This window comes from Tyto alba, unplaced genomic scaffold, assembly GCF_018691265.1.
Source record: "Tyto alba isolate M040663 unplaced genomic scaffold, T.alba_DEE_v4.0 Super-Scaffold_33, whole genome shotgun sequence".
Lineage (NCBI taxonomy): Eukaryota > Metazoa > Chordata > Aves > Strigiformes > Tytonidae > Tyto > Tyto alba.
In genome coordinates, this window is record NW_024881308.1 from 8,794,406 (window position 1) to 9,371,121 (window position 576,716).

General features: G+C 40.0%; 10 protein-coding genes and 1 long non-coding RNA gene across 31 annotated transcripts; 5 read left to right on the forward strand and 6 right to left on the reverse strand.

Moving 5' to 3' along the window:
• Nucleotides 1-1,395: 1,395 nt before the first annotated feature.
• LOC104367064 (plasmanylethanolamine desaturase) lies at nt 1,396-21,854 on the reverse strand. The gene is made up of 6 exons (XM_042800798.1): nt 21,561-21,854; nt 18,173-18,292; nt 6,971-7,062; nt 5,287-5,431; nt 4,439-4,651; nt 1,396-2,180 (listed from the first exon to the last, which is right to left on the reverse strand). The coding sequence occupies exons 1-6, from the start codon at nt 21,823-21,825 to the stop codon at nt 2,059-2,061; spliced, it is 957 nt and encodes a 318-aa protein (XP_042656732.1). The 5' UTR covers nt 21,826-21,854; the 3' UTR covers nt 1,396-2,058.
• A 5,226-nt stretch (nt 21,855-27,080) lies between these two features.
• Nucleotides 27,081-50,236, reverse strand: LOC116961738. Of its 2 annotated transcripts, none has more exons than XR_006166099.1 (3): nt 50,009-50,236; nt 45,388-45,562; nt 27,081-27,410 (listed from the first exon to the last, which is right to left on the reverse strand). It is a non-coding gene; the product is annotated as an uncharacterized LOC116961738 (long non-coding RNA). The 2 variants fall into 2 exon arrangements; XR_004407120.2 differs by lacking the exon at nt 27,081-27,410 and adding an exon at nt 44,155-45,060.
• Nucleotides 30,064-35,472, forward strand: CEBPB (CCAAT enhancer binding protein beta). Its single transcript, XM_032993622.2, has one exon. It carries the CDS (start codon nt 30,384-30,386, stop codon nt 31,368-31,370), a length of 987 nt encoding a protein of 328 aa, XP_032849513.1. The 5' UTR covers nt 30,064-30,383; the 3' UTR covers nt 31,371-35,472.
• A 146,540-nt stretch (nt 50,237-196,776) lies between the features above and the next one.
• On the forward strand, nt 196,777-242,983 carry PTPN1 (protein tyrosine phosphatase non-receptor type 1). Of its 2 annotated transcripts, XM_042800731.1 has the most exons (9): nt 196,777-196,956; nt 226,104-226,194; nt 227,924-228,024; nt 230,001-230,099; nt 232,873-233,010; nt 234,718-234,927; nt 235,647-235,808; nt 236,453-236,688; nt 239,370-242,983. In XM_042800731.1, the coding sequence occupies exons 1-9, from the start codon at nt 196,789-196,791 to the stop codon at nt 239,575-239,577; spliced, it is 1,413 nt and encodes a 470-aa protein (XP_042656665.1). In that variant the 5' UTR covers nt 196,777-196,788; the 3' UTR covers nt 239,578-242,983. The 2 variants fall into 2 exon arrangements, with proteins under 2 accessions (XP_042656665.1, XP_042656666.1); XM_042800732.1 differs by lacking the exons at nt 226,104-226,194; nt 227,924-228,024.
• RIPOR3 (RIPOR family member 3) lies at nt 240,114-295,216 on the reverse strand. 9 transcript variants are annotated; one of them, XM_042800729.1, is made up of 24 exons: nt 295,022-295,216; nt 290,484-290,572; nt 289,679-289,742; nt 273,973-274,101; nt 270,068-270,214; nt 266,725-266,803; nt 266,012-266,035; nt 265,829-265,882; nt 264,958-265,107; nt 264,351-264,414; nt 263,911-263,954; nt 263,164-263,289; nt 260,867-261,012; nt 254,907-255,036; nt 253,632-254,216; nt 252,376-252,518; nt 251,404-251,536; nt 250,536-250,644; nt 249,165-249,326; nt 248,838-248,996; nt 247,538-247,740; nt 247,179-247,262; nt 246,216-246,306; nt 240,114-245,131 (listed from the first exon to the last, which is right to left on the reverse strand). In XM_042800729.1, exons 4-24 carry the CDS (start codon nt 274,071-274,073, stop codon nt 245,031-245,033), a joined length of 2,835 nt encoding a protein of 944 aa, XP_042656663.1. In that variant the 5' UTR covers nt 274,074-274,101; nt 289,679-289,742; nt 290,484-290,572; nt 295,022-295,216; the 3' UTR covers nt 240,114-245,030. The 9 variants fall into 9 exon arrangements, with proteins under 9 accessions (XP_042656663.1, XP_009966648.3, XP_032849522.2 ...); XM_009968346.3 differs by lacking the exon at nt 289,679-289,742 and having other exon boundaries at nt 252,376-252,515; XM_032993631.2 differs by lacking the exon at nt 289,679-289,742.
• A 10,305-nt stretch (nt 295,217-305,521) lies between these two features.
• PARD6B (par-6 family cell polarity regulator beta) lies at nt 305,522-324,243 on the forward strand. The gene is made up of 3 exons (XM_042801184.1): nt 305,522-305,807; nt 310,616-310,838; nt 319,539-324,243. Exons 1-3 carry the CDS (start codon nt 305,742-305,744, stop codon nt 320,366-320,368), a joined length of 1,119 nt encoding a protein of 372 aa, XP_042657118.1. The 5' UTR covers nt 305,522-305,741; the 3' UTR covers nt 320,369-324,243.
• Nucleotides 324,244-329,845: 5,602 nt separating this feature from the next.
• BCAS4 (breast carcinoma amplified sequence 4) lies at nt 329,846-373,337 on the forward strand. Its single transcript, XM_042800878.1, has 5 exons — nt 329,846-330,020; nt 337,403-337,474; nt 344,223-344,324; nt 346,717-346,851; nt 372,694-373,337. Exons 1-5 carry the CDS (start codon nt 329,931-329,933, stop codon nt 372,796-372,798), a joined length of 504 nt encoding a protein of 167 aa, XP_042656812.1. The 5' UTR covers nt 329,846-329,930; the 3' UTR covers nt 372,799-373,337.
• A 3,874-nt stretch (nt 373,338-377,211) lies between these two features.
• On the reverse strand, nt 377,212-410,365 carry LOC104357062 (activity dependent neuroprotector homeobox). 11 transcript variants are annotated; one of them, XM_042800869.1, is made up of 10 exons: nt 410,197-410,365; nt 407,246-407,295; nt 406,515-406,708; nt 405,401-405,491; nt 404,756-404,878; nt 399,578-399,736; nt 396,613-396,919; nt 385,001-385,113; nt 383,384-383,476; nt 377,212-381,425 (listed from the first exon to the last, which is right to left on the reverse strand). In XM_042800869.1, the coding sequence occupies exons 7-10, from the start codon at nt 396,902-396,904 to the stop codon at nt 378,288-378,290; spliced, it is 3,636 nt and encodes a 1,211-aa protein (XP_042656803.1). In that variant the 5' UTR covers nt 396,905-396,919; nt 399,578-399,736; nt 404,756-404,878; nt 405,401-405,491; nt 406,515-406,708; nt 407,246-407,295; nt 410,197-410,365; the 3' UTR covers nt 377,212-378,287. The 11 variants fall into 11 exon arrangements, with proteins under 11 accessions (XP_042656803.1, XP_042656797.1, XP_042656800.1 ...); XM_042800863.1 differs by having other exon boundaries at nt 406,475-406,708; XM_042800866.1 differs by lacking the exon at nt 410,197-410,365 and adding an exon at nt 408,258-408,449 and having other exon boundaries at nt 406,475-406,708.
• Nucleotides 410,366-421,850: 11,485 nt separating this feature from the next.
• DPM1 (dolichyl-phosphate mannosyltransferase subunit 1, catalytic) lies at nt 421,851-433,908 on the reverse strand. The gene is made up of 9 exons (XM_042800876.1): nt 433,750-433,908; nt 432,935-433,034; nt 430,867-430,900; nt 428,590-428,666; nt 428,433-428,458; nt 427,369-427,464; nt 425,828-425,896; nt 425,421-425,535; nt 421,851-422,313 (listed from the first exon to the last, which is right to left on the reverse strand). The coding sequence occupies exons 1-9, from the start codon at nt 433,854-433,856 to the stop codon at nt 422,209-422,211; spliced, it is 729 nt and encodes a 242-aa protein (XP_042656810.1). The 5' UTR covers nt 433,857-433,908; the 3' UTR covers nt 421,851-422,208.
• Nucleotides 433,909-433,917: 9 nt separating this feature from the next.
• Nucleotides 433,918-438,867, forward strand: MOCS3 (molybdenum cofactor synthesis 3). Its single transcript, XM_042800875.1, has one exon. It carries the CDS (start codon nt 433,974-433,976, stop codon nt 435,387-435,389), a length of 1,416 nt encoding a protein of 471 aa, XP_042656809.1. The 5' UTR covers nt 433,918-433,973; the 3' UTR covers nt 435,390-438,867.
• A 10,612-nt stretch (nt 438,868-449,479) lies between these two features.
• KCNG1 (potassium voltage-gated channel modifier subfamily G member 1) lies at nt 449,480-457,005 on the reverse strand. Its single transcript, XM_032993642.2, has 2 exons — nt 456,247-457,005; nt 449,480-455,738 (listed from the first exon to the last, which is right to left on the reverse strand). Exons 1-2 carry the CDS (start codon nt 457,003-457,005, stop codon nt 454,968-454,970), a joined length of 1,530 nt encoding a protein of 509 aa, XP_032849533.1. The 3' UTR covers nt 449,480-454,967.
• Between the last annotated feature and the right edge of the window lie 119,711 nt (nt 457,006-576,716).

Below are 576,716 nucleotides of genomic sequence, written 5' to 3' on the forward strand. Positions count from 1 at the left end.
AATTAATAAAGAACCTGCCAGCTTGCAGCGATCTTCCCTCACTAAACCAGCAACCTCTGGGCCGCTCCCCCCAGTGCTGTGTTCTCCTACACAGCCTTCTTTGACAAGGCTTTTGATGGAGTGGGTGGGAGAAAAAGGGGAAAACCTGCTCTTTTCACCAAAGACAGTATGAAATTACATACCCGTCTTCACAGTAACAACATTAAAGGAGTATTCCTTCTTCTTCCAATTTCAGCTAAATGCATTGAGACTCCTACTGAAGTGGAAGTATTCTTTACTGTCAAAGCTACAGAGACCTGATATTGATTGTGACAACTGAATAGACAACAGTTTCATGTAATGGTATAAAGTTCTCTAAAGGTCTGATTCATTTAAACATGTTAAACATTTTGTTCCAACTTCAATTTTAATCTGCAGAACCCAGCTCAGACACATCTGCATTCAGCATTTTCCACTGAAGAGCTGTCAAGTCCCAACCCTTTCAAAAGTCATGGCCCATCCTTTCTGAAGATAATGAGATCAAGGTCAGTCTAAACCTATGACTCAAACACCTTACCATGCTCTTCAGGAAAAGACAAGTTGAATTCAACACAATTTACAACTCACAAGGGAAAAACAGTCTTAGATTTACCAATCAGTAAGCTTTCATTCTGGAAAGATTTAAGCAAGACCCAAATCCCACTAACATGATAAAGTGCCTGTGGATGTTCTTTGGGGAACTTCTGCCCCCCCAATCCAACAGTTACTCCTTAGCATCCAAAGCAGAATTACATGCACTTCTTGAAAGGTGTTGAAGTCTGGCATAATATAGTGTCAAGCTCCTACACAGTGACAAACAACTGATCTCTTCAACCTAAACAAGACTTAACAGGCTGCAAAGTGTTTCAAGTGGCTGGAGTAGCATGAAGCATTTTGCAAACCAGTGATCAAGTTCTTGGACTGAGTGCTGACAATGCATGAATGAAGAACAGCAACAAGACTTAACAAACATGATTAGTATTATCCAACTGCTTTGTTATAAATACATTATATACATTCAAACATCACATTAAAATATTATTTCATTACACCAGAAGAGATTAAGGCTTTATATTATTTACAGAAACAAGCAAGCACCTTACAAAAAAAAACAAACAAAAAAACCCACCACCAGTCATTGACATTTCCCTTCTAACATTACAAGTTTGATACCTTGAGCTCTTGAATACAGCTATTTGCAATGTGCCCAACGCTAAAACTATTTTAAACATTTACTGTCAGGATAGGAAACACTTAATAGAAGACTCATCAGTGAGCACTCCACATGAACAAACACAAGCAGGTGTTGTACTGGGTTCCCTCCCTCTCCTCAGAGGTTTGTTAAATTGAAGGCTTATACAGAAACAGTTTGCTCAATTCCATGTAGAAAGTAGAACAGATTTATTTTAAGGGAAACTGAAGACACTTGAGGATTTGTGGCCCACAGGTGTAGTGGGATTCTCAAAGTCTGTTCCACATTACATCAATTATTTAACATGACACCAAAGACAGAGCTTTAAGTTTATCGATCACTAAGTGCATTGAACAGCGATGATTTTATAGGCTTCCATTACTCTGACACACTTTTCATACAGTGTATTTGTACTCAAACACCAAGTGACAAACTCTTGTCACCATTCCCCCTGTAGGTCTTAGGCAACAAGCTACTTTTTAAGTGTTCAATAATGTTGATACAACACATGTTTACTACGCCACCATGTACCAATGGAGTGACTGTCCTGCCTTCTGGCTTGCCTGATAGCTTTATGAGATACAGTGATGAAGTATTTTCTAAGATGTAAGCAGACATGGCTAAACAAAAAGGTGCTCAGTAAGAGTAATCATCTTCATTTCAAGTATTGTTTTAAGAATTAGTTCTTTTCATTATAGTCTGTGTTAGCACTTTTTAGTTTGTGCTTTAGAGTCTGTTATTTCTTTGCAGGTCTTGAATTTGGCTGATGGCTTTATTTAAAAAAAAAAAAAAAAAACAAACCCCAAAACATTGGCAACAAGTTAAGGATTGCAGAAGACTGGCAAAAGTTATTTGATTTTCTGAGCCCATTTCATGTCATCTGCTCTTGGCTTCTCCCCCGTAACTCCTTGGATAATGTTCTCCAAACACCTCCAGAATCCTATCTTCTCTAATGGATAGTTCAGCCAACCTAAGTGATTGCAAAGGAAAAAAAGGATTAGTTTGTCACAGCATCCAAAGTTCAATGTCTTGTAATGTTTATTTAATAACATTCTTTAAATTAATCACAATGTAAACGTAAGGGGTGTTCAGAAGTGGACTAGTCTCTCTGGACACTGCAAAGCTTTCAAAAAAGGAACCACCAAGTTGAATGATTTGTGTTAGAAGATAAACATTTGTATTAGTAGAACCTTAGATTTCATATTGAAATTTAAGCAACCAAACAAAAGCCCCAACCCAACAACTTCAGCTGTTTTCCCCATCAACAAAGCCACCCCAGCTTCTTCCCGCGTTTCTCATTAGGTGGTACAACAAGAAAGTATATACAACATGGCTCTGAAATCTCAATTACATTATCAATGCCACAGTTTCTAGAAAAAATAAATATTTTAAAAAATAAAAATCAAGATTTCTGTTTGGGACCTAAGCACCACTAACTAAGGCTCAGCAAACCGAACAAAGTTTTTTTCTTAAAGCCTCAAGTTTAGATAGTTCCAACATCAGTTTTCATTTTTAAGGTACTTAAATGAATTATGCTCTCACTGGGCAAAATTAAAGCTAACTGATTGCTAATGGAGCCTGTGATGGGGAAATCTTCGTGTAGTACCGTGCTGCATTTAACCGTAGCTGCTGTTAGACACGTCCTGGATTACGAGGGCAGCACCAATGGCAACAGTCCCGAAGCTGTGCAACCCAGCTAACAGGGCACTTCTGCTTCCAAGTGACCAGGAAGGCTGTAGCATGTTGACAGGGGACAGGCTTTTACCATTTTATGTAAAAATGGTGGTAAGCACCATCATGTTCTGCAGGCAACAAGAGTTCAGTGCATCTTTCCCAGCCTACAGATTCAGGGTATTCTGAATGCTTTGTTGAGATGTTGCACTGTACAAACTGTGAGGCTGGAACTCACACAGTCTTAATAGGCCTCACCCTGAATTCAGAAGGGCTTTATGTCTCACTTTTATGATATTAATTAGTACATTAACTTGATTTTCTAATACCGTATTTTGATGCTAGCCTAACTACATATAACTGACAGAAGAATGCATGAAGAGGCAACTTCACAGGGTTTTATTACAATGTATTATATAGTAACTTTAGGTCTCTGTTTTACCAAATATTGTAAAACTAGGAAAACCAAAAGAAATCAGCTCTGGGAAATGTTATTTCCCTGTAGAAGTTTTCCTACAACCAAGAAGAGATGGATGTACACAGGATTATATTAGTTATATTTCTGTCTGCCTCCTCACTTCTACCCTAGTAGAAGGAGAATTGGGGTTGCAGAAACACTTTGCTCCATTGGAAAATTCAAGAATACAATTTATCATGCTGTGTTATGCCAGACTAGTATGGTGTGAGCACTTACAGAAAGCATAGCATGAACAGAAGCACATGCTATTTGTTTTTTTTAAATGAGAAAAAAAGCAATTAGACCAAGACTGTTAATAACGGTCAGACAAACTTTCAGGACATAGTAGGAATGAAAAAAGTTCTTAGGGCAGCAAGGTTTTTGCCACTGTTTATCAAGTCAGGCTTCTTAATTGTACTGTGTTTTAACATGACATTCTGGTTATGAGAACTAGATTTGTTTCTTACCAGCGTTTTCAAAACAGACATAAACTGTTTGTCAAAGCCAATGACAGAAGGAAGAACCAGAGTGGTTTATTTCCAGCTGTTTGATTAATCTGATAACTTATTCAGGATTGTGCTACACTGGTGACTGAGTATACCCGCCTGTATGGCGGCCATAAAATTGAATATAGATATAAGAGGAACCTGAAGTCAGTTTTCTGCAAGTCTGTCCACTCCACTGCCCCATATCAGAATGCATGAATGCTAAAAATCCAGAAGCCTTGCTTTAGTAATGAGCATTCAAGGCAAGTTGCACTTGCAGATGATATGCTCTTTTGAAGCAGCAGCTTTAAGACTAATGAACAAAACACATTACTAGCATGAGATTACCAAAATATGCAATTGGATCTCAGTATCACTGACTATCCCATCAGGCTAGAAGTTACCTTTTAGCCAATCACAAATCTTCCCCCCACATTTTTTTTATGCAACGAAAACAACTATAGTTTTGCTAAGAGCTTGTGCAGCTAAGAGCACAATTAACTTCACCATGTTATTTTCCAGGTATTGAATAGGCTGTCACTAAATTACATCTTGCCAGGTGAATTGCACTAGTCTACCAAAGAGAACTTGCAGTATGAAACAGATTGGCAGTACCAGTTGTAATGCAGAAGTAGGTCTCATGTGGAGACACATGATGGATTCTGTGATGCTTCCGTGGCAGAATAACGTGCCAGTCCTGTAGAAATATGACCCAGCGTGGAAGACCAAAGTACGTGTGAGACCACTTGTGAATTTGGTTCGTCATGGTTATGAAGATGATAAGGGCAAAGACGTAACACTCCCAAGGACACGTTTCATATAATGCCTCTGCAAAACAAAATGTGTATCTTTAAATACCATTTATGAAAAGCTAAATTTCTACTAGGCAAATGATGCCTTGCTCAGAGCTGCCTGGCACTGCAGGAACTAACACAGGCCCCCACAAAGCTGCTTTGACAGAAGTGTCACAAGAGCCAGTGATCCATAAGCAATGCCAGAAAGTCACAAAACAGGCTGGTAAGTGCCAACATCTGTCAACTTGTCATAAACAGGAAGTTAAACTCTGAGTTTAGCATCTATAAAGTTAATTTAATCATTTAATTCTTTTAGTTTGCAAATAAAGTACTTCTGCACAGAGATGAAGCATTTTTATACACTTTAAAACAATTACTTTCCTTATTTACACACAGCGTGATCCCTCTTATAAAAAGAATATTTACTGTAACTTCTAATGCTTCATTGCAAGACTCTTCAGCCGCAGATTCTCTGTTGAGTTAGAGGATGTAGTGGTCCCACCTTCAAGTAAAAAAAGTTTCCCTCCCTCCTCCCAGGAGCATCATGCTTCCAACAGCTATGACTTGTCATCTTGCACTCCCTGATTTCTCCTATCTTCACACAGACAAACAGTCATTTAAATATCAACAAAAATGCTTAATTCACATAAGTCAGAAGTAACACCTTACCTGGGGAAAGAGAAACAAATTTGTATGCCATGTTTGCCAATGGGACTAGTGTCATAAAGCAGTTGTCTCCATTGGTCTCTATAAAATCATGTCTGGTAATTGCTGTGGGGTCAATATGATGTTCTCTAAAGGGCCTGATGAAAGCCTGAAAAAAAATAATTGATGAACATCACACTATGGCTCAATAATGATCTTGGATATAAAAATATAAAAAACCCCCAAAACCACATGCATTCAAATCTGATGACTGAGTTTAAGAGAGTTCCATAGTACAAAACATGTAAGTAAGATTTAAACTTTTGTGATGACAACACTTTAGATAATTTGATTTATATTTGCAAAGCAATTCAGTTCCCAAACTCAAATCCAGTTTTTCACTGCTTTTCAGTTTTATTCTCCTTAATTTTCACTTAGGACCTTCAGTCTCTAGATCTCAAAAAAAATCAGCATCCTAGTTTCACAGACAAATTAATCCTGTGAAATTCACAGATATAAGTCACTTGCTAGGGAGCATAAACCACGAAAACACTAAAAAAAAAGGAAATTCAGCCTAACATTTTGTATGGGCTACAGATGACAGCATTAACAGACTAGACACAAATTAAATGACTAGACAAACCAAATGTAAATCAAACAGATTATACAAAAGTCTCCTCTAGGAGTAGAAATCACATGTGAATAAACAATCCTAGAGGAGACAGAGCAAATGTGGTAAGTAGGACTGAGACAGTAAAACAAGTATACTTATTTGCCTTTAACACATACATCACATATGCAAAGGTGTCCTGATCAGCTGATCAGTCTGAACTCTTGTTTATTTAGTGCACAGTCTCTTGAAGTGCCTTTTTTTTTTTTTTTTTTTGGTCCAGCGATACAGGGATTCAAGGATTACTAAATCTATTGAAAGTGAACAAAACTAAGTCTAAAACCAACAGTCTTAATTCTGCTGTTCCAGTTCATGTATTTCTGGACAATTACAAGGAATATCCCAAATACTTTTTTTTTTTTTTTAATAGAGGTCCATCTAATATTGCATTGTGTGGAGTAACTAATGGTAGCTACAAATAATTTTATATTTAAAAACAGATTATTGCTTATTATAGAAGTCAATGCATCAACCACTAAGCATCTGTCATTTGTAGCTGCAGATGTATAATACATCTCAAAACTAAGTCTTCAGTCATCACCATTCTAATACTACTACATTTGCAAGAGGCCAGTAGTACAGGGAACTAGAAAGATTCCTTACTGGAGCATCTTCATGTTTTACAAAACAGCTTTTAGAAAGTTCATCTACAGGAACAATTCTCCACTTCTCTGTTTTTTGGCTCTTTGGAAGATCCACACTAGTCTGGGCCAGGTTTCTAAGCCTGTGGTGCCACAAGCCATTCCCACAGTGCCTCGGGAAGGTCTGCAAACACTGGTATTGCAAAACTGTGCAAACCTTAAACAAGGTGATAGAACAGAACAGTGTCACCTAGGCCAAGTGTAAACATGGCACTTCACCAGCAATACATCATGCCATTTAGTGGAGGAGGGCTCTGGGGGTGGGGAACAGGTTACATTGGCAAGACTGAAAGAAAGATACAGATTATATACACTCTCCAACACAGCTGGGAATACTGGAAGTGTTTCAGAAAAGTATTTCAAAACTTTTTCAAGCTTAAGGATAAGAATCTCAAACCTTTCCAACTATGGGTAGCTCCACAGATCCCCAGGTATCTGCTCCCCAGTGAAATAGTCCTGATAGGAAGTCAGCTGTAATAACTCCTGCAACTTGAATGAGGAGAGAGACAGTTAGATATACATGAGCATTTTACTGATGTATTCACAGCTTATACTTGTTTTACAAGTTTACTTCTTTATCTACTTCTAACAGATACTCACAACCACATGAGATCTACCCAATCTGAATAAACATAAGGTCAGGCAACTAAGAAAAAGAGGTAAACAAGACATCATTTGGATGATTACAATCATCCTTAAATCTACAGCAAGATTTTGTGTTTAACCCATCTTCTGTAGAGGAGCTTGACAAATCTTTGCAATTGCTGGTATGGAAAACACTAGCGAGTTAGAACTGAATCACTTAGATCTGCCCATCCTCTTCTTGAGTAGTGTTTAATGGATTACTTGGCTATAAAATAGCTGTTAAATCTATCCCAACAGATAATTCTATCTGCAGACTCTTCTCCCTTGGTCCTTTATGTCTGTAAACAAGAAGCACTGAACTCCAGTGGCTACAGATATGCACTAATTAAGAAGTCACCCCTGGCTACATCAATACTATTTACAAAATAAGACTGGAACATCAAACAACTTCAAGACTGTGACATCTGCGAAGCGATAGGCAAGGCCCCAGAAATCATGCTAATGATTGTCTGTAAGGGACATTGTACATTTGTGATATTTGCATACTAGGTTAGATACACCACTAAAGGTTGTTACAACAAGCATAAAGGTTTTTCTAGCTGCCAACCACAACAACTTTATAACTGTGGTCAAGTAAAGGTGATTTTCAGTTCTTACATGTAAAGCCCTATTTTTGCCTTCATGTTCTGGATAATCTATCTATCCAATTTTCTGGCTAATCCTGACATTTATGAGTAAGGACTTGAGAGATGTTATTTGACCAGAACAGCTGTATATTTTCCAGTTAGTCACAGATCTGTCAGACAGTGTTTTACAGACACCTATCACTCTTCACCTGCAGAAGTTGTAGGAGTCCCAGGTTCCCAATCCCTTTAGTAATGAAGTCTCCAACACAGTTTGAGATATCCTCCTGTCTGAGCTCTACTGCCAGGCTCTTTATGCTTTTGAGGAAGAAAATTCAGAAGAATGCTGAAGAAGTTTCCTTGTTTTGAAGATGGGCAAATGTGACACAGCACAGCAGTAATGCTATAGCAGCACAGCAAAGAGCAAGATATTGCCTTGGGACCTCTATGCTTGAGGGATTTAGGACTGACAGACCCTGCCCTTTAGAGAACAGATACACCAAGAGGTACCTGTTCAAGCCTGCACATCTTGTTCTAAGCAGGTTTCAAGAGAGATTAGCCAGGTCTGGATGCAGTCTAGATTTGCTGAAGAATGAACCAGACTAAAAATTTGGATTCTTTTTCACCTTAGTGTCATCCCTTCAGGTTAATAAAATAATCAGAAAAGATCTTTCTGTTCATTTTTTTCTGAGATCAACTACCTGGTGACTATGTATACAAGAATACTTGGTGACTGTAGAGCCAGCATTCAGGCTCTGAAGGGGGAGGGCAGCACACACCTGCTGGTCTGGTTAAAAGAATTCAGCAGAAGCACGACTCAGATATTAAAATAGCTACTGCGTACTGTGCAAATATGATATACCTGAGAACTGATAGTGTCTGATCTCCATGCAAATCCCTCAAAATCATACACAAAGTTCATGCCCATTAAAGCACTATATACTGTCCTTGCAGTGTATTGTTAAATGAGTCACAGCAACATAAAGATTGTGTGTTCAAAACACATGTTTCAGAGCAGCTCAGTTAGCAATTCCCTACTCTCATTTGGTGCTCAGAGCACAAGGCACAGTCACTTAATATTGGCATGTCTGGCAGTTCCCAGAGAAGCCTGAGAGTCCATGCAAACCACAGTGGTAATCACAGGGCCAGGTCAGAGTGGCTGGAACACAGTTCTTTAGTTTTCCCCGCTGATATTTACAAAAATTCAGTTGTTTACAGAAGTCACCCACTGTAACAGTCTTTGCACCAGAAACAGCATGGAGTTGCAAAACCAGAGGTGATACAGGAAATTTATTTTTTGCTCTGTCTGCCTCACCAACTCTTCTTCAGATGTCTGTGAAGCTAAAAATTCCTGGCTTTCTCCTCCACGAGCCCGTATTTGTTTCTCTGTGTGTCTGAATACTTTATTCAAGCACAGCTTCTCATTTATAGTATTGAATCTTTTTGTGATGAGCAGGTACCCCTCTGCCTGTTAAAATGTTAGGCAATACAATTCCAACTCACTTGTAAAAAAAAACAAAAGTTAAAACTGTTGGTATACTCATTCATCTTGCTTTGACTCCAAGGTATTTTGTTACTTCCCCCTCTCTCCCACAGAAACTTAAAAGCAATCTGAGATATGCCAGGGAGCAAAACAAATGTGCATCTTTCCCCAAAGATCACACAACTTTTATCTACCCTGGTCATGATCTGGACTTTGCCTGATTTCCCTACTCCAATCAGGATGCTTAGGTCAGCTGCCTTGAGAGTCCAGTTTAATTAAGTTCTTGTAACATCAGCAGGATTGCTAAAGAGCAGGTAATTTTTAGAACATGAAAGAGGATGAGATTGTTCTGTTACTATTGATCAAATGCTCTTTGTCTTCAGGGCACAGCAGTTACCTACAGTGCATGCAGCACAGCTTATTTCAGATATATCCCTTCTTGTGGTTACCTTTTGCTTAGCTGATCCCTCACCTCTGCAGTCCTTCCCCTTGCCTTCATTTTCAAAACAGAAGAAATAAAAATCAGGATTAGTATGGCCTCTACTACATCAAAAGTCTTTCTTTTTGTATTATTAATCAATTCTCACTGCTGCATCCATTATCTAGTTGGCCCAAACTCTTAAATACATCAGGAGACACTTCATCCTTTATGTAGCACTTTATTGTACTGAAGACATCTTATTTTTTATAAGCCACAAATTCTGTACACTTGTTTTTGTTTCAGACCATACATGTAAGCTACAGTGAGACAGGGTGGAGCACAACAGCTTTTAGATCTGCACCTAGCAGCTGAAAGAGCAAACAGCCTTGATTCAGGGGGAAGATATCCAAACAACGCTTCACTTTACAACAACTAAAATACCATTCTTGCTGCAGTAATCTCCCTATTAACCTGCACTGCCTCCAGCACACTGCATTATCAGAGCTTGAAATAAGAGCAGGAAGAACAACAGAAATAGAGGCAAAATACTGACGGTTCAGTAGATATTTCTCATGTTACTTTGATGTCAGCTGGTAGAAAGCTAAGAGGAAAGAATGAAGGGTGCCTGAAGCAGTGCATTATACTAAGGCAATCTGAAAAAAAACCCTCTAAATACCAGAAATTCTATTTCAGCTGTATTGTAGAAGGGCTTGCTCACTCCAGCAGTTGTGTATGATGACTCATTAAAAAAGAACAAAAACTGTAGCAGAGGTCATACATAACTAGCATCATAACACTTTGTTTGCATCCTGACTCAGAAGGCGCATCAGATGACAATGAACTGAACTCTACATTCTCACATAACTAGCAGTGTTTTTAGTTAAAGTGGGAAAATCAAGGCACAGGTGTTCAGCTACTTCACTACAGTGGTATAAGACCTTGAAGCTCTGTCATCAACATTGGGAGGGCAAGATAAGACTGACAGCCCTGAACATGAATTAAGAGTTAATCATAAAGTCAGAAAAAGCAGGATATCCACAGTATAGACATATATGAACTACAAACACTGGATTCACACACTTATTACAAGCAAGATCAGTAAAGCATTAGAGAAATACTGCTCTGTACACATTAGTTTTACTCCAGCCTGCTGAGCAGCGAGATGGGGGATCAGCTCATCTGTGGCTTATATCTGAAGAGGAGACAAGTACTCAGAAAACATGGAGGAGGGGAAGAAAACACTGCAGTTAAGCAAGCTGCGGAACTTGCTCAAAACACCAGGATTTCTTTGTTTTGGAAGTAGACTGCTGAATCAGGAGAAAAGAAAAAGGCCTGGCATACAGGGAGACCAAAGGTGTACAAATGAACTTCAACCAGTAGTAGATGTTTTAAAATAAGCGAACACAACTGACACACAGATTTGCTGGAATGGCACTCGGGATCCGCTGTGCAGGCATGCCCACAGGCACAGCAGCACCCTCGGCACACGGCTGAGACCTCCGGGTCGGGGACGTGCCTGAGCCTCACCGCCAGCACTCGGACACCAAAGTCACCTGCTGGGTGGTGGGTCGCAGGGCTGGAGGTGCAACTGGCCCTAATGTGTAATCGACACAAGACAGCTTTGATCCCGCTTGTGCTCTGTTCAGAAATCACATAAGAGGTAGCAGCTTGTGTCACAGAAAAACCCCCACTCCTCCTCTTCCTTGCTTAAGTACCAAACTGAGAGATTTTAACCTTAACAAAGGGCTTCTCTTGGGAGCAAGTCACATAATGCTTCCTGCAACCTGGCTGCTCCCAGGAACCATCAGAAAGAAGCCAAATGAGAGCGGGACATTTGCAGTACAGGGTGCTCAAGAGATAAAACTATTTTGCATGTTTGCAACAAAAAGTTATACTCCACTGAAATTTTACAAAGCCAAGTGTAAGCCTGGGTTTGCACAGATGTCATTCCCAAATTGCAATCCAGAAGCTGCACAGTAGAGTACATCAAGTTTCACATTTACTGTAAAAATTCAGTTAGAGCCTCAGGAGAAGAAAAAAAAACAGTGTAAGATGTTATTTAATAACTTGATGCTGTTGTATAACATCACTGAGAAGTAGCCACTTCTCATCAATGACTGCATGAACTAGTTGAATGTTATAGAACTAAAGAGTTGGGCAAGTGGCTAATTCCACAACAGGAAGAATTTTGTTTTCTCTGCTGAAGTAACAGTTGCTTGTTATTTATATGCTTATAAAAATGAAATGCGTTAGTCATCTGCATTCCACATTTAGTGGCTTTTAGTACAGAAAAGGCAGGGCTTTAATACTACAGCAAGTTATGAGGCTAAGAAAATAATCCCTGAACATTTCAATGAGTATAAAGTGTAGCAGCTTAAAAGCAAAAAAAGAAGAGTTAAGCATTTTGGCTATTTAAAGCTGAGAAACATTCAGTAAAACTGGACCTAACAGTGTAAGCAAGCAGAGAACACAGCTGAATTATGAAATAAAAGAAGAGCCTGGATATTATATGTTTTATTATATGTAGTAATTATATTACATCATAATTGGGTTTTCAAATAAGCCATGTCTATAACACATGCACTTCTGAGACAGGAAAAGTCTATCCTAACTCACACAAGCTTATTTTGCAAGATTGGCATGCTAGTCAGACATCTCTCTTCCTTCCCCCATAAGCTCCAATTACTCCCCGCTACGGGAAAGCCGCCTATCCCGCTGCCTCTCAGCACCACCACCCGAGAGGGGCACACCGCCCGCCTCCGCAGACCCCAATGCCAGCCTGCAGGCAGAAACCATGCTGCTCACCACACGGCCAGAAACTGCCAGCAAAGGGACATCCCCGAGGAATCAGGGTACCGTCTGCCCTGGAGCTGAGCAGCAGCAGATCCTACAGCAAACATTCATCTACCAAAAGCACGACTTAGCTAAGAATCCCTACCCGATAAACTTAATGATAAGAACTACCAAATTTTGTTTTCGAGTCTTTAATCTTAGTCTGTTAGCACAAAGCAAGCTATTGCTACTGTTTCTCCAGCTGATGGAGTGCTTGTGAAGCACCCATCACATTTAAATGACAAAATCCTGACTTTACCTAGGCCTCAGGTTCTTAAACAGAAAGTACCATTGGGTGTACTACTCTTCCCTGAAAATGCATTACGAGAAAAAGCAACTAAGCCATTCCAGAAGAAAGTGATTAAAAGAACAGAGAACTATGGATACTAAATGAAAACCAAGGGCAAATTTTCTCTCACTAAAAAAAACCCAATACTTTCATTAGTACAACTAATCAAACTAATCCTCTGGTTTCATCCATTTAAAACGCTCCAAGAAATGAAGCAGGGTGAGCTCAGCTCTCGGAGCACCCGGCGGTTTTGCACATGCAGGTTGGCACCCAGAGGAGACCCAATACCTGAACATTTGCCTGGCGCAGGACGTAAGCAGCCGTAACGCCGGTGTTGCTCAAGGCCTGCACTCTCTCACCGAAGCAGATCACTGTCACCACTCACTATAACCCACCCCATCAGGGCAACCCTCCGACACGTGTTTGTGTTTTGAAGTGCAAGAGGCACTGTTGTGAGTGAATCGGGGCCACAGAGGCCTATAGTTCTTAAATCCTCGGGCCAAAATCCCCTGCAACTTTAAGAGAGCCCTTGACAACTCAGCAAGCACACAGAGCTTTCTTTGTCCCAGTCCCCACTGCTGAGAAAGAGCAGTAGCACGTCCCCTGCGCACACCAGTGGGAAAGCACAGACGGGGCCGTGCCACCAGTTTCCCTCTACTACCCACGGGAGCAGCACCGGGCAGGGAAAAGGGCTCATCGCTCCCCTTTAGGGTACAGCCATCACCCACCCTGCCCAAAACCAGCTGCTCACACACTTTAGAAGTTCATCCACTAATCCAAGTGACATGAAGGACAGATCACTGGTGTCAACATCACCCGCCCGACAGCAAACCGGCAACTGTACTCCGTAATTCCGCTTTCAAGACCAACAGCCTCCAGGATCCTTTGGCACTGGAAAGGCCTAGAGCTCCCAGGTTGACACACACAATTACAAAGTGGATCAACAGAACACATAATATAATTGTGTTAGTGCAGTGCAATTTTATTTGGGCAATACAAAGTGCAACAAACAGGATTAAACAGGCAACACTGACTACAACTTGTGGAGTGTCCGTCTGTAAAAGAGGATACAGTTTAGGATGGAACACACAAAGTTACCTACGGCTCTGAAGTAACTGACAGTTACTTCGGGTGGGGTGAGACAGCAAGTGAGACAGCTTATTTGGACCAACGCTGAAGTAAAGGATAATTTTCCTTTGTTAACCAAGGTTTCCCTGGTATAATTTCAAGGACCTTTTAAATCAAAATTTCAAGTGGAAACTCATTTTAATGTACAAAGTAAATCCAAAGTGAAGTGACATTGTTACAGTTCTGTCTCTTGCTGTAAAGCAGCAGGACTTCCAAGAGGCTGACCCACATGCCCAGCAGTCCATTTCATTAAGCACTGATGGTCTCTCAAGTGCTTTTACTCCAGGTGTGCCAGAGCTTTCATATGTATTACACACTCATCATTTGGCTCTGCAATGCAGCTAACCAAGTGCAGCTCTGCAGAGCTACTCAAGCTTGAAATAAAAAGGGTTTGGGTCTTGATCAGAACAAGCTTCTATTTTGAAAGTGAACCAAGCAATTTCTTCCTTCACGTTCTCTCTGGCTAACCCACAACATCTGCACTAATGAAATGTGTACCTCAGCCGGGTTTAAAAGAATTAGTTCCCCATCTCTCAAGTCAGCAATGATTAACTATCTTGTAATGTGTCACAATATGTTTCTAAAGATATCTGACCTACATTGGGCAGTTCTCATTAATATAAACAGCTTACAACATGAACTTTTTTTCTTTTTTTTTAAGACTGCAATAAAGAGTATCTATTAAGAGCAAACATGGCTGCAGATACAAGTCAAATGTCAGAAACAAGTCAACCAATTTGGAAAAAAGGCTTTAAAAGCCTCTACAAAGACACAAGGAGGGAGGGGAAAATGAAAACCAGAATCAATGGTGTAATTTGCCAAACTTTTTATCTAGGTTCTATTAATATACCACCTATATATACAGCTCATGTGTACTGAATAATATGCTGGACACTGCAAACTCACCTGAAGGCGTAAGAGCTTTCAAGCCTAATCTTCCATGTTCTGGTGAGGCTTTTCTGCTTATCACACAAGTAATACCTATGCCAGCCTTGTCCCCGGCACTATCGAGCTTCTAATAGAGTGTCAGAGGCTGCTCTGGTTCTGCAGTACTGCTGAGATCGTGTCCCTGCAGTGGGACAGTTCAGCTGCAGCTATAAAAATGGGGGTAATTAAACCTCCACCATACCCAGCCTTCCTAACCAAGGCTGCCCTGGAGTTAACCACGTCCACGTGTGTGTGCAAATAAAGTACCAAATTCAAATCTATGCAGTTGTCAACTTGCATGAAGAGGAAAATACTCATAGCTCCTCAGCAGCTGAAAATATTCATAATAGCACATGACTGGTTTTAACACAGAAACGACAACAAAATAATGCCATCCTCTGCCCACTCTCTTCCCCCCCCCCCTTTTTTTTTTTTGGTCTCCTGACAGTGAGGAGGGAGGGGAACTGTCTCATCTCTGCTAAACCAGCCCGGAAGACAAGAGGCACATGCCTCTTCCTTTCCAGCAAGATTATCTTTAGTCACCAGAAAAAAACCCAGTTCAAAAGCTATTCTAAAATACGCCATAAAGTTCTCGCCTCACAGCTCTCCCCTCCCTCCCCAGCGCCAGTACCCACAGGTGATTCAGCACAGCAAATGACAGCATGCCACGTGAGTTCATTTCTTAGCAGACTGCCTGCTCACATCACACAAGGAAGTGCTTTCACTCTGCCAGTAAGAGGAGGATCAGATCTTTTTTGTCCCACCAATTTCTAGATTAAGGTATTTACAGTGCTATCCACGTTACAATTACGTGTGCCTTTAAAGGCATTAAAAATAAAGATGTAACACAGCCTTTAATTATAGATATAGGGTTTAGGCTAGGTGAAGTGATGCAGGCGGTTCAAACTACTCCCCATTTCTTAAAAGAAAAAATATATTTATGTAAAACTACACAGGGCATCCCAACAACGCATCTCAATGAACAGGTCTGTGCAGCACATCAGATCCAGTCCACGGGATCACTGATCACTTTTAGATTTCCAAAGACCTGATGTGAACTTGATCCAGAGCTACGTCTTTACTAGCAGAATATTTATTTTGTGATCTCAACTAAAAGGTCAATATTCCAATCTAAGCTTCAGGAAAGCTCTCAATGGGAATACATCTGACAGTGTCTGTGACTCAATATTCCCTACTTCACCCATTGTACTGCATGCGGCATTTAGGAATCAGAACGTTTATGGAGACGAGTTTCACAAAACTTAATAAAACCTAATCATCAGTGTGGATTACAGACATCATTCCCACTTTACCTGGAGAATCAATGTATTGAAGGAAGACAGCAAAACAAGATAGTGTGCAGCACATTATTTTATTGCACTCATTCTTGTATACACTATCAGTTATTTCCACACTACTTTATTTACACAGAATCCAGATTCAGCTACTTTAATCATTCACTACTACTTAAATATTATTATCAGTGAATTAGCTGCTTTATCAGTTAAACTGGTATCCAGGATATCAGAGAACTCAAGATTTATCAATATTAACTTTGAGATGAAAGCCAGTTGCAAGCAGATTGCACTACAGGTTAACCATCCTTACTGATTCTCTCATCTGCATCTGCCCTCATCATTACGGAGCAGCTCTCATGCCATGTGCTCCGTTCCTCCCAACACCTCCACCTCACCAGCTGAGAGTAGGCAAGACTGGATTAGGCCAAGTGATCTGGTATGATTCATAGTGGAAGGACACTGCTCCCTCTTAGCTCCAAAATAAGGCCAATAACCTTTCAACAGACATTAGGAATCACCACTTCTCAGCTCTGGAAAAAAATCATAGCATCAATCATATATCACTGTTTGAATCTGCTGTGGTGTTTTTTTTTGTTGGGTTGGTTGGTTTTGTTTGTTTGCTTGGGTTTTTTGCTTGTTTGTTTTTCTATATTTTGTTTGTTTTTAAATCATTAGCTATATACAACATCAATTAGGAACAAGTACCGTTCTCTCCTAAAACATACAAGACCTCACAGTTTATAGAAAAGTTACTTTTATTACAAAGCATGGAAGCTGAACACCTGTAGCTAGTTTATATGGTGTCCTAATGAATGACACCATTTGTTCTCCTTTCAGGCAACCAGGCAGTTCACATAAAAACACGTAAACATCTATGCACACCCAACATAAGAAATTAATATTGCATTCAATACGCATCTCAAGTACAATAGAAGACTGATGAAATGCTTAGTTACTATTCTTTTCCTTCCCTCATCCCATATTAGAAGTTTACCAGAAAGTTATGAAAGGTATGCATTGCAGAGCTGGCTCTTCCTATTTCTAAATTTAATCCTCTCCTTTTCCCATGTCCATACAGCTATCAGTAACACCTGCTGCCCAGATAATGCCAATGCACCAGCTCAGCCACAGCCACCCGCCTGCCCCACTGCCCTCAATTCCACCTGTTCAAGACAGTTTCTCTGAAGCAGCATTGCAGTACTATTCTAGTAACACAAAGCTCACGTAAGCACTGATACTTTTTCTTCTGAGTGTTAAGTAACATTCAAGTTGTACACAGGTTTAGGCTTTGAACGACGTAATGAATGTTGTGGAGTCCCTTTTCACAGCCATCTTATTCTAAGACCAGTTTCACCTTTAGCTAACTCCATGCAATTCCCGATTCCACCTGCAAAGCTGTACAGCAACAAACTAGAATCCTTTACTAGTTCTTCCTCTCCTTCACAGAAAAGGTGAAATCACCAACTCACATTGCACCTAGACCAGCCAGCTCTGTACTGGCAAGATCCAGCTAACTTAAACACCTCTACAAATCTAAGGCAAAGATACAAGACTGAGCTTGCTTGCCTACACTTGCAATCAAGCATTTAGTTATCAGTCCCCAGAAACCAAGCCAGGTTGATGCCTGAAACACCTTTGATCAGATTTCTCCCAGGGTTTTGCTTTCTGAAAAGTTCTTGCAAATATTTTTGTCAATCACTGTGTTTTGTTTCCAACTCTGACAGTCTTAACAGCTATTTTCCCCTCCTAGTAATCCTTCTACTTGCAGTGACTGTATAAGAACACCAAAGTTAAACAGCTACATTAAAAACTTCACTGAGAAGCTACTGAAATGAAAGACAAAATGCAGTAACAGTTTTTGCAGATGGTCTCAGTTTCAGAGGCACTACAATTGCACACACACAAACATCCCTCTCCCTTTCCAACAGTAAGTCAAGCTTAAAAGATCACACCCTTGTTTCCAGCATTACGACAGTCTTGCCTTGTTCACAGCAGTGAACAGTTCCTACTTACATATCCCAACAATAACAGAGGACGTGTGTTCCAGTCGCAAGTAGAAGAGAAGATTGTAAAAATTGAAACAGATCAGAGAGAAACATAAGATGACAGAGATCCATTCTTGTAGTCTCTTTCCTGTTGGAAAAAAAAAAAAAAAAAAGGAAAAAAGCATGTTTTACTTCTATCTAAGACGACATTTTGAAGTCTGAAATAATACAGACACACTATTCTGATGCCTGCATGACTCATTCTGTATGTCTGACAGGGAACTGAAACAGAAACTTATTTATCCATGGGAGGCATAACTATTTTGTTAAATGGCATTCCTCTTCCACTACTAACCCCTTCCCTCTGCCCTTGCTGAAATAACAGGGACAAATCAGACATTATCTCACACTGTCCCAGTTTCCCTTTCCCTGCAGGTGCTGCCATAAAGTTCCTCCACATCACATCTTTTTTCAAATTTGCATTTCATTTGATATTCAGTGTTGCTGGTATGGCTGAATCTGGGAACAAATTTCTGGCTTTATGACCTGTAATATTTAAAATCTCAGAGCTTGTAAATAAAGCTGTTGTACTAACAGGAAAAAGCACCACCCTGTATATCGGTGGCCCTAGAATCACTTTCCTAACACTGCAAGTATACCTCCTAAGCTTGCTTACTTAACTCCTGCAGGATTGTCTTTGCCTTCCTGCTCCCAGGCAGAAGGCTACAATCTCTCAGCCATTCTGAGACAAGAAGAGACAGAATAAGCCAAGAGAAAGAACTGGCACAAATTCTCTCTTGTATCTTGCTGTACTGCTTTGTACCTCTACAAAAACCTCATTTATTGCCTATAAAAAGAGAACACACACATCAGAGTATGGTAACACTTTGAATATTCAGATTAGCAGCAGGAAGCTTCTGCCTGTCAATCACTGCTAGATCCTCACAAGCCACTGATGCAGAGAGCCAGGGAACACTCAAGGCGAGACCCGTATGCATTAAGGCATCAGAAACAGACCTTTAGTGCCCGAGTCCAGGAAGGAGATCTGAGCTGCCACCCCAGCCCAGCGGGGCCCCGGCTGTAGTGAGCTCTTAACATGCTCAGGAGCAGACAGGTCAGTCTTCACCTATTTGAGTGGGCCAGCCAGCACAGCTGTGTCTTGCCCAGGGCCTCCCAGAGCAGTTAACACCCCAGTCCATTCCCTGCTCCCTCCTGCAGCCTTATACACTTTGCACCACTCGAGCCTGAGGCAAAGCAAAGTGGAGCAATCAGGAAGGACAACATGCGAGGCGCACATCCTCTCACAGGAGCAGAGGCACTCTCACCTGTCTGGCATGTGTTCAGGACAGGAGCTTCTTTCCTACTACTCCTCTGTTGACTTACAGCCTGATCAAATATCTCCTAAATGCTAAATCAAGTCCTTCTCAACTATACCATGCAATGTAAAGGAAACTAGGAACATCAAAGGAGGATCAGTATTATCTCCAACGTGCCTACAATGCAACATTTTAAAGAAGTGTGAACAAAGACCTTTACAGTTCAGACTTTTGTTCTAGAAAGGTCATGAGTATATGAATTAACATCCTCTGCAGTAGCAAAGATCAGAATCGTAAAATTAAATTAAGACACAAGAACAAGCATTCTTCAAGACTGCATCAAGTCACAATGTGGGAGATTCTATAAAGAGGTCCCTGGAGTAATGAAAGGAAGAGTTAATTAACACTCACTTCCTGCATAAGAAAACCACACCCTGATTAGAGGAGCTAAGTGGGTAGATCCTCATGGAACAATTAGCTGACTGAGAGGAAACCCTAGACTCCTTACTAGCAAGTCCCGTGAGTTCAGTCTATGCAAACACCACTGTAGTCTGAACACAGGGATCCCAAGGCAACTGTTTGGAGATATCGGAGCCCAGAAATGCAGCCCCAGCTCTGGGCAGACTGGGAAGCAAATCAGTCAAACGAGTGGAGTCAGCACCCGTAACTTGGGCTTAAAGAGCACTCAAATTTAAAAGTATGTCCTGCATGGGGGAATAAGGTGCCCAAGCCACAAAGTATACGCTTAAATAAATCATGGAAATCCTCCAGAGTCATATGCACTCTGCACAATTATATGTAATCCCTGTTCTTAAGAATTCAGTAGTTCAACATCACATGCTTCCACCGTAACACATATTCTGACGCTTATGCAGGTTATTCATAGAAGGCCAGAAAAAAACTGCATATCTAATATATTATCACAGCTCACTCCTGATAAATACCACTGTACAGCGACTACTTCCCAGGAAGTTCCATCTACAGCTAAAGAAAAAGGTAGCAAGTTGTTTGAGGAGAATCTTTTCCTTACAAGTAAGAGCACGGTGCAATAGTAAAGTTAGTGATTGCTTTTCTGTAAAGCACAGGAACCAGTCACTGCCTGGATCAGAACTGCATATCTAGAGCAGCTGAAAGACGTCACACACCACCTTATCTCAAGGCAAGAGGTGACTGATACACGCCGAAATGGGCAGACTTACCCTGAACAGTCTAGAAAACTGACAAATTAAAGAATTACTGTGTTTTCTTATCATTACTTGGCTGTGTGCAAGTATCATCTGCTTTTCCAGTAACTGCCTTCAATGGGCAAGCTAAGCTGTTCAGCTGACCTGCTGGGAAGAGCAAGATGCTAAAAACATGTCTTCCCTCTCCTAATCCTTCACCTGCAAACAAACTCACTGGGAAGAGCAAGAATACCCTTAGCATTGCGCACACTGCGAGCTGAAAAAAAACGGCATATTTTGATTATGCTATGGAAATAAACAGCAAATTCCTTATAATAAATAGCTGCCATCACTTTATTAAGCTCTGACAAATAAGCTTCAGGAAGACAAGACTAAAGCAAAAAGTCAACATCCCTCTCTCCCTTACTGAGGTGCCAGGGTGGGTATCTCTGAGTAGTTCACTGAATATTTAAAAAGCGAAAGCTTCAGCTGTTACCTTGCTTAGCAACCAAATTTGTACCTCGGCTTCTGAGTGGAAAAATTAACTTTTTGTTTGCTTTTAGAGGGAAGAGCAGCCCTTCGGGGCAGTTTCTAGCCTGCAGACCTGCACCCCGGCAGCACAGCCCGTTCCTCTGCCTGCTCTCAGCAGCCGCACTCGCCAGCTCTGCCCAGGCCGAGGCGAGGGGGCCGCGGGCATGCGGCGTCCCACCGCCGCCAGCCCCGGGCCCGGCCCGGCCCCCGCCGCTCCGCCGGGTCTCCCGGGGCCGCGCCGGGAGGGGCTGCACCGCCTCAGCGCGGCCGGGGGGCGGGGGGGAGGCGGGGGCCTGAGGGGAACCACCCCACCCCCCGCCCTCCCCGAGGTGCCCCCCCACACCCCCGAGGGGACCCCCCCGCCCCCCGCCCCGGCCCCCCGCGGGGCGCAGCCCGCCGCCCTCACCGGGGGAGTAGAGCTCGGCCAGCTCGCGGGCCCCGGCGTGCTGCGCGCCCCACCGCCGGCTGCCGCCCTCGGGCTCCTCCGCGGCCTCCGCCGCCGCCTCCGCCCGGCGCGGGACGCTCCCGGCGCCGCCGCTCGCCATGGCCCGGCCCCGCGGCGGCGGCTCCTGCTCCTCCTCCTCCTCCTCCAGGCCGGCGGGCGGCGGCGGCGAGCGGCGCCCAGGCCCCGTCCCGGCGCCCGGCGGCAACGCTGCGGCCCGCGGCAGCATCGCGAAATGGGGCCGCGGCGCGGCGCTGCGCTGCGGCGGGGCGGGGGAGGGCGGGGCTGGGGAGGGCGGGGCGGGGGAGGGCGGGGCTGGCCACGCCCCGGCACCGCCTCCCCGCCTATCGCCGGCGCCGCCGCGCTGCCGGCCGGGCCAATGGGACAGCGCCGCCCGGCGCGGAGGAGCCAATGGCGCGGCGGCAAGGGTCGGCGGCGCAGCTGGAGGAGCCCCCGCCCCGCGGAGCGCAGCTGGCGGCGGGAGCGGGCGGGGCCGGGGCTGGACCGGGGGGGCTGGGGGGGGCAGGTCGCGCCGGTGCCACCGCCCCGCGCTTCCCGCCAACCGCCCCCCTCCCCCCCCCCATCCCGGTGCCTCGTGCGCCCCCTGGCGGCGCTGCCGCCCCCCCCCCCCCCCCCCCCCCCCCCCCCCCCCAAGCGGCGCGCGCTGCCGGTAGACATTAGGCGCGCGGTGCTAATTAGGGCTGCCGGGGTTTGCTGTGACACGCCGAGACCGTAATCGTGCCAATAAAATATTTTTCGGTCCCTTTGCCGGGCAATCCCGGCCGTGCTCCCCCACAGACGCGGGTAAAGCCACCCGTGGACGCGCTCACGGGTCCCAAATAAATACACTCCGGCACGGAATGAAAATCAAAAAAAGCCCCTAGCAATATCTAAGTACTACGTTAGGGCTATAAAACAAAATGATTTCTGCAACAGATTTATTTGAATATCAAATAAAATAGCACTAAAATAATAAATATTTCAAACAACTGGATGGATTTCACCTAAACATTGCAAATCGATCCATTTACAGAGGGTGAAATACTAAACCAGATGTCTGTATCATCCAAAGGTTTGAAAACGATCCGCCACGGTGAATAACGCTTCTCTCTGCCTCGCCAGCAAGGCCAAAACGGCGGCAAAGCACAAACCCGCGGCCCAGCACATCGCACCTGCCCCGGGGGAAAGCGCTGGTCCTGCGCCTGCGGGATGCGGCCCGGGGGCCGCCCTGCCGGCTCCCCCTCCAGAGAGCTGGAAAAGAAACGTCAGTTGTCCCAAACCGCCCGGGAATTTCCCCAAACTTGCCCAAGCAGACAGCGCAGGGCTGCTCTGCGCTGCCACTTCATGGTGCTCTGGAATCACCGCGCCTCCGAAGCAGGCTAAAAGGCGTGTGCCTCCCAGAGCCTGCCCTGAGTTTGGGGGGTCACAAGTTAATTAATGTTTAGCTGGAATTACATGCTCAAATTAGAGGTTCTTAAGGGAAAAATGGCTCAGGAATTCAGTGAGTCCTGGACTCATGAAGAGTTCTGGAAACTATAAGTGATAACGATTTGCTGCTGACACAGAAGAAGGTATTTATCTGAGGGAGGGATTTTTCTGTTTTCTGTTAATAGGGTAATAAGCCAATTAAAAGGCATTAGCTTGGGGTGCCTCTATTTGTTGGACTGGGCTGTGTTTAGACTGAGGGATGGGAACATTCTGGCATTGGGGGATGCCAATGTTGTCATTAGACTTTTGTGAAGTTAGGCTGCTCTGAGGCTGAGGGTTTTGCTAAGATGCCTTTAGAGTCACAGTGGCCTCAATAACGTTAGTACGGGAGTGGTGTGAATGTAAATGAATTAGTGTCAGTTCAGCATATGGCACCTTTGAATGTGCTCTGAGATATGTGACCATACGTCCCCTTTATGAATGTGTAAGTTAGAGAAAAGATATTAGTGGTTTTAACTGAGGTACAGTTTTCAGGAGGGTTTCCCAAGACATCTTCAACATCTGTTAGTCATCTTGTGTGGTCGAGGCAAAAAGGGCTGTCAGTATAAAGAAAAACAGCATATTGCTAGCGAGGTTTGGCTTTGGGTGGGTTATCAAATTCTCTTGGAAAATGGTTATTAGTTTTGCTTTGGTATTGGCTGGAATGAAGCTGCATCTGTCTGCAATAATGTCAGTGCAGCTGCCTAAAGACAGTCTTTGCAAAAGGGAAAAGGTGCTTTGAAGCCCCTTCTAATCTCACCTCAGTGTGACAGGACAGACCGTTTAGGAGAGGGTTTGGTCCTTCCCTAGAGACGAAGGAGCATTTCCGACACATCTCAAGAACGTTCTTTTTTTTTTTTATCATTATCTGGGGGAGCAGGGAGAAACAGTAAGTTAGTTCACAGACGCTGGTGAAACCCCAGGAGCTGGTGCAGCCGTAGTACCGCCACATCCCACGAAAGGATGGAGCCACGGGAATGGAGCCCTGCGGGAGTGCGACGCCTTTTCGCAACACCCACTTCAGAGGGATGTATCAGGCAGCCTGCCGGCGACCGGGCACCGGCACGGCTCGGGCAGGGCCGCCGAGGCTCTGAGCAGCCGCCTGGGTTAGGGGAGCGAGTGATCCTGCAGGAAACTCCTGATGCTCTTTGGGGAAGAGAAGGACCAGATCGGGATGTGGTAGACAGGCCCTGGCCCCGCCCCCCGCCCCTGGCCCCGCCCCTGGCCCCACCCCTCGGCCCCGCCGCCGCCGCGCGCCGCTAGGTGGCGCTCCAGGCCCGCTGACGGCGCGCGGGCGGCGGGGCAGCGGCGCCCACGGGAGACCCTTCCACGCTGCGGGGCCCGTGTAGCCTGGGAGTTACCGCGCACATCGCCCCGGGGTTCCGTGGGTTCCTCGGGCAGGAGCCCACCCGCAGCAGCGGGGGCGCACGGCGGGGGGCCGCCCACACCCCCCACCCCCCCCCTCAAACGCTGACAAGGGTTTCAGCGGGCTCGGCCCCGGCCCCTGCTCCACCACGCGAGTCCACAGTTGTCACATCACCTCGAGTTTCCCACCCGCTGCCCCCTCACGCCTCCGTCCCCGACAGCAGCCCAGGGCTGCGCTCAGGCCCAGGCCTCTCGCCCACTCGGGGGCCACCGCGGCCTCTGCCCGGAGCCACGGGGGGAGCAGAACCCGCCCGCGGTTCCCTCGCCGGACTCTCTCCGGCATGGGAAAGTGTCAGTGGGTGGGAGAGCTGGAATAGCCACTCCTACGGCTCCCCGTCCACAGCCACAAACGCGAAGGCAGGGAGATGCCAGGGAGCGAGCAGCAGGGTGTGCGGAGGCCGGCGCGCTGCGGCTGCCCCCCACGCCCCGTCCCCCACGGCGGCTGCCACCGACCAGCCCACGGGCTCTTCTGGGATGCCGCTACTCACAGCCAACAAGTCCTAACGGATTCCCTGGCAGCCCCGCTTTCCCCGTAGGGCTCGACGCACGATGGGGGGGAAAAAAAAAAAAAAAAAAAAAAAAAAAAAAAAGAAAAGTATTTACATAGACCTTTAAAGGGCACAGACCTTTAATGCTTTTCTTGAAGAAAAATCTGTTAATTCTTCACTTAAGCCCACTCTCCTGTCACCCTCTCTCAGACTTCCCTTGTTTTATGTTGCCCCTGACAATACACACCATGAAGTTCCAGCCACCTGGCCCACAGCCTCAAGACCTCTGAACAGTTCTCCTCTTTTAGAAAATTCCGTTACTGGGAACTTCTGACACTTGGCAGGGTATCCTGGAAAGATAGGATTCCTGTTCCCTTGATGTACTTTTTGAAAGCTTGAATATGCTAGAAAAAAGCACTAATATGTGATTTGTACAAATTCATCAAAGTAGGAGGTTACGATTACCCAGGGAATGTCAGAGAACTATGGAGAACTTCTGGAAAGTCAGTGGACTGCAACTTTGCTGCTGGTTTTTGGGTTTTTTTGTTTTTGTTTTTTTTTTTTTTTAATACAAGGAAACAGGCTACTCATAAAACACAAAGTCACCTCTTACTGTCCCTGCTTGGAAAGACAGCCCATGTCTTGCCAGCCAAATGGCTTCAGCATGGACTTTCTCTGCAACATGGGACTGGAGACTGTAGCTTCTGCTTTGCCACTGTTCCCTTCCACGGGTGTCTGGGTGCTCTCTGCCTTTCCTTTCGCAGAGCTGCAGAGTGCTCTGACCTCCAATTTGCTCTGGAAAATTTTCAGTCTGGTAGGGGAAGGTATTTCACTCATGTTGTCCCACCGGCTGGAGGCAGTGGTGCCAATCTCCAGATGTCGTCTCTGTCGCACTCGGCAGGGCAAAGAGCAACATGTAGATAAAGCCGGGATTGAGCAACGCGACACTGGCAAAGGCCAAGCATGCTAGGTCAGAGGTGAGCAGAAAATCAGCAGAAGACCAACAAATACCCAAGCATCACCATGTCACAAGGGAATGAGGGGTGAGGGAGCACTTAGGCAGGGGGAGGACTCTGGTCTGGAACAAAAGAAGCGAAGGAGGCCAGGAGACATGGCCTGCAACTGCCTGGGGAGCTCCCTGCCACGGGGGACTGCAAGGCAGAGTATCACAGCTGCGGTTTCAGAAGGGAGGAAAGCATGTGGCAATCGTTTTTTATGTTAAAATGAGGCAAAGTCTTGAGCCTGGTCTAAAAGCTGGGGGAGACGGAAGGAGAGCCAACCTCTCTCCGAGTTGAGACATTGTCCCTGTCTTGAACATTTCATAAGTTCTGTTATTTCACAGTGGAGAACAGCAATTGGAAAGCAATGGATTGAAATCTGGCCTCTGCCAGGTACAGCTTATGAGTTGTTATTGGCATAAGGTGTGTGGCTGTATAAAGAGGGACCTGGGGCTAGGAAGAAGAAAAAACAGAGCGCACAACATGCTCAGAAATAAATTTCAATTTTACTTCTCTATTTTGCTGCCTTTATTGCAACATTGCTCCACTTAAGCCAGTCTTTCAGGCAAGGTCCCCTCGTATCCCCCAGAGCCTTTCTCACACCACCTCTGTGCTCTCTCCCAGCCTGCCTGCTCACATGGATACCACTCTGCTCTGGAACCCCTCACAGCCTCCTCTTTAGCTCACCTCCAACGTACCACCTACAGCATCTACTTCGCTGATGCAAGCTCCAGCATTAACTTCTTCCCTCTGCTCCTCTTGGGCCCCTCCATGTTGTTTCAGACCGCAGGTCTATGGGTCAGCAGCTGTGTTCACACAGGGTTTGGCGTGATGCAGCTCTGATCTTACTGATCTGCTAAGAGCTACTGCAAGGGAAATAACGCATGAGACAAGTCTGCAGCAAGAAGCATCAGAAATGACAGCCAGCCTTTTTCCTGAGCATGATCCTCAGCCCACAGACCTTCTTATAAACACTCCAGTATTTGAGCCGTCACCATTAAACTAATAGCATTTCCCCAAATCTGGTGTCCTTCCAGGGACAGCTGCTGTAGACCTGGAGCGCATGAACTGGAGAGCTTTGCAAGAAATCCTGGAAAAGAAGACAATTTCCAGGAAGAAAATGCCTCTGCAATGTTTTATTGTAGGTCTGAGCCTGGAGCTGGAAAGTTGTGGCTCCTACAGTACATAAGGGAAACTGGAGAGCAGAATTTAATTAATGACAGAAATGAACAGTGAGGATGAGATTCTTCTCTTCACCTTTTCACCATTCTGGTATCCTTCTGTCACCCTCCCAGTATCTGTAATGTTTCACACATGAATGTAGAGGAATCTGGATTCTACTGCATCAGATTTTTATTTTTTTCCTGCTCAGAAATGTTGATGTTCTTACTAAGTAATTCGTGAGTTATGCTGTCTCCTTCCTCAGCTGACTAGTTCTGAAAAAAAGAAAACATGAAATTACTAGAAAGAAGGTGATTTTCACAGAAGTGCTGCCTTTCTGCTGAAAATTGCTCTGTCGAGAGACGTGCTGCGGAAGGGCTGCTGCCCTTGGGCTTTTCACAGAGTGAGATCAGTGCCCAGCTCCCTTCACCAGGAATGTCTGCATCTCTTTTCCTATCTAAAGCATCTCTCTGAGGAGGTTTTCCAGGATGATTATTAGCAGCCTCTGCACATCTGGCCAGGCCAAGCCATGGCACTCGCAGGGCCAGAGCTCGGTGTGCCCAGACTTCCACCCAATCCTCTGTGGTGCGAGCCTCGCTCTGCACCTGTTCCCATTTCAAAAACCCCATTTCTGGCCATGCATTTGTTATGACAAGTGCAGAAACAATTTAAAAGAGACCAGAGTTAGCTCAAAACCTGCTCGCCGAATGCTGGGGGTTTGGGTAAGTGGTTAGTCCCGCCAACAAGGTTCCCATGAGAAGCTGAGAACGGACGTCGGCTCCATGAGAGAGGATGTTGGGATTTGAGGTGAGCTGGAGGAAGTTTAAAGAGATCCAGGTACAGCAGGGAGGTGAGGGGGGAGAAGGGAAGGAGGGGACAAGCTGGGCATCCAACCTCAATTACCACCCCGGCTGACGTGTGATCTTGGTGACTACGGGATTACTCAGCACCGGCCTGGAAAGGAGGTGTGGGCCACACCATCCCTGATATAATCTGTTTCACATGACAGTTGCACAGATGTTTTATTTTGTTTGGGAAGATCAGCCTGGGCAGGAGTACAACTTTCTGCTGCAGAGCAGCAGAGAATAGGGCAGAAATTTGAAGAGGGCAAATTTAGATCTCAAAAAATATCTTGAAAAACTGCCCAGGCAATTTACCAACCAGCTTTAGTGTTCAGTCTTAGCCAACGACCGTGGCAAGCTGGGGACCTGTCGAGGTAACGCCAAGAAAGACCAACCATGTATCTCACTCAGCAGGTCACCGCGGTAGGAGACCTTCGGCTTGTGGGTCCCTTAGATGTTTTGGAGGTAGGAAGCACATGAGACCGATTCAAAGAGTTCAGTTGCAAGGGCCAGTTGGGGCAGCCGCTGGATGTGACTGCCAGATCAGAATGCAGGATAAAGACGCAGAATGAGGGAGTGCACAGCCAGAAGAACAAGCCTCAGCTCACTGTAACTTGCCAGTATTTGCACCCCATACAGATGTTTGTATTTACAAAGGTACGGGCTCCAACTACAACCTCCAGACCCAGATCTCTGGCCAGACCCAGCTCCAATTTAATCTCTGGTGCATTCACCAAAGATTAACTTGGTAGATAAAGATGGAACTAGAAATATTTGAAGCCTGAAAACCTGTTAGGGTACTTTTGTTATGGAAAGAAAAAATCGTTTGAGAAGAAAAAGCAAATAAAAAAAAAATAAAAACCAGAAAAAGTCCGATGATCCACTGACCGATTCTTGAATTCTTCCTCTTTTCAAAGTTCTGGGGTTTGAACATTATGAACAGTTGACTGTTTGAATCGTATAATGCAATACCTGTTCCTCTGGCTTAACGTTACAATATTTCCCACACCGCAGGATTGCTTCACATTATTCTAAGAGGCAGTGTCATTTTCCCTGCAGTGCTAGGTCTTCTTTACTGAGGCGAAGGACACTCCTACTTCCTTTAATTATATGTTTTGTTTTAAATTAATGTCCTTTATTCTGGGGATGAATCACCAGCTTGTAGACAGGTAAATGTGGGAGTAAGAGAGTGAAAATGTAAGTTTGATTCCCAAGGTGGGTGTCTTTAATTAAAACGGACATCAAGACTCAGTTTTCCTTCCCAAACTTACCCCGCGATTCCAAAAACATTTGGATTCCATGTTTCTATGCACATATCTCACTTTCCTTCTAAATCATGTTGCATATGGTCCCCTTTGGTTTCAGTGCACAGATCTCCCATCGCTCGTGTACCCTGACAGTTGCACCATATCATGGAAAGTAAATACACCCAGACAAACTTTAAGGCCACCATCCCTGCGTGAGGAGATGAGGAGGGGAGCTCTGGGCTTGCTCGCAGCCAGGAGAAGGGAGCCCGGCGCCCGCCGTGCCCTGCTCCGAGGCCTCTTCTCTCGCTCGTTGTACCGCACAGGGGCAGTTCTGCCTGCCGGTGGGCTTCCCTCGAGCAGGCGCGGGACAGGGAATAACGGGATCCGTCTCCTGCCCGCAGCTTTCCCCCCCTTGGGAAAAAAAATCCCTCCTGCCTCGACTTCCCCAAGGGTAAAGCGGGGCCCGGGCGGGGGCTGCGCCCACCCCCGCGCAGCACCGGCAGCCCCGCGCACCGAGCCTCGCCCCCCGCCGCGGGTGCGACAGACGGAGCCCACGCCGCCGCGGCCCCGGCACACGCGTGTCCCCGCGGCCCCCCGGGGCCGAGCGGTGCCCGGGGGGGCACCTCTGCCCTCACCTGCGGGGCCCCTCAGCCCGCTCCCCTCCCTTCCCGGCACAGCCCCGCGTTGCTGCGGCCGGCTCGGCGGGGCACCGCACCGGCACACCCGCCCCGGGTGCCTCCTCCGGGGCCGGGGCCGGGGCCGGGGCCGGGGCCGGGGCCGGGGCCGGGGCCAGCAGTTACCGAGCGTGCAGCGTGGCAGGCGGCCAGGCGGTGACGCGCCTGTTGCTATGGGATCCACCGCCCCTATAAATAACTGAGGAAAGGAACTTTCCTAAGTCAGAGACTTGAGGACACGGGACCCAGAACCAGATGGTCCGGAGGAGACGCGCCAGCCCCCGCCGCAGCTCCCGGAGCGGTGAAGCCCCGCCGCGCCGCCGGCCCTGATCCAGCCCAGGTGGGCAGCGCCGCCGGGGGCCGAGCCCAGCGCCGGGGACTGAGCCAGGGTCTGGAGCCCCCCACCCCGACGGCGGCAGCTCGATCCTCTGCCGGGGGGGCCCCCCCTGCGTCGTTTTCTCCTCCCCGCATCCCCCTTTGCTTTCATGCAACGCCTGGTGGCCTGGGACGCAGCATGCCTCCCCATCCAGCCGCCCGCCTTTAAATCCATGGAAGTGGCTAATTTCTATTACGAGGCGGACTGTCTGGCTGCTCTCAACAAGCTGCACCCGCGGGCGGCCGGGGGCCGCTCCATGACCGAGCTCACCGTCGGGGACCACGAGAGAGCCATCGACTTCAGCCCCTACCTGGACCCCTTAGCATCCCAGCAGCCGGCGCAGCCGCCTCCTCCCGCAGCAGCAGCAGGGGGCAACTTTGAGCCTCCCTGCAGCAGCGGCGGCGGCCAAGATTTCCTTTCCGATCTCTTCGCCGAGGACTATAAAGGCAGCGGCGGGAGCAAGAAGCCCGACTACACCTACATCAGCCTCGCCCGGCACAGCCACCCCTGCGCCAGCCAGACCCACAAAGCGGGGGGGCTGCCGGGCTGCTTCCCGCCCCAGATCGTGGAAACCAAAGTGGAGCCGGTCTTCGAGACCCTGGACTCTTGCAAAGGGCCCCGTAAGGAAGAAGGGGGAGCCGGGCCGGGACCGGGGGGCATGTCCTCACCCTACGGCAGCACCGTGCGCTCCTACCTGGGTTACCAGTCGGTGCCGAGCGGCAGCAGCGGGAACCTGTCCACCTCGTCCTCCTCCAGCCCCCCCGGCACCCCCAACCCCTCCGAGTCCTCCAAGTCCGCCGCCGGCGGCGGGGGCTACTCCGCCCCCCCGGCGGGCAAGAACAAGCCCAAGAAGTGCGTGGACAAGCACAGCGACGAGTACAAGCTCCGCCGGGAGAGGAACAACATCGCGGTGCGCAAGAGCCGCGACAAAGCGAAAATGCGCAACCTGGAGACGCAGCACAAAGTCTTGGAACTGACGGCCGAGAACGAGCGGCTGCAGAAGAAGGTGGAGCAGCTCTCCCGGGAGCTGAGCACCCTCAGGAACTTGTTCAAACAGCTGCCCGAGCCCCTGCTCGCCTCCTCGCCTCGCTGCTGACCCCCGGCCGGGCCGCGGGGCGAGCGGAGCCGCCGGCTCCCAGCCCTGCTCAGCGCCGCTCCGCGCCGGGGCGCGGGGGGCCGGGGGGGGCTTGCTGGGTTGGTTTGAAATAGGGGTGGTTTTTTTTTTTTTGTTGTTGTTGTTGTGTTTTTTTTTTGTTGGGTTTTTTTTTTTTTTTTTTTTTTGCTCTTTATTTACATGTTGGCGGAAGGCCCCCGCCGCCGCGCGGGGACCGCACCGGGGGCCGTGGGCTGTCGGTGGGGGGGCGCGGAGGGGCGCGGAGCGGCGCGGAGGGGCCGGAGGCCCCGGCCCCGGGCGGGCTCTGCAGGCTGCTGGGCGCTGGGGTTATTTAAAAGAGCGAGAGGAGAGCAAGGGCAAAGTGATGCAATCCTTTAAGCATGGCTGGGAATGCTGTGTACATGATGCAATCTCGTGTAACTGTCAGTCATGAATTGAGTAATCTGTTAAAGATGTTCCTACAGTTTTTTTTATTATAAAGAATAATCTATTTCTATAAGAAAATACATATGTATATTTTGGGATCTATGCATTCTTGCTACATTTGAAGCATTAATGAACAATTTTAATAAACTTTATGACTAGGTTAAAAAAAGTAGCTTGTTTTATTTTGAAGGCACGTTCAAAGTTAGGTTAAATGCAGGGTTGAAATTCTAGCTGAATCTGGTTCAATGCTGTGATAGGGATCAGGATTTTTGTTGGTCTTTTGGCTTTCTCTGTGACTCAGAGAGAGGAAAAAGAAAACAAACAAAAACAAAAACCAAAAACCCCAAGAGAAACTCAGCACAGAGCTGGAAGCTTTAGCCACTTCTTGTTGCCTCATTTTTATTTCCTCTAATCACTTGCTTTAGCTGCCGCTTGGGTGTCGTTTGGGGAGGAGGTGTTTGTGTTGGGGCTTTTTTGCACTTCTTGCTGTTCTGAACGTGTAGAGCGAGATGTGCTATCCAAACCATGACCAATCTTTGGCAAAGTAACACCTAGTCTGAAGTGGGAGGGAGGAAGAAAAAGTGAAGGAGGAAGCTTGAAATGAGTTTTGGGGTTTGGTTTTTTTTTTTTTTTTTTTTTTCTTTACAGTTTCTATGCTTTAAGTTATGATTCAGCATTTCTTATGTTTGTAGTTTACAGGAATAAACATGAGAAAGTAGCATTTCTGTTGGATGTCGGTAATTTCGGTCGTTGCTCAGGAAGCTCTCATGAAACCCAACCAGGTGAGAGGCGTATGAACAACTCCCTTATCTGTTCTCTTAAGACTTTCTAAAAACTGCAGACAGAGTTTCTCTGATGAGAGGGGTTTGTTTCTGTGTGCATGCGTGTTTGCTGGGGGCAAGCAACAGATAAGGTGGGGGGGTGGAGAGGAGGAAGAAGTTTGTAGCAGGCCATAACTTTATTTCAAAGAGAATTTAGGCTCTGCTGGCAGATGGAACAAGCCAGCTTTGCCAGGGCTCCCAGGCTGGGTTATTTCCCCAGCTGCATGCAGCTGCCTCGAGGTCTGTAAGAAGTTAACAGTCTCAAGCTGGTTACGTGGAGGGAGTTGGGCAAATGATCGGGTCTTACTCAGCATTTTCCATTTTCCTGTTAGGCCAAATTTAAGCATTAAGTTTTTAGATCCAGATTCCCAGTGCCCCAGAAAAGAAACTCCTTAATCGTCTGTGCTCTTTTTGACAGCTGAACACAGAAGGGGTTTCAGTATAAAGACAGTGGACTTGAATGTGCTGCTACATATTCCGATACAAACAGATTGCAGGACAAATCTTCAATTTGTTGTTTGTTTCTAGTGTTTCTTTAAGCATGTTTTCTCCTGAAAGGACTGGTTTGCTTTTTTTGACCCTTAAGATCATAGCCTCTCGTGGCTGAATCTCCCACAGCTCTTACTGAAATTTGTTACACATTCCCTGCTCCTGGCAATGCTTCCATAGTTCCTGCTAGGAGCTGTGCAGTAGTAAGTAGTGGAGTGTTAGTCCTGATACAGATTGCACCCGCTTGCTTTTTAATTCCTACAGTGCAGTTAAGTTGTTTTTATGAGACCCTAAGAATAGATTTTCTTGGGTGAGCTAGCTCCTGCACCAGCATGACTCAAGTTCTTGCAGGCAAGATAGACGTTAGATCTTGTCTTGACTGTCCCTCGTGATGATGATTACTCCAGCCTCCTGTGGCTGTTTATTCTAGTATTCTTCTAGTTACGAAACTTATCCACATCGTTAGATCCTATTTTCTTGTTGTGCTGTAGGCCATGTAATGTTACCCAAACTTAGAAGTAGTGTTCCCAGTCAGAACCGACTGCTGCGGAGGGTGGAATTGCGGGAGGATTGAGGATGTCCTCAGATACATTTCTTTCTTTTTTCTTTATAAATGACAAAGCCTCTGACAAAAGTTCAGTTTGTGGGGGCTGGAAGGCAGGGTAGATTGAAAGATAAGATGTACTAAAGGTATTTATATTTGTTTAAATAATAGTCCAGTTTTGGAGATAGAGCTGTATCAGGCATGAGTGAGCTAATCCCCGTCCTTAAACTTTGCCTGCCACAGTTTGGGAGAGCCAGTGCAGTGTTGTTGCAATTTAAAGAATGATGTTTAGATTGCTGCTTTATTCCAGTGTATCTCTTAATTAGGATTAGAGATTTCTCATTCAGGAGGAAACTTGTGCGGCAATGGGTTTTTGTCAGAAAGATGCAATTACAGACAGGAAAATTGAGGACGTAAATGCACCAATTTTACAACAGTCTCAGAAGGAATCTGTGAAAGAGTTGGAAAGAGAATTCCTGAATCCTTCATTCTTAATCTTGTATTACCCACATAACTTACATTTTAGGAGCGTTGTAGTGCTATTAAATGCACAGAGGTGATGAAATACCCTGCTTTATAAACAAGCATATGAAAAAGTCCCTGTAATTAAAACATTCCTAGAAAAAAATAGTCTGGAAAATAATAGTTTGGAAGTGAATCTGAGAAAACCCCCAGCACTAAAGTAGACAAAAGATACCAAATACCTTTTCTAATCACAGTGGGGGAATTGGAAAATCCCTGTCCAAACAGTGGCTCAGCTCCAAATATTGATATAGTTTCCCATTACAAATAAGACTCTGTTGACGGAAAGCAGTACTTGGTACGTCTCGGTTGTCTTCTGACAGAGTCTCCTGAGTGTCTTTTCCTAAAGTGACTCAGAACAGCTTGTGGTAGGACTTTGCAGGCTCTATGCAGGCCAACCATGCAGAGAAGTTAAGGCACTTAGTCCAGTAGTTTGTTGTGATTTTTATGGAAGTTTATAAACAGCATTTTGTTTGGGCTTTTTTTTTTTTTTTTTTTTTTTGTTTTCCACTTCAAATTATTTATTACACTGACTGCTTCATACAGGTCTTTCTCATTACTACCAAAATAACCGAGTTTCTTCCCATGCAGAAATAAGTCTGTAAGATCAAATCCCTGGCACTGACATCCCCTTCCCAAAGCGTCTAGCACTGTTTTATCATTTGCTAGGTGTCTGAATTCAGTTGTGCTTAGTTCTGCAAAAGGAATCATATGTATCATTAAAAAAATTTTTTTAAAAATACAATTTAAATTTTGTTAGCAGTTCTTCTATTAATATAAATTATTACTCTCTGCTTATCTGCCCAAAGCATGTCTAGCCCCGTGCACTTCGGACACTGTGGTGCTGCTTTCACGCTTTTCCCACTGCCTTCCATTAGTGACTCTTGGAAGATGCAGGAAAATTTACTCTTGTTTCTATACTAATACTTGTCTCTCCTGTAGCAAATAAAATCACCCAAATTGCACACATGCACCGAAGGGTTATTGGGCAGGAGACCTGATCACATTTGATAACAGTACGTTTTTTTTCCTCACTGAAATTCTGCAATAGCCTTCAGATACCGAAATCACAACCTGAAAAAAGCTTTGTGCACAATGTTTACCTCTACAATTTCATTGCTAGAACAACTGTCATTGATGTGGATGTGTATAAAAATATGAAGTTACTCTCATACTAGCTAGTTTTCAAGCAATGTTTCATTAGCTGTGACCAGAATAAAAGTCAATGCAAATCAGTATCTGCTTTAATAAAGAGAAAAAATGTATATGAGGCCAAATTACACATCTTCTTTTGTTATTTATAGTGATATCGCTTACGATACAATAAGCATTGTCTTGCATTTTCCTGTCATTCATGTGCACCACCAAACTGGAACGGCAGGATTCTGCATTCATTTGTGCTGGATATAGATGATTACATGGTGGATGAGGGGCGGGTAATGACAAATTTGGTTCTAACTCCTTTTGCTACTGATTGCAAAAAAATTTTTATTACTACTCTTCTGAGTGTTAGCCTTTTTTATGTTTAAATCTACGCAAATGCTTAACAGTTGGAATTTTAGGGCAAACCTCATAGACTAATGTGAAGCGTAAAGAAAAATTTAAACCCGTTCATGCATGTTGAAAGGGTCCTAAATACATTAATCAGGAAATCCGAACAAAACTAGGAATATAGTTAGCTACTCCCGAGGAAACAGTTCTGTTCAAATTGTGAACACTGTTTTTAACCAATTAATAAAGTAAAATAAAACAATGTGGCCAAAATTGTACATTAAATATATGAGAGAATTAATTCTCTTTTGAGAGATACTTGCTGAGCAGACAAGTGAAATCATTAAAAGGATTAAGTTCTATTTAATTCTTTGCTGGGACCCAAGTCTGAGAGTTTAATTTTTGCAACATAAAGCTAAACTTTGGTAGAAACTCTACACTTTGACAATATTCTGAAGTTTCTGACTTTCCTGATTCTTTCACGTGAACCGAGGCTATTTTGCCCCAGCCTGGGCAGACGAGCAACACAATCTATGGTGAGTATGTAAACACCTAAAAAGATTAGATACAGCCTTAGATTGGCAGCAGAATCATGTGAAATTTATGGTGCAGTGTCAGCCTGATGCAAAACTACGCGGAACTCCGAGCGAGTTTCTCTGTGCGATGACCCTGGAAGCGGCAGCGGCCGCTGGGCACCCCCCGGCCCGGGGTCTGGTGCCAGCACACGGGGCCTCGGGAGCTGCGCTCGGGCACAGCTCTCAAGTTCGGCACGGCCGTCATTCCCACGTGCTGTTTGATCTATTGGAAACTCTATTGGAAACCAAAATGCCTTTCGTGATCATTTTCCCACCTGCTAAGTTGTTCAAATGTTTTGAGTCAGAGGCTTTCCTCCCCTCCTAGAAATGTTGGCGGTTAGATCTGCCTGGATGTGAGAAACAATAGGGCTGGAATTCAAAATGAGGATAAATGGGTTAATAGTTGCTGAAGCTAATTGATTTGCATTTACAACAGGGACACATTTAGTTCCAAACCTTCTGACTACTTTGCACAATTTCACAGAGCAGCACCACATTTAACCCTCATTTGTTTTAAAATTTTCACGAATTTATATATTTGCTATTAAAATGATTTGTACAATAAATAATAATATATTCCAATGATACTTTCAAGCTAATTAAAAGCTAAGAAAGACTTTGATCTACATCCAGTTTTCACCTTGCCCAGTCCTATCTGCTCTTGCCCCTGGGATTTCTGTATCACACATTACATAGCTGTCAAAGCACTTTCTCAGAGTTCAGGGTGTTTAAACCTAGGTCTTGCAATTTCATACAATTTGCGGAATAAATCCTCTAAGAACTCACTCATTCCCTCCATCAGGCGCACTGTAGAAGTGCTGGCTTGATCAGCAGACCTGGTTTTGATGAGCACAAATGGGACACCTCTGTACATCAGGCCATTCAGAGTGAAGAACTGAATTTTTGATAGAGGCTACAAGACACTATGGTCGCTATCCCCATCCAAACCAAGCGCAACGGCTTGTTTGTTTTCTATAAATACCTTGGGTTTGCTAGTACGTTGCAACAGCAGTTCATTAAGCCTGCGGTAAGCAGCTCATTGATGTTGCCTAGAAATTACAGTAATAGGAATCAGTCTTCTCAAACAATACAAAAATCCCTCTGCCTTCTCCTCCTCCGTTAGCTCAGCTGGGATCTGGGTCCACAAAAGCTTTGTGATATATTTTCTATAAGCAAGCGGAGGAGCTTCGGTTTTAGAAATGAATGTCATGGTGACACGATGGGAAAATATTTCTGTGCAACATGATGAAACAATTACTTGGCTGAAGTAATTCAGGAAGGGAATCACAAGAACAAGAGAAAGTGCCTGGAGCCGGTTTGAGAAGCAGAAGGAGAGCAGTGGCGGCTCCCTAGCAGAAACATTGTTTTGCTGATTTCCCCAGCCTGTGCCATCTAGACAATAACTCGGGGGTGGATGGTTCTGACAGTGATTTGCCACACTTCTCTGAGCCTAGGTGTCTTGTTTGAAATGGTAAAATACAGTTTCTGTCTCTATCTTTTTTTGAAATACAAAAGGCCAGAAAAGGAACCTAGAATGTAATTTATCAAGATACCTAAGTGTGTCTAACATTTAAACGTAGAAGGAGCAGAATAAAATCCGTGGGACAACTTGGCATAACGAGATGAGTAGAATTACAAAAAAAAAAAGAGTAATTATCAAGGAGTTTGGTAGCTTAAAGGAATGCAAGCTGGACCATAGCCACTTATGCTTAACTTCAGCACACAAGCCAGCTTTTGTGCCAGCTCTGTGAAGAAAGACAACTTCCAAGCAGCTCTGCTTTCTCGCTGCTGAGTTATTGATGACCACTCATGGTAGCAGAAAATATTTTTGTGCTTGAAGTTAAGAGTAATGCTGATTGTTGGGTTGAGTCCCCAGATCTGAAGGAGTAGAAGAGAAGGCAGAAGGCCTTTATGTATGACTTCAGCTATTGGGCGCACAGCATCCCTAACCACTTTCAAAGCAAATTACATAGCTGCAGAGTTAATGAGTGCAGAATGCTGACAGAAATTAAGATGCAAGGGATAAATACTGAGCTTTGAAACAAAAGAGACAATTTTTGGTCCTCGCTCTTTCACCAGTTTATCATATATCTTTATGTTATCAGTTAGCCCTTAAATGTAATAGAAGCTGTATGCACATATGTGCATCTCTGGTTATAAGTGCAGTTGCCATAGCTGCAGGCATATTTGCCTATTATATATTTAGATCCTGATCCTACATATGTGCTTCATTTTATACATGTAGCTGTAGTGATTTCAGTGGAACTACTATTACTTGCATGAGTAATGATAAATGCATAGATCTGTATTTACATGGATGTATTTACATGGATCTGTATATACATGGATCTGAGATCATAGTGTCTCTGGGAAAATTTTTGTGCCGTGCTCAGTTTTACAGCACATGCCCTAACAAATTTTGAGCACTTTCATTTCATGTGTTCAAATTCAAGAGAGCTACCCATGCACATGGGCTGACTTATCTGTCTCTTCCTGTACAGAAAGACATGACAGTGGCTTCAGCATTTTTGCATTTCCCAGAAAAAAAAAAACAACAAAACAACACAACAAAACATCTGACAAGTGGGATACCGCCTATGCTCTAACAGCTATCACTGGGTCCCAGTTCAACAAAGTACTTGAGTGTACATTCTGAGCAGAAGCAAAACAATGCTGAACACAAGCTTTAAAGTTATGGATGTGCCAAGTGCTCTGCTGAAACATCCTTCCAGAGTCTCAGCTGCAGCTGCCTGGCCTCTGGATTACTGCTGTGATGCAGCTGTGGCATGGGCATAAGTCCTGGGAAAGAAAACATGATAAAAAATCTGAATGTCCAGAAGGATGGTGAGTGAGATGCACTCAGACAGGCCAAAAGGAATCCTGGTTTCCTCCTGAAGGAGCCCATCCAGTTTGTATGCCGGCCAGGTCTGGCAAGCCGCTGTTGCAGAGCATGGTGTTAGTACCTGGCGGCAGATCAAAGGATTCTTAAGCAATAACCCACTACACATCAGCAAGAGCTGCTGCCAAGACCCATGGACTTCTATGGGCTGGAAGACAACTGATAAAGCAGATGCTGAGAAAAGCAATGATGACTGCATTGGGCAATCTGGGTGCTACTAATGGCTACTGGAAAATGTTATTTTTATTTTAGAGCTGCAGTTGCATAAGCCTGAGTCGCTAAAGGCTCCCAGTGACATGGTATTTGTACAGGGCTTGCTCTTTTTTTTTGTTTTGTTTTTGCAAAGCATTTTATTTAGATGAACAGATGCTCCCACTTTACAGGGGAAAACCACTACTCCTTGGTAGTTCTTTCTCTGTCAATAACAAATATGTGTTGACTGTGCTTTCTCCAGAATTAGCTCCAGTGGATTTGGCTTGTGAAGGATGGGACACTTAAAATAGGTAGGAATGATGCACTCAAACCTCTTGTAATACAGTGCTGTGCCTGGTTGTAGGGGATACAGTTCACGAGTGAGGCTGGCAGATGGGAAAGGGTTTGGCAAAAAGGACAAGAAGGCAGGTCTCCATGTGGTGAAGAGGCATGAAAAGAAGGAAGTGATACCAAACAGTACATGGTTCTGGGAAGGCTATTGCAAGCTGTGGCAGTGATGGGAACCGTTTCCAACAGATAGGCTAGGGGCAATGAACTATTTTCCCACTGACCCCATGGTAACATGAAGTGAAAATTCCACTCTAGTGTTTTCTGCCAAGTCCTTAAAGGCAAAACCTCAGCAAATGGCTCCTGCTTTTGCATTAACTCACTAGCAGGTGCTCTTCTGCACGAGCCCTGCAAGAGCTTTATTACCAGAGGTACACTAACTATTAAACAGCTATAAGCTTAACCTGGTATTTACTGTAGGACTGTGCCTTTTTATTGCGCAGAGGGAGGGAACTCCCTGCTCAGCCCTCCAGGTGGTCCCTTCAGGGCAGGGTTGAGGCACATTGGTGAGAAGGGGTGGGGTTGGGTGGGAGAGGCTTTCATTGCTGCCCTACCTGTTCTGGGCATAAATTGAAATGATCAGTCTCTAAATACTGCCAATTAGGCATGCTTTACTGGCATTAGAGCCAGTTTACTATGATAGGTAAAACTAAAATGTTTCTCTCTTTTTTTTTAAAAAGGAGGCAAAATCCTGCTGTAACACATGTAACTCCCAGAGCAGGGGGGGCGGGGGGCAGCCGTGCACTCTGTGGGTGCCTGACCCAGCCCAGCCAGGCAGGAGCAGAGCAGCACGCTGCAGCAGCGCCCGGCTCAGGCCCAAACCCCTCCTAATGCCGTCGGGTACCCCCTTCCCGCAGCGACTGTCTGTGAGGGAGCCCATGGAGTAGGGCTGGAGGATGCAGCCTGCAGCCCCCCGTAGCACCCTCTCCTCTGCAATAACTCCAATTTAGCATCCAAGGTAGCATCAGATGTGGAAAAAAAAATAGTGGTAACTCTTTCCTAGGCGCCACCTGCCAACAAAGCTCCACCTACTTGGGAGAGAAAATGAGATGCTTTTTACAAGACTATGAAACTGCTAATCAAGGTCATACCTGTGCTCTCAAGTCAGTACCTTCCTAATCTTCTGATCAACAGATTCCTATAATGAAGAGACAATATGGACCTCTCGGGTCTATTACTTCTTGGTTTCTGCAGTCTGAGGCAGACATTGTTGTGTTTTTCGCACACTGCTCCCACTCTGAGGGTTATCTTGGTTACTATAAAGGCCAGAAATTACGAGGTTGGTTTTCTTCCTCAAAGAAAAGTTACCTTTCCAGCATGTGTTTCTGCCTGAGAAAATATGGGTATGCTGTGCTGCCATGCAAAAGCACAAGCTGGCTTCATCCTCATCTGCATTCAAAGAAGAGGGTGAGAACCATCTCCCAACAGCCCTGTATTTTCTCCTCATGAACCATCCTCATCACTGAAACATTTAGTCTCTGCTGATCCAAAATAAGCATTTCTGATAGCAGCATTTCACACCTTTGTGACCCTCACTTGCTTCAAAACAGGCTTTTTTCTGAGAAGGGTTTGTCACTGGCACTTGGGTATGTGTAAGGGCTTTTTAGGAAGTGGACAAATGGAAAAATTAATTATCCAATGCAAAAAACATTTCATTTTGCATAAAACTCTCCTGTGCAGAGTGCTGCCTTTCACTCTCTTATGTCTGGGGAACTCTGGCCGAGTCAGCCCCCTGCATCCACAGCTTGTCAAGATCCACAGTTCTTTATAATCAAATCACTCTTGCGTACAAATCTAGGGCAGGATAGCCCACTTATTATAAGCTTCTTTACAAATGCAGTACTAGTTTCTTCCCTCCTCTACCTATCACCATGTCTTGAGGGGAGAAGGGAGGTGAGTGTGACCTCCAAATGAACACCTCTCTCAGCTAATTTGTGCTCTCCTCCAGCCTCCCCCCAAGGATTAAACATTAGCTAGGGAGCTCAGGAGGGCTTTGGCCACGCCACACAACCGAGCAAGCTGGTGGGGTGGGATCTGTCAGGGTGCAGGAGGGTGCAGCACTGGTTCTGTGCTAAATGTTAAGCCCAGATGGGCACTTTTCAGCCTCTGCCCCGCATTAATTAGGTAGGAGTGATGACCTAGTGATTCTGAAGAAAGGAAAGCAAAGTCCTGTATCTGGCATTGCTGCAAACTTGTTTCAGGATCTTGGGCAAGTTACTTTATCTTCCTTTGATTCAGTTCTTTTATCTGCAGACAGATATTTCCTGGATGTGTCTCAGGTATTATTTGTTTCAAGAACTGTGAAATATGAGATATGAGACCTTGACGATACCATATATTAATTATTTAAAGTTTACATTAAAAGCTAAAAATAAAATATGAATGAATTCAGAAGGGAAAGTCTTCTGGTGAAAATGACTGGAAGCACAACTGTCCCTCACTCTAAATACTTCCCAGGCAGTAACATGACCACACAGAGTTTGGCTCATTATATATGTAAAATAGGCAGATGCTATTAGAAAGTAATTTTTTTCACCCTGTGAGTAGAGAAGCCTATCCCTCATGATGAAATCCTCTGCAGGGGCCATATTTTTATCATGCCTCATACTTCTTAAGGTATTTGAAATCACCCTCAAAGTTGGGTACTGTCTTCCCTTTTCTCCCCTTGAATCTGAGCGCTGCCTTCACAGAATTTTCCTTTCAAATTCCCTTCCCTTTGACAGTACGTAATTCCTGATGTTGGTGGGTATTGTCGCAGTTTTATTAAGTATGCAACAGCACGCTGTTCAGGGACAACATGTCATGATAATAAACCATCCATGTAATTAGGCCTGACTCGTCAATCAACATGGTAAAGGACTGAATGGAGTTCATAAAAACACCTTTAAGAGGCTGATGGAAATGTTTAAAGAGAAAATAAATTAGCCGTGTTTTGTATTCTTAAGTATTTTGCAGAGCAGAAAATTAATTAGCACTGGAGAGAACACACTCTTCTGGAATGCCATGTGTGGCCCATTATATCCTGTTTTGCCCTCTGAGTCATCCCTTCGCAGCCACCGATTCCGTGCGAACGGGAGCAGTCACAGTGGGATCAAGTTTAGTAACTGACTGCTGTGAGTAAGCAGCCATAGAGGGAAGTTTCCCCTTGAGCAGGGGCCAGGGTACCATTGGCAAAAGCTGGTGAAATAACTTTTCTAGGAAAAAAAAAATAACATTTTTACATATTATTATTTTTAGTTTTCTACTTTACACTTTAGGAATTTTATTATTTTAGATGAAATGCTAAAAATGTGTCTCCAATAAGCTATATAAATCAGAAGTCTGTATGTATCCCAGACTGATGATTTGGGACATCTGGCAGTTAACTCTTGGGGCCTTCCTGCAAGGGAGAAATTGCCTCCGTGAAGAGAATGCACATTTCCAAGATCTAAGTGAAACAGAAATAACAAAATAGTTCCTGGTGTGCTTAAGCCCTGAAACTGCACAAGCAAGTTACCAAGGCCAAATTCAGCTCTCTCCAAGTCTAGGTGAAAGGTCATCCATGAATTAGGAGGCAAATTATTGAGTTACCAGCATTGCAGCAACAGAATAAACGAATAAACTCTCACCAACTGATTGACTAAGCCAGTGGGATATCACCCCTAGCTATTGGCAACTGCCCTCTCTTCATTAAGGTGGTCATCTCGAAACCAAACAAATGCACAGTTCAGTTACTAATAGCAAAGACATCAGTTAGTTTTATATAAGTGTATTGCTAAATATTAAATAATAAAAGCTGCTACCAAACAACAGCAGGAAGATTCATCGCCCTGCAACGTTTGCTTCTCACACAGACAAAGCCCGGCAGTTTTCAAGAAATTACCTTGACTGGTGACACTTGCTCTGTGCATTTGATGTGGGGGAGAGGGGGTACTGCTGGCATACTCTGTCTGTCTAAATCTGACAGCAAGGCTAAGGTTGGCACTTAACTGTATGAATCACCAACTACTTAAATTTAAATGCTTGCATATGCAAATCACTAATTAAACATATTAGCATAGTCAGTTACCCAAACTGTAATCTTAATCGTATCTCCAAGTTAGGCACGCAATCACACACCCATTTTGCAGATTTGCATTTGTGAACATGGTTTCCTGAGAGCTAGGTCCAGAAACTAGTCTAATAACCAATTTTTCCTCATGTAGTTCCAGGAAGGAAAAAGAAGAGTGAAAGTACACAGAGTGGCTTCCTCTCCTGGAAAGTAATGGGGAATTGTACAAAATCAGGAACTGATGTGGACAGCTGAATGACAACTGAGAGGACTAGATGGTGAGTTCCTTTAATCTAATGCCCATCTTTGTGACTCCTTCAACCCAAACAATGTGGATTTCCCTCTATTAGCAAATATTCAGACACAGGAAGACTATGTGCCAGATTTTTGCTTTATTTACATTGAATTACCTGAGATTAGAATCTGAAACTAGAAACTTTCTTTATACAGTTACAAATAGCTATATTATGCAGTTTTAAGGGGTTAAGAAAAGGAGGAAATCATAACCACAGAAGTCATAAAGGCAACTTATCCCAAGCCAAATAGTTTTGTTTCTAACGCAGGGCTTTAATTATAACATGTCATATAATGATGACATAGTGCTATAATAGGCAAATATAATGCATTAATCTGATATTATATTTTCGCTTTAACAATAGGTGCAGCGAACCAGCCTTAGTGGATAACTCATTCAGAACCTATCTGCACACTCCACCTAGATACTTATCTGCCTCTTTAATTAAGTGGAGGGAAACTTCTTGAGGCCATACCCATAAAGCCAGTCTCTGATGATAGCAGAGTTACTGGAAGCCTTTGGTAATCGTTTACACCCACGTACTGTGGTTAGCTTCCAACTTTGGCTCTTTCCTTCTCGCTTTGGAACCACCTATTTATCCCCTAGTGTAAATCCCCTAGTGTTTTTGTACCAAAAGGGGGGTTTGTACCTCTGGGGGTTTGTTTGAGCAACATGTCAGCATACTGTCATTGGCCTCCTCAGGCCTGAACCTGGCTTCCTAACCGCAGCAGTGAAAAAAAGAGCTTTGGCAAATTTTTCACTTACCAGTATACTCCTTGAAACAGTCACAACAGACTGCATCAGTGAACACAGTATGGCCAGTGCCATCTCTCCATAATGCAAGTTCCCCAGGTTGTCCTTGGCATGCACTCATGGCAATCAGAGATGCTACAGCAACGAACTTCAGTGGAAGCAGGATCGGGCCTCGTGAGATCAAATCATCTTTCATGATTCTGTGGGTCTTATGTAACTTTGTGTACATTGAAAACATCCTTTCTTGTTTCTTCAAACACAGAGTTTGTAGGATTTGCACACTTAAGCTAAAAATAAAAATTTAACTAATATATTAGTTTGGAGAGGGTGTTTTCCTGAGTTGCAGTGCTTGCTCTCTGCTGGGAATTTTTGAGAGAAATATCCTGCTCTGAGGCAGTAATGTACAGAAATCATAAAGACCAGCACCTGAAGAAAGCACAAGGACAGTAATCTCAAGGCCATGTGCGATAACTTTCTGAGGTGACAATAGCCTACAACGAGTACTATAGTCCCTGTAGCAGAATAAAAGCAGCTGACATGAGGTTCCTATACTTTAGTACTAGCTAAGCAAGCCACACAGGATGAGCACAACCAAAATGGCTCCAACAGCTTACCGTCTCCTTTTCCTTTTTCTCTCCTTCTGCGGCTCACTTCTGTACTCTCCTCCAATCTTTTCCAGTATGAAAGGCTCTGCTAATGACCTTTGAACAGATCATGTTGAGAATGTCACTGCAGAGGTTCTTAATCTCATGGTGGCGCCTAGATAATATGGTGATGGGTACTGAAATGCTGAAAAACAGACAGACAGATAGCTAGATAAGATTAGATATAAGTAATTTAGTCAGTCATCATACAGAGCAGCTGACATAAGTTCATTTGTAAAGCCAACTGCTAAAATTGCTTTAGAAGTCCTTACATTTTAATTCTGTTGAAAGACAGACCTTTGATCTGAATTGTTTTGGTGGCATGTACATTATTTGAATGGAACCTCACCTGACCAGGTAATACCAGACCGGTCATTCCTGGCATACTATTGTCATAGGAGAACAGTGTACATGCAAATCCATCCCTACCAATAGCTCAAGGGCAGACAGATAACTGAGCATCATGGAACAGATATAGACTGAAAGCATGAGCACCACTTTATGCTGATATGCAGAATGAATCATGGCTAATAAAAGGCTCAAACAACCATATATATGACTAAATGTAACCCCAAAACATTTTTAAATTAAGCATGATCAGAAAATAAAAGGAGAAAAATTAATAGATAAGTGTTACTACTTCTCTTTTTCATTAATATTTATTCATTTACACTGGGGGGAGATGGAGGAGGAAGAGAAATAAAACAGACCTGTCAGATTCGCTATTGTTTATAGACAGTTTTATATTTCAGCTCTCAGGTACTTGCAAAACACTGGGATGTTTGTACTGCATTCATTGCAGGGAAAATTATTTACATTCATATGTTATGTTTTTTTAATATGGCATTAAGAAAAATTTCAAAGACACTTCCTAGGGCAGTTTATTTTTGAAGTGGGTTATTAGTTTTCACTCTAAATCACGGTAGAGGCCACAGTAGTATTCCCAACTATGTAAGGGATAAGAGAGTTAATATAAAAGTGTAGAGTCTGTTAGTCCATGTGTTTCTCTGAGTGGCATTCACCCCAGCACAGACACTTTGCATCAGTGAGACTCACTAAAGCAAAAACTGCTAGGTGCATGGATGAACCACAGATAAATGGTTGCATGTTTTAATTAGCGATGGCTGAAGCTTTCAGAAGATTCTGTGGTTGAATTAGAATAAGCATTCCAAAAGTTCAAATGTTAATCCAAGCCTTGTTAGTTTATAATGATAGAAGTCACCCTCCAGAGCTGGCTTACTCATTCCTTTTTTAATATATCATGACTGAAACTGAGTTTGAACCGCTGCACAAACAGCAGCTGTCACAAAAAGTAGCTCCCTCCTTCATACCCACTCAAAATCAGTAATTGCAGGTGTGCAGAAAAATCAACCAACTGAACAGCAGCCTCCAGACAGTGCTTGCCACAGTCTTGTGTCCTTCTCTGACACTTCACTTTTGCATATATTCGGCTCTAAGGCTTGAAGGCTTGGATTAATTTTACTGAACTGTTAGAATGCCCGTTTCCTTAACATCTGGGAAGCTCAACCTCTTTTTGAAGGTACCTGCCTCTTGCCAGTGTCTATAGCGAAGGAGCTAGACACCTAATTGAGCATCCCATTTATTTGCCTGTACTTTGGAAGGATCAAGGTCCAGCTGTGTTGTGAAATGCCTGACGCTACGGTATCTCCCTGACCAGTAACCTGTCCCCCAGAGCTAGTCTGTTGTGGGATACTTCAAGTCAGCTTTCCTGCACATTGGTAATGGACTGTAACACAGGAGACTTGATTCTCTAAACAGAAATGTTCATATACAGTATACATAGAACCTGATTCCACTGTGCAGTCAAACCCATGGACTCATGACAAGTCCATAGGGTGTGTAAAATGCTGTCTAGCACATCTGGAAGTGCCAGGCTCTCAGTCTCCCAAACTTAAAAGCAATGGAAGATGAGGCCAGTAGTTTCAACAATTGTACTTATATGCCTAACGTCTGCATGAGCAAATATCTGGCTTGTTATGCATGTGTTTGACATCTGCAAAGAGTTGTCCAGCTTGGGCATAAATGGAGTAGGTGTGTATTTCCCTCATGCACCACATGCCAAATATGTGCAAATCAAACACAAAGGCATGCCATCAGCTGAGACAACCATTTAAAAATAGGTATCTAAAAGTATTACGTAGTAAAGTGCTAAATAACATAGTTTTAGTTTTTAAAATTACCAAGAAACAAGCAATTCCTGTTTTTTTTTTGAGAATCAGACCACTCACACATCTCCATTTAGGTTTTAGAACATTATTTTTTATATCAATTTTTTGAGGAACATTGGCCAAATTGCTAGCTGTTGGCTGGAGTCTTTATCAGGAAATATATAATTGAACATTCCAGGCCAAGACGCATAGAAACAAAACTGGGCAGAAACTTGTATAGTATGGTGGTAGTTACACTGGAAGCAGTGAAAAGGATGAAAAAACCTAGTTCCATTTAAAAGCCCAGTTCAGGAAAAGGGACAGAAATATAATTCTGTGAACTCGAAATGTGTACTTTTGTGTTTGCAGTGATAACAGCAGTCCTTACAGCATTGTGCACTTTCAAAGCTTTGAATGAATAATTGTAGCTAATGAATAATAGTACCTTTAAATAAAATCTTAATTACAAAACAAAGGAATAATAAAGAAAAATTTGTTTGCGTTTCTGTTTTTTTTTTATTCAAAGCTCAGAAAATTTTAGGTTGAAGTTTTTGAGTGAAGGTTTGGTTGCTGTTTTTTCCCTTTTTATCTGAACCAGCTCACTCAGACCTAATCTTCATCATCTAAACCACATGATTAACACACAAAATGACTTTGGAGCAAGCCAGGTCCAAGCAGGAAGCTGCAAGTACTATCATGTCTTCATGATATTAGCCAGCAAAATAACTGTGGTTTCTTCAGTTTTTTTGCCTTTTTTTTTTTTTTTTTTTTTTTTTAATTCTCTACATTTATGTTTTCCTTGAAGGGGGGCTTGCATTTTTGTTTCTTTTTTGTGTTGGAAACTTTCAGATTTATAAACTCACTCCAAGAGAGAATGCTTATTCTTCTACACAATCCCCACGTGACTGGGGCAGGCCTGGACCCTTATGCAAAATGGCTAAGGACGAGTCTCACTCTGCTCAGGTTTGTCAGTCAAAACCAAACCATCCAGGCAGATAGCATCTCTCCCACCTGGTCAAGTTTAAAAGAAAGTAGCTACAACTGTATCACGTGAGGGGACTGGTCCTGCTGATGTGTATTAGGCTTGTTCAGAATATTCCATCTGAATTGTTTGTCCTGAGAAAATAGACGCTCCTTTACTTCTTTCAGGATCCCAGTGGGTTTTAGGTGGGAACTCTGTATTAAGCTGCTCAGATCACAGCAGCTCTGGGCATGTCTAGACATAAAGCTGCTGGTACTGGAAGAAATGTTATCCTGAGCAGGGAGGAACCTACTCAGTTGTAGGTGCTTAAGTCCTCTTTTGCATCTGGCCCTAACTTGCAAGAGAGGAAGAGCCAAATGCTCAAAGGCTGCTTCCATTTTATGGCTCTAAATTATGCAGAAAAATTATGGACTCGATAATTTTGCACCTGCATTTGTTTTGGAGGTGAGGGAGAGCCTCAACCAGGCAGGGAGAGGCTCTGATTCTCTTCCCTTTCTCTGCTCTGTGAATTCAGAAGGGACGAGAGGCCTTGTGCCAGCAGAAATCACAGTCCCCATGTGTGTCATACCCTCCTATGCAAAGCTCCGCAGTTGGTACACTGGGTGCTTGTTGGGCAATGGCATGGAGAAGGCTGGTTTCCTTGGAACATTTTCTGTTCATTGTGCTGTCCCTTCCCGGCATTTCACAAACCACCACAAAGATGACAAAAAGGGGGAAAAAAACCTTCTTCAAATTAATTGTGTGTCTCTCCCTCACTATCCCAACAGCCTTGGCAAGCTCATAGGAGCCAGGCAGAGCTGGTCTCTGCTGGATGTTACTCTTTGCACAATTTTATGATAATTTGGGGGAGTTTGCATGATCGAATGGTGAAAGCACAATGAGGGAAGTCAGAACTCTTAGCCTTCATTCCTGGTTCTGCCACTAAGATCCTGTTTGTATTGGGATGACATACATAACTCCTTCGGTTGTTCCATCAGCATGAACCTTGCTTTAAGTATTTGCTACTGCTGTTATTTCTAGGTCTATCTGAGGCTCAAATCAAAACAATAGCAAAATGTCCCAATTCATCTGCAAAACAAATTATCAACCTAAGAACTATGACCTCTCTGCTCCGATTCAAAGCCTGTTAAAGACAATGCAAAGACATCTGTTGATTCCAGTATACTTTAGATTACAGTGCAGTCTCTTCATCAGATGGAAAAGAGAAGGAAGGCCACTAGAACTCAAGGAAGTGGTGGGAGAACTATGATATATAATAATGGGAAGTAAAAACACCCTCAAGGGATGCTGGAAGCAAGACCTCTGCCCAGTCTTGTCTAGAATACACAAATTTAGGGACCCAGCTTTTGCAGCTTCTTGGCTCATCCTAGGTAGCAAACAGCTTCCTCTCTTAACCTCTTAATGTGAGTTCTATATCTGTAATTTGCAATACTTTTCATACCTGAAAGAACAATTCAGTTCTGCTTTCATGGCAAAATGCCCAATGATTTCATTGCAAGCACAGCACAGCTCACATCCTCTTGCTCTCCTGTTGGGTCTTTTTCATGTCTTTCCACATTGTGAGGCTTGACTGTCCTCTCCCCAGTCATGCTTCTTCTTGATCTCCATTTCTTTGACACAGGTAACAGCTGTTAATTCCATCTAAATATCGGATTTGTTTCTGTAGCAACCAAAACAGAAAAAGAGGAAACTGAATCAAACACTGTCCTTTGCATCCATTCAAGACATCTCCTGATTATAGTGACAATGTGTTTTCTCCTTGATTTTCATCACAAGCGTTACAGTCAAGTTCAGCTGTTCTCAGATGGGGCTTATGGAGGAGAATGAGGCAACTGGACAGTCCTAGCTGCCATACTTGCAGAACTAGTCTGTAAATGTAGCACGTGATCATCCCAAAGCACACACAAAAAAAAAAAAAAAAAAAAAAAAAAAGGAAGAAAAGAGTGAATCAAAAAAGTATTACTGTTTTTGAAAATGAAATCTCATTATTTCACTGCGTAACACTGCTATTTCAGTATTGTGGTTTTCAAAACAGTACTAACTTTGTGGTCCTTCTTTAAGTACCAACTTCCCTGGGGTTGGTACCTACAACTGCCCTCTCTGCCTTTCAAAATCTTCTTTTATATTAAAACGTGGTTCCAAACAAGTGGTGAGGTACACATAAAACCTGGAAAGTTTATCTAAGAAGAGATTTTTCCAAAGTTATTTCAAAGTCTTTATCAAAATAAAACCTGCAAAGATATATAACCACTAATAATCATGCCACCTCTAGTCCATTTGGTATCATGGTGCAAGATGAAGGAGTTTGAAGAATATGAACACTGATTATATAAGGAGATGCTTTGGGTTGTGATCAGAGATGGCTCTTTCTTCTAAAAAGATACTAAATTTGATTCACTAGCAGCAGTGACAAAAACAATACTTTGGTTCATAAGGAAACACTTTGATTCAAATATTTAAATTTGCTTTAAGGGTTTCTAAAAATATAATTAAGCACTAAACTAAAATGGAAACTCTGAAGCCCAAAGATTAAATGTTCTACTTAGAAAATGCTAAAATGGTATAATTTTATTTGTTTGGAATTTCAGGATGATATAACTAAAACAGTCAGTTGAAACTGGTTCTAATTCACAGAGCATTTCAGTTTTCCTAGATTTGAACATTTTGTTTAAGATTATACAACGATAAATAATAGAAGGATTTAACTGTGAAGAAATAACATGCTATCAGAATCAGGATTTCAATATTACTGAATACAGGTCTATTACGGCAGTTTACTGCGCTATTTTACCAACAGTATTTGCAGACCTCTCAGCTGAAAGGCAGAGGGGGTACAGTAAGGAGTAAGTCATGGTTCAGTTTTAGTATATTATTATCTATGGAAAAGTTACATCTGAACAAATCCATAAACTCCACTTGACAGGGAAATACCATGCACATTTGTGATGCCACAGAAATAAAGTAATATAATTAAAAGAATGGTTCTTTTCCCTCAAGATGTTCTTTAGGCTTGTCCTGAAAATGAATCCTAGGCAAGTGATTTATTGTTTATCCACATGACATTTAAGCAGCATATTTAATACAGTTGCAGTTCATACTTTAAATTCAAGCATAACATCAATTCAACAATTTTTGGCAAATAGAAGGCAGCAATGGAGTGTCAAGAATTCAAGGAGACTCTGATCTAATTTAAATGGCGTTGCTCTCAAAAGCTGGCAGCAAGGAGTGCATCTCTTTAAAATGTTTCTATTAGAAGCTGATGTTTATGATCGCTCTCAGCTTGGCAAGAAAAACACTCTTCTAAACATTTACATTTCACATTCTTTAGGACAGTTGAAAAATGTTGGCTTGCAGTTCTCCACACTGCAGAGAGGTTGAGGAATGTTATAGTAGAATGTTAGCAGCCATGTACTTTTCTCGTTCTTTGATTTACTGTGTGGTAGGTTATACTAGTTATGTTCTTAATGTTGTCTGTCCTGATTTGAGTTTCACTCAAACAACATGAGCCTGGGTTTATTTTTCTAGCTAATAAAAATAAAGTCAATTGATTTATTAATAAAACTTTGTACTAACGTTATAGTCACCATTTGGAGACTTTCCCATTCGAATCTATTCACTATGCACTGTTGCAAAACTGCCCAGCAAACTCAGAAAATGAGCATTTTTCAAGAGATGCAGTCTATGAAGGAGGGACCGTCGCTGTTCCGTTTGTCCAAACAATGTGGCTGTGTTCTGGTTTGCCTATGTCTCTGATCGCAATGTACAGACATCAGCAACAAAAATAATAATATATGGTAAAACCCCTGGTCAGTCCCTTTGGCTCCAGTGTAACTACTTCCATGAGTAACTGCCATGCTTGAGTAAGACATTTGTGTTCCAGCTGCTCTGTGTCACACATCACGGCCCCCAGTGCACAGCTCTGGTGAGCTCTCACAAATAGTGCCATTAAAGCCAGCTGGACTGACTACTTGTACCTGCCTACTCACTCCCTTGCACACAGATTTCCCAATCTGAGCCAACCTAACAGCATCAGGAAAAAAAAAAAAAAGCATTGGCTTTGTTCTTGACTGTTCTCAAAGTAATGTTTTGAAAGTACAATTAAATTGTAGATTAGAGGTGCATAAATGTATTTAATGTGTTCCCCATTTCACAAATCACTTCAGGATATATATGAATCTTACTGCCATAGTTAAATGAATCACTGAATTGGGACTGATGCATGAGATACAATGAAGTCCTAACCACCGCCAACTCTCAGGAAGATCACTGAAAATTGATGGTACCCAGGGACTACAGGATTGAATACATACAAGAATGTATCCACAAGAATAATTTTCTGTATGCAAATCATCTCACTGCAGTGTTGCAATCAGTGGGAGTCCCCAGACTGGACTGCTCCTGTGGGTAAACTCACTCATGGTCTGAGGATCTGCAGAATCAGGCTTGGCGGTATGTGCTGGATGCCTGTGCACTATCATTTTAATTCAGTTTGCTAAGGTGTGTACAATCTCTGTTAAGGGACACGTAAGCCACAATCACAGTGGCATCAAGTCAGCTGCTTCAGATCTAGGCCATTTTGCTGTCAGTTGAAGATGTGAGGCTGATGGAAATGGCGTGTTCTATGGAACTTGGATAAATAATAAAATTTGCTGCATGCCTTGCTGGTAGTAGTAGTAGAGAACTCAAGGCAAGGGAATTTTACAAATTGTGAGTACAAATTGTAGGTGTGAAGTCTTAATAGCTGTTCATAATTGGACAACAATACAAGCAATCTGTACACGTATAATGCCCTTCGGAAGAATTCAGGTAACTTAGAAAGTTTATTGAAGTTTCATCAAAACATAATGTTGTGACAGTACTACGTAGAGACCCCCTGAAACAGCTGTAAACTACCTTGTCTGGGCCATGGCAAAAAGTCTGGGCCTTATGGCTTCTGGCACTGTGAGGTCAGGAGTGTACTGTGTTCTGGCAGCTCCTGAGTTAGCTGAGGGTTTATGTTGTTCAGGGAGGTGCTTTTATTTGGTAGGATAAAAGCTGGGTCTTGCTGGCTTATATCAATCTTGTTTGGGAATATTTGCAAACTCATGGCAACAAAAGACAATGTCTCTTGACAAAACTTTTTGGTGCAATTCTGTGCAGGAACACTCTAATTCCAGAATAAAAATGACCACACAAAAACTGACTCAAAACTAACTCCCTGCCAGCCTTTAGAAACTGAAAGTCCCATTTTAAAGTTGAAAGCACTTACAAAACCCCCGTGCTTTTATTTAGCTTCTTGTTTCCAGTGTGCACATCCCCCAGAGCAAGCACCCAAAACCCAAATAGAGTCAGGAGAATCTTGAGGTTCCCAGTGATGGTTGCCTCACTTCAAGACAAGCACCCAAAATCAAATAAGGTCAATTGAACCTCAAGGTGCTCAATGACTCATTTAAAGGCAGACATTAAAAACTAAGTATCTTTGAAGGGCTTTGAAAATTTTAGCCTAAGTGACTGGGACAGAGCATGAAGCTGAGACATTCCTGTTCTCACAGAGAAGTCCTCTCAGAGCAACTTGTTATCAATCAATAATCTATATTCATGTAGATCAGCATATACAGGTCTTTATAGGAAATCAGTAACACATCACAAATCATAATATAATCTGTGTATAACCAGTGTCTTGAATAACACTAATAACTCTATATAAAGAAATAAAGGGAGCATCTCAGAGTGGGTGGGAAGCAGTAGCCAGCAGGCTGGTTAGAAGGAAGGGAGAAATAATAAAGCACCTAGTTCCCAGGAAGGGCGAGCAGGTGTATTTATAGAGGTCACACACCTTCTGGTCAATTAGGTCTAAACCCAGAGGAACCACTGGTAAAATATCCATTGCTGCTGGCTTTGGTAAAAGCCAATTAGAGCCACATTTATATTAAAAAACCTAATTTCTAAGTAATAAAAGTGTGGAGAACTTCTAAGAGTTGCCCAGAGGAAGATGGAGCATGGTGTATGTTCAGGACTGGGACTAGTGGATGCCAGTGCCTAAGTGTGTGGACATTCTTTCAGATTCCATGGAAGATATCTTAAAACACTGGCCTCTGGCTGTAAAATTTAAGCCAGAGTTGAAATAACTTTGACTTGTTTACTTTACATTTCACTTGTTTACCTCCTCCCAGCCTAGTATCTAAATGTTCAATTTTAATTGTTTCTAAGTAAATACTTGCTTTACTATAAGGCTTGTCCGACACTGGGGTAAGGTAAATGAAAACAAAGATATAGTGTTACAATTCCATGGAAATCAAAGATTGAGTCAAAGAAGTGTGAGTAACCCTGAGAACCTGTATCTCCACACAGCTTCATGAGGTTCTGCAAGTGGGAGTATTTTTTGCCAGTGCAGGAGCTAGGAATACCAAGTGCCAAGTTTGCAAAGGCGGTCCCTTTGGTAGGCACAAACAGAACCCTTTCTGAGCCACAGAGAGACTCCCCATAGCTTCTCTAAGCCATGGTGCCGTACAATGAGTAGAAGTCATACCACGGGTTAGTGACAAAGCTGAAAAGAATCCAGATTGCCAGCTCCCTGTCCTAAATACCAAATGTAGTCCTGCCTTCTCCTCTAGGATAAAAGCATAAGGAAAAATATTCTAAAAGCTTTCAAGAAGCAGTGTGGATTTTGCTGCTAAAAGGAGGAAACATTATCAAAGGATCCGAAAATTCCACAAAGTAATGCAACAGTTACTATTGCAAAACTCTGGGGGATCTCTTTTGTAGTATAGAGTTATTCAGCAGCTCAGATTCATAGCAGTGTTTCTTCGTCCTCCACAGTCATAAATTCTTTCCTGTTTTGGATAAGTTCAGTAAGCTCAACTCTCTTGGCTTCAGTGAGAGCCAGACCTAGCCTAAAATTTAACATTTTTATTGTCGTTTCCATAGAATATTTATGCTGTGTTTGTCAGGTTCATTTCTTTTTTCATTAGAAGTTAATGGCACTGCCATTAGCACTGCTTTAATGTCATGAGAATCACACTCTGTAGGGCGCATCCTATGACTGCCTCAGAAATCTCTCCCCGTGGATATTTTGTCTCTGTGAAATAGTCTGGTTCCAACTATTTATCTTTGCCAAGAAGAACAATGTTACCAATTATTCCTACAGTGGAAAATAAATCAGGACAATAATTTGTTTTCTTGCAGTTGGTTGTACATATCCTTCATCAGTAGAAATTTAGCTGTGAATTATAAAAAATTCCTTTCACCTTCCCAGCCTCTTCAGTTTGTGCAGGACTCATAGTATGCCTATGCATCAGATGAGTTATTTTACCTGGGAGGTAGGAACTATTCCAAGTTCATATCTGCTCAAGATGTAATTCAGTTTTATGAAGAAGACTGGCATAATGCCTATCTACAGCATTATTATGTAGAGCATAGAAGAGCTAACAGTGACCCAGTAAACGAAATCAAGAATTTAAAGGTGGTTTTGCAGAGAGAAAAGATCTGTCATTAGTGTAAAGAAATTAGGTGAAATTATTGAAAGAGCATTTCCGATCATGCAAACAAGGAAACGTAGAACAAAACTCCAGGGCACAGAGGGATCTGTGAGTACTACCTTGGGGAGAAGGTACTACAGATACTTCTTCAGATAAGGGCATATCAAAATTCAGTGCTTGAGCTCAGAAACCCAAACATTCATATTAAAAATACAATCAGTCCATGTTAATGTATTGGGACATGAGTAGCTTTAGGACTTGGCTCTCACATTCTGCTTAAACATGCAATTCATAAGAATAATTCAGATGTGCCATTACCTTGAAGGTATCAGAAATCAGAGCAGATGCACGCTCAGGCTATACAATCAGGTACCCTTCTGTGCAAGCAGTTGTGAAAATCTGCTCCTGAAGATTTTCTGCGTTTGTTTGCGCTTTGCACAGGAATTGCAGAGGTGTTGTCCGAGGTGCTGAGTCCTCCTCAGGTCATGGCGAAGCTGAAGGAAGCTGCAGGTGCTCCATGCCACTGAAAATCACGTCATTGGCTTAATCATCAACAAAGTCTTATTACCAAGATTTGCAGCTGGTATCCAATGAAATCTGAGATAGCAGTAGAGTCCTAAGCAACGAGTAATACCAGTTTTTCTAGAAAATTAATAAATGCAAATGTTAACTGTTCTAAATTCACTTAATAAACAAGTCACCTGTGGTTTTCATTAGAACAGAGAATATAAATAGAAAAGGAAATGGCAGGCCTGATACTTGGTGTCCAATAAACCCCACAATGTGGCCAAGATTTTGCAGGGCTCTCTGGGTATGCAATGAGATAATTAGCAAAATATCACTGCAGTCTTTCAATCACTATAAAATACATTTAAATGCTTTCTAAGTGTGCAGCCCATTAGTGACTAATGAAGCACCTGCAGCCGATAGGCTGGATCCTGTGCTGAACAAGGCAGAGCAAAGACGATAAACAGTGCTAAACTGTGTGGCAGGGGTAAGAGGCTGAGAAGCTCCAAGGAAGTGTTCCTGTTCTCAGCTGGTGAAAAAGACTGGCAAGGGATGAACATTGCCAAGTGCCTCATTAACAGAGGCAGTGAGTCTCGATACATGTCTGGTGTCCACTCACACCCAGTGATTTTGAGGCTGAGCAGAGGAACTTGAGATTAATCCCCATTCAGTGTAAGAAACTGCGTGTTGCACTGAGTCTTGGTATTGTTTTCATTCTTGCCTTACCCCCAGTACAAGAGCTTGCTGTCCTTTAATAGGCAGACCAAACTCCAAGGAAAAGTTTTGTCGTGATTGCTCAGTGCTGAAAAAACTATGCTTCTCCTGAAGTTCTGGCTCTAGGAGACAAATATGTATTCCCCTGGAAATCTGCCCAGATCTAAATATGAGTATGGAAATGGGTGTTATTACCTGCACTCTGTGTTTGTGTTCAAACTCTCCCTTGCCTGCGGTTTCCAGATTTTTCCTATTGAAACTAGGGTGAAATTATAAATTTAAAGAACCTATCAAATAATTAGGTGTCATCTTGATAATGAATTATGGATTGAAAACAAGTCTTATAGGGTGAGAAATTTTGAAAAAATTATGCACTTGCTTCCAAAAGAAAAAGGACATAAAAGGAGAATAAAACTACTGTGTCACAGGTATAATGTCTTAACAAAACTAACTCAAAGGGTAGATTGCATTCTGAATCTGGACCATGAATAAGATCTCCCCAGATTCTGCAGTGGCCTAAACATGTGTCACCTTTTACATTCCTCACCAGTCTCTCAGGAAGCAGCTGTAATGTGCAACCACAGTTCCCAGCTGTGAAGCCAACACGTGCTACCTGCCAAGTCTGGCAGAGTCCAAGCGATGACACTGTTTTCACACTACTGTGTGGACTGCAGTAAAAATTACCCAGCTGACCTCCATAAAAATTAATCGAGTGGCCCTGCTTGAAGCACCATGCGTCTTCCTGGAGTTATGCATTGGAAAGGACTCTCTGAGTCATCCTCCTAATTTGCATATCCCTTTGCATCTTGGTATTAGCAGTCAAGAGCCATTGGAGCCAGCTAGAAAAGCCTCATGTTTGTGCTCTCCCATGCAAATACCTCTTCTCCCTATATATTAGTTACTGTGTGTGGGTTTTCTCTCTCACTCTCTCTTGCCATATGTGTGGGAGTTGATGGCATCAACTTTATGAAATCTCCACACATGCCAAGAACAGCTGGAGAAGTTGAAACAAGTTCTGGGTGAGGTGAGTTTCATGGGCAGGGACTGAAATTAGCCAAGGTACGGTGGCTGCTTGCCATCCCGGGAGCCTCACAGGGAGCGTGTGGGCTTTGCTTGCTCCAAAGCAGATTCCCCATGGAAAAAAGGATTTGATTTGATTTAGATAATTATGATGGCAGAGATAGCTGAATTAGAAGAATCTGTTCACCAGGACAGACCATCTCTGCACCTCTTCCGTGACTGCTGGTTCATTATGTAAATAAAAAAATTACATCATGACTCTGAGGTAATTAATAACTTTAGCCAGCATGTAGCACTCTTCATCTTCAAAATGCTTTACTAACATTAATAATTAATCACCACAACACTCTGGGAAGGTTATCTTAATCAATGGGTAAACTGAGGCACAAAGATTTAAAGTATCACAGACTATTAGTGGCAGTACTCTTGTGTCCCAGCCTGGTGCTCAGTGTGTTACGGTGCGTGGCCAAGCTACCTGATATCCTTTATGATAAGAAGGAACAAACCAAGAGGGCATTCCAGGATGAATAAAATAAAACTCCCTCCAGACTGCACATGGAGCAGAACCTGTTAATCACTGGCTGCTCCCTACACGTCTCTGTGTTCTCAAATCCAGGATGTCTGTCCTCCCCTTGTAAAGTCTACACATTTCTGTTGATCTTTCTGCATGTTCCCACCAGCAGTTCAACAGTATTCCTGATGTGATAGATACACTCTGGCCTCAGCCTTAGCTATGACTCAGGTATTTACATCTTTTCTGGATAATTTTAGAATATAAAGAACCAATGATATGTCTGATGAATTTTAGTGTTATAAACCATTTAATAACTGCCATTTGCTTTTGAAGCACTTCACATATCTATCTCAGAAGAATTTCTAGCTTTTGCCCCAATCTCTTATACAGGAACACTTGAGTCTGGTTCAGAGTTTGGTGTTGTTAATTTTCTATAATCAAGTCCTGTTTAGGCTAGTAAACACAGCTTTTACCTTATCAGTTTCTGCCATTAGTTTCGCTTGGACATCTCCACTAGGTCATACATTATTGCTGAGGTATGTCATTCCCAGACAAACCTGGGGAGAATTGTGAAAGAAGTGACCTCCCTGCTCAATTCAGAAAATGAAACTTCAACACAGCCTACTAAATACAGAAACATGCACAGTACATCTGAAAGAAAACTTTGCTTGTCTTGAGGCTTCACAAGAGGGATCTGTCAAATGTGGCAGGCTGTCATTAAAAACAATTAACCTAATCAAAAATCCCTTTTCTCTTATTTCTGCTTAGTCAGGTGAATATTAAATACTAGATTTTCCAGGGGCACAGAGAAGAGGAAATCAGCATCTATGTTTTCATTCAAACATGCGTATGAAGGAGCAAGTACAGATTCGCCTTCGTATACCTAAAGTATGCATGCAATTAGTATGACTGTGCAGGGAGTCATGAGACTTGTATTCATGACTGGCCACCTGCATGTCATTTGGGCAGTTGTCTTAATAGTGACAATGCTTGTGCATGAAACCCTAGCATTTAAACATATGGAAACACACATTTTTTTCTGACAAAGTGGACTTGTGAGAGCTACTGCTCGCCTAACCCCACACTCCCCAAGACCTCTGGTACCTGTTGGGACAGTACTTCTCATTGAACATGTAGGTTTTTGTACCTGTTTGGTTTAGAGTAAACTGGTTGCTTGTGATGTCTTAACTCCTAGCATCACCACCATGAGTACAAGTACAATTCTCGCCTTAGCACTCCCAAACCTCTTTTGTGTTTTCCAGAAGTGGAGGAGGCAAAGAAAAACCCTAGTTCCTTTGAGGTGGGAGCTCACCCCAAAGGGGAGGAGAGGGAAGCTGACCTCCAGTACATTTACTGATCATATTTATTTTTAAAGGCACTTAGCCATAAGTCTCAGCCTATGGCTCTGCTTCCTGCAGGCACACCCTGCTTGTGGCTGTGAAGGTACTCACTAAGCACTAGTAACACCCAGCATTTATATAGGGCTTTTCATCTTCAAAGCACTTCCCGAACATCGTTTAATTAATGAATCCTCACAGCCCTGTGAGGTATGCACAGTTATTACCCCCACATTTTACAAGTGAGGAAAACTGAGGCAGCGATTAGCTGAGGCAACACTGTGGGAATTGGGATTAGAGCTCAGGAGAACTCAGGAGTGCCTGGACCCCCATCCCACGCAATGATTGCCAGGCTGCCTCGCTGGGAAATGCACGTGGGGCCTCAGCCCAGCACAGTTTCTTGAACATGATCAGTGCTGACCCTGTGGTGCAGCAGCAACATCTTTTCCTTCCAGGTCCACCTAGGTTTTCTGTGTGGAAATCTGGAAAAATTTTCTGTTTTATCCTTCAGTATCAGTTCCAGATCCTGCTGTCACCCAGACAGAAGATCCGAAGAAAGACACTGGGACTGAGGTTCCAGAAGAGGGTGGCTTCTATTACCTATAGCACCACCTAACACATTCAGTTTTAGTGCCTTCACAGTGTTTTTAAAATTACATAGAAGGGGGACTTTCACCCAGAGATTTCAGAGAGCTCTGTGGACAAAGGACAGTGTTGCAATCCCAAATCACAGTATGGCTCTGTGCAGACTGTCAGACCCACTCAGGCTTGGCCTTGGCTGAAGATGTGATGATTCACGACCCTCAGCCCACATTCACGAAAGTTCAGTGAGTTTCACTCACATCCTCCTCAGTAACTGCGGGTTCCTCCCTCGAGAAGCCCCAGGGTATCCCAGTTGCCAGCTGACATGTGGAGGACAGGAGCAGACTTCCTGGTCATAATGGTAGCCGGTAGGGTGAGAGAGGGCACCAATGATGGGGGTTAAACCTGGATGGTTCAACCTCGTCAAACTTGAACATCCGAGAGAACCTGCAGGGCTTGGTTCCTTTCCAGCCCTCCAGGGCTCTCACAGACCTAATTATTATTGTTGTTGTTGTTATTATAACAAAACATTCATATACTGCCATAAAATACAAACTAGATAATACACGTTCCTTGCCTGAAGAGCTCAGGCTTTAAACTGGCTGGACATTCTGAACTGGATCCCTCAGGAGAGACAGGGAAGGCACAGCCCTTTTACAGCAATTTCCCCTCTCAATTCCTTTCAAGTGCAGCTGGACACTGGGAAGGGCTATGGGACGCGGCAATAAGCAGCTGACCAGGCACCACCAGAGATACAGCACGCTCCTCCAGCTGTGTCTCAGCTCATGTTCTGCTATGCACAAGCAGTATGGGAGAAAGATTTGTGGCTGGCGGTCACACCCGTAAGGCAGGAGACTGGGAGGGACTGGGATTTCTTTGAGGACATCCTTCTCAAATCAGCTGCAGCTCGAACCTGGCACCTACCACTCAGAAAGCAATGTCCAACCTGCAGTTCCTGGCGGGGGAGCAGCTCCCAGCTTCTGCTGAGTTCTCAGAGGTGTTATCAGGGAAATGCTGTCAATCAGCTGTCTCTGTCTGAGCCAGACGGTGCCGTACCACCTGCAGAAATGCAGCAGGAGCTGCTCCATCCTGCTCCTGTACAAGACAACCATCCCACAGCAATTGTTTCAAATACACCGTTCTGATAAACTGAGGAATTGTAATGCTCAAAACAGGAGCACAGTCATGCACAGTGTGCTGATGTCTTTGCACAGCTGGCTGCTGGGAAGCACTGGGGAATCTGTGGCTCATAAATGCTCTTCTGAGATGGATGCCTTCTCTCACCTGTGAGGTCTCTTCTGTCCCCTCCTGACAGTGTTTCCCAGTCTAATCTGAAATGCCGTGAGATACCAAACTGAGGGAGAAGTGGAAAATGTTGCAATTTCTAAGCTGCACTTTGAAATGAAATAGTAATACTTGTAATTAATAATAATCTCTAAAAAAAAAAAAAATGCTGCTTATTCCAATATAGACACTTTAGGTAGTTCTAGGGCGTCAGGCAGACTTATTCAGCCTCTGGACAGACTCACCCCCAAGGCCTAGCATCAACATACCCTAGCATCAACTACCTAGCATCATTTTGAACAACGGCACCAAAACAAAACAAAGACAAGGAGCACTTTAGGTCCTTTGTGTGTTGAAGCACAAGAGAGGGATCCCTGGCCAGTTTTTACCAGCTGAAGGCTGTGAGCCAGAAACTGTCCCTGCATCTATATTCATAACTCATAAAACAAACCAAAACAAAGACCCAACAAAATACTTTTACAATGAAGGAAACATTTCTCAGAAGTGCTGCTGTTTTCATTCCCTCTAGTGCTGTATGTTCCAATGTTCTAATGTTCTCTGACCATTTTGTCACAAAGACACTGAGCAGACACTGCTAAAGTTTTTGAATGCTTAATCTGACCTATCTTAGACCTGTCACAAACTCAAGAAAATACTAAGAATGGGCGCACACCTAATATATTATTAAGGGATATAATGTTAACGCTCTGATTATTATTGAACTCCAAAGCAATTCTCATCACAGAACCTACAAGGCAGTGAGGAAACCTCACAGGACACCCAGTGTAAAGGTTCATATCACCCCCTGCCCACTCCTAAACCACTGCTGCTACGTTTTCCCTTTCCTTCCCTCCAGGCTCCTAGTCTAGCCCCCAGCCAGGCTCTACTCTACCCCTTGGGGATTTGTTCATACACACAGATATGTTGATGACTCAAGTCTTAATTCTTTCCCAATTGATCTGCCTCTTTCTTGACAGCCAGTCACTCCCAGCCTGCCACATTCCCCCACACAATTTACTGGCTACACCAGCTAAACTCCCTGCCTTTTTCCCCATGCCCTCCTTTCTCTACCCCTGCCAACATGCTCTCCCCATTTCTTGGTTGTCACCAAAGAAGCCCTTTTTATTAACTGCCTCTTTGCAGCAGAGCCCCAACAGCTACTTACTGTTGATCATGACAACACTTTCTGTGGACATCTGTTTACAGCCCTGACGCACACTGTGTTGCATTTCAACGGAACAGCAAAGCGGTTTTTTCCCATCTGCAGAAGGTGATCCAGACAAAATGGCTAATTTCTAAGTTATCTCCTCATGGTTTATGCTTCCTGACATAGCAATAGTTGTCAATCAAGCAGAGCTTAATCTTAACTCAGGCATTAACTTGAACACAATTAATTCTTGGCAGCAGACATAAAATGCTGTGAGCCCCATCTCTCCTGATGGTGATAAGGTTGACTGTCAGGACAGGCTCTGCATTCACTCCTTGACGTTAGCAAGAGTTAGATCAAGCCCATACAGACTAATAAAACAAATTACATTGTTGGCATTAGCAAGTGCAACTTTTAAAAAGTCAATTGATTTCTGTCTCACTATGCCAACCAAGACCTTGCCTCAACTTACAGAGCTGGCTGGCCTATTAGTTTTCAGGATAATAATTCAAATTACAACTGGGTGAGAATAAAAAGCACAAATTTGAGGCATATGGGCTAACCTGAAGGGAAGGTGTTTGATAGGCTGCAGTGTTAACAACGCCCCCATGGCCAGACACATGCCAGACGGTCACAGATGTGACCTGCTGCCATCTAGGTCAGCATGATCTCGCCCTGCCTTCCTCTGCCTTGTTTCTGTTGCCTCACTGCACTTTCCACATGGCATTTTCAGTCTTGTTTTATCTCATTCCACTTATGGAGCTAACTTCTGTGGCTCCGATGAAACCTTGTTAACTTTGCTGGAGTTCATAGTGATTCAGGTTGAGATGAGATGGTCTGGGACAGACTGTCACCAGGTCAAGTCCAATCCAGGTTATCTTCATCTTGAGGTTGAGGAGCCAGCTGGGCCCTCTGTCTCGAACTACTTGCAAGCCCGACACTTGCTGCCCCACTTGCTGTCCCTCATTTTTTTTGCTCTTTATTTTTCTGTTATTACCCTTATCAAGAGAAGAACTTAACCAAGCTGGCATACCAGCCTGATGCGGTGTGACTCAGTACAGAACTCTTCCTATGTCTTCACATATAAACACAGTCAGTAGACAAGAAAACAGTGAAAAGAGTACACGGTGCATCACAGAAACTGTAAAACCTTGAGAAGTCAACAGATTGGAAGGTCCTTTGCAAAACAGGTCCCCATTCCCCACCGAAATGCCCTTTCCCTTTTTTGATACGAACAGACTTAAGTTTATAAAACATCTGAGATTCATTAGGTTATGCACAGAATAGCCATACTATTAAAACTCTGACAAAGGCATATTCTATTAGAAATATTCTGGCAGCCATCCTGGAGGGTCTTTAGGAGTTATCCATTCACAAAGCCATGCATCTGTGTAAACTACACCACTAATTAAGCTGGGGCAAATGTTCTGAAAGTGATCCACAGGCAGAAACATGTTCATGTTAACCACGCAATGAAGGGTATTATACACAGATATATCTGATTCAGGATGAAATGGCAAAAACTACCCAGGAGCTAAAACTATGATATTTAAGACCGATTGTTCCTGAATTATAACTTTTCATAGAATGCTTGGGCAAAAGGCCATCTCTTCCTGTGGAAAACCAGGAAGAATTTTGCTCTGTCCTATGTTGAAGAGAATCTTTACTGAAAATTTAATTTGATTTGTCCTGCAAACATGCCTCAAGTTTGCATTCTTTTACAGAACCTTTTTGGATATCCTGGGAGCTAAGGTGATTGGTGCATTGTATACTGCATTGCGTAAGGTGTTGACTACTTATAGTTTGCATATTATTAGAAATATGTTTTTCAACTGACTGAAAAAAAAAAAACATTGATAGAATCTTAATGATAAAAAAGCTTTAGAATGTACCTGGAGAAAAATGGCTTGTTATGATTTTACTGCAAATAGTCTTGATGACATTTATTTTAAAAAGCTCTGCCTTGCCGCAATTTGTATGTATAAAAAACTCACATTCAAGTTCTGAATTAATTTTGACAATGTCCAAATGCAGTTTATGGTTGCAATGAAACGACTGACAAGTGCTTGGCTCATAGTAAGTAAAATTCCGCAAGTGGCAGTATGGCTATTTCAGCTAGTTACTTCACTTCTGCTGATATAATTGATGTAAAAATTAACTTTCGAAAAAGCTGTTAGGGTTAGTCAAAAGGCAAAACTATGCAGCACTGGCCTCAAATATTAACTTGTTTATAAAATTCCAAATTATCTAAATAAGTAATTTATCTTATTAAAGAAAATAATTCAGTTATGAACACTTAGATGATCTTAAAGATGTTTGGGAGACAGCTAATCATCAAAAGCAATCTTTATATCTAACACACCATATAATATTTAAATGTATGATCCAGATGTATGCCATACATCATATTAAATATCTCCTCTGAATAAAGAAGCACCAAAGGAAATCCTATACTCATTTCATTTAAAAAATATCCTTCATGTCTCTCGTAAAAATCAGTCTGTAAGAGTTACTTCCATAGTTCCTCCATGCTGAAGTAGTATCACAAAAAACCTCTGTATTCAAACATGGGTTAACGCTTGCTTGATTTAACATGTTGAACCTGTCCTTCTTTGTCTGCAACGCTTCTCAAGGGAAAGTAGCTCTGTTCCCTCTTCTGTGTGAGCCTGTGACCCGAGGTCAGGCACGCAAAGGGCTGCCCAGAGTTTAAAGATGAAGAATTTAGTTAGGGGTGTTTGCATCCCAGGTCTCAGTGGAGTGGGTTGAGTCCTATCCCATACCACAAGCTGACGGGGGCAAGCTCCACATTGTACTGTGTGACAGGCAGTGGCCCCAGGCACAGGGCTGCAGACAGGGAGAATCACGCGCTTCTTGCCCTGCACAGTGCCACAGGCTTGCTCCAGCTCCCCGTATCTGGTATGTGGGACCACAGAATTGGAGAGACCCTGAAGTGCTGGGTTTTGTGGTCCAGTCGAAGAGTGTGGAAAAAACTCCCCGGGAACTAAGAATCCTCACAATTCTCACTATGTTCCATTCTCTTCCACTTTGATGTTGCTGTCTCTTACATGAATGTTGTTCTGTATTGCATGTACATTAGAAACAAATAACCATGAACCAGGACACTGCTGCACACAGTTTTCCGTGTTAGAAGGGAATAAGAACAAAACCCTACAACACATTACTTATGCAATTAACTCTCCACTGTCTAGGGTACATCCATTAGTCCAGCTAGTAACTAGGAGAAATAAGCATGGTGTATTTTCTGTTTTGCAAGCTTTATCTCCAGCAAAACAACATTCAGGAACACAAATACAGTCTAACAGACTAAAGTCTTCATAGGTCTACTACCCTTCCACAGATAAGAGTAATGTTTAAATGCAATATTCCAATATTATAGGATACATGCCCAAGGATGTATTCTAAATTAGCATCTCTAATGGGTTCTGTCAAGACTTGATATGGCCAGTGGTAACTGTCCTCCTGAACTGAACTGAAGATGGAAGTGCTGGGACAACTGTACTTGAGCTTCCATCTGTTGAGGAATAAGCCCCACTGTATTAAGTATCACAGATCTTTCACTGCCTCCTTAGGAATTGAACTGTGGAGTAGCACAAGGAATTAGAGTTTTGAGATCTCATGTACTGTATTTGCACCTGAGAATTACTAGATGTATGTTCATCAATAGCTAATGCGGCAGAGCAGCCCAATGTGGTCTTACTTTTACTACTGAGTTGCTCTGAGATCTTGTTCATCTTTCAGTATCTCATCTGGTCCTTCTGTAGCTTGGGGAATAACACTTATCTGCTCCACTGAGGCACTGAGATCTGTAACAATAACTATGAACTGTTTGATAAGAGATGCTACTGAAAGACAAAGGTGTATTATTGCAAAATTTTGTGGGCTGGCAACTTAGCCAGTGGCACTGTATTGCATCCAGAGCCCATTTGGCTCCTCACAATTAAATGAGAGTGAGGGGAGAGGAAATCAGGTCAGAGTTTTTGGCAGATCTATTCAAGGTAAGCATAATCCAGCTGATTCATTATGTGCTGCAATCCTTGCTGGCAAAAGCTCTGAAGTAAAGTAGCCTCCAGCCCTATTGCAACTCAACTTCTGTGTGTGGGTGTTGATGCTGCACATTAGGGAAGGGTGTCACTGGTGGATAAACTTAAGGGGGTGAGGGCTGGATAAAGGACTCAAAGGACTTCACACAAGTGTGCAATATCAGCCTAGTGTTCCCTGCTGAGCAGCCCACTCAAAATGTTGTCCCTGCCTCCTACAAGACATGGAGGAAACCTTTGAGAAGACCCTTCTGATGACTAACATAATCTCTGTTTCATGAATCATTGGCATTGGGATGTCCTTGTGGCATAATCAGAGCTCTGATTATTATACTCATTGATGATAAAACAAGTAAATCTTAATGAGTTGTGGGAAAGGAGACAATAGGGCACTCTGCCAGGTCTCATTTACCTTGACAACACGCCTACAGCCCAAGTACAAAGATTGCTATTGTTTATCCTCAGTATTTGTGAAGGGGCCAGACAGTTGTTCTCATTTCACTCAATCTGATGGTACTCTCTTTATCTCTGCCTTAGCATTTCTAAGGTACCTATCACTGTGGTATCTAAGCATTTCAGCTTTAGTCCAAGGTTAAATTTATGGTAAATAAGCCACTTGGACAGCCTTTGAAGGTGAAAAACTGATATATAGTTAAATAGTGGTAAATTATTCAATTTACATAGTGCCTCTTCTTTGACTAAAAGAACAAGCAAAGACTTTGTTGTTCATATTGTAAACAAATCCTCTGTGTATGATTCAGACACTAAGTAACTGGGTCTGTTACCTCACTAATACAGCTAAACCAATCTACCATGCCAGTAACACATGCCCAGCATGAACTCAGCTTCTGTCCCAGCTGGACTGTATTTACACAAGGGACTCTTGTCAGACTAGCTGTCTTGGTCAGGGTTACAACTCATCACACGCCTGACCAGAAGAGCTACAGCAGAAGGATTATATAGAAAAGAAAACAGATATGAGAAAAATGGACCTATTCCACCCAGAAATCTTTACCCCATGGGTACTCACAGTCAGAGCTGCTGACCTCACTTAGCTCCTGCCCTTCTGCTTCTGGCTGTTCTTGCAAAGCAGTTGTGAATGGGCCAGGAAAGCTTTGACCTGGTGCATGCTTTGTCTACAGCTTTGTCATCTACAGCTGCTCAGGAATCTTCAATGAAAAGGACTTCTGAACAGAAGAAAGAGATCTCTATCAAGCTACATTTTTATATGTACTTTTTAAAGAAGTATTTAAGAAAAGCTTCCCAGATCCCAGCTGGATCAGGAAGAGCGGTCCCTGAATATTCAGCATTACAGCAGCCAGGCACTTGCTAGGGGTAGGGGAGAAACGAAATCAGCACCTAGCAGTTCTTTATCCCAAATGGCTCCCAGAATCACCAGGCTACTACTTATTCTGGCATGGGTGTCTTCTATGGGTTTTGTGCAGAGGGCATGAAAATATGTGAGTGTCAACTCAGTGTGAATACAGGAACATTCTTGAATTTCTGAGAAGTTTGTCAGGATGGCAAAACACTTCCCATTCAGATCTGGAGATAAGTGCAGATTTCAAGCAAGAAACAAAAGACAGACCATGACATTTAGATCTCAGACTGAATTCCTTGGGACAGCAACAAGAGAAAAACATCTTTCTACTTGTGCTATAACTGAATCAGATCAGCTGCTGATTTATAATGCTGAGTTGGAAGAACATTAAAAATAGTGTCTTTTTTTCCCCTCCATACTGCCAGCCACAGGGAATTGCAGCTAAGTTAGGGACTGTCTACTATTTGCCTCTTTTAAACAATATTTTCTGTCCTCTCATCTTCTTGCCCTGTTGGTTTGTTTTGCTACTGTCAGCTGGAGAGCTGCTCCGTGACTCACATTGCAAAAAGACAAATGACAACCCTTTCCCTTAGGACAGACACCATCACCTCCACAACACACCTGTGTCTGCTGGATTCACACCCTGAGTCTGCAGTTCATATTGCCTCCCTACAGTGACTTGATGCAAGTTTTTAACTTGATGTTTCTGCTTTTCTGATGTATAGAGGCAATTGACAAGCAGGGAAGAATGACAAAGTAAGGCATATACAGTAAGACCGCGGCAAAAATCATACAGCAAAGGTCTCAGAAGGGCACACAGAATTGTGCTTTAGTAGGGAAAGTTGCATAATCAACCAGTTGCTCTTCCATCACATGGGAACTGAACGGTCTAACATGGGAGGGGGGCTACAGCCCTGCAATTTCCTTCCTCTTTCCCTTAACAAGTCCATTGCTAGGCCAGACTGCTTAAGGTCATCTCACAAATGGGAGAACTTTCTTCCCACTGTATCCTTGTGCAAAGAATCATCTCAATCACATTCTTTTCACATTTTGAAAACAATTATTTATTGATAGAAAATGCTCAAGAAGTAAGAGCTTAACAAAAGCTCTGAGTAAAAAGAACAAGGCTAACATGGAGATAAATACACATTGCCCCTGCTTGCTCACTTCTCATAGAAGCAATACCCTGAATTCTCTTTTTACTTGCATTGAAGTAAATTAAGCAGCTCAGATAAGATTACATAGCTACAAAGCGTTCATAAGTGACAGGAGAATCAGATCCATTGTGTAAGCCAGAAGAATAATTTTAGTGCTCTCCCCCATGGAGCAAAATGACTTTCTGGCTCCCGTCTAGCCCCTTTCAGCCACAGGCAGCAAATGAACACACACAGTTTAACCCAAAGCAAGCTTTCAACTCTCTAAAAGCTTCCTTACTCACTTGTTACTTACATAGGATTCCCTTTGAAATCAGTCACCAAAACTCAGTGAGTTCTACCTTAGCAACAGATGAGTAATTAATAATAATAATAATGCTTCCCCACCTCATCTCCTTCAATATGATGAAGGGATAGAAGCAATTTCTACAGGAACTACCCCCCAGGTAACTGATTTGACACAGATCTTCAGTTTGACCTGTAGGGTAAAGAAATTCTCCAGCTTCATCCATAATCCAGTCTGCTTTCTGGCAGTTTGTGCCAGATAGACTTTAATAAATAGTTTCATGGACACTCATGCTGTCACACAGTGTTTTTACCTTCTGGAAGAAAAGTAACATGAATGTAAATATTTTGAGGACCTCGCTCAGCTTTCCAAGAAGCTGCCAAGCCTTTGGAAAAATCCAGCCATCAGCATCACAGAAATTGCTGCAAGTCATTAGCCATTTTAACACCCAGTTACAAAAGACTCAGAATGAGAGGGGGGCTGCTTTGAAAATATGGCCTCTAATTGCAAGTGTTGAACACTGGAAATTTGGATCTGGCCTGTTTTGAAATTTGGACTATCAGTACTTAACTACACCTGTCACCTGGGAAGAGCCACAGAGCATTAGCAACAATAAGGCTTTTCTGGTCAACATAAAAAAATGTCCTGACGAAGCCAGAGTAAAAGACCAGCAGAGAAGAGGAAGACCCTGAAAAACACCACGAGCTAGTGAAACCATGTGAACAGCTTAAGTAACACCCCCAGAACATATAGCAAAGATCAGAACTGATCTAGGTCATTTCTGCTAATGGAGAACAGAGTCTTTGTCAGGATCAAATCATATCAGAGGTAATCAGATCATTTTGAGTGCAATGCTGTTTGCTCCATAGGGACAGATAAGCATATCATTAAGTTCAAAATTCATCACTACTTTCCAGGGAAAAGGTAAATGTCTGAAAGGGGATGGAATTAAATTCTGACTTCCGAAGGAAGATACAGGCATATCGTATAGAAAGGTTAGCTTGTTGTCTCCACAGATCAAGACTTCATTCCTGAAGTCTCTTCATGCCAAATAAATTCACCAGACTACATACAAATCCTGAGTTGAGCACTTGCCAATTTGTGCATGCAGCTGTAGATACATAGTGTGTAATTGAATTTGCCATCAGGGTAATTGTGCATGCAAAATTGTGCAACAAGTGTTTTGTACACACGGTCATGCTTTTAACTTTCTTTTTATTTTCAAGAATCAGGCACTGTTTGAACAAATACTCAGGTAAAATAGTTGAAATTATTAAACATTATTTTTACTTCCTTTAATTATAAACTCACAAGTAAACCACAATACTGTGCATTTAAATGACACAAAAGAGAGTCACACAATATCACTGCTATGTCATCAGGATCTGTACAGTTTTTCAATTTACCTGCAGAAAGATGGATTTCTCAGACAGAAGCTAATTTGTTACATGTTGTCTGGAATCTAAAGGCAATTAAAGACTGATCATAGTTACTGTGCAGTCCTCGGCAATTAACTTGCTATTTTTGAGGGCTTACTTAATTTTATAGTTGGGGAAACCAAGGAAGAAACCCTTCTGACAGAGAAATCACAGCTATTTCACACAAAGTCCAAAACACTATAGATCTACAGTTAGATACAAAGTGGCACTGTGTACTTAAAGAGAATGTAGCATGGTACAGACAGATTCAGCAGATCAAATGAAGTTCAGTGATTATTTCCTCAAATAGAAGAATTCCCAGGTCCAGTAAGAAATTACAAGACTGGACAGGGATATCACTGCATAGCAAACCTGGGCTCTCAACATATGTTCCATAATCCGATGCAACGAGCATAACTACAAAGCAGGCCAGGCTATACAGGACAAATTGTGTAAACTGCTACCTGCACTGGCCCTAGGTCATACCACTGTTAAAAGCAAACATCATGAGGAAACAATATACCATGGCACTGCATCTGTGAACAGAAGGTACCACTGAGTACCCACAACAAGGCAGCATCATCATACAAGAACAACCAACACCATGAAATACAACACTGCTGAGCACAGCACCTATTAGATGTGGCCAGGACGTAATAACTGGATACTGTAGTACACAGCATAGTGCAGATAACAATCCATGTATTATTTCCTAAATACACATATATCTATATACACATATATCTATATACATACACAGAGTTATTGTCTGAAGGGAAGAACAGTTTTGCTAGGCACAGAAGAGTGTTTTTCTTTGAAAATGAGATGTTGTAATACGATTCTTAGAGATGTTAAAACAACCAGATACCTAAAAGGGGAAATGTCAACAACAGCAAGAGGGGGAAACAAATTTAAGCATTCCAGTTAGGCAATCAGTTCTATCACTAAAATGGGCTAGGTGAATTGCAGGCCTGTTTAAATCATAACTTCAAATATCTCTATCAACCCCATTCAGAGCTCAATCACTGTAACTGCTATGCCCAAAGAGTCTGAGATCTTTCCATGTACACATCCTATTTGTCACAGAGGAGATTAAGAGGTACTCTGGGCAAATGTCTGCTTGTCCAATGCTAGGGAGCTCCCAGTTGCTTTCCGCTATTGGATTGATACTGGACCTCTGTGTTTAAGACAATATAATTTAATAACCTGATCATAAATGATGCAGAAATGACACAGCCTTAACTTAACATCTGAGGTATAACTGTATCCAAAGGACATGTTGCAATTAGAGCAGATTAAAGAATCCCAGTGCGGGTAGGATCAAAACTGACACCTTCCACTTCTTTTGCAAAGAGTTTGGTGTAAATGCAAGTAAGGTTTCAACAAAGCAAGTGAGGCAAAAACTCACTGTTGCATTAGAGAACTGTAGTTATCCTGCTCCAACCAGTAGCTCAGATTTGCATAAGCTTTTCACTTGAATTTATTATTTTGCCACTGGCCCGTAGAAAATGAAACAGCATTCCCAGTTGTGGAAAAGCCCCATCCACAGATGGACAAGTACCTATATACATGCAGGAAGCACATATACACAAAACCAGCTTCCTGACTACTCACACGTGTAATATACAACTTCCACCAAACACTGACTTACAAAGTCATACATAAATGTACAGATACACTCAGATTTATTCAGTGTGTATGCACACAAACATACGCACCACACATGTTTATGCACGCACCTGTATAAACACACTTGCACGCAAGCTTAGACAAGCAGAGCTCTCAGAAATGCACATGGGTACTCACATGTATGTGCTTACATGGATACAAGTACACACCCATGACTTGCTCCAGGCAGCACCATCAGTCTATGGCAGAGCCAAAAAAAAAAACAAAACAAAACAACAAGATTACAAGCCCAGAAGTTGTCCCCACAGCTGAAATGACAAGGTCTGTCCTGCGGTCCTCCCCTTCAGAGAGGGTGGATATCTGTGTGTAGGCAGTCACGCTCAGTTAGACACATGTATGAGCCCAGACAAACACGCAGTCTCACTTGTCCCATTATGCACTATTCAGTGGTAACGTGCACATGCTCTGCCGCCACTCCTCTCTTCTCCTAATCCTTTATTTGCACACAGCTCTTTGTATCAATCTGCTTCATTTTCCAAATAATGCATATTCACTTTTGTTTACAGCCAGGACACTGGACTTCTTTGAGTCACTCTCTATAACCATCTTGGCAAAGCCAGCCCTGTCTTGTTTGTTTGTTTTTGCAGTGACTGAGTGTGTAAGGAATATGGAGGGTGTAGGCGGCTCTACATGTCCCTTCACCTCTTGTGGGTTTTGATGCATTCCTTTCATAAATACTCTCTTTCAAATGCAGGGGACAGGGTGCTTTGTTTATATAACCACTGCTTTTTGCTGAGGCTCAAACCATCCCAACACATCTCTCTCCAGGAGGCTCTTTTGGGGAGGTCCATGTTTCTAAGTTACCTGTGACATGGACTCTAGGTGACAGCACAGCTTGGGAGAGTTTCTGGAAAAGGACCTAACCTCAGTCAGAGCTAACTTCAGAAAGACCTACTTTAAGCTGGAATGTGACAGTTTAGCACCCGATTTTCTCTAACTTTCTCTTCACCTCAGCTGGCCCTGAGTCTCTGTGAATGCTTTAGCAAATGGAAGTTTCCTAGAACTAGCTCTAACTGTGCTGATTCTCATGATCAGCAGTTTCTGTGAAACCAAGCTGCTCTGACTGGTGTGAGTCTATCCAAGATGTAAGGAGCAAGAAGAATAAGGAAAGATATGTTACACACAGAATACTGCACTAGTTAAAAAGATTTATCTAGACAAAGAGGTTGAAATGCTTCAGCTAACCCCTGTAACAATACTGCTTTTCCTTTTCTTTTCCTCCTCCAACACATAGATATAATCCTACCCCTAACTGAGAAAGAGCTGTTTCCAATACCATTAGCTGTATGGGCTATTTTAGTATAACCATTTCACTTTGCATTTTTACACCCAGACAACTTATCTTTACATAAAGACTCATATACAAACCCTTAAACATCACTGAATTAGAGCAGGTGCTCTGCAAAGACCAGGCCTAAATTAACTTGGCATGGTACATTACCCTGATACAGGCATCTTTACATGACTGTAATGAGTGTATCCTTGCTTTAGCTGTAGAACTTCTAAGTTAAAGTGACACAAACAATCCCTTTTTAAATTCCTTTCCTCCCTCTTCATGTCCTCACGGTGTTCCTTTAGCTAAAGTAGTGGGGTGAAGGAGCAGAAACAGCAGCAGCAAATGGGAAGAGCAAGGTGCCAGAGTAAGGTGCCACCCTGCTGTGTCACCCACAGCAGATGCTTCTCTTACACGCTCTTGTTACAGACCTGTATGCTATAAAAAGCATATATTGGTATTGTTATAAGCTCATGATCATAACACAGCATTTGCTAGCATTCAATAATTTATCATTAATTTTTCATAATATTGAGTGGGAAGAAAACATATTAAATAGTTCTAGGGATTTTTCTAGTACCACAATGCTAGGAAGATCTGTTTCCCATAGCTAAATTATAGACACAAAACAACCACTAACTTAACCACTTGAAGGGAAGTGAGTACACAGCCAGGCGGGCCAAGGAGATGACACCAGTAACACAGGTTAAACATTGCCTGTCAAACACAGCAATAGACAACAAGACAATTTTCATAGGTTTCAGTGATTGCAAACCCTAAGTCTATCCAGCATAGACTCAGGGCATTTCTGCAAACAGCCCGTGGAGTTTTTGATTAAAAATAGAGAAATAGGAAAACAATTATGCAATTAAAGAAACAGTAAGACAAAACAAAAGGCCAAAAATCTAGAAAGACACATATATTTAAAGCTACAAGTTAGCCTTCTTAGTCAATAAACTGCTCCAACATGCGTTCTGGAATTATATACATCACACACCCCTAGGATGCCTATACTGTTGCTCCTGCAGAGTACAGAACTTCTCAAAGGTACAATCACTTGCATTCAGAAACAAGGAGGCTAAAAAAAGTCAGCACAATTTGTTCAAGCTCATTCAGACACCAGTGATCAAGGAGGCAGGAATACCTAAATCCCCTGTGTCAGCTCCATTCACTACATATGGAGCACCAGTGCATTTGCAGGCTAAATTGTCTTTATTTATTTGCTGCACCTGCTAAGATATACACATTTAATTTTTAATCCCCAACTCAGCAACAAGTTGGAATTCCGTTCATGATCTAATACAGCCTGCTTAAAGTCCATCACCAGATGAGTTCAGCTCACAGACTTAATTTAAAAATAAAAAGCACCAATTCTCTGTGTACACAATTCTTCACTGAGGAACAGCAGACAAACAATAAGAATTGATTTCCAATGTGTATTCATACTGAACTGTGACACTGGCAGACTTGAAAGCAGCAGCACCACAATGATGTGGGGTGCAGCATCTTCTAATCTCTGCACCAGACCAATCTTTAATGTTTAAGATCTCTCCTTCTAAAGCAGATATCAACGGCATATTTTACTGAAATAACTACTTACTTACAAATAGCATACTAAGAAGTGCCTTAGTCAGAAAAAAAAAAAAAAAAAAAAAAATCAGTCTTTCCAGGTAGAGGAGAAACAGGTGGGTTAAAGTCCTTCAGAGTGTGTGATTCCTGCATTCGCAATAACAGATTTTCCTAGCAAAGTCTGCTAAACTCCTAGACCAGTTAAGGGAATTTTTCCAATTATTACTTCTTCTGAATAAAAACTTTCCACGTCTTTGCACACTTAAGATCTATTCCCACTTCCTTTATTCACCTCTTAAATGCAGCAGGATTGTGTACATGACCTAGCTGAGTCCCATTTGGCTTTAGCCTCTTTTGTTATCATGATGTCCCCTACCAATTCCAAGAAAAGGGTTCCAGAACCAGGAATAAGTTAATTCCATAATCTATGAACGGTAGTGCTAGGCAACTGTTTGACTCTAAATTCTCATTTTCAATCATTCCACTTTGATTACTCCTCATTGTCCTCATAAATGGACTGTTGACATGCATCCATGTCCACTTTCCTTAACGCACTTAATTTGCAAGCCTCACACCTATTCCAGCTAACCATACCTGTGTAGTCTTTAAATAATATGCCTAGTGCAATAACACCATCAGATTAAAACCAGTAATTGGATTGCAGAGGTTTAGGCAACCCTGGGGTCAGTGGGAAGGGATGACAAGATTGTTGTGCCATCTGTTTCAGCTGGTCAGAGTTGCCTTGGCATGTATTCTGTTATTCTTACTGCACCTCTTTCTGGAGGGCAGGAGAGGGAGGTGATCTGCTGTTTGAGTTTTCCTTTCTGCCAGGGCTGCGTCTGACATAAGGACCTTGTTTCAACTATTCTAGCTGGCCTTCAGTCTCTGATGAGCACAACCTCAACTGAAAAGAAGCACCAGAGGTAGTCTGAATCTCTTCTAAACAAAGTAGTTCTATAGCATCTTCCAGGTGCCAAGAGCAATCTACTGTAATCACAAACGTTAACAATTACCAATTTGTTGCAACTGTAAACCTATATATAATTTTATCTCTTTTTTTTTTCTTTCATATGAGCTTTTAGCTAAGTCATATCCCCCCACAACTGTACTAGCTGAACACTTTAGGAACCTACTTTTGCATTTCAGAAAAGTCTCTTTTACAGTAAGTGAAACCACTTTCTTACATATCGGCAAAGTACAGGTACATGGTTTAAAGCAAAACCCTATTTCCATCTTACTTTCTGTGTTCATAATACTCTTGTCACATCTCTGATACAGTGACAAACATTCCAATGAGTACAGGACAGAAGAGCTATGACTACAAGAAAAAGGCTGATTTGCACACTGAGATATTTTGATTACTGAGCAGCTTTAAAAATCCGTTTCAACTTTGGATTCTTTGAGTCCAAGCTGGTTATTTGTACTGTTGTCCCCTGCCTGTATTCTTTGACCTTCTGACATACAGTTACTGCAGTCTGTTGCATGTGTCCCCAAGCAGAAAGCAGATTGGATAGAGATTAGATAACATCGTGGTGTATGGGTTGGGTACTTCTTTTTTTCTTACCAGTTTCCTGTTGATAGAATCACCCTGATAAGGAGTTTAGTTGGTAGTTGAAGTATAAAACTGCAAAAGGCTGCCTTTTAAAAGACGTGTTCCAACTGGGATGTAGATGTGGCCAAAAGATAGTCTGGTGCATAGCTGTGCTCTGGTGCTTAGGCCCATCAATCTGAGTATTGCACAGGAGCAATGAGGAGCTAAGGGGGATCAGTGTGGGTGCACAGCACAAGGTTAAGCATTTTCAAACCTGTTTATGAACATGGTTAGAGAAACACTGTAGAAACAGAGGAAGCTATTTGAGATATTACTTCACTCTGGCTACATCTTACCACTTTGTTTCTGAAAGTTATTGCTCCACAGTGCTTTAAGGGAAGATGAGTTAGCAGTGTGCGTTTGTCTCATCTGCTTCAGCACAGTCATCCAGGTTGCCTCCAACTATCACAAACAGCTTAAAGTAAGGCAGCTGACTTTGCCCAAAGTGGGTGTGCAGCAATGCCACAAAGTCTTGCCAGCTGAGTTCCAGATGCATGAGCTTTGGCAGCTATGTGGGAACAAACAGCTTGTGGGCAGTGATGTTTCGCATTTCCACAGTTCTATCTGCTATGATCACGCACAGATCCAAGGCCTCCAAGACCCATAACACTAACATGAGACCCTAGTGAGAGCTGGGTTGGAATAAACCTTGGAACAAACACAGTGATCACCTACACTTCAGTTTGGAGGCTTTTTATATCTGGACCTACTAGGTTGAAGAGCTACTGGCTCTACAGAATCTGAATGCCCATCTTTATCTTCCACTAGCTGCAAGAAAAATGAAGAACTAGCCAATGCCTTTGCCGTTAGTGGTTTGTTGCCATCACAGCATTTTTCAGTTGTAACGATGGAAGCTGTGGTTTCACATTCAGTGGCACTGGCAACCCCCACCCTCCACACTCACCATGCTGCTGGCACAGCTGTTTGTGCAGCTGCGCAGTGGACCAGAACAGCTGAAAAATTCCTTTCAGCTGACAGTTCAGTTTACCCCAAAACCATGGAAAAAGGTGTGCTGATTCAAAACAGGGGCAGTGCAAAAACTGGGACAACTAGCTGGTCACTGAAAAAACTGATGTGAATTCACAGCCTGAGAAACAGTGGTTGTCCTGGAAGATCCTGATAGGAAAACTCAGCAAAGAAAGGGTCAGTCTACACATGCAGCTCCCTCCAAGGCAGAAGGGAGTCGCAGATATAAACTGGGGGCTGTGCAAGCAGCAGTACAATGTAAAGCAGATTTTCTTTGATTAGCCATGGCCTCTAATCTCTCCTGTGCCCCCCTGCAGCGAATTCCAGAGTTCAATAGCCCCCACTGGACTTTCCTGTTAAGGCTCAAATCATTAAAAGTATTTGTTTAGCAAAGGCTAAAGCACTCAGGTCCCACTGCCTGAGAGCTCTGTGAGGTTAAATGTTGTCAACCTTTTGAATGCAAGCCATATTCCACAGGGTCTCAGTGATCCACTGGTAGAGCTACATGGACATTTTATCCCTAGGTTTCACCCTTCACCCCAGCTCGTTTCAGTAGCTAATGAAACTGCTTGGACAAAATGAGCTAGCGTGGTCCCAAACACAATTCTGAGCACGTGGCAAAGCCTCTGCCAGAGCTTGTACACTCAGCAGAAATGCCACAAGCTGGCCTCCTCTGACACCCAAAAAGGGATCTTCAGCTGGCTGAAAGCTGATGAACTTCATGGCAATGTAGTGTGTGATTCTGTTGAACAAAACACGTATAACAAAGACAAAGAGTCTGACCTACCAGGCTCTCCATCAGATAACTTCCTTAAATCTAAAATTTCACGTCTGAAATCAAGGGTTTACACTGCCCTAGGACTAGTTTTCTTTATCCTAACATGTTTTACTGATGATGATGTATTCCACATGACCCAGCAAACATAGTTCGAATATTGCGAGTCTGACCCACATCAGCTTTGACTCAACACTGTTGCTTAGGGAAGCAGGTGTTCAGAGATGGGAAGCATCAGTTCTCAGCGCGATCCAGGATTCAATTAAGCTATACCTTCCAAAAGGATTAATATTTCACCCAGAACACTCCTAGTTATACCCTAAAGAACATTCCTCAACGGGCCTCATTTCAATTTCAAAAGCTACTTCAGTGAAGTCACCATGAATTAGTGGACAAATTCACATTCCTGAAAAAAGTTGGTACTTGGAATTGAAGCTGAACATGCTATGGGGCAGCTGGAGAGTCTGCATACCTGCCCTTCAAGGGAAATGGCTGCCTGACCCTCAGGGAACCAGCAAGCAAGCCTCCAGAGCTCGGAGCCCTTGGGCAGTGCTGGTCCCACACAGCCTGACTGAAGAGCTGCAGAGGGGTCAGCCTTAAAGACTCTAAAGAGCCCAAGCCTGGCAGGCTGCCCAGGAGCCAGAGATCCTGAAGATCCCAGCAGGTCAGATCTCTCCTAGTGGGAGATCCATTAGTCTGGAAGACCCATCTTGAAATAGTCCAGTGACGGGCTGCATAGAGCCACAGCAGTCACCACTATTAGACCTCCAGAAGAGGACAGGTGACAGTCCTGAGATTTGAAGAACTACAGAGATGGGCTTCTGCTCTCTGTCCGTCTGTCAGCAGGCTTCCTAGGAGCTGGGCGGGTGAGCTGGAAGGAACTCAAGCAGGTTTCCAAACCTGCCTGGCAGGCAGTGAAAATCTTACCTGGTTTCTGTCAATTTTACAGAAAACGTCATACTCTCCCAAGCATCCAAGCTGAGATCAGTAGGAAATGCTTTTACTTTCCTGTGAATATTTTTGAGATTTCAAAAACTTTTCTGGTACCTACTTGGAAAAAATGTTGATGGTTTTCACAAACTGAAAATTGAAGGAAAAAAAAAGGGATGGGTCAATTGAAAATTTTGTTTCAAAACCATTTTCTTAATCCTCTCCAGCTCAGCCCTGTGCGAGACCCGAGTACAAGTTAACTTTTACCTCTAAAAAATATTATGTCTTTGACCTTTATAAACAAAACAAGAAAACAAACCACAGAGTCACAGGCCACTCTTAAACAATGCTTGGGCTTGATCCAGTCATTGCTTTCTGTTTGAAAAGGGAGAATAATCTTTGCAAATGCACAAACTAGTCATGTGTGAAAACGGAGGAGCAGGCAGAGCACTGCCATCAAAACCACCACCTAGCCCAGGTATCGAAGAACAGCTTGTGTCTATTTTTGTGATGGTCACCTGCACAAAACAATTAAGCAGTTAATTGTTTTTTTAAAGGACAAAAATGAGGGTGATGATGTGGTACCCAAGAGGTGCTATTTGTTCTTCCTGATCTCATAATTCTTCTATCTGGTAACAATTTGGTATGAGAACCATCCAAGAAAGACAGCACCACAGAGCTAGCTGTTTCATTTGAGAGCTGAAAAAGAATGACTTTGTTGATGTGTGGACTGAACTGGACTCTTCTATTGTATACTTTAGGGTGGGTTATTTTGCTTTAAACACTTAGGGAACCAGAGGAGGAATTATCTTCCAGAGGGCAATTCAAAAGAAATTTATTTGTCTCCATATGGGGAAGCTAACCTTTAGTTCCCAAACTGGGCACATAAATTTGGGCAGTTTCACATGACCAACTCTCCTCTAGTCATGCTCTGGTGATTTTTGTACAGTTTCTATTTATAGTTTCCTGGATGCGATGGACATCTTGTTTGACCTTCTGCATAACACAAGGCCATGGAATTTCACCCAGTTTTCACTGTAATAATCTCATCTTGACAACAACATGGTGGCTGCTGCATAACATTAAACAGAAACATGTTTAGAAATGCACAGCTGAAGTCCCACGTGCCTGAGAAGGAATGGGCTGTACAGAAGCAAGAAATGCCCACAGGTAGTATTTAAGATGATCAAGGCAGACACAGCTTAAAGAGCCATTATGCAGTCCTGTCCAACACCCACTGCAGTCCTTGGAAGTGGACACTGAGATGTGCTCATAGTAATCACATAATGGGTCGTCACAGGGAAGCGTGTAAAGATTCTCTCAATCAACAGGAATATGCATATAGCACTGGGAGAGGCACACTGAACCCACTATCCAGACCAGGATAACTGTCTGTACAAACAAAAACCAAGGAAGCCTTCCAGAACAAGTGGGGCCCCAGGCATACAGAACACCTGGCGGTTTGGCATGCCATGAGAGAGCTTAGATAAACAGTTTTATAAGTATTCTGGGACCAAGGAGAGTATTCCCAGAATCTCATGTGGCATTTAAAATGGGATCTTGTGCCATGTGTTTGTGTCTAGGGAGATAAAAGTCCCACTTTCAGAGGGGTAGATGGGCTCACTCTTCATAGTGAGTACAGCAGGCTGTCAACCCAACGGCTGGTCTGGTTTACCAACAGTGAAAAGAGGTCTTGGCTGGAAGCCAGCTAAATAGGAGAGATGTTAAATATCAGAAGATAACTATTTCAAGTCAAAAAACCCCAAAACATCCAAACCCCAAAGTGAATCTGACCAAGCCAAAGTAATTTGTAGCCTATTTTATGGTGCTTTTGAGACTACCATTACAGTTTAACATTTACAGTGTAGCAGTGGTGACAAACAGATCTGAAAATTCACTGTGCAAACTGGTTACCCTGAAAATATGGATACAGTCAGCATATCTTTGGAGTCATATTCACTGGTACATACATGAATTGCACAGAAAACCAGCTCAAAATTACCTCCCGAAACTTTCAAGATGCGTATCAACGTCTGTGGACTTTCCAGGACTTGTGGTGCAATCAGGTATTGGAGAGTGGTTGGATTTTGAAGTGGTCAGCTTTTCAAAGGGGACAAAGTGCTCATCCATCAGCAAACAAAATAAATAAGGCAAAAGCTAAGGCCAGCCTTATACCATCCATGCCATCTGCCAGCTCACGGGGCTGAGCTGATTTCACCGCAGTGGAACTTTGCCAGGCTAAAACAAAGAAACCACAGAACTTATGGGCAGCCGCTGCAAGGAGGCGGGGGCGGTTCAAGAGGTGTTGAACCCCCCTCCCTGGATCGCAGGCTACGTGCTCCCAGAATGCCCGTGTGTTTGAACTGCATCATGCAAATGAAAGTACAGGGAAATGAGTTGCAAGAAATCAGCATGCCGTGAATAAAACTAACAAGAAACAAAAAGGCAGCTGATAAATGCCTCAAATGCAAGGGATTGATTCATACAAACAAGACCAAATCTAAGGATTTTAAGAGAGAACGAAAAAGGAGGAAAAGGAGGACAGAGTTAAGTTCCAGTTAATATTCTTATTGTAATTAAACTAGACATTACATACTGCAGAGGGCTGATGGAAGAGCTAAGAAGAACTTCTTCACCCAACTTAAAAAATGTTTATCTCTTCTTAAGATCTCAAAATTCAGTAATATTCCAGACAGGAATGTATTTCCTTTATAATAAGTATTATCTAATGATTCTCGTGTGAGACTGAACTCTTTTCTATTCCCAGCAGCAAGTGATACTGGAGAAATAACTGAGCTGAACTGTGCCTCAGTATCTCTTTCCACAAAATGAGGGAATATCATCTTTTATAAAGCACTTACAGCTGTTTGGATTAAGTGCAAGTTAAGTGTGTAAGTTTAAAACACAGTTACTTATATTAAATCATTCATTAAGCTGGCCTGTATGTTTCTATTTTCTCCCCACCCTGACCTCATAGAGGAACATTCTGAAAACACATCATCTTGAACAATCAATAACCATACTACCCGTAAAGTCTGTATTTTATAAAAGATCATTCAGCTTACTGCTTGTGGAGGATGGAAAGCAGAGCTTGTCAGGAAAGAACATGTTGGGGAATAAATTTCCCCTCCCCTGAACAAAGTTCAGGTGTCCCTGAATTTTGGAGCCGAGGAGGCCTGTCATGAACCACATCCTTTTGGAGCTGCATAGAAGATACCCATCCAAACTTAGAAGGTGAGCACAGATGAACAAAACCTCTTTATACGTGTTTTACTAACAGAGGGACCTGTCCACTGTCTTAGCACATGGAAGGAATTTAGAAACCACAGAACATACTCATCAAAAAGAAGGTCAGTAGCAAAGCCACTGGTTTTTGCATTGTCCCTTCTCCTCCCTGCAGGTACATGGACAGATGCATGTTTTATACAGCTGATCAGCACTGGTAAAACTCTGGAGAAAATGTTGACCCAAGCCTATTCTGAAGGTCAACATATTGAGATCACAATGTAGCCAAGGATAAAAAATAGGTAGGGTTTTCTTACACTTGTTGGTATCTGACCTCTTATTTTTACATCAGAGAAAAATCTGGACTCAAAGGGAAAGCAGAGTCGTTTACTCAGAGCGCCTCACAAATATGGATTCTCACAGCAATAGCAAAAGTGAAATAGCCCCACCCCCCCACCCCCCCACCCCGGCCCGGAGGTGGCATTGTCTTTACTGAACATAAAGCTTCTCCTAATGGGAGCATGTCACACTTCAGTGGGACATAGTCACACTTCAATATCATGACAATGGGAGGATACATCACCTTCACACCCCCTATTTTGCTGAATGTAGCTAGCAAGGCCTGCTGCCCACTTCTGTGTGCAGACCTGATTTGGAATAGGATGCAACTGATGCTGTTGCCTTCTCATTCTGATCCCGTGCACTTGCAATAGCCAGCCCTGCACATGGGGACAGACACCAAACCTTCACCAGTGCTGTTCAGAATATATCAAAATGCTCATCTCTGAGCAGTATTAATTTCTGGTCTAACGCTCCTGACTTCTTTACATTCTAAAAAATTTATACTGAAACAGTGGGTTGGGAGTTTTGTTCCCTCTGTGTTGCAGGTTAACCAGCAGTGCCCACAGCTGTATGCCCAAGATATATTGTCATCAATGACATAACCTTGTGACAAGGATTTGGTGGTCTACTTTACTGAGGAGAACTGAACTGTAATTCTTCTATTGTAGTCTGCCCCCCCGGTCTACTGGATCTGAACCAGAAAACACTTTCACCAAAAATGACCCTGGAAAAAACATTCTTCCTTTATCCGGTCAAAAGAAAAGCTAGAAAACCAATAAAATTTTTGGAATGAACCATCACTAGGACACTTTCCAGAGGCCAAATGTGCACAGATGTTACACATCTGCACAACCCAGTCAGCCAGCCCTTCCAGCAACATCTACTTGTTGATAAAATACTACAATTACAAAACCAGCTTAAATTATGGGATTTGTTCTCTTTGATCAGGTTTCACTGCTTTGTTCTAGCTGGTTGTTCAGAAGTCTTCCACATATGTGGACATTTCTGTGGGATTATCTTCTACTTCACTGAAAGACCCAATTTTCTAACTGACAGGACACCGTCTTTTCTTTCTACTGTGCGTTATTCCCAAAGCAGACAGTGATCTGAGTGAACAAACAAGCACTATAATTTTTTTCTGGGGGAGACCAAAGAACTAGTGGCTAGACACTTAAATGTTTCTACAGGAACTGAAACTAGCATTATCACTGGACATCAGATCAGAACGGCAGTGATTCACGCCTTCCTGCTCTAACCTAGGCCCGCCTATCCAAGATGAACACAGTAATCGCCATTCTGCAACAGAATTCCATTACGGGATGTGCTCCACCACCTCAGCACCTAGTGAGCGTTCAGACAGTGCCACCAAACTGCACCCTGCGGGATATGAGGCTGAAGATGGAGGATGGCAAGGCCAAGGCTGGAAATTTGCTAGATTGGGACTTCATTCTTTCAGAAAGGCACATGCTAATCACAGAGCATAGTATGGTACTTCAAAGGTACTATGATTCTCATCACGGGCAAACATGATCTTCCACATGAGGGACATTTCCTACTTCCTACAGATTGATTCAAATTGGAAAATGTAAGATTTTATATCCTTTGCAAAATCCATCTGTTACCACAAACTCTGATAACCCAGGCCCACCTTAGGACACGCAGCCCTGTCAGTGTGCTTTTGGAACTCACAGAGGTCCTGTCACATGGAGTTCCAAGCTTAATTGCTCACAGAGGAAGTATAAAATTTTTGTGCCCCAACTTTGGAAGCAAAGTTTTGTACAGGTGTAGGAGTTCCTAGAGGAATTCACTGGGATAAAATACCCTAGGCACTTTGGAAAGTTCTGTTCTGTTTTACTCTACTGCACAAAAATTAGGCACATAAATTTGTTAAGTTCAGAAGCTGGGGTTGAGACCTGATGAACTGTTTGAATGACAGTCTGAAAAATGTCAGTGTTCAAAGGGTAGGAACTACCTGAAAAACAAGTTAAAAAAGGCATTATCAAGAGTTTCATCCCATGTTAGAGCAGAGTTATGTGTGGGCAAGTGGCCCATATGGGTCTTACGCTGCATTTCCAATAAGGCAGTGGGGATGACAATGGGGGAGACTCGTACTGGTGTACAACTTGTACTGGTGAACAACTGGTTGAAAAGAAGCTGTACAGATAAATTGGACCAGCAACCCCTCACTCTGCTAAGATGCCTGAAGCCAAGGCTGCCTGAAAGAAGGAAACTACGGCCCCACTTCAGAACAAAGAAAGAACTGAAAAGGCCTCAGGCTGGGTCATGCCTCGTGAAAATGACAATGTATTTTTAAGCTAAACAAACAAAAAAAATAAAAAGGAACAAGGAAAAGTCAGTCCACCCACTCAGCCATCCTCTCACACAAAACACTAACAGCATGGAGACGGGGGCAAAACTTATTTTAGTGCTGCTGTTTGCTTACAAACTGCAGTTCCCCAAAACATGGAGTCACCGAGGTAAGAGACAGGTTACATTCTTTCAGAAAAGTCCCCCTCTATGTGAAACTTGCTTCACTTCTGGGTCCTGACATGAACACATGTATCAGAGTTTTGGAAAGACTGACTGAAATTCTCTCCTTTCTCCAAAGGATCCAACCTCACAGTCCAGAAGACCTCGTAGAAATTCCCATCTAAACAGAAGTGAGCAGAACTGCAGTTCAGGATTTCCTGGGACCTTCAACACAAAATGGATGGTGGAGAGCTAAGGGAAGGATGGAGGGATTTAATCCAGATGGACAATGAAAGCCTACTGACACTTAGAGATGCAGAATGAAAAATCTCCCCTAAAGTATCTTTTACTGTTCAGGTTAGACAGTCTGGAGAGGGACTCATTGCAGAACTCAGATGAGATGGTCTTCCGTTCCAAGAGCATCAGGCATCCTTGGAGAGAAGAGGAGGTTGCTCAGACAGGTGTCACAGAGAAGGTTTTGCCTGAATTCCAGAATGATGACAATGCCATGGAGGCTCCTGAAAGAAACAAGCTGAACTGTAACAGGTCCTAGACCTGAGTATTAGGAGCAGATTACACCCAAACCAGTGCTGACACATTTAGATGCATGAATGAATGGGAAGGAAATGAAAGGAGGCCATACCTGTCCTAACAATCAGTGCTGTGCCCAAAGGAGCGGATGTGAGCATGAGGAAAAGGTTATTTGAAGGACCCTTACCAACACGAGAGTGTGAACAAACAACAGGGTGCCCTCCTCACTCTGAACTTTCCCCACCCACTGTATTGCACAGTTTCAGCCAAGAAACTCAGATGCGTGTCTAGCAGCATTCACCAAGTCACAGGCTCTGTTCAGTTGCTTTTCCTTCTCCTTTTCATTTGCTGGAGGCCCTGGCCTTTGCTGAGAAGCCTTTTCCTTCCCTGATTTTTTGAGTTGCTGACATAATGGCTTCCTTTTATTTCTTTTTCCCCAGTGAAAACAGCGCAAAGTGGAGTAGCTCAACCCTGACCATGGGGAAGAGGAGTGGGTATAATTACCAGAACCCTCTGTGAGACTCAGACAGTTCCCTCATGACCACGATTCTCCTGGTTTCCAGAGGAATACAGAGAAGGCAGTCGGGCATTAAAGAGGTGGGATTAATGATGAAATTGGGTTATCAGGGTCAGTGTGACTTCAGTGTCTGGTTTTGTTTGACTCTCAAACCAAAGGGAAGGCATAGAGAAGGACAGGTAAGACATACCGCAGCCTGCTACCATCTGGCAAGGAAAAAGGTTCTGCCTGGAGCAGGAGCAGGAAGAATTCCCCTAAGGATGAAGAAAACAGCTTACCTGTAGAAGATCCTAAACCCAATTAATATGTGCACACTTAAGTGCTCCTACCTCTTTATGCTTCAGATATATGAAAGAGAGGGGGGGAAAGGCAAGGCGTGTCTGTCAAAACTGCTAGTGCTACACCCAGCAGAATAGGATTGAGCACTGAGGATGCAGGACTGCAGAGTATGCCCATGTCACCGAGTCAGGCTCCTGCTATTACTGGTAGGCACAACATGAGCTAGCTAGGTGAAGACCAGTCCTGTATGTCCAAGTCCTATATATATATGTTCCTCCTATATACTCAGAGGAGGTCAATTAGTGGTCAGGTACAACAACACCACTGCCTTTCCTTTGAGCCCCCAACATGAGTATGAAGTAGTTAACTTGCAGGACAAGGAAGAAGGATACGGGGGAAATGCCAGCCATGAGAGTTGGTCCAGAAGAGCTGGAAATCGCATCCAGCTCAGTTTCTAATTTTAGTCACTTTCTGAGGCCATTAAACACAACATACTATTCTGCTCAGCCAACCACAAATTTAGGAAGTGGCTAAATCCTGAGGAGAATACGATACTGCTCTCATCTGTGCATACAGCAATCACATGTACACCAGGGACATCAGCTGAGCCGTGGGTTCTGTGAAGGAACAGCATTAGCCTATGGTACTTACCATGGTCTCATCCCTTCCCCACCCTACTGCTGAAGCTTCAGAATAGGACACGTGTAGCAGCTAACTCCTCTTGTTTACCTTTCCTTTTGTCATCCTTTAGAACGGTGGGAGGGAGGCCACAAACTCTGTCACCCTTGCCAATAAAGGGCTCGAGACTGCTAATGACCTTGGGGCCCAGATGATCTGGATCAGACTGGAATGAGCCAACTGGAGCAACTGGGAAAGCTTATATGGCATCATCTGTCATCTTCAGCTTGGGTTTGTCCTTAGCCAAAGTTATGCAAACAGCTCATGATCTGAGGCCAGTGATAGACCATTACTCACAGGCTGGCCTCTCTCAGCCCTGAAGTCTGAACTCGTCATTCATCACCTGCTTTGACAGTTCTTTTTGGTCAAATGGAGGAACATGTTGCCATAGGATACTACTGTAGTCAGAATTTGACAGCACTCATGTATTAGATGTGAGTATTAGAACCATCCTCAAGTCACTGAGGAGAAATAAAAATATTACAGTTTTGCTATGGTGCTTACCAAGATGTCTCAAGTTAGAGAGGTACTTCCTCTTTCGTACTGGGGTAGCTATATGTTTACCACAGCGTAAAAGTAAGCATGCAAGGCAAACCACAGCATAGATGATACGCAGCAAGTTCACACCTTACTTTACCTTACCCCACAGTAATATATTTGCATCTCCATACCCTTAGAAATAATTATTTTTAATACCCCTTTAGGAATTTTTAATAATACATTATGGTGTCTAGAAGAAGATTAAAATAGGGTGATCTATCTCTCTGGTTTAATATGAAGAAAGCCTTTATGCTCCATGTGTTCTGACTTTTTGAAAGCAATGACTACAAGGTAAGTGGTGCATTTCAAGTATCTTAATCCCACCTTGCAGCAGTATTTTGTGACCCCCACAGAACTGTGGGATTCAAGACTTTTTTTTTTTTTTTTTTTTTTTTTTTTAGTAGAGGCAAAAGCTACTCCTAATTAATTCCTTGTGTGGATGTTAAATTGGAATCCACTTTGGAAGTAAGTAAAATTAATTTGCATTACAACACTTACATCCTGGAAGAGTATCCATGTCACTGAGGAATAGCAATCCATTTAAAATTCATATATAGACTTAATTCACATTAATGACTCTGTATAAACAAATTATTTTTACTCAGCCACAGGGAGAAGAAAAAAAAAAAAACAAAACATAACATGTTTCCCAGATAATTTTCATACGTAACTTTAAACCTCTCGGACCAGTGAGGCCGGCCACGTCTGCGTGGGGCATGCGAGCGCGGTGTGGTCAGTGCAAACTTGTTGACAACTGTTCGGGCACTTCGATCGCGCCCTGGAGCAGCTTCTGCTGCTCCGGTCCCGGGCCGCTCCCGCCCTGCCCGGCGGGGCTCGGCACGACCCTGCTCCCCCCCCCGCCCTGTCGCGACACCGGCCGTTCCCACCGCCCCCTCTCGCTGTATCTCGCCACCGCAAGCCCCGGCCCCGCGCCTGCCCGTTTGGGTTTGCCCCGCAGCCCTCCCTCCCTTCCCCGCCCCGCGGAGCCGCCAGCCCGGCGCGGCAGCTCCCTCTCCCGGGCCGGCAGGGCCCGGGCCAGCAGGCGCCCACCCGCCCGCTGCCGCTCGCCCCCCCGGGCTGGCTGTGCCGCGGCTCCACCCGCAGCGGCCGGCGCTGCCCGGCCCGGCGGCCGCGGGAGGGGATTTCCCCCGGCCCGGCTCCACTCAGCTTCTTGTAAGCAGGAACACATGACTGTGAGTGGTGGGGCTGCTTACTGTTACTGCAATTAAGTCGGTTGGTAACTGAAACTGCATCACCTCATTAGAGCAGCACGAAAAGCAACTCCCTGCAACGCGACGCCCAGGGCTCGGGGGCGAGCGGCAGCCGGGACCGCACCGCCGGCCCGGGGGCGACCAGGGGCCCGCGGGCGACCAGGGGCCCGGAGAGCGGGCCGGGCTCCCCCGCCGCTCCTGGGCACGGAACTGCGCGGAGGAGCCGGAGCAGAGCGACCCACCCGCCCGCGGGGACCCCCTGCCGCGGGGGGGCCCGGGCTCCGGTGCTCCTCTCCACAGCCAGTGGGCTTTACCGGCGATCCCAGCCTTGCTGGCGCAGAGATTTAGCGTGGGGGTGCTAGCCCCAGACCTCAACGTGGCAAAACCTGTGGAATTGAAGAGTACGTAGATACACACACATGCAATTCCTCTCGCCCAGACGGGCACCCAGCCCCTCCAGCTCCACTCTCACACCTACACCCACCTTGCACGCTGCCACTTCCCATCCACGCAGGATGGCAGCGTTTGTTACTCACCGGAAAACACGAGTCACGCATGACTTCTGGGGCTTTTTGCCCTTGCAGGCTGACATCCCTCCCCCTCCAGACGTGGGAATCTGATGGTACATGTGCTTTCACTTTTGCATTCGACTGACCTACATTGTAAGCCGTCACTTGGAATCACATTGCTTTTCCAGCTGATTTTGAGTTCAGACTTTCAAAAACAAAACAGTGTCTCAATACTTCTGATGTCCCTGCTGATGCTGCATGCATGCCATCATTCAGGCAATCCCTTTCCCAGAAACCTGCTGTTCTTGTTACACTGATCCTTGACATCAGTTCTGGCTTGGAGCCTGTTCATGATGAAAAAAATATTGAGTGTACTTGCAAGCATTCGCATTATCACAAGGGAAGTAGGATGAGGAACAGTTAAATCCAAATATGCTCAAAGGCAAAATGAATGGATTAAGGCACCTTCCAATACTGCACACTCTATATCTACTGGATCGCCAGTCTCAGATGGTCGCCGAAGGATGTGGAACGAACTGTTCATATAATCAGCTCACCTTGAGTCTGCACAGTGGTTAAGTTATAATGAATAGTAAGTGAGTTTATAATACATTGAACAAGTAGCTTGTTTGGTGACAGTCTGTAACTGGCATAGCTTGGAGCGCTGCAGCATTCCAGTGAAACTCCAGCACAATCTGGGAAGAAGAAAAAGGAAATGCATCTATTCAGCTGTGTATTGTGTATTGTTCAGGTCTGGCAATGCTTAACAGGAAGTGGGGAGAAGAGTCTTAATTTTCAAGTAGTGTTTCCCAAACCATTTGAAAATCTACTGAGTCTTGGAGTGCAGGCAAATTTGCATAGCAATTCTGCAGCGGTAGAGCTTCAAAGGCAGCCTCTCTCTGTGAGTAAGCCTCATATTTGCATGTGCCAACAGCACTCACACATACAAAACACAGGCCCAAGTTTTCAAAACTGCATGAGTGCTTTTATGCAGCCAGTATGCACATAAAATTACTGTAATTGTACTTCCATATTAAAGGTGTGTACCAACCCTTTTAATTTGTATAGAGATCACTGTTTAATTACCTGCACGATGCTATAATCTAACTTCAAGGAAAATTGTGCTATAACAGTATATACAGCCATCTAAAGACTTAGGTATATGCTCCTTGTAAATATGAGTATTAGCTGATGTATTCAGTGTATCCAAAGAAAGTGAAGAAGTCTAGGGTGTGCATAGTACCACATACAAAAAATAAATTAGTACCCAAATGGAGCCTGCCTTTGTGAAATATTTATTGTAGGGAGAGTTATGTGCACTGCACCACTCAACATCCCTACCTTTTTAAATTTTTGATGGTGAAATTAGAGCTGAAGTAGAGGACGCCATTTTTCTTGGCTGGGAAAACATCTCTAGAGTTCTGCATGATAATTCTTACCTGCAATCACACACACATACATTAAGAAGAGAATTACTGAGGTTTGTATGGAAAACAAGGGACATTTCTGTACTTTCCTGTGAGTCCGTAACAGCTCCACAATCATAGAGAAACCCCGGTAACTATTGAGGTTATGCTTGGTAAGGCTGAAATTAGAAGATCACTTGTTTCAAGAGATGACACTGATCCACCCAAACCACACTATGGAAAGAATCCCTTATTTTAAGCTCTGCAGTTGATACTTGTACATCCAAATACTAAACAATCACTTTCTTTATAATCTTTTGTCCTCCTCATCTGAAGTGCTCACAAACATTAAAGGTGTATCATACCACCTCGGCAAAGTCATCATGGACAATAGTCTTAGCCCGTTCTCAGCACAGAGAGACGGGAATAGACTCCTGCTCTTGCAATACAGTCCCCAGGCTGCAGCTCCTCCCTGAATGCTCTTTGTTGGCTATTTAGGAATTGGAGGGCAAGGCTGCCTTTTCAGAACTAGTTATACAGTTCCTGCTTCTGAAACATAAGAAAAAATGTATTTTCTGTACTGGTTGGCAATAATCCACAGCATGTCTGATACCCTGCCCCTGCTGTAACCCCACACCCGGCAGTTCAGACATCCCCTCGCTCAAGCACCTCTACTATTGTGCAATGGCATAGACGGGGAAAATAATTCTTTCTTAACTCTAGCAGCTGAACTCTTTGCACTCTGCAGCGTGAGACGGGATCATACTGTTCATTATCTTATCTTCCTCAACTACACGTTACTAATGGTCTAAAAATTAGCCAGGCCTTCTGTAAAAATCCACCCACTCAGCTGGTACCTTTGACTCAGTTGAATGGCAGTGTTGGGGTTGACACATTAAAAAACCCCCATACATCTCCCTAGTACAAAAACAAAGCACATGCTTACAGAACCAGTTGGTCAGGGACCAACTTTTGCACTCTGCTTGTACGACACCCAGCACAACTGAGTTCTGTTGAACAGCTGGGACACTTAAATACCATTATAAGACATACAAATAATTTAAATGCATGCTTAGGTGCATTGGAGGGTATTCTCCAGTGTCAGCATACAATCATATATGACAATTTAACTTGGCAAGTTAACCACTCCCAATATGAAGCTCAGCCCTACAGACTTTACTGGGAGATAAAGATGGCTTGTGTTCTAGCAGCATGCAAAACTAATCTCCTTTTTTCAAAACTCTAAGCTGCAAACAAGTTCATTACAAACCACAGCCCTTCAACTTCAGCAGATTCCCTCGCACTGAGCAGGGAGCTCAAGCATAACATAACACGCCATACTTTGTGAAAACAAGGTTGTTCTTCAGGCCCAGAAACTAAAACATCAGCTCTGTCACTGGCAATTAAATACAGCAAGAATTTCAAATAATTACTATATTCAACACAATAAAATAAAGAAAACATCTAAGAAGCCAATAAGAATACAAGGTTTGACATCTTTTGTCTTGACAGTGGTTCTCCAGGCATGTTCCCAGGTCCATTTAAACTTTGTGGTGACATATACAACATGAAAAAAAAAAGATTGTTTACTTCAGACCTGATATTCATGGCATTGGGAAGCTCAAACACTTGGGCAAAAATACAACAGTGCATAGAAATAATGTGATTTCAGGAAAAAAATGCAACACTTGAGCAGCCATTCAAAACTGTGGTTGCAGCAGTTACCAGTAAATGCAGCTAGATCCTCCAGAGGAGGAAAGGCTTTTCATTTTGCTCAGAGATCCACACAAATAAGTGATTAATATGCTAGAAAATCATCGGGGTCCAGATACAATGTGAAAAGAAATCAGCCAAAGTGTTTTCTCATGCATAGGAGAGATTCCTCCTGCTCAGGGAGAAGGGGCTCACTGAGTGGGCAGCCAGACATCAGACTTGCTCTGTAGCCTTCAGCCTCCCTGGCTAAGCAGCACCTCTGTCTTTCACTAAACTTGGCTAAAGTCTGTGTGTAGAAGGGAGTCTGCCCCTTTCTATCTTTTTGTTTGAAGTGAAGTTACTACTTTATTAGACTCTCATTTAGCAAAAATAACAGTCTGAATAGGCTGAAAAACTGGTCTCTGGAATTGCCCCCAGGGCCTCTGGGTAAGTCACACAAAAGGAATGGGTCTTCAGATTGCTTCACTTGGGACAAAGATACCCGTCATTAGTTGATGCTGAACAACACCCAGAACTGCTCTATGACTGATAAAGACGTACAATATGGTAGGTGAGGGGAAAGGGCAGGGCCTGTTCTGTCTGGACAGGGTGTTGGTCAGTCCATACTGATTTCCTGTAACCCAAAGGGCTCCACTTCTCCTTTCCTTCTCATGGCTTTTGTTTAACAGGAAAGCTGCTTCTGTGCCTTGTTTGGACACTGTGGCTGCTGAGCACAGGCCAGTTGCATAAGCTTTAAGAGTACCTCTGGTACCTTAATCGGCCCCCTTCCTCATTAGATGCATGCTCATTGCCTCTTTTCCTTCCTCTTCTTCATTTCCTTGCTGTTGCAGAAGAGCAAACACTGAGTGAGTGGGGAAAGAGTCCAGAAAGGAACTTCAGACAGGGAAGCATCCAGTGGTCCCTCTGCTCTGGGTAACATTTACGGAACCTGCTGTTAATCAGAGATGAAGTTTCTCAGTGCAGCGTCATACATCCCCTGTTGCTGCCTATTACTTAATCTTTGCTTCCTCAAATGGCACCCAGAATTGGGTAACAGCTTTCATGAAGGTGACAGAAGCAAGGAAAAGATAGAACATCAATGATAAAAATGAAAAGTGCATCAACAGGGACTTTGACCCACGTCCACTAATGAAAGAAGAGGTTGAGTAGGTTCTAGTGAATGTGAACTGGATTCAGCAGAGCTAGCTTGAGTTTTGCATAAACTCAACCCTTTCACAAGGTTGATCCTCCTCTTATTTGCCTGCCTTCCTGTGCTCACTAGACACAAACAAGCAAACTTCACAATTAAACGATGACATTTTTTTCCATCAGTGACTAGCCATTTTTGGTCAGTTTTGGACAGTTGGGACAGTTAGCTCAAGACTGAGAGTCTCAGCCAGCCATGAGATAGGTAATTTTATCTTGAAAAAACTCCTTATCACTGATGATAGCATTATGTTATTAAGGACTGGTAAACAGCTGACATTCTTTGTGCTCTTGAATGGAGATTCAAAATTTCCAAAAGCGCTTTGACTTGCAGTATGTTATTAATCCATAAAAGTGCTATGTGCAGGTACAAATCTTCCTGATCCTGTGGTTGTAAACTAGAAAGCTTCAGTACTTTCTTAGGTGAGAAGGACATTCAAGGCAGAAGTGGATGTTGCTGTTGGTCTATTTGACATTCAAAATGCTGAACATATTTTCCAAATGAAGCATTAATTTGTGGACCTATATTTCAAATACCAATCTTAATTCCACCAGTCATACTTCTGATTTGTCAAATGAATTTCATCAAAAGAGTGAGGAAGTATGAAAACAAACATTTAAACATCTAGAAGGCAGTAACATGCAGTTTCCTGCGTAGGTTTGGAAGAACAAAAAAAAAAATCAATTAAATCCTAACTGGAATCTCTTGGGACTCTCTGCTGCTGCCTGCTCTTTTTAGATTTTCTGTTTACCATCTGACCCTTTTTTTACTTCCTTAGCTTTTTTTAATATCAAGAAACTGAGCCCTCGGAAATAGCATTGAGAAGCTAGAGAGTAGTATGTTACAGAAAAGGATGGAAGGAGATACGCTCCACGCACTTCTATTGTAGCTTTGTGTGCCATTTACTGCACTTCTCCAGCTTTAACGGCTCAGCTGTCCTCACATAAGGAATGCCACGTTTTGCTTAGTGCAACTGATTCCCACAGAGAAGGTGCATAGTATGCTCTCTCATGGTGACTTTACTGTTAATTTTGTGTCCTTTTGTAAAAGAAGAAAAGCCTATTCTGACAACATGAGTTTCCACTTTACATTTAGAAGAAAAACTGTATTTCACAAGGTTTTCCAGTGCAACACTTCACAGAAATGCACTGGGATGCTTAGGAAGATTAAGTGCATAGAGTGCACACCCACGAAGAGCACAAGCGAAATTTAATTCTCAATCTGGAAACATATGAAGAAAGTGCCACACTAACTAGTATAATGGTTTGAAGGACAAGTTAGCTCCTCTGTGACAGCAACGGTAAATGAGAAATTGAATGGCACATTTCCATATGTACACACACAAAGGAAAGTGACTGCCAGCAGGTCCAGCATCAAACCGCTAATCCTCTCCTGCAAAGCCCTGGACAACAGATAATCTGTGCCAATTTATATGCACCCAGTATATGAACTCTTCTCTATTTTAAATTATTTTTTCTACAGCAGCTAGGTCTGGCAAGAAAACAGCACATTTAAGATAAAAAAGAAGGGGTGAATTTTGAACAGATGTGACAGAAAACATTGGAACGGGGTTCTTTCTTCAGGCCAATATCCTCAGTGGGCTTTGTGGAAGTGGGGAAAGTAGATCTTTATTCTTAGGAGGACTATAAAAAGGGAAACATTGAAGACATCTCTTCTCAAGAATGAATAGTAAACTCTGCTAATGCAGAATAGCCCCTTGGTTGCCAGCAGCTCTAAGCAGAAGAAGGGAGCATTTAAAAGCACATAGCTTTTGGTTCCTTGCACTTATTCATCACGAATGTCTTTGCAAGCTTTAGAACTTAGAGCCTTATAATAATTTTTAATAGCAAACTTGGGAATAGTGCATTGTAAATATGTAAGTATATGTAAGTCTGTGAAGTACCCCTACAAGCCAGACACATCTCAGAGCAGCTGCTTGTTATTTTTCTTTGGCATATATATTTTTGGATATGAGGCACCTTCATCTTCCTAACCCCAAACAGACAGAAGAACAGAACACACTGTGCCTATTGTAGGCCAAATCCTCTGCTGATATAAATCAGATTCTCTCCATTGAAACCAACAGAGCTGTGGTAGTTGATCCAGATTTGGATGATTTGAAGTCTGACCTCTTACACCAGTCTCTCACACAGCTAAGATATGGCTCCCCTTAACAGGTTTCACTGTGCTTCACAAAATAACACAAGTCTAAGCAGAAAGAGTTTACAGTCTACAAGGAGGCAGGATCAGTTGTTAATTGAGGATACTACACAAGGGCTTGTGGGTTTTTAAATTAATTTTTAGATTTAGAACAGATTTTCCCGATATTCAAGACTCTAGGGAGACAGGAGTTGGCAATGTAACTTGGAATCCAATAAAACTAATCCTTCAAGTTTGTATGTCTCACTGACAGATTCAATATTGCCTTTACTTTACAATAAGAGAACAACAAAATAAGAGACCATAATGTGTACACTTGTTATTTCCTATATAAACAGGCAGCTTTTTAACCTCAGTTTCAGTAGACTTTCTAGGTTTAAAGATCCAGCACGTACAGTGCGCAGATACATTTGTTAAATTACTGTTGGTCAAAGAGGGAGCTGTCAGATTATTTGCATTTTTATTATTGCTTTTGAAAACACTGAGATCTTGCTTAAACAGAAGTTGAGTCTTTCAGCTCCTGAGACTCATGCTGCCAAGAATATGAAAGAAAACCCCAACTATTTGTGGACAGATACAAGATCTAACATCTTTTGGCCTAGAAAACAGTAAGAGGTTGTCTTGCTCATCCCAACAGCTATGGTTGCTTATGTGAATGTCTGTTCAGGAGTCGAGCGAGGTTTGTTGGTGTGCTGCAGTCATTCTGGCAGGATCTTGGCAGCATTTCCAAAGCTATTAATTAGCAGATTACTCATCAGTGGAGCTAGGGCATCCTGTAAACTGATGCCCCATTGACCCTGCTGAATTAATTTTCCATAAATAAAATGCAAACCTCACAGATTTTATTGGTCTCCACAGGACAGATTTTTTTTTCCTTATTTTCACAGTTAAAGCAACTAATCAAAATGGTATAAAAACACCTGCTCAGCACTTAGCAGGCAAAATAGCCTGAAAGTGAGTCTTACATACCACAGGTATGGCACTGAAACAAAGTATATTAAAGACTCGGGTAAACATATCAATGCATTTGGAGGCTTCTGTAGTTTGCTTGCAGCCTTGAACATTAATAATCTAGTTTGTTTAGAGGGGAAATGTTGACAAGGACACTGGGATTTACTCCCTCTTTATTTAAAAAGTAAAAGAGGACTTTTAACGTCTACCTGATGGGCAGATGGATTGATCTTGCATTAGCAGAGCATCTGCTGAATAGCACACACAGCTGGGCAACACATTCTTTTTACCATACTGTGAATGCAACACAGGATACAAAGCTGAGCAAAATTTCACTTATACAACTGGTGGTTAATTCTGTGCCAACAGTAATTAGCTTCTGTAAAGAGTTTATAACAAGAAACCACAAAACAGTTTTATTCTGATGAAACTGATGGGAAAAACCCATGTGCGTCTGTCCATGGGGTGTGAGCTCCAAGGCTTGGCAGGAGAATTGAGACGTAGGCTTTCAGGCCAAAGGCAAAAGAATGCTTCACTGAGCTACAGAGCTGCTTCCTTTTTAAAACTTGTATTACAGCAGCATCACTAGTCCTAGTCAAGGATGTGGGCTGCTGGTGTTATGAATAAAACAGCTAAATAGGGGCAGGACCTTGCTCCCATGCATGCACAGTCTAGGGCCCTGATTTGACCAACACTGACACTTAAGTTAAATCTTTAGTATATTTATGCCAAGGAGTTGCTGTCAAAATTAGGTGAGATTGTACAGGATTGGAGTTTTAGCCAATTATTAGTAAAAACAAGGTACTAATTAATAGTACCGATCATAAAAGAGCAGAGAGTGCATGCTTAAATCTGCAGTTCAGATTAGTATTAATTTCAGTGGGATTACATCCATTTAGAAAACTAGAGAAAATTCCTAGTTTGTAGCATAAAGGCTTGGATTAACATCTGCATTTATATCAAAAGTATGATGAAATAGGGATTCTGTTCCATTCTCTTTCTGGTAGCATATAGAAGCCCCTGTCAAAGGGGCTCACCGCACTAACCACTGGGCAAATACTGAGCTCTTTATCTTATAGTGGAAACAGATAAAGGGAAAGAATGGAAAGGAGTCATGCAGTTAACTCTTGCTAGCTGCCTGTGGCCACACACCAGATAGATGCTGGCAAGAGAGACCATGTCACCTATATCATGGTTGTCATTAAAGCACTTCAATAGCTAATTTAAAAAAAAAAAAATAGAGGGCATAAAAATACTTCATATAATACAGGTTTCTTGAAGAAGGCCTACTGAAAAACAGGTCCTTGCCAGACTTAGAGAGGAGAGCTCAAAAGCACATTGGATAAGGGAGAGTCAACGTTAAGAAGGCTGAAGTTCCTGGTAGAGGAAGCCACTTCAGGAAGCGAGTATGACTGAGCTGAAGTGGGGAAGAAACTCTCTACTCTTACGGCTGCACTAAGGGGGCATTGCAAAAGCAGCATGCTCCTGTTGTGACCATGGCAGGGTGCTGCCTCAGTACTTGTTACAGGACCTAACAGTGGAGTTTTATTGCCACTGCCTTTAAGAAACCACGTTGTTAGAATTTGTTCCCTCTCAGCCTCACATTTTGGCAATCTGCGCTGTCTTTTGTATAAAACACTATGTTACCCAATCTATCGCTTACTGGGTAAAGCAGCAGCCCTCCCTTCTGCTCCCTCAACTCACATCTCTTCAAGGATATCAGGTATATATGAGCACTGAAAAGGCCAAAACCCAAGTGCCAGGCTGGTCGGTAGGAAGGCACTGAAGAACACATGAATAACATCAAAGTTCATTATTTTCAGTTCTATCACATAGAGTAACAGTCTGCCATACTAAACAAAAGCATGGAGGAGATCATCCTGTAAGGATGAAAGTGCAAGAGTAGCTGGTTTCTTTGAAGTATTGTGCCTTTGAATGTATCTACGCATCAAAAATGGGGTAAGGAGTAATGGCAGCATGTGCTGATTTACCTGTGCTAGGCTGATACCGCTTGGTAAGAATAGCATCAAAAATTTGGCCATGTGTGTTTAACAGCCAGAGTATGCACGCAGTCTTTCTAGAGTTTGTAATCTGGTTACTAGCATGTTAAAGACCTCTCAGCTGCATCTCTGTTGCTGTTATTATTCATGCTAATTAGATTAAGCTAGCAGAGGTATTTTTGAACATGCTACGACTGTACCTTCATTTTCCTGGGTGGAGTATATGTATGCAGAGGAAGGTGTGAATAGATATCCCAAGTTTCTCCCAAAGTGCACATGAGACAGTAAGGAGTTTAGCAGTTCCATGATGGAGCAGCATACAGCAGCTCATCTTGTAATTTCATGGAACGAGCCCCTGAATTATACAAAAGAAAAATCTTAACTGAAACTTGTAATAATTTTGCCATAACTGCTGGATACATACATCTTTCTTAATACAGAAAGGAAGTGGGCAGTGTGGTAAAGTAAATGTATAATTAACAACTTAAGAGATGCGGGTTCGGTACTCAGTTTTTCCTGACCAAGCTCTATCACCAGCTCTGTCATTCTATTTAAATTTATTTCTACTCCTTCTGCTTTTGTTTCTTTTCTCACTGTTTCTGTTTCATTCATTCATGCTATAGTTTCTCTTGACATGTTTTGAATGGTACATAGCAACAGGGTCCCAGACTCAGTCTGAGATTTTGGGCACAACTGTAATAGAAATAAACAGTAATTCAAATTTGATGTTGTTGTTCTTTGGAGTACGTGTACTCCCTGCCAATTTAAAACAGCGAGGAAAAAGAGCTTTTGTTTTTCTACAGTCTTGTGTGTCTCAGGAGAGGAGCAGGTGATTAGATCCTTAGGTTCTGTACTAGTGCTCAATGCAGAAAGTTTGGAATTCAGGTCTCCTACTGATAACTTGTACCATTGTTCATGGGAAAGCGAGCTCACCATTGTGCTTCTATATGCCATCATAAGCAGCATTGCACAATCTTTCAAAATTTGTGAGTGTTTCAAACATACTCCAGGTGTAAACATTTTCTGTCCAACATCCACAATGGCCCTATAAGCTAAGTGTGGAAGTGACTTTATGTGACAGCAGTGGAACAGAGAAAAGCTAGTCCTGGACTATTAGTCATTGGCTTGTTGCTATCAGATTTTACTAACAAGAGGTGGCACTGGTACCTTGTTGTTCTGAATCTACTGGAAAGTCATTAGCTGTGATTCCAAAGCCAAAACCTACTGCATGCCCTTTTAACATCAGCCAAGAGATCACTGATTAAAAAAGATGTATAATTAAAAAGATTTAACAGGAAACTGAAAAGAACCTCTAATCAGTGTAACACTGGGCTTTATTCCACAGAGAAAATAAAACAGAAAGGCTTTACCCTTGGTATGCTCTAAACAGTGTGCCATTAAATCTGGTCCCAGTAAGTGTCACAAGTAAGCAGGTGCGGAAAAGAGGGTAAGAACAGCAAATGGCTGAGACCCTGAAGGTATGGAACAGGCTTCTCTCGTATCTTCAGCTTCCAGGAGAGAGTGAGGGCCCTGTGTTTTTATCCTGCTGGAGGCATTCTGCCTCTGGGGAGGGAGCATCTTCAGTGCTATCCCAGGGAAGGCACTATGCTTAGCTCCTGGGAGGGATCATTTTGCCTGTCAGGGAAACATCAGGGTTAGTTCTAGGGAACGAGATCATCCTGCGTCATTTAAGGGAGGCTCCTCGTTCAGCCCTCAGAGAGAGGGAGGGATCAGCCCTCTGCCCTCCAGTAACCTCCTCCAGCCCAGTGAGGCTGCTCTCTGTACAGCCACGTCCCAGTCCTTGAGATTGAAGAATGTGCCAGCCTTCAAGGAGAAAGGAGCAGAACAGGCAGACAGGGTAAACCTAAGGACAGATTTTAGTTACAAAATTAAATACTCCACTGACTTAAGAGCTTGAAATAAACTATGTGGAGCCACTCAGTTGAGATCCTGCAAGATAAGGGGCCATGGACTGTGTATGGGCCTGTCTCATGACATTAGTCCAGAATTTAAGGCATATTCCCTGCTTCTTGTTGCAGTTACTTGCTATAAAACAAAAACAACCAGCCCAGATTCCTCAAAAGAATTTTGGAAGAGGTGAGGAAGAGACTGATGCTAAGCAGTCCAGTGCCAGATCAACCCTTGCTGTGACCTCCCAAGTTCAGTAAGCTGTGCAGCTCCCCATGAAAGGCAGCCGTCGTCACTGCGGCTCAGGGCTGACGTGGACAATCCACACTGGTTCAAGCAGAGTGGGTTCCTCACTGGAGTAGACATTATGTGGCAGGTTGCAGGGCATCTACACACTTCTGTGCTGCTTTGTCGTGTTGGTGGCATTCCAACCTGCTGACTGACAGAACTTCAGAAACTGGGTTAGGGTTACCAGCTAGACAGTCCTCTCTTCATTGTGCAACATGCATCAAAGACGTTACTGCTCGATTTTCATTATTCTCTTGCTAAGATGAATCACTGTGCAGGAAGCAGCTTTTGGGATAGATGGGGAATGATGCTGAAAATAATTTGAAAGGAAAAGAGAGATAAAATATGCTGTCGCGATGTTTCTGAGTAAATAAAGATTAGAGCGATGGAAGCTCCTCTGGCAGGGACATTAGCAGAGCCTCAGAAAATTAGTTTAGCACTAGAAAATTGACATGGAACGGAAACAAGGCATTCAAAGCAAGGATGTTCTTTAACTAGGCACAAAGCCGAAGTTATTTAAGAAAAAAGAGTGGTGTTGGTTCCAGAGTAGCTAATTCATTTCTCCTTATCTTCCCTTGGCAGAGGCTAGCTGCTTAAAGACCACTTGATGTATGCCTGCTGCTTCCTCCCCTCTCCCCTCACTTGTTTGCCTTGCAGAAAACAAAAATTAGTTCTGTATCAAATGACTCCAGTTCCCCATGGGCTGCAGAGAAACAAATCACAGCTTATTGGGCATCTGTGCGACATCCCATCACTCTGAAGCACATGGCAGTATTTGCACTTGCTCTAAGTTCAGCTCTGTGCTGAAATATTTGTTGGAATACAAATGCCCGCTATATTTTTTTTTTTCCATTACATTTGTGTGTTGGTAAAGGCCTAGTAAACACAGATACACTGTCATAAAAACACTTTTCAAGTATAACTTAATTTGCTTAGCGAAACTCAACTGACTACAGATTTTACTGCCTGAATAATTTTTTTGTGGTGTAAGCCCATTACAAATTTCACAGAGATGCTGAAAACAAAAGGTTTGATACTTGCAAAGTATAACATATCTTCTTACTCTCTTGTAGTTAAACTAATTTTCTCAGCAGTTAATTTAGCAGAGTTAGTATTATATGGACAGAGATACTAGAACATCCTGCTGGACTATTTTGTCATAAAAATAGTCTTAGTCTGTACTGATATTTTAAACAAAGTGGCCCCCTGACTATTATACCTTGTAGCTTAAGTTTCAAAACATGTTAGGGTTAAGGATAGGCTTAGGCCAGCTGGGAATCAAGCTAGGTTAACCTTACAACTAGACTCTCAGCAGCTATTCCAGGTCTGAGCTGTGCAGACATCAAAAAGCTGACCTCTGAGCTTTGCAGTGTGTAGGGCTGGTGACTATAAATATTCTGTGATAACTTTAAGCTCAGTCCTAATTGTTGGTATAGACCAAAGATGCTACTGTTATCCTCTTCCTTTAGTTGACCTGTCTGAGGAGATCCTCTGCCAATTCACCAAGGCTACAGTCCTCTTCTGCCTTCCTAAATCTAAAAATTGAGGCACTCCTTTATGCCTCTTTCTTCAGCCATTCTGTCACGTCACATTCAACCTTTGCATATTTCTTGATGCAGCTCTTGTCCAAGTGTGGGAGCATATACTGCTTGAAGTTGTATAGCTTGGCTTTCCCAGAGTCACAGAAAATAGAGGTGAAGATTCTTGCCAGAACAGCGCCTCTTTGCTTCCTAGCTATTCAGCCTGGCAATATGCCAATTCGGCATGATATGTTTTCTGGATGTTTCGCTAGGTATTTGGAAGAGTTGGAAAAAAGGCTGTCAGTCTATCCCTCCTAGTTTATGCTGAACTGTCTACATGTCAGTGGAGATGATGTGAACTCAGCCTCTAGTTTTATAGTTTGGTGATTTCCGGTGAATTTCCAATAACCTCTCAGAAAACTTGTATGCATTATTCATAGCTCTAAGCTCCTCACTTTTTTTTCTATATCATCACCTTTTATTTTGTAGTCTCTTCAAAGAGGGGACTGATTCTGCTACATTTGTCTAGTAACAGATTACATTTCCAGGATTAAATAAAACTAAGTATTTGTAATCACCTAGGACACAATCTTCAGCATTTTAAGAAAAGCAAAGTGGCAGTTACCTTTGAGTTATGAGTTAGAGAGCTGATGGACTCTGTTATAAAAGCAGCATCTATGAATGACTCCTCAGTGGAAAATCTGGGTTGTCAGCTTATTGCTAGCATGTGTTACAGCAATGACATTGACATTTTAAAATACTAAATCAAGTTGGTAAGTTACTATTTTAGAGCATATGTATAAATTCAGCACACTTTCATCAAAACCAGAGCATGCATCTAGCAAATTGGAACTTGGTGTCAGCAGTAAACATTTGTACAGTGAATACAAACACGCAACATGAGAGAGTTCTGTGTCATTCTTTTGGTAACCCAGAACTGGAGAGGCTAAGGGCAAGAAAATGTTTCATACCAGCTTTCTTGACTGAAGAGACAACTTCTTCCCTAGGAAAAGGCCCATGTGTGCAAACCAGAAACTGATAGTGACCTTGCATATGTGGTCTCGGTTAGGCAGCATTTTTCATGGTGGTGAAAGAGCTGAACTGCTCATGAGGCATGTGTTTGTTCAGCCCTGCAAGCTTTGAAATGTATAGACTGGTAAATGTGAGCATGAAATCTGTTCATCTCTACATTAACCTCATGGCTGCAGCTTCTAGTGCCAGGAACACTCAAGAAGAACATTCCTGCTCAGTTACAGCACACCAAAGGACAGAAGTAACTCAAGCACAGAACAGCAGCAAACAGTACAGTCATAGAAGCCTTGGTGTGAAACAGTTAAAAATAGTTGAGTCATGTCTTTTCAAGAATTGAAGGACTAGCTGTGAAAAGCTCTATTGACTTCCAGGGAACCAGGCTGTAAACAACACAGCACAACTGAAGATGAGGACAGTATAATATATCTGACGGGTACAAATCTTCCACATGGCCAGCATCAGGCGAGGTGCTTGTCAAAAAGGCATCTGCAGCTGTTCCCTTTTCAGGCTGTTTACTCTACAGGAGGATTTACCATCTGTGCAGAAAAACAATGCACACACCAGAAATCAGTGTCTGTCAGATGAAGCCTAGTCTCGTGGCTGAAGCACAGGACAAGCAGTCAGGAGATTTAGATTCTATTTATTGCTCTCCTAGTGGCTCCCAGAGCAAACAAGGGGAAATCACTTCACTGCTTTGTGTCTTCTTTTCTTCCAAGTTACTACTTTACCTTATTAGTGGTATGAACACCCACTGTTTGTGTTTATAAAGTGCTTTTTGTTCTTTGGATGCAATGCTAAAGCAGCACTAAGTGAGATGCATTTCCACAGAATTTCTAAAGCTTCAGGAATAGCAGGTCAACATTTCTACTGCAGCAAAATTAAAGGTCCATACACTAGATCAAAAACAACTCAAAAGCAGTCCAAGAGTCACAGTGCTCATCTCTCTATCACACTTAGTACACTGAAGAAGTGATTTTTTAGAGATTATGTCAATGAGAACACTAGAAATATGTGACAAAAGAGACAGCTCAAATTTGTTCAGAGGTGAGCCACTACAAATGACCACGAACTTGGGATTTTGATATTCTACCCTGAATTTTTCAGCTTCTTATTGGAATTGGCAATTGAATGGCATTGAAATATTAAGGTATCCCTTTATATAATACATTTTCTTCCTCAGAATAAAACTTTTAGAGTTTTTTCTAAATCAAAGCTGTGCAGGGCTCAGCATTTCATGACAAATTTCTATGAAAAGCACTGAGTTCAGAATGTACAGTTCCTAGCTCTACTCTGCTTTGGAATCACAATAGCTTTACAAATTGTCCCAGCAGAGTCATATGAAATTCAGCTCTAGTTTGCTCAAATATTTCAAGAGTTTCCTGATTGCCCTTACTCTGGGATTAGCCCTGAGTCTATAACAAAATTATGAAGGAGATCACAAGTGGGTCTTCACTGATAACATTTTTCTAAAGCCTAACAATATTGCTTAATAAAACACATTTATGGAGCAAGACTGACTATGTAGGATAAATACTGTTGTCAGTTCCAGTAGTATACCTTGGTAGGATGTATATTGAGTTATGTTCCTTTATGACACTTAAGAAAAAAGCTTTGTCCCACTAAAATTAACATGGTTGCCAAAGTACTGTAGTATTATAATCCGTATTTTCTGAATTTTCTGGTTTCCCCTGAAGAATTTTGTGATCAGTTCTACTCCTTTCCTATCTCAATGTGGTTGGTTGTATATATAAGGAAATCAATCTAGCCATTTTTGTGTTTCCTTTTAATTCTTCTGTTGTTATTGAGTCCCAAATGATCTTGTTTTTGTTTTTACTGCTCTGTAATGAGTCACTGGCTTATTTAATTTAATTTTATTGTAATTGTTATCTTTTTTCATTCTTGTTTTTTTCCAGTCAGTTACTCATAAGACCACAAGATATAAACAGGACACTGTTGCTTGGACAACTTCGAGGGTAATTTTTTTTCACTGTTGCCCAAATCCAAAGCAAGTTACTGAATGGTCCTCACTTCCTAAGAACTTTCACCTCAGTCTATGTATGTATATTTTCCCATGTCATGTTTCTGTCATTTTCCAACTAAAAGATATCTGCTTGTCTGGTTTGGTGGTTGTTTGGAAGCTTTCTTGGGCTTTCTAATCATGCCTGATCTAAAACTCTCCATGGAAATGTTAGTTATAGAAAATCAAGTTTAATTTTATGTAATTTCTTTGGCAGCAAATAAATTTTGCCAAAAACTGGGTTTCAGTTGAATATTTGGGAGAAACAGTTATCCATTGAAATGTTAAATTTTCCTTTGCCATCTCCCCCATTTTCATGCTAACTTCATCTTTGGTGAAGTTTTCTGCAATGGCTCTTTCTTGCTAGACTTTGTATGTTTAACCTGATTTCCTAACAAAATGGGATTTATGTGGTTGTGCAATGTTTGCATATGTTACATAAATGTGACTCTTTATCCATCAATTCTTTATAACTTCAAAGCAACAGGCATCTTTCCACTAAATCTGATATAAAGACAGAGGTCTAAATTATGTTAAGATTTTATGTTTCACTGTAGTAGTCAGATAGAGAAGAGATTTCATTAATGCATCTATGAAGAGAAAAGCTTCAGAAGAAATGACCTTGTATTCAATACCACAGAAAGTAGATGAGAGATGAGAGAGTAAATGCCCAGCTAGAGGAAGATCTCCCAATGGAGTTCCCACCCATCAGCGCACACACCACAAGGACACAAAGGCACTGAAAACCAAGATTCATTAGTTCCACTACTTTTTGTACTTTGCTACCTATGAGGTTAGAAATCCTATGAAACTATGAGACTGTTTGTAAATGTGCAACGTTTGATTAGAATTGGTTCACATTTTGGGGCAAAGAAATTATTTAGTGCTTTTAAGATGATCTGCAGCTCTTAAGCTGCACCCCCCTTATTGGTACTCAGACAATTAGCAGACTTACAAAGACTTAGGAAGCTTAAATCTGTGTCAGTGTGCCTTCATTTCTCCTGTTACCTGTGCCACCCATGATAAATGAAGTTCAGAGGTCCCTGTATATGACATATTTACACCTTCCAGTCAGAGCTTTAGACATACCCTAAGATCTAAATTGTCTGGCATGAACAAATATCTTTTCCGTGTCTATTTGCAGTTTTTACATGAAGTAAAGTTTATGGAGTATTCTGTAGTAATACAGAACTTCAACAGCCTCTGTGAATAATCTGCATTAGCTGAGAAATTATTGATATAGATGTCACAGAACTGCTACAAATATTAGCCACTGTCCTGCAGCATTCAACAGATTCGACATGCCATGCTTCAAAAAGCTTTTCTAATGAGGAACCTTGGAATAGCCATGACAAGTGGTAGCGAATTTTAGGCAAAAGCTTTGATGAACTCCTCCAACCAGTGTGGAAGCAGCCTTAGAGATTAATAACATAGTGATTTTCTCTGAGTCAGCAATGAGCCAGCCCACCTCCTCACAACAGGAGGTACCAGGATGTTTGGAATGCCACGCACAGGACACAAGGTCAAACTGATCTTCTGACCAGTGTGATCACTGAAAAATTTGTGGCTGCTTTTGCAAGAGTTAACACCAGTTAATTTAAGTCAGATTCCAGTTTGGGTAATTCCATTCTGCCTCTCTAAAATTCCCCGTTTATTTCAAACAGATGCAATTTTTTTTCACTTCCTCCATTAAAGATTGCCAAGCAGTTTTTTATGTTTTGTTGACTACTTGCTGTGTTTTACCTCAAAGGTAGATACAATACCCAGTGAATGAGACAGTGCAGGGCTTTGATACATTCAGTACTAGTTGTGGGGAAAACTCTGTTCTGTCTGTTCAGAACTGCTAAACATTATCATACAGAGCTATGGTTTGTAGTAAACAGCTAGCAAAATCTAGCACTAAGAAGATTTTGTCCCATGGACAGATCAGTAGAGTGTGAGGCAGACCTGAACTCTAGTTTTAGCTCTTCTATTTATCTCAAGTAGCAACTTGGTCATATTCCTTCACCTTCTAGTAAAGCCAAAAAGCACTTTAATTTTACTTCAGAATAAGTTGGCTTGGACCCTTAATTTCTGTGCTTCAGTACTCATTAGTAACAGTAGAATAGCAATGCTCATTAATGTATCATTAATATTTACTATAATGGATGCTTTATGGTCACTTTCAAAGGGAGATGTATTCCTATTTCCCATTTCTTCTGACAGATATGAATTGATGAATGAACAAATTGATCAATTTATACCATACACAGTGCTAGACAACTCATAGTGCTTGATGGCAGTAAAAGGAAAGACAGAAGTAAAGCCAGAAACACTAATTAAAAGCACGTTCAGTGAGACAGAACTGTAGCTTGGTCTTAACAAGTGTGCAGCAGAGATAATGTAAAAGCAATTACTTTAGCAAAAGCAATTTACGAAAAATTGTTTTTTACTGAGCACCAACTTATTCAGTTCACAGGCTTGCTGCCAGGAAACAGAGCCAATTAGTGCCACTTACTATGGAGACACTGAGATGTGGCCATCTGCCTGCTGAGACTCACCCCTTATCTTTTCACGATGCCACATGATTCCTCTGTGTCAATATGCACGCCCTTTCCAACCTATCCTCAGCAATATGCATTGATACGGCATCTGTCATCCTGAATGATAACCCTGCATATTGCCAATCCAGAATTTGTATCTGTATTTTTAACCGTGATGTGTGACGTGCCTACACTAGGCTTTACAGTAGTGTGAGACATTGGTGTAAATCTAGGATTTCTCCACTAATTTATGAATCTCCACCAGCATAACTGAGGCAAGAATCTGACCCTTCAGTCACGATGAACTTCTAGGACTGAAGTTCAGATAACCCTGCAGTTTACCAACAAACTGGAAAGGTAACTGAAAAATGTAAATGAAGGGTGTATTCAGGTTTCCTTATCCAAGACAACTTTGAATTAGCAGTGACAAAAAAATCTACTGGAAGAAAAGATAGCCCTCTGTGCTTTTTCTGCCATTCATAGGATTTCTAAATTCAAGTAACACTCACAAAGTTTTTATAAAAAAAAGTAAATGTGTAGCCTTTTGGTTGCAATTCAAGTTCTAATAAAACTGTTTATTGAACTCCTTGACCCCTTCCTGGAATCTGCTTGAGCTTCCCAGAACTTTGTGTCATGTGGTTCTCGGTCATTAATAACTAAGTATGACACAGCAGTTTAGACGCACAGCAGCCTTTTCTCCGTTCAAGCAGGCGCCAGGACAGAGCACAGAGAAGACAAACAGCTCAGCCCAGGCTTCAGGATCCAGTCCCAGAGCTGTGCTGCTGTGATGCAGCAGCAAGCAAAAAGGGCAAAGGCAGGAAGTGATTCATCTGAGTACAGTACAACGTGCGGGACATGATCAAAAAGATCCCAACCTTCAGTCAGGACAAGTACTGTACTGGGCAAACGGCTCTAGGCTCCATCCTGGATATTAGATCTATCTCCCACTCTGTTTACACTGAAATACTCCTCCACCAGGCAGCTGTGCATTAAAAGCAGCAGCTGGTGCTAAAGAGGGTCAGTGAATCGAAAGACCTCTGAATACATGGCTGATCTATTCTGTCCGCCCACTCATTTACGTTTATATAGCCCTTCTGGCTTTTGCCTGGAAATCTTTGGCTTTCAAACTAAAGCTCTCTCCAGCAGTTCTCCTCCAGCTTTTGGACTGCTTTACTGTTCCTTGAATCTATGTAGCCATTTCTCTGCCAGTTCCCAACCCCTCAGCCCCCCTGTCCCGCCCCAGTCCCATGGCTAATTAATCATCTCTTCTTATGACAACTGGACTGTAGCTAAGAAATTCTGAGTGTCGGTTTCCAAAGGGCAGAGCTGTTGTGTCTGCTGCAGCAAGATACATTCCAGGTACATTCTGCCTCACCAATTATATGCTTAAAAGAAAAAAAAAGGGCAGGGATGTTGCAGTATGGAGAAGCTAATCACATTTTAGTGTGAGATGCTGCACTTCAGTTACAGTGGAATGAATGAGACTCATTGTGAATTGATCCAAAAGTCTTATCTTTGCCAAATTTGGCTTTAGTTACACATATGAATTTCCTATAAACCAAAGAAAAAACCTGTATGGACCTATGGGGAAAATTAGTTGAATTTTGATCGAGTTCCTTGCACTGTCAATCACTGTAATTTCACGGGAGTGGCTCAAAACTTGCTGTAGGAACTTGGGTAGTGAGGGAGAGGGAGGAGAGAAAATTGAAATCTCAAGTTAGATGGGAAGTAATACATTCAATCAAATTATGATTGTTTTTCCCTTCCAATTTGTGTCCTAAGATGCTTCTGCTTACTTCTCCCTGTCTCTCTCCATTGTATTTACAATGCATATTTGCAAACACCACAGCTCTGCATGCTCAGTTCAGTTAAAGTTCATTTGTTAAGGAAACAGAGATGACCCTGAGTCCCTGGAATAAACTCTCCAGCACCTGAGGTCTGTTATTACCTTCTACTCCAGGCATCAGGCATGCTTTGACCCACCTTCTCAAGCACAAACATGGTGCAGGCATGTCATTTTCAACAAAAATGAGTCTAGAGAGAATGAACTGCGTATGGCAGGTCTGATTTGTGTTGCTTTATGCAAGGCTGGAAGGTGCTCAGAAAGTATGGTGGTGGGACTGGTATCGACGCTACTCTAGAAGGGACCCAGCATTCATTTCAGAGAAATAAAGGGCTCATCTAGACAATGAGATATTTAGTATTTTAGCATATCTACCTAAGTCAATTTAAAACAAGTCAAAGTCTTATCTGTTCTACGTTAACTGGTGTTAACTAAACACATTCCACATCCTCGTCTAAACAAAGCCTAGAAGCAAGGAAAGTAAATGAATGACATATGGACCGAGGACTATACCAGAGAGAAAAAATGAAGGGAGACACTGTGAGAAAAGAAGCACAAAAAGGAAGACAATGAAGTGGAAAAAAATAACACTATCTTTGTAATGAACAGGACCAGCTGAGCTTTCGAGGGGTGCTCTTTTTCCTAATCCATAACACATGCTTCTTCTTAACTCCAGTTATGTGTTTGTTTATTTGTTGTGTGTTTTTGTAAAATGAATCACCCTTAGAAAAAAACCATGGATTTAAATTACAGAGGGTAAAAATCTCATTGTACGTCAACTACTTTGGCAAACCCCATAGGTAGTTTAAGAGGAAAAGCTACTTGGGAATTTTCCGATGAAGAGTTTCGTTGTTTTTTTAAAGGAAAATTACACTATGTTGAACCTGAAATTTTTCATGGGAACATGGCATTGGAACTGTCCTGTTTTGTATAAATATTAAATATGCATTGAACTTGGTCTCCCACATCCCACGGAAGTACTCTGACCATTGTGGCTCAAAATGATCTCTTTATTTAGGTCTAGTGATCTGCTGAATTTTTAATCAAAATATAATAGCACACCAGGAGAGCCCTAAAGCAACCACTGGTCTGGTGATTAATACCCTCATGTTAGACTTGGGGCATAAGTTCTACTTCTGGGCTTGACTTATGAAATCTTCCACATCCCAACTAATTGTCCTACCTACTGGGCTATTAATTATTTTGGGGTAATGCTTGCATGTTTTTGAAGGACAATTTGGGAAAGTGAACATTTTAACACAGTGTAGAGAAGAAAATGTTTTGAGAGCTTGAAAATTTTAAATAGACTGACTTGATGTGCAGAGGTTCAAACTCCATGTGAGGTACTCATCCTTCATAGGCAGTAACTTGTTTTGTGGGGGTTTGTGTTTTCCAGGTTTGATGTGTACATGCTGCATGCATGTGTTTGTCTGTGGATCCAGTATGTGGTATATGTGGCCAGGTATTTGGGGATTGTATTGTATGTAATGCCTATTTCTTGCAGTGTGGGTTATATGTGTCATGTTCCTGAGTACATAGATGGTTTTAGTGGATATATCTCACTTATGATAGCACCTTCACATAAACTAACGTCATATATAGCTAATCATGCTAATCATGCTGATTGAATAGCTGCACTAGGCTTCTTCCATTGGCCCCTTATTTTTTCTGGACTCATGACTTTGGCACACAGAACTTGGAAATAAGAATAAAAAACATACAGCCAATTGGCATGAATTTAAGTGGTGAGCAGTGACAACTTATTAGATAAAAACTCACTTTTGGCACTTCCTAATGAATGGAAATTAGTAAATATTAAGTACATGTACATAAGGGCATCAAAACATCCCTCATATTTCTAGACATCTATCATAAACACATTCACATCTGGAGAAAATCTTCACATTTTGTTTTGCCTCTTAAATGTCACATGTAAATAAGTACAAACCCATCCTTCTGTCCAGTGTCCTTTGTGATGGTGGTTCCTACTGAAAGCTTTTGAGGACAGTAAGCTTTCGTCCTTCATGACCAAGTGGCCAGACATGTTTTCAAATGACTGAAATGGAACCACTTCCTTGTTACATTAGCGTGTGGATGTTCTGTCACAATATTGGACATATTCTGGTCACACAACCTAACCAAAGCATCACTGTTACATTATCAGATATGAGAGACATCTGCATTTTGGGCATATGGCAGAGACATCTCCCGCCTGTTAGAGGAAAGGTAGAAGAGAACAGGCTGAAGACCACTTGAATTAGGCACTGGGCTCATGGTCTTCTCCCCGACCACGTGTGTCCTCAGGACAAGTGGCAGCAGGAAGTAGGCAGCAGGGCACAGGAAGTGCTCAGGAGATTTCACTTAACAGTTAAAACCTCTACATGAATGAAGCCTTGAGCCTGTTTTGCTTCAAACAATGTTCCATTCAAAGTATGACTCAAATTTTGGGGCCTGATCCAAAGCCCACTAAAGACAATGAGAGTTTTTCCACTGACTCGAGTAGACTTTGGATGAGGGCCTTGTTCCTGATCCTGAAAGCCTGATTCACATGAGAAAGGCTACACAAAAAAGATCAAATCCAGAAATCTTTGTTGAGGTTGTACCTAATCCTTTCCTAGGTAAGTATTCCAAACGAAACCAATTAAGCTAATTTAGTCTGATGGTCTGCTCACTATCCTGAACTTCACATAACGTTTGATGATCACAGGGATTTATAAGGATAAATCCTTGGTCCTACACTTCCACAGAAGTGTTCATGTTTGCAGAGCTAATAAACTTTTTTTTTTTTCCCTCTTGATTTTATTTTGTCCAGGAGTGTTATCAGAATCTAATTCATGAGCCATTTAGTATAGACTTCAGTATATGCTGCACAGTTCATGTTAAAGCCCAAGGTCCAGTTCTACTTAGAAGTGTTGGTTTCATTACAGAAAGCTAAGCTGTTCCAACTGTAAAGCAGGTAAAATAAGTAGGACTTACTTTTAGTAGCTAATGCTTTCACATGCTGTTTTTTGGGGGCAGGGATTTTTTTTAGTAGAAAAGGTATAACCTTTTGCAGCCAGTTTGGAAGATACACCTTATTATGTCTGAATAAGATGTCTTTAAACCCCAGTATTCAACCATGAAAGAAGAGAAAGACCAAAGAATGCAACATTTGTGCTTTGCAACTCCTCTCCATAGGCTGTATTTTCAAAGGAAATACCATCTGAAATTATTTTATGAGTTTCTATACATTACTCTGTATACAAACATACAGTCCAACTATAACTCTTTGACTGGGCAGTTACCCCTTGTGACACCTTGCTTACAAACATACAGCTGGTGAGCACAGTGTGTATCAAAATCTCTTGGATGCTACTAATCATAGACTCAATTCAGCATGTTTGTTTTGTGCCTGACAAAGCTTTTCATACACATACTGTTAGCCCTTTCCTTCAGTGCATGCTATATGGTATATAAATACTATTTGATTGTCAGCATGGAATTACAACACAAAAAATGCTTTTACTCATGTGGCTTATGTTAACTTTACAAGGGAAATACATTATATGGGGAAAAATAATTTTTTAAAAAATTACAGAAATCCCATATAAAATTTTTTTTTTTTTGCTTGTATAACCATGTCTACACCCCAGCTGCTGCCACGGGACTATTTTGGTTAACACAGAGAATGCTATGGCCTTTCTACGAATGGGGTCCAATGTGACAAAGAGCACAAGCAATATAGTAAGGAGTGCTAATGAGGTGAATGGAGATAAACCAACTCCTTTACTTCCACATTCAACCTTGCAGAAAATCTAATTTGGTGATTTCTGTCAAAGCTTTTCCTTCTAAAGCTATGCTGCCTCATTTTTAAGCACAGCCAAAACCTCAGATTGCCTCACAAAACTGAATGCTCCAGGATCCAAAAACGTCATTTCCCAGGATAATCCTTGACTTTTGTTTAAGTCTGTTATTTCCCACTTAATACCCACAGCTTTTTAATTGGTTATTATTATTTCTTATTATATTTGAAAATTTTAAGAGTCTCTTAAGAAGCAAAAAAAGGGACATAATTAAAGAAAAATGTAGAGAATAATCCAAATCCAGTGTTACTTTACAGATGCGACAGACATTGATTCTTGCCCTTGGGAAGGGAGACAGGAAGCTGTGGTGGGCCAGAGCCCTCAGCCATCATTTGACTGCAAAATATTCCCTTAGGACTAACTTTGTAAAATACAGTCACACAATAACCATCAGCAGCTCCTGCATGCAAACTCTGTGACGTAGACTGTACTGTTGCTGTGTTTAAGTTAGGATGATCTTTCACATTATTCTGATGCCAGTGTAATACAATGGACATTTATTTACTTGATTTGAAAACCACCATTGACCTGCCACATGACTTTAGGCAAGTTACTTCTGTGTTCTGTTTTTTATCTTCTGACTGCCTTTCAGACCTTTAGTTCCTCTTCTAATCATACATAAAAGTATAAATAGTGATTGATAAGAAAAAGATGCAATATGAGTACTGTACATGGACACTGAAGAAGGTAATACAGCACAACCAGTTTTCAAACAGTATGTGCACCCAGACTTGATAAAAAATCAGACTAATTTTATATCTGTTACTTTTGCACCCTGTTTTGACTGTTAAGCTCTTTTGATTGGGTTGCTCTGTCAGTTCATACATTGTCATTCCAAGTAGTAAGTACAAGACCAAACCTCAGCTTTAAATTGGATTATCATTAAAAATAAAGAGATTAACACAACATTCCTACCATTAACTTTGGTGGGTACCGAGTTCATATAAAGGTGGCATTACTACATTCTAATTGGTACAAAATTTCATATACAGTACTAAAGACTTAACTATAGCTTATCATCATTAGATGTAAGGACATGCACAGACCGTTCATTGAATGCTAGATCTCCTACTCAGTGGGCCATGCACAACAACAGCCAGCCACACTGTGTAGTATCTGTAAGATATCCTGATCATACTATTGATCAAAATTTAAGCTAGCTTTCAAAATACAGCACTGAGACTGAAATGTCACTTATGATGAAGAGAGGATCTGTAAAAACAGAAATGGGAAGATAAGGAGGGTGAGACTGGAAAGCATAAAGGGTCTCCCAGTGACTTTCAGTGCTGGAATGACTGTAGCCTGAACAATCCAAGATGGGTGACTTGGTTATAAAAAGGGTGGTAAACAGGAAAAGATTATGAAGGGGAAAAAATAAATATATAGAGTTCAAATAAGACTAATACAGAAATCCCATATACTAGTTGCTGTTAATAGTTAGTGTCTGTGTGACACATTCACACCATAGCAGGGTGGGTGGGGCTGCTTTTTGATCATTGCCTGATTGACGTTAATGACATTCTTCCAATGGCTGTGGCTTTCCTCATACCACACCCAGGAGGGGTCAGAGGCACATTCCTCCTGAGTATTAATGTGAAAAAACATATTTTTAGTCAAGTTGTTAAATGATGCCAGGTGTTTGCTGTGGTTGCCTTAACTAGCCTAGCATAGTCAAAGCTCAGCCTGCACTTCCCAGCAACGTGTAACTCAGCTCTTGAGATTGCACCAGCTATCTGTTTTTAATCCAAGTCCGCTACTAAATTGACTACACTCATCCCTGTGATAATGCCTCCTATGCAGTGGAAGACAGCAACATCTGTGAGTGTGGATACAAGCCCAGCATAGTGTTGTGAATTGTCGTGTTTATTTATGTTGCCTAGAAGCCCCCCTTACAGATCAGGAGTGTGTGTGACAGACATAAAACAAAAGTGTTGCACTTTCCATGGAAGGGTTATTTACTCCTGTTGCTTTTGTTCTGTCTGCCATGAAAAGCCTTACTTCTGCCAGTGAAAAAAGCACCAGAAATGGAAACAGGCATAGGTCCACTGCCTTAAATACAACAGGGTAAGATCTGAAGCAGTCACTCAGTCCAGATTATCAAAGTATTCTGTAAAGTCAAAACCTTGTAACAAGCTACAATCTGAGTTTCTGAGCCCAATTCCCAAGGCCACTGAAAACCTTCAAGTAACAGCAAAAAAAAGAACCATAGCCTCTTAGGAGAGATGTCCATACAAATGCATTGCTTGCTTTGAAGGTGAAAGTCGACATTTTCAGATGCTGTGTACCTAAATAAGAGGTCACACGGCCATGCTTGAACACTCAGCAGACCCCAGGAAATCTAATGGCAACAATTAAAGCTCAGAATTTCTGAAAATCAGAATCTTTCCATGTTAGGCCCTTAATTTTAGGAATTTCAGTTTATAAATAATTTATGCCACACCTAAATTTAAATATGCCAATGAATCTAGCAAAATCAATGTGCTGATGACTTCCTGAGACAGTTTCATAACAGCTCTGTAGGATGTCTGTGAAACCTGTACGCCACGGTATTCATGCTAGCTGTGTTACTGTAACTGTGGCAAGGCTGGTGTTTGCATGTTCCATCCTGTTCTCTTTTCCACCCTTACAATCTCTCATTAGGATCAGCAACAACCCTATGGAAGCAAAACCCAGACTAGGCTGGATTGTTCCAGTGTCTCCAAATGTGTGGCACCGCAGTGGGCTGCACGCATGGAGGAGGAGGGATGCCTTTCTCTTTTCTCCCTTGTGCACACAGAGGTGATGGCTTAGCCCACACCTGATCACGCCAGGACAGGCTGTCAGCTGATGAGGCACTGCACGTTGGCTGCGGCGATGTTCCTCACACCTAGCAAAGCAAAGGTATGGGCACTCTAATTAGAGACACAGGAAGTACCAAGTTCCATCCATACAGGCCCCTGCACAGACCACTGTCATGTAGACCTCGAGTTTGAACTCATTTCACACTGACAGGTACATCATTACTTATATACACAACTAGGAATCTTTCAGGTATAGAAATTCCTTCAGAGCCTGAAAACCTGGTTAAGGGTGTGAATGCAGATCTATTTATAGCAAGATAAATATTTTTGTAAACAGGTAGAGGAAAAGAAGGCAAACCTTTAAATTAACTAGAACATACTCTGAAAAAGCGAGATTGAATACTGAAAAACTTTCACATGGGTATTCTGGATTAATTTTCTAGATATTATATAGAGATCTAAATCAGTCTTTTAACAGTCTGTCTACTTCCAAATTTTGCAAGAACAGTGTTTTATTTTTTTCCATTTCCCTGGTGACCCAGTCACACATATGCATTTTCTCAGGATTACCACAGTGATTCCTTCACAATGATGGTTCTATTCTGCACTTTATATTAAGGCTGAACACTGAGGCTCAGAATGTTAATCATGAAAGGAAGAATAACAGAATAATCAGTGGTTGCTTACAGAGCAGTGAAGTTGCAGATCAGCCGCTGAGGACAAACGCCAGACACGAACAGGCTTCAGAACAGAGTCCTGAAATGCTTAAACACAGTACATTTCCCTTAACATAGCACTTTGAGGTCACAGTCTTTTCTAAAACAAAACATCTTCCATATAGAACACACTCGACATTTATGTCAGGCCTTTCCAGAGGAAAGTGGGGAAGGGGCACAGGCTCCCACTGGGCAGCGGGGCTCTCACTGTTAACCAGACAACTTCACCATGTGACTAAAAACACAATTTCTGTACAAATCAGTCCAATAAGCAGCCATATACATTTTCAGCTACATCATATTAATTGGTCATGTCCGATCTATTAAACTAAACCCAAAAAGTAACAGTGGAGTTTTGTGTTCATGCAGATATTAAAGAGGAAAAAACAGGCTTTATTATTATTTCTGTGTTAGCAGGATCTACAGACCAATGAAAGACTGGGGACCATAAAATGACATTTCTTGTACACAGACACTACTAAAGAATTTCAAGCAGTTTTGCTTAGGGTGTAAAAGGACATGTCAACAGAAAAGAAAAGCAGAATAGCTGAGAGATTATTATTCCCAGATTATAGCTATGCAAAATGAAACACAAAGAGTTAAGTATGTAGGAGCAGGATACTCTATCTTTAAATGACCTATGATTTCTTATTTGTGCTCAAAGTGATCTGGGTCTCAGAAGAACTTCTTACAGAGCAGAACCAGAATATGGACTCGTGTCTTCAAATAATTTTTGCTGTATGGGCAGGAAAGACACAGCGGACTGAATAGTTAGGTCAGGAAGCCTGTGACCAGAGTGGGTTTCCAACTCTTCTGACATACTCTAGAGTATTTGAACCACAAAAGTATTTTCTCTTTGGGGTCCAGTCGGACAGACCACCCTCTATTACTGGAAACAGAAATAATTCACATTGAATCTATACTTCCTGAGCATGGCTTCTGCACACCTAAAAGCTTACATCTAACATCTTTGGTGGAGTCACAAGCTACATTGATGAACTCCTCTTCTCATTGCTTTGCAAATCTGAGTCAGTCACAGAAATAAGAGAGAGACTGGGAAAAAATAGAAAGGGAGAAGTGGTTAAGGCATTCCTCTGTGACGCAAAAGGCAGTGATGTCAGAATTAGAGACCACAGACAACTCTGCCAAAATGAATGGGATTCCAGCAGGCTCCAGCTGGTCTCATGGTTTGTGCATTCTGCGTTGTTTCCTGGATACCAGCAATTCCCAGCTGTAAACTGAACAACCATTAACCCCTTCCCTGTTGTGTGTTTCCAGGCAGTCACTCACAGGGGGAAGTTTTTCCCTTGCTGGTGAAAGATTCCAATATTTCATAATCAGGCATCTTGTATGAATCAATGGCTAGTTTAAAAGTAACCCTTTGACCCTAACTGTCTGCGAGAGCCATCAGAACAATGAAAAAGAGATGCTTTTATACAAAGCAACATTTCTCATCTGATCGCTCAACTGCTTCCCTGCCCCCTTGAGTTTCATTCCCATTTACCCATGTGATCTTTTTCACAGGTTCTCGTTTTTCCTTTCCTACATTTTTTTTCTTTTTTTTTTGTTTATTTTTCCTCTCCCCCTTCAAACTCATTTTTTTTTTCCTTCCTATCTCTGGAATAAGAAGATGAGGCATAGCTTTAGTTCTGAGCTTACACTAGGAATAGATCTGAAATCCTGGACCTGACATACAACTCCCAGAAATTTTTGTGAGGGAAAGCATCCAAATTCTTAATCTAGTGGCTGATTCCCTCTTGGCACAAACCGAAAACCTAATTTTGGATCTCAAACCCCTGAACTTCCCGAAAGTAAAAATCTAGGCATGGATTTTTTTTGGCTGAACTAGCCCTCCCACTGCTGGGAGTGAACAAGGGTCTGAACTCAGCCCAGAGCAAAATAATAAAACATTTGATTTATTAATCACTATTCATCAAACTGAATTTAAGATGCACAGGCAGGTCCCACCACTCTTCTCTCTGGGTACTGACTGAGAGAATAGACAGCCACTGAAAAGCATAACATAGACTGAGACATCAGAACAAATCTCATTAACTGAGTACTAATCTTGAGAGCAGAAGTATGAGTTACTTTGAAAATTGCTATGCATTCAAGTAGTGAAAAGACAAATACATACAACATACAACATCAGGACAAATTAAAATGTAATGATTACATTTTTTAACAGGGAGAGTATATACTTGTCCAAAACCTAAAAATGTAAAGTAACTCCATTATGAGCTAAATTCCATTTCTAGCCTCATCAGCACAGACTGCTGCTGCAGTCACACCAAGCCCAGACACACTTTGATTAACTTATCTGACAAAAAATGTGGGTCAGTGATTCCCAATCAATAAGCACTATAGTCCTGCTCGAGACAGGCTCTTTGCACTACACCTCATGCTGATGCAACGAAGGACAGGCTCTCCCATCACCACTGCATGGCACTATCGGGATAGCCAGCCTCACCTGCATGTTTGAAATTGGCTTCACCAGCTGAGAGTTTAAACAGGGCAAAAGATGTGTTCTTTTTAAATCCTTTCTAAGTTTTGAACTTTTATGGTTCATACATTCAAATTTTTCTCTACTAACAAGAAAATTGATAATTCTCATGTGGCTGGAAGAGTTCAACTTTAAGAAAAATAATAAAGCATGAAATCTGGAAACGCTGATCCTGCAACCTCATCTTCCTTGGCATGTGGTTAGGCCATAGCACCAGTGGTCAGATCCCCATTCAGAAAATGGTCCTCAGCCCCCAGCAGTGTTTCACAGGACAACTTTTGTGGAAGCTGAGCACAAAGACAACCATTCTGGCAACGCTGGAGGGTGGTTCTGCCACTGCTCCTCATCTTTCATAAACCTACTGCAGTCCAGCTCACAGTAAGGCTGCAACATAGTTAGACAGACTCATGTTTTCCTGTTTCGGTTTGTAAAACAATATGCACTAGCCTATTTGATAAGAGTCAGAAGGCCTTATTCTGTAGAATATTTTATTTCTTCCTGCACTACTATACAGATGTATTATTTACCACAAACTCAAGTAGTGGGGAAGTGTAATTCCAGTACCTCAAGTCTTCTTTAGAAATAATAAAGGTGAATTGTCCTTCAGCAAGTGGGTGATACAAGAAAGAAGGTCAGCAAACTTAACAAAATGAAGAGTGAAAAAGAATATGTTTCTGGCTATAAATTCATCAAGAAGAAAATAGGAAAGGAAGGAAAAGGACAGATTAAGCTATATATTATTGCTGGTGTAAGAGCAATAGGCATGAACTGACTACTAATAAACTAAAGCTGAAAATGAGAACACTCCCAACTAATTCAACAATCTAATTCTAGGGCTGTCAAACATGGGAGCAGCAGAGATCAAAACCCTAGCTTACAAATAAAACTGTTAAGGCAATAAAAACAATTGTACAACATGATACTTCTGAGGAGGCACTTGAGTCAGCATCCGAAGCAGTCCTTCGGATGCCAGTATTTCTGAAAGTTTCCCTTTTCTTTTTAGCTGCTTTAGCATAGCAGACAAGCATTTCACTTTCATTTCACTTGCAGTAATGTTTTCATTTCTGAGACTGAAGAGGAAGAGGAGAGGTTGTGTTGCAGTCCAGGAGCTAAGACATGAAACACTCAGCTGGTTGGGCTTCTATTCCCACCTCCTCAGTCTCTCAGTCACTAACTTCTTGATGATTCTGCTTCCACCCATTTTGACTCTGTTTATACCAGGTCAGAGCTAAAGACAGATACATATCTTTATCATTTCTACTGTTGTGCTTCAGAGCCAAACATTACATTTCACATGGAATACAATGCCCATCCTCCAAAGTATTTTACAAGGTATATAATAAGCAAATATTGTGAGTAAGCATAAGCCAAAAGGAGTTGATCCTGATCAATCTGATGAAGCTGCCTTATTAGCTTTGAAAAGATCTTTGAATCCCAGAAAAGTGACACCACTGATACAGATTACAGTATCGCTACAGGGCCTAAAGGTGCACATATATGGCACTAATAGTAAACAACTAATATTAAATACAAAACTATAACAATGCAAACAGTATAAAAACCTGAATTGTAGAATTATAGAATAATTTAGGTTAGAAGAGACTTCAGGAGGTCATCTAGTCCAACTCCCTTGCTCGCAGCAGGCCAGCTCAAATCAAACTGTCTAGAAAAGATCTCTGACAAGTCAGTCAGGCCTTTTCGATTCTACCATTGCCAAAGAAAGTCCAGTCCTGCATAGCCTCAGCAGCTCCTGAGCCAAAGTTTCTGTGATGTTCACACAGATCTCTGGGTTTCCCAGCTTGGTAGAAATTAATTTCATTCAAGTCTTGCTCTTAAAATCATTGGTTGTTATGATAATTATCAACATGGAACCTCATAGGAAGATGCTGCAAAAGGCCAGTCAGATTAGTAGTATCAAGCTGCATTAAAGAGCAGTCAGCCCAGCACACCATTATTAGTCACAGCAGAGATTAAACAAACCTGCTTGGCCTCTTTCCCCTTTGCTTTGTACTGATGTTCACAGATAAACCTGTGCGGGAGAAGCTGGAAAGAACTGAATGTCCTGTGGGAGCTCTTATCAAGACCAGGGAGTGAACAGCGCATAACCACTCAGCAATTCACCTTCTAGGTTTAAGCAGAAGCCTGTTGTTTTAAAGTATGTTAGTCATCAACAGATTGACTGGAATGTTCTTCATTTCCTCAGTTCCCCCTCTTCACTCTCCCTCTGCTGGGATTAGCTGTTTTTCCTTATGCTCTTTTATAGACATGAACAGAAATCTTTTGCCTGTTTTTAGAATTTAACTTGTGTCATCTTGTTTGGAAGGCTAACATATGTTTGTTCTACCATATGTTTGTTCTTCCTCCTTTGAACTGCAAGCTCTTGGGACAGGAACTTCTCATTCAGTATGTGCCCAGCACCACTACGACCATCTTCATCACAGCCTCCCTCCGGTCCTGGCATGCAAACAGTAACTCCAAGCTACACAGTATTTGCATCTGTGATACTTCACCACTGGAAACAGACTCAACTCCTGTCAGCTAGAACCTCATCAGAAAAGACCACCAGCAAGGTCAGCCCAGGGTGTCTCAGGAGATGTCTGCCCAATACATGGGACAGAGTTCTCCTGACTGTGCCCTTCTCTCTACATTCTCACTTGTACACAAAGATGCAAAGATATATTTCCCAATGTAACACATATTCACTTTTTTTTTTCCACATTTCTGTTATTTGCAAACAATAGTTTGGATTGATTGATTGACTGAGTTTTCTCTTAAAATGTGGATTCAAAAATACAAACATCAAATTCTGGCATATAGCCAAGTTGACCACAAACAGCAAAACAGACCGTACCTCCCTGCACTGCCATTACTCCAGTAACAGTGATTCCAGTCTCAGCTTTGCTATTCCCAATTCATTCCAGCTTCAACGCCACAGCAGTAACACTTTCTAGCCTTCCTTCTTCTTTAAAATTCCCTTCCCTTCTGACCTTCTTCCAGTTCAAGGAAGAAGAAACTAAAGATTATTTTTTTCTGTGTATTATCAGGATGCCAGGATATTCTATAATATTAGCAATTACTATTATTAATTATTTGTAATTTTATAAGTACAGATGTTCTGTTTAGCAATTACAAAACACGGAATTGGTTGGGACAGTAGGAGGTAGATACATAGCAAACATCCCGACTCATAGTTCTTATCATGGCTAATTCTTCAGAGTAGGTACTTATCAACACTGCAATCACTGATTTATTTTTTTTTTTTTTTTAGTTTGCCAGTTTGGTTATAGCATTTGACTCTAACTTGATCTTAGGACCAAATCCTCTTAGGGAAAATGCCACCACTGCCCTCTCCTGTCCTTTCCTTGTCTTCTGTTTTCATTCCTTCTTTTCCCAATTTTTCAGTAACTCTGGACCTAAAATCTTCCTATAGATGTGACACAGAAGAATGGCTAGGTATTTTTTTGTGCCCTCTTCTCTGTCATATTTAGAAACCCTCAAGACACAAATTGTCTCTTTTCTGTATTTGCTTGTAGGATGCACAGCACAAGATGTCTTGCCAGAGGCACTGACTACCAGCGTAATGTAACATCCGCTCCCGTGGCTATAGCACAATCTGCATAGCTTTCCAGTTTTCACTTCTCACTACTGTTAAAATAAGTTCAATGATATAAAATTGGCAGCATTAGGTTGTTTTTCTGGCATTTCATACCAGTATCTTCTTCTGAAAACCTCTTTACTAGATTGTGGAAGAACTTTGGGCAAGCCTGTGTACTTTATGGAGCAAGAAGTGTATTCTAAGAGTAAAGACGAGTTTTGGGTAGCATTCCCTCTCAAACTAATCCTTGAAGATTTGTGTTTGTGCTGAATACGGAGTAGTTTTGCTGATAAATTTAACAAGTTATGAAATCTGCAATAGATACTGATAGCACAGAAATCTGAAAAATCACAGGCTAATTAGGTTATGAAATCACAGGTCAGTGAGCATGCAAGAGTATAGGCAGTGATTGTAAACACAACTAAGCACACAAACAACTAATTCTGATTCCTTGCATTGACAAAATGCATTAGCTATACAAAATCTGGGCATCACATATAAAACTAGACACACTGCTGTACACAAATACTACAGAGCATGTGCTATGCCTGCCCAGTGGCTGCTCTGGTGAAGGATAACCCTAAAAGCAGAGAAGTCTCAGACTAAAAACTTTGTTGAAGAGAGAAGTTGTTACACAGAGACAGACTATTTGGAATAATTAGGAAAATATTAATCAGATACAATATGATCAGAGTCTCATTTTGTCCTGCATAAAAAAGAGAAACTTAGCATTTTAGTCTAGCCTTCTCCAAAATAGTTGAGCAATAACAGATTCCACATTCCTCTACTATGACATTGACTGATAAAACAAAAGATATGGATGTGAAGAATGTATGTAAAGATACGTTTCTACTCCCTGTGAAAGGCTGGACAAAATCTGGTAGATGTTATTTCATGCTATGACAAACTGGATGTCAAGACATATTCTAAAGACCACACACTTGTCATTTAACCTGAAATGTACAAATTTAATTAAACAAGAAGCTATTTATGTTTATTCCCAATTTCATAAGCAGGGGTTACTAAAGAGGAAAAAATGTTGAGACACCACTTCTAACCACATTAACACCAAAGCATACAGGCAGACAGGAGAAGGTGGCTAAATTCCTAACTATGTTTCTGGGAATGGGAAGGATTCAGAGCACTACAGACAACAACTGGACATGAAGTCCATACATCTGGGCACAGTATTCATCACTACTGTACTGGCTCAGTTCCCATCAGTGTTACTTACTGGCTAGAAATAGCTGGGAGTAGCAGAGAAAAGGTCAGTCCAGTGCACTTGAAGGATACTACCTCTGCTTTGTCAGATACCTGGACCCCAAGTCTTTTCATCTGGAGCAGCAGGCACTGGTAATGTATTCAGTTCCTGGTATGAGGGGGGCCATGCATCACTTCTTAGTAGTTAATAATGACTCCGGGGGTAGCAGCAGTCAGGACAAGGACAAAAGCACAGGAAAATTAGAGATCTAAGTCCCTGAGGCTACAAAATATGTAAAAATACTTTCACATATATCAGTAAGAAGATGATACTACATGATGCAGCTGGACACCAACCTATCCTCTCTTTCATGGACTCAAGATAGGATTTTAAGTTAGAGAACAAGGAATGGATATTTTTCCTTTTTCCTTAGGGAAACATGGTTATATCATATCAACATGAAAGTCCATGTCAAAGGCAATGTAATATTTTGTGACATTTTAAAGAAAAAACATATTTTGAAATGGGGCCACTGTGTGAATAGGCTGACAAAGACAGACCCATATGATACAATCCTAAAAGTCACCTCCTCTTAGCACATTTTTTAACATCACTAAGTGATATATGCAAAATGAAGGGAACAAAACAGTGAATTTATAAATAAATCTTTGTGACTTGTCTCCTCTTATCTGACATCTGTATCTTGTAACATCTCTGTCACATCTCAGATCTTGCCCTCTGTGAATGCAATTTAGCTGTTTGAATAATGAGATAAAAAAACTATAGTTTTGGGGAAAACCAATATTTTAAATATGGAATCAGCCAATTTGATTCTCCCCCTGCTTAATTTTTGTAGTGAGACAGACAATGAAGTCACTAGCTCACCAATAACACCACTAAGACATCAGAAGGTAGACAAATTCCTGTCCCATCAAGGGCCCATGTGACAAAACCAAGTTGTCCTTCAGCTGCAGAAGGTGATCAGCTGCACAGGATACCCTGAAACTCCCAGCCATGCCAGCACATCAGCCTCCAGCCCAACAGAAGTTTCTCTGAAGTAGATTCATAGGTCTAAAGGCTGAAAGAGCCAGAAGGGAATATTATGGTCCTCTGATTTGACTTGAATACAGAGGCTGTAATTCTTCTTAAACCTAAACACGTGCATTCTTGAAAGATACCTAATCTCACCGTAGATGTTCAAAACCTGGTGAAGCCACTGCTATCCCTGATAAACAACTACAATGTTTAATTACCTTCACTGCTAGCAAGTTGTGTATTATTTGCTTTAAACATACTTTTTTTTTTTTTTTTTTTTTTTTACTTTTGCTTCTAGCATGAAATCTTGTGATGTCTTTGTTTGCACAACTGAAATATCCCAACTATTGCATGTCTTCCATTGCAAATATCTACCCAGGGTGGTCAAGTAATTTCTAAAATCCTTCCTTTGAAATGAATTTAGCTTCCAAAATTTGTTTACCAGCTACTGGATTGTTTTTGTCTTTTCAATCCCCCCTTTGGGATTTTTGCATCCTGCTTTGAGTAAGTGGACATCAGAACAAGACATTGTATTTAAATAACAGCATTATTAACATGGAATAATTTTCATTTTTCTGGAGGTCTAATGGCTTTGTAAGCCATGAACAACTGTGTAACCTAAGGTGACAGCCTGGCTTTTCAGCCAGTCCTGTTTCCTGATCCTGTGTGTTGAAATTATGTTGGTTTGGGGTGTTTCTTTTTTTTTTTTTTTTTTTTCCTTTTTTTCTTCTCAGGCTTTTTTTTTTTGTGTGTGCTATGAAAAGAAGCTCTTCATGAAAAGTTAGAGGAGAACAATCTCCCTTGGATTTTCTCCTGTTCCTGGAGGTAAAAGCATGACAAGCAGCGTTATTCCATAAAACTGACAAATAATCTTTGCCAGACTTTTTCCAATTAGAGCCTATCAGTCTTTACAATGAAGACCTTTATTAGTCCATAAACAAAGTACAGTTATACCTCACTAGGAAAAAGGAGGGGCAGGTGCTTCTACATTCATAATACGAGCACTAGTAAGACGGAAAGGCTTTGATTTTAAGTGTCTTAACTCTTTGTATGCCACAGCTGTGTTGCAATAATGGTAACTTAACTCTGGTTAACTGACCAGAGAGTCACTGGTGAATTTTGATGATACTCATCACCCAGAAGCACAGTATACGCAATCATTTCTTAGTGCAGAATTTTCCAAAAGAGTTTCTGGCATGATATACAGTCAATATTCATGCAAAGAACAATGGAAAACATCAATGGGGCAGTTAGAAAGTCCTGTTGCTACCAAGCTCTTCATCCCGTAGTTGACTCATCACTGCCTTCAGGGCCGATGTACTCTCAGAGATGTACTCTCTACCATCCCCAATATAACAGTCCTGGGTGCCATGGGAAAATCAGGGAAATGGGCTTCAGAAAGTGGCCAGGCTCATGGCTTCCCCGAAAAAGAATCTCCTTTTTCTATTATTAAAGACAGACCACTGGACTGGCCCAGGAGGTTATATCCTATGCTTGAACATTATTATTCTGAAGTTGTTTATTAAACACAATCTGTCCAGAGGGCTTTGTATCACAGTTGTCATATTTTATATGGAATATTTATTTCAGTGAAGATAGTTCCATTTTGAAATTATTTTGTTTGCTGGGGTTAAACCATGACATCTACATAGTTACAAAACTTTTTGTGACTATCTTCTTTTCTGTCACTGAACGTGATTCACCATTCTACTAGTACAGGCCATGATTCATTTGGTCTATGCTTTTTATTATGAGTCTTATTTTAGCAACTTGGCTGTCCTTAATCCATTGGGATTAGATTTGATTACAGAACTAACACACTGGATAACTATAACCTGTCACATAAAACAACCATTCACCCTCATATTGGTGGTAGTGTATTTTATTTCAGCTTATTGAAAAATTACAGTGAATTTTTTCTCACTTTGTATTTTCTATGCGTCACACTGTAAAAGGAAATATTACATTGCACATGCTATTAAAACAAAATTCTTACTTTTCTCCTTTGTATTCATAAAAAAAAGTTACTTCACTGCAAGTGGTAAATGTTCAATGTTTCTAAGGTGCAAGGCCACAGGTTGATATTACATACATCAAAACAAAAATTTCCTAAGTTACTATGGGACTACAGCAGATTTGCGTGCTAGCCCTCTACATCTGGAACCACACATCTGGGAGACAAAATTAAAACCAGAACTTAAGCAAGTTGTAGCTTCCCAACTATGTATCTGGAATTTCCAAAGTGACAGGATGTTGTGGTATCTCCCTGAAAGCTGTCCTCACCTTGCTGATGAATTACAGTTCCTGTAATTTTTGGCCAGATGGCATCATGTGATCCCATGATGTCCAATAGTTTCACCAAGAGAATCACAGTAGGATAACCCAACTTGGCTTCTGGTGACTACAAAAAAGCTTGCTAATCACTGGTTTAGAATGTGCATGTCAAAACATCTACGACATATGGCATTTGTGTGACTAGGTTTGTCCTTTTTACAAACTAAATATAGATTTCAGTGCACTGGGTGCTTTATTAATGCAAAGTAAAAGTGTCCTGAATGGCAATGGAATTGCAAACATATAGCTACTCTCACTGATATGGTTGGATTTCTGTTCCTCCTGGGCTAGTAAAAGGAATAGTAAAAAGGAAGCGGTGAGCAGGCAGCTCACAGACTCATGGCAAGAGTTTACACATTATCAGAAACTACAGGACTTGGCATTCTTCTTTTTTTTTTTTTTTTTTTTTAATGATAAAAACTATAAGAGGAAATTAAAGTGATAAATTGTGTATATAGTTATTTACTTATCTTAGCAAGGGTCTAATAGCCTGGCTTCCCCAGTACAGAATCTGACTGCTCAAGGCAGTTTGTTATAAAAAATTGAGTTACTTAAGAACCAACCAGTGTGTTACTCTAACCAACACACTGCTATAACTAAGAAAGGTGTTATGCTTCATTACACCTCATCAGGGATCTGGACTCTGTAAAAGAATTGAGGCAGTCTAGATTGCCTTTGTCCGGGAAGTTGCAGGAAGGGATGTCTGTACTGAGATGGGAATGGAACATCTCAATAGTTTCATAATTTTGACAGTCTACTTAGGAGCTTCATCACTTTTACAACAGGATTTTGAAATCCGGGCCACAGAGAGAGATACCAGGTTAGAATTAACTACAGCATCCCATCTTTTTCAAGCTTCTTAGATTTCATATTTTTGCTATAAACAATACTGGTTTAGGAAGAAGCAATGTAATCTAGCAGATCGCATACCAAGTGTGGAAGTTGGGAGAGATGTAGGTTTATGTCTGCTTCTACCACTAAGCACAACTGATTAAGTCTCTTGCCTCTTTAGCCCTGCTTCCTCTCCTAGTATTTTGGTAATAATAAAGCAGATGATTGTCTCTTACTCAGTTTTATACAATGATGAACTGCCTGAGGACAGGTCCTGCCTGAATCAGCTGGGGACCTACTGGCATCAGAGGACAAATTAGTAACTTTAATACTACAGAGGTTTTGCTTTTCTTTATTGCTGGTAGCCCAGCAGAAGCAGCTGCTCTCCTCACAGCAATAGGCAGTGTACAAGTTGAGTGAGTTTATCCAAAACAAACAACATTTTGTAATGCAACGTGCATAAGCTTCCCTTTCTCTTGCCTAATAAAACAAGCTCAGACTTCATGAGGTTTCCCACTCTTCACCAAAGCAAGGTGTTTATACTATGAATGTTTTAATTTTGTACAGAATAACGGCAACAGTTAGGAAAATATTGGACTGAAGTGTTGTATCCCCCTTCATGTCATGACGTGTACACTGCAGAGTGTCACAGAAGAGCCTGTGAATAATTCCTACAGACTTCCATACGAAAACAAAATCTACAAAGAATCTTCTCATCCCTCCAGCACTCCAGGCAAGAGTAAGCCATTATTCAGAGAGGAAGCATACCCATAAAACAGTCAAAGGATATTGGGTTTAATCCTGCTTATGCTATAAACGCTCAGTGTGGCTTCGGTTTGTTATGGACTTCTGTGACAGCCAGTATCTGTTTGATTTGTCCTTAGTTTGCGTGTTATTTTCCTTTAAAAAATAAGAGACTGGATCTGAAGAAATCCTGTGGAGGGAGTAAGAAATTGCTTCTTCCCTTGAGGAGCAATTGAGACTGGTCTGGGACATAAGCTTCCAGACTAGAAGAAAGAACATGACAGACAAATGGGAGCGAGACAGTCACAGCAAGGAGCTATGAGCCTGTGGCTCCAGTAGTGAGACTGCTGAGAGACGATTGAGCAAGCGCCCTGGGCTCAGGGGTGATGGGAAGAGACCAGAGGAGCCACTGCCCCACACAGTGGGCAGGGGAACTTGTTTATAAGTTCTTTTTATTTCTATTCTGTCTTAGCTAATTACTTGGCATTTTCTTCATTTAAAAGGTTAAGCATTTAATTTATATTCTAACACAACTTGGCTTTTTTGGATTTCTTTTGTTCTAGCTAGTCTGGGTCACTTGGTAGCAAGTTCAAAAAAGCTGCCGCAAGTTCCAGAGTAACTCTATAAAGATTTGTTAGCATTTCAGTGATGTTTGAGTTCTGAAGATGGGAGAGTCTGACTTCTCTGGCCTCTGACTCTTTCTGACAGAAGTACAAACTCTGAATCCTGTTCTTTATAAGAAGTATTAGTTTGTATAACGATCAGAGTCTTCAGTATTGATTTCTCTTCTCTGCAGCTGTTGATTATTGGTGCTGGTTTCAATTACTAAGATGACATGAAAAAGTTGCAACAAATTTCTGACAGAACTGAGTCGAAGCTAAGATGAGGGTCTGTGCAGGCTTTTAAAGCCTTCTGTCATTGCTCTTTTTTCCCTTGATCTTGAAGCTGACTGATAGACTTCCAATAAAATGACTTGGAGCATCCAGATACGGCTCTCTTTTTTTCCTTGGTGATAGAAAGCACTGTGTTGAAAGATGTACCATAATTTTGCACTCTAGCCACACACACACACAAAAAATTAAAGCATTTGAAGACCAGATCTCCAGCTGATGTTAGTAAGTATTTCTCCATGAATTTCAAGTAAATATGCATATTTAAGCAAGCTTTGATTCTACGAGTGGAATTCCAATTTAATTGCCTATAGGAAGTACAATCTAAACTTAGTAATTTTAGATGAAATAATATAGGCTAGAAGGAAAACTTTTCCAAATGCATAAAATCAGACATGCTCATTAATTTGCAGCATATAATGGTGAACTGCAAAACAGTCACACCAGTTTACATATGAACAAGTAACCCAAAACATAAGGTAGTTTGCAGTAATAGAGTTGATATCATGCCTGTGTCACTATTCCCAGTGGTTTTGGTCCAACAAAGAAGAGAAACAAGTTGAAAGGAGAAGATGACAGCAGAAAGCAGAAAGTAGAGTTATTCAGAGGAAAATGACAATTTGACAAGTTTTCATCACTGATGCCAATGCCAAAAGACTCAAACTATATGAAATATTCAAACCAAAGAAAGGCCATCTCTTTGCTATTCAAGGATAGTACATTATATGGAAAGAGCCTTGTTAGGACTAATGGTCGACCTCTATTATTAGATACTTCATTTCACTCAATTGCTTCTTTTTCTTTCCCAAGCTAGAATATCACTCTAGCTACTGAAAAACTTTCTTATCCCAAAACCCAAACCCAAACCAAACATTTCACTACAAAATAAAAATGACATTGTGATAAAAGAATTTTTTTTACATTCACTTGCTCTAAACAGTCAAAGAAACACATTTTGTCTTCCTAAGAGTTCATGAGAAGAAAAATTTCAACATAGACAAAGATAATTTCAAATTAGAAGTAACTCAAAGGTTTAGGATAGCATGTAAGTGTTTACCATGTGCTTAAATCTTGATGAAGTGAATTATATATAACTGCATTCTTAAAATTAGTCACATGATGTAGCAGCTAAGTACACAATTTGTACTTTCCTGAATCAGAGCCACAGCCTGTGGGATCTTCTCTTTCATTGACTGCTTCTTAAAAAGGCATGTACACATAACTGAACCTTCCCCGCTGACATATCTGTCAGCAGTTATGAAAACCAGTGTGTAACACTTTGGAACACCTGGACAAATAATCTTTCATAGTGAAACCTTTCAACTGTTTTCACTTTATACACCAGGTATTATTGTTTATTTTCTTTGGCACTGCCCTGATTAAAGTGGAATCTTGCTATAAACTAGGAGAAGCACACTTTACTAGGTTAATATTTTACTGAGAACTTTTGTTGGTCCAGAAGTGAACTAGCTTCATTGTTAAGTACTTTCAGAGCAGAGAACGTTTTGGTTTGTGTCCTTTTAAATCACCATGGGAAGCTATATACTGTCTTGGTTTTGGCCAGAATAGAGTTAGTTTTCTTCCTAGTAGCTGTTATAGTGTTGTGTTTTGGGTTTAGCATGAGACTAATGTTGATAACACACTGATGTTTTTAGTTGTTCGTAAGTAGTGTTTATACTAAGTCAAGGACTTTTCAGCTTCTCACGCCCTGCCAGCAAGAAGGCTGGAGGGGTGCAAGAAGTTGGGAGGGGACACAGCCAGGACAGCTGACCCCAACTGGCCAAAGGGATATTCCATACTACATGGTGTCATGTACAGTATATAAACGGGGGAAAGCTGGCCAAGGCTGCTGCTCGGGAACTGACTGGGCATCAGTCAGCAAGTGGTGAGTAATTGCATTGTATATCACTTGTTTTGTATATTCTAATTCTATTATTATTACTATTACCACCACCACTGTTATTATTTTCTTAATTTTCTGTCCTATTAAACTGTCTTTATCTCAACCCACGAGTTTTACTTTTTTTTTTTCCCCTATTCTCTCCCTCATCCTGCTGGGGAGGGAGGGAGGGAGTGAGCACCTGTGTGGTGCTTAGTTGCTGGCTGGGGTTAAACCATGACATATGCCATGGTTACTATATGTTGCAGGAATTAGCAAAGCCTAAACCTAAGGTACAAATCTGGACACATACAATACTACTCCCACTATTAGTCACTGCAGTGTTATTGCTTTGTCAAGATCCTGGTATAAATCAAGTGATGGATAGACATGAAGAATTTGGCTCCCTAGTATCATCTAATAAGACAGGAGTGAAGCTAGAAGCACAATGTGTCTCAGAAATTTCTCTGTGTGTGTGTGTGGTGTGTGTGTGTGGTGTGTGAGAGAGTGTGTTTGTGTGTATGGAGAACAATGGGGAGAAGGAAAGATGAGAGTAGCAGCATACCTCCAACAGCACTGAAGGAGACAGGATGAAAAAGTAACCACCCTTACACAAAGAACTGTCCTGTAAGAAAGACACCTGGAGTCTTTGGAACTGGTAAAGAGACAGACACTTTTCCTGTCGGGTAGGCAGGCGAGTTGTGCTGTGCTTCTATCATCTCTCTCCCACTTTCTCTCCTGCTTTCCCAACTATGGCCCAAGCATGGCAGACACAAGCATGCACACACAGCAGGGCGGGCTGCAGGCAAGCTCGAGGCACTGAGGAGAAGCAGTGTCTGTGCAGGGGAATGGAGCTAAATACTACGAGACAATTCAGCTCTCATTTGGCAACTGCTGTGTTAGATCACATGTTTAAGTTCCCTGATGTTTCTATGGGTTATTGCTTATATAATTTCTGGAACACTTTTCCTTAACTAGTTCTACATTATATATAGAGGTCTACCATAACTTTCTCACAGTAGTTGATCTTTAGTTTCCAGTCTGTCCTTATTAAGATCTTTATCTTTGCTCTAACTCATCTGATAGTAATTCCATGGTTAAGATATTTAACCTTATGTTAAGTATCATACAAAATTAAATTAGTATCTCCTCTCCACTCTTTTAACTTGTTTTGCTTTAATTATATTTAATTCAGTTTAAGAGAACTTAGTTTCATTACATGTATTGTCAGTGCCTGAATAGTTTATTTGCACGTCCCTCATCTGGAACTATCAAACTCTTAACTATCTCCACTTCCTCCTTCATGTTTAATCTATTCGTATGTGACTGCCTCCCACTTCTGAAGTTACTAGCCCAGTTTTAATGAGAGCAGGATCTGTATCTTAACTAACCACACAAGTTATCCTTTATGTAGTGCCAGAGACATCATACAGATCACATCAGGACTGTAATTTTTACTGTCATATTTTCCTTTAATATAGAAACATCTATATCTATTTCCTTTTCCATTTTAAATTCCACTATCTTGATTTGTCCTCACTGACTGAAGCTGATTGAGCCTTGTATCTCAATAATATTCTTGATATTGAGTCACTCCTTATTCAGCGCAGATTCTGAAGTTACTACACACTAGCCCGTGTTTGCTTTGGTGACTGGTATAGATTTTGTACTGTTATACATATGTACAGAATAGCTTCTTCCTGCTTGCCTGAGCAAGGATGTGAGGGATCTAAAGAGCTGAATGGAAATTACTACTACACTAGATGTTATGTATCCCTCAGAGAGTGTTAGCCAAAAAATCACAGTAGCTGAATAGAAACTGGACATCTCCCAATCTGGGCTATGTGCCATGTCAGTTATTAAATCATGTGTTGAACCATCATTCAGTTGTTTTCAGGAAAAATTATGTAAGGCACAAAAATGCCACATGGCAATAAGATTACATTAATCCCTTAGTTTGGTGGGGATGAGAGCAGCAAGTGACATATTAATATACTATGTTGGAAAATCCTGGTTTTCAGCAGGAAAAAAAGATTGCAAAATCCTAAATTTGGTACTGACTCAGATTCTGAGCCAACTATAGCAGGGAAGTCAGCATCTTTGAACAGATTAATGGATGCCGTGCTTTGTGGCAGACTGGATTGTTGTAGTTCCTGTTGGTGCTTAAACAGGAATTTAGGCTATCTTCTTCACACAGTTCTCAATGTTCCCTGAAGATGAACTGTTTACTACTGTCATTCTGTGTGCACGGTACAAACCCTAGAGAATATGGACTAAGCTAAAACCTAAATTTCTTCACTTTTACAAGGGAATTTTCTCACCAGGAGCTTGAGTGCTTGGTTTTCTGTTTCTACATTTGGTAATGATACACTGAAATAACAGTGAAATACATTCTTAACTGAGGCAGATGGACAGTTAAACTACTTAACATTTCTAAACAAATAAAACCATAGAAATTGTGAAGGACCTCTGGAGGTTACGTGCCCTGATCTCAAAGCAGGATTATCATCAGTGCCAGATCAGGTTGGTTGTGGGTTTGTTTGAGTCTTGAAAACCTCCAAGGATGGAGATACCACAATCTCTCTAGGTAATCTGTTCTTGAGTACCCCCTTGGTGAAAAAGTTTTTCCCATGTCCAGTTTGAACCTCCCAAGCTACAATTTGTGATAATTTCTCCTTCCTATATCATCTGCACTACAGAAGAGTTTGTCATCTTCACAATTCCCTTTCAAATAGTTTTAAGCAGCTGAGATTCCCCTCCCTACCCTCCTCTTTGTCAGGTGCAGGTTTAGATACAGTGAATTGCTTTAGGGATCCCATCTTAGTGTCTTTCGTGTCCCTTGTATAAACAATCAATATAATTCAAAATCTGAACACAATAATGAAATAAAACATGTGTTTTGTGGGATTAACATGTGAGCAGCATGACATATTGCCCCTAGGTACACATGTGATCTGAATTGTTAAGCATGATCAGCAGTTATATCTAATTGGGCATAACTTGGGTTTAGAGTAACAGAAGGACACTTTCATTTGTTAAAATTATCTGTGGGAAATTTCAGCTTTCATGACACAGCATTTTCCAATCATAGGTAGCGTCTGACCTCAGGAGACAGTGTACCCTTTTCACATTATACATTCAGCCCACAATCTTGGAGTCAAACACAGCCAAAACCAGCAGGTTGAGTCTGAGGTTATCAGGGGCTTATGTGATAGAGGCATCTCACTTTCAAGGTGTGCTGCCTTTAACAGCTTGAATACAATGTCCTGATCAAGCTGGGAAACCTTGAGCTGAATCTAGACCCACTGTGATTTCAAAGGCAAGCAAAAGTACTCCTCACCACACACAGAAGACCCCCAGTCAGATATAATGATCCTGTAAAAGTGGTGTGAATAAGGACCAGCTCTTATTGCTCAAATTAAAGTTAGTGAATGAAACCATAGAAGGGGCTGTTACTTCTTTCTGTCTGTCAAGCTGAAGTATTTGGTAAACTAGATAGAGCCTGAGAGATTAGGAAGGCCATGAAAGCATTTCTTTTTTATAGCTAAATTAACTGAAAAGCATTACTACATTCTTCATAAAAAGTGTATGTGAAGTTCTTACAGGTAGCTTACTAAAAATCCCCCAACACCACACTTGCTTGATTTCCTGCTCAGTGCTTTTATTCACCAAAGTTTCATACTGAATGCTGACAAAGAACCATCAAAGAGCACAGAAAAGATAAATCTTAACATCTGTAGCCCATTTACACACCATAGAAAGAAGATCCCTTTTAACTGCACAAGGGGACCATGTCAGAAGGTATCAGACACAGTAATTCTGCTTTATACACGCAGTTCAATAATGAAACTAACTCTAAGTTTTCATTATGCTTACAAGAAAAGGCTATTGTGTTATTAGCTCCCCTGATGTACTTAAGTCCTGTTACAATTTTTTCAGGTGCTTTTTTAAATACTGAACACTGTGAATACACTATGTAATCAGGCACTATAAAATACCAGCAGGTTAAAGATTGCATGGAGAACTTCTTCACCAGCTGCCACAGTTGCTTGAAAATGGTTCAGTTTTCAAAAAAAAAGTATCATTCTTCCTGAAGAACATAGTGCAGTAATCTCCTCCTCTAGCTTTCTGTGCAATCCATATACAACTTTTAGATTTATAAAGTTTTTTTTCTAATACAGAAAGCATTAGAGAGGGACTGCTAAAACATCCAGGGCTGGGTTCTGGCCAGAGATCCTACCTTTGCCTTGCATATCGGTATGAAGTTAGCATTAAAAATTCTAGCTCCTCAAGTCTGCAGATAATTTTGTAACGTAAGAAGCAAAATCAGAGTGGAACTTCCAATGAAATGACCTCAGGAGAATTCAGCTGCATCCTTCCATGTCTTCACAAGCATCCTATCATGCATTTCATTACATTCCAGGTTTTTACACCACAAGTGACCTGAGCTGATATTTAGAATATTTTAATCTTTATTCAGCAGCAGCACTATTAAATGTGGCAGCATCAAAAAAAATGCCAGCTGCATAGAAATAAGAAGTCTACTGTAATTTCAAATGCACAGAAAAAGTGGCTGCTAGTGGTATATATCAATTTCTCCACAGAAATGTACTTCATGGCTTGCTTTCTGATTAGAGACGTCTTGGAACCCTTATTCTTTTATTCAATATGGAAGCAAAAATCAAAACCTTCTTGATTAACTATAAAATGAGCATTGGATAAAATAAAACAAAATACTGTTTATTCTTTTTTCTGAAACATCTTTAAATGTGGGCTTGATCCCCTTGCACAAAAGGGAATGTTGAGACTGCCTGACAGGTGCTTAAACCTGTTACTCCTTACTGCCTGTCTACTTTGCCTGAGAGAGCCACCCACACACATCCTCCCTGCCAGCAGGTGTATTAAAAAGGTGTGTCTGTGAGTCCCAGCCATTGCTGTAATTCAGTCTGAGCTTTATAGATGAAAATACCATCAGAGCAATGAAACAGCCAGTGCTGTCAGCACAGCAATTAAGCTGTCAGGATTCTGATGTCCTGCTTTCTATATAACCATTAACTGTTTAGTTTCTTCCTTGCATAAAATCTAAATTTTACTGTGAACTGTAAAAACACTATAGGAAACTTTACTAGCCAAGATAAAAAAATTTTAATTTCAAGTGACATTGCTTTCCCGTGACTACAGTCTATTGTTACCTGGTTCACATTTCACTTCTAATATGGTATTCCATTCCCCCTGCAGTTTAACAGACAAGGATTCTTTAGGCTCCTCCATTCCAAACTTTTCAGTCAAACTGCTTTCTGGTTTAGAATAGGGGAATAACAAAACAGCAGAAAACAAACAGACCTATATAAGGGGAGAGCATAAATTTAATATACATTTAGCATGCTACCATCATAAATGAAGGTTAGAGGGAAGTCTTGGATCATGATCCAATTGTATGTATTGTATGGCCCAGACAGATAATTCATCTTTGGAAGAAGCTGTGGGTGGCAATTTCTCTGGCAGTGACAGCTTCTTCCTAGCCACAGAATTTTCCAGGTGCTTTCAGTCCTCAGCAGGAGATAGGTGCACTTACTAAAAGCACATGCATAGTGCAGTTGCCCTGTAAACACACAGTCAAGTTGGCACTTCAGACGTACCACCTACTTAGTAACTCTCCTGACCACAGGGAATGTCATATGATGGAAAAGCTGTGGGATAGAGCCTGGCAGATAAGTTCACAGATCCTGAACCAGAATTCCCTGAGTTCCCCAGTGAGATAAAGAGTATAGTGGCATAGAAGGGAACACGCTGATTACAGTGAGGACAATGAAAGCAAAGGTGTAACTATCTGTTCTACAGTTGCTAAGAATCCTGAAAAAGAAACATCCACTTTTGCTTTACAACAGAAAACATCTAAGTATCAGAGTTGTTGGTTTTTTTTTTCCCTGAATATTTGGACAAAAATGTCCTTTTAGAAATGAAATCTCAGTTCTGCAATTTTAGGTGATGCATACACATCCAAAATGTGGGAGAAGGAAAATGTGTAAGGGGAATACAAGAACAAGAAGAGTGAACAAGAGCATCATATGCAACTGCATAATTATCCTGACATCAGGAAATGGAAAGGACTAGCAGTTCAGTCTTCTTGGAGAAGGGACATGATGCAAGTTCCAGTCAAATTAAAAGTCAAACTCTGGTAAAACACTCTGCTTGGTATCAAATCATGTAGTAGGTACTTGCATTTGTATTTTATACATCCCAGCTGAGAAGTGGAATGAACTGATTGTACAGTACAGGGGAAGGTAAACACACAAAAGCAAACACTCCTCTCTTGAATCTCCCATTCTCTGTCTAGTAAAAGGTTCCATGAAATGCTTCAGTCAGCATGTCATAAAGATAAATACACATTTTAAGCTAGAGTCTGATCCAACAAGATTTATACTAGTAAGTATTCATTATTACACTTCTGTAACAGATCAGGAGAATGCCTTTCATTCTGGAAATATTTTACATCAAAAGGTGAAAGCACCAAAGTAGACCCTCAGCTAATGTAAGAAAACATTGCTTCAGTAAAGTTAATAGAGCTATACTGGTGGAAAACCTGGCCACAGAAACACTGCAATTGAATAAGAAGATTATTCTTTTTCTATATGAGCTATGAAAGGACTAAAAAAATAATCTTTTTCTAACAGATGTAAACAATATTTAAGGATTCATTTGCAAAATGAAACACAGAGGATGGTGAGCTGTTCTGTGGAGGTGGAACAGACTTTATGCCTATGATCTCTGACCTTCACTTTCACTGCCTTCACTTCATGAAGTGCTGCTGCTACCTTAAAATATATATATATTTCTGCATTTGAGGTTTAGCTGTAACTAATTGTAATCAGTTGAACAAGACAAAACTAGTATATAATGCAAAACAAAGCCTGGCAATGAGGTAACAGGCAATAAGGTCAAGCAAGTACAAAAATAGCATGAAACTAAAAACTTCCTGCCAGACAAAACGAGTTTAAAAAGGGTTAAACAGCAAAGGAAACGTTGACAAGACTCACACCAAACCTGGGGGTGGGGAAAAACTGCTCAGATTTTTGCTGCAGATTTTACTTCAGTGTGTTACTCACAAATCTCCTGTCAAGCTCTGTTAAAAGCATTCTTAGAAAGCACCAAATGCAACAGCTAAAAAGTAAAGGACTACCAGTATAATTGGGATCTGAGATTTGCTTTCACTTTAATTCCTTGACCTCAAGTGAAATTCTGAAGAAAGCTACTATTTTCTGTACCGTATGCTACATAAAACGTGATTCCCTGCTTGCAAACCTAGCTGGTTCTTTACATGGAAATATTTCCAGAGGATCTGTCACTGTCCTGTGCCAGTGCTCTCCATGTGCCAACAGGCTGAGTTCCTCGTGCCTCCTTCAAACTCTTCCCTACATGATGTGCTCTACCCCTCAAATTCATGTGAGTTGCTACATCTTTCCTTTTAAGAAATTACATTGTTCAGATTTTTGTTTAAGCACTAGCTTGTCAAAAAAGCACAGATTAGTAGTATGCAGTCTGTCATAAATTATTCCCATGGTAACGTGGGTTTGCACCTTACAAGTATGATGCTCTTCAAATCAGTCTCCTCTTCCCTGTTTCTGTTACCGGTGTGGATTCAGGATGTGTTTTTACTCTTATCACTTCCTCCATCCTGCTATATATGGTCCAACTGGTCCTCTCCTGCTGGTTGTTCCTATGATCTTTACAAAAAGGTTAAGGTTTGCTGATGGTAGAAGACTTTTCAGCATTGTCTCTGGTCATACCTGTGTGGACTTTCTGTCTGCAGCTATTTAACAGACCACCCCACATCAGAAACATGTGGGTTCTCTGACAATCAGCCTTTTTGTCTTGGTGCCTCCCGCCACTCCCTGTGCTCCTGTATTGTGAGAAAGGGATGCCTTCATGTCTACTCTCATCATTAATCTCTTGGCTGTTGACTCAGCCTTGTATTTATCTCATTGAACATGGAGATCTGTTTCTAAATTCAGAATTTCCCTCTAGTTGTTTTCCTGCCTTAAAAACTCCTTTCCTTTTCTCAAATGCTGGCAAGAACTCCCACTAACTATTCTCTCTGATTTCATGCTGAGAATTTTCCAATGTTGCATTGCAACCACACTTACTGTTTGCACAATCAAAGGCAGTAGGTGTGTATGTTAACAACCATAAACTTCAGGTGATAACATCTTTTTATTATCACAGGTTTCTTATCAACACACAGTATTTGTCTACTGACCTCAGAACTGCTTTATTGTAAACCCCAGCAGCCGGTCGCATTTCTTCACTCTGGTTTATGTTTATTGTGCTGCTGGGATTGCATTGCAGCTGGCTCTATAATTTAGCTCGACTCACTGGTTGTTGATTAAAGACCTTAGCTACAAACATAGGAATCATATCACTGGCACCTTCTTTTGTATTGTGTATTTACTGACAAGTCCTTGGATTTGGTAAAACTATTTTGCAGATAGCTGCTGCTTCATGGGAAATTCCTGGATTCTAGATCATTGTGCCTGATGCTGCTTTATTTCAGGTGAGGCTGCTGTGACACTGGGACATAATATGACATAATATCATGATTTTCCACACATTTTGCATTGCTGCTGATGAAACAGACATTAATATTTCCACCTTCTAGGCTATTTTCTATGGCACACATGCTAGACCACAATGAATGCTACAGGATGAAGCCTTTAAAAGGTCCTGTGCTTCAGAGGAGTGGAACATATAGGACACCAAAATATATTTACAGTAGGAGCCAAATCCTGACTGCAGTAAGATTCACTGAGACTAAATCTTACACATGAAGTTGAAATATCTGTATCTAATTCTCCAGAGATTTGGCTGCAATTATACATTAAGATAACAGGAGTCTGATGCTGAATATTTTCAACTTTGGGAGACAGAGAAGCTGAAATGTGGCTATATAACTAAATTGAGGGAACTATTGGGGAACAGCTGCAGAAGGCTAGAAACTGGCATGTGGCTGAAAACTCCGTAATTATAGCGTAAGCTACCTTTCATCAGCTGAATCACAGTAACGTAAGCATGAACATTCTTATTCTGCCCCAAGTAAAACACATTTGTTGAAGCCATCATGACAGCACTTGGGGACCAGTGATATTCTTTCTCTAGTTCAGTTAAGTATGGTTTACTCTTTTTCTTAGTAGAAGGTAACTTTTCACTTTCATACCAGTGCATTTAATCAGTCCATAATTGGTACCATGTCCTTTGCCTGGCATTAAGGAAGCTTCCATTATGGCTTTCTCCAATGAGAAAGGGATCATCCCTAATTATTAAAATTAAACAAAATATGATCACAATTAAATTTAAATAAGATGTCTTGTAGCACAATCACAAGCATCAGTTTATCCTTGTTTGAACCAATATTAGGTAAACAATTACAGCATTTGAAGGGGAGGTGTGAGGAGGAGGAAAAACAAAAAACAAAACTGAAAAGCTATAACTGAAGAGGCTTTTATGCAACAGCAATTTATAGGCACAAATTCTATTAATGAGAAAGCCTCAAGGAAAGGCTAAGGCAAATACAACAGGTCACAACAGAATGAGAAAAAATTCATAGAATGCAGTGCGTCTGGTCTGCCTTTTGATTACATTTGCTGTTCTTGTTGCATCAGCTTATTTTTAATTGCTGGTTGCTGTGTTACTGTGGCTTCAATGTTTTTTCCCACAAACCAGGATTTCACTTAAAAGGCTTTTTAGCCAGGTGAAGCAGAAGGTATTCTATTATAGAAGACAGGAAAGGAACTATACAATTTTAAGGAAACATTCTTTCAGTAATTAAAGACAAATTAAGTATAATTTGGATATATGTAAATAACATGTTACATTTTATAAGTCTAAATTGTATGAACCCATATGTATAGTAAGAAAGTCATAGCAGAGATCAGGGCTTTAGAGTGCTGGGAACTGTGTGTGTACAGATATTTGTAGATATGCATATATATATATAGATACGTATATATACATATATCCTATATATTTAAGCACATATCTGATGACACTTCAGAAACCTGTGCTACTTTTTGTCCTTCTATATTTACTTAAATGCTGCCTCATGTTATAACAGTGCAAAGAGTTGATCATATTGCAATATAGGTAATTGAGAACAGACTATTGCTCTGAATCTATGTTGCCTGTGATGGCTTTTAATACCATCCTAAAGACAGTAAAGCAAAAAAATACACATTGCATCAGCATGTCTACTTATTTTCTCTCCATTATTACAGTGACTTTTCAGGAGTGACAGGAATTATTGCAGCAATTGTCAAAAAGTTAAAAATTATACTCACATTGCAGGCAATTACAAGAATGATGCAAAATCAGGAAATCAGTTTTTGTTCAGCTTGCAGTTTTAATCTGTCTACCTTTTGATTTTTAAAATCCACGCCCTCACCATTCCAAGTTTTGCATCACATTTCATATTTTCAGCCCCAAAGGAAAGACAGAGGGAGACAGTGCAATTCTGCAAGTGCTTATTCACACTTCTGTCTACTTCTGAATCTCCAAATCAAACTTATATGCACGTTTTCCCAGCATATCAGTTCTGCTGTATCCCATCACATGCTTCTCTTTCCACAGCTCTTTGTCTTTGATTCCATTAGTCCCCTCCACAGCAAGTATTGCAGTAAGAATGAACATTAAAAAAGTGATCCCAGAAAATCTCAGAAGTAGGGAATGAGAGAAGTGAAATTGCCTAAGATTTTTTTTTCCCTTTCTCTTTTTGTAAGAAAGTTCTCTAATGGACGAAAAAGATCTCAGTCTGCCTGTCCTTCCCAATAAACTGAGAGTTTACCCCCAGGTAGGTCTGATATACTCCAGAGGGCACAAGCTTCTAACATGACAAGTTCTGACTAGGTCCAGCCAAATCCTGCCACTCTCAAAATGAGAAAGTAAATCATGAACATTTACAGCAGTGCTGTCATTCCCTGTATTAGAACTCTGTGGATCATAAACTGTACTGCTGGAATCTCAAAGTACCATTTATATTCCAGATATTGAACATACACAGCAACTTCAGAAATATCAGTAACACTGTTTCTATGAGCATCAATAAGAAATGTTTAAAAGAATAAAAATTAAATAAACAATGTTAAAAATAATTTGCAACACATTCTGTGCTGACTGACAAAACCCCATATTTAATTCACCAAGGAATGCAACCAGTGAAGAATGAAGACATAGTACACATATGACTCAAAACTGATGGAAACAAATTAGTCAAATGAATACTTGCCAGTAGTATTCACCCAGCTCTCAGCCAGATAACTCATGAGTTTGTCCTCAGTTTGGCAACATTTTAGTGTTTTTCTAAACACGATGCCCCAGAAAGGTCCAGCCAGTTGGACATAAGCTACTTTTACAATTCAGACTCAGACATGGAAGCAATCCTGCACAAGAGCTGTTCAATGTGTGATACACACAGCAGGCCCACATTTGCTTCTGCCAAGATGATACATATTTTTCCTATCTTCAGCCATTCTCACAAACCATATTAAACTCCTTTGTAAGCCATATGGCTAGTGAGCGACAGACTGGCCTCTTCTGTCATACAAACATACAAACTAACAGAAATCCCCATGTTTCCTTTGAAAATTCTAGTCTTCATGAATGAAGGGTAATACTTTAAGTCAATCTTAAAACTATTACAGAAGGCAAAGAAAAAAAATCCATTATTGCTATCATTAAAATATCTTAAGGTTTTGATTCCAATAAAAATATGATGAGCTGGGCCCTTCCAGTTGGAGAAGGACCTGGCTCACTATATTTAATCCCTAGACTTGGCTATACTGCACATGGTGCAAGAACAAGTCTTGACACACGTCTCTCAGCTCCCCCGGCTGTTTTGGTCTCTCTGCTACCAGCAGGTCCAGGCATGGGTTGTTTTTTTGTGTACAAAGGGTGGTATTGATGGAAACAAACAGTTGAGGCTTGTGGGACAAGTTCTTCAGGTGGCTTATGGGAAGGTGCTTGGGATTTTCCCTGTTCCTCTTCCTCCTCATTGTTAGAGTTGACACCCTCTATCCTCAGCAGAATTTACGTTAGATTCAATTCAGATCAGAAATGCTAATGCTATGCCTATGGGAATTCGGAGGTGGCTTGTGAGATTTACTATTAGATCTTTATCAAAACATGGCTGATTTAGCAATTTAAAGCCAGATGATCACTAAATAGGGTTTTCTCTTTCACCCTGTTAGGATTTCTCTCATTGCAATGCTTTTAGCTGTAATTTCCTCAGATATAAATCATCCTCTCCTTAATTAAACTTTTTGCATTATACGTTATTTGCACCTTTAAATTGTTTTGCTATAAATTTCAACCCAAAGTTTTATTAGTTTACATTCAGATCACTCAGAGAGAGAAAGGGCTATCCCTGTTCTAGTCTGACCCCTTATATCTCATGGCTCATTCAATATTACCCTAGTAACCATTTTAATGAGACCAGTAATGTTGTTTGGCTACAGCAAGTCTTTCAGAATGGTATTCAGTATTCATCAGAAGACAAGCCATGGAGAACCTTACCCCGTGTTTGACAGTTTGTTCCAATGACTTCAATAGCCACTGGTGAAAATATACGTCATTCTTATTCTGGACGTCTGATTTCATCTTTTACTCAGTTCTTGTTATGCTTTACTTTGCTTCTTAAATATTCCACTACTTCCTCTTTTTTCCCTCCAAATTATATATGGTAAAGCATTCACTGCTTAGTATTTTTTTTTTTTGATCCAAGAATAATTTCTGTAACAATTTTCTAAAACCTTCTTACAACATCAACAACTTTTCAAAATGTGGATACCAGAACTAATGGTATATTCCATTTGTAGAGACATTTCTTTTGTACTACATTTGGAATCTAGGGAATAATATACTACAAAGCAATAGAGGTAGGTGTATACCTGCCAGCCAGTTTTTGAATATCAGCCTTTGTGCTGAATATCACAAGTAGCATGGAGCAGTACAATAATTCACATGTCATCACATCTGTTCTGGTTGATTACACACTATATGCAGTTAGCCTGAATGCCCACGACTGTAGTTACAGGTCTTGTATAAAATGTTGCCTATATTTAAACACAGACAAGCTCAGAAAGCAGTGGGGTCATAAATTTTACTGGTATGACCAAGGAAAAATCTGTAACTGCTTAAGGTGTGTGGAGGAATATCTGAAGGACACACAGAGATCAGCTATTTGACCCCATAAATCAGATGACATCTGATATGCCATTGGAAGCATTTTTTAAAAAATATAGCCCTTAAAGAATACATAGAATTAAACATGTCAAACTTATTTTGTAACTGCTACATGATCCTATAAGGTCTTCCATATCACCTGAATTGCAATAATTTTCAGTTATGAAATGATTCTTAATCATACAGATTCAGTTCTTTGGTGATAACGTTTATGCACTGGGAGTAACTTTGCAGTTTTAGTATGACGTCATATATTCCAGTCCTAAGAGACAACAGACCATGCCTTTTTTCTTTCCTTTTTTTATTGTGGATAGGAGATGTCTAAGGTCAGGTCCTTTAAGGAGAGTTTGGCCTTTAATATTATTTGTTTCAGACTGTGATTCCAATTATAGTTGCAGTTCCACCCAACTCGAGTATTTCTTTGTAAAAAAAAAGTTATGGGCTAAATTAATTTCTGGTTTGAATCAGCAGATGTATTGGGATAAATCTGGCTCAGTGAAATAATGATGGAAAAGAAGCTGAGCTACATGATTTACTATGCTAACTACAAAGACTGGATCTTCTGTTTCTTTCAATCCCTTTTCTAGAAATGTGAAAGTAAGGAAACAAACAAGAAGACCTGCCTGGCAGAAGAAGTAAAGCTCTATCAGAGATGTCACATGCTGACCACTAGGTGATTTTTATATTCTTCATATCTGCCTTTTTCTCTTTGAAATACATGTACAGTATTGTTGCCTCAACCATGATCCACAGCAGATTATGTTAAATTAGCCATATTTCTAATTAGCAATATAAATAATTAAGCAACAGTACATGACAAGAAAATTACATTTTGAGCTACTGTTGCCATGCCTCTGGTAGTGCTGTCAGAAGCACATTATTGTGAAATGGAATTTAAAGTTGAAAAAACCCAGTGAGAAGAACAGGAGAGAGCACAGTATGTTCAACACCAGGTAATGCTGCTGCGAGTGTGAATTTCTTGACAGACAGTCACAAAGTCTGCTCACATCAAGCAGGTGCATGTTGCTGTGTAATACTGTAGAATCTGCTGAGCACACAACTGTACTGCATGCAAACTGTGCATATAATAGGAATAAGCAGTCAGGAGCAAATCCTGCACACATTCAGCCCCTTCTATAGGAAGCAAGACATGTTCATTTATGTGACTATCACATATCTACTGGAAGCAAGGTGGGTATTAAAGTGCTACAGGTGACAGGTAATGGAGAACAATCTGCGATGATTTTGTGGTTGTAAAGTCTGAGAGAAGGAAGGTGTCTGGAGAATTTAGGAATTATTCTAGCTCATTAGTAGTGAGTGTAGGCAGGTAAGAGACACAGAACACTACTAAAGCCTTAAGAAGGAAGCAATGTTTGCATGAAGATTGATGATCATTAGGACCAGAAGGGCTGTCCATGCCACTTAGTTCAATCCTCTGATGCTGGAGGCAACCATGCCATGTAACCCTGCTCATATATTTGCCAAACTCCATCTTAAAAGCACTGAAGCCCTCTGCTTTCCCTGTTTTTATTAGTAGTTTCTATTTTCATCTGGCCTTTCTTCAATTTCATGTCTAAATTTATTTCTATCCAAACTGTATTAATTGTTCTTAAGCCAATTTTTCTTCCTCCTTCCCTAGTGTTTGTTCCCTGAAGCATTTACAGAAAACAACAATCATCTGCCCCAACCTCAATTTTGCTAGATGAAAGTCCTTTTTTTAGATACTTTTTATAATTCAGGCGCTCCATTCCCCACCACCTTTCTTTGCACTTCATCATTCTCTATGCATGGGCAACCAGAAGCACAGAAGGAATTCAATATGTGGCTTTGTTAATCCACTTCACAATATTTTTAGTATGTCATTATATCCACCAAAAATACCCTTCCCAGCACATCACAGAACCATGTTTGCTGTTTTCATAGTCAGAAATTGTCAAATAGATGTATATCCCCCACCAAAAAACTGACATTTTGAACTGGGAAACTAGTTGTTGAGCTGTTTTTATCCTATAAATGTGAATCAATTCATTGACACTCAATACAAAATTAATTCTAAAATATAAACCCTGTTGATTCAACAATTACTTGTTGAATCTTTACTTGAAGTAAATTTGTTATGAATTCAAATAACAGCTGGGTTGTAATGCTGTTTGCAGCACTTCCTCTTCAGTCTACATCTGAGAAATTAATGTCTCCAATTACAATACAGTACAAAAATCCACAATGCAAAATTCACTTTCCCCACTATATTTATCTGATCCTTTTATTTGCATCCTCTGCATTACATCTGACTATACCAAATTGTGATTTGAATCTTTAGAGCCAAACCACATCTTCTCCACATTCCTCTCTTGCAGCTTTTGTGTAGTGTTACTTCATTTTAGATTGCATGCTATTTTGGGGTGATAAGTAAGGTGACACGAGAGAGGCTGTAAGCATTATATATACATAAATACTGCTCTTTTGTTGCCTGCTCAGAGACATACAATGAATTTGTGGTTAGAGTATGATCACAGACTAAGCTGAATGAAGACTAATGGATATTGGGCAGATGAGAGAGACGTTTTAAGTAAATACTGCATCAGTTTCTCATCATATCATTACAGTTGTATCCAAGGCTAACTGGATATGCTGGCTGCACTGGGGGTCACTATGAGGCCTGTAGTGGGCCATTACCACACAGACACAATGCCTGTCGCAGAGAGCTCAAAATCTAGAAGGGTACATGAAATCTGAGAGAGAGATGCAGAACAAGTGTTTGTTTCAGAAAGTTCTGTTCTGTTTTAAGCCACAAGGCCACATTGTAAATAAACAGTGAGGACAAGCCAAGGCCATCATTACATGAGTAAAAGTGTATAGAATTGGGTATTTCTACTCATGACCTTACATAACACCACTCCACCCCCCCTTCCCCCCCCAAAAAAAGAAAAATAAAAAGAAAAGCCTTTTAACAAACAAGAGGGCACTGCAGGGCAGTGGACAATTATCCACTGTATGGTAGTCCTGCTTTTAATCAACAGAAGTCTTATGAATGCTGGCTACAATGTTATTCCACTCCCAAAACTGTCACGTATGTTGATCCTCTAACTGTGGTCACCAAATGCTCCAACACTTTCCTGCCCCCTAGGACCATGAGGGATGATTCACCAAAGGAGGGGGTCTGCAAGATGCTACACTGCATTTTGTGCTTTCCTCTGCTATAAAAATGTCTCTCTCAGGCTTTCAAAAGAGCAGGAAAAGCTTAATTAATCTATTCTCTGCACTGGTCTGAAAAGCAGGCCAGAGAGATTATTCAAGGGCCTGCCACAGATCTGCAGAATGCTCTGTGTCAGGGTTCCCACTGAGGAAAAGCAGCCTTGTGGTGATCTGCATACCAGCTACACCCCAAAACAATGGTAAACAGCAGCAACATGACCATCCAAAGGTAGTGACATGATTTATGTCCTTCAGTATTGTCATATGGCACACTGACATGCCACATACAGTATCACATCATGCTATCGAACTGTTTTAGTAGTTTTTGGTGAAAAAGAAAAGGATATTATTTCCTTAAGTGAAAGAACAGCTCAGGAATTGCAGTCCTGCCTAAAGCTGAGTATTTCATAAACAAGCATCTCTGATACAAACACCTTCAGGTATCCAGTACTTCCAACTTTGTAGCTTAATCTGTTCCAAATAATCTCTTCTACTGAATGTGCAAAAATGTATTAATTGTCCCACAGGGATAAAAGTAAAGCAGCAAACACTCCAGGAGAACAGATTTGTTCCTTTCTCTTGATTATCATTTTCAAGGCAGAAAAAAAATGGACAACAAATACTTGAAGGAAATGAGTTCATACAACCCATTGTAAACCCCTGGTTGCACTGGAGAATTCTGGTTGCTCTCAGGTGAGGAGCGGCTCAGAAAATGTAGTGTTTGTTGTTTTGGAAAGGGAGAGCCAGTCACTACTGTCATGCAGACTACATGGATAACCTCAGCCATTCATGGCAAGTTCTAGTTCCAGAACCACCAGAAGCTAGGCTTAGAAGAAAGTGAAATATATCATCCAGAAGTATTAAAATGGGACTGCTTTCCCATTTACTATCATATTGAGAAAGGTTGCAGAGACAAGCTTATTCCAGCTGCTGAGGTGCTTGACATTGAGCCTGATTATTTACCATTACTAAAACCACAGTATTCTCTGGCAGATGTTTCTCTTTGCTTTGTCCCCCCCTCCCCTTTCTACCTCCAACAAATTTCTTTTTCACTGAGAACACAGTATCACAGGTTTCCAAGAGTTAATGATTTACATTAAATAAACAAGAGCATGTCACCGAAAACTTTATCTAGAGATCTAAAAAATGCCATGCACATGTCAGATTGTTGCATGATTTGGAGAATGAGAGATCTGCTTGAATGTTTTGGGCTTTTGGCATCAACTGTGACCTTAGATAGAAGTCACATCTAATTGTCAGATTACATCAATGTTCTATGATACACAGTCTTCTGGAACAAGCTACAGTCTTGACATTTGACATACTGCTAACCTTAGTAGCCCTTGCCCAGTTTAAGGAGTGACCTAGGGAGTGTACTTCATTTTATTACAGCCAACCAATTACTAAATCTCATTTCCCGAACCAAATAAAAATTAGTGTTTCATTTTCAAATCATTAACAAAAGTATCATGGTTTTAAAACAAATTTCTCTTAACTTTTACTCTGATCATCCTGATAAAACTCATGTTAAGGACCTGTGCAATTGGCCTGAAGCTAAGTATAAGGGGAATCTGAATCTAAGCCTCAGATCAAGATACTCACAAGCTTCAGTGATGTTTCAGCAGAACTCAGATATATGTGAGGTTTAAATCTTCTTTCTTCATTATTGCTCTTTATCAGAAACATGTAGATTGAAACTAATGTTAACAAAACTGATTCAGCTGTGATTCTGCATGTGTACAATCACTAGAAATTTTTTTCTCCATTTTATTTGGGGTTTCAGTGATATGATGATAATACAAATAATATGGAACAGATATATACAAAAGAAAATTGTAAATTTCCACAGTTTCTCCTTTCATTCCACTCTTGAAAGGTAAGACATTTGTCAAATAGCTTCATAAAGTTTACAGTCAATTTGAGTTGTTTTTTAATCTGAATTTGCTGTAAGGTTCAGGTAAAACAAGTATAATGAATCTGTGGCTTTCTTTGGTGCTGTTGACTGCTTGCCAGCACACAAACCTCACAAGCCAACAAATGTCACCTATTTACCTAAGAGATGGCCTCCAGAGGGTGACATCGACGCATGTTGTACACACGTAGCTAGATTATGGTGAAACTATGTCTTTGTTGTTACCTTTGGTGGAAGCTGACTCCTACTATCTCAAGCCTACCCTGCCCCTCTCTAGTACAAGGTTTCTGTGTTGATACTGATGATTTCAGGTTTTATCCCATGTAAACATTTGGCTTCTGAACAGATGCAGCCTCAAGATTTACAATTTTACATCAAAACAATGCAAATTTGGTTTTACATGGCTTCACCATTTTGTTTTATTCTCTTCAGGTTTTCATAATGAATCCTTAACCCCAGTATATGAAAACACAGCCAGATAAACAGCTGGAAGTCAGTATTAGCTGTCACAAATTAAGTAAACAGAAATATTTGTAAACACATGTAAGCAGTCTTGAAAAGCCAGCTCAGATCATCTGTATATCTCATATATCAGTCTATCTTGGATAATGAAATAAACACTTTACAAAAAGTCAGTTAGCCAATCTATCAACAAGAACAAACCAAACAAACAAAACCCCACACATAGAAGGCAAAAGGCAGCTAAAAGGTTTTAATTTGACAGGAATAGCAATCCATTTAAGTTGCTTGCCTCTCCATGTGGAGTCAGTTTTACCTTGTTTGACCTTCCTTTGACATTTTTATTCTATCCTGAGATTGTTTCTAGAATGTTTTCCTTGAAAGATTGCTTTATAAGTCAAATATGTTCATGTTAAATAACACTGTGAGCTTCTAGATGGTTGTGAAGTACTTGCAAATAAGCTTTTGCTATTGAGTCTCCAAAACCAAGAATACTTATCTCTGAACCTTATTGAATTCATTCATTTTTTATTCATTTAGAACATCTGAAGAATTTGTATTTTCCCAAGCCAGGTATCCTGGCTTGCTTTGCTAGCTTTGTGCATGTGCTGCCCTTTGATTACTGGGTGTAATACATACAGGCTTGCCTCTATCTGGTCCTTTTGTAAGAAGAGAAAGTCCACATTCACCAAGACATTTTTGATGGCTATCATTTTTATCAGTAATAGGATGAAGAGTAACCATGAAGACAGACTAATTATTGGGAAGACTCATTTCCTGCGATAACTTATCATAGAGCCTGTAAAGGTGGTATACTCTGTAGATACAATATTGCTGTTCTCTAAGACTGGAACAGCTGAGTATCACTCAAATGTGGAAGGTCATAGACTTTGCAGGATGAAAGGTTCCTTCTGGATGCAGAAATAAACCATCAATTTACTGTAGCTGCCAACTGAATCAGGTGACTCAAGCTTGATTCATTGTGCATTTGATATGGATTAATACACACAACCAGAAAACTAGAGTTTGACTTCCTTGTCAGCTGTAACTGCCTTTATTTTTCAATCTTGCTGTAGCACTTGAAAAAGGTGCCAGGCAGATCACAGCCTTCTACTTATTCCTGGCACAGGACAAGATGTAACACATTACATCAGTCTGCACAACCAGACTGCAGTTAGAGGAACCTCTTTTAGATGTTTCTAAGCATATTAGCAGGTCAAAAGGGCATACTGCAGTTACTTAACCTGATCTACTTCATAAAACAAGTTACTGGATTTCTATGAGTTAGTTCTTCCATCAGTAACTGCAACTGAGGTTCAATAAAAAAATATTTCTAGAACTGTGTAGGTAAAGAACCTAATAAAATGCTTGGTAATTTTTTTAACTGTTAAAAATGTTTCTTATTGCTCTTTGAATGTCTGACTTCAGATCCTGATACTGATTTATACTGTGTATCAGATCTTACAGAGAGAGGCCCTAAATCAGATCTGATCTGGGTTTGGATATGTGAAATAAATAAAGATCTTTGAATTTCTCCTTTAGGACACTTGAGTCCTTTTCTTAGCTCTTTCTGAATACTCTGATCATTTTCAATCTAGAGTTAGAATAAGAATGTTGATTTTACAATACGAACACCTTTAGCCTCTAGGAAGGGCAAGGAGACCAACTGTCTCATTCCCGTAGGCTACAAAATAGCTGTTCAATGAAGAATATAATTTAGGTAATAACTGCCATTTGGATTAGAATTGATAAACTACATACAGAAAAACTGTCTAGTCCATTACCAAGACGACTGAGCCAGTTGTTCTCCAGCAGACATTTTACATTTATTCTGTGAAAATCCTTCCTTCCTAAAACTCTCTTTGGAAAATTCTTATTTATGAACTGAAACAACTGAAACAGGTTTGCAAGCTGACCATAAAACTGCCTTTAACTAAGAAAATGGTTGAACTCCAAGTCCAAGGCGTACTCTTTGCATCTGAGACAGACAAGAGAGACAATTTTAAAGCCACATGCCTCTTATGACAGATAAGCATTTCAATAGAAAGAGCAATTTAGAGTTTCCTTCCTTTGTTCTAATTTCAAACCAGAGCGACACTAAAAAAACCCACCTGATATGTAGCTCCTCCACTGAGGTCATTATGAGAGCCTGTACCTAGTTTCTGGCTTGAAAGGATGTCACACATGTACTCCCTAGTGAACAGGAAACTGCGTGAATGCTTCTTGTGGTTTTGAGTTTCAGATCACACTATTGGCAATACAGCACAGATACGTTGCCTTTACATTATTTGCTTTTTTTCCAGTCAATGTCCTATTTTCTGTAACAGGGCAACTAAACAGCTTTATAGAATTTTTGCACTGCAGTCAGAGACACAATTACAACATGAATTAGCAATAGCAAAGAGAAAGGAGAGGCACAAAATTCAATACAATTCATCATTTGCATACATCCACCACGTTCCCAATGTGCTTAGACAATCTTTTGTAAACTTTATGCTCCCATTCCATCATTGTTATTGTTTAAAAGTAGCTTAGCCATGCCTGTACATGTTGCACTCATGCCTCTGATTTAGTGTAGACATACCCTCAGGGCTTGTTTGAATTAGGATCTCAGTCATGATTATAGCTGAGTAAAGTCCAAACACCTAGTGTAGATGTGACCTAAAATCATGCTGCGCTGGCTTGAATTGCTGCAGTTATCCTGATACAACTCTATTTGCTTGTAAAATCTCGATCCAGTAACAGAGCACATTGGACTTAGTGACTGCTAAAGCCAGTTGCAGTGTGGCCTGAGCAGAGACTAAGGTTAAGCCAGCTAAATATGAGTGGTTACAGAGGGAGTTTATTTTGAATAAGAACCACCATCTCAATGCTGACAAACTGACTGCTTGGATGTTTTTGCTAGAAGTAACTGCAAGCAATATATTTGGCACCAGATCACTACTCTGCATTTTCTCATTTTCAGTATAAAGTTTCAGAAGTACATCACCATCACATCCTTCCCTCTTTGCCCATAATTCAGTGAAAGAACACTCACTAGTCCTACCATGTACGGCTCATTAACTTTGTCATTTATGATGCCTTCACGAGCCATGGCACATGTTCAGATTTCCTGCAACACGTAAAGCAATTCTCTCTCTAGAGTGGCAGCCTCCAACAGAGAAGAAAATGCAGAGTATGAGGATTTGGCAATGCTCCACATGAAGACTGCACACAGATCAATGAAGAACGGACACTATTCAAAACTTGATCTGTAGACATCAAACTTAGAATACATACCCTGCTAGAATAGGGGTGGAAATTTTTGGCAAATAACTAAGAAAAAGACAAATCAGTTTAAAAGAAGACAGACAATACAAGAAGAAAACCACCAGTTAAGCACAGAGGTAATAACTTCCCAATTTTTTGAGTCACATTCTAGAATTTCAGTGGGGCTGAGAACTGCACCCTTCTCTATCCTCATAGTTCCTCATTTCTCTACACTAAGACCCCTCTCCTGTATTATCCTTTATTGCTACCTCACTAAATCCCATATTCATACCTCTCCAATTCCATACTCCCAATGTCTGAAGACAATTCCCTTCCTATAAAGAAAGCAGTTCTCAAGCTGTGAATCACATAGTGTATCTGAGAGCCACCACTTCCTTTAGGAGCTAGTTAATGCAACTCAGCTAACGTGCAGTTAAGCTTTTACCCATGTCCATAGATTTTATTTCACTACATATTGCTACTGTTAGTTTCTGAATTCTGGACCGGGCCTTTACATATAGAAGTTGAGCATATAAACTGAACCCACCTCTAGTATTCAAGTCCTCATAGTCATGGTCCCACAGTTGTCTGCACATTTAGGACAGTAAGTCTGTATCTACTCAGTGGGATATCCTGAATGTTCCTTCACAGTTATATTATCAAACGAAGCTCCTTTCTTCATCATATGAACTTATGTACCACCATCACCCTGAAATAATCAGGGATAGAACCCCTACAGAAATTCACTGAATGTGGTGTTTGGCCAAATCTAGGTACTAATAGCTCAGATAAAGGGAACGATCTTAGAGCTACCATGGTTTTGTCTTCCTTGGTTATTTTAGTTATTCCTATGTCATCTCTATGTCAGGATAAACCAGAGTCTAAATAAAAGACACTGATTCATCATGTCAACAAAAATGTAAATTGATCTGAGATATGAGTCTTCAGTAGAATATCACACATGTATAAATTTTAGACATATCATCATTTACTCTGTAATCCGGAGTACAGTAATTATGAGGCTGCAATTCTGTACACAAGCAGCCCTCATTTCTCTCCAGTCCTCAGCCAGTCATTCTCCCAAACACACTATATGTCTGAGAATGCAAGTGTCTTTTCGACTGTGCAGTGAACAGGAGTGGCAAACTGATCTAGATTTAAAACCTGTTTTTTTTGCAGTATTTTCTTTAAGCTGGGACACTTTCTCTGATCTAATTCAAAATTCAGCATCGCGTGCATCTGTGATGGCACGAGTGATAAAGTGATCTACACTGTGCAGGGTCAAGGGGAAGACTGGGGCTGAAGAGAAATATCCAAGACTGCTAGCAAAGACTCCGTCTCATGAAACCACATCCTTACTGTATTCACAGTCAGAAAATGTAGGATAAATCCATGTTTTGCACCAACTGTCCTAGCTCAGTCCATGGTTGGACCTTTGGCAGTAACACTCTGTAAGAATTCGCCACCCTTTCCTGTCTTGCTCCTAGCTGCTTATTTCTATCTTTGTGCTGCCCCATGACTTGTGCTGGCACAACTGCGTGTGCTCTGAATGGATCAGAGAAGGAACAAGCAATGAAGCCATTCCTGATCAGGGGCACCATTTCCTGAAGTGACTCTTGCAGTGGTTGGGGACATCAGAAGCATGGGAACAAGTGACCAGGGCAGGGAAAAGGAAAAGAAGACAGTGCTTTCTGATGCTAACAGCACTATCAAAATGTTGTTCATAATTACTGTATGTCCAGAGTAATGAGACAGCAAAAAGTAACTGGGGACAAGCTGAAGATCATAGTTATTACAGAAAGAACTCTAGACTACAGACAGTACAGTTGAGCTTCCATCACAGTCTTTTTGATCCTCCTTACAGGTGGCAGAGCAACAAAAGTACTGCTAGAGGTAGAATGAAGCATAAAACATCTTCTCAGAACAAAACACTGTTTAATACACAACCCTTGCGCAAAGGACTAGCTAACTACTCTGAGTTATATCCAGAACTGCTCTGGATTCTGAATTTCAGGGAACTGAAATGAAGGTTAATTCTCCCCTACCTGGCAATTGCAAACTCAGCATAACTGAGGATATAACCCCTTGACCTCTCTCTGATTTAGTCCCAGCACACTGCCATTGCCAGCCAATGACCCTGAGCTATGTATTTAGAAGAAGAGCTGGAGCTCTCTGCAGAACATTCCTATGAATCACATAACCCAAAAAGAATGCGGTTTTACAATCTTTTTTACCAGTGGGGGAAGAGTTTACTGGCACCAAAACTCGGATCCAGATGTTTTCATCAGGCATGATTTTATTTTTCTTTCCATTCAGTTATGACATCGAATACTGCCTACAGTTGCATTAAATTAATGCAGCTACAAACAGGCGACATTCCTTATACATTTTCATTTACTTTGCAATATGCATTTACTTAGTTCCAGCAACACAACAATTCACTCTGGCACCATTTCAGCTTAACAGTTTAAAAAGACTGAAATTTAGCTAATGGTGTATTTACAGCAAAGTAATTTTTCCTGCATTTTCCCTTTATGTAAGCTGCACTTGTCACCACACACAGAGGCATATAGATGTACCTACACATACAAAGATTTATAAACTGAATAGCCATTTAAAACTCAATAAAAAATGATTGTTACAAAATCCAGCAGCTGGCCAGACTTAAGCAGATCTGACATACCATAAAAAGTGACAGTTGGTGGGATTACCCCTACAAAGATAAACATATACACTGTGGCCTGCAAGTTCAGTGCCAACAGAATAAACTTCAAATTTAATTTCCAAATGGATCCGGACTAGTAACATTCTATAGAAAATATTCCCAGGAACCCTTACTGAATAGGCATAAAATGACCAACTGAAAGACATTTAATGACCAAACCAAAGGAATTTACAAGTGCTGGAAAAAATATATGTAAGTATTTCATAGTTTTTGTTCAGCTAGTGAAAAATCAGGAAAAAATACTTGGTATCTAAATAAGTTCTTTCATTTGTTTTTCTCACAGAACGGCAGAAAATCGTCCTTCATTTCATGTGCTTTTAAGAAACATAAACACCATAAAGACAGACAACTGCATAAAGCTGCCTAACCTCCCGGAGAAAGCAAAGTTTACTCTCTCAAAACTGTATCTTAACCACAAGGTCATATTATATGTTGACACTGCATTAAGACTTTATGTTGCAGCTTTCCTGTACTGTGTGAAACATTAAACAGGCACTCAGAGATAGATCAACTGAAAAATGATTTTTTATTGAAGAGCATAAAAATTAGTCCGAGTTGGATACGTCATTCATTTATCCATCTCTCGCTATGTCTATATTGACAAGTGATGGGGCGTTAACAGAAGCAAGTCAGTTGAGTGGGAGCACTTAACAGAAACGATTTGTATGGAGGACCCAGCAGTCACACTGTATGTGTGTAAGGAGTTGACCTGGGACTAACTCTAGTGTCTTCTCATGAACAGAATTCCCATTTACAGTTGGAGTTGCCCACTGCGCTCCTGAAGCACACCTTCAGTTCCATTTCACCTGAAAGAAACCCAGTATATGCAGTCTAAGATCACTCCATAACACCAGACAGACTGTAAGTGGCAACAGTTGGAAGATTCACTTCAAAAGCAGGCTCCTCACCTTGTCCACAATATCAGTGTACATACATCCTTTTAATTTTCCAGCGTAGAGAATAATTATACAAGATGAAGAACATAAGCTATCTAAGATCTGGAAGTAAGGCAACTGACCACATATTACATATGGGAATAAAGAAACTTTGGAAGGAAGTCACACACATCTGCACAACAGAATTAATTAAAATAAAAATTGGTATGAATTGTGGATGTTGTTTTTAATGTATTCTTGCCTATAGTTATTGTCTATGAAAAGGTGTTTTTTACCAGTGGGTACTTATCCACTGATTAACTGCACCTACTTGGACATTTTACATATCATGTCAGGCAGCAAGATAATTGTTGGAAGATAAGCAGCATAACTGGAACAGATGATAATGTGAGCCAATAAAGTGATGAAAGAGAGAATAAATTGAAAGCAACCTCCATTTTAGAAAGCTGAAAACTTGTCTAGGTTTCATTTGAAGTACTCAGCTGGACTTTGAATATGGCGTGATCCCAATTTTAGATAAATTCTGAAGAAAGAAGTTACAGAGCAGGTAACCGCTGCACCAATATTTTGTGGCATTCTGTAGAAGATGTAACAGGTATAAATGTAGCATTGTTTATACAGTGATGTCAATCTACCTTCTTTTCTCAAAAATCCTGAGAATGTATAAATTGTTCCGATGGCTTCCTCAAACAAGCTGCAACTAGTCTTTCATGAGACAGAAAAAATAGGCCTTAATAAATCTAGTGTTTATGCAGAAAATAACTTCCCTATTATTCAAGCTGTACTGTGGCTGATTTCAGAACTGGTCTGTGCTTGTGCTAAATGCACTGAGTGCTAATAAAAACCGTCTTGGATTAGAAATAGGACTCTTTATTCAGCATTCCAAATGGAAACATTCAGATGACTGAACAGTTCATTTAGCACTTTGATTTTATTCAGAAACATTGTTCCCATTTCATGCATTTATGAACTGGCAAAAAACTCCATCCCAAGGTTGTACAATAATGTTTTCATTGCTGTCTCATCCATGCCAGCAAAAATTATCTCATAAACGCAAATATCCACAATATATAGTACAAATCAAAGCTTCATCATTTGGTATGTGCTCAGTTGCATCATGGCCTACTTTCCACTGCATTAGGATGCCTAATATATTTTCTGTAGTGGGCAGGGAGAGCTAAGTCAATTTTCTTGAATTTAGTATAAAACTAAACTTGAATTTTGCGTAAATGCAATTTTCAGCACTATTTTTTTCTTTTTTTTTTACGTTTACTGTAGCATCATTTCTGCTTGCAGACATTGAACACCTCTGCAGACAATCTTAACATTTCATGGTAATTTTCCAAGCAATTGATGAGGCCCATTTCTCCTCTCATTTATATTGTAAAATAGGGTGGCTTCAAAGTAGCAACTGAAGCTATACATGTAGAAAACCAGTACAAGGGAATGGAAGATAGGTCCTCACATTTTTTAGCTGCCTGTAAATTAAGGAATTTTTCATATATATAGTTCAGAGCAGAAATCTTTGTCTCAAGTGACAGAAGCACTATATACTTCTTCCATTACAGAAAGCAATATAAAAATGGTGCTTTTTCCCCAAGGAATTTTATCAGTCAGAATGACTTTGCTATTCATGCAAACTAAAACTGTATGCTGATGAGTTTGGAATCCAAACCCATCCCAGTTCATGGCTTAATGTCACAGGGAAAGACAGCAAAGTGTACTCTAGGAGAGACACTGCTCTGTACACCAGGCATCCAACAGTCAGAAGTTAGTCTGCTTATATAGTGAAGTAAAAGATGTTTTGCAGAGGACAGTACAGGCCATCTTCTTTTCCAAATGACTCTAAAGTTGACTAGGCTTCTAATTGTGTGCCCAGGAAAGATACCGTCTATTGCATAGATTACGCATTCAGTAAGGATTTCAAATGTGAAGCAAAGTATGACTGAAGAAAATGGAGAAAGCAGTTACCTAAAGATCAGGTTTTGCTTCATCTTCAATTTAGATGATCAGTGCAGACAGGGCACAAATAGCCTGGGGGAATTCAGGACTAGCTGAGTTCATGCACATAAAGGAGCACAGGGGCAGTTCCCTCCACCATCTTTCCAGAGAAGACAGGGACAAGGGAAATCCACGGTTTGGCAATCCCTGCGTGCAGCCTACGGAACCAGCTGTACACATTGAGTCACATTATGAGGGCAGAAAACTGCATTCCCAGCAGGACGTGAGAAAAGGTGACAGAATTCTGCCTTTTTCCAAAAGGCATCTATCTCACTGCTTATCTCCCTTGTATAGCCAAACTTCCCCTCTTCTCTGAAAGATCTTGCTCTTAGTCTGGCAACAATCAGTAACACTGGAACTAATTCTCCTCAATCTGAATTACATTTTGCTAATAATTCCCGGTCTTCAGCTACATCACTTCCTAGATGCAACGATGCAATCACACAATGCAGATGCAATGCTATGGCCATGAATACAGGCCCAGAATAATAATTATGAATTTCACTGTGTTAATCTGAACTATTTTTAACTCTTCATTAGATTCCCTACACCAGTTTAGTACAGAATACAGCTACTAATGTCTCCCAGGTCACAACTGTAACAAATACCTCCATCAGTTCTATATTGTTAGGAAAATAACATATCTTTGGCCTGTAAAGATTTTTTCATAAGGTAATGCATCTCCATTTTCCTCTTCCAATTTTTCTGAAAAAACTTCCTCATTCCCTACTTTGGTGATTTTGGAGGAAAATATATGCTAAATCACAACAGATTAATGTTCTTAGCTAAGCATGTATCAAAGATTTTCTATGAGTTTCATGTAGGGGTGAAAGATCCAGCATCTTCATATATATATATATGTAAATTTAACCACAACTTTTCCACCATTATATGAACACTTTGAGTTCATACAGTTGTCCAATACAGTGAGGTAGAAAAGCCAGAGATGGCTTTCTGCTCCTCAGACTAGGGGGAGGTGGTAGCCATGCATACATGCCAAAGGGCCCTTGCAAAGTAAACATGTATTTTAGTGCCCTGAAATACCATTTCTGTTTATTGTTATTTGTGTATTTCAACATGCCACACAGCAAGCAGTCACAGCAAATTCAAGCACACAAAAACCTCCAAAGAAACATTACCATCAGAGACCAAACCTGAAAAGGAAGCATTGCTGAAAACTGCTCCAACAGCTCTTTAGCAGATGTGCTGTCAAGGCAGCAGTAACCTACATAGTGACTCAGTCCCTACGCTGCCACCAAAGCATATTACACTGCTTAGCAGGATGTTGTTTGCAACCTCAGAAATATCATGGACAGAAAGACTGGGAAATGGAGCCTCAGCCTCACAGCAAAATTAATGAGGAATACATGTCAGAGTTGGCTTCAGATTTTGTAAGCCACTAATCCTCAGCACTTCTTTCAAGCTCCAGTACAGGCCTGTGTGATTCATCAGTGCACACAAACTGTTATCAGATGAATCACATTGGCATATGCACTGGGAGCTAACTATCATGGGTATTCAGGCTGCGGAAGGACACTGTAACTGTATTTCTGACAAGTAAGGCTTTGAAGTTGGTATTCCTTTTAAAATAAATCTCAACTTAGTCCAAAATAAGAGATAATTTGGCTGACAGGAAAGAGATAATTTATTATCCCTGAGATATCTATAAAGAAAATTTGAGTGTCTAATCAAAAAAAGTGCAGGCCGGGTAAGACTTAGCCCTTCACGTGAAATCTGCTGAAGAAAATGGTAGGGGAAATCACAGTGAGAACTTTTGAACATGGTCAGTGAAATCCCCAAATGATAATAGGAAAATTAATAAACTCTCCTCACCTTCACTAGCTAGGTCACAGAAAGTGCAGCTGTCTCTGATACCTTGAAAATGAGCATACTAACTGGCACTGAGCACTTGGCATAGGCAACATTGAATGCAGGCCCAAGAAAACGTAACTTTTTTTCACCGAGTGACTAACAGGCACCACAAACTGAAATAAATAAACTTCTCACTTAACCTAAGTTATCTTATGTTCTGAGAGTGCAGCACATATAAATTGTTATTTATTACTTCTTCATGTAATTATTTTTAATTAAATATATACTGTATAGCAGTAACACAAACATCAGAAAATCTCTTCACTGCATTGAAAACCTCTACCATGCTTTTTAAAATCATCCTGTACTTGGGGCTCAGTTGAATCTTCCAGACATAGCACTATGCTCATTATCATTCTACTTCTTAAACATTCCCTCCCTCATACCCCCACCCTATTTTTATCTTCCTACAAGGTACACACCTATATAACTCTTAAGATAGAAAAGCAAAGTAAACAACCTCATAGCATCGTAACTGAACTCTCAGGGTACAGTATGTACAGCACTTGTCAGATCTGACAGTTGACTACTTACTTTGGACACATTTGCTGATAAGGACGAATGAGTTTGTACATTTCCTCAAAAACTCCATGTTCCATTAATAAGCACCTGAGAGGAATGACTGGTCTAGCAATAATCCTGACACCCCATTCCACTCCTCAGCTTCTTGAATTATATGTTCTAGAGAACCATCTAGTTATCCCATCAAGATCACATGAATGCTTTGCTTGGATATCTTTGGTGTATTTTCTGGCTCAACACAGAGTTAAGCTTTTCATCTTAAAGCAGCATCTGTCATCAGAAGGGGTTGAGAGATTGTAACACATTTCAGGTGTATAGTTTAAGCATTTAAATTCTCATGTATATATAAAATTATTTCACATTTTTAACTATTTCAGGGCAGATATTTTGTGTTTCCATTACATAATTGATAATAAAAGGTAGTAGTTTGAATTGCAATCCCTTCTTTTAAATCTTCTATTTCTCCTTAGGCCTTCACAGTGATACATCAAAGGAACTTTGATCTCGGAGGAATCAGAAACTTCCAAGAGTGAGATATAAGCAGAGTTTGAAAATGGCATTCAACAATACCAGTATCAAAAATCTACATGAAAAATACCCCTTTTTTTCCATGTGACAATTTTCCATTACAATTCCTATTTGTGGACAATGTTACTGCATTGGTGTGAAATTTGTATCACTGGAGATGAGTTTGTATTAAAACAAATAAAATAATAATAGAACAACTTCTAAGAAATGGAGAAGGTAGTGGGCAATAATAAAGTACACCATTGGGTGGCAGAGTCAAACAGACATGAGGTCTAGAAAATGCCATTTTTCTCTTTGATCTTTCAGTGTATCCAATACAGACTCTGTAGAAATAACTAGCATAAATGGTGAAAAGGTATGCCAAAGACTGTTGAGAGAAACATAAAGGAGAAATAGTTTATCCAAAATCACTCATGAGTTCAGTGGTAGTTAGAAGTAATCTTGACATTTTTCACATCACAAATTGGTGACACAAATACAACATCCACTCAAGATGAAAATCTAAATATTAATCTGAATACTGAAATTCCTGCATTTGGAGATTTTTAAATTCATGATGATGCTGATATTATTTGAATCCTTCTGTATGTAATAGCTAAGGAATGAATAGTATATAGCGATATAAGCCTAAACTCTCATCAAAGGGCCAGATTATCATGTAAATTTGTGTGTTCCATTTACATCATCTGTTACTCAAAGAATGATACTAAGATGGGAGGGATCTGCTGATAAAGACTTTAAGAATTTAAAGGACCTTTCTGCATCCAGGAGTTTGTAAATTTCTATCGTATTTTCTATTAAATGCAATGGAACAAATTCTGTTCCATTTTTGCAACAGGATTTTTATATGAGTAAGGACTCAATAATGACTGAACAAGAAAGCCACACTTTGATCCATTAAATGTACACTGTTACCCAAGCAACATTTCCACTGTAGGTACAACCTGCATGAGAACTGTGTAAAGTCCTCAAAATCTTGAGAAAAACTCTGTCATTAGAAGAGGTTGTTTCTTGTAGAAATGGACTGTGTAAGACTCAGGCTTTCTGCACACTCTGGCAACCAACTGGGCTCTTCAGAATATGCTTGGCATACCTTACTGCTGTCCTCAGAACTACACACTACATACCAATGACCATGCCTGGTTACTGGAGGTGGCAGACCTTCATCACACAGCTGACATGTAACTGAAAGATAGCAATGCCACCACGTATTCAAAGGGAAATGGTTTGCCTGAGCTTCCAAGTCTCATCCTTTTGCAGGTAATACCTATGCAAAACTTATTCAACAAGGTAAGCAAATCATCCACACTAAAGACTACTTTTGCTCCTTTATTAATAGATGGAAAAATATTACTACTGCCAATGCCTCTGCTTCTCAGGAGAGGGTAGCAAAAAAAAAATTTGTAATATATTGTTACACACCTTTTTCTGGGATCACTAATCAGACATTACACATACAGAGAGAAGGAGAAAAAACCTGGAAAGAATCCAAACAAAACACTATCATCCAAACTTTATTTTACACTACATGGAAAAGGGCAAACCCGAAAGGTCATTAACAGTGCTTTCAAAAAAAAAAAAGCATAATATACATCACCTTTTGCTCTGCTGATAAAAAGGTTAATTCCACAGTTAAAATATGACACAAAATAATACATCATCGGAGACAGCAGGGAAGGGAGAGAAAAAAATAATTTTCTCTGACTCTACAATGCACTTTCTTTCCTGGGGCCATGGGAAGTCTTGTGTGAGTTCCCTTAGCTGAAGCTCAGGGCTTCTTCCACTGGAGTCCTCAAAGTGTCTGCCTATTTATTGAAGTCACTTTTTAGCCAAGCACATCTACCACAAATGGCTCTACCCACAATACATATTCCTGGTACCAGGCACTTCGAGGCTTTTGCTAAACTAAAAATCATTATTAAAAGCAAGAGTATAACCCAGCATAATCTGAAATCTAATGCCTGCTCTGGTACAGAAGCATATGTTTCAATACTAGCAACAATCTCATATATCTGCCGATGTTATAAGGCTTATTACAATAGCGGCTTATTTTACAGATGAGAAAATTAAGGTAGAAGTCAAAAGTATGCCTAATTTGGGGTATGTTAATATTCTATTCAATATGGGCACATAATGAAACACAGGAAATTCAACTTAAATGTAAGAAAAAGCTTTTTTCACTGTGAGGGTGGTCTAGCATGGAAACAGCTTGCCCTATGAGGAGCTTGTGGAATCTCTACTGTATAGAAATATATGAACTGACACAATCCTGAGTAAAATGTTCTATCTTGGTCCTGCTTTGAGCTGTGGAGTTAGACTAGGTGACCTCCAGAGGTCCCTTCCAGCCACAAATATTCTATGATTCTGTGATTCCTTCACAAAAATTCCCAAACTCCTAAGCAAATTATGTCAATTTTACAGCAATTATTTTAAATAATGTTTATGAAAAATGCACAGAAGATTGGGAAAACATTAAACAAATACATACATTTCTTTACTATAAGTGTAAGCATGATGTCCTGAGAGTAAGGAATTTCTTTTTGTCTAGATTGTAGGCTTTCAGGTACCTATCCCTTCAACCAAATCTGGCTTTTCCAGAGATATATTTTTGTTTGGTGCACGTTTTTGTAATAAGGTAACTTTTTGCATTGTTCTTGTCCATTTAAGTCCTGTTGATCCTCAGGGTCCCTTCAAATGCACTCAATCTTTACCTAAGAGGGACATTTTTCTGACATAACTTTTTAAATGAATACATGTTTTATTACATCCAAAATGTTATATACAAACACGTACCTGTTTACAACAGAAAACTTATAGGGGCTAACCTGTGAACTGATCTGACTTTCTGAGTATTCCTTATAATTTGTCTATATACACAGCATTGCAGTCAGAAGAGTGTTTTTTCTACTCTTATTTAAAAGAATCAAAGAAGTCTTAGATGAAGCAAATTCATCTAATAAACAAGCATTTATTTTTCAGCGTTCTGTTTTCTCAGGACAAATCTCAATATGCAGAGTTTACCTTTGACTTCTGCAGCAGCAGGAGGAGGTACAAGACATACAGGCCTCAAATATAGGAACTGTTATCTCGATTATCATCTCATTCTCCATGAAATTTATATTTTTCAGTAGAGATTGTTAAAGCAGGACACATAAATACATGATTCAGCTTTTCATAGGACCTGCCCAGTTAATTTTTGTACAGTTTGTTTGAGTACATAAGTATGTCAGATTCATCTGGTGATAAGAAATGAATGTTACGCTGAATGATCAAGGAAGGAAAGAATTTTAATTTGGGCGAGAGAAGGTGAAACAAGGATGCAGTGACAGAATCCAGGGCAGACAATTCTTCTGATGTTGTGCTCCTTGGACTCTGGGTCTTTGCAGAACATGGAGCCACTGGGATCTAGTTCATTTGACAGCAATGTTGTAGAATTCCAGTGTTCAAGGGAGACTTTATGAAATGATATCTGATCCTGACATGAAGGTGTCTAAAGATAAGATTCTAACAAAAGGCACATATAGAATAATATATCAAACAGATCAAACCAAGAGTTCTGTCTCCTTTATGTTAAGGCCCTCTTACATAATTTAACTTCTGTAGAACCTTGCCTTGGAATAATATAAACAAATGGCTTCTCTTTATGATGCATTGACACATGAATGGAATCTTCCTGGATGATGCTGTTGTAGGTAATTCAGCCCTTTTTGAAGTTAGTGGTAAGTGAAGTTTTATGTCTCTCCCTCCAGGAGTTTTCTCTAATGCCAAGTAGCCTACCTATTGTTCTGCTTAAGATTCAGCTTGCTTATATGTTACAACACTGAATATTCACCAAGCAGTCAGTCATCAGTGAAGACTAACATAAGACACTCAATCTTTTGAAAATGCCAGCCTTAACCTCCATGGGGATTTTGATACTTTTCAAAGAGATACATTTGAAAACCAGAAATAATGATACATATTCACCCTTGTAAAGACTTTGGCAAAGTGAAAGTGAGCAGCACAAGGATAAATAATATCATTATTATCTTTTACAAATATAAAATATGAGACAATGTAGAATTAACAAAGAAATCTCAGTCAGCTATCTCTTAACACATTACAAACACTTGCATTTCTTCTTTTCTCAGCTCTGCATTCTCTGAAGGACAGTATAATTTATTGTCTCACACCAGATTTGGTATTTAGTGCCTGCAGAAGCTTGTGAAAAAAAAGATGTTTGTTACATGAAAATGAAAACATTGTGGTTTCACCTCAATTTCTTTCCTTCTCCCCCACTTCTAAAGCAAAGAGACAATTTTAAGAAGCAGGAAAAGTAAACAAGATATACAAAAATACACAAACACAAATATAAACAAAAACAAATCATAAGTTAGGAAAAAAATGGAACTTCTGCCTGGGGTAAAGTATGTAAAAAGTGGTGATTTGTTCAAGGGCAGAACTTTGGCATTTTTCTTTAGCTTCAAGTAAATAAGTAAGACAAAAGTCTTTTCATTTGATTGTTTTACAGTGCCTGGGGCTATGTACATTGGACACTGTTTGCAGCTGTTTTCATTTAGGGATGAGTGAAGTGGTTCAATTAAAACACGAGCAGTTCTGAACCTTTGCTGTGAATAAAACAGAATATTTCTGGGGAGGTTCAAGGAAGTCCAGTTAACTGTCGTTATTTACCTCTCTGTACTTCTGTGTTGTGACACTGTCTGGGTTCAAAAGTGCTACCATATAAGCCAATCCTATTATATTGTGCTTAATTCTGCTGATCAAAACAGTTTGAATTGGTTGGGCTAGCAGCATGCAAATTTTGGGGAACTAACCCAAATAAAATGTGAAGTTTTGAGGCCCACCCATTACAAAGTCCCCACACCCACTACTCTGCCTTTTACTTCTGTGGGAAAAAAAGGAGCTGCTGCAAATTCTAAAGAGAAGAGCACTGGATCATTAAAGCCTCAGGCTAGGACTACACTACAGACCTCTGGAGGCACATATCCTGCAGGTGAGAGGTGTGAAGAGGTGCATGAGATATGCTAGGAGAAGCCCATAATGTAGAAACAAATCAGTAAAACAGCACTTCACTGGTATGTGTTGTTTTTCTCTGGAAGAATAGTTACACTATATTATATTTCACTGCACTGCTTTAGTACAAAGTACCAGCACCGTCATAATTACACTAGAAGCACCTTTGGCTCTATGGCTGATTAGTATTTCATCCCCAGTAAAAGCCTCTTATTGGAGGCATAAGTAAGTGTCACCTTCCTGCTTTGAAGCCAGGTATCCCAGTGAACTACAATCAGTGGAACATTCTCTGTTCTGTGATAAATGTTTCCCACATCATGATACAAATTCATGGCATCCCTGTTCACTCACAGACAGGTGCAAAAAAAGCCTCAAAGCTACAATGTCAAAACTGTTAGAAAATTTTAGACATGCTAACAGACAGAACTGACTGCAAGCCCTCCTTTGGATCCCAACTTCAACAGCTCAACAAGTTCTTCTGGTTCCACTGAATTTGACCTGAGAGACTGGCTGCTGACTGGTTGACACCACAAGTGCTGTAAAGGGCATGATGTATCCACAGATATCCCAGCCAGATTTATCATAGAACATATAAACTGGCATTTTTTCACTGACAATATCCTCAGAGAGGATATACTGAGCAATTTTGCCTTGTTTGCTGCTGGTTTCTTCAGAAAAGGATGGAAGCCACTGCTACTGCTCATTTTAACACCTATTTCATATGCTGAGGCATGCATTGTCCTGGACTGTTTGTTACTCCAGTCTTTTCTCTGTATCAAATTCTGCACTAAATTTGCTTATTTGAAAGGTTAAAAGACTACTCTTCAAACCGTATTGATGAGAATTGTCTCAGAGATTGTATCATACTGCACATGAAGAGATCATTCACCTCTGGAAGAGCTCTCAGCCTCAGATCTTCATGGGACACTGTAGGACATACAATTATATCCAATAAAGCTGGAAGTTAATTGGTGATGACAAAGTTATATGCAAGACTCACTATCAAATAATCATGCTGAGTCAATAAAGATAAACAATTCATGCAAAGCCTACTTGATAATTTTCAAAACAAGATGCAGAAGAAAATGGTATCACCATCTGCTTGAGGGACTGGATGTCATTACTGTTCTCTTCATTATTATGTTTTTATTATCCAAATTAGAAAAAAAAGAGGATCATGAAATATCTTCTTCCTCCATTGTCCAAACGAGACTAATCAGATGGATACTGTAGGACATGACCCTGGTTTTTAGAGGCTTGTATTTAAACCCAGACTTTTTCAGTTCAATGCTGCAAATTCTTATGTACTTTAACATGAATAATCCCACTGATTTTCAAAATCACAGTCAAAGTAATAAAGATAAAAACATACATAAATACTTGCAGCATTAGGCCTAAATTAGTGAATTTAGTCACTTATGTGGAACAATGATTTTTATGTATCTTTGGATTCATCTGACATGAAAACCATATTTGTCATTTTACACAATACTCAGAAAGTCACTGTCACCAAGGTACACGAATACTTTCAAATAAACAACTTAATAAATCCAAGAATCCAGGTATTTTTCTCCAACAGGGTATTATGCATCTTTTGGATGCCAAAATAGTTATAACTGTTATAACTGTTTCCTACTAAGTGGAGTATTTTAAAAGCGTGCTGTTATATACATGCAAGAGCAGCAGCAATTAACAAAATTTATTCAAAATGTGAATTTTTAAAAATCTGGATTACAGTGTCTTTTAATTATGAAACAGTAAAACATTTATTATCATAATACTATATGAGTGAGATGATTTGTTAATTTAAAGATCTGGATGCTTAGTACTGTTCTTTACAGTGTCTTATAAAACAGCTCTGAGTACTATTAGACAGTCCTTAATTCAACAGTTACTGGCTTTATACAGCAGAAGGCCTGTTGTATACCGTGCCGCTGTTCCTTCTTTGGCAGCTCTTGGATCACTGATCCTTCTCATAATTCATCAGTGTATCTTCCATATGTGTATTGGTTTATTCCTTATAAATTCAAGAGTATGCACTGTTTTCCTGACAAATCTATGCATTAGCTAACTTTTGTGGATGCTCTAACCATTCAATTTACTCTATCCATACATCCAGCTGCTGAAGAACTTGTGTAATTAAACTGAAGGTAAGAATGTACAGTATTGTCATAGAAAGGTTATTCCTATTGTGTTAATTTGGCCATTGGAAAGGATGCAGAAAATGATTGCAGTAACTAAAACTTCATACACCAGATGCTAGGCCCTGCAAGAAGCTGGCTGGAACCACCATTTCAATATATGTCCGAGATGACCGAAAGCCTCTAAATAAAAACTGTTTCATGTATTCTAGGACTCCGATTGAGGAAGCCTTCCCTAACAAAGTTTCCATAGTGCAGCTGACCTTATAGACGTTTTCTTCATATCTGTTTCCATAACCTTATTATAAATTTCAAAATATTGTCTATTTTGTTGCTAGTTCTTTATCTTGGTATTCACCATAACAAATACACTACCCCACTTCATCAGCACTTCTTTATGCCATATGCAGAGTGGTTATAATATTTTTAAGTATCCGAATAGTTTGAAGCTAAATTAAGTTCTATTTCTCTTAGACAAGATTTTCTTTTTTCATAATCCTAACCATAATATTGGTTAGCTTCCCTTTTTCTGAACTAAGTGGAGGGAAAATTTTGTGTGTCTGTTTCTACAATGCTGCATAAACCCCCTTAAGTGGAGAACGCACTGTTAGTGCCGCCAACACAGCCAGAGGTCTGCAGCACCTATGGAGAGGGAACTGACCCCCGCTTAGCCTAGACAAGAGGCAGCTTGGGGGAACTTCCAATAGCTGAGAGGAGATAAGGGAGAAGCCAGACCAAAGCTCGTTCCTGAGGTGCACGGTGGGAGGAGACAAGGTCAAACTGCAATGGGAGCTTCTGAGTAGAAATACAGAAAACTTTTTCCACTGAGAGGGTAATGAAGCACTGGAACAGGCTGTTCAGAGAGGTTAGCAAACTGGTCTAAATACAGTGCCGATTCTGCTTTGAGCAGGAACTGAACCAGAGACTTCCCCAGGGTCCCTTCCAACCGGCATGATTCTGGTTGACTGAATGACTGTCTGCATGATAGAGGGTGAGGCTAAGACCTCAGAGACTAGGTAAAAATCCTTCAGCTGTCTCGCTATTGTAGCTCATACCGCTTAAGCACATTAAACCAGGATTTGCACATGCTGCCATCAAGAAGGGAACTACTGTGAAATGAGTTTAGCTACACTTCATCCTTTGGGGCTAACTGATACAATATAGATCATCTACCACTGAATAAATTATAAATGAGAAAAGAATTGCTTCAAAGTTACTTTATTCTTAGAATAGAATAATGGAATATATTAGGTTGAAAAAGACCTTTAAGATCATGCAATCCAACTGTTAACTTAGCACTGCCAAGCCCACCACTAAACCGTATCCCTAAGCACCACATCTACATGTCTTTTAAACACCTCCAGGGGTGGTGACTCAACTACTTCCTCCTCCTGGAGGGACTCAAACATCAGGGAATCATGAAAATGAACTGGCAGGAAATTGAACATTAGCTTTCATTTGAGAGAGACATTTTATGAGAGAATTGTCATAAAAAATGGGGCAAAAACTCATGGCCAAAATTTTATCAGCATTTTGGGATTACTGAATTTACAGTGGTGAATTCTGATTTAAATTGTAATTTTAATCCCTCTGTTTTGCAAATGTACAGATAAAAGTGTATTGTCATGCAGAGTTAAGGATATATTATTTCTGAAAGAAACGCATACTACATGAGCTCACAGAATATAATTTGGAATTTGTCTTCCCTTTCAGTTTCTGAACACTATATATTAACTACTCCAGGTACAGGGTTCTTTCTCCTACTATACTTAGAATTTAGCAGCACTATGCATCAAATCACATCTCTCTTCCTTTGTGGTTTCTTCCTTATAACTGGTTCTGAACTTGCAGTTTATCACAGTATTTTTCCTGAGTTGCTCTACATATTGTGAACCCTCTCTGAAGTTCCTTTTGGTTCTATTAAGAATCACTGATAAATTGACATTAGCCAGTTGACTGAATATTACATGAAGATTCCTGGCTCTGAAAGAGGCAACTACAATGTGGATTGAAAAATCCATTCATTCATTCACTCCTTCCCAGCAGCATTCCCTGGCCTGGAGCCAGACACCATTTGACGTCATGGCTCTAACCAGGAACATAATGTGCTGGCACTGGGACAAAAGTTTTACTATGGAAAAAAACAGAAACAAGTAGAAACTTATCACAGTAGCTGTGGAGATTGAGTTAAGAGAATGAGATTGAGGGCAAATCATCAGAAAATTAAATGAACTATAACAGGCCTAATATTTTGCTTTTTATTCTGCACAGCACCTTCTTAAATTAATACTCAAAAGTACTAATCTTACTAACACAAATAGCATACACAGTCAAAAGGTGTTCTTAAATACTTATTACTTCCCACTCTACTTCATGTAGAATACTTGCTGAAGTACAAAAGGTCCATTCTTTCATGTTTTTTACTTTAAATTATTTGAAAAAAATAATCCAAAGATTTTTTGGCCTGCATTAACTAGTTTTGTATAAAACATCTCAGTTCTGTTTCTGTGAGTTAAATATTAAACAGGTCTTTAAGTAGAGACTGAAAATGTTTGCAGTGTTAATACGCAAAATCCAGAAAGCAGTTTAAGGACAGAAAAAAAATCTTTCCAGTCTCTTCATAGTCACAATTAGGGTGCTGGGTAAAAAAAATGAAGGCTAACAAGTTTCCAAAATACTGCTAAACACAGAAAAAAAAAATATATATAGAAAAGACTAGAACAATCTGGATAGCAACAACCGAAATTGGTGTTGCTGATATGACTTTAGCACACCAGACTGACAACTGCCAAACCACACCTGGTGGCGAACAGCAAGGGTTTCCCAGTGCAGTGTGGCACTCCTGGATCTCGAGGGTCTGCTGGGAGAGTTCAGACCCAAGTTCATGCTGGAGACTGAAAGAAGGTGCTCCACAGTTCCTTTTTAAGAGTTGTGGACTCTGTGGGTGGTGCATCCACTGGAGTGAGATGCCTGTCACTTACACTACGTTTCTGAATTGTCACTGACAAGCAGCCTGATTTTTGGGAAGTACCTTTACCTCTGTATAATTCAGATTTTAACTAAAAATGGGATTAATGTTACTGGCTTCCCTTACAAATCACTTGAAAATTACTGCTAAAAATTCTATGCAAGAACTAAAATTATTGTTAGTGCTTGTTGTAGTGCTAGATTGCTTTCATAACACGAAGCTAAAGAGAAACTAAACTGGGGCTTAACAAGCCTCACACATCACACTGAGTAATGGTCACGTTAAAACTTCTGTCACTACTAGATTTAAACCTGTGACATACAGATAGACTCTGATTCAGATCTTCTCCTGTGACACTGTCTTTTCTGAAAAGTCCAACAAAGACATCAGCAGTCTGTGATAAAACTGAAGATCTGTACAGCTGAGGATGTCCCTCATGGAAAGTACCTCCCATCTGATTCTCCTTACTGATTCTAGGTAGAGAAATTTCAGGGGTAAGACTGGTTGAGCAGTAGGGGGCGCAATCAGAGATCTGATGCACTATAAAAATATTTAGTGGATATTAAACATTTGTGATTCCAAATTGTACCAATAATCAAACTGGCAAATGAAACCTAGCAGAATATTCTTTAGAAAGAATTATCAGAACCTATTCCCGAGAGCTGTATGTTTTACACTCATTGCTGACTATGGTTTGTTTCCCTCACAACATTTAATTCCACACAATTACAAGGACACTTTCCAATCACTCGACACCATTAATTTTACATTACAAAATTTAGTTTTGTTCATTTCTAACTGCATTGTTTATACATGCAGATCTACTTTATGTTTCTAAATTTATTGAGCAACTGATTGAAAATGTGTCTTCAGAGGTTTTTGTGTAGAGTATTTGTGCAGTTCAAAAGCAGGTATCTGATTCATTGAATTCACTGCTGTACAAGAGAACATTTAGAAATAGGGCCTAAATGTGTTAAATATGTTATTCATTTACAATTTATTTTAATAAATGTGCTCAGTGAATATTTTAAAAACCCACTGAAGTACTCTTATCAGCCCTACCATTCTTCAGAATACTGACATTTCAAATTGTATTGCTTTTGGTCCAGAACTTTGATACTCTGAATTTCTTGGACCCAGCATCCAAGCACTCATTTACTGTACATGGCAACCAGTGCCTAGTTTTTGGAATCCAAGCCTACAATTTATGTCCAGTGCACTAAATCAGATTTTGGTTCAACCCAGTGCCCTGTACCTGGAGAACTTTGAGGACATCAAGAATACAATGCAGGCTTGTACAATTTGTTAGAAACTTAAGTGCTGATTCTGAAAATTATTCCAAAATTCTAAAAAGCACCTTAGAAAAAAATCAGTGTTGACTTTAAATAAGTGTTCCAGAATCTTCCACAGAATTACACAGGATGGAGGATTAGCTGAGCAGTCCCAGTGACTGCTGAGCTAATAATGTGGAACTAGGGCCTTCATGAAAAATTCAATAGCACTGAATTTTAACTCCTTAATTCTTTTGAGGGTTCTAGTCATTGATACCCAAAGTTGTATCATTCCAGCCACTGATTTCTAGAAGTTTATAGGAGAAATTTCCTGAACTATATGTAAATCTTACGGTAGTCTAACATGGAATCAATTTTGGAAAACAGAATTTTTATTCGGCAGTTATTTAAAATTTAATCCTCAAGGAAATCTTCTTCACAGGAAATGCTGAATTTCAATTACACTGGAATTTGAGGCTGCTCAAGAAACACCACCAGACAGCTCTCTACATTTCAGTGCCTCTTCAATACCTTACCTTTCTGTTCAATTCAAAACAGGCAGGACATCTCGGGAAATGAGCTATGTACCTCCTTCAGCGGTCTGAAGCTAAACTAGAGTCATGTACAGTACATTGCACATACATTCCAGAAGCCAATTTCACCATTTCTTTTGGCCTAGGTCATGACCATCAGACTCACAGCATCAGTAAGTGGAGTGTTCAAATTCCTGTTCAGCTGAATATACCCAGTCACTAGAGACATATGAAGTGGAAAAAGTTCACAAACATTGTGTTTTGTTGAAATCTGGAACTACTTAGGCTGAAATTAGACAAATATGGACAATAGCATACCCACTCTGCATGGAAAATACACCCTGCCCAAAGTACAGATATCTGTTCCATGGAGAGTTTCAACTGGGGTGCCAGTGTCTAATAAATCTGTCATATATCATAGTTTTCTCATTATCTCTGTAACCTGCTAATTAGCAGTAGCAATACAGGCATACTTAACTAGGCCAACTGATAAAATAGAGTACTGCTAACATACTGTTCTGTTTGGTCATGGGACAGTCCCTATGATGTGAACTATAAGCTACACCTAGCCACATCTATAAATGTATTAATTGAAGTGAATTTTTGTCAAGTCATATTATCACTGAGAAATTTATTCTGGCTTCAGAAATGTTAGTCTGAGTTTAAAACCCCCCAAACCACCTGGGCACTCTTTGTGTACTTAAGTTTCAGTATGTGTTAGACTACCCTAGAGGCACTCTGGTTTTCTAGATTTGCACCTTCTCTGACTGTAGGCAAACAGATATCCACATGGGATCAGGCGGCAGGCTAACTCTTCCAGTTGCTCAACTGTTAAGCATCACAGTGCTTAGCACCTTTGGTGTTCTCCCCTTGTTACCAGAGAGCTGATCACATTGCCTGATGTGAAGAAAAATATTTCCTATCAATTGTACATTATTTCATAAAGACAAAATTAAAGGTAGTTGTGAACCACAAGTTTCCTAATGTCATACCATTTAAACCATAATCACAAATTATTTTCCATCTCCTTTGTCTTATTGACTGCTCTGAGTTTGAGCAGTAAGGACTGTATTTTCAAAGTAGCCACAAATTTATCTCTTAATTTTTAGTACATATTCCACTAGTTTCACATCTCATTAAGCCACTTCTATTTGACCAGAGTTTAATTACTGAGCATTTACCATTGTTTGGGCAAGAATAACTGTCTTCAGTCTTAAATATATGTACTGCTCTCATGCCTGGCTTTACATTGATATAAACTGTTTCACAGGAGTAAAAAAATAAAATTAATAATTCACAAAAATGATTCAATTCAACATTTTCCACAATCCCCTGGACTTCTAAGCTCTAATGAAAAATTCTGACCTCACCTCAGCTGGACTTTGTCTAAGAACAGTCTGGATTTTTTCTCATCACTAAAAAAATTGCTCTACTGCAAAAACAACTGGTTGGGTGTCACTTGTGAAATCATTAATTTGACAAGTTCTATGATATTTTGAATAACTTATTTAATAGATTTTCTCTTCTTCATTATTTACTTGGGATCAATGGTTTATGTGCGGAATGTGCAAACCTAAACACAAACAAGCCCAAATCATCTTATTGTCCAAACACACATTTTTTGGTTTTGGGTGTACACAGCCCCACCTATTGTAACCAATGATATAGTGCCAGAATTTCAAGCCATTAGGTGGGTCACACATCCCATGGCATTGTTCATCTGGGTAACACATGTAAGACAAACATGATATGTACATATCCCAAAGAAGGAAGAGTGAAACCAAGATACATGGTAAGGTTATACAAAGACTTAAAGCCATTGCATTTAAACTATTATTTAAACTAGTTATGGCTGGGCAGGAAAAAATATCTGAGAAAAATCCCTAAGTATCAAGATTTAGCTGCATTCTGGACTGGAACAAACTGAAGACCTTCCACATTTTTTTCCAAGAGGAGAACATGAGCACATAACCCATGTACAGGCAGCCAAATTTCAAGCAGCCATTTCTTTATGGGACTTCTCTGAGACATAGGAGACAAACGTTAAAGTGCCTGTTGTGAGTGACAGTGCTAACCACTGGACTTCTTGATTTTCCAAAATGGGAGAGTCTCTCACATTCTCTTATTTTGACCAGATATTCCGTTCTGAATCTCAGAATTTTTTTGTAAAAAGTTCAACATGTCCACAAATGTTTTCTCTTCTAGCAAAACAACATTTATAGACAAAGAATGTTTTGATAAAAAATTCTCAACCAATACTCAATCATTCCTCTTACAAGCATAGCTATACATTTCTATTTCGGATAAGGAAAGTAAAACCTTGAACCACAGATTTTTGTGATTCATTGAAATAGCGCATGGTGGAATGTATTTCATAGATCTGCATGCTTCTTCACTCAAAAATTTTATGTGAAGACAGTGCTTTTTCCAGCACTTAAAGCTATGCTCTGGCAGCAGAGATTTTTCACCTCATAAAACATGATGTTCTAGTACTTGAAAATGCTTTACTGTAGCAAAAATTAAGTCCCTTGTTCCATCTTAAAGTTTCATGTAAAAAAAAAAAAAAAAAAAAAAAAGCTAAAATGACCCTGAAACAAACTGTAAAACAGTTACCCTAAAATTTTATTTTTAAAATGAGTATTTGATCTGTTTTGATTTTGCTGACTCTGAAAGCCATGTACAGTCATAAAAAGACAATTCAAAAGGAATTTTGTTTGTTTGCTTCCCTTCTGGAGTTCTTGGCAGTTTTATTAGAAAAAATGAATTACTGCTGTGAGGAAATAATTGTTAAAGTCTCCTAACCTGTAATAAGAGCTTTCATTTTCATCAAAATCAGCAGCAAACTGCCACAAATTGGAGTACATTATGGGGGCAAAAAATCAGTAATTTTTAATTTATTATCAAGAAGAAAGGTGGAAATTCATACAACTGACTTGTGCACAATCAGTTAGATAGCTAAATGGGAAGTTAGCTGTTGTTACTTAATCCACTATCAACACAAAGTGGCAATATCCTTGGAACACAATTCAATGCAGCTAGCTCTAAATTGCTATCTTTTTCTATTTACTGTCCAGGTAGTTAAAAGCTGAGTATGTATTTGAAAGGTAAGATGTGCCTACAATTAGGGAATATGAATGCTATTCAATTCCATCACATAAAAGCACAGACTGATTAAAAAAGAAAAAAAAAAAAAGTGAACTACTCGCCTTTATTAGTTAACTAAGTACTAAAGAATCTCTGTAATTAAAAGAGCAAGAATATTTATAAACAAACAGCTATGTGAACAAAGGCCTTCATAGAGTTTATACTGAATACTAGTATCTTAGAAACAATTTCTCATTGTATTGAGAAATTATCACAGCTATTTCATGAGTTGTTCTTGATATCAACTTTCTTTTGTGCTTCAATAAATAAATGTATTTGCAAGATTTTATACACACAGAGACATATATAGCTGAACTGACAACCAAATCCTCACCAAAACTACACCTGTATCAATGAAGTTCTATAAATTGACCAAAACACAGTTTATAGATAATAAAATTTCTACACTATATCATCTGATTTTCAACTTGTCAGTGAACTAATTCTTTGCACAACAACTGGACATAGGTGCTAGGTCAATCAAATGATAATGATCTATAGGTGACAAAGGACATGTTCATTTTCTATTTTGGTCAACAAATGGACAGCTAATATCCAGCAGTGTCATTCGGTTCTTCCTGTGGGCAGCTTGTTTGCTTAATGCAATCCACGAGTGCAAATTTCTGTAGCAAAGTACATATTCAGTGGACCTACTTAAGTATTGTTTCCTTCTTCACCCTTTCATTCTCCTCCTTCGGGAAAATACAATTTTTCTTTTCTTGCTGTTATTCTTTAATAGCCCAATTCTTATTACGTACTTAAATCAGGAGTAACACTACTGGAGTTGATTCAGTTACATGCATATAAAAACCCAGTGAGAAAAAGGCACAATGAACCCCTTTTTTCTATCTTGTCAGATGTGAAGCAATATTCTTGTAAATCACAACATTACAGCTGTTAGTATGGAATATGCAACAAGAAAAAACAGCAGCATAGCATCTTAAGACATTGAAGTCTTTCAATAAGATCTAACATGAACAACCACCACCAAGATACAATGTACTGATTGTAACTCAGCACAGGACAGGCCTCAGTGGCAACTGCGTTCTATATCAAGCATCAGAAGGCAGCCCATGAAATAGGTACTACAGAAGTGAGAGTTTGCATCTCTGTCCACATTACCAAGAGGATCAGCATCAGTTTTCCCAGTAATCTCCCTATGTGTAAAGCTTTGGAGAAAGAATTGGAACTGATCCAGCAAACATCTTGCAAAACTTACTATACTGTATACAAACCCCACAAAATGTAAACCAGATACTCGTAGCTCTGCAACAATACCAGAGATTTCCAGATGGCAGGTAGCAAAAATGATGTCTGTATACACATACCAGAAAATTTAAGACCTTAAAACTATCGTAGTTTTGGTTAATCCTAATTGCCTAACGTGCGTTTCAAATTTCAAAGGGATAAGAACCCATGCTCCTGTGGAGTTCCTGTCCCAGTTGTTAGAGTCCTGCAAATAATGCAACTAAAATAAACCTTGTAGTCGCATGCAAATGACGACTCACTGCCTTCATTTGAGTAACCATCAGTAGTTCAGAAGTGCACATGGACTGCCACTATGCATTGTCTTTTATAAGCTCCTTAAAGGGTCTTTTAATTTAATTTCCTATTAAAGGTCTACTCTAATCTACAAGAATACAAAAAGGACTAGACCCTAGACCTCAAAAAATGTAATACTAGGCCCTACCTTTAACCTTCACAGTGATTTAATCTAATACATTTTACTACAGAATTGGCACAGGCTAAAAACTACTTCATGGTCAGTGACTACAGCTCAGCACACAGACAACAATTTATGAGACATGGTGATTCTTGACTGCTCTGGGTGATCTGGCTACACCTTAACTGTAGCATATTTTGTGCCTTTACAGCACCTGAACTAAAAAGATGCTACAGAGAGCTATGAGAAATACTCATTATCAAATGCTTCGGAATTTGAGGTTTGTTGGATAAAAAATACTTACAAGAACTGTTTACAACTATTCAGATTTTCATTTGTGTCAGATTTTTGTCATGTGTACTCCTGGGTTTTACTGAGCTAGTGTTCATCATCAGTAAAAGATCAGACACAGAGGAATCTGATTATAATTTTAACTGCTTCATCCTTTGGGTGTAGGAGAATAGATAAATCTTTCCATCTCATTTCTTATCTATTGAATACTATATTATCTGTGATGTTTAACAGTACTGTACAGTATCTTAGTATGTAATAGAAGAACATGGCATATGAGAAAAAAATTAGGGCATGTATTCCATATTACATTTTAAATAGACAAAGTAATTTTCAGAATTTTGACTAATTTTGCAAACCTGCTAGGCACATAATTATTAAGTCTGAGTATATATCATACAGTCAAATATTTTGCGGAAACTGTCTTGCATATGAAATTGAAATTGGTAGCAAACAAAAAGCTTTCAGATGGAGACAAAATCAGAAAACCTAAGTCTTTGCAATGTACTTTATATTTGACTTCTTCATATTTAAGTTTTCAATTAACATGCCAAAGAGTAGGAGCTAAATTTAAATCTTAAATGTTTATATTTAACTTAAATTTAAATTTAAGTATTCGTATTTCTTCTGATTTTACTATTTAATATCAGACTTTAAAACTGAAGCTATCTTGAGTATATCAACATTTTCCTGGCTCCTGGTTAAACTACATGGGTGCTAAACACAAACCACAGGGCACATGGAATCTGATCAGTATTACTGGACTATGCATCTAGATAACAAGAATTCTTTCCAAGACATCAAGACTGGACAATATTTTAAGGTATGTTTACTTGTTTTACCATTTAGTTCCCAGCTGAATTCAGACTTTCAGTACACCACAGAAGATCTGCAGAGACATTCTACATAATTATCATGTGATTTTTCAAAAGCATTAATGCTTAGGATCCTGAATCTTTAATTTCCAAACAGATTTCTGGTATGCTCATGTCACACACATGGTACATACACTTCTAAGACTATGCACTTGTGACAGAGCACTAGCACCCCGACCAGAAATGGTATTGCTGAATCATGGCAGACGTGATACAATCAGAAATGGGGCAGGAAAGCAGGGATCATTGGAGTTTTGCTACACCCAAGTTATATTATTTAGAGCTGCCAAGTAACAGATCTGCAGAAGTGTGCTGCACCATGTTCCTGTCAGTCTGGCATCTCTACCACTCATATCAGCACCTGGTACTGACATGTCTTTTAAACCTCTTAGTTAATATCTTTTGAACATGTTACCCCAAGCTAGAGATGTGCACAAATTACTGCATACAGTGGTGATAATTACACATGCAATCTGAGAACTCTCCCTACATTTATGCCTGCTAAAAATGTCCAAAAGTATCATAGTAAGATAGTCATCTGACAAAGAAGGAAAATGAAACAAGTAATGCAGAATATGTATTTCTAGATTAAATATGCCTGTCTTTTTATTTCTGCTACAATGAAAAGTTAAAAGAAGCCATCTTACTACAAGATCATTGAGACCTGTCTGATATAAATTATCAGTTGGGAGCAGATACTCCATGGATAAAGGCGGTTTGTGGGTTTTTTAAGAACCTTAGATACATATTAGTTTTGGTTGTCATGCGGACCTGCTCTGTAAGAGGTTGCTGTGACCCATTCATATTGATCTACATGCAGATAGAAGTGAAATGTTGACATTTTGTAAGTGCTTTTATGTTTTCACAGACAATATTTTTCGTAGGAACCAGAATAAATTGGTTTGCTTAAATTTACTCCTATTTGATCAGTTAAAAAAGAGAGATTCAACAATGCTGGAAGGGCTTTCTTTATAAATAAGGAGAGCTTGTGATTTAATCTTCAGCAGCAGCACTCAAAAATGATTCGTATGTGGTATGCTTGCTGCCTGATGCCACAGACAGAGAAAACAACTGATTTTTAAAGAAGCCAAACACACAAATGTAAGCTCAAAATGCATATAAAACTGTTCCTTCATTATATTGACTACACATGCAGCTGGCACAACTGTGCTTACATTCTATATCTACCACGGGTACTTACTAATGTCCATATGTGCACATGGCAGACAATACAGTAACATTCAGCTTCCTAACATGTTTGCAAACCAGTCTCATGGACATTTTACATATGCATTTGGATGCCTGAAGTATCTGCTCCAAAAGGTTTAAAATGTAAAAACAGCATATGAAAATAATTTTGGAATATCACTTAGCATTACTGGTATATAAAAATACATAATCCTTCAAGATATACAGGCTAATCCTTCCAAACATTTTAGCACTGGAAAAGTCCTAATTTGGAGATATCTTCTGCAAGAATAGAGCTACAAGCAGAACTAAAAATAAAGATGTAGGTTTGTCACTAGGAGGAAATAATAACGAAGCTACTGAAGAACTGGAATAGGACGTCTGAGAATATTAGAAAAACCTTCACCCATTTAGGTTCATCTGAATGCTTTCACTTCTGGCTCCAACACATTTTGTGTCCTTAATATTCTTCTCCCCAGCTGATTTCTCAGTGGTGCTCACATTAACAGGGAGAAAGAAATATTATAATACAAGATCAATGCAGCCTTTGGTGAGACGGCAGGGCCATCCCCCTCTGCCACCCATGGAGGTCCATGGTGGAGCAGAGGCCGACCTGCAGCCTGTGGAGGAGCCCACGCAGGACTCTGAGGGGAGAAGCAGCCCCTGCTGTTGTTGTTCAGCGCTGGGAGGCCTGCAACATGTGGGGGTGACCCATGTCAGACAGCCAGGAAAATGCTGCAACCCGTGGGAGGGACTCATGTCAGAGAAAGTTTGTGGAGGACTGTCACCTGTGAGAGGGGAACCACAAGGGAGCAGGGGAAGAATGCGAGGAGTTCCCCTGACCCTGAGGAGGAAGAAGTGGCAGGACTGACAGCACCCCCCGTTCCCTGCCCCCTGTACCACTGGTGGGAGGAGACAGATATATGAGAAGCAAAGCTGAGCCTGGGAAGAAGGGAGGGGTGCAGGAAGGTGTTTTCAAGATGTGGCAATTCTTCTCACTGTCCCATTCTGTCTGTTAAGTGTTGTTGTTAGTATCTGAATTAAATTTATGTCCATTTTTCTTCCCCTAAGGAGTCTCTTTTGCCTGTGACTGTAATGGGTGAGTCATGCCTCCCTGCCCTTATCTCAATTCCTGAGCCTTTTGCTTTATTTTCTCCTTCCCAGCACTGGGGGGAAATGGGGGAGTGAGCAGCTGTGTGGTGCCCAGTTGCCCTCTGAGCTCAAAGCAGAACACACTCACAGGTCCTTTTCCTCTGGTCAGCTTTCCAGCCACTCTTCCCCAAGCCTGTAGCACTGTATGGGGTTGTTGTGGCCCACATGCAGGACTGGACACTCAGCCTTGTTGAACCTCATACAGTTGGCTTCAGCCCACTCACCCAGCCTGTCCAGATCCCTCTGTAGAGCCTTCAAGCAGATCAACGCTCCCACTCAACTTGGTATTCTCTGCAAACATACTGAGGGTGCACTCAATCCCCTTGTCCAAATCACTGATAAAGATGCTAAACAGAACTGGCCCCAGTACTGAGCCCTGGGAAACACCACTTGAGACTTGCCACCAACTGGATTTAACTCCATTCACCACAACTCTTTGGGCCTGACCATCCATCCAGTTTTATACCCAGTGAAGAATACGTCGGTCCAAGCCATGAGCAGCCAGTTCCTCCACATAAATGCTGCAGGAAACAGTGTCAAAGGCTTTACTGAAGTCTAGGTAGACAACATCCACAGTCTTTCCCTCATCCACTAAGCGGGTCATTTCTCGTCATTGAAATGTCATAGACTTGAAATAAATTCAAATACCAGATTAAAATTCCTTCTTGCATCCCTGCTCAATGCATTGAAAACTTGTTCAAGAAAATGCATTTCTGCAGGCTATCCTATATAATTCACACAACAGGGGAGAAGTAGTAAAGTATGTACTTGCACCTTGCCCTTTTTTCTTAATTACAGAGGAGATTTAAATTATATTTAAATACAGGGTTAACTTAGCTTGTTGATTGGGCTGAGAATACCCGATTCAGGTGGGGGAGCGTGGAGGCACAGAGTGGATAACATCTCTCAATCATCAGACAGATCTGGATGAAAACAGCATCAAGGTACCTCTTCTGAGACAGCAAGTCAAGGGGAAGTTCACAAAAAGTTCCTGAAATACTAAGGATTTGTTGTGTCTGGACTAGCATAACAGTGCACACTGTGAGGGGTTCACAGTATTTCAGGCATTTTGGAGTACTGCACAGTCAGCAGAGCTTCTTTTTTTTTTTTTTTTTTTTGTATTTTAAAATATTAACAAAGACCTGAAAATTCAGTTTCTGTTTTATATATTTCAGAAGGAATTTTCAGGCTTTATAGAATTAGATAACTAGCACACAGTAATGACAAAGCTGTTCTCTAATTTATACTAACTATTGTTTCATCTACCTGTTGAGGTCAGATAGAATACTGGCCCCTGGATACATGCCAGCAGCTCTCCACCACCACAATTATGTACTGTGAAATTTCATTGTCATTGAGAAAACAGAGTCTACTTCCAAGAGGATTTCAGAAGAGTCAATGTAGGTTAAAGCATTCCCTCCCCAATCCCACCACCCTGTCCATTCTCCACCCCAATACCTCCTCCTGCACACGCACAACTTCTCCCTTCTGTTTATTTTTGGTTTTAAACACTCTAAGCAAAAATTGACTTTGGCTGGTCTTCCTGAACTATGAAGTGTTTGAGCAGATAAGATTCAGATAATACGTTAGAAGAAAGTTTCATAGGTCCCTTTTCTCCTGGCAGGTAGTCACCAAGGCCAACCATGCACTGAGGTTTCTTTCCCCTGCAGCAGTATTTTTCTGGCTTGTCTGCTTATCACACTAGGCCAGATTTTAAATTTTTACTATATCTGACTTGGAAAAAATGTTTCAGCTGAAAATACTTGTTTATATACACTGCTGGGGAAATACAATGTGTAAATCTACCTACTGTCATCCCAAATGTGGTGTTAAGTTTCTCAAGCAGTTTTATTGAGCCCTTCTTGGACTAAGCAAAAAGGAGTTGATCTGAGCTCCTCTTCCTTTATGGGAAATAAATTAAGAGCAATAAAACTCACGCACTACAAAAGAAATAAGATATGCCTCCAGAAATAACTGGTCTTTAGAGGACAGTATGAAAATAGTCATACTTGTTTCAATGAAATACTGGTTAAAATGGATGCACTCTTATTTTCCTATTATTATTTTTTCAACTTAGAGGCTTGTCTGAAACTAGAAGGCTCTCATTGTACTCCTAAGTAAAAAGAATTTCAGGGTACTACTTCCACATAAGGCATTTTCCATCACTACAGTGATCTTACTTATGAGTTGGGTTTTTTGTCATAAATATTAAGCTCAACACTGAGCTGTGCTCTGAACTCTTTATCTGTGCTTGTCAGGGCCCATACTAAGTCTGTGTGCCACCAGGAGATGGTATATGGAAGTAACTCCAAAGAAAATCACTTAAAGTATGACCTTATCTTAATTTAAAACACAGTTTACTGTGAATCACTGAAATCGCAGATTTAGTTTTGGTGTCTCAACATGGAGTCTTCAGTGACAATACTGGCTTTATGATACTGCTATTTCTCTTCTGTAATCTTCCTGCCCCAGCAGTAATGTATTCTGTTGTTTTAGAAGAATTGTTTATGTAGCCACGTGGTTCACTATACTGAAGACCTGGTCTTGCTTAAAACTAACACAGAAAAACCCCTAGGTTTGTTTTTTTTAAGTAGATATGTTCCCAGCTCCATTTCCATGTGCAGCTGCATAAATAGTTGGGCTGGCACAATTGAAGGGGTGGTATACCACAGAAACCAGCAGCAGGTGGCAAAGGAGGTGAGGCTAGGTCAATATTGCTGCCAAACACTTTGCCTTTGGATACACAGCCTCAAGTCTAGTCAGCAGTTCATGTATATAATTTGCTTAGCTTCAAACTAAGCATACTACCAGCAAGGAACACAGAACAGAGTGCAAAACCTTACAGGAAACTCAGGTAAATTAGCAATGTCTTGCTTGAACTGAATGCCATGCTATGGTCAGAATGATACTGATGACATAACTGTCTCAATATTAAATTAACAGTGTATCAATAACACAAATTCAAGGTAATGCTTCCTTGCATATGTAAGAACATCAGCCACAACTCTGAATGAACTGCAGACATTCCCTTGAACGCTTGTGTCTTCAACTTGAAGTGAAAAATATTTATGCTTGCAAGACTGTAAGTCTTCAGACTTAAACACTCACCCATTCTGTAGCCCTAGGATACACAGGTGAAGGTGATTCCAAACTCAGATATGTCATACCTGCTGTAAGGAAAAAGGATTATTTAAAGAAAGGGTTGCTGAAAACATTCTCTCATTAATGTAAAACACTGCACAAAACATAAAACATACCCATAACATCTTATGACAGGAGAGAACACACAGTACCTGAGTCCCATATGGCAGAATCAACTGCATTTTGAGATCTTTATTTAGAAAACAAAGTAACCTGGCAAGATTTCAACACAGACTTCCTAAAATCTAATGCTGCAAAACTAAAGCCAGCTCTGCAAGTGTAATTTTATTTTATTAACATCACGTTAGCCAGAAAAAAAGTCTTTCCAGTAACTATTTCCCTAATAGTTGCTGCTTGACCTAAAATTCGTATGAGGAATAGTAAAATTATTCAGGACTGTGATTACTATGAGCAGTACGGACTACAGTGCCATCCAATGGTAAGATGGTCTGTAGCAGCTATGACTTCCTTACAAATTTCTACTTCTATCTGCTTCTGCCACAGCATGACATTAACCTTACATACATTCTGCAAAACTCACGAAGGCTGAAAAATATCAGAAGCAGCAAAAGGTGCACGTGCACAGACATATGTTGTACACTTCGCCCACTAACACATTTTGTCACACCATCACTAATAGCTGAAACTTCAATGTACAGATAATAGGTAGATATTCCTTCTTTCCTTTTCACACAAAATTCCAACAGCTTATTTCTTAAGGCTAGGTTAGTGTAAACTGATGTACTTTGCAAAAAAAAAAAAAAAAAAAAAAAAAAAAAATTATTCTCTTTTAACAGAGGCAGTAATCAGAGTTTTTGGTATCCCAAATGCTAACAGCATTCTGGTCATCCAGTCCCAGAGGAGGACTTCTGTTTCCTAACAGCTAAAGAATAAGCCTGACAGCTAACACAGCATGTCATGAAGAGTCACACATCTTGCCACTCCATATAATAGATTTTGTATATTTGCAACATTCTTCATCAAGTTGCTTTGAACTATGAAGAATGAAGAAAGGAAATGTATGTTTGAGTTTGGAAAAGCACCCTCCTTTCTGATGAAGTGGAATAAGTAACAAGATCCAACCCTTTCTTTTGGATTCTCTTTTTTTTTTTTTTCAGGTGCCAGGTTCTAATGGACAATTTACCAATTAAAAACTCTGAATCAGAGTATATTGGGATGAAAAAGGAATGAGCCTCAAGTTACACAGGTTAGAATTATTTTGGAGAGGGACTGCCTTCCTCTTTAAAGTGCAAGAAGGGTTGTGTCCTGAGATCACAGAACATTTTCAGTTACCTAATACTCCATTATTATAAGGATCTAAGTCACTAGTAATGCTTTTAATCTCTTCTGGTTTTTCCCTGCAATGCTTTGCAGATTTTGCAACTTTTAGTATTTTGTAAGGTAGATCATAAATTTCGTATAGGCTGTTAGGAAATGTTTTGCTGCTCTGGATCTGTGTGGAGAGTGCAATGTGAGGACTAAATATCTATTAAATGGTTGCACACATTTGTAGGACACAGGTCTCTATGATCCAAGTGGTCCTTTCCAGCTCATACTCTTGACTGGAATATATTTAAGACCTTTGATTCTACTAGGACAGGCATTCAGAAGAGTGGAGCCTGTTGAGTCCAATGCAGCATTAGGGTAATCAGGTATTGTCCCCTTTGGCTTCAACTGAAATTATAAATCCAGAGATTAATTTACCCTCTTTACATTGCAAGCCAGGACAGGAAATGTCATGAAAACAGACCTTCTCATAAAAATTCCAACCTAGACACTCCTATTACCTATTCTATTCCATCCCAATCATCGAGGGTCAATTTTACCTGCAGAAGCATTTTAGGCTGAAATATTTTGCCAGTGGAAAGTATATCTTCACAATGAGGAATGGAATGGAAGAGTGTGAAAAGTTAAATGACCCAACTCTTAATAACCCTCCATCAACACTTACAGCAAAGTTTTCAAAAATACACTAACAGTTTTAAGACCCTATACTGAAGAAAAATAAATCAGAACTTTAATTATTACTTGATTAAATGGGTCAAGAATGGTGTTTTGATCCTGCTTTTATGCAGAGCCTAATTTATAAAGGGAGAGTCTGTGCATGAGACCATCTATGCATGAGACCCTATAGCATTGCTGAAACAATAATTTTGTGCTAATTGTTACATTTTTAATAAAATGAAAAATGATGGTCATAGTTTGCATACAGAAGACAGCAATTGTTCTAATACGTGTTTTGGAGCAGAGAAAGAAGTAATTATGACACGCAGCAGTGCTGCAGCCCTCTACATCTGCCCACAGTTTAGATGCCACAACTACTGAGATTCTGAATTTCAGCCTCATCCTTGGAGAATCAGAGGCACTGCAATGAGTAATACAGGATATTGATATAATTATCATAAGAGAAAACAGTTCATTTCAAAGAAGAAGACATTTGTTTCATTACATGAGCAGCTCTGCTCCTACCCAATTGTCTACAGTAACGCTTCCCAGAAGGAGACTCTGATGGAGTAAACTATTGAACTATTTCCCTAACTTCATGCAGTATTAACTATGGAGAAGAGTGACACCAAGCGGTTATTTTTAGTGGCGCACACGTTTCTTGCTCCTATAGGTAATTTTCTCTCACAACAGCCTCCTTATTGGAGATCATTTTTGGGCCCAGTTACATTACTATGGATTGAGAAGATGTCAGCGTTATGCAATGAGTTAGGTTGAGGAAAGCGTCTACTGAGCTCCATGCCAAGGTGTGAATCATGATATGACATGTTGAAGTTATCCCTCTGAAACTCAAGATAAGACTGACCCATGGTTGCAATGTGCAGACACCCCGATGACAAATTTAGCACAAACATGTGGCATACGAAGTACAACGACTGAGACTCCCTCAGCGCTAAAAACACAGGCCTCAAAGCGGCAGGTGAAGGCCTTCCGCCGGTAGATGGCGCCATCCAAAACGTTCCCACAGGCGTGACGTCACTTCCCTCACCCGCACAGGGCCAGCAGGACCCTCGCTCCTCAGACAGTCGACGTTGTTTTTAAATCCAGTTTTGAGCTTTAATGTGCCATAAGAAATATATTTTTTTTTCTAACTGCATTTCCTTTTCACCACCAGTATCCGTCCTCATCTTCCACTCTGCAGCTTCCTTTGCTCCTGGTCCCACTGCATTCCTACGTCAGGTTGGTCACAGCCATCCTGTAAAACCATCCAGTCCCTGTACAGCTCCCCAGGGGGCAATTTCCACACACCAACCCAAGGGAAACCAACCCCTGACAGCTGCTGCTGCTCTCGAGCAGATTAAGCAACGCAGAGTGTAGCAAACCAGGCCACTTCCATGTTGCCCCCCTTTCCAGGCACCCGTGAAGGTGCCCGTGCTCTCTGTAGGATTGGGTACCTGAAGCATGTGAACCCATGCACCATTCTTCTCCAGAGCTGTGCTCTTCTCCTCTCCACCGAGGACTTTGTTTTGCATTGCACTGCATCCGTCACCTAAAATGCTTCAGTGATTCTGTAGCATTTACGGTTCAAGGCCATCTCTCAATCTCAATCCTGAAGCGCTTTGGAGCAAGGATTTTTGATATCTCTGTATCAGATGAAATCTTCTGTTGCACACTTACAAACTGGTGTTTGGTTTCTCACACTATCCTCAGTTTATCTCCTCTTTAGGAGGTAAACTCCTCATTAGGAGACAAGGCCAAATGGACCACTTTACACAGATTAGAACTCATAGGAGGGGTTACTCTGCAGTGAAGTGATGCCACCTCTAACATGTTTCAGAAAGAAGCTGTCCTCATTAAAAAGATGTCAAGCATTCTCCCCAACAGATTCAATACTGAGCCATAATAAAGAAGTCTTTCCTCCCTGTAGTTTAACACACTTGTGTGTGAATATTTTAATGTCTCTCTCTCTAACTATAAACAAACACAGAAAGAACAAGCCAAAATCAGGAATAATTTTTCTGGAGTACTGCAGATCCAAGGTGGCTACATACTAGATCTCTCGCTAGACATACAGACATATATCCACTAAAACCTTTTATACTCACATTCTCATCCTTTGATCTGAAGGACCTGTTAGTAAATAACTTGAAACATCTTTGCTTCTAAATGCTAATTAGTCTAATTATTTCTAAATTAGCCACTGCAGAAACAGATACTCATCCTGATTCCTGGCCTTTCAGAAGGAGCAACATTCTAATTAGTTCCTATATGACTTCCACATCATGGAGAGCTTCACTGTCCATTGAGCCAGATAATTTTAGGATCCTCCATCCTTTTCTTGTTGGGGACTTAGTACTGCAGGAGAAGGACACCAGCAGGAATTCCAGAACTACCCCTCTACCTCTCATCCTACCCCATATAGTTTTCTAGGAATTTAGCACCAACCAATTATGAAAACACTTCTGAACTTTTTTTCTTCTTTAAAAAAAAAAAAAAAAAAAAAAAAAAAAAAAAAATCAACCCTGAGATTCACTGATTAATTCAACTTTTCTATTGGCCCCCTCTGGTGACATTTTTTGTAAGGGTTTATTTCAGCATCTTTTCCCAGCAAATGCTTGGTTTTCTATCCTGGCATAAAGTGGCATCGAGAAAGCCAGATATAGGAAAATTATTCCTTTGATTTGAGAAGGATGGAGAGGATACAGGGTTACAAGTCTGACTGAAGCTCAACACTGATTCTACCACTGTTCAAGTCACAATATCCAAGTCATTTCATTGCATCTTCTCTGGTAAATAGGACGCTCATTTCTGACACCAGCATCCTATTACAGTCTCCCTGTGCAGTGCCTAGTACAATATGAATCCTTTGCTAGATTACAAGGTCTCTTAGGTCACCAGCCTAAAACTTTGAGTCTAAAATTCTCTACCTGAACTCTTAGCATGCACAAAATTCCCCCAGTTCTGATACAATTGCCTAAATCATCTTTTCTCTTTAGTATAAGCCCCCAGCTCACAAATAGGTTCTCCACACTTAACATTCCTTGAGAAACCTCATCCTGAAGACAGACTAAAGCACCAGCAGACCACATTCTGAAAAAAAAAGAAAGGAGCTGTGGATGGGAATCTCCTTTCAGCTAATACCTCAGTGGTTAGATCTCTTATTACACTGGCATGTGGCAGACCTGCATTCAATTCTTGCCTCTGCCTGAGAGGACTATGTCTTTCACATCTCATCAGTTCCCTAACCATGAGGTCATGGAGATCTTTTAACCTCCCCTGCATATGTGAAACTGTTTTGCACAGACATTCACCACCAGTAGGACTAGAATCTGACTGTCCTTTCTGACAAGTTGACTAAGACTTGGGCTATAGTAGTTTTGTCCTTAACCCATGTTCATTACAACATTTTCTCTCTATTAAAAAAGTCATCTGGCTTGTGCATCTCACTCCTGAAGGTGGCTCAGATCTGCGAATTTGGAGACCCATACTTCCCTGAACCCTTGACTTAGATGCCTAAGTCTTTCAGAAGTATGTGAACTAAAATATTTAAATTTACTATTTCTGCTACTTCCTATTGTAGCCTCTCAGTCTCCATTAAGCATGCTATCATTTGTAAGTTCCACTCTTAACCGCTTACCTCTTTGGGAAGCTTTAAAGTTAGGTAAGTCTGAGTATTAATTTGTGTAGGTAACCTTAGTATTAAAAAATTACAAGCTATTGTACAATTTTACCCCAGAAATCATACCAAGTTAGACTATACCAGGCTTGATTCTGACTTTGCATACAGTCATATAAATCAAGAATAATTTTATCACATTAAAACTGAACAAATATCAGAACAAAATCAGAAGCAAACCAGTCTATTTACACCATATGACAATGTTCAATTGCACTGGATTTTGCTCATGAAATTACAGGTACTTCAAAGTAACCAAGGTATAACACGTGAATCATTAGAGCCTTGTGTGATGTTATAGTATTAGTGAGAGGAAAATCAAGACAGAACCGAACTTTCCACAGTAACAATCCTGAATGCTTAACTACAGCAAAAGAGAAAATCATAACAAGGAATGGCTACGATGTAACACCAAAAGGACATACTGGACCATCCAAGTCTGAGCTCTGTTTCACACAAGGTTGTATTTCTACTAGAGATACAAATACGTACAGTGCAATAGCATTGTGTGTTGAATGTGAATGACAAGCTTTCCAGTTGTATGTGGAGATGCAGCCTGCTAGAACTGGCTTAATTCAACTATAAAGTTGCATTTGAAAATCACACAGTGAAGGAACAACACATATCATATTTGCAAACAATTTAATGAAGGTTTATGACATTGGCTGTTTTAAACTAGGTCATCTCAAAATGCTGAATACCATTAGCAGAAAGGCAAATTAAAGACTTTAACATGATTAGACTGAATAAGTCCCTTTGAGGGTTTCAAATGAATTAAAAAGAATAAGTTGGTTTCATTGTTCTGCTAATCTTCATTTTTAAACTCAAGGCCAGGCTGTTTCACATTGTTTTATGGGTAGCTAGAGCCTACTGTATATTAGAGGACAAACAAAAATTACTACAAGCCCCTACAACTGTTGCAAAGAAAAAGGTCGCATGCTCTTCCCTGCTCAGCAGGGGGAATTCCAGAATTCTCACCTTCAGAATTCACTTGTTGGTTCCATAAAGTGGCTTGTGTGTCCTTTACATTGCTGTAGCACCACAAGGGTCCAAAGAGATGAAGTTTGACATAAACTGGTATCTAACTGCATGCTTTAAAGATCTCAGTTTTTTAGCTATGGATGTCATTGCATGTACTACTGCTGAAATTGTACATAAAAATAAAGCCAAAAGAATTCAATAGCATATGCACCAATTTGCTGTGCTTTTCTGAAACAGAAGTCACAATGTGTATCACTGCTGCAAATTGTTTCTCACTTCTTTTATATAGGCATATATAGGTAAAAACAAATATTTATAATGTTGTCTATCACCTCCAAAATTTTCAGTTATTTAATAAAATCATTCATTGAACCAGACTGACACATTTTAAAATGCTACTGGTCACACATATTGCAACTGTGATAGATTTATGAAGAAAGGTAAGATACACAGGAAATTTTTATAATCCCTTATTTTCTGGGTTACTCTGTGAAATTTTCAGCTGAATATCAATTTGTTCAGGACAATATATGAGTTTTTGTTATTCAAGGCAATTATTTCTGTGACAATACACACTTAGCAGAATATATTGCTGATGAATCATTGAAGAACTACTGATTTGATTCATTGCATCCATTCAGGTGACATAAGCATAAAAGACTGTATGCTATATTCCTTTATAAAATGCTTATGCATCACAGCAATTCTGTTGCATTTAGTTGTAGCATCACAAATTTTGACCTCTTCTAGGTAGGATCAGGTTTATGCCTGCATGAAAAATTGCTATCCACAGGAACTGCTCTTTGGTGACATTATAAAGACTCATCTATCAGTGTGGAATCACTGAAACACAGCAATACTCTCCGTATATGTTCCTAATTTGTGACCCTGAAATCACAGGGAAGGGGGAAAGCAGCAAAATTGTTAAATTTTTTGTTGTGTTCCCAGATCCGGTAGGTTAAAAATTAACTCAAGATAAGGATACCACCTCAGAGCAGCCAGATTGGGAGATAAGATGGAGTCCCCCAACTGCTGCTTTTATGAATATGGAAGCGAGTCTCAGGAGGTAGAAACTGTTTCATTCGTGGGACTAATACTGCATCTGCCTAGTTCAAAGAATCAGGTCAAGAGAAAGCCCATGCAGTAAGAAAGGCAAAAAATCTTTTTAATACCATCTGCTAATGCCTCTATGCTACATGCAGCAGCTGACTAGAGAATAACACTTCATCATTTATCACATTAAGACTTTCCACAGCTTGCTTTTATTGTGGGCATTACTATTAACCCTCCCTCCAAATTCTGGGCCCCTCAGCTCACATCTCTGACTAGTCCTCTCTTCTCGGAGACATCCAGTTGCACTTAAGTAGCCTAATAAGCGAGTCTCAAACAGGGTCACATTCTGCGACTGAACTCTGGAAGGGAGCCTCTTCTAAAGACTGTACAGTAGAATGATTAGGAAAAGCAATGGAAAAGCTTCCTCTGGCAGGAACAGCTAAGTGGTACAAGGGCTGCAGCTAAGCTATGACATATTTCTGTCTTCAGCAACACTGATGCATCTTGCCTGTTGAGAACTCTACTGCTCTCAGCCTTCAAACCATGCTGTACTGAGGGTATTTATAATCAAATTCACTCATGAAAAATGTTGATCCTACATATCCACTCTCACAACCTGATTTTGGGTCAGAGTTCATGCTGCAGAGATACCAGGTATGCCAAGTCTGCACCAGCCCTCTCTAACAGTAGGCTCTAAAAGCCTGAGAAATAGTAATCTAACAAACAGAAGCTGGCTGACTTGGGGAGTAAAATTCCTCGCTTTGGAAACAAAGTATGGTCTAGCATTATACATGGGATAACTATGTCCATATGTCTGGAACATCTGGTCTTGAAACTCAGGAAGAAAGACGTTGGCTCTCTAATGAGATTTGTAGGCTACAACTTCATTTGGAAATGACTGGCCTTACGAAATGGGTGGGATAAAACAAATGTTTACCTCTTAGGATAGGACTATAGGACCTTGACAGTAACGGTCATTTCAGAGTAGGAATCCAGCAGCCAAGGACAGATGATCAAGTTCTGTTTGGAGTTTGTCACATCTTGCATTCTTTTAAATCAAAGGGTATGGAACAACTAACAGAAATACATTTCATTCTGCAAACTCTGTAAGAGCAAAAGATAAACTCTCCATCTTCTGACCACAACGAGAAAGAATGTCTTCCCCATCTCTGAGGCGAGCGCATGCACATACATCCAAGTACTCCACACTGCCAGATCAGGCACCTGCTGCCAGACCGCCGTTTTCCTTACAGCCCTTCCTCAGCAATCAAATGGCCGCATGAGAATTTTTATACGTTTCTGACTCTGTTGCCGCAGACGAAGAGCTTGAAAACGTGATTCAAGCCCTTCCTCACGGCTCAGAAACCAGAAGACGCCAGCCTGGGGCCCGGAGAGCTACAACCAACGGCTCCGTCTGCTGCTTCCCCAGCCTGGGGCTCCCCGCTGCCTCCTCCGACCTGCGGCCCCTCAGCCCCGCCGGGGCCGCCCTACCTGTCCGTGCGGCCCCGGGCGGGGGTCGCGGCGCGGGCGCTGAGGGGGAGGAGGCACCCCAGCGCGCCCCGCTTGCCGCCGATGGCAGCTCTCAGCCGGACTATCGCCTCAGGGAGCCGAGGGGGCAGCGGCACCCCGCGGCCCCGGGGAGGGGAAGGGAAGGGAAGGGAGGGCGCTGCCGCCCCACACGGCGTTCGCGCCCCCCCCGAGACCGTTGCGGAGCGCGGGCGCCCCCGCTCCCGCCGCTGCGGGCCGCCCCGGACGTCGCGTCGCCGGGGCCGGGCTGCGTAGTTCCGGCGGGGAGAAGGGAGGGGTGACATGCAGAGCGGGCAGCCGCGGCCTCGGGAGCAGCGGGAGCCGGAGCTGCCGGAGCGGCGGGCGGGAGCGGCGCTGGGGGGCCAGGCCCGGCGCGGCGCCCCCACCATGGAGATCGAGAAGGAGTTCCACCGGCTCGACCAGGCCGCCAGCTGGGCCGCCATCTACCAGGTGAGGGGCGGCCGCCCGGCCCGGCTCTGCCCCCCAGCCCAGGGGCTGAGCGCTCCTTCCCTCACCCTCGCTCCGCGGCCCCGCGGCGTGCGCGTGCCCCAGCTGCCCAGGGCCCTGCGTGGGGAGCGCTGCCCTCCGCCTCCCCTCTCCCTGGGTCGCAGCTTTCCCTTCCTCGCTCCACTCCCGCGACAAGCTGCGGGCCGGCCGGCCGCTCCGCGCTGCCCTCCTTCCCCTCTGGCCCGGCGCTGAGGGGGACGGAGGGAGGCCCCTCTCTCGCGCACCAAAACGCCTCTCACCTCTTTCTCCCCACGGCTCGCATGGGCGGGGAGCGCCGGGCGCCGCCGCGGCTGTGCCACGGGGACCCGGCGGGGCGGGGGCCGCGGGCCGCCCTCCCGCGGGGCTGCCCGGGGCGGCAGCGGGGCGAGCCTGGAAGGAGCTTCCTCTGCGAGAGCCCTCGGCCCCGCTCCTGCCCGCGCTCCGGGTTCCGCTTGCAGCTGAGCGTGGACATAAATTCTCAGTAACCTTTTCAAACTGCCCCCTTCCTAACCTCGAGGGAGTAAATCTTGGTATCGTGTTTGGGTTTTTTTACAGAAAAGCAGCGGTGGGCAGCATTGCATGGACCTAGCTTTTCAGTCACTTTAATAATAGAACAGAGCCTGAACACAGCTTGTTAGTAATACTTGTGTAATGATGTGGTACTATTTTTTTAATTATTTCTTTTACTGCATTTAATTTTTTTGTGACATTTTAAAAAACCGGTGTGGCAAACAGGAGTGCATGTAAGAATATTTGCTGACTGGATCCAGCTTCACACATGCAAGCAACAGAAATTAGGGCTTTTCTCCTGAAAAAGTTCTTTACGCATTTATCCAAAATGAAGCTTAAGAGAAGATAAAGTATATGAATGGTTGGGCAGATGTGTTTGGTCAGATCAGGCAGCATTGTTGTAAAATCGATTTGAATGTTTAAGCTGGTATATTGCATAAACTAATGAGTTCATATTTGCAACATAGAAGTTGGGCTTTGCTTCCCTTTCACTATGAATTTCTCTGGCAGTAGACATTTAAAAGAAGGAGTGGAGTTTTATAAAAGTGCAATAAATGAACTCCAGTTTCAGAATCACAGCAGACAAGTTTAAAAGTAGTAGCTTGCAGGATGAACATCTCCAGTTGTTTGGCAATTAGAGAATAAGTGTGATATTTTGAGTGTGCTTTTCAGAAGGTCCATTTTTTTGTTAGAGTATTTAATTTCCTGCAGAGTTTCAGTGCTTTCTGACTGTATCAGTTGAAAGTCATGTGCGTATATGACGTTATGTTTTTGCTGAACTGTTCGTGAGGATTTGGTATGTCGCAGGCTTAGTGCTCAGGAAATGATTTTGAGTAATACAGCTCTGTAATGGAGGTGGTATATTTCTGTGCGTACAATACAGAATTGAAATGTATAAGGTGAATGAGGGACTGTGGCATATTTTCAATGGGGAATCAGCATTCAGTGATATTTTTGTCCTACTTTCTTTGAATTATGTGACTCAGTAGCCTACTCAGAATGTGGCACAGCACAAGGTTTGATTGAGGACTAAAATTCAATTTAAAAAAAAAAAAAAAACCAACCCCAAACCAAAACCCTAAAGTGGTTCTTTGATTTGCATCCAACTATTGACAGTCATGAGATGTGGGGGGGGTTGCCTTTTTTTTTTTTTTTCTCCTTAAGATTGATTTGTAAGTATGTGCATTTATGTCATGTAACTCAGTTTCTCAACTACATCCTGCTTTTAAATATCAGCTGTTGAAAATGACATCTTGGCAGATCATGTACATCTGGAAGAACAATGTACTTGACTGTATTCTGTGCTTTTGGTGTCTGGGCTGTGACATTAACAATGCAGTTTTCCTACAAATACCAATCTTTGCCTGAAGAATGGAGTAAGTAGAATAATGTAAGTTATTGGTGCAGAAAAAAGTCTTCTCCCAAGTTAATTGTACCAGAGGCTTCTAGTATCTGGGTTGTTACAATTGTAACTGCTAAAATTCAAAAATATTCACCAGTATTCCAAGTGAAGCATAATGCAATTTACTAGCAATCACTTCCTCTTGTTTCTTGGCTAAATCTATTATCTAGAGATACAGAACATGGCATCTAGGGGAGGAATTATGACTACTACAGGGCGGTGAAGCTAATTGGAAGGATGGCTACAAGGAGACTTGTCTGGGTGCCACATGACTTTGAAGGGTTAAAATCGTCCAAGCTTCTTTTTTTTTTTGGGACAAGGGGAAGCTATGTTCAGCTATGATAATAGTAGAGTTGTGAAAGAATAAAATTTAGTTTGTTTTTCTTTTTTTTTTTAAGTGTAAATAATCACAGGATGGAGGCAAAACCACTTCCATATGAGGATGTTATGTAGGTGATTTTGTGACAATCATGTCCCAGGCACTGCATGTGTAGTGGAACTATTCTCTGCTACAGCTGATCAAAACAGGGTGAACACTGATGAAGTCCTCTGTATATTGTTTTTTGTTGGTTTGTGTTTTTTTTTTATTTTTATTTTTTTGGGGGTTCTGTTTTGTTTTGTTTTTTTTTTTTTTAATACCCAGTAGTGTCTCTTACTTTCATCTAGATTTACTTGCTGCAGGAACTACGAGCCGTGAGATCTTGTAAAGGTTGTTTAGAGACCCAATAGATAGATCTGGTTCTGACTGTTGCTGGTGTTGTAGAGAAACTTACTTAGAACTAGTACTAAGAAAATGAGACCTGATCTAAGCATAAGAAATACCCATTCAAATTAACGTACTCTGCCGTAAAACAGTGAGTTAAAGGAAAATGAGCAGCAGATTAAATGTGAGCTTTGCAATGCGATAATTGTGGTAAAGGTATGCAACAGAAAACAAATGCTTAAGGGTAAGTTAATGATATGTATCCTGCATAAATATAATTTGAAGTATCAATAGGAATGAAAAACCTTCACTGTGGAGATGTCACAACAAACAAGCAACAGCCCAAAGCTAAGAAAAACACAGTTTAGGCCTGCTGTTAGAGCAGGAGAGAAAAAGATACAGATATTTGTCCGGAATATCAAAGGAATGTTGAATTTGCATTTGCTCACAGTGAGTACAATATCAATTTTCATAGTCATATTATATGCAGAAGTCTTTCAGAATTTTAGGAGCTATTTTCATTTCTAACTTCTTACACATGGTGATAAAATGAGATATTATCTTAAAAACACAACCCTCAAATACAGGTAGAGTTGCTTCTTATGTTTATATAAACTAGGTATGTTGACTTTAGTATGTTGACTAATGATATTAACTTTGATGTGCTTATCAGTTACAGTAAAGATACCTCTGAATTATTTACTGATTTACCATTCAACTAGGGATCCCATACAACATGGGTGGAGGCAGAGCTGACACTTGGTTTTACAGAAACATACATGGAAACAGCTTATACAGAGTTTACCATGGGAAGGTAGCAAAATTAAACTAAAATGTGTACTCTTCTAATTTTTATAGTCAGTAGAGTATAAAATAAGAAAGAACTGGGCATAGTCTAGATTTTCAAGCAGGTTTGGAAGTGGGTATACTGAAAACAAAACTAACTATGGTGCTGTGTGTGCTCTGGAAAGCTGAAGTGTAGTTACAGTGTGATTTGAGGCCTGTAAGAGACATGTAACTGTTCTCAGTATCTTTATTTTTGAGGGTATTTTAAACTAATAGTAACGTGAATGTTAGGGTTTTTTCCAAACCTCTCTAAGCTAAACTAAAATACGACAAATTATGAAAGTTAATAAGCTTTACCCAGATTTTGGGAGAAAGATAGAAATCTATTGTGGACATTTTGGATATCTGTCAAGAGAAAAGACATGAGAAGTTTTTTATGTATTGACTGTCTCTGGAAGAATATTTGTAGAATAGGTCAATAGATTTTAATGTTGAAAGTAAACTGTGAAATGGTTGACCCTTTAGACTTACAATAGTGTGGTTGTGTTGTATATTTAAAGTAAATGAACAGGAAGTTCTACTAGTGTTTTTGGTTTATAAACTGCAGTGTGAGTTCAGACTTTGTGCTGCTGCAGTCTATAAGCTTTTGGGTTACTTTTTTGCTTTGGTGCTAAAAAACTTTAAGCTTCTTTGCAGCAGATAAATTGTGGCATGAGCATGACTTAGGATAAATGCATCTTTGAGCTTTATTCTGCCAGTTCTTGCTACTTGAAAATGCAGGTCTCTGCATGCATGCCTTGCCACTTCTTAATTCATGTTATGTTGATTCATTCAAGGCTTAGCTTAATTGGCTCTGGTTATGGAAAGCTAGTTTAGAACTGATAGTGGTAGGGAGTCTCTTTTTTCTTTCAGTACAGCTAAAGATACTCCATGATTTCCAGTGCTGTACAGCCACTGAATCTTGATACAAGTGTGGGAGAGGCTAACAACGATGAAGTAGCTCAGTCTCTGTGCCTTGCAAAGTCAGTATCCTCTCCATGAAAAAAAGAGTTTACTTTCAATTGCAAGTGATAGTATGTTTTATGATACTGAGAATGTTTCAGGGTACTCTGCTGCATTGGTTAGTTATACTACTAACTTTTTTGGATCGAGACCAATTGTGTCTACTGATGGCAAATGTGAGTTTATGCAAGTTTCATTATATGGAGCTGCTGAGCTGCTTAGTTTTGCTTGTTTTTCAGACTCCAGAGTTTAAAATCGAAGTACTTGAATCCAAATCTTCTGTGATAGTGTTGATGTAAGTAGAACATTGAAAAATGGAGCCTGTTATGGCTTACTCTTAATGGGATATAATTTGCTAAAAATCTAGAAGTCATACAACGTGCAGACAGTACTACACCTGCCTCTGAGTATGCTCTTAAGGTTTTTATGGTTTTAGCGTGTTCTTCCACAGGTTATTTATTTCTCTTTCTTTCTCTGTCTGCTGTAAGGGTACATATATAGAAGGAAGCTGACAGTTAAGGAGAATGCAGTGTTGGCCACATACCAAGTGATGTTAAATTCAAATAGAAATAGCCCTTGTAAGTAGAGAATAAAATGTGGTAGTGGTAGACCAAGTATTTCTGAAACTAAAATAACTTTCTAAATATTCTGAGTACATTTGAATTAACAGTTCACCCTACAGTTAACTAACTTTTAAATGAAATCTTTTCTTGTAATACTTGCTTTGCAAATGGACCTTCTCCAAAGGTTCTTTTTAGTTGAGACTTTCTAAGCTGTGGTTTACACTGAAATACCACTGCTACTTTCTTGTAAAAATATGAGTTCTCAGGTTTTAGATCAGTGTCATCACCATGACGTAATAATCTATTTGGATAGTGAATTCAGCCTCATTAAATGTCTGAGGATATTAACTGATTCCTTAAAATTCAGAATTCATGTATGATTTAAAGTGTACATTATTTAATTGAAAGAAAATGGAGGAGGAAAGTGATTTTATGAACAAAAGAAAAAAAAATCTATAAAATGGGCTAAAAGCTTAAAGTCATGTTATTGCAGTGAATGTGAGAATTGGGTGGGTCATTTCAGTCACCAGATATGCCACTGAATTTGTTTTCCTGTAGTCAAATAAACTATTTTTTTCTTTAGTCTCACCATATGTAAAATAAGATTTATATTCAGTAAAATGTTAGAGACCCTTTTTTTTAAAAACACAAAATTACTTTTTTACCTTTTGTAAGAAGAGAAGGAACCAAAAATATCCGTACAGTGTCAGTATTCTGTTACTGATAATATATTAAGTAGTTTTCTAGTAGGGTTTTGGGTGTTTGGGTTTTTTAAGTGCCTGCAAATTAGGTTAGCACGGTGTGACAATAAGCTCATATCCTGTAATGCTTTAAGCAATTCAACATCATAGGAGGATTTTCTCCTGTGACCATAGTCTTTCTTGCAGTTTTGTTCTTCTCTTAAAACAGAGGCCTGTTGTCCAGCAGTGGAAGAGAGAAGTTCTCTGCATAGAGTGAAGGTTTTTCAAAATGTGTAGTAGGAGGCTTATTAACAAGAAATCGATAAAAACTTGAAAATTGACTATTGTGTCATAAGCCTAACAAATTAACAAAAAAACTCCCACACACAACAAAGCAAACAAACAAACAACAACAAAAAACCCCACAAAACCAACAAACAACAAAACAAAAACAAACAAATAAAAACCCCTTAGCTGGAGTGATTAGTTAGAACGTTCCTAAGTGTAGGATTTCATATTAAAGTTTACTTAATTCTGCTTATTTCTGAAATACTGATTTAGGAAAGGGTTAGTATAAACTGATATACAAGACCAACATTAGGGGATTGCTGAAGTGCTGTTAGTGTTCAGACATTTTACAGAATTACATACATTTAAAACTTTGTTATTTTTAAAATATTAGACTAGACTAGAACTCTTAGACTAGAATGTTTGTATCTGCATCTCTGTAGAAGTGTGCACAGCATCAGTGTCAGAGGAAAGGAGCACTGGTGAACAATGTATGCATTTTTTCCCAAAAGAAGCAAGTTTATGAAAATGTAGAAATAGATTATCTGCAATGTTCATAATTAATAACATAAACTTGGTCAGATCTGTAAGCTTTGATGTTTACAGCACTTACCATTGAGATATTTATTTTTTTAGTCATTGGTCAACTTGTTTCATGTTGATTTGCACAAGAAACATTTTTTTGTTTATCTTTCTGGTGCCAGTAGACATGCCCTTGCTGGTTTGGCTGGGAGAGGCACTATGATACAGCATCAAAATGCCTTTGTGTGTTCACTTTGTAGATCATGTAGTACAAATGCCAATTCATTTACTACCCAGCCCTGTGAATTTAGATGTGCTTTTTCTCTCACCCACGCAAAACACAGCTAAGATTCAACAGCTTGCCTGTCATTATACTAAGAAAAAGCGATAAAAGTGATTCTTGGAAATTCATGTGATTCTGCTAATAGTGATAGCTGATCTACTTTCAAATTGGGTTTGTGCATTTTACATTTAAGAAAAAAGTTTTGTAGAATAGAAGTGAAAAATCTGGTGTCCTTGTTGGGAAGAAAAATGAGCTAGCATAATTTGAAACTTTTGGAAAGGTTTTTAATTCATTTTTTCTTATTTCTAATTCTGTAGGTTCCGTTTCTGTACACTTTCACCTTGCACAATACTTTATCCTAGAATACGGACTGATAAACAAGTTATTTCCATAAGTTATTGTTTTTGCATTCATAAGCAGTAGAGTAATGAGTTGGTAAAGGGCAGCTACTCATGCAAGCAACATAAGTACAGCCAGCTTACTTGAGTGATCTCTGGTTTTAACAGTTGTAGCTAGAGTTTCTGTATTTTTCAACTACAAATATTTATCAACAGGAAGTCAGATGTGATTATTCCCAAACTGTGTGTGTGTGTTACTTTTTTTCCTGGTGGCTTTTGTTTTCATTGTATACTCTCTTGATGTCTCCTACCTGTCCTTGTTGACATGATAAATTATACTATACTTTTAAGCAGGATTTTTTTAGTGTCACCGATACTGAGCATGTACCTTATTTAGTTGCTGGTTTGTTAACCTCTGGAATTAAATAATATTTGGATAGTCCTGCTTCTTAGTTGGGCATATCTTTCGTGAAAGAAAGTAGAAAAAGAAAAAAACCTTTCCACTGAATCTACCATTAATCTCATACTGGATTTACTTAAGTAGCATACTGATACATTAAAGGCCTGTTTCAGAGACTTGTTTCAATTGTTAGGGACTGAAACTGGATTTCTACTTTGTATGTAGGACGTCTTGTTTTCTTCTGTGTTAGAATCCAGGCCTTTAGATAGTTCCATAGTTGTCTCAGCTCTTGGTTGTTGTGGATGCTTTGGGAACATGTGGTTCAAGGAGTAAAAAGTCACTTTCAGCACTGAAGGTGAAGAGATCGATAGTGAGAAGGATTTACTTGTCTCACCAACTGTTAAGAGATTGTTGAAGCAGATTTGAACCATGTGGTGCGGTCTTTTTTCCTGTACTTAAAAGGTTAAAACAGTTTCTACATTGGTAGAAATAGGAAATAAAGCAACAACAAAGCAAGTTTTGCCTTCTGCCAATATTGGCAATTATAGAAAAACTTCCATGATGTACCAGTGGCGAGTGTGGAGTTACACAGATCTTGCTGAAGGCAGAGAGGTAACTGTCCCCTCTAGGAAGAAAGCTTGCTATGCTTTTTGGACTAAAATAGTTGCTTGTTAAAAATGCTACTAAACAGCAGTATTTTGAACTTAAAGTAGCCATTCTATTTCTGATATTTCAGGTGCTTTTTCTTGTATCTCAAGTTCCCAGAATTTTATGCTTCTGTGAAGTGCTTGATTCATCAAGTACTTGATGCTGTGAGCCGTTCTACAAAAGACACTCTGTTTCTCAGATTCTTTATATTTATTTGGAACAAGTAGTCTACACATAAAGAGGAATGTTCTCATAACCTTCTTCCCTTGTGCGCATTTGAATGAGAATTGCTTGTTTATATCATTTCTAATCCCACAGTAACAGGTTACAGTAGCATAAACAGTGTGACCTTTTAATGTGATCACAGGAAGTAAAATGTGAAATCTATTTTAAAAATGCATTTTCAACTAAGGAAGAGTATACTTCCTTTTTCTGACAGGAAAAATAACCCATACTAGTTCAGAAGATCTTGGTTCCATTATACTGTGTAGGGCCTATTTTTTCCACTGTCTTCTGTACAGTCATTGCTGCTGCTTGAAGTAGGACTAAAACTCCACCATCCTTGTGTGGAATTGTACATCCTTGCTCTGTGTTGCGCAGGTGTAAATGACCAAAGATGGGGGCTACTGGAAAAACAGAACTCTGACAGAATTTTAGTAAGGTTTTAGTAAGAGGAACTTCTTTCAGAAAGGAGAGAGTGGGTCATTGAAGCAAGGACTTGAAAAATACTACATAGCTTATTAAACAGCCAAAGTATATATACACGTTTTAGAAATTTTCTGAATATTTCCAGAAATTGAAGAAAAACGGGGAGAGTTTTAACTAGCAAAGGATGGGGGAGTGGACAACTACCCAACTCTTGAAAATGTTTTTGTTTATTCCCTTTACAGTTTAATTAAATTGGAAAGCAACATTGTCATTTCTTTCTTAAACCTGACAATGGAGAATTTTCACATTAAATAGTTTCTACCTAGAACTGTGCAGTGTCCAACAGTGTCTGTAGGGTAACATTAACAAGAATCTTGTTTCAGCTTGTACAAAGTTTTCATTCCCAGTATTGATACCTTCTCAGAATTGGCCTGAAATGTTTCATGACCAGAGCAGATCTGTCCTTGTACTGTTTCAAAACTAGCGTAGTAAATATGTGAAGGACAACATGTTGGATTCTTTTTATCCTCGCATATTACAACATTAGCCGTGGTTGAATTCGTAGTGTACTGAAAAATACCGTATTGGATTGGGGGGGTTGGTTGTTTGACTTGCCAGTGAGCAATATTACATAGGTGGTACATTAATAATGTTCCTTTAGATAGCAATTGCTTTCAGTTCTTCTACAATAATCACTCTGATAACTGATACTTATTAACAGCCAACTAAACTGTGAAGAGCATCTGGCAGTCTAGCTCTGGTTGGTAGAGGTGAGCAGAGGCAGAGGTGGGTGGTGAGCAGGGGTGGTTTCAGCTTGGGGAAAGGCAGGGTCTAAGCAGCCTAAGGTTCAAAACCCCGAGGCGGTCAGCTGTCCTCTCTGGAGGCAAGCTCAGAAATAGGGCTGGTGTTGGGTGGTACCCTGCCCCCAGGTTCTGGAGCTTGCTTGTTCTGTGTCCATCAGACTTGTCTACTTTTCAGTAGAGGTGAAAGACTGGAACAGGAGGTTGAAAATACGTAAAATCTTTACAGCTGCTAAGTTACTGGATTTATTAGCCAACATGAGAGCATTAGTGGAGAGGTCTAGTCTTACAAGTCTTTTTAAAGCTTGTCAAGAAGCAGGCACAGCAGAAGGACTTAATGGAAACTACTGACTTATGCCTTATTTGTCATTGATTTCTTTTTTGTAATTTGTGTAAAGCTTACCATTCAGAACCTCTGTTAAGAAACAAGTCGGTTATGCTAGACTTTATTTGATTGCTTTATACAGTCCAGTGTACAGGCTACTTTTCCGTGACTGACTGACAGCAGGAAATTCCTTATTTGCTGTTGTGTCTGTTAAGTTCTCTACCACATGAAGTGGGAGTTTTGGGTGATAAAACTTATGTGCTTACTATCTTTTTAAGAGTAACTAAATAAGTTAATACTGCTACCTATTTAGGAGCAAGACCTCAAACATCTATTGTTTTTATGTAATATCTACATCCTCAGGGTTTTCTTGCACTAAAGTCTTTGTTAACAATGTGTTCTCTATCTAAAACTACCTCTCTACATGCAAAATTCTGTCTTGGAATACTCAGAGAAAAATAATTCAGTCTTCTAGTAAAAATGTTTTACCCTCAGCACTATTTATGTAAGAGGAGGCACTTGTGTGTGATTCTAATAGTCAATAACCTTTATTTGTGGATCAGTGCTCAGAAGCCTTCAGTAACGGTCTTTTGGGGAGCAGGGGAATGGAAAAGGATGTGATAGGGCTGAAGAGTTTTTTAAAGATGTTTGAAAGTTACAGCATTGCACTTCTTATTTTGTTTTTTTCTTCCCTCTCGTAACTGTTTCAGATACGTGCTAAGACTGCTAATGAGGGTTTGAGATAGCCACCAAATTATAAAGCATGTTTAGTCAAGACTGATAACTGGCTCTGGCTGACGGGAAGTGGAACATGATGAGCAAGAGTCTAGCGGCACTGTGGGTGTGGTGCGTGAGGTACAGCTCTGTGTCTGGGCTGTAAAAGGGGACTATAGGAAGCAATAGTTGTGCATTTTCAGAGAGGATGCTGTCACTGTAGAGGTGGACATTATGCTATTTGCTTGGCTTTGCTAAGTCAATTGGTATCCTCAGAGTGAATTATTTTAAACTAGCAGTAATTGAAGATGCATGAAATGGCAAAACTGCTTATCTCATCCGGTCCACTCAATTTACCTTCACTCAAATCTGTTTCATTAGCATGGGGAGGATTAAATCCTTTGAAGGTCTACCTTGTCAAGTTTTGCAGTCTTTTTCATGTACTGGAGTACAGAGTGCTAATCTGTCCTGTGTTAGGATGTCTGTGAAAGCTTATCTTGGTTATGTGATGTGCTTGTTTAACACTGACATTTGTTTTTTAAACTCTCAGTTGCTTTCAGATGGGGATAAGGTGACCGACACAGCTGGAGATGAAAGCTCTCTCGCGCTGCAATGACAGTTAAAACAATATCTAGTAACACAGGATTGATTCTGTCAACGTCTTAAAGTATTGCTTTGCAACTTGGAGAAATAATAAAATATAGAATAAATCTTAGCATTTAAGATATGGCTGCTTTTGTGTTAAGGGAGGGGTTTTCTCTTTCCACAGGAAGTTCTCAAGCTTGTTGGTCATAGGTAGATTTTCTTACGCATTGTCTTTTCCGAAGATGTACTCTTATTCACCTTTGCTTCATGAGAACTAAATGCTAATGCACACTGGTAACTGTGCTTATGATAAGTAAAATGCAGTATCAGTATTTACTGTGACTAAAGACTTAATGTGCGTTGTTATTATTATTTGTGTGTGAAGATCAGCTAGTAAAGCAAAGTACTCAGAAACCTACCTCAGATCTATGTAGCTGAACTTCTCAGCATGTCAGTTCAGTAAATGTTACATCTCTTCTGTCAGCATTTAAGGGTTAAGTTTCTCTTCCCCAGAAAAGTATTTATTTTGCTCTCCCCCCCTCTTTGGTTTTTTTTTGTTCTTAGAACAGTTTACTACTTTGGAAGGAGTTGCGTAAACAGTCAGCTTTAAGTGCAACTTCTTCTGTTAAACCTTGGTGTAGAACAGAGGTGCCCAGCCATTCTGACCTGGAGCCATGTGGAGGCTGAACAGTCTGTTCTGTCCCTGTCATCAGCCAACATGCTTGTGCATTTGTCATGTGGCCTGTTCAGCCCTTACGTGACCTGACAGTCACATAGTCAGGTAAACAAATATGTAGGCTTGTGTTTGTGGGGACAAGGAAAATGGCATCAGTGTTTGACTTATCCCCCAAACTGTATTTGGTCCATAGATTGTGAGCTGAGGTTTAGAAAGCTAGTTTAGCTCAGGTTGGTTTCCTAAACACATATTAGACACTCATGAGAGAAAACAGTAGTATCCTAATTCTGCTTTATCTAACATCTGTTTTCAGCAGTACTGTTTGTTCTCGGCAGGTTTTTGTGTGCATTGCAGTAGCTTGGCAACCTGTAGATTGCACCATTCAATGAAGTCAATATGCTTTTAATCATCTCTAAAATTTTCCTTTCCAAATTTGAATATTATAAGTACAGTGAAGTGGGAATCTGTGATTATAACAGCAACAGTCATGTTAAACAGATCCCAACTGAAACAAGCTGTTCATGCGAATTTGTAACCTAGTGTTTTTCTTCACATTTCATCCTGAAAGTCTTCCTTAAATTAGTTTAAGAAAGGATACTTGTAACTTCTTTCTGGGAATGGTAGTTAAGCAGTTACAGCTATTTAAAGGTCCCAAAGACAGATTTGGATAGTATGCTGAAAAACATAACCCCTGAAAGCATGACTATTTGCTGGTGGTGTTGTAGGAGCAAAGCTCGAGTTTGGCCTTTCTCTGCATGTAGAGGCATGAACATGGTTTGTGCAAGCCTGTTAATTGTACACTCTCTTTGAAGTTCTTTGTGTTAGAAATGGTAAGAAGTTTTTGGTAGCAGTGTAATGAGTATGCTTTGGCAGAATTAATCTTTAGTTCCACTGCCTGTGTTCTTACTAGTGGTCAGCAGAGTGAAACATTCTTATGCCATAGATTGGAACTGGATGGGATTTTGCATTATACCCTAATTTGTAGGGAAGAAACAATGCAGCAGGGAAACCCACTTACATTATGGAGTTGGTACCTATTGCAACATATGGTTCATAATTTTGAATGAACAGGGTTTCTTGATAGAAATATATCTACTAATCCCCTTCACGCTTTTAACTTAAAAATTGCATCTCAAGAAAGCCAGTAAAACAATGTATGGTACAAACATCTTCAAGGAAATTAAGTTTACCACTAAATAAGGCGTAGATATCTGTTTTTCTTTTTTTCTTTTTTTTTTTTTTTTTTTTAATAGGTAATGCAGAGTTCACAACTTCCTATTTAACAATTCCTGCCACTTCCTTTCTTGTGTGTTTTAGAATTTCCTCCACATACAAGCTCATAACTTTGAGAATTTTGATGGAATCAGTAGAAAGTTGGAAATATGGCTGTTGCCTGTCCCATAATATTCTAAGTACAAAAAAAATACTAACATGGTCTGAATATCTGTCACATCATAGTCATGATGTGACTTTATTCCCTTAGCATTCGCAAATATATTGGAACGTTTTATTTAGCTTTTAGATTATTGGAGTACCCAACATGAATGAAATAATTTATGCAGAGTGACAGCCCTTAGCCATGAGAGGGGAAAAAAAATGCTGCTTTAAACTGACTGCAGTTGCTCAGTGTTTCAAAGTAATGAACAGAGTTTACTTGTGTTAGAACTGAGTCCTTTATTTTTCATATTAAGTATTTACAGGTATTGCTTTGCTTGTTTTTTTTAAAGTTTTAAGGTAGTTTTTCATAGTTGTCTCTGGAAAAAGTAGATTTTAAAATCTGCTTTCAGGAATAGAAATATATTTCAAGAAATTATTCTCTTACCTTTCCTGTTTATAAGAATACTAATAAAGTAATTTAAATAATACATATAAACCAAAAACATGATGGCTTAAATATGACTTATTTTGTGAATGCCAATTTTAAATGCACTGTGATAATGCATGTTGCTCCACCTCTTCTTTCATTTTTCATCACTGATATACCTGTTTCTGCAGAGTAAGAATCTGATACATGTAGAGCCACCTATGTTTTAGTTACAAAATCTGACCATTAAGTCATATTCAAGCATGTTTGACATTGGCTTGCCACTACTTCTGCCATGTCAATTCAATGATCTTTGGCTGTTGGTGGGACAGTCATCGTTTTGAAAGTCTCACCAATGTAACGTATTCAGAAGATTATGTAGCAGAAACTTGGGCTGTGTGGCCAAGATACAGTATTAAATGCACAATTTGGCTAACCCCCCCCCCTTTGATTTCTAATGCATTTCTTCCATCATCTGAACAAAAAATGGCTCCAAAATAGCAACCTCCAGGTCACTATTTCTAAAACAAAGAGGGCTCAAAAAACCTTCATGGCAGTTCTGGTGTGTTGTGTTTGAGAAATGTGTTCAAGTCTGCTTCATGCTTTTGCTGCTGAATGGATATAGGAGCTACCTGAACAGTTGTGTGCATTGATTGCTGAAGCTAGAGTTCAGAGCTCTTTAAACAAGGAGCACATGTTCATAAGCAAGCAGCTATGAACTGGACCTTTTCTTTTCCTTTCAAGACAGGCTCTTCTGAATGCTGCAGATAGAGAGGAGATTGCCTTTACCTTATCAAATAAGAATATATGCCTTTATAAATGAAACATTACAGAAAAAATAGTGGTAAGTCTCTAAAGTCTGAATAAATCTGTTGCATTTGATATGGTAACAGTGTTGTGCTGTGAAGGCTAATTTAGTAGGTTTCTGTGAGGGAAATAACCTTTGGAACTCTTACAATACTCAAACTAATTAGAGATTACAGTGAACACAGCTGTTTCTGCCAAGCTGACTAAGCTAGGAATTCAAATTACTATTTTTAGCCAGTTTATAATGTCTCTAGTTGTCAATGGAACCCATGTTATTACTTTTTAAAATTATATTAATATATATTTATCACACTGACAAACTAGGTATAATAAACAGTTTTAACGCAACCAGTCAGTTACTTTTTAAATCGAACAGACAATGTGAATATACAGACACAATGGAACACCTCAGGTGGCTTGTGTGCTGTGTTACATTAAAATAATGTCTATGACTTGTATGAATTCAAACTAAAAGCTTCCTCGGAGGAAGAGGCATGAGCCCTGGAATGAAATAATTGTTATTTTCTGTAAGTTGTTTACATATAGTCTGTGTAGCATCCATATTCTCCCTTTTCTTGCCCTCCAAGAAAGTTGCCTTTCTCCACTATACAAGCGTTTCTTGCATGCTGTTGTTCGCATTCAAAACGCTTTTCTGTTGAGAATATCCTTGAGATATGACCATTGTACGGATCCTGTAAAAATTACTAAAAATTCTATCCTGAACTCTCAAAGTCATTGCAGTGAACTGTACTTCTGCAGACTGAAATAGCTGCACTAATAAAAATTTGGAAAAAAATGCTGGTGGAGCTTTCTTTGTCTAAAGTGTTTACAGTTCTATGAGATACGGTCAAGATTAACTTCAAAATTACATTCTGAACTGATTCATTTTTTTCTAATAAGCTTTATTTGGTACTTTCTGCAAAGATTACTGGGTGAGCAAAAACATTCTTCAAAATCTGTGTGTACTGAATAGACATACTTCATGCATAAATTTGCTTTTAAAAAAAAATCAGTCTAATTTTAACATAACATATGGCAAGCTGGTGTCTAAAACTGCTTTAACTGACTGTACTTTCTAAAGGCATATATAACTAGTTTAACTTGAGAGAAGAACTAAGTCTTAGAAAAACTATTTTAATTCCTATTTGCTTCTGCTAACACCATTAGCTTGCTTACTCTATCCTCTACATTACAGTAGGTAAGATCTGAGTTTAGTTTTAGTCAGTGTTGAGTGTAGAAAATAATGCTTGCAAGTTAATCCTGTTTTCACTTCTGTTTTTCATGATGGTAAGAGACTTTCAGACCAGCTCAAATCAAGAAAGTAAAAACTAGGCAAATTCCAGAAGTTCTGATTCCTAAGTAATAATCCTTTTGTTTCTAGTTTTGTGTCATCATGGAAGACAGGCCATTGACAATTAATCTAGAAGTGTTTCTGTGTTTAGAAAGGCTTTCCCACCAAAAATGTAAAGGAAATGCATGATTTCCAGGGCTGGCTCCCATGGCTCTGATGTCCACTTCCAATGACAATTCTTTTCTATAGAGCTAATGATGGGGTAGGGGAGCTAATCTAAAACTTTCTTCCCTTTCCTCTGGGGACCAGGGAAGACAAAAGCATTCCTACAAGAGCCTAAAAAAATTGCTCAGAGAAATAGCCTGCCTTCTGAAAGGAGAAATATATAGTTGTTCCAACACAGCTGTCAACCCAAGAGCATTACAGCGAAGTGGCTGGATTCCTAAAATGGTAGTGAGAAACATTGACTCCTAAGTTAGAAACCTAATGAGTTTGAGCATTGCAGATGAAAACTAATCTGCTTGGAGAACACAAGTAGCATCCATAATAGCAACCAAGAGGTGTCTTCTGACTGTCTTCAGTGGGTGACTTCCTTAACTGGTGCATTTGCACTGTTGAGAGAGGACACAACTGGCTATTTGGAAGAGATGTATATCAAAATCACTAGTCTAGCATAAAGGCCTTTGTCTTTCTCATTGAAACCCTTCAGTGTTTTAGCAGTCCAAGTTGCCATAAATGTTTAATTTGGAATATAATGCCAGCAACAACAACAAATTTGACATTAGGACATGTCAAAGGACAATAGCAGTGATATGAAAAAATGTACGATACTTTGCTAATCCTAGAAGGATATTTTTGTATCTTTACGTTTCTAATGAACTTGCAAAGGATTACATGTGTGCATATTCTTATGTACAGCCTATATTTTCCCTTTGCATGCAAATTCTAATGTGTTAACAGCATAACAAAGGCAAATTGATGATTAATCTCAGAGTATACAAAGTCTCCTGCTTTCCCTATTACTTATTGCATTGACTGTGGTATTGTAAGGTGTCAAGTCAAGTTGCTGAAGAGCTTGATAAGTAAATACAAGAACCCTGGAGCTCTTTAAAAACTCGGGTTTTCTGTTTTCAGGCACATCTAGTGCTGAAAGACCCCTCTGACATTGGTGGATTTTTTGCTTTTGATAAAATTGTCTCTGTGTAGCCATTTCTCATTCCACCTAGTTTTTAATATTCATTTTGAGCACCCACCAAAATTTCTGAGGTCATCTTATTTCCTGTTTTCAAGTAATATTTGTAAACTCTCTTTGGTATTCATTACTAGTAGCTGGATGACCACCACTTGAATATAGGTATGTCACAATTCAAGAGAGATGTATGTTTTTTTCTATTTGAACCTCATCATCCATCTGCAACAGAAAGTAGTGCTGTAGAAGCTGAAAAATGTAAAAACCACGTTCCTATATGCCAGATCCAGGGTTAAAAATCCTTGTGATTTTATTCTAGGAATCAGATGTCTTCCAGGGAATTGACCTGGTGCTAAACGTATGGGTATAAAATCAAGCTCTCTGAAACGTACGGGTGTAAAATCAAACTTTTTGGGGAAAAAAACAAAAACAAAACCAAAACCCAACAAACAAAAGAAAACCAAACCAAAACACAACTTTACCAGTAGAGACTGCTTACGAAAGTAATTTTTCTTTCTCTGACTTGTTAGGATTGTGTTGAGGATTAGAACTGTAAACTATCCCAAAGCTTGGCAAATAATTTTTTAATCTCTACTGGAGAGGCAAAATTATGGATTTAGGAGAGATGATGACTTTGTAGTAGATGGCAGTTTTTACCCACAAGTGTTGCTAAGGTCTTGTGTATTTTGTATATACTTTCCCTGTCCCTTAGGGCCACTTCATAGCCTTACTCCTAACTAAAATCCCTGATGCTTAGTGGATGCTACCTAATTAGTTTCAATTAGGGAGAAAAGGGAAGGCTAATTGGTTGGTGAGGTGGTGTTCCCAGCTTATTTGTGGTTGGTGTTTTGGGACTGCTGTATAAACACCTTGTCACTTGCCTTAAGCTCCTTTCCCAGGACAGGCCTCCAGTTTAGTACTGGGCTCATAATCTGTGCTGTTGACTTCTGTGCTCTGGCTTCACAGCAAAATTGCCTTTCCCTCGGGGAGGGAACATGATACATGTAACACACCGATTGGAATGTCTGGGGAATCACAGTTTGTTTGGAAGGTCTGATCTGTGTTAGGCTTTTGTGGATAATTTCATAAACAGATCAGGAAAGTGACTGTGAGCTTCTTGTATGGGCTGTGTTGTGGAAATGTACATGTGATGGAACTGCATCTTTTAAAGTTAGAGCAGTGGCTAGCTAAAAATGATCTTGACTAAATTAAGATCACTTGGGAATTGTAGCCTGCCCTTTTCTCTTGGATAGTTCTGTTATTAAGATGTTCTGCATTTTATTGATGATCATATATCACTGCAGATAGGGAATACTGGACTGGACTAGTCTTCTGTTAATGTGACCAGTATTCTTAAAATACCAGTTAGTAATCTATATGTGTTTAACTCATGTCATCTACAGAATTAAAAATAATGCTATGATAGTTCTGCAATGGCGTGTGTTTAAACTGCTGATAATGCCAACATTTGTGCATTTGTCTGTCTTTAAAATATTTGTCCTGAGCAAAATGACTGTGGTGTTTGTCTGTTAAGCAGCTAAAGTGCTGTGCTGTTTGTTTGGCTTTTAGTCAACATACTTTCCAGGAAAAGGTGAAAGGACACAAATACCACAGGCAAGTTTCGTTTGTAGTTCAGTGAATGTGAAATGTATGTTTTAATCTAAAATGAAGTCTCTCTTTAAAAAAACTTAATTGACGCTTAGTAGAAAGGCTCAAACTTCATCTTCTCAAATATGCAGGGCTGCTTGTTTTGAGACTTGTGGAAAGTGTAATATTACTCATCAAGACCACAGAACTTGTTCTGTGTTTGGGTGCTCTGGGTCCTTTGGTAATTCTGTTGTAGTGCATTAGATGAGCATGGTAATAGTCTCCCCAACTGATTGAGGGCCTGAAACAGTGAGGGTAGATCCAATACTAAACAACTGCCTGGAGTCTCTCTTTGAGCAGAAGATTATATTGTCCTTCTATTTTGGTACAATACCTAGTACCCTAGAAGCCTCTCAAATTCATTGTTAACAGTAGTAATAAAAATGCCAGGTATTCTGAAAATTTACATGCTTTTTAGTGGGCAGCATGCCCATGGGGTCAAAAATGGGAGATAAGGAAAAAAAAAAATCAGTAAGGATCTGTTCAGCTCTTAACTGATAAGACCTTGAATCTATTGCCTGATGAGGGCATTCAGGTGGTGGTAGTGATGGACGTGGGTCTGGTTGCAGGATGTCGGTTGGTTCCAGAATATTTCATTGTTGTCATTCAGGTGCCAGGCCAAGTTTAAATTCTGAAACAATAATTCAGTTAAAGGATCTCATATATATACTTTTTTAAAAAACATGTAAAAAGTCTTAAAATGCATGCCAGGAATCTAGCAACTGTAGTTCTATTAGTAAAGACGTGATTTAAAAACACTCAGCCCACCCCAACAAACCAACCAACCTACAACCCATAAACCCACAAGTGAGTTTTTATTGTATTTGTCAAAGTTAAGGAGACAGTTTGTCAGAGTGGACACCTGGAGGAGGGGAGAAAGGACAACTTCAGACAGATCTGATAATGATTTTCATTGCTTACTAATGGTGTATACAGCTGACAGGAATTAGGAGTATGATTATTAGCAAGCTTTTGTCTCTGCAAATGCTCTGATGCCCTGTACCTGTATAGATCAAATTACACATGCCTTCTGTGTGAAGGGAAAGGATGGTAACTTATGAAATGGAACTGTGTGCCTGTGTCCGTTTACAGGAACACTCTTCTGCTTCAAGATTTTAAATGTGCTTGTTTCAGTGTACTGAAATCAATTTACAGGAAGTTGGTCTCCACTGATTCACTTTCTGCATATTGATTTCTGCCCGAAGTGAAACTCCTGATATTAACAAAGCATGAGTGATTTTTTTTTTTTTTTTTTTTTTTTTTTTAGACATCACTTGAAATGACAGAAAATAATAAAGCCTTTTTTCTTATTCTTGAAGGTTGTGGTTTTTTAAAGGTGAGATTTAAATCAGAATAAGAATGGTTCTGGGTAATTCCTGTAATGGCGATGAAGTTTACAACTGGTTTGTGCTTATATAGAACAAGATTTCTCACTGTTTTCCTACCTTTATTTCAGTACCTTTTCTTGATCTTCTGAAAATGAATTAGCTGATGCCTGGTAGAATAATCTGTTTTCAAGGCTCCAAGAACAGGCTATCCATATGTCAATCATGACAGGTAAAGAACCACCACCTGATGATAGGTCCTAAAACAGAGTGAAAAACTTAAAGGGTAATACTTCAGTTTATTCCCTCTGTCTCTTTGATTATCTTCTGTTAAAATTTAGGGTTGAACAAGACTTTTACATTTTTTTTTACTCCTGTCTCTGCTTCTTCTGTTTTTATGGGAAATTAATTTTCAGATTTTTTTTCCTTATTTTTAATTCTGCAACATTTAAAACTTTATGAAATTTAGGAATTAGATGCAAATTGTTGTTTTACAATGGCAAGGGGTAATGATAATTTGCATATGTTGGTAGTGCCTGTAGATTACTTCAAAATTTTGTTTTAAAGAACATCTACTCAGACATTACATAGATTAATGATGCAGAGACATTAGAGCTCTGTTGTATTGGAGTACAAAAACTTTATATGGAGAATTAAATATTCCTTCACTTGATTACTGTAAAACTTGTATTCACTGACAAAATACTAAGACAATCAGAATTGCTTGACTTGTCCAGATTTAACCAAACCAAAGCATTTTCTGAGTGTGTTTATTAGTGGACAGATTTAGCTCAACTGGTGGTGTTCTTCATACACCAATTACGATACTTACTGTGATCTGTATAAAGCTCTCCTTAAATCCTTTTTGTCACCATTCTTCTGTAACTACTTTCAAGCTACTTTTATCACTCCTCCAAACAGTGTAGCCCAGGTTCTAAATAAAAGATCATGGATTGATGATCACTTTGTAGGTACTTGTAGTTGCCCAGCCATCTTAAACCTACTTCTGCTTAAGCTTTTATCCTTTTCATGCATAGAGTATGTCTGTGATCTGTAAGGATTTTCATCCATCAAATTACCTGGTTAAATTCAAAGCAAAATCTAAATTTTATTTTGCTGATTGTAACTAAAGATGAAATGCGTTTTCATAGCTTCATCAAATGCCTGTTATATAAAGAATACTTTATCTTTTTCCCAAAGGATTTTTGGATAAAACTGTTACAGATTAAACCATGTCAACATGGCATTGCCTCTACTATCTTTTAGTAAATAGGACTCTGGTTACTGAGAGGTATAGTGTCAATTGGTTGCTGTTAGACAGCTATTAGGAAGGTTTTAATCTCAGTTTTATTGTGTATTTTTATAAAAGAAATTACAAGACAGATACTAAATTTTTTAAAAAGTTGGAAATTCATACATGTCAGCTGTTACTAGTGTAATAACTGTGCAAACCAGGCTGATTAGCTTTCATCTGAAGTCTTCTGCCCTTGTTCTAGCACAATCCTTGAAATTGTTTAAACAAGAGATTATCTCAAACCTTTTAAAAAGACTGCATTTTTTTTTTTCTGTGCAAAACAACTTTATAAATCAGTCAGGCTTACATAGAACTTCTAATACTGAACTTCAGTGTTCAATGAACATTAATTGATGTTAATACACCAATGTTCAAATCGGTATATTAACCTCAGCTGCTTTCTGGGACCCATGTAAATTAATTTGAATACTTTAAAGTCTAGCAAGTGTTTGAAAATATTTGCATAAAAAAAAAAAAAAGTACGACCACCAAAACCTCAATCCCAGAACAAAACCAGCTTCTTAAAAAAGCAGTAAAACTTTAAAATATTAGTGATTAATGACAATTAAAGCAAACAGGATACCTATACAAATGATGAAACAGTGAGAAAGGAGTGATGTTGATGCAGATAGCTTGGAACTCACCGTATCACATTGTAAACTTTGCTGAAAAAGGGGCACTCAAAAGCAGGAGTCTTACTTTTTATTATTTATTAATCAGATAAACATCTATTTTAAGGTTAAATGGTGATAATGCAGGAATTTGGGGCAATAGTACAGTCTTGCTTTCTTAACATTAACTGAGGTTATTAACACTGTACGTAGTATCTCTGAGAGATGGTAGAGGATTCTGAGTAAGCATAAATAAAAAGTCATTCCATGATTCCTATTTTGTGAAGTCAGAGATCCCCTTGAGAAACTGTAAACTCTCAGCAGCAATTCCAAGGGCATCTCTTGTCTTTTTGTTTCCAATTTGCAACTTGTCATTTACAGCTTGCCTGAACTCTAGAAAATATCTTGGCTATGCAGCACAGTGACTTGGTTTTGCTGTGAAAAGGTGTGAAAAGAATCTTTTCTTATCCATCCATCACCTTCTAGTACTTACAGTTTTTATGTCTTTTTTTTCCTCCCCTCCCTGAAGCCTGCAAAGTCTACACACACGGTCTTTACCTTGTTGTTGTGTTGGGGTTTTTTTTGTGTGGTGGTAGTTCTGTAAAAGCTATAATGCTGTTAGGTGGCTTGTGAGATATAAGAATGAAAATACTAGGTAACTGGGAAAGGAGGACTCTATAACCACAGTTGTCAGTTTATGAAGCCTGGAATACCCTACAGGCCGAGAATTACACATTTTTAAACTCATACAAAACCCATACTGCAAACAAATTAAGGTCTGGATTTGCTACACAGACTGAATTCCTGTAGGAGTTATGTAGATATCTGAGCTGTCAGATGCACCAGTCTGTTTGAGATGAAGTTAAACCAAAACTCTCTATCTGTAGACCTCTGATGTTTGGCAAATCAAGATCCAGATCTCATCTCCATGATTATTTTTCTTACAGAAGAAGGGTAACTAACTGAGTTTAAAACTTCTTGACACTTTAATGAGACTGTGGTTTATTTCCTGGCACTAACTTTGTTTGATGATACAGATAGCAAAGCTGTTCTTTTGCACAGCAGCTGTCAAGAAAAAGCCATTTCATCTTCTCAAAAGTTTCTATCCTTCCAGTAATGTCTAAGATGCACTTCTGGAGCAAACTGAGTATCTGGAAGGAAAACTAGAGATGGGCATAAAGAAGGGAACTTCAGTTGTTTTCTTATCCTGACCCTTCATTCAGTTGTTTCCTGTTTTGGCAGTGAGTACATGGCTACAAAACAGCAGAAGTAGAGTGTTCCTGCCAGCTACTCTGAACTTCTTCTGTTATGGGTCATAAATTTCAAGGACAAACTGTATTTTGAACGTACTGAAATTTGAGAAGTCTCATGTAACTTTTTAACCTAATATTAGAGTTCAGATCTTTGATTGCCCTGCCTCTTCTGCAACCCTCAAAAAAAAATCAGAATTGAAAAATCAGTTTTTACTCATTGCATATAATGATGTTGAAGCATTACAAGAACCTGAACAGCTGAGTTCTGCAGAATTGCAGTGATTTATTCTACAGCAATGTCTTCCTTTTGACAACATGCGAAATAAATATACTGTTAAAATTTGGAAATTACACAATTCTATGGCTTTCTCCCTTGTGGAAGTGTATACCCAAGTTGTAAGGACCATTCAAGTGCAAGTGTTTAATTGAGCATTTACTGTGTTCAGCTGCCTACCACAATGAAGTGGGTACAGTTAAGTACTGCAGGATTTACTTTCATAATTCTTAAATTTCTACAGTTAGGCACGATGAAACTAGTCAGTGGTGAGAAACAATCTATAATACTTGCTAACTGCAATAGATGTAGGCCCAGAAAAAATTAATGCACTTTACCACGTGCTGATATGATTTAATAACACAATCATGCCCAGTTTACATTCTCGTGGGGGGTTATTTCCGTGCCTACAACCAGCTGAGTAGTGTCAGAAGCACTGCTTACTCTGCGTTGCTACAACCTGTTCCAAATTGCCCATGTAGTGCTGAATTAGCAAGGGGCTTTCTAGGAAAACCATGTTGCAGGTGTGTGATTTGTGTTTTTATTTTCTTTAAACTCAGGTAATAGTGTTGAACTGTAAACAAGCCTGTCCCTTTCTCTCTCTCTGTGCTACTTGACCTCAGGAAGAAGTTCGACATACTAGCCAACTGTCTTTTTTTGAGGGAGACTAATAAGCAGATCAATACTGCCATATTTTACTTGAAAGCAAAACTGATATTAGATAAACGTAGATTTTAATACTCTTTTAAAACATTTTATTTAATTTACCTGGGTAAAATTCTGCAGCATGTTCTTAATGTTATGTGCTGCAATTATGTGTTCATTTGTCTGATCTTTAGATGACCGTCTTGTTACCTAAAAATTACATCCTTGTTTATGTCCCTGTCCAAATATCCTGATGTAAAGTTTAACATAGGGTAAGAAATCCAATCTTCCGTGTGAAGTGGGTTAAATGAACAGTTGATCTATGTATGCTTTATATTTTAGCAAGGCTCTTCTGTTGAGGTGTCAGTTCACTGTTTCTCAATGACTCAGTTTGCTCCCTTACACACCGAATCTGAAGACCTTTTCCCATTTGTGTAAAGTAGTGCTTTATTGTGGATCCCTTAGTACAACCTGTTTTTCTTGTGGTCTTCTGTACAGGTCTTTGCCACCTCGTGTAATTGTAGGGGTATTTCCATTCTGAAATCAGCCTGTAGTGATATCTCAGAGAACAGCAGCTTTCACTTGACTTTATGGTAACTTTTTTTTTTTTTTAACTCTTCCACCTTTTACAGCAGTGTCATTATTTTTTCAGTGCTAGCTTTAAGAGGGAACATTCTCTTTTTTTTAAGCTCTTAAACTGAAATTACTTTTTTATTTAAGTCTTTATATACTTGTTGTGAATTGCTTTCCTAGTGTGACTGCCTCAGTGGATAGATTACTGTGCACTTCTGTAGCCCATGATAAGATCTTGGCAATTGCTGCTTCCTGTAGGACCAGAACTGTTAAAATGACAGTATATCGTTATCTCTTAGTCTGAGCTACTCCAGAGTTTATGGTGTAATAAAACAGTGTGATCAAATTGAGGCCTGCTGCAAAGTTCCCTGGGAGCCTTTCCGTTGAATCTGAAGGCCTTTAGACTGGGCATTTAGTTTCTCTTCTGGAAATGTTGACATGCAAATCTACGCAACATTGCGGTGTGCTTGAATGACTGATGTCATGAACACCTCTTCATGTGATTTTTACCTAATACTTGAAGATTTTGGAGGTGTATCTTCTCCTCATCTCCTGTCGGTGTCTGAACAAGACGGAGGAACTATAGTCAAATGTGCTGTTGTGCTACGAGTTTACATATGGCAACTATAGTGTAGTGCAGAGTACCAGTGGCAAGTAGGTGACAAGTAAAGGAGTTTGCAGAAAATACTTATTGAGAAAAGGTGGTACTGACAGACCTATGACTCCAGAGTAGTTACAGGTTAGGAGGCTGAATCGAGGACAATTTTTTGAAGGCTGGAAGGGACGGAAAGAAAGGGCTGCGGGCTATGAAACGGATCACTTACGTTAGGTTTCTGGAAAGGGGAAGGGAGGAAGGGTCAGGCGTTCTGGTGCAGAAGTCTTTGGAAAAAGGGGCTGAGAGCCACCATGAGCACTTCTTCCTGATGAACATTTGTAGGACTCTAGAAAATAAGGCTGTGTCCATGGGACAGACTGCTTTTGTCTGAACAGCATAGCCATCTCCTGTTGCATTTTGTGTCCTTTCTTTGTGGCAGGAGACCTAATGCTGGGGCCAAGTGGAACACATTCATGTAACTGAGAGCAACCTTCTCCTTTAAAGCACAAATGAACTTCTTATTCCAGTCACTACTGCAAATTAACAGCTACGAGAACTTTCCATTTGAAGAACAGTGCTTTGGCAGACTTCCTCTTTCCACCCCTAAAGATTTTGGGGGTATTTGCACAGGGTACAGGACTTAAAACCGGGAGATGAGTGGCATGGAATGACTCATGCTCAAAACCAGAAGCATTTCTCTTGGGAAAACTGACTTCAATTCTAGCCCTTCCTCTTTAAAGTTTTATATTGCATGACCTTTCAAATGAAATGTCGAGCTTCCTTTTTAAATGACAGGATCTCTGCAGTGTGACTGAGTGTGATTCAAGAAGGTATTTCGTAACTATCAATCCCTGTGTTTATCCGCTGACTTCAGTTCTCATGACATCACTGGCTTCAGGTTCCTCCTACTGTATTAATGCCATGCATTGAATGAGTCTGCTTTCTCCAACATGGAGATCCTGTAGTACTATTATTGACATGTTCTGAAACCACCCTAACAGCAATGAGCATCAGTAGTTACGTGACTCCTGCAGTAACCAATAACAGAAGTTTCTGAGGAATGTACAAGCAAGCCTATAACATGGCCATCTTATGTAACTTGTAACTAGATAGTTTCTCTCCAATAGTTTTATCTGTTGAAGACCATCTGATTTTGGCTAAACTCAGCTTCGTATCCTGGAAGTGATCTTAGATTTTTGTGTCACTTCAGATGTTCTAGCAACTGCTGTTGCCAAAAAAAACAAACAAAAACACCAACAAAACAAAAACCCGGCCAAAACCCCAAACCACTTTTATCCCATATTGCTCAGAAGAGTATGCCCCATCTTTTCAGGCATGGATTTGACCACTGAGGTCCAGGCATGCACGCCCTCCGGGGTTTTCTATTTTATTGGTGTTCATTGCATTCAGAAATGAAGTGCTATATGCTGATTGTTGGATTTTCATACAAGACAGCAGCTTGTCTGTTGCCAAATCTAGGTCCCTCATTTTATTACCACCCCACTCCATTTGTTTTCCATTTGATGAAACATGATTCAGAAATATATTACACTTTTTAAATTGTCTGTGTTTCTGAAAGGTACATGGGTAACTTCTTTTTTTTTCCATTTTCTCTGTGTCTATGGGAGTTACACATCTCCTAGAACTCCCTCGTTCTTTCAGTACCTTTAGGCATTGTAGCATTTTTAAAAAGAGCTAATATTTGGTAACAAGGCAGTAGCCAGTTCTCTATTCCCTGAACAATAAATTACCAGTTTCAGATCCTTAAATACATGATGTTGGTATTGGAATCTGTGAAACTCTTCAAGGCTGGGAGTAGTGTATATGTTCATGTACACTTGTATGCTGAAGTATAATTCTTTTATATTAGAATGCCTTTGTATCATTCCATTTCTGTAATGAAGCATTTATTCTGTTTCCTTTTTTAAAAGAGGGGACAGTTATTTTCAGATTTGTTAATGCCATGAGAGGAAGCAGTGTAGATCAGTGCTGCTGCTAATTTAACCCAATATTTACAGCAAAAATGTCTTTTGGTTTGGTTTGCGTTTTGCTGTTTTTATAATATGAATAATGAGTGGTGAGGTGGTTGTGTTTGGGTTTTTTTGTTTGTTTTTCAACACACACAAAAACATATGTAGGCTCTGTGGGAAATGTGGTTAGAGATCTAGAAAACCATTTTCATAGTTCCCTGTTTTTTTCTTGTTAATCCTATACAGTCAGTACAAAAGAAAAATAAATCCCTGCAAAATACAAAGTCACCGACCTAGTGTCAGAGACAACTTTATGAAAACACCCATTTTAGCTGCCTCATGCTTGAGGTATTAGGCTGTGGCAGTCAAGATCATGTTCTCCAGACTGCATTCTTCATCAGCAGAAATACTGGCAGCCATGTGTTAAGTTATAAAAAGATAGCAGCTGATGTCAGGGCTTATTTCAGTGAGGAGCCATTTCAGAATACTGTACTAATTTTGAGCAGGTATACGTAAACTAGAAATCTTCCCGTGACATGTAGCGTTCAGTGTAAATTGCTATGTATCTGAATAATGGGGTAGAAAAAGATGAACAAGTAATAAGCTGCAGTAGATAGCCAACTTAAAAAATAATCATCTTCAGCATGGTACACGATTCTTTATGCTAAACAGATAGGAACCAAGTAACAGTTGCACTTGGCCTGCATTTTAGGGATTAGATTTGCTGGTATAAAATCCTCCTGTTCTGATGTTGGAAGGCTCCTACATTTTGAACCAGAGCTTGAGCTAATTTGAAACTATTAATAGAGGAGTGCCCAGCCTTTCTGTGCAAGTGATCTATGTATCTCAAGTCCCTCTCCAAATGCATTAACTTTATGTGCACAGAAACCTATTCTCTGGTCACACTGAGTGTGAATCAACGCCACGCTCAAATATAATCTGTATCTGCACAGATAATTAATATTAAACTCTGCTTCATTTGGTTGACTATATTTAACAAAATTAATTTCATCCAATGAAAGGGGTTAAATTTAGCTCAATAATTTGTTGTTAATGATGATTTTAGTGGCCTCTGGGCTAGGTTCATTTGTTCATTTCACATATGTGCACAATGTCTGTTTTAGGATTTCTTAAATTTATTATGCTGTTGAAATATCAGCTCTATAGTAAAGCCATTCCTTCAGTTTTCATTAATTTCAGTTAAATCTAACAGCTTTGGCCTGAAGTTCATAGTACCATCTTTTTTAAGAATTGCATATTTGCCCAGTATTTACTTACAATGTGAAGTTCTGTTTCCACTAATGTCCAAGGACAGAATTATTACAATTTTTGAAATTATCTCAGATAGCTGAGTTGTTATATGCATCTGAAAAAAAAAACTTAAAGAAACCCTAATTGTATCCTTGAGATGATATGTATGTTTTAGTTGAGCATGTGAATTGGATACAGATAACTTCTGCCATTTCTATCTTTGTGACATCTTGCTGATCACTCAAGATAAAGATGTAAGTGATCTTAGACAAGTCACCACTCCATGTGTGTGTTTGATGCTAAGGGAGGTAGACAAGTTGGGGTTTTTTTCTGTCACAGTAAACATTTTCTAATCGCTGCTGAGTCAGAAGTACAATTGATAATTTCACTGATAGTGAAAACAATTGCTTAAAGCAGTTTATATGAAAGTGCTTTGGGGCAGAGACCCTGCTCCATCAGGAGCTTGAGGGCATAATGTCTGGTAAATGTTCTGCTACTTTATTATACAAGCTAATAATATTTTAACACACAAATAATGTTAGTGTTGTATTCTAATAAATCAAACTCAGTTCTTAATTTGAACTCCAAAGTGCTTTCTGTCCAGAACTCTCACAGGTGAAGTCAAATGGGTATTTGTTTCAAAATAGCTAATGGTATGATGATATTAGATGGATTCATAGCTAAGACTTTATTTTTTTTTTTGTTTCAGGACATCAGGCACGAAGCCAGTGATTTTCCATGTAAAGTGGCCAAACATCCCAGAAACAAAAATAGAAATAGGTACAGAGATGTCAGCCCCTGTAAGTACACTTTCTTTTCCATCCATTGTTTGTAACACTGTTGACCTCTAATGACTTCTTCTAACAGCTAAATGTTCTTTATAAGAGCAGGGTTTCTGTTAGATGGATATGCATCCAAGACAATTCTTTTTGTTAATATATTTATTTATCAGTAGATGTCACAGGATGCCACTATATCCATAGGATTATAGTAGAGCAGCATACAGTAAGTTCAGTATTTGTAGGCAGAAATCTGAAGGAACTTGCTTTACCTTTGAATTCTTATGCTAGAGAAGACTGGTGGCTGAAATAGGAAGTTGCAAATATCCTTTCTATTGCAGTATACTTACTAGAGCCTCCTCTAGTCAATATAGCATAACTGCCCCTATTGAGAGATGGGAAAGAGTCTTGCATAAAACATATGACTACTAGAAATTAATCTAATTAGAACAGAGTAGGGGGGGCTTTGCAAAGGTGGTGCTACTAGTGTGAGACCCGCGTTTCTGAAATGATTATCATTACATATTTTGGTGAATTCTGGCAGGAAGTGCATCTCTGATCAAGTGTCCTCTACAAGGCACAGCCCAGTTTGGTGTTGCAGCCAATCTTTCCTTCCATTTTCCCATGTACAAAGCCAGTAACATTCAGACTTGTCTATGCCTGGCCTGCTGTACTTTTGGGTTGCAAGAGAGACTGCAACGATGAAAGCACAGAGTGCAGAGAAGTACAGGTCTGTAGTTAAATGGTCAGCAAATAATACTTTGGGTATCATATGGTAAAGGAAGTTGACAGCTGGTTTGCTAAACTCCCTCCTCCACACTAAATGACAATGCCTGTTCTGGGACTTCTTTCCCTCTTCAAGGGTGCAGCACTGGTGCCTGTTTTAAATGCAGAGATTCTATAGGCTCTGTCACTGGGCAAATGTCTGTATTCTGAAAACTTGTATACTTAGTGGTTAAAAGTTACTGAAGTCTTTGAGGCAATCAACTAGGAACAATAATGTTGCACATAGTTTGCTTTACTAAGCGGTTCTCATATTTGGGGTTGTGAGTAACAAATGGTTCCTTTTTGCTTTTAGATAGTACTGCTTCCAATCTGTTTGACTTTCTTGCAAAATGTGGGAATTCTTGTGTGTGGTTTTTTGTGGTGGTGGTGGTTTGTTTTTTTATTCCTAAGTGGAGCAAGCTGAGACTAACAAAAGAGCAGTGAAATTACATTTTCTGTAATTCTTGAGTTTTGATCATTCTTTCTGTACATTAAGGTGTGGTTGGGTTGGGAACAGTAGCTAAATGTCTGTAAGAAGTCTGTTCTGTTTGTCCAACACGTTTAGGCAAACTTTTAGCAACCTTGAACAAGCTGGGTTTGAATGTCGAAGCTGCAAAAGATAAGCAGTTGTGTAATTAGATTTATTTTAAAACAGTAACTCGATAACTGTACAAATAGGTCAGTGTGATCTGGTTTGTAAATTACTGTCGTGATTACTTCAGATGCAAATACTTCCATTCTTGCAATGTATTCTTAGAAGGCAGAGTCCGACTTATGTTCACCGCTCTACTGTAATGCCATTTTTGTAGCACCTGTATTTATTTCCAGAGTTACAAGCATCAGTGAACACTTCTGTGCTACCCGTGATTAAGCTATTTTAATTCTTCAGAACGACTCAGCTTTTTTGATCCTAACATCTGATGAGGTTGTGCATGGATTGTGCTGTGTTGCATACATTAACTGATATTTTCTAATTATGCTGCAGTTGATCACAGTCGAATTAAGCTAAACCAAGGTGACAATGACTATATCAATGCTAGTTTGATAAAAATGGAAGAGGCCCAAAGGAGCTACATCCTTACCCAGGTAATTGCTGGCAGTGGATAATAAAAATCATGTGGTGATTGGAGTTGTTTTTCATGGGGTTTCTTTAGCCTTGTTATGTTTGTTTTCTTTATTATAAAGCTAGTTAAGTGTATATAAACATCTCTGTGCACGTATGAACACACACATAGAACAGTTTTACAGAAACGCTACATATTTCCTCCTGCTTCCTGTCAGGACTGACTTACTTTTTGCAGAGTATTTTGGCCACTTTGTATCTTGGACTTTAGACCCATCTAGGCTAGAAGCTAACACACTTCTAGAAGTCCTCTTAAGGCAAGCAACATTTAGACGTGGTTGTAATGAATCACACCTCTGCATGGAAGGTCAGCACAAAGCATTCAGACCGTTAGTCTTAAGTTGCCTGATATATTCTCTGAACAGAGGTGAGCCTTGCTTCGTGGGAGGGCTTCACATTTACAGAACTACATGTATGAACTTCAGGATGTTCAAAACTTACTTGAAATAACATACTTTAAATTTAATGGGCATTTATGTGTTGAGTGGGGCAGAAGTTAACTAAAATATATTAGGGAACTTCTTGCACCTGATCTTCTGTTTCAGATAAACAGTATGCTCCACCAAATATTTAATGTTAAACATCCTTCTGAAAGTGATCTTACTGTAGTATTTACAAATAATATACTCCTAATAACATGACTTCCAAAAGGTCTAAGTTGGGCAATGCTGGTGCTTCTACTGTTAATGTGAGAGAGGAAAGCTATGACTACAGACTTGGTGATGGGAATTTGTGGGGCAGGAGGGAAGTGGCTGTTTTTCACTGAATCTGTGAATTCTACACCTATATATATAACAAACTTAAAAATACCCGGACTCCCTGTTGTCTTATTCTGAGAGCTAGCAACTGTGCCAGAATTCTTGTTTGTCCTAAATGTTTGGTTCCCTGGAGATTGTTCCGGTCTCTAATCGTGACTTTTTTTTTTTTACCTCTTTCTCCCACACTTTAGATAAAGGTAGACTGGGATTAATATTTTCAAGCAGCAGCTCTTCCTTCCTGTTTCTAGAGAATAAAGATAAATCTTCTAAGGAGGAAGAAGTGTACAGTATCAGTGTTCAATATGAAAATGATTCTGTGCACACAGCTCTTACTCTGCTTATTCAGGACAGGGGAGGTTGATCGTGGGGTTGAACTGGTATGTGGAATAGTCAAATGTGCAGCTAACTGGTAGTAGTTATCTGTTCTGATCCAGAATTTGATGGGTTTGAATGGCTTTATTTCAATCCAGTTGTTCTTTCTGAGGACCCTGGCTTGCTGTCATGTTTGAGCAAAGTGATGAATAGCAAATATGAGAGGCACAATGATGCTGGATTTTGTTGCCCAAAATTCAGAGCAATGGTTTTGGAGTAGAAAGTAGCAAAGGAACACAGCACAAAGTTATAAGAAAATCTGCTTTGTGAATAGATAGTAGTCTTTAAAAGTAGTTCTCGCTTTGTTCAGTCCCAAAGCAGATCCATGAAGATTCTGGAAAACCATATGATTTGTTACTGATCTGGCATTGTTTCAGTCCTTTGAATGTTTGTCCATTCAGTGTAGTGATTTTCAAGTGTTATGAATAATGATGTATTGCAGAATAGCTTAACATAGACATTAATTCTGCTTTTAGTCTGTGAGGTTTTATTTCCTCATTGCTTTTTTGTATACCTTTCCTAAGAAAATTCTCTCAGTATTTTTCACTCCCAGTTCTCTTCTTGCAAATGAGACCAATTCTCTCTTCCTGTTATGTATGCAGAGAAAAGATTAACCATGCTTTTATGGGTAAATTTGTGGTGGGAAAATAGAACTTAAAGCTGTATCACTGCAGTTTTTTACAGTTTGAAATGAGAAGTTGCTTGTTACTTACCTAAATTTATTGCCTAGTGCAGTAACTTTTACTGGGGAACATTGCACTGACATTAACAGAAAATAATGCTTATTTCTGGGGATTCTGTCTCTGCAGGGACCTTTGCCAAATACTTGTGGTCACTTTTGGGAGATGGTTTGGGAACAGAAAAGCCGTGGTGTTGTCATGTTGAACAGAGTGATGGAAAAGGGATCCGTAAGTACTTACCCAGTTCTAGCTATGTATTCATTGCATGATTATGGTTTTTCTTTTTTAAAAAACCAACAACAACAAAAACCAACCCAAAGAATGGGGGGAAGGGTAGAAATGACCATAAGTAATTTTATCTGCAAAATTATGCCTAGAATTGAATACCCAGTGAACTGATCTTAGTGCAGTCAGAAAATTATTCAGTTTGTAATTGTAGGTCCCAATTTCTTCCAAATTTGGCTGAAATAAGGCATGAACACAATATGACTCTCCACACAAATGAATATTTGGTCTCTACTTCTAACCGAGGTATCTGAATATTGTTCTTTTCAGTGTGCACAGCTTGCACCTCTCACAGGTCATTTACACCAAGTGTTCATTCACAAGCATTATGAAACGGTTTTGAAGTAGTTAGAGAGGCACTTTGACTCCAGGTTTCCTTCATGTGGTAAGAGCTCTGATTATTAAATGTACCACCAAGGCACACTGTTTCTCAGCCAGTGTCACTGTTCTGCAAAATTCTGTAGAGGTCTGAGGAGAATGGAGGTATGGTGGAAAGTACTTCACTTGGTGTCTGCCGTAAGCAGTGATGTTCTGGGTGATGGGGAACCAGCTGTTAAACCAGTGTTTTACTGGCTAGGACAGGTGCTGTGGGCTAAGTTCTGTCCAGACCTTTTAGGAAGTTTACATTAGACAAGACAGGCAGAAGATGAAGGGAAACAATAGATGAACAAACAATTGGGGTGATTCTAAGTAATTTACCTTCAGATAAATAAAAAATGTTGGTTCCTCTGACACATGGAATAGCTGCTGTCTTGAGAGGAAATCCCTCATGCTTTCTGTTGGTGGAGAAGATGGGAACCATCAGGTATGGTTTTCATCCATGGGTTAGAGTTCTGCCTCTATGCTAATTCTACAGCTGCCATCCCTAAAGTGGACTTGGCAGCTGTGCAAATTTGAGACAAAAGTGATTTTAAAGACTGGTAGAAATACACGGTTTGACGTTGAATGTTACAGTGCCGTCAGTGTAAAGACACTTTGGAGGAGGGCTAGCAGGTATCTTGGGTGTCCACCAGTGATAACTGGGAGGTACGTGCTTTTGTGTAATCAGGAAAGAATTACCAATAATCAAGAAAATTTTTGTGCAATGAGTTGTGTTTTAATAAACTGCAGTCTTGATTCTTGAGTGTTTTGTTTTTTTTTTTTTTTTTGTAGTGCAAGTGAAATTTAATCTTTAAAAGAGATGCAGTAACCGTATTTTTCAATAGTTACTTCCTTGCCAACCATTCCCACTCATTGTCTGCACTGCCAATAGTTTTGAACAAAATGAATTACTGTGATCCCTTAGGGCAGGCTGCTTGCACTTCTCAGCAAGCAGCAGTGGGGCACCTACAGTGGAGCACAACAAAGTATTGTTTTCAGACAAATTTGGTGGAGAAAGTAGACACAGAGCCAGTTGCCGTTCCTTTAACATTCATTAGGAAAAAAACAAACATTCAGAGAGTTACAACTGCATTCTACACCCTGTATTTTGAATAAAACTAGAATTAGTCTGAGCAAAACTAGTGTTAGTCTACCTATGACTAAAATACTGAAGGGTTTTCTTACTTATTAAAATGCAGTCAGAAATTCTTAGTCTTGAGATTGCTGTTCTTTTTTCATTGTTCTTCCACTTCAATTTTAAAGCTATATAATTTTCCCTGTAATAAAAGAAGCATTAGCCATGTCCAACAATCCATTCCTATTGCATGTTTAGGTATGGGCAAATGGTGGTCGTAATTCCATTTCAGAGCAGCAGTGCTTAGTGGCAGAAGTAGCAGGCCAGTTCTCCCTGTTACTTAGATTTAACACTCAGAAACGCTGCTGCAGACTTTTCTATTTGTGTTGCTGACGAGGTTCTCTAGTTTCAGTCTTTTCCTGCACACTGCAAAATGTGCTATATTTCTATTTGGTTGACTTATTTAAGGTCCTACCATGTAGCAGTCTTTGCAAAACTAAACTCTCTGGGCAGCTTTACTGAGAAAATTGAAATTCAGTCAGAAGTAGGTAATGGGAATGTTTGCTGAATGCAGTTGGTTGGGGTTTATTTTGGCACTTTACTTTTAAACTGTGCCATGTAAAATCAAAATGATCTCACTGCTATTTTTATTTTTGTGGTGAGTGAATGGAGTAACCAAAATCTCATCTGATGTTACACTTGCAAACTAGCAATGTTGTAATTCTCTATATGTAGCTTATTCATGGAATTCATAATACTTTTTCACAGTATGTTCTGCACTTGTTAACATCTATCTTCTCTTTTGAAATTCAAATATTTGACATAAGGGTAATAAATAAAATGCAGAGTAGACTAAAATCCAGATTTTTGGCAGAGTGTTCTGAGGGTTTTTATACTTAAACAGTTATTAGATGTTTTTGTTTGTTTGTTCTGACACAAGCTAAAATAAATAATGGCTTTAGAGATTTTGATCAGATTCCATTCCATAGCTTCACACTCTTTCAGCTTTTATGTAGAAGAGAGCTCTACCTAAACAAAGCTATCCTCAATTCTTAGGTTTTTTCACAAGTTCACTTAGAGTCAAAATAATTTGACTCATACAAAAAATTCACTGAAGATGTGGTTTTGCAACATAAAGACTGATATCTTTCACTCTAGAGTTGGTCCTCCTTATTATAAAAGCAGGTGAGGAAATTGTCTCATAAGAAAACGTTGTATTTAAGGATGTTTATTCCTTGCCTTTCACACAAACATAAATGACTTAAATTTATCCTATTTTAGATAAAGTGTGCACAGTACTGGCCACGGAAGGAGGAGAAAGAAATGTTTTTTGAAGATACAAACTTGAAACTAACATTGATATCTGAAGATATAAAATCATATTACACAGTACGACAGCTGGAATTGGAAAACCTTGCAGTAAGTACAGAAACTAGTACCAGTCAGATTCTTGTCTCTGAGGTGAGATTTGCCTCATCGTCAACAAGGTCTTGAAAAAGATGGTCACAAATTAGCAGATTTTGTTCTGAAATTGGTGATTCTGCATGATACTGTTCTTCAGCCTGTAGTTTATTGTGAAAATGAAACTCTTAAGTACTTACGAATCATATCTGGGGGAAACTACAGTCATTCTCATGTCTCAGCCATACACTGAATGAGAAGGCTGGTTTGTCTCTACCTTTCAGAGAACCTTTTATAAAATCACTCTGCAGATGTCCTAGTGCTTTTGTGTTACAACTGCAATAATTGCTTTTCCTGTCACTTAACCTGTTTGGCTGTGTCTTGTTGTAAGGTTTATTTTTAGGTTTTGGCTTAAATCTTTGGGTTTTGCATTGATGAATTTCATCAGAAAGCCAGAACTGTTTTAGCGCTGGTCCTGCAGTGAGCTGTACGGAGCTCAGCACAAGGATCAGACCACTAGCTTTAAGAAAAATAACAACTTTTACTATTTATTTTTTTTTCCCTTTTGCACAATACAAAAAAAAAGTATACATGCTGTTTCCCACCCTCCCTCTCCTCTTCAACATTGCCCTGTATTAGAGCAGTGAGAGCTAATCTAAGGCTCCTTGGGGAGACTGGCTAAGGAAGAACACCAGTGACTTTCACTGAATGCAGGTCACTGAAGATGATGTCTGAGGTCCTCGATGGTGCTGAGCTAGGTGTGTATGTCATGACATGCTAGCCTGAGTTCTGTTCTGTCCTGGTACTGCTCGCTACTGGAAGACACGGTTAATCCTTTGCTCATCTGTTAGCATCTTGCATGCTTCATCCTTCTAGGAAATGTGAGGCAGCAGATATGAATTTGACTAAATTATGCCTGAATACTAATTTAGAAGATGTAGTTTGTGGTCTGTATTAACTATGATGTCTGCCATAGACATTGGATGGTTGTAGCTCCATTTTCTAGGAGGATGTGAGCACCAGTGGTTTAGTAGTCTTAGAAGAAAGTTTTAAGGTTGGGAAGAAGCCTGTAAAGGAGCAGCTGTGGTAGTGTAAGGGCTTTGTCTGCAGAAAGTGTAAAGGGCTTCTGTAACTTCAGGTACTTTGTTTTGAGAAATCATCAAATGATACTCTCTCAATAGAAGTTGGAAGGCAGGACTGCCAGCTGTCATGTGGTGATACAAGGATTTGAACTGTACTGAAAAACTAAACCATGTTATAAATCAGTAAATTTACTTGTCCAGGTTCCTTAGCTCAAAATGGAGAACTTCACAACAAGAGATAATTATTTGTAATCAGTTTCCTACCTGTGCAGCTATAGAAGTTCCCTCAGACTGGTGGAACTTTGTCATTTGAATTTAGTCAGCTGTTACAAAGATGTAGTGGAAGCAGTAGTCTGAGGAACATACAAAGCTGAGCAGGCATGTGCCTCCATTCCACGTAAGTCAGAGTTATTTTCAAAGGAAGCAGCTGAAATTTTTCCAAACGTGCAAATTTGAAATTGGCCTAAAGGTAAAAAGTTCTAACGTCTCAAGCTGTATGTCTAAATATATAAGTGACTACTGGCTAGGAAAATGAATGAGGAATTGTATTTGCTGATGAGAACATTGTTGTAGGCAACTGTGCTGTGAATACTTCCGACCCGTGTATCCAAGCTGAAAGGCTTCCTCAACACTGTTTTTACAGACACAAGAAACAAGAGAGATTCTGCACTTCCATTATACTACGTGGCCTGACTTTGGCGTCCCAGAGTCACCTGCTTCATTCCTCAATTTCCTGTTCAAAGTGAGAGAGTCTGGCTCACTCAACCCCGAGCATGGACCCGTCGTGGTGCACTGCAGTGCAGGAATTGGGAGATCGGGAACTTTTTGTTTGGTTGATACATGTCTTCTACTGGTAAGAACTGCTTATTCCAGATGATGTGCTATTGCTGTAGAGTTATTTTGAGGAATGGCTTGTTGTCGGCTTACAAAGAGCTGTGGAATGTTCTGTGAAGTATTTTTGCAAGCTATTTCCCATTATCTTACTCATGTTCTGGTTTGGGAATGTATTCTAAGGCAGATCTCATTCTTAACTGACCATTTTCAGTGTGGGGAAGAAGAGTCTCTAGTTTTTAGAGTGATTTGCAAGGATGAACTTTTTCCCTCATGGTTAACACTAGATGGCTGCTAAGTAATATTGTGAACTACCCTGAAACAATGCAAAATAAATCTAATGTGTTTTCTTTTACAGAGTCAGCTTCGCCTGTAGGTAGGGAGAAATTGTCCTGACTTTAAGATAAAACTGGAGTTCCCTGGGTTTATCCTATCGCTAGTGAGAGCAACTAACACGCAGAAGTCGGGCCTAGATTAAAATGTCCTTTTTTTTTTTTTTTTTTCTAATTATATTTTGAAAACAAGAAAGGCAAAAAAGGGAAAAACATAAAACATGTTAGAGGCCCAATGTGTTTTCCCCTCTCTGTCTTTATAGACACCCAATAATTAGCTGCTGATACCAGTTTTTTACTACTTATCAGTTCTGTAGTGTGGAGGGTAGGCTGAAGGTCCTACTACAAAATGAGTCATTGTAGTGAATCTTACCAGACTGTAAATCTTGTTTCAAATTTTTATCTTCAGATGGACAAGCGGAAAGATCCTTCTTCTGTGGATGTTACACAGGTTCTCCTAGAAATGAGGAAGTACAGGATGGGCCTCATACAGACGGCTGATCAGCTCCGTTTCTCCTACCTGGCTGTTATTGAAGGGGCAAAATTCATTATGGGCGATGCTTCAGTGCAAGTGAGTACCACTGACCACACAGCCTAGTGTAGTGAGCTGCAGCTCTGGTTTAGCTGTAGCAAATATGCGGGATGAACAGAACAGAAACAAACTTCATATTTCATACTTGCTTTGGCTTCAATAAATTTTGATATTAGGGAGTTCCGAAATACAGCTCTTTACAGTTTGTCACAGCCTAAGGTGTTGTATATAAAAACCTCCAAAAAAGTACCTGTAGGTTAACAGATGGCCTTAACACTGTAATTGGGGTGTAGACTGGCTGCATTGGACTTGTCTTTCATGTCAGATAATAAAAATTTTCTAATATGCCAGAAGTTTAAGTATTGTGATTAAATCCTGTAAGTCTGGTTTATGGTAAGCAGAACTCTAGCAACACGGATTGTATTTTGTGCTATTTAAATTTGCCAGAAGTAGATTAAAATTTCATGTGCTTGTAGCAGATGTCTTCTGTGGACTGGATGTAGCTTAGGTTTGGAGTTCTTGTGTCTTTTTTGTTTGGTTGGTTGGTTTTTTTGTTTTTCCCAATGCAAATGAACAGCCACTCTAAGAATGAACGAAAAGGTAGACAATAAAGACCCAGCCATGCTAAAGGTTATAGTAGCTTACGTAGAGGAGAGCTTAATAGGGCTTTTCCTTCCCTGAAGGAGCAGTGGAAAGAGCTCTCCAATGAAGACCTGGACCCACCACCCGAGCACACCCCACCACCTCCCAGACCACCAAAGCGAACCTCAGAAATGCACAACGGCAGGATGCATGAACAGACAGAATTCTTTCCTAAACATCACGTAGTAGAGGAGGAGATTAGATGTTCGGTCAGCACTGTGGAAGAGATGGTTCCGGATGGCAGAGCTTGTTCATCTGTGCCACTGATCACAGACAGGTAATTAATTTAGTTTCCCACTTTTAACTGTCCCAGGAAGGCTGTCCCCTTGGCTTATGGCATTGAGGGGTTGCAGGACGTTTGCTCATAAATGGCATTTCATACCGAAGGGCCTGAACGGGCCTTGATCGAGTCAGTGTCGTAGTAGTTCTGACCCAAAACCTTTTCAGTAAAGCTCTTAATGCTTATGTTTTTAACTTCACGCATAACTAGGGCCTCTTATGAGATCCTGCTAGAGTAAAAGAAAAAGTGACAGCATAACGAGGTGGTTTAGTCTTGATTTACATGCAGAGTATGTTAAGTTACAGAGGAGCTCTGTCACTACTTAGAGGTGGTATTAGTCATGCAGCTGACAACTAGGCTGACTAGCTTTAGCCGCACTTAGAAATGTGAAATTAGTTGCAAGCTAAGCTACTTTTGATGAAAGGAATAGAAGGGGGCTCATGATCAGATAACTCTTTAGCTGTCATTGTAGCCTAAACTGTAAAGACTAATAAACGTGCAGAAATGCTGCATATGGAGAAGCTGAGGTTCCTGCCTGCCTAACCACTAGATGTCACTCCTGATTTATCGGAGTGGCGTGGAGCTAGTTGAAACCCACATGCCATGGTGTTGCTGGCATCCTGCATGTTAACTAGTTCTATTCGGAATAACCAAATGAATGCCACACAGAACCAAAAAAAATCGAAATTTTAAAAATAGAAATAAAAATCCCTACACCCACCAGGGATAATCAAGGGAAGGTTTAATGTTCCCCTGCTAGATGGTCTCCTAACAAGACATTTTCAGCTTCCCATAGGAATACTGGAATAAAATATCAAATTTTAGTATTTTCCACAGAACTCTAGAGCTTTTTCAACAGATGCAGCTGGCAGCCTTAATATATTTAATTTAGCTGAACCAGTGTGGTGGGGTGTGGCTCTGGGAACTGGAGATTAGTAAAATGTGTTTCTAGTAGTCTGTATTCAAACTAAACCTCCTCTTAATCTCACACAGTAGCGAGGCCGAGGCTGAGACCGTGAGCTGAACCTGTTGTTTCCCTCCAAATTCTGCTGGAGGCAAGGAAATAAAACAGAAATGTTTCAGAACTTTTCTTAATTCTTCGGGGAGGTTGTAGAAGTGAGATACTGAAATTCCAAACATCTTTACTCAAAAGAAAGGAAATCTTGGAAATAGGAATGAATACAAATGGAGGTTTAGCTACAAAAGAAGGAAGTGTTGCAGTGGTAGCATCTCCCTCTTTCTTCCCTCCATGACAATATAATTCTATTACCAGAATATTTGCCTGGAATGTTGCCAGCTAATGCTTTCCATGCCTGATGAAGAGTGTGGATTTAAAGCTGGTGTCTTGTGTCTTAGTAGCTATATAAATCTGAATTTCTCAGTGAATAAATGATTTCCTGGAAATACTTTACAGAGTGTAGTTCAAATGAACGTAAGATGTGTCCAGCTCTAAAGAATTCAGACACTCAATTAAATTCATTTATTATAGTCCTTTGTGTGAGGTTGGACTTGCACTCTCTGGAACTGTCTGTCTTCATTGATGGTAGAGGCTGACTAGACATCTACCTTTTACTTTGCTGAAGTTAAATCCTGCCTTATATGATGTTTTGGGCATACTAGGGAAGTCCAGGATTCGAATCTTGAGCTCCCTCATTCCATACCAGTACTGTTGCTGCAGGATCAGGCCTCCTTTGTGGTCATCGCTCTTGTCCTCGTGTCTGGGACAGTGAGTCTAGAAGGGGGGAAAGTGGAACTTGCTCGGCAGGAGGGGAAGGAGTGGAGAAGTAGCCTGGTGTGAAACGGGGTGGGACAGTTGAGGCTGGAGGAGAGGGAAGGGTAGGAAATGGACACTGTGCTGTTAGAGGTAAGGGAAGAAGTCTTAAGCACATTTGTTTTCCTGCCCGGATGTTCTGGTGTCTGGGATGGGAGGTTCCTGAGTTGTTCTACAGTTAAGCTGTCAGCAGATGTGTAGGAAGTCCCCCTGCAAATCATCTCCCTGCTGGTTACCACCCTTCTGGTTCTCACGGCATGGTGATGCTCTGCTTGCTAAATTCAGCTGGAAGAAATTGTACAGTAGATATAAAAGTTCCTGCTCACTTAAGAGGCCTCTTTGGGTGTCAGGATACTGCCACCAGGATGGAGGTCTAGTATCTACAAAGCAAGCCATGTTTAGAGAGTACTGAAGGAGAGGAGGTCTTCAGTTCCACCACTAAAAGCTCTTGCCGTGCGTTTAGCCACTCTCTTAAGTTCGGGCTGCACGAGCAACCACAGTTCCACAGTTTTCTGGCTTTGGGGGCAGGTGCTTGATTTTAGAACCTTGATTTTCTCCTGGCCTGGATGTAGGTTTAACTTGTGCTGGTTCACTGCTTGTCTCGGTGCAAGTAGCAGATCTGTGATATGCAGCAGGAGTAGGTGGTGTTTAAAACTAAGTCAGCTTATTCTTTGAAGGCCACAAGATACTCCCAGGCGTGGCTTTTGATGACAGGCCCTGTTCTAAACCTGTAATAGCCAGAACAGTAGTAATGGGTGATGGGCTTTGGTTTGTTGTCTGCAGCTCCCAGTGGCAAGAGCTTTCCAGCCTTGTGTTCAGTGGATGAGGCCATGCTTTTGGAGAGTCTGCGTGGCTTCTCTCCTACGTGGTGAACCCAGTACTGAATAGTTATTTCTTTGTCTTTAAGCACTAGTCAAGACACTGAAATTCGGAGGAGAACTGTTGGTGAAAATCTGCGTGTCTCGCCCCACAAAGAAGAGTCGGTGAAGCCAGAAAACTCCGAGGAGGATGATGAGAACATGATGACAACTTGGAAGCCATTTCTAGTGAATATATGCATGTTCACTTTCCTCACGGCAGGAGCTTATCTCTTTTACAGGGTGTGTTTTCATTGATGGACGTGCCAGCAAGATCGACTCTGCAAAAAACACCAACGATTTGATCGGTTTGTAATAAGCTTCTCTGAAAGCAAGCTAATGGAGGCGTGGGAGCCTTGTCTCAGTGGAGGTAGATCTTAGGTTGAAAGGCCAGAACTTTGGTTAGGGCTTAAAGAGAGAATTGATGCACTAGGGTTTTATCTAGCCCTGTGGTCCCAAGAACATAATATTCTAATCTCAGGGCCTTAAAATATTCAGGAGTAAGCAGAGAAAATGCCAAATAGTCTGTTTTCCTTTTTCTTTTATTTTTTTTTAAAAACTAAATAATAGAATTACAACACATTGTTGTTTTTAGCCTTTTCTAAAAAGCCAGTTCTTTTTCTTTTGTGTTTCAGAAAAGCTAGGCACAAGTGAAACTTGCTTGTACTCTCCAAGTGTTGTAACCAAATACATGACTTACATTGACAATTTCCCAAAAACAGAGAAAGAAACCCACATACCTGAAGAATGTAAACTTTTTGGAAGGGGAGGGTGTTGGGGGAGAGGTGTTTGTGGTTGGTTGTTTGGTTTGGTTTGTTTTTGTTTTTTTTTTTTAACTTGCTTCATCGTTAAAGACTGAGTTGTGGGCAGTGCCTGTGGTATTGATATATTTAATCTTGGCATAACTGTTCTTAAAGAGCTTATTGTTTTACATGTGTTTATAGAAACAGGCTTCTGCATTTGCTCAGGGTATCCCAACATGTCAAGCTCTTTGTTTTTTCTATTTTTTTTTTCTTTTTTTTTAATAAGTGTATCTCCTCATTGACTTTTGTTGCACTCTACTTGCACATATGCCTTTTTACATTGCACCATCCTTTGTAAAGCTGTTTTTACTTTCCTATTCTGGGTTAGGAGAGATTGAGGGAAGGGAGAGAAACAGGAAGGGGAGATTCAACCAAAACATGTCCACCAGCATTTTTCAGCTGTGCAGTTGGCATTCAGAAGGACCAGTTCTGAAACCTCATCATTTGGAATGTAAAATGCAGTTTCACTCTACACCTGCTCCAGAAGGAATAGCATGCTTCCTGCAAGGGCCGGAGAGCTAACACGCTTGGAGGCATTGCAGGCAATGAACGGGAAAGCATTTCAATAAATCCAGAGTAATTGATGCCGTGGCAGCTTCCTTAAGACATAAAAAGTTCAACAGAAGACGTGTTGGTCGGTGAACGTATCGGTTGGCTTATGATGCAAGCGTTTGTCTGTTCTGCTTTTTTTAAAGCAACGATTTAAAATACTGGCTTTAGTTCGGCTTGAAGATACGCTCTTCGGCAGTTACCCGACGTGGTGGTGCGAGAGGGGGAGGCTTGCCCCTCTGCAGCCGGGTTGTCGCTGTCCTGAGGCAAGCCAAGCGAGATGGGTGGGTTTGTCCTGTGCCACGCTGTGTCTACGTTGTTTTGCTCAGCCTGGTCCTGTTCTGCAGGCCCGGGACTTGAATAATGTAAAGTGCTTGTAAATAAGGATTTGGGTGCATTGGTGGAACTGTGACTGGAAGTCGGCATTGCGCTCGTCATCTTAGTCAATGCTGTTCCTCTTGTTAGTACCAAATTATTAATAGTTTAAACAGTAATAGCAAAGATTTCTTGGCTTGTGTCATGGCGCAGAGGGTGGGAGTAAACTCACTACTGAAAGTTGTAGTGATTGAAAGGAAGCCATGACAGCTGACTTGCAACAGTGTTACTAATCAGTTCTTTTTATTTTTAAAGTCTTTCTAGATTTATAGCACTTAACCACCATCGCTATGGAGTATCTGATGTAAGTCTCTCTCCACTCCGTATTTATTTTTGCAAAGCTGTCTGTAGGTGTAGCTCTTCTTCAGTGAATAAGTTGGTGAACTGGGTGGGGGGTGGGGGTGGGAGTTATTTCTATTTTGTGTTTTGTTAAGCTTGCATCAAGGGCTTTTCAAAAGTACAATAATAAATCCTCAGGTAGTACTGGGAATCCATACTTTACCTGTGAGACTGTTGGTCAGACCAGTACTTGAAAGGAGGAATGTTGTAATCAGTCAATATTTAGTTATAATATTGGAAACAAGAAAAATGAGTATAGAAAAATGGTAATATATAATGGCTCATCTGTGTATTTAAGATACAGTATGTGATTGCTTTGTCCCCACTATCCTCTCCATCATCTGGTAGAATACTGTTCTAAGGCAACGTTTGTACCCCGTTTGTATTACAATGCATGTAAAGTCCTCTAGTGTCCTGATTAAATACCATGTGCTTGAAAGGTGAAAGAACTTATATTTCTGCTTCCTGATGTGCCCAAATTATATTTGCATGAACTGATCATTAAGTGGCTGTGGTTCAAAGGGTGTTGCTGAAAGTATCTCCGTTCAGCGATAGACTGATTTGGTGTTTATCAGATACCATGTACTCGCCTAAGACTTGGCATGACTTCCTATTGAATTTCTGCGTACTCAGTGTAACCCGGTTGTTGAGCATGGTTCATTTCAGCTGAGTAAGTGTAGTACAGACATTCCAGAGAGTTTAGTAAGCCCTATTCACACCTCACCCCCGGTCACTTCAGGCGAGCACTAGCGCAGTGGCTCCGGGGTCTGACTGGCTGTGCTGCCTTCAGAGCCGCGCGGCGGGAGGGAGAGGAAAGCCTCCTGTGCGAGATCTGCTCATGCTCTGATCTGCAGAAATCCAGGCTGCTGCTGTGGTGGCCCGTTTAAAAACAAAGAAACGAAACCCACTTCCATAGTGTTCCCAAGATGGAATGTTTTAGATTTTAGGCTTGACAGGAAAGCATCCTTCCTTTGAATCCAGAGAAACTCACTTGCAAATTATTCTAGCAAGAAAAAGTTTCTGCAGATGATCGAGTTTTGAACATCCCCCTTCCTACCCATTTCTTTCATCTGTTCCAAATCCAGAACTTACTTACACTGTCCTGGAATAGACAGTGGAATATCCCACAAGCCCAGTGAGGTGTGTATAAGGTTTAGGATACTGAACTGTAAACATTTTTGTTTCGATGTCCTGTATATGTATGTAGTAGTTCGGGTGTGTATATACAGTAGCGTTTCAAAGTGGGTGTATTGGTTAACCTGTTCTTGGAAAATGGACAAACATCCATGTTAAACTTGTTAGAAAGTTAGTGAGCTGCTCTGCTATATGCCTTAAGCAAATATTTACTCATCAGGTCTTTCTTTTTTACAGATTGCCATAGACTAAACTTTTTAAAAAAATAATAAAAAAAAAAACAAAAAAACAAAAAAAAAGCGAAATGTTTTGGTATAATACATTTTCAGGTATCTTGTCTTTTGTGTAAGCCGCTGCAAAGACCTCCCAGGTTATAGTAAAATTGTACAGTTTTTCAATTTCCCATACAAGTTTTCAGTTCTCATTTTAGTTGTAACAATAAAATTCTTTTTTTAAAGAATGTACATGTGAGTCTTACTGCTTCCTGTCTTCCTAGGGCAGAGCTACTGGCTCCTGTTTTGAACCATTTGCAAATGGGGGCTAGCCTGATCTCTGGGGGTTGTGTTGTAAAGTGGTTTAAATGCTGCTGGAGGTGGTGTAGGTCAGAGCTGCACTAGAACAGAACAAGTGAAACAAGTAGCCCGTGTCTCTCCCCGAGCGCACATCTCTCTCCTCTAGTCTTTCACGCTAGAATTTAACTGTCTGAGTATCTTGGCTCAGGAATTGATGTAGTACAGGAAACTGTAGTAACTCTCCAGCACGGCTGTTTTTCTGCAGGAGTTTCAGTTGTGCTGAAGATGAAGCTGGGATTGGGAGGGAGGGGGTAGCGTTACCCCTTGGTGTTGGATGGCTGCAGCCATCTGAGGCCCCGGGGTGTTTGGATTGATTTACCTTTTTGTTCATATTTTCAAGGAAAGGTACACCTGGAAGAAAGGCACTTGAAAGAGAATTTTCAGTAGTTTTGTAAAGTGGTCTTAGCACAGGTGGGGTGAGTTTTTAGGCACTGCCAGCACCATGCCCCTGGCTCCAGCACAGGCACAAAGTTGACTGGGCTCCCCCCTCTCTTTTCCCTTTCCCCCTTGTGCTGAAGAGGAGGAGTAGGGGAGAGGCACCTGGGGGAGGTAGAGAATTTACCAAGGAACTTCTTTCCCCTGCTTTTAAATAAATCTGTAAATTAAAAGCAGAGTCACAGCACAGAGAAGCAGCCCATTAAGTTTTACTTTGCTATAGAACAGCATGACTGAAACAGAGTGGCCCTGCTACTCAGAGCTCATTAGTAGAGACTTCAACTGTGTAAACAAGCTGCCTGTTTGTTTCCAAACTAAATGCCAGCAGCAGAGCAGGAGCTCAGCCTGTTTGCATGGCACAAGCCTGAACCCTCATAGACAGCACAGAGCCGCAGATCAGCTAGGAGGGGTGCAGTTAAATATCGTAATTCCCTCAGGGGGTTTTAGTGCCTTATACCTGCCCACAGTGCTACAAGCACATCAGCATGAAGCACTTGCAGGAACTTGTCTCAAATGTTTTATTAAAATTTTAAAAAACAGTATGAAATCCAACAAATAAATACCAAACAGAAAAGTTTTATATATATATATATATATATATATATGTATAAAAATATATACACACAAAGCCAAACCCTTTCAAGTATTTTACCCAAAACCAGGCTTCTCTTTATGGCTACGCTCACTGAGTTACCCAAGTGTTGAGTAAGGAGCCTGACAAGGGGTGTATGATTATGAGAAGTCCTGATCTATGACTAAATGAATAAATTTTTTAAAAATACAAAAAAATACCCCAACTTACAGACAGCTCTGTATATGTCTGTCAGACCTGCAGATGGCAAATCCAAGACATCCCTTTCTGTTGTAAACTGCTGAGTATAGGCACTCAGTACACATCCTTGTCAGTCCTTGCTTGAACCTGTCTTAAGTTGCAACGATTATGAAGAAATTGGCTTTTGAAGTAGCAAGCTGTCCTTCTGCAACTAAACTGTACAAGGATAGAAAAGCACTAAGCAATGCTGCTAGGTTTTTTTCTAATGTACACGGCAGTTGTAAATGATCTGTTACCTGCCAGTTTCTAGATGGACTGTTGGAGAGGGATCATTCCTGTCCTCTTCGAGAAAGGCCAAATTAATCAAAAACTTTATGGGAAAGTAGATCCTATTTGCCTTACAGTTTGAGCAGGGACAGCTAATTCCAGTGAGATGGGGATTATAACTCAAGTGACAGCCTGGTCACATGTTCTAAGAGATCCTAGTTTTCATTCACCCAGCACTTGGTGTTTCATCATGTGTGGAGAGACAGGGAGGAGACATATTCCAGTCTACTTGATGTAGGCTGCAAACTCTCCCCGCTTTGGAAACAAACTTGTTCTCTGTCAGTATGCAGCATTTACAGAGCAGGGCGTAAGTAAACCAGACACTGATCAACAAAACAAAATCCTCAGGTAGGTACCCAGTTGTGGCTGCGAGGACAATATGATACAGCTCCTCCTATTCTACCACTAAAATACTGTGATTTCTATTTCAGCCTCTTGTTGTACAGCTTCTCTTAATTCACAGCAAATCCTGTCCATTCTCTCAAAGGCTTGCCGTCCCTTTTCACCTATGGAGAAAGAGAAAACACATCCCATGCTGAGGAAGAGAAAGCGGTTAGAAACCCTGCAAAATGTGATACTCTAGAAATACTGCTGTTCTGACCTTGTGGGGAACTAACGAGACCTCTCAATACTGACAAACACATCTCTAAGGGAATAGTTTTCCAAAAACTGCTAGAAGTCACCAGGGAAAGTCAGGCCTTCTGTAAACATTTCCACATGAGTAACCATTTGGAGCATCACAGTTGGAAAACTTGTTTTGCAATACATGTGAATCTGAGTGTTTCTGTGAAGCAAGTCTGGAGATCCCCAGGACTAAGCAGGAATGAATTAAAAGTGTTTTTAGGAAGAACAGAACAGGGAAATGACTGTCTCCTAAGCTGGACATCCTCTCCAGCAGCTGTGCAGCTGAGGAACTGAGCCTGGGCGCTCCTGTGCCCTCACAAATTCTGGACAGGAGCAAAGCGGCACCACTGACATTGCAGCAGCAGCTCAACTCCACTGTAGATCTGTCAAATTCAGGTGAAATAACAGGTAATGAGCCAGTGTAAAACCATTCTGTTTGTACTCTTTACCCCCCCAGCATTCAGAGCAGAGCCGTCTGAAGAATAGGAACATCAAAATGAGAAGTAACCAGTCGGTCTATGGGTGGCTAGAAGAGATTACTGGTCCAAAGAGGCCACTGTTGTCCCGACATATAAAAGTCAGTGAGCTAATCTCAGAGCTAGAAGCAGCTGTACTGTGATCTGCCAGGTTCAAATGTCCTTTTTACAAAATCTAGGAGAAAACTGCTGATGCCAGTACTACTGTTAAGAAGTACTCTGGCAGCACTTTCCGTACTTATCTGCCACCTTTTGAAGAAGTTTCGTGGTTCTTAAAGCACTTTCTCCTACAGAAATCCCTTTGGTCTGGTTCTACAAACTAACTGGGGGGCCTTGGGTTATTATACGTGATACAAAGTTTATCTCAACTGTATGAAACATTTCCATCATCCTAGATGTGTTCAGGCTGAACTTCAGGCCTGTTACGGTTCTGCACTATTTCACATTATTTTTTCAGAATCTGTATTTTGAGGTTGTGTGAAAGACTTACCAAAGGACAGCATTGTTTCCCTGGCTGCATTCCTAACCTCCTCTGTTTCAGACTGGCACAGGTGGGCAACCTGCTCAATACTCTCAACACCCTGTTTGAGAAAAGAAAAATTTGTAATGGTAGCTTTTCAACAAGCATTTTGATGAACATTCTTTGCAATGTATCAGCTTGCAGTTGATTTTTCTGAACGTGATCTCACCTCTGCTCCTTTCTCTCTTGTTTTAGGGCATGAAAAAGGACAAGAGTTCTAGGGCAGGGGTCAGAGCTGCAGGGCCATTAAGCTAGCATAAACCAGTGAGGACCTTCGCTCAAAGAGTTAATGCAGGTTGTGCAAGGACAACAGTTGCTTTGCAGATCTGACTGAGAATAAGACTCATTTGTTGGGCCTATCTTGTGCCTACATGTTTGTAGAAACTGTGCTCACAATAATCCCTTGTGTGCAAACTTATTACAGACTTGTGGCTGTTGGAAAGCTTTGCATCTGTTCTGACAGTTTCTTATAATAGCAGTGCAAATAATACTTTTATTTTCTGACTATAATCAGCTATTGTTAAACAAAAATGAACTGACTTAACTTTAAATTTCTCCAGTTAAAGCTGACTCCATATATAGCTGACTGTTGCTCATTTTCCTCCATGCTAGATGCCCCCCAGTCAGACAGTGTCTGTTGTCCTTCATCACTGACAATATTGCAGGAGTTAGAAAACATCCTTCCTGCCATTGTACGGTGCCTGTCAGATCAAACTGAGACACTGCAAGATGCCTGCAGCTCCCTCTGCCTGCTGCCTTTTGAATAATAGCATTAATAGTTTGGCAGCCAAAGAATTCATTAATTCCAACTAGAAGGAAGCCGGAAAAGCAACCCTACCAGCTTAAAAAAAAAAAAAAAAAAGTTAAATAAATGTTTACATCTACCAATTTTGGCCAGACACACACAGCAAAAGTAGAGCTGTAGATACTTACTCTGAGGTTTTTAAGAGCCAAACATGCACCTTGCTGAAGTTTTGTGTCACAGTCAGATAAAACATCAGTGTAAAAAATGAGAGCCTAAAGGAAAAAAAGAGAAGAAAGAAAAAAATAGCAGAAAGGGTTTGTAAGCTTAAGCATAACCGAGCACTAGAATTCAGAGTGCCATCAGCACTGTTTTACCCATCTTAACTTGAACAAAGGATGAAGACAAATCACTTGAGCACTGATGTAGTTTAGGTTCTAGCGAACAGATTAATGGGTGTGGAGAGGACAATAGTGCTACTCGGGGATAAACCAAATTCCATGTCTTCCAGCATCTATCTAGAAACCCCGGTAAGAACTGTGGTCTTCACCTTTTCCCTAAAGTTCTTGTTTGCAGCTGCACGGCAGAGGCAGGATGTGGCTGCTTTGCTGACGCGGTGGTTGTCGTCCAGCTGCAAAATCCCAAGTAGCCGTAAAGTCTGTGGTAGAGGTTGGAGTTTGTTCAGTCGCTTTCCTTTCAATTTTTTAAGAGTCTTCAGCCGCCCAGGGCACTGGAGCTCCTCGATGAGCATTACTGCAAGCAAAAGGACTCGGCCTCACTAGCTGACAAAAGATGACGTTACCAAGAGAAGACAAACTCCCCCCTACTCAGTCTCCTTTAGCCACGGGTGGTTACTCGCGTGGCCAGTGAGCAAGGCGAGCCTGGCAGGAGGCAAATCGGGCCGCCGGCCCCTCTGGCCAGCCTGGTGTCAGTCCCTCCCCATCTGTTTCACCCCCCCGCGGGGCGGGGCCGGCCCTGGCTCTCCCAGGATCAGTTCCCCGGGCGCAGAGATGCCCTGGGCCTCGTAGGACCCGGGCGCCCCGAGGAGAACGTGGAGTGCAAAGCAACCCCTGCACCTTCGGAGGTGAGGACGAGCGGTCTAGTCCTACTGTAAGGAAAACACAATCAAGCACAATACTTTTAAACATCCCAGAAAGATCTGGCTGTACTGGTCAAAGAGAAAACTCTCTTTAAAAAAATACAAAAGCGGGCACTGGATTTACAGTGCCAAGTTGAAGAATATTCCAGGTCTTTGCACGGACTAGCGAGGCACAAGTTCTTCGTCCCCCACCAGATGAGTCATTTGCATCAGACTAAAGATGCAGCCAATATCAGGACTATTTTTAAAATAATTATTTTCTGATACAAACTAAGTACTTTCACATGTTGGGCTAGGCTTCAGCAAGACACTGGCTACCTCGTGCTAGAAAACGCACATTAGTAACCTCTGAAATTTTATTGCCATTATCTGTGTCTGATTACAGCTGCGAGTCACACAAAGCTACAGACAGTTTCTCAGCCCTTGAATCCAGCTGCAGGTTGCTGCCAACTTTGTTTCTGCCTTATCTTCAGAATATCACAGAACTCACTTTTTAGGGCACTTAAGATAAGCCCATCCTTCACACCTCTGTTTTATTTCTACCCAGTTAGATATGGGAGTCAAGCGTGTCTTTCCTGTTCTAATCAAAATTACATGGGCATAAGGGGAATTAAAATGGCAACAAATTGTCAATGCAATGGTTGGGCTCTTTTCTGTTCTGAAAGCATATCTTGCTCTCCAGGTTACTACTCAGCAGCCAGCTGCTGGGCTCCTCAGTTCAAGAGAACTCCAGTTCAAGTACTGCCATCACCTTCTTTAGCAAGTTTTCCCAAGTGTTTCTCCAGGCTGGTGATGTGGTGTTCCTCCAGGTAGTGACAAAATTGGAATAAAGTAACCAGTTCTGTTTGGAGGTACAGAGAGGGGAGCAACCCATCACAGGTGATGATCTGCTCTAGCAACCTCTGCAACACTGGAAGTAACATGGAAAAGAACAAAGGAGAAAATAAAAGGTTTGTTAGATGTAAGCTGCTTAAAACAAGTAATTAAGAGTTTTATTTTTTAAATGCACAAGGACAATTTTTAGCTATGCAATAAAATGAAACCAGAGTGGTCTTGTGCTCAAGGGACAGACTGGTACCTGCTTCTAATTGACCAGGGTATTTTTCCTTCACTTTGAGCATCATTATGTATTTGAGTGCATGACGGAATCTTTCTGCTGAAGCAAACAAGATGCTGCCAGGCTCTGCAAGATCACTCCAGATTTTCAGATAGTGTTTCTTCTTTTTAGTCTTCTGAATAACTGAAAAAAAAAAATATTAAAAAATCACATTTTAAAAAGCCAGTGAGCTCTCACAGATTTTGGATTTTACATGAGAAATTAGGCACCAGATGGCACATCTAGAGATGTGTCAGCATTAACTTGTATTTGCATTATATAGATGGTTTTGTTCAAAGCTGGAGATTTGCTGCCAGTATTTTAACATCTGCAAGCATTGATTTCACCAAGCTTGGGTTGAGCTCCTAAACTGTCATTACAAGACCCGAAGGAAATGCCTAGCAGCTCTTCTGCCTCTTGTTATTCATTTTATCCCAGAATCTGAGTCAAGTTTCAGAAGAACTTTCTGTGAGTTTAACTGCTTCCACTTCTGCAGCAAGAGATGTGCCATTTCCAAGCATTTTAGATCCTGTTGTACGTATCTGCACAAGTGGAGCACCCTGAACCTCAGTGCACAGGCTGAGGCAGGCTTTCTTTTCATCAAACACTTCAGAAGAGCACTTGAAGCAATACCCCACGGTTTCTTGCTATCATTTAAACCCTATCAACCCTCTTACCTACAGAGCTGTGGACCTTGTGTTCTGCATTTAAGACTCCTACACTTTCCTCATCACGTTGTACCGAAGGCCCTTTGGAGCTCCACTCCAGGGAACAGTTTATTCTCACATCCTTCAGGATAAAATCTGCCAGCAAATGCTTCCAACTAAAATTTGCATTCTTGCCACCATATTTACTGAGATGAGAACCAAAGCCTTCAAAGTCTCCCATTGTGCCTTTATCATTTTGTCATATTCAACAGTCAATGGAAGAATTTAGTAGTGGGAAGGCCTGAGAGGGGAAAAATTGCACACCAAACTTTTCTTGCAAATACGTACAGAATTTGGGCTGTTTGCTTACTAAGTAAAAGCACAGATATAAAAGAGGATTTTATTAAGGCTATTCTGCTGTTCTTTGACTACAATCTCCATCATAACATCCCTGTTTCTAATATATACCAGTTCAGCTACTATTTCTTCAAGACAAACTTCTTCAAATCTTTTCCTTCCTTGCAGGGGAAAAAAACAAGCAAATGATGAGCCCCTGTTTTTTCTAAGAATCTAGATATAAGAGCTGTTTTAATTATGTGAACGTTTGTAAGGAATTTAGAATGAAACCTTGACGTGTCTGGGGAAGCTCAGAGTTACCTGTACCTCTCACATCTCTGGCATGCCTTGGAATAATGCAGTTACTCACTTTCTTCAACAGACATATCCAAGACATCCCCCAGGACTCGTGTCTGCTCTGATACTTCTTCCAGAATGTTCTCCTGGACAACCTGGGCTACATTTGGTGACCTCAGTTTCTGAAATGCAACATACTTATCTCAGTAGCTGAAACAAACGCAGTATCAAACTCAAGATGAATGAGGATTTGTTTCTTAGAATCAAACTGCTAAAATCTGTGAGAAAGCACACCAGCTGCTCTCAGGCCTCTTTTCCCCTCACAGCACAGACAGGTCACTTCTGCGTGCAAAGCTGCTCAGCAGAACAGGATAAGTCACATTCTGCAGGGACAGGCTGTCCAGCATTTGACATTCTTCCCTGCCCCTGTCCCTTGACAACTGTGTGGCAGACCACTGCTAAGAGTTACACTGTCCTCTGCTGCCCATCCTCAGCAGAGCTAATACTCTGAGGACAATAATGGGCTGGAACACTATAACTAAAATTAATTGAGGAATGAGGTCTCAAAGGGAGATAAGAGTTCTTTTTTGCCCTACTGCTACCAGTTTCTTTCTAGTAGTAGCAGTCTGTCTTTCATTAAAAAATGATCAGCTGTTGTCGATACACAATTCAACCCAGATCTGTCCCTCTGCATTAGCAGCCTGCTTTGAGCACAAAGGTAGTTCTTAGAGCTTCAGCAAAATCCAGAGGCTGAAAAGAAGCAGCAGAGTTTCATATGACATGCTCTGTGCATACACATGTATACAGAGCATTTTTTGGACTCCATTTCTATTCTGAGTCTTTCTGATTTTATAAAAGAACCAGCTACATATTCACTTTTGTCTGTAATCAGAAACAACAATTGTAACCAATGCCCAGGAAGCCCACAGGCTATTCCTCACCTGTAAAAGACCTTTGCACAGCTTCAGGTGAGTGATCAAAAGTGTGTCCAAGTTGTCATCACCAGTAGTTACATCTCTTGTTTCTGTTCTCATGTCACAGCTCACGGACTGAAGCGTGTTGTCATTGTATGTGCTGTTGAGATGAGGGGAAAAAAAAAAAGTTAAAACTCTCATCACTAAATAAATATGGAGATGTGCAGTCTCAATAGTAGCCTTCAAGCAAGTTTCAAAAGTACAAACCAGGTGGCATTTAACAGATAAAACAATATTTTATTGCATTTATAACACTTTTTAAAACCTTAAGAACTTTATTTCTATAACTCATTCTAGGACAGTAATACCAGATCAGCTGATCCCACAAAATCACATTTTGGAGAATCAATACTAGCAAAAGATAATGTGAATTGAGTTGCTGGCTCATTTGCAGCAGCTGACCTGCAAAAGCAGCACATCTAACAGACCCATCTCTTGGTGTTCTCCCAACTCAATGATACTGGGAGTGTAACAAGTCCCCCAGGATCAGGTTTGTAACTCTGGAACACAAGTTTCAATGCTACGCAACTTGCAAAACTGAATTCAAAAGAAAGAACAGGTAGAAGAGGTGTGTAAGTTACTCATAGCTCTCTCCCCAGCTAGTGCAGGACTGTTCAGCATCACCCAGACAAGCCTGTTTCCTGCAGCCTGCTGCTAGCAGCCCTACATGTTAAGACTTCCATCGTATCCTGCGGGTGTCCTTCTGCAATATTTTCTGTAAGTTCAGTTTAAGTTTTCTGCCATTTCAATTCAGTAAGTATTCTGAATTATAAATCTCAGAGTATTCAAAAAAATGGGTTTCTATCCTGGATCTTCATCCCAAGAGCAGCTCTGCACAACTGTTATGTAGCCAAGTATAGCAAATCGGTATGAGTTCCTGGGAGGAGCCTCCTTAGCCCTTTCCCTTGTCCCCTGTAACTAAGCGCTGCAGATACATACCTGATACTGGCTGTTCTTATGCTTCCAAATAACGAAAGCTCATCAGCACTACAGTCAGCATTTAAAAAGTCAAAACTTTCCAGTACTGTCTCCACCATTAAGCTTTCCATGGATGAATGTTTGTAATGAAGCATCTTTAGCTGCTGATGGAATGGAAAGAAAAATGTTATTTGCAGTTATCAAGCCATTTTGCATGAGTTTGTTGCTGTCTTTCAAATCACTCTTAATAACAAATCAGTTTGCTGTTAATCAGTTTGAAAGTTAACCCTTGGTACAGCATTTTGATCTCAAAATAACATTGTTAATTAAAATAAAAATATGCTTCGATATTTTAATCTGTCTGTATTCCTCTTTGGATTTCCATGCCTGTTAAAGCAGATATGCGAGCTGATTATCTCTGCACCTTCTGCCATTAGTGCAATTTCACTTACTCCCTGTTTCAGATCTAGAAGTAGCAATCTTAGGGGTCTGTTGCATTCCACTGTAGTACCCAAGAACTTCAACAGCAGTAGTAGAATTTCATGGGGCCAGTAGCTTTCTCTCCCTTGGAAAGGCTGCTTTGAGAGCACCTGGTTCATTTTTTAAATTTCTATTATTAAGGTGGTTGCACTGGAATATGAAGTCAGTGCAGTTTTGCTAATGTTATTTATAATTCCAGACCTTAGATGAAGTCTTACAGTGTCGTATCTCCCAAGTCTGCACACTGACCCCATGTACTACCAACACTACCAAATTTGAAATTTAACCCACTGCTTGCAGAAAGCTCCAGGACCTTTCCTCTAAAGAAAGAAATGTTTTCAGCATCATATGTCTTGTCAGGCAGACTGAACTGCCTGCAAAAGCTAGGTGATCCTGGAGAAACATCAGGTTTGATGAACCAATGCAGTCATCTCAAGCTATACTAAATCCGAAGAAGATAAAAAAAAATGAGAAGGAAACCAAAATGCAGAGGCTCTCACATATAGTTCAGATTCTGCCAAATCCACACTGGTTTCCACCTGGACTGCATGCAGTTTCTTACTTTCTTTTTCCGGATTACTGATCTGCACACAGCGTTTGAAGGCTCTCCTCTGGAGCTGCCGCTCAAAGCTGCCTTTTCTGGGTAGGGCCTGACCTCTGGTGGCCAAACTTACTTTCTGGGAACATGCCACCGATACATCCCTAAATCAAATTCACCACAGGGTCACGGAACTTCTACACTTTTAGGAGGAACAGTGGGAGCTACGCTATCTGCCAAGAGTGAAACACTACCATACCTTTAATTTATCCCTCAGAGATGAAACCTGGTATTCCAATTTCCCCAGCTGGGCTTGCCCCACATCATGTAATTTCAGCAAATTTAGCACTTCTTGAAGAGTCTTATCAACCGACTTTGTACATCCATCTAGTTTTAGGTCGTTTGCAGCATTCAGGCTTCTCTGGCTAATATCTTCCTGCTCTGTCAGATGGCAATTTCTGGTCTGGTTGAAAGAATCTCTACTACCTTTGTGACAATGCAGAAGACTAGGTGGGTTATTTGGAAATCCATCCACACACGGAGTCTTCTTCAGGATATCTAGAGTTGTGTGATTTGGAAGAGGACGCTGTCGCTCTTCTGCACAAGTCTCTTGAATAATCACCAATGGCAACGTCCTATGGTCTAGAGCTGGAGTTGTATTTCTGGATTCTGTCCCTTTCTGGTCCTCAGAGCTGAACGAGTCTGCCTCACTTGTCTCTGCAGGATTGTGAGGCTTGCTCCTCCCGCGTACATCAAAATCACAGGCAGCCAAGTAGCTCAATATGCTGGGAGGCTGAGCTTCATCACTCACATCCCCTTGGTTCTGCCTTTGTTGCAAAACAGACTGCAGCAAATAGATTCATAGGTGAGCACATAAACAATTGAAAAGCATGAGATAGCACCTAAGACAAAGAACTACAGTTTCCTGTTCTTGGAAACACATGCACCTGAACTGGTCAAGACCACAGGGCTCTAGACTTGATGTTAGGGGAACATACATATGCTGTGATTAGTATTTGAGATGTATGGCAGAATTAACAGGATCATATAAAACAACCATTAAAACAAAACCCTCTCGAATGAGTGCAAGAGGACAGGGTTTTCTATTCCCCTGGGCTACGCTTGGCAAAAAGTGGGGTTGAGGAAGAGGAAGGCTTCCTTCACATAGCACCTCTAAGATGCCATTCTGCTTCATGGCTACTGAGACAGACTGGTTCGTAGTTTGATTCCCACCATAGACTATTAGAGCAGATGCCCACACCCCTACCATTCTGGAGGCCCAGAGGAATACTTGGAAGGTTTTTTTTTTTTTTTTCCTTTTACAAAATTTAAAATGGAACTCAAAAGAATAGGGGTTAATATATATTATATATATATATATATATATATAAAAAATAAAGCCCCAAAATAAACTGCAAAGGCCCTGAAGTGCTACGTTTTCACATTTCTGAGTGTGTTCTTCAATAGCCTCATCTAATCCAAAAATCAGGTCCTAGGCCTGTGCTTTTCATTTTGCTTTCCTCAGCATACTCACCAAGTAGTATTTCTCTCTGAAGCTGGGAGTATTTGGTGGGGTCCAGTTGTATAACGAGCTCTTCCTGCTACCCACAGAAAACTTGGCAGTGGTTCCAGGTGACAAAAACAGGTTCTCTGTGTCAAAGGGGCTGTAGCAGAAGACAAAGGCCTAAGCGTCAGTAAGACCAGAAAGCACAGAAATGCTTAGCAGCAGGAACAGCTGTTCGGATTTGAACTGTGACAGTTGGGAAACAACACGGGGAACAAAAAAGGAAACTGCCTCCCTGACCAATATCGTTGATTGCACCAGCAGAGAAAGATATAGGCAAAAAGGTTGCGTATTTTACACAGAATTCTCGACACCCTTCAGACAGAGACCTGTGCCACAGTCTTTGGAAGAAGAGTCCAATGGGCCAAAAGTCTGAAGTGCTCTCCATCCTTCTGCAGTGCCCTCCACGGGCACCGGTGCTGGCAAGTACAGCACAGGCTGCCAGCCACTAGCCAGACAGTGAGACACCCACCATACCAGATACAAAGGAAACATAACACATGTAATAAAGAAAATCAGTCATTAATTTCCCTCCTGCAGAGCACAGATTACCTGAAAAAGCCACTAAAAAACTTTGTTATCCTTCAAATATTAATAAACAACTCCTTTGGCTGGCAGAGGAAGCTTGTACAGCAGTATATGGTGAGTTACATGGTTCATACACTCATGGATGAGTCCAGTGACAGCCCCAGAGAATACTGGCTATGGTCTACAAGAGTTTGGCAAGTCCTGCTCTAAAGACTTCCCAATTACCTACTAAATTAGAGCCGTTAATTTCCCAACTCCTTTGCAAAGCAGTCTAAGGAGTCTCGGACGAACTGTCTCCCAAAATGCAAGTCAGATAACCAGGAGAGGGAACAGATATTTAAAGTAAATCAAGTTTGGTTTTTCTACATGTTACTTTTGTTCCCTACTGATATGCCTTGTGGTACCAAAAGAAAGTTTGTTTTTCCACTAAGAACTAGCATTTTGAAAGAAAGTTAGCTGTCTATAACAAATCTGTTATCTCATAAATATGAACATAATGACCAAAAAGTCAGATAAAGTCAGCTGCATTTAGCTGTACAATCTAGAACAACTAGAAGTCTGAAAAGGGAAATTAACTTCTCTCTAGCAAAAGTTGAAAAGCAGAGCTCAAATTCTCTCTAGCTTCTCATATTGCACAGGGACAATTCTCAACAGCATCCTGCAGTGCAACACATCACTGTCTTCCTCAGCATGGAGGTAAAGCTCTGTGAGCTTGCCTAATACAGGTTAATTGGCTAAATTAACTGGTGTCACCCAGCTGGGGTTCATCAAACAGGACAGTTCCATGGAGTCACATTAACAACCATCTGCATTGCCTCACTATGCAGAAAATAAATCAGGTTTCTGACAGCATGAGCCTTTTAGCCAAAGCCTGCTATATTTACTGAAGGAAGCAAATTACTCTCATCCATAGTAATCCTTAGGAGGAGTCACAGGGATCCATTCCTCAGATTTTTCATTTTTAGCTTTTAATATAGCGATGCATTAATGCAAAATGACACTTTGGAGGAAAGGGGCAGGAATAACACACTAAATCTGTTTTGCCCCTTTGACAATTACTGAAACCCTCTAGCAAAATACAGCTATAGAGCTGCCCTCCAAGCAAGCACATGCTCCCTGTTACTGCAAGATAACAAGTTGAGAGAGCAAAGCAAAGAGTGAAAGAAAGCATGAAGTCTGCTCTAAAGCATGTATTTTCTCTCGGTTGTGAGCTCTTTGGACATGATCCATCACCTTGCTCCACATTTGTACAACAAACAAAACATCATACTGGGACAGATCTATGAATCCATCTCTCTCAACAGCTTGACATTGACAGAAGCCAGTAGAGGACATTCAGGGGAAAAGCACATGAAATAAGTCAACTATAGCAGGCTTTCCCAAGAGACATCCTCAAATTTGGGGCAATCTATGGCTTGGATCTGTCAGGCACCAGACTTTGCAAGCAGACTATTGCCTTTAAGTGTCACATGCTTTTCTTTAGTTTATCTACTCACTTCCTGAAACCACTGACACAAAATTTCTCTGAGTACCTGCATGAGTAACTACCTATTCACATAAGTTTTCATCTATAAGAGCAAGACAGTCAGTAGGTATATATCAAAAAAAAAAAAAAAAAAAAAACAAAAACAAACCCAAAACACAACACACAGACTTTCCTTTTTCATTCTCCCTTAAGGTTTTTGGTTTTTTTTTTCCCCTCTTACTTCACGAAACCTTGTGAGCCAGGCCAGCACACATTCAAAGCTGGCAGAAATCACAAGAGAGGTTCTGGCTGGATGGTACCCTTAGATCCCAGTACGGGCTGCTAACTGAAGTTCTGAAAAGAGAATACAGGCTTTCTCTTTGTCCTTCATGTGAGAGACATAATTCAGACTGCTGTTTAGGTTGGCAAAAAAATCAAAGTCTTCTGCCAAACTGGCCAACAAAGCTGTTCTGCAACAGGCTCAAGCTCATTCACACTCATCGTGGCATAATCTATAAAGGAGTCGAGGGAACTTTTGTTAGAGCCCAGAAGACTAGTGGCTTATTTAAAGAAAATATACATTTAGAAGTGGAATGGTGATCTACATTTGGATTTATCACAAAGCAGGTCTAGATTGGAAGCTTGCCTCTCAGGGAAGTTTGGGCAAATCAGCTGGATTTGTTTACTTATTCTTAAATCAAAGAAAAAAGCAGCTGTTATTTTGAGTGCTTTATCTTTGAAAATAGAAACACCCTGAGTTATCACCACACAACTTCTCTTTTCTGTAAACAACTTCAGCAGACAGGCTCTCAAAGAGGAGGAGCCTTCCAGTGCTGAGCAGAAGTGTTCTGGAGAATCCACTTGGTAGGGTACCAAGGCATTGCACAAAACTTAAACACAGCAGAGACACACAGCCAGAGTTTTCTCCTACACTGAAAAATTCCAAGTGGGGATTAACTCCCAAAGAAAACGTGTCACCACTAACCCTGCTCCCAGCTCAGCTGTCGCCAACTCTGAAAGCTGGGTGATGGCTGTCCCAGATGCCACAGAAGTGCTCATCTTGCAAGCCAAAAGCTGCCCTCTGAGTTGCAAGCTACTGTAACAATCAAGCGTCAACGTAATTTAAACTGTATTTTTTCTAGAAAATTTAGTCACAAATACCATTTGCTTTCGAGATGTAGGCTATTATTGGAGAAACTGCAATATCCCAGAATAGTAAGGGGTTTTCTTTGTACAGTCCTTTTGTAAAAATATTTTATATGCGTAATTATTTATGCAAGTTATTGACAGCGAGCAAAGGCAAGCAAGTAGATCCAGCAAAAGTATATTAAGTCAATCTATCTGTTAGATGCCATTTGTAGTGGCTAACGAGAAGAAGTGATTTATTTGAGACTCCACTATGAACGTGCCATCTCTGGGTACAGCACTTCCCCTATTAGGGCAAGAACAGATTTTATACCCAGTTCAATAAAGAAAGTACGTCTCCTTCACTGTGCAGGTGAAGCTTCTTAAGATGTCAGGCTTGAAGTCAGGGAAAAAGAGACTTCCCTTACAAGAAAAGCATCTCTGTAAGCAGAGGGCTCTTTCCGCGCTGAAACTGCGTATAGAGCTTTTGAGCATTTTACACCCCGATTAAATCCAATGCAAGTTTTGGTGGTATGTGTTTGTTACAGGGCAAGAGATGACAAATTAAGGCATCCGACTTTGCTGGGGATGTATGAGAACCCATATATCCTCCCATGCCCCTCTTCTCCTTCCATCCCCAATATCAAGGCGTGCAAACATCAAAACAACAGAATATTTTAATTGGCCTTCATTTAAAAGGGCTGTCATTTTAAGAGCTTCTTTTACTTAAGAAAAAATAGTTATATAATGCAACTTGTCCCATCCCCACTCCACACGGTTTTCAGTAACTCTACCACGAATGACTCTGCTTTCATATTCAAAGGGGAATATACACATCACTTGGCATGAGTAAGAAGAAGTTTCCTATGGCATATAATGCAAGATCACAGCAAGCGTCTGGAATGAGGGTTTATTACTCAACTAATTAGCGGCTCAGCTTCTCAAATAAGAAAGAGAGGCCTCAAAAGTCTCAAAGCAGCTGCAACACCTCACCAAAACAAAACATATACTGATGGCCATTGTTAGACCTCAGGAAGAAAAAGTGTCCTAAACAAGAGGTGCAGGAAAAAACAAAACAAAACAAACAACCTCTGCTGTGTGAATTTATTTCTCATTGACTTGAAGCAATGTGTGCATTTGAAAAAAATTTCAGATGCTGTTGCCAAGACTCATTTTTCAGCCCAATTGCACATATAAGACAACAATAAATTTCAAGAATGATAGCATACACAAAAGACATTCAGAAAATAGTATGTTGATCAATAAAGCTTTTCTTTCCCCAACCCCAGAAATGCAGCCTGAAAACTTTTTATCAACACTTGAACAGGAGTTGCAACAGAAAACCTTTGTGGCATTTCTCCTGTTGGTGGCTTAAAAGACAGTGATAAGGTTTAAGTCAAATGATGCTTCCAAGGTGATTAAGAGTAGAAACAGGGTGTTAAGACCTGAAAAATGAGGTCTGATTGTAAAATACATTTGGTTACTTTACCCTAAGGGCAGGAAAACTTTTCTCTTACTGAAAGATTTGTTTGGCTTTTGGGCATATTTGGCAGACCACACATTCAACACATACAAGTGGGGTTTTTTTATTTTTGGTTAATTTTTAAGAAAACAGGAAACCAGCATGGCCAGAGAAGAAGAGTTGTATGAGGCTGAGCCATAGGTGAGTCTAGCCTGCAAGGCATAGCTCCCTGCCCTTCCTAATCTAAACATTGTTCAGCTTCTGCTTTTCTGGGAAAGAGCCTAAATCCACAAGTCATCACAATGTGGCCTTTCAAGAAGGTTCTCATCATGGAGGTGTGTTCAAATGCCTCTGCCATGTTGGGTTGGGAAGAACTGAGCACTGCAGTAAGGCATATACTGAAGCACATGTGAAGAGTGCCTGTTTTTTAATTGGACACTTCACTAAAATGGCTAGATTTAACCCCTGGACAATAGTAAATGGAAACAGGTTAAAAAGTTTTGATTTGTTGCAGACAAGACTCTCAGTATGGACCAACAGTCCCATAAAGCAGAAATAACAGTACTACCTCAAAAATCTATGGTGGTATGTCTAGGGTGAGGAAGAAGTTCCAGTGCAGCATCCACAAAAGTGAGAATTTGCTTTTAATAACATCAGTAATCCACTAAAAAAAAAAAATCAATTTACAGATTTAAATTATTTTATAATTTAACAAATCACAGACAACATGAAAATCCTTGGCTATTTTAAAAGTGCATCTGTAACCAAGCTTCCCTGTAGTGCACAAAACAGGCCTATTGATAACTGTAATCACATTGCAAATATGAAGGCACTAAGGCTTTGGGAAAGCATTGTTTTTCACAAATTGTGGCCTGATAATAGTGATCATCCTAGAATTTCAACTATGTATTTTTTCCATTGCATCTAGAAGCTGCTATTTTCAGTTTCATTTCAACACATTTAAGATTATGTACATCTATAAAACATCAAAAATACATTGCTTGGAGCTAGACTTGAATGCTCAATTCTGAAAAGCAGTAAGCTAACTAAAAGCCTGCAAGTGAGTTCATGTGGCCAGCCACGGCTCTGGTAATATCAAAGAACTGAAGGGTCATAGAAACAGCTTCTGTCCCTTCCCCCTCCTGTCCCTGAGGACTGGTCCCACAGTCAGAGGTCAGGCACAGTAGCTGGGGTTGCTGTGAGGACGTGTGTGGCTGCTAGCTATCCTGCACCTGCTCTGCAAATAGAAAGAGGACTGTGATTTTGAATGCTACTAAGCGACATACTTAAGAGCCTTTAATATATTTCAAATGTTTAGCTCCAGCTTTTTTCATTTGAAGCTGTACTTACTTCCAGAGGACCTCCAGCTGTAGCTTGATGGTGCCCAGTTCAGTTATATCCACAATGATTGCCTGAGGCTTGGTTGTAAAGAAGTTTACGCTGTCACATGTCACGACACCAACTAGAATAGTGGCCAGTCCTCGCAGCTCTGTCACCTGCAGGGACAAACATATCCATTTTCATCTTACCAGACAATCTGAAGTCATGTGCATGGAAAGGAGAACACCCAGGCTCAGATCTGCTCTGAGGCCCACAACAAACTTAAAACCTTGATACTCAGTTCTGGGCTCCTAAACTGTCGAGAACCAGTATCCCCACAAGGAATATGGCATAGGTGGCTAGCAAAGTAGAGAGGAGTTTTATGAGTGGAGGAGACACAGGGCTGTACAGCACTTCTGACAACAGAATCTGGTAGACTATGATTTTAAGAAAAAGTTAGTCTGAAATTTGGAAATTCTAGCTCTAGCATATGTACAAGTAGTTGTCATTTATAACACAGTCCAGCGTCTACCTGTTAGAACAACACTCAAAAATATATATTACAGGGAAGCGTATTAGCCTGCCTACACTAGATTATTTCAGCTCTCAATTGCCTAAAGGATCTGAAAGCACAACTCTCTGCATCCACCGTGACCTTCCTAACTGTCCTGAGCTCAGCTGCGGACCAAAATCGGAACTTGTAGGTGTTAGTCCTTTCCTCTAGCTCTGCAGGTAGCTGTGAGTTTGTTATCAATGCAGTTACAGGCCCACATTTTTTTCCAGCCTGGCATTTTGCTTCTTCAGCTACACACAAAAAAAAAAAAAAAAATCTAATGAAACATTTGCTATAAAATCATACGTCCAATTGAAGTTCAAATTATTCTAGAAGCACATAAAGCATCAGTCACAGCACAGAATTTTACCACAAGTGCCTGAAGTCCACTTTGGGATTTAGTTACATACCTCCTTTAACAGCTAGGAAAAGTTTTGTTGCTAGGCTCCTCTTGGAACACTCTTTGGCACTTCTCAATTTTTATTTTTTTTTTTTTTTAAACCTGCTATGTATTTGTACTGGTTGAAGATTATTAAGTACAAAGTGGAAAGAACGGGAGGGTGTGGAGAACATTAGTCAGTAGACTTTCATAAGCTGACAAAGAGTAAAACTATAATTGTCATACAAAGTAATACAACTTTTTAAAACTGTTATGGGAAAACAGGGGTCTGAATTAGCCTCTCACCTGATCTTCATTGTGCAGTGGCAGCAAAAAAACACATTAGAAGCACATTTCCAAAGGCTGTACTGGCAAGATGCCAAAGAGTCTCTCCTATGTAACCCTGTTCTTACTGCCAGATAGGAGGGAACATTGCAATAGCTGCTTTAACACAGCTGCCAGAACTCAAAACCCTGCACTGGCACGGTTTCCTAGTAGAATAGGATCCAGCAGAGCCTTCCATCTCAGCTCTGTTCAGGCTGACAGGAGTCATGCTGCAGAGCCCAGCCCACGAAAGATGCCAGACTACACCAGAACCTGTGCCAGTGGCAGCTGCACGAGGGTCTATGAGAACTACACGCTTCCCCCAAGGAGTGCCCAGTGTCACCCACGTATCACAGGCCAGTAGCACTGGTCCCTTACTGTTAAAGATATGCCTGCTACTGAGGCACTTTTTTAAAAAAAAAAAAAAAAAAGTCAGAACTCTAAATAAAGATATAAAGTACAGACAGTTTGTAGCATATAAATATCAATGGTTCTTCACAGATAATGGAGCATCTCTGGAGTAAAATATGACAAAAGAATCTGCAGTGCAACCAGATAAAGGGCCATTTGAACTACACCTTTAGAACATATATGTACAATGATAAGTTTTCCATACACATATTTCTCTTTTTCAATAGAAAACAGAACTCCAGGTACTTAATATTCTACATGGGTAAATTAAATAACATATACATACACATCTTTTTGTCTCCACATTTAGATTTCACCCTAGAAAATCTCAGATATTGATCTAGGACTTTTCTAAAAACAAACAAAAAACAAAAAAAAAAAAAAAAAAAGACAACCAACCAACAAAACAACCACATATACCAGACTTCAAGAATATGGGAAAGCAGATGCACCAATTCAGTTACGAGTGCCGGGAGTAAAATTAAAACAGAAGTGGATGTCTGTTCAGTAAGCAGAACATTGATTAACTGCCATGTTTACATGGCTAGGAAAAGAAAACTACCTCAGAATTTTGACAAACGCTTGGTAGCCTAACAGGTAAGTAGTATGGCAGAAGACCTGTTAACCCACTGATTCCAATCCAACCATTATACACCACACCTTGATTTCAAACTTCTCATGGAGATTGGGTATAAAAATCTTTTCTTCCTCATCCCATGTTTGGCTGTCATCGGTCTCAATCTTGCCTTTCAACCTCCATTTTTGGCGCCCCAGTCGCACAAAGACCTAGAAACCACAAAGGAAAAAGGATGTTGGGTCAACATATCCCAGAACATTCCCTTCAGCCCATAGGCCTCACACTGTTCCAGTACTGCAGAAGCAAAGCCATTCCTTTGATCACTATACATTTAGGAACTTGGATAAAGCTAGGAGATTGGAGTCATGAATTCAGGTTGCAGGTTTTAACACCTCAATTCAGTGCCAAATGACACGTCCCACCCTTTCTAGAAGAACTGCAGAACTACATTGCATAGCAAGTGTAGTGGTACTGAAATACAAGGCACACTGGAATTCATTTGGAACTGTTAGAAGTAGGAGAGTAACTCAGTAAGATACTAAGATGCATTCAAATCATGCCAAGGGCAACCTTCCAAGAAACAGGCAGAAAACTGTTACTTGATTCCAGAGCAACTTTGAAGACAAAGGTTGGTTTTGATAGACAGTCACTGCCGTCTTTTAAACCCTCCCGTAACACTTGAGTCACATCTTTCCCTCTTCAGTCTCAGAAGGCAGAGTAACTACTGAAGTCTGGTTTTCTGCTCCCCTTCTACATGTTGCTCTCCTGTTCCTCTACTCTAAACTCACAGCAGTAAAATAAAGGACAAAATGAATTGGTGTATACTGCACCTCATACTGGTCCCCCGGGCAGAGACGTGCAAAGCCCACCAACCCTGAAAAGAGAAGGAAAACTCCTAATACTTGTAGAGTTTTACAATGTCCCCCCAAAGCCTCAGCTTGCAATGAAGTGACTATCTGGCTAACATTCCCTTGTGCTCAGCTCTGTGCAGAAGCTATGCCGCTAGTCCAAAACACTCTTAGGACAAACATTCATTATGCTGAGGAAAAAAAGCTTGTCAGCTTTTGTACTCAAATACAAAAACCCATGGCAGATCTGTTTTACAATGCTGAAGCAAACAGAAGTTTGCCAAACTTCTGTTCAGGGTCTGATCCAGAAAGCCAGTGGAAGCAACTGACCTTAAATAAACGGACTCTCAAAGGATCAGATTGCTGCATAGAGACCCCCAAATCAATTGATGAATCTTGAATGAAACAATAAAGGAACATACCTTTCATCTTCAAGTGAAACTCTCCCAAATGGACCTCCAATGCCCCTTCTATAAAGCACATATCCTAGAAGAAAGACCAAAAAGTCACTATGACTGAAAAGCAATGCAGAATAGCTACCTTCCCATACATGCCACTTTCTTAACTCATCTTTAACAGACTTTGGCTTTTTTTTTTTTTTTTTTTTTCACTGCTCCACAGAAGAGTAGAACTGCTTGAGCGGTTCACTGTCAGTTACCTTCCACTGCTTGTTTTGTAAAAATAGCATAGCTTATTCATCATTCAATTCTCATCCCATTACTTCTGGTGAAAGTCATAATGGACCCCAGTATTAAAGCAGAAATTCAAAGGAATTTTCATTTGTCTTCTTGAATGCATGAAGCCAAGCTGACTAGGGGCAAAAAAGAAAAAACAAACCAACACATAGAATTCAAGAGCTTTGCCTGTAAGGTATTTATCTCAAGCTTCAGGTCACATTATGTACCTGTATTTCATTCACATCTTAAGTTTTTAACCCACACCATTAAAAAAAGAGCCAGCAGCAAGTCCTGGTACATTTTTTGCTAAGGAACAGTCAGGTCTTCACTATCCCTGTGTAGTATTTCCTACCTCTGTGCACTCTTGGAAGTTCTTGTAAAGCTCCACAAGGCTCTCTCTGGAGGCTTTGGTGGAAGGAGACAAGGAAAAGGCATGTTTCATATTAGTGGCCCCATCTCGTAGTCTGCACTGGATACAGTAAGCTTCATAGAGTTCTTCTACCTTTAGGATTTGGGGGATGGAGGAAAGAACGAACAAGAATTACCCCCAGCACAGTTTTAATAAGTTTTGAGAAGGAACATCAGCAGTTTTTCCTGGCAAAAAAACCCAACCAAATCCCATCATCATAGTATTGCAGAATGCTACAACTCCTGCATTTTACAGGCTGATTAGAGTGCAATGGCTTGCAGACATTCCTGCAAAAAAGCATAGGATATTGAGAAACAGTTTGCTCTGCTATTATCAGACTAGAAGACAAGGAGTAGAGTAACACTTTGTTCAGGGAAGTTACTTGGGGAGCAGGAAATCAATTCCCTCAATACGCCTTTAGCTATGTCAGAGGAGAGGTTTGATTCTTTGGAAGCAGAGGGCAGAAAACAGACATGGACTCTACAGAATTGCCCTTTTGACCCCTTGTGGGAAGGGGGAGAGAACACGTAAGTCTTCGTACAGCAGCATATTCTGAATAAACTGGCAGAGTATGCAAACTAGTTTCACAGGCAAACTCAGGTTGGGTTGCACCCAACATTCAGCCTGAATAGAACCATTCAAGAAAATAAATAAATAAAAATCACCTCCTTCTGTAAAAAGAGTGGTCACAGCTTTCAGAAAGTACCCAGCATTATTCCCCTTCAGATGAATTATAAGAAAAATATTTTTTATTTAGATGGTTTGCTTATACAGTAGTGTAAGCCTTACATGTACAAGATAGAAAACCCCTTACCTTGCTTATGTGAAACTCCAGTTTTCTGATGTATCTCTCCACAGAGCGGATTTGCTTTTGAAGAGGGGAAGAGAGAAGGAAACCTGAGAAGTTATTTCCTAAACATACCTTTAAGTAACACAGTAGACACATCATCAGTTTTTCTGCGTTTGCAACATTTCACCTCATCCTCAATAGTCTTACCTTATCCAGGTCATAGTAGAAAGCCTGAAAGAGAAATAGCACAGGCTGAACAGGAGAGCATGGTACATTTGTGTATATTAGTGACACTTTCATATTTACTGCAAGACTCACTACGCATATCTTAAGTTACACTAAATTAAGACACAGTGTTTACTACAAAAAAAGACAGTTCAACATCTTTAGAAGTAGTTTCATTTTCTGTTCATTGTTGGCTGTTTTTCACAGATGCTTGAAACGAGATAGTAAGAGTCTCATTGGTCATGGTACCTGGGAGTTTCTGATTTTTTTTTTTTTAATCTAGATATTATTTCCCAAATGAAAGGCAAAGTTAGATCTGCAAGTTGTCTTTTCATTAGCACTGTTGCTGAAGGTACTTCTAGGGAGCTGTGAACACAACAGAATCCAAGTTGCTAAGACACATTCACCAACAAAGCTCTATCTTTATTGCCATTTCTGTCCATACAGAAACAAACACTGATGACTAAATAGACATGAGACACCAGTAATAAAAGAACCACAATCTGAAGAACACTGCTGGATGCTGAAAGTGTGAAATTCCAAGTTAACTTGCTTGGTAAATTTCTGATTGGGATGGCTTGCTGGATCTTACCTCAGTGTTTTAACTGGAAAACCCCTGGAAGCCCCAGATGTGAGACAGCATCTATTTTTGTGACTTAGAGTCATGTAAGTATTTAATATTAAAAGCCTCTTACCAATCTGGAGTTCCTTTTTGTATCTTTGTGTCGACCAGAAAGATAATCCAATTCAGCCTGATGTGCTTCCAAGTATTCACTGGAGAGGAGGAAAACCCAGTGTTACATTCTTCTGGTACATTCATTATAACACCTTCCCAAAGAATTTTTCAGCAGAATGTTACAAAGCAACTTCCTTCTCTAGAAGACTTCCCTTGTTTTACTCTCTGGCGATGCGAATTGCTATACAGGGGTCAACAGATGAGAAAGGGTAGTTTCCATAGACAAATATTTGCCCTAAATTCAAGAGTCACTCCTAGAGGAGCATCTGTACAGAATGAGTGCCAGCAGATACTGAATACTGTTACCTAACATTTAAAGATGCTGTACATTAGGAATCCTCCTGAATCCTTTTTACTCCTCCAAGATGTGGAATACTACAATGCAATTCAAGGAGGCCACCACACCTGCATAACACATACACATTCACACACTGCATTCAGACATTCACTATTTCTTATTTCCCTTCATCTAAAATAGATCGTTCAAGTGCAAGATAGGCTTTATTCTGGGAATGCAAATCAAAACAAAACAAGACAGTAGAGCTGGAAGTACTACTAGAGGCAACAGAAAAGCAGGTATGTAGGAGGAGAACAGTAAGTTCTAATACACACATAACCCAGCTCACAGATCTCCTTTTCAGATTTCTCTAACTATTCCTCTTTGGCTTTCTGGAACCTTTTCTGCAAGGTAGAAGATCAGTTCATTTGTTGAGCAAGTCTTTTCTTACAGTTACTGAGGAGTAAGAATTCATCAACCAGCTCCATCTTACAAAGTCAAAGAATTGCAACATGAAACAGACACACTACAAAACAGAGTTCATAGAAGTACTCCACATGTAAGGCAAGGCATACGTCCTTCAGTGTTTTAGTGAACAGAGCTAAATACCACCTTTTAGTACACTAGATAATTTCTTAAATTAACTATTACTTTTTCTGGAATGGGAACTATTTTGCAAGGTGTGAAACACTTAGTGCCGGTTGGCTTCTACAGAGTTGCCTGCATGCAAGGGCTGTCCCTTAGGAGTTCCCACAGGGCCTTAAACTATTTCTGCTGAAACCATCTTCTTCCAACTTTGCTTTTAACATGAAGCAGACTTCAGTAACATTTTCCTCTTATGCTTAAAAGGGAACAAGAATCACCTGGTAAATACTACATAATAAGACACAGACTCTGAGCAGTCAAAATAACTTCATTTTAGACAGCTACACTTCTTCACATTTGCTTTGATGCATTTAATTTTCTTACTTTCACAGAACCAGTTCCCCTAAGACACCCAGTGGCTCCAGCATTCAGCTGTCTGCTCTCTACACCTGCCTATTAACAGCTTAGTACAGAAGTAGCCGAGGCTGGTGACAGAAGAGAGTTCCCTTTCCTTTTAGAAGAGCTTCATCATTTAGATTTAAGAATGTTAGAATTGCCAGCTTGATGGAATGGTACCCAGATGGTTAACAGAATAGTTATTGGAATGATACCCAGATGGTTACAAAATAAAGTTATTTGCTATAGCTATAAAGAAACAGGCACGTAAAACATGTTCTGTACTAAAAATTCAAGTCACTCCAGCACCAAGTGGACGTAGTCTGCATCTACTTAAAATTTGGACTTTGTATTGCTATTTGATACAGTTGTTTTCTGTAGGTTACTTTAGTCAATTAGTTAGCTACTCAGTTTTGGCAGGAGTCTGATCATATGGCATTCCCTTCAGAACTGGAAAAAATTCTGATCCACTTTATGGTTTTTCCTCCTTAAGTTCTGATAAGTTCTAAACTCTACAAAAACATTTGGTTTCATTATTTGTTTTAAATTTAAATCCACTAATAAGACATTGATTGATATTTTTAGGGCTCAGACTCTATAGTCTTTTATTGGAATAAAAATGTGACACATCTGAGTTTACAATGCATTATTACAATGCATTTTATATTTTTTGCTTAAGACAGCAAATTATGATCAGAATTAATACAGTAGCAAAATTCTGAGGACAACAGCAACATACATGAAAGAACAGCTAGTAAGATGCCAGCAGAAAGAGCTACGGGGTTTACAAATCCAAGGAAATGTATTTTATCTTCTGATAGTAGCTGCAGGGTGTAAATGAAGTTCCTATGACATTAGACTAGACCCACCAACATCAACTGTAAGATTTAAGATGTGTATTTTTATATAATAAGATTTGAGGACTCAGTTAAAGGTTGATCAGTTTTAATCACTGATGGAGGCAAACAGCACTTACCACCACTTCCCTTTTGGTCTGTTATACCACAAGAGCAAGCTCATCCAGGTTTTATTTGTCATTTCAGCATCGAATATTATCAGCATTTCTATGAGGCAACTGACAGCTTCCTCAAAGACCGAATACCCTAAATTCAGATTGCCAGCCCATCATTTGATCTCTTATGTCTGCTGCATACACCCCACACTTGCCAGATGGAGACAATGGACAAAATTGGTCTTTAGCCTTTTCACTCAATTCTGTACTGATGCAACATTGACTGTGCAGTCAACAATAATAAAGACTCTGAAATAGTGCTACATTTAAAGCAATATAATGTTATTTACATTGCCATAAGAAGATGGAGTTATACTACAGCTCCATTTCATCACCTCAAGTCAGCTGGAGTTTTCAGGTGGATCTGCTTAGACCTTACCCTTACCACAAGCACCCAGAGATAAAAGAGTATCTGTAAACTCAAGAGTTTAATTCCATTAAAAGAAAGAAAGAAAAAAAAAAAAAACAAACAAATCACAACCCACCTCCCAAATATCTAACTCCTAAGTGTTCTCTAATTAGCATAGGGAGAATAGAAATGGTTTACCAACAGCCTCCCCACTGTGTCCTTGCAGGACACACCCTCGCTTCCAGACTTGGTTCTAAGTCAGCTTTTTGAGTCAAACTCCACACATCAACCTCTCCAGAAACTTTCTGCCAATTGCCCCCCGGCCCCGATCTGGCTGGGCCATCCCTATCCAAGTCTCTCCTTGATCTGCAGACCTCCTGCCTGCCACCCTCTATGCTCTGAAAGCCTCCCTTTCTCAAGGGATGGAGAATTGCCCCACAGAATTCTACCTGTCACCGACTTTTTAGAGAAGTGTAACAAACTAGGAACAAACAAAAACATCAGAGCACTTTGTTTACAAGCAGACTGCCTGAGAGTGAATGAAACCTGTTTTACAAGGTCCCAGTGTCTGGGAAAGTCACAACATAGGTTTAGAGATGCCAGAAGGAGATAGCAAACAGTGATATACAGACTTAAGCAGCATAACTAGGTAAGGCAAATTACAATATTTAAATTGTCCTTACTTAAGTCCTTTCTTCAAAGCTTCAAAAATTTTCTTCACCTGCAGTGGCTTTGGATCCCAGATGACTGCCCCCTTCTGCAGGGAATTATAAGCCTTCGGGGGTTTCAGTGACATTCTTGATCTCACTGAACTTCTGCTGAGAGATTTTCTGTAAAAAAAGAAAAAAAAAAAAAAAAAACAAAAACCATGGGAAAGATGCAAAACCCATTCACCTGGGAGAACAGAGATGCCTAACCCACAAAGCTTCTGGGCCACAAGTCATATGTCCAATCCCATATATCTTTACTCAAAAAACCAAAGTTCTTGGGACACACTGAGAATACTTTCAAGGATAACATCAGAAAGTTGAGGCACAGTCCTAAATACCTAGTGCAGAAAGGCTTCAAGTTCTTTGACTTCAACAATAATAATTTCAACAAGAAACACCTCCTTCTCCAAACCTGACACAGACTCTGAGAAGCCTTTCTAAATAAAGAAAAATTGTGCAGGTCCCCATTTCTTTGGGAAGGTGGGGGGAGAACTGAGCAAGAAAAATAAAAGCTCATTTTTATAACAGGTTAATAACAAGTTAATGTTCATACTGCTAGCAATTGTCTTAACAGACACACATGGCAGCTAGCTAAAGTTTCTGTGTGCACATTCACACTGGTTGTTGGGTCAAAGAACTAGTCAACTAAGCCACACTGCAGGACAAGGACATTCCCATTCTAACTCTCACCTGCAATACAGGAAAACGAAACAACAAACTTTTGATCTGCTCAAGGTTTAACTGATAAAGCTAACATAAAAAGCCTTCAAAATAGCTATTTCTTTGCCTGCACTCACCATCCATTTAAATGGTGGCTTAAAGCCCTACCATGTTTTAAAAAGGCAAGCACCTAAGCCCAGGCTGCATACAAGATATAATTATCAAGGTGTTTTTTCGGTGTGTAACACCTCGCTTACTTTTAAAAGCAACTGAAAAACCAAAATTAAATATTGTTTCACACAGAAGTCCCCCACAGAGCCTTTTTTGTGCTAACCTAAAGAGTTAGAACACCCCAAGCCATTAGTTACCACTATCTACAACATTTAAACCAGAAAATGAACTCCCTGCAAATGGTTCTTCGCATTGTGAGATTCCTACCTAGCTTATCTTTATCTATATACTGCTGTAGATCTTAGGTTTTTTTATAAAGTTTTGTTATTATTCCCAGTAAGTCAAGCCTCTAAAATAACATTACTTAAAGAAGTTTCCCATTCAACCAAACCAAGCCAAGCCAAGCCAACTGGTTACTCTCAGAGAAATTTTCCACCTTGTCTACAATCTCTATCCTAAATTCAGCTCACCTAGAAGAATGATGAGCTTCAACAGGCTTAATAGCTAGCCACTGGCTGTTTTAAGTTCTAAGCATGTGACTGAAGGCCTAAAGAGATTACTGAGCTTGGTGATTAAATCCTAGGCCCAGCACACCTGAGAGCTGTCCCCAGACCTATCACAGAATCCTTTGAGTAACTACTTTAATTACCCTGGTGCTAAATTTCCACCTAACTCAATTTTTTAACATATAGTCTGCAAAAAATCTGATAAAACTAGGTGTTGCCAAACATTACTGGATATTTAATTTCTTCACCCCAGTGACTATCTTAGTTTTTTATGGTGGCATAATGTAAAGTATTAATTAACCAAGCCATTTGGAGATCTGTTTATCTATAACGAGGAACATACCTGTTAAATTAGAAAATTATATTAATATTGTTTTCTTTCTAAGATTATGAGTCTTTGAGTATTCCATGCAAAGTGAGAGGGTTTGAACAGGAATAACACTGGAAGGGACAGTCTAGCCAATAACAGCAGTTGAAAGAGTCTCCTAGCAGGATCATCACTTAAAATTTTTTCATGCAAAGAAGGTAATAGCATCCAGTTCCATGCTTTAGATGAGTACTCTAATTAGCAAGATACCATAAGGAAGATATAAGATAATTCTATCTTTTGAAATTAAAAAGCCCAAATTACTCCTGAGTTTTGTTTATTTTTCGAAAGAAAAGGACTTTGATATTTACCTTCAGGGTTTTGGACTGCAGATCCTAAATTCAGGAAATCACTTTCCTTCGGTTGAAAGTATAGCATCTAAGCACTGCATATGGATAGGTTGAGATTTAAAACTCACCATTTCCCTCAGTATCTCCTACTGACTGATGTAGCCCATATGTACTCAGTGCACTGATGTTAAGAATCCCATTTTCATACATTTCATAGAAAAGTTAAGTGGCTGACATGGGCCTTTAGGGATAGTAGCTAAAAGCTAGATGCTATGTTGCTGCTATTCCTTGTGAACTTGATAATTTTAGTATCAAATTTCCCACTTTTTAGATAACAGTAATAATATTTACTTCCTGTAGAGACCATTGTAATGAAAAATGAAATACTGTGTCTGACTGAAAGCCTCAAAAGGAAGTTGCTAAAGAAATGCAAAAGTATATTTAGCATCTGCTTAAGAATCTCCATGTGGACCTGATTTGTGTGTCATCCTTTGGATAGACCTTGCACAGGGCCCCTGCAATCTCTGGCTGTGTTTTGCAACAGTGCCTGAGGGAGAGATAAGTTAGGAAAGGATGATTAAAAAATTTCTTCACTATGCTGGGGAAGACTCGTGGGTGTTCACTGGGCTGTGACTATCTAGTACACAAATTTTCCTTATTTCAGTGATTCCTGAACAAAACTGTCTGTCTAAACACTTAAATAATGAAAAGCAACATCATAAAGAATGCACAGATGCATTTGCTTAGAAAACCTTTGCAGTTAAAAGTAACAGATTAATCTTAATGGACTCTTCTGTTTGGAGCATTCTTACCCTGCTGGACTGTGCCTTTGTTGGAGAAACAGCTGTTCAATGATTTTCCTGGTAGATCCTTTCCCTGCTAGAACTCCCACTATGTACTTGAGCTCAAGTCTGTTTATATAATTTGACAGTGTTTTTCTCAAGATCTTAGAGACTGGTGTGATTTTAGACATTCAATCTTTGCTAGGTGTAATACTGTTTTTCAGCTTTCACAAAAAATTAATTTATTCAAATGTGAAGACTTCTTGATTACATTACAATCATGCTGGAATTTCATTTTTGCTCACGCCGTGTTCAACTAAAAGGTGAATTCAGTCATTTGGTTCTTTGAAAAGATATTTCATGACATAAGTCAAGTATTTTACTGATACACAATAGGATACTTTCCAATACTTCTATGTGATACTGCTAAATGATTCACTTTGTTATTATTCTAGCATGCATTGGCAGTCAGAGATTATATTAATTTTCCATTTATAGATCATATCTTCTAAAAGTACTCGACAGGCTATACAGGGATCACTCAGTTCGGAAAAAGAACGAGCACTTCTAGTGGAAAAGCTGCAGATATTTACATAGAGCAATGCTACACAACTTGTGATAAGCATAAAGGGAAAAACAGTGCAGGATGGATTAACAATTACGGAGCTCGACTGGAGCCTGGCCTGCAACCTCGGCTATACTATAGAGCTGTTACAGATAGCAGCGACTTTGCAGTGGCCTTCTTGGCCTGTTTGTGATCCTCCCTTCCTCGCATTTGTGGCATTGCCAGAAAGCAGCCCTTATAATGCTGCTCTGCTTAAATAACCCCAGGAGAACTTGATTTGGGTTCAGTTACATGTTTTGTCAGGATTCACTACTAACATCCCACCTTTTCAAAGGCCTATGAGATTTTTAATTACCACAACTATTCAGAAGGATTTAGTCAGAAAACATGAGTTACTAGTAGGCTGCTAGCAGGAAGGGCTGCATCCCTTTTAAGGAACAATTTCTACACGTAGATGCCTTAGGTTAAAAAATACATTCACAGTGCCTAATGTCCGTTGCCCAAACAATCAAGTGCTTTACTTTTTGTAGTACTTACGCTAATTTTCTGCTTTGCACAGTGCTGAATCCAGTGAAGGAACAACTCCTGCTGATACCACCCCCATCAGCAGGAGAGACAAATGTGAGTTTGACCGACATGGTTGCCAGTCAGTAAGTCTACTGGCTTCTGAAATAAACAGAAAAACAGATGAGTTAAAATCTTCATGGTAGTTTATGCTTGTGCTGCTGCAAGTGCTGAGCTGCTTGGAAGTAGAAAGTCAGAACAACAGACAGTAGATTAAACAGAAAAGGAAGACTTGTCTGTTATACACGTTTCCTCTGTTGCCATCCACAATTCACTTAATAAGGGACTGAATAGTCTAAAATTAAATCTCTCATGCCCTCTTCAATTTCTGATTGATTTTACAAACTCACTATGAAAAACCCAGAATAGCCTCAATTCACAGGCTTTCTATATTTCTGATTTTTAAAAAAACCCTGTAATTGTCCCACTGCTTAATGAGTTCAGGCCAACCAGTGTATTTGCGAATCAGTACGGATGCCAGAACAATACTTAAGCTCCAGACTTAGTCGGGTCCAAAAAGCAGTTCCTTGCATCTGTGCAGAGCCACACTGAAGTCAATGGTAGAATTGGCTGAGTGTGGTACTTAAGCCCAAGGCAGAAGTCTGGTTTCAACAGTAAATTTCAGGTTCATGCTCCTCCTCTGGCAGAATTTCTCTTGGATTGCTCTCTTCTGTTTTCCATCAGTCAAACTCTTTTGCTTTCTGGAGAATTGTGTTCTCTGCCATATGTCTACAGAATCCAAGTTACAATATAAGTAACAGACATATCCTTCAAAGCAGCTGTAGAAAATCACCCAGACAGTTAATGTACAGAAAAATTCCCTTCCTTCCCCCCTCAAGCTGGTGTAATGTAAACACCACAACTGAGTAAAATGGAGTAAAACAAAGCTGGAGTGTCTATTTGTAGAGAGAAGTACAAACTCCAGGAAAGAGCTCTACATGCTCCATGCAAAAGTTTGTCCTGTATTACAGAATGTGCTCTGAAGAACAGTGAGCTCAATCTATCAGAGTAGATACTGGAAACAAACATCCGCACTCAAGCCCTTTGCCTGACCCTATCCCACCAGCATGGCTACAATTAGACTAGAAACCCAGAAATGTCAAGATAAGACTTTTCCTGGCTCTGCCACTATCCCGGAGAGCAACCTAACTCAGTGCTCTTCCAGACTGCATATAAAGAACTGAATGGTTAAGTATACTTCCCGGGAGGAGATTTGAAAGTGTTTTGCTAATTCTGGGCTAGGCTACAAGTACAGGGAATTACTGTGAGTGACTATGCTTTAGGTATCATTATCTACCAATGCAGTAACAAAAACTGTCATGAATTTCCACAGGCAGAGATCCTGCAGTGAGACCTGACTATTTCATTAGAAGCCACTCAGTCCATTCCCTGGGCTGAGGTCTGACTCCCCATTTCTTTGCCTGTTCTACAGGCTGTGCCAAGCTCATGAATACATCTGTGAAAACCAGGCAAAAGACTTTAGAACAAGATGCGAAAATTATAAATTTGAGCCAAACAGCTACCTGATTTACAAGCTAACTAGTTTGTCAAAAGAAGTGTTGGGCATGGCTTGGTATTTTGCATCTCAGTTCATCGAAGTCCACATGACTCCATAGCTTCAGAAGTATCAATAGAAATCTGTCACATGGAAAAATGTAGGTATATCTAATCACCTTTTAATCAAACTGTATAGCTTTAATCAACTGTACATTCTCTTGTCTTGAAAGGATGCCTCCTTAACACCCTTAATCAGAGATTGTACTTGCATCATATCATAGCTGAAGTTTCAAAATATTTTCCATTCTTTCTTCTATTTTTCAGATGCTTACAAGTCTGTGAACAGTCACCCCATCAAAAGGATCATTAGGCTGAAAAAAACATGCAACTTACTGAAAAATGTAATTGCATAACAAGCTGTTAAAGGAAGAAATAAAAGGAATAGCCTCATGGTTATTGACCACATCCCTCATCAAGTCTAAGCCAGATTCCCAGGATCTATTCTTCAGCTCTCTAACCTCGGAAAAATGGTTCATGAGTAAAAGGGAGGAAGAAAGTACAGGAAAAGCTTGTCTAATTTTATAGGACTACTAAAACCTGCATAGCATGCGACTGAAAGCCTTTGAAGCATATAGATATGACACAAACAAAACCAGGCAGACCCTTGGCAGGGAACAAAAAATTGAAAATAATGAGAGGACCCCAAAGTAAAAATCTGTGGTACTAAACTCTGGATGCGAGGAATTAAGTTGGAAATTTAGAGACCCCCAAAACTCAGTTGGTAAAAGAAATAAATTGCTTAAATTGCCTAGACTTGATTCTGTTGCCACATGTGTTTTTATAAATGAAATATAATTCTGGACTTCAAGAAGATACACTGTTGCAAATTAGTAGAAATGAGAGATGAATCGGACCTCACTTGCACATAGCCATCAGCATTTAAAAATTCCCATGCATTGTTTGTTTTTTTTTAACTGCGCAAAGCTCAGTCTTCAAGGACACTGACTGTGTCATGTTCTGTTGTAATGCATAGCTACATTCAAAAGCAATTCACAAGCACATTTCCACAGTTCCCTCTCATAAGAATGAGGAGAATTTAAATAATGTTAGGAAAGCACCATTAAAGGGCTTATCTTTTACTTTGAAATAATGTTGACAAAGTACACACCAGCACATATATTTTTTGTAGCAACCCAGAAATCTTACAGCTCATTTCACACTTCTGAGTAGAAGACCATAAGTCGGATGTCAAGACAACATTTTGTTTATAAGAAAGATTTATAAATGGAGTTGTTTAAACAGAGGGTTTTGCTAGCCACAGTGTCTGTATAAAAGTGCTGAGCTACGTTACAACTGCCCCTGAGAAAAAGCATCTGGACACATATCAAATTCAACTCTCCCTCTAGGCTAGAAATAAATCAGATAAGGACCCCCGACAAAGCTGAGTTCAAATCTGTCTTCAAACCTGTAACCTCTGCTGTGTAGGCCAATGAGTCCAAATCTCATAAATACAGGGATTATACCCTGGGGAGCAGAGGAACTTCCTCTCTTTTAATCTTCCCAAAAAGCACAGAATGTGAATACGGTAGCTAGCTAGGGGCTGGCATATGTAGAGCACAAAAACATCAGGCCAAGCTGAAGGAGTCTATTGCCAGGGGCAATAGAAACACCAAACTACTGGAAAAAACAACGAGTCCTGAAAAAGCCTTATAAAGCTTGTCAGTCTTAAAAAGACCTCCAAACTGCAAGGTACTAGTTGACTCAAACATTTAATATGTGCAATTTTGTAAGGTTAAGACTTCAGGTCTCAGAAATGTATTTTTAACATAAATCAAAAGAGTAGTTTTTTCAAATTAAAGTAGTATGTTTGTTTGTCCCTGTTTCAATGATTTGCCATAATAGATCATTAGCATTTAACTGTCAGTGTTACCAGCTATTGAGGCATGTAGGGCGGAACATTTGAGCTTCTACTGAGCACTGAGTACGCTCAAACTGCATGTTCTGCTTCATCTCTGTTAGTATTAGGATATTCCTCAAGCCAAATGACCTTCATCCTCTACAAACAAAAAACTGGTGCCTGTTTGTGTTTATGGCTAAACTTTTCCAGTCCTAGTCACATATTTAATTGTTTCTGGGCACAATGGTTTCAACAATTTTATGAGGGAAATATGACTCACTGACTTGCAAAATATTTCTGCTTGTGTTTTGTACTTTAAATTAGTAGCCATGTTTTTCTTTTAGTATCTCAAAGAGGTTCACTTGAACTTGGTGAACTCTTGCTAGAGTATGGTATTCATGTTTACTTAAAATTCGTAATGTTCCAATTGTGAATGACCAGTTGGTTGAGACACACACTTGCTCCTAGTTGTGTGTCTGCAAAAACTGTACCAGACTCTTCCCTTCAGCTGATTGTGGACACGCAGATCGAGTTGATAGCCTAACAAGTGGCTCCATACCTCACTAGGACGGCAGCACCCGCTGCTCACTGGCTTCGGCCAGCGGCAGCTGCCTATTAAAATGAAAGCCAGTTTGAAATCAAGTAAATTATTAGTCACTACAGAAAATAAACACAATGACTGAACCCAAACTATCAAATGTCAATCACTTCAATGTCTTTGGATCGTGTTTGTGATTCTGGATACATTATGTGATCATAACAATTTGTCTTACACTGCCGGATGCCAACTTTCTCCTTACATTTTTGTTATTATTGTTGTTATTTTTATACATAATTTTATTTGTAAATATTACATTAGCTTTACTTGGAAGGACAATAGAGTCATTTTATCTTCTAATTGTGGAAACCAAACACAGTTGATTTAATTTTGTATTATCACAATATAATCCTTTTCTCAGTATCAGATGTGCTTAACATTTTATCGGAGGGACTGCAGCCTTGATCCTAAATTATGTGGCTTACATTTGTGCCTATATGGAGAATCCTCTTAGTAAGTGGATTTCTGCTTAGCATAGTACATAGATTTTATTGTAGGTTTGCCACCTAGAATCTATGTCTTTTTAAAGCATGGTTTTATAAAATTCACTTAAGTTCCATGACAGCCAAACAAATTTGCCATTGTGTATCAGTTCTATACCATTTCTACTGAAACTCATTTTTCGCTGTACGTAATCAAAATCAGTAGTGATTAAGTAGATGAACATTTAGGGACTTTAGACACATTCTCTGGACTTACTCTACAAATTATCTGCAATTCCAACTAATCATCTGCTGGTTCAAAAAAACCTTCAAAGGTGCTAAATTATTCATTCCACTTCCCTGAATTTATTATAAATTCCACCACAATAACTGTTTTGCTGCTACAATTGCATCCTTATTAGGGTTTTAGCTGATAGAAATATATATTGCAGAGACCTAATAGGTGAAAAGACAACCCTACCATATTCACACCAGAAAATTTCTAGCACAACTAAAAGTTAAGACTGATTTTGCAAACTGGGCTACATTCGTCTACCATCACATTGATGTAATCACAATTATTTTTCTTCCTCTCATTTCTTTCAAAACTCAGGAACAATGGAATTAACTAACACTTCTGAATGCTTATGATGGGTGGTATTCATTTCAAAACACTTGTGGCAGACAGTGGCATTTGAGTCTTTCATGACACTGATAAAGAAAAAATAAAAAACAAACAAAAAAAACCCACCCAGATTGCCACAATGTATTACAATACTGCCAGACATTTTGAACAAAGTCTTAGGGCTGATCTGGGCCTGAACAACTGAGGCTTTTTGTGATTTCAGTGTAGTGTGGAACAGGCTGGAAATTTCTAGACCTTGGCGCTTACTTTGCAGTGCTGGACTTCTAAACAATCCAGACCATTAAAATTAATGAAACTCCTGAGATGTGATAACATCATGACTCAGCCCTAATTACTCTAAAGGTAGATGTAATGAAGGCTGACTGAACAATGAATGAAGTGACCATCTTGTGTACAGCATAGTGTTGAATCCACTGGAAAAATGCACACTATATTTAATCTTTGCTCTTGAGCATTCTTTGGAAAAACCATTGACCTCAGTAGCAATGTCTACTTTGCTAGATAAACATTCCAAATTTATGATTAAAACCCCTTAAATTTTAAGCATTTTTGTACAATTGTTAGACAAACATTCTATTTATACAGTTATTGGCAGAACTAAGAAAAATTTCTCTGGTTATTTTTCTAGGGATGAAAAGTCATTTAAGTTAGGGAGACAGAAAGTGCCCTTGATGCTACATCTCACTATAACTATTTTAACACTGCATTACACTCAAATAGTGATCCTTTCGTCAGATCAATTCTTTCTGTGGAAAGGATTCACATCAGAATCTGAAAAGGCTATGTGTAATTCACTTTGACATACGAATTCTGACTTGTGGATATGATTTATCTAGAACTGGTGTTTCACACCAACACATATAACCTGTAACTAGTTCACCACACAGACAGGGGAAGAGCCACTGCAGTTACAGATATGGAAAATGTATGTTTGATGTTTTGTTTTTATATGGTAAAACAGATTTATGAAAATGGGGGTATGGAGACAAACAGTTGCCTGCGATGAGCTTTTGAAAATTTTCCCCTTCGTGCTTTTATCATCCATTTCTGAAGCACTAAGAGGTAAATTTTGATTCTCCCTTACACTTTTCCTTCTCTCCCATCTCACCTCTACTCATCTCTTTCTCCCTCCTCATTCCTATAAATGGAATAAAACAATGTAGACAGATGAAGATGTTCAGCATTCTCTGCAGAAAAATAAAATCCATGCAGGAAACAATCTTCTACCAAAGAGCTATGTTTAGCTACAGTGCTGTAAAGTCCACTGGATATAGCTGTACAGAGCCATGAACAATCACTTTTCTACTCATACTGACCAGACAGATCTGCTGGTTTGAGACTGAGCAATATGAGCGATTACATAGCAATTTTGCTGCAAGGGGAAGATTCTGCTTCTCTACATATCTGCACATGTGTTCCACAGAACTTTTTGGCCTAAACCTGTTTAATTCAGACTATTAGACGGGCCCTTTACTTTGCACCAAACTTACATCTGACAGGATTTATTTCAAAAATCTCAAATGATTCAGGAATAAAATCCCATTCTCAAAAGTAATTTAGGCTCTTAGGAGCCAGTTCAATTGATTTTTAATAAGAATTACATTCATAGCTTATATTATTTAGAAAGATGGGGCTTCAGTGTGTAACCCATTTTGGTACTTTTGCAAATTTTATCTAGGCAGACTCAGCTCTTAAATATATATTTAAATACTGCGTATCTGACATACTTTCCTCCTAGCCATATTCAAGCAATAAAAAGAAAATCAGATAAACGGCTTTGATCCAAGTTATTGCTTTAGTCATTAGGCCCTTCTATAGCTTTATGCCAGCTTCTGAAAATGAAATTCTGGAGTCCAGGTTTCCTATGCAGCAATAAATTTAAATATCATAAACAGTCCCCTCAGAGAGCTTCTCCTGTGCTGGAGGTAGTGTCTCTGATGTAACCATTTCTAGTGTAGTTCTTTGAACACAGAACTCAACTTTCAAGTCCAAGATGACCTGTTTTTCAAGCCTGCAATTCAAAATGTTACTGTATTTCTAATTAGTTTTCATCTAAGCATACAGTTCCAAATTCTATTCTCAGTGACACTGGTGTACATCCAGAGGAAATTAATCAGTCATTTATTCCAGATTTCCAGTAGAATTGCAGCAGCAAATGTTGGCCTGCACTTAGTTAATGACCTGGAAACTATTTTTCAAGACATAATTTCGTGGTCAATTTTGTACCTCCCTCTAGTGGCAGCAGATATCAAACAGATGAAGCACAAAGGAGACCTTGTCACGGATCATACACTGATGTATTGTGCCTATTTCTTTCATGGAAATTTGTTACTCAGAATCAAGGTTGGCTGTAAATCCCACTGTAACTTTTTGGTAATGTTGTAATAAGAAAAGAATCAGTGATTGCATATAACTAAAGTCCTTGTTTACTTCCTTTGCATATTCATAGAGCCATTCTCCATGCTTGCCTACATCATAGCCCTTCTAGTTGCTGTGAGTACTTTTGCATTGGGTTTTGCTTTCCTCCTCAGGGGAAGGCACTGAACAATTCACCCATTATCAGCTGATTTATGAGCACAGGGCTTGCTGCTCACTCCTCTGGTTTCAATTTCAAACTTGATGACAAACTTGCAAGCCTGAATCAGAGATTCAGGAATGTGGCAGGCTCCACACGCTAGCCTGACTTGCAGCTTTTTCAGCTTTGGCAGATTTTGAGTCTGCAGTTAGCTACACTATAATGAATACTTAAAAACAAATTCCTAACAAGAGAAGAAGCAGATGGCGCTGAGGGAGAGCAATTTACAAGTGATGAACAGGCTCTTCCATTTCTGACAAAGGAAAATTTGCCTAGCAGCAAGGCACTGAATCCTGCCAATTCTGTCCTTGAGAGTTTCCGCCTTCTTCATTAGGAACCCCAAGAAACATTCTTCTGTAATACATACCTAATTCTCCTTGTTTTCCCCAATCTATGCCTGAATGTATGTTACAGATAGATTTATCAGGTGTGATCATGTCTCCATCCATCAGCTAATGCAGGAGCCTCCTAAAAGCCCATTTGCAGGTCAATTATGAAATAAGGAAGGTCCTTTATCTCAGCCTTAGGGTTGTGGAAAGTCCCAAGTCTAAGCTTCAATAGAAAACACTATGATGGATAGATATATGTTTTGATAATTACACTGAGAAGAATATATTAACCAAAAGAGACGACAAACATCCAGTCATAGTGAAATTTTATGTTCAACAGTATGTGGGATGTATTTTGATATCTTCAAAAACTGAAGCCTGTGAATCACAATATACCAGTATGTGTCCTGAAGTGGAAGACACTATCATTGAGCTGTCTGATCAAGAAAATTGTGTCTTTATTAAGTATTAAACCATTAATTCAACTTCATATGGCAACCATGTTTTATCCCCATAAATGTTACCATGACAATCTTGTGCCACAGGAATAATGAAGTTGCTAAGTTAGGATCAGAATCCCAAAGAACACTGGACAAAGAAGAAAAGTATACAAAATGTCATAAAAGAGGAAAATAGGAGATAGAAAAGTTTTATGCTTTAAAGCAAAGTATTTTCTTCAGTACTGAGTAGACATAGACTTAATTTCTTCAAAGTCAGTATTTCCACTACTGATCAGTAAATCTTGGTAGCTATTTAAGATAATGAAAAAGGTGTTAGTTTTTAGAAAGAGATTTCAAAATAAAGACAATTGAGAATCTCTCACTGATCAGCTAACAGCCTAAGTGTCAAAAAATTGTTTGAACTTTTTATCTAGGCTGAATTTACTCAGTATCATCTAACACAGTCTTGAACTTGTATTTTCTAACAAATTACGGTAGCTGTCATAGCAATCCTAACACTCTGTTCTGTACTAATGTTCTCTTTCTCTAGACACTCCACAAGCAGCATGTAAACTCTACTTGTGGAAAAAAACAACCTTTGAATATATGTGGATATATCTGTAGTTTCCCCTTAATTTCTTACCAATTCCTAATGCATATGCTCTGACATTCACGGCCCACATTTTTATGCTGTTATTCTCTGCTTTTATTTGGTTTGGGTTTGTTTTTAATGAGGTGAACTTTGCACAGCCCAACTCTAGCTCCTATAAAATCTGTGTCTTAAATGGCCAGATTTAGTGATTTTTGTATGGAAAAAAAAAGGCCTACATGCTAACCACACAGCTGTACTTGGAAACAGATGTTTTACCCCCTTTAAACTGAACTAATGAGGACAGGAATATGGAACAGATAGGTCAGGAAAACTTCTGTCTCGATTTTGCATTTGAAATTATGGAAAGATTACAGAAAAGACTGGTGCTTCCACATACGGGGAGAGGAGAAGGATGGTTATTCCACTGATGATGAAAATTTGCACTACTACACTAGCTTCAAGGCACTTCTACTTCACAGCCCTGATCATCCCAATGTCAGTTCTATTCACTTAACTCACACAAGTATCCCATGGAGAGCAGGCCAGATCCTCAGTTTATGCAACCTGCCATATCTCTATTCAAATCAATCTATTTACAGAAATCCAGGATTTGGCTCTGTATCTCCTTTACATTTAGTAGGTGTGAAAGGACTCTAAATCACTTCTTTCAAGGGTTCTGTAAAACATAAAGTAGACCAATTATTTAGGACCACATGCTGTGAAAACTGTAACTTCTGATAGAAATCTCACTAAACATGAAAATTTTTAAAATTAACTTCTCCCATCAGTGTGTTCTTAAAATATAAAGTGTCTTCTGATAGTTCAGAAATAGATAAGGTTTTTAGGACCATCTCTTCTCTGCCCAATCTTGCTCCCATCAAAGTCACTGGGAGCATTGCCATAACTTCAGAGAGAGGATGAACAAGACCTTTATAGTCATGATTTAGCACTCACACTGGAAAAATGCATTAGTGATGGCTTATTATAGAAAAGATGCATCAGGTTTTCCCTCTGGTTCCTAGCTTAAGGTTCTTTAAAAAATTATTCCTGATTTGTCTTTACATGCTCCTCATTAGTACACTCCCTTGCAGTACAGAGCGGGTCCCTTGCGCTAAGCCATAGCAGCAAAAAAGAATTGTCTGCTGTATAAGGCTTTGTGAGACACAGTCATTACATGCAGAGGAAACTGGGTTTAGTGGGGCCCTAGTTCCCCTGGGAACTACTATAATATAAATTATTAATAATAAAAATAAACATTGGCTAGCTTGAACTTCTCATCATTCCCTTATAGCTTATTTTTGTGACGGAATTAGCTAAATAAAGCCCACTTGAAAGAATGCTTAATTGCAAACTATCCAAACAAAACAAAACGGAGCTAATTGGTTGTTAAATATTAAACATTCAAATGGAGATGGCTTTGGAAACAGCTGAAGAACTAATGTATATCAAGATACATATGGTGAAGTGAGCAGTTAAGCAAAATGCAGTCTAAACTGGACTACATTTACTTTTAAATCAGACATTCAAGTTTTGTCAGTCTGGTTCTGCCTAGAAGACAGCTTTGGATTATTTCAAGCCTAAGTAGACTCACAGAAATAATCTTTTGAAAATTATAAAATCAGAAGAGTTAAATTTGGGTACTGACCTCTGGATATAGTTTGCCCAGGAAAGACTACGAAATCTATAATGATCATGACCCCATGGAGTGCCCCTTAAGCCTATGTCAGCCTAAAAAAAAGATAGCTTAGCAAAGACTACTATTTGAAGTGTTTTTTCTAAACCAGTTATTCTCCTGGAAGTCAGGTAGGGAGACCTCACATAAACAGTCCTGACAACACATCTCTATAGGAGAGTGGTGATGCCTTCCATCAGAATAACTGATTGCAGATCTGCCTTGGCCTTTATAAACTTCCTTTCTTCAGCCGTCTGTTTTTGTTACTGCTATTTAATTCAAATATTTCAGAGTCAGCAAATAGAAAGAATCTGTTTGGGCATGTGAAAACTCCCTTTTCATATTCATTAAAGGGCAATGCAGTTGCCATACTTATTTCTTAAATCAGAAGTATTTCTAGCAAGACTAGAAAATTATATCTCTAATGTGGTTGAAATTTGTAAACAAGAAAAAATATTTTCTGCATTAGAAAGTAGCATGAAGTAGATAAGTTATAACCAAAAATAATACAGTTAAAATAATTTTTAAAATTCATTAGTGGTAAAAGAATTTTTCTTTGGAGGACCCTGTGTGCTGTGACATGAAATCAGACTAGTGGTAAACCATTGAAAGTGCACTGCCTAATCTGACACATGTTTACTTTCCCGCTTATCAATAACTGACATTAACAAGACTTCTGCCAGAGATAATAAGTTCCTGGAAATGTCAGGCTCTTCTACATCACCCAGCCCAAGCACAAGAGAGCTACTCACTGGAAAAAAAAAAAGGCAGACATAACTGGAAGTGCTAAGCATAAGTTGCTAAGCAGGATCAGTTGAGATCAAACCACTTCAACATTTAGGCCAAAAGCTAATCTAATTTTAAGGTCCCTTGAAATGTTATGAATATCATCAACAAACATGGCAAGAGTCACTCATGAAAATGCGTTTCAGTTTTGTGCACAAAAAAAAAAAAAAATCAATCAGCTCTCTGTCTCAAACCTCTTCAAAGACTTGAACCCAATTGTTTGTTCCCTGAGGACTCAAAGCTTTTACTGCAACTAGCAGTCACATCTGCTTAGTATTTCATATTTTTCAGCATCACAATGAGTTTTTCTTAGACCTTGGACTGGTTTACTCAGCATCTATGTGTAAGTACAACAACAAAATTCCAACAGAATAGATAACTGAGGCCTTCTGCCAGTTTGTTTCTACCTCTCTTCCCAAAAGACGCAGGCAATCCTGGCAAAAGGAGTATTCTTATATGAGTATTTTGCCAGCATAGCTAAATCTTTATGGGCTTCATTTTTTAACATTCCTCTTAGCGCTCACAGTTATGCCAGGAACTTTGCAATATAGATCTATACAGCTACACAAGAAAGCTTTGTTATTTTAAAGGCATTAGTAGTCAGCAGGTAATGTAAAAATATCCTTCACTGAGAACACTGTCTGTGTATCTATACTACCAGCACCACACTGCTGTCAGAATATTGGTATTACTTATACAAAAGTTCTCCTAAAATTAATGGAGCAACTTGGCAAGCCTGTGCTTTCTATCAGCATAGTTAAAACTATCCCTCAGACCTAAACCAACTAGTACTAACACATGCACAAGTTTACTGTGCACTATAACTGCTTCTATACTTGCACCTTTTGCTAATTCTGTCATGTTGATAAAATAAACCATTTTTCACAGTCCTTATCCAATTTAGCTGAGGGCATGAGTCTGTAATATAGACAAGGGCTTAATAGCTGGAGAGAGGGGCTTTTTACCTGTGTCTCTAGGTACTGCAAAGGCTTTAGCTAGCACAGATGTACTGCATCAGGGAAAAGAATAAATTGTATTTGCATACAACACTGCCATATCAATATAGCTGCAGAAGCTTTTAATGTCATATGTCTACATCATTATAAAAAACCCTAAACTGAGACAAAATTATCGCAATACTACATTTAAGTGCAGAACAACCGTTAGTATGGCTACATGGCAAATGTAGAACAACTGCAATTCTTGGTTTATAAAAAAACCTGTGGGCAAGTCCTTCATGCCTCATAAAACAAGACTTATTTTTGTGATGTAAATTGACTTAGTCTATGTTACCCAGACTCTATTACATACCTATGAGCCAATTATAGTCGAGACCACTCTTACCACTGGACAAAACCAGGCCCCCTGTAAGAAAGCTCTTTTAGTTCCCTTTCAACATGGAAGGAGAGAATTGCAATGCTAACATGCACACTGATTCAAGAGTGCAACGAGCTCTTACCCAAGGCCAGTGAGCAAAGGACTTACGGTACCAATCAATTCACTGTACATACTGATCCTCAGTTCATTAGCTCCTACCATCCTAACAGAACAAAGGCAAACAACAGTCACCTTCAGAATATGGTATGTAGGGAAATGACAGTCAGGTTTGCATTAAGTTATAGTTATGAGAGCTGCAGAGAGACCTGACACAAAAATGGATGGCCAAATGCATAGTCTATATTCCTGTAACTGTTGTTTGATTGATAATTTAAGGAGTCCTGGTAATGGATGAGATCACCAGCAAAGAACTTTAAATTTCAGGACAACACATAGGCCAAACAGTTCAGTATCACAGTATTGTGATGATTCCAGTGATATCAAGGGCACCATGTGTGTACTGATCTGCTTTATTCGCATCAGACAGGCACGATTTATGAAAGACATAATCTTCACGCATCTTGGCAGATGAGCCTGAGATGATGGCAGCAGCATCCAGAATGCTGAAAGGTGCTATAAGCACAACAGTGATAAGCCTTTCTGTTAATGAGGAACCATGCCTGGCTGGAGAGGCAGTAGATAGAACAGAATGTCCCGGTGACGTTCTGTGTCCCCTGGCAGTTTTCCCACACTTGCAATATGATCCTCCAAACATCAGTGCATGGATCATTGATCTTATGAACTCACATTTGTGATCCTCTGCAGAATTGTCATTGAGAATGTACAGCCCAGAGAACTTACTGGCAGAAAATCACTCTTGGGTGATCTTCAAAATTCAGAAATGGCCATTCAGATACAAAATATACATGTTGACAAGTGATTCCAACAATATACTAATTCAGATCCAGAATTAAATCCAGATCCTGACACAGTTACAGCAGCAATGGCAGACAGTGCGTTTAATGATATAATAGAAAAATGGTGGTTTGCTCCACGTGACTTGGCTTACTCAAGAGAGATATTTTACAATAAGCTACAGTTTTACTGTATTGTAAAGATAATCTGACAATTACAGGCCAAAGTATACTCGCTTATTGCTTTAAATGAAACTAAAAGCAGTAAAATTCATACAGATATGGAGGAAAGATTCATCAAGTATTACTACAGCTGTGGAGAAAACAAGCTATGCTGGGCAGATGCAGAAATTATGTCTGGACTGGAGATCTTACCAGAAAATGCAGTATATGTTCTCATCCAAAGCCTTCTCCTGCAGAGCACATACTCCTTAGACTTGTGTTTTTGTTCTCGAAGAACCCAAGCTAAAGCAATTTTGAGATACTTTGCACTGCTACTTACTTGTTTTGCACTTCAGATGTTTGTTTGCAGGCAGCTAGGAGGCCTGCACTGATTTTCTAAGGTTATTTAAATTCTTCTTTATTTGTTAACAAATTATGTTGGTTGCACAACACATTGGCATGTGAACACTTCAGAAAAAGGGAGGGGCACTACTCAGCCTCAGTGGAATTAGGAACAAGATCCAATGACTTCAGCAGAGTTACACAAAGGATAGCTCTATTGTTTCAGTGGGAGTTGTGGTTAATTAAAGTAGTATTTCCCATCAGCATTCTACATGCAGGACTCTCTTCAAAGGTGACATTACCTTCAAGATCTCTGTGTGGGCTTCCATTTCAGACAACGAATAACAAAACTTAGTGACAGATTTTCATAAAGTCTGGGCATATACTATTGTACTAAAAGCATGAAGAAAGGCACACAGTTCAGTGTGCTGAATCTGTGATGTTACAGTTGGAATTAAACCAATGCATTTTTAGATTCCATCCATTTTAACTGCTCTTTTGTTTTGTCTTTCATTGTAAAAAACATGCAACTAACTTGCTACAAATCAGTTATCTTTAAAACTTTAGAAAAGCCTGTGAAGTTTCTGTACAGATCAAGTATTAGCCATATTTTCCACACACAGTTACTCAATATGTACACTCTATTGTAATAATTGCTCAAACAGCTGCATATGCATTTGGAATATCTCTGTGTGTCAAATCTTTTTGAAAACCCTGGCCTACTCTTTTAACTTTATGGATCTCATCAAACAAAATCCTTCCTTATAATCTGAAGAAACCTTCTAAACTCTTTTTGTAAAATTTCAATTACATAATGCGAAACTGCAGAAATTCAGCGCATAGGTGAACGGAAGGTTATTTACATTGTATTCTGTCTGCACTAGTAGAAATATAAACCTATTAATGCTAACAGTAAAGCAGTAAACATTAAGATTTTGAAGCATACTGAAGTCTTTGAATTGTCTCCCTGTTTATCTGTTGAGTCCCAGTATTGGAGAATGATTTTTCCCTCTTCGAGTCTGTGGCAATTTAAATAATAAAACAGAGGTTATTTAAGTGCAGAGAATTATGGAAAAAATGTAAGTGGAAAGTATGTATTTCTAAAATGCACATGAATAACTCCAATGCATCTGAACTGACATTATTCAGAGTTTCCAGTCTTATTCAATACTGGATTGAAACCAAGCACAAGAAATTTCAGGCCCAAAGGACATTTTTAAGAAAATTATTAGTACCTATATTTCTAATTTAAAATGTCTGTCTGGGAAAGCTCTACAGCCTAAAGAAAGACTAACCTATCTTCTCATGGGATCAAACAAAAGGGATGTGAACTAATTAAGGGGACATTTGGATCAGCTTGCAAACATAGGGACTGATTCAGCCCCAAAGAGCACCCAAACCAGAAACCTGGATTCAAATATCTGTGGTCTTCTAGAGAAATATGGATGCAGATTCAGATCCAAATTTTACACTGAAAGTTCATTTCTAACCTGTGCAGACACAAGCTCTAGGCCCAGCTCTGCATTCCTTCCACACCCAGAATTGGAGTTCTGCCTGAATAAGGAATGCAAGAAAGAAATTAATTTCTTATCTTTATGGCAGATCTTGTTTGGTGATGTACATGCCCATGAACCTGCCAAAACTCAAATGTGTGACGTGGCATACAGTCTAGTCCCCAAACTGATATATTTCAAAAGATTACTCCTGTAGGACACTTAAAATAAGGTAAAACTATTTTCAGAAGCTTAAGTAGCTGCTCTTAACTCTAGTATATAAAGCTTCTCGGCATAACATTGCATGTCCATTATCTTCCAAAATCACAGGGTAGCATTATACATACAGATGCATATGGTAAAATCTTTCTATCACTCCAAAGAGACATGAACTTCACCCTGGCTTTTGGTAAGCTAAATGCAATTATGTTTCCTTCAGCTACCCATCCAAAAGTATTTCAAAATTTGCAGGGAGAAAGACCTTCCAAATGCATGAATGACAAAGAACTGTGGAAACAAGTCTCTTCACGTGTGGATCTCGGACTTTTTAAAACTTTCCCAGATTTTGCAATCAAACTTACACATGAAATGCCCACCAATGTTAGTTACAGGTGCTGCATTTTATGGTATGTCTATGAGAAAGTTGAAATCCTAGTGCAGACACAATTCCATCAGCATTTTTGTTAGTTTAAATTAATTTGGTCAAAAATGAGCAGAAATTGTACAAGAAAAATCTCTTTTTGCAAATACTAGATGTATCCACAACTGGTGAGTTTCTGACATAATTATTACATGCACCAACCTGTTGTGCTGTAGCTGTGGCCTTCCTGGATGTTTTTCTCGTTATTCTACCCCGAATAGTATGCAAAACTGTAGGATAAAGATGCCCTTCTGTGGTCAAAAAAGTGAAAAGGGGATATATTAAGGCAATTCATGTTGCATTTTGTTCAGACAAATATTTTCATAATAGCTGAGAAAATGATATGTTGAATAGAGTATCCTCTGGCAACTATTCTGTGAAAAATAAATGCTAGCTAAAATCAAGGGCTTTGGCTGCTTTAAGGCTTCCTAGACAAGATTAAATCAAAATATTTCCTATACACATTCCCTCTTTTCATCAGCATGTCAATTGTAGTAAGTAAGAATGTGCTACTAATTCTCAGCATCAAAATCTGGGATAATTTTATATAGTCAAATGTTTCCTTACTTTCACAGAAACAACTATTACCGGAAATATTTTCCAAAGCATGTTGCAAGTGGAGCTAAGTAAATCAGCTAGCACACCGCACACTTTTCAAGGAAAGAGTTTCTAAAAAAGAGTCAGGATTTAATAAAAAATGTCTCTGAGGCACGTAATTCATGCCCATAATAGAATATTTTTCAATTTTCAACCCTGTATAGAGAATTTTAAAATGCTAACAGATGTATGAAACAAAAAAGCAAAATTGTCCCTTATTCTTTGCTGTGCACACATATAGCACACATAGAAGCCAATGAGAGGCTCTAAAACATTTTCCACTAGAAAGACAATTTGCTCTCAAGTTCTTCTCCCTTTAAATTGTTTCTGTGGCAACACATCTGGTGCTATAATTCTGGGCCAGAACATTAACTATCCTGAAAGAAGAAAGTTATGTTGTTGTTCTGGTCTGCAAGAATGTGAAGCAGAGAGAGATCTGCAAATACATGCGATCAGGTAACCCTTTTTGCCTTCATAGGCGCATAGAACATTAGCTACCAGTATTTATGTATAGCTTAAAATTACAAGCTTAAAAATGTTTCTACAATGGCTAGAGAAAACTCTTGTGGTGAGTGCACGTCCTGTGAGCCAGCCTTTTTTAAACAAAATGACAAATGTTTTGTTACTACTGTTCCTACCATATGAAATAAGTGAGGAAAGTATTCAGGTAAGAGGAATAAAGTTAATTCCCTAATCACAGTTGTAACTCTTCCTACATAATGGAGAAAGATTTATATTGGTTTCTTATCGTCTCCCCAGTACTATGTAAACATTACTGTATTATCACCATTTTGTAGACGAGATATGTCAGGAGTGCATGCAGCCAAAATGTCTAAGTGTCTGTTAAATTCAGATGCCCCTATTATTCGTTACCCATTCTGAAACATGCAGCCCTTGGCTCTCTGAGCTCTTGAGGACCAATAGATTTCACTGGCCTTACCTGAAATTATAGGAACCTACTGATGTTTAATGTAAATCTTGAACATCCCAGCTTGAGCATGCCAGCATTCTCAGAATTTGTAGTCTGAACAGTTCAGTTGTAGAGAAAGGAAAGGAAAACAAGAATAAAAGCTTACTGCCCCAATTCAGTTTGCTAAGCCAATAAGTGAACGGGTTTTGATCACTAATAATCCTGACAAGTCAGTCTGAAATCTTAAAGTCATACTACATGACCATAATCCAACGAAAGTTATTATGGGTATTTTACTGTGCAACTGAGATTGATACCTCAAGATACAAACTCTACCATGGATCTTAATTCATGATACAAGGGCCAGGGCAATTTACAAGGGCTACTGCATTCACGTAACACAGCCTGGAGTAACAAGAGTTAAGAAAATAATGAAAGTGGATTTTTGCTACTCCATCAAGCAGATCAGCGATGAATTCATGGAAAGAACATATCTGACGAATAACAAAATATCCCTGAAACAGCTACTTTTCCAATAATAATTGCATTTTAAGTTCCCCACGAAACAAATTTTATTATTTAATTTGAAACAGCTACATTCAAATCTAGATCAGTTACATATACATTGGTTTGCTAACTACACCTGCAATACTTTCTGTATTAGTGACAAAGAAGACAAGATCGGTGTTCTGATCCTCTAAATTATTAACGATTGGCTGAAAACCAATTTTCTTCCCTAAAAAGTTGAATTCAATAAAAATTATGTTTTTCAGGCATTCTGTCTTTGAAGACATACTGGTTTAAAGCAATTTGTGCTCAGGGAGAATAAACTGGCAACAGAAATGGAAAAGTTGAAAAAAAGTGGATAAAAACTGGTATTTCATAAATATGTATGTCCCCTTTGTACTTCCGGAGGCACCATCTTACAGTCAGAATCAAACCCAGGACCCTGAGCACCTGTAGACATTAAAGGCCGGGTGATGTCCTTTGCAAGACTTGCTGTCTGTATAATTTTGGACTGTCACCAGCCAATCCCCTTTCAAAATCCACTGTTTTTTTGGCCATTAACAGGGGGTAATTCAACTCCGTCTGTTCCTTTTTTCTCAACCTTTTGGCTAAGATCGAGTGTGTATATTTAACTAACATTAAACCTACCATTTTACATAAAATATCTCCTTCACTTCCAATCCAGCCTTTCTATTTATTCCATCCAAATGGCATAGTTAACAAACCTTCTGAGACAGTTCTCACTCCCTTACTTTATCCTGTCTAACTTTCTATACAGAGAACCCATTTTGTCCTGATGCACTGTAACTCCACATTATCACTCCTCAAACCCCTGAGAAAGAGACACATTAAAATCGTAAATTTCCCCTCCCTGTAGAATGAGTCTTGTTTCCCTTTCTAGCCATAATGGCTCTTTTCCACTTCTTGTGTTCTTTATGAGGATATTGCAAAGGAATATTGGTGAAGGAATTATCTGTGGAAGGGAATAAAGTGATGTCGGAGGATCTGATACTGTAGGGTCCCAACTCCCTGCCTGGATCCCTCTTAAGAACCCAGGGCTAGAGTGAACATCGTAAAGCAACCGTCGGGCTGCTCTTTGTCTTGACAGAAGGAAATCATCTCATCTTTATAGCACCCCTTAGGGAATACCATTACATAACTCACTGTTTGGCCTATATTTCCCCATTCTTGGCTCCATGGTGTTAACAGAAACACCACTGCTTCACCGCACTTACTGACTGATTCAAGAACTGAGCACTACATAGGGATGCAGGACTTGTCATCTCAGTGAAGCTCTTTAATTCTTCTAAACAGTATCCAGACTCTAATCAGAGAAAAATTTTACCAACCTAGTCGTTCACTACCGTATCTCATGTGTTGTATCTCATACAAGTTTCTCTCTAGACCTGGGGCATAAAGGACACGGCCTGCTGTTCAGTAACAGCTCTGTCCCATTTTGGCCAGTTTCATGCAGGTTTTTCTGCACTACTACATGTGGTGCTTATGTCATTCACTCTGCAGAATTCAGAGTAGCAGCATGTAAGTGATCAACTGCATGAGAAATAAATACAACAGAGAAGTTTCTAATGCGCATGCTCCCATAGACACCACATCTTTCCCAGATGTATCTCTCCATTCAACATGAAATGTTCTCTCAGATACATTTTGCATTGTTTACTACCTTTACAAATTATCTTCCTCTGATTTTTTTTAATTAAGGTCTTTCCAAAAAGAATATGTAATGCCCCTTATTAATAGGTGTAGCTCCCATTTTACAGCTGTGAAAACACAGGTAGAGACGGATTAAGTCTTGATCCCAACAAAGGAAATGACTGAATCAGGAGTTTTGAGTACTGGTGCTGTACTCTGACTCTGGTTCAATACTCAAGAAATGGCTCAAGCAATATATAACTTTATTTTGCAAATTCCTTCAAGTTTCTCTGGTTGATGAAGAACTCAATCTCCATATGGCCCAACTTATTTAAAACACTTTTTAAAAGGGGAAATTAAACTCTGTCTGAAGCAAAATGTAACTGGGCTGTGACCCAAAACCTCAATTCGTATTTATGAGCAAATAAAATGTAATCTCTGCACAGACTAAAAGAGTTAAGTAAAGTATAACCAGCCTCTACAGTGACACCTCCAAAACGCAAATCCTGCAGGATGGCATAAACGTTGTCCTGCTCCTCTCACTTTTCCACCTGCTCCAGCCAGGCATTCACCTCCCAGGGGCTTCCTGCGTGTTGCCTGGTGTGAATGTGTTTAACTCTGGATAACAAACGACCGCACCTCTTTGCGCCGGTGCAGTCTCCGTGGGACTATCAGCATCCTTCGAAGCTTGCCTACTTACAGACGCCCGCAGATTCCTAAGGAGCCTGCCCCCCCATAGGTGACATGCCCGCCCTCTCGGTGCCCCGCAGCTCTCACCTACCGATGCGGTGCCGGTGCCTCCCCGTTGCCCCTCGCGTCTCGGACACCCGTCTCTCCGCCGGGTGCCCGAAGCGCCCCTGCCCCGTACCTCCCGCCGCCGGGCAGGCCGGGGGTCGCGGCCCGCGTTCCGCAGGCGCGCAGCGGGGCGGAACACCGCCGCTCCCCGCCCGGAGCCGGAGCCGGCAGCCCGCGCTCCCACGCCGGGACTCCCCGGTGGGATCCGCTCCGCGGTCCTCCGCGGCCAGGTGTTTCCTACCTGCCCTCTCGGCGGCGGGGCTCAGAGAGCGGCTCCGCACCGCTCCCGCGGCAGCGCGGAGAGGCCGAACCCGCCGGGAGGGCCCCGATAGCCGCCGCTTATCGCCGCTGCCCGTCACCCAGCTGGGCTCCGTTTCCAGGAAGCCGCGGCTCCGGAGCGCTTGTTGGCTGCTGGATGCCGCTCGCCCCGTCCCGCTCGCTGCCTCCCTCCCTCCCTCCCTCCTTCTCTCCTTTCCCTCCCTCCCTCCCTCCCTCCCTCCCTCCCTCCCTCCCTCCCTCCCTCCCTCCCTCCCTCCCTCCCTCCCTCCCTCCCTCCCTCCGACCCCCCTCATCCTGGCAGGGGGGCTGGGAAAGTGCAGCGCGGCCCCAGCACATGCCGAGCCTGCGGTCACGGCCCGGACCCGCTGCAGCTCGGCAGGGAGCGTCCCAGGCGCCCCCTTGCTTGTTCCAGCCGCTCTGCTCCGCGTCGCGGGGCAGTGACAAACCGGCTACCCACGCGGGGACACCCGCCCCTGCCCCCCCCCCACTCACCCCTTCACTTTTTCTCAGGCATTTTCTCCCGTGCCCAGGTTCTCTCCTTTCCCATCTTCCCCGTCCATTGCTCACTCCTCCTCTGCCCCTACCCCACGCTCCCTCTTCCCTATCCCTTTTAAGCCTCCCTTCTCTTACAACCCTCAGCCTTTCCCTAATGATCATCTTTCTCTTATTGCCTCCTCCCTCTTTCCATCCTACCCTCCCGTAGGTTTTATGTAATTTGTTGTGTCTTTCATCCTTGGTTAACCAAAGCCCGCTCCAAGCCCTTTCTGCTGCACCCACAACTGACCTCCTTGTTGCTTCTTCAGCCAGGTACTGTTCCTCGAGAATGAGCTCCCTCTTGCTAGCTTTTTAGACACCTTCCAGACAATCCTGGCAAAAAGATGTGAAATTGTGATGTAGAAAGCAGGCTGAAATTTTCCTCAGTTCCTTGCCTCGTCATACGAACCCACACAATCACACCTCTTGGCTTTTGAACAATGCCTTGCCAGGCCTTTTGTAAACACCAACACACAAACATGTTCCTGCCTTGGGCAGAGCACCTTGGGTTACGATATGTCTCATACCTCTTCCATTTTCCCCTATGTTTTTTAGCACCATTTCCCCATGAGGTTAGCATGCTGATTGACTGACAGCACAAGAAGCTAGACACTCCCCATGAGGAAAATGAGCTGACTGTATGGAATTTGGACATGCTCTTATGATAACCTTATTACTAATAGTGTTTTTTCCCCTTTTGACCATAATCAGTAACATCTAGGACACATACCAGACTCTTCCATCCTGTTTCAGGATGGAAAAACACAAACTAAAGTTCTCAAAGCACCAGATAACCAGAGATCTCATACAAGAACCTCTTAGGGCAGAGCTACGTTTTTCTTTTGCAATACTGTATGAAATTGATTGGGATTTGTCTTTTTCTGTGTGCATGCTTAAAGGAAAGTCTTGAAAGAGGCAAGGGAAGCTCTCTTGCACAGCTGAATATGTTTTTAAGAAGATGCATGAGGGAATTGACACACATCAAAGTGAAAGCAATAAGAGACAAAAACAGATGGGCGGGTGGAGTTGGCTGAGCAAACAACTCAAGCACTTTGGGGTTTATATATACTAGAAAGAACAGTGCTGAGATGCAAGTTGAAGTGGGTTTTATACCAGATCTTGAAACCGATTGGGGCTTGGAGTGCTGAAAAAGGCAGCGGTGATACACCATGGCAAAGCCTAGTGTTGGAGCTGGTGTACCTGGCAAGACAAAGCAAGGACACACAAGTAGATGGGTTTGTACAGGTAAGTACGTGACAGAATCTAACTGTAACGCTACTTACTATTCTCTTGATTTTCCTAGTATTTGGGGGTTTTATGATCAATCACACTGACTGCTTGAAGAATCCCCCCCTGGCAAGTATAACTGCAGCGGCTGAAGATGCAGCCAGCTACATGTCCTGCCTCTCTGCTCAGGTTTTCCAACCTCAGGGGACAGTCAGCAAAGCTGGACGTGTGCTCCAGCCCCAGGCCCAGCAGTGCCAGCGGGACCAGACCAGCTCACGCAGCACAGGACTACACACTACAACAGGGACTGGGAACAGCAGCAGCTGAACCACGGACACGTCTTCGCGTGCCAGCCCCGCAGCAGGGTGGAGCACAGAGGGGCTATTTTAAATCAACTTAACTGGATTTGCAGGAAGACATTTGTCAGAACACCAAATCTCTGCAAGAGCCCTATACAACCAGTTGACCAAGAAACCTTTACTGTTACTGTCATTTCCTCCTAAACATGAGACTTGTAATAAATTTCACAGACCAGACCCTCTGCTAATGCCAATGACCAAGGTTCCATCACTCCTGGTGCAGATGTCCCTGTTTACTTCAGCTGAGGACTGGCCTTACATGTTTTTATTCCAGTTTATTTTTTATGATCTTCATTTGCTGTGTCTTCATCTGGTGTGTTTATGTGGCTGGTGCTTGGTTTTCATTATTTTTAACTGCATTTCAGATTATTTGCTCTATGGTTTTGTTCACATTCTCCTTTTCCATGAAATTCTAATAAAACACTTGGCTACAGATTTTCCAAATTGAATACTGATGTTTAGTGCAGCTAATTATGTAGCAGGGTTCAAAGCAAGTTCTATAATGTAACAATTTACATATTCTTGAAAACAATGGACACAAACTTACAAATTACTGTTACAAGTTAGTTTCATATTCTTCTGGAATTTCCTTTAAAAATACATGTGTTTAGTATTCTTGCACATATGAAAAGCAGTAAATACTCCAATGCTGGCACCATTGTAATATTTACAGTGAAAAAATAAAATGCACTCTGATGTCTCTCAGACCTAAAGGACAATAAAAAAATGCTAGTACATTTCTTCCAAGGAACTCAAAGCACTTGACAAAAGCACTTCACAAATTCAGCCACTCAACATCTATCAAGTAGTATGCCAATGATATACAAAGATCATTTTACAACAAAATATTCAGGATGGTTGCAACAACATTATACATTTAGAGTTTCAGCCTCACCAGTATTCTGGCATAATCAGATTAACTATAATTTTACTGTTTAAGTACCAAATTAAGTAATTTTTATTTGTATTCTTAATCAACTGAACTACAGACAGCAAACTCTGTGAGCAGACCAGGTTTCTCAGGAAGATCCAGACTAAGCTGACTTTTAGAAAGGGTGCTATAAACCATAACTCTGTTTATGCGATAGCTAATAACTCAGTAGTTCGGCCTATTAAGATAATCCTTTACACCAGGCTGACTTGGAGAAAACAATCATTTTTCTTGCTGCTCTTAATGCAAGCAATATATATGCAAACATTTGCTTGTGTCTCCACCCCACCCTTTTTTATTTTGTATTCTTTTAATTTCATAATACTACTTAAATGTTAATAAATATAAAGTAATCTGCATAGAAGCGAATTATCTATCAATATATTGACTAAGCACTTTCATTACTATAACACAACAAACTTCAGATCATGTTGTAAAAAAACATCCCTCCATAAGGAACATTTTCTCCATTTCTGAGCATGTGTTACAATAAGATTAAACCGTAGTTCCACACATCCAGAATTCTAAGCATGTGATTAGTTTTGCTTCTTTGTGCATCAATCTGCATTGGAGTTTATAGTTCATGGTATTATAACTCAGAAGGGAAACTATGAGATGAGCCAACAGAAGCAAAGAATATCTTCTAAAAGCTGAATGCAACTGGGACAGTGGCTGAACTTGCATGGATTCAGTACTTCCAAGTGTGACATAGATGGAAAAACTGAATTGCTTTTCTACTCCTTGGCTTGTACTTTCCTATTTTTAGTTATTACCACAGCATCAGTACTATTTGGTTAATAAACAATGACAGTTCTATTATGTTAGTGTATAAACGTCTGCCTGTTTAAATTCTAATTTCACAGTGGGTTTGACTTGTTCACGTATACATGCATAAAAAAACTGAGGAGAAAAAGCCTAAATTAATTTGAATTGTCTAAATATGATAATCGCTTTATCTTTTCCTAAAAAATGTTCCTAATGACTGTTTTACGTTCTCCTACAATGTTGCTAACCTCATCTTACGACTTCAACAATCAGTGAAACAGTAAACCGTTACAAGATTAGTTCCATATACAGATTACAAACAGACGTCAGGTTACAAGAGCAGCTACTGTGCAGGCACCGTCCGGCACAGCCCCGGCCGGCGGTACAAGTAGTGGCGGGAAGCGCCCCCCCAAACCCGCAGCCGCCCCCCAAACCCGCGGTTACCAGCGGCACAGCGCCCCCTGCCGGCCACGCCGGCCTCCCACGCGTGACGGGAACGGACAGCCCCCCACGGAGTTCCGTTCCCCGGCGGCTAACCCACCGTCTGCAGATCTGTAATGCGGTCCGACCTGCAGTACATCCTAGGCGTCGCAGGCGCTTCCAGTGCTTGTTTTTGAGCATGTGTGAGAAATCTTGGACAACTTAACGTATTACCCAGTAACAATTCAATCACAATAAGTGATAATGAATTATTTTATAAAGATCTACCATTATTTTCGCAAATGGATGCAGGTATCCTTTGCAGAATTAATTAATTTTCTCACAGTCAGATAAGTAACAGAACCACAGCAGGACATGTGATCACCTCCCTGTCTTCCAACGTTTCTGTCAAAGCAGTCTGACCCGGCAGCGGGGCCAACCCGGAGGGCACAAACTTGTTTCTGGCAGTCCTGAAAGAGGGCAGATACAGAAAAGCATGCGAGCTCAAAAAAAGGAGGTTAAATGCAAGATTTCTGAAACAGTACCTGCGAAAGTATGGGGCAGGAGGGACTTGCTTACAAGAGCAATATAGAAACTCACTCCTAAACGATGACAAAATAGCACACTGAAAAATGGTGCAGAGTATTTAAACATCACGGCCTGGAGGACAAGAGGAATAAAGACAACACAGTCCAATCTAGCTGTGAAGCAAGGTACTGTGTAACAGGAGCTGGATGTTTATAAAAGATTAAACTGTTAGAATCCATAGTACCTTGTTCACTTTAAAGCTCAAATGTTATACTTGTTTGATAGGAAATTACCTTTAACAACTAACAAAGCCTAATAATTTGCTTTATAAGAACAATGTGAGTAGTCACAAATAATTTTAAGACCTATCAACCACCATTCTGTATAAAAACGTTCCTTTGTAGTAAAAGGCACAAGTGCTCATTATTCAGCAGATGGCACTTAAAGTATTACTCATTCTAGGTTATGGCTGCTAGCAGAGGGCATGGTTTTATTCACAAATAGCGGTGACAAGCTTTCCAGACAAGCTTAAAAGCAAAGTCTTTATTCCAAAAGGTTTATTAGGTGCAGCTTTTTATCTAATTCTCTAAGAATAAGACAGAATTAAAATTCTAATCCGTATCAAGAGAAGCTTAAAAGAAATCCTGGAGCAATTATTCCTTTGATCTGTCATAATTTTCCCAAATTTTAGATCAGGAATACTCAGTGAGCACTGGAAAGAAAAATAAATAATGTTCATAAATTACTTCGAGGAAAGAAACACTGAAGTGTTATCTATTGACCTATACAGCCCAAGCACCATCATGGTTTCTTTAGAACACTCTAGCCAGAAGAGGAGTTAAATCATTAAACTCTACACTGTTGTGCAAGTGTGAGATGTCAGCTGTGATTAGTACTACCATGTTTAAATAAGGAAAAATTTCAAAGTAATCCAGAGTCATTGAACAGAACTGGATTACTAGATGAATGGGAAGAATAAGCCTCCAATTATTTTAGTTAGAGTCCTCAAAGAATACAAATTATCAGTATTAGCTTTTGACTTGTTAGGAAAGTATTTCCATAAGACTTCAGAAGTTTATCACAACTAAAGCCCCCAAGCAAGAAAAATCACAGAAATATTTTACAGACCATCCACTGCTGGGATAAATGGCATACTTTCTGAACAGTACTTACAACACATCCTACATTAAGAGTCTGATGTTAGAGCTAGCTGAAAGTCAGAATTCCCATTCAGAATGAAAAGCAAAACTTTCTGCAGAGGTAAGAAAAGCTGAAATAATTCACTGTTTTCTCTTGCCTAAGAAACAGATCATTCCATAACAGTATATTCTGAGGATTTCCTCAACAGTGGATTCTGGAGCCTACCAAGCACACCTATCTAAGGAGTCCTGACCAGAACTGGCGTGAAGTGCTCCTGTGTTTGTTACCGTCCAATCCTGCTGCAGGAAGTGTGACAGCTTTGCTGTCCCTGATTACTGGGGTTTATTGCTCCTAGTCACTCCTGTCCACACAACTCTTCCAGATTTGGCACCTATGTTTAAATAATCGGAATAGTTTGTGTGAATAAGTTTAAATATGTTTCCAAAACTGGATCTAGTTTATAGCACACCAGAAATAAATGGTTATTTGACAGGCAGCATAATACAAAGACAACTTTTCCCATAAAGCTAGACAAAATTAAAAAAAAGTACAAATTGAAAGAAAAACTCACAACCCTAGGGAACCAGAAATACTTTATTGGAAAAGATCTCATATATGGACTTCAAAAATAATCAATTCATTTTGTCACCAACAGGTAAATATTGCATCAAAGTAACACGAAAAGGTGCATGGAAGAGGATTGAGGGGGGAAAAAAAAAAGACTAATTTTTGCTGATAGCCAAAGAAGAAAGCAGAGGCAGAATCTGAACACATAATTTCTTCCATCTTAACTGTCTGTTTGGTTCTCTGATCCATCCTATCTTTAACAGGTGAAGTAGCATTAGCTCTTCAGTTAACAATGTAAGTATTTTGTAATATCCAGTTACTGAGCAAAAATAGGACTTGAAGTGTACATTACTTTGGATTTATATGCTCCTAGCTTCTTTGCAGTAGATATTTAAAACAAGTATGTTGCAGTTCTTTAGTATTCTTTTGTTTGTTTGTTTGTTTTTAAATACAGAAATATTAAATATTTCTCAAGCCTTCCCTGGTACCTGTACAAAAAAGTCATTGATAAAGTCTGGCCAGAAAAGGAGAAGCAGTTCCTACCTGTAGAGCACTTTTGAACTACACTCATACACTGGTAAATGCACAGCCACTATTCTACTGGTAGGATTATATTGTATTGCTGATTTCTGCACAAGAAAAACAACAACCTTTTATATCACTACTTAGACACTAAAAGTAATTTTATAGCTGTACAGTTAAAACCAAAATACATTTATTACTAAACCAACTAGTGGGTGTGTCTCCCCCCACCACATACACACACAAAAAAACCCCCCAAAAAACAGGAGAACCCCAAAACTAAAACTAAAATCCACAAAATTCCACAACTGTGACAATTTCAGGATAAGAAATTAAGTTTCTATAATACTGGTGCTATTTAAAAGTTGCTACTAATAAATTAGCTAAATTGCCATTCATGCCATTGACTTGATAAGCTTTGTTCTTGTGTTTGTATAGTGCTGTCAGTACGGATTGTATTTCATAGAGGTAAAATATAACAAGCTACCCTTCTCAAATTCTTTCTATCTAATGCAACATTTGTAAATTCACATATCCTGCTCCAGAATCAGGATTATTAACAGAATGTTATGAAACGTATTTCCATGGCTTCATGGGCATCTATAAATGGTGCTGTACAATATTATTTGTCTTTACGAACATCAGATGTGTTTACAACACAAATGGTTTGTCTGTAGCACTCACTTATTAAGGGGAAGGTAAAAACAATTTGAGGTCACATGTGTCCCTAATGCCAAAAATGCAGTTATCCAAGCATATACACTGTTCTTGAATACTCTCCTCTGTGTAGGGAAATATAACTGGTATGCAAGACTAATGTATCAAAATTGCAGAAGGTATCAAAATGAAAGTCTGTAAATACAGATTTTTTTTTTTTTAAGAAAGCAAGAGAATCTGTGGTATGACATTCTTATTATCAGTTTTTTAAATAAAGCCTCTCTTTCGCCCTTTATTTTTCTCTTCCCATCAAAAAACCCTAACCTCTCATCAACTCCTATACAAGATCAAATTACAATCTACTGAACCTAACAATCACTCTTCTGAGCTAGAACTGACAGTGTAAATAAATAATAGGAGTTTAGGATAAATATAAAAACAGTGTAAGCCCTGAACTATGCAATAAAACTTTAGGTGAGTCATCAGTAACAGTCAACATACACTGGCAGACATCTTCTGTGCTTTATTCTTGGAAGTATTCTTTCAACTCCCAGGAGGGCTGTATGGAATACCATTCCACTTAAAAAGTGGGAAGTCTCAAGATGCGAAAGAAACATTATTGTAAAATCTCACTATACTCCATGGTAGACTTACTGATCGAATTTCTACGCCAAAACAAACAAAGAAAAAAAAAAAGGCCTGCCAGAAAACTTCCCCAACTGTCCAGAGATTAGGAAACCCAACCTGTCTTTCAACTTCACAGAAGTTGAAACTGAACGTGCCATGAATAGCTTGATCAAGTCTGAATCACAGGTTTTATAGAACTTGTGACTAAAATAGCTCTATAAACTTGTGTTACAACTGGCACAAAAAGCCTGTCTATCTCCCTACCTTTATCTGAAATCAAATTGTTTATCACATTCCTTCCTCATACATCAGCTCCTTGTGATGAAAGCAAGCCAGTGATTAATACTCTTTATTAGGTTGGTTCCAGTGACTTGGAATGAATTTGCCCTGACTCCTTAAGTATGCTACCACACCCACTGCATGGCACTCCAACCATGTTAGGAATGCACAATAGAAAAAAAATTATCTTAGACGATACTTCATAAATCTATAGCAATAAAATTAGCTTCGTGACAGCTTCAAGCACAAATCTTCAGGAGTTCTTCCTCCCTCTCTCCAAGAGGCAACCCAATAGCTTTGAAAACCTGAAGAAGGCACTGTTCTGTCACTGGCACTCTGTGCTTTCCTATAGCGCATTAAGCAAAGCATGCTGTAGAAGACATAAATGGAAAGCAGTCCAAACTCTTCAATTTTGTAATTACAAGGTGATAAAATATGAGGTTTTATCCAAGTCTTGCTTACATGGCTGTAATCTATCTTCTATTACACCAGGATCACAGATTTTATCTAAATTTACAGACTGATTTTTCTATGCATCCTTTTGCAAAACATACTAGACAAAGGATGGGAAGACTTGAATTAGCCTAGACACTGCCTGACAGCAAACTATACTTAGCAATTAACTATATCCTCTGTACTAATTACAACTTGTGTTGGCTTGAGTGATAACTGCAATGTTTTTGCCTTTGGCATGATGGGAGTAAGATCAACTGTACAAAAAGTGTTCAGCACTGGATGGTTTTAATTACTGATTACCAACTGAGACTTGAGAACTGACCAGACACTCATACCTTGCCTCCACTGCAAAGACTTGTTTGAACTCCCTTCACAGCCATCTACATAACATTTACACAAGGATACTTCACACTGAGTTCTTTTCTATCGGTTTATAGATTAGGGAGAGACCTGTATTTCAAAGGTCTGTTGACACAACTAGATTAATCTACATGCTTTCTTCCTGCCCATACACATAAAACTATGCAAGTGAAAAGAAATTTTTCTTCCGATTTTAAGGTGTTTATGGTCTCTTCACCAAGGAGTTTTGTCAGTACCTCTCTCAGGGTAGCTAAGCAGACCTTTGTATGAAAGTAATTGATCTCAGAATTAAACCCATAAACAAGGTTATCCAAGACAACCACTGTGACACGTTACCAGATCCTGCAATATTATCCGTGGTTAGAATGAAAACAAACTCCACGAACATCTTTACCCCCAGGATGGGCATACAGGTGCAACCCGAGCAAGACTTCAACCTTTCAACCCAATCTAGACTTTCTTTGTATAATCTGCCAATACAGAAACTAGCGCCGGCGCACTTTCCGTGTTAAATTCGCAGGGACCCGAGATGCCCGCGGTGCGCTGGTGCCAGCCGCCCTCCGGGCAGCCGGGCCCTCGGGGCTCCTAGCACGGAAGCTGCCGGGCCCGCCTCCCCGGCGCTCTGGGATGGCGCGGAGGTGCGGGCCTGGGCCTCCCCGCGGCGCAGCCCGAGGCCGGGCCGACCCCAGCGCAGGGAGCAACGCACTGAGGCACCTGAGGAGAAAGGCGGGAAACCGCGCTTCAGCCACCGCTGGCCTGGGTGTACAGAGCAGACCCGGCTTCTCCAGGGCAAAGGTGGCTGAGGCACATTCCACACCAGCATCCCGAGGAGAGAGGAAGGGGAGGGAAAGAAAAAAAAAAAAAAAAATAAAAAAAGACTTCCTTATCACACAGCAGCCCCTCCTCCTCACCCGCGCCCGCCTCCATCTCGGAACCCTGCCGAGCCCGACGCAGGTGCGCGCCCGCCTCCCGCCAGCCGGCGACTGCGCATGCTCGCCCGCGGCAGGTGCGCGCCCCCGCCCTCCGCCCCTCCCGGCAGCGCAGGCGCAGTGGCGCCGTCGCCCCGCCCCGCCCCCGCGGCTGCCGCTGGCTCGGCAGGTGCCAGGGGCCGTCGTGGCCCCGCCCCCTCGCCCCGGTCTGAGGGCGGCGGCAGCAGCCGGCGGAGCGGCCGCGGTGCCGGGGGCAGTTGGGCTTTGGGCTGCGCTGCTCGCCGCCTCTCACCTCCCTTCCTGCAGCGCGCTCGGGGGCACCCGGCGGAGAGGGAGAGAGAGATAAAGAGAGAGAAGACGAGACACCGACCCTCCGGCGGCATGAACCGGCCTCATCGCGGGGCTGCGGGCAGCCGGGGCCTGGGCACCATGGAGGTGAAGAGTAAGGTGGGTGCTGGCCGCCGCGCCGGAGGGCCGCGAAGGAGCTGGCCTGGCCCGGCCCTGCCCTGCCCTGCGGGGGCGTCCGGTCGTGGTGTCGCCGTGGCGAAGGGCGGTGAGGGGACAGGGAGAGCTGCTGACTCACCTGCCGGAGGTGGCGGCGGGGGCAGGGGAGCGGCGGCCCCGGGGTCGCCTCAGGCCGCCGGGCTGCGGGAAGCGGTGGTCCCCGCGCTGCCCCGCCTGCCCCAGCCGGCTCCCCGGGCTCCACTCGGGCGGCTCGGCCGCTACAAGGCGAAGGTGGCGGGAGGCGGGTGGGGGTGTCTCTTACTGGGTGCGCTGTCTGCAGGGCGGGAAAAAAAAAAAAGTGTTTTTGAAGTGTTTTACGAAAATAGGTTAGTGGTGTTGGCCCCTTGGCTTCTTCATAAACTAAAAAACATACAGAGAAGTAGATGTTTGGGGAAAGTTTGGGATATCTGGGCCAAAAGAGTTACTTGGAGTTACAGTTCAGGCTCTGAAACCTGTGCTTTGTCTGAGCTAGAAAAAGAGTGTATTTGTTTAGCTTAGGGTCTGTTTCTGTACTCTGTTTAACTTCATGACTATATGTTTCTGTACTTTTTTTTTTGTGAGGTAGAGCATAGCTTGCATTATTTGGTAGAGGTAAACCCTGACTAACTGATCTTAAAGCAGAGCTGGCTATCTTTTAGAGACTGTTGGAGGATTTTACACGGCTAATTGTTTTATAAGTGTGTATCTGTATGCTATGGCTTATACCAATGGTTTATTGTTGTCAAAGCTTTTCACAATTCTGTAAATTCTCCTAAGGATGTGTCTGGATCTATTCTTCCTATTAGTTTTTCACAAGCTGGTTAGACAAAGTCTTGCTGACAAAACTTTGATGTTCTGAAAGAAATTACTTTTGTTCTGATGTATACTTGTAATATTTTGTCGACATGCCATTTTGCAGCTAACACTTGTAAAAGTGTTGGATTTACAGTGTCAACCTACTAGCTAAACAAGTGTGTGTAACTTGAGTTAACCCCCCCTTTTCACTGATTAAGCAAATTGCAAGTGCACCTATGTGTTTTCTTCCATTGGAAGAGAAAAGCCTCTTGTGGGCTTCTTTAACTGGTCTACAGTCTGTATTCTGTACCTTCCTTTTCTGCTAATCAAGTGTTAGAGCAGGAGTATAGCTGAAGCAGTTGGGAATTGTGGCATTGTGTGTTTTTTTTAATGATAACATAGTGCTGAAACTTCTAGAAAATGTATGGTTGGTCTCTATAGCTTGAATGGTGATGATTTTTTTGTAGTGTTAAATTAACTTTCATGTGGACAAAACCAGAAAGTACAGGAATAGCTGGTAGCTATGATTTCAAATACTAGTTAAGCATGGCTGTTACTGTGGTTGGTGAAGTCTTTTTTCATCTATGCTCTTGTAAGATTGAAAATAATCAGTACAGTGTGCTTATAAGCAAATACTTGTTGCCTCAGCCCAAAAATCTAGTCTTACTGTTACCATATGGTGTGTGTTTCCTTGGTTTAAAATATATCTAGGGATCACCTGTGTGATGTGTTTGTTGGTGTTTGTAGAGAGAAGTGTAGAAGCTATAATGAATAGGGACTGTCTTTTAAGTGCATATTAGGAAGCAGGTTTCAAGGCATTCCTAGAACTACTTGTCGCTAATGCATTATTTATGTGCACCTTGATTTAATATAGCATAGGAGTCATCATCCTTTTATGAAAATAATGAATTCTAAAGAGAAAGGCTTCTGTGAGAGGTGGAGGGGACCATTACTGTGGAGTGGGCTAGGCTTTGAAGGCTTATCAGCAATGTACAGCTCTTTATTTAGATATTACAAATCAATAATTGTGCCCCAACTGACAAAGCTGTGCCAGCACAACCGAGATGTAGTTGCAGTTATACGAGCAAAATCCTTTTCTTAATCTAGTTTATTCAGTTTGGGTAACTGGGCAGACCTTGATCTGGGGAGTCCAGGTTAATTCCAGCTAGCCTTTTCTCTCACCATAAAAAAAAAAAAAAAAGTTTATACCCCAAAGTAGAGATCCTGGTGATGGTATGAAAGTTGCAAAATAAACTTCTAGTTCACTAGATATAAAATTCAGGTTCCCCGCCCCCTCCCCCCCCCCCCTTTTATGACTTGGAATAATATTTTTTTTCATAATGAAACCTAATATACTGATAAGACAGATCTGATTACTGTAGTTCATGTTCTATTGTTGCTGGAGATTTATAGTATGACAGCAGTGTGATGTGTTACAGAGGACTTAAAGTTGTCTCATAAATAAGTCTTAACTGAGTATCTACTGTAACTTCCTAGTATGCTTGTACTGTTTTCCCAGATGAGGTACCAGTGTAACAGCATGCGTTTGTAAAGAGCTCAGGTGGCAAGAAGCCTTCTCAAGTTAGTATTTTCCAATCTTTCATCTCCTCTAAACTTACAAGTTGTAAGTGCAGCCCACTTAATGGAATGGAGTGCAACATTTGACATAAAATGAAAACCTTTCAGGGGATTAAAATAAACGATGAAATTGCATGGCTTTACTTTTATCTTTATCTGCTTTATAATAGTATTGAGCATATGGCAAACCATGTTAGGAAGTAATAGCCAGATTATTTGTCTCCTGGTGTTTGCACCAACTATGTATAAAAAAAGCCATGTGGAAAAATAAAAATTACACGTTTGAATGCTTGCTTTCAAGTCAGCATTTCTATGCTTACTGCAATAGGATTTAACATTTACTTCAAATTGACAGTGAGGTTGTTGGCTTTTTACACTTTTATTACTGAATTTGTTTAAACTACGTAGTCTTTTGAAGCCAAACAATTGAAATGGTTGCAAAGCATGGACAATTCCTCTGGCATTCACACTTCACATAGCTGAAGAAATACTTGGGAGGCACGGGATGAAGTCTTTCACTGTCGTCATGATTAAGAATGCTGCTTCTGACGTGATGGGAGTTCCTCCTGCAGGCTTTTCTTTGCTTTTCGTGTGAGCAGCTATGAATCATCCCTTCTACCTTATTGTTAGTTAATGTTACCGTAAGTGGAGTGTTTCTAGAAGAGGAATGTTCCCAGATAATTTTTTTTTTTGTTTGAAACCTTCGGAGTAAGGTGGGGTGTTGGAAGGTGTAGCTTGTTTTGCTGTACTGTGCTTGAGTTAGGGTGGTGTTAATGTGCTAACAACGGTGTCCTTGTCTCCTTATTTTCGTTCTTTTGTTTGTATGTGAGAACTCTAAAGCTTTTATTCTCCAAAAAGTTGTAATGAAATGTGAGGTAAAGGTTGGTCTGGAGGCTTAGTAATGTGCACCTTCACAGCTACTGGGTGTAACATATACCCAAGTATGTGATACTGAGGCTCAGACTTTCAGTCAGTATTTTGTTCCATGTGCCCTTCTGTTCTGCTTAAAACGAAACCTGATAAAGAAATTATTTAAAGTCTTTATATTCACTGTGGATCAGCAAGAGAAATCACAAAAAATGCCACCAACTGACTCTTTTGTTTGTTTTATATTTTTTAATGATTAGTTTGTTACCCTTTTAATTCGTATGCAAGCTGGTCTGCTTTTAGTAACCTGGCTGCTGCAGTCTCTTAATTGCTTTTAGCATCTTTCATATGTTGTGTGTGCCTGATATAGAGGGTTTGGAGTAACATTTATCCAGTATTCTGTTTGACTTGAGTCCTGCCTGTGTTGGGCAGAACGCTTTTAATTCTACCAGTCAGTCATGCTAAAATTACAATTTGTCTAAATCTACATCAAATGCTTACTCTTTTATTTGCACGCAGTTTAGTCTTATGCCAACCACCACTGAATCGTTGTTAGCATTGTTTTCAATAACTGTTTGTTATATAGGTGATTTAGGAGACTTAAGCTTGTGTGGACTAGGGAGCTGGGGTTTTTTGTTGAATGATCATACTGACTAAATGCAAATCCTACACCTGAAAGTACAGTGCCAGTGATTAAATGCTTTGTTTTGGGAATTTTGTGCATATTTTCTGAATGTTGTCTGTTTTGTACCCTGAATACAACTGCATTTTAAAGGACAATGCAATCAAAATTTGAGTCTTGATCATGTGGGAAAATCTTATGAATGCTTTTAAGGAGTAGTGGCTGGCTGGCTGCTTCTGTTATATCTCTCTTTAGGCAAGAATAGAATTGACTCACTAACACTTTACTGTGCATAATTTGTACTGAAAAGCAGCAGCCATTCTTTGCAGTCGTCAGGTTAAAGTGGCTTTTTCATTCCTTGTCCAAACAACTGGGAATCTGACAACTACTCAGTCCTGCATAGGTTAACCACAGCTGTATAACAATCTATACATACCATTCTAAAGTGCACTGGAATTTCTTTGAAAGTTCCAGGCAGTCACATACCACAGAAGGTTAATCACAATCTTGTTTTTGAGCTGCTAACATCAGTGCTAGGTATGAATTCTGTCCCTTACAGATAACATGGCTGTTTCATAAGCATGTAAGAATCTGCAATTATTCTTAAACTAGTTTGTCACCTTAATGCTAAGCTCCCATATTAGTGAATGCTTTGACATAAATGGAACAATGAAAACAACTTTTGCATATTCAAAAGTACATGCTTATTAAGACCAAAAATAGTTATAGCTTCGGGGAAAAAAAAAATAAACCAGTCTAAACTGACCTTTCTATGCCACTTCAAAATTATTTGTTGTAGTTTTTAGTGCACTTTTGATTCCATAACATTTCTGGTTTAACGTTCAAGTCATTCTATTGCTTGAGGATGTAAGATTTCCATATTAATGATGTAAGATATATTTTGTTGTAGTTTGGAGCAGAATTTCGACGATTTTCTCTGGAGAGGTCCAAACCTGGAAAGTTTGAGGAGTTCTATGGATTATTGCAGCATGTACACAAGATACCAAATGTTGATGTTCTAGTGGGATATACGGACATTCATGGAGACCTGCTGCCTATCAATAATGATGACAATTATCATAAAGCAGTTTCCACAGCCAATCCTCTACTCAGGATTTTCATTCAGAGGAAAGGTACGTGCACTTGAAGTCTATGAATCATCTGTTTATCCAGTTATACTGTGTTGCAGTAAACAGTGTGACATATGGAGGAAAAAACTCTTCAGTCCTATTTCATCATGTTGAATTCTGTAATAATTGTGGGTCGTGAAAGGTATTCACAACTCATCTCTCTTGCAAGAGCTTCCTCAGGCAACCTATTTATACTTTGTGGTTTTTTTTGCTTGTATTTAGTTCAGTTAAAGTCAAGTTAAATCTCTAGCAAATGCTCCTTTCTGCTTTTGTGTAAGCAAATGAAAATAAACTTTAAACCGCTAGGGTTTGCTGCTCTATATAGTGGATGCCTTTCACTTAAAATTCCGATCTTGATCAGACGAGAGGCCATTACAGAATGGAAAGGAATCTTGAAAGTCCTTATTACATGAAGTATTAAATGTCAGTATAAATTAAAGACTACCTTTGTAATATGCTACTCTTATGACACTTTCCTAATAAAACGTTCTGAAGCTTTCAAGATGACAAGCTTATTTCAGTTAGCAAACCTCAAATGTGAGTGCAGCTCAGTTTGTTGGTTTGCCTTTAAAAATATCATGTCTTCTAGGCACCAAGTTCCGATTGTCTTTTTCTAGTGTCTACTTTTGTTCATGGGGGAGGAGGGGGAAATCAGATTTGAAGTTGTATTTGTTCCTGTCCAGGACAGCAAACATATCAGTATATGGAACTGAAGAGGAGGGGATGAATCTAGTGATGTGATTTGAAATTGTTTTAGTCCAGAGAAGTAGAGAAAACCTGATTTCTGCACTTGGTTTTCTGCTTACTTGTATACAGGTGTAAATGTGCATGCATTGCGTGTACACGTATATATATGTATGAACACACGCACGTGCAATTCCTCTATCATAAAGCAGTCAACTGATCTTTGAATAGCAGACTGCTTCTTGCTTAGCTACTTTACAAAGATATGCACTGTTTCTGGTTGTTGCTAAGACAGGCTTATTTTCCTTAGAAAATACTTGGGCATTGGAAGCTTTTAATTTTTTTGGGGAGTGGCTAAAACTAATAAACTCCACAACAGCCTGACACAAAAACAGTATTAAACATCATGGCTGCTTGCCAGCTGCTTTGTTGCTGGCAAAATGTGGTTTGTATTGAGAAAAGTATAGTCTAGTAAAGCCTATATTTTCAGTCCTGAATTGTCAAATAAATGAACTATTTGCTTTAATAAAACCTAGATGTAGAAAAGGTCTATGATTCCATTTAATCTCCTACAGTAGCCACATGATGAGAACAGATAAGCCACTTTGTCAGACTGGGATTATTGTGTTTATATTTTAACACCATATGTTTTTAGATTGTTATTAGTGTTACATGTTTAGTGCTGATTGTTACTAGTGTTACATTTGTAGCACCTATACCTTTAAATAAAAGCATGATGGATTATTTCTTATTACTCTGGTGTGGGGAAGTGATAAAAGAATTTATATAATCACAGAACTAGAAATAAGATTACCCCACTTAAATTTATCATGCCAGGAATTGATTAGCTCTGTAGAAAGTGTCAGTTGTCATCACCTTAGCTTTGAGACTAGAGTCTTCTGGCTATAAAGTTTTAGGGAATAAAGAACCCAGGCTGGGATCTGAGTCCAGCACTTCCAGCACTGTACTTAGTTCTGAATTAGTTGTGACCACTTTGATCACTTCTGTTGATTAATTTGAGGCTTTGATTCCACTGGCATCTTTGCCTTATAGAACAGAGGTTTGTTTGGAAAATAAGGAAATAACCTGATTCTGAATTTTGTGATAATTTGCAGGTAACTAAAGCTAAATTGCAGGAGTTAGATGTGACAATATTTCTGTTTCCAGCAATAGTGGCTGGGAACTTAAAATCATTTGCAAAAAAACACTGTGGGGAAGAGAAAGTTTTTGCTGTCTTAAAATACAGGAAATTTTATACTATCTTACCTATTTAGAAGCTTCATGCAATTTGTGGAAAGCTGACATAAGGTATGAGCAGACTACAATCAAATCTAGGGTAAATAATATTAACTTTTTAATATATTGCATCTAAGGAACACCTTAAAGGGTTGAAACGGGAGCAACAAGATGCTTTTGAAGTGGTATTAATTACAATTGGGATAACATGACTCCAAAGTTTCAGAAATTTTGTTATGCCAGAATAAGCACTCTTCTGTTCAATTTTGGCTGCTAATTTAGGAAAGTTAGAAAGCTCTATGTCCTTAGTGTTTATGTGTACTGGTTAATATGGTAAGAAACCTAGAAATCCTGTAATGAAATGAAATCAAATCACATTATTCCCCTTAGACTCTTCTAATTGTATTTAACTAAATTACTTCAAAATATTTTAAAGTGCTCCTGTGCTAAATCTAAACTGTGTTTTGATATTTCACAAGTCAAGAATGTCTATTGGTTTGTGGAAAACAGTTGATTCTTGGAATTTCATTCTGCAGTCTAACAGATTAACGGGTACTGTTGACACCTGGAATTTAAAGGTTAAGCTGATATATCATGATTAAATCCAGATGTATGGGAGTCACTCTGTGAGAAAAATCTTACTGAAGATATAATGGGGGGGAGAAACAGAGCATGGTCTTCACAGACCCCGAAGGGCAGTTCAATATGGGAGACTTTGCATTGTAAATACAAGAGTAAGAGAGATGATAACAGAAGATATATTTCATTGTAATGTCCTTAAAACTCACTTGTAGGATATTAATTTACAATATACAACTCTTGCAAGTTCTTCGTGTACATGGCTGTACATATCGAGAAGTGGATTCTTTAGTTAATTCATTTGTGCCTGTTGAGGCATATGCTTTTTGTCTGAGAAGCTTTATTTTAGTGGAAAGAAAGGAGTTGGCTTTTTAAACAGCGCTCTTTGGAATATCTGAGCTAGTCTGAGTCCTATTCCTAAAAACATAAGTTAGTTTCATAAACTCATGTTTTGTTATAACTTGTGACTAAATAGATAAGATTTGGGTTTAATTTAAAAAATGCTAAATTGCATCTGTATTCAAATATACTAATTATAGGGTAACTCTACATTGCTTTGCAAAAAGATCAGGAAAACATTTTACATACCTGTCTTGAGCAGTGTTAAACTGAAACCAGTTTTAGCATTTGTGGGCTTTTGTTTTAAATGTATATACAGATTGGTGCCACCTTGAGCTTGAAACTGCTGAGGTGGTGCAGGGCAAGGGGGGAAATCATTCTTGCACTATGTGGACGTTCTCCTTAACACACTATCTGTAGTTAACACCTTGTCTTTTGGCTTTATGCCAAAATATTTTCTGCTGCAGCTTTAAACTGATTAGTTAGGTGCCAGAACAAAGATGCCTTTGTACTTGAGAATATTGCTTTAGAAAATTTGTTTAGCAGTGGAAGAGAGGTTAAACAGAGTCATGCTGTTTGGCTGAGATTTGGGGAGATGAGTTTTCATCAACTTTCACTATTTCTTTTTCCCACAAATTATGTAACTTTAACTGTATATCTTAAGCTTTGTGCTAGCTTTGCATTATTAGACTACTAAAACTAGTTGCAATGCAAAAAAAAAACCCCTACCCTCTGGTGCTTTATAGTTTCCTAAATGTTTTGACATATGGCTTGTAGTTTTGGGATGCTTTTATTTCAACAATGTGTCATGTAACTTGAGTAAGTTTCTAAAAGCAAAAGCACCAGCTCAGTGCTAAGGTTTCCAATTGTGTATTTGTCTTATGCAAGAGACTGTTAAAGTTCGTATTTCTTCCAATAAATACTTCTGTGATCTTAGTTTTTGTTTAAAAAGCACTTTTGAATCTGTTATTTCTCATACAGATATATTTACATAATATTTTTTTCAAAGCCAGTCCTTTTGCAACTGATCTTCATGTTTCTCTACTAACTGTGGAAAAATTTGAGTTTTAAACCTTATTAGCTGATAGTTGTGAGAAGGCAGGCTGGGTGATGATTTTCATGAACTCTCATTTCTTGTTGGGTGATGATTTTTGTGAACTCTCATTTCTTGTTGGGGAACAAAGTTGAGAATAGTTCTAGATCTAATTGTTGGGTAAGGAGCACAAACTTACTATGATCATTTTCAGAACACAATAAACCTTCCTGGATGTAATAGATGTGTATATGTTTGTATATCTAGTGCATGCCAGACTTACCATGTAGGCACAGCAGGCCTGAGTGGCAGGAGAGGGATCCTGGTACGTGACCAGCTTTGAGGGTGAAGAAGCTTTTCAGCCCACTGTGGCAAGCTGGGAGGGTCAAATATGATTATTTGATATGACAGAATGTGTAAAACACCAGATTCTCTGATTCTTTGCCAAGAATCTGAATTTGTGCACTTTGAATTTAAGGTGGAAAACTCCCAAACTGAATACCTTTCAATGTTGCAATGCGTGTGGAACTTGTAAGAAAATCAATACTGACAATGCTTTGATACACTGTTTTCCTGTGTGCTGTTTCAGAACCAACTCTTGTAGTAAAAGCAGTAGAAACCTAGTGCTTCACTGGTATCAGTGTTAGCATCTATATCCTAGAATTTTTATCAGCAACTTCCACTGTAGCACAAATAAATTGTGCATGTGTGATTTTAATTTTTTCTTTAGATGAGATTACTCTAAAAAAAAATAAAAAGGCATAATACGGCTTAAATTCTGAACAATATGGAAATAATCAGTTAAAAAGCTTCCAACTTACTCTCTGGCTCTCTGGAAAACTTCCCAAAGAACAGAGATCTTCTGGAGCAGTGTGGTGTTAAGTGTCTAGAAATATGTCACCACTACAAAAAAGTGAAGCTTTTGAAATGAGGCAAAATTGCACTTCTTGGCCATGCAGTGTCTCTCTGGTCCTTGGAATACTTTAGTGTTTTTGAATTTACCGTTCATTGTGCAGCTGTAAAAACAGGGTTCTAAATATCAGAGGTCTATACTACTTAGACATGCATTGCACAAAAAAGTTTTTGCATGGTTTTTGAGATCACCAAGATTCATACGAGCTGCTGGTGGGAGAGAAGGAAATCCATAACCTAAAAAAACCCCTTTGCACTCATTAACATTCTTAATTCTAATATTCAAGTCACCGTTGTCTACTGTTTGTCTAAAATCTTTGCTTATACTATCACTTTCTTGCTGTCATTATGTTACTTTGAGTATCTTCTGCAGTTGAATACAAAGCAAGGCCCTTCTGTCTAGTATCCTGTTTCACAATTGCCCTTTCTGAGTTGTTTTGTATGCAATTATAGTTCCAAATAAAAAAGAGAAGCTATTGTAACTCACTGAATTGCAGAAAATCCTCCCAATGTAATGACCAGATGTCTACCTTAGAACTGGTTAGATGCGTTGTCAGTAGAGATGAGGGCAAAACTTCTCACACTTTTTTCTTTGATCATAAATTTTAAGCAAACATTAAAAGAATTGCTCCATGTTGTCTGAAAAATCAGCATGTTAGTTTTCAGCAATGGAGTACCGGATCTTTAATGGCTGATCTTCAGTTAGTTAGATATCCCAAAATGCTTTTTACAGAGAAAATTTTAAGTTTGCATTTTTGGAGGAGTTACACTTAGACATAGTCCACCTGTTACATGCTTTGGTTTGGGAGGTTGCATCGTTTTTTAATCAACCCACTCTTCAATACAACTGACTTAACACTCTTAGGTATCTGAAAAACAGATTTTAGCCTATTTCAAAAGATTTCTTGCTTGACATTTATATCTAATGTTATTTTAGTCTAACCTTAAATCACAATTTTTTTTCTTCTTAACCTCTTTTGCTGAAGAGCAATAGTAATTTGCTTTTCTGAGAGAACCTTTCAGACTCCTATATAAACTAAAAATTATTTACTGTATTCACAATTATCCAATGTTCTGAAGCATAGCTAGTGTTCTATTTGCTTCTACCTTCCTACTCTTTCTTGTACAATTCATAGAATCATAGAACAGCACAGGTTGGAAGAGACCTTGAAAGACCATCTGGTCCAACTTCTTATGGGAAAGGGAGCCTAGATGAGATTAGCACCCTGTCCCATGGCATCTTGAAAACCTCTAGTGATGGGAACTCCACCGCATCCCTGTGAAGGTTGTTGTAGTGATTGATTGTTCTTACTATAGAAGAAAAGCAAAACAAAACCCAAAAGCTTTCTTCAAAACACTTTCTTATACTGAGATTAAACCTCTCCCATTGCCCCGCCTTCTCCATGTGTCTTCATCCTCTTGGCAGCCACCCTTTAAGTACTGAAATACTGTGGTGGGGTTTTCCCCGAGCCTTTTCTTCTCTAGAGACAGGTCTCCTGCAGTCTCTCTTCATAGGGCAGGTTCTCCAGCCTTTTGATCGTCTTCATGGCCTTACTTTAGACCCTCCCCCATCTGTCTACATCTTTCTTGAATTTTGAGGACCAGAACTGGACACAGTACTCCAGGTGCAGCCTGACAAGGTCTAAGGAGTGGGTTGATCACATCTTAGAGATCTCTGCTAGTAATGCCCCCACAGATGCAGCCCAAGGATCCACTTCACCTTTGTTCCAGCAGTGCCCTGCTGAATCACATTCAGCTTTTCCACCAGGATCCCCAAGTCCCTTTCAGCAGGCTGCTCCCCAGCCACACAGATCTCAGCCTGTACTGGGATATTTGGTTATCTCATCCCAGGTGCTGGACTTTGAGCTTGTCTTTGTTAAACTTCATCCTGTTCTTGCTGGCCCAGTCCTTGATTTAGCTTCATTTTTACCTGCTGATCCTAGGAAGGCAGGGAAGCAGATTTTGCAGAGGCTGTTCCAGTGGATGAAGCAGGAGAGAAAAGTCCCCAGGGTGCTGTCAATATGCACTTTCACACATGAACTGAGTACTGTGGGCTGTCTGCTAAAGGAACACATGTGGAACAATTTGTATTAGCGCTGCCTTTGTTCATTTAGTAACTCTTGCAGGAACACCAGTCTGGATGGGAGGATGGCCAAATCTTCGAAACAGCGGAAGTAAAAATTAACTATGCAAGGTGGATATGATATTCTAGAGAGGCATCCATGTCCTCCCAAAGTAACTGAGATTGCCAGAGTATAGAATGGCCACGTAGACTTAGCTGTCTTCAGAAAATAACTCCTGTTTGTGTCAAATTATTGAACTTTATCTGTAAACTTTAATGCAAAAGATGTTCTGTCTTCAGCAGATTTGCCTCCCTTACTGTGTGATTTATTTTTTTAAACAAACAAACAAAAATGTAAATGAGGCCATCATCAGGACATGTATTATTTTAAACCAAGTTGATGAACTCTTTTATTGCTATTGTGTACACACAAGTTATGAGTTTGTGATAAATCCCTTTGGGTTTTTTTTGCGGGCTAATTTAAATTTGTTTCTTTTCCTGTTGGCCTTTACGTTTTAGAATAATAAGGTCAAGGCTGCCTTATTAAACTAATAACTTTATTCTTAACAAACTCTTCTTGTTTTCGGCAGCCCTAATGTCTGGGGAAGGGAGAAGTTAGTATTACATGCTGGAATAGTGTTAGGCTATTGCTTCAGAACTACATTCTCTCTTCTGTTTTGCTTAAAGCATCTGAAGAGCCCAAATATAACTATATGTCTGTATATCTTCATCTTGGCCTAGATCTTCTGATTTACTAACTCTCACTGTGTACATTTTTCATCAGCAATTGACAGCTCTCCTGAAATTTCACACTAGGATAGCATTTCCATAGTTATTTCAATTCACAGACTGAAATGTATAGCAATTCTTTTGCTTTCTTGGCTGTACCAATGGCATCTTAGTGTGATAATACAAAGAAATCCCAACTTCTTTGAGTCCTGGGGTTAGTGCAAACCAGTTCTGCTTAATTATTTTTTGATTCACTGCAAAAAAAAAAAAATCTATGCAACGTTGCAAATATACAAGTGTAATCTGAATGTGTTTTGCTTCATTGTTTTTAGAGAGTTATAGCATATTAAAAAGAAAAATGGAAGCTTCCTTTGCTAAATAGGCATTTCAGACATCAGAATTGCTTACGCAGAACATGTTTTCTCTTCCATGAGTAGTATTTGTACGACTTGCATATGTTTTCTTTTTCTAAAATTCTAATCAATTTGCATACTTCTGTATCAAACTGTGGCAGTTAAAACATTGCTTGTATGAACAGTTTTGCTTGAAGTATTTGTGTACAAGATCTCTTTGTTTCTGCTCCACAGCCATTTTACCTACATTGCATGGGGGCAGGGAAGAGATTGCAGAATGGAATAAGCTTTCTGGAGTTTGAATCCAGGTCACTTGGCTAGCTTCCACGAGCTAGGCAATAATAGGCACACTGGCTGCTTTCCCTTTTTCATTCTTTCTTTTCCAATGATCTGAAACCTAAGGAGAGAAAACTAGCAAGTGGAATTACTCTGAATAAAATGAAAATGTTTCTAGGAATGTACTCATTCTTTCCATTCTAAACTTTCTCTCAAGAAGCTAGAATATAGTTCTTTGTGTCTCTACTACTGCTAACTTGCTTTAATATTTTTTTGTGTACTTTCTTTTCTTTGGTAGAAGGAAACCAAAAGTATTACAAACTTTGATGAATCTCATAACATTAAAGCTCTTGTTTCATGTGTGGAGATAAATGTTTCTATTATAGCAAGCCAGAAACCATATAGATTAGATATTTCATTCTGCTAACCCAAAACATGATAGCAATGTGATATGGACTGCATATAGTGTGATCTAATCATCAATGTGCTATGTCTTACAGAAGATGCAGACTACAGTGCCTTTGGTACAGATACTATGACAAGGAAGAAAAATGTCTTATCAAATGTGTTACGTCCGGATAATCACAAGAAGAAACCACACATCGTCATTAGCATGCCACAAGACTTCAGACCAGTGTCTTCTATTATAGATGTAGATATTCTTCCAGAAACCCATCGTAGGGTACGACTTTACAAATACGGAACTGACAAACCCCTTGGATTCTATATACGAGATGGCTCTAGTGTCAGAGTAACACCACATGGATTAGAGAAAGTTCCGGGGATTTTCATATCTAGGCTTGTCCCTGGAGGTCTGGCTCAAAGCACAGGCTTGCTGGCTGTCAATGATGAAGTACTAGAGGTGAATGGAATAGAGGTTTCAGGAAAAAGCCTTGATCAGGTTACAGACATGATGATTGCAAACAGCCGTAACCTGATCATTACAGTAAGACCAGCAAACCAGAGAAATAATGTTGTGAGGAACAGTCGGACTTCTGGCAGCTCCGGTCAGTCTACTGAATCTAGCCTTCCAAGTAGCACGCCGAATATTTTAGCAAATTTATTGCCAGGAGACGAGGAGAGCGATGAAGAGGACATTATTATTGAAGATAGTGGTGATCCACAGCAGATTCCGAAAGCCGTGCCTCCCAGCGAAAGCCTAGAATCGTTGACACAAATTGAACTCCTTCATGAGTCAACTCAAAATGGATTCCTACTTTCCAGCGAGATGAACTTGAATCATTCAGCAGGCAGCATGAGCATGGAATATGAAGTACAAGGTCCAGATCATAAATCATTAGAAGAAGATGGAACTATAATAACACTATGAAATTACATTGGTGTACGTTGTATGAAGGATGCCATACATGTTTTAATTTGGCTTAATATGTAATACATTTTATACCTCTCATCTACCGAGCACTGCAGTTAGATTAAAAGGAGGGAAAAAAGTAAACACAAGAAGTTCAAAATTATGTAAGTTGACTAACTTTAGTTAATTCTGCACTTCAGTGTAAATACTTCACAAAGATGGAACATAATTGATGAATGACCGAAATTGGATGAGGAAAATTTAAATAGAAAATGAAGGATAGCTGAGATGGCTGTGAGCTTTCTTTTAAAGGTACTTGATTTTTATATATTTTTAATGCAGAGTACTACTGGTTCTATAGAAGTAAACTTCCATTATTGTGTCGGGTTGACTGTCTAATGTACTGTGGTTTCATGTTCATCTGAAATGCTGTTTATGTGTGATGGAGCTGCTGTAGCCACTTCATTCCTGTTCAGGACTGTTGTTTAGCTGGTAGAGCTGTTTGTGTGGCTCTGTGTATGAGGAAACTGAAAAATAAGCAGGAGGTGGTGTGGGAAGAGATATTTGTGGTTGGTCTAGTTCCCTGACTGACACCTTGAGCAATAGGGATATGTGATAGTGGTCAGCAATTCGACAACAGTCAGGGTTTGAAGGTGGGGGCTTCTGAAGTTGACTGTTCCTTTGTAAGTGAACGTGCAACCACAGGCTCATTAGTCATGCACCTTTACTGGCTTTAGTGGCAAGGTAAGCTTATTTTTAATGACTGATTTTTAAATTCAAATGTGAAAGGTCTTAACACTTATACATCAAAGACCTGTTCTCATTTTAGTCTGTAATATTTAAGGATATCATCTGATTTAGTTGCTAATCCCAGTAAATTTCAAAGAAATCAAATGTAAACTTAATGGAAATAATATAATCTATGTTAAAATCGCAGTCCTAGTAGAAGCTGTAAAGGTTTCTACTAGCAAAGGTTTGTTGTAGTGAGTCTGAATTATGTAAAAAGTGACTTTCTTCAAACCTGAACAAGTTAGAACATCTTAAATTAATAGCAATCCCTGGATTAAAAAGAAAAAGAGTTTTAAATCAGAATGAGGCTTTAATAGAACTTGCTTGGGCCATGTGATATTAAATTATTTGTTATAAAGAACTAAACTGTAAATGCTGATCTTTCTGTGTACCACTGGCTGGGTATTTTGAATATTACAAAGTTGCTATATGTAAAACAAAATACTGATGACAAGTCCTGATACTGCAAGTGCATAAGTATGCATGTAATCAGCTGCAAACTTACTAGGAGAATTGCGGGGAGAGGTTTGTAGCATTATTTTTACCCTTTCCCTTTTTAGTATCTCCTGCTTTACCACTTTGGCACTCAGTTCCCAACCTGATCCTTCTCTGGGAACAGAAGGTGTTGCAGGAAAATGAGATGGGGACTAACAGGATCGTGGAGAAGGATGGATGGATCTTCTCACTGGGGGATCCAGTAGTCTATGTCAACCTCTAGGAAGGAAGTAGGATGCTACCTGTTCTGTACTGGGGTACTGTGCTTAGTCTGGGTTCTTAGAAGCATGTTCTACACTGTAGGGAGATATGATGAGCAGGAAAGGAGACTAACCCCTTTCTCTTTCCTTCATTCTATCTTGAGGAAACATCTACCTCTGGTAACTTTACTAATAAGAGACTAACCATAAGTTTAGTGTTAAGGCAACTGTAAAAGTCTGTATAGGATATCAGAGGCTAAAACTTCTGTAATGATGTAAGCAAAATTGCTTCAGAAATTACTGCTGTTTAATTTTACTAAATGCAAGTCTTAAATTCATATCATGAACAGTGCTATTTTCAAGCCTCCAATCCCTTGGAGTTCAAATCTCATAGATGTCAGGAAAGGTATCCATGACCATTTTGATTTATGGAGAGTTAGGATAACAGACAATGGTACTCTGCAAATACAGGTTAGAGTTCTGCTGCGTCAGATTTATTTATGGTTTCTTCAGCGTACATATGGAGACACCCTGGAATGTTTTCCAACATGAGCAAGAATTTTGAAGTGTGTTACTTATTTCGTTAGTAATTATTAAAAAATGAAGTAACTACATCCACTTAGTGTGAAATGAGGAAAACAAGTGCTTGTTCTGCAACATGTAGACTTTAAATATACATGTTTTCTGTCAGTGCTGCTCTACACTTCCTTTATTTAAGGACAATTGTTTACTTTTAAATGTCTTTTTTTTTTTTCCTTTATCAAAGACTTTCCTTCCTGTATGAAATCATCAGTGGAGGGTGACTTTCACTTATTATGCTAGTTTGCACTTATGTGCCTTTTGTTTACTTGAATGTATTGTGAATAATCAAAGGAATAAAGGCACTTGGATGAGAAGAGAAATGAAGTCCACAGATACAGAAAATGAACTGGTAGTGCACTTAATACAGGTGTAGTGTTTCCATTCAGTGGAAATACATAATGGGTCTAATGTGGTATGTTAGTATTTTGCAGCTTGGATAATAGCTTTGAGCTATTAACTGACACAGGAGGGCTGAGTCTGAGAAAGCCAGTGTTGCAAGGGAGCTTATTGCTTAGGTGGAAACACCCAAGGTTAGCGTGCTGCCAAATTCTGTGTTACCTAATCTGTACTTGTAACAGATGCATGAATATTTTGACTGTATATGCCAGTATTATGGACTTGTAGGAATTTAACTAGAGTCCTACTCTAAATTGCATGAGAATTCATCTCTTGGGACCTTTCCTGCAAACTGATTAATCTAAACGGGAGATAATACTATTTGACAAACATCACGTTATTTTACAGAGATCTGGTAACATATATTAAAACTAAGCATTTAGGACTTGATAAAAATATTAAAGAATAAACCTAAAAATGAGTTTTTAAAAGTGTATATTTAGAGTTACTATGACAGACTGCACAGCATGTAATTGCTTAATGCTGCAGTTACCATAAAGTTTCTAAAGTTCTTCCATATCTTACTAATGCATACAATGTTAATTACAAAATATTTTAAAATTGTTACTTCAGGATGATCAACGGTTGATTATGAGTGGCTAAACTTAATTTTATATATAAATGATACTGGTGTTCAGTATAAGTTTTTTTAAAATATGCTGATATTGTTAGCCTTTCATTCACTACCTCCTAAATTTTTAACATCTTTATAATTTCCTCCCTGGAAGAAAATACTTAAAGGCTTGACTGTTTTATATAGATTTTATCTTTAGCTAAAAAGAAAAAATCCAAAAGTCATAGTGAGGATGCTACGCATGATTGACAATATTATGCTGCTATTAATGTAATCTTTGTGTATTAAGTATCCTGTATATGTAAATTGTATTTTCAATCCAGATTTTATAAATTAATTTATAATTATCCAAATTATTTCGGAATGGAAAACTAAAATTCCTTTGACTTGTGTTATATGTTGTGTACATGCACAGTGGGGGGACAATTCATTCTTTACTTGTGACTGGGAGATTTAAGTGCACCTTAATAGAAAAAAAAATTCTTAATAGAATTAAGATGCATTTACTTTAAAGTTCTGCTATGGTACTGGATAAGTCAAGCCTAACTGTGAATCATTTTTTTTTTATTTCCACAGCTGGATTAAATTTAGGACAATGTTCTCACAAGCTGTCTTTAACATGTGTATTTTTGTGAATACTATGTATTTTCTAATTAAATTTTACTTGCAATGTGATTTTTACATGAATGAACTTGTTTAAAATGTCAAATATCAGTATTTTTCTTACAACTTTAATGTATAATGTACATTGGTATCTCACTGAATGAAGATTGATTTTACAAAATCAAGCTAGATGTAGTTGTATATTAGTCTTATATTTTTACAGACTGGAATAATAAATGGACACAGAAATAAAATGGTTTTTTTCTCAATTACTTTGTCAAATAAGTGAAAATGAGGAAGAATGTATCCTCTACTTTCACGCTTGAGAGTAAGATGGGCTTCATTTTTAATTTTTTTCTCTTGGGCAGGTAAGTGGATTCTATTTTCATAGCAGTCTTAAACGTTTGCTGCTTCTGCTGCCTTCTCTGGAGCAAACCTCTGAACATGGAAAGCATGCAAAGGTTCAGAATGTTTGTCCTTTGGTCCTGCTGACTAACTTGTGATGTGCTTGTTACCATAGTAGCTGCAAATAAAGACTCTTACATTGTATCGCTTGCTTGAGGAGTACTCATAGTAAAGTTCAGGTCATGAGGCCTGGGAGATGGTTCCTCATCCTCCGTCACCGTTGTCAAGTGCTGCTGGTGCTGTGGTTTTCACTGTTACTGTAAGTATTTGGTATAACCATCTGTATTAAAGTTTTAACTTAAACCCATTCCACTTGCAAGTGTTTTCTCCCATATCTAATGCCTTGGCAGCCCTTGTAAACATTTACCTAGTGACAAAAGACTTGAGTTTTGTTTAGCGCTTTTGTGACTGCCGGTCTTGGGGTCAATCATATGACTTCTATTCTGTGCCTTCCTTCATGTATGCGTGACTAGTTTCATTTGTATGCTTCAGTACTCTTCATACTTGCCTATGTAGCTATGGGAAGGTGACAGAAAGACTGAGAACAGCATTACAGTATCTTAATATCGGTATTCAACTGAAAGAGCCCAGTCTGCTTCATCTTTGTACTCTAGTCTGTATGTCTGGTAGCTGGAAGCAATTTCTTTGCTTTGCACAGAACCTGATGGCTCACTCCTTTCCTAAGGGAATGCTGAAATTGGTATGGTATTCTTGGAATGGTGTGAGCTTTAAAAATTCATCCTGTCTGTATTAAAATTTAGATGTAGTATTTTTTCCAACTTCAAAACTTCTATCTGAATGCATATAGCTCTGAAACTGGGAGAGATTTCCAAGTTATTGACTCTTCTTTAACACGTGAATTGTGGGAGCAAGTAACTTTCTAGTATTGTAGTGAAATTTTTCAAGTGTTGAAAATTTTGAATAAACAGATATGAAAAAATGAGAGGATCAAAATCTGAAGGATTGCAGACATATTGCAAAATTAAACCATAAAATGGCAAACAATTCAGTGTAGGTTAAATGTGCACATGTTGGGAAACAATTTGTCTTCTGCATATGCAATGGTGAATGCTGAGCAGACTTGCTTCTCATCCTGACCTATGTCATCTGCATTATAGCATATTTTTAGTATAACAAAACTGAGTAGTAGAGGACTGATCAGCCTGAGAAAGATGGTAAAAAGCAATGAAGCTATGTGCAAACAGTTTTGTATGAGGAAATTAAATATCATCAGATAGATTGAAAAGGTAAAATTGACTATAATTTCCACTTATCAGCTCTGAGTTATTTGATTCGTAGTAAATTTTATCTCCCTAATTAGTAACTTTTAAGGAGGCCAAAAACATACTGAATCTGGAGGACACCGTTTCATGTGAGGTATGCTTCCACAGCATTAGTCAGGTGTTGACCCGAACTCTCTGTAAATGCATCTGCTCGAGTGTTCCCTGGCCAGGGACTGACCCTGAGCGTGGCGGGTACTTTCACTGAGGCAGGACCTGCTCTTTGCAGCAAGAACACAGACTGCTTAGCTAGACCATTAGTATCCATTAATGTTTCTGTGCCTTCCAGCAAGCTTCCACATATGAGAGCATTTGTCCTAAGTAAAATGCCCTAAGAATCAAGGGGGTGGGTTATTGCAGGAGCAAAGACTAAGGAACATGTCCTCAGGAATGCATGTATCTATGAGGATAACAAGCTTTAGGTTGGACAAGAACTGAGAGAGTAGACTAATGCTAATATTGACCTGGACTGAATCTGTAGTACTGAGGCATGGTACAGAAGCTAATCTGGGACACTTTAAAGGAGTAAAACTAAAATGTATACTCATGCAGGTCAGCAACGCTATTTCTACAAATCACTATAATCCCTGCTGGCAGTTTTACAATTAGTTATTTAGTTTAGGAAAGGATGATTGTAACTTTACTGCTGCCTCCTTGAGGAAGGAATGCAATTGTTAAATACCATACAATAACATCTGTCCTTTAACTGCCAGCAGTACTTCACTTTTACCAAGATGAGCTCTTAACAAGGTGTTAGGACTTCAGTTATTTTATGAAATTGAAAATTCATGTATGGATGCAGATACAAAAACTTTCCAGGATTTTCATAGGTAATCAGTTGAAAATCCTCTTCTTGGTATACCAACAGGATAAAGATTTAGACTAGTACTAAATACCTCTCTGAAATTTTCTTGTTATCTTAAAACTAGCTGTGACATTCTAGGTTTCAGACTTGCCTGAATTACTTCTGAACGTCTTCCTTGCAATACAAGTATCAATATTCAGATACTATTATGTAGTAGTTGCATAAGGTAATGCTAGAGAGGAACAATCAGCTTCAAGGTAGCTTCATAAATGGTTTCTAATACTAGCATAAGGAAAAAATGTGTTGGACAGTAACAATATTGTTCTTGGATGCTGTAGAAGTATGCAAGAAATGTTACAGCTGGTTCTTGGAGAGGCAAGATTGTAGCCAAGATTTGAGAATTCAAATTCCTTGTACAGCTATGATAGATCACTTGTGTACTTTCCCTCTCAAATAGGAGATAAATTTGTCTCTGTGGACTTAGTGTAGTATGCTTGATTTTAAAAGTGCTTTAGAAATATGAAGCATAAAGCGATTTGAAGAAGTGCTCTGCAATTTAACCAGCATTTCTTATTACAGCAATTCAGAAGTGTTGCTAATAAGATATCATTTCCTGTCCTTCCAATTAACATTCCTTCCTACTTGAACTACCATTTTATTACCTGAGTATAAGGAAATACCTTGCATTTCATCAGTGTGAAAGACTTCTATCAGGCCCTGTGATGTTTTGCTTAAGAAATTATATAAGAGCATACTTATTGTCCCCATGTTTGCTTTCCACAGGAGAACATGGTTCTTTGTAGTGCAGTGACTTCAGAATGCTTTCTTTTGAGCACCTGATAATACCTAGTTATTGATATGATACTGATTTTTTTTTTTTTGTAGTAATAGAAGTGATGGCAATACTCAGAAACAAGGAACAGAGTTTGAGGGACAGATGAGAACAGCAGATGATGTAAAAGGAGCTAGACAAGGTAGGGATATCATCCAGTACAGGGGTCCATGCTTGTATAAAAAACATTTGTGTGGTTACAGCAGACAAAGCTGATATGTATCATAAACTGGCATGTCTAGGTCAGTCTGAAAATAAGTGGCCTAGTTATTCACAGCTGCGAGACAAGACTAAAAACTAGGAAGCAAATAGGAGATATGCTAATGAAGGAGGTAAGAGTCCCAGCATATTGCAGAAAGGAATACTTAATTTTGCAATAGGCAAAATTTTGTCTATTAAGCTGTATAAGCTGGTCAAATAAAAGATACTATCTCTATCTGCAAGCCTGGCCTTTCTTCAGGCCCTCATAGCTGTAACAATAACCTCTAGGCACAGAAAGGGTATTCCTGCTGGGAGACACTGGAATTCCTACAAGGCCCTTACCTTTTTTTTCTTTTCCACTTTGCTATTGTTCTGGATATTGTGGACCCAGTAAGAAAAGTGAGATTCTCATCTTTCTGTTGGAGGATGCAAAGGATTTGGATTTTTTAAAACTCTGAGGAGAAAGTATTGAATACGTAAACAGATTTCTTTGACTTTCTGAATGCTACCTAAGGTTATGTAAAATGCTTGGACTTGTAATTCAGAAATTTTAAATCCTAATAGCTTAAATCTCCTAATAACCTTGTTAAGTCTGCCCTTCATACTCTTTCTATCCTGTACTGTAAAATGAGAAAAGTAGATATATTTTGCAAAATTATGAGTAAATGAGCTAAAACTTAAAACTGTGCAAGTAGGTTTTTTGCATTATCTGGTGCAACTTTCCCTGGTAGAAACACTTTTTTCAATGATATAGAATACAAACCCTTGGGGTCTACAGCATAAATAGTACCTGAGTGTTGTTAACTCTGCAACTACACTGCAAGGAAGGTGCCCAGACCTGGAGAGCTTCAATTGAAACGAGAAATAAAGTGCCCGGAGAGGCAATGTGTTTGTCTTCTGTGCAGTGCTGATCAGTGGAAGGACCAAGTTTTGCAAATACCTTACAGTTTTTCAGATAAGAGGTTTTTAGACACCACAAGTGTAGCATAAAGGGGTCGGTCTGGTGCTATTGTCAGGATGACATGGACTAAATTCAGCTCACTGTGTCTGTCCCTACTCTTGTGAAAAGATTTGAGGAAACCCTGCAACATATTAGTTCTGTCTTCTGTTGCTTCAAGTACCTTTTCAAGGCTGGCTGCTTTGATCTCTGCAAAACACAGACTATAGATTTGGCTTTTTCTTATGAATGCTAAACTGAATTTAAATTTCTGCCATTATTAAGCAATAATTTGGTCTTAACCAAAGCCAAGAAAAGCTTTGGATGACAGTACAGACCTGTTGTGGCCTTCTGTTCTGCAAGCACTCAAAGTAGTTTTATATAGTATAAAATGTTAAATTATCTAATGTCTCAAACTGATTAGTGACAAATACTGCATATTGCTTTATGTCCCTGCTACTATAGAGTCCACCTGACCTTAGTATGAGTCTTCATACTCATACATATATGGGCTATACTTCTTTTGAGGGCAGGCTGCTTCTGAGCTTTTCCAACTGAGAATATTGCTTGTTATTGAGAAGCAGAGTTACTGAGAAATCCTCCCCCTGTTCTATTTACAAATCCTTGACTCATCATTAGTTACCAAGTAGGTCCTGGTTCCTGCTTAGAGCAGGAAGAACAACTAACAAACTGAGAACAGACGGTTATTTTTGTCTCAAATCTAACTGTTGTCTTGATCATCTGGCCTTCTCTAAAATGTCGCTTTGGTTTAAGAGTGTGTTTTAAAGGAGCCTAATACAAGGAAGAGCATCTTCTGTAGTGACGAGGCATCCAAGAAGAGTCGCTAACCACAGTTTTCCTCAGGGAGTCAGTCTCTTGCAACTCCATCCTTGGGGAGAAGGCCAGGATGTTGTTGTGACTTGGGCACTGTGTCAGAAGTTCTTCTCTGCCTGATATAAAATTGACTATCTCTAAGGTCAAGTCATTTGAATATGTTGCAAACAGGGCAGAGAGAAATTCTGAGCACTGTAAAGTTGCGTTTTCAGCTGCATTTAATTTCCCAGTTATTAAAAAGCAGACATTGAGCCTAGCGCATCCGCTCAGCGAGTATCTGGGCCTCTGTCCTCTAGGCTGCAGTACAGGCTTGTTAAAGCGCAACGCTCTGAGGAAAGCTAAATGTCGCAGTGGCAAAGGAAAGTGTCGGGGAGGCGCCGTGGCTTTGCTGGGCGCCGCTTTTCTCCGCTCTCCGGCCGGCGGCGGGGCTGCCCCGGCGCTCCCCAGCCGCGCGGCCGCCGTGGAGCGGGGGCGGCGGCCTCAGCGCGGGGCTTCGCGGCGGCCTGGCGCCGCTAGGGGGAGCGCGCGGCCCGCGGCGGGCGGGAAGCGCTGAGGGCGGGGAGGAGCGGCGCGGAGCGGCCGCCGGGGGCGGAGCGGCGGCGGCCGGGAGCGCAGCCGGGGACCGGCGGCCAGCTGCCGCGGAGGTGATGCTGCGGCCGGAGGGACCGCGGGCGGGGGCTGAGGAGAGCGGGGCTCGGCGGCTCGCCCGCTGCCTGACCCCTCCGCCTGGGGAAGAGGTAGGTGGGGGGGGGTGCTGCCCCGGCCCGGGGGCGGTCCGTCAGCTGGGGAGCGAGGGGCGGGCTGGCGGTGCATCGGTAACGGCCGTGGGGGGCGGTTGAGGAGCGGGGGGGGGGGGGGGGGGGGGGGGAGTCCCTGAGGCAAAGGGCGGCGGGTGGGGGCGGATCAGCCCCCGGGCCCGGATCAGCCCCCGGGCCCGGGGAACACTCACCTCCGCTCGCTCGTCCCCGCCGCCCCGCGAGAGGCTGCCGGGGACCCGCTTCCCCCGGCCGGTGGGTGCACCGGCAGCATCCGGGGCCGTCCGGCCCCTCTTCCCTCAGCCCCGCTGGGCCGGGCGCCGGCCTGGGCAGGGACGTGCGAGGCGCTCCCCTCCTGCCCGGCCCCGGGCTCGCCCGCTGCTCGTGATGCTCGTCTTGGTTTTGGAGAGAGCGGGGTGTTTGCGTGGTTTGCGTTCCCTCTGGCAGGGGAGAGCCTAGTCTTCAGGTGTCCCCTGTTCGGGATGCAGTGCTGGATCAAGTTGAGCTACTGCCGAGTTCCTGAATAGCTGAATAACTGTTCCGTGACTGTGCCTGCGGCTGCTACTCTTATTTGTTTTTTGTGGAACCCAGGTCTGCTGGTGACTGTAAAGTCTGGCTCAGAGCGCTGATACGATTAAGTGGAATGATGCATGGTTTGAGGATCTTAGGTGCGGTTAGTTACCTGAGTCTGTTTAGCTCAATCAAGATGGTAACAGTGGTGATCTTGCATAGCACTGTCACCAACCTGGTAACAGATAGGGGACGCTTGAGACTCCTGAAGGCAAAGAAGGAGGGCCTCAAGCTGCACTTCCTCGGCTAGAACACTCCCCCACACACCCCCAAGAATGATCGGAAGGCTACAAAAGCTGAAGTAGAGACCACCTGGGAGTATCCTCCTTTCTGACCTGTAGGTAGTTTCTATCCCACTTGATCCTGCTGGTGATGTAAAGTGAATAACATTCTCCTTGGGCAGATGATTGAAAATTTTCTCTTGTTAAGATAAAAGAATTCCTAAACCAGTCTTTAAAACAGCTTTCCCTCACCCCCTTCCTTCATTCTGTCAATAAAATGTTGATGTTATTTTTGTCTCTCAGAAGAAAAAAACCAAAACAAAACAAAAAAAAAGAAACAAGAACACTCTGTTTAAGTTTCATTATTCAGAGAAATTTTTTCCTATGCCTTTCCTTTGACATCATCACTCCATCAATTTAATCTCTCCATATGTGGTTATCTATGATTTGCAGTAAATCAGACACACACATCCAAATCTTGGGATCTTTGTTTTGTTTTTCTGTTCACCATTTTCAAGGAGATGATATAATGCTTTGTTCATGATACCCACATAATTTACATGTGGTTAAACCACTGACAGCTTTTGTCTTACTTCTGGATTAAGAGCTACTTTATTAGTCATCTACACATCTATAGTGGGCCAGAAACAAGTATTGTTAATGTTATTAACAATTACAAAAATTAATTTTCATTCTTGATTAAGATGACATTGTAAAGTGAACTACTTAGTAGAGAATAAGTTTCATTAAAGTCTTAGTTCATGTCAGCTGGATCCTGTTGGTTTTATCAAGTGCCACTCATACTGGTGTTAAATAAGAAATGAAGATCTGCCAAATAATAAAACAAGTTTCCTGTATAGTGTTGTATGGCAGGCTATGTATTTTTGTAACTGAGTGCCAAGCCTGTTAGTTCTTAAAGGAATACAGAAACAACTTGTGTTCTTTGCTACTTGCAAGTCATTCTGTTCCCTTCAGGCATTTTCAGCTGAAATTAAACACTTGTTTTAATACTCATCTCTCTTGATTCTTGTACATATGGGTAGCTTGCTCAAAGTAGCAATATAATTTAACTATTTTTCTACTTGGGTATTTAATCACAGCTTTTGTGGAAGCATCTTAAGTGTTTCTTCCTGTGGGCCTTGCATTGCTAGCTCAGCTCTGTCACATATCACAGGGTTGTGAAAGTCAGAATGAGGGTTTTCAGTTCCTTTTCACAAAGAGTTGCCTTAGTTTTGCATTTTTAAAATTTTGTAATTAGCAATAACAATTTCATGTAGCATATAACTCCTAATTTTCATTGCAATTTTTAATTTTTTGTAGTAGTTGTAGCAAATGAGACTATAATGATGAATGCAAAATAAGATATTTGTATAGTCCAGTAGAAGATTTTGCTAGGTGAACGCTTTCAAATGTATGCTGCATGACATAATATTATTCTGCCTGATTTGAATGTATCCTGTAAATAGCTGTGAAATACTTCAGTTTTACTATTTAAGTACACTTGCCATTCTACTCTTTCTGTTTCCCTATATACACTGACTGTTTTCCCTTTGTAGTTTTTTTTTTTCAGTATTGTGAAGCTGGCATAGGAGGATATCATACTGAAGAACCTCTTAATTTTCAGCAATATTGAAATGTTTCTGCTGGAGTCCCTAATGTTATAAAGAGCTGTGTGGTTTTCTGGTTTGGCTATTTTTAAAGTTTTCTGTGCCTACCTTTTCATCTTAATGACATGCTAGGAGAGCACTTCAACAAAGGCAGCCCAACTTTTTGAGTGAAAGTGGAAGGCTTTTTGGAAAACTTTGTAGAAGAGATTCAGTGCTGAATTTTATTTTTTCACGTTCCTTGATGAAGTGTGATAAGTTAGAATACTATATTCATGGTTTCTGGGCCTGAACAGTTGATGATATAAAATACATGACCCAAATCTTTTTATCAAGGTGGAAGCTTGGTATTAAAAAAAAAAAAAAAAAAAAAAGAATCCTTGGGAAAAGCAGATGAATTGTTATAAGGTTGAATGGGAGCATAATGCTGAGGCAAAATGAAAGAAGGAGTGGTGGTAGGAGTTACAAAAGCTTACCTTATCCTGGGCTTGGAGTAAAGAGGGAGGAGAAGGATGTTGAGAAACAAAGACCTTTAAAGGGAAGTGGTGAAAAAGGGATATTACTGTGGGTACAGTATATACTGCATAAAAGAAAGTCTGAAAGGAAAGCTAACCTCAACACTAGTCTGCGTTTTTTCCCTCCAAATTACAAAATGAAGTAATGGTTTTAATTTTGTTCTGTTTTAGTTTCTTTCCATAAATAAGCAGGAGAAACAATAGTGGATATTATGGGAACATTAAAATGCCATCTGGAAGTGGTGCTGTTGTGCCTTTGGCTAAAGTTTCATGATAAGTTAACACTGCTATTGAAAGATTCAATGTGTCTCTTCCTCTCATTACCTGATTTCTTTGTCAGTGCTAGCCTTTACATGGCTGTGTAATAAATTGAGTCAAAGAGCTGATCTGAGCTAAAATAATATGGCAAGGAAATTAACTATTAGTTTTCAATCCAGAACAATTCCACTGTGAATATCTATCCTCTCATGTGCAAAGGTGGTTAGCTTTAGGGGCGTGAGTGGTAGAAAAGGGTAGACTACTTTTATTGCCAATGCCAGCTTATATAATTTTAAAGTGATGGTGAAATTAGTCTTAACTAAGAAACACTTGTCACCCCATATTTTCATCATAGTTTTGAAATGTGTGCAATGGGTTTGAGTTCAGATCTTAATGATAAATATACAGTGAGTTCTATAATCACCTGGAAGGAGCTTGTATGGTCTGTTTAGTAAGTACCTAATTACAGATGATGGTAAATATATTGTTGGTACTGCAATTTGCAACAGGCGCCTCTTAACCATTTTGGAAGGTGTCTTAAGTACTTTGAGCCCTCAGAATGTTGTTTTTCTCTTTTGCAATTCATATTGAACTGCTAAGTATTTGCAGTTGAGTCCTCTTTAAACGTAGTATTTTGGCTTTTTTTATGTCTAGTGTGCTTTATAGTAGAATGCCTTGAAGAAATAGTTAAGTGGTTGTTTGCATATATTTTCTGTTGTTTCTTACTATTGTTGTCTTCTGTTATGTTTCAGGCTATGTAACACTCATTAGAGAAAAGATTAAGGACTGTGAATCTGATTTGAATTAACCTATTCTCTGTCGTGTCAATAAACTTTGTTTCTGGCTTCTAACACATGCTACTTCAATGTTTGAATCTCTGGGAATATTATGAATGCAAGATGTTCATGGTAGATACTAGAAGGGTTAATAATGTCACCACGCTACCTGCCTGAAGCATGTCTGCAAGTTTAGTCAGAGCAGGATGATAACTTGTACACCTAATGCAACTTCTTTAGATGGATGTTTCTTTAATGCATTATCTGTCAAATTAGTGGAATTTACACCTGCTTTACAGTCATGCATTAAATGATTGCTACCATTAAGCAGCCTTTTCAAAGCTGTAAGTTTGATAGCAGTTTTGGACTATCTCGTTAAGCCAATTGTGCTTGTCCAGAACATGTGGCTACGTTAGTGGCTTTGGGCCTGTGAAGCTGCCTCTGCACAGATTTGCCAAGAAATGTTGGGAGTTTGATAGAATTGTTCTGTAGGCCATCTGATGCTTGAACCACCTACTGAGATAGCTCTGCTATAAAACACTTTGAAAAGCCAGCAATTATGTTTCTCTGCCGTATGAAGGCTTCAAGAAATCAGACTCAGATTCGATGCTTAAAAGTTTTTCACTAATTAAATGTATTATAGTAGCATGAAATCACTGAGATCTTTCTTTTTTGAAAAGAGTATATTTTTCTGTTGTTTAGCAGTGATCTTTCCAGAGTTAGCCTATGTGCAGTGGGGGAGGTGAAATTAGATGGGGAAATTCTGATCCTTTATTTAAGCATGCAAAGGAGCAGCAGAAGGAAAACAGCTTTTCCACACAGAAATCTTTACCTCATATAGACATGGAACAGATTGTTAGGGGATGTAAACTCATGTTAGCACCACTGAAATCCATGCATTGATTTACAGCATTTATGCATCCCTCCTGATAAACCTGTGGAGTATAATGTGTCTTGATGTTTCTTCTGTCTAGATATGTACACAAAGAAGAGGGTAGGTTTTAAATCTTGTATAGGTGAAATTACCATGTGAATATATGATAGTTTATGCCACCACGGAGACTTCACACAGGGTTTGTGAGACACAAGCATCTTAAGAAAAAACCTTAGTAGGCTGACAGGTGTGGTCACTAAGCTGATGAAGATGCCAGCTGCTAACAGTTTCTTGGAGACAATACATACCAGTCTTAGCTCAGTACTGCTCTAGCATAGTTGCAGAGCTTTTGGGCCAAGCTGGGTCACATTCCTGCTACTCAGAGCATGGCCTGAGTTCATATCTGCATTCTACTGAATAGGTATTCATCCTCAGCCCGCATTATGTCCTACATACATACACGTTTGCCCTTGTGAGAACAGCCACTATTTCTTCCGTGTGCTTAAGGCTTTTTTTGGTTGTTCTATTCTCTTTGTGATAGCATAATTTGTTCCTTCTAGTTTTTGCATCATTGTCTTGGAAGTGATTAGGAGTTGAGTCTTCCCCAGCTTGTATGATTACAGTCCTGGAATAGTACACACTTTACATGGTGGATTTAGTCTCCTGGGTTCATGTGATTGCTCCCTGGATGACTTCTGGCAGCCTTTTCACAACACCCTTCTATAGTTACGCGTGTACTTTGTTGCCCCACTACTAACTTCTGTTTCTCTTTTGATCCTCTTCTTTGGTTATTTGGTAAAAGCCTTTTGCCTTCCCTATTGCCATCTTGGTGTTGGTGCAGAAGCTATACCCAGAAGTACCTCCATACCTGAAATAGTTCCCTGGTTTTGTTGCAGAACATCATTCTGTTGCAGAAGTTGACTGCAAATAGGTCTGCAGAGGCATAACAACACCTCCTTTGATCTGGGAAGGTGACTCAGGCTCTGTAGAGAACAATGTTTGCTCCATTTATGTGTAATAGGTCTTATAAAGTGAAAGAGGAGTTGCATGCCAGTGACCATCTTCAGTCCATGCAAAGTACAACCTTTGGCATAAACTTATATGTATGCTGCTCTTAACATTTGCTTCAGTCTAAATCAAGAGTGTAGTATTTTCCATTTTACCCCTTGCTGACAAAGTGCATTTGTCTTCTTACCTATTCTTTATCTTCTAGCATCCTTTCTTCTATCTAATGCTTTTACATGATAGCAAGTCCCTTTGCCATATTGTTCCAGACAAGAGTGATTGTACCTGTTTTGGGAGGTCCTTGGGCACTTAAAAATGGCAAAAAAAAATGCTGGAGTTAGCCCAACTGTTGGATTGATAACTACAGTTTGAATTTCAGAGACAACTCAGGTTTCCTTGGTTTTATTACCAGGTAAAAGGATAATAAACTTTATTTAGGAATGAGATCATTCATTACAGCCCAGATGAAAAATGATAAAGAGGTCTGCTAAGGCAACTCATGCTCTTGTTCTGATTTTACAATGACCGTTTAAGCAAAGTAGCCCCAACAAATGGGACAACTGCCTTTTTTTTTTTTTTTTAATCCATCAGTTTAATTTAATTTTGGAAAAAAATGAGATGTGATTACAATTGGAGAATAGATTCTGGATTTTAAAAATAATTTAAATTACAGTGCAAATGGAGGATTTGGGGTGACCTTTTAATTTTACTGATTTCCTTTTCCTGTATTTGAACTCTGATTAATCCATTTGTTTTTAAAAATATGTTAAGAATAGAAGGGGTTTTTCTTGTAGTTGCAATTCTTTACTGGGATTTTGTGAACATCAGTCTAACTCTAAACTTCAGTTAAGAGTGAGAGTCTATCAGCTTTTGTCCTCTGCAGATGCGGGAATGCCTGGGCTCTTGGCTTTAGCTGTTGAGGATTTTTCTGGGGTTCTGAAGATGGGCTCCTTTTCTGATATGGGAGAAGCCTTTATTTTCTTGTAGGTATTTGCTAATGGGTTGGGTTTTCTGGAAGTTTAACAATTTCAGTGAATAATGTGGGCTGTAACTTCAAATTGACTTATAAATCCCACTTTGCTGTTACATCCAAGTGCAAGTGTTAGAATAAACTTTTCTGCTTCAAAACTTGAGTGAAATGCTTGGCAAGGAACTTCTGCTGAAATACATGTTGACATTACAAGTTTAGAAGCCTGCTGGCAGACGACTCGTTGCAAAATCTAGAACTTGAAATCCGTGTGGATATAGATGCTGGGGTCATCCTTCATTGCCGTATGGGTCATCTCCGGGTGCAGGAGTAAAAAGTGCTTCCCAGAGCCTCCTGAAATTTTGCATTTCTCAATACAATGAATTCTGTGCGTCTGTGTTTTAAACTTTTGGGGCTGTTGACTGGGTGGTTACCTAAAAATTCCCCGGCCCGGCTTGGGTTCCCCAGCGGGACGGCAGAGACGAGGCGGGGGGGTGGCGCGGTGCCCGGCCGTTGGCCGGCTGACCCGCCGCGGCCCCCGCCTGGGCTCCGTGACCGTTTTTCTCCCCCTCAGGTGAAAGAAATGGAGGAGACGATTGAAGAACTGTTGCGAAGGCTGGACGAGTTCTGCGGGATAACGGACGCGGTACGTTCCCCGGAGCCATGTCGCCTCCGGCCCTGAGGGCGGGAAGGCAGGCGGCGCGCGCGCGCGGGGCGGCCATCTTGATAGCGCGGCCGCCGCGGGAAGGGCTGCGGCGCTGCGGGGCGTCGCGCCCACCAGGTGGCGCTAGAGCGCGCGCGGCCGTGGGGCTGGGGCGGGTGGGAGAGTCCCGCGGGGTCTGCTCGGCTGCCGCCCTGCCCCTGCCCCCCTGCCCCTGCCCCCCTTCCCCTGCCCCCCTTCCCCTGCCCCCCTTCCCCTGCCCCCCTTCCCCTGCCCGCCTGCCCCTGCCCCCCTTCCCCTGCCCCCCTGCCCGCCTTCCCCTGCCCCCCTGCCCGCCTTCCCCTGCCCCTGCCCGCCTTCCCTTTCCCTTCCCTTCCCCTGCCCGCCTTCCCTTTCCCTTCCCTTCCCCTGCCCCAGCTCTCCCCTCCCTGTTCCGAGTGCGGTGGGGGCACTCTGCCCTGCCAGCGCGCTAATCGGCGAAATACCGGAGGAACATCTCAGCAGTAAATTCTAGAATAACTAAATAATCCGTGTTCTCCATGGTCCTGTCCGTTACCCTTGGTGTGTTGCGAAGCCTTCCGAGAAGACTGCTCTGGTGCTAGAGCAGCTGGGCTGGCTTGATGCAGGCAGGGTTCCACGCGTTACAGTAACACCCACAGCCCCCAGCTATGCATTAAGGCCGCCTGTGCTAGATGCTGCACAAGTGCAACAAGCTAGTTCGGTCTTCTAAGAGCCTGTAATCAGAATGCAGGAGAGTTGTTGATACCAGCCGAATAACTGAGTGGGGAGTAGTAATTAATGATGGTTTTGAGACTGATTGGCAATGCAACATTTGTAGCACACCAGTTTGCCATTGTCACTAATTGTTTGGGATGAACCATTTAGAGCAAGAGGTTATGTGTTACTATTTAGCTTACCCAAGGCTTTCTGCATAACGTAGTGCTGTCTGAACAGTATGTGGATTATGGTGTTCATGTAAAAATAATGAATGTGATTTTTGCAGTCAACTTTTCTTTCCTTCCTTAGGCTAGAAAATACAAAATTAGGTAGAGGAACTGGTACTTAATTTTAACCCTGGGTATTTCATAGAGTGCTAGTTCAGGTAACATGGACCAAGTTTATGTATAGGGACTTCCTCTTATAACCACTGATGCACAGACCATCCCACCTTCTGTTAGCACTTACCACAACATTTTTCTTTCATCTTCAAGCATCTTGTATAACACATGTGCCATTGGCAACTACAGTGGTTTCTAAGTGTGTCGAATGCACTTCTACTGGCAAGAAGTGACTGGTCAACATCTCACTAGGGACTTGTTGCCTATGAGCTATTTTGTTTGGTGATTCCTAGGAACTGCATCCACTTTTCTGTTCAGGTATCACAGTGCTGTTTGGAGAAATGTTGTGCTTATTCTCAAGGACAGAACTCATAAGCCAGAGGTGGCACCGAAGCAGTCTGGTGTGGGCTACAAGAACACACTGAATACTCAAATCAAGATGTTTGACACAGTTAATGCAAAATATCATTAGCTAACTAATGATTATTATGTGGTTGTGAGACAGATCTTTCTTGCACCTTGGATGTGAATTCTGCTCAAGAAAAGTGAACATCATCCTTGTTCTAGGCAAATCAGTCACCAATATATCTAGTTATTAATTCTTTTTAGACTTCTGTGAGAGGTTTCTGGTTTTGTCATTGGCATGTCTTGCTTATGGAAAGGGGGCATCGTTGCTTCCAGAAGGAAGTGAGATAGAGTGGAAAGAAACAAAAGCTTGGCTCATCAGTCTCACATAGTTAGCAGGGGACTTAAAAGGAGAAATAGCTGCCTGGTAAGACTGGTTCAGTATTAGTGGTTGTTTAAGCAGTTCTTTTTCCATTCAGCTTTTGACAAAAATAGCTGTAAAGGAGCATGTGAACCTCAGAGCACACAGTCTATTTTTTGATACATCCTGGCTTACATTTGTCATCTTTAGATTCTCTAGTAAGCACATTGAGTCTGTGCAAAATGTAGAGTACAAGAGGTCGGTTTCTTGAGCCAAAAAATCCTTTGAGTTCATTCCTGAAAGGTGGTGATTGCTTCAGTGATACGACATCACCTGCTCAAAGCAAGTAGTTTGAATCAATAGCTCTTCACTGCTGATTGTATTCTGTCTGATTTACTATTAAGTTCATTCACTCAATTCTTCTGTTTGGGAGCTTACGCTAAGATTTTGTAGGTACCTTATGCTTTTTCCCATCAATCAGGCATGCACCTTACATTTTTGGCTCCAACAGAGGGAAGATCGTTAGCTTGTTCAGATGGATCCAGTGAGCTTTTAAACCTCCTGTGAGACAACTTCTCTTGCCAACCTTTTCTACAAAAACCACTAGTCTAGTTTCAATACACTATCTTTGCATTGCCCCTGAAAACATTTTTCCACAACCTGCAGGCTGTGAATAATTCCCTGGTATGCAGATTATTGACCTTATCTGGGAACATCAAAGCACTGCAGTCAGTGTGCTGATTCTGTGGCTTTCTATCCAGCACCTACAATGTAAGGTTCCTTTCAGCAGCACATCAAGTCATCAAGTGGTATCTGGGAATCTGATAAATATAATGTAGTACTTGAACTGATTCCAGCTTCTGTGCCTAGCAATAATTTGGTCTTTTGTCTATGCCAACAAAAGGCAAGGGGAATCTTGCTTTTTTCATTTGGGCATTCAGTAAAGTATTCACATAGAGGGATTTGGCTTTTCTCCTTTGAGTGTGCTGCTGCTTTTCACTTAGAAGTACTCTTGATGCATACATTTGAATAATGCAATGAGGAAAAATCTGGATCCTCATTGCTAGGAAGACAAAATGCTATTTCCAGTGTCATACTGTTGTACCTGGCTAGGCAGAGCACTTAAAATGGACGCTTGTACAGTAGGTAAGTTACAGTGACAACGTACATACAGTTCAGCATGCCTCACGCTTGACATGGAAAGAGCATCTTGCAATGAAAAGATTGTGCTAGAAGAATTTTAGTGCCAGTTATTTAACTTCTTGTGATCTCTTCATTAGGGCACTGACTTCAACAAAGTAAATTAATGTCTTTTAAGTGGCTTCAGAGCCTCTCAAGTATAATTATCAAATTGTGATTTTTAACTGAGCTATGATTTGAACCAGTGACACAAAAGCAAGAAACTGTAATAACCAGACTCTTCTGTTTTCATATTCTTCCCACGAGTCATTGTTGGTTACCTTTTCAGATATGATTTTTTGTGCTGCTTGTGTATCTTAAAGCATGATTGAAAATTGTATTTATTCAGACATGCACAGCTGGTTTAGTTACATGTGGAAGTTCACTACTTCCATTTCTTTGGCTCCTAATCCTGGAGGAGGATGTATGGATAGATACAGAATCTCTGATACTCTTACACATGTTGATCCTCCAGCATGCACACTAGTTTATAAATCAGCAGGTTAGTGGTTCTCAAGCCATTGAACCTTCTTGCAGAACTTGCCCCAGGGAAATGACATGTTGTAAATCTTGCTTTATTAGGGCTCCACAGTCCAGCTGCTAACTGCTGATCTTTGTCTCATGGACTTACAGTTTGGGAACCTCCTCCCTGAGGCCCTAGGTGTGAAACCTGGTTTCATCACTGGGGAAAAAGAGAGAAACAGATTGTTTTGTTTGGTTTGCTGTGGCTAGGGTTTGCTAACTTCACAGGAATCAACCTCAGTTTTCTCTTTTCTCACCACCAAGCTATTTAGTTTACAGTGCAGTTACTTGTGGTCCTTTTATGCTGCTCTGTTAACACATGGGATCAAAGATGGAAAAAGAATATAGAGAGATCCTTTCAAAAAAGTCCCTGTGACAACTAGAATTTCCACAGTATCTTTGACTTGTGGCTCCAGCTACTTTAATTTATTTTCCTGAAAAAATAACAGTTTTTATAAAATACAAAATAACAATAATCTGTGCTTGTTTAACTGGTACAGGTTGAACTGCAGTGTATGCAAGGATTGAGTCTAACTGCCCTACATGCAATGTGCTGTTCCTGCTTTGTGTTCTAATTCATCAGTCCTACTCTGGTTGTGCAGTCTCCTAACTGACTTTGGTCCTGTTGGTTTGCTTCCTCCTTGAGCTTAGTCTCACGGACTTGAATTAGAAGACAAAGCTCAATCAACATTCTCTCCTCACTTCCTCCTCCAATTAGCATAGTAAAATCTAGTAAGAATCCTTTTTTTTTTTCCCATGGACTGCTGTGCTCTGGTGCTTGTGCTGAGCACTCTGCTAAATCTTCAGTAAGATAAAGGAAAATACATTGCGCAGGGGGAAATAAATATTGTTTCATAATGTGGGGTTTCAGACCAGTCCTCCTTTCTCTGGCTCATGAGAGGTTGCTGTACCAAGAGAATCATTTCCCTTTGTCATGTGCTGACTCCTCTTGAACTCCTCTGTCGCTGTGGTTCTGCAGACTGCTGCAGAATGACTCTTCTTGAATCATATTTGCATATCATTTCCTTTCATCACAGGCTGCTTGCTGGAAGATCAGCTCTCCTGTGCCTTGTATTGGTCATTTGCTTTTACTGTCAAAGAAAGATGGTTTAGATTTGTTCCATGACTGCTCTGACCTTGTGTTGATAGTTTTTATACTGGGTCTGTACAACATCTCCCTCTTTCTGGCTATGTCCCAAACTGTGTTTTTATTTACAGCAGTTATCTAGCATCTAGCTGTAAGAGCGGCTTTCCCCTAGTCCTTTCTGAGACCAACATTAGCAAACAAGTTTGTTACCTTATCTTTGGAAGTATCAGCCTCAAATTTTAATCTTATATAGTTCACCTGAGTATGAACCTCATCTCAGACAGACCACCAACCTGTTTTTCACATGTGCTTTATGATAGAGGAGGGTTTTTTGCCTACTAGTGACCCGAAAGAATTAAATAGAACAAATCTGGAATTCATCTGCTTTGGCTCCTTCATTACGTATTCTGTATTTTTGTTTAACTCTAGGAAATATAAGTACAACTCCATTCACAGGGATCCTGCCTGAGTGTCTGTGCTCACTTTCTGTTGGATATAAAGTACATACTGTAAAGATAACAGTGTGTCCGTGTAGACAGTTATGTCACTGCTGGGGCAGGTGTCTGTGTATATATATATATATATATATATATATATATATACACACACACACACTGGATGTAGTGCTGAGACCAGTAATACAGGAGATACTGTTGCTTTGTTTACAATAGAAGGTTACTACTATTTTGATATGTCTGTTTGATCTCCTATTACAGAACACTTATAGCACTATAAAAGCACTTGATTTGCATGTACTTATTCTGGTAATAAAAATACCATAAAATCTTACTATGAGTCATTTTATATGTATATAGCTTGTTTATATTCATCTTTTAAAAACACAACTTCTTAAAAAAACCCCAAACACACAAATGAGTCATATGATCATCAGTAAAATATCTAAGTACCATGGTCCATAGACTAAATGATTTCTAGCAGGCATTTATGCTTTATTTGAGGTTCTGGATTAAATCTCAAAATGCCCAGAAAATTCCCTGCGGTATTAGCTCAACTCCAGATTCTTACCATTCTAGCCAAAAGATCCTTATTCTTTCCTAGGACGCTGAAGGAAGAATATCTTTGGGACAAAAATCTCTTTTGAAGACATCCTTGTTCTTCTATATTCTTTAAGTCTATTAAATTGTAGGCAGGTCAGCTTTAATCCAGAAATAAACCAAGATCTCCTATAGTCCATTGTAGTTGAAAAAGAAAACTTGTGCAAAAGTGGGCTCAACTGCTTCTCATTTTTCCTGTCAATGTGTTGCTGCTCTGTTTTCCAAATTAGAATGCTTATTTGGGTGTTTCAGTGGAGGTTTTCTTGGTTTTGCTTTTCTCTCTTCTTTCAGAGAGCTCTTCCCAGTTCTCATTCATCATTTTTGGCTCATATATTTCATTAGCTATAGTGCTCTGTTTGGGGTTGTATTTTACTGCCACCTAACAAAGCATTGGCAGTGGTTTATATAGGAAATTGGGTAATTCTTGCTAACACAAAACCCAGCAGCATTTTGCATAAGATTTAGGCTCTCATATGGATATCAGAAACCAGCTTGGTTGTAGTAGGTAACAAAAACAAACAAACAAACAAAAAAGTATCTTTCTTGTATTAGGGCACTTAGCTATTGTGGAGACTGACAGGGACTAGGGAGCAGAAGCTTTCTCTGAGGTGCCTACACTGTAATGTTGCATGAAGATTCTTGCTCTCCTGAGAACTCTGGTCCCGAGCCCCTGCTGAAGGCAAGATACTAGAAGCGCTGCACTCAGAGATCTGACTCTTTCCAAAAACTGGTAAGTAGTACGAGTTAGATCTTCTCCAATAAAATCAAAGCATGACGGATGGTATAGAGGCAGTTTTCATTTTAAATCCATCATTGCCCATCATGTCTGCAGTATTTCATACTAGAAAGTAGATGATCTCTTCGGAGGATTAATGTGGGGAGACGAGGGAAGGATCTGGTTACAGTTTTGGTGTGGGAGTCCTGTCATCTACTATTGGGGTTTTTTGGTTGTCTCATGGATTACTTGAGAAAGTTATTTTCCCAACCTATACTTTATAATGTACTGCAAAAGGGCCCTTGTGATGTCTTTCCTGAACAGGTGTTTTTTGAAATATTCACATGAAAAAAACAGTGTAGTGTTTATCTTCAAGATTCATCCTCATGTGAGATACGTTTTTTCATGCAGATTAGAAGTGATACATCAGAGATCCTGGATGAGACCATTCCACTCATTAAAGACAAGGTGATGGAAATGAACCACATCTATGCCAAAGTTGATAAATTAGAGGTTTGTTCATTGCATTAGAAAATTTACATCCTTCTTTTTATGTGTTTTATAGGTTATCTGTCCAGGTATTTATATAGAGCACTCAGATGTTTATGGCTCTCTATTGTCTTATGTTTGTTTTTAAATCAGTATATTTACCCACTGTTCAGCACATATAAGTGTTTATGGTATGGAACATCACTGAGTAATTTATTGCTGTGGATTCTACAATTCCTAATGGTAGATTAAAAGCATTAGTTGTGGTTTTGATGTTAATAATAATGCTAATAACATTAATTTGTTTTGTGACTTGAAGGAGTATCTATGAAACCGTTTGTAACTTCAAAAATTCAAGTTTTGCATCCAGTGCTGGTCATATCCATTTTAAGTTGTTGGTGATTGTCTTAGGTAGTAGTGGAGAGATCTCTCAGCTCCCATCTTCTGTTGTGTCTGGTTTGGTGTTTATTGTGTCCTCAATGAGAGAAGCCAGTATGACTCACTAAGATGATGCCCTCACCATATTTAGCAAGCAGTACCTTAAGATTTATGTCAACTGAGGGCAAGTTTGCCTCTGGGAGGAATGTAGTGAATACATGATGAGATAAATTGTGTGATATTTAAAATCAGTTTTAACTGACTCAAAGTGAAAGAAACCAAGTGTTTGTGGTATTAAATCCAGATAGGCAGTGCTTAAGCTTCAGGCTATGCCTCTGTACAAAGTAATATCCTCTCATAAGGTTTATTATGCTGGGAGGGACAGGGCAATTGACTTAGCTGTCAGCAAGTTTTCTTTAAATGCAATTCATTTTTTGTAGTTTGCATTTTTACACCTACATTTGATAACAGACTTATCAAGCCACTTCTTGTTTTATGGCCTTATACAGCACCAGGAGAAAGGTTCAGACAGGAAATTGAGGCAAGGCATTTTAGAACAAAAATGGGAATCAACTGTTAACCTGTTTAGAAATATGTCTAGTTTTCAGAACTGAATACTCTAGTCCAAGAAATAGCTAGCGGGTTCTCAGCATACTTGACAATTTGGCCATACTTGAATGTATATTTAAGACAGGACTGTGAAAAATGGCTGAATCAGGTTCCAAACTGTTTGTGGAAGTGTCTCACCCATTTAGGTCTTTTTGCAAATTCCATGCTTATAGGTGGTTGGAATTTTGGGGGGGATTGTGTGAGTGTGTTTTTGTCTTTGAACAGGAAAAGAAAATGAAAACTCTGAGCAATTACTTGTGCCAAAAGTATGGTAAACAACAGGGCTCCTTATTGCCTTTTTCCCCTCTAATACAGGGGGAAAAAACCCCAAGTCTTGCTGACCCCATTCCCTTAGTACAGCTGTAGGGATGTAGTAATTTGGAATATGAAGAAAACATCAGTCTTTGCTAGCCTACAGGTTGTCCTTGAATAATGCATCAGAATTTTGTTGAGAAGCTTTTTTTGTTTATCAAGGGAGGCTAATACCTTGATTGGCTAGGAATCAGTTTTCCTCCCTAACATGACCAGCTGTAATGGCAGTAATCTGAGAGCACAAGATTAAATTGGCAATTTGAGCAGTAGTTAATGTTTTAATTAGAATTTTTAAATTTAAAGCTTAGCATCCATGGGGATTTTCAAGGGAGAAATTAACTTGTACTCCTGAGAGTAGAAAGGGAAAGGATTGTTGTATAATGGTTATATAGGATGAGAAACTGCTGGATTTTAATTTTGATGTTGCCACTGATACATTTTGGATAATCAATTTACCTGTTCAGCCTCACCTTCCCCATCCATAAAATGGGCAAAGATCAACTTATCAAAAAAAAAAAAAAGTAAAGCTTAATCATTAATAGAGAGTATCAAAACTATTTGCAAACTGTTCTGTATTTTAAGAAGTAAATACAGTGTTCTTTCTAGTTGGCTTTCCCTTATGGCTCAAATTTCAACTGAAACTAAGCACACATATGTTTTAGGTCAATAATTCCTGACCTTTTTTAGCTAAAATCACTTGTCATTATCTTTTTCTCTGCTGTCTACTCCCTTTACTTTGGCTACTTCCTCACTCCTACCAGTAGTAGCAGTCACTTTGTGGATTCTGAAGAGCTTTTCACCTCAGTGCTGAAATGTTGCCAGAACTGTAGAAACTAGGCGAGTGCTTACATACTCCGTGTGCTGAAAAGGGAGCAAAAGTCTGCCCTTAGGTAAGGAGAAGAATTAGCCATAGTTCATGTCCAGTGGTTCTTCTCATGGCTATAAACATCTGTAGTCTACTTCTGAGTATGTGCCCCTTGCATGTTTATATTAGCAATAGTGCACTCTGAAATCTTGTTAAAGCTTCTTCTTTGACTTCTGATCTCTAGCTAGGATAATGTTGAAACTCAGCACTGGTGCTTTCAATTTTCACTAGGTGTTTTTCCTCTCTCCATAGGCATTTGTCAAAATGGTTGCACACCATGTTTCCTTCCTAGAAGAGCAAGTGCTTGAAGCAGAGAAGAGCCATGGCACCTTTCTTAATACAGTTTGCAAATTATTTCAGTGTGCAACTATCTCGTCATTTAAAAACGTGAGTATTTTTAAAGTTGCTTCCAGCAGATGGGAAAGTGATGTTAAATAACTTTTCTGTATCGAATGTGGCCTTACATCAGGTTTAATTATTAATTTTAAGTGGTGTAAAAGAACTAGCTACAGTTTGCTTCTGGAAAGGGAATTTTTTTACATTTTAAAAAATTCTTAATATTTTTTTTAAGAGATGTTGCTTAGGCTTTGAATAATTTCAGCAGTAATTTTTTAAGATACTGACACTTTGATCCTGATTTAAAGGATTTTCTCTGTATACGTATATGCAGATAGGAAGCTTGTTACACATCATCTTGCAGTTAGAGACCTAAGCATAGATTATTCTTTTATTTAGTCTTATGTCAGTTACGTTGAAATTACTTCATAGGGTTGTCTGTGGATGAGCACTAGAGGGACGTGAAAACTCAGTGAGTTTTAGCAACATTTGCTGATAGAAGAATGTTGAGAGTCAGGTTAAATGAGATCTGATGTGGACTCAAGGAAACTTTTTGTACTTTTCATTCTTTTTGTAGCTATTCTTTTCCAAGAATGTCTTCATACCACTTACCTTTACACTCTGTTTTCCTTCTCTAAGCTCCCAGGTCATTCTCTAAATCTGTTGTTTCCCCAGGGATTTATCTCAATCTCTAGTAGCCTTTTCTGAACTCATTCCTTCCATTCCTCCCTGTCTATCTTGATGTGATATCTACCAAGTTTTCAGTCTTAGCAGATCTCTCTTAGGATCCTTGTTCTAGTCTCAACTACTTCTCTACTTTTTTTTTTGTCCCTTCTATATTTTTGCCATTATGTTTCCCTCCTCATTTTCTTCCAAGGGGCTTTAGTACCAGTATGCATAATACTGGGTAGGCAATAATACACAGTATCGATGATCATGTAGCTACAGCTGAATTACTTCAAGTTTTTGTCTGGTATCATAGCAAGCTTTGAAAGCTTCAGTTGCAGGAAAAGTCCAGTTCAGTTTCTGTAGATCCAGGACAAACCTTAAATGCTTAAAGAGAATAATGAATATTCAGTCTGGTTAACAAAGGCGTGGACTGGAGACAGTAGATACTGATTTCATCTTCAGTTGTCAAACTCTAGTGAATCTTTCGAAAACCACAGTTTCTATAGGCTCAGTAAAGAGTTGTAACTTGGTCAAATATGGTAAATTTTCATAGGAATGAGAAAATATGTCCCTGATATGAGGGTAGTTTATTGCCGATTTAAAATCTCTGCTGTAGTTTATGAAGATATTGGAGCTTTTCAAAAGAGCTAAACAACACATACTTTTCCTTAATTTCATTTTCTGAATTGGCTTGATTTTGTTCTCTAAAACTTTCCGAACATGTTAAATCTGCAGCAGATACCCAGTCTGGAATATATATCAAAGCTGGAAGTTCTGCAAGGTTAGTCTTCCTTTGCAAATAATGTTGTATAACTAGGACATCAATAAGAATGTGAAGAAGCCCAGACTATTTACTCAAAGGTGGCATGAGTTGGGCTTGAAGACAGTATAGTGTTTTCAATATTTTTTTCCTTATAATTACAAAGAAAAATTTTGAAATACTGTGTATTTGTGTATTCGTGCTTGTAGGCATCTTGGAATTATAATATTAGTGAACAAAAGAGAAAAATAAATAGGGAAAGGTGTAGCTTCCACTGTACTGGTCTGATCCCTCCCTCTCATCCTTTTTCCCGAAAATAGTACAACTAGAAAGCACGGTGGGAGAGGTAGCAAGGATGAGCATAGATAAGGAAGAGTTCTCTCACAGACATTTCTAAACAGATGAGACTCAGCCTGAAGGAGGACAGGATAGAAATTTGTGAAATCATTCTGTATGTGGAGCAGCTGAATAGAGAATGATTATTCACCCCGTCCCATAATTCAAGAACTAGGGTCACCCGATGAAATTATCAGCAGGCAGGTTGACAATACAAAAAGGAAGGTACGTACTTTACATGATGTATTAATGTGCCATAGAACTTGTGTCCACAGAATGTTGTCCCTCCCCAAGCAATTAGACAAATTCGGGGGGGGAAATCCAGCAATGGATATTAAACAAAATATCTGTTCTTCAGTCATGAATTCTTGAAGACTGGGAAATAAGTTTGTATATTTACCCTGTAAACCTTTCCTTAGGCAATCCATTCAATGGGTCACCAGTTAAGAGGGATTATTTGCCTGCATGGACCTTTGAGTGATGCAGTACAGCTGCTTATTAATAACTTTTACGTTGTGGTTTTCACTGTAAATTCTGGCTCTGAATGACAATTCTCTGTGGTAATGAATTACTCACTTCTAGTAAAAGTGTACAGGAAAGGACTGAATTGTTTAAGGACATCAATGGAGTTTGAATTTCCACAGCAACTTTCCTTTTGGTTTGATTGTTGCCTGAAACCTAGTAAGATCCCTGCCAACTATCCAAGTTTCTGTACTGTCTCTAAATCTGTTTCTAGTTTTCCATCCCTTTTCTCTTGTTATGTAGGGTATCATTTCAGAGATGCCCCTTTGGCATCTTTTGCCATTTGAAAATGAGGACTTGCCTAACCATTTTTGTAGGTGAGTTTAACTTGTTCTGAAATGCCAGTATCCAACTTGTGTATCTTCCCTCCATAGCCTTGATCAGACTGGGTAAAAAAGTTTACGAGTGCCCCTCTTACTGAGTAGCATGTGTGCAATTATATGGATGTCAGCTAAGTTTTTTCCACTTCTGATTAGTCACGGGTGCCATTTTAAATGCAAGGGAAATCTCATTCTCAGTGTTTTGCAATTATATGTCAAGGTGCAGCAAAATCCTGTAACGTTTGTCTTTTTTATCTTTCACTGTGGTTTTTTGGTATTCAGAAATTTGTTCCTATGACTTCCAGTGCACAGTAACACTGGGAAAGGTGTCTACTCTGTGGGAGAAAAGTGAGTAATCAGAATTCACTCTTTGTGTTAGGAACATCCAGAGGTGGTCTGAAAAGAAACCACCATATGCTAAATATAAATTACAAATATGACTGGGTAGGTCTGACAGGTTATAAGAATATAACACCTCCTGAGGGAACACAACAGAGGAAATAACTTTCTCTTGTGAAGTTTGCAGCTCTGTGGAAGAAGAGCTTTTCTTCTGTAAAGCTTGAACTTTGTATGGGACAAACTGGGATTTCAAATCTCTTATTCAAAGATGTTACCTGTGCCCTGGCTGAATGGGGTTCAGCAGTCTTAGAGAAAGGACAGGAAATCTATTTTAGAAAACTCCAGTATGTGGAGTTAAAAAACCACTAGTATCTTTTCCAATGGAAGAAAACTGAATGTCAGCAAATCTTGCTGTTTTGTCATGCATCTTGTGATATCTGGCATTTTCTTAAAGCCAGAAATTTTCTTTGTGTCATTGGCTGAGAATTTTGTCAAATATTTATTTTTAGAGTAATTTTTAACCCTTCTATAGTTGCAGTGAAAGGCTTATAAAATCATAACCTCCAAAAAAATCTCATGCTGATGGTGTGAGGGAAAAATGCACATTTGTTACATTTTTTCAGAGGCTTTTTACTGTCTTTTTCTTTCTACTAATATTGTAATCTCTAGAATAGCGGCTGCTTATATGAGCTGGGCTTTGCTGTCTCATCTTCGCTAAGGTGCTGGCTAATTGTTTTTCCTGACACCTGGCGTAGATTCTGACAAATTGAACTAGGAAATTGATAACGGAATGTGAGGCATTCTGTGTATTACTTTATTAGTTCATCTGAGCTCAGTAATGAGCAAAAGTTAATTACTGAGTTATAGTGACTAAAGTATCTAGGAAAGAGACCTGTACTTAACAGTTCTTTTCAGTGGTTACCAGTGTGAAGTGTGGACTTTTGGCTTCAGTCTCAATAGATTGATAGTAGATTGATTCTCTGAGGGAAGAAAGCTCAGGAGGACTAAGGAGCCATGTAGAGTTAAGGTTTTGCTTAATGTAGAAGACAGCTAGCTGGGTTTGAACTTTCATAAATAACTCTTAACAAAAATAAATCGTTGGAATAAGAAATCTTTCCTATATTGAGACTTGCATTTATTTAACTTTTGTAGATCATCCTTCAAATGTAACCTGATGTAGATTTCAGCTTCACTATTTGCTACCAATTTATTTTCTTGAAGACTCCAGAGAAGCACATATTGGGATTTCTGTTACTGTCTTTGCCGCTGACAATGTGTGATCGCATATATGTCATGCTACTTCTTTGTGTCCTAATTTACCTCACAAGATAATGTTTAGTGTTTCCAAAATGCTATGAGATTTTTATGACAGCCTTGAAGAAAAATATTTGTTAAATTATTACTAAAACATACCAGATGGGAAAGATGAGAAGAGAGAAAATAGAGCAGAGTATTTCAAAACTGGGGGTGTACTATGTTCATATTTAAAACTCATTAATTTTCAAGTGCTGAATACTACCAGCCATACTTTTTAATATTGGGGAAAATAAAAAATCTGACAGGTACATAAATATTTAATGTTAAGAACTTCAAGGGGGTGTTCAGCTTATTTTACCTGCAGCTATCCAGTTCCATTCTGATTTGGACTGATTCATTAACTGTTTCGGGAGTCCCAGACAGGTCACAGTGGTTTGTGTTGAGAAAGATAACACTTAAAAATGGTAAGATTCAAGTGAGGGGATGCAATAGGCCCAGAAGTCTAGATTTCAGCTACCCATGGCTTTAGCCCTCATTTGCCTGCTTCTCTGAGGGAGCCCACACAATTCTCAAAGTGAAGCCAGAGTTTCTTGCCAGTTTGCTGAGCCTGGTTTATAGTGGAAGAGCTTCCGAGAGGCTGCAACACTGTGCTTGGACATCAAGCAGTGTGGCTGGTTTGGAGGAGCAGATGAGAGTCCTTGGGGCTTGAAAGCTGCGCACAGGTGTAGAAAATACACACATGCACACACCTGTGTATTGAGAACATTAGGAAGGCTGGGGGAGAAGGAGGAGTTTGGTCTTGCGGGATCCAGGAGGCAGGCATACAACACAGCTGACAGTAACAGTATGTGGTTTTCAAGTGTGCATGAACAGAAGTCAAAATACAAAATACTGCCTGTTCCCACTTGAACCAATCTTGTTTGAATGCACTTAGAGCAGGTGTAAAAAGTCTTTGCACTAGAAATGTCATTATTAGACTGTCCAAAGCAGGACAGCACAGTGGCACAGAAATAAGGATTGGTGCAGCACATGTTCTGAGTTATATACCTAGTGACAGGGAGAAACTGTAGTGTAATCGCTGTTCTGTAGAGAGCAGTTGATGCAAAGGCTCTTTTGTATTAAACAGGTGCCACTTAGGGGAGACATCAGTTTTTAATGGAGCCATCATGCTGAAATGGTAGCAGGAAAAAAAATTCTCTTGTTTATGTGCAACAAAGAAGTTAAAATAACAATCCAGACTCTTTTTTTTTTTTTTTTTTTTTTAATCAGTGCTAAGATTGGCTTCCGACTTCCTGTTCTCTACTGGAAAGGGATTAGGCCCTTTATGTTTTGAAAGAGACTGTGCCAATTGCTGTTGCAAAATTCCAGTACTGAGATCAAATGAATGAGTAAAAACAGTTAAGAAAAACTTGATTTGTCAGAAAGCCACCTTCGTTAGTGCTTTCATCTCTTTTCTATCATAGAAATTGTTTTAAAACTATAATTGCATCTCACTGACAAAAGCTTCTGGCTACATATGTAAAGATTTGTAAAATGCTGCTTTTTCCATCAGCTGGTATAATCTGTGCCAGAAAATAGAAACCCAGCCTCTGCATGTAAAGAGCTCCTCCTCCAGAGTTCAGTTTCAGTGACTCTATTGGTTAGTATTGTCGAGCTTTAAATATATTCTGCAGTACATGGTTTACTAGGCTTTGATGCTTGCTGTTGAAAGGCAGGAAAAAAATCTTCCTTCAGAAATGTTTTACATAACATTGCCCTGTGCAGAGTTAAAGTGAATTAGTTACAGAAAAGATACTAGCTGGCGCCAGTGAAATAAGCAGTAAATGTCTCTCCACCGTCCCCTTTTCTTATGTTCCTTTTGGCTGCTCCTGTAAGGAATGCAGCAAGCAGGGGCTACTGCTCAAGCTATTGATTTAAGCATCTGCATGTTCTACATTGCAGCTTTGCACTGGCCTGTCTTCTGGGGCAATATAGGATGTCTTCAGTTATATCAGATTTTCTGTTTGTACTTGTGTTTCTGTCTTCCATACAAGGCTCTGTGCCATTATATACATTGTTAAACAGGATTGTGTACACTTATTGTTACAAAACAATGCATGTAAGATATTTACGGTTTGCAATCCCAGTGGTTCAGGATTTATATTCATAAACCTGTGCTGTGCTCCTGTCGAGTCTTAAAAAACCCAAAAGCAATAAAATAATAAAAGCTAAAACTTGGCTGCTGTGTCTCTAGTATGAATGCCTTAGGGCCAGCAGAGCAGCATATTGTGAAAGGTGCTGTTGGGTCCCTTTCTTAGCACAATTACTTGTCTGGATTTTTCTGACAGCATCCCAGGGTTTTTGTTACAGGTGTGCCATTTATACATCTGGTGTTAAGAGAAATTAATCACATTTTCCATTAGAATTTTCTTACAACAAAGGGATGATTGTTTTCCATTTCAGGATTTCTCTGTTGTTACTATTTTTCTCAGTTTATGCTCTAGCAGCTACATTTTAAATTCTAGCTGAGATGAAGAAACATACTGCAGATTGCATGATGTTAGGGTTAAACATTTCAAATGGATCATAATATATTGAGAAATTATGTTCTTGCCAGCCATAGTTGTGGTGAGCTTGGTGGGAACTTTGTTTTACCATATTTCTGTGGATGATTGTCTCCGCAGCATGGTATGCTCCTCCACTTATTTCTGTAACCATGTAATATATACTTTTGTAATGGTGTCTCATCAGAGGAATGTCTGTAGACATTGTGGTCTCAGTGTGACAAAAGCAAAAATTTCTGTGTTTATTTTGTTCCTATTTTTAATTCTGCACAAAAAAAAAGAAGTCGAACCTTAAAATTATTTGCTGTTTACATTTTACTTAAAAAAAAAAGTTACACTGGAGGCTAGATGGCTTAACTGAAATCAGGGTGCTAAATCCTGAAGCACAATTGACAGTAGTTCCAGGTTCAAACTGCTTTCTGGATAAACACACCAGACAAATGGGCGAAAGGAAACACATGCACCATCTTGCTGATGGGAATGGGAGGCATGCAGAAATAAACTTACTTTATTATGATTCTACCATAAATCGACAGTATGGCATGGCATTGCACGGAAGTGTCCACAGAACCCTGAGTAGAAGACTCTATCTGCATGAAATTTGATTGCTGAACTATTGTAATGCTTCAGCTTTCCACTTAAAGTCCTTTCTTAAAGGATTAAAAAAGGATAGGTAAACAAATAATCAATTTTTTAACTCGATAAACTGGTACAAGACCCAAGAAGATAATATGAGCTAGTAAAAGGTTTAAATAGAAAAATTCTCACTCTGGATATTCCACACAGAGTAATTTCTGTGTTAAAATTTGGATGAAGTTGGCGTGAGGGAATTTTGGAAAGGAATTTTTATTCCGATTTGGCTTTTATAATATGGAACACGTCATAGCTTGTGGATTTTCACAGTATCCGAAAGTGATACTCAAACAGGAGCAACTCTCTTATAAATCACTTACTGTAAATCAGGTTGGCTTTTTCTGGAAGTACATTTATAGATGAAGATGAATGAAATAGGAAGGCTGGGAAATAAAGATCTTGATTCTGTATAAATGCTTTCAAATAAAGTTAACAATAAGTATGTATATAGCTATCAACTCATATGCAAAGTGATCAATGCAATAGTGTCTGTGGAATCAGTCTGAATCTTAGCTTTCACTAAAGTACTTGAGATTAGTTTGTGTATGAGGTGAGAGGTAAAGTGAAGCTTCAGACACTGGTGACATTTTTTCTTCTCTCCATTTTAACAAATGACCACTGTGCTGTTAAAAGCCACGTTGCTGTTACTAAATTGCCTGCTCTCCCCCAAAATGCCCTGTGTAAGCAGGCTCCATTAGAGAGTGTTAACATTTTTACGCAGGCATACTCTGACAAATGGGGGTCCTACTTCCTTGCTCTGTGTAAAGCCGGAGTCTTATTCTAGCCCTGTGGCACCGTCTGCTTATGGAGTTTATTACTGCCTTCCTGTCTGCCCTCCCCCAGCTTCACACAGATGTCCAATTAACTCCCCCCTTCTTCTACTCTTTCCTCTATTTCCTTGTGCTGTCACATAGATGATCCTACTTGGGACACCCACCACCTTTTAAAAATATTTTATCAACTAATTGTCAGTGCTTCTGCCTTTTCTGTGTGAGACTGATACTTAGGGAAGTCTCTGGGGGATTCTACTGGCCTTCTCTGAGCCTCATTTCCCTGAGGACTGCTCTTCTCTTGGTGGTTGTTCGTCCCTCCTCCACTTGGATTTTTTTTTTAGGACCTTTTTCTAAAGAGTTGTGTGTCATCTAGGAGAATGTGTAACTGCAAAATTCATTTAGAGTAAATACCTGTATTACAGGGCAATAATTAGAAACAGGAATAACTAGAAGTCAACTAGGTGAAGTGGGTGCCAAGCTCTTGTGATGAAGATAACAGTGGCTGGATCTGTTGGTGTGCTGAAGTAAAGGGAAACCAAAGTTTCATTTTCTTTCATGTGCTGGGCTACTAACTGGGGCAGTTTAGCAGTCATTTCTGTGGTATGGAGGGACACTGGAGAAGAGACAGAAAAGCCAACTGGGTTTGAAAATCACTGCAGCTGCCTTAATGCAAGCTGTTCTTTCTTTGAGCTTTCAGTGTAATGTATGCAGTCTGCCACATTAATTCTTGAAGTAGCTATTAAATGGGTAGCTGTAAAAGGGGTAATCTTGGTCCAATATACATTTGAAAATAGGAACTTGAGTGTTGTAACAGGAGAGACACGTTTTTGTTTCCTAGCATCAAAGCTGTCTCAAATAAATAAGCAATTTTACAGTAGTCTTCAAAATTATGAAAGATGTTAATAAAATGTGCAACTTATTTTAGTACAGGGAAAGCTACTCACAAAATGAATTAAAATCTCAGGAAAAAGGGCAGTAATGAAGGAACTGAGGACAGTAATACTTAAACATATGGGTTTCATTAATGTGAGAATGAGTGAAGTGTTGGAAATGCTAAGTGAATTCAAGAAACACCTGGGCTCTTTTGTGGAGAGGAAAGATCTGGCGAAAGATCTGGGGTGGAAGTAAAAAGGCATGAGTTTTAAGTATGAAGTATCTGGGACCAGATGAGTGTTTTTTCACTATAGAGAATGCCTTGTGCTCAAATATTTGTGGCGTTAATATATCCTGCTAGTGCCCTTTTTTTCAGTTGTGTACAACATAGGCTGACATTTGTTTACTTTGGTTATGACCACAGTTTTGTGGGTTATATTTTTGTGTTGTCGTCCCCCCCCCCCCCGCTCTTCTCCCCTATTTCCAAACATCGAGAATTGGACTCCAGCAGTTAATACAGTTTTACGAAAATCAAATCATGGCAGGTAATGTTGGGGATACTATGCTGTAGCTTTATGAAGGTAAAGTAGTTCTATGGACTAGTAATAAGAAATGGATGAGAGATATCTTTACCCAGAAGCCACAATTTCAAGTTTAATGCACGGACTTTATCATTATAACGGGGGCATACATTGGCACCAGTGTTTGTCACAGTTACTGTGCAGTGCCAGTGGATAGGTTTCCACCTCATGCACCATCACCACATGTCCTTCTCTCCCTGACAGCTGCTGTAAAGAAACTTGCTTTTCAATGTCCCCATCTAGATCAGGACCTGCTGCTCAGTGTATCTGGCATACTAATGGGAGATGTCACGCACCAAGGTAGTCCCTCGGATGCTTTCTTTATAAGCACCCATTGAAAACATGACAGTTGTTAAAAGGCACAAATGCAGATCTGGCAATTTTAAATTTTTTTTCCTTAGGAACAGCTAAGTAGAACTTCATGGCACATAACCTCAGAAATATTTATTCCTTGGTGACCTGGTGCCATAGCAAGTTCCTTTTCACTCACATTGCTGGAAAGCTTGCGTGCTCTTTAGGATTATTACTAGAAGCACACTGAATGTCAAATGAAACACCATTTTGGCCAAAACTAAAACAAAGCTTATACCATCATGTCTTGGCATCCTCTAAGTCATAGGCCTGACTTTTGGGGCAAAATATTAATCTAATTTAGTTTTCAAGGGGGCAAGAAGTTAGGACCATTTTTTTTTCAAGCTTATCTTTGAAAAGGATTCATTTAAAAATTGTGTGTTTCACGAAGTGGAGACGTTGCCTCTGCTCGTATCCATCCCTTCCTGGCTGGGCCATTTTCTGTGGCCGGCAGGCAGTTTTGTGGGTGATGTAATGGTTGTGTTGCCGGAAAGGTGCTTTGCAGTGCTGGTGCCTCTAGGAGCTGTAGCAACTAGCATTTTTTTTCCAGAGCCTCCAACAGAAACACGCACACGCAGGCACACGCGCACACGCTCCTGCGCTGGGTCCCTTATGCACTCTGTCTACCAGCATATTACCCTTCCCCCACCTCTTTTACAAAGTGTTTCTCCCCGAGGCAAATTTCTTGCTGTCTGGAGTACCAAACATGCACAGGCACTTTCTTTTTTTCTTTAAGATTTTCTAGTGTAGCTATTATAAGGCAGCAATAGCTAAAAAGACTATTTTACATAGGTTTGTCCTGTTTTAGTAGAGAGACAGAGAGTGTGTGTGTGTGCGTGTGTAAAAAAAATAAAAATAAACTTATAGTTTATGGTTAAGTGAGTCCAGGTTTCTCCTGTTTCTTTTTTTGAAGTGTCTTTACTCAGCAGTCACATTTTTTTCTTGTGGTAAAAAATGCAACATGAGCAGATGGCAAGTATTAACACATGAAATGCAGTGCCTGCCTGAAGTTGATTTAACAGTGCTCTAGGTTTCTGTCACTGGCTTTCAGTTAGTTAAGTAGTGTTTACAAGTTAATGAATTTGTTCCACTTGAAATATTTGATGGTATGTGCTGAGGTTCAGCGGTAAAGGGATCCTTTAGGAGTAATTGAGGAAAGCATGAGGTTTCTAGACACTGGGCTTGTGGGCTTTTTTTATATTTGACTGATTTTGGCATTTTTGCCATTAATATGAAATTGAAACAGGAAGGCAGAAGGAACAATAATAGATAGTAATACACAGCCTTTTCTCTTCTACTGTGATAGTGCTTTGAGCTCTGCAGTGATACCATACCTTATAGCAGCTCCATATTTGAACTGCATAGTTTGCAGTTTCATTTCATGTTCTTAAACCTTAAATAAGGATTTGAAAAACAAAGTTTTATGTAGCAAACCAGGCAACATTTTCATATTTTTGTGTGGTCTGCTTCTGTACTAGCTTTGGAAGTATGAGAGCAAACTATTAAATAGGCTGCTATATATATATTAGCCCACATTTGGTGACAAAACTGCCTAGAATAGGGTGATCAAATTCGCTATATTTTCAGTTCATGCGTAAGACTCCTTACTACAACACCACATGCTATCTACCTAATAACATTTGAAACTAAGCCAGCTCCAAGAATTGTATTCATAGTAAGAAACAAATATTGGTTACTGGTAATTGAGCATCATACAGACTTAGTATTTTACACAGCAAATTTCTCTCTGCATAAAACACTCCATTTCTTAAAACTACCTAAAAGCCCTAAACCTGCAAATCAGTATTCCTTGTCAGGCAACCTGTAAGCATGAGTGCACAGAAAGAGTTAACATATTTTACTATTTGAGCAATTGGTGCCAAAATAATATGTTTCAAAGGCTTAGTTGATATTTCTGGCATTAAAGTTTTGTAAAATAGTATTTTTTAGTTTCGTTAGGGTTTTTGTAAAATGCTACTCACTTTAATAACAGTTTATTCAAACATGACTGAAGGTCAAGTTCCTGTTTGGAAAGGGTACCATACTTAGTTCAGCTTTGACTTGAATGTAAGATCACAACTGCTAGATAAGACCAAACTAATTGCTCTGAATATGCATGAGTGTATCTTTAATACCTACAAACTGACAGTGATTTACCGTATCCTTCAGGAAGGCTCTCCCAGGTAAACAGTGCTTAGTTAAGTACTGTTAAGATCAGTCTGTGAGCACAGACAGCAGTGCAGTTTTCTTGACACGGAGGTCTGAGGTTGCAGGATTTTAACTACCTGAGAGATGGTATGGTTAACCCCCTGCCTGGTCTGTGCTCGGGCTGCATGGAGTTCACACTCAGAGAGGAGAGTTGTTAACCCATGCGTTTTATTGGGCTTTATGGATGTGTGACATCATTGGCAGCCAATCAGAAAGTGCTTTAGGGCAGAGTTTAAAAGCTATTTCATAATATATTTATATTCAGTGCAGATATTTTTGGGCTTCAGTAGCATTCATTTTGTCGCAGAGTCCATGTGTCAGTATGGCTTGGGAAAAAAAAAGGTATGAAAATAGCATGTTTGCCCTTGTTTTTTTGTAATTCATCTGGGTGGCGAAATGCTATAGAAAGCGTAGCTGGTATGCTGCAAAACAGTTATTATGGAAACAATTCTTTTCCTCCAGCAGCAGTTATGCTGCGAGCCAATCTTGGGCAATTGTTGCGTGCTCCCTGCTAGGCTGCTCCTGCTTAAATAGCCAAACCTGCAAATATTTCCCAAGCTGCTCTGGTTTGCCAAGAACAAAAATGCAAGACAGTCTGCAGAAAATGTGTGTGCATGCGTGCCAGCCCGAGTCACCCTGGCAGCTGGGCTCGGCTCTGCTTAACTGGACTCAGCCTGGCTGCTGGGCGGGTTTGGCTGGGCCGGGTTTTGCCAGGCTGGGTTTGGCTGGGCCAGGTTTTGCCAGGCTGGCTTTGGCCAGGCCAGGTTTTGCCAGGCTGGGTTCTCCAGCCTTTGCACAGCGCCCGTGCCCTGGTGTGCAAGGTACCTTGCCTGGCCTCTGCGTAGTCGCACACAGACTGTTTTATTCTCAGTTAGTTGGCACAACTTTACTCTATGGAAGGAGAACCATTCACTGATAGTGTCTCTTCCAGAAAAGTCCAGTTAATCCATGCAAAACCTCCACCATTCCTGCTTAACTCTTTCATTTCCAGAGTGCCCTCTATAGCAGGACCATATGGGATTGTAAAACTAAACTACTACAATAATTTCCAGATCATAACAGTTTTTGGTATTAGTTGTTACTAAGACAAAACTGTATTTCTTTTTATAGAAAAAAAGAAATGGAGGCTTGCATCAGTGGTGGGACTATTACTACTTTTATTTTGGGCTGTTTCTCCTCCCATTTAAGCACTGTGGCTATACTCGTGCCAGGTTGCTAGAAGTCTCCATTCATATATGTTCCATGACGGGCCTGCAAAGCATACAAGTGCAGTGCTGACTCCTTCATTCTGCTGGGATCCCAAAGATTTTATCTGCTCCAGAGCAAAAGATTTGGAAAGACGTATTCCAGATGCTAGCTATATCTCTAGCATGCTGTTCAATGTTCACAAATGATTTAGAAAATGAGGCATACAATGGGATGAGAGAGCTTGTTAACATAGTTATTTTGAGATCATAGTAGTGAATGCCAACGGCAGAGAGCTGTAGACAGACCTTGCAAGATTGAGAGACCAAGTAAAAAAACTTGTAGCCAAAACGAAATGTCAATAAATATAAGGTGATGCAAATGGGTGTGATGTGAGTGAGCCTTACATGTATGGTATTGGTCTCTGAACTAGCAAAGAGATCCTGAAGTAGTAAAGATGGCCTCATGAAAACCTTCAGCTCACAGGTCAGTAGCAGTCAAGAAAGAAAACTGAATGGTAGGAATTATTAGGAAAAATACAAAAAAAGAAAATAAAAACCTTCCTGTGCCACTCTAAATCTGTGGCTTCATCTTTAATACGGACTGAAGTTCTGGTCCTATTGCAGCAGAACTAGAAAAGGCATCTGGAACAGGAGTTTGGAACTGCATTCCCTTGGGAAACAGCTAAGCAGACTATGATTTTAGTCTTCCTTTTCCACAGTGGAGGACACACTAGAGGTCTTTGAAATCTAAAATTGCACGAGACAGTAAGTGGAAATTATTATCAAAAAATAGTCTCAAAATGAACTAAAGGAGGGATTTTTTCCATACAATATATCACTGAAGTTTGGAACCTACTGTTGCAGTTGTAAATGAAAGAAGATTTATGCATGTCAAATTCGATCAAAGTCATTTAGCAAAGTTACCTTTCTATTTTTAGGAACCTGTATGCTGAAAATTCCTATAGGTTAGGAGAGTATTCAAGGCAGGAATGCTGCATACTTGCCCTGGTTTTATACTCGAAGCATCAGCTGTTGGTCTCAGCTGGAAACAAGTTCCTAAGCTTTGATTTGACAGTGTGGACATGCTGGCTATTCTTGTGTTTGTGGACAGATTTCTTCTTGTACTACTGTAGAACAGCATCACAGCCACTGACTAGAGGTTGACATGCAAGTCAAACCTCATTGATCTTTGTTTCTTGCTGTATTACTCTTGGAAACTGAAGTTAATTTTCCATCTCCTATGACTTGTGGGTGGGATAGTCTCTCTGTCTGAACTCCTTCCCAATGAGCAACAGAATATTGTATATTTTGCCAGGCTAAATCTAACACTTCCAGTTTTGCCACATTTGTAGTATCTGCTGGGTTGTCCAGGGTGCTGTGTGCTTTCAATTCCCATTGCCTTACATGGAAATATAATAGGACTAGGATCTTTCTGGTTTAATACTTTTCTTTTAATAAATACTTTTTTCTAGCACTGTTTATTTATTAGGAACATTGAGTTTGTTCTAACTGTGAAGTTATCAGGAATGATATAACTGTGGATAGAGGGAGAGTAGTTGATATCCTGTACCTTGTCTTTAGGAAGTCTTTTGATACAGACACCCGTGGCTTCCTTGTATCCAAACTGGGATGCTATTATCTAGATGAGTGGCCTCCTAGATAAGTGAAAATACTGATTAGATTGTTAGACTCTAAGGGTAGTTGATGGTTTGTACTCCTCTACCTGGATGCTAGTTACCGATGTAGTTTGTCAGACATTTGCCCTTTATCAGTAACTTGAAAGAGGAGACAGAAGGCACCCTTTTCAAGTTTGTGGACTGCAGTGAACTAGGGACTGTGTTCCAGAACAGGTTTGCCTTTCTGAAGACATCAGCTGGCCAGAGGGATATGCTTATGTGAATCTTACTAAATTCAACAAGAATAAGCACTGTGTCCTGCACCTGGGATGGACTAGCACTGTGTTATGATGCAAGCTGGGGACTGACTGGGTGGAGAGCAGCTCTGCTAAAAAAGACCCAGGAATCTTTTCAGGAGATAGGCTAAGCATGAGTTAGCAGTGTGCCATCAATGCAGGCCAACAGATGACTAGGCAGTATCAACAAAAACATGACCAGTAGATTGAGGGAAGTGATTATTCTTTTTAACTGGTCATTTCTTAGACTTTACCTGGAATACCACATCTAGTTATGGGACCTGCTGTACAAGAAAGATGTTGATAAACTTGATTGAGCTTATGGGAGGGTTATCAAGATGCTTGGGCTGGACAACATCATCAGTTAAGAGAGGCTGAGACAGCTGAGTTTGTTCAGGCTGAAGAAGAGAATACTTACCAGGACATAATAGCAGCCTTCCAGTGTGCTTAAGAAGTTTCCAAGAAGCTGAAGCCAAGTTCTTTAGTGAGGTGCACAACAGGTGGAGACAGCAATCATAAACTGCAATGGGATGTTCTGTGACAGCCTCTTCTATTCCTTCAGTGCTGCTGGAGGACCTCATGTAATAAAATTGGTGAGTTCATGTATGAAGTTTCATCCTGCTTCATTGACCCCATTTTACACATAATAGAACCGAAGTATGGAAACTGTAAAGGCTCTTGTTTGGAGTCACTTAGACTACATCCAAACACCTTTCTAGTATGAGCTTGAGCTCAGTTTTGTCTCACATCCGTACTGACTGATTGCTTGTTCATAGTCACAGGCAAGGATCTGGAGAAGTTTTGTATTATGATAATATTGAAACAGCAAGCCAGCTTGGGAAGCAGGCTCTTTCCTTGACTTGGCTACTGCTATTGACTCATAATAGTGAATCATTTACCAAGTTAAGGAAAGGAGTGTGAACTCCTTGTGCTTTGTCGTGTCTATTTGGTCAATCTATATTTTTATTAGCCTTATCTGATTCCAATTATAATTAGAGACTCCTTCTGTGTATAGTGCTGCCTCATGCTTCAGATGGATGGTATTATTTTTGTTTACTTTTGTCTGTGGTATTATTCCAGAAAGTGAAAGCAGTTTGAGTTGTTCCTTGGGGACCTCAGCTGCTGTTCCATGTGCAAGAGACTCCAAATGTTTAAATGTCTTAGATGAGAAAATGTGTTGGTACGAATTGATTTGCAAAGGGACCTATAATTTGAGGCTATTACTATTCTGGTATTGTATGTGCTTGCCTCAAACACTGCATTAATAAAGAAAAAGAAAAAACTGCTCATAAAAGTCTAGGACCGACAGCCTTGGAGTCTGCTGTTTATGCCTTAACTAATTCCAGAAAGACTGAGAGCCAGGGTAGGATGCCTTCTTGAGACTCCCTAGCCATCCACCTTAGCACCTTTCTGAAAAAAGCTATGTAACATCTGCTTTGAAGATCTGTGGCTGTAACTCAGACCTCTAGGAACTGGACTGAGACTGTCAGCAAGTAAATCATTAGTGAGTAATGAATAAATTCATTTTGAGTATTAGACATGAATAACAGACAGAGCAGCAGACTTGGACTTTGCACATTTTGTTTGGAGTGCCACTGGATAATGTGAGTCCAGCATTGCGTTTTCTTAATTTATAGTTTAACTTGTGCGAGAAGGCAGAAAACCTGCTTAACCAAAACCTACCTAACCCTAATACCACATAGGGATTCCCCAGCAGTTAGGGAATGGAATAAATAGTCCAGAGATGCTGAGTTTAAAGCTTAGGTTTAACATGATTAAGACCACCGCAGGGTTCAAGTAATTTATTGCCTCTGTGCCTCAGTTACAATCACTGGATAATGTAAGTTAGAACTTTTGGAGGTCATCAGGTCCAACTCCCTACTGAAAGCAGGGCTAACTGAAGTTAGACTAGGCTGACCAGTCAAGTTTTGTCCAGTCAAGTTTTAAACATCTCCAAGAAGGGAGATTTTACAGCCTTTCTGGGCACCTGTTCCAGTCTTTGACCACGTTATCGTGTAGATTTTTTTTTCCTTATGTCTGATTGATATTCTTCTTCCTGCAACTGATGTCCACTGCCTGTAGGGTTGGTTTTTTTTTTTTTTTTTTTGCTGTGTAGTTCTGCGTTGAGTCCAGCTCTGTTTTCCCTGTAAGTAGCTCTGCCTTCACTTATTAGATAGGTGAAGACATCAACTAAATTGCACTTCTCCAGGCTGAAGAAACTGGCTGTCTCAACCTCTTCTCATGACATATGCGCTCTGGCCCTTGATCATCTTGACTGTCCTCTGCTGGACTTGATCCCAGTGTGTCAGTCCAGTAAACCAACCCTTCATGAACTGGGGAGCCCAAAACCAGATGCAATACTCCAGATTCAGTCTTGTGCCAAACTAGAGGGAAGTGATCACACCCCTTGGTCTGTTGGTTGTGCTCGTATGGATACCCGTATGCTGTCAGCTTTCACCGCTGCCAGAGCACTCTGCTGATTCAGATTCAGCTTCTTGTCTCTGAGGACCAAACCTGCTCTCTAGACAGCTGTTAATTAGGTTGGCTAACCATTGTTTGTCCTTATTAGACCTATGCTGACTCTTTTCAATCACCTTCTTTTTTTTTGAGGTGCTGGAAATGGATTCCAAAAGGATTTGCTCCATATTTTCTTTGGGACTGAGGTTAGGCTGAACATCCTATAGATCCCTATATCATCCTCCTTGGCCTTCTTGAAGATAAACATGATGTTTGGCTTTTTTGCAGTCATCAAGAACCTCCTCTGATTGCCCTGACCTTTAAAATAAGTGACAGCAGCCTCACAACGATGTGAACCAGCAACTTTATCATCCTTAAATGCATCCATCTAATCCCAAGGCTTTTGTGGGAATTTTTTTGTGTGTTTTTTTTTTTTGTTTGTTTGTTTGCTTGTGTTTTTGTTTTGGTTTGGTTTTGTGTGTGTGGTTTGTTGTTTTTTTTTTTTGTTTTGTTTTGTTATTCTACCAGTTCACTGTAATAGTCCCTGTTTGGATCTGCCCCTGTCTTATGCACTTCCTTAGATTGCGCCACTAGACAGGGATGAGGGAACTCTGGGAACAGACCCTACAGTAAACACCATGGCAAAGAATGCATAGAGTTATCTTGCTAGTAAAATGAGAATACTTGTGTTAGAAGGCTATTGTGAAGGTCAAATGGCCAATTTCTGCCCTGGTGCTCCTGAAGATAGAAATGCTAGGTATTATTGTTATTATTTATCTTAGTTTGTCTCATTCTTTCTTTCGCTCTTATTCCCTTTTGGATTCCCTGAAGGTTAACACATGAGGAGCAGCCCCAAATATATTACTGCTTCTTGTTCAGAAATAAATTGAGAGACTGAGAGTGCTGAAGCCAGGGCAGTCTGCCGTAGGAAGCCTCATAGACACAAGCTGTCAGACCAATCACAAATGACAACAACAATAAAACAAATCCAGACTTTCCTTTTTAGAGGACATGCTCCTTCTGGCAACAGTATATTGGGAAAATGATTATATTAGTGAGAAACTAGATCCATCACTGAAGAGAATAAAGCCTGGTGGATAACATGCCTAAACACAAAATCTTAGACTATACACTTAGAAAGAACACATTTTGCAGTGAGATTCTTCAAAGCTGTCACATCTCTTCTGCATCCCACACTCTTTTGGCAGGAGAAGAGCTGCTGCATCCTTGTGTTTCTGTCTCCTTACTGAACAGCTAATAAACTGTACTTTCCTATGGCTTCAGCAAGATTATTGATTTGTGCAGTGATCATTATTGCAGCTGTTGAATAGATCTCTGCTGAAGGGATTGAGGGGAAAAAAAGGGGGATGTTGTGGTGATTTTTTCTCCTGTACTTTTTTCAAATTCTGTTGACTTTATGTGTCTCATTACTATTTATGTAATAAAAATAGATATTTGACTGTTTTTACGTGTTTTCATGGTATGCACTTCACAAAGGGAAGCCTGATTTAACCTTCCCTTGAAGAGATGCTAGTCATAAGTCATAAGTGAAAGGTTGTCATTAGTAACTAATTTCAGCCAAAACAATATATATGATGCTTTCTGGAACATGCATGGAATAGGCTTTGCTCTGGAGTGCTTACACAGGATGTTTAGAACAACAGGAAGAAAAAGCTTATGATTTATGATGGAGAAGGTAAAATGATCATGCTAAGAAGGATGAGGCATGTGCCTTCTGAGTTACAAAGCAAAGAGGTGAGGGAATGAACTTCATTCTTATTGGTAAATTTCCTGTTTCTGTTGTATATTATTTACATCATAAGCTGTTTTAAGAATGAAACCTGCACAGTCAGTGTGTGAATTATTTACTGTGCTTTTGAGACCCATAAATAATAGTAGAAATTGATATGATTGCCTTATATTTGGAAACAGTGTGCCTCAAAGTTTATATTGTCTTCTAATTAGGAGACTAGTAACAGAAAACTATAGAAGAACTCTTTTTTCCCCCCTGTCTGTCAGTCAATCAGAGACAAGAAAATTGGTGCAAGAGATCATCTGGAAAGCTTTCACAGTAATCCCACAGATTTGAAGAAAAAGGGGAAGGTGAGATGGTCTTCAGGTAGAATTCTGTAAACAGGGAATTTACAGAGGTTGTTACTGGAAACTTTTGTTAGTGAGCTGGGTGATGTCACCTGTCCAGCTTGGCTGACTCCAGCTCATGATGGGCACAGGTACGAGTCAGAAAATACTTGTATTTTAGGAAGAAAAATTCTGCAGTTTGTGCTCCTCACCCAGTCACATTCTGGGTTTACAGAATTATAGATTTCTTTACCTTGCTGAGATAGCAAAGATACTGTGCATGTGAAGTTGAGAACGGAATCAAACTCTTGAAAGTTATACCATATAAAATTTATATATACTGTGTGAGATAAGCAAAAATTGGGCTCTGAAACTTGTGTTCTGAAAATTGGAGTGGTTTGACATTACTATGTTTGCCTTGGGACAAAAGTTACTACTGTCCTAAAGAGAATTTACACCCATGCTCTGGCTTTTGCAATTAATAGTGTGGGTACCTTAGTACAAACTTACCTGCATTGGTGATTTAAAGTAGTGTGCCAGACTAAACTAGGATGACACTGATGTGGTGACACACTTCCTTCTGCTGACTGAGAGAAAAAATAACCTCTGGGGGAGGAATGGGGAGGACAGCTGTAGGCAGTGAAGTTTTAAACCAGTGCTGCAGGCTCTGCTAGAATTCCCCTGTCAGTCCTGATTTAAATCTGGGCTCTGTCATAACTTGCTGTCTGTTGGGACATCTCATGCAACATTTCTGCCTTGATTTCCCAAGGTGCAGTAGTGTTTGACTAGTTTGTAAGGCTATCGTTAGGATTAATCTTCAGTCTATTTGAAGTTGCTAATTACAAGGTGATTCCTTGATGCTGGTTGAACACCACTGAGAAGCTGTAAGAATCTTATGAGGAGTTATGTTAGTTAGCTAAGAATAAGCCTTAACACTGGTCTTACACTAGTTGGTTGTTCCCATTTGTGTAGATGACGTGCTGTGTTACATCTTCAGCGTCATGTTTACTCAGCACATGCTTACAGAAGAGCTGAGTTTCGGTTGTCTTGGCACAGTGGGATTGGTAGCCCCACAAATGGGAGATAAGAATTAACGTGGAAGCCAGCCTAAGCAAAAGAAGTCTCACTGATGTGGCGGTATTGGACATCAGAACCCTTGTTCTCTTCTAAAAACATCCTTATTAAGTTCCTTTTTTTGTACATGGCAAGTGTTTAACAGAGAAGAACATAGGGGTGAGGATTTGTTGTGCTCAGCATCTGAGCTGATGTGTGAAGAACATTTTGGTTCTTTAGTTCATACTTTTCCCAAAAGCATCTCTCAAGTTCACAAGCACTGTGATGGATGGGCTGGCAGCAATCAAAAGAAGGCTGGCTGGAAAAGTCCAAGTTGATAGGTTTTTAAGATGTTTTTAATGTTGAACTTTAAATCTATTTTAGTAGAAATGAAAATTATTATACCATTGTTATATAAAATTATATTAAAAGCTAAGATTGAGAGGAATCCAAATTGTAGTTTTTGTAATTTTGCCGGAAAAAAGTGAGAATGTTTGCTTGATTTTGTAGCTCCCAAAGAAACAGGTTTCAGTTTTTTCTCTGCTTTGATTTCTACATTCTAGGTATTGATTTCAATATCTGTAAGAATGACCAAATCTAAAAAATAATTATTGCCAGATAGCCAAGAATCTCCTTTTATCTTTCATAAGTTTGAATGGAGTTCAAATTTCTGTTGCAGGTTTCTGTAGGAAAGTACTCCTTGAGCTGCTTCATTTCCTTTGGATATCTGCAGCAGTGCCGATACACTCCAGAAAGCTTGGCGGTCTTTCACTGTAAACTAACAGGAGCAAATACGTTTGTTGGTGTCAAGGGAAAGGTATATTAGTGCTGCTTCAGGTGGTAGACAGCAGATATAAGAAAAATGGATTCAGGAGCTCTGGAAACATGAATAGTACTTAAGGCAAAGTGGGCGAACTATTTTATTATTGCTCCTTTCTGCCTTGAAGCAGTGGAATTGATCAGGAGCTCAGTTCAGAGCGATAACTACCCCAGTACAGTTATTATAAATATATATGAGTTTAACTGCCAAGGCTTTAAATTCGGTAACCTTAAAGGAGACGTTTGTTGTGGATCTGGAATGATTGTTGTCAGAATAAGATTAGAGGTTCAAGTTGCCAGCTAAGTTTCCAGAGACGCAGCATGGTTAACTTCTTTTTTTTTCTATGTGAAATAATATTGCTTCTCCTATTCTAAAGTAATCTACTCTTTTCTCTGCCTGTGAAAATACCTCAGTGTTTTAGCTGTAATGGTCAGACTCACTGTGCAAATAGCCTAGATAAACATACTGTTTGGAATAGGGTCAGAAATCATTATAATGATGACAAACCTTTCTGCTGAGGCACTTGGTGCTGTAGCAGTGCTGTATCACAAAGAGACCATACCTGGTGCACTTGCCTGGCCGATTCTCTGGGTGTATTTATTATACATGTAAGCAAGTGAAGTGCTACCTGTTCCTGATCTGTTTGGGAGGCTGTTGGGAAATAGAATAGGCAGGAACAGGCAGATGAATTGTCTTGCTGGGCTGGGATTGTGGTCCCTGAGTAGATGCTCTATGTCTGCGTTATAAAAGCAGTACCAAAGTGCATTTCTGGAACATCTTGTAGATATTTGGATAAAAGGGAAACAATTTTCTGTGTCCAGATCAGCAATTCTTAGAGCACTTGCCTTAAATGTAAGGCTGCTGTGCATCCTGACTTAAGCCTGGGTATGAAAATGAAACCAAGCAAGTAAACACATTCAGCCCAGCTTTTTTTTTTTTTTTTTTTTTTTTTTTCTCAATAGAAGGTAGAATCTAACTGTCTGTGAATTAAGCTGTTTCCTGGATGTGATACGACCTGTAAGTGATCACCTTTTGACCCAGCTTTGCTGTTCTGATGCTGGATTGCAGTTGTCAGAGTAACTAGTATACTCTTAAATGGGTCATTTTCTTACTGCTCTTGTGTATTTAGCTTTACCAGCTGGAGGCCTGGCTTTTAGGGGCTTCAAACTGTATTTCTCAAGGGGTGCTTTTAGTGCCTCAGATACTATGTCACATAGCTTGTCTCCCTGGATAACTTGGCTGCCTGTTAAAATGCAACTGACTGAAGTCTCTGCCACCAGAAGTTTTAATCTTTCAGGCATGATTCTACATGCCATATCTTTTATTTGCCTGCAAGTGCAGAGTTGTTGTGCGTACTTTATTTTTGAAAAACTCTCGCAAATGTTTTAATCCTTTAATTTCTATTTGATCTAGCTTCATCTAAACATGTTATACTGCCTTCTAAATGCTAAATTCCTCTGTAATTCCTTTAATCTTTATTTCCTCAGTTTATTCACTCATTGTTGGATCTTAAAGTTAATGAATAATTTCCAGTTTTGTGACGAAGAATACAGGTGTATAGAGCATCTCAACAGAGATTTGTTTCCAGCTTGATTTTTTTCAAGTACAGTGCAAGCTTGCTTCACTGTGCTCCTGTTTCAAGCCTGACCTAAGAGACAGGTTAAGAGGAGAAATAAGGATTTGTGTATTTGCACTGAATAGGTGCTGTAGGTGTTTACAGACGCCAGTGAAATGGCAGAACCTTGCCCAAGGCCTTTATAGCCTGGATTAGATGTAAACACAGTTTAGTTTTATGGCACTTGGCCTTCAGCAAGCTACTGTTGTAGTCAGTGCTACCAGTGGTTGTGTGTTGTATGGATGCCATCCTAATGAGCACCTGCCTTCTAAGGGCCATAATCTGGTCTCTCTTAGATTGTCACACACATGAATCAAGGGAACTAGAGGTGAAAAGATATTTTCTACTACTTAAACCTTTCTCTTTTGATGACTTCAATAGGCTTTGGAATTTTAAGACATTTTCACCCTCTTCTTCCCCTGCCTCCCCCCCCACCACCCCCATCAGGCAACCCTATCACTTGTCCTTCAAGTTTCACAGCAGCCTGACCACAAAGGAGTTATTTCATCTTCGATCTGTGTGATGTGCACAGCACAGAGATTCCTCCTTCCCTTGTCTTTTAACCCTATGTGGCACTTGTACCGTTGTGAAAGAAAGCCTTTCTCAGACCCCTCCTCATAAAATACTGTCAAGTCATATGGATTGGTATCTTTGCCTCTCATTTACTATTGGTTCAGCAGCTATACTTCAAGATAATGAAGACTGAAGTAGTTTCTTTAATGTAAGATGGTAACAAGAGTGTTCCTTCATCAAAGTTTGGTGTGGGTAGATGTGAAACAGGAGGAGTGACTTTTGTATTTATGGTACAGTTACAGGAAGTCACCCAAAAGAATTACCTGTGTCAGGAGGATATATAGAAAGCATATAGTATCTGCATGTCAGAAGGGACCAAGTTTAACTATGAATCATAACATCTGTAGTACTCTATAAGTAATAAGGTATTATTCATCAAAGCGTGAGATTGCTATTGCAGGGATCTCAAAAAAAAAAAAAAAAAGGTGGATTCTCATTGCAATCATGGCATCATCTATTTGGAGGAATTCTGGATAGTAGGTGCTAAGAATAAGCAGTTCTAAAATAACTGGTTACAAATCAGAGTGGGATGGTGGTTTCATGAACTATGGGAAATCCTGAGTCTACTTGTAAACTTCGTCTGAGAGGCTCATGGCCTTAGTTAAATTTGATTGCTCTGATGAGGGCTTTCTGCAAACAAATTGTCACCCAGCTTGTTAAGTTTAATTACTGTAATTCATAACACTGTTCCGTCTTTGTTTTCTCCTGGTATGACCACTGGCAATATTACCCTAGAAATGAAGGACAGATTATTTCACTTTGAAAATACGAGTGACTTTTAACCTTTCTTTCTCTCTACTCTTATTTTAGGGGAAATACAGAAGATGTTAGTATTTCACTGTGAATTGTTACAGCTGGCTGTTTTTTCAGTTTCTTTGCTTAGGGTTTTTCCCTCTTTATATTTTACAGAGGTGAACCTCATCACCAGTGGTTTCTTACATGATCAATTCAGATTCTTCATCTTGTCAGTGGTTGTGACTGTTGATTTTCAATCTTAGATGAAAAAATGTAGTTACATTTTACATTAAAAATTCTAGTATTCTGCCCATTAAAAGGAACCTATCTCCTTTTGTCTAGGTCTGCACGTAAAAACTTCAAAACCACATGCATCTGTTGATGATAATCACTAGAAGGATGTTTCTTCCCCGTAGCAAAGTTTGTTTATCCTAATAGCTTGCAAGTGCCCTTCTTCAAGAACATGATGCTGATCCTCGAGATGTGCAAATCCAGAGTTTGTCAGCAGAACTCCCATTCATCCTGCCTGTTCTGACAGTGTCAGCACAGCAGTGCAGCTTCAGCAGCTGGTACTAGGTCATAGTATAAATGAATATTTACTTCTTAAGTTGTTCCTAGTTGTATATGGAGAGCCAGTATCTATACCACAGAATTAGCAGTGAATACTCTCAAGAAATGTTTGTAACCAGATGCACAGCTTGAAACACGTGAATGAGAATTAAATAAAAATAAATGTGAGGATTCCATCTAAATAGCAAGCTATTCTCTGGAAGTATGTTGAGTTTAAAGGATGAAGACCGTTAGCTTTATGGGAAAGAGAGGCTTTTTATTTTCCATTGAGACTGTGATTTTAGCTAGAGGTTTGAATTGTTGCGCTACAGAAAAATGATTTTATCTCCTCAGTTCAGGATTAATCAATTGTTTGAATTCTTAAAAACCCCAGAAGCAAAACCAAATCCCTTTCTGTATTTCTTCTGTAGTCAGTATTTTCCAGTGTTACCAATTCATTTGCATTTTTCTGTGCTTTAAAACTAATTTCCCCTGTGTTCTACTCTATTTTTATCTGCTCAGTATTAATCCAGCTAAGATGATTGCAAAGTCTCTAGAATCAGGTGTGAAAGTAAACAACTTCTCCCATTTTCAGCATTGTTTACAAAGCCAATTATCTTGTATTGGAAAGTAACTTCAGTTCCAGGATGCTGATTCCTCCCCACCCCATGTCTCTTCTACAAGGTCAACTCCTTAAAGTATTATTTACTGTTCTTTAACATTATTTTTTGTCCTGTTCTTGTTTCAGAAACAGCCTCCATCAGCAGCACGCCCCTATGACCTGCCAAAACTCTACCGAACTGAAGACTTTTTTCCTATGAACTATGTAGGTACTAAGTATCAAAGTAATTAATTTTTGACTACAAAAGGTTTTTAGGAAAGGCTGCCTGACTTTATTCTTACAGTTCATACTTTATGATATTAGGAAGAAGCAACTGTTATATTTCAGATCTTTGCTTAGCATCTCTAAGGGAAGCTAAAATTCTCTGATCATATTGTAGTGATATGGAGGCTGGAACATTTATTCTCATATCTGATCACAGTAGTTTGCACTTACTTGATAAGCTTCCTACATCAATGAAGAAAATGTACAAAACCTCACTTTGTTTACCTTCGCATTTTTATACTTAAAATGTTCAGAAGGTTGAAGAGTGCACTAGTACAGCATGTTAAAACTGTCAAGTAGTGTGCTAATATTGCCAGCTTCACAAATGCACAAATGTTCAGATTTTACAAGAGAATGTGAAGTCAATGTCAAAATTTTAAAATTCAATAAACTGCACATGTCTGAAGCTTCCAGCACTCTATTTCAAACTAGGAATAGGGGTTTACAAGCTGTTGTGTAATATAATTTGAATGGTATAAATAAACTTTCTGCAAAGCTGTTACGAACCTTTGGATGTGAAATTTTGTGATGCAGATGCCATGTAGCCAGGACCAGGAGTAGCATAGTTCATTTGTGCACCTGTAGCTTTTTTTTTTTTTTTTTAACTTCAAAATATGTCTAGGGAAACAAAACCCACTCAATTCTCTGAATAATGAACATTAGGAAGGGAACGTTATATACTTTTCAGATGATTGGCTTTGCATAAAGTACAATATGGAGAAATAGAAATAAGAACTCGTTTTAAAAATACCTGTGGAAAAACTCAAAATGGAGGACCCAATGCAGATTCTGTAAAGGGAAGAAAAAAAGCGTATGGTGAAAGTAAAGCTACATGGCTTTGAGTAACCATGGAGACCAATGCTTTTCTGATGCAGAAATAAATGAACTCAACCTTTTCATATTTATTAGTAGGACTGATGATGAAAGATAAAGTCAAATTAAAATATAAAGCAATAGACAGACATAGTCAGTGTCTCTGCCTCTGCAATGCAGGTTATTGTAACGGATTAATACAGATGAGCTGGTATTACAGAGGCAAATTAGTTATGAAAGGAACAAAATACTCTTAGTTATATCAACCTGTTTATCCAAATATCAGCTTCTTTATTAACAGAAATGAAGAGACAGTACACACAATATACTCCTGAAATCTTTTGGTTCTGTTAAAAAATGAAATAAACTTGTTTTAATGCCATAGCAGTGTATGAAATATATGTAGTACAAAATGGTAAACTGTTTCCTGTATTAGTGGACATTTGAAACCTACTAATTTCTTGGTGGTAAGAACGATACAATTTTCCTACAAAAATACTGGGTGAGTATTCAGGTTTCTGTCCTGAAATACATCAAAGGGTCAAGTATTAACTGGCAAGTTCTTGCTACAGCAATGTTACTGCTCAACAGAGGATGGCAGTGTTAAATGTCACTTGAACTTTCAGTAAGATTAAAAGCTTGTGAAATAAAACTCCAACGCAGATTATTTCTGCAACATCACGTTTTGAGTAGAAATCCCAGTGCAGATAAAGGGTTAAGTCACAGTACCCAGAGGAAAATGCTGAGAGCAAGTGTGACTTTAGTGTCTGATGCACCAGATAGAGAACTGGGAATTCAGCAGAAGCTGTGTGTCTGTCCCTGCTGGAAAATAGCTGTTTTGTTTGGGGGAAATCTTACTGGCTGTAGCTGCATGTCACAGAGTGAGGGGAGGGGACGGAGGGAGTGTATGGTAGGAACAAGTTGAAGTGTACTTATGGAAGCACTACATCTCAGCTGCAGGTCAGTGCCATGAACAATGCTTCAGAGTAACAGTTATTACAAGCCCCTATGAACTCCCCTAGAAACAAAGCATCATATAAAATGTAACTACCCGTAACAACCATCTCAAACTGTCCTTGCCCCTCTCAGGCATTCTAAGAAGTCAAATTACAGGTCGCACCACCTCCGAAAAGAGTTTTTGTTGTACAAAGCTGTTTTGTGTCTAGAAACAATGTCTGTGCTAGTAACCTGCTACAACCTTTAGATTTCAGGCAGAAAGCACACTTCAGTTCAGGTAAATGCGTTGAAACAAATCCGTTAGAGAAGTCTGATGTTAATGGTCTTCTGGTCTGTTGTGGTGGCCAAAGCCTGGCCAGACTTGTGTTTTCAAGGTCTCGCACTGAATACTGAAAAATTTAAATGCCAGTTTGAGCTGGCTACTCTGCAAGCACAGCTGGCATATTTCTAGACTTCTGCTATGAAACTTTAATAATGTATATAAAAATTGGGTAACTTCAATCTCATAAAATTATAATGGTGTGATATGCTAAGATTACACAAACTGGGTTTACGGTTCCTCCAGTTTTATTTGGGCCACTTACCTCTTCTGCTTTTTGACTTCCTCAAAAATGTGTGGTTAGCCTCAAATCTAGAAAGGAATTCTTGCTAGGCTAAAATCCAGATTTGAAGAGTAACTTGTTGGAAATGCTAGTTTATGCCACCTAAAACAACCACCCCAATCCTTCTTGATAGTCCTGGTAGGACAGACTATTTTTGTGCAAGACCTTTAATTTAATCTTTCTATAAAATGGTATTTCCTAGCAAATGAAGCACTTCTAAACACTTCATATTTTATAGTCTTACTATTCGCTGACTACAAACAGGAGCTCAGAATTTTTAAAGTAGACTTTAACTAATCTTAAATTAACATTGACAGAATTTGAGGCAGATGTGATGCAGACTCATGATACCCCATTTTTTATTTCATTGCTTAACAGAGATTGTACTACTATTGAACTACTGGGTTGTTTTTTTTTCAAGTTCTTAAAAGAATATATTTGTAAAATCCCTTGAAGTCTAGATGAAATGACACAAAACAAATTCTGAAATGTCTTAAGTTTTCAGACAGTAGCCTCCTGTGAAATAGAGCAACCGACAGAAGGAAGAGGGAACATCACCAAGTTTTCTTAGCAAGGCATAACCTTTTCTAGCCCTTTGTCTGATTTTGTTGGGAAAAAAATGACCAACCCATTGACATCTGTAAGTGGTAGCTGACAAACTCTCAGCTGATTTACTGAAAAGTTATTTTCAATGAGATAGTTTGGAAAGCGTGCTGAAAAAAAGGAGTCGAGGCTCAAGCTTTCTTTTAAGGCAGAGAGACACAAGGAGCTATTTTGCTGATATAAATGTCAAAAGTATTTTTCCTGTATTGTTCTTAAAATGTATCTTCTGCCACTTGAGCGCATAACTGGGAGCCAGTCCAACTTCCACTCTGCTGAGTTAAAAAAGCAGAACAGAAGTACGTATCCCTTCTGCGAAGGGGAAAAGAACAAAACAAATCTAAACCAACTTCACCTAAAGGTAACTGTTTTCAGTCCTCACTTCGCACACAGAATTGGTTCAACAAAACCCAGAAGTGCTCATTCCGAAGAGTGGCAGCAGCACAAGTTAGTAGCAGAACATGAGAGCATAGACGTGTTCTCAGCTTTGGCTGACACAGCAGCTTGTTTGTTACAGGAGTGGAAAGTACAGTTTATACCTACCCAAGACTGACAGAGATAGCTAAATGTTTTCTCAAGATCTCTGTGAAATGGCTTTGCTGTTTAAAATGCTGATGAACACAGAATTTTTTTTTCCCTTTACATTAATGAAAATTCCACAGGTCTTTTACAGGTCAATTTAGTTATTGTAAAGCATCAGAAAGTAGGTACTCTGATATATTAGACATAGGCTTAAATCAAACTTATTGCTCTAATTAAGAATAGTTTTGTTCTCACAACAATTAGATTCCCTTCAGTACATTATTATCTCAATGAGGATTGGGTCGTGTGTCTATCTGTTGTACTGCACACTTGCCAAAACACAGGACTGGCTTGACCAAACCAATCACAGTTTTTAAAAAACTTTTTTTTTTATATATTCAAATTATCTTTTCTTCAAAGCTGAAACAAGGCTGTAGCTTGCAAGACATGTTCCTTCATGTTTAGATGTTAAGTATTCAAATACCTTTGCTATCATTTACCCTCACCATGTAGTGCTTCAGAGAGGGATGTAGTTCTAGGTAACTTTTTAATATGTGAAAGTGATATCCATTCACATAAGTACAAAGGGAGGAAGAAAGCAGGTAATTCATAGACCTTGTTTCTCCAGGATGCAGAAGCAACAAAACACTACACTTCTATTTATGCATTAGTGTTCTAAAATGCTAAATAGTAAAGACAAATATTCAGCCAAAGTTAATTTTGTAGGATTTTCAATACCCTTGAAGAGATCAGTCTATTCAGTAAGAAAGTACTACACAGACATGCCCCAGCAGAGCTGTGGAGCATGGCCGGGGGCGGGGGAAGAATGTAGCAAGGTAGGATTTACCAAACAGGAATGTAGCACTTGCATGTAATAAAGCAAATATTTACATTAAGCACAATACAGCAATTTATTTAGATGCTTAAATGAAGAATACAAAGGGAAATAAAGATCACAAAATTATACATACTACAACAGTGTGTCATATATTAGATGGTATAAATGAATACAACACCTTGTTGGTGTTAACTAAAGATAAAACTAAATATCCAAAACACAGCACTTTTGTTTCAGTGTGCTGCTTCAACACAATACACTTTTATACAGATCTAAAAGGTGTCAAAATTAGTAGCTGCAAACTTGTTTCTTGCATGTGATTTTTCTTTTTTAGCTTAAAAGATTTCAGAAAATGGCTCTGAAATACGTTTGTCATCAGTTGTAATGTCAAGGATATTCAGAACAAGAAAATTCTATAATACAATAGAGTCCAGATATATTTTTTTATGTTGCTGGCCTCTGTTTTGAGATTGTACAAGGTTATGTGCAAAAACTAAGTTTGTCAAAATTCATACTATAGCAGTTTCAAGCTTTTGCTAGGTAAACTAGATACAGCATTTATTACACAGCAGGGCAACACTAAAAAAGAGAAACAAATCTATGATGAGTACACAAGAACAATTTCATAAGCTTCACTTGAATAGGTCTAAAAGACTGTACAAATATACATTTCAACTATTCAGAATGATACATGAAAAAATCAATTTCCCCATAGTCTACTATACACGTTGAACTGGTAGTTTGTATGGTTGGCCCTACACTACCACGTGAAAAAGGGTAATGTTTAAAAAGACATACAACTGAACATGTACAAGAGTGAAATAAATGTTGAGAATGCAGATAAAATAAACCTCTGCTTTTCTTTGTGTGCATTCTGGAGCCACCAGCTTCTCCGTTTTCACATTAAGTTACTGTGCTCATCCCAGCAGGTATCCTCAAGCAAGATTGGCCAACAGCATCCTTAAATAACCACTGAGTAACAGTGGCCACAGCCACCGCACGCCATGACCTAGCACTCGAAAGGCAGTACCAGTTAGAATTGAAGCTAAGCAGTCATACCGAAATGAAAGTGTTTAGACAGTTGTAGATTGGATCGTATTCCTGACACCTCTGAATCGGGCAGCTTACGCTTGCTGGCTGCTCAGCTCCACACCAGTTAAGCTGCTGTGCATTGGTTCTGCCACTCCGTCAGTCACACTGTCAAACTGATCTCCGTCCTCACTGTCAATTGTGCTATTCTGCCACTCCATCTGCTGATTTGACAAGCTCTCCTCAATCTCTGATGCGTTTTTCCATTGCGACTGGTCCTTAGACCAAAACTCTTCTACTTTTCCATAGGAACGATTCTTCCACTTTGACTGTTCTTCCTCACTTTCAGATCCGCCCCCTTTCGTCTCAACAGCTCGTTTACTGCTACCGGCATCTTCGCTTTGGGAGGATTCATCTGTCCACACTTCGGGTTTTACTTCTGATGTATTATCTTCAAAATCAGAAACTTGCTGAGAACCAGGCCCACTTTCAGACTGTGAGGCTCCATCTTTCCATTCAACAGCATCATCTTGATCATCCTGATCACCTTCGCTATCGGAAACATCACCTACCAGTTTTGCTGGTTCTTCAGCAGAAATAATCTCTTCGTATTTAGAGCTTCCCTCTTGTTTCTGATCAGACTTCTCTGGAGACTGTAATGTACTTTCTTCAATGATTTCCTTAGATATGCTGTTCTCTGGGTTCTCCACTATGGTGTCAGATGAGGTTTTCCCACCAATGTCAGAAATACGCTGCCCGAATGGACTACCGCTTTCATTGTATTCCTCTTCTATATTTTCATAGCTGTCCGAGGAGCTTTCATTGTCTTTTTCTAAGTTTATTTTTTTATCAACAGTCTTACTGACATTCACTCTGGAATTCTTTTCGTCGTGGTTTTCAAACAGCCATTCAGCATCAAAATCCATTTCATGTTTAACCTTGTTTAACTCTTTCATATTGAAACCAAGCAGCACACCAGGTTTGTATTTTTCACAATCTCTAACACATTTCTTCCTTTTGTTACTAAAATGAGACGCGATATCAGATTTCCACAGCCACAAGCTGGCAGCCAGCTTTTCAATCTCTCTCCTAGTGGGATATGGTTGCTTATTAAAATACTTTGTAAGAAACGTTTTCCTGGCTTCGTAGGAATCATCTTCATGACCCTTGGGGTCCAACGCTAGAACTACAGGTTCTTCAGGCTTCTCCTCGAAGGCAGAGGGGGAGTCATCGTCATCCATTTTCCTTTTCTTCATCAGCGAGAATTCCATGTGTTCGTAAGTACGTTTCACAGGCGCTACAGCTGGGGACTGGCTTAGCCGAGATGAGGAAGTACCTTTGTCCTGGCCGTTCTGAGTCTTCCCAACACCTCTGCAGTGAACAAGGTGCAGCGTTATAGTTGAGGCAGTCATGTTACTAGTATATACACCAAGGCAATGAATGCATTTGTAGGTTAGCTTTTTCTCAACCGGATGAACTGTCTGAATTACTTGATGCCTCTCCCGTAGATGATGTGCAAGTGCATCAGAGATGGGTCCTTTCAGGATTGAAAAGCACAGAGGACAGAGAGTTTTCCCCACATCTTTTTTGTAGGGAACTGCTGCTTGTGGAGAACTTTTTACAGGTACGTCAGACTTCTCCTGGACTTTCGGCTGTGGTTTTGGAGGAACGGGGGGAGTATTCTGAGCATGGTAAGCTACAGATTCAGCAGGAGCATCTCTCAGGTTGTAGGTGGTTACAAGAAGATGTATGTTTGTGTGACTACCCTGCTGCAATGTCAAATCAAAGGTTAGAGTGGAATCAGTTTTAGGTCCCATTTCTTCATCGACATGAACCATTCGCATATGAGCAGCCATCTTTTCAACATCATTGAAGGTTGAACGGCAGTACGGACAAGACAGACCATGTATTAACATATGATTAAGCAACGTATCAGTGGGTAAATAGCGATTACAGTATAGACATTTGCTAGTGAAATTGTGTATTTTCATTATATAGTTAGCTACTGCAGGCACCTTTTCAGCCTTGTGCTCCTTTTCAAAATGGACACTATACACATTTTCAGGAAACAGCTCGTTACAGATTGTACAGATTTTCCACTTCTGTGTGGATGATGTATTGACAGCAGAAGGACCTGTAGCAGCTACCGATTTCGAGCCAGACTGACCTAATACTCTCGAAGCTGCCTGTGACTGAGATAATGACGTCTGTTTCAGCTGAGCTGATGAAAGAGAAGATGAATTGGCAGACTGAAGAGAGTATCTTGCCGAGGCCTGTGATCTCTGCTCCCCTCCAAGAGTGTAAGGCCTTCCATTTCCACTTGCTGAAAACTGTTTCATTGTTTGTGATTGTTGTGGAATAGAAACTGGTGCGTTGCCACTTAAGTTTAGCCTTCCCCCAGGCTGACCAACGTAACTTGGCGGTACTGATTTGACTCCGTAATTGTTTTGCTGTATGTGAACATTTGACATCATATTCACTCCTGCGGAATTCAACGTAGGCTTTGGTATAGTGAGTCTGTTCATCATCTGTTGTGACGAAAGAGATCGAACACTTCCAGGGGAAAGGGGGCCCATCCTCTGAGGGAGTCCCATAGGCTTTTTATCCTGTGGTTTTGGAGCTATTAGCATCAAAGGTTTAGATCTTGGGACCACTACATTAGTGTGCCCTATCATTGCTGTTACCTGATATCCTATACGTTCGTGGTCTTCGATCACATGCTGTACTAAAGCTTCATACGATTTCGGCATAAAAAGGCATCGTTTGCAGTGAATACTACCCTCCTCCCGGGTACTGGAACTTAACGGAACTGCACCATTGAGTGACTTTTCACCTCCCTTCGCTACATAAGGAGCAGCAACATGCTGAAAATGTTCCCTGTAAATGTGCTTTCTAACTATTTCATACAGAGGATCTCGGTAAGTGCACTTCTTACAGTAATAAACAGCTTGTTCTACACTGTCAGCCTGCTTAGGTTTAAGGCTATCATGTTTGTTTTTATCTTTAAAAGTGCTGATGCCTCCACTTGGTGTATTGGCATTTGGAGCATGAAATATTTTAATGTGCGTTTCCAAAGTCTTTTTGTCCGCATTGAAAGTACAGTAAGGACAATTAAGGAGAATCCTATTTTCAAAGTCTTCACTATGAACATTCCGGAAGTGGCTTTTGTACGCTGAAAAGAACTTCGAGGAAAATGGACATGCACTGCAGCAAAAGGGCTTTGTCCGATAGTCCTTAAAACAAAGAACAAAGCAGAAACCAAATATTGAAAAGCAGTTTAGAGAAAAACATCATCCATTATTTTCTCTAAGCAATAAAGTTTCTTAATAATAGTCTCAAGACTCACTGCCAGTCTCAAACCTTTAGGTTCATTTATTTTCTCCAATTTTTGGCATGCAGATCAGGCCCTGAGTTTATCATCGCAACACACACTTGATGTGGCGAGTGCCAATTTAAAAGGTCCCTGAAGAATTTAACCATAAACTCAGCACTCAAGGCTAAATCCTAAGCGTCTTTCTCCACCAGTCAAAAAAACCCTCATTCCCTGCAGCTGAGCTGCCTGAGAGAGTTCACCATAAGCTCATTTCCAGGGGGAAAAGGCAAGCATGATTGTTTGAGTAAGAGGAGAGTGTATCCAGCACACAAGAGTTACTTCTAATCAACATCTGCCAACCACTTATATCTAAAGACGGATATGTAACTTTAGCTATTTCAGTGTCTTAATCCATTACAAACTTAATATAATAAAAGATGCTCTTCAAAACTTATTTTTGGTGAACAAATGGATTTAAGCTTACCAAGTCATATACTAAGGCCACACAAGCCCTTAAAGCCACCAAGCCTTTTCCTGATGATCAAAGCACAAACCTGATTTTAAAGCCAATCTTGAATTAGGGAGGAAAAAATGAAAAAGTATTTGAAAATTCCACACTTGCAGTTTCCTTACACCCTTTATCTGTGTTATATTTAACATGTTGCTGGTGCAGTTCTGGTCAACTGAAACTGAAGTTACACTGGCATTAGAGATAGCCACAAGCAGTCTGGCATTTCAGATGAGGTAAGACATGAAATTCAAATTGCTACAAACATTCATCACGAACATCAAAACAAGTCTTGTGCATCAAGATACACACAGATCATTTGAAATGGCTGAAGAGTTGTACTCTCCCTCAGCGTAAGTAAGTAGGAATATATGCTTCTGTTCACCTTCTGAAGCCTCAGACATCTGGCAGACTGGAGACGGTACAACAAAACAAATTGAAAGCTGTCTCCTTTTATATTACAATTTTTATTCTGGAAGTAACTAGAAAAGATGACAACATCACTATTTTACGGAACACAGTAATAAAGGGACATTTTTAGATTAACACTACACTAGGAAGCCACCATAATACAGGTTCCACTTTCCTATACGAGCAATACCTGATCTTTCAGATGCTAAGAGGACTTTTCACCTTCTCACTGTTCTGTCAGTGCTGGGATTACTCTATACTGTGCCATTGGTAGAGGCTACTGCAGAGCACGCAACTTGCCTTCAATGTGTTTAATCCAAATCAAGTATTATTTCCTCCCTCCACTTCTAGCTCAATTCAGATTTCCTTTATTACTGGCTCAGAAACATCTCAAAAGCAAGACTTCCAGTGTCACTTAATTCTGCTGTATGGAACTATATGTGCCTGACGCAAATCTTGGACATAGTCAGATTATGAGAATCTTACGATGTGGCAGACAGCTCACAGAGCTACAACAGTGGAGAGAACAGCACTCAGATGTGTTCATATAAACTTTTTCTGAAATGATGAAAACAGATACTGAAACGTTTAAGGAAAGATAAAAAAAAAAACCTTATCAAGAACTGTATGGAATTGTTGCTCTTTTGACCAGAAGGATGGTGAAATTGTGCTGAGCTTGAAAACAGATGGGCTCTTAATATATAGTTTTCAAAGAGTGAGTAAAATTTCTTGACCAAGCAGTACTCCAGTATTTGGCTATCCATGCTATTAAGATAAAGACCCAGATTATTACTTAAAAAGAAAAAAAGAAAAAGCACAGCTTTTTGCTGTCCCTTAAACTGCCGACAGATGAAGATCAATGGATAAAACCGCAGGAAAAGCTCTTGGCATATTTGTGAAACACCCTTTAGTATAAACCATCTTCACAATCAGATGTGTCAACAGAAACTATTACCAACCTGGTTTTTTGTAAGCGATGGGTCCCACAATCCTACATCTTCCCATGTAGTGTTTTTCAAATAAAAGTCATTCGGTTCAAACTGCTTAAAATCCTGGAGAAGGGGAAGATGGGAAGAGAGTACAGAGAATCAAAAGCAAAGACCAAATGCTCCCTTAAGCAACTCCTGTAAGCATCCAGGCAGTCCTCAAGTGGTGCTGGCAAATCACAGATATTAGTAACTCCAGGCAGTGTGGGTATTTATGAGGCACCTATTTGGAGCTGAACAGCTGTGAATAGTCTCAGTATCATAAAACACCTGAAGAACTATTTTAAATACTCATCCCTCCTAATTAACCCAAGACTATAATTACACACCTGCCCTATTTTCAAAACCAGTCATGGAGAAAAGTCTGCCCAGGTTCATGCTAAACATTTAAGATCATATAGGTGCTTTACCATAACTCTGATGTATGGGGGTTTTTTGGTTGGTTGTTTTTTTGGTGGCAGGGAGGTGAGAGGTGTATGTGATGTTGTTTGTTTGATTGGTTTTGGGGTTTTTTTATTACTTTAATTTCACACAGGAATTCAGATAAACGTTTTAGAAGTTTGACTACATATATGATGTCCAAGAAGCCCAATTCCTATTAAAAAATAATCTTACAAAGTACTTTGTAATTTCATCTTTGGCATATAAATCAGCAGCGCATAAGGACCCAAAACCAGTACTTCTACTGAAATAATTATGGAAAGTAACATTGTCCCACAGTCAGGATTTCTAACCTTAAAAGCTATACTTGCTCCACAAATTTTCCAAGCAGAAAGGACTGGCCTTTCTTACTTCTACACATCTCTTTTACATGCTCTTTAAAGAGACACCAGTAGGAAAGCCAAAGCAAACGGGTCGTAATTTGCCAAGTACTCTAAAGAGTTCCAAGTGTGTGAACTGACAGTGCAGAAGTTAGTCATTTAGGGGAGAAAGCTGCACTTCTGAGATGATAGTTATGAATTTGTCCGGAAGAGTAGCACAAATACCTTTCCTCCCCTTCTGTAGGAACTAACACAGGTACAGAAGCAATTCTTTAACTTGATGACCTACTGTTAGCACGGACAAACACTTCATGAAAACCTCAGAACCATCTTCTGTCCCTCAAGAACATCCTATACCACACCTAGTCCTTGCTTCATTCCTAAATGTTCAGTTGGCAAGTGCTATTTTTAAGAATCCAACATAAACAAGAGACAACCTACCTTCAATGATATAGCAAGTCAGTCATATGAAGTGTATCTTCTCTCCACTAAACTTTCTAAGAAGTGTTTACAGGTACATTTTATCTCAAGTTATTAATTAAATCCTACTTTGTGTAGAACTTAAAAGAGCAATACAGGGGTAGCAACACCTGAGCAACGAGGTTCAAACGGAATCACAGAATCATTCTCAGAAGCTGATGAGAACAGGAGTATGGCGTGGGAACAGGATACAGGGGATTCCTTCAAAATTCACAATGAAAATTTAACTCTTTTTTTTTTTTTTTTTTTAAAACCTGTTTCACAAAGTCATACATCAAAGACCTCACACTCACACTAACTTTGGAGCACTTTAACTCCAACTACAACACTTGGGAGGTATCATACTTACTTCTATATGTTCTTTACAGTATTCCAAACCAATGTCACTAAGTATTTTTTTCACAGTTTTCCGGGCCTTTCTTAAACTGCCAAGGTTGTTGACAGGAAGTTGGAACATAGTTTCTATTGAAAAAGAAAGTAAGAGAAAAGGTTTAAGTCAAATGTGTTTTGTCTGATAGAGTGTTGCACTTTTAATTATTAGTAATTTTCTGTCTCATTTTACCCATATAACCCCGTATCAGAGCTGTACCATTAACTAAGAAACTACCACATTTTCTGTCTGATTTGTTCTTAGATGAGGCTGGCTATAAAGCTGGATATTGACAAACTAGAGAGCACTTAAAAGAACAACAAACTGATGTAATGACTATTGCAGGAGTAATCAGCTGCATCTGAAAGTAATTTTTTTCTAAAAAAGTGTATTTACATTAAATTTATCCCCGACACTGAAGTACTTAAAAAACTCAATTTATCTTTTGTGCATGCATACGTATCCTAACATTTGAAAATTGGTAAGTTGAGCTTCCAGGTTTGTGTCAGTCTTGTAACAGATTCAATAGTATCCCTTCAGTGAGAAAGATGCTTGTTGCATTCAACTGTAGGTAGAGTAAGAAATGAATACTGTTTCCTCCATTTACTGAATTTATAGCTTTAAATGGCTGACAAGGTGCTTAGCATACCTTCTTCTTTTATTAAGATGGGACCTGAAGGCTTGGTTAGAGCCCTTTCAGAGATAGATATCACTGGAAAGAAGTACAGGAGATGGCTTAACACCTCTAAGTGTAGCTGGGGGTTTTCAGCTTACAAGATAACCCTCCCCTCCCTTTCAGTTGCCCCCACACACATAGCTCATTCCAGTTAAACTGTCTGTTAATGACTGGGGTTATCCAGATAAAAGAAAGCCCAAAATTTTAAGATATGTGGATTCCCAGATTCAACCATTACCACTAAGATTTCTTCCAAACGCTAATAACTAGTCTTATTTTGTGTACACAGGAGTTCTCTGTCTGCGTGCCGCTATCGGTACAGTAAGCGCTTGCTCAGCAACAGAACCATCATCAAGTCATCTGCACTTTCAGAAGGTGCAAAATGGCAGAAACATGAAAGTCGAAAGTCTCTGACAACGTGCAGTTATTTTGGAAGTGAAAGGGGGCAGAGCCAGCACTAAAAAGGTAGGCTTTTCTCAAAGAAAAGGGGAGGAACTTCTTAAATAGTAAGAAAGTGTCAGTTATCTTCTTCCCTAGGCTTTTAAGGGTCCGATGCCTGTTGCATAAAGAATATCACCCCAAAAGAAAAAAGCTGCATTTTTGATCATTAATATTTCCATAAGCCAATTGAGAAATGTTGTGGTTTGATTCATATCAACAAATAAATCCACTGTAAGGCCAAAGACTACCTACATCAACTAAAAGGGGGCTCTTTTTTTGTTAGAAGCTTTAAAGTGTTTTTTTAAAAAATTTCAAGCAGAAGCCTAGAATGCAGTTAACAGAAGTTTGCAGCCATTAAATATTTGAGTTAGACAAAAATTCTCCACTTTTATCATAAGATCAAGGGCAATTGCTAAGCTACAAAGAGCTTACTGAGAAGTTTTCTCAAAGTACAAAGGATATGGGCTGTGACTACAACAACTGAGTGTCTCTGATCAAAGCCAACCCTTCTATATGCACTATCATGCCTACTCCTTAAAGCATACTTTGTTTACACACTAGCCTTTTTATTTTCATAGTCCTATTAACTTTTACTAGGTAATGCCTTAAGACAGTCTCTAACAACTTACTATTCCACGATTCCCAACAACAACACTATTTAGTTTCAGAAAGACAAAACTGAAAAGTTCTGCGTGTAGCAGTGCTAATACAAACCACTTCAGTTTCTCAACCTACAAGCAACACTGCTGGACATGCTGCAGGACTCTGGTCTGGTCTGGTTCAAATTCAATGAATTCAGAAATAGCTCTTGGGTAAGAGCAGAAAGCTATCATGACATTTAGGATTCATATCACAATGATAAATTAGAAACTAAGGGGAAACAAGACTGAGTTTATAATGAAGATTTACAGGAAACTTTGCAGAAGTACCAAAGCAACTCTGATCATTAAGGATTTTGGTACTTGTATCAGGCTGGCCACTGTCACAGATGACCAGAAACAAATACAGTGTCATTTTAACACCCCTATATGAAAACTAAGAAACCAGAGGCGGGGTGGGGTGGGTGAAGTTTAGACCTTGTCTATAAATCTCAGGGATTCCAAATTACTCAGTATTTGCAATAATTAAGTTACTTAAGACACATCATGCAAAGTGATTAATGATAGTAATTTTCAAATGACATAGGCCAGAAAAAAAAAGTATTTCAATGTTCTGTATAACACTATATATGCTAAGAGAATTTAGTAGCATCAAAAATATCTTGATTTCTTCGCATACAAACCTCTAAATGCAAGTATATTAATTTATGTGACTGTAGAGGTGTTTCAGCCAACTTTAGTCTCAGTGAAAAGGATTAGAATTGGAAAAAAATTAGAATTAAGTTCATATTAAAAGTAGCTATGTTCTGTATCTTATCAGGCACCTTTCATTTTAGGGAAACTCAAACCCACTTTAGAAATACGAAGAAATAGCATGCTAGTGAAATACCTTGCAGGTAAATTCACTTACAAGTCTCATAATATGAACCCTAATCAAGCTACAGAGAGCACTTCTACTGGCATTCTTTGCCACCTCAGAGAAGGCAAGGATAAAATTCATCATGGCAGTAAACTACTCTCCAGTTATTCCCTCTAAAGCCTCGAATGACTTTGTATGGGAAATCAGGAACTGCTCTTTTTTCATGTTGTATTCATTCTTATCTGTACTCTTTTATAATCAAATATTTCATCTGCAATTATAAACAATATCCAGGCCTAAGACATTCTCTTTCTCCATGCAAGAGTGAACGCAGTTGTTCAAACAGCTGTAGTGATTCATGTCATCCTTTCAGAATGCTACTCACTCCTGCCCAGTCAATTATTTTTAATCCTCATAAAGGACTAGCAAATAAGGTTTGAATCTGAGTTTCTGACTTCTTGTTACTTTGAAAACTGACTCAGGCAAAGCCATTATTTTATCGAAACCTGCATTAAAGCTTATGGTTCCTTTATCAGACTTTCTGATCAAATTCTGAATTTACCACACGTCCCTTTCCTCTTTCTTATATGAAGAGCCATTTCTAAAGGCACACATTGAAGAGAAGTTTAAGAAAAACACTTTTAAGATTTTATAACTCTGTACTGTGTATTAGGCTTTGATTAAGTAACTACAGAATGTGCCAAGTTCTGCCCCATCCTTGCCCATACTGTGGTATCAGTTTTACTGTGTAAGCACCTCTGGGCAGAGGCTATATCCTGTTATTTGTACTATTACTTAACATGCTTTTGGATGAAGTAAAATAAAAATAATACCATTTATGACAAAGTGCAAACACATAAATGGTGGAAAAGCTTTTGAAAATACTAATGGATATTTACCTTGCAAACAGGAATTTGTATTGCGAAACTGTTGTATTAAAAAAATTAAGACCACAAAGAGTACATTTACATATTTCAGGGTGATAGTACAATTAGTTTAGTTACTTTAACAAATAGGACTAAAATCTCCTTGACTAAAAATATTATTTCAAGGTTACAGTTTGCTTCAATTGTAAAACTAACAAATGGACAGCCAGGTCCATTTTAAAGACATAAATAGTAATTGAAAATATTTAACAACAGGGCTGAGGATCAGCAATGCCAATTTGTGTATTAGTAACAAATTAATTTAAAAGATGGTAAAAAGACTAATGGGAAAAAAATGCTTTTGCTTAAGAACTTCAACTCTTAACTAGCACCTACTGATTAATGCAAATGGTTTTGTAAGTTTGTGTTCTATTTACAATTTCCAAGTAGTACCATTTTCTCTATTTTAGGTCTGTAGTCAAAATAGTGAAGCTTAACATTTCCAGATGGAAAAAGCAACCCCAACCTGCAGTTTCTTCTCCTAGGTCAGTCACCACAAACTAGCTTTTAATGCTGAGCCCACTGTCGCTTTTTTCATGACTTAAAACAGATCTGACTTGTGTGATACTACAACTGCATTAATGGGAAAACAAAAAAATACCACATAATGCAGAGCGGATTTATATCCTTAAACAAAGATCACAAATTGGAAAGAAAACAGGCTTCATTAACATTCTCTTCCCTCTCTTCCCTGAACAGAATTGGGAAGTATGGCTCTGAACACTAAGTTATAAAAAGTAACACAAGTTTGCTTTCAAAGCACAGCGTATTTTTTTTTTAACACTCAAGAATATCCATTTATTAAAAGTTCTTGCTGCTGCAGTTCATAGAGTCAGAGTGAAAAATATTAATGTAGCCAACAAATTAATCACGGCTCCACTAATTCCTTTTCTCTAAAGACAACTGAATAAGCATTGCTCTCACTGTATTGCATTGGTTCAGTAATGCTTTCAGTAGCTTCTTCATAGCTGCCTGTATGTTCAATTTTTTTCATCAAAAATTATGAAGCAGCATAGTCAAGTATGTTTAGGATTTGAATTAATATTTTCAAGTGAACTTCAAATCCAAGAAGATAATGTCCTAGTAATTTTATTCCAGAATAACCCAAGTTATTAGTATCAACTGTAGAAACATCAGTGCATGAAAACTACATTTTAAAGCTTCTAGCAAGCTGTGTTGTTTTCTTCAAAACGAAATAATATAGTCATTTTGCTTGTAAAGAAACCTTTTTTTCTCATGACAAAGCAAAAGTCAGTACAGAGTTTGTCTTTAGGCAATAATCACTTGCAAACATGAAAGCCAGCATAAGTCCCAAAATAATGCTTATTATCAAATAGTTTATTTTAGTCTAAAATGCCACTAAACTTCTTCACCAAAAGAATCAAATGTTTTAATTACTGTGTCTTATGAGACACGGGTATATTTACCTAGACATGCCAAATATACAATGATGTATATAAACTCAAGTGATAAAGAAAGCAAATTATTTGGGACTGCCTGAAAACAAGATCTCTATTTATTTGCACCATCTTCTTGCCTTTGCCCTTTTGCCTGCCTCACAGTCAAGCCTTAAAGACAAGAAATTATCAAGATCTTCCTATCTTAACACATCATAATAGAGGATATAATTAGATCTTCACATCTGAAAACCGAAGATCAACCTTACTTTGCAAATTTTGCTTGATAGCTGAATCCAACTCACCTAATCTTAACAAAAACCTCATCCTTAAGCAAATACAGTTAATTTTATTTAGGAAGTTTCTTGCGCATGCAGTCATAGTGGAGAGCCAAATACAGTCTGATATTATTATGGTTTGTGACCACAAAAAGAGCTGTTAGCATCTCCGTTCATTTTTATTTACAGCAGGTAACTCGAATTGTAATTGCAGTATACACAACACACTGCTGGCACATCCCTGAAAGCGGACACAAAAACAGTTGAGATTAAGCAGCATCTCAAATCATCATTTAGGCATTAATGCTATTCCTGAAATGGGGCACCCTTCATCTGACCAGAAGCTGATGTTTAAGGGAGGACATCTGGCACATCTCCACTGTCAGGGCTTCTTACTGCATTGAAGCTTAGATCCAAGTAATTATTTCAAGAGGACACAAAACTAAGGAATGCAGCACTGGACTAAGGAATCCAGTACTGACAAAACCCACCAGTGCTTTCATCTGGCACTGAAGCTACCGCTACCTGCAGCATCCCCCACAGCGCAGGATGCCCATGATAAAAGCATCAGAGATCAACTGATCCTTCTGTAAAATCGTCTACTTCAATGCCGTTTCTCCTGTTTTTCTACTGGAATGCCAACAGTGAACAGTCTTAAACACTGCACTTCAGTGAAGACAAATAAAAGGCACAAGCCTTTTTACCAGACACAAGCAGCTCAAGCTTCACACATCTATCAGTTACCAATTCCTGATCGTTAAAGAAATGCTACTTACCAAATATTATAGGCTCAGTTCAGAACTTCCTTCTGAGATCTCATAGTAGCTTTCAAAAGAAGCTCAGCAGCATTTTTTGTTTAATAAAGGAGGAATTAATTTATCCTGACATGACAGTTAATTGATGACAATTCCAGCCAAGGATTCTAGTTAGCAGGACATTCTGTATTTCCATGTATTCTGTTTTATAATATATCCAAGGCATAACTAATTTTTATTATTTTCCTGCATGGTTCTACTCTATCCTATTCATTCCTGCACAAGTCCTAGCTACATAATACATTATAGAACTTTTCTTTGTAAGGGAATGTGCATCTGTACACACATTCACAGAAAAATAAGTCAAGACAATCACATACATGTTCAGCAAAAATAATTCTACAGAGAGACCTGAGCATTTTTTATCCTCATTAAGCAACAGGAATAATGAGATCTGCCTTCAAGTCAACCAGTTATTTTCAAGTTCATGATTCAACAGTAAGAATTAAGTTTGTGTCTGCCCTTCTGTTTCCTACATCTAGACTTTGGTCCCACCTACAAATATACTGGGAAGCCCTTGTTTGTCAATTGAATTACACATCAATCTATACCAAAGTTCTGGGTGGAGAGAATAAATGATTACTTAAAAACAAGACCAACAATGGCCCTACTAGAAATACCCAGATAGTACCCTCAGGTGCCTAAGAAAATGGATTACTAACCTAGTTATAACTAAGTTCTGAAAAATGAGACTGATTTAATAAGGTCGCACTCATCTTTAGTGTGCTTATACAGCAAATGTCTGACTGTACTGGTCACAAAATAATGGTAAAGAAAGCAGACTAACTGTATAAGAAATATTTGGAACCTTCTTCTGCACTGTATTTATGCAGTACCTAGCATAAAGATCTAGTCTGCAGCCAGGTACTGATTCCTAGAATAATTCAGTAGCCAAATGTAAGCAGAAGAGGCAATCTATAAAAGAGCAAAATATCATTACTAAATTAGAAACACTGTGCTTCAGTTTTCATTTCATAATTACATTTTGGAGATGCAAAGACCTATTTTAGACAAACTTCATGCAGTACTATTTCACTGCTACAGGTAAGAGCCACTATACAAAACATGAACAAGAAGTGAAGACAAGTTTCTTGGCTAGTGCACACGTTAACAAAAAGGCCTAAATGAAGTACTCTCAGATCTTCATCCAAAAATATGAAGGGGGGCAGGAGGAAGGGTTTTGTGCAAGGTAAGCAGAGGAACAACAGTTAAGAAATGTCACAAAACTCAGTACCACGTTCGAAGTCTGTACATGGTATTGTGCTTGGAAGAACTGAAGCACTGTCTTCAGCTTTTAACAGGTTGTAAGAGTCCCCGGAAGGAAGAATTTAATCTCAAGTGCAGTTCTGCTATGTGTCTCTTATAACCTCAAAATTAGGACATAAATTACTACAAAGATTTCTGAAGTTTGAGGAGTCTATAGGAACCAGCAGTTCACTCAGTAGAATCGCATCCTGAAATGGGAATGGGCCAGGACGTAATACAGGCTGATTGATGTAAATTAGTAATTATGGTCAAGTTTTAGGAAGCAACTAAAACTGCAGGCCAAAAGAGGCAACAACATCGTCCCTCATTTATTTAGCTTCTTCAGTGTTTTCAAAGAACTTAGGTTCACTGCTGTAATATAAAAGGGACTTCAGTTCAAGGTTAGTATTGCTTCACAGCAAAAGGCTTTTTCTCTCCACTCAGTTTTCTAGTCTTGTTAACCATAGTTGGTAAAAGAAAATACTAGTAGGGGAAAACATTGTGTAACACCTTGAAATGCTCTCAGGAGCACCAGTGTGAACAATATTCAGGAAAAAATATAATTTCTGCTTAGTTTTAGGAACTTAACAGTGCAAATATCCTAAGACACAGGAAGTCAAGACTTCAATTTTTATGGCATGACAAAAAAGCAGAAACAAGGTCTAGCCCAAAAATTAACCACCACATAGTCACAGAGAAGTTTCAACAAACCCCAAATTCTTCAACATATCACCTTCTTCAAAAAACAGATTTTAGCATTTAGATAGACTTGCAGTGACTTTCAACTCCAAATTACCTCTTTGCCAACTTGCTACTCTTACTAGCACTTCAAATTCCAGATGGAAATAATTGCAGTCACTATTCTAAAAACATCCAGAATGTGAAGTCTGACACATCCTCCTGTTATGTTACTCTAAGTGATTTTTAAACCACTTTTAGCATTTAATAAAAATAAACTATCCTCACTGTACCAGCTTCAAGCACTTCTAGTTAACATGGCCATGCAGTTCAGCCCTTAACACATCAGTCACCAAGGGACTGGAACCATCTGGAAAACTGAGTCAAAAAGTGAGTCAAAGAAGAGATTACTAAGCAGTTATTTGGAAAATTAATTAATGTGAAATACAATACTGCATGTCTGGTTTAGAGTTCTATATTGCAACAGTTAACATTTTCTTATGCTACATATTTTTCTCAGTGCAAACAGTCCTCCCTTATGGGGGATGTACTGATCTCATTCACTGCATTCACAACTTGAAAACTATGACCTTACAGGAAGGTATGCACCCAGGAGAGAGGGGAAGGAACACAAAAGGGGAAAAAAACAGCAAAAACCCTCTATCAGTCAAATTATCGGAGGTGACAAAAAAGAGAAAGCTTCTATCTGTCTTTAGACCTCAAAAGCTGTTTCTATTTTAGTGTAACTAAAATCTTAATTCTCCAGTGGGTCTTTTGTATTTTGGACCTGATCAGAAGAGCTGCCTTGCAGCCTGCTGCCTTTGATACCATCAGGTAACAGATGTTAGACTATTTCAGCTCTGCCAACTTTATCTAGAACAATGAAACAGAGGATCTTCTAGCGTACAGCTTCAAAGCACCCACACGATCTCCATGCTATTCTGATTCTGGGAAAGATGCATCAGTTTCAGAACAAGACAGCCTTTTTCTCCAAATTAAAATCTTCAGCATATACTTCCAAATCTGTCTTATCACGTTATTTTCATTTTTGGACATTATCCAAAGTGCTTACTATGCTTGTTTCATGTCTGCACTTTGTTATAGTTCTAACAAGCAGCAAGTATAATGTACTTCTGCTGTCACAGTCTTGTTAGTAAAATGGTGGTTTTCATCCAGAAATAATTTAAAGATCCAAAGAAATAATCTGAAGGAAAATCTTGCTGTGTAAAGGAACCAAGACAGCACCAGTCCAGATTTTCTTCTCTTTATGCTTTAACTGAAAACTGTACCATTTCCTGACTACCACGCTGTCAGTCTGTACCATCAGGAAAGCCTTCCGTGACCAGCAAGCACAGAATTGTAGGCAACCCTGAACATTCCATTGAGGGAGATGTCTTCACTCAGTAAGGTTTGTGAAGAGCATCACTAAGAAATGGCAAGTAAAACACAGTTCTGGAATCCCCAAAAGCTAGAAACAAAAAACCCCCTAGTCCTTAGTGCATTTTATTCTTATTCAGGCATCTCAAACCTGTATGAGCAGGCTAAGTATAGTATCCTAATGCTCTTTCAGCGGCCACTGATTCTTCTGAAGTGCTGTCCACTGGTGGAAATAAGCCAGTGAAATACATGATTTTTTTAAATTTTACTTTTTTTTTTTTTTTCTTACATAAAAGAAAAGCATGTCAACATTGCTAACGATACTAAAGGAATAATTGGAAAGTTACTATCTAGCTATTCCACTTATTTCCTTTTGAAATTTTATGAACGTAGTTCTAAATTTATCTAAGTTCACAGAGCTGAGAACAGTTTGAAACAGCAGTCAATCAAGAAAAGGAAAACTACAAAATTAAACTTTCCTATTGAGTACTGAATGAAAATTAGGAATGAAGAAGAGAAAGTTACAGAAATACAAACGAGGCTCCTGGAAGCAATTTTTTTTTTTTTTTTTAAAAACATGCATTTATCTATTTCCTTGACATCCAATTTATTTTACCAGCTGATGATTCCCAGGCCTACAATGAAAACCTCACAGGAACATAGAGGTAGAAAGCTGGTAACTCATTCTGAGAGCATTTTCCCCTCACAATTAAATACATAAAGTTACTTGTAATAAGCAACATTTACTCCTCACACTACCCCTTAAACATTATTTTTTGGCTCAGATGAAAGGATCAGCACTAAAAAAGAGAAGCTTTATGCATATTTAGTATGTTGACCATTTTAATTTTGTTGAGTAATAAAATTATTCAGCCACATTCAGTACTCAGCCACATAGAAGTTAGTAGTCTTATTAATTACACAACTCTTCTTGTTACTGTTGTGGCTACGTCTTTCCAGGCTGCCTCATCATAACTAAACAGTCAAAACGGGGTGCCAAACCACTTTTACAGAGGAAAAAAAGTGTAGTTTTTAATCCTAAACCAAACATATGTTAAATACAGAAAATCCAAAAGATGCAGACAATTGAATCCATTTCTCATTTCCAGCTAGCTAGTTCTTTACTGCTGTTCAGAAGAGGCACTATTTCACCAAACATGAAGTGTGACAGACCCTTCCCCAAACCGTTTACTGTGAACAGCCTGCAGGCAAAGAAGCCCTGTCTTCCAAATCAGTGCTGTGCTGCAACATCCCCAGCTGTAAAGATGGAAACAAACTCCCATCATGTGTGCAAAGGCACCAACCCTTTTACTCTAAGGGCTTAAATTTCTAAATCGGACTAGAAGGATTTCCACAGAACTAGACTCTCATCCAGTATAAATCCATTGCCAGTTCATAAGCCTACAACTAATATTTAAGGGCTACTGCAAAAAAAAAAAAAAAAAACCAAACCACTTTATAACTTCAGATTAAAAAAGCCTATATAGAATTTAATAAAAACACAACTTTAGAAGGGGTCTTCCTACTGTATGTATCTATTGTTCATCAGTTTTTCAGATTTGATGCCAAGGTGTTGGCTGAATTTATCAAATCAAATGCGATGCCAACTGATTTGATGCCAACACCTTAGATCTAATGACACAGAAACATGCATCTTGAACTGACTGCTTCTTCAAAGCATTCAATTAGATTTACACTTCTATACAACTTTCGTTAAATAATTTACTTTGGAATAAAACTGGGGATGCAATTACAACTATCTCTTGGGCACACTGTTAAAAAGAAGAAAATAAAACATCAGTTTTACCTTCCCTTATAAGCACGTTCGGTTGACCCTTCCATTTCTAATGCTCTCATTTAGTCAATATTACGAAGACTGAGAAAACCTGAACTTTTTAGTGATGTGAAACACAGTATGATGAACTGTACTGTTGAAGAAATCATTAGGTGTGAGCATGCATGCAAACCAGACAATTTTATAAGCAATGTGTAAACCCAGCCTTTTCTATCCCATTGTGACTTTGACTTGTATGCATCTATGTTCAGATCAATCTTGTCTTATTAATTAGTTCTGTAACAACTGTAGTTCATTAAAGCAGACCTCCTATAAATTTGAAATTAAAAGATAATAACATTTTCTGTTATTTCTGCACATGCTTATAAAACTTAACTGTTTTTACTCTTTTCCCCTCTCCCCCTCATCATCCCTCTGCTGCTGCAAAAGGTCTGTCCTTTCGTCGCTCTTTCCCCCTCTCCTCCTCATACTTTCTTTGCTGGTTCTTGGCCTTCTTGGTCCTTACCTCGCTCATTTTCCCTCTTCTCATCTTCCCTGCGCCAATTCATAGCGTCCACATTCTTTCGTCGTTCTCTCTCATCCTGTCTCCACCGCTTCTTGATATCTTTGTCCTTAACTTGCTCATTTTCTCTCCTCTTCTCATCATCCCTGTGCCATTTTATTGTTTCTGCATTTTTCTGTGGCTCCACGCTTCTTTTGAGATAGTCTTGTCGCCTCCTCCTCTTTTTTAACATATCCCTTTCCCTGGCACGAGCCTGCTTTTCTTTCTGGGAAAGAAAAGCTTTACGGGGCATCATGAGCTGCTGCTGTACCTGTAATAATATCGTAGCCATGGAATAATGTACTATACATGCACTCAGTCAGGCACCAACAACTCTCATTTGGAGCTGAATACTTCAAATACCAAGCCAAGATAATTTACTGCTTCTTCTCTTTCCTTCATAACCCTCTGCTAGCTCCACATTAGATAATGCCAGGCAAGTTGCTATGTTCAGCTCCGGGCACACCACCTAACTGGCACCTCTGCAGTTGGTGCACACCCAGCATCGAAAAGCCAACCCCCTAAAACCCCGGGCCTAGGCAGTAAGATTTCTTTTCCCTCCCCCTTACAACTCCTCCCACAGAGTTTTTAGCAGCCACTTGGCATTGCTGCATCCAATGGAAAGAAGACGCTGATAGGAGAGTTGTGCAGGAAGCTTGTGAATATTCAAACCTTTGTTTCTTCTCTTACTAGAGAACTACGTTTAAGGAAACTTTAAAAGGTGCTTATTTATCCTTTCAGACCTCCATATCTACCAAATTTGGTTGAAAACGACCAACTTTTTTCTTGGCTTGGAGGAGGGAGAGATAAGGAGACAAGCCACAATGTGAACAACTGTATAGGCTTTGTTTCCACTGGAAACCTGGCCAAAACACTTAACTGCAGTTAACGAAATAAATCCTGACTCATCTACTCAAACTTCCTCCAAGTATGTTATGTCTTGCTATTCACAAGAACAAAGGAAAAAATAATGTGACTTTTACTTGGAGTTTCTGCTGACAGCATTGCTGATGAGTGGGGCTTTTTAGTTTTGTTGTTTTGGGGTTTGTTTTTAAAGAGGTGTCAATGAAGACTACCTGAATAACAAAATGTTTACTTTTGGTCATTTCTCTGTAGTCATCCAACACATTCGCATATTTAAATTTACTGGTGTTAACATCTGCATTTTTAAAATAATGGAAAACAAAACAGTCCACAGAAAGAATTTATACTATTATTGTTATCATTTGAATACTTTTCTGTACACATTAAGGAATGTTTTAGAAATGTCAAACTGCAGTTGTGGCCCAGGTTTGAGACTTTTGGTTTGGTTTTGAATTTTTGTTTAGAAGAGAGTTTTGCAGAGGTCTAATAAAAATGAAAACTGCAGAAATGACAAAATTACTAGATGAGAATACTTAAGCAAAACCTAAAACAAAATGAAACAAATGTACTTTTAAAATTTAGCTACCTTATGGAAAGCACTTGTTCCCAGCATGCAATACTCCATCTTTTTCCTACAGAAAAAGCAATGTTTCAAACCCTTATTCTAAAAGCTGTTCCTTTTCCCTACATAACATACTGCCCCACACACTTAAACCCACTGCTCTAGTCCATTGGCTTTGTTAGGTATGTATCATGATCCCAGGGTTTTCATTCAAATAATTCAACCCCAAATTTCTTAATAAGCATAATAATACTAAAAGGGAAGGGCTGCAGCAGAGTGAAACAGCATAATCAAAAAAATGCATGCAGTTTGGTAACAAGTTAGTGTGTAAAATTCAGATTACGCTAAAAATTACTTCACTAAAATGTGTAGGATAGGTCTCTACTAGACAGCCTGTTTTTAAGCATTAAATATTTCTCAATAGCAGTTATCATTAAAATCAGAAAGCAACGAGAATCCAGGATCAACATCATCAGTGCAACCGAGACACTGTAAATCTTTAAAAGTTTTAATTTCTCTATTGGCTGTGTGCCAGTACTACATTACTGTTGTTTACTAGAGCAAACTTAACTTCTTAACTTTTTAAATGGACATTATCTTTATAATTTTATCAGTAACCTAACTTTATTCCAATAACAACAGCATGAGTAAAATTTAAAGTAAATCATATTTCATGCAAATGACTCTTTCCCTCCACCCCCCACCCAAGATAAGTACCAACATTTAAAATCTGTTATTAAATAAAAACCTTTTTTGGGACTAATTGTTATATTTTCTTTCATTTGTTTTTTGTTTTTTTTTTTTTGTTGTTGTTTTGTTTTGTTTTGGGGTTGTTTTTTTTTTTGTTTTGTTTTGTTTTTGTTTTGTTTTGTTTTATTTTGTTTGATGTTGGGTAATTTTTCCCCTTTAGCTTTATCTTTTCATTGTTGTTAATGACAGTATTCCTCCCTCCATGCATATCCCTGCCCACTCTGACAGACCAATTTATAGACAAATGATAGAAAATATATTCAGAAAAAACATTTCATTTGAATTTCCAAAATCAAACATTTCAATTGAGATTCAAATAAGAAATGTCAGATTCTAAGGAACAGCTTAAAGGGACATCCAACTTAAATTATATATATCTTTGAACTTCCATATCACAAGTCACAGGTTTTTCCCCAGTTTGTTTCAGCATTAGAGAGTACCTCAGGCAGTCTGGTCATTTTTCTTGCAGTCAAAATCCCCTTTCACTTTTGCCTCTGTTGGTTTTAATAAACCAAAAGAGGGGGGAAATTTTAAACCAGGAAACTAACAAATATGCAGTGAAGACTGATTGAGTTCAAAGCTCCCCCCTCCCATTTTTCTAGAGTTCAAGTTGGTGTTCCTTTAAGTTCAAAATGTCCAAACATCAGAAGTAAATAGGCAGAACTATCATTTCAAATATTTTTTGCCCATACTTCATCAAATGAAAATCTTAACTCTTCCCAATCTATTCAGTACATATTATGAGGCATTTACCTCCAAAATTAATGGTGCTTGGGCGTCTCAGACTCATTGGACAAGTTTCATGCAAAAGCTTCCAAAAATAATTCTCCTTCCAGAACGCCCACCTCAGCGATTATATTACACCTACTGTGTGAGGCCAAAGCCCGGACATAGAAGAAGGATCATATCCTGCTGTACAAAACAAAGCGTTAAAGACAAGAGATAAGAAATGTAATAAGGGCAATCTTACATTTATAATGTACGTTTCATTGCAAAGGACTCCAAAGCTAATTATAAACCACATTTACGGTACCTTTACTGATAGGGAGCTACTGTAGAGTGCACTCCAGCAAGTTAACAGTGCTGCAGGAAGTTTTAGCAGGTTTGTGGCTTAAACGATAGATTCCGATGGGTGATACTACCTGAGGAATATTTTAGTGCTCAGATTTCAATTAAATTACCCAATTCAGAAATCCAGCAGGATACAGAGACGGATGCTCCTGTTCACACTTCATATAACCTTTTGACTGAAGTGTTTAGGACCTCAGTTTACATTTCATCTGAGCTATTAGTACCAGCATAGCTGCACCCTGTAGAGATGAGGGACGCTTAGTAAAATACCAACAACACTTCCTTGTACAGGCAATTTTTACTAGAAGGTTCCCATATAAACACATCCCCACCTTAAAGTACAAGACTATGGGAGATCAAACAGGTGACAGGGCTGTCAGCCACAACTCTAGGGACATTGGGAAGTATTCAGATTAAAACGTTCAGTTACAATGCTGCTAGTAGGAGGATGTGAAGTAAACCATTTTGGGTAATGGCATGTAAATGATTATGCTTCTGTAGGAAGACTGATACCTCTTCAACTCCTATCACCCATGGACAGAAATTCAGTCTTGAACAGACTGGAAACACAAGACGTAGCATTAGTATCAAGAAGTCTGGAACAACCAAATCTGAAGTTTATAAAAACAAAATTTGAGTCATTTATAATTACTTTTCCAAGTAATGAGGGCTTTTACTGTTGTTAGATTTTAATCTGTGTTGATTATTCAGACAGAACATCCACAGCTTAAAGTACAGATCATTTTTCTTCAGCAAGTATAGTTTCAACAGAAGATACTAAAATGTACTAAGAAATTTAAAAAGATAAAATTCTTAAAACACTTCACATTGAGGCAAAACTGATATTGCATATGCTTTAACAAGACCACTAGCCATATCTTCAAACAGTTAGGGATGATGGGTTATTTTGTTTCATACTGGATTATTTTCTAACTAGAAAGTAAAATTTGTGCCCCTGTATCTCTATCAAGTCCAAATTACCTCTCTCCCATTGATTCCTCACTGCAGAAAGCACACTTCTGGATGAGGACCGATCAGCCTTGAGAGCGGATCAGTGGCAATTAGTGTTATCAGTCTGAAGATATGAATACTGAGCACAGGGAAGCACTTCATACCATACTGGGCTTCCTGAAGACCGAGTATCATTGCCCTGCGTTACGCTGCTGATGAAAACCACCAAGCATCTGTCATTTTTGACTTTATGTACTCCAAAATTATTTTGGTTTAGCCCTTAGTTACGTTGAAGCAGTCCATGGTTTACATATAACAGCGGAACATAGTAGCCTATATCAGAGCTGACAACAGCTGTATGTTCCTGGACAAAATGAAATGAAGACTTAGTGCTTTTCATTTCCCTATTCCAACTGCATGTAAAATCAGGCCTGCTTTTAACAATTTGCCTAGCTAACTGCATTTAACAGCATGCTCTAAAAAGCCAGTCATGAAACAGATTTGCAAAGAAGGTTGTTAGTGCGACACTGAGTGAAATCTCTTAAAACAGAAGAAAAATATGCAAGAAAATTAACCTATGGTTCCCACAGCAATAGAAAAGCAGCCTCCTCACGTATGCAGGTTAAATGATGCTATAGAGTATGATGTTGTGTAACACTCTATATTCACATGAGGACAATATATGACCTGTCCCTGCAGCAATGCCAGGACTCTGGGACCTGACAATTCCAGGACAGCTGAGCAAGGAAAAGTGATAGGAAATGGAAAGGTATCTCAGGGAAGAGTGAGCAAATCAAAAATACCAGGAGCAGAAACATCAGGGAGAACAGAGAAGAGAAGTTGGTAGAACTGAAAACTACCGAAAACTTCCTTGAAAAAAGTAAGAATTGCAATTAAACATCTCCCCTCCCCACACCAAGTGAATAGAAAGTCCACTCCCAACACATCTATCACTGCCTTACATTAACCATTTTCACTTGCTTCTGTTGGACTCTTTCCTCCTTATTTAAGCATTTCTGGCCTAGTTTTCAGAGGGCTGTGCACCCACATCTCCCCTGAAGGTAATGAGATTTGCAGTTTAACAGCGCATCTGAAATGCCAGACTACAGGCTCATTTTTCAAGTCCGCTATAATCCTAGGATGGAGGCTGTTTTGTAACAGCATGCGCTCTATTCTCATGGCAACATTTTAAATAGACAGCACCTCCTCAGCCGAACCATCTGCAACACCCAGCTTCTGTCCCTGTAACATGATGGTCTTAAGCTAACTTCTGTCTAACAAACACCTCTCAATTCCAACCAGATAATTCTGTGTGCACAGCTGCCACATTAGACTCAACACTTACATTCAACCTCAAGCTGGCACATCAGCAAGCATGAGCCCCCAAGACCTTTAACTTATTTCTATAGCCAAGGTCCTTTAACTTGTGTCTATACCCAAAACAGGATTAGGCACATTAAAAAGATATAAAGTGAACAGAAAACCCAAACCAAATCCTCTGGAAAAACCTGATATTTTATTTTAAAACAGATTACTGGAACTGAAGAAAATCAACAAATGTGTTTTGCTATCTGGCCAAAGCATTGTAAAACTTTTGCAGCACTGTGTGCGTATAACCACTGCAACTGTCTCTCACAGTGAGTCACATAGTCTGTTTATTAAAGGTCCCTTTGTCAAAAAAAGGAATTTAAAAAAAAAATTAAAATCACTTCAGATATTAAATCAGCTACCTCCAAAAAGATTTCAAGTTGTGTATCAAACAAAAAGGACCCTTTCACACCACTTCTCTGGACATCATATGTAAATATTGCTTCAGGGGAGGAGATACATCCATCTAAAACGTGGAACTTAAAACAAACAAACAAACAAAAAAAACAAAACAAAAAAAAAACAACAAAAAAACCAAACACCCACATGAAATCCTTTGGAGGAAATTCTTAGGCTAAAAATCTTAACATGCTGTTTCAGTGGTTATATGCCGTTTTCAGCAAGGGTTTATGAAACTGTTTTATCTCTTTTGTTTTTTGGGGGGAGCTTACTTTCTAGATTCTGCTTGGTGACTCTTGTACTATGAACTCCAACCTCCCATCAGAGGAGAAACTTCTATGGAAGACAGTTCTAATGAAAGGAATCAGTAAGGCTGGTATGTTTTACTCTCAATTTTTTTTATTTAAAGGCTAAAAAATATCTTCTGAAATCCAGCAGACAGGAATCTTCTAAGTCATTCACACACTTCTTGCTGATTTCTGGAATTTTCCACTGGTGCCAGAAGCTCCATCTGGTGGGTGTGTACACTAACTGCAAAACTGAAAGGGAATTAACTATTTCCTTATCAACTTTTGTTTAGTAGTAAAAGTTCTGTACACTGTGTAATTTCTATGTCCTCGTATAAAGTACAAAACGGCCAAATTTTGATTGCTCTGGGAACCACAACGCCTTATTTCTACTCTCGATAAATGATCTGCTACCTTACACTCTGCTGGGAATTTCTGCTGAGTTTTCTTATTTTGATTTCATAGGCTGCAGTATGTTAAAGAATGCTGTTAACTAAATTTGAATGTTTTCTAAAGAAGGATCTTTTGAACACACATGATAAAAACCACATCAATTCTGGCAATCTCTACTGCATTCTGAAAAGCAGTTTTAAATTGCATCCATTCTCTAGGGCATGCTATACTTCAGTGCATAGAAAATTTTAAATTAGAGACACTAGCAGCTCAAGCAGTAGGCTTACACACCTACTGCCATCTTTAATAATACCTTTTGTGACTGTTCAAGATCTCCGAAGATAAATGTTTATATGCACCCGCATATGTGCAGTGAAATCAATATGTAATATACATACTCAATATGATAGCCTTGCTTGTTTAGGGCTATTTCTTAAAGGTTTCAGTTTGAAATGTAATAAAGCCAGCACACCTTGCTGAAATTTGAAATCGAGACTGGAGATCATTGAAGCACAGAGGATATTATTTGCTTACACCATGGTATCCACACTTCAGTGATCAGGAAAAAAGGCTGCATGAATATGCTCTACAATTCCAAAATAATCCTCATCTAGATTGCAGCTAAGCATGAAAAATCCCAAAATAAAAATTATTTTGGAAATAGAAGCACATTTCATGAATCAGCAGTTACCATGTAAATTAAATTGAGAATTGTCTTGAAATTTTCAATCCAAAACTCACAAAAATATTTGTATAATTAAACAAAGCAGCATAGAAGTCTCTAAAATGTGTGAGCATAAAGCATGTAACCAATATACACATAATTTATGATTGGATTACACTGATTGGGAAACTGCAATCAGATTAGACTGCAAGTGAAAATGGTAGTCCTGACTTCTCTGTGTCATGATTTCCTGACATCACCCTGTGTCAACAGCCAGAGCAGAGACCTGATCCAGATGAACGGGAGTGTTTTTCAGACTGAGCAGTTCCTCCACTCGCCCAAACAGAAGTGCTAGGACTTGCATGAGTAAGGTGGCAGGAAGCGTGGCTCATACCACCCCTTCCAGTGGCTGCACAGACAGATATATTTAAACCAATAGTGTAACTGCATCCCGCAGTGTGTCCTAACTAGTAAAATGCATTGTTTGCATGCTGGTATAAGTGGCAGAACAAATCAACGAACAAAAGAGAGCATACAAATACTTTTACAAGCTCATCCAAAACCCTGCCAATACATGCTTTCTCAGATAGTAGATATATTAGATATTGAAGGGATCTCGCCAACTGGCTAGCATCTGAGTATTTAAAGTGTAAAAATAGTCACTGAAGTAGTCTGATGTTAACTGTTTTTCCTTTGCCTTACCACTTCACATGCTATGCACAAATGCTGGCATTACACAATTGGGTAAAGTCTGTAAACAAGAGCTTAAAATCAGTCTTACCACTTCACATTTCTTACCTCTTTCCCTTTCTGTCTAAGCATAGCTCCCAAGTGTTCCAATCCCTGACTACATTCCAGCGTTAATCCACCTCAGCTACTGCTGTCTTCGGTCTGACTCAGGAACCTTCGATATTCAAAAGGCTTCATAGCAGCAGCAGCAGGAATGGGGAAACAAAACAAAAGAAAACAAGATCACAAACTAAAGTTTGACTTCTTAGGGGGAGAAAAGCATTTTAAGACAATTATTTTGCCCACTTAGATTTCAAGAAACATTTTACCCCCATACTGTTGCTGCTATGAATCTGTATCACTAACAACTTCTTTGGCCCAGCTGCAGCACAAGCTAAGAACTATCAGATCCAGAGTCACATCAGAAATCAATACACAGGAGAGGTAAAAAGGGGTGAAAGAAAGAATGTCTGAAGGCTGAGACCTCAAAGAGAGGAGCTGGGGGTAGGAAAGAAACATCCAACAGTGAAGCCAGGCTTGAGAGCATGCCTTTTTCCTACGTTTAAATGACTGGATGAGCTGAAGAGTATTACTTCAGTGGACAGGCTGTTTACAGAGTTACTTAGTTTCTATTTCTTGTAAATTGTTTTCGAGACTATTGAGAAGTAGACTTTAAATGAAACATTTTGCCACATGATCTGGATAGTCAAGAACCTTCATGTGTGATGTGTTCAGAGAGTCAACTACACAGGTTTAGGATCCAACAGCCAGTATCAGTTTTCATCCAAGTCATCTTTAATGCCACCTTAAAAAAAAAAAAGTAAGGATATAAATGGTGGTAACTGAAAGTGACTCACTGCAGAAAAAATGGTATTTACTCCATTCTTATTCAAAACCATCAACCCTCATACACATTCAAAAGCACTAATGTGAAATAAGAGTGAGACACTAAATTCAAGCCTCATGTTTGCCTTTCAACATCAGCTAGCTATAGTGAAGCTCTGAACAATGCAGTTTTTTCCTTGAGGCATATGGCCCTCAGGTAGCGAAATAAGAGTTACACCCTCTCTAAAAATGTCTTTATTCAAATCTAGAACATTTATTCAGTTCTTATACCAGATTTAAGTACTTCCTGAAAGCTCAAAATGAACAGGTCCATTTGGTCATCTTGATTAGCAAAGCAAGGGTATTCTTCCCAAAATGTGTCAGGTGAGTCAAAACAAACTTTCTGCATATACAGAAGGTATGGGGGGGAGGGGCGGGGTTGTTGGTTGGTTTTGTTGTTTTAGGGTTTTTTTTTTGTGTGTGTGCTGGTGGTTTTTTTTTTTGTTTGTTTTGGTGGTTTTTTTTGTTTTGTTTTGTTTTTTTTTTTTCACTTAACATAACCAGGAGTTCTTTTTCTCCCAATCCATATACAGGCATTTACATTACATTATCCTTAGACCAGCACTTTTTATTCTCATCTCCATTGCTTATACTACTATTAGGAAACACACACTTGTACCAATATATTTATTTATTTGATCAGGACTACCTCCATGTTAACAATTATACTGTTACAAATATGTTAATAAAAAAATACCTTATGTGTATATATATAAATAAGCATATAACAATGTTAATTTAATGTAATTAAAAATACTGTAATGCTTGTTTAGATTCAGGCCAACATAGTCAGCTGTTATATTTTTCAACAAGCATGTTACATTCATTTAAAAAAAAAAAATCCCAGCCAATATAGCATTATTAATATACAAACTCAGCTGAACCAATGATTTAAAAAAATACCCCATCTTTGCCCATGCAGATAAAGCAGATCAAATGACACCTGTGGACCACACTAATCAGCTGATCAATCGCAGCCTGATAGCTGTTCACTGCCTCTCTCCTGGCAGCCATGTCCTACAGAGTTTAGAGTACAATCCTCATCATATCTGATACTGGTTTGTTCATTCCCAGTCCATAATATTTTGTCTCTCTTAAACCAACTTCAAGTAGTGGAGCAAAGATAGCTTCCTCTTTCTGAAAAAAAACAAAACAACCCAAAACAATAAACCACACAAAAAATACCAATAAAATTTCCTATCGAGCTGCCCACCTCAAAATAAATACACAAACCCATGAGCACTATCTTTGTTCCCACAAAATAATTCATTCCAAATTGTTTCTTTACCTCAATGAAATCAACTGCCACCTTAAAAAAAGTTACAAAATACACATTTGGACTCTATGATTTTGACTACCAATAAGATTCTGATATGTTTGTGTATTCCAGGAATGCTACTTTAAATTTTAATATTTACTTCCTGTATTTAAAATTATTGTGGAGTGGAAAAGCTGGGTTGGGAATAATGATCTATTACCCACTCTGCAGTGTGTCAGAAGCACAACTTACCTTCCACAGAAAATTTGTACATGCATTCCTCTGGAATTTAATAGCGAATTCAGTAACTGCAGAATTCAGTTTGTTAAGTACCTAACAAATACCTAACAAATACTTTATACTACTAAAGCTTAATTAAAATGCTGTTGTAATATACCACTGTAAGTGACACATACCAATTTTGAAAATGCTAATAGGCATCTTCTGACAACTGGTAACTTCTATCCTACATATACAGAAAAAAAAATTAAGTTATTCATCTCATCCTCAAAAGCACATACAGTCTTCCTAGATGTTTTGTTTGTGCAGCTGATGCTTAACCTGTAGGGCACAAACTTTCTGAAACAGTCAAGAAGTTCCTCCCCTGTGAAGGTTCGTTATTCCTAAGCACTGGAGCAGCAGACACTGTTCACCACTTGTCTGTCTGCCTTACCTACAGGCAAATGCAGCCGCCTTTCACCTTCCCTATCCCTTGCATATCCAAATCTCCCCTCTAAAACTTAACACAAGTGCTCTACAAGCTCTTAGTGACTTTAAAGCTCTAGTGGTTCCACACAGTATACTTTCAAGTATAAATAGTAGTAACCTAAAGAGATGCTTTCTATAAACCTGTCTAGTGGACCATCACTTAAAAAATAAAAAAAAATCTGAATAACGGGGCACTAAAAATATACCAGTTTGCAGTGATCTTGGAGAGTTGTCCCCAAACACTGGAAGCATCCAATTTTTATTAGATACCAAAAAGTAATTTTCAGAATTCAATTAAGAAATACTATTATTTTTAATAAAAGGCAGCTTACTATTATAGTACAAAACCATTTAGCATGGTATTACTTTTGGAGGAAAACAAATTATTTGTTGTGTGTCAAAAAGGACACCTCTATTTTGATGGAAGTTTAAGCATTTGCTGTAATAATCATCAGGAAAGGTAACAATAATGTTTCAACCCATCAGCCTCAAGTGCAATTTTATTAACAATAGGATGTTTCTCTTCTGCTGTCTCTTTTTAATGTTTTAAGATTTCAACACATATCATGGTAGCTGTTGATCTGCTGATACCAAATTACTGCCCAACATCTGCAAATGCACACTTAGAAAGGAGCTAAGCTTTGGTTTCTTATTTAAAAAAAAAAAACACAAAACAACACTTTTTTCTGTTTTTTAAACAGGGAGATCCATCTTTCTCACCTAGAAGGATGGCAACTTGTAATTATTACAGTTACCAGAGTCCCCAGGTGAAAGTTTTTCCAAGTAGCTGAGACCCTGCAAGAGGAAACAACGCAGCACACACAGGCTGTGCTGCACAGGAGCCAGCTAAGGTTGGTCAGTGCTACCCTGACAGGTAGGAATTGTGTGTCTCCGTTATCTCACACCTTGCACCTCCAAATAGAAATAGAAAATAGTAGTAAAAATATAGAAACATAGCTAGTAAAAATAACCTTAACAAAAAAAAAGGGAATTTCTCTAAAAGGAATGAAAAGCTCTTTCATATCTATCAAGCGCCTTAAATACATCCAATAAACAAAGACTATCAAAACGTCCAAGTGCCCAGTTGCCCGGACTCTCGCCTGTGGCCCCAGACAAAGCGCTCGATGCTTCAGCAACGCCTCACGCTGTAAGTTCGCACCGCTGCAGCCATGCTCCCGCAATGTGTGAAGGAAAAAAAAAAAAAAAGAAAAAAAAAAAGAAAAAAAAGCCATGCAAGTTTATACAGCAAACGGCACCACAACCCACAACCAAGTTTTGATATCCTTGCTAACATCCTCCACAGAGCCTCGCAAAAACCGCCCGAAATCCTCCATGTGCTCTAGACACCCCCCACACACACACCCACACCCCCCACACCCCCCCCCCCCCCAGGGCACCGGCCCGAAGCCCCCAGCAGGCGGGCGAGGCCGGCTGCGGGGAGGGCGCCGGGAGCCCCGGAGGGGCCGGGGCCGTCCCGGGGCCGGGGCCGCTGGCGGCATTTTGCGGCCGCGCCGCCGGCCCCGGCCCCCCCCGCGGCCCTGCCCGGCGAGGGGAGGGCGCCCCCTGCTGCCTCCCTCCCGCACGCCGCCACCGGGCTGCGGTGCATTTTGGGTGGGGGCTGTTTTTTTTTTTTTTTTTTTTTTTTCTTCCACGGCCATAAACGGGGAGCAACAATACTGATTTCACTCGGGGGGGGGGGCACCGCTAACATCGCGTACGCTGTGGGATTGTTTTGGAAATCTTGTCTCGTCGTTTCCCCCCGCCCGCCTCCTCCGCCCCCGGGCTGCAGCCGCCGAGTGAAGGGGGTGCGTGACAAGGGGGGTGCAGCTCCCAGCTGCAGAGCGAGGCTTTAGGGTTTGATTTCCCCCGCCTTTGTCTGCGAAACGGGTGTCGGCAACTATAGCCCAGGGTAGGGAAAGGAGGGATGGGTGAGTCAACGTTGCTCCATCCTGCAGCTGGTGCTGGGCTCAGGATAGCGGCCGCGGATCGCGCCTCTTCCCGCAGGCGGGGGCAGCCCGGCTGCTCCCTCCCCAGCCACCGCACGGCAGCCAGCGCCGCTCCCCGACCTCGCTCCAGCGCCAACTCCGCCGGCGGGGACCCGCCGCCCACAGCGCCGGGATGCCGGAACCCCATTCACCGACTCCCTTCATCTCGTTCACTTCGCCTTACCGCCAACGCAGCAGCCCTCGCCATCGCAGCCGCTCTCGGGACACAGCCGTGTGTGGTCCCGTCCCCGTCCCCCCCCCCCCCCCCCGCCCCTTCCCAGGCGGGGGGGAAGGGAGGAGGCTGGGGCTGCATCTGCCGCGCGGGCCCCGGGCAGAAGGGAGGGAAGCCGGGCAAAGCGGAGCGGTCCCCGCAGCCGGCCGGAGCGGAACCGGCCTCGCCAAGGCGGCGAAGTCTCTTCAACATGTGTGCGGCCGGAGGGGGGGGGGGGGGGGGGGGGAACCCGCCTGCCAACTCCGCAGCCCCCCCCCCCACAACCCCGCGGCTGCAGCGGGCAGGGCGCGGGGCTCCTGCCCCTCGGGGTGGGGGGGAGGGGTTCCCGCCCCGGGGCTGCCGGGGGCCGCGGCACCGCCGGGCAGAGGGGAGGGAGGGAGGGAGGGGGCGGGCGGGGGCTGCCCCCGCCCGGGTCGGACCGCGGACTCACGCACACACCTACCTGACTGGGGCTCTCCTCAGCAGCGAGGGCGGGCGCTCCCCCGGCACCTCTGGCTGGGGAGGGGGGTGCGCGGAGCTGCCTCCCTGGCGCCGCCCGGGTCCCTGGGCGGGCGGGCGGAGCGGAGCCGGCGGCGGCGCGGGGGAGACAAAGGGGGCTGGATGGCGGGGGGGGGTGGGGTGGGGGGGGGCTGGGGGGGGGCGAGTGTGCGGGGGGGTGGCCTGTGGAGATCGGGTCCCGGGAAGGGGGGGGGGGGGGGGGGGCGCGGGGGGCGGGCGGCGGCGGCTTCACTGGGCTCGGTCCCCGGGGCGGGGGGTGTGGGGCTCCGGGGCGGGGGGGGCGGGGGGCTCCCTGGGCGCCCTGCAGACAATACAGCCGGGTCCCTCCTGCCCAGAACCTGCCCTGGCCAAGATGGCGGCCGAGAAAGAGCGGAAGTGACGCGAGACTCTCATTAGCATACGGGACTCATTGTCCAGCGGGAGGGGAGGGGGCCGCGCCCCGGGGGGGAGGGGGCCCGAGCCCCGGTGGCTTCCCGCCGGCCTGGCCCCCATCCCGCCCCGCGGACCGCGCCCCGGCAGCGGCGGGCGGGTTACATAACCCCGCCGAGATGGGGGGCGGCGAGGGGGGGCCGCTCTCGCGAGAGAGAGAAACGGAGGGAGCCGCGGCGGCCGCCGGCGGCGGGATCTACCCCGGCCCCGCTAGGAGGCGCCGCGCCCTGCGGCTGGGTCCGGTGTGGGAGCTGGCGCCGCCCGGTTATCCCTCCGCCGCCCCCAGCCGGGACTACATCCTGTCCTGAGGGGCCTCCGCCGCCGGGGCGGGGGGGGGGACGGGGACGGGACTGGGAGGGGGCACGCGCCTGGCGAGCGGCGCCCCCACGTGACCGCGGGGCGAGCACGTGACCGCGCGGCCGTGAAAGCGCAACGGTCTCCGTGCCGCCCCGGCGGGGCCGCGGAGGCGCCTCGGGGCGCGCCCGCCACGCCCCGCCCCGCCCCTCCCCGCGCGCCGCCGCGGCCGAGGGGCGGGGCCACCCCCGCTCCCCCCAAACCTGTCCCCCAGCCCCCTCCCCGGGGGCCGCGCCCCGTCCCACGCGCCCGCCGCGCGGCCCCCCGCGCGCCGCACACCATGGACAGCGGCCGCCGCCGTCCCCGCCGCCTCAGGCGTTTCCCGCCCCGGGCCCGCCGGGGCAGCGCTCGGCCCGGGCCGGTTGGTCCCGCGGGCCGGAGGCTTCGAGTTGGGCGAGGGCCGTTCCGAGCTACCTCGTCAGGGCCGGGCGCTGCGACAGCTCCCGCGAGCCGCCACCAGATCAGTCAGGAAGTTTGGTGAGGTGACAGGGGACGTGCCTGGCGCGCGCCCTGCCGCCCCCCGAGCTCTCAGTGTACCATGTTTTGGCTTCCCGATCGCCCACAGGTGGACGTGTGTCATGTTCCTGGTGAGCTTCGAGCGTGCGCGTTCACACATGTGTACGCAGCGGACTGACTTCACAAGTGTCATTTGAGAGCAGTAGCAGCTGGATTGTGACAGGACTCCACATGCGGCTCTTCCTTGTGGATCAAGACAAACATGGTCAAGATTTCTTCAACAAATGAGGCCCAATTCTATAGTACAGTGGAAAAAAAAAATCTACAAGTGAAAGGGAATGATGGCTTTTGTTATCTCAAAAATCCACAAACACTTGAAGGATGAAGTAAAGCGTAATTCTTTCCATCCTCAGCATTCAAAACCTTTCTTGTTCAGAGCCACACATATTACAGTTAAACCATACAATACTAGAAAGAAAAGTCCGTGTTTTCAAATAATTGCCTGAAGTATAAAAGCATAGAAAAGTTGTCATAAATTACTTAAGCTTCATAAAGCTCAAGGATCTCCTGTATTTCCAAGTGACTGATACTCTGAAAACATGTACACCGCTGTGTTTATCACAATTCACGTAAGTAGCTTTTATGAAGAATTTAGTGACATTTTATTTTATTTGTTAGCTTCCTTTAAGACTTTCTGTTTTGGCAGAATTTAGAAGTACACTATTTGTCACTGTCTGCAAATCACACCTTTATTTTACCAGGTACTTTCATGGTGTCTTCACATTAGTGGTCATAAGAATCGGTAAGTCACAGAAAGAATCTTTCTTTTACAACAGAATGGAAATACACAAAACTTACCTGCAAATACAAAGCTTGTGCTTTAGCATTAAAAGGGTTTCTAGAACTGAGGTACTCAAAAGTTCCTCTGTGATACGCATATGTGAAATACGTCTCAACTAAGGAAAGCAAAGAAGGCTGGTTTGTTTATTCTATAATAACTTCAGTTTGCCTTCCAAGAGTAGATGTTTTTTCTTTTATGGCGCAATTAAGAAAGTATGCTAGAAAACATTTCTGAAATGCTGTTAAGTCAGTACCATATTCAGAAGCTATCAACTAACTTCCCGGCTGCTCAAGCTGGTTCGATTGCTATCGAATGAAATACACAACCACAAACAAACTTTAGGACCTTCCTATTTCAAGATCTTTTTATTTATGCTTTACCACTGACCACTTTTTAGCAATCACTTATCAATGGTGCATTATAACAAACATTTACTTACCTAACTTGTCCCTTACTGGACAGACTTCTGCTTTCTTCTTAAAATTAATTTAATTTTTAGAAGAAAGAGAGAAATATTTGCAGCATATTTAATGCAGTGTTGTTACACACTTTCCTTCTCTCTGAAAGAAGAAAACAAACCATGATGATAAACAGTTCTAAAAGGTTTGGAGTGAAGATGATAACTATTACAGTTGCCTCAGCTGCTGGGAGCTGTACGTCCGCAGGATGCTTTTGGTTGTGCAGAAGAATGCTTAGCTGAGAAAATGAATGGTAGTAACAGAAAAGAGAAATTGAACTTAACAAACACTGATTTAGTTTTGAGGCTGCAAGACATTCTTGGGTCATTTGGTTATTACGGGCAAGATTGGAGAGGATTGTCCCATTTAACTCGCTGTATCTGTCACCACCATACTTTAGGGCTCTAGCATGGATTTATTACACATAGAAAATAAATTTCTAAGAAAACACAACGGCAACAGAAAAAAAAAAAAATGTGTAGAAATACAACAGCAACAGAAAAACAAACCCCTGGCCCGTAGACCTTCTAATTCAAGGGCTGAGTTTGAGACCACATAGTAAGAAGTGTCTAAAGGTTGGAAGAACTGAGTTTAATGGAACATGATAATACAACCAGAAATAGAAATTATATCTGATAGATGTTTAAGGGAATGAGCACAACATGAAGGTATGTGCAAAGGATGCAATGGCACAAGCAGAAATAGTTGGAATATAGGCAGGAGAACTGAATAGGTTTTCGGACATCTTTCCATGTCCTGAATTCTAGGTGCGAATGTAAGCATCAGAGTAATTTTGTATCCTGCTGCAGTTTCTTGATACTTATCAGAGAAAGTCTCCAGGCTAGGGTGGCAGCCAGAACAGCAGAAGATAGAGAGTACTCCAACCAATTCCTCATTATCAACAGTATCAAGGAATTTCCAACTGGAAACAGTATTTCCAGCCACGATGGTGGTACCCAGTCTGGAATTAGGGCCAAAAAGAGTATGGAAAACAATCTGTGAAGAGTTCAGAAACAGGAATTTGGGATGAGAGGGAATTAAATTAGACATGGACAGAAAGAAGTGCATCAGAAGGCAGAAACTTCCACTCAGCGCACAAGATGGGTGATGCAGGCAATGGTTTTTAAGGCAAGGGAGAGAAGAACGGGAGGGAAAGATAATGTAGCAGCAGTGGTTTGAGCAAATGTGATCCATTGCCTGCTTTGGGGTAAAGTCTGCAATGACAGAGCTGAAAAATTTGGAGGGAAGGATGAAATGGTGTATGTGGAAAACAGTCCTCAAATGATGGACAAGATCTTGATCACATTTAGTTCAGTGAGAGTTTTCAGGATGGTTTGCACACTATGACAGTCGTCAATCATTACTGAGTTAGAAAGATGACAATAATAGAAAGTTTGTGTGAAAAAATTGATTTTAAAGGTAAAATTCAAGCAGTGGGCAAGAAGGAGAAAAGGAGCCTTAAGCCTGTTTTGCTCCTGTGTGTACAGAGTGAGGTGAACAAAATGAAAAAGAAGTTGATGATAACAGTCTTAATATACTTTTTATACTACAGGCTTCGCTATTGTTTCTCACAATAGACTATGACCACTAGAAAAATCAGTAAAATCATAGCATTGTAAGAGACTAAACAACACCAGGGGGGAGACAATTAGCGTTCCCAAGTTGAATAGGTGTAATTGAACATGTGTTGTGCTGCTGATCCAGGGCAAAATTGTGCCCAGATTCATAATTGTACTAGTTTAGGAGCAGTACAATGGTGGGGTTTTTTTAAATTCAAATGCCAAATAATTAAGACAACTATCAATGGCTTTAAGCACCTAACATAATTAATAATATAATAAGTACAAGTAAGTTAATCCTCAGGAGCATTAAGATCACTGGTCTCACAATGATCTTTAAGACCCATTAAGCCATCTAGCTCCTATGCTGTTTAGACACTTCATCATCTGACAGCATTCTCTAACCTTCTTTCGTGAAGCTGACTTTGGGAAAAGTCTCCAGGAAGGAACCAAATTTGGTCTGTATCAAGGTGAAAGTAGGAAAGAACTATCCCTTGCCACAGAGTACTCCCCTCCTTTTCTCTTTGTTTTCTAAGAAGATAATCATATTGAGCAGGTCTGTGATTAAAGATGCTTAAGATAGGTTTGCTTAGTTGATTAGGATAACTTGAAAGGAAAGGTTGATCCCTTGGACCAATAAGAAATTCATCTATCATAAGCAACACTTAAATTTCACTTGAAAGATGGTCAGTCAGTTGTCATGTCCTTTGGAGAAGATGCTGCACTGCCATGACAAACTACATTCTTTCTGTGGATATGGGATTGACATCTTTCATGTCATCAGCACTTTCAGAAACACTGCATTCTGATCGGATTTACTTAATGAAAGATATTGATTCAAATTAAAAGATCACCTAACTTCAGTATTTCAATAATTTATCACTTTCAAGCAGCTTGTCTTTTTTACCTCCCCTGCATTGCACAATAAGTAATATAATTATTTTGACAGGATACACCCATCAAAAGCACTGCCATATGCCTTCTTTGCAAGAGCAAGCAGAATGGAAAACTGGAGGAGAAACAAGAGCTCTCCAAACACTTTGCAGTCAGGACATGAAACTCACCATGTAGTAAGTAAATCTGTTATTTTCTTCCCAGGTATCCCCCCCACAGTTGCACAGAAGTAGTGGGACAGAAGACCCCAAAGCATTCTCAAGCAGTGACTGTAGGAGCTCAGACAAGATCTTTCCTGTTCTGGAACAAAAGTATCATTTAGTGCTCAAATCTTCCCCTTCCAAAGAGTACAGCATTTTAGGAGCTAGATAACCATCCTTGGCTTCCCAGGAAACAGCAAGCTCTCAACTGTGGTTTTGTCTGGGTTCACCTCCTAGAGGTGGGATATGTTTGCAAAAAGTCAAAACAGGAAAGAAGTTTGTGAGCCAAACACAAGGTGGTTTTGGTTTTTGTTTTATTGTGATGCACCACTGATACCAATTTCTGTTGAACAGGCAGTGCAACTAACCTTGCAGGGATAACCTCCCATTTTATGATCTTTGCCCACTGCTGCTTTGTTGAAATCCCTCTCTATAAGGCTGTTTTCATGTCTAATTTTGGATTAAAAGTTGCAATTCGGTTTCCTTCTCTCCAGTCCCAATATATTTCCCTTTGAACAGTAATGATCAAAATCTATAAAAAGTTATAAAGGGCCACCATGCCTGAAGAAAGAAGGTAAAATGTGTCAGGAACAGAGGAGGAAATTACATTCAAAAAGCTTCTGTGCTTTACATAAGTTCTGTGATTACCTTCTTTATTCACGTCTTCTATATCATGGCACCTTGGAGGTAATGTATCATAAAAGAATGATAAAACTTGATAAGCAATTCTCTCACCTGTGTATACCCTGTTCATATTGATCCTAGTGTTAAAATTTGCCGTCAACTCTGGAGTGCTAACTGTTGAAAAGCTGTTGCTGAAGTCATCGATGTATTGAACTCAGTAGGCAATCTGTCATTTAATACATTTGTGCCAAGATTTCAATCCATGCTTATACTTGGAATCTTGACGGACCCTTAAATAAATATTATCGATTAATCATCATTAATTTTTACTGTTGATATGCAGAAAGTTGTGCAACCTTGCAGTTGGCTTTCTACACAGTCCACTGGAAAATATGTTTTATTGTAGCGCTTATATTGGCAACTAGGTACATCTTTATTACAGGCTCAGATTAAAGCCTCGGATTAAAAAAAAAACCAACCAAAAATAAGAACATCCAAACAGAAACTGAAGCCAGCTGCCTCCAACCTCAGATCAGACAAATCCTCACCCACAAAACAGATATGCTAGGGATCTCATTTTGATGCTGGTTTCACATTCAGTTAGATACATTAACCAGGCCCTGGCTGTTTGAAGTGCTTGTCCCAGCCTCAGAATCATAATGCTCTGGGTCAGAGGGATTAAACTGCTTGACCTTGTCAATTACATACCTAAATCTTCATATGACTAAGAGTGACAAAATCCATACCTCAGGGTATGAACCTGTATTGCATATCCCTGAGGCAGGGCTCTCGGGGGTGTCGGTGGCATGAGGTGACCACAGCTACTCACAGTCCACCTGCCATGTAGTATAGTTGATCAGGTGCTAAGTCCTTGGGCCAGAGGCGTGTTTCATCTCACAGCTGGGGCTTCAGATTGTCTGATAAAAAACTTCATGCCAATCCAGGGCTGCTTAAGTCACTCAGCAGAGCTCTGACTGATGATGTGCATTCAGAGTGCAAGCACCAAACTTAGGTCAAGGAGAATCTTAATGATATGCCACGTAAAACTCCACAATCCATTTAACTTCAAGTCTGTTGGGACAGCATGCTTGAAGTTTATTACATGCTTTGGCTGTTCTAATGGGTTTGAACAACGAGTCTGCTGTGTAAGTTTCTTCATACACCACACTGAGTCTCTGGTGCACTATAACAGAACAAGAGATCTTCCCAGAGCCTTGCCTGTCTGCCAAAGGAGGTAATCAGTTTGCTGTGCAGGGGAAAGTGAATATTACTGGTGCAAAATGTGAGTTACCTTCTTCCCCCTCTTCATTAAACATGCCCAACCAAACATATCCAGGATGGATACTGATTTAAAACAGGAAGGAATTAAACCTCCTGTTCTTGCCAAAGGATTGAGTGCTTGCAGACACAGATTCCTAGAGAAAATACATTAGCAGAGTATTTGTGCCTTCATAGGAAATGAATATGGATGTAATTAAGAAAAGCTGATTTATGTGGAACTGTAAAATCAGGGACATAAAATGAAAAATTCTCTGTAAATGTCAAGTCAGTGTTTTGTGGTGGGCAAAACAAGGCAAGGAGAGTATTGCAATGCTATTAAGAAAGGAACTGAAAACTAAAGTGCTATTATATAAATCCCTAGTACATGAGTATTTAAGACATTGTATGGAGTTCTAAGCACCTGATCTCTAAAGATTATAGTAGAGCCGTTGTTCTACTATAGTCTGCTACTAACATTTTGAGAATACCAAGGTGTGGGGCGGCTTCTCTCTGAGGAAATTAAAAAGACAAGACTTGAGTATGATAAGGGGATAACCAGGGTCTATAAAATAATAGGAAAAATAAAACGGGAAACAAGAAATATGGAACATAGAAGCCCAGAATGGTGTGGGTTGGAAGGGACCTTAAAGACCATCTAGTTTCAATCCCCCTGTCATGGGCAGGGACACCTTCCACCAGCCCAGGTTGCTCCAAGCCCCGTCCAACCTGGCCTTGAACCCTTCCAGGGAGGGGGCAGCCACAGCTTCTCTGGGCACCCTGTGCCAGTGCCTCACCACCCACACAGGAAAGAATTTATTCCCTATATCTGATCTAAATCTGCCCTCTTTTTTAAAACCATTACCCCTTGTCCTATCACCACACCCCCTGATCAAGAGTCCCTCCACACCTTTCTTTTCCCCCCTTTAAGCCCTGGGAAGCCGCTTGAAGGTCTCCCCGGAGCCTTCTCCTCTCCAGGCTGAACCCCCCCAACTCTCTCAGCCCGGCCTCCCAGGGGAGCTGCTCCAGCCACCCCCAGCATCTTTGTGGCCTCCTCTGGCCCCGCTCGAGCAGCTCCGGGTCCTTCTGCTGTTGGGGGCCCCGAGCTGGCCCCAGCACTGCAGGGGGGTCTCCCCAGAGCGGAGCAGAGGGGGAGAATCCCCTCCCTGGCCCTGCTGCCCACACTGCTCTGGCTGCAGCCCAGGGCACGGGTGGGTTCTGGGCTGCAAGCGCACGGTGCTGGCTCACAGGCAGTTTTTCATCCACCAACACCCCTAAGTCCTTCTCTGCAGGGCTGTTCTCAATCCACTGATAGAGAACATCTGATGAACTGATTATTCAGTAAGCTTAAAATAAAGAAAGTACTTCACAAAATGCATGTATTAAAATTGTTGAACTCATTGCCATAAGACGCTGTAGAAGCCAAAACTTCTAAAAGATTCAAAAAGCAATCAAATCCTTAGAAAACACAAGGAACCATTAAAAGATCCAGACCTTCTTGATCTCTGGCTTCAACAGAGCCTATATTATTGATGTAATTGGGCAAAGATCATGCTAGCCATGTTTTTTACTTGCTTTCATTCTGCATCCCTTGTTGAACGCTGTAAGAGAAAGTATGGTCACTCCTGCATAACTTCCTTCTTACATTATAAGCCATTCTTCCCTGACAATACATATTCTATTTTTTGTGTTTATGTTAAGAATCTACATAGGTGGTCTTCAGATACAAAGAGGCTTGATTAAAAGAAGCTGAAAACAAATTCAAGTAACTCAAAGAGTTTCTCTTAAAAAAAGTCAAAACCAGTTCAAGTAGCACTACGTGATGGCTATTTCATCGCATTATTTTCTAAAGAGATACTATCTTTAGTAAAGAAGGACCTCTATTAGAGCTCTGAACACTGGTTACAGTATTACAATATTCATTTTTCATGAACTCTCACAGCAGTGCATGCAAGAGAAAAGGTCAGCGACAGAATGCAGTCTTAGAGCTTGTTTTTGCAATGTTTTCCTATGTACAGAACCCTGTTTGGGTGCTGGTGAGGTTCTACAGTGCCAGATCTAAGTGCTCAAAGACAGGGAATACTTTAGAATCAAATGTTTTTAGTCACTTCAGTGGAAAAACTCACTGGAAGGAAAGTACTGCAGGCTGAGATGTGGGAAAGGATGAAGGGAGAGGTAATTTAGGCCAATTCCAGGCAAAGATTCTGCGTTTTTTATAACTTAACCTTAACAGCATACTATTTTATGATTCTCCCCTCTACAAGTACATGGAGGGTCAGATGCACAAACAACAGCTGCCTCTTTTGAAGTTCAGGCTTTTAAAACTCACCGTCAAACAACTTTTGAAAGTGCGTTCAACATTCACTGAGTTATCTGCAGTCCAATCCCGTTTTTTGAAGAAATATAGTCTTTTTGCTAGGAAAAAAAGCTTCAGATGGTTTTCATGATATATATTGTGAAAAATATACGTGTGTGTGTGTGTGTGTGTGTGTGTGTGTGTGTGTATTCCACTAACTCAAGGAAAGCCTGTTCTTAATTCTGCTTCCTTCCCCTGGATCCACATATTCGTTCTGTTCAGTAGTGCTTTCTACAAGTAGCTTGGTGCAGGCTATAGAAATCAGTTCCACTCTTGCGACCTTTTATTGTTTCAAGAAGGCTTGTGGTGTCTATTTGTGTCCTGAGGCCATGAAGCACTTATTTTGCCTTCTTTATAGCACTTCTTTCTTGATCACTTAAATACCACTACCTTTAAGTAAGGTAGTGATATGGTAATAGTGGTATAATAATTTCTTAATAGTAAGAAATATTACCTATTTATCTAAAAGCTGAATATAGCCCAGTCACATTTCAAACTTTCACATATTAGAGCACACAAAATATGCCATGTATTATGATCCTAATTTATATGTAAAAGCACCTGCTTCCAAACACAATCACATAAATGAAGGAAATTTACCAGGTAATTTTCATAACTAAAAAGTAGGCATGCAGATTCTAAAGGCTAAACCCTAATTCACAGCAATTAGATCACAAGTAACTAATATAATGGACTATAGTTATATATCATTACATAAAAGTCTGAGAAAAATATGATCTTGCTGAGGTTCAATGTATATTGTAGCAAATGGGGTTTAGTATTATGTACATTTGAATGAACATTTAAAAAACTCATAATTCGGTAATTAAAAAATTTGTACCTATTTTCAACTTAAAATGTTGATTTTAGCTATGAAACCTCCAAATGGAACATAAATAGATGAAACCTATGCACTGGACATTTCAGCAGCCCTTTAGTCCCAGAGATTTATTTCTGTATATATTATTAGATCTGATTAGCCTGCACCAAATGAAATTATATATAATTTGCTGGAAAAGTACAGGCAAATGTCACAAAATGTACAGTTAAGTCACTGTAATCCAGATACAAGTAGATTCAAAACCTACAGATGCATCTTTTTATTATTTTAAAGCAAATTAAATATGAAACATTTGCTCTGAATACTCAGAAAAAAACATCAGAATCTCTACAACTTCACTAAAAAAAAATATCAAAGGAATATTTCTAAAGCAGACCCCTAGAAAGCCTTTGTTTCAAAGTTCTATTTAATTAATTTCTGTCACCAAGTGACAACTACTTGAAATATGAATTTATCACTTATTTACAGACTTTCTAATTTTTTCTAACATTAACAACTGTAATTTCTAATATTAATAACGATTACAACTGTAACTTCAAATATTAATAACTAGTGTACTAAAGGACGCAGACAATCACAAGCCAAATAAGCATAATTTTGAAGACATTTGTTGCTTCTCCTCTCCTACCATCAGTTTTCTGATAGAGGTATCCAAAGAACTACCTCTTCCCCAAATGAGGATGTATTTTTCTTATATATAAAGCCATTATCAGAATTATTTCATCCTCCTGCTTATTTCTTCCATCCTTCCTCCCCTCCAAGTGCATATTTGATTGCAAGGGCTTCATAATTTCTGAATTCTGGTTATATCAAACGGTGAAACAAAAAATAGTATTACTCCATTTCATTCACTGGGGTCTGGAACAAATACAGTTTTTACATTGCAAACTGTTGTTTGACATAAGAAAACATTTTCAAGGGTCTTTAGTGAGGTGAATTGGGTCTTCTGCCACTCTAAATTTGGGTGAGATGTCATATTCCTGTTTTATTGATTCTAAAAATGTTTAGAAACTAAAGAAAATAGGAAAAGGGAATCATCTGCTTCTGGACAAACACAGAGAATACAAAATTATTCCACACATACAATTCTCTTTCTTATCCAAAGAATATTCCTTCTTTCCAGTGTAGGAACAATTTTACAGAGCACAAATCACTGTACTCATCTGTATTTCCTCTTAAACTACACAAGCTATTATCAGTTCTGTAGAAACTCTTCTATATACCTGCTTTAAGATATGTGTATATATGTGCAGAGGAAAGAAAGGGAACTAATTGGTATATATTTAAAATACTATCTGCAAACCACAGAACGAAGATAAATACTGTAACTTTTTTTTATGTTCTTGCTCATCTTTATTTCAAAACAATCTCTAGCTTCTGCTGATAATGATTCATTTCTAAATGCAAAAGATCATTTAGCTTTGTGTTCTTTATTAAGACTTCATTATTTTTACAAAAATATAGCATTAGTCTTTATTAGTTTTTAGTTTAACATACAGTTAATTTATTTTGAAGGAGCATTTTGGGATACAATATATTTAGTTTATTATTGGTGATTCATTTAATTGTTAATTTATAGCAGGTCTTCTGGTCACCACACAAATTATCAAGCTTCTGCTATTATATACTAAAAGCCACACAGATGTCAGAAAATGTTTTTCTAGAAAGGTTAACTTAGGATGAACTATCACGTTGTAGCAAACAAGGTCAAGAGTCCCTTTAAGAAGGAGACTATTTCATTGCCTCCCAGTTTAGATTCTCCATAGACACGGTCCACAAATGAAATAGGAACCTGTTGAAACAAGCAAAACTATTTTTAAGGTTCAAAACCCAAATAATCAGAAATTCTGTAAACAAAAGAATGGCCTTTGAACTACAGCATGTTTAGACACGGGAAGAAGGCAAGCACCAGATTGGCTTCCCTCATGCTTGGTGTTCTTACCAGTGGCTTTAATGATGCCCCATAGCTGGGGAGCATGAAATTATTTGGTTTATCACCTTTAAAGATGATCCAAAGACATTACTCAGTGGCTAGATCATACACCAGTCAGAACAAACTTAATAGCTTAAGTGTACTAAAAGCCTGGGGGCTTAAAATGAACCTTCACCACTTTCCTTGTTAGCTAAATTCAATACCTTTGAGTCAATGCCTCAGGAATGCAAAAATCTCCCACCACCATGAAACAGCGTTCTGCTCAACCTCACCACTGGCTAGAAGATGACATCTGAATATGGCAGTTAGTGCATATTTTACAAGCAATACCTGTCTTGATCAGTCTTTGACCATTTTATAGATTATTTACAGGATTAAAGGGCATTTAAAATACTGCTTTTGGTCTCCTTACTGAAGTGATCATAATGTCCAGATTAATTCACTACTCATGTTAGGAACATACTGCTTTTCAGTTACTTGACCACATACAAATGACATATAACAGGACATTCTGCCAACACCGGATTAGAATATTCAAGAACTTCCATATACATTTGTATGCAAATCTGACATACTCCAGGGGCTAAAATAAAGGATTGTATTTGCAAAGGTCATTAAAAAATTGGCTTAGTGTTCTGCAGTTTCAATCAGAAATCACCTGGCAAGTGAAACACAAAAATCACCACACCCTTGCATCTGTGCCAGAACTGAGGATTTCTCACAATTCTAGCAGATCAGTCCATGGTAGAAGAGAACCCAGGGCAAAAAGGTGGTAAGAAGATACCTAAAAAGGCATGCAGATAGACTCAACAGTGACTCTGGCTTTCTTAGTCCCTGTGACGATCCCGGCAAGTATCCAGGAAATTACAGACAGCTGATCTACGGGGCATGGATAGAAATCACCAAATATTCAGTCAGTGCGGGACATCAGAAGTGACATTTCCTGACCAGTGATGAAAGAATGGTTGATATCTCATCTAACAAGAGGTATCCAGTCTTTTCCTTCAGTATAGGAATTAACCACCTCGGTTGTTTCTGGATTTTGCCTTTCTTGCATAAGAAGCTCTATCATTAGTCTTGAAGCATTTTCAGATGGGTGTATTCCATGCACTGTGGTACATTTCACAATGAAACAAGTGCATACAAGACTATTTGGGTACAGCTTGTGTCAGTTCATCTCATCATCCATTTGTACCTTTTGGATTGGCAGGTCTCAATCTTCATTTTCAACTTTGCTTAAGAAATATTTTTTCCTCAATACGGTACCAACATTTTACAACTGCATAAAACTGCAAACCCCCCTATTCTGCCTGTAGAGTTGCAGAACTCGCAAACCAGGAAACAGATGTACAACTGTCACCTCTTCTGGAATTTCTGTATTACTATTTGGATAATTATAAAATACATAAGGATCCTAAATATTGATCGAGAAATACTGTATCAATGTACTTGGAAGCTTAATGGAAAATTGTCCTGCCCTAGGAAGTTACCATATAAAGATAAAACATGGAACAGTAAAAATGCAGTAGTCTTACTTATAGGCATGTGTCAACAATCTGGACACTGTCAAGTCTGTTATAGGTATCACAACGGAAATCTTAAAGACAAGGCCAAAGCAGAATAATGAAGCAACTTTTCAGATGTTAGAGAGAACTCTTCTCACACATGAGAAACCAAATGAGGAGGGAAGAAGATGCTTGCTTGAGAATGTAACAGATGAATTGTGGAGGACGGCCCCACTGACCCATCACAAAACAGAGCCCATGTCTCAACACTGACCGGGAGACCTGAGGCCTAGTAAAGACTGTCCATCAGGCTTTTAACTGGAAGACAAATATCTTATATTTGATGCTGTGCAACCAGTAGAGGCATGTCAATAAACGAGTAGCAGGATCAAATAATAAGCAGAGAAAAAGGTATTTGCAGCAGTGGCCTGAAGAGGTATAAGCAACCCAAGATTGCATTTTTTCAGTCAGACAAGTGTATTTTACTGTTTTAAAAATGTATATTAAATAAACCTCATCTCACTCTAGGCTTCTGTATCTGGATGTATAGACAGGTGAGGATTTAATTAAGTAATCTTAGAAAGCAATATGTGAATGTAATTGGATGTGAAGACCAAAGAAATTAGGGTCAAACCCCAGCTACAGACAGAACAGTGATGTTGCTCCATAAGCAAGAAAGGTGGAAGAGCTTGCTTTGCTGTGTAGAAATACTCTACCTGATGTTGATAGAGAAATGTAATACATAAGGTTTAGAGGGGGAAGTAGCAGCCACAGAATTCTCTGACAATTCAGAATCTTGAAAATGACAAAGAACTGGTTCTGAGATTTGGCTACAGAGAAAATTCCAGTGAATCATCTTTAAAGACACCAGCAAGAGCAATTCTATGAAATACAAAAGGCAGCAATCAGACTGCTGAAAATATAGGATCTAACAATTGTTTGGAGTTCTTTTTCAATGATTGTAGACAGCACATTCAAAGAGTTCAGAAATGGAAAGTTGTGATAGCTGGAAAGCTGGAAAATAACAAGGCAATAAATGAAAGAGAACAGAATACATCTGAAATAGAATCAGGTTGCTGGAGAAAAAATTATTTGGAAGGACATAACTAGAGATGCCTGTATATTATGGAGAAGGAAAAAAAGGCTCACAGCAGTTTCATGGTATATTTTGACTTCTTCCCCTCTTTTGAAAAACATTGTAAAATTGTATGCAGCTAAAGAAATGGCAACAAGAGCGAAGGATCTGAGAAGCGTATCAGCCAGGGGAGTAAGTAACTGGATTTTCAGGTCTGATATTCACCTGGAAAAGTTGGAAAAATAGAGTTCTACATATGTAATTTCTTTACATTGATTTAAAAATCCTGCTGCTTCTTGGAAGTGCACAAAATTTCCGATGCTTCCTGTAATCTGTATCTACATTTAAATGAAAGCACAATATACTTATCAAAACTTTTACTATACCTCTCCAATAGTATATCCTAACTGTCTAGCCCGAACAATCATCTCCATCTGGAAGACGTATCCTTTAGAAACACATTTTTCCATTAGTTTCTGTAAGACTTCTTTTCTGTATAACCTGTAAATGATTACAAAGAAAATGAAACGTGAAGCACAATTTCTGAACCTCAGAAATCAGGATAGTGTGTAGGAATCTTAACTGTAATCACTCCATTATACCATTACTATTTAAAAAAAATCTTTAACAAAGTCATAGGAGGAACTAGTTCTTGCAAACTAGTCTATTTCTTACACCCTTTCCAAACAGATTTCATAGTTCTCAGTAAGGAAGGTCTGTTCTTACTCCAGTTCTTCATTCAGCAGTTTCTTAATTTCAAATCAACTTTATGAATTGCAAACCAGACCCATACCTGAAACTCCCTGTTAAGTCTGATGCACCTGGTCTCAGCAAAACCTGAGTTATAAAATTGGCACCACGACTGTGAAAGAAAACATGAATGTCAAAATTGCTCAGTACACAATTCTGAAAGATCAAGCAGAATTTCTAGAAAATAAGGAAATACCAATAATAAGTAAATATCCTACTTGCAAAAAAAGAGAAACCTTTTATTGCTTAATACAAAACAATTATATTTCTAATAGGTTTTCATTCCTAAATTTGACTAATTAATCACAGAATCTTGAAATCAAAACCCAACATTTTGTTTTTCAAATGTAGATGATGAGTAGATTATTGAACTTCTCTATGAAGGAGAAAACTATAATTTTTAGAAATTAGGTTTACAATCTGGTTCTTTATGGTAGAACTGTTGTTACAACTACACACTAATACAATACAAAAGAAAGAAATTTTACAACAGTCAAAACATTGTTCTTCTGACTAGCATTCACTGTAAGCAGAGAATAAAAATGCTTCCTGGACAAATGTGAGATCTGGATTTAGAAAAATCAAGGTTCAGTTTTGGTTTACACTGCTTTCATAGTATGATAAGGATAAGGTCCACTGATGAAAAATAGTAAGACCGAAAAGCCAGTCATTACTATCTTGCTGAGGGCTATATTACTCACTGATAAGATGTGCAAGTCCTTCACTGTGTCCAGTATGATGTAAAAATGTAATGCCCATTTAGCTCTCTTCCTTGTTTTGGGTGTATATTTTATTAGATTCACAAAAAGATGAGCACTTATTCCGGCCATTAAAAAAGAGGAGAAATCCAAATACAGTCCCTGTGATACCATCTCCAGATCAGAGTGGTAACACAACTTCTACTCCTAATTCTTTACAGTAACATGTAAATCAGCATTAACTTAGGCCTATTAATTTAGGTGTCAGAAAGACTATGCAGAAACTTATCGATTACCTCCTCAAAAATATGTAAGGCCCTGTAAACATGATGCCAGCCTCCACATCATTCTACAACCTTGACAGAATTTTCCTCTTTTCTTTTGAGTGAAACCTCTCCTTAGTGTTCACTGTAACTGTTTTCTGGTAACGTCTAAGTAATGATTTACTGACATTGATCATGCCAGATAAGTTTTAACTTATGACAAATCAGAGTGTCAACAGAGGGGTTTAGCAAGTGATTTACTGTTTAGGGAAAGGACTGTTACAGCTATTAAAGTTAACTAAATGTGTCTTTTAAACTGGAGAGAAGTGTCATAGTCTCAGCTCATTCTTTGAATAATGAAGCTGACTGTCCCAACCTGATGCCATGCAGACTTGTCCATTGTTCCAACCCATTTCTCAAGCTCAGTCATATCCTTACATTCTTTCTTGGTAGGTTTTACCTAAAGAATTTGCAAATCATCCATACTTCTATTATTTAATAGAATTTTTCAGTACCTAGTACTATTGACTAAAGACTCAGTTTAGCTCACACAGATTAAAGTTGAGTACTTGGAATTATTCGAAATAATAAATTTATGTGTAAATAGCTAGAAAAATACTAACCTGATTAATTTTCTTTTCAAATCCCAGCCATATACTCCTCCATTTCCTTTATATCTTGTTCCAGATACAATATCAAAATTGCCTTCTTTCTGCTTTCTGTAAGCAATTTGGTTTATCAGAAAAAAAGGAGGAATATTTGTATGAAGGTAGTACAAACTTCAAAATAAGAACAATTACTCTTTTAGTATAAAATCTGTATTTTACAAACCCTTGAACAAATAAGCAGAGGAGAGGAAAGCAATAGTTATGGTGGTTATAAGCATTATGCATTTGAAAACCTGTTAATTGTTCCCTTATAAATAGCTATTTCAGGGAATCTTATCATTATCTTTTACCAACTATGTCACAGAATCTCATAGACTACTTAATAAATAATTTATAAAGACCCAACATGTATTTTTAAAGCCCCTCTAGTATAAAAGACAGAATTATTTTAAATACAGATTTAAATATTTAAATTACACAAGCCTATAGTAAGGGGAAAAAAAAAGTCTGGAACTAACCTTGGTCCATACCATGCCTGACTGCTGCAAAACATTTTCTAAAATTTTAGGCCTGCAGCACTACTAAGCAAGAAGATTGAGAATTACAGAGACTGCTGCCCTTAACCCCCAACATAATGCCTGTTGACCATTTCTTACAAATTGAAATGTTACGGGGAGGTGAGAGGTAGGCAAAAGGGAGAGAAGTATTTCACCAATAACTGAGGACATAGTCCTCTATGGAGTATCCCCACGTGCGCACATGCTGAAATGATTAGAACTGTAAGATGACATTTATATATATGCTCTGCAAAGCTGAACAACCATTACAAGGAAGGCAAGTACTTTGCCACACATGCTGTTACTTTAAACTTGGGAATTTTTGCTCCAGCTAGGAACTAATTATTTTTGTGGTTGATTTTGGGACAAATCTAATGAGGTCCAATCCATACATTCGAATTATTGCCTTGCCAATTTTCTTACTACAGCTGGATAGCTATACAAAAATATAAAGCTTTCAAATATTACCACACAACAATAAATGTTCAGAAGTTATTATCTCGTACTACAGTTGGCACTTACCTGATAAACTCTGGAATAAATTTTGGCTGAAATGGAAGGAAAACAGATCAGAAAAGAGAAAGGGGTGAGGGCAAAAAAAGGAATTAAAAAAAAAAAAAATCAATGAAAATTTAATTACAACAGATTAAAACCCACGGTATGTAACATACAGACTTACATGGTGAGAGAGGTCAGCATCCATAATAACAATAAAATTCCCAGTAGCATGCTTCATTCCATGAATATAAGCAGTGCCTGATGAAAACAGTACAGAAATAATTTCCCTCACTATTTTAATGTATGCAATCTTCTAGCCACTGTCTTCACTTATTTTCTAAAATCTTTACTAGAAAAGGATCCACTAAAAACTCCTTGGATTTGTTTTAAAGTGATGTATCACTGGTCAAACATTAAAATTATTTTTCCTTTTCCCTACAACTTCAGCACTAGATTTTATAAATATAAACCTTCGCAAACCCTACTGCACTAGAAATGCAGAGAAACATGACTTGATAAGTGGGTCACTATATGAAATACAATTTTCAGAAGCGCCATAGGTACTTATGAGCCACAGAAAACTAGAAATAGGACACAGAGAACAGAATTTACTATTAGTGGTATACAGATTTTGGTTTGTTCTCCTTGGCACCACAAATTATATTCTGATACTTAATCTGAAGACAGTCTTTTTTATCATACGTGAGATTTTGTTGCATTTTATTCATCCTGTATGAACTGGTGCAGCTATCTTGATAAGAGTGGGAACAAATTTCGCTATTACACTTTTCCTCAACAGTGCAAATTTCTGATCAGAGTCATATGGTTCAAAGACAGCACTGCTTCCAAGGGCAGTACAGCAGCACAAGAGATGAAAAACTGGCATATACTCTCCCCATTGACTCAAATTACTCTAGTCTTTCTGTTAACTTCTGATAAAACTGAAAACAAAGCACTCAACTAATGTCCTTAGCGGGCCCTCTCATAGGAAACTAAACTCCTGATTAATGAACAACCTGATTTTCTTTTCCATGTTGTTTGCAAAGTGACACAGTAGGAATGTCACAGATTTGTGTATTGTGCATGATTAGTAGATATGATACACTAAAAACTTAAATTCAGTCAGTTTTAATCCATAATACTGGTCAAATTAGGACAAAGGATGAAAAGGCAGAAACCAAAAATAAAGATATGTAAACTTTTTGGAGTTTCTTAGCTAAATAAGAGATATAGAAAAAAAGTATAGAAAGATGAATTTAAATAGACAATTAAATATCAAAATCAGAATTTTATTTTTGTTCAGTGGACTGGAGAAATTAGCTGCAGTACTCAGTACACAAGGCACCCCAAATGTTTTACCAGCACATGGAAGTGGACATTGAAAAGACATTTAGCAAGAAAGGTCGACACTCTAACGCTAAATCAAAGTATTGCATTTTATAATTTTCTCCATTCCTATTATAAGAGAGGAGAGATAAGGACACAACATGAATCTTAACACATGGAAATGTCTTCACTTTATTTTAGAATAGTTTCCATACTACAAGTTTTAATGTCATTTATTACTTCCTAGGACATCTACTTTTTTCTAAAGCAAATAATGACAAACTTGATTTACGTATTCTCTGAAATATGGCATCAGAGCTATAAAATTGCAGTCCTGCATCATTCCATGCAAATTTTAATGACTGCTCTCAGTGGTACAAGACTGGCTCCCAAATTAGTGAGATTTTTTGCAATGCTAGTAACTTTTGCAATGTACTTCAAAATCTTCAGTTCACATGTTAGTTAATAGATGAGACAATAGTAGTTTGGGTGCTGGACATCTGTCAGATACATGTTTTTAAATTTAATTACAGGCATAATTCACACTGAAACGAGTTAACTGTGAAGAGCTCTGTCCAAATACGTGTCAGAAAAACATCTCAGATTTCTCTGGAGATTGCATGAACTATGGTCCAATTTTTGAAGCATCCTGCACACGGGTAGATTACACAGAAACAACCACTGTTCTCTCTGGATCAGTGGGTTCCACACAAATATAGCAGCTACTCTTCTAAAAAATTACATTTTTTTCCCTCAATCTAAACCCCTCATTCTGTAATCAACGAATGCAGCATGTGAGGGAGAGAAGCAGCATGTTAGCAGGGAAACACAATTGTACAGAATTGCAGTGAACAGAGTTTTCAGATTTGAGTTTCTGGGAAACTTGTTACAAATACTCTGTCATTTTTACCAGCCACTATGAAGAAAATTAACTCTATCCCAGCCAAAACCAGCACAGGTTTTTAAGCTTGTCTGCTTACAAAAAAACTTGATGAAAACATGTATTTCTGCTTTTGGGCTTTACTGTGATTTTTTTCTGGAACTTTATGCACTAGAACCAATCAAAGAATAAAGCATATTTTTTAATTATTAGGTGTTTTTTTAGCACTAACCAGAGTTAATAAGGACTTACCAAGGCCCAACTTCCTTGCTCTGGGTCTTAGAAGCTGCAGAATATATTAAAATATACATATATTACTTGAAGTACAGTTTGTAATTAATTTTAGTGACACCTTAAAATTCAATATTCTCAAGGTATAAATATTTTTAAATGTACTTGTCAGTCTTAGAAATCTAGATAATATATGAAAATAAATTTATCTGTTATAATAGAGGAGAAACAAATCATTATATTAAACAGGTATTTGATCAGGTCACATTTCAAAACAAACCCTTTATAAGCTTTACTTAGTAGTTCTGCAGTAAAAAACAGAATTAAAAGAACCATCTTAGTAACTAAATTATGTCTTCAAGTTCCACTATCTGAAATACATTTATAAATCTGAACAACAGTCTCCCCAGCACCATTATTTTAAGGAATGACAAACACTAACAGCAAATATTTTAGCAAGTTTCACAATGTGATTTAGCATCCTTTTAGTACTGAATATAAATTTCAAGCTTTTCATTTGCATACAGATGTAACCCATGAATAATGACCATATAACAACATTATTAATCTTTTAGAACATGAGTGACCGAGATTTAAACCTGTGCCAAGTATCCTCAGCTTGGGCAGGGCCATATGAAGTGCAGGGGGAGAAGGGGGCACCACCACTAACAAAAGAGGAATCTAACTTCTAGATCATGATGACAGTAATTTAACTTTCAACTCTTCATAAAGTGCCTTTGATATAAGTCAGGATTTCGGGATGAGAGGGTAGATATTTAAGCAGTCATCTAAATATGCTTCAGAAACAAATTTAAAATCTTGCTTTTAAATCTTGTCTAATTTTGACACCTTATCTGTGAGGTCGTAAGTAATGTAATTCAGAGAAGGACATGGATATGAAAGAGTTAGTAATCATCTGTGCTTCTGATGATTTGTTATTCTGGTTTACACGTCTTTTTCCCATAGATTTTTTTTTTTTTCTTTTAATAAATATTAAATTTTGAACACTTGAGAAAAGATCACTGATTCCTCATCTATTTCCTTGAACATGTTGGCTTTTCATTAAGTCAACTACATACCATGTTCAATAAGTATAATGTGAGAAGGCCCATGGGGTTATTTGGATGACAGCTCCTGAACACAGATCAGAATAACGATTTTTGTTCAGGAAACAGAGAAAATAATTTCAGGTTAAAAAACCAAAACCAAACCAAAAAAACAGGAAACAGAGAAAATTGACCTAAAGAGAACTCACAGCTGACTTACACTTCTGTAGCAGTACCAGTGTGAGTTGATGGTGGTGCCTCCATGTAATTCCACCCAAATGCACTTGGCTCAACACTGCTGCAGGGGCTGGTCCACAAATTAAACTTCAAAATTAAACTCTTCAGCAGTGAGGAGATGTTGGCTAACTGTCTTAAACTTCTCTGTTACTAATTATGCAGTAACACATTAAGTGTCTGACACTGCTTACAGCACAAAACTCTTAACAAACTGAATGCTTAAGTTTTGTGACAAAGCTTTTAGTACCCCCCCAAAAGAAAGTGGCTTTAATGACTCATAAAGACTAAATAAATGACGATATCTTGTTGTATATAGTTAATGGCTATACAGTAATATAGTAAAAAAAAAAAAAAAAGTCCTGTTATTGAGGAATGCAACTAGACGCAATTAAAAGTAAAACACAAGACCAGACTAGCTTTCATCTCTCCAATTTCCCTATTACTGCAGTCACTTAAAATGAAATTAAAGTTTATCCAAACCTCATCTCTCCCTGAGGCAGGCACAAGGTACACTAACAACCGCTCTTCATTACTCAACAGCAAACAGCAATGCACAAAGTACTGAATACATTTTGCAAATATTAATTCATGATTCTGCATATTAGTTCATAATGCTGCTAAGCTACTGAATGACTATTGTAATTTCACATTTATCTAAAGTGGTGTGCAAAACTTAACTTGTTTAAGGATGTAAAGAAAGTGCAGAATCCAGGGACTCCATTCCAGTTTTCCAAGGACTTCAAGTACTTTCCAATACAATAACAATTAAACAAAACAAAACAAACAAACCAAAATATACAACTCACTATTTTATCTGATCCATATATCTTTTCCAACTGTTCAGCAATTTCCTGTGTCCCATCTGGGCTTCCATCATCTATGATGATAATTTCAAAACTGTTTCCACTGAAATTAAAAATATTTTTAAATGAACAAATGGAAAACCCAATTTCACTACCTATCTTATTTTCAAAGGCATCAACCCGAGGAACAGAATACGAAGTGATGTTCCGACCGTTAGAGACCCATGCTCTAGTTATAGCTGTAAGACTATGCTTGTAGCGATAAACCGTGACTCGGTGTCGCTGTTTCTCAGCACTTGGCAGCAATATAAACCATCATCCCAGCGTCACCGCAGCGTTCGGGTTTGGCCTCGTGATTGTGAAAGATGAAAAGCAAACCCGCCTCTGCGCTGCCGGCTGCGACGCTTCCCCGGGAGCCGGCGCCGAACGGACCCCAGAGCACGCGAGACCTCCGATTACCCTAATTTCCCTCCCCTAATTAACCTCGGGGAAGAGCAGCACTCTCCACTGGGGGCTAGGTGCCCTCCGTCACCGGGGCAGGCTGCTACCTGTTCCCGCGCATGGGTTGCGTCACTCCCTTCCCAAATCGTGACGCCGTTTTGTCGAACTCGCGGGCGGGTACGTCCCAGCTCTACGGGCGGCGGCCACCGGAGCCTCCCGCCGAGCCCGTTCCCGCCCCGAGCCCGCTCCGTACCCGCCGGGGCACTTTCGCCCGCCAGCCTGTCCCCGCAGCTCCGGCAGCCGCCTCCCCTCAGAGGGGCCGCCAGCCGCCCCCGTCCCGCGGAGGCACCCCGGGACCGTCCCCCCGCGGCCCGTACCTCTCCCGGAAGGTGCGCGCCAGGAGCCAGACGACAAGGGGCAAGTTCTCCCGCTCGTTGTAGGTGGGCAGCAGCACCGAGTACTTGTCGGCAGCGCCGGCCGCCATGTCGGTAGCGCTCACGCGCCGGGAACCGGCGGGATCGCGCCGTAGCCAATCAGCCGAGCGGCGGCGCAGGCGGAAGCGGAAGCGACGCGCGCTGCATCGCGCGCTCTCCCCTCAGCCATGGCGGGCAGCGCGGAGGCAGCGCGGCTGTGTGCGGAGATCAGCCAGCGGGAGCGGGAGCTGCGCGGCTTACGGCAGCGGCTGGCCGCCGTCCTGGCCGGAGATTCTGCGGGCGACGACGAGGCTGCTGCGGTGGCCGCCGAGGAGTGCGCCGCCGCCTTTCCCGGCGAGCTCCCCCCGCTGCCCGCTCAGGCCTCCCTGAGCACTGCCGACATCCTGCGGTACAGCCGGCAGCTGGTGCTGCCCGAGCTGGGAGTGCGGGGACAGCTGCTCCTGGCCCGTTCCTCCGTGCTCGTGGTGGGCTGCGGTGGCCTGGGCTGCCCTCTGGCCCAGTACCTGGCTGCTGCTGGGGTCGGCCGCCTGGGTCTGGTGGATCACGACGTGGTGGAGACGAGCAACCTGCACCGGCAGGTGCTGCACGGGGAGGCCCGCCGAGGGCTCCCCAAGGCCGCGTCTGCTGCGGCAGCCCTGCGGCTGCTGAACTCCACGGTGCAGTACGTGCCCTACTGCGGTGCCCTGAGCCCTCGCACTGCCCTGGGGCTGGTGCGGCAGTACGATGTCATCGCCGACTGCTCCGACAACGTCCCCACCAGGTACTTGGTGAATGACGCCTGTGTCCTAGCTGGGAAGCCCCTGGTATCTGCCAGTGCCCTCCGGCTGGAGGGACAGCTGGTTGTGTACAACTACCAGGGAGGGCCCTGCTACAGGTGCCTCTTCCCCAAGCCCCCTCCGCCTGAGACGGTGACTAACTGTGCGGATGGGGGAGTGCTGGGTGTCGTGCCAGGCATCATGGGGTGCATCCAGGCCTTGGAAGTGCTGAAGATTGCTTCGGGAATGGGTTCCTCTTTCAGTCAGTTCATGCTGATGTTTGATGCCCATGAAGGGAGGTTTCGCAACATCAAGTTAAGACCAAAGAAACCGGACTGTGCTGTTTGTGGTGACAATCCATCTGTTACCTGCCTTCAGGATTATGAGGCATTTTGTGGTTCTTCTGCAACAGACAAGTGTAGGACTTTACATCTGCTGTCCAGTAAAGACAGGATATCTGTAGAGGAATACAAAAAACTGTTGGATGAGCAAGTTCCTCATGTATTGTTAGATGTTCGTCCACAAGTAGAAGTGGATATCTGTCGTCTGGTACACGCTGTCCACATTCCTTTGAGTAAATTGGAAGAAAAAGATGAAGAATATCTGGAATATTTAGAAAAAATAATTCATGAAGAAAAGCAAAGAACTAATGGCCAGACATCTTTTCCTGTATATGTTGTTTGTAAATTAGGAAATGATTCCCAGAAGGCTGTAAGAATTCTGCAGGAGTTACCCACCAAAGAATTTGGTTCTCTGTTAGCTAAGGACATTAGAGGGGGGCTCATGGCTTGGGCCAGTAAAATTGACCCAACATTTCCTCAGTATTAGAAATTTAAATGGTGAAAAAAAGACAAATTTTCGTAGTAAATTCCACAGGGTTTCATCTTCTCTGTGTGATGACTATCATGGATAGAATAGGAGATAGAAATATGATGTTAATTTTTTTTTTATGGTAATTTAAAAAAAATGTGTATTTGTAGATGTCTGATTATTTTTATAAAAATGTGAAACTATCCATGGAAATGGAAAGAAATTTATTTCTTGGTTATTATTTAATAGTGAGTACTTGGAGTAACTACTTAATTGTGCATGTGATGGTTGCGAATGACTCCTAATTAGTAATTATAACCTGGAGAATGACCAAACACAGGAGTAAAGCGAAAGTTTTTACTCATTCTCCTAACTGCCTAACAATTTCAAACAGTGCCTACAGTGATTAAAAGAAAACAACTAACTGTTAATGGTCAGTAGCGCTATTAAGCCTATTGTAGGGAATTGCCAAGACAGTGCTGGCAAAACTGTTTTGGTCAACATCTTTTAGTTCTCAGTAGAAGCATTGTGTACTTATGAAAGGGAAGTGCTCAGTGCAAATAACAGCACCTGCAGCAAGGGTGTTGTGTTAAGAACTTCCAGAGCCATCCATCCTCATTTGTTGGCTGGCAAAAGAAATGTATTTTACAACTTGCATAGAGAAACTGAGTTTAAATCTTGATAAGACATAAGTTTGAGCCCAGGAAGTTTGTAAGACATGCAGAAAATGCTTTTGTGAGATCTTAGAAGATTTCAAAGATTGAGAGGTGAAGAGGAGGCGAGAGAGAAAAAAAACAGATGTGGCCTCCCTTCTGCAAACAAAGACATATTTCATAAGCTTTCTCCCTGTTTGTTGTGATAGTTGCATATATCCTCAGTTGTACTTCATGGTTTTGTTAACTGGCATGAAGAGCTACACATATCTAAAAAGTTCTTGTAGGTGAACTGAATGAAAAGAAAGAGAAATAAATAGCTTCTCAACAGAGAGCTGCCCGAGTCCTCATCACTTAAGCATAGTAATTATCTTCTTATTGTATTAATTAAGGTATGGATTTCCTTTACTTCCTGAGGAGAAAAAAAAACACCTGTCATGACTAATCTTCACATTATACAAGGGCAAAAAAAAAAGGATAGTACCATTATAATTAGTAGTCAAAAAGGCATATTTTAGTAAAATAAATTTGACAACATCCACACCGCCTACTTTATTATAACACGCCATGGGTTCTAGCAGTAATAATCTTAGTATCTTGTGAAGGAAACAGGTATGTGAATTTGTAAATAGAAAGTCTTATCTCTTGCAATTTAGAGATAATGAGAACATTGAAAGCCATGTCTTGAAGTAAGTGTTAGTGCTTTGTGGTGCGTACTGGGAGAGTCTTAAGTCACGACCTTTTAAGACTGGTTGTGGAGGCTTGGTTCAGTTGAACATCTGGATTCTGGTGGGTTTCAGCTTTTGGGAGTTAGAAACTAGGGGCACTTGTTTGAAATGCCGGACCTCTGTTTTGATTTTTTTTACTGTGATGTCAAGAAGTGACTGAAACATAAAAGGAAACAGTAACAATAGTTCTCTAATATCCAACCTTCCAATGCTAAGCAATGGATGGTATGTCACATATCCACTAGACCTGAAAAAGTCATTCCTTTTCAGCAATGTGAACCTATGGACTTTGGGAGAACAGAGAGACTTTTTGATTCTAAATCTGATTACTACTTCCAGCAGATAGAAATCATGCGTAAAGTCTTTTTCCTTGTTACAGTATTTTAGCAGCAGATGTACACAAATTCTGTGAAGGAAAAAGGAGGTGACATTAAAGCCTGGGGTGTTTGGTGGATGATTTTTTGTAGTGAATTTATAACTGTATTTCTGGTAGCACATTTTCAATCAGGAAGCCTGACTGTGAGTCTTTGTGCTATATAGAAAATAATGAACGCATCAAGGATCTGGAGAACTCTGTGGAAAAACAGTGATAAGGATGAATGAAAATGGACCAAAACCATAGAATAAAATCAGAACTGGCAGAATAAGTAAATGCATCAAGTCAGGCTGACAAGAGACTAACTTTCAAGGATCTGTTCTATTCAAATGGCTTTTTGGAAAGACCACTCTTGCCAATCAACAGGGTCTAAGGTCCAAAGTATCTTATAGGAGTGCAGCATCTGAGATGCATCTGTTATTTTTGCATGGAGTTCTATGCAAAACTAATTGGGCAATACAATATAGAGATAGTTATTGTGTAAAGAACTAGTGGCTGAGTTCTGATCTCAAGGGACCATGCAAAATGTAGGTTTCTTTGGGGAAAAAAGTGTTCTCTTCCTTGACTTAGGATAACAATTACATTCTCAGCAAATATGAAAACATCTGCCATGCATTTTAAATAAAGATGGGGTCCATAGGGCTTGTCAAAATTTCATTTTTTTTACATGCTGGGGGTTTTATTTTATTTTAAGTTCAATTTCTTTTTTACCCCCTTGGCTTGCTGAAGTGATACACAAATCTTCCTGTAAATACAGTCCCCACACAGTGCTGGTGTCTTTGGAGATAGGCTGAAAAATCAAGGGCTGTGGGATTATAACTAAGCCAAAACCATTCTCATTATAGGAAAGGTATCTTTTATTTTGACTTGCTTTATTTCTTGAACTCTATAAAACATGCATTGGTTTTTCTGTTCACCAGGAATTATAGTAGCAGAGCTCTACTTAGAAATTCTAAGAGAAGCAATAAAACTATTATTTTGTATTGCTGCCAAAGTACTGTCTAAATATTGGTACATGTTGACTTTGTGAATGTAGACAAGCTGTTTTATTCAAGGAGCTTATAGTGTAGTTGGTCTCAGATGTTTTGTTAGAAAGGATAAGGTCCATCAGCAGAGTGTGTTTTTCCTTTGTCCTTCACTCTTGATGTCATGAGGTTGCTTTTCCTTGTTTGGTTATATTCTCTTTTAAATGGCTTACTAGAATTTGGCACAGGAACTAAACAGGAAATAGCTTCCTGTTAGAGGTTTAGGATAATAGAAAGTGACTGTAGCATTTTTTCTGAATTGCTGCATTTTAACATCTCCCACATGTAGGTCTATGGGATGGCCTCCCAGTTCATGCACAGAGTTAAATATTGAAACTTGTTTTTTCCAGGGAGATGGTTATTATTTTAAGGCAAGGCAAATCAAGCTGGCCTAGCTTTCAGGCAAGTCTAAAAGGTGTCTACACACAAGGTACTAATGTGTCTTGATAAGCTAAAATAATCCTTATTTTAATGGCAGGAGTCTCTCATCTCAAAACCCCAATAAATTCAGCACTGACATACTACAAAACTGTATGATTTAAAAGAAATCCCCCAATAATAATTAATGGAACAAATGTGGACAAATGTATAAGGGATTTATCCAAAACTCATTCTCAAAGTTGGTGTACCAGAACTTTAGGTATGTGAGCACTTCTATTATTATCCTATTTGTAAGCATAATATCTAATAAAAATTTAACTGTTCAAAACAAAAGTATGCACTAGATGCTTGAAATACTGCAAGCACAGGTTTATCTCTTTTAAAAAATGGAAGTTCTAAGCTGCCCTTTGTAAAACTATATCAGGAGAAAAATTTTAAGGACGTTTGCTAGATGGCACTGCAAGTTAATAAACCAAATAATTCTCTAGGTTGTAAGATGCAATTCAACTTTAGCAAGAGCTGAGGTTCACTTTTAAAAATGCATTGTTGTACAGGTCTTTTGAAAAAAGACCAGGGAAATAGAATAAAATGGAGCTGGGCAATTGAATAAGTACAATAATCCAAGAAAAAAATTATAATGGAAATTAGGTTTTGAGGGTAAGTTTTCAAAGCATTGTTTGTTTCAGAGACTTAACCTGAGGGTTTTTTCATATGTTATTTCAAAATGCTTTTGCAGCCAAAGTGGATAATTGTACAGAAAAATGCTATTAGAAACACTAGCAAAAAATTAAACTTAGATCTTAAATCTATGAAGAGGCACTGCAGAGTCAATGCTAATACTACTGAAAAGCATTGCAGATTTTCTTACCTGGCTAGGGGCAGGGTTTTTTTTGAATACTCAAGGATTTTTTTTTCCTTTTTGCTTTGTAAAACAAAATTTATGGCACAAAATCTTAAAAAAAAAAAAAAAAGTCCTTTAAGTCAGAGAATCCCCACACAACAAGGTGGATTCCTTGGGAAAACAAGAACTGAACTTGCAGATCTGATGTATCGAAACAAGCTCATAGGAATATCTGTGCCCAGAGTCAGACGTTCCTGTGGTAATGAAACTAGGTTGTGAACCTTAGCATCCCACATCATACTGCAGAAACATTTGATGCCTATCTTCAGTATTTAAAAGATAAAAATTTAAAAAATCATGCAAGTCTGCTCAGTGCAAGTGTCATGAAATAACCTAACAACAAGCTGAAGTTTTGCAGAAACTTCAGATAACAAAAGCAGCAATGGGCTATCCTCTTCTAGCTCTAAAGAAAAGTGGATAAGAGGACTGATGAAATGAGATGAAGATAAGCATATTCCTTTGTTTAAAGCTTCTGTAATTATAAGCATCTTGTAACTCAGGATTTATTAAAATAGATTTGAAAGTTTTTCTCTTTAGAATCTTTAGCATCATGTGTGGGATTAAGCTTGTATTTGTTTAATGCTGCAATTAAACATCTGCATTATGCTAGCAGTGGAGAGTCTGGCAGACCTCTTGGTTCATGGATAGACATCAAAAGCAAAGGTCTTATGAAGTCATGGCACTTGCATCAGTTTGCATGCTTGTGATTTTCATTGAAATCAAGGTGCTGGTCAAAATACAGAAATTAAAAGATGGTGTATTTGTTATTTCCTGCAATAGACTATCGCAATATTACATATGAAATGGCTTAAATCAGGTCCTGGTTAATTAGGTGAGTTGTTCCTGAAACTGAGTCATTCTGTCACTGGAGATTAAAGCCTTGCTTATCACTGTATATTTTAGAAAAGGTCGAGTCATTACAGTGTTAGCATGAGCTTTATTAGTGTCACTTGATTTATGCATGTGTCTGACTTACTAGCTCAGTGTTCGGAGCAGAATTTAAAAACCCGAGAGAGAGGAGCAGTGTGTACTATAATGTTTAGACGAAATTGCCAGGTGGGTTCAGCCAGTGTGTGTGCAGGCCAGGGCAGTGTTTCTCCCTGGGTTGTGTATAAAACTGTAGTGGCCTCTAAAACATCAGAAGATCATCTTTATAGTGACTGGGAAAAAAAAAGTATGTGTTCTCTTGCATTTGAACAAAATGCAACAAGATAGTTTGACATTCTTGGGAAAAAAAAACACAATAAAAAACAACCCCTGCTGTTGAGATCCCCATCACCCCAGAAAAACTGATTCTCCAAAAGATACTGAGCTTTTCCTTTTGACTGTATATAATTGTTTCTGTGATTTGGTAGTAACACGAAGACAAACGTTGAACTCTTGAGGAGAAAAGATTTTTTGTTCATTCAGACAGAAGTTTATAAAGGGTTTTTTATTAATGCTTAGGAGCAAGATGTAAAAAAAAAAAAAAATTACTTGCAAATTAAAGATACTAATATTTTTGATGTCAGGTATTATTTTTAATAGAACTTTTAGAAGGGTCTTTTTAAATCTAGGAACATAACCAATAGCTGTCCATCATTTGCACCTTCATAATAGTTAATTTCTACTACATTTATTCTGATTCGCTGTTTGAATTCATGCTGACAACTTTAATTGTGCCAAAAGTTTAGTCCTAATACCATTCTTACAGAATCTGTGTTGTAAGACTGCTTAAGTCATTGGTTGCTCTTTTATTATTTTTACAAGATTTTAATCTGCACCTCCTCTGCTTGGGCCTGCTGAAGTCAGTGGGAAAGCTCTGATACATTTCAATCTATAGGTCTTCCAAGTGTAGCATGGATTTGCTTTTTCTTCTGGAGTAAGAGTATGTTCAGCCCCTGCATTCCTTCCTGTATGACACTGAAGCTTTTGTCTTTTATTCCCATGTAATCACCTAATACTAATGAAAGGTGGCAGCTGTTTCTTGCTGGAGAACTTAAATGTATTGACCTACAGCAGGTCATGTTTATCTGACACCATCTGAGAAGTACTCTTATCTGAGTGAGAGGAAAATAAAGAGGAATAATGTAATATCATTTCATTTACAAACCATTTTTGTGTATTTCAGAAAGAACAATTACCTCGTAAAATGTAATGCCTTACAGCTTATGGCTGCCTTGTAAATACAAAGATCTTAAATTGCATCGCTGGTTAGTAAAAAAAAATACACTAAAGCACAAAGCTTTAAAAGGAAACTGCTCAACTTGTTTATTTTTGCTGTAGGCAATTAATTGGTTTCTTCAAAGTGCTGATAATGAAAAGACACTTTGTATTACTGGTCCAATTTCAATTTGCTTGCAGTTCACTGAAATCTGGTGAAGAACAAAAGAGTAAACAGTAACAACATTATTCTGTGGTTAAGATGCATGTCTGCAAACAGGATAAGTTTTAGCAGATAGTTTGCTGTTTAGTAACGTGAAAGTTTGCTGCCTGTTGGCCAGTGATTTCTCAATGAATATGCTGAATGTTACCTGTTCTACAGTCATCAGAATCATGGATCCATTTTAGTGAATACAAAACCAAGTCCAGGTTGTGGTGAAAAGCCTTCACAGCCATGGAGCTGTGTAACTTTACTGCTGAGACCAAAGCATGTCAAACACATCTGGGTTTGCAGTAGTTACTCAGGTGAGTTGTTATGTGAGGGGAAGTCTCACCGGTGCAGTGGAGTGGTGCATCGAGATAAAGAGCAAGATCATTTTTGCTTATGCTCATCAGAGTTCTTCCCACACAGAAGCCCTCCCTGCTGGAAGGAAGGATCAGTCGCTATAGGCACCAAGCAGGTTACTTCCCAGCTTGGACCCAGGCTGAATGAGAGAGATGGAGCTGAGTCATCCTGTAATGGTACAAGGTGCTTGATAAACTGGGCTGCTTTGTTCGATTACAGGATGTCAGTCAGAAATAACTGAGTAGTTTTGAAATGGCAGAGTTGAATAAAAAGCAGTTACATCCCTGAAGAGGGTAACTGGGAGAAGAAGAAAAGGGCAATCAAAAGCAGCAATAACTATGACTGGAGGCTAACTAGAGTTCCTCAGAGGTAGTACCAGGCCTTTGGATTTCTGGTGGGCATGATGTGGTCATACTTTTCCTCCTACATTAAGACTAGAAGCATAAAATAGTAACATATATTAGGGTAGTGAAATTTGGAGCACACTAATGGAAGTTTGGAGCAAATACTAATGTAAACCACAGGAAAACACACACATGCACATTGGTTTGTGGTATTAACCTTCTGTGGTTAATGTTACCATTGGTTAAATATACTGGCCCCACTGCTTACCTTACACTGCAGCTTCAATATACTTGTGGGGAAAATAAATATGGCATAGGAAAAGCAGCAGTACATTACTACAGCCCATGGTTTGGAAGGAGAAAGATTTCCTGGAGCTTTCTCCTTGAATAACTCAGAATTGTCTGAAAGAGTAATGATTTAATGAATAAGGCAAAAGAATGAGAAGAAATCTAGAGTTTCTGCTAAGTTTCGGCTGTACTCCTCTTGGGCAAGTCACTTTTTCCCCAGCCTCTGCTGTGTGTGTGTTGTGTTTAATTCTTACTCTAGTGACCAGATCCCAAGGAAGCAATTTAATAAGTGTGTTGTTTTAGAACAGCTCTAAGAACTAAAATTCATGGATTATGTGACTTGGACAAATCAGTGGGTTATTGAATCTGCTTTTCTGGAAGCAATGAGAAATGCTTGGTCACTTAGCACAAATACACTATAATCTTTATTGTGCGGTCAGAAGCTTGAGCCTTGCAGGTGCGTGCTCTTCACCTTTTCCGTATGGCATCAGGAAAGCAACTGGTATGTTCTGGTCTTGACAGCAGGAAAGGAAACTGGTTTCTGTTTGCCTGTTCTCCACTCTCTTATCACAGAACGGGTTAATTTAATCTGTCTTCACAATAGGGTTCATATGATTAATTCAGCTGATTGTCAGAGCCAACTGAAATATATCTATGTGATGGTGCTGCTCTGACCTCTTGTTCTTTTTATTGTGAAGTACTTGCAATTCTAATACTATCTTATCAGAAAAGCAAATTGATATAAATTTAGTCTAGTCCTATTGTAGTGCAAGTTTTCCAGCCAGAAAGGAAGCTATTCCTATTCTGTATCAGTATTACTTAAAATTACACTATCTATTGAAAACTAGAATCAGGCTACAGCTGTAGCCAGAACCAAGATCTGGAAAGGACTGCTTCCATAGAAGAATCCAGGTAGAAGAATCCACACAATGTGTATGGATTCAGCTACAGTCCTTCCTTGGCTGGGGCTCTCGTTTGTGTCGGCTGTAGGCTTTGCTGATCTGACCCTTTACCATCAGTCACTGAAGGAAGAAACCGGCAGCTGGATGTTCTTGTGGCTTCTTCATGCCCATGGCACAAGTCCCTTCTGTGCAAATAAGCTGTAGTTTTGTTCACAAGGTGTTCATGCTGTTGCTAGGAGACTGAATCTCTGCTTGCAAAGAAAGGTTACTTCCAAATTTAAAATGGCTCCTTATATGTTTAACTGGGAAATGAAGTCTCTTATACAAATGGGCATTTACCTGCTCATGAATAGTGAAAGGAATTCTTATTTTGTGAAATAGATTCCTAACTTCACAATGTAAGGGTTTGAAGCTCTGAAAAAAAAAAATCAGTGTTTAAACTCATCTTAATATATATATATTTATATGTACACGTACGTATGTGCACATGCAGAGCATAGGCGTATTCCAGATGCTGTGTGATAGAACTGTAAGTGTTAGGTAAAATTTATAGAAATCATTTCCAGATTTCCGGGACATGTGTATTGTCCATTTCAAATACCTTTCTGAAACTCTGCTCTCAGTTTCTATTTTATTACAGTAGTAGTGGGAGGTAACAGGTGTAACAATGGTTGGAACTCATTAAAACACCCTATAGGTGCCTTTTTACCTTCAGTTTATTAAAACTGAATTTGTGGTGGTATGTATTTCTGTTTTTCCTGCCTTTCAGATGAAAGCACCAACATGTTCTTCAACATTCAGAACTCGTGCTCATCTTTCAATCACTCTTGCTTGCTCCACTGATCCAAGGAATACCTGAATATTGACACTTTTAAAACAATAATTTATTTCCTTGCCTGTGCTTTCTGCCCAAAGTCCTTCTGAGGCCTCCTCATCTGCCGCCCTGATTTGCGTTAACCTCCTCCTCAATTAAAGCATCTTTAGTACCGTATTACAGTCCACTCAAAGCACCATTTCTGAGATGAAGTTTCTTGCAATTTCTTGGATGCAGTTACCTCAATCACTTCTTCAGTTTTCATAGTGACAAGCTTAAACTTAATGTCCTCATCTTGTTAACCTTTTTCAACATCAATAATTTTGTAGGCTCTTACCATGTTTCCTTCTTTATTTCCTTTCCCTTTGTACTGTGATTAAAAGCAATGGTATCAATGATGTACAATTCTTCTAAGAAAAAAAAAATAGAGCCATTATTCTACTAGCATAATGTGACAATTGCTAAGAATAACAAAGGTTTTAAGATTTTACGCAGTACTCAAAATACAGACATTGGTGGAGACTGATTTATAACACCTGGGTGCTGTTGAATGTTCTATATTCCAGCAGTACCTAAACTTGAACAAAAGGGAGAAGTTTTGTGACTTGTCCTGGGGTGACAGAAGATTGGCAGGACTCAAAAACATCTTGCTTTTAGTCTTCACATTATTAATTTCATATAATACTAATAATCAGTTGTTCCAAGGAGCTGGAACTCAATGGAGTTCTGGGAAGAGATGAAGGTACAGATCCGTTCTTCCAACAGCCAACTGGATAACTTGCATTGATACTGGAGGAACTGGTGCTTTCTTCCTGGAGATAGTGCTCTAGAGACGACTGTTTGTATGACACTACTACAATTTTCAACTTTCTTTTGTCTACCACCAAGTCACTGACAGGAAGAGGCTGACAGCCGTTCTCCCACACCAGTGCTGACATCTCAGAGGCTCTTGTTCAGGCACGACTCACTACATCGACAGACATCCATTCTGCTGGGCACCTTATTCTCTCTTTCAGCTGTCCATATGATTCACCATTGCTGTAATGCCTGCAGAGGTCCAGCTGGGAAGATGAGATAGCTGTACTGCAAGTAGTTACAGTACAGGAAAATTGTTCTTACTTATCATGGTTGCACCCTACTCATTCTTCATGTCTACTTGTTTATATTCTTTACCTGTTTTTTCTCTCTCCAGTGAGCTCCAAGCATGCAGAAGTAGAAAGGGTGACAAAGCTACTTAAGTCTTAAGTAATTCTACTGATACAAGTTCAGAGTGAAAATCCCAGGAAGAAATTATATGCAGAAGAGGAGGTTGGTCTAATCCCAACTAATGGACAGTACGCTAAATGTTTGTGCATCCCTACTGCTAAATGAACTGTCACAGAAGTTTAATGTGGTAGTGTTTTGAAGTTACAGTACCGTCCCTTCCTTAAGACTTCCATTGCACTTTTGGAGATAGATACTTCTGAATTTATTTATTTATTTTTAACTAAACCTCAGACAACAGGGAAGCAAATATTCCCTGTTTGGATGTTGTTTAATTTAGAACCTGAACCTCACAAAGTCATTAGGCTTTGGGTGGCAAATTGGGGATTAGCGCCTTGGTGACATCTTGCTTATTTACAGGAATGAACATGAAAGTCCTCCTTTTCTCAAAGGCAAAGTTTGTTTTACATTAACTGCAGAATATCTCCTGCCGACTGCTCTCCCACCAGCAGCATTTCTCTCCTCCCAGGCTGAAGCTTACAGCTCCCCTGCTTTTGTCCTCTCCCTCATCCATGGGTCACTCTAAATTAGTGCTGCCACTGTCCCTCCTGTTGGAAACTGCTCATTTCTGTCCTGTCCTTCTGCAGATGTTGGTGTTCATTTATTCTCCTTGAAAAGGCTCCCTGAGGAAAAGTAACCCCAGCAAAGCAGTAGGTTGATTGCTCCCAAGGACTGTCAGTGCCTCTCTGAGGAACGCGTGGGCATGGGTTCATGGCTAGCTCTGGGAGAGCAGAACTCTGGAAGTTTGGGTTTAGATGACCCTGTTCTGTAATAGCACCTCGAGCTACAGATTTACACCCTAGTGTTGACATTTGGGATTCACAAGATTTAACTGTTACTTGCCATGCAGCCTATTGCTCCGAACAGTGCCTGCTGTTTACAGCTTCTTTACCAACACAGAAAGACTTGATTGCTCTTTCTATTGAGCTTGACCTATCCATTGTGTTAAATTCTCTGCCTGCCTTCAGATCAGTGCTTAATGACAGTTCTTTTCTCTTTTGAGCCTAACAGAGTGATAGCTTCACTTTTTTCATAGATGTGTTGTAAGTTTGAGAAATACAGATTGATCCTCCAACAATGAAAAAGCAGCAATTTCATAGTTTCTGTTAGAAAAGATGCTCTGTATGAGGTTACCTTCTGACTTGAAACATCTAAGGGGAAAGATTAGATTCAAGTTTTCTGTAGTTAGGGAGACAGATAGATCTCTCCTTTGCAGGGTGATTGATCCCAGCTTACTATTGGTGTCTGGGATGGCTGGGAAAACTGCTGATCCCTGCTGGAGCCCAGTCAGCTGGGTGATGGTAGATGCCTCACTGAGTGAAGTAACTTCTTAGCAGTGCTGACACAGGCTTTTCCTGGCACCTCTCTGCCCTTTGCCTTGGGCTACTACAGGTATTTGTGTGACTGCAGGGTGAACTGGATCAGGGAATCTTCTTACTTATTTGTAGGGAAGACAAATTTCCTGGTCCCACAGCAGCAGGAGTGCTTTTACTGGCGGAGTGGAAATGAGGGGTTTGGGTAAGGCACATCTAAGCTCTTTGAACATGGAGCAATCGCACAGGTACAGCTAACTGAATGATTCTTTTTTATTTATTTATTATTTTTTTTTTTATTTGAAGCAGGTCTTGTAATTTCTTTTATAAATAAAATTCTAACTCCTTGCTTACCAGAGTGCTCTTGTACAGGTGATGGAAGTGTTTACATTTTCCCCATGTGACCTTGATGCTTGTTAATTTTAGTCAGATAAAGTTACATTAGCCTTTTGAAAAATGTCACTTACCAATATTTCATCCAAATAAATGCTGCATAAATATTTTTATGGGTATTTATCTAGTGTCAATATGTACTTCACACTCCCCGAAGGTATGGTGACGATATCTTCATCCCAGTTTCCTTGCAGATCTAACAGGCTGCTCTAACATCCTGCTCTGGCAAATGAGAGGCCACGGATGCAGAAGCCAAGCAGTGCAATGGATTTAATGTTTTCCTCTATATTTTAAAAATAATTTATCAAAATATTTTATACATCCTTTTAAAGACGACTGGCGCGGATGGATGTTTTAGGGCCGGGACTCCAGCGGGAAGTGCCGGGAGTGGCCCGTAGATGGCAATCTAAGATCCGGGAATCGGGAGTCTCCTCTCTGCATCGATGAAAAACAGTTATCTTACCCAAACACTGACACACTGCTTGGATTTATAGTGTTTCTTAGCAACTCCTGACTCTTCTAACAGCGCTGACCAACTCATCCTCTGTGGCTAGTCATGCATTTTGAGCACTATAACTTTCATAATTAGAAATACAATCATACTCAGATACAGCAATAATAACAGATTTTGATTTACAGGGAAAACTTTCCCTTTGGTGTTGCATATCAGTAGTATGCAAAAGCTTAAATATGCATCATGGTCCTGTGCTTAAAGTACTTTATCTGTGAGCCAGAGTTCCTGGTGTCAGTGGAAGAACAAGGAGTCTGTAGGAAAAAATGCATGTGCAGGTTTACACAAGTCCCACCAAAAGGAATATTATATTAACACAATAACAGGGCTTATAAAAGCCTCTGTGGTGTGATGAGGATTCCAGCCTTACCTCGTGATATTGTTGCTGGTGCTTCTTTTCTGTTCCCATCAAATCATGTTTGTTTTCATCCTGTGATGCCCATGTTGCATTTGTGCTTTCTCACCACACTAAAAAGAAAACTTCACGCACTTACTGTGACGTGTGATGCTTTGCAGTCTTAACTTTCCCCATGAAAGTCCCCAGAAACATTCCTCTTCAAAATTAAAGACACCTTCAATTCCAGTGTCGGATCTGGTTTGCTTGAGGGTAGTATTTCTTGGTTTCCCAAAATGTGAAACAGTCATCTTTTCCTTGGTTGACCTGGGAACTACTACCACTGTAAAAGTTACAGATGATATCACTCAGCATCTTTGTGCATTGCTAATTAAAATGAAAGCATTGCTTCAATTACTTCAGCAATTCTGTGTCAGAACTCTGTTTCTATAGATAATTAATTATAGAAACTTATTCTAGTTCACTCAGTGTTGTTGCTGACCACTTTACTTGCATGCTTGAGAGCTGTAAAATTAGCTGTCTAGTTTTGGAAACAAATAGCCTTGTTTTTTAAAAAATTCTAATTCCAGATGATGTCTGAGAAGTACTTGCATTCCAGGTCGGTCATTTGAGCAGGCTAATTATTGTAGTTTATAGCCCTGTTTTTCTGGACCCACAATGAATGTAGGAATAGCATTATGACCATAATTAAGAATGGCTAGAATATTGCTGTCTTTAAAAAGGATATCTGATAAAGGAGAAATGGAAACCTTAGCTTGACAGCGTTACATGTATTTATCTACCCTAGCTGACTTCAGTGTTGCACAAGGCGGCTGTTGAATTCATGTCATGAGGGCTACAGGGATAACAAATTAATATTTATAAAGTGTAGCAATTATGCTCTAATTACCCTAATTGGCCTGCTGTGTTTCCAGTTATGGCAGAACTTTATTTCTGTTCAAGAGACGTGTGCTTCTGGATTAGTTCCCGCAGATAAAGAGAAAGTAAAAGCCCTGTTGGACAGGGCAGGAGCATCCCCTGATATTATGAACCTGCAGTTTCTTCACTGTGCTTTTGGCAGGGCTAATAGCATCCTTAATATCTTTAGTGATTTCTAGGGAGTGTTTCAGAGGATATGAGATGCTGGAAAATTACAAAGAAAAGCAATGAGCAGAAAGGGAGAGAGGTCTAGTTTTATTGTTAATCATTAGTAGGCCAAACTCTGACCATTTTCAGTTTGGCAGCACAGCTCCTTGACATTATTTGTGATGTAGAAATTTATCTTTATTTGTGGTGTATGATTTTACATAGTGATGGACAGCTACCAAACAAGGAATCCTGTCCTAAGGACTTACACTCTAATGTTACAAGACAAGACAGAACATGCACAAAGCTGAATTGATTCAGTGAATTACAAGTTTTGAATCTAAACTGATCTTCACTTTCCTGGTTTTTATATGATCATTGCTATGTTAGGAACACTGAGATCATTAGTAATGCTGAAATGGGATTGCTAAAATGCCACTGAGGAAGTGGTAAATGAGTGAGTGGGTAAATCATCTAGTGTTAAACATTTTCTGTGTTAGCAGTAGAACTTTTGAAGTGTATTTTTGTTGACATTCATCTGCTGTCATGAACTCTAGTTTCATGCCTTCAGTTCTGCCTGGTTTCTCTAGGCTGTACTCTTTGTGCCCATGGAATACCGCAGTTCCACCATCTCAGAAGGCAGTGTACTTGGACTTCTCCTCCCCCACTTGTATTTTTGGTACCCATGTCATCTTTTGGATAGATACTGAATTCACTGTCAAATCTTGAATAAGGAAGCCAATGGAACTATTTAACACAGAAAAAAGTAGGCCATATACTATTGTAGTAACTGCTGTTAGAGAAGAATATGGTGAGTAATGAATGTGAAAATGGTGAAACCCTGTGACAGCTGGCCCAGAGTCAACTGGTCAGGTTAGGGGTTAATGTCACTGACTGACACATGAGCACAGATTGATGTCACAGTATCCAAAGTCACATTTGTCACTTTGTTGTTTAATTTATGATTAAACACAGTCAATTAAATCCATGTAGTTTTAGGATAGCCAATCCAGTTTTCAGCCTGTTGCAAACCCAAGAGAAGGATATGAAATTCTGTAGCTTTGTTATGAGCAGTATCTCTTCCTTTCTTCTTGTTTTAACTGACTAGTCCTTTTTCTTATCTAAGCAAACAAAAAATCAGTAATTGTATGGAACAGAACTATTTTATAATCAGGCATGAGCTGCCAAGAATATTTGCCGCTTTCTTACTGTTCGAAACTGACCCTGACCAAGAACAAGCTGACCTCTCTGGATCTGGATTCTTTGTGCTGCTTCGTATTCCTTGGTCCCCATACACAGTGAACGAGATGTGGAAAGGACAAATAATGTAGAGTTAGTGCTGGTAGATATTGGTGGTTCTGTGCAGTTGAAGAATAAGACTCCAATTCATCTATTCTTGCATTAGCCTTTTAATGTGACACCTGAATTGGGGTTCTAGTTCATTCTAGGCTCCTTCTATTAAAAAAATAAAAAACAGAGGCACTTTGGTAAGTGCCTAAAATGAATTTTTACTCCGAACCATAGTCTGTAGCATAAAGGACTGTTTGAGTGGATAGCTTTTGTTCACAGAGATTCCTAAGAAACTTTGGGTTTGGTTACAGAGGAGAGCTATAGCAATAGGAATGAGATCCTTCTACAGCAAAAATTTTTGCTTTTGCATCAGCCTGAATACCCAGTTAAACTCTACCCACACAAGTCATGAATGTACAGAGCATGCCAGTTTTCCTTCCCAGACATGCATCTGATGATGTGTAAATCCATGATTCAGTTCTGCATGATTCTTTTTATTGTTTAATTGGACATTGCTGAAGTATCTGACTATTCAATTACACTACTAAAGCCTTTGACTATGGAAACCTGGAGTACTGAATTACAGTGGAAAAAATCTAAAGGGACAAATGCAGACAAGTTCTATATATTCCCTAAAGAGAAATTTCCCTAAGACCTTGACCTGTAATGAATGCTAGTGTAATACAAATTATTCCAACTCACCTTGCTAATTATGCTCTTTGATGTAATTAGAGAAGTCTTGTGGCTCTGTCTTCATTTATCAATGCTGTACTAAGTGATTTTTGTTGCTTTTGTTATTGTTTTTGAGGAAGGAGGATGGAAAGATTTTAGAGAAAGTAATTTAATATACCACCTTACCTGGAAATTCTGGTTTTATTGGGGATTTTTCTCTTTCTCAATCTCCACAGATCCTTCCTGTTCTTTTCTGAATCTGTTAGATTCTTTGGTTAAATGGTTAAAAAATTTTAAAGTTATGTCCCAAGTAACTGTGATTATGATTCTTGGGACAACATGGAGGAAAGAGGTTTCCTTATAGAAGCTGCTGAATTGGTACCTAGTTTTTTCTATACTGACATTCTTTCCTAGTAAATGCTTTCTGTCACAGGCAGCCTGCTTCAGCTAGCAATGCTCTTAGCCCAGACTCTCCCTTAGCTGCCACTTACTTCTCATATTGACCCCAGATTGTCAAGCATGCCTATAGCATGTGTGACAGTCTTTCTATGCCATAAGAAGCACATGAAAATGAAAAAAGAGGCTATCACTTTATTAATCAAAAGTAATACAGCTACTGCTGTTTGAGTGCATATGTACATATTACTGCAGTATACAGAGATAATATAAATAGCAATGCAAGCCTATCTCTACTGGAGCCATGCACCACTTTTTCAGTGGCAATTCAAACAATTCTTTTGACTTCATAAAAGCACAAAGTGTTTTTATTGGAACTTTCTTGTTGACTGTACATGCTGTTAAAATGCAAAAAAGAGTGACAGCTGACTTGGTAGCTATCATCAGCTGTGTCACTGGAAACAGTCAGCTTTTGACTCAATCCATAAATTTCGTGAATTTGAGTAAAAATTCAGATAATATACTGTAGAGGCATAATCATCTTAGACCCTCAGCCTTCACAGTGAAAGATGGAACACAGCATGTGGGTTTCATACTAACGTTGTGATCTTAAGACTTATAGCTGGATTTATTTAGCATAAGAACTACAGTATGTATTACCTCCTGTAAAGTATAAGCAAGTTTGTTACAGTGATTCATAATAAAACATGTTGATATGCTTACAAGTAATGTGTTGCCAAGCACAAAATTACATAGGGGTACATCCAGGATGGCTTATTTGTTCCTGGTTTAGGCAGAACTTTGAACAGGCAAGATGCTTTCACAGGTTTGCTCAATCAACACCCAACTTCAGGGTGATACTTTTTATTTTTTTTTTTTTGTGTTGGACAATAACTTTAGAATTAAGCTATAATTTGGGGATAAAAAAATCTTTATTTTTTATGATACATGAAATAAATGAGCATTAATTTAATGTTTAGACCTCGAGAAAATTGATGTACCTTCAGCATTTATTAGCTAGCATAACATGGAAATAAGCTTAGGTTTTATTTGGTAAGTCTTGATTTCTCCTTATATTCACTTACAGCCTGTCAAACGCATTCTCAGATGAGCAACTGTTGCTCACAGGACTAATCTAATTACCAGTTCTTTTTATAACAAATGCTGACACAAAGGTAGAAGGATGTATAGCACTTGTGCTGAAGCCAATGCTACGGATGATCAAACAGTTTTGAAATTAAGAGTATTTTGGATGGAAAGTATATCCCTTTTTTGTCCAACTCTAATTAAAGCTGAAGAACAAGAGTGTAAAGCTGGTTACATTCGTAGCTCTGGCACATAATTAATTGTCAAGAGTTAAGACTGGATATTTGAACACTCTGCAGTAATGCTCCATAGGCATATTTACCTACGACAGGCCGAAGAATGCTAGAGCCCTAATTATTTGTAAAGTAAATTTTGAAAAGTTTTAGAATTATTGTATAAGAATATCAGAACAATTTCAAATTGTATTTTAAAGACATTTGAAAGGAAAACCTTTGGGTTTGTGGGCTTGGCCAAATGGCATAGGAATTCTACCTTTTTTGAAAGGACAATGTTTGTGTCCTTGGCCTTAATTTAAATCACAAAACCATCATGCATTCTGGCATTTCTAGCAAGCTGCTTCAGAAGTGCCAATAAGCAATAGTAATTTTGAAAATTAGGATAGAGAAGCACTGGTGAGTGCAATGAAAACTTCTAAAATTCTCTAGCTCTTAACTGTTAATAAGGAAATTTAGTAAAAAAGAGGGGAAAAAAAGGTGAAACTCTTCAGATTAGCTTTTCTTTACATCTGAGCACACAAGAAATCAAACAAGTGGATTTAATTAATTTTTTAAAGTTTTGGAGTTTTTCTCCTAAGATGTTAGGCAAGCTAGTCTCACTCACTCTAAAATAAATGGGAAGTCTGTCACTAATTTTCATAGAAACCTGTGCCAAACCTGAGTGTCTCATTGACCCATGTACTCTCACTGACTTCAATAGGGGAACCTAGACCAAGACACACATGTAGATGAAGAATACACAGTTGTGTTTTGGAACCTTAATTGCTTTTTCATATCATATTTAAAAATTTCTCCATTACTATGATGTCTGTAATGATGGCAAAGGTAGAGTTAATCAAGTCTTAAGTCCCTCATGTTTGAGGACAGTAAAATATAAAGCTGTCAGTACCCCCCCACTCCATGACTCAAATGATATTTTCTTTTTTTCATCATTGGCAACTTCCCACGACCATATATTTTCTGCTCCTTTTAAAGAACCAAATGCTGAATGTGAATGGGTAGCCGCAGCATTGATTTGCCAAGTAATGGTAGGGTGTCCCCTGGAAACAGGCCTCTTTGAATTCTGTTTCATATCTGAGGTAAAGTAAAAATATGGAAACAGATGGTAGAGAACAACTGGCATCTCATCATGCATATTTCATTCGATTGCAGCTAGTAACCTCTTGATAATAATATTAAATGCTACAAAACTCAAAGGCTTTGTTCTTGGGAATACTGCATTCAATGACATAGGATCAGCACTGTAACTTCAATTAAATTTTGAAACTGGTGAGCTGTAAGTATTTACATCTTTAGCAAAGTTATAATACAAATGACTCGATTCTTCTTTTCTGGTACATTTAGGGCTGACTTACAAAGAAATATACAGTTGCTGTTGTGAATGACAAATCTTACTTAATGTTTTTTTAAGAGCACAATGGGACAAACATCTGTGGTTATTTCCATTACGCTCTAAGGCGTTTTACTGGGAGAGAATTTAGCCATTAACTTTGTTGTATTTACATTATTTATATACAAGAAGAACAAGAACAACAGCAGCCTGTTTAATGATTATATACATTGTGATTTGATTGGAAAAATGTGTATTACAAATGACAAAACAGCCTGTCAAGTACATAATTATATGTTGTTCTTTTTTTTTTTTTTGTCAGAGAACTTTTAATTCCTAAAATCCAACTGTATGATCTCAGTGAAAGATCTGTCCTATACATTATACTGGAGGGGAAAGAAACAGCATTAATAGACTTCTTAAACCACATCAGTTCTTGGTTAATAGCTTCTTTTCTTAATTTTAGTATGAGGGTTACTTTTGTAAAATGCTTCCAAAGCAAATTAAAAGATGGAATCTGATACAACAAAACATTACTTGACATCAGGAGAAATAGTAACTTAAATTTCATTTGTTGTCCCTTGTCTCAGAAGAGATACTGGGGAATAAAATATCACTCCCTTGTGATGCATTGCTTATCTGAGACTTTGTTTTTAATAAGAACTGTGCTCTCCTGTACATTATTCTTTCCTGTTCTTGCTTTAGCTCAATGTAGGAGCGTGAAAACGTGTGGAAGATGGAGGTGACTGGAAATGCCATGAGGAGGATGCCACTCAGTATGCTGCTTAGTGCCACCACTTGGCCGGGAATGCTCCTGGGAACCATATCTCCATAGCCTACCGTGGTCATGGTGATGACAGCCCACCAGTAGCACGCGGGGATGCTGGTAAACTCCTGCGAGTCCGCCATCTCGTTCTCAATGACATACAGGAGCGGTGCAAACAGTGCGATGGCCACGCAGAGGAAGAGCAGCAAGAGACCAAACTCCCGGGTGCACCTGCGAGCGGTCAGCCCCAGCGTCTGCAGCCCCAGGGAGTGCCTGGCCAGCCGCATGACGTACAGAATCCTCAAGGCACGGAGAATACGAAGGACCAGACCTACTTTGTCCAGGTAGATGCTCCCAGAGCTGGGCTTTTTATAGCCCACTGAAGTGGTGTCTACTAGCAAAGTGATGTAGTATGGCAGAATGGCTATTATGTCTATCAGGGTTAATGGTCTCCGCAAAAATGCAAACTTGCTCTTTGCCTGGATGAATCTTAGCAGGAACTCCAGGGAAAACCATGCCACACAGACAGACTCCACAATGAAAATATTGTAGCACATCTGGGAACACTCACCCTGTAGGAAAGAGGAGGAGTTTGTAATTGGCACTGGATAATAACTATTTTAGTTGGTACAGTGACAGGAAGAGAAGTTTTTGTGGGTTTTTGTTTTTTTTTTTTTCAACCCCAAAACATTAAAGAAATTGAAGCTGTTGCTGTGGGGAAACACACTGACAAATTGCAACAAGTTAAATGCAAAACTTAGAAAGGAACTACTTATTCCAAAGAAGATATTGCCTGGTAATTTCAGGCTTTCTAAATAGCAAACACAAAGCTTAACAAGGTAATATACAGTTGTATAGAAGAGTGCACACTAACATAATTTTCTTTGGACATAAAACTTGATACGATTAATTCTCTTACAAATAATTGAACACAGTAATGTAAGATTTCAAATACCCCGTGTTATTTTCCCCCCTCTAAAGACAGCTGCAAAATCCCCATGTAAATCAATACCATCAGACCTTGTACTTGTTCTGCTCTTCCCAGCACATACCATTTTCCATCCTGAAGAGCTAACTTACCTTTTCCTCCTCCTCCCTCAGGTCTGGCATGGTGCTGATGGATAAGTTCACTGCTGTAATAGTTACAAATAAAACAGACAAACAAGCAAACACCTTTCCAGGGAGGCCGGACTGGGGCCTTTCCACCATGTCTTGCAACTTTCTCATGCACAAGCCAATTTTTGTCTCCTCTACTGTTTCACCTGTTGTTTCATTTTCTACGAGGTCATCCTCCCGTTCATTTATTTCCGTAAACTCCTCCATTTTTTGCAGATATCTCCTTTTACAACACCAGTCCAAGTTGTCTTCCTCAATTCCCCAGTAAAGCAGCTCCTCTTGGAAAGACAGTGCACACATCTCACGCAAGAGCCGAAGTTTTCCAACCCGCAAAAAGGTCAGGATTGTCCTGAATGCCCCTGGGTTGCGGTCGAAAAAGAATTCATTACATGTCACATCATAATCATCACAGATGTTTAGAATGTCGTCAAAATTATTACAGAATTTTAGTTGTCCCAAACGTGTCAATGGGAATTCATCAAGCGTGGTCCATGGGAGCAAATACTTAATGCCCCCTACGTTTATAATAATATGATGCTTCCGATCATCAGGGTGAAAGCCTTTTAGGAGATCCTCTTGAGGGTGAATTACCTTGGCTCTTTGGTAAAAGACTCCCTTAAGGGTTTCTGTTTCTGGAAAGAATGTGTGGTTGAAGGAAGTATCTGAAGCACAGCTCAGGGCACTATAGTCATAGTCGGAATTTTCTCCAGGTAGAAGAGTCATCTTGGAAGATAACTTCACATCACTTCGCTACTTCTGCAAGTGTCTTCTGGAACAAAAAACAGATATATGGGGTGAGTGAATGAGAAGTTGTTTTCAAGTTTGGAACAAATGTAGTGACTGGAGCTCGAAAACATTTATGGCTGATAAAAACAATTGGAAAGAAAACAGCAGTGGCTGAGTATGGTTAGAAGACCTTTCTGGTGAGGCTGGGTTTATCCAGCTGGGTAGAACTGACTCTATAAAATGCTGCTCCCTTGTCTGGGAGCTCTACTTGGCATATTTGTCACACTGGGGCGCTCCTCCTGTCTCAGATACAGAGGTCTCAGTTGCCAGTGGATACAGAGGGAAACCAGGAATAATTCCAGCATGTGGCAGGATATTCCTGGTTCAGAATGGAAGTATAAAAATTATGACAGTATCACGTAAAAACACAGAATTTAAGTGTGTTTTGTAGAAAAGGAAATAGTATATTTTTGTTTAACTATTACACATAAAAATCATAATAATTTTAGTACCCATAAAGTATATAGAAAGAAACAGAAGTCAATTATGTTGTAATTCAGTAAATACACACTTCTGAAAAACACTTTGTACAAGACTAATTTCTAAAAGGCCATATGGAAACAATTCTGGGAAAACACACCCCACATACTGACGATCACATAAAATGTTTGTATAGCGTTTATATACATTTACTGACATGGCAATTCCCTTTTTATGGCCTCATTTACAAAAGATTGCAAAGAAATACATGATTTCTACACAAACTTTGGAATATTATTTCAGTTACAACTGCATCCCATATGTAGTAATAGGTCTTTACCCTTACAATGGATTGAACAGTAGCTGAGAGCCAAAGTGATGGCCTTCACCCTGATTATAGGAAACGAAAAAATTCTTATGATGACTTTGAAAATCATGTTCAAATTCTGCTCACACAACACTAGTGTAAAGTCTGTGGAATGAAGTAACCACAGAGTTCAAATAGGTACAAAAAGCAGGTACTGGAAATGTTGAACTTTTTGCCTTCCTAACTCACTGCATTTTAAAAGTCAGACTGAAAGTCTGCTCACACACTGGAGCATTGAACAGTACTGCTTCTAGATCTTCCATCAGTACAGTGTGGAATTGCTGAGTTTAATTTGATAAGAGTATTTATTTATTAAGTAGATTGTACAAGAAATAGATATTAATTATGCACAACTGTTCTAATTTTCTAGTCTCAAGTCCACAGGAAAGTAATAAATATTACACTTGATTGGCTTCAGTAGCAGTGCACAGTTTTGCTCCTTCCCTGGCTGTACTTACCTCCCCTTGGATATTCACCCTGAGGTTATACACCCTGCTAGGGTGACTTCCTTAAACACAGAACAGTAGTTTTCAGAAGCTGGGGTTTACAAACCACACCAATAGTGTTATGTATTTATCATAGAATAAAACCCCATGAATACACAACAGCAAAGTACTCAAAACACAGCTGCACTTCAGTTTCAGAGCAACAGGATTCCCTTGCTGCAAGGGGGACTTATAATGCTGTTTTCAAGAAAATACTATCTCAGTCCTGCTCCTACACTTCCCAGAGGGATAACTCTGAACAGAGCAGCTTCTTACATACTCTTACAAACAGGTGGCCCGAGGTGAGCTGTGGATGGAGTGGTATTTCCTGATTCCTCACCCGTAATCCTCTTTCGTACAAAAGGAAATTAGTAATTTACTTACCTTTAGGGCATGTGGATAAAGAAAGCCTATGGCAATATATGAGAATGGACGAGGCGTGATTCAGATCTTCCAAGAGCTGTGGTACTATTTTCTGGCCTGACGTAAGCAAAGAGGTAAGCTCTGTCATCTTGCTTCTATCACAAAGTGGGATCTCTATTACTATTAGTAGTGACTTGAGAACAGCTATTTGGCAAGTAACCTGTTCTCCATGCCAAAATCCTAACTGTGTTTAGCTTTCAGTGCCTCATCACTACATACTCGCTTGTATTGCTGAGTTGCTCTGTCTCTGCTCCAGTTATGACTCTGGAAATCCCCACAGCAGGGGATGGGCAATTGTGAAACTCCTCTGGAAGTAACAGTGGGTGCAAACAATGACAAAATCCCCCAGGCCTGCACTCAGATAAACTTCCAATCAATCTTGGTTTGTCTCTTGCCCCAAGAAAGACAAAGCGAAGGCCTGATGACCTGACAGTCTTCTTTTCAGAAAGTACATTAACATGAAACGTAATTGTATTAAAAAGTCACATTCTAGGAAATTCTAGCCAGTACTGGGTTTATCAGCAGAACTTCATGACAGATGATGGCACTCTGCCATTGCCCCCTGGAAGAGCTGCAGGACTGAAATAAATGAAAGGATCTGAGGAGAGTGATAGCTGGCACAGGTAGTGATAGCTACAGCATGGTGAACAGAGGAAGTACGGAACAGTTGAACTTCCACTTACCCTGACATACAGTCCCATCACACGAGGCACTCCTAACAACCTCAGAACTGATCTTCTGTTAAAGCATTCCCAAGGTACCCTCAGCAGAAGTAATGCCACTGAGAGTTCAAGCTATAGGTTTTATGTGGGAAAACAAGGCTACGTGATATATGTTTATGGCGGGCTCCCTTTCCCAGAGCAACTGTTGTTTTTAAAGCCTTTTCCCTTCTGTCTCAACTATTTCTAAGGCAGGGCTGGCCCAAAGAGAATAAAGATGATGACTGATGTAAGACTAGGGATAAATGGGAGCTGTTAACCGTTTTCCCTTCTGTAATACCAGATGATGTTGGTTAGCAACAACTTATCCTCTGAATCTCAGCCAGGAAAAATGAGGAGGCAGCTCATCTCTGTCACTGGTTTGATCTCCCACTGCATCCATTGTTGACACAATGGGAAGAAATGGGGAGAGGGAAATGTAAATGTTCTGCCTGTGTCAGACACACGCTGTAACCCTGAGGCATCAACTGTGAAACAACATGGCAAAGAAAAAAGAATTTCTTTCTTCGCTTCCAGCTTCTCAACCTGTGCAAGACAATAAATTGGACAAATTAATCCCACTGAATGACTGCAGTTATAAAAGGTGGCTCCATCTTTTTCCATAACCAGAACTGGCAAGCCCACAGATCCCACGTAGGCAGCTATAGTATCTGATGCCGTACATGTGCTATTTACATGTTCTCTGCCTCAGATACATACAGTAACCTATCTAAGGGAGAAGAACAGGTTGAAATAAAGGACAATAGAAAAGATGACCTGACTTAAAGGAATGGAGGAAGGAGAAGAATAAACCCATAGATTTCTCTGTATGTTTCTTGTTTTCCTTTGGAAGGTGCTTCTACAGAATGATGGTCGGTACTGCTTAAAGATGGGAGAGATCTAATTCATGGAAGGGTTTTTTTTGCTGTTGAGCTTAAAAAACAAGAAAACTTCTGTTCATACATTGCAGACTGATGACACTGGGGATGGCTGTAAGAAATGCGTTAAGGATTAAAGACAACACACTGGAATGTAAGGTCAGACGAACACAGCCTATAGAAATAATTTTCCCAACAATTAAACAAGATGAACTTTAAGGATATTCTGTAACAGTAAAATCCTCAAATAAAACTGCTCTGGTGAAGTAAGGCCCAATGGTAAAATCCCTCCTTGTCTGAGATTGTATTCTGCCCTTTGAATGCTAGGGAGTGAGTGAAGTCCAGTTCATCTTCCCAGCTCCCCTGCTGATAATGTGTTCTCATCCTGGGCAAATCACTTCTCTCTGAGCATCATTTCCTATTTTGTTTGTAAGCTTACTGGGGCAAGAACTGTCTCTTATAACATTATACAACCCCAATCATTGCTCTGACTTCTAGAAACTACAGTAATACAGAATAGCTGGCCCATAGCAAGGGCTCTTGTTGACTCTAAATGGTGTGGTGTGCATGTGAAGCAAGATAGAATATCTTTTCAAAAATCTGTCTTGCACAAGATGGTATTCTTATCCATTATGTCTGGTGAAGAAATTGAATTAGAAATCTGTACTAGCCTTACTTTCAGCCAAAATTCAGGAAGGGTGCCAGACTCCTAGGCAATGGGGAAAGAATTATTAAAGATGCCCTTCTGAGGGAAAGAAATAGAAATCATGAGTAACATGCTAAAATTCCACTGCAATTGTTGTTTCCCCCCTCAGTGTCCTCTGCAGTATTTTGAATTCTGCAGTGCATCTCTGATGTAATCAGAGCTCCTGCAAGGAGTCCTGATACTGCTCTGTGATGCAGACAATTCAAAGTTGTGCCTGGATGATAACAAGCATGCAAGGAAGATGCATAACTCCCCCCGAGACTCTTCTATCAATTCCAGTGCCTGGAGCTTGTCTCTGTTGCTTTCTACCATTTGTAAATTAAGTTAAAAAAAAAAAAGTTTCAGATTTCAGTGCAGGTTGAATATGAATATAGTGATTTTTTAGAAAGAATTTAATAAGAAACTGCTTTATAGTTTAGTGATGCTTCCTCCTTTTTTCTTTCCTTAGTTAAAATAAGCAGTATTTTCAAGCAGTGTTAAATTCAGCTATCTTCTGACACAAGATTTCTGTACTGTATCAACACTGTCAGGGTACCTTCCCGAAATACTTAAAGCTATACTCATGCAGCTCTTTACGTAGTAAGAACCAATCTCAAACTTCAGCTCTGCTTGAAAAGTGAGCTTCCAGCCAAATCAGAGTAAAACTTATAAAGGTCAATGTATATCATGAAATAAAACCATCCTGGAAAACATATAATCTGAAAAAATATGCTCATATCTGTATATTGCTCTCCTTGATCTGGACAGTGTTATGCTTTTTGGCATCTTATGACAACCTACAAACTGAATTATGACAAATATGTTACTCAGTGTTTGCTTTTATAAAGCTGAGCCTTATTCTGCTGATAGTAATCAGAAGTGAAATAACTTTGCTGATAATTTATATCCCTACGAGAATGTTCTGAAATACAGTAGAACTAACAACAATAGTTATTATCCTGCTGTGAAATATATTTATGTCAACAAATTTTACTAAGTCGCTTTCAAAACAATCTCTTAAATATATTTTTAAAAAGTAATGGATTTGTCATTTATGTATATAGATACATATTTTGCCACTGAAATGAAGATACGTAGTCATGGAAGAGTTATTTTACGCGTGTGTCCGTCCCCCCCAAGTCTTTTCCAATGAAAAAAAATCTGCCAGAAATACATTGCCTATCAAGAATAGTTAACTTGATGTGTTAGTTGCCAACGAACAGAAGTCAGTAAATAGATCAATCTAAAAGACATCTCTTAATTATTTTAAAATCAAAGCAGTAAAGCACCTTCAGATCAGGCAAAGACGAAGAAATCTGAAACAGAAGCCTCTGTGCAGACACAGGACGCGGGGAGAGGGAGAGCCGGGAAAGGGAAGACCGAGCATCACAAACCGAGCCCGATGGATCAGCCTCGACAGCCGTCAGCCACCTCCGCGACAGGACAGCAGAAAGCCGGGAATCAGCCGAGCGGTCGGTCCCCTCCACCAGCCGCCCGCCTCCCGCTGCCGGCAGCAGAGGCAGCGCGGCCCCGGGGGGGAATGACGGCGCGGGGGGACAGTCCCTCTCTTCCATCCCTGCTGCGGGAGAAAACCTGTTGCTGCAACCCGTAGACGGACTCGCACGACCCCCCCCGCCCCGCTCCCGCCCCCTCCCCGCCACGCACCCCCCTCTAGGAGGGTGTACGGCGGGATCCCGGGGGAACCCTCCTCCCGCCCCCCTCGCCGGGCTCAGCCTCCCGCGACGGGGCGATGCCCGCGGCCCCGCCGCTGCCGCCGGTTCCCCCGGGCACCCGCGGCCCCGCGCCGCTCCGGGAGGAAAAGTTCCCCGCAAACTTGCCTGCGAGTTGCCCGCGGCTCCGGGCAGCGGGCGGGGCCGCCGGGAGCCCCGCGCCGTGGGGGCGACGGCGGCGCCGGGCCCTGCGCGCTGCGCTGCGCTGCGCCGGCGCTGCGCGGGGCGGGGGCGGCCGCATGTGCGGGGCGGAGGGGATGGGGGGGGGGGGCGCGACCCTCCGCATGGGTGCGGCGGCGGGGGACGCTCCGCACCCCGCGGAAAGCCCGCGGCCCGCCCGGCGGCGGAGGTGGTGGTCACCGGCGGGGTTGCGCGGAGCGCTCCCTCGCGAAATCTCCGCGGGCGCGGGGCTGACCTGCCGGCGCGGCCGGGGGCGGGAGGAGCTCCCGGCGCTCCCCTCCGCGAAGCCGCTTCTCCCGAGGAGGAATAGCGGGCCAGTACCGGGAGGCCGGCGGGCCGGGGGGGGCCGCCCCCCGCCGCCCCCCAAGGCGGCTCAGCCCGAGCGGCTGGAAGGGGCGGGCTGCCCACAGGTGGCATCCCGGGCTGCTGCCACCGGCAATAAAACTCCTGCTGCTCTCCGCCTTCCATGGTAATTTTATTTATTTATTTTTGGGTTAGAGAAGTGGCATTGAAAGTGTCCATTAAAGCATAAATCATAACATATCTATCCCTCCTCAGCCCCTAGCAGTGGCTCCAGGAGAGCTAAATCTGTGCTTTATTCCTGTGGCAAAGGACAGTGACAATTAACACACTCACGTTATGGATTGGCAGAGATATGGAGATCATTATATCTCTACTTTTTAATGAAATTTGTTTGGCATCTGGGTGGAAGTTACTTTGTGCTTGGTGTGGATTTAATCTCCGTTTTAAAGCAGTGAATTAAATCTCGGTGCCAAGATTAAGGAGTCATCGCACCTTAAACTCCATCACAGATGCAAACCACTCCCGTCCTGTCCTGTGTGCTGTTGTCCCCCAGTGAGTACAGAGATGATGATACTTTTGGCCTCTGATTTTTCTTACCTGCTTAGGCACTGCTCTTGGAGGAATTTCCTGCAGATGAACTCCTGCACCTCGATGCAGGATGGGGTCAATCACCTCTAGGCTCAGTGGGACAGGGAGGGGATGTCTCTTATTATGAGCATTGTGCGCTTCACCCGGAGAAGTACAGGGTCTCATTTCAAGTAAGGTCCTTTGTTGCTATGGTAATACAAATGAAAAACCTATACTATGGTAATTTTAGCAAAATACCTCTTTTTTTTTTTTTTTTTTTTTTTTCTAAACTAAATTGGACTCTGGTTCAGAATTGTGTGGGCATACAGAAATAGTCATGCTGGTATTCTTCAGCCGTAGTTGTTAAACAGCAGTTGTGTAGAGGGCTGTCAGCGACTGTGGCTGTGGGCAACTTGTGTTTCTTTTTCTCTGATATTGCACATGATTTTTATTTGACTTTGTAAAGGTTTCTTAGCATAGCACTCAGCCTTTATCTGCGGAAGGGAGGTAACTGGTTTTACTGACTGCAGTGCCATGTGTAAAGAGTTTTGGCTTTTGTATAATAGTCTGTAATAATCTTGTTAATGAAAGCCTGTATTTTAAAAGCCTTTGTTGATAATTGCTGTCAAAGAGGAAAGACACATAAAGTAGGGTCTCCCAGGGAATTATCTGGGAACAGTTTTGGTCAGTGTTTTCTGTAATAACTTGAGTGATGGAATGGAAGGCACTTTTATAACATTTGCAGTGATTCCAACCACGGAGTGCAAGGCTGAGATTTAAAATGACCCTGATATACTGCAGACCCAGTCTGAACTCAACACAATAAAATTCTAGAAGAAAAATTATGTAGTAAGCCACATAGGAAGGAATATCACATGTCAAATGAGGACTATTAGTTAAGTAAAAATACTGCTGAAGAGAATCTTGGGACTGTAGTGGAACATAGACTGTGCAGGGCTGCAAAATAGTTATGTTGCTCTGAGCTCTAGTAACAGGAGGATCAGATGGAAGACATTGGAGGGTGTTATTTCTGTTCCATTTAGCTCTAGTCAGACTTGGCTGAAGCACTCTACCCAGTTTCAAGCATTACACTTACTCTTAAAGAAAGATATAGGCAAACAAGACAGGAGAATAGCAACCAAAACTGTAAGAGGCTTAGGAAATGTAAGCTACGAGAAAAGATGGAATTTAATTATTTGATCTGGAAAACAGAATGTAAGGACGTGGCAACTGTCTTCAAATGTATAAGTACATTTATAAAGTTGCCAGTAAACAGCTGTCCTGTGGCTACCAAGGGTAGGACAAAAATCAATTTAGTGAAGTGCAATTAGAGAGATTACTTTAGATATCAGGAAAAAAACCAGCCAAACCAGACAAAGCTATTACTGCATGAGTAGCTGGCATCTAAGAAGGCTGTAAAACTGTTCAGTGAGGATTTAAAGGAAAGATTAGATCAACAGCTATCAGGACTGGCTGTAGCATGCACGACCATGCTAAAGGGCAGGGGAGAGTTTCAGTGATTTTTTGAGACGTTTACTGGCTCATAATTCTATGATTTCTGGTTGTCCCACAAGCTACACCTATGCTTCCAGAAAAAGCCACAGCAGCATGGCACAAAAGGAGAACTCATTACCACCCCATATGATTAGTGCAGAGTTACATTATTTTACTATTTTAATAAATCACACCGGGCTATGTGATTTGGATCAGTATCTCGTTAACATCTGGAGACAAAGAGCAGCTCATGGAGACAGTGAGCAGAACTATGCATTGCAAGTAAGTAGTTTTCACATCCAGTTTTGAGCAATAATGACTGCAAATTCTTACTACTCATTGCCCAGCATAAATATAAATGTCCTGGAACAGTCTTGGTACTCACTGTAGAAATCACCACCTCATTTGAACTCTTGGTTGGCAGATTCAGGTGAGGTCAAGGACTTCATTGACACTGATATGAGAAATAAAAGTCCTGTGTTAGATCATCAGATGTGGCCAATATTAAATCTATTCTGGCAAATGGAAGTCTTTACTCTTCAGGCATGTCTTGCCTGCATCCTTCATGAGCACAGAATTAATGTGAAAAACAAAAGTGATACGTGCCCTTGAAGATAGCAAGTGGTGCACTCACAGTTTTTCTGTAGTGGTAAACTGACTGCACAGTGAACTGGTTGAGGATTCCCAGAGTACATCTACTACTTTGTGCTCCTTGAGGAATTAGTGTTGCAGCAGAGAAAAATTTTAATTCCACTTTCATTACTTTTGCAGCTTGTGGCTGCTTTTCCTTCTGTTCCTTTGATTGTTGACATTGAAATCCTGTTCTATCTCTGGCTTTTGCAGATAATTCCAGCATCATTCTGCAGTCAGGAGCAGTGCTGCCAGCAAAACAAGGTATTTCAACTTCACAGAACCTTTCACCTCTCTCTTTCCAAACAAAGCAAGAGGCTAAATTAATTTCTTATAAAAAAGGACTTAAATATCTACATGGTTGAAAGGTGAGAATTTTCAAAACCAAGCTACAGACCAAGGATTATTCATAGAACTTATTCGTCAGAAAATTTCAACTAATGAATACATTACAAAAATGCCATCTGTTTCAGAAAAACTCTGCAAACAGAGATAGAAGCAAAACTCTTTGAGTCAATTATGGATGGCAAATCCTTCACCTGGTCTTAGAAAACTTAATGCTTTTGTCTTTTGAGGTTGCTATGTAATATATAGGCAAAATGTTAGGCTGAAAGTGGATAGCAGAGACTACTGTTGCATAGAGGTTCAAAGAGTTTTCAAAAAAAGAACATGTCGAATCCTGTGATACCGTCTGCCCTGTGTCAGTGGTTTTCTCGCATTGAACAAGGGAATTCCTTTAAGAAGAATGAAATCTGTCCCTTTATTGCTGTTTATACTCAGACCCATTTGTACCTTGATATCTGCTATGATAGGAAGAAAATGGTACCTATACTTATGGTTTTGATATCAGGTACAGACTGTTAAGGGGAGTGAGAGTGCAACCACTCAGTCATTAGTACCATCCACAGGGAAGGAAGCAGCAAACATTTGTCAGTCTTCAGCTCTATCAGCCCTTTCAGCATGACAGTCCTACTGGGAAAGAAGGGTTTTAAGTGGCTAAAGATTGAGGAATGATCATGGCTTGCTCTGAAATTCTCAAGCTGTGGGCACTAGTGGTAACTTTTAGTTCACTCTATGCAACAGTTCATCTGGTTTCAGACAACAGACATTGGTTCGATGGGGTGCTGGGCACGGTAGTATTCAGCCACTGTCCTGAAAAGGACCTGGGGGTCTTGGTAGACCACAAGTGGAACATGAGCAGGCAATGTGCCTTGGCAGCAAAGAAGGCCAACAGCATCCTGGGCTGTAGCAACAGGAGCTTAGCCAGCAGTTCAAGAGATGTGATTACTTGCCTTTCCTTGGCACTCATTGGATGACTTTGAGAATACCACATCCAGTTTGCAGCACTCGGGACAGGAAAAACATCCATAAACTGTAGTGTGTTTAACAGAGGGCCATCAAGAAGGTCAGTGGATAGAGTACATGTTCTGCTGAGAGACTGAGCGAATTGGGCTTGTCCAGCTTGGAGAAGAGCAAGCTTTGGGGAGACCTAAGAAATTCCAATATCAGCAAGGAGGTCATCAGAAAGATAGAACCAGGCTCTTCATAGTGGTGCATGTCAGGAGGACAAGAGATAACAGACATAAATTGAAACAAGGGAAAACTTCTTTCCCATGAGGACAGTCAAGCAGCGGAGCAGCCCAGAGTGTTTGTGCTGTCTCCATCCATGGGGGTTTTCAAATGCCGATTGGATTAAGCCCTGAGCAACCAAGTCTGCTCTCATAGCTAACCCTGCCTTGCACAGGAGGCTGGAGCAGAGACCTCCTGAGGTCTCTTCCAGCCTGAATGATTCTGTGTTTCAATGGTAATTGCTATTTGAAATAGTACTGCCTTTGTCAGATTTTCCTGAACTCAAGGTGACCACTGTGAGGGGAGATCTGTCCTGTCAAGGTAAGCAGATTGCATGCTGGCTGCAGGTGGACCCAGTTCTCTTGTCACTCTATGCTGATACATTTCTTTGCTGATTTATGGCCTATGTGGGCATTTTTGTTGCTTGCTCTTCCCGTGTCTTTTCTCATGAGTAGCTCCATTACTCTTAATGCAGTGCTTCTGTAGCGCACCTTCCCATGGATAAAGCTTCAAAACATGTCTCTGAATTTTGTTACAAATAACCCAGTTAAAATATCAATTTGTCTTTTGCTGGAATCCACAGAGCTGCTTAGATCTGAAAGTGTTATATTCCGGGGTTGTAATAGTGGTGGACTAGACTTAACAATCCATGTTCTTGTATTTCCGTGCTCCTCACATCTTGCACTCCCTCCTTCCACTGCAATAAGCCTTCAACGTGCCTACAGAACAAGATCCACATGCTTTCTCCATGCCCTGGTTTGGGACGTGTCCCTCTCAGCCAGCCAGATGCACACTTGCATGGTAGCACTGCTCATCTCTACTGCAGTTCTCCAGTGAAGTGAAGGGCTCTGCCAGCCAGAAGAAATTGGCTAAAAGCCTCAGAATTGCTGTTCCAAGTGTGTCTCAAAGCCCTTGGTGCAGCTCCCCCTGAGCACATGTAGCAAGTAAGCCCTGGTCTCCACTCTAGCGGTGTGTTTGGTTTTGATGCCTTTTTCCAAGAAACGCTAAAGATTTTCTCACCTGCCTTGCTTGAGGTAAATGTGTCAGTTTAATCACCTTACGCTCCCTTTGTTGCCAGTTGAGGTCCATTTGAACAAATGTGGTTACCCTCCTTAAGGTACATGAATCTGCTGTGTCTGTCTCAATGGGTTACTCAGGGCTCATTTCACTGTAAAAGGAACTTTAGGTGACCCTCCACTGATGCTGTTTGGTCAGAGGGATCCCACCTGGAATCTCCTGCATTAGATCACAGAGGGTCTGCAGCAGAGAGGATTAAATTTAGACATCTTACTCTCATCTTTAATAATTAAACAAGTCTTCAGACATTTGTATTTGGAGAAAAGCTTTCATTTAGCTTTATTCCTTGTACAGTTTTCTGTGAATTTTGTATTTGCGCTTGTGCATGGGCAGAACTGGGCTTTTCTACTGTTCTGCTTCTGTTTGCTCTTGCTGAAAATTATTCGGGAGAACTCCTGCCCAAGCTTCTGCATGTCTGTGTCGTGCTAGTCATGGCATTGAAGGAGTGAAGAGTAACACATACCTCCTCCATCTGCAGCTCTGTAGATGTTATGTTTATGTTTGCGAGGTGGCCGATGTGACTAAAATTAATTTACAAACACTTGAAATTTTACTCCAGTACCTTGTGCTGCCAGCCTCCCCCATATCCCCACTGCAGATACACTGATAAATGGTCTGAAACCTCCTTTGGCTGGATAGTGTGTACTGATACTTATGGTCTACTGTGCTGAAAAATGGAAAGTTTCTGAGTAGGATACATTGGTGGGCACAACCCTAGAATCAGCATAAACTCTTACTCTACAAAGAAATTAGGAAATGAACAGGATCTAAAACTGGAAAACAGAAAGAAGTCAGGAGCATAGTTGTGCAGAAAACTTTTAATTTAAACTACTAGAGAGGTATGGATGTACTTGAACAGCCTCGCAGGAGTTTAGTTTGGCCTGTGCAGCATTTGTTCCCAAACTTAATGATATGTCTCAAGTGCTTGTCTGTGCAGCCCTCTACTCCAGACAGCATCCAACCTTGGAAAATCCAGTAATTGCATGAGTGAGGAGAGGAACCTCTGCATGCATATATTTTGCATATTTTGTGTAACTCTTGCCTAATCCAAATGTGTGGTTAACACACTAGCAAAAGATAAGCAAGAGAATTTCTGCATGCAGGTGACTTTTGGCACTTTGAATTCCTTTTCAGTTTACGTGCTACTGTAACTGTGTGGCACATAATCAGAGAACCAGGTTTTAAAATATTTATATTCAAAAAAGTTTGGTAAAATGCAGTACTTCAACTGTGTTTAAATAATTAATTTATATAAAGTACCAACAAGACCAGCAAAAGTGTTTACAAAAGAGGAAGGCTCTTTGGCTGAAATGAGTTTCAGGGAACTGCTGTATTGAAACTATCAGGGACAGTGTATTATTTATCATGACTCTGGCAGACTTCCAAAAACATATCACTTTTTTCAGATTGCTGAACTGAAAGAGCCTGGCAAGGATCTGAGAAATGCCTTTTCAAGCATGTGCTTAAGCATCAGTATTGTTCAGCTTTATGAGTAAGAATGGATAATGCTCCTAAATACTTCATTAATGCACCTGCCTTAGATTAGTCAAAGAAAACCATCATTCCTCTCCTACGTTCAGGCACTGAAAAAAATGTGGGTGCATTCATATAGTTTACATGTGGGTCTAGGGATCTGTTTTTGAACCTAACTGATGCAAATATGAATTCTATCAGGCAATTCCCAGTAAGTGGTGTTGGAGCATTGTAGGCCTTGCTGGTGTGGGCACCAGGTTGGTAAGTTTGAGTCCCAAGTGACCATAGCCATGCTTCGCTTGGTCTGGGGAGGAGAGAGCTCACAGGAGGGGCTCTCGTTCCACTTCACTGGAAAAGACTCATGGTATCCAGCTCCTCTGGGCTCCCACAGTAGCACACAACCATGGCTTTCATCACACCACCCATCTTCATCCCACCCATCTGACTGCAGTTTACTCTTTATGGGCAAGGAATAGCAGGAAAAACGTGTACCACCTTTGTAACAAATGGAGCAATCTGCAGGCAGCAAGGAGCACAGTGGTGCACGCTCCCTGACTTCATCTCATCTTCACCCTTGAAGATTATTGGACTGAGAGTAGGCTCTGAAGAAGGCACAAGAATGGCCAGGACAGAAGACAGTATCTTCTCTAAAAAAACTGTTTCTTCATGCTGCCTGTTTTCTTCTGCCCTGGATAAACTCGTAGCTAAACATCCATATTCCTATCCTTTATTTCTCTAGGGCTAGTTTCTTGGGTTTACTTCATGGTGAAATTCCAGGGTGTCAGACTCCAAGCCCTCTGCAAGGAAACTGGAGAAATCTGGGGTCAGCCATTCCCTTCTTCTGGTGTGTTTCAGTCTAAATAAGAGTCTTTCAAATAAACAACCTCTTAATGTCAGCCCTTTTGAATTTCTGTCTGTCATGGACAGGAAAAAGAAATAGAGAGGCCAAATGGCCATACTTTCAAAACAGACCCTGTGGCATGAAACACTTCAAGGGGGAGAGAGTCTTTAATGCCAAACTAAGTTTACCAGTTGTTCCCTGATGATAGATTCCTCAAACTGTCAAAATGTCACTGGAAGTAACCAGGAACACAATTTTCACTTCTGTTCAAAGATACAGTTAAGAAGATGAGATGAACTTCCATTACATTTCTTTTTCTAGCTCAGTAAATTTTTAATACTCATTATACATTCAGTGAATGTGAAATAATTATTTTAGTCATAATACGTTTTATTCATACAATAATATATTTTGTGTTGAAGTTTTAAAAATGATTTTGTCAATATAAAAGAAAGAATTTATTAGTCAAAAAACATCATACATGACTACTGTAATTGCTGTTACAAAAAGATGTGAGTACACAGTACAATTGAAATGATTTACATTTCACTATTTCTGCAAATAATCCTTAATAAAGGCCTAATGCTTACATTTCTCATCCAGAGGAACCTCATCCTTTCAGATTTGACCCAGTAAAGAGTAAATTAAAACCTGGGGAATATGTATTGATTAAGTGAGCAGATAACTGATATGAATGAGTATAACTTTTGCACTTAATTTTCTTGCCCAGTGTCATGACTGCATGTGCAATTGCACCAGTAGGCAGTGGATAGGACACTGGTAGACAGGACAGAGAGATCCCAGTTCCAGTCTTAACTCTGCAACACCGGTGAAATTACTGTGCAGCCTGTGCTTATTTTCCCTCAGTAGTTTTGACTCTTGTGTCTGTGAAGGCAGAACATTTTCAATAGCAAAAAAATGCACATGTTCGCCGCTGGAAATCTTCCCTTTAGAAAGGGAGCCATCTGGAGAATAAACTGTAAAATAGGCCCTGAATGAGCTCCCAGGCTCAGTGGGACTTGTAGATAATTCTGTATGTAGCAGAGTCATTGCTATAATTACAGTCCCAAATAATAGTGAAAGTATGACTGGCCATTTGCATAGGAATTTGCCATCTCTGCGTGCACAAGAGGTAACTTTGTGCTCAGAGGGAACATGCTAATATGCAAACATTCAGTGTGCTTATTTGTTGCATGCAGTTGTGAAAACAGGATTCTTTCCACTGGCTTTGCTGGGCACGAACAGCATCTTGCTGTTTTTTTGTATCTGTACTCTGCTTATTAAATACATTGGTGCGTGAGTGAATGGTTGATTAAATGTTTGAAGTTGTGCTGTGCACTTTTCATTAAAAGACTTTATGAGTGGTTGAAGCCCTGTAGGAAAAAAAAAAAAAAAAAAAAAAAGAGAGAGAAATATTTGATGGTGGTAAACAATAAATCTGGGCGGGGAACTGCAGTCTGACTCTGTGGATGGTGCTTTTGACTGTCCACTGTTCTGCTTCCTGTGGCTCAGTGTGATTCCACATCTCTAATGAAAATTTAAAGCAGCCACTTAAACTGGGAGCCAGACTGTGATATTTCTGTGCTCTGTGAGGAAAACCATTTTTTCCAAGGAGCCTCACAGGGTGATTTTGCGTTGCCTGGAAAGAATGACCTCTAGAGTGGGTGGGAATAGAGTGAGCTCTGCCTACTCCCTGCACAGCTGCCACAAAATCTGCCTGACAGAGCTGTGTCTTGGTCAGTGTCAGGGAGCCCTCAGATGGCAGTGCACCCATTGGCTTTGCTGTGGGTACTTTAGTGGAGAGTTTCTTTCTGATATCTTCTATTGTTGTGAACGAGGTGCAGAACTGTGAAATTCCCACATACATCACCCTGTACTGTGTTTAAGCTCAGAAAGCTGTCCCTAGGTGAGAACACAGTCATCAAGGACTCGGACCTGGCTGGTGCAGGAACTTTGTAACTGATACAAATTTCACTGATACGCAGACTTTATAGTGTATTTTATAAACACTGTCAGTTGTCATGATGGTTTTTAAGTCCTACATATATGGATCTTATTTGAACAGGAATATCATGTGCCAGCCATCTGACCCTTCTACTTGTACTCGAATTATTATTTTTAAATTCAGTTGTTGCTGAAGTTAAAGGTGGACACTTGACATTGCAAAGTCTAGCTTGCGTAGGATTTTGTTTCCATGAGGGGACTGCAGCTTTGCTCTCACTGGGGACTTTTAGTGCTTGCATGGGTGCTGCCTGCCTCAAGGAATGAGGAGCTGCAGGTGGAGTGTTGGGTTTGTAGCTTACACAGATCTGCTGGGACAAATCTTTGGAAACCTGTTAGTAAGGGACTAACTTACCCATGCTAAGGGGTAGTCATTAATCACCACAATGTGTATGTTTATCCTATCAGAGGAGTAGCTGTTTAGAGAAGAGTAACTGGCATTCCTCTAAAATATTTTAAAAAATATTTAAGCCTGTAGCTAGACATCTAACTGCATGTAGTAAATAATCCCTCTGTAGTCCCTTTTTATGGGAACGATTACATTTTACTAATAAAGGAATTAGTTAATTTTTATCTGTAAGTGATCCTGAAAATAAATGCTTTTCATCCTGCTTCAGAAACTGCCCTGTGGGTTACTGTATTTTTTTGGAAAGTATATAGCATCATAATACTGTCCTCCTTCTAAAATGATAAATAAATCTCCCATATACTTTCATGGCTGTATGGTGAACCTTAACATCTCTTTTGCTAAATTCAGGTTATTCATTTAATGTCATTATGATTCAATAGCTGCTGGAATTAACAGTTAAAAAAAGAAAATGCTGTAGAGTCCAGGCAAACTATCTCAAGGAGAGGTTTGGTTTTCCTAGCATGTGAAAAAATCAATGGTAGTGGGTTGATAAATTTAAAGTTAAAACAATGTGTAATTCTTATAATTCAAAAATGGAACCTCATATACAAGAAGCAAGACATGCATAATGTAGTTATTATACCTAATTATTGTTCAGCTGTATGTCTTGCTTAGAGCAAAATTGCCACAAATTGTAGACCAGCTTTCTGGTTAATAAGATTCTTTTCCTCTTTATTAAGTTTATGAAATGTTACTCTAAAAATAATTCTTGTAGAAATCATAAGAATAAAATCAGGTTCTTCGTTAGTGGTTTACTATGCATTAGTCATTCACATTTACTGAACTTCTGAAACTCATGGATTTATCTAAAAATAAATATTATTTCTTGACATTTCCTGTTTGGTTATAAATGTGCACGGCTCTAGCTTCCTGCTAGGAACCCTTCTAGGTAGCAGACTTCAGCTGCATACTTTTGGAGTTTGGTCATGCTTGTTTTTCCTGTTGCAATTAATTCATGTCAAAATTCCCTTAGTTTCAGTGAAAACTGGTGTGGGATTACAGATATATCCGGAGCAAGATCTCATATAGACTCAGGCTTTTTTGTATCTCTTGCTCTTTAATTATTGTAGCATTCATAGCTTTTGCTGACATATTTTGGCACAGTGTGGACAGAATGGAAGTCCACAGATTATCATAGTTCTTTCTTATTTGGTGTGTATTTTGGCTTAAGTTTTAAGCATCCTCTGGTTTAATTAACACTCGTAATTCTGTTTGTCCTCATACAGTGAGGATCAGATCCACTGCTGTGGCTCCTGGAGGCTGCCACAATACAAATAAAGAAGAGTAATTTTTCAGCATGAGCCAAATAAATCTGTCCTTTATGCCATTTCTGTGTTTAATCTGGCAAAGAAGGGGATTAGGGGTGTGTGTGCACTGAACAACTGAGTTCTCTGTTGGTTCTTGGGGCTGCTGGGAATTGAAGAACAATGTTAGCATTTGTTATTTCTCTCATAAAATAGTGAAAACAGCACTGTCTTGACAAATCTGTTGAAATAACTCAAAAATGGATAGTTCCTCTGTAGGAGCAAACACAGTTTAAGGTCATTCTACTCCCCTGTATCTGCAGACATTCTAGGACTACAGAAGGCAAAGATTTACTTTATTTTTTACAAATACAAGAAAAATTTCCACACTTTTCAGTCTCTATATAATCTCCTCAATGCTGCCATAATTATAACGTCTGATTGCGTTGCTAATCAAATCTTAGTTTAGCAGTTAGTACATTGATAAAAAGATATTAATGAGTTATTTTTCTGTCAGACAGCTAGATAAAACTATAATGGACCAATTTAATTGGAAAATGGGCACTCGAGCATCCACACAGTGTGTGGTGGAGAGATACCATCTACTCTATTTCGGTAAGTGACTTAACTGTCTTCTCATGAAAAGTGTTTAATGTCCAGGAGATGTAAAACAGAATGTAATTGCAGTGTGGGATTTTCAGAAGTGCTTCACTGGGGATATTTTGGAGCCATTTAGGTAGTTTTGAAATTTTTAGTATAGAGTATATAAAATTACTTTAATAATTAATTCAGTCAGTTATTTTTATGGATATGCTTATGGATGTTTTGTACTGAATTCTTGCTCTCGTGAGACCCCCCCCCTGCAGTGCTGGGGCCAGCTCAGGGCCCCCAACAGCAGAAGGACACGGAGCTGCTCGAGTGGGGCCAGAGGAGGCCACAAAGATGCTGGGGGGGCTGGAGCAGCTCCCCTGTGAGGCCAGGCTGAGATAGTTGGGGGGGTTCAGCCTGGAGAAGAGAAGGCTCCAGGGAGACCTTAGAGCAGCCTCCTAGTGCTTAAAGGGGGGACAGGAAAGGTGGGGAGGGACTCTGGATCAGGGGGTGTAGGGATAGGGTGAGGGGTAATGGTTTTAAACTGAAAGAGGGCAGATTTAGATCAGATACAGGGAAGAAATTCTTCCCTGTGCGGGTGGTGAGACACTGGCCCATGGTGCCCAGAGAAGCTGTGGCTGCCCCCTCCCTGGAAGGGTTCAAGGCCAGGTTGGACGGGGCTGGGAGCAACCTGGGCTGGGGGAAGGGGTCCCTGCCCATGACAGGGGGTTGGAACTAGATGGTCTTTAAGGTCCCTTCCAACCCACACCATTCTGTGATTCTATGATTCTATGAATTCTGGTTGCATTTTTTTGGGGATTTCATTCCTCTTGGTTTATGACTTTGCAGTCATTGATACTTCAGAAAATCAGACTAGTCATGTTAGCATTGTCCAATCTCTCTTTACACTAGTATAGGCATAACCAGAAAGGGAAATGAATAAATTAGATCCAGTTGTACTGGCATTTCTGTAAGAAATTCACAGGCTAACATAACAGCAAGATAAGCAGCATATGAAGAGTCAGTCCCTGGAGCTGCCTTCTTTTGAAATACAGTGGAGGTGAGACCTTGAAGATGATTATCTCCAGTAAAGGGAAGTTTAGGTTTGTTTTCTCTCATCTTTGTCATTTTGTTATACTGATCTACCAAAACAAACACAAGAAGAAAGTTACAGCATGTCCATGGCTTTCTGAACACTGAAAGCTGATGGACTGGTTGGGTCCAGTTCTCTTCAAGGGTCTGGTATAAATCCCATTAGCCATGTTTATATGAATACAAGCACTTTAAAGGTAATATTAAGGTTACAATATTTGTGTTATACCCCTTTATGGAGAAGAGCTGTACTAACAGGCCAAAAGGAGCAAGTCATGTTTGCAGCTGTGGAGCTTGGTACACTTCAGAACAGCTCAGTGAAGACTACATGGGGCTAACAGGGTATTTGTTGAATTAATAAATCATAAGTTTTCAAGTGGTGTCTGGATTGGGATGCCATGACATCCTGAGATTTTCCTTTTATTTCACAAATAGAAATTCTCATCTCCTCCTGCAAAATGTGCTGCTGCCCCAGGGACAGACCAGGGTTTTGGCTGCTCTGTTGCCATCTCAGTGAAGGCATCACTGACAACTTGTTGAACAGTTGGGTGGATAGAGCTGTCTCTCCTGGGAGCTCTGTGGTACATGATTGTTCTGCTTCCAGGGATCAGCTGAGCTTATCTGGGTTGAGATGCTGATACACTGCCCAGGAGGTTGGTTTGTAGATCAAATTTCAGTGTTGTAATTGAACAGTTGACGAATGCTTGTTATTATGGGCTTGTGGTCTGTTGGAAGGAGGTTGAGTATATACTGATTTTATTTTTAATTACAGAAATTACAGTTGTTCTTTTCATCTCTAGCTGGAAGTAACGCTTCCAGAACACTAGTTCCAGCTCTTAATGATATTCTAGAGGAAGATCTGTTGTATTGCCTGTGGATGCTCCTATGGTAGATTTCTTACTGCTCTCCTACAGCCTAACTTACTAGTGTGCTGCCATGTGCACAGTTTATTGCATTTTTAACCCTTTCCTAATACTACTTGAAAATCCTCTCCAGTAAATAATGCTTATTTTGAGACTCATCACATCAGTCTCAGAGTTACGTGCACCCCTCTTGAATGTAGAATTCTCTTATTGTTTAAATTATTTACATAATAAAATGAAGAAATCAAGTCTGGGTCTTGAGCCATAGCCCATTTTAACTGTCTAGCAGGAGTAATTTGTTTGTACCTATCATTTTGAGTCCTTTTTCAGTGCACTGTATGCCTAAAGTTTGACAGGTATAAATTAAACCTCTAGAATGAATGTGGTTGCTCCCTGCCATGGCTCAGAACAGTCTGTCCAAAGTTTTCCATCAAAGTGAAATTATAATCAGTTATGACAAAGGTGGCAGGATGCCAAAGGGATAATACATTGAGCAAGAAGGAGACCTGAAACACCACACAGCATTTGGAGCTGTGTGCAGCAAACTGATGGCTAAGCATCTTATGGCATCTCTCCAACCCTGCCATCTAAGGAGAGGAGTGAGCAATGCACAATTTCCATGATTCTTAGCATTACACAATTCCATATACTGAGTATTTCCCATGGGCAGATGTGTTCCCGAGACAATATTTCTTGGATCTTGGATCCTCTCTTGACCTTCTGTGTCCCTGGGTTTGATATAGAAAGAACAGAAACATCATGTCAATCTCAGTCATTGGCCGTAATCACAATAGCTCCTCTGGAAAATGTGATTTATGGGGGCAGGAAGAGCTACAGATATGCTGTTCAACATCATTATGCCCAAATTCAGCAAAATGTTTTCTGCCATCTTAGGTCTAAGTGAAGTTAACTGCAAAACACACTCAGAGGAATGAATGTTGGACCACATTCTCCCCAAGTTCACAATATCTTCAGTAGGAGTCTGGTCTTACTGGCCCATATATTCTGTTTGTCTTATGCCTGTAACACTTTCTGATTAAGCAGAATAATAACATAATTAGTTTCACTTTAGTTTTACTTAATCCAATCCTTTCCTGACTAGACCTTTTGTAAGGTGAAGGATTCACTCCAGGTTGAATTTGGCCCACATATGACAGTTAGCGTCTAGGATGATAGTTGCTATCTAAAGAAAAAATGTAAATTTACATACAGAAGGAAAGGAAAGAAGGGAAATATTTATCAACAGCCGTGCTGCTATAGAGACCAGGGACATTTGAAATAGCAATAGTAAAAAGATGCGTTTGCTAAATTATCTCTGCTTGGTTCTGTCATTGTTAGTCTTGTTGCTATCACTACCTGCTGCACTGGTTTGGAACAACAGCTCCACCAGAATTTCTTTAGCCATTTACACTTACGAAAAACTCTAGATTTGTGGAACTGGATTTCATTTTACTTTGACAATGACGTTTCAGCCTGTAGAAAATAGCTTTTCAGTCTCTTTTCGAGACTCCAAATTAAAAGAATAATTTATCACAGAAAAGTATAAAAATGGGCTTAAGGAGAATGAAAGTAACATTTATTTTTCTCTGCATAAAAATATATCTTAGAATATTGAAGTAAAACATGCAAATGAAGAAGACTGATTTAGGTAGTGCTGCAGATTACACACATTCTGTGCAATCTTTGTTTATTTAGTGGCGTATAAGTAAACTGAAATAAACCAAATATGATTCAGATTTTTAAGTAGGTTTCCAGAAACCTTTTTATGATTTCTGATTTATCTTGTTTATAGCTTGTTGACACTACTATGTCTAAAGCAAGAAACATACAATGTCTTGTATTGCATCTCTGTATTTATGCAAAGGATTGTATAAAACAAATCTGAGATACCCACCACCACGAATGGAACAATTGCACACACACACCTGCTCTCTGAATATGTCTCATTCTGTAGATCAGCATTTCAGATCGGATCAGTGGCAAATTTGGTGTGTCCTGGAAACATCAGCATCCAAGGTGCAATGGCTTCGCTGTTTAAGCAGTGGCTGTTCATCTGGGATCAACAACCTCTGTGCAGGGGACTTAATGGCCACCAGAAGCAAGAGGATTTGGAGTGCTTTCTACATTGGTTTGGGATCCATTATTCCTCCTTTCGGCTGTGATGAGGTAATGTGAGCCAGGATTGAAGGCTGCCACGAAACCTTTTCCTCCCTGAAAATATGATTGCAAAAATGCAAACACACCAGCGTTGCTAAATCTTATGCTTCAATACCTGTGCATGCACCCATTTAAATGCACTTAAATGCAAACAGTTCCCATTGAAGTAATGAGGTGATGCAGGTGTTTAACTAAAACACGTTTGAATATGTGGAAGATCAAAGCCCTTAATCGTAGGCACATGGTGCGATTGTAAGGGTAGTTATGGCAGGCATGGACAAATTGCCTTTTAGATGAAGGACCTGTCACAGTTATATGGATTTTGCTCAGTCACCTGCACAAGGAGTAAATGTGATGGCAAATATATGAATATTTGTGTCTTATTCTGAACATGCATTGTTAAAAAAAAGGCTTTTTATGGTCTATTTCTCATGTATGTGAACCCACGCCAGTTCAGGCTCATGTTCTGGAGCATCTAATATATAGATTTAGTTAAGGGGGGGCTAGTAGGACAATAAACATTGACATTTGTTATATGATGCAATAAAAATTATTTAGCCTCTTATTTAGTCATCACACATTGATGTTGCTCAGTAAAACACTTCATTTAACAACTCCTATCTGACCATGTTGCTAAATATTACATCTAGAAACAGTTTTATGTGATATATTCACATTTCACTTGAGATAAAAATAGAGAACATGTATTTCTGGTGTCCCTTGTCTAGGTACAACTTCAAAGGGTACAGATAAATGCCAGGGAAAGCCCACAGTTTCAAATATTTGTGCTGAACAGGTATCATATGACAGAGAAAATTTTTCCTCCTCTTTCTTTTATTTTTGCTTGAGATCATTTGTACAAAAGAGAAAGACCTCAGTTAACTGTGCCACTAAAGTCCTTTATGTATAGGAAATGGATGTATCCAGAACTATTACTGTATTAAGCTGCTCATTGCTCTTAGTAGTTACTAAGGCTATAGGTAATTGGGGAGCTATTAGCTTGAGAAATGATCTGGAAAGGATTAATAATGAATATAAAACTGGAATAATGAAAGGCATCAAGTGTTCCCCAGGGAGGAGAATATGCTTAACATTTTAATTCTATACCATGTGATCCTGGAGGCAGTGGGGTATTTCCACATCAGGAATCAGTTGTGAGTGTTACCCACTGGAGCGGTTTGCATGTCTGATGTACTGATAAAAATAATCTTAAACATTTTATGGGCACTTGTGAATTATTAATTAGGCTAATACTATCATTTCAGTTGAATTATTGATATACTCTGAATTCAAAATCTGTGTTTTGTGATTGCATATCCTCACAAGTGATACTTGTTAATCTGAGGGACAGTTTGAAAATTGAGCCATTTATCTGGTTATCCATGTACATCTGCAAACGCTGTAAAATCTGCTAACACCCTGTCACCAGCCAGCACCTCACAATCCCTCCAGCACACAAAACACTGTCTTGCTTGGCTGCAGTAGCCGAGAGGAGGGTGGGAGAGGCAGGGAATGATGCTGTGCGGCTGAAAGGAGAGTGGAGCAGACTGTAACACTCCACGTGAGCAATACCTCAAAGCAGTGGATCCAGCAGGATCCAGCAGCCTATTTTTAAACTCTGTGGTGTCCAGCCTGCTATGATCTAACCTTCTTTTGAATACTGGCATTCCTCTAATTTCAGTGCTCCCAAATGCTGCTCAAGATTTGGCTGAGAAAGTTTGTTGCACACTGAATCATCAATAATCACTCTCTCACTAACTGAATACCTTTTGTAGCTTCCTCCACCCTGTGCAGCTCTTACCAAGCCTTTCTTTTCATCACTGATGAAGTCTAGTGATTTTCATGAGATCATCATGCTCTTTTTTGCATGTCATGTTTGTTTTTCCAACTTTTCCTGAAATGTGTGTGTGCTGTTGCATTTACTTCGATAATGATAGTCAAGTCAATATTAAGTGGAATTATGTGCCATGTTTTTCACCAGCATCAAAATAAAGAATAGTTTATCAATCATTCTGAAGGTGGGATTTGGAGAATAGAACAATAGCGGCTTAAGTCAGTTTTCCCCTTACCATCAGGGTAACTACTTGAATATAATTTTGAATATAATGTAATTGGTAGATACCTTAAAAAATTCCAATATGTTCCTGCCTGTGTCTTTCAGGGTCTAAATACCTTAAAAATGCCTACCGTATGCAATGAAGTACCTTTTGAAATGGAATTTATGCTTCTGCATTAATTAGGCACATTCAGAAACTTCACCTCTTGGGTGACGGGAAGATTCACATTGATAGTATTAGTGGCTCTGGGCTAATGAAAATACACAGGAGGTTCTTCAGTTCTGAAATCTTTTACTCCATTAATGCATGAGGTCATACTGATGTTGGAAAGCCTGAATAACAAATAAACCCTGGGTTGGGAACATACCACAGAGTTCCATCCATACTGAAATAAGTATGTAACAGTTTCCCCAGTTCTTTTCAAACTTATTCTCTTTGTAGCTTTCAATCTATATGAAAAACTCAACAAAGAAAGGATAAGCCAATTATTCAATTTTATTATGTGAAATCAGTTAATGATATTTTCTTACTATACTCTTCTATATTTGTAAAGTGAAGGCCTTCAAGCTGTTGAGCTCAGCAAGTGAGCTTGGTGTTCCTATGCTTTTGGGGACTAATACTGTGTCTGTCATGGATGAATATATTATATTACTGTAGTAGCTTTCTGGTTCATGGTCCTACAATCCTTACAAGAGTGTAACAAATCCTTGTGATCTCGCTGAGAACTGCCATGTGGTTTCAAATCTTGGCATTAGCTGGGGGAAGTGTAACTTTCACATGATGCCAGTCAGCTCCCTGCTGACTGTTTTCGCAGAAGCAGTCTGAGGTATTTGTTGTTTCAGGGAGAACCAGTGATAAATTAACTGAAGAAGTGGACTGCTTTATTACAACTACAATAGGACACCAATAATAACATCTACTCCCCCTTCCTTTTTTTTGGGAAGGAGCTTGCAGAGTTTGCTCAGCTTTGCTCTGCACACTAAGATAACCTACTAGTCCAGAGCACACGAGGCAAAGGAAATCTCTCCCCCAGCACCTGTTTTTTCTGCTGATACTGCTTATCCACTGCCCACACCCGGGCTTGGGACCTGCCTTGGGCAGATGAATCAAGATGGATTTTGTCTCCCTTTCAGAGGGGACGTAGGATCAATACCAATGGCCAGGGCTGGCATAGAGACGCACCAGAACAATCCCTGAAGGAAGAACATGAGCTAGATGGATGTTTGGGTTTATAAATAACGGATGGATGTTTAGGTTCCCCATTTAACATCATTTCAGCATCCTTTAGGAGTCACAGCTGTTCAGGTGACTGTGTCCAGTCCTGTCTGGTCTCTGGAGTTTTCCCTCCTTGGAGGGCAGATCAGTGGAAATGCACTTTAGGTGCTATGTAACATTGCAGGAAAATGAGAACACACACATAAAGCTTTGCCAGAATGGGGTAGATACTCATGTTTTGTGAAGCAGGACATGGTGCATTTTGGTTCCCAGGCTGACCAGATGGCCTCTGCACACAAAATGTACCTTCCTTTCATTACATTCAGCTTCACCCAGCACTGAGGGGCCATTCCTTTGGTTTTCCATGAAAAATCAATGTCAGATACACCCCTCCACTTCCTGCAGTTTCTTCATGCCTTTGCCTGTTGCCTTTAACATGCAGGAAGATATTCACCTCAAAGATAGTGTGGAAAGTGTCTTTCTCCTACTGTCTCCTGGCTGGGCCACATGTGGGGATCTGTCATTGTAGATCTTGGCTTCAGAGCCAGCTGTGAATGATAAATTCAACTCCAAGCACTGACTTTCAACCTCTTATGTGAGTCTGATATATTTACCAAAATTTTAACATTTAAAGAAAAAGAAAGGAAAAAACAAAGATACATAAAATGTGAAATGAATCAGCAGGCTGATGAGAACAAACATGTCAAGATGGCATTAAGCCATAACTGATGGAGTGAATTAGTGCAGTTTTGGAAAGCATGATTAAATAACCTGAAAGAATTAATGAAGCAGTACACAATTAATACAAGTGGAATTATTTTCTTGACGTTCCTTCAACTTTTGGTTATACAGACCTGAACCCCATGGTCATTTTAGCCCAATGCCTATTCCTATTGCATTTTTGTAGCAATTGCTTGCTTCTCTGAGGTTTCCCTTTGATATGTATGGGTAGTGTACATTTATCTGTCTGTATAACTTGTAGTGTGAGTTAAAAAATGTCCTTAAAAAAGATTATTGCACAGGGCAATATGAAGTAATAGAAGTATGAATCATTGTAGTCCCTTTGAGCTCAGTGAAAGGTCACAGATATGCACCTGTCTTGCTCTGTAATAATAAATAGACTCAAAATATTTTAACATAACTATATTCTCTGTCACCAGTTGCTAGTCAGCCTCAGTGGTCTGAATGGGGTTTCCATCCAAGAGGAGACTTCCTTTCGCTCCCTGTTTTCTCAACACATTGGGCTCCACTCCTGGGCTCGCAGGGGTTACTGCACTGAGGCCATTGCTCTGTACCAAGCAGGTCATTTGGGTGCTGGTCCCAGGTTGCTCATCAACTCAGTTCTGTTGCTAATTCTCTATGCCCATGGGTTTTAATACTCAATTCTGCTTTCTATAAATGTTTCTTGTATTTTGACCTGTGACAGAGGGAGCAAAGTTAAGTATAGGGTAATTTCTTCCTCCCATAAATGGGCATACATAGAAAATTTTGGATTCTTTATTATCTAGTTGTAGCTTGTGCTTTCTTTGGTTTACACTTGTTTCTTGGCATGTTTTATAGCAGTGTCTGGAAAATCAATTTTTCTTTTCCAAGCTACAAAGCAGTACATGTGTTCTTAAACAAAATCCTGTCATTCTGACCAACATCTTTAGTTTTTCTTCCATGGTGCTGTCGTGAAACCCACTTCAGTCCCATATATTTGCTTTTTAATTTCAGTGTTGCTTTTAGTGATCACACTTAGTTTAAGAATGCTGTCAAACAACTGATTATACAAAAGCACTGCATATATATTTAGTGTTTTTTCCAAAAGGGGTTGTTGTATTTCAATTATGCTTTCTAAATTGTAAAACTTCACTGGTTTCTTTCTTATATCCTCCTTGTTTATTATCTATCTTCTTTTTTTTTTTTTTTATAAAGTTATATGGATTAGTGATGAGAGTCATAGTTTAAAAGCTTCTCAGGTGGGGATTTCTAGAAGAAAAAAAACAAGACTAAAGATTCCTGCTTTCATGGGTTGCCAACCACGTCACAGGAGATCCAGTTGTGCAGTCCTCTGTCACCACAGCAGCTGGGTTTTGAACTGCATCTTTGAGATGATCCAGGGAAGCCCAGCAATCCAGCAATTGTCTCCATTAGCAGTGGATGTCAATATGGATTGTCTGGGGGAATGGAGGATTGGCTCCAGATTGATTATTATTGGCATGATCCTGCATTCCTTTAAAGTCCAAATGCCCGTTGGTCTCATTGGAGCTGTGGATTCAGAAAGAGAAAAAAGCTCAGGGTCAGAGCATCTGGCTGCATCTCTTCTAAGGCTATGACTGTCTGCTTTACAAAAATTGATGGCTCTTTCTAGGCACCAAGGCAGCAGTGACTAATGCCCCTTATATGAGGCTGCTGAAATACTCTTTCTAAAGCTTAAATTCATCAATCTAGATAAAGAGACTTGCAGAGGCAGAGCCTGTGGTCTGATGTCCAGCATGAATTGGATCCCTGCCACGTTCCCCATGCAAAACCCATAAACACTGCTCAGTGCCAAGCCAATAAAAGGGGAAGCAGGATTGCGTGGATACAAGAATGTGGACAGTAGCACCAAGCTTTATCCAGTGCTCATCATCACCCTTTCTGCTTCAGGGAAGTCTATTTAACCTCATCCTGGAAGTGGGAACCTTAGGGAGAGGCTGCTAACAACCAGAAGAGAAAACCTGCATACTGTTGTGGAAGGACTGGTGGGGTCAGCAGGGCAGAAAAGAGCAGGTTCTCGTTTTCTGCAGCAGGAGGTGATATCTTGGGCTCGTTAATGCCTGTCTGATACCCAGTGCTGGGTGGATGATGTCATCTCAGGGTCAGTTAATCAGTCCTTGTGTAGGCAGAGCATATGCTTGACTATATCTGATGGAACAGAATGTAATTACTGGATTGAGAGGGTTTTTTAACACTGAAATTAACATCACCATTCTCATTTGAAATCAACTGTCCTGTTGAATTAATTTCTTGTTTATGGTATTTGTCTTGTAAATTAAGTTTTGATCTTGTATGCTAATGAACTGACATACCATAAAGCCTTGAAGAGGGATAATGAGAGATGCTGTCAAATGACAATGTTAATGGTTAAGGTTAAACGGAGCTTCTTCTGCTGGTACCTGTTAAGATGCAGAGGTTTTCTGCTCTTCTGGGAATGTTGAAAGCTAAACCGGGCATTTTAAAGGCCTACTCTGCACTGAGAGTAGTGTCCACCTGCACTGACATAGGGTGGCACCAGGAGGGCTTGAGCTTAAAGCTCTGAATGCTCAGGGTGGTACAAGAAATGCACAGATCGTGTCACTGTCACTCTGTTAGTCACTGACAGTGCTGGAAGGGAAGAAGTGCGGCAGCGATGGTCAGAAGTGGGAACAGAGTCACCACCTCACAGCATCCACACACACACAGATCTGCTCCAGGCTCAGGCCTCTGCTTGCTGTCTGGATATATAAATAGCGGAGATGTAGAAGTAATATTAGAAGGTATGATACCTTGGTACCCTGTAACAACATTTTAATAATTCTATAGCATTATTACTGGTTTATAGAGGATGGGAAAACAAAAGGGAATTGTTTGAAATGTTTTAGACTTTGTATGTACGTTATCCCATAAAGTACAACCCAAAGGGAAGCAGACTCTCAATACCTTGATTTGAAGAGGAAACGCAGCTAGGGAGGCAGCACTGTTGTGAGCTGCTGAAAAGCAATGGAACTCTGTTCAAGTCCTTGCAGGAGAGTACTGGGAAAAACTTGGTATAAAAATGGTCCTTATCTGAAGGAATCCAAAACATATTCAACTGATTTACAAGCAGGAATTTGAAAATGTATTTTTGTAATAGGAGTCTCTTAGATTTTTCTTTAAACCTCTAAGGCATCTTTGAAAAAGAAATTCTGGAAGAAGGCAGGGTATTGCTAACTGAACTCACAACAGAAGGGATATACTACTTACTGTCTCAACAGTCCTCAGATTATTTTTGAGGGTAGTTAAATATGTTCTTGTTAAAAAGAACTTAAAGTTGTTTTGCTTTTCAGAAGAATATGTTGATTTCTCTTTAAAATTCAGCATTTTACTTCTGCATCTATTGGTAACACCTGTAGTGGGGACAGAGGTAATTAAGCCAGTGTTACTGAGCAGCTGAAAGCAGTACCTTGTGTGTTGTATACGTGCTGTTTCTATTTCCCCAGTTTTCTTTCTTAGTTCTCTGTTGTTTTTCTTTCCCAGAAAAAAAAAAATCACAGTGCTACTTTCTTCTGTACCATGTGTTGATCTTGCTTAACTGATTTTTTTTTTTTTTTTTTAAAAAAATCTCTACTTCAGTAGCACTTAAAATTTAGGTCAAACCTTCAAGCTTAGGAATGCTTGGGATGGAACACATTCAGCCATCAATAAGAAGAGACTGAATAGACCAGACTCAAAATGTAAATTGTTGATGCAGAGGTGAGTTTGTGAGATTAAATTAGAAGAATGTAAGAAATGCAGGTAAGGGGTTTTAAAATTCAAGTCTGAACTACTGTTTTTTCTTGTTCTGGGAAACCCTCTCCTCTTATATAACCTTGGTCCCAGAGGTATGTGGATATATAAAGACTTTGCAGATTTGTTGCTGATACAAAGGAAGGACCTCACTGGTAGAGATATGTGTATTATCAAGCAGATGGAGTATAGGTAATGTGCTTGTTTGTTTGAGTGCTAGGTGCCACTGGAGGAAAAAGTGTACTTTATGAGGTCAGTAGTTTTCTTACAAACCCTTGCTGCTTTATTCATATGTAAATATGTAGTTCGGGTAAAAAGGCATTTCTTTTGTGGCTGGAGACTGGTTCCAGTGAAGTTAATGTTGCTGTTGACTTCAGTGGAGTCAGAAACTCCCCATGAATCCCTCCAGTCCAGAAGCTAGACATGGTGGGGATAGAGCCTGGATAAACTTCATTGCAGACAGAGCCATTTCTGACGATAACAGAGCTTTTAACTCTCCTTGTCTGTGCAGACCTTAGTTTTACAGATAAGTGTTGTCAATAAGGGTGAGTATCAGTACATAATACAATTTATTGCTGCTCGTCTCTTCTCTTTTTATAGGAGCTCTTCATCTTGTTACCCCGGCATTCAATGCTATTAGAACAAAGCATGCAAAGCCAGAGTAGCTGATATTTTCTGTCCAAGTTTATTTGAAATTATACTGACCTGAGCATTTAGGTGATTTGAGGAGATTTATTTATTGCTCTTGTGATGGCAATAGCATACTTTCAGCAGGATTTTGGAAGCCTGTGGAGTCTTAGTCTTGACTTTGAGAAACACCCATCACTCGGCTGCAGAGACTTGCAAAGGTGAAACTGGGTGAGCCTATCCTGGTAAGTTGGTAGTAAAACCCCCAATGCCAAATCAGCTCTTTGTGTAGTGTGGTGCTGGATGGCCTGTTGGAGATGGTAAAGAGATATCTTCTATTTAAGATTCTTGCAAAGAGAAAGACTTTCTTTTATTAACATGCACCTTTGTTTTCCCCTTCCGAATATTTGTAGAAGTGCATGTGCTGCGTTGTGCTGTGATGCCTCTTCCATGTGCTTTGTCCAGTGGTGGATTGGAGCTGTGCTCAGTTGTGTCTTGATGTGGGAGTGGATAAGCTTTTACCTATAGGGTTGATGTTGACTTTACGTGATAGAGATACAGGTATGTATAGCTGTGTTGTCCAGCAAGAGCTAAGGACTAGGCATCATGCTGAACAGCTTATTGTATTATTGACTTTGGGCTATAAAATGTGGTATGATATAGAAGATACCTCTTATGTCACCAACAGAGTTCACCTAGCTCTCCTACCTCCAACTTTCTTTTTCTACATGCTGACTTTTTAAAAGACAGCATTACTAATTGCAGTTCAGTATTCATAGTGGTCTAAGATACTGCCTTGGAAAGCTATAGAAGTAGACCTTTAGGCCAGAAGATTTTTAAAAAAAGTCTGTTTTAAACATGGTATATTTATCCACTGCACTGATGCATGTTACCAAGAGAATAAGGTAGAGAAGCCTTGTGTCCTATCTGGATTAAGGAGAAAAATGGCAAATGCTGTGTGTGTTTACATCCTGAACACAAACATGACACAGCATTTTTGGAGGTCATGCATGTACTGGGGCAAAACTACCATGGCAAAAGGCAGTAGCAGAGCTTGGGATAACCTATATGCCTTGAACAATACCTGTGCATGATATACATATGCTCACGTACCTACAGGTTTGGAGGGTGTATTGATCTAGATGTTGGAGTGGCCTCTGATATCCTGGTGCACTGGAGCAATGCTGTGATATTTATTGAAATTTTTTAAAAAATAAAAAACTGTCTAGGGCAATCTGAGATGCCCAGCTCTGAATGAACACATCCTATTTGGATTCTGAGTTTAGCGGTACAGTGAATTCAGTCCAATTTCAGGGATTAAGCTAATTTTGTGAGACTTTGTATAAGCAGTAGAATATTTTACAAGGTGGTCTTTCCATTCAGGTCTCACAGGATCAGAGTGAAAAAAATCTTAAACCTCCTTCAAGGGATTCATGTCTAGCCAAATATTTAAGAAGTAATCAGGGTTTAACAAGCACCCAATTTATACACCATCTTAACAGAACAGTTTTAGTTTTTTACTAGTTTGCTTCTCAGAATTGCAAAAGTAACCAGTGGAGATTGCCAGTAGGAAATGTCACCTGCTTTGTTATTTATCAGTGTGATTTGACTTCAGGGTAGAAGTATGCATTCTTATTAAGAGTGCAACTATGTTTCCAGCCTCTGTGCTTAAAGTTTTCCTTAAAAAACAAAACAAAAAAAACCAACCAAGCAAACAAAAAAAAAACACCAAAAAAATTGCTTACAGGATGTTTTGTTGGTGTATGAGCCTGGGAATATGTCACAGTTTGCCACCTTCTGTTTTTGCCATTTGGAAAAGCTAATTTTGTTACAGGGTTTGCTTCTAGCAACTTGTAAGCAGCAGCTGCAGTGAGGTACAGTGAAGGGGGCCCCTTTTGAAGAACTTCTGTGCATTTTGAGAAGGTGGATTTTTTTTTTTCCCCCCTTTTCATTACTGCTTCTCTTTGCTTGGGGAAATTTTCCTACCCAGTACCAAACTCAACTCTATTTTCCTGAGGGCATCTTCTGTGCTTTTAAATGAGTTTCTAAAAGCCCCTGATTGTTGCCTAGTTAAGGACCAAGAGCTATAATCAGTCAAACTCATTTCCCTGATTTAATGAGCAGGGCAAATCACTGACAGCTTCAGACATTGCCAACTTCTGAAACACAAGTAAACATTAAAACCTCCACCAGCGTGGAATAACTCTCAAACACTGAAATTATTAATGTGACCTAGTGTATGAGAGGAGATGACTGAGCAGATAATTAGACTGAACCTGGGGATCTTATACAAGTAGTAAACAGAGGGGGTTCAAAATGCCTACCATGCAAGGTATCAGAACCTGATACTTTGGGTTTTTTTCAGTGGGAGACAAGAGGGTTTGTCTCCAGGGCGTGTATTTTCCTTCTAACCAAAACCAGATCATGTGGATGGCAGAACAATTTGTATTGCTGATGACAACCCCATCTAGGGGACAAGGCATGGATGGAATCTGTTTGGTGAGGGTTATGTAGAATATTGAAATGTTTGGAATTTTACTTGTGACTTTATTCAAGAAAGTTATCTAAAAATAAGATCAGGCTGTCCTCAAAACAAGTGTGGACGTAGGACTTGCCTGTATAACACTTTCATCTGTGACAACCAAAAGTTAGAATAGCTGAAATCTGTGAATGAAGCGTTGGTATTTGTTTTGTTGTTGGATCTCAAGGGACTGAATGCAGATTTTTAAATGCTGTAACTAACAACTGGATTTAGTGAGGTAAATCTAAAGGAACACATGCAACTATTCAGTCCTTGGTGTCTTTTTAGTTTAACAGTTAAACTCTGGTCATTGGTGATTAAGTTTAAACAGTCAATGTATCTCTGCTGGGAGATGTGTTCAAGCACATTCAGATACTTAGCACATTCAAACTTGCACCCAAATCTTGTGGCTCACTTCCACTGACTTTATTCATTAGCGTGACCTTGAATGCCAGAATAACAACCCTTGGAAAAGCTAATGCTTCTGCATAATGTGATTACAATATAAATGTGCATTTCATAATCATTATACTTTTCTCCTCTCAGCTGTATTTTGGGAGTGGATTCATGTCCTATGCCAGCATGTTCAGATATAACCTGTTTTAAGATGGGATTAAAAAGGAAAAGGTAAATAAGTTTTAGCTGTAATTCCAGTATGTTTTTATTTTTATGGGTTAGATTCAGTTGATAACTGAATGGAATAATTCTGAACCTCCCCAGAAAAGTTAGATGACACTGTGGTGTCTGAAAAGATTGTTACTGAGGATGATTTAGGACCTTTTTAATCTCATACTCCATTTCTTCTTGGTCCTTTCGACTAAATGTATGTCTGCCACATGGAAAGTTTATTAGTGAAATGATCTCATTATAGTTCTTTGATTTATGGATTGTTCCTTAACTTATTAAATAATCAAAAATGTCATAATGATGTGTAGGAAATTAGTCTTTGTCAAGAGTCTGGGTACCGAAACAAACAAAAACTAACAGATATGCATTTTAAGACATACTTTTATTACTGTTTCGAAAGGAGATATTAAGAACTATGGGGCAATATGATGACATAACTTTTTTTTGGTCTTTATTAGTGAGGCTATTAATCAGTTCGTAAATGCTACAGATTAAGATAGTTTTGGATTGGGCTCATCTCTTCTTGGCTTTCCAGCACTGGTTGTTAGTCATTCTCTTTGGATGTAAGTCTTTGAACTTGTGGAGAACTGTGCTTGCCTTGGGGTAAGCAAGCTGATGAGACCATTTATGAGCTGGTGAGGTAAAAAACTTTAAAGATCTAGATGAAGAGGTAGAAAAAAATTGCAAGGCTGCAGTTTAAAATTACTTTAAGTTGCAGTAGTGCTCTGAGACTTGTATCTGGGACAGATTTTCACTGTCTACTTGGCACTGTTTAGGTGCAAATGAAGACTTGGACCCTGACCTAAAAAGTTAATAAAAAAATATTTGTCTGCATATTGTCCAGATTATATTTAGCATTTCTTGGGCATATGCAAACAACTCTTGGCTTGAGCCGCTTGAGTCTAGGGTTTTGCAAGCAAAGAGAGGTCATAGTGAGTGAGACCTGTATATATGAATTGTCAAAATTGATTGTAACTCACAGAAACTGTCAGCAAAGGAATTTTAAGGTCATTCTCAAATTGCTGCCCAGGCCTGTATAATATCCCTTATAATGCAATTTTGGAATTCTGGTGGTATTCTTCAGAGCTCAGATATTTATCTCCTTCCCACCATGCCTGGTACAGAGTGGTCCCTTGAAAAACCCTAGTGATGAGCTACCAGAGTTAAATGTTATCATATTTATTTTAGGCTATATTGTTGTATTATTGAGTCTTTAGTGGAAACAGGGACACTATCACTCTGTTCCTAAAAATTCCTTGAAGGTGGTTGGATTTAAACTGTCTTGTTATAACACCCTGGAATGATGTACCAAGAGCTGTATTCCTGCTACTTCTGTTTGTAACAGATAGGTGGGGCAGAGGGTGAAATATGGAGTATGTCAGATTCAGTGTTATGCCATTGCATAGTTACAGAAATATTAAATAGTTGAAAATATCCTGACTAGTGCTGCTGCAGTTTGAAGAATGAGCTTGAAAAAACAGGTTTATCACATAATCCCAGTCCAATATTTTCTTGTAGATCACCATAAAGAATGAAGCAGAAATTACTTTTCCACTGGGGACAGTGTCTGTCTGCACTAGACCTTCATAACACCCTGACACTTATTTTTCCCTGTAGTAAGTGCAGGTGGCACATTCTGGCACCAAATCCTGCATCACAACATACTGGGTATAGGGAAGAGTATAAACCAGCACTGGAAGAGCTTGTGGAAACAGGAACTGTACAGTGATTGAGCAGTTACACTTTGAGCCTGGTCATCCCTCCAGCTAAAAAGCATTAGAGTCATGATGAATGGAGTTAGCAAGGAAATTTTTATTTCATTCTTTTTAGGTCTCAGCATCATGTGTATTTTGTCTTTTCTTTTTTTTTTGAACCATTTTTTGCCTTGGAACCTATAAATAATGGCACTTGAACAAATTGCCCTTTTTTTTTTTTCCATATAAATTCTTTTAAGCTGCTTCAACAAGTTCTACCTGAAAGATGGTCCTGGGAAAGGACAGATCTGTAAAAGATACTGTAGATATGGTGAGAAATTTGGAGTTGGCCGACCTTGGGTATGAGTAGAGCATGTTTAGTTATAGCTTCTTGTGGCATCGCTGAATGGCCATTTTGGTTTTCTAATGTTTGAGTCAATAATTAGATAATAAAAGTTACTTGAAGGAGCAAATCCTCTTTATAAGAGAAGGCAAGGTGGAGAGCAGCAGTCGAGACTTACACAGGAGGTTAAGCATTTCAGTATGCATCAGAGCAGACTCTGCCAAGGAGAGCTGTACATCACCTCACTAGGGGTATTTCACAGGACTTGAGAGATGTAGTTAGGTGCTCTGCATCCATACTGTTTTGCTGTTTGTGTAATCATCTGTGCAGTAGAGAATTGAGTATAAAGTGAAGCAGTGGTGGCTTCCTGAATCTCCAAAGCCTTGGAAGGCAGTGAGTCAGAGGGAAGCCATCTTCAGCCCGCTTTATTGCCTCTGGAATCACTGCTCTCCATGCTGGCAAGACACCTACAGGCATTAAGGGGTAGCAAGTGCATCCTCTAACCAGCTGTGTTGCTGCGGAATGTTACCTCCCATAGCTTGTCACCAGTGGCTTGTTACTGTCTCTTCTAGGACCAGTCTGCGGTACAGTTCCCTATCTTGGTTTGGCAAGTGAGATTCCTTGACAAGGGCCATCATGGCCAAATACAGAGGAGCATGTCTGTCCTAGCTCTTATTTAAGTAGGAGGAACCGGTATAGGTTGAAAGGGCTGCTTGTGTAAATGAAAATCAGCATCTACTTGGTGGGGCGGGGAGTTAAAGGATGGGGGGAGTTGTGAGGAAAAAACACTTCAGGGAAGAGAAGTGAAAAATGAAAGAGTGGGAAAGAAGGAAAAGCAAAGGTCAGGAGCAGTGATAGTCCTGAAGGTGTACATATGGCTGTTACTGAATGAATGGTAAGGTACTGAACAAATAGTAATTAAAATCCTAGCTACTATGTAAATGCCAGATTATAGCTGTGATCTTTTTGCAGACTTTCCTTTGATGTGAGTGGGAGTCTGTATGCTACCCTTGGGAAAGCTTTAAGACTAAATATATGCTCAAAACCATAGAGATTCAGTCTTCTTCCTGGCATGAGTTGATGTCCCTTTGACACGTACCAGCAACACCCTGAGGTTTTTATGAGGATGAACGTAGCTTGGGTTAACTGTTCAGTGTTTTCATCATGGTAATTTTATTCTTTTCCTACAGACGAGGGTGTTCCACTGATACCCTACTGCACAACAGCTTCAATTTGTCTGGATTTATAACCTCATCCAGAATTGAGCATTTCAGTTATTCCCGAAAAACATGGTCATGAAACTCTATGGGGGAAAATTATGCTCTCATGTGGGCAGGGAACATTTCACACTCTTGTTAGGAGAATAACTGGAGTCTCCTTAGGTAGACACAGTGGGTATGTGCTATGTTCATCCTTAGGTAGACATGGTGGATAGGGTGCAGTGGGCTGGGAGAAAAGCTGTGGACAACTTATTTGCTGAACACATCTTTATAGTTCTGTTTCTATAGCAACCCTAATGTGAAATGTGTTGCTAGAAAAACATTGGTCACCATAGAAACAACTTTCCTGTAAGTGAAAAGTTTACTTTGTAACACATGATACCTAATATTAGGTTTTTTTAAGTTAAACCACCCACAGGTGTGTTGAAATCAATAAACAGATCGTTTTACTCAAGATTGCATAGCTAGAAATGTACAGAACTTGCGTGTCTTCCACTAAAATCTTCTGCTTGGCTTTGACCGACATCAGATCAACTGCTGAATAGCAATTAGACAATATGCATGATGCGAGGGACTCTTGAAATAGCTGTATCTGAAATTTTGTTTGAGACCTTGAATTCTGCAGAAAATTGTTTTGTGTTTGGTTTTTTTTTTTTTTTTTGTGGATTGAATAGTTTACATTTTAAAGCTGGCAAATACTAACTTGAGTTATTAAGCTGTATCATTTGAATTTACCCTAATGGCAATTGGGACTTTAAAATTGGGGGGAGGTTTTGATTGGCTTTTTTTAAGGTCACTTTCAAGAATGATCTTTCTGAAAGCAAGACTTGAATCTGGTTCTTCATATTCTGCTCTGCTGTATTGTGCAATAATGCTTCTTCCAAGCCTAAAGCACTTGTAATATGGGTAATGGGTATTGACCAGTCTGTGACTTGATGAGAGAGGAAAGCCCCTCAGCAATATCGATGGGCTCTTTGCCTGTGCTTTGGGATCTTTCCAATGTGCTACTACTGTTAAAGCCCGTATATGCTCTCTGGTTTCCTAGTGCAGGAGTTATCCTGCCAGTCTTAGCAATGTCACTCTGGTAGTAAAAATATTAGTGGGCATGCAGCAACCCTGGCAGACAAATTCTTTTGGTAACATTCAAACGACCAAAATCAGCTACACCCACAAAGATTAACTCTTGCCAGGTAAGCTGAGCCTCTCAAAGGAAGGCCTGTTGGTCAAGTGACAGCATCAGACCAGTTTAGGTGTGAAGGCCATCATCATGAAAGCTCATTTTCTGACTAAGGCATTGACTTCCTTTGCTAGGTAGTTTATTTATTGTGTTATAAAGTGCCGACAGCAAAGCACAGTAGTGGAGTTTTAAATGTCACCAAGGTAACAATCATCAGTCACCTCATTACAATTTCATATATAGATTTCTTTTCTAGCAAATATGAGACTTCCTTGTTCAAAAATGATGCAGGGTTTAAGGCTGAGCTGGAGAAGATTATTCTGTTGTTATTCAGGCTTTGCTGTGTATATTGGGCCAATATTGGTATGAAGCTACTGGAAGTTGACTAGTGCTTCTGGGGGATTTAATGTAGAGGATATCCTGTCTCTTGTGGTTTTAATTGCTAGCTGGTTTTGAGTGCTGCATTGCATGAGCAGATGATAAAGCTATAGTAATGGGTTGGCAGTCATAAAAGAAAAAATTCCTATAATTTCTGCACTTATACCACTGCCTTAGTGAATCACAGTGCTTTACAAAATATTCCCACACCTCCTATGAAATAAGTACTGTTAAATATTGTCATCATTTTATGGTTGAGTACATCGAGCTGCAGGTATAGAAAACTGTTGAAGCACTATGTACACCTTGTTTGGAGAGTCTGAGGCCTTTGAGAAGGACTTGACATCTATGAAACCTGTAGGATCCAAGTAGGGTGTGAGCAAGTCCATAACTTCTCTATGAACTAGCTGAAAAGTGGAAGAACTTTTAAATTATGTCAATAGTACTTTTCAGTTCCTGGTAAATTGTTTTAGAAAATAACTTTGGTTCAGAAATTTCTCAATTTTTCTTCCAGGTTTGTAATTCAATTTCTAGTCTAGAGACTTTCCCTTTGGGAGATAGGTACTTAAAGGCCATGCCTTGCTTGGCTGGAGGGGAGATTCATTTCTGGAAAAGGAAGATTTCTGCATGTATTGCCTCTCTGAGAGGCAGAGTGTCCCCTTTTTAATAGCCGGGACTTGCTGTCTACTCTGAAAATAGTCTGGCTGTACCCTTATGCCTGGTGGAGTGGCAAATCTGCATGACTCCAAGCAACACAGGGTCACTGTGCTCTTCTAGTGTTGGGCTAAATTCTGTTGTTAACTGTATATTTGCCTTGAGGGAGCTTGTAAAACCTGATCCTTGACTGAACAGAATTTAAAAATAAAAATGGAGGCATTAAATGGGCCCTTGGTGTAGGGACATGTTTGTTACCTTGTGGAGCATTTTGCTGGGAAAGGCAGGGTGCAAAGGTGGCTTCAGTGGGCAGAGGAGACCAGTGATGGAATGTATGGAGGAAAGAATAAAGAAATTGGGAGATATTGTTCCAGAAATGCTGTTTCTTCTTCAAGAGTTTCTTCTTAAGGTTAGTACCTTCTCATCACATGTTGCTAGGTGTATTTGTACACAAAGTCTCCGATTATCTCACATGTTTGAATGAAGGAAAGAAATGACTTCTCACGTGGGGTTTCAGGATGATCATTTTCAGGCCTTTTTTCATCAGGTGACTTATACATGCTGTGTGGTTTAGGCCATTTTGGACTGTTATGCTTAGGAACTTGTAAAAAAATTAACGTTTATGTAATTCCACCAGCCTGATATTTTTAACTTAAATGTTGCAATTGCAAAACTTGGTGCTGCTTTTGGGTTTTTAGCTCTTCTACAGTATATGCCAGCTCTGTTTAATCACTGTATTTTATGCTGTCTGATCACTTGCAAATAGATCTCGTTCAAAGTCCTTTTGACTTTTAGAGCCTGGGAAGGTAGGGTGGACCTGGCATGAGTCTGGTCTGGAGCAGTGCTGAGGGGAGCAAGGTTTGTGTCTCCTTGTCAGGCTGACAAGCAGATTAGGCAGCCTTCCTTGGAGGGATTTAAAGTCAAAAGGATTATATTGGCCTCCTGTTTTCTGAAGAAATCTGAAACTTGGAATAGAAATGTGAACACACAAGCTGTTGTTTCTGGACTCCTATAATAGCCTTGTTCTTGGTGCTGCAGGAGTTTTCCTTCAAGCACATTTGTGTGGTGCAACTGTGGCATCAAGTGATTGGCGGGATCCATCTGCCCGTCCTCTGTGTGGGGTCCAGGGAACCGGATAAAAACAAGATCTGTTAATTTGGTGTAAGAAAAAATATCATCTTCCTACTGGCTCTGGTGTATTCCCAGCCCAAGAGTTTCACTTAACTCATCTCTCCCTGCACTGTGAGGAAGTGCGTGCTTCTCTGGCTGGCAGGGCTGACCTAGTGCCTACCTGTTCTGCAAAGCGAAATGGAAAGCAGAGGAACCTCCTTAGTGACTAGGCCCTTGCCTAGGAAAGGGAAATGCTCTTGCTTCCCAATACAGAGGAGAAAAATTACTTCCTTTGCTTGCTTTGCAGATGCTATTAAGCAGAGCTTATTGGACTGCTCCCATCACTTCAGTGCTTCCTTGGGAGAAAGATGCCCACGGAGGTGTGGCTGTAAAGAAACAAGGGGCAATGTTGCCATGTATGGTCTTGTTCCTGGTTTGGCACCATGGTGACATGTTGTGAACTTGAGCTGAACCAAACTGGACCAGCTGGCATCCTGCCAGCTGGGTTGGGTAGTTTCTACTCAGTCCTTCATTCTTCAGTCTATTCTCTGTGGTTTCATGGCAGGGTTACAGGGGTTGGGACTGGCTGCCTGGGCTGGGCTGTTTTCCTTGCAATTGAATGCTGTTGCCATGGCCAGCTGCTCAGACCCACAAACTGCTGTTTCTATGTTTGTGTACCTTAAAGATGGGTAGAAAAAACCACACCAGCTTCATGATATGAGTTAGGAGATTAAGATGCCAGGGCTAGGGTGCACATTGAGGATTTTTGGGTTGTCCAGCAGTCCCAAACGTCTCAGCATCACAAAATAACCCAGGCGTTTGATTCTTTACAACCCTGTTTATTCCTCACCCTGTATGGAAGCTTGAGAGGAACAGTGTCCTCAATTCAGTACTACCAAAGAGGTCCCAGGAGCTTGGAGCAAGACTGAACTGTGTTTTGCAGATTTCAATGTTTGCTATGCTCCGAAGAAACAAAAAAAAAATCCATGACTGGTCTTTGGATTTTTACTGCCACCCTTGATCAACCAAAGCTGTGAACACATACAGAAGGAATGAAGGCTTGTGTCCAAAAGCCATATAAAGAGGGTTTGGTAAATAGTGCTTCATTGAGACAGTGGCTGCTAAGATGAGCAGAGCTGTCAGTAAGGAAGATTTTCTACTCTGTTACTTTTAACTCATGGCTTTCTGGTTTGGCTTTCCAGATGTCCTTGCTAGATGATGTTTTTTCTTAACGCATAACTTGAAATGTGCTAGTATTGGAACATTTCTGTGGCAGTTACTCTTTTGCAAAAGCTCATGGAAGTAAGGGCTCAAATAGGCAAAGATCTTGGAGCTGATTTGATCTAATGGATGAACAGAAGAGATTTCCAGATTCCGTACTTCAGATCTTCAGTGTTGTGGTTTTAAAGTTTGACTAGTTCTAGGCATTTCACTGAAGACCTGGGTGTAAATTTCAGTATCACTCCATTAATATCCTTAAAGAAGGGAAAGGCGTAAGAAGCCATGCTTTTCTTCACTGGTAACTTAAGGACAGAATGTTCTAATTTGGGTACCATAAATTATACCCGTGAATAAGCATGTCCTGATTTTTCAGAGGTGCTGAACACTTATTCTATTGACTTCAGTGGAAACTGGAATGAGCCCAGTGCATGCTTTGGATAAATCATGTTACACAACAGAAAAATGATGGTAATTTATGTTCAAGAATCTTTCATCACAGTGCTGACTTTTCTTTGCAGTTTGAAAGAAGGAAAAGTTTGACGAGCTGTGCTGAGACTTTTAATTCACCTACCCTTGCACCTGAACAACATTTCTGATGTACAGCTCCAGGTCACCTGCCCTTGTGCTAACCTTCACCTATGCCAGTGCTGGGCTGCTTCCAGAGGATGATGCTACCTGTGTGACAACACCAGCAGAGTGTTGAATGCCCATGACTCAGGATGTTCTGGCTGTTTGGTAGCTTGGTGCATCAGATCATAGAAACCTTTTTGGCCCAAGAGGTATCTGTGGCATTTAAGCACACTTTGGACTACAAGAAAGGTGTGTACAGGTGGCTTATAGTCTGTTTTAGTGCATGCGCATGCAAAGCCCAGATGTGAACATGTGCATGAATAAAAATAAAGGCTGGGAACACAATGTCTTCAACCCTTTATTGTGTAAATCAGATATGCACTCTCCAGGCTGCTCTTGTGTAGTGGCTCCTGCTCAGAGTCCTTTGCCTTTCATTAGGAAGAGTGGCCAGTGTGCACGATAACCATACATTCCCTTGGTCCCCTCTCAACACTACTGTTTGCTTTCAGCAAGGGTGCTGAGAACATTGAGTGCAAATTAAAAATAGAAAAAAAAAACAAAGTGAGGAAAGCAATCCGAACACCTAAAATCTGGCACTATCTTTAATCTTAAGTGGAAAAAAAATGTATCGAGTGTTGTTTGATCACAATCTAAACACAGCCTAAACAACCCTTTGAATTTGTAAATGGCATGCAATAGGGGTATTTTTAGCTTGTGTTGCTCAGATCTCAAGGAGGATTTTTTTGGTATGTTTTAGCTTATCACATTTCTCGCATAATAAGCTCTAGTTTTCCACAGCAGACTAATTTTCTGTGAACCTATTCTATATGCAAATAACTTTTCTTTTGCGGTCTCCAGTGGCAAGATTATCTTTATTTGAGGTGGATTTAAGGTAAAAAGAATTTTACTGGAGGGCAAGAATGTAATTTCCTCCTTTACTTTGTTTTTCTCAGGCATGTTTTTATTATCAGTTTTGTTTATGTTTTCATCCTCTCTCAGGTTGAAGTTCCAATGAAAATGTGGTAAACCTTCTCACATCTCTAGGGAGTACCAAAAATCCAGTTCTTGTTGCATTTTCTGACTGAGGCATGTGCCTTTTTCCCATACTGTCAATAGAACTGTGTTCTAGGAGGGTGCCTTCTGCTTTTGTTAAAGGCCTTATTAGCACCTGAACCAAGTCACCGTTGTGATATTAACATCTGTTGGACTTTCCTTTGTGAGTATTTAGGGGGCACGTTTCTCTTGTTTGTAAGACTTCCTACTGAGCAGTTTCATGTTTGAGGCTCATAGACTTTGATAATTCATATCTCTACTTGAGCGTGCTTAGTGGGGTCATATGCTCCATCACCCTTGTACAAGTAGAAAATGCTCTTTAATAAAATAAATAACCTAGGTTTCTAATTCATGCTTCTGGGGTCTTACCTTCAGACTATGTCAAACTGGTTTTTGTTTGCTGGAAATGAATTCAGGGCTTTGGAGTATAGATATGGGACAGCTACAGAAGGCATGTACAGTTTTCACATGATGGAAAGACTGGAGGGAGGCCACAGACAGCTATTTTTTTGGAGGATTTTCCAAACAAACTGGTGCTCAGATTTAGTTTTACAACAAAAGAGAATTAATTCCCTGCTGTAGGGGCCAATGGTCCAGATGCTTCTGTGTTCCAGACCCATATGGTCTGCGATGGAAGTACTTGGGGCCTGTGTGCTGGGGAGGAGACTTGCTGTTTGAAGCAGGCGGGAGAAAGCAGAAAATCCTGTAAGAGGTTGGAGAGGCCAAGCAAATTTAAAGGAAGAGGAAAGAAAAGGCAAAATGAAGGAAGAAGAGATGGAAGGAGACAGTCCTGGGGAAAGAATTGAGGGGGAGCTTTCCTCAGCAATCCTTTACTTCAGCCAAAGTCTCCTCTTGCCTGTGCAGGGCTACAGCGTAGTGTTGACCTGTGCAGATCACCGTGCTGTGCATGAAGTGCAGCAACCAAGGGCCATGATGGCACTGACCCCACACCTTAGGAGATGTCTTTGTCTCCTTCCTGGAAAAGGAGCCAGAGGATGGCTTAGGTAGTGAACAGGCTGTGGTTTGGAGGCACAGCTTTTGCAGGCTCTGGCTTTCATTTTTCTCTCTTGGACCTAGGGCATGTAGTTGTGGGCCAGTGACAATGAAACAAATCTGTCTCTGGGTGACTGATGAACAATAAATCTGTAAATACAAAGGGTGAATGTGATCCCAGTGCTGCTCTGTTCCAGTATCTGAAAAAAAATGCACGTGCTGTCATAGGCAGAATGGGAATCCTGTATTTTGACTGATAATTAAATTCCCCACTCTTATTTAATATCTGAAGTACAACAAACAATATTCACAGGAAGTGTGGCTCTTCCTCCCTCATTCCTAATGATTAGTCCCAACAGAGGTCTGCTGAAATCAGTTGGATTGATTGCATAATAAATTTCAGGGTTCTTGGCAGTTTCAGAGTACCTAGAGAGTTAGAGACTTTGTTTAATTACAGAAATGGCTAGAGTCAGGCTCTGAGCTGCAGTTCAGCACAGCTTTAGGAACTATGCTGACTTCAGCCTGGATTTTCTTTACCTCTATGGTTTCCATACCTGTTCATTTTATGTTTTGGGATCTTTGCCATCTCCTCAATCCATATAGTTGTCATAGGAACTATTTCCTAAAATGTATTCTGACTTGTTCCATGAGGCACTTTATTGTATTATAAAGTGTTGACAGCAAAGAACAGTGATAGATTTTTAAATGTCACCAAGGTAACTACTGGCATTCAATTACAGTTTCAGATAAAGATGAATCCTTCCAGCAAATGTGACTCTGACAGTCAAAATGTGCTGAGGATGAAGGTGATTTGTGATACAGCAAAGATTTCTCTTGTCATTTAGCAAGGTTAATTGTGCCTATTCTGGTTTTTGGTAACACAAATGTAACATAGGTTATTGCTTGATTCTTCAGCTAATGTCTTAATAGACATTGATCACTTGATATTCTGGGTGTTTTTTTTTTTTTTTTTGTATTTTGCTCCTTAAATGAATCTGTCATTCTATGTATAGCAGACCCAAGGCTTATCTCAGTGGTGCTTTGTAACACCCAAAGTAACTCTGCTTTAAATGGCATTTCTCTGGGCTTACATAAACATCCCAGAGATCAGAGCAGGAATCAGACTTGTTGGCAAATCTCTTGAAACCTCAGATCATCTCATTCATCCTAAGCCTGAGAAGATCAAAGTGCTAGGACGTGTGGAGATTAGGGAGAGTGGACAGCTTGAGCAAAAATTTGGTTTTTAGAAAAGGGCTTTTTGAGACTGGAAGAGAGTGAGAATGCATTTGTGTGTGGGATATGAGGGATCTAGCGGGGAGGAGAGAAGGGAAAGGTACTAGCAGGGTAAGAATCTGGAAGGAAAAAAAATGTAGATGGTTTGGTATTAGAGATTGTGTTGTTAAGGCTGGGTTTTGCCAAGTACGAGAGCTCCTCTGAGGCTGTGGGCAGTCAATTGATTCTGAAGGCAGAAGGCTTCTTGCAAGCAGTGTAGACACTGAAGACATGACCTGTAAACAAGCTGAAGCTCTCACATGGTTTTGAGGTTGTAGCCACAGAAAGGGCTGCTTCTAAGGCCACCTCAAAAATGCTCCGTGACCGACATTGCTGCTCATTCCATCAGTCTTGACCCATTTGTTTCCTTCCTGTTATCTTATATCCATTAGGTCTCAACATCTTTTCAGAGTGATAATAATCACTTGGTATCATTAGAGTAAAATTTAGGCTATTATACATTCAGTTTTTTCTACCATTAAGAATGGTCTTTACTTTCTCAATAAACTACCTTATCTTTTTTTATTTGAAGTTTCACATTAAAGGTGAAAAGAACAGAGCGTGACAATGTCATCTGAGGAAAGCAATTATATTTTAAGGTGAAGTGGTTTGTGAACAGCATCCTGATTGCTTGGCAGAGCTAAAAATAGCTGACTGGTTAAATAGCTTATCAGCATGTGGAGACCTGGGAGTAATGCATTTTTAACTGTTGCCTAATATTTCCATGCCAAATACTGTCCTAACATCGGAATTATAATGGAGGGGGAGCAGGTGTCTTCAAGAGAAGGTGCCCATGATAAAGTGGGTGAGGTGATATGTTTCTGTCTAAAGCAGCATAAACACTCTAGCAATTTAATTTACCAGCAGAACTTGAGGTGTCAAATTTAAGATGGTTTTGTAGTGCAAAACATCCACAGAAGTTTTGTGCCTGAAGCAAACCCACAGTCCTCTGATGAAGGTGTAACAGCAAGCCTGGGCAACCTAGTAGCTGGTTGGCAGCTGGCAACTGGCTTCACAAATACCAGCAAATCTGCGTGCATGTCACTGCACTGTACATATCCCTCCCGGCAGCTGCTTTGTCAGGAGGGTGAAGGGTTCCCTGCGTAGGTTCAGTTCAGGCTTGGTCCTTGTCATGGCTGCTCAGGGCAGGGGGAAGAGTCCTGGAGCATCTTCTATGTGGTTGTTGTCAAGCCTGTCTGAAGGGTGGAGCTGGTATTTCATACACTTTAGAGGAGGCAAAGAGCCTGTCCATTAGGAGAGAAATCTTGGCTCTCTGAGTAAATTGAGTAGATTTACCATAAAATGTAACTGTTTGTAACAGAAAACTTTTTAGTCACCTGGACAATGTTTTCTGGCCCTATTCTTTTGCCGGGTGCATACATATCTACCTGCTGCTCTATGTACTGAAAAGCTTGATCCCTGTCACTTTTTGCCTAATACAGGGAGGATTAGTTGTTGATATCAGTTTACAAGATTTACTGCCTGCTTGGTAAAGCCATTGAGACATAATCCAGGCTGTCCCCCTGCCCTCCCCTTAAAATAAATGTGAAACTCCCTAAGATAAAAGGGAAATATGGGTAAACCACAAAGATGTACAGAGCATTTGTCCTCACTTGACAAATAACATGAAATCCAAACAAAGGGCTTGGATTTCTGAGGGATTTGCCATGTAAGGGGCCCAGTGGAGAGACAGCGTTTTCTGCCAGGATAGTGTTGTTTATTTTTATTTCTTGTAACATGGAGAGTTTTTCTCCTTGTTTTAAAGGTGTGGGTTGTTTTTTTTTTAAATTTCTTTAATCATTATAATCCCCCTTTCATCATGCGCCTGTCTACCAACAGAACATTTGTTCTCCTTAATGCCTCCATTTCTATCCTCCCCCCTTAATTTTCCCTCCCAGGCGCACTCTTATTTGGATTTCAGCCCTTCAAGGAATACCATGCTGGGAGGGATTACACTCCTCAAATGTCTCCATCACCGCATAATTCCCTTGGAAAAAATGTAATTACTGAAGAATTTCTGCTGCTGTTTTCTTTTTAGCATATAAAGGGGGTCAGATTCTAGAGCACTATTCTCCTTTGAGAGAATTTCTCTTTCCCTGGGAATGTGCCTTCCCTTTGGGAAGGAGTACTACTGTCACTGTATAATCTGTGTGGATACAGGTGTGCTTCTTGACCAGTACAAATCCTAGTGACTGTGCAAAGAACTTAATTGCTATACGCATAGCTACCTAACTCTCATTTTGCTGTATTTAAGGGAAATGAACTATTTGTATTGTTGTTATCAAGACAGGTTAAAAGCAGGAACCCCGTGTTTCTAAGCAAGCTTCTGTAAATGGCAAAGACCTGGTTAGCTCACATGGATGTGGATTATTATGAGCTCCTTTTTAGGAAAGTCAGATGATTATTTTTTTTTTCCCCCTACTGAAGAGTGGCTTGCTTACTGTGAGCTGCTTGCACTTTCTGTAACAGAATGAGGTCATTGGTTGATTACAGTAAATTGATGATTGTGTGTTTCAGTTTGGTCCATAGGAAGGACTGATTACATACTTGGTATCAGCATAAATTCTCACATGCAACTCTATTATACTTACTTGAAACCTCTTGTTCCTGACAATGTTCAGTCTTAAAGGAAACCAATATTGTAAGAAGGGAATTAAAGTGGGAATGAGAAGATGAAATAAGAATTGATAAACTGCTATGTATTTATATGAAACAAGTTTCTGTACTGTTTGAAGGCATTTCTGTGTTCAGCTTTAATATATGCAAACCCTTTAGATATTTTTCTAATATTTTGAATATTTCTAGCAAGAAAAAAATGGAAGTAGTTTTGTTTCTCATCTCCCTCTTCTGCCTCTAGGTAAATTCTCATGAGGTTATATTTAACAATTTCTGAATCTTAGTTCAACATCTCTTCAGAGTATTTGCTGTTAAACACACAAGTTGTTCAGAAGCTCTGTTAGATTTGAAGAAATCCAAGCACAGAGGAAAACAGATGGGAGAATCCACTGAGTGTCTTTTGTTTTTTAAAAATATGCAGCGATATAGTAGAAGTAGTTCTCATCTTGATTTTGGAGATAGGTATCTAAACTGGTGATTCATTGATTTATTCTGTAACTTTGCACTTCATGAGACAGAAGTCTTATGAACACTGAAGCAGACCAGTCCTGTGAGGATTTGTTCCAACTCCTGAAAGCAAAGGTCTGCAGTGTGTTGGTGAATTGCAGTCTCTGGCTTCAGAGGCACCCAATTACGCAGGAATCTCGAGTTCTTCTGGGTCTGGTGTCCATGTAGTCACCTATATAGTCTTTACCTGACTCTCACAGGTTGCAAACACTCCAGAATGATTATTGCTCTTGTCCACTGCCAAGCACAAATGAGTTTCTTTTATTAAAGGATCCTTTTGACTATTCCAGTACAACTATTATATTTACAAGATTATTTAAAATCAAGTTGAGAAGCCAGTTTGGCAAAACAGCATTCTACATTTATATTTACAGTGATTCAAATGACAACTAAAAAAGAAAAAAACAAACCCAAAAGGATCTGTCATGTGGTACTTAATTCCTGCTAAGATAGTCAGGCTGTCTCTCTTAGGGTCACGTGCTGCCAGAGAGTGCTAGCATTCCTGATGAGCAGGAGCTGGCATTCAGTTTTATAGGAAAGCTGTAATATAATGTAGCTGCAATATAACTAGCCAGGAAAGGCTGGTTAAGATACAGGCACGTGTGTGTGTGTGTGTGTTTGGTTTGGGTTTTTTTGGTGGTGTTTTTTTTTTGTTTGTTTTTTTGTTTTTTTTAGCAGAGTATTGAGAAACTCAACATACAGGGAGGTAAGAATATGTATTTTAATTCACACTGTTTTTTTTTTCTGGATTCTTTGTTAGTTTAAGCTCTGAATTGGTGCAAACTGGATACTATTCCAAGTTAGGATAAACTCTAGAGTAGGTCCTGATTTTTTGCAGTGCTATTGTCATCAGTTTTTTTATCTCCTACCTAGGGATGAAGGCACCACTGTGCATGGAGGTTTGGACTGTGAGCAGGAGAAAAGGCTGTAAAATGCCTGCAACATTGTGGTGTTGATGGCTGGGTCTTGTGGCTAGGAGAATACTTTCAAGCAATGATCCTTGCAGAGTAGAGTTTAATTTCCTCATAAATATGCATCCCAAAGGATGATTACTGTTGAGCACAAATGAGGTCTGAACCAGGACATCTTGGAGGTGAGCTTGGGCCAGTGCAAATCAAACTTCCCAGAAACAACTCCTTTCCTACCCAAAAAAAGAGATGTTAACTGTATGTGAATGCGTGCACACATTCATGTACGTTTTCTTTGTCTTTCTCTTGCATTCACATACTAATTTGGAAAGCAGAATGAGCTGGAAGCCAAAATGCTGAATTTATCTCCACAAACGTGACTGGATTGGCTATATTTTTCTTTTTGTATAGTCTTTGCCTGGCACATGTTCTGAATTGGAAAAATGAGATATGGTAAAATGTACATTAAATCTTAAACAAGCCAATATATCAATTAATATTGATGCTGATGGTTTTAATTAACAGCATATTAGCATGCTGTGAGCACCAGAAGTTCTACTGAGTTGGTTGGTCTGATTCACCTGTATTTACTATTAATGATACATTACAATCATTAATGCTTTTTTGCAATTTCTTTATAGAGAAGTTAAATGTGTAAAGATTTAGAGCTGCACTAAACTCTAGTGCTAGAATAAGATCTTTTGCATATGGGGCTGTTGTGATTATTTCTCTAGTGATTAATAGGTACTGAGCTTTCTGTTCTTAGGGTAGGATGAAGTGACTCTGTACTATGTAATTTTTTTTTTTTTAATTAAGTTTACACAAATGCCTCTATTGTTTGGAAAGCATTTGCCAAACAAACATCTGTGTTGTGTCAGAAGTAGAGCAGAAGTTTGTCAGAAGAAAAGTAGAAGTTTATGCCCAACACTAGCTGAAAGAATATTTATTTTGATCTGTCTAGACAAGAGCTTGGTTGTATTAGAAGATAGGCTTCATAGAAATTAAGCGCTTTCATCCTCAAAGTCTTTAATAAAATTGAGAAGCCACTTAAACATTATCAGAGCACCTTTTTGATTTGTACCAAATTTATTAGTTTAATAACCTCTAAGGAACCAGTTGTTGAATTACAGTATAAGTTAAGATGGTCCAGATTCTCATTAGTCTGGGTTTTGTTGTTGCACTAGTATTTTTCTTTTGTTACAGTGACGTGATAATGTCCATTAAAGACTGATGTTAGAGCTTGTTTGGTCTAGTTTTACTATACCTTACTCTTAGGTTAATTTAACTTTTTGTGTGTTTTCTCTTTAAAAAAAATACCTAATAGGATCAGCTATGATTAAAGCTGGGTCCAAAGTCTTAGATTCACATGTTCTGCAGATGACTGCATCAAGTTTGATATCCAAATGTAAGATGTTTAAGGTCCTATATCTAGCAAAACATAATGTTAGTATGTTTTAAATCCTTGCCTATTGTTAATGTCTTTTTCATCCAAAGGCCTCAAATACTGTACATGACTGTGGTGTCAGTATCTGATTAAAACAGAAATAGTCGTATTGTAATTACTTTCCAGAATTGTGTTCTTAAAGGGAGATCACATCAAATTGAATCCACTGAAATCATACACCCAGCGTAGCATGTACAAATGCAACCTGTGCTATTAAGGCAATATTTGGTGCTGCTAATATCAAAAGAATATGGTAAAGTTTCAATGTCAGCTGTAACACTGAATATCCTAGTTGACTATAGTTAGGACTGTGGAATGGAAGCTGAAGTTTATATACAGATTTCTAAGTGTGTCTTGTATAGTAAGTACATCTTCCTTATTCAAAGATCTTTAACAGGGAGATGGGGACCCTGACTAAGCCAGGGTTTTCTGAGAAAGGGAACTGCAGCTGAAAACTTTCACAGTGACAGATTTTGGAGAAGATTGTTTAGTTTTAGTTGTTATATCCTTTCTTCCCTTTCTGTGCACCCAGACAATGTCAGACTCTAAAGAGTATGGGAAGTTTCAGTAAAAACTATTGTCTGTAGTTAACTTTATGAAAGGAAGATGAAGAATTAATGGTGTTTGGAATAACTGAAAAATCAGTCTGCTGCTGCTGAAATTTGGCATTTTCCCTGTGTCCCTATCAGAAGTAGAAATGGGGGAAAAAATTTTGGTCTTATTTTTTCCATTAAGCTTGGGCAGTTTTTCTTGTGAATCTCAAATGATCTGGACAATATCAGCCTGCAACTCAGTAGTGTCACATGTGCATTAAGTTGTCATAATAATGCAGAGGGAGATCATCTTATAATCATTGAAGAAACTGTTTTATTTTTGAAAGCTCATTACATCCCTGCTGCTACAGTACAGCCTGTGTCTCTGGATCCCCGAAACACATGGGCTACAACTCCATGGCTGAGTGAACAGCACTTCCCTTGGCCCCAATTTCTTTGTATTCCTGGTCAGTGGCTCAACAGGCCTCTAAAAAACCCAACCAATCTATTAGTTTAGCACATCTGTCTCCCACATATCACCCTAAAGATGCACTGCTTCATCATAGCCTTGTTTCCTGTTGGCTTTGAATGTCGGGTAATAAAAATAATTTGTTTTCATCTGTTGGAGGAAATGATTAAAAACAATGCTTGTAGAGGAGTTTGCAGAAATGTTCAAGTTGTCAGCAATGCTGCTTTTAAAACATTTAAGTGTAAATCAACATTAAGGAGTAAATGGGAATTAAACCCTTGAGCATTTACAGTTGGTTGCCACCTTTTCTACTTTGGGTTGAGTGTGATACAGTGGGCAGAGTCCAAGAGAGGACACCAGTCGTGCACCCATTGTTTATGAAGCACCTGCAGTAGAAGGGAAGAAGAGCTGTTTGCTTGTTTTCTGTCAGCAAGTTACTCCACAAGCAGTCTCTGCTAAAAGACAGCTGACTTGAATGGGGACATCCAGTGCTCTGATCCTTGTAAAACCTTTGAAATGCGAATTATGTGGTTAATGTTAAGTGTAAGAAGAGCTCTGATGGTTGATAGACTGTGGAGCTGGTCTCTGATTTAGCTTCTGGCACCTTCTTTCCTTGCTCTGTGAAACTGGAGTCCTTGATTTCTTGTCACCTCACTTTACCATGCTGGGCTCTGCTGACTCCTCTATGGACTGGCAGGCTCAGCAATTAGTGCTTTTCATTATTTGGAAGAATTTAAGTCATTTTTCTACCCTGCAATTGTAGGACAACTTTTTAATTTAGGGATCCTGTAGACTTCTATGTAATTTAATTAAACAAAGGTTTTAAACTTATTAGTGGAAAGGAAATTGCAATTTCTCAGACTGATAAACTGAGACATATTGACATGTAGATTTTAGGAGTCAGACAAGAGAGGAGGCTACTTGTCTGGCTTGCAGAGAAACAGACAAGTAAACAAATAACCGTGCAAATTGGAGTGACTGTATAGAAAAAGAAGAAGAGGAGGTGTGTGTAGCTGGCTTACATGTTCAGGATCATAAAGGTGTCAAATGCAGGATCGCATCCATGAAGACAATGGAGAGTTTCCAGCTTCCCATGCAGTCTGTGCCCTGGTTAGCAGGTCATCTGCTAGAATCAGCCAAGCATTGCTCTTCTAATCAAGTCTCTGCCATGGCAAGTCCCTTGGATGACTTCTGAGCTGACTTGTGGTTATTTTCCCAACCAAACTGTATTCCTTCATGGGGAGTGTGCTCTCCTTTTGCGAGCATGTTGGGGTAGAGCCTGTGATACTGTAAAAACCCTTTTTAGTTGCCTTGTTTTGTGATAGATCTATACATGCATGGTAAACAAGAAATGCTGTGGTCTAATGAAGAGCTTGACTGGCTTCTAAATAACCTCTTCTTAAAATTCAAGGAAATTATAGGCTGCCTCAAGTGAATGCACAAGCCAGGCTGATGTGTGAGGGCCCATGATTTGCCCAAGGCTCCACACAGGGCTAATAACAGGCATTAGACAGGAGGAATCTGGGCTCCAGGTACTGCTGAATAGTGCAGCGCTGGCCAAGAAAAGAGTGGGGCAATCAGTGACAGAATTACATGTCGGGTTTAGTGTGCTCTTTGCTCTGTGTGCTTAGTAATGGTTTTCTTGTGTGCTTGCCACCACCCCATGGAGCAAGGCAGTGCTTTGGAGATCCTGTGTGGTCTTTGGTGCTGTGGGATGTGGCTGCCTGTCACTCTCCCATGTTACCAGGAGGTCTTGGACCACAGGGTGTGCGCTGAAAAAGCAGCTGCTTTAAAGGAGCTGGTGAAGGAAAAGAATGTATTTTCTAAAGGTCAGCTAAACCTATGGAGCACTTACAAGCAGAAGAAATTATAGCTTTGGTCTCTCAGTAGTGGGCTTTGCACAAGGCTGAAAAGAACAAAGGTGTGGTACAATGGGCTCCAAAGAAAAGTCTTTAGAACATTGCTATTAGAAGCTATTAGAAGGATTTCTTTGAGCATAAATGAAAGGCAGCACTTTGGTTTGGAATGTTCCTCACTTTTAACAAGTTAAATGGATCCCTTGATTATATAGGCTTGCTTGGCAGTTACTGGAACTGCATATTAACTCCTCCAGTAATTCTGATGCTGCCTGCAGGTTAGATAACATGAAGGCTGAATTTGTGAGCCTGGCTGGCACTCATTTCTCACTTCCATCCTCCTGCAAAAAGCTGATGTGATTGCATGTTTATTAGGTGCAGATACAGGCTTAAGATCTGTGGTCAGAACGGCAGTATAGAGTTACTGGCCTTCTCATAAAATTTCCTACAGCTTTATAGAAAAAACCCTATGTATTCCGTACAATGGCTGTTTGATCCTCACATCCTCAACAGTAATAATGAAAATCATTCAGAAATGTCTTAGAAACAAATATTCTATTTGCAAGTTGCACCATGTTATTGGATTTGACTTGATTCTGGGAATGTAGTAGCACTGAAGAGATCAAACTGTCACCACAGGGAATTCTAGCTATAACACTTGCAAACATCAAAACCAATAACACGAGTAAAAGTTTGTCTTCAGCACCAAGTATATTTGCAAGCAGAGAATAATGCTCTGTTTCAGGGCACAATCTCGTCACAGCAGCGTTTGTTTTCACTCTAATCCATTCTCTTGAGGTTCTGTCATTGGTTTCAAAGTTTCCCATTACTTTACTCAAGCTTAGCCTTGACAGTCCTATGACATGAAATCTTTAATGTATATTATAGACATGGCAGCATACAGTGTATTGCAAGTTGTTCCTCCACTGCAGAGAACAGTTTCTCTTGTATCATCAGCACATAGCAGCTGACGATCTCAGGGGTGCAATTCTGTGCTAAAACGCTCTGCAACGCTGCTGTTGTGCACTGACTCTTTGAATGTTCTACAATGTGCCTCCCAGCTGTAAATATAATTCACAAGAAAAATAATGAATGTCAGGTGGAATTTGACTAGAAGCTCAGTACACTGGTCATTAGTTTTCAAGGTGAATATAGAGGTATTAGCTAAGTTACTGGTTTTGTTTTACAAAAAGCTTTCAACTGAATTGTAAAGAATTTAATATTTCTGTATTTGAATTCATGGTGCAGTGATCTAAAACTTGTTCTGAGTTTTATCAGTGGCATTGCAAATGACTGGTTACAAGATTTCACTGGCTGAATCTTTTCTCGTTTTAGGTTAAAAGACAAAAATGCAGATTACAAATTTCTTAAATCTGTTTTAGAGAACTGTCTCCTTCTGGAATCTAGTCTTTGACAGTTGGGTGATGGCCATATTCTTGACCTATATTTCTTAGAAGATAAATTTTGTAAAGCTAGTGTGTGACAAACAACATCAGATTTATATCCTCAAGTATTTATCAGCTATGGCCAGGCTGTATCCCATGCAGTTTGGCTGAGACAATCAGACAAGGTAGATGTCTTGGCTCCAGGTTCCTAGTTTCTTTTAAAGCTATTTTTCAAAAGCATGAATGTTGTCATATGAATGACAGTTCCTAATCTTTTTTGGCCAGCTTAATCCCTATTCTATGAACTGTTAGTGTTGAGAACGAATGCTTCACATAGGAGAGACAGAGTACTTTTAATATGGCCTCTGACATTAGGTTGTGCAGGACTCCCAAGCATTTATGGAAATACCATCTGAATCTGTTTCCATTCTTCTTGCGTGAGTTTGTGGTTGGCAATACAGCTCACCATTTGTTCACCCTACCTTTTATGTACCCAAATAGAACTTGTGAAGGTCAAATTCCAAGTCAGTCCCTTCCTTAAAGAGCAAGTTGGAGCCTAGGTCCTACTCTCACTCAAGTCACAAGGATATTAGTGTGGTTCCCCTACATAATAGCTTCTTAAAGAGGAAACTGATTAATTCAAAGTAATTGTTGACTGGTTGTCATAATATGGGTTGTGCTGTTATTTATTGTAAGTAAAAGTTATTAACAATATTTATCTCAAGGTTTATTAGATTATAATATTTTCAGTTAGTCTGTACTTCCTTAATGTCATTAGTCCATAGACTAAAGACAATCTGTTCATCAAAAACACTCATCTTGGGAAAGTGTGATTAATGCATAATTAATAGTTCATGTCCTGAAAACTGCTGCTAGTGTCTGCTGTCCTGTGAATCCATAGTTTGTAGAATAGGTCCATCCTTCAATTTACTACAGGTTAATCGGATTTCTTCCTTTTTATGTTTGTCCACACAATATCTAAGTGTTCTCTCTATCTATTTTGTAGAACCTCACAGCATGTGGTCAGCTGTAAAAGTTGAATGATATAATTTCTACTGCATAATCAAAAGGTACAGAAAAAGAACATAGGGCATCTTCCAGTACATGTATTTGGACTCTGCATCTTCTATACCAAAAGCTCTAGAAGGGCTTTAGCTCACCATATATATATGTATATATATATCTATATATATATATCTCCATCCATCAACCATATGGCAGGTGAAGAAGCTGAGAAGAGGAGGGACTCTTCATCTTGGAGAATAGAGCACTCAAGGAAGACCTTAATGTGTACAAATACCTGATGGGAGTGTGTGTGTGGGGGGGAGGGAGTAAAGTAGGACTCTTCTCAGTGGTATACAGTGAAAGAACAAGAGGCAACGGGTGGAGGCTGAAATACAGGAACCATTTGATTGTAGGAAAAGTTTTTATTGTGTGACTTGTCATACACTGGATTGGGTTGCCCATGGGAGCCTCTGTCCTGGGAGATATTAACAACCCAACTGGACAAGGTCCTGAGCAACTGTCTGTAGTTGGGGCATTGGCCTAAACTATGTCTGCATGTCCCTTCCAACAGCAAATGTGTGATTTCTGAAATGCTCAGAGGTGGCCTTGTGTGGATACTGTTCTCTGAGAATGTACTGATATTTTTATTTTTCAGGTAAGGCATAATGAGGTGGGGGTCAGGATAGGACTGAGACAGAAAACGAACTGCGGTGATGCACTTTTAGCTGAGGGAAGTGTTTGTTATCAGTCTTACTATCACTTAGCACCTTTGCCTGTCTCAGAATGCTGTTTCTCCCATGCTTGTTCTAGCTTTGTTCACTTCAGTCATAATGTCACTTAGATCTTGGCTTTGAAAAGGATCCTGGGAACTCTGGAAATTCACAGCGGAGCAATAATGGGAGAATATTCTGCAGTAGGCCTGATGAAGCTGTATGGAGTCTACTTATTCATGCATGCTAAGCTGGTATTATGGCCAGCCATAAAGCATATCTATTGCACATCCATATGTTGTTTGGAGTGCTCTTGTGCATGGAAGCAATAGGGTTTCCAAGTGTGCTAAGGAAAACCATATGGTTTTTAGGTTGGCAGACTTTTCTGGTATAGACAAGTCTGGTGAGGAGAAATTGGGGTATCTGGAAACTAGTAATGTGATCTGTCAATCTTGTGCATTACACCTCAGTGTGACTCGTGCAGCTGAGCATGATGATAGCAGAGGGAGACTCTACTTTGTGTAACTTCATAAATGGGTACAAACTTGAGAAATAAGCTGATTAACCTAAACAGTTTTAAAACAAGACCAGAGGCACATCAGGTGACTAGGCATAAGTTTAACCTAGGAATTAGTAGGTTTCTAGCAACCCAGACTAACTCAAATGCATCATCACTGACCATTTTGAGATGAATACCTGGGGCTTTTTGCAACACTGAAATACTCTGCTTAAAAACTGTAGGTGTCACAGCCTCTCATCTAAAGAGGAGTGAGAATTTTTTCCTCTAAGTTATTATTGCAAAAAGTTCCATTTTGGAGGCCTGTAAATATTCAGGTATCATTTTAAGTATTTAGAACGTGAGGAGCAGTTGATGTTCCTTGGAGCATCCAACTCTTGTTCGTTATCAGAATTGTCAAATCTTCTGTCTTGTTCAGGAATAATAAAGGCGTGCGTTCAGTAACAACTTGTCTGGGCCAGGCGCCAGCAAAGAAGTTCTAGGAACTGTGACAGCAAAGTGTTGGGGCTCCTCAAGGGAAAAAATATCTGCTGAAAATGAACAAGCTGTATCAAACTTTAAATGGTGAAGAAATCAAATTGAATGCTAAGAGGTATCCACTATTGATGAGAACTATACCTCAGAAGACAGAACTATGTGTTTCTTGCTGCAGCACCTGTTCGAGCCTTTTCTAAGGAAGCATGCCAGATCTGTGTTTCCATTTGAAAGATTTTCAGATCTGTGGTGTTGATACGTTTTGCCCTTTCACATTCCCTTTCACTCAACTGCACTTTTTCTAAACATGTTTCTGGGCGTGATGTTACATAAAAATGGGCATTTTTTTTTTTTTGTGTAAATGATGTATTTTTTTCTTTTAAGGAATCTTCAGCTAGATTCAAGTTTTCAGAACTAAAACTATTAAAACAGAAATGATTCTACATATAAAGTGAGCAGGGAGAAATCTTGCTAGTAAACCTTTTTGTGTCATACCATGAATTGTTTGAGTTACGTCTTGCCAGAACTTTCCAGACAGTGTAGAACATACATGTAAAATACATAGGAACTATTGTATGTAGTGTAAAACAGTGAACAGAGTTTTGGATACTATGAACAACTGAAAACAGAAACCATCCAACATGGCTGTTATACGTTCAAGTAAAAGGTGCCAACAGGCTACTTAATAGTGTGGTGGTGTTGTGCGTGTGTGTAGAGCGGTCTCCCTTTGGTCTCAGCTCACAGAGGGTTTCTCAGATACTTATCTGAATTTGATAGAACTGGCTACCTTGCCTGGACCCTTCCATTTTTGGGAAGAGTGCCTGTGGACACTAATATTTCAGCAGACCAGCTGGAGACCTCTGTAGCAAACAGTGCTCCAGCTCCTGGGTTAGTAACAGAGGGATGCGAGGCTGTCACAAACAGGAATCCACAGTAAGCACACTGTTTTCGGGTGCTGCTACCAGACCTTTCTGTTTCTGGGCCTGTTTAGGGTAGCAGCTGAGGTCTATAATAACGCTTTTCCTGGACCCTTTGTGTATAAGGAAAAAAAGCCCTACATTTTAATGTGGAAATGAATATTTTATTCTTGACTTCAGGCAAAGCAGAATCAAGCCCAGATGTCTGCTTAAAATAGGCATTGTTCTGATATAATATATTTCTGTAAACTTGTGGGTGATGTTTTAGTATCCAAGTACATTGTGCAATATTTGAAAAGTTAATAAATTGTAGTGCAAATCAATGCTGCTGAAAGTCTAAGTAAATATTAAGATTCCACCTTCATTAATATCTCCTGACTAGGATATTATTTCTAACTCAAGAAACCACCCCTTTCATCTCCTACCTAAACACTTTTTTATATTTGGATCAAGGTTGTGTTTTACTACACACTGCACAAATGTTTAAGACGATATAGTTTCTTCACTGAGAAGCTGACAGTTGTCTCAATAAATCCAGTGTTGCTAGGTTTGTAGAAAAATATTATATGTTAAAGGGAACTTCCTGCTGATCCACAGATCACTGACATAGATAGCTGTGGCACCAAATAGTACTTGTTTAATATCCCAGAAAATTAGTTGTCATATACAGAAGATGAGATTGGGGAGGAGAAGCATTTGGCTCATTCTGAATCTCAAGGTGAGAGCTGAGTGATTTAAGCCACTGGAGGAAATAATTACAGGTTGTAACACCTGTAAAGGTTGTGTCCATTGTCAGCGTGGTTTTCCCCTCTGAGTAGTTTATCACCAATATTTCCTCGATTCATGAGATGAGCAGAGTTTTCGTAGGCCAGCAAGCAGAATCTGTGTGTGGGTTGTTATGAAATGCAGAAGTACGGCAAACTTAATTGTTTTTCCCCTAACACCTGTCTTGACTATATTGATCTAAAAGAAAATTAAGTTTTTAAAAGTTCAAATGTAGTTTAATGTCACTAGGGTGAAATGGATCTTCTCCTGAATCCTAAGCTGCTCTGTGACCATTTTGTGCAGATCTACCCTGTGGCAAGAATAACCTCTGTGGTTGTCAGAGGTAAAACGATCACTGAGGTGTCAGTTGCACAAATGCTATTTAGTACTGCTGACTATTTTATGTTAAATATAATGAAGATTCTGTTAGGGGAAGGGAGTTGTAATGAACATAAGTAGATAGTTGAAAACTAAATGATCTAAGACAAGCTGGTAGTTTTGAGATGTTTAGATGTCATATTATTTATTGTAGTCACTACTTGGATGTGTTTGCATGTGTTCTTGTTCTAGGACAGAGCATATTAGGAGTGCCTTTCACTCAGTTTGGCAACAGTAATTCAGACAAAGTACAGTTTAGCTGCAATTAAAAACTTGAATTCACATCTAAATTCCTACTTAAAACTACAGTTACTTGATTTTCATCACTGCTGAGATGAGTGTTTTAAGGTTAGTAAATTCAGTGTTCACCCCCTATTCTTTGTTATAGTTATGCCTAGAGAGATGATAATATACCACACAACAAATTACTTTGCATGTCCAGTCCAAAATCCCCAAGCACTTAGCAGTGTTAGTTATGCAGTTAATGCATACTTTGCAACTCCCCTATATAACACTAGGAAAACCTGCAATCAACATTTGATGAAGCAGGGATTCATTTATGGAGGCAGGTGATATGCTAACAGGACAAGATAAGAAAGTAGCAGAATAAGGATGTGACAAAGTCTGGCCTGATTGCAGTTATTCTGAGCAGTTATTACTGCTTCCCGTAACTGAGAGCATGTAGGATCTGTACAGGGAGAGCTAAAGGAGAAAAGTGTTGGGTCTACTACCCAGGCTTAAAAGTCCATGTTATTTTATTTGCAGTCCTGGGTGTCATCCACAGTGTTCATTAAGAACAATCCTTAATGGTGTATTTATCCAGAAAGAGGTGGAGGTATTATTTTGTGCAGAGTAAGTGGGCAGTGGAGACAATGGCATGAGACGAGCAGAGGTAGGACTAAGGTTGCGTCACCTCATGTTGTTCAGTTGCTTTGTAATAATCTTTCATGTAGGCTCTTCTTATGCCAGAGGATCAAACAATGCAATAAAACTGTGATCAGAAATCCTGCAGGCAGAGCGCCATGCAATATCTCTTCATAAAGGGCTGGCTGGCTGATAGTATTTCTTCTTTTTCCCCAAGGTGAAGAATCTTCACCTCTGTGGCTCTTTCACTGGGTAGTTTCGTTAATGTCTCAATTTCAGATGGAAAAGACATACCTGTTTTGCAACAGAACAAGAAAAATTTGCCAGAAAGGCAAAGGGGGAGCTAGAGGGAGTTTCTTGATTAGGATCTCAAAATTTCTGTTTGAAAAAAAGCCTCAAGAATTTGGAAGCTTCTCCAGGTTCCTTGAGCAGAAAATGAAGCACAACATCTTCAAACAGGAGAATTTCCAACCTTGTTAGCTGTACTTCTCCAACAGGCCGGTGAAAATACTTCTTTCTTCTTGCAATTGTTTCTGTGCCAACCCTGGGAAGGCAAGTCATGTGTCATATTGAAAAACACTTAACTGAAAGTGCTTTGAATCCTTGGCAGGATTTGGGGTTGGACTCTGTTAAAGGGACAGACAAGTTAAATCTGTTTTTGCTTCATGCACATTGGCTCACCAGTCTCCAGCCTTCATGTCTCCCTTTACTTCCATCTGAGCAGTTGTGTGCACACACACACACAAACTAGCTTGGAAGGCAAAGTTCTAAGCTTGGCCATTCCCTCTTTTGGTCCTTGAGACAAAAGTTTTTATAGCTTCCTGCAGTGCAGCCTGGCCCCTGGGAGATGCTGTCCTGCTCCAGGGATGCTTCTGGGTGCATGGGGATCCCATGTGGGAGCTGGGACCCCTGGGCTGTTTTGGGAGCAGCCTGGAAAGTCTTCCAGAGTTGTGTCAATGCAGCAATTGTAAGCAGAAGTGGACTCAGAACATGTGATGCTGAAAGATGCTGTTGTGGTTTGAGCTCAGAGGGCAGCTGAGCACCACAGAGCTGCACACTCCTCCCTTTCCCCCAGCAGAGAGGAGGAGAAAATAATGCAAAAGGCTTGGGAATTGAGATAAGGACAGGAGGGATGACTCACTCATGGTCAGGGGCAAAAGACAGACTCATTAGGGGAAGAAAATAAAAGAGTGTCAATTTAATTCAGACACTAATTTAACAGAGTAGGACAGTGAGAAGTGTTACTACATCTTAAAAACACCTTCCCCCTCACCCTTCCCTTTTTCCTGGGCTCAGTTCTGCTCCCAATATCTCTACCTCCTCCCCTCTACCAGCAGCTCAGGGGCAGGGAATGGGGGTGCAGTCAGTGTTGCCTCTGCTTCTTCCTCAAGGTGGGGGGTAACTCCTTGCATTCTTCCCCCGTTTCCTCGTAGTTGTTCCCTTTTACCAGGAGACAGTCCTCCACAAGCTTTCTCTGACATGAGTCCCTCCCCCGGGATGCAGCCGTTCCCATGTTGCCCTGGCATGTGTCCTCCCAGCGCCGAACTACAACGGTGGGGGCTTCTCCCCTCAGAGTCCCGGCCTTCTTCACCCGCTGTGGCATGGGCCCCTCCACGGGCTGCAGGTCGGCCTCTGCTCCACCACAGACCCCCATGGGTGGCAGGGGGGTGGCCCTGCTGTCTCCCCATGGGATAAAGGGGCTCTCTGCTCCAGTGTACCTCCCCCCACCTTTCCTTCTCCGTTCTTCCACTGACCGCAGCGTTTGCATAGGTGTTGCAACTCCTCACCCATTCTGCTTCTTAAATTCGTTTATCACAGAGGTGCAGCCACTGTTGCTAATTGGCTCAGCCCTGGCCAGAGGTGGGGCTGGCTTGGAGCTTTGAGAAGCTTCTCACAGGGGCCATCTTTGTAGCCCCCTCCCTGCTACCAAAAACCCTGCCACACCCACAAACCCAGCACAGATGCACCCTTATTTCTACTTTCTGTACACCTTTAAAGAAAAAGTTTTGCTTCATTGAAGATAGAGAAATAGGTATGCATTATTTTTTCCTGAAGGTGGTGGTTGTTTAGTGTTCATTTGTACACATTATAAATCTGCTGTTCTCTTGAAATGCTGTGCAATGGAGCTTCTTCCTATTAGCTTCCCCTTGGAAGGAAAAAGAAAACGAATGTCACAAAGTACAGCATACCTTTTTGCAAATTCTGTTTATCTGTTCCTTGTGCTATATTGAATCTATCTACACATTTTACCTTCGAAGTGCAAATTTTCATGTCAAGTACATTTTCATCCTGTTGTATAGTCTGGGGTTTTTCCCCCTTGAGAAGAGTGTACCTGAAGTTTCCAATTAAATTGTGACTTAGATGAATCCCATTTAATTAAAGCAGTGAAAAGGTCTGTGCTTATATGGTTAACTGCCCATTTTATTTGGCACTTAAGTCCCTAGAGAATCATAAGAGACTTGATTTAGTTTTTTCCCTCCAAAGCTTTGTAATGATTGTGACTTCTTGTTCTTGTTTTTTGTTTTAATTAAGGACTAAAAATATATACTGCTGTGAAACATCTGGCATAGCCTACTTCTCTGTTGCAAATTAATATGGTCTGGTATTTTGCGTTTTTTTCAGTCGTAAATAATTTCCTTGTCTCTCATATTCTGAGCTCTGTGGGTTTATTTGTCAAATATTATCACCAAATATTTGAACAGAAACTTCAGTAAAACTTTTACATTAGTGTCTAGAAAACTTCTTGCTTTTATTCACTCTAAGTTTCAAATTATAGTGCTTAGAAACTTCAGCCTGAATTTTCTTGAATTATATATTTATTCATTACAATTTTTTATATTCTATGGACGAGTTGTTTATTTCATTCAAACAGTCTTTTACTATCTGCTATTCTTCTCTACAGTAGCTGTTAAATCTGAATGTCTTATAGTAATTCCCAATGCCTCTTTCCCTTCTGATTCACGCTAAAGGTCTGACAGTGTTTTGTACCTAAAAGAAAGTGTTATACTATTAAATGCTAAAATAACTAAAATAACATTTGTAATTTGGGTTTGATACTGTAAAAGCAAGACTTGAGGTATAAGCGTGTTTTCTGAATTGAAGCCACAAACTGCAGACTGGCAGGACTATTTTCAAGATATTAAAAAGATTTTGCTGAACCTTAGGCAAAGCTCAGATTAGTTTTGGCTGAGGACTGCAGCTGTTAGCTAAACTGAGATCCTCATGAATAAGTACTTGTACCTTCCAGCAATAATTGTTTTCTCTAGACATTAATAAAGAGGGAAGGACATTAGGGTTTGAACACAAGTTGGTTTCATTTACCAGCTGGATTTGGATTCAAGTACAGTGTACCAAATACCACCATAAGCATGGCAATAGTTTTATTTCAGAAGAGGGTAACACAATTATTTGGTTTTATTTGAGGCAAGGGAAGACTTACATCAGATTTGACAGAATAGCTGTTGACAGGCAGTGTAATGAAGCACTACAATAGATGTGTGGTCTCTTGCCTTTGGAGATTTGAGAGGATCTCCTGTCCAGACATATGGTGGTGATAGTCTAGGTGTAACCTGATCTTGCCTCAACATAGAGGGAGTAGACCAGGGACCTCGTGTGGATGCTGTTACAGGCTTGAGATTAATCAGCCATAGAATTTTCATAAAATTTTGTGAAGTTTTCTTACTCATTGGGTGCAACCTCATGGAGTCTCAATCTGTGAAAGAAAGGATTTCACATGTTCAGGGTTTTTGTACAATATAGGTGTGATAAATGCACTCATGTCTGTTGGGACATGGAAAATGTTGGGAATAGGTTCACAACTGGGGAAGTAAACTCAAATCAGGGATTTGTAGCTGAGTTTCCACGTTTCTGTCTTAATAAGCATCTCCATAACAATGATCATGGTCTAATGAATGAACCCAAACTTAGACGAGTGTAAGATGTTGTCCAGAAAAAGTCTCTGCAAGTTGGAGGTGAATTTAGACCAAAGAAAGATGCTTTTTCATTATGCAAGATATGGCTTTGCATTTCGTTCTGAAAACAATTTTGTCAAAACATTAAGAACATAAGGCAATCTTCTTTTTAATAAATTTTTTAAAATATGAAGATACCTAGTAAAACATCCTCTAACAGGCATGTGAACTTGCTTGGCTTTCTGAAGGGCCGGTCAGACAGATAAATGCTAAGATGAATGTGGCTATTTTTTTACTTTTGTTTTGTTATACCATTAAACAGTGGATATTTTTGGTAAGAACACTGTATTCTCCTGTAATGCAAGTCACAATACCTGGAGACAGCTGAATCCACGTCATTCATCAGTGGCCTGTCTGCTTTCCTCCCTCTGTCTGAAGAGCTGCTCTTCTGAAATGGTAGTAGGAATCTAGGGTATTCTAGCTAGACACAAAGCATTGGAACAAATAAAGTTTGTAAATAAGCCATAAGACACACCTGGGTAAATACTACAGTCATGGCTAGTCACTTTACAGAAAAAGGGACAATTTGTGGAAAGATTCGCTAAGGGACAAAAGACACATCAGACAGAGGTATATGTGAGCTCTGTAATCAGGACTCTGCCTTTAGGGTCTTGGGGGTCATTCTGTGCAGACACACCAGCTTCCCCAAATCATCAGTGTGCATCCATTCACTTCCATAAGCTGTTACAGAGGAACTATGTTAAAAGAGAGGCAGCGAGAGAGTGTTGGGGAACAGGGAAATCTTTAATATTATGTAGCTGGTGGTGTACACTTAATAAATACTTTCATGGATTGGACACTGCTGAAAGCTATGAAGATATGAAATTAAGCTTTGAAAAGATGCTGCTGCTGGTTATATTATATAACATTTTGGGTTAAATAAAACATACGCCTCTTCTACTGCATATTATGTTGGATATAATAATGCAAGCTTATGAGATTACAGGAGAATGCCAACAGGGCTGCTGCATAGTTTGCAGGCGGTGATTTTTTTTTTTTTTTGTAGTTATTCTTGCCAGTAGAAGGCTACACGCTCATGAAAGTAATATGGAACTGCACCTAACTAATATTCATCTATGGAAATGGAACTGTGTTTAGTTTTCAAACATATTGGAAAGGGGAATTAACTTGCAGCACTCGGCATATTATTCTGGCATCAGAAAAGCCTTGCTTCTAAATAATAAACATATTTCTGTGGTTGGTGAGCTACTTTGCAAGAACATATTTGGTTTTCAGCAGAGGTGCTGAACCTAAATTGAAATTGATTTTAAGTGTGACACTTCTGCCTGTTGTGAATTCTCCCTTTATTTCTCATTCTCTATAAATTAGCCACTGGCCTACTGAAAAAAACAAAAAAAAAAAATCCCCAAACTACAAACAGCTCCCTGCCCCCCAAAACAACAAAACACCACCATCTGTATACATAAACCTTATACATCCATCTGTATACATAAACCTTATGATCATCATGGGTTTTTTATCTGTCTGCAGTAGCATTTGTAGTGTAAAGGGATTATTAGAGAATCTATACAGCGAGGGAATAAGTGTGGCTACTGTTGCAATAAATTTGCTTTCCAAGGGTTATGGTACAAATAGATACAGTACTGAGACACACATTGCAACTTAATTGAAATCTAGTCAATACATGTGGAACTTCCCTTTTAAGTTTTGATCATCAGTTACAAGTTCTTTGTGAAAGGTACAATAGACAGCTTTAAAAACAAACATACATGAAATGCCCTTGTATCTTCAAATTGTTGTAATGCCTTTTTAAACTGAGCAAAGATGGAGTTTGTGCAATTCAAAGAAAAAGAAAATGCTCTCACACTACTGAAGTTACAGCACCTTTGGGTGCATGGGCAATCTGCTAAATTGCTGAGAGGGACAGAAGCCACTTCTCTTTAGGTTAACAAGCTGTCAAGTGGTATCTGTGCTGAGAATGTAGCTTTAGCTGCTCTCGTGCCTATTTTGATATATTCCATTTCATGTTCAAAACAGTGTTTACTTGTTGGCTTCTATTTCTGATGACATTTTGTATGTCAGCATAGAAATACTTGTTTCTTTGGACCTTGAAGGGATTCTTCCATTACAAGCTGGTTAAATATTTGTCTTTGTGTAGGTAGAGTAATAGGAAAGTCTGATTTGAAAACTCTTGAAGAAAAAGACAAATTGAGCGTCATAAATAGAGGAATGAATGAATGCTTAACAGGGAGTTGAAAGAAAGCAAATATATTTTGCATAACCTTAAGTTTTAAAAAAAAAACCCAACCTGCTGAGTGACACCCATGCGCTGTCAGGATGGCTGGATAGGAACTCACAAACATCTGTAGCAGATTACAGGTTTCTGCAATTCTTGTGGTTTCATGTGTGTCCATGGAAATGAAGAACGTGTGCTTGCTAGCTGAACAGAAAATCATTTTATATAAGTGGGATTCACACTAGTTTAACAATTATGCAATCAAAATAGATATAGGCTAGGCAAATGTGTCTGAGACTACTTAGCTGCCATGACATGTTTGTGGCACATTTCCTATGCAGGCAGACTAACTACATGTGCTTGTTGCTGCTGTTTTATGTTTATTGGCATCTTTGGCAAGCAGCTGACATACTGCAGCCAAAGAAGCCTGTACTGAAAAAGGAGTCTAAAACGAATGGAAAAATATGTAACTCGGATAACAGGCAGCACAAACTATAATAGCTACAACTGAGTTAAATCGACAGAGAGGTAATTACAGCAGGATGCATCCTCTCAGATACACTTCTTTTAGTGGTATGTAAGATGGACAAAGGACTAATTTGTGTTTATTGTTTGTCTAAATTTGTAAGATTTTTTTTTTAAGATCACACTTCCAAGTTCACTTCAGCAGTTTAGTACAACACAATTGCAAGAAAGAGGACAGATTTTTTCCCTGTTTCTTTAATTGAACATGAGCTCATCTTTACTGGTACAGTAGAGACGGGTTATCCAAATGGTCACATGCCTTTTGAACTTCAAGGGTGTTCAAGGCTGCTGGCTCTGATCTCTGTAAAGAGACGTGTGGTGTGAGGAAGTTCAGGCTTAGGTCTGACTCTAACAGGCAGGGGCATTTTCCAGGCTTCAGGATTATGACGCTTATTAAGGCTCAGTGGTGGATTTGCTCATTTGATCATGTTCATGAGCACAGCTGCAGTCCTCTCTGCAGTTCTTGCAATGATTTCACATGAACATAGGAACCAAAGTAAACCCGCAGAATTAAAAAGAAAAAGAAAAGCAGCAAACACCAGCTACAAACCTGAATAAATGAAAAACACAACACAGGTAACCAGAGAAGTACAACAGCTGCTCAAATAAATTGAAGGGAAGACTGTAAAAATGACCTGAATTGTCACTAGAATGTTTTCTCAATAAAAAGGAATAAATGAGAGGCATTGTGTTCATTGATGGTATACTCTGAATGAACATGCTTAGCTATCAGAGGGGGATTTCAGAGGCAAAATGGCGTGTGGAGCAGGAGGCTTGTCTCCTGATGATAACAATTTTGCTGTTGTGCTCACCTGCTTCGTGTTTTGTCCTGTCACAGGAAAATGAGTGCATAAAGGGCAATGATGGCAGAGAGATTATTGATCAGTGTAACTCCTATAGGGATTGCAGAAAGAAACATTCTGTGCCAACACTGCAGTGCAAATACATTAGTTCTTGAAAAACTAGACATTGAAATTGATGACGAGTTGGCTCATGAGTGAAGTACGTTTACCCACTAATTTAGGGCTGTGGGAAGTGATGGTCTTGACATTGCCTTTCAGTCAGAAAGGTTATGCCAAACTGTGGGATCCTATTTCTATGTACTGGAAAGCATTAAAGCAACACTGACTTCTCGGTGCATTTGTGTCCTAGTCACAGGTACAGTTGCTGTAATCTGAGTCCTTTGGATTTTAAAATTGCATTCAGATTTCAAATGGAAGCAACCTGCTTTTTCTCCTCCTAAGCTAACATGGGTGATTAAGCAGATCCTGACATCTTTTCTCCTGGTGCTTGTGAGCCCTGGGTCTGCATGGAGCCCATCGCAGGATGCCTACAGGGGCGCAGCACGGCGGGCTCGATGCTGCTGACAGGGTGATGTTGCTCTCTCCCCTTCCTCCCCTCTTTTGCCATCCTGGATCATGAAAGATCCAGCTGAAAATGAATTTGGTTTATGACTGGTTTTTGATCTGCTAGGTTACTTTTAGCTGCATTTATTCCCTAAGCAGGTCACGGTGCAGCTGGACAAATGCCTGTGCTGAGCTGCTGTGGGAAGGGGTGGCTGGGGATGAGTGGGACCATCTCTTTCAGTGGCAGTGGTTTGGTTGGCTTAATTTTCACAAGCATGGCCTTTTTATGGATGATGTTTTGTCACACGTGCATGTAGAACTGGCAGGATCATAGTTGATAGTGTCTGTGGTAGCAACAATCAAGGTGCAGCAAAGTCAGCAATGTCTTTTTTTTCTTGTTAAGGTGATTAAAAAATGTTACGAAAAACCTGTCTGTGTATGCATATCCCTGTGTGGGTGGGCATGATATCTAATTGGTGATTTCTGTAGCAATGGCTTTTTGCAATGATTATAACTTCAGATTTTAACTTTAACTAGAGAGTGCCAGACCAGAAACTGAAGATAACTGAAGTAAAAATGCAAAATTCCTAATCCTCCAAACTATTATTTTTGCTTATCATAATAATAAAACTGATTTTATCTTTCCATATGTGCTTCTGATGGGTTGGTCTGAGCAAGGAGTCTGGAGACAGTAAAACCAGAGTAGAAGTTAGAGGGGAAATCAAAGGGCAGGGAGCCACGAGGAGGAAGCCATCCTATGCAGTTCAGCATTGGAGGCCAGTAGTGACAAGATGAAGTGGGGACAACCCATATGACTTCTGAGCAGTCATGAGACTGCCATCTGATCCTGAATGAGTTGAAAATTCCACCTGCCAGCAAGGAAAATCCCCTAAAAGTGTAGGGATTACACATGTCCCTTATTTCATCTGGGAAATGCGTGGAGAATGATAAAGTAGACTTCTTCAGTGCTTCAAAACCGGAAAGAAAAACTACTGAAATAAGTGTTCAACCTGCCTGGTCTGGGGCTCTCTTCACTGTTAGTGCAGATTTCAGACCTGTGATAGTCCAGCTCTCTTGGGAAGTCCTGCTGTGATGGAAAGAGCTGTTAAAACAACCAAGTTTTTGGGTGGAGAGTTTGACAGTTTGAAATCTTTCAGTGTGGGGAGATATAATTTATTCATAAGACTCAAAGGAAATAAGCTGCAGGACTCCAAACAGCTTTGTCCAGGAATTGTGAAGTTGCATGGCACCAGTGATGTTCAGCTGATTTAAATAATATCAAAAAACAAGAAAGAAGCTCAGCTAGAAATACAGTCAAATTGAAGGAGAGCTGCAGAGTCTCATGGGAATTGCAGCTCAGTGTTAGACTAACTGCTGCTTAGATGGCAAAATAATTGAATATTGGGGGGAGGAGGGGAAAGTTCTGCAGATGGCTGCTGGTCTGTGTGTCTGAGATCCTGGAAGAAGATGTAGAAAGCAAGAGCATTTGGCATCAAAGAATAGGCAAATGATGTCGGCTTCATGCCAGGCAACTTTTTATTACAGGCCTTATATATATCTGAAATTGCAGAAACAAGCAAAATCAGGAAGCCTGAATTATGAGCATAAAAGAAAAGTCAGTCCTTCAGTATTAATTGTGAATTTCTTTTCCTCATAAATGACTTCTGCACAGAAGACAGTTTTTTGGCACCAGTGTGAAATACATCTGTTTCTGTTTGCTCTAAGAGCAATGAGGGCAGGGAATAAACAGATAAGCACAGAGAGCAAATGAGGTATGTGACATATCTCAAAGATTCAGTTTGGGTCAGCTGGCAATTTATACTTCTTTATTTGGCTTCCCTGTCCTAATCAGATGAAATCTGATGAGAACTGGCTGTATCTTTGCAGGAAAACCATCCTGTCTTATGAATCTTTTGTTCAAGCATACCAGAGGACAGTCTGACCTGTGGGGTGCTTTCTGGCAAAAAACTGCAATTGCTCCTGATTTCTAATAGTCTTCTTTCCATACATGAAATTTCTGCTCTAGATACAGTTTTGTCTTAAGAACTGAAATCCTTGGCTACGTATACATAAAAGCTGTTTAAACATCTGTTTTTTTTTTTTTTTTTTTTTAAAATAAGCCATTTGCATCCTGTAAGTGCATCACTTTGTTATAGGTCTAAAGCCCATGAAAGTCAACCCAGGGTGCAGCCTGTGCACCCCAACACTGATGATTTTGGAGGCTGGTGTGGCCACTGGAATAGCACTGGGTTAGATGAGTGATGACGTGATTCTGCTCTTGGGTTTACTGCAAGGGCACCTTTATCTTACAAAATGTGTCCTATGCTACTGGATAAACTCAGCAGTAGCAATTTGTCTAGGACTACTTGATGTTTTCAGCCCTGGGATTTACACTGTTGAAGGCCTGGAAAGCCCCAGATAAATTATCAGATTTCTCTCTCTTTCTGTATGGATAAATTTTTCTGTTGAAAAAGAGGATAAATCAGTCAAAATGTATTGGAAGACCATTTTTAGAAAAATGGGTTGACCCATAGATTTCTGAATGACCCAAGATTATTCTCATGCCACCAAGCTTGCTGACAGAGGACATGAAAATACTCTGTCACGATTCCACATGCAGCTAGACAGTTGGCAGGAATTCATTTTTTTTCTCCAATTATTTCTACTATGGATGTTTCCCAGCTTGCCCAATAGCTGTTCATGGACCCTGGTTTTAGAAGTGAAGGTGCAAGTGTGACATGCTAGGGTGAGCAAGGGTACCTTCAGCTCAGCAAGTAATTTAAAAAAGCTACACAAGGATTTATTTTAATATATCTGTTAAATGCAATACTAACTGTAAAAAATTAGTAGACTTACCAGTTAAATTTTTTCACATGTAAGTTTTCTGCAGATTGTGTTGATAGTTTTGATAGAAAATTAAAAATATTTTGGCTCTGAGTTAAACCAGTTCATTTTGTATATGCTGTTGCATTGCCTGTTTGGTGTTTCAGCTGCTGCCTTTATGTGGTGTTCTTTGTGGAAAGGACGTTTTGCTGGCATCATATTCATGGGCCTCTGAAGTGCTGCATTCCAGCATCTACTCTTTTAAGAAGGTGGAAGGACCCATAAAGGGTAAATGGTCCACCCAAGAAGCGCACTCTGTCAAAGTAGCTGGGAGCACAGAATTCCTGAATCAAAGCTTACAAAATAGTGAAGTATTTTAACCTTTTCTTCTTGAAAATGGAATCTTCCTATGGGAAGCAATCATTTTTTTGAACATGTATGTGGATGCAATTCTGTGCTGTCTTCCACCTGGTGCAGTAATTTCCTTCTCTATGGCAGCAAAGATCCTGTGCAGCATTTTGCAGTTGTAAAGGTGCAAGATGCAAAAATGGGAAGTATCAGATGAAATATGTCAAAGCCATCAGATAAAAATGACCTTCTCCTGATGAACAGTTGCTATCATTTCAAGGACTGCCTGTCCTGTTGGAAATTTATTGTCACAAAAAAGAGACAAACTCCTTCTAAAAGCCATGTCTGGAGAGCTGCTAAGCACACAGACCTTAATGGCTGTTCACCTGAGTTATGCTTTCTCTCCAGAGAGCAATGCTGAAGAAGGCCAACCATCTCCCAGTTGTACCATTTTTGATAGGGCTCTGAAGTGTAGTCTTGTTTCTCATCATCATTTTGCACCAAAAGGTCACAGAAAGTACATGGTCCTTTTGATATTTTAGACAGACATTCGCTGTCAGGTTTTTCAAAACCACCACCACCATCCCGTTTTGAAGATGCTGTTGTATGCACTGAATTAAGCAACTGTCTTAAAAGGAGAAACATATCTGGAATAAGGATGCAGAAATTAACGATCAGGTGTACTTTGACAAAAACCATATTCTTGGGAATTCTTACTAAAGAATTTTTTGAAAACTGTCTGTCTAGCCAGGAATTCCTCCTAGAGACAGGTGAAGGAGCCCATGGAGATGGGGATAAATCATTACTCTACAAGTGGCAGGAAATGAAAAGATGATCTTATCTTCCTTGCTTTGCCTTACTGAAGTTCTTCCTAAAGGAGCTCAGTAGTCTCTGTGCATGCAAACTTTTGATAATGGAAAAAATGTGTTTTCTGTTGAACAAATACCTCATCAGTGTTCCAGGTAGGAAATTAATACTATTCTCAGCTATCCACAGGAAAGTTACCTTGATTTTTTTTTTTTTTTTTTTTTTTTACACGGTCATACCATTTCATTACTCTAGTTTTGCTGCTTCTCTTTCCTTGTTTACTAGAAGATGAAGGATTATTCACTAGATAAGTGAGCAAGAGCTGGAAGTTCTATCTTCATAATTACTTTGCATTCATTTAGTAATCATAGTAGCCAAGCAGAACGATAATATTTGAAAGTGTTCCCCATGAGAGGGGAAAGATGCTGAGTTGCAGGCTGCGGTGATGGAGAACCAGTAAGTACCAATACAGGCAACTGACCACATCCCATGGGGAGGCTGCATCCAGAACTTGTAATTACAGGTTTGTGCTCTTAGCCCTGAGCACGTCCACAGCACTTTTTACTTCTTCCCCCAAGACCAGTGTGGCTGGTAGCTGCAATCTTAGGATGACCTTCACTTTGTGATGTTCTTCCTGAAGACTCAGGCCTCCTGGGAACAAGGTGCTGCTGCTGCTGTGGCTTCCTCTGCTTTTCACTGGAGTGTCTCTGCGATGCTTATACAGCGCTGTATCGTGTGCAGAAGGAAATGTTGTGAGAAGGAAAACCTATATAAATTCAAAGTGAAAACTATGGTTCTTTACTTCACATTCTAGCATATCCCACTTCTATCGCAAGACTGACTCCATCCCCAGTGCAGTGCTCAGGTTGGTGGATGCCATGGTGGGGCCTGATCTATGCCACCGTTCCAAGGGGAAATCTGCTGCCTGAAAGATTACAGGACCTCTCCAGTCTGTTAGATTGGTCCTGCTTCTCTTATGTATAACTTCTTGGTTTTGCTCAAAGTTCTTGAATGCCTCACAGTCAGCTAACTTAAGCAGTTTGATAATTATATTTGGGGAAAAAAAAAAAAAATCCCTTCTGTAGTTGATTTGTTTGCAAGATATTGAAGTGATGACCAATATGGGTTTGACAGACCTGACTTTTCATCTTCTATTTGTATGCCACAAGTAGTTGCAAAAACTAGGAAACGTAATACTCTGGTTAAACACTGAATTTTCTGAGGAAAGGTCCCCTCCTCTGTGTGGAGGAGCAAGCATTTCCAAGCCATTCCATGTCTGATCCAGTAGTACCTAGGCACTGCATGTTATTGTGGGCCAAAATAACAAATTGGGAAGGACAAAAGATACTCCATTTTTTGATACTAAATATTTTTTCTAAAAGTGGTCTCTAATGCTCTCTTTCTGTAATATTTTAAGAACTACTCAAATGAATAACTGCTACACAGAAGAGACTTAATTACTGTAAGATAATTCAGTAATGATTCAGTAAATGACCTGCTTCACGAAAGGGTGAAGTTCAACATGGTGAAAGGTTTTGGGTATTTTTAATGAACACAAATTACTCAAGGTTTATTTCATGCAAATTAAAAATCACCAACAAATTAATTCCAGAGAGGCCTAATTTTTGGATTTTTTTTTTCCATCTGTTAAGCAAGCTATAGTTTATATATATGTATATATATAAGCTTATACATATAAGCTTATATATATGTATATATATAAGCTTATACATATAAGCATAGAACTGAAAGCACAAAGACTTAACCCTTTTGTTTGTGAGGTACAGCCCTTCTTGATGAAATCCCAGCCTGACTCAGAGCATGCATTTTCTCTTGGAGGCATATTGTCAGATATTGTGTACTTTCTTTTGTAGAGCTTTGAGTCCCCAGATCCTTGGATGATTAATGTCTATGGATTATAATCTATCTTTTGCAGGTTTTGACATATACACTTTTAACAGTGATACAAAATGTAATTGTGGGTCTCACAGGACTTTTGTTAGTTGCAAAAGGTTGTGAAACCTAATATTGCTACTAAACTGGGACAAATTCTTTTAGGCAGTAGATCACGTTTCCTGCCTAGCCATATGACTCAAAGATGCTGGCCCCTTCTCCTGTAGGAGACTGGGTGGGGATGGCACTTCCCTAGGCATGTTGGTTGCCTTAGTCCCAGTTGTGTTCAGCATTTGAACAAGTAGTGGAGACAGCTGTGCACAGAGTGCTACAAGCTGCATAATCTTCAACAGCCTAGTCAGAAACTTGCAGCAATATCCTCCTCACTAGGAGTTTTCCAAGGGCACTGGTAATAGAGGCCCAGGTTAGCCTTGGTAGCCAATGCCCTTTGAAGCCACATGGTCAGAAAAGATGAGGAGGGGGCACCAGGGAGCCACAGCTGTGGGAGAGGCAAGTATTTTGTGTCCAGGGCACTGTCTGTAGAAATACAACTCTTCCCATGTCAAAGTCATCACGTGGAAGGGAACAGGTCTGAGAAGAAATAAAGCTGGGCCTTTTCCATCTCATCTGCTCAGTCAGAAGAGAGAAATCTCTGATTCAGGACATTCTCAGCTTCCCCTTTTTCTGTTGTTGTGGTCATCAAAAATTACTGTTGTAGACCTCAGTCTTTTGTGTACTTTCCTTTTTATTCATTCATAGTTGCATCTTTTATCACTTTTAGCTGTATGTTATTCACCAGTTTGAATACATTTAACACCCTCCATGTTCACTCTTGAGAACAAACCTTTTCAGAATAATTACACCCACTCATCTCCAGAGCAATCGATACAGTGAATAAACCTAGAGACAACCAGTGGTTTAATTCATCCTATTTTTTAGAAAATATTTTGAAAGTAAAATGAATGGACATAAATATAGGGCTTAGTTAATGAAGTGCAGGTGTGGCAAGGCAGAAGAGACTTTCCTTTTGAAGCTGTATGTGGCCCCCGTCAATACAAAAAAATAGTGGGTTGTTTTGCATGTGAGTTGCATCTAAGTTTTGTTCATCTTTAAGACTGCATAGAAAGAGGAGAGATGGCAGCCAAAAGTCTTTGCTATTCTTTCTATGCCAGGGATAACTTCTCAAAATGACTATCAAGGAACACAGAATTATCTGCTTTTCACCAGAAATAAATTGGATTGGTAGATCACGGTTAACATGGAAATTTTTTCTTATTGATGTCTCTGCTTTTCCTACTCTGATGCTATACAGAAACCTTTTTTTCTCCTAGACTGCCTGTGAAAGCTCTTCATCACCAATATATACATGGAAAAGAAAGGAAGTAAAAAGAAAAAGAACATGCTGTGAAGGAGGAAAGCTCCTTCTGAAATAAGACCTCTCTCTTTCATTGCAGGAGAGTTTGGTGCAGTTTGGTTGCTGAAATATGCCAGCTAAACTAAATCAGATGAATTATTAATGCTTTGCAGGCTGCTTCTCTCAGTTGGCTGAGGCAAGGCAGGCTTTGGTGGGGCGTATGTAACTTCAATTCTCAATGTTAAAAATAGTCTTCAGGCCTCAGAGGAATGGGAAGCTTAACAGACTATTTTTCTCAGCACAGTTTTAGTTCTATTATGTGTTATTTTGTCAGAGTGGATAGGGTGGATTGTTATTTTGGACGTAGTGGGTGATCTGACTGAAAAACCGCTTCTGTTTCCTTTCTATATGTCACAAGCTGCTTCAAATTAGAAGCCTCATATTTCCCTCATTGCTTCCTCAACGAGGAGAAAATAAATAGGATGTATATGGCTGTTTTGCAGGTTCAGCTTGCAGGCTATTATGCTTCCACCAAGCAACCACATTTCCTAGTGAGAGGATTTGCACTTCATTAACAACTTAAGGTCAAAGCAGTTGAAAATGAGTGTTGTTGTTTTGTTTTGTTTTTTAATTAACCTTTCTCAGTGTTGATCTTTAATTAGCTTGCTTAATTTGAATACGACAAATCTTGCCCTAATATTGTGAAGTCACTTTGCTGCACCCCCATGCCAGAGGGTCTCCTGCCAGCAAGCATCCTGCTGCATCACTGCCCGGATGCCCTGTTTTGGTAGTAAGGCTTCCTCAGAGCTCCTCGGTCACTGTAAACCAACCGTATAAATCCAGAGTCAGATGGAATAGTGCTCTTCCAGGGCCTTTATAAGTGTTCAGAAGTCTTAAATACAGAGTTTATTTACTGGAGCTCTTTCCTGCATAGCTTAAATGCTTGATTACATCCTTTGCTGCCTTATTTTTGATTAAGTTCGATTCAGCCACTTGCAGGCTCTGGGCCTTACATCTCCCACAGCTTTCCAAGCTCCAAGCAAATAACACTAAGGAAAGCATGGCCTGATGCTGACCATGTCACTTGTGCTACCCAAGTACTACCAACCAAATGGCCATTTATGTTTTGTGTGCAGGTCTGCATTTAAGGCTTTAGCCCTAATTGTTGTGCATTTGAAGTCCCAGCCCTGGACTGTGGCCTTTTTGCCTCCAGATTTCGAAATTTGCTAATCCTGCAGGACCGTTGTGTTTTAGCAACCTTGGGTTTAGATCTTTATATAGTTGGGAGAACACTGGTTTAAGTCAATCTAAGAATTTGGTGCTGCTGGAATAAGCAATTTCAGTTCCTCCCTCCTGGCTCTGCTCTCCAATTGCATCTATTGAATTGACTTTAATGCTCTGTGAGCAACTTGAGCTATAAATAAATCCTGGGAATCTACATGCTTATATCCCTGTATATATAATAGTATAAATACTGACCTTTCACATCTGACATACAGTATACAGTGTTTTGGTACTGGCAGTAGATAACTCCACTGTCCAGCTTTGATTTTTAAAAGAGAAAAGAAGTAAATAAAAGCAATCGAGTGTAGGACAGTGCTATCAGAGGTTATAAATTGCTACCTCCTTCAGAAAATTCAGTATGTGTTTTCTTTCATATCATTGCAGCTCTTTGAGATTACTGCTTTACACAAAAACTGGGGTTTATATTAACAAAGCAAAGTTATTTATTGCTCTGAATGAATTTTTCTTTGAATGTAAAATATTTGGAATCCCTCTTTCTCTCTAACTCATACCTATTGCAATCTCTCCCTCAATAGATGTTCTTGATTTACATTGTTATTTTGGTTGGGGGAATGAACTTTTTACAGCACGTGAAACAGATCTATTATTGTATAGAATGAAGTTTAATCTTCATTTCAGTTAAAATTTCAAATTTTTTGTGGAACTACTATTAAGAGTCAGGTTTTGTCGAATTCTTTACTGAGTATCTCTTCTTAGGATAAGGATTTTGCTATCAACATCAGGATGTGATATAAATTAATCCATACATACTTTCTGTGTTTCCATAAGGACGCGATAATGGGTTCAGCAAAGCCAACAGAGATAGTACTTTCTAGTTTTTATGAATGATGTCTTTTACATAGGATTCGTTGCATGGAGGATACGGTGAGCATTTTGTATATATATGTGTGAATAAAAATAAGTGTTTGGGAATTTGTAACTGCTTGGATCGGTAGAATTTGTAAGTGATGGTAAATGCATTGACCTTGTCAGTGCTTATGTAAGATCAGATTGGCCCTATATATTTTTAAATGCTCTTTTTTAGTGCATAGGTGGCCCATATTTTCTGTCATGCTCAAGATACTAGTTTCTAACTCACCATTTCCACTTTGAGGTAGATGATGGCAGAGAAAACCTCAGTTTATTTTGCCTTTAAATGTGTTTTATTCCTTTTATTCCAAGACTCTAAGATTTATGGAGATTAATAGGAAAGTTTCCTGACACGCTGTGCAGTTGGGTGCTATTGCCAGAGCCTTGCCCTTCTCTCATTGCAGTGCATCATCACTTGCAGGTTTTGTGACATCTGGTGGCTGACATATTTTAAGATATTTCAAAATTCCACATGAATCATTTTATTTGCTTCCTTATTGTTTTGAATTTACCATCTTGTCAGATATGCTAATATTTAAGCTCTCATTTAATTTGACCTATTAAGCCATAAAGAAAACAGTCAAATACAGCAACTGAAAGTAGATCGTCTTTATCTTTAGGTTTTGTGTTTTGCTGATATATTACCTTACAAGATACTCCAGTCAAGACATGACCTTTTCCTTGTTCCGTGCTTATTAAATGCAACAAATAATAAAAGTTCACGAACCCCCAAAGATAATTCTGGTACCAATAATTTATTTTTTTTTAATGAATAAACATCTTTGCTCTAAATAGAGGAACACTGACAACAGGAATTACATTCTGCACATGAGGAAGCTTTGGAGCAGTTTTAGGTATTTGATACACTTATAGCAGTAACCTGTCTCCTCCCAAGCAAGGAGGACTGTGATAAAAATTAGAAAATAACATATTTGTTTCCAATTCTTGCATCTTTGTTTTCATCTCCACCTCCCACCTTTGTTCTCTCTGAATTTCAAGGCTTCACATCTGGTCTTGTGTTAATTGCTCTTAAAAAAAAATCTCTCTTTAGTGAAAGAATTGCAGATCTTCTAATCTGCCATAGCTGCTAATTAAATTACAGTTGACTTTTGCTGTTATAGATTTATCTTACAGAAATAAGTGTTTCCCTCTGATTGTATTCTCTCTCTTCAAAACAAAGTATGGATTAGTTCTTGCAGAAGCACATTTCAACTGCAAAATGTCTATGGAATCATCTTACATTAAAAGTGATTTCTTTTAGGGGAAAAAAATATCTTTGAAGTAAAGCTGTAGAGCCGATCTGGAAAAGGATATAACAACTGAGGCGCCTACAGCAGGTGACGTACAAAGAGAGCAGCCACTTACTGCATAGCAAGTGTTGCATTCAGGTTTGTGAAATGTGTTCTGGGGATGGCTCTGAAGATCGGACCCTGGTTATTCTTGCATGCACTGTGGGTAACAGCACTGTATGTTTCTCCACATATGTTTCTACAGATGTCAAGTCTGCAGCTCTGCTCTGCAGTCCATCTCTTTGAACCCCAACTGTCCCTGGCTGTTGGCCAAGGGTGATGGTATATATCTATATATTCAAAATGTCCCTCAAATATTAAGCTGGGCAAGTGGTGGTTCCACTGTGCATTTTTGCATGTACAAAATGTTTATGAGACGATGTAGCTTTCATCTAAGGTGGTGCTTTCTCAGACCTGCTGAGATTTCAGGGCAATTTCTCATCAAAGCATGGAATGCTAATGTGCAGACCACAGGTGGGTATCACAGGGGATGCTTTAAAGTCTAGGATCAAAGTAAGAGGCAGCTAAAGCCACATGTTTTATAATTAGTTGATGTAACGATACGTTTAATTTTTCACATGCTAATTTAGGTCTCAAAGAACAATTGTCCCATGGTTGTGTTCCTCTGTTTTGTTGTTGTTTTTGTTGTTGTTGCTGTTTTTTGTTTGTTTGTTTTCTTCTTTTTTACTTTGTCTTCGTTTTGGTTAAAAGTTCAAAATTTTTCTTCAAAGAGTTTCCTTTATTTTTATGTTTTCATGTACTCAGCTTTCTTCTGTTAGGATTTCTGTTCCAAATGAGATGTTTAGAGACAAAACAATACTAGAGTATTTATTTGAACTTTGGGGTCTGAGATGAGGAGAACTCTTGGTCTGATTATTGGTGGTTTTGAAGAATCAAAACCTGACATTGATTTTACTTGTTACTAATATTGATCTATGGAAGCTTTTCCTTTTTTCCAAGCTGTGACCTGTAGTTTGTGAGCTGTTTGCGGTCTGATAGTGGTTACCCACACTGTGTTTTCTATCACCATTTTCAGTTCACATATCTATTATTACTCAGGGAAAAATTATCCCACTGTTATAAGAATACTGGCCCATGATTTTTTTCCTTCCTCTACAAGAATTTTTGTTGATAAATATATTATTTAACCCACTTACTTTGTATATATAATATATATTCTTTAAGTAGCTGTTTTGAACAGCCTTTCATCTCTGTTGATTGATATGAAATAAGATGTAAGCTTTTCAAGTGAGCCTGAAGGTGTATGAAGGAAGAATCACTGATAAAGAGACTGATCACTGCAGCAATAGCAAGAATTCATTTCTCACGTGGGAAAGGCACTACTGAGGTCAGTTAGAAAGGAGTTTGTTGCAGCATATTAACTGCAGAGGGCAAGTTTGTACCATACTATCTTGAGGAGGCCTTTTGATGAAGCTTCTTATTTCTTACTAGAGGACTGGCAGAAAATTTGTTTAGCTAAAATGGTCAGTAGTAAGTAGCTTGTATTTTTGCTACTTGTGTCCCTGAAATGCCGTGGAGTTGCTTCAGCCCTCAAAAGCAAACTCCTGTTTTGAAGAATCTAAGAATTATCTGTTAACAAAAATGTTACTGTATGAAGTAAGATAATACTTCTTTCCATTACTTTACTAATTTTTCACCCCAAAGTCAGTTGCCAGCTCAGTTTTTCCCTTCACCTATCCCCTAATTGAGAAGTTATATTGCTTAGAAGTTCATGAGAATCAAGGCAGGATCCTGCAGCCCTTCCACCCAGACAGGGGCAGGTTGTCCACCAGTAAACTGTGAACCATGTGGCACTGCTAATGAACTGTTTTAGCTCTGATTTAAAGCTGAGGTTTTAAATGTATCTGGACCTTACGAGAATCTCTTGGCAGTGTAAGTGCCTTTGAAAGACCTCTGATATTAACACTTTGTCCTAGCAACATATTTCATTGCAATTTTAATGTACATATTCTGCCCATATTTTCTAAGTTTCTCTTACAAAAATTTATCAAATTTCAGCCCAGATGTACCCTTGTTTTAAAGATGCATCAATTTATCTCACATCATGTATCTTGGAAAAGCTTTTTTGCAACCTTTGAGATGAAAATCTCTGAGTATATGGAAAAAATATTTTGCTGTTGTTTTACATGCTTTCAACTCCCTTGACTTCGGTTGGCTTTAAGCATCTATGCAACTTGCAACTGCTTGAAAAATGAGGGTTCAGATTTTTCATGTGCATTAGTCTTCATTCCTTACATACCCGTACTCTGATTTTTTTCATGCAATTTGTCAGTAAAACACATGCATAATTCCTTGCTTAATCAGCAAGCAGAGTTAATGGGACCTCATGCACAAATGGTGTTGCTGTGGGTAAAAAAATAAAAAGCCATTTGTATGCATTCAGAGGAACTGGACACACAAATGAGGTACCTTATCATGTGCCAATACTGTAGCCTCATTTGGATGCCTTACAGGTTCCACATCAGATGCACAGATTCTGGGAATCAGCTCTTTACAGATTGAACTTGAATGTCTACTGCCCTGTAGTCACAGGTGTTTATTGTGATACACATTTATTTAGACTCAGAATAAAGTAAACAAGATGACTGAATGTGCTGAAAACATAATTTGAAAAATATTTACATGAAAAATTAGATTTTAAAAAGCTGGTTTTGTCAACTTTCCTGGCAACTGGAATATGAAATGGTCTAGCATCAACATTTATTAGATGATATTAAGAGCACAGCCTGAAATGAAATCAGTATAGATTTCAAAGGATAAAAAAATTATGATGAATAAAAAGCAAAGCCAAAGACCAGGTAAATAAAATACTTTGAAAAAATAGAGTTAAAATTCACATTGCTATGGACTTTCTGCCAGAGGATTTTATCTTTGGCTGACTAATTGTATCCATTAATTACATTTAATGGTGGTTGAAAAAACACCAAGTTGTTTATTTTAAAGTTTAACCCAACATCAGTAGGATTAAAGCAGCTGCAGGAGTTCAAGAGTAAATAATAGGAAAGTAGTCAGGTTCTTAGGAAGCTTTTTCTTTATCTTCATTTATCTCAGCATATTATCTGGTGCAGGTGAGACCTGAGGATTCTGGAGAGTTATTAATCATAGTAGAGATCATTATAATCCCAGTTATGGTATGGGTTTTGATGGTAAGCAGTATGATCTAGTGGGTAAAACGTCACTGTAGCAATAGGCCTGGGTACTATTCATGACTGTGACAGAGTAACCTTACTTCAGACATGCCTCAGTTTCATCCTCTTCATCATGTGGGTTGTGACACTTGTCTCCACAATAAACCACATTAATAGAGGACCTTCTTGTCCAAGACGTGGTTTGGGATTTGTGAGAGAAAGCTGTGGAGGGAGGGAACTGATGGCACTGTTTTCCTTTACCTAATGAAGTAATTTTAAACATACAAGAAGATAAAATGATCCTTGAGAGTTTTCACCATTTTTTGATAGAACTATCAAATAACTGACAGATTTAGTACAGGAGAGTAACCCTATAGGAGCACCCTGAGCTTTGAGCTGAGCCTGGATATCTTGGACTACAGCATAGTTTTAATTTGCTTATCCATTTTCTCCTGAATACTTTGTATAAATCTGTTTGCATTGCTAATTTATTGGTTATGAAAGCTGAAACCATCTTTTAACAAACCATCATGGTCCCAAATTTGCAGACTAGTGCATGTACAGCTTCCTTATCAGGGCTTCCTACGTGCCTCGGAGGAGTTGCATTCTGTGACTGCCATCCCTGCCTCTAGAAGTGGACACATTATTATCCCCCCTTACTAAGGGGTGTGGTAGGCTGACTAGAGTGTGGAGTGCCTGGATGTTACACAGAGGTTTCTGAAGTGATGCTTTGTTCTTGAATTCTGAACACAAGAGGACAGATGGATGGGGTTTATTACACATAAAGTGATTTGGTGACGGTGTAGGCTATTCTGCTGCCTCTGGAGTATGCATGTCAGATATGCAAGTGAAGGGGCTGCAGGGAGCTCTGGTGGAGCGACTTATTCTGGGTGGTGGAAGGCAGAGATATTATTGCTGGCAATATATAATATTTGAAAACAATGACTGACAATTATGTTGGAAGGGATTTGAATTACGGTATTCACTCCCTTTCAGGGACCCCTGATGGCAATGGCTGGATGTAGCTATTATGATTATCAGGGGAGTGTAGTTTAAAACTCCCTTGCTGCTGTGACAACTGAAGTGTAAAAGTAAAAAAAAAATAAACTAAAATTAAACAACAGTAATAATAATAATAATAATAATGAGATTTCTGTAATAAATAACTTTCTGCCTACAACCCTGAATTGTCACAGAAGGTTTAAGATGCTGATATTCATGGAAAGGATGTGGTAAAAGTCTCTTGCATCGTACAGCAATCTGAGAAAGGACAATTCTGTTAGTGTCTGGGAGCTGTGTGTACTGTGGAGAATCCCCGGCTGCTTTCCTGCTAGAGAAATTGCTTTCTTATCTGAGTGGTCTAATTATTTTTTTGTGTGTTTACAAATAAGTGGGACAACCCTCTTTCTGTATCTTTTTTGATACTCAAATGAGAAAGGAAGCAGGAAGCTTTGGCATATTCTCTCTAGACAGAGTTGGCAGGACTTAGGCAGGGATTCAAGGCCACAGACCTTAAAAAAATGTTGTCCTTAGTGCAGAGAAGCAACAGAGAACCTGAGCTCTCTTTCTATGGTTGCCACAATACTCAGAGTGGTCATCCTCATAGCTTGGTTAGTCACACAGTTGTAAGTGACTATAGTTCTTCTATGAATATATATGTATTCATTTACACATATCCTGAGTGTATATATATGTATATATATTTAAGGAGCAGGTGCATTGTAAGAAGCTGGAGCTAAATCTTGTATACCAATATGATATCCTGCTGGCAGAAGATATTCTATTTATGGACATTTCTTATGGTTGTTATGGCAACAAGACTGCAGTGAGCGGTCCGTTTTGTGGGGCAGCTCAGGGAAGGTGCTGTCCTCCCCATGCTGCACCTCCATGCTTCCCTGCGTCCTTTGTGGCCATAGGGAACATTGGCTCCAAACACGTGAACCTGGCATTCAACACAGTTTGGGGCCTTTGGGCTGGACTCCTGCTGAGTATCTGATGTGAGCTGTATTTGAGTGGGATTTGTTTATATTCACACTTTAGAAACAGGAAATTTAATTTTCTGTGCTTTCTTGAGGTCCATCTCCAGCTTCTTATCATGGCCTCTCCTTCCACCACCAATTCAAAGATCCACGATGACATTCCTCTGTACTCCTTCAGCTCAATACTGGCCTCCTTGACACTGTGCTCCACTCAGATATTTTCTTTCTGATAGCCCTTTATTCATTTTCTCTTCCTTTGTATAGTTGCTTTCTACCACCCATCCTTCTGGAAGACACTGGCCCAAAATGCAATCACACCCACTTGGGTGCTGATGCTGGAACCACCAGGCCCACAAGCACGAATTTCTATAGCTTTGGTGAGAGCAATATGGCCCTTGAAGGGAAGGCCTCAGCTGCCTTACAAACCCTTCGTGCCGTCCCAGAGGTAGAAAGGGAACAAGAGAGACCCTTCCGTGCCTCTCATTATGCAATAAGACAGTCCTGTAAAGACTGGGAGCAACTGGTCCCTGGAAGAACTGGTCTCCAAAGGAAGCAAATACTGAGCATAGGCAGTAGCTTTGGCATTTAGACAAGAAAAGTGTGTTGCAAATCCTTAAAGGGTTTTGTAAGGAGCCTGGCTGGCATCCATGTAGGCACAAAGAGGGAAGTGAGTGGCAGATATGAAAGAGAAAAGAGCCAAAGTACAAACCATTGCACTGTTTTCCTAACGTTATACTTAATGCAGGAAAACTCTAGAAAGCAAGCACTGTGCCTGCTGCAGGGTTTTAAAGGAGCATGCGCAGTGTTTCATGTCTGCCTTCCCAGTGGGATGGCTTCTCCTTTTTATATTTTATTTTTGGTCATGTGCTTATTATTGATATTTTCTAGTTCATTTGTCTTGGTAATAGCTACCAGATTACATCCAGTCAGGGAGCTGGCTCACAGCAGCCCCAGGTTTTAAAGCTGAGTGACTGCAGAGCTGGGCATGGCTATTTTCTTATACAAATGACTCTGAGAGTGGGAGGATTTACTCTTGTAATGTACTTAGAGGGGAGAGAAAAGAGCAAATCATCAAATAAGGACTGTAATGTCCTTTCCATTTAATCCTGACACAGACTAGGGCATTCTTAGGGTTGAAATTTCTCCTTTAGATCTTTTCTATGCCCATTGCCAGGATTTCTGATGATCCTCTTCATGGGTGGTGGGTGTGCATGCCAAAAAAAAAAATCTTTAGCGTAATTATTCATTACTTACGTATTCATGCCAAATGAATGCTGTGCCCATTCATTCTGCTCCACAGTTATCCTATGGCCTGTGTGACTGTTGAATTCAATGTGGTAGAAAAGATCAAAAATGGGATACTAGTTCTGCCTGGGATTCGGTGATATCTGAGCTTCCTTTTATTCTTCCTTCCCAAAGCAGAACAATCGCCTGCTCCTCCCTTTCTCCCTCCTCTTCTCCTCAGCTTGGCTGCTTTCTTCTTCTCTAGTCTGGAATGAAGACCAGCCTTCAGTCAGAGTAAAGTTTGTCAGATTTGGAGGAAAATAACTGCCTGGGTCTGCTGTTGATCACTGCTGGCTAAATTGGGTTAGGGAATATCTGGGACAGTGTAGGGAGTAGATATATTGTAGGAGAGAGCTGTCAGCATTCAGATATACATCAGCTTTTGCTTCACATCTGAGGTTGAATCAGAGTTCAAATTTGATAGCATTAAAATCTCATCAATCATCTTGCACAATTTCAGTGTAAGCTGGCGCGAGATCTTTTAGTCACCTGTCTTAATAAGATTCTTTTGGCTGTACAGATTCAGAAGATAAAGAACATGTCCATTTTGGATTGGTGGTGGCATTAGATCACTGAATGGTGGTTTGTATCAAAGACTGCAAGTCAAAACTTCCTGAGATATTCAACAGGTTTTGAAGGTCCTGGCTTTGTCCCCTACCCAGAACAGAAAGCAGGATTTTGGCATTCTCTCTAACATGAGCTGGTGTATGGAGGTGCCCTGTGCTCCCAGAGGAGATCTAGAGGCTGTTCTGGACTAACCCTTTAACTGGAAAATGGGCATGGCTGGAACAGACCTGCAAATATCCTGCATGGCAGTTATTAAAAATTCATTCAATGTGAACAGACAATTCTAATGTGTCCATTGGAGGAGCAGTTGAGCCCCTTTTGTTCAACATTTCAATTACAGTGCACTGTGACCTCCAACCTTTTACAGAAGATCTGTGATGATTCTTAAAATATGAAAAAAATGTGGATTATGCAGACCAATGGTATTGATGGAGGCTGTAGTAAGAAGCATGGTTTAATCTACTCTTTGATTTGAGTAAAATATATAGCTTGTTGTCATGACACTCATTAAATGCTGCTATTCATTTGGCTTTGCACCATTACTCACTTTTCCATGTTAACTGTACAACAGAACTCATTATCACCATTATCAGTAATGGCAGTCTAAAATGTGTCAGTTTTAGCTACTGCCCTTTATTTTACCAAGACATCCTAAATTGTACATATTCAGTGACCTATATTGAAGTCCTGTAAAATATGACATGAAACCAATGAATTTCTGTAGTCTAAAACTTGCTGAATGTGATGGAGTTATCCAGGCTGCCTAACAAAATCCAGCATGGAGATCACAGTCTTCCTTACATTCTACTGGAAGTCTTAAAAATCCTGACGTGCATGAATTCCCTAGGTTATTTTTGACACTGCTGTGAATGGACACCCTCTAATTGCAGTGTTTTGAGAGCAGCAGGTGAAGTGCCACGTGGTTCAACACAGAAAAGCTTCCCAGCAAAGTTTAATCCAATTAGAGGTCTGACACTATTCATACATTTGGCACCACCAGCACGGGCTGCTCCAGCAAGCTCTGCCTCAGGCTTGCCTTGAAGATCTCTTAGACAGTCAAGGTGACAGTTGCCCAACTTTCTGCTGTGCAAAGCTGATATGAGCTCCTCCTGCCTGACCCGACTGCTCAATTGTGCATGGACTTAAACTCTTTGCAGTCACCTCTAAAATCTCTGCCTGGGGCTGTTGGAGAGGTTGCCATTTTCTCATCCTAGATGGATGCTGACAGTAATGGTTGGTACACTACTACATTGCTTAACAGAAATAACAGATCTTACTAGATGGAGTAACCTTTTATGTAGATCTAATTCTGTATAGCATAATGTGGCTATATCTGCTATATGCTTTTTTGAAAAGATTATGATGTTTTCAAGAAATTGTGTAAGCTCCAACAAGCTGAGATGTATTTCTATTCAATGTGTCTCCAGTTTGGAATTTCAAAGAATATCTCTAGTTGTAATTACACAGTCCCTATATATTCATTAAAAAAAAAAAAAATTACTTCATAAATATTGGATTGAGTTGCTACCTACAGTACACTTTGTATGTGATGATGATCTAGAAAGAAATTGATAGAAATTAGGTGATTATCACTGATGGTATTCATAAGAATTTCAAAGCAGATAAATAATGAATAGGAATGTCATTTGCTCACTCAGCTTCAAAACCTAAGAACAGTCTCCTCATTATTCTATTGACTCAGTAAGAGGGAAGAGCTATGTGAGGGGGAAAAAAAGGGAGAACTGAAGACGATCAAAGCATTTCAGAAACATCCTAGGCTCCCCTGTCATACCAATTTAGGGAAGGAGAGACCAGAAGAGGAATAGTAGTTCTTAAGAGGTGATTTAGTGATGTTATCACAGCACTCAGATTTATCTGGTTTAAAATTCAGTGCTGTGTTTGCTGCTGTGCTTCTCATTAGGCTCGTAAGTCATCACTAGCTCTTCTGGTTAAGGACCAGATCTCAAAGACTAGAACAGACACAGCCCCCCAGGGTGGTCCATGGGTGCAGAAGATCTCAGGGCTGGCCCTGGTCGCAGGTGACAACTGTCTTTAAACTGTCTCTACTGACATTGGTCCTTTTCCCATTCAGCACAAGATTTGGGTTCCTAAAAGGTGCAATTGCTGTGAGCCTGTGCCTGGTAAGTGGACAGAGTTCTGTCTAGTTTTTAAAAACTAGAACTACTAATGACCGAGCTGGCTATTTTTCAATTCTAATACTGCTATAGTTAAAATGAGACTGTATTTAAGACAAACAGTTTATTAGATGTTTATTTTAATATTAATTAAAAGAATAATTGGAAGAAAGAGGAGTGGTTTCCCTCTGCAATGGCAGCTTCAGAGGGCAGGTTTGCTGCCACCAAAACTGCTGACACCACGGGAGAGGGATTTAGATGAGAAGAGGGACAGCGTAGATCAGTCCAAGTTAGTCCTGTGCAAGGACTGACTTTATAACTGCTGAATTAAGAAACAGCTTTAAGTGCATAAAATCTTGTTTCTCACTTGCAAAACTTGCCCTCCTAGCCAAAACACTCCTTTGTGCTGCCTTACCCTGCCTCTGTCAGTGGTACCCAGGCTCCCAAGGAGATGCCCCATCGGTGTTATACCGATATTGCTCGGTATTACTCCCCTGATTGCCAGTGTTGATTATGCTACATAAAAAACAACCAGTCACCTAATAACCATAAGCATTGTCTGTTCTCATAGATGAGACTAAAATCTGGATGTACATTTTGCATATCAAAGCATAATACAAGGGTTTATATTAATTTTGAATAGGTACTAGGTGAAGTGTGATACTAAGAGCAACAAAGTGTGCATCAGTTCAGCCATTTTTAAGTGTCTGGGAGCTCGTAGTGGTATCTGACAGCTCAGTGTTTTTTTCAGAGGCATCCTTTTCAGTGTTGGTGTTGGCCTTGACCTGTTTCCCTTCCTACTTTGTCCAATTTTGAAGTTCCATTAGTCAAACACTGATAAAAATGCTGAGCTCTGTAGCTATCTTCCTTCAGGTAATGGTTTTTTGCTATCTCCCTTTCTTTCCACTGTTGATTTCTGACTCTCATTTATCCAGCTGTTTATTTTTTGAGTACTAGCATCAGTGGGAGAACATCTGGGAGAAAATGAGGACAATAATTGTGCACTGCCATTATTTGTATAAAATCCATTTTAAAACATTAAAAAAATGGAACTAGATATTTTACTGTGAAGTGTATTTGTACATTGAAAAAAACCACAACATTTCTGAAGGCATGTATACCTCTAATAGTCTGTGCCTGAGTTAAAGTGAGGACAGGAGCAATGCTGAGCACCTTTATTCATGTTGCTTATACTCAGCTATCAACAGGCTGGAGGTAAAAGGCTCTGACTGAGGCTTTAAATTTTGTTCAAGTCTTGTTACAGCTGCATGTGTTCATTTTGGGTCAAATCGATATTAATAATTTTCTCCTATTTTTTTATGTAAGTGACTTGCTCTTATGAAGAAAAAAATACTTCCTTTTGGAAAAAAATGTCCTTTTTTTTGTGGCCAATACCTTTTGTCTTTCAGTCAGGGCTGACATGTCATTGCTGTCACAGACTGGATGAAATTGAAAACCAGAGTTTAGTTTGTTGGTGATGTTACTTTCTGAAAACAAAGAAAGAGAAAATAAGCCCTGTCACTCTGTTGATTGGGTTACAGCAAGTAACAAAAGTAGTGGAAATTGAAGGAATTAAAGGTGCGTTGTTTTGTTTTGTTTTTTCTTTTTTTTCTTTTGTCATAAATTAAATATAAGTATAATTGCACCATTATTTCAGTGTAGCCAAATTCTCAGAAAGTTGCTGGGCTTGTTTATGGATAAAGGTTGAATAAAAGTTTCCATCATATTGGAAATGTAACATTCAAAATGTGCCATTTCAAAAATAAATACCGTCCTTTATGTCGGTGCAGAAAATCCATTCAGTGTGGCCCTTGCAAATGAAATGTCTGTGTGGGGATGGTTGGTTGGTTGTTTTTGCACAGAGCATCAATCTTAATGTGGTAAAATTCCAGTGTGAACCAATTCTGTCTAGTTAATATTCTATGTTTTCCTGCAGAAAAAGGTTATTCTCAGTGTTCTAGCATTTAGACTTTAATAGTGATGCTATTTTAGCACCTGGGAATTGAATCGTGTTCCTTTAAATACTTCAGAAAATTTTATCAGGCTTGCCTGTCTTCTTGTGTAGAAACTCCCAGATCCAGTAAGTACAGCAGCAGCATAAGTAGGCAACCATGTTCAGAGAGGTTCCCTGCCTGCCTTTTGGGACAGGATTAGTTAGCCAAAATATGGGATTTTATGCCTCTAATTTTGTAATGGAGAATTTTGGTGGTTTATCCTGCTGAAGGAATTGTCTTTCTGCAAGAAATTAAGATAAAATAGGGATGACTTGAGACAGTACCTAACCTTTAGCTGCTTTTCCTGCAGTATGAAGCTCCGGGCTCAAACTGTGCCCTGTAATTCTACCCAGGCAGCCTTGCAGCTTTCTTCTCTTTTTGTGTATTTCCATGAGCTGTCTCGCATTTCTCTGCACATCCCAGAATGATGTCCCATAAGACTTCCCCACACGGATTGTTTGAAACTCAGGAAAGACTCGTCTCTGCCAGGGGTTTGAGAGGAGAGACTTAATCATCTTTATAGCTCTCTTCCACTTGGGGTGATGGGTATTTACACCTGCCAGCACTGGTGAAGTCTGTAACAGAAAGCCTCATTATCTGGAACTCATGGAGTTTCCTCCTTTTTGTAATACATGTTTTATATAAGAGACAAAGATAAAGCCTCTGTGAGCAGGGAATAGCCTGGCACAGCAGCAGTGGCCCTTCAGCAATGTATATGCTCACAGCTCCATGAAGTTTCCCAGATATTCTGAGATCCTCTGGATGGAAAGCACTTTGTACAAAGAAGCTCTGCACTGGGCTCAAGGTTAGCAATCCGTAATCACAGAACAGAGGAGAGCAGATGACAGAGCTAGCATTTTGCTGTGTTTTCAGTAAACTGTGTACACTTTGTTTTCCCATGCAGCCTAGATTTAGATACTTTTAATTCTGTAAGGTTTGAAGAGTATTATCTTTTCTCTTGGATGAAACAATTCATCACTCAAATTGTGTTTGGATTTAGACATGGATATAGAAATATTTGCACTGATGTCCTGAACTCTTCCATTGCTCCGAACTGAAAGGAACTTAACAACTCATCAAATGTGTTTTCCTATTTGTTTTCAGGAAAGACAATTTTAGGCTCTCCAGAGAGATCACTTATTTCAAACATATGCATTATTTACAGTAAATTTACCGCACAGATATGAAGCTGCCCTTTTCCTTTCTGAAGAACTGCTGTCTCCTCTGTTCCAGAACTTTTTGATGGCTTGAACAGAGAAATAATTAAAAACCAAACAAACCTGACATTTGCTTATCAATTAAACTCCATGACCAAATAGTCAGCCTGCGTGGGAGCACTGTGGGCTGCAGTTACAGACTGTGCTGACACATTTGTGATGATGTGTTCAGGTCATTTGACCCTTCTCCAGGGTCCTGGTGGTGGTGGCAGTGGGGAAAAAATGGCAAAGTAAACTAGACCAGTTGGGTAATAATGCAGTCCCAACTTGTCCCCATTTAGGGCAGAGATTCCAGAACTGGGTTTATGTTATCCTCGTGTTATTGTTACAGTTAAATCTGGCTTTTTCTGTGGGTCCAATATTTCCACTACAAAGCTGGTAAATGTAGATGAAGTATATTAAATGGGAGAAAACATAGTTGGAGCTCATTTATGGTAAGTAAACTGGATAAACTGAAATATATGCTGAGTTGCCCAGCAGTGCAACAGTGAGCTTTTGAAAAGGTAGGTTAAAACCTTCTCTTCCCCCATTTTTTTGAATGGTATATTTGAACCTTAGAAAGCATTTTTTCAGTGTTTTCCTAGTGATGTGCTATTTGCAAGTGTGGAGTATAACCACCAATTCATAAGAGCATGCACGACAACACAACAGTGCAAGTTGCAGAAAATCGGCCTTATAAATTTATACTACAGCTGGTTCTTGAGCTGTAACCTCTTAAACTTCACCCCTTTCATTTTGTAGGAGCCCTTTTAGTTTGGCCTTTTCTGCTTGTCTGGGTAGGATATTAAAGCAAATATCACTGCACAGCCATGATTACATGGTGCTGCATGCATTCCCCTTTTGCAGTGGGCAGAGGCTTTCAATTCAGATGTCATTCACAAATTGTGGCAGCAATTCTGTGGCAGTGAGATGATATCCCTGCAATGACAAAATATGAAAGAGCGAGATTAATTTGTTCTTTTTTGGAAGCAGGGGACACTGGACACACACATCCTTTTTCTCCTCACAATCAACAGCTGTTCTGACAGCCAAGAATTTTCTCCATCTCTCATCCTATTGAACAGCATTTTTTTTTTCTTTTTTTTGTCTTGAAAATTCCATTTATAGAGTAGCTGGCACAATTCTGCTTCCACTTATCATGGTCTAGCTGAGGTGATAGCAAATTCACAAATCTTTAATGCACACTGGGAAGATATAGAACAAGGTACTTGTAATAGGTTCTTTATATCCATTAACCCAAAGGAAACCTTGTTGATAAACACTGATTTTGTGTAAGTCAGAGAAGTGAATTGCTGGTCAGTGAAAGTGGCAGAAAATCAAAGCTTCTTGCTGCAGTTCAGAGCCAACATCTTAATGTGGGATCTCATATTACAATTTTTGCTCACACATGTGATCATCTTATTCCCATGGAGCATCTGATGGAAGTAAGAGTTGCTGTAATTGGATCCTCTTACCCTTCCTGTTAATGGTCATGAATTTAATTGAAAATCTGATCTTTTTAATAATTATTGAGAAATTATTCTTCTTTTTTTTTTTTTTTTCCTCCCTGCTTATTGCTGCTCCTAATGTGAACATGATGTTCTTCATTTAAAAATTAAATTAAAAGAAAGTCTTTCTGGAGCATGTCTGAGTTAATCAGTTAAAACTATCCTTTCAAGCTGAGCAGAAGAAAATACACTGCTGTTAAAGGGTAAAGATAGGTCTGGCATGGAAGAATTCAGCAACTTAAAGATTCTCAGTCAAGTGGAAGGATATATGGGAAAAAGATATTTGACCTCAAAAATAGTGGTCATCTAATGGTGTGGACCTTTAAAACATTAAAATTAATTCCTGTTTTGTTGTGGTTCTGATTTCAAACTGAACAGTCAGAGGCATGACTGCTTCTACCAAATGATGCAGTGAATGGCAAGCTGGGGTTACGGAAGACATCACAGAAATTAGTCTGAAGCAGAACTTAGCTATATGAAATAACTTGCTTATTTAGTGGGTACTTGCTATTTTTTAATGAAGTCTGCCTGAAATAGAGCCTAAACTTCAATGTTTGCTAACAGGAAGACCTGCTGAGAAGTAAGCAGAGAAAGACATTTGGAGACACGCTTACCTACCTTATGGGCAAGGGCAGCTTGTAGGTAGCATATAAAGATGGGAAGGTCAAAGGGCCCCAAGGAAAGTAGCTGCTTGGTAGCCTCCATTTGACAATTAGTGGAGATGTAGTTCTTAAGCATAAATCTGCACTACACAATGCATCTCAATGCAGAGATAACTGAGCTGTGAAGCTGTAAATATTTTAACACTGATGCCAGAATTTATGGAACTGTGGTGGCATAAACTTAACTTACATTGGAAAGGAGAATGAACATTTCTCCACAGAGCTACATGAATACACACAATAGCATGTATATATGCATAGGAATGAACTATTCCCATCCTCTATGTTGTAAAAAAACATCAAATTGTATCTGTGTTCTTCAAAATGTCATTAATGTGATTTTTGGTTAAAAGGAAATTCAGTCCTGAGATTTGACTGTAGTCCATCTCTTCTAATTTCTGAATTTTCATTTTAAGAAAAGTTTATGTTATGTGAAGAATGGGCTGACAGTGATAGTGCTGCTGCTAAGAAATTTTGGAAATTTAGCAAAAAAACAGCAACAACAAATAGCATTCAAAATGAAATTATGTTTATTCTGAAGTGTGACTGGTGAAATCATGCTAACTGAGTGATGATGTATAGAAGAAAGTGGAAGTGAGGTTAGGCTTGGCCTAAGCAAATGTGCAACCTCGCACTGACTGCAAAGCTGAAGAAATTCATGTTGGTGCAAGGTGTCAATATGGGTCTTTCAGTCCTGAGGGACTCCAGGGCAAGGAATGGGAAGAATCAGGCTGTTTTCTTCTAAACTTGGTAGAGACTCTCTACAAATGTCAGTGTGCACATTCACAGCTTATACTAACCAAAGGCAATGATGTTGGTGTGTGTTGTCTTGGTCTCCTTAGCTTTCTGCTTTCTTTTCTCAAGCTGCAAAACAGGCATGTGGATGCTTGTCTTGTTATTAAGTCTTTGGGACATTGCTGCAAGAAAGCATGAAGTGCTCTTTACTTTGGTAGGTTTATGCACAGAGGTCTTGAAAGTCTGTTAAAATGAAGACTCTTCACTAGCACTCTCACTGGTTTTTATTTCAATTTCATGTTTACTATGTTACTGTAAACACACTTGGAAGGAAGAGGGAATGTGTGTGGTTAGAGGGGAGAACTGAGGAAAAGAGGGCAAGAGAAAAAGAAAAAAACAAACAAACAAAACAAAAAACCCCCCCCCAAACATTAGACCCCCTAAGTTCTTAGGTGCATTATATACTGCTGGAAAGAGGCATGGCACAGGGTAACCGAAGTCATTTGTCACTGGCCTGACATGCAGCACTGTGCTGCACCTGAATTATCTCATCCTGATCAATGGACTCTAATACACCCCTCTCTGCAATTGAACTGGGGAATTACACAGTCGCCCGATGATGGAACAAAGTCTGTAATCAAGTTAGGTCCAATGTAAATGCAAATCATGAGCATTAATTAACAGGAACTGCACAGCAGTTGTTAACTGCTGCAAGAACGTGTACACGATTCATAGGTCCCCTGCAGCTCCGTCTTTTGATAATTAGATTTCTTAGAGAAGAGAAGGAATTTCAGGAGGCAGCATGTGCTGGGGAAGGGGAACAGTCCTGACACACTTGTCTCGCCCTGTAATATCCTGAGCATAATCACTATGCAGAGCGAGACATCGAGCCATCCCTTCTAGCAGCCCTCGCCAGCCCCTCGTCACTCCCGAGCTCTGGCCCTGCAGGAGCTGAGCTTTTCAAACAGCACCTGGGGTGCAAAGCAGAAAGAAGGCAGAGGTGTTATTAAAGTATATGTGTAATTTTTTTTTAAAGGCTTTTTATGTCGTCTGCAGCTGTGTAATTGCCAGCTTTCATGTAGGCTGGAGAGGGCTGTACCTCCACTAGGTAGCATTTAAAATTCTTATTCAATGGGAAGCTTCAAAAGGCCCAGAAACACAACTGTGAGAGCAGCTAGTCCTCCACCAAAAGCCACTGCAAATTACCCTTCAAAGTGGTTAGTTTCTTGTAATTATTAGAGCTGTCCTCGTATCTTTGTTTTAAAAAGCATTTAGGAATCTCATAAATGGGTTCCATATAAAAGAACAATGCTGCAAGATCAGCTCTTGGGCTTTTAGTGCAATGGTATATAATTGGAGCCCAAATGTCACTGTGGATTGATGCTCTGGGCTGTCTGTGCTGCTGAGTTAGAAGGGATGAATGATGAGGTACTGCTGGAATTCACTCCTCTTCATGGGGCACAGCCGTCATCTACAGTCAGGCATCAGTGGTGACATTTGCTTTTAAAAAGGCCAGGGCATAGAACACGTGGAGGTCAGCTGCTTTCTAAACTGAGAATTAAGAGTCACAATCAAGGTGTGAGTCTTTTTTTTCTCTCCCTGTCTTCATCCTTTCTCAGCCTCTTTTTCCCATTTTTTACTGCTCTTCTGCTTCCTCTAAATTGATCAAATGATTGGGTTAAACAGGCAATAATTTTTAAAGCCCTCATTTTATTTTGAAGTTTCTCTTGCATTATCAAATTTGGAACTTTTGGTACAGAAAAAAATAACATATTGGCTTGTTAGGAACAGGAATTATGGTATTAATGATGATGGAGAACTGAATACTGCTACTTTTACTCCTGTGGAGCTCCTCCTATGTTACCCTCTGTGATGTGCTTTGAAAACATTGACAGTATTCCTCTAAAAGAGCTAAACATGATCCTCCTTTTATTGAGATGAAGCAACTTAGCCAAGTCACTGAGTCGGCCAGGCAGAGGACCACTGCAATCTTTTTTCTCAGCCTATAGTTTTAACCCCTCTTTTCATGTTCTTTGCCTGGCTCTTTTCAACAGCCTAATTAAAGGTCTCTGCTTCTAAAATGCATCTTTTTGTGGATTTCTGTAGATATATTTTAATTAATACCTTTTCCTTCTCAGTAAATGGCCAGATTGAGACTTAGACTATGGAATTTCTAGCTGTCCTTTCTCATGCTTGAATACTTCTGAATTCATAAGTCTGTTTGGAAACAAAGGCAATATTACTCTGATGTTAACTCTGTCTCATCCTCCCGCATGATTTTCCATCTTTTCTGCCAAAAAGAAGCTGGTTTTGCCTTCTCAGTTTGCAACTGTGTGTGTATTTGTATGCAGCTGGGTCAGTCAGCTGCAGTGTTCAGAGCTAAATACAATAGAAAGCACTGACACCTAGCGCTTTGGATAAAACAAGGTAATTCTTTGGCACCGTAGGCTTTGGAAAATATTTTCTCTGAAGTGGTATTTGACTTGAGTGGCTTACTCACTAAATGCTCCCTGGTTTAGAGGATAGTTGTACAGAGGTGAGCAAGTAAGAGCAGCAGAGATGACATGAGAAGGGCTGTGTGAACTCCTGGCTTGGAAAAAGGAAATGTTCCGCAAAATGAGATGCTGCCCTGCTCCACATCTCACTGTAGCCTGTAATGATCCTATTAATACATTAATGAGGTGGCTGTCATTGCAAGATTGCTGCTTCTAAAACTATGTTTCTTCTCTTTTTTTGTTTGAGTCCTATCTGGGACGTACCTGGACTTTAGATTGAAATTCTTGTGGATCCTCTCTCTAGGTCATTGACATTCACTTTGAAGATGAAACCCAAAATTTGCTTTTAAGGGCAGTCATTGTGAGAACTTGTGAAGCAGCTAAAACCTGGGGGTTTATATTTTATGTATTCATAAGGCTGTTGGGAAACAGAGGCGATATTACCTGCATGATTTGCCATCTTTTCTGCCAGAGGAGAGGCTTCTTTTGTCTCCTCAGCTTGTGACTGTGTGTGTATTTGTGTGCAGTTGGGTTGCATATATTATATTTTTAAATATTTTTTTAAAGTATACTTTATATATATATAGAGAGAGAGAGCGCACTGGAAATTTGCCTTCCTTTCATACGTGCACTCCATTCAGAGAGCATTTCACTGTTTCTCTTAGAAGAAGAGAAACCTTAGAAACCTTAACCTCTTACACTTTTCCTCGCTTCTTGATGAAATCCCTTCTGCTAGCAGTTGTCTTCTATCAGTGACTGTGTCCATACAGCCTGTTCTTCTCTGTGCATCCCAGCTGAACCTCCCGCAGTGGGTATGAGTAAGCCGTAATGGCACTTCCCGGAGCTGTATTGTTCAGCTCCAGATAAAGATTCTCTTGCTTCTCGCTTGAAAGATCATGAGATCAGTCCTTGCTCTGAGAAAGATAAAACCCATCACATCTCTGTAAGTGCAGCTCTGAATGCTGGGTGGGATGAATTTGAGTGAATGCAGCCTCCACTGCAGACACATGGTTTTAAGTTGTTTCTCTGTTTCTTGATGGTTCACCATTTGATACATCAGAGCCAAGCTGTAATTAGACTTGTACTAGTTAAGGATGAGAACCAACTGGGAATCTGAAACGCTCAGTGTACATTTACTGCTAATTCCTGACTAGGTGTTATGCCATTTATTTATTTTTTGCTTTTTAAACTGCTGTACAGACAAGATAATTCTTTCATCAACTCCCATGCCATGTGGCACAGGTAGAGAAACTGAGGGAAAGATTGTTCAAGTGACTGGTCAAAAGCCAAAGAATGAGTTTGTGTGACTAAAATGTTAGTGAGCAGGGCTCCCCCCTAGGAATCAAACCCGCTAGTTCAAACTGCTTGTTGCTGAATTCATACTAAGTAGCAGAACATTATCTGGAATCATATGTTGAAAAGTGTCAATAGTAAGTTGCATTGCTCACATAATTCTCATGTATAATATTAAAGGGTCAGTGAATGAAGTGCTTAGTCAGGAAAAGTTTCCATTGGCATTTACCAGAATTTTGCCTGAAAAGACTAAAAGAGGACCGCAGGACAGGGTTTGGTGTCATGTATGATTTTTATTGGAGAAATTAATGTCATCCAGTGAGAGCTGAACTGGATCCCTCTGCATCATGCAAATGTCATTAATCATAGTAACCAAAAGCCATAGCACTGACTAATTTGCAATATCCTGCCCACTGGCCCTGTGCTATACCATGTAATGGATCTAGTGCTGTCAGTTAATGACTGTGATGAATATATTATTTAATATTTTTCTTGCTGAGATTTTTAAGAGATTTATAATGAATTCACTTCCTGCCCTAGGAGTTAACAATCTATACAGAGATGATTATGCAGGTGAAATAATCAGATCTATACTGATCTATCCAGTTCTATTGGACAGATGGAATGGAGAGGATTAAACAGATCACTCTGAATTAACAAGAAACATATCAGCAACCTTCAGGGATTTTTAGGTTTATAGACCATCTTTGAATATCTAGCAGCAGTGGAAATTGTTTATAATGCTAAAGATGCTGAAATCAGCATGCTGAATTTCCTCCTACACTCTCCCTAGATTGGAGTCTTTTTGACATATGACTCATTCAGCAGGCCTCAACATTCAATCTCCTTTGGTTTTGTTTTGTTTTAAATTTTCTAATTGTAAATCCAATTTCCAACTCTGAAATATGTGGTTGCTTTCTTGTCTGCTTGTTGTTCATGAATCTGGGATACCAAATGAGTGATCTCACCTGGAGGGTGGTTCAGACTCCTGTCACTTATAAAACTTCATTATATTGTCTGTCATCTGGATGTAATCCATTTTACTCATGTAATGCTAGTTATTGGTGCTGCTTGGCTTTAGATTACATGGTATTTTAAAACTAAGAAATGTGGTTATTTGACAGCCAATTAAAAAACCATTCCAATCTTTTAAATAAAACAACAAAACTTCTCATGAGACCCAGAATATTAGGGTCTTCTCATACATTCCCTGGGTACTCTGAGTCATTCACTTGCTTCTGTCTCACTCTAAAAAAAAAAACATTCCTCTTTGGATTTTAGATGCAGAATTATTTATCCAGTAATTATGTATATGTTGATCTATTTTGTCCCATTCAATTGCCAACACAAATTACTAGTTAGTACCTTGACTAGCAGGTAGCACACTAAGTAATCCTCTCTTATCTCTTGCCAGAGGGAGTCTGATTTTCAAAAGCATTTTTTAGACTATGCCTCAGGTGCCATAATGTGAAGAAAGATTTACAATTATTTCTTGAAATGTACATGTACATTCATGTGATTGCATTTTTTGGGGACACAGGATTCAGTGAATGTACAGCCTGATTTGTCTGCAGTGGCTGGAGCTGTGAGTGCAAACCAGTGCACATATCTTCATAGAAGCAGTTGACTACTCTCTCCAACTCATCCAGCCACCATCCAGATGCAAGTTGTCCCATCTAAGCTGGGTTTGGATTCCCCCTGTAGGCTACACAGAAAATTTCAGTCTCCACAGGGAGATCCATCCACCTATCTTAGGAGAAGATGAATTACCCTTCTGATGTACCTATTTTTCTTTTTTGAGTGCAGAGGGAGCTTCGGCTCACTGCCAACCCTAGATGAGATGTCTAACTTGTCAATGGTTGGAGATCAGTAAGATGTAGACAGGCCTTGAGTCTTTGAAGCTGAGGCCCTTGTAAAAAGTGCCCAAAGCACTATTCTCTCAACTCTGCTGGAGGAAGAGAGTGAAAAGAGAGAAGGGGGGGGGGGGGGGGGGGGGGGGGGAAGAACAATATGTGCATGGGTCAAACCAGGCTTGTGCTTCTCTGCAGAGGTCTAATGATCTGTAAGATGAAAAGCCTGTCTGAGTCTGACAGTTAAATGGATGTTGATGGGTATGAAGTGATCATAAATTCTATGAAGTGGTCTGGACACACTGACGAAAAAGTTTCTAATGATGAATTAAAATGTTTCCCATTTTGGAAATCCTGTTTTTCACTACTAAATCTGATGACTTGCTGTGTGCTGGCACATACAAGTTATAGATTAGTGGGGATTTTTGAAGCTTGTAGATCTGAATTAAAAAAGCACCTCAGTCTTTCTGCTTTTGAGAGACTTCCAATAGCTGAGAATTTATCTTGGTGTAATCCCTTCTGTTTTCTGTGAAGCAGTGATTGCAACTGGAACTGAGTATTTTTGGCTAAAAGGGATTGCAAATGAAATAGCAATTGGACCATCCTAGTCCTCAGCAGAGGGTGCCCCCTTTCTTCTAGGTATCTGCTGAATGTCCTAAGGCCAGGCAGAGGCAGAAGCCCATCAGCAGTCACTACCAATTAGTCTTTTTCCTGTCAAAACAGCTAGAGGTAAGGCTGGAAAGAACAATCCTAATGTGTGCTGGTGTTATAGTAATGAACCAAGACACAGTAATAAATAATCAAGCTCACAACGTATAAAGGCACCGATAGACTTTACTGTTTGTTCATCTAGGGCTATCCTGCATTTTGGGGATGATTACAGAAAAAGTGTAATGGATGGGAGGGCTCAAGCCCTTCCCTTTTTTTAACCACAGTTAGATACAAATCAAGCATGGAGTCTATGCAATGTATTATTTTTTTTTAAATGACTAAAACATAAGGAAAAAAGACTATGAAAGCCTCTGATGATCTCAGAGAGGTACAAGTTATGTACAACCTACCATCAGGAATGTGTTTCTGTTGAGGGCAATGGTTTAAAACCACAGTTGCATTCTTAAAGAATAGAGTTATACGTCCAATTGGAGTATAAAAGGTAATGAAAGCTCAGAGGGAATAGCACATGGAAGGTACAAGTGAAGTGATTTGGTACAAACTGTGAAAAATAAATCTGAATTATTAATGCAACTTTAACTTTGTTGGGTTCCCATTTCTGTTAAAACAACTAATTGAAGGACACTGAAGTTGCTCATGGAAATAGAAGTCTGATTATTAACAAATGAATCCTCTTTGTTATTACTCATATACATGTTTAAAAAAAATTAGATGTAGGCGAAAAAGAAAAATATATCAGACCCATGTCTCATCTATTGCACTTTTTGAAACCTCATCTCTGCGGATACAGCAAACAGCTCCATCTTTCAAATGAAATATGCTCCTGTGGCTGTGCAGGTGACTGGTATTCATCAAACAGTGATAGAATGTAGCTTGTATACAGAAAAGTGCACCCTGGCTCCTTAGATCATCTCAGACAACTATTGGGCTGAACTAAGTCTTTAAATTCATGTTTGCTTTGGAGTTTCTGTTTTACGGGTGCCACTGGACACCCAGAACAGAGTCACAGTCTTAACATCTCGTTTGTCTGGAGTTGGGGTTATGATCCCATACTGTGTAACCAAGAGGTCTCTGTGGCTTTTGTGCTTTTAATGTACAATTATAATGTGAAGTGTCATGATGCATTTCAGGAACTTATGAACATATCATTCTGTTTTCTCTAGTGAAAGCCATACTCTCTGCCTTTTTTGGAGGGGAGGGGTGCCTTCATCTCTATGCTGAAATGGACTTTCTTTTTCTTGTTTTCCTTTTTTTCTGATACCAGATTACACTACATTTTAAAAATAATCTTTTGAAGGAGTATATGAAAGGAAAAGAGATGAGGCTGTGCAGAGAATTTTGCAAGGAATAGTGCTCATTCCCATTCAGAATTACAATGAGGAAATGTCTCCAATACAGCTAATGATGTATAGCAAAGAAAAACGCCAATGTCTCCCCCTTAACAAAACCTTTAAACATAGACAAGCCCCTTCTAATTTACAAGTGCTTTTGTCAGAAAATCATGTATTTTAGGAAAGGTCACTGTCTGCGCTTCCAAAGTTGTGGTTAATCCTTAGTTATAAGTGACATCCAACGGTTTTCTCTATACTCTGAGGTACCAGCATCATTAAGGGAGGGGAAGAGGGACTGGTGAGACAGACAAGCAGCTCGCTCTTTTTACATCAAGTGTTCCTGGATGTGCTTCCTATAAGTTGTCACAACCAATAACGCGAAAGCCTCGGCTCATGTGAGCCGCTGTGCACAGTTGTCCCTGTCCTAGAAAGTGTTCGGAGCCTCTCAGGGCTGAGTCTTTTGGCGTGGTGTTAATGGCTGGGGCGATGAAGCCGTGGCAGCTCCGTGACAGCGAGGCGGGTGTGCTCGGGGGCTGCTGTGTGTGAGGAACGCAGGCTCTGCTTTCTGGCTGGTGGATTTTAGGCTAATTCTCGGATATGAAGGATCAGAAAAATGGCAGCCAATATACAAAACTGGTTAATTGCCAGAGTACAGGCTGTAACTTCATGTAATCTAACACTCTCCAGGGGTTGGATTTGAGTAAAATAAGAACTGATGACTCATCCCTTCATCTCAAACTCTGAATGAACCTAAGCATGAAATTAAAATATGAGTAGCTTTTTCCCCTAGTTTAATTATTTCCACATTTCTCTGTAAACCCTGATTCCTACTCAGGCTGGAAGTGGAGATTCTCCTAACATAGCAAAAACTCTGCTCCCTATCCAGTTGGAAGAAGAAAATGCATAAAACTTGGTAAGAAAGTCTATTCGCAGGAGAATTCTGCTCCATTTATGTAGGTGCCGGTGTCCATTTTCCTCTTCATATATGTAACTCTATTGTCATGAGTGTTTAATCCCAGAAGTGCCAAAAAGTTAATTTTTAAAAGGACTGGGTTTAGTGCCTCTGTTCTAAACAAATAAAGTGAATATATATATCTAAATACAGTATGCATGGTATGGCAGTGTAAATGCAGCTGGAGGGAGTATTTGAAATCTAAGCTTTTCAGACATGCCTGCATTTCGATGGGTTTGAAATCTCCATCTTCATGGTACAATGAGTTTGTCACTGGGTTGAGTTCAATGAGAAAAAAAATGCTATTCCAGGCCACTGCAAATTATTGTTGCTTTGAACAGGGAACAGCTGCAATGAACCAGCCTTCAGAAAGGCAGGATGAAAACTTCAGGCATTGAGGAAATTTTTGGAAGTGTTTCTTGTGATCTGTGGTAGGAGTATACTGTATTTTACACAGAAATAGGTCTGTCTAATAAGAGAGTGAGATTTTTCGTAGTAGGTTACCAGAAATGTAATGTCATTTTGAATTTGATTTATGAAAGCAATAAATTGTTGCATTAGGGATATTTTATCTTTTCAAATCATGAATATAATACATCAATGCCAAGATAGAATAGATTTATCATAATATTTCTTGCAGTATTGTGTTGGAAAGTGTGTGATTTAGATCCTGACATACCATAGAAAAATTCAGACAGCAGGAGGCTGCAGTGGATTTTGTATCAAATCTTCAATAAAGAAAATAAATTTTTAAACTTTAACTACAGCTTGTTTAACTGAGGTGCTATTCTTTTTACCTGGAAGTCTAGCGAAGGTCTTACTGATTGCAGTTGTCACTTTGTGGGTCAAATTACACAATTACTTTCTAATTGTGTGCTTCTTTTTGGGATTCTTTTTTGTTTTGTAAAACATTGATGAGGGGTAGTCAAAAATATTTCATTCTGTTTTCTGATGATATTTTGCAAGCATAATTAATTGATTTCTGTTTCAGTGGAATTTCCAAACCTGCTTGAGATTGGCAGTTTACAGTTATCAGTGATTTTGTGACTAAAATGGACAGAGGCAGCTACTAAACCCATGTGGATTATTATATTTGATATTATTAGAAGATGATGAGGATTTGCCCATCATTTTTAATAATATAGTGCTGCAAAAATCTCCAATCCCATCTCAAGAGTTATTCAAGCCATATTTCTTCTGATTTCATCGGCTGTGTTTTCTTGATGAGTTTTGTTTAAGGAATTTGGGGATTAACTTCAGTGATTGCAAGTGTGGAAGTATTGCAGAAGTACTATCTGCTTTTCTGGCCTCTTCCCTCTTACACCTTGATAGGGCATGCATGTACTAATACTGCAGCTATGATCTATCTTTTATAATTATTTGGAATTAGATGAAGTTTGCTGTGAATGGAAGCCATCCATGCAATTATTGAGTACGGTGTGATCTCCTTCAGAGGATGATTAGACTAAAAGCACAGTTTTACTGTCTGCCCATTTCTTGCTGCTGTTCTTGACTTCTTTCATGTCCTTTGTCAGTGATGCTTAGAGTCTGAACATCTTGCTGTCCTAAATTCCTACCTCCACTATGTCCTCAATAGAGATTTAGTTGTGTCCAAGGACATTACCAATGCGTACTAGTGCCTAATTGAAAACTCATGCTTTTCTCCACACACTTCATGTTGCCCCTTCCATTATGGGCATGCTGTAGGGATGCAGCCACATCCTTCTCCAGGCTCTCCTTTCATGTCCTAATTACACTGGCCATAGAGATTTTCTGTATAGCTCATGACTTCTTGCCTGCATTCCTCTACTGTAAGATTTATACAAGAACCTTCTCTTTTGCAATTTCTAACATGCAGGGTAGTTCCTTTCACTTGAAATGCCTTCTTGGCACTGCTTTTGATTACAAATCTCATTTGAGAATCTCTTATCTGTTTAATTTCCTTTTTTTTCTTTCTCTCTCTCATCCTTTTTTGATAATATTATGTTGATTTTGCAACTCTATTGTCTAAGTGCAAAGAACATTTTAGGTAGAATTTTATGAAAAGACATTCCTTGACATGCCTGTAAAAAAAATGCAACTTCCAAACAAGATTTGTAATCTTTGTTATGCTGTATCATATGCACTGAATCTAGATCTAAATTAAGACTATGAGCACCAAAATGAACAGGAGCTGGAAAGTGCCGGAGGGAAAGAATGGAAACCCGGCATTGAGAGTAAAGTGTGAAGTTTATAATGATAGCAAAACTTTATCCCTATGAACATATTTATTATTCCTCCCCCGGCTTTGCCCAATTTAATAAAATCTTGGAGAACTTTCAACCCTGCACAACTCCTGATTTTTAATGAAAAATGATGAAAGAGATTAGAGATCTATGGGCTTGTAATCTCTTTCATAAAGTGAATAGTTTTCTACACATCAGAAACTGCTCCTGCATAAAAATGCCTATGAAAGGCAATTTTTAAAGAAATCCCCTTAATGTTTATTCTTGTTTTATTGAATGTGAAGCTGCTAAATCTAATACTCCCTGGATGTTCTTGGATTCATGTTTACACTGGAAAACAGAGGTTGTCAAGGCACCTATCTTCATTTTCTGACTACCATTGACTTGCTGTGGGCAAGCCACTGTCGTGTCTCCCTGCTACAATAACAGCTTTACCTCCCTGTGCCGCGTAGTTTGCATCTCTGTAGCACTGAGATACTACTCAGCTATCATACAGCACGCTGCATCCAAGGATGGTCCAGGTTTGTGAAGCGCTTTGAGCTCCACAGATTTCAAATGGGTCCATGGTACAAAGTTACTATTGTCTCTTTTGAAAATGCCCGTTGGTCTGAAGAGAACAGGGAAGTCAAACTGTGGTGTAGTCAGCGGTAAATACGTATAAACATACTTTCTCTACTTGTATATTGGGAAAAGTGGTGTTTATTTAGTCCTCACTGCCCCATCAGTGGTGCTTAGCAATGCCCCTGGGAACAGCCTTGGCCCCATGTAGGCCTGCTTGTTCCTACTGAAGCTTCCCTGAAGAACTCTGGGCTCCACAGAGCCCCCAGATACTTCACTCCCTTCCTGTCCTTGAGGCTGTGGAACTCCAGGGCCACCTCCCTGTCTATCCCTGTTCAGAGTCCCTGTGCTCTTACAGACATTGCAGCTACCGTGACAAGGTTTTGCCTTAGCTGGTGTACAGCAAATCTGTACACGTGCTGAAAAGCACTGGAGACACTGCTCCTGCAGCAGCCCAGGGTTGGAAGTGGGCCATACGCAGCATTTCCAGCCTCCCTGTTTCCAGTTCTGCTACTTCCGACAGCTCTAACGTCCCAAAGGGCAGCTGCAATGTGAAGGTGGCTGTTTCTTGACAGCTTCCCAATATGTACAGCAAATTTCTGTCTTTCATGAAATCTTACTGTGGTTGTAGGCTTAAAAATACATATTGAGCAACTGATCTTAGCGTAGGCTGAGCTCCTCTGATGTCTTCATGAGGTACTGTGCTGTACAAGCATCCAAACTTGGCTATTTGTAGAGGACTTCCTCAGCACATGAAGGCTACTGCACAGAGGCAAGGTTTTACTGGGAAGCATGACCTCCCATGTGAACCATCTCCAGTAACGTGTCTCTGCTCGTTGCTGCTGTCCATACCCAAAGTCCCCAGAAGGCTGGGGGTGAGTTCCCATCTCTGTTGGAGTCAGTGGGACTTCTGTCTTTGACTTCATCATCTTTTGTGGAGAAAGACACTTAACTGTTGGAGCAATGACAAAATACATTGCAGAGGCCCTGTTTCATCTCCTTCAGTATCTAAGAGGGTGTATGTATCCTCACCAACATGATGACTTCTGGAACAAGATGGTACTCAGAGTGAGGATGGCAGTCTGAAACCTTACATCATTTTACACTGTCTGATATCAGTGCTCGTGGCTGGTCATCAAGTTTAATTGAAAGCACTTGACACACTCCTAAATAACATGTTAATGCTGAAAAGCCGAGAGGCAGAAGCACATAAGTGATGTATGAAAATGTTGATTGCCAATTTCCGTGTTCCAGGTGTGATTCATGAGGATGCTGCCTGTGAAGCATTTATATCCAACCATAACAAACATAAACAGAATGACACAGTTTATTAAGCCAGAGGCAAATGTAAATGATGGAAGGCTACTGTGTAAAACCACATTAACCATGTTCCATTACATGATATAAACCACATTTTGTAGCTGCTTAAACATAATGCTCCTTTCATTCCTCTAATTCCTTGGTGATTTAAATTTCTACATTTTACGAGATAGGAAAATAATAAAATATGAATTGCACTTGTGCATGCTAATGTTCTGTTATCAATATAAAAAGAATGTCCCTGGGAGGGATGTAGATCTCTAAATATCTATTGTCAGGAATGGAGAATCATTTTGTACCTGGAGAAGAATGAGGGGGACTAAGCACATCTTCCTGCTTGTAGATGGCAATCACACACACAGGCTTCTCAGGACTGAGGCACAGATGTGGATAGAGAGGGTAAAACTGCACCAGCAGAAGGTTGGGACACTGGAGAGTCAACAATATGCCTCTCAGACTAAACCCTTGCTAGTGCATTGCAGGGTTTTGTATTCTGAGGTACTTTCATTGCTTTCAGTAAGAACAGAGGAAAGGAGGCTGTTACCAGGTACCAGTTCAGCTGACAAACATGATTGTGCGTTTTTTTTGTAAGAAGTGCACAAGAGATGGCTTTGAACCCCTAGAGATGCATGGAGTTTCAATAAAATAACCTATTAATCACCCTTCATGGGCACACCTATTGTTTTCCTGGGGTGCACTGGGCAGCCCAGTGGAGTTCACCATTCAAGATCAGTGTTTAGGGGTTTCTTTCTAAGCACTCTTGCAGTTGAAAGGCCCTGGACCTGTTTTGATGTGCACCAACTCACAATTTCTTGGTGAACACATGCGATATCAAATGCAGTGTATGTGACCTTGTGCTGTTCTCTGTGAGCTGGTGTATCAGTCCTACCTGAAAGTTTAATGCTATAAATATAGAAACGTGAGAAATGCTGAGTCCCTTGGTTTTTAGCAGAGTAATTTCACTCTTCTGACATTTAAAGATTATGGAAAAATCTTTTGCAGAAAGGATTAATCTTTCCTGATACAAGGGAATTTAAATGCATTTGACAGTTCACTGAGCTTCCACTGATGTTGCGTGAAGGGCACGTTAGCTTTCTTCCACAAACCTTGCTTTCTTAAATAACCATTTTTTTTCCAGTTTATGGATACCTGACAATTTGGGATCAGATTTTTTCAAAATTTAATGCATGATTCTGAATGCAGAAACCATGTCTGTAGTTTGCACAGGCCACTGCCAGGCACCAGATGTATGTGCCCGTGGGCCGGGTTTGGGTGGGATTGACAAGACTTTTGAGTTCATCCATGCAAGCGAGTGAGGGGTGGTTTAGCTTTCTCAACTGCTTTGCTCTCTTCTTGTAGGCAGCTGGCTGTACTGTTGGAGAAAGCAGAACAGTCTTATGCCATTACCCTGTTATTTCTCATTTTTTTTATGCATATCTGAATTGCAGTTATTACAAGATGCAGAAGAAGAGAAACCTCTAAAAGCATGAAGGAAGCATTTAGTAGGTGGGTTTGTTCTGACTTGCTGTTTAAAAATGGAGCTGGGAAGGAAATTGATTTCCCGTCCTGAAAAAATGTTTTCACTGTGGCATAAAAAATGTTTGAGCTATGCTGTAGGATGAGGCTGAAAGCTTTTAGAACTTTGATGGAGACCTACTTGTTTTGTAAAAGGCAACTTCCCAGCATGTGGGCACTCATTTAGGTTAATCCAGAGAAAAAAGGAATCTAGACCTGTGTTCAGACACCCCTGGCCAGCAGAGCAAACATTTCCCACTCCCTAGATTCTCTGAAAGTCCTCCCAGGGTCTAAAATGTTTCCAGATGTAATCTTTTTAAAAACTGATACAATACCCTGGGTTTTGAGAAATTGGTATTTTCTGAGGGTTTTTTTTTGGTTGGTTGGTTGGTTTGGTTTGGTCTTAATTTTTTTTTCCAGATAGGTTGAAGACAATCAAATTCTGTTGTCAAGCCACAGAGGAGAGAGACTCATTTTGAAGAAAGATATATTACTTTTGCAGTGAAAAGTATTCCCATTTATTCTACAATATTTATTGTACTCTCATATCCCAGTTCTTGTTAGTGGAAACTATCAACCAGTTTCAGTGATAAACTACTGATTTCGAAACATACTCAGTGCACGGCACAAGCAGCATAAAACCATAATTCATAGAACCAATTAAAAATATTTACAATACTGTATTTCCTATACAAATTTTAAACATAGCTTTTTCACCTTTTTAGAATTCTTATTTGCATAAATTTGATTACAATTTGCAGTTCATAAACATGGGGAATAGCAATATCGTCTAGAATGTGATATAAGGGATTTGGAGGCATCGCAGGTCACCACTACTCATTTGCCCAAATCTGTTCTTACCCCGTACTCTTATTTTTCAATCGTTTAGGCTCTTTTTGTAAGGAAATGCTGTCAGAAGGACCTGCCCCACCCAGCAATGCACTTGCTACTTACTAGGGTAAATGGAAGAATTAAGTACATTACAGTTAAAGGTACTGCAACCTTAGAGAAGACCACAACATTGATGTTACCTGCTGCTCAAGTTTTAAACTGAGGCTGTTTTCTCAAGGATAAATAGAGAGGGTCTCTTCTCTCAGGCGTCCCATCCCCTGACTGCTGAGGAGAAGGTATTCTCAGTCACTTGGGAGTCCTGACCTGAGCAGAACAGTTGAAGACAAAGCCAGTGAATGAGATTTCAGATTCATGCACCCTTGCATTTTAAGTTATTGTTTTAAGACTTCAGTCAAAAATGTCAGGAGTGTTTCCAAGAACAGCTAACCTGAAGAGGTTTTCAGAACCTTGCATGATACAAACCGTAACAGAAATTTCCTAAGAATTTTAGCAACAGCTAAACAAACCTAAAGGCAGTGCTGCTTACAGCATTTTGGTTACATCTAGATCAGACTTAAAACAAAAACTTCCTTTCACTTTAATCCCCCTTAATTTTTATGGTTGTAAATGGTTTTTAGGTCCTTTCTAAGGGTAAGTGGTCCTCCTCTCAGAAGTAATTGCACTTTAACACAGTGTAAAACACCAGCTTGCACTTGTCCTTTCATAAGCTGGTCCCTCTTACTCTGCGAGTCCCAGGCACGGGTGTTTCATTCACGGTTGTGCAGCCCTTCTCCCGGCACCTGCCTCACTTGGCTTTGTGGGCTGGGGAGCATCTCGGAGGAGAGGCAGTGATACCAGCTGCAGGAGAATTTTGCTGCCTTTGTGGCTTCTTTTTGCTACCTTTGCCCATGAGACATAATGAGGGCTCCAGGAGATGTTACGGTTGGAGAAATTTTCAGAAGCTGATTTTGCTTGGCTTCTTTTTCAGTGAGTATTTTTATGCACCTCCCATTATAGTCATTAGACTTGTGTGGCTGTTCAACCCCTACATGCTCCACATTTGTGTTTTCCTCCTACCTTTTTAAAAATAGATATTTCGGCGTTCTGCAGCATCACATTTGTTGCTGTGGAGACGATTGTGATGTTGCCAATGGAGATATGACTTCACTGACAACCTCTGAAGGACAGAAACATGAAGACACAGTGTGGCTTTATTTGTCTCCTGCTGCCCATTTCTTAATAACACTGTTCTGCCATTCCTTCTTCCACATGCTTCTGTATGCTGCATCCTGAACTTCAGCTGATACACAAATCTCTCTTCTTTCTTAACCTGGGCTATATTTTGGCATAAATATATACGTGTAGCTCATGCAAATTGTCTATAATTAGAGGTAGGACACAGTACTGGTGTAATGATTTGTTGCTTCTTGAGACACTCCTAATCTCAGCTGTGCTGCCGTCTCTGCCTACCAACACCCTTTGGGCTGTAATTCTGTAGGAAGCCTCCACTGAAAGTACATGCATGGAGAAATTGTCTAATATTCAGGGAAAATGAAAGTCATTTCCTAGTTTTTTTGCGTGGGCAATCCCCCAAAAAAGTGGCAGGTTGGAAGGAGGGAAGGAAAAGGAGATGGGCAGAGTGACAAGCCATTATTGCTCATGCTGCTTATGCTGAATGTCTGGCAAAAATATAAATGTCGTTCCTCACCCTGCTGCTACCCCATGGTGTTTCTAAAGAAAATGGGTGGGCTTGTGAGAACAGGTTTTACTTGAAAGATGAAAGAAACCCAGGAGAGAGCAGGACTTGGATCTGCAAGGTGCAGGTAAGGTATGGGTAGGGCCCGGTGGATTCTTCTTCTGCAGGAGGCCAGGGGCAAGCTTCCTCCCATGGTGGAAAACTTGATGTTTTGGTGATGCTGTAACTTAGTGCCATGTCAATGTCAAATTAAAGTTCTCTGAAAAGGAAAAATCCAGCTGCACTGAGTAGTCCAGATCCTGTATAACAGTTGATGTAGTTTTTAGTTTGTCCAAAGTCTTGTAGAAAGTTCCCAAACTGTGTAAACAAATGAGCTGTATTTGCCACTGGGGAAAATTAATGCGTTAGAAATACAGCGGTATTTCTTCCTGGCAGTCTGAGAGTCCGCATCAGAAGTGGTTTGTGCTGTGATGGTAATTGCATTTCAGCTGATTGCAGCAAAACTATGAATCAACTGCAGCCCATTTTTAATAATGAAGAACTGAAACATAATCAGAAATATATTCACAGCGCTACAGCTTTCAGTGATTATATGCAGCAACTGGTGCCTGCAGCCTCTTTGGATTCAGATTCTCTCTTGCTTTTTTTTTTTTTTTTTTAGTTTAACCATTAGAAAAAATCCAATATTTAGAGTAGTTGATTTGGCATGGGATGGAAGAGAATGCAAGAATTAATATTTCTCTTTTCTGTGCTCCAGTGCAGTCTTATTTCTGATACCCTGTTAGAGAAGAGCTTCCTTTCTCCACTCCTACCCCAGGCCAAAGTAATCAGCAGGCATCACCGGTAGCACAGAATTTGGCATGGTCTTGAAATCACTTGTGAAAATGGTGCAGAAAGCTTGAGTGCTGATAATGGAAAACTCTATTTTACCTCTCGAATAAAGGAAGATATCGTGTAGTATTAACAGAAGGATAAGTTACTATGGTAATGAAAGTTATATAGAGAGATGGAAATAAATAGATGTATAGTGCCTTTTAGGTGCGATCTGACAAGAAGATTGTGACCTGCTTCCACAGGACTTTATGGAGCAGTGGAGTGTGTTCATATTGATACTTTATGGAAATTAGAAGTGACATACAAGAGACCTTGTTTTCTGTCAGAAAAACACTGCAAGGACTTTGTGTGTTAGAGCAGCACCTACTGAATCTCAAATTGCTCCCATATTTGCTGCAGAACTTGTACCCCCTAAGCTCCAGTTGTGAGAGCTGTGGTTTTAGTATTAACAATTCCCCCGTCCTTCCTTTGTCTTCTTCCTGTAGACACTGGGTTTTGGTCAGGTCAGCTCAGCTCAGCTCAGCTTAATAGGGTTCTTCCCCCAGCGATCTTCTTCCTGCATTATTGCAGCCAAAGCTCCAAAACTGACAAATTTCTGGCCTGTGTTCTTTTTGGTTCCTGTTATTTCTTTTGTTTTGACTCTGCCATACAATGTTCCTCTACTCAGGATGCAAAGTTGTCTCAACCGTAAGGAGGATATGATAGGCTGTCACCAGGAGATGGAAAGGCAGTGGATATTCCTGATATAGAGGCTCCTGCAGAAGAGTGAGACCATGCCAAAGCCCTACATAAAACCATGTCCTGGGCTGCAGCTGGATTTGTAACCACAGTTTTGCAGATTCTCAGGGGCTCTGGGCACAGTTTACTTGAACAGGCCAAATAAATGGCATGAAAAAGGCAAGGGGGGACAGAACATTTGATCCTCCCTGCAGCCCCCTTGTCTGGAGGTTTAGGTTTCAAGGCAGACAAACATTTTCGGGAATGAGGGGAAGTATTCAGTTGTTTCCCTTACTTCCTCCATCTCTCCCTTCCTCCAGGTCACTGGATCATTTTCAGCTAACCCTAGGTATTGTTTTGCTTTTCTCCTCCCTTATGCCCACCTAGGGTAGCTTGGCCAGTTGGAGTCTTTATGTCCCTTATCTTTATCTCTAAAATGCCAAAGTGAGTTATAGGAAGGATTTAGGCAGCACTGATGGTAATGTGATGATTACTTAGATTAATTTTAAAGCCTTTTTGGCTTTCAGAATTTTGCTCATGACTCATGTCTGTTCACAAGATATGATTATGGAAGTTTTTACAGCAATGGCATGTGTGCAGCTTTGGAAGGCCTCTTGTGTTGATTTAAAGGAGACCTCTCAAATGAGAAGGTAAAAGTCAAGCCTCAGATGAGACATCAGGACTGATTTTTCTACCAGCTGGTATTTATTTGTCTGCATCTGCCACTCCTCAGAAAAAGCTACTGGCAGCGAGATCTGTGCTGTGTCTTCGTGATGCATGCAGGGGAATCTGCTCCCTGTGTTGGTTCTGCAGTGCTGAGAAGGTGGAAAACTTGCTTTTGTCAATAAAACAAAAAGATATGACTCAAAGAGCAAAACAGGAGCTGAGTAAGGCTGTTCTCCACAACTGTCAGAGCAAGATTTAAAGTGGGCTGTGAAAGAGCAGTGAGTGACTGCCGTGCATTCGCAGCACCCTCGCACCCCAGTCCTCTGCCACTCACCCCACTTACCTGCTCAGTTTTCTACAGCTTCCCATGAAAAAAAACAACCACAGGTTACTATTCCAAAAAATGAATGTTTGAAAGGGGACACATCAGCTCCCAAAGTGGCTGAGCTCCAGTCCTGCTGATTCAAGTCCAACACACCATCTAAGGGCACATATTTATCTGTGCATATAATCTGTGTTTATTGCCCCATTCAGGGTTTTTTATTCTCTCAGACATGCTCCTGATGTGCTGTGCAACCAGCGTTCTATTTGTGTGCTTCAGCCTCACCAAAGGTATGCCTCAGCTGGATAGCTGGTGGCATCATCTGTATTTCTACTCACACCCAGCTGGAATTGCCAGCAGAGCTTGATTTTCACATCTTGCTTCCTGCCAGTCTGTGACTCCTGGTAGGCACATTATTTGCACCCAGTTTCACGCAAAACTCCCAAATGCCAGATGGGTTCTCACCAGCCCCGTGCTGAACCTTGGCAAACTGTTCCGTGAACCCAAGGTAAGATTTTGATTTAAAACAGAGGACAGGACCAGGCATTCAGCTTTTCTTTTCTATAATATAGAGCCTGATTTGAAGGTGCTTATCCATTTGTGCATGCAGCTGGTGTGATTATGTACATGGACTGGTCAGCAATTGTGTTTTGGCTACCTTGTAGCTGTTCTGACCCAGCCAATTAACTGGTTTATCCCTGCACAGGCAGTCATTGGGCATATGAATCAGATGCGTATTTGCATTTCCTAAATTTAGCATATGCATCTATGTATCCAGTCCGTGTGCACAATTTGGGCATATTTTCATTTGCATTTTATCACATGCAGCTGGGGGAGGTTTAGTTCATGTTGAGTTGAGCAGGACCTCTAGTGGACTGCTATGTCAAAACACTGGTATTTCCAAACCCTTCAACCATCCCAGGAGGGCTTGCTTGCAAGGGAAGACTTCTCCAAGCAGGCAAATAAAGTTAAACAAGTCCACGAAAATATCCCTATTACGTGGAAGTTTGTGCATCAGGTACCTTCATGGAAGGCTACTCTGGTGTAATCATATAATATTAAATTCACAAACCAATTTAACCAATATAATTTCCCATGTAAGTAGCCTTTAAATATCTCTAATACTGTTTCCAAAATATCTATCAGTGGTTTGTTCCCATATCTTCCATTAAATGTAATTACTCAACATTAAAACGATTACATATTATATAGCCATCAAGTGTACTCCCACGGAGTCATCCACGTATGTTGAGGGGTCTGGACCAATGCAGTGCTGAGCCTGTACTGATGAACCCTGCTGCATGCACATTGCTTTTTCTTGCCGTACAATTTTGGTGTTCCCATCCCTGCTCAGGTCCCAGGGCCAAAACCCCACTCTTCATTGCTGCACTGCCATGTGATGGAGAAGAATTTGGCCTTCGTGCTGTAAGCACAAGGGATGCACAGGAGAAAAGCAAAACAGGGTGGAAGCAGTCAAGTCCTGGAGCTCTTATCCCATATTTCCATTTCTACAAAGTTTTTTCTCAGTATCTGATTTCATTTGCAACCCTGAGAGTAAAAGAAAGCTCATAGGGGCCTGGGTTATTTTTGAGGAAATTAATACCCAGTTTCATCCACATTCACTGCTATGGAAGCTATTTAAGCAAAGGCAGCATACATGGCAATATTTGGGTTTATCAGGAATTTTCTCCACTAAAATGAAAGCTAGTCTTGTGGGTCTAGTTACAAATTGGAGTGAAGCAAGCTATGTTACCACTGTTGGCTTTTGATGCTTGTTGTGTTCCTCTGTTTTATTCCATAATAGAAGAAACTAAGGAGTGGCAAGGTGTTTGGCACATGTCTAGGAGGTTGGGAAGCATCCTATTACACTACACCTTAAAGAAGATGCTAACGAAGCTTGAAATCGTATTTGCATTGCAAATGATACAATTTGTTCTGCATTTATACAGAATTAATTTGAACTGTTTGTTGTTTTGTTCCAATTGTGCAGCTTGAATAATGCTGCTGCTTTAGGTGGCTTAGCACTGTAAAAATCTTATTCATAAACAAGGCAGGGTAAATTAAGAATTTGCTATGTTGGACAGATCATCTATTCAACTTTCTGACATTTGTTTATCAGCCATCTTCAAATTATAAACCAACAGGGGAGTCCTGTTCTCCCTTGAAGTGTGAAATATTGATGATGATTTGTTCAGTTACAGGCAGATTTTTAATTACAACTACTTTAGATGATTGCCTAAAGGGTTAAACCACCTCCTAAAGTAGTTTCATTAGCTCTTTGGAGTGAACAGAACATAGGAAAGTGTGGGTTTTATTTAGTAACTGATTAACAACAAGTGGCAGGCCTTAGAAGAAACTAGTGTAGGGGTCACAGTAACCCCTTTCAGGTCTATCTGATTGCTTCAGTCACCTTGGCAAGGGGTTTTAAAGACCTCTATGTAGTGACAGCTGCCAGCCAGGCCTGTATTTAGTTAGTCCAGTGTGAAGAAGAGAGTCCATCCACATCCAGTGACCTTGTTACAAGAGCCTGTCTGACTGAAAATTGCACAACGTCCCCATGACCTCACTGAACCTATGAATCCAAGAGCGAAGCCGTTACATGTTGGAGAGCCACAGGGTGTGTGCTCAGGTATATCTGAGAGCTGGGGGAACACAGCATCCCTCTGGGGTCCCTGGGTGGTTAACAAGGTCATGGGCGAGCAGGTAGTTTTACCTTGGCAGCTATGTCCACTGTGCACGTGTTTCCTTGCATGGCTGAGGACTTGGATTACCAAGCGGTCTGCGTGGCAGCATCACCTTGCTGCAGATTTCAGGCTGTAGCCCCTGTGAGAGCTGCCTGCAGCTTGTGAATCCCAGGCTGCCTGTCAAGGCTGTGCTACCTTGCTGTCTCCCATTCAGGTTTAGTCCAGTTCATTGGAAGGGAGTACTGCTGTAATTAAAATGTAATTTCTTTGTACATGAGTCTAGAGGCAGAGAAAGCCCTGAAAACTGGCCTCTGAACACTTCTTGCCCCTGTGTGGCAGGATGTGCACATTGCAAGGCAGAAGTGTCTGAGCAGTTTTTCTCTCATGCAGTACACAGATGAAGCAGCTCCTGTCCGATTCTTCTCAAAGATTGTAATTTTATGACAAATATCTTTCTAGGCATATAGAAGAACTAAGGATGATTTTTGCATCATTTTACCTTACATTGCTGAAAAGGTAACAAGTCTTGGAAACATGACTTCTGTGAAGTGAAATCTGAGGCAAGTGTGAGTGAAAAGACAGGTTGGAAACCCGGGATCTGATCCTGATCCTATTGCTTTTATTTCAGAACATATTTGAAATTGAAGATCATGTTTTCTAGGCCTACAGTGCTTATGCATCTGTTTGGATGCAGTGTTTGTGCGGCAGTGATGAAATCTGTAGCTGAAGCCCTCTATGGGTAGATTACTGCCCAAACAACGGCAGTAAGTGTAAGGGGCCTGGTTGGAAGAAAACAAAACTGAGACTTGGTGTGTTATTGGTGCTTGAGGATCCCTCTGAATCAGAGAGAGATCATTGTCCCCAATGGTAGATTTAGGAGGCACATTTTAATCAGGATTAGTTGCCTCTGATTTTGTTTTATGCCAACTAGGCATCTCCTAGACAGTAGTCTTGTATCCTTTGATCAGAGCCAGATGAGCTCCAGAAGGACAAGGCCTAAAGAGCTTATTACTAGGTTGGGTCTAGTTCTAACAGATGTTAAACATCCACATGTTCAGGTTTAGTCTGAGGTTGTGTTCCTTGGCCAAAGCAGCCTTGCTTTGGAACATTCAGAAAAACTGGAGCTGTGTTTTATCAGCTAAGGAAACACTTAAGACCCATTAGTGCAGATACTTGTGGGTCACTTGTTTTGACTCAGCAAAATGGTCGTAGTCTCAGAGCTGAATTTTAAAAAGCTACTCATGATTATTTAGGAGCCAGTTCCCATTCTTACGGATAACGAATGTAACAGCACAAGGCATAGTCCATGAACTTTCAAAAAAGGAATGTGATTTTAGATCCTAAAATAATAACATCTCTACCTACCTTCCGCATCTCACCTCTTGTGATGAGCTAGAGAGGTCTTCACATATAAGAAAGGTATAGCTGAAACTCTCTTCCTGTGGCACCTTGTTCTCACAGGCAGTTGTTCTCACTTCTACCACAAGAGCAGATCCTTAGTCCAGACGGAAGAAAATCATCTCAGATGATGCTCACAGGTCGGCACCTGGCCTACTGGGAAGGTTACCTTGTGTTTTGCTGTGATTAGAGATAAGCTGACAGTATCAGGCTTTATGTGTTTCTGGAAGGCTGTGGGGCTTATTTGCTTTTTGGGTTGTGGGTTGGGTTTTTTTTTGGCTTTTAATTGTATTACTTATATGTTTGCTTTAAAGTTAGAGCTCTGTTCTGCAACTCTGTGCTACCTCCAGCCCAACAAGAGAAATACCTTGAGGTTTTACTGTGATACAGTTGAATAACAGTGTGATAAAGTACCTAAATATTTGAAGAGAAATTTTCAAAAGGGTGGAAAGAAAATATATGTTTTATCTACTTATGAAGTAGGTAGATGATATACAGAGATTCAGATATCAGTAGCCTTCACATTGGATGTCCAGATGCCATTTGACAGTATGAGATAAGCTTTTACATATTAAAAAGTTTAATGCAGGCATGTATGCATACTGACATCTCTGCTGCATTCACATATGAAAGTGGGGCTTTTTGTGCAAGTTGATGAGGTTTTTTTGGTTTTTTCTTTGGTTGGTTGTTTGATTGGTTTGGGGTTTTTTTGTTTGGTTGTTTGTTTGTTTTGTTTTTGTTTTTTTTCCACACAAAACAAGCTTTGCATGTCCTTGAAGAAGGGACCTATTTAAATGTCACTGTGGTGAATTACAGCTTTTTTTTTCTCAATTAAAAACATCAAATAACAAAACTTAACAGAAACTAAAGAATTACAGTACTCTAAAATGAAGTTACTTTGCTTTATTTTCACGGAGAGAACATTACCTTACTTTCTTAAATATTATATTTAGACTAGGGATCATCTAATTTATTTTTGTTGTATACTTGCAATAACTTTAGTTCACATTTTTAAATGCTGTTTTATACTCCTTATAATTTCCAATATCTTCATCCATTTGCACATGTAACAAGAACATATTCGACAGTGACCTTCCTAAACGTGGTGCATATCTGGCTCAATTGTCATTTCCTGTACTTTCTGAAGAGATTTTTGGATAAATGTAGAGTGGTTCAGCTTCATCTGCGTACACAGACATATCTTTTTTGGCTCTCTGCAAACAGAGACTTCAGAACAGTCACATCTACAAACTATTTAACTTTCAAATGCTCATTAAATTTTGGCTCCTTCTGCAGGCTGTGCAAGTGCCATGTACAAAATTCTGGAAGTGAGGTAGGAGGAGGAACAGGATAAAAATTGCTTTTCCTTCACGCTGTTATACCCTGCGATGCATTACTGTCTGGTCATGCACTGTCACTCATCTGAAGTATCCGGTTCAGTGCCCAGGGAGTGCTGGAGCATGTAACATCACCCCATCATTAAGTTCATAACAAAGCTTGACTTGCAGAAAGGTTGGACAATGCTAATGAGGAATTCTCATTTAACTTCATAAGTTTTGTTTGCATCAGAACAATCTGAAAGGAAGCTGGTGCCTTAATACGCTTGTGTGCCTCACATGGATAAAGCAAGG

Bases quoted from the DNA above. Each gene is read 5' to 3' on its own strand.
- PTPN1 (XM_042800731.1), top strand. From the start codon at position 196,789: ATGCAGAGCGGGCAGCCGCGGCCTCGGGAGCAGCGGGAGCCGGAGCTG. The intron at 228,025-230,000 runs GTAATTGCTGGC...CTGTCTCTGCAG, and splicing joins GGAGCTACATCCTTACCCAG to GGACCTTTGCCAAATACTTG. The intron at 233,011-234,717 runs GTAAGTACAGAA...CTGTTTTTACAG, and splicing joins TGGAATTGGAAAACCTTGCA to ACACAAGAAACAAGAGAGAT.
- LOC104357062 (XM_042800874.1), bottom strand. From the start codon at position 396,904: ATGATGCCCCGTAAAGCTTTTCTTTCCCAGAAAGAAAAGCAGGCTCGT. The intron at 383,477-385,000 runs GTAAGTATGATA...CCCCTTCTCCAG, and splicing joins ACTGTAAAGAACATATAGAA to GATTTTAAGCAGTTTGAACC. The intron at 381,426-383,383 runs GTTGGTAATAGT...CTTTGTTTTAAG, and splicing joins CATCGCTTACAAAAAACCAG to GACTATCGGACAAAGCCCTT.
- BCAS4 (XM_042800878.1), top strand. From the start codon at position 329,931: ATGCTGCGGCCGGAGGGACCGCGGGCGGGGGCTGAGGAGAGCGGGGCT. The intron at 330,021-337,402 runs GTAGGTGGGGGG...TCTCCCCCTCAG, and splicing joins CCCCTCCGCCTGGGGAAGAG to GTGAAAGAAATGGAGGAGAC. The intron at 346,852-372,693 runs GTGAGTATTTTT...TTCTTGTTTCAG, and splicing joins CTATCTCGTCATTTAAAAAC to AAACAGCCTCCATCAGCAGC.
- CEBPB (XM_032993622.2), top strand. From the start codon at position 30,384: ATGCAACGCCTGGTGGCCTGGGACGCAGCATGCCTCCCCATCCAGCCG.
- MOCS3 (XM_042800875.1), top strand. From the start codon at position 433,974: ATGGCGGGCAGCGCGGAGGCAGCGCGGCTGTGTGCGGAGATCAGCCAG.
- PARD6B (XM_042801184.1), top strand. From the start codon at position 305,742: ATGAACCGGCCTCATCGCGGGGCTGCGGGCAGCCGGGGCCTGGGCACC. The intron at 305,808-310,615 runs GTGGGTGCTGGC...ATTTTGTTGTAG, and splicing joins CCATGGAGGTGAAGAGTAAG to TTTGGAGCAGAATTTCGACG. The intron at 310,839-319,538 runs GTACGTGCACTT...TATGTCTTACAG, and splicing joins GATTTTCATTCAGAGGAAAG to AAGATGCAGACTACAGTGCC.
- KCNG1 (XM_032993642.2), bottom strand. From the start codon at position 457,005: ATGACTCTTCTACCTGGAGAAAATTCCGACTATGACTATAGTGCCCTG. The intron at 455,739-456,246 runs GTAAGTTAGCTC...TCTTTCCTACAG, and splicing joins TGAGGGAGGAGGAGGAAAAG to GGTGAGTGTTCCCAGATGTG.
- LOC104367064 (XM_042800798.1), bottom strand. From the start codon at position 21,825: ATGCTGCCGCGGGCCGCAGCGTTGCCGCCGGGCGCCGGGACGGGGCCT. The intron at 5,432-6,970 runs GTTTGAGATTCT...ATTTTTTTTCAG, and splicing joins AGCTACCCATAGTTGGAAAG to GCTTTCATCAGGCCCTTTAG. The intron at 2,181-4,438 runs GTACTGCCAATC...GCAATCACTTAG, and splicing joins CTACTTCTGCATTACAACTG to GTTGGCTGAACTATCCATTA.
- RIPOR3 (XM_032993633.2), bottom strand. From the start codon at position 274,073: ATGTCGGTCAAACTCACATTTGTCTCTCCTGCTGATGGGGGTGGTATC. The intron at 266,036-266,724 runs GTAAGAGGCTTT...TTTCTCTTTCAG, and splicing joins CAAAAAGGAACTCCAGATTG to GCTTTCTACTATGACCTGGA. The intron at 265,108-265,828 runs GTAAGGGGTTTT...CAAATCCTAAAG, and splicing joins TGGAGTTTCACATAAGCAAG to GTAGAAGAACTCTATGAAGC.
- DPM1 (XM_042800876.1), bottom strand. From the start codon at position 433,856: ATGGCGGCCGGCGCTGCCGACAAGTACTCGGTGCTGCTGCCCACCTAC. The intron at 428,667-430,866 runs GTAAGTCCTTAT...TGTTTTCATCAG, and splicing joins AGCAAGGAAGTTGGGCCTTG to GCACTGCTTATATTCATGGA. The intron at 427,465-428,432 runs GTAAGTGCCAAC...AATTGCTTACAG, and splicing joins TTTATTCCAGAGTTTATCAG to AAAGCAGAAAGAAGGCAATT.